The following is a 483,183-nucleotide window of genomic DNA, read 5'->3' as shown; positions in this document are numbered from 1 at the left end:
CGCCGGGAGCTGGACGGGAAACACGGCACGTGCGCAGCGGGCCAGGAGCGGGGCTGGGACACCACTGTCCTGCGGCTGCCCCCACCCCATGTCCCCCAGGGCCGTCACCAGGCGGGTGCAGCGAGGCCGCTCACCAAGCCGAGGCCAAGCAGGGGATGCCGCAGCCCCGCTCACCCTGAGGCCCCGGCTCCCATCTGGCTGGCCAGGAGCACCCGGGCGATCAGCTGGCATTCCCAGAGAGGGACTCGCTCGGGGCAGCGAGCGCGGAAGTGGCCACGGTAAGCCAAGCCGGGCAACCCAGCAGCCAAGCAGGGCACCTGGTCTCCTCGCTGTGCCGCACCAGCCCTGGGATGGACCGGGCACCGGCACGGGCACCGGCGCCAGCACTGGCACAGCACCCTGCCAGGCAGTGGCCCCAGGCCCCGTCCTCCCCGCGCTGGATGGGCAGCACACAGCTGGAGGCTGAAGCCGCCCACGGGCTTTCCTCTGTGCCGGGGCTGAGCTGGCACCGGCAGGGACGGGACGGGTCGGCCAGCAGCTCCGCTCCACCTGCTCTGAGCACGAACGGCCCAAACCTGGCGCGGCTGGGCAAACCAGCGCTGGCCCTGCCCTGCCCAGGGCACTTTTAGGCGACTGCAGCCCCCTGCGCCGACTGGCCGTCCCGCCTGTTCCCAGCTGCCTCCTGGGTGCTGAGACTGCTGGCTCGTGCACCTCTCCGTGGGAGCCGCGGGCTGAAACCCAGCCGAACTCACTGCAGCTGTAAGCACGGCCTGTCCCCAGTGCCACCACCTCCTCCACGCCGTGACAGTGTCCGTGCGGAGCAGGGCGAGAGCGCACAGGGCCACGCGGCAGCCCGCCGAGGTGCTGGGGTGCGGGAGGTGGCTGGGCAGGGACAGGCAGCTGCCCCGCTGCCCCTGGAAGCCCCCGCCCTGCCCCAGCCTGGCCTCCCCAGAGGGGTGCGGGGCAGCCGCCGACGCTTCCCACCACGCCGCCGGCTCGTTACTGGCACGAGAAGGAAGTGTCCGCTGGGATGGTGAACCCGAACCCTGCGGGGTCAGGGGGTGCAGGAGCCCTGCTCTGGTGCGTACCAGCATCTGCAGACCCAAAAACAGGAAACAACTGCAGCCTGCGATTGCCGCAGGCAGACAGTCCCCGGCAGGGCAGGCAGCGCAGCAGCCGGGGGGGCTCGGCCGGGCTCTGCGGCTCTGCTGCGGGTACCCCAGCCGCACGGCGAAGCCCATCCGGGCACAGCCAGAGGCCATCCCTGGGGAGCAGGACAGACCCACGAGGGCACCCCAGCCCCACACCGGGACCAGCAGCCTGTCCCCAGCCACCAGCGGACAGAGAGAGCCGTCCTGTCCCCTCGTGGGAGCAGTTGCCATGCCAGGAGGGGACCTTCCTGCTTGGAGCATTCTTGTCCCACCTGGGCCATGCCGGCTCCCTCCAGGCGGGCTGCGCAGGCAGGGCAGGCTGCGGTGCAGGCACCAGCCCCCTGCCGTCCCGTCCAAGAGAGCGCACGGGACAGGCCAGCCGTGGGGACAGGCATAACCCACAGCCCGCAGCGTCCCCCTGGGCTGGCCAGGCCGTCACCCAAGGGGCCAGTCACCCGCCAGCCTCTCTTGTGCTTGTACCCGGGACTCGGTGGTCACCCCAAGGAAGGTGGCAGTGAGTGGCAGCGCCGACGGCTGCCGGGGTGGCAGAGCCAGGCAGGGAGCTCGCCGCGAACACCCTGACCTCGCGGCACACCCCTCCTGCACTTCCTCCTGCCTCGGCTCCGCAGCGCCAGGACGTTCCCACATCCACTGCCGCGTTTCCCAGTAGGACGCAGGAAAGGGCTGTGCAGCAGCCGGGGACTTACTGTAAATGGCACCACCTGCTCCTTACATGGCAATTCCTCTGCAGGCCAGGGCCACGGGGACGGTTGGGAACAGGGGCTGAGACATCTGCTCCCCGGCACGCTGCCGGGAAGCACGAGCTCAGGCTCTGTGGCACAGCCCGGGGCTGGCACCAGCTGCCCTGGCTGCGGGCTCGGGATGGGTGAAGGGTCCCTGTGCTCGAGGAGAGGGGCTGCACACCCCTCCCGCTCGATGTCCCCGGGGCCCGCGGGAGCCCCCTGGCCCCACAACATCCCCTCGTCTTGCCCCTCTGCCCCAGGCAGGCACACTCGGCACGGCCCTGTGGTGTGGCAAGAGATCCCTGGCCCCAGCAGGGGCTCGGCCGGCGGTAACCCATCCATGGCTGGAGCAGAGGAGGCAGAGCCTTGGCAGCCGGGGGAGCCGCAGGGGCTGCCCCGAGCCCCTTCATCGCGTGCCTGGCTTGGCCCCTGGCTCTTCCCGGCCTGGGCAGGGCTGCGAGCAGGCGGGGAGCGTGGGGCGGCAGTGGGACCCCCGTGCCCAGGCCAGGGTGTATTTCGGGATGCAGCTGAGCCCAGCGCCCTGCGTACGTCCCCATGGAAACCCCTCTCTGTTGCTGCTTCTCCAGCCAGACCCGCAGTCAGTGCGCAGCCAGCTCGGAGGGAGCCGGCAGCTGCGGATTCCTCACTCCTTCCATCAGCAGCTCCACGCGGGGCTGCGCTGCCCCGGCCCTCCCGGCCCTGCAGCCGTGTCCACCCGCACGCTGCTCCCCCTCGCCCGCCAGCTGGGCCGGGGGTCCCACTGCCCTGCCAGCCAGCACCGCCCTGAGCTTTGAGAGACGCAGACCCTTCGCCCGCTCCATGGGACTTTGTGCGGGAGCAGCCTCTCCCACCGCCCCGCAGCCCCTGCCTGCCCCTGCCCGCTCCAGCGCCCGCCCGGGGCTCGGTCCTGCACCTTACGACCACCAGCCGTGGCACGGGGCAGAGCTCCCTCTGCCCACGCAGAGGCGGATGTTCAGAGTGGAAACCCCCCCAGCGCATTTCCACAGCCTGGGAGGAAGTTTTCATCCCGGCAGTGGCAGCTGGAGCCCAAAGAAAGTCTTGACATTTCAGAGGAAGGTTTCAAACAAAGCCGCGTTGCTGTGGCAATGGCAGCCGCAGGCGCCCCCCCCACCCCGTCCCGCGGCTGGGGACATGGCCAAGGCGGAGGGAGCAGCAGCCCAGCACCGGCAGTGCCGGGGCTGCCGGGCAGGCGGACGGTGGTGGGTGCCGCGTCCCGCAGTCCCAGCCCTGCCCCTGCGCCGGGGCCGGAGGGTCCCGCTGCCAAGCGCCGCCTGCGCCATCCCCAGGAGGGCCGTGCCTGGGGCGGGCTGAGGGTGCCAGCACGCGGGCAGACCCCCTTCCGCGCCCTCCCCACGGTCAGCCCTCTCCCGCTCCCCAGCCAGTGACCGCGCCCGGGCCCGCGCTGCTCTTGCACCTGCATTCGCAGGGAGCGGCGAGGTGCCTGCCACCGGCTGCGGTCACTGCTGGGCACGGGCACGCCAACGGCACGTCATGGGAGGTCCCCGTGGGTGCTCCGGGCAGCAGGCTGCCAGCTGCCTTGGGTGTGTTTGCCCAGCGCAGCGCAGAGTCCTCGGATGACCCTGGCAGAGCAGCCATGGGCAGGTGCCAAACCCCAGCCCTGGAGCATCCCTTGGCCTCGCATCAGCCCTGGCCTCGGCCCCGGCGCAGGAGCAGGCAGCGGCGATGCCGCGCACCCGGCTGGGGACGAGGCTCCCGGACACAGGACCCTGCGTCCGCAGGGCGGGTGCTGCTGCTCCCAGTCCGGCCCTGCCCGTCTGCCCCCTCCCCACCGGTGCACGATGCGGGGGCCCCAGACGTCCCCCCGAGCCCGGTGGGCTGTGCCTGCCCCACAGCTCCTGGGGCCCGTCGGCAGAGAGCAGCTCCAGCCTGGCCCGGCTGGGGGCCACGGGCGGAGGCAGCACCACGCTGGGCGAGGACGGGACGTGCGGCTGGCAGAGGGCACAGCTGGAGCAGATGTTCCCTAGAAGGACCCAAGGGCCCCGTCTCAGCATTTAACGAGTGGGAATGGGAGCACTTTACTGTAATTCCAGCAATTACATTGTTCATGCTTGGCAGCCGACACCAGTTGGTGTCCAGCGCCATGGGATCACGATAAGCCACCTGGCACGGAGACTTGGCAGCGCGCCGTGCCGCCGGGCAGCCAGCCAAGGCAGGGCAATAAAGGGCTGCAGAGTGAGGTGCGAGGTACGGTAAGGGCCCGCCCCAGGAGTTCCTGTCACTGGCACAGCCCCGGTGCGCAGGTGGTGGCCAGGAGGGCCCAGGTGCCCAGGAGTGCCTGCCAAGCCCAGCGGGACTGGGGATCCCCAGCCCTGCGGCTCCGGGGAGTCGAGCTGCCGCCCGGCAGGGGCCTGGGCAGCCTCCCCGCACCGCGGCAGCCCCTGCACCCACGCAGATCTGCCGGGGCGCTGAGCTGGAGCTGCCAGCAGCAGGATGCTCCAGCCGATGAGCAGCGGGGGGGGTTGGGGCAGTGAGGTGCCAGCAGGGCGGAGGGCAGCCCCCGCTCGCCAGGTGCAGGAGGGGGCTCGGGGACGGAGCAGAGGTTCTGCTCGAGGGCCCGTCACCCCTGGGGACCCCGGGGACCCGGCGTCCAGCCCAGCCAGCATCTCCCCAGCCCCTGCTTGCCCATTGCTGCTTCCAGGCCGGCGCTGTCCCCGGGCTCTGCTTCCCTGCATCGCCTGCCCGCCCTGGCCCGGCTGCCGCATCCACCGGGTGGTGCCCGCCGGTGCCCGGGGCCGTGCGGGAGCAAGGGACAGTTGGCACCCAAGGGACGGGAGTGTGAGCCCTGCTGAGTCATCACTTCGCTGTTCTCGTTTTTCCATGGTGCTGTTGTGCAGTTTGCTGGAAGCCAGCTAAGAGCCATGACTAATCTGTTCTCAAAACAAGCACAAAGAGAGCAGGGAGGTTTGTGCAAACCCCGCGGGAAGGGGGGTGAATCACGGCGTGGGGCTGGGGGGGCGAGCAGCCAGGAGCAGCTGGGAATGCCAGGCCAGGGAGCAGCCCCGCCGGCAGCACCTGCGCCGGGCGCGGGCACTGGGCACAGCCGGGGCTGGGCAGGGGCGGCGAGGACCCCCGAGCTCCCCTCCCACCCCCTCCCCGCACCGTGCAGCCGGGCCAAGCGGGGCTGGGGTGCAGGCAGCGCACCGGGGCGGGGTGAGGCAGGCAAGGCAGGCAGGCAGGGGCCGTTGGCACTCAGAAACACAGACGCAGTCGCCAGGGTCGGGGCTCCCATCCTGGTCGCTTCTGCCCTGCAGGGAAGCCACCGGCCAGGGAGGCCGGGGAAGGAAGCGCAGGATTTTGCTCTGGCCGGAATCGGGCATCCATTGATTTGCTGTTATTAAAACCAGAGCTGCTGTCGGGAACTCTGCAGCCTGGCTGCCCTCGCACACGCTTCCTGGAAAGGGCCGTCCCGCGTGCCCTCGTCGGCAGGGCATGGTCCCCCCAAAGCACCTGGACGAGGTACTGGCCCGCGCCGGGTTCGGGCAGCAGCCAGGGCAGGGGAAGCCCCCGCGGGGACGGGAGCCCGGGGCGTCAGCTCTGTGCTGGGCACCCACCGCTCCGCTGCTGCCCGGCAGCTCTCAGCCCCCGCTGCCCCCGGCCCTCCTCGGCTCACCCGGCACCCCCGGCGCTGCCCGCGGGGCTCAGGGCGGCCCCGGCACCCCACGGCGGGTGCCGATGGCGGCGAGGGCGCAGCGGCACCCGCTGCCCCTTTCATCCGCTGGGCTGAAGAGGGTTTACTGGAGAGGCAAAGTCATCGCTTCCAGTGGGGGATGAATCACCCCTGTCAGGAATTCTGCCCGGGGGCTTTTCTGTAAGAGCATGGAATTTCGACAGGGCCGAGGGCCGTGGCCACCGTGCCCTCCCGGCCGTGCGGGTCTCTCCTCCTTGCACAACCTCCCGCCGGGGTTCCTGTTCCCGGCCTCGCAGCCGCAGCAGCTGCCAAGAGGCGCAGGCACCGGCTCCCTGGCGGGGAGGGTCCCTGCCCGCGGCGAGGAGCGGGGCCCTGGGAGCCACCAGAGCCGGCGAGGGGCCAGGTCGAGCCCGGGTTCCCAGCGTGGCACGGGCGCCTCCGCCCACAGAGCCGCGCACCCCGGTGCCCTGCACGGCTGCCCCAGCCAGAAGCGGGTCCCCACGGGGCCGTGGGCTCGCCGGTGCCGCCTGTGCTCAGCACCGCGTGGCCGCGGCTGCTGGCAGACGGTCGCCACGGCGGTTGTCTGCGGTTCAGAGCCCCCAGCTGCGCTCGCACCCACAAGCAGGTTCCAACAGAGGGGAAGTGGCGGGTCCCAGCCGCCGCGGGCGCACCGTCTCAGCGGCGGCATCTTCCCTCTGCCTTGACCGGCACATCCCACCCCCACCAGCGCTGGCGGCACCCCAGACTGCCAGGAGCGGAGCGGGGGACGCCAGCGGGGTGGAGGCATGTGGCGTCGGATGGAGGGGCAGCTCCTGGCAGACACCCGCCCGCTGCCCCTGCCCCACCCCGGTGCCGTCCTGCGGCAGGGTCACTGCAGGGGGACGCTGCTGACCCGGGGGGACACCAGTGGCCCGCGGGCTGCCCTGTCACGAGCTGCTCCAGCCCCAGGGCCAGGCTGCGGCTGGAGGGGAGGCAGGGAGGGGGCCGAGGGCTGGGGCTTTCCCGGCAGCCAGCGGTGACCCCACAGGAGCCCGGCTGGTCGGCGGGGCTGTGCCGGGGCTGGGGTTTCTCTCGGTTTCCACACGCTGCAGAAACTCTCTTTCAGAGCGAGAGCAGAGGGGTTTCTTGATAAGGGGGAAAGCACGCTCAGAGCAGGAACTGAAACGTCACCTTTGAGACTGGCGGCTCTTCCCCAGGCCAGCCGCCCGGCACAGCCTCACCGCTCTCCCGGCAGCTTTGCAGTAAAGCTGCAAAGCTTTTGCACCCAGCCCAGCCCACCAGGACCCAGCGTCTCCTCCGGCCTTGCGCACAGCGTGGCCCCGCGCTCTCCAGCATCCCGCTGCGGCCCCCGCCTGCATGGGCTTGTCCCACGTCCCCCTGTGATGGTCTCCCCAGAGCCTCAGCCCCACTGATCCCCGCAGCCAGGGCAGAGCTGAGCCCAGCCCCGCAGCCCCCTCCTCGGCTCAAAGCCCCCGCTGCCCAACCGGCCCACTCCCCCGGGGGGGCTCTGCCTTGGGCTCTGCCGGCACGCTGGGGCCGGCCCTGCGGGCCAGAGCAGGGGGCTCAGTGGCCGGCACGCGGGAGGGGTGAGGGGGCTCAGACAAACCCACTGGGCAGACAGAGCTGGCAGGAGCCCCTGCGAGTGAAAGTGAGCCCCAGCCCAGGCTGCGGCCGCAGCAGCTGCACCGTGGCGAGCGCGGCGTGGGGCTGGTTCCCCAAGCAGACCGTCCCGCAGGTGAGGAGAGCACACAGCCGGCTGCTCTCTGGCAAGGCGAGCACATCGCTGTGGGAAACCAGAGATAACAGGTCCTGCTTCCCGGCGCCTCCTTTCCTGGACGTAAGGCTGCCAGGAGCAAAATGCATGAGAGCTCGTTCCCAGGAGGCCCTTCTCGATGCGACTCTCCTCCGTGCCCCGCTCCGGGCGTCCCAGCAAGGCTCCCGGCCAGGCACGGCCCCGCACGGCCAGCGTCCCCGGCGGGGAAGGGACAGCCCAGCGCTACATGGGGGGGTCACAGGACTCGCAGGTTTGCGGCCTCCCTGCGCCAGCGGCCGTCGGGCACATCTGCTGCAGGCGGCTTTGGTGCAAAGGGCCCACGTGCAGGCCCTGCCACCACGGCACTGCTTCCCGGCAGGGGCCAGCTGCCGTGCGTGCGGTAGCCACCAGCCACAGCTGCAGCGATGCTTCCCAGAGGGCTGGGTAATTTGCCTGCCCTGCTTTGCATGCCTGAGGCTGCCCCGGGGGCAGGGAGACGCAGGGCGTGCGGCATGCCCGGGGCGGGGGGCACAGCCGCGGCCCTCACCCCGAGGCAGGGCAGGCAGGGGGGCAAAGCCGCCCCCGCCCCAGCGCGCTGAGCACCCAGCAGCCTCTCTGGGTCCGGGGGAAGGGAGGTGGGGGATGCGGGGATGGATCAGGACACGGCACGACCTCGGCTGTGGGAAGCTGCTTTATACTTTCTGCCATTCCTGGAAACAAACAGCTGGAGAGGCCGCTCCGACCTGCCTGCCGGGAAGCAGCCGCGGCCCCCTTGGCCCCCTCGGCCCCCGCCCCTCTCCGCCCTGCCAGGATGCTCCGCACCCAGGGGCTGCCTGCGACTCCCCGAGGAGCCGCTCCTCACCCAGAGGGGCTCCCATGGCCCCCATGGGGCTGCGGCTGCCGAGCCCAGCCTGCCCCCAAACCCAGGAGCAGCTCATCCAGCCACCCCGAAACCGGGGGGACGTTCATGCCTCAGTGTCGCAGAGCAACCCCAGCCCCGCAGGCTGGGACGGCTGTGGTCAGCCCCCCTTCTGCTGCGCGCAGTGCTCGTGAGCCCGCAGGCTGCGGTCCCACGCACGGAGGCTGAGCAGCTCCATCCCAGCCCCGAGCCGCCTGCGGGCTGCGGTCCCCGTGCACCAAGGCTGAGCAGCTCCATCCCAGCAAGCCCCACGCATTAGCACCAGGTTGATTTATAGAAATCCAATGGCTGGGGCTGCCAGTGCCTCCTGCCAAACCTCATTAACGGCTGGCCTGGGAGCAAGGCAAACAGCTCGTGCAGCAACAAGGAAATCCTTGTTTAAGCATTTCTGGCCATGCAGGGCCCTTCCCCTCACGCCCAGGGGAGGAGGAGGAGGTGCAGGCCACAAGCCCCAGGCTGGCACCACCTTGGCAGCCACGAGGAAGGAGACGCAAGGGGACATAGCGGGGTCTGCACAGGGAGGGAGCCTCCAGGATGGGCGGTGAGCCGGGAGGGAGCGGGAAGCCACAGGGGCACGGTGGGGGGCAGAGGGGTCCCACGCTGCAGCACCAGAGTCTGCCCCCCTTGCACCACCACAGCGGCCCTAGGAACTGATGGGGAAGAGGGACGCTGGAGTGCCAGCAACGGGTGACCGAGGGCAGGCTCAGAAGGGCAGCACTGCTCAGCTGACAGCTGCAGGCAGCCGAGGGGCTTCGTGGCTCGCTCCTGCCCCTCTGCCCGGGGCCACTGGCCGGCCCCCCCGTGCACTGCCATGCCATGCCGTGGGGCAGAGCCCTGCCAGGGCCGGCCGGGGCTGTCCCAGAGGGATTCGCCAGTCCACCCTGTGCAGAGCAGCCTGGAAGGAGCTTCTGCGCAGGGCTGGGGCGGGATCCTGCCAGCCCTCGGTGCCCCCTGCTCCCACTCACGCCAGGTTCCCCGCACAAAGCGCTGGCCGTGGGCGCAGCGAGCTCCGGGCACACGGGGCTGCCAGGAGGCCATGGGAGCCGGCGTGGGCATGCCTGCCCCACGGCGGGCATGGGGCATCAGCATGGCTGGCCCGCGGACCTGGCACTGGCAAGCTCCACAGCAGCCTCAGCGACCTGCATCCGCCTGCCCCACGTGTGGCTCAGGATCTATTTCATCATCTGGAGAAAAGCATTTACTGCCAATAAACGGGCTAATTAATTCTCCTCAAAGACCTCTCAATTATTCATCTCGGGCCACAGAGAAACAATTACAGCACTTACCTCAGCCCTGGCTCGGCCAGTGCAGCAGCCAGCGCGGGGCCAGGGCTGGCGGCAGGCAGGGCACAGCTGGGGATGGCCCGGCAAAGCTCCCGGCACGGAGCCCTGGCTCCTGGTTCCTGGCCAGCCCCAGCTCTGCCCACCCAGCGGGAGCGGCCCCGCGGGGCTCTGGGGAAGGGCTGCTGACCTGGCACAGCCACCTAGCCCAGAGCCATCACTGGCAGCGGTGCTCTCCCAGGGTGCCCCCGAGGGCTGCTCCCAGCACCAGGGCTCAGGAGTGAGGGGACCCACCCGGCCCCCTGCTCCTCACCGCAGGGCACATCCCATGGGTCTAACCCCCATCTGCCCACACGCAGCCGAAGCCGCTGCATCCCGTCCAGCGAGAACACGGCAGTGGTTTGCTCCCCCCTCACCACCCACCTGCAGCGGGCTGCTCGCCCTGTTCTCGTTGAGCAGCCCAGCCGCCCTCCACACCTCCACCCAGGGACCCACACCTTCAAGCCGTGGCCAGACTCAGCCGCGGGCACCCACAGTGAGCAGGGGCTCAGGCCGGGTGCCCCGCGAGCCGGCTCCCAGCACCGGCCCAGCCCCGTGCAGCACGGACAGGCAGGATCCCACACTGCCAGGGGACCTAACCCCCCGGCTGCCCCTCTGCCCCGCAGTGCCAGGGGCCAGGCCGTGCTCGGGTCCCCCGTGGAGAGGGGCTTTTTTCCCCGACCGTTCTCCATCTCCTCGGCACTTGGGATGCTCCTCCTGCCCCACGGTGGGGTTGAGTCCCTGCTCCCTCCGCCTCAGCTGCACCTCGAGAAGGAAAACCCGCTGCACCGCCGGCACTGCGAGCTCGGGGGTCCCTTCCCGCGGCCTGGCCGGGCCTCACCCGGGCAGGCTGCGGCCGCGGAGGCCTCCCGGGGCCGGGGTCCGCGTCAGCTCCCTCCCGCCCACCTCCCCCGCGCACGGCGGGTCAGGCCGCTCCGGCACGGCCACCCTGCGGGACCCCCCGCGGCCGCCCCGGGGAGCGGGGGCATCGCCGACCCGGGGCGGGTGGCCGGAGGCCCCGGCACGGCTCCGCGGGGCGCCCGGCCCCGGGCTCGGAGCCTCCGGCCGGGGCGGCGCGGGGGCCCCGGCGGCCGCGGGGCCGGGCCGGGAAGGGTTAAGGGCGGCCCGCGCCCCCCCGGCGGCCGAGGGGCGGGCCTGTCGGGAAGCCGGGATTTCTGCGGTGGTTTTACTGGAAAAGTTGTTGCCGGCGGAGGGAGGGGTCACCCGAGCAGCCCCGGCAGGTTGGGGGGGGGGGGGGACCGGCCGGCCCCGCGCCTCCCGCCAGCCCCGCTCCGCTCCGCTCCGCTCCGCTCCCGCGGGCCGGGCTGCCCGCGGACCCGGGCGCCGGCAGCATCCGCGGGCCTCGGCTCCGGCTCCGGCTCCGGCTCCGGGCTGCGGCCGCTCCGCGCGGGGCTCGCCGCCAGCCCTGCCCGGCCGGGGGCTCTGCCCACCGTGTCCGTGCCGGTGCCCCGTGGGGAACAACCAGCCCCGGACCGCGGCGGCGGCGGCAATCGCAGCCAAACCTTGCACCGCCCCGCCGGCCCCGCTCCGGGCAGTCCCACCCCACCGGGTCGGGGCAGCGGTGCCCGCCGGCTGCGTCCCGACGGGGCTGCCGGGGGTTTAGCTCTGGGCTCGGGCTCGTCTGGACGCCACATCTGCGAGCGGCCGCCGGCACGCACCGCACAGAGCCCACGGGGCCCGGACCCCGCCGATGCACCGCGACAGCAGCGGGCTGGGGCTGGCAGAGAGGGCAGCGCCCGTCCCTCAGCGCCGCCGCCGTCCCCAGCGCGGCCTGGCGCTGGCCGCAGCGTGGCACGGCGTGCTGGAGGCCTGGCTTGTGCCCCTGGCAGGCTGAGCCAGGAGCCCAGCACGTCCCAGCGCTTCCAGGCATCGCTCCACGGTTCCCGACAGTAGGAAATCACTTGGCTCCGTGGCTCCTGCCCCTCCAGGGATGATTGATGGTGGCTCCCCCCGCCCGGGTGGGAGCGGGGCCCTCCAGGCCAGCCAGCCCTGGCCAGCGGCACGGGCTATGGCGGCCCGCAGCGCAGGCAGCGCGGCCGCGGGGCCCAGGCAGCCCAGGAGGAAAATACCCCCGAGCTCATGGCAAGCGCTTCGGGGTTGCCACCGGGCCCTGCGGCCAGCCCTGGTCACCCGACACGAGACACCCACGGCAAAGCCTCCGCCACCGGTAGTCCTGCGCCCGCAGCCCCTGCCCAGCCCGGCCCGCGGCCCGCCGGCTCTGCTGGGCGGCCGGCTGCAGAGCGCCGGCCACCGGCCCCGTGCCCGGGGCAGCCACGTGTGCCGGGGCAGGCGGCTCGGGCCCAGCCTGGCGACGGCCGAGGAGGCACAGCCGTGCCGGCCTCCCGCAGCCCCTCCTGAGGCACCCGCAGCGGCGATGCGTGTGGGAGCCCAGCCCCATGGCTGGGGGGCCGGGACACGCAGCCGGGTGAGTGGGCAGGGCCTGGCAGCGGCTGCCTGTGGGGCCGGGGGCAGGGGGAGCCCGGCCGGCTCCGGGAATCGCCCCGGAGGCTGCCAGGCCTGTGGCAGGGAGGGCGGGGGGGGGAAACCCGATCCTCCCCGGCGGGACCTGGGCCCCGCTCCCCGGCCTGAGCTCGGCTGCTAATTTTAGCCCCGGGGAGGCACCGCTGGAGCATGAGCTCAGCCCGCCGCGGCTGCACGGGCCGCGGGGCCCGGAGCCGCCGGCCGGCGCTGGCAGGTGGCGGCCGCGGGAGCCGCGGCGCGGCCCGGCCCCGGGCGAGCCCCCGGGCGAGCCCGCCCCCCGGCTGCGGGGCGAGCCCCCGCCGAGCCGACCGCCAGGCGCCGGCACTGCCCTCCCGCTGCCCGCACGCCTGCGGCCTTGGCTCGGCCAGCCCCACGTGTGGCCACGAGCCCTCCCGCGGGCCCCAGCGCTGGAGCCACCAAGCCCCCCACCGAGGCCCCGTGTGGTCGGAGGGGCTCGCTGGGGGCCGGCGGAGACCCCTGAGGCAGGTCCCAGCCCACAGCCCCGGGGAAAAGGCCCCGGGGGGGCTGGCGGGACGCGGGGGGCCGTGGAGGAGGCCCTGCCACGCTGCAAGGGCCTGCGAAGGATGGGGCCGCCTCCCAGCAAAGGAAGCCCCTCCATGGCTGCGGACCCCAGGCCCTGCCTGGGCTGGGGAGGGGGGCGGAGGGGGGGGCTGCGCAGCGCAGAGCCCCGAGCCAGCCCCCTCAGGTCTCCGAAACTGGCACGTGCAGGCGCTGAGACGAGAGGCACGGCCAGGACGGGTGCTCTCCCCACGCTGGGCACAGCGCTGCAGCCGGCCCCGCGGGGCACCCCAGGGCCCCCCGGCCCCCCCCCCCCCCGCCAGGAGCAGCAGGAGCGGACAGGCGAGCCGCTGAGGAGGCCACGGCCCAGGGATGCTCCAGCCAGCCAGCCCCTCCTGAGGGAGCAGAGAGCAGCCCCGGGGCCTGCCCTGCCGCAGGGCAGCTGCCCCGGCCACGGTGGGGTCCCCTGGCCCAGGGCCCCACGTCTGCACTTCCCCTCCAGCCCTTCACCTGCGGCGTGACCGGCCGGGCTGCCCAGCGCTTACTGGAAGAGGAAGCTGCTGGGAAGGCAGCGCGTGCAGCGGGGCAGCTTTGGGGAGGAGAGGCTCGGCTCAGCAGCCGGCAGAGCTCGGCTGTCCATGCTCCCAGGTCCAGGGCCAGTAACGGGAAGCGTCTGCTCTCAGTGACGGTAAATCAGATCGGGGAGATTAGAGGCCTTTTTGCCTAATCATGAGCAGCTTGAAGTTGGAGGACAAGTTCCTGGAACAGAGAGGAAATGGAGGCAGTAAATAAAGAAAAACTGCTAACATGTGGCCCTGCGTGTGAAAAACGTCTCCATGAAGGACTGTTTATGGCTCACTCATCTGCGGGGCTGACAGCGCGGGCTGCAGCGGGAGGTGGTGATGAGGCCCCGCGTGCAGGGGTGTAGGCAGGGTGGCAGGCGTGCAGGCAGCCAGCCGGGGCAGCTGCGGGGGGCTCTCGGATGGGGGGAGGGCTGGGGGGGGCCAGAGCTGCGTGGCGGCACACGGCGGAGGGAGGAGGAAGGCAGCAGCATAGCAGGGGCCATGGCGCAGGCGGCTGGACTGGCGATGCCAGGGAGGCTGCGTGCACGGGGAGACAGCGGCACGGCACGTGCGAGGGGAGAGGCAGGCGGGGGCCAGGCACGTGGCCCCCAGGGGAAGGGAGCACCCGAATGCCCCACTGCTCCCCCGGCAAGCGCCAGGAGAGGTGCCGCGTGCTGCAGAGCTGTGCCCCCCGCCCCGCCGGCAGCACCAGGGGGGCACAGCCCAGGCTCTCCCAGCGGAGCCCCACGGCCGTGGGCCGGGTCTGCCCCGCGGAGCATCGCCAGCCTCCGGCCGGTCCAGCCCAACGGGGGAAGGCCGGGGGGGTCTCGCCGCTGCACCGGGCACGGGCTCCCCTGCTCCGGGGGCAGCGGGGATCTCTGCCGGGAGCCGGGCGCGGGTGGGCCCGCTCCGCGGCGCGGGCAGAGCGTGCAGGACGTGCCTGCCGCCGTGCCCCAGGACGGGGCGTCCGCTGTTCCCAGGGCAGGCGCAGCCAGAGGCCGGAGCCGATTCCCAGCAGCGAGGTCACCCCGCGCCGGCCGCGCCGGCCCCGCCGGCCCCGGCAGCAGCGCGGCGGGGGGAGCCCGCACTGCTCGGCGCGGGCGCCATGGGCCTGCGGGAAGACTCGCAGATCCCCGCGGCAGCGCCCACCCGTGTCCCCCAGCGCTGCCGCCTGCCCCCGCACCGCGGCCCGGGGGGCAGAGCTGGCGCGGGGCAGCGGCCGGGGACGGCGCGGCGGGGCGGGGCGGGGCGGGGCGGCTCCGCAGGGGCCCGCGCCGCAGGGGCAGCCCCGGGACGCCCTCGGTGCCCGCGCGGGAGCCGTCGCCCCGCGGCCGGCCGGCCCCGCGGGTGGCGAGGCCCGCGGCCTCGGGTGCCGGCCCCAGCCCCGCCCGTGCGGGGGGACGGGGCCGGCCGGGCGATCCCGCCCCCGCCCGCCCCCGCGCCCGGGAGCCCTCGCGGCGGGGCGGTCCCGGCGGGGCGGAGCTGCGGCGGGGCCGGGGCCGGGGCCGGTGCGGCCGCGGGTCCCCGTCCCCCGTCCCCCGTCCCCGTCCCCCCCCGCCTCGCCGGGCGCCCGCCGCGGGCCTGCGGAGCGACACGGTGACGCGGCCCTGCGCGGGAACGCGCCGCGCCATGGCCCGGGCCGCCGTGGGCGACGACGACTACGGGGAGGACCCGGCAGTCAGCGGTGGGCGGCGGGGACGGGCCCCCCGCGGCCCCGGGCCCGGCAGAGACCGGGGGGCCGCCGCCCCCGTGGGGTCCCTGCCTGCGGCCCCCCCCCAGCCCCAGCGCAGCCGGGACGGGGAGCCCAGAGCGGGGCTTCTCCGGGGGCGGGGGTGCTTGGGGGGCTGGGGGCGGCAGCCTGGAGCTGTGGGGCTCCCGACCACCCCGCCGTGCCCGCCCAGGGCCGGCAGACGCCCGCCCCAGGAGCCCTGTGCTCCTCCCCCCTGCAGAGCCGGCCGGAGGGCGGCAGGGGTCCTGGGGATGGAGGAGGCTCTTTTTGTGCCCACGGCCACCATGGCCGAACCTCGTCGCCGGTGAGTGCCCGGGGCAGCGCCCCGGCCCTCCTTCCCCCGTGCCCCGGGGCAGCCAGGTTACGAACCGAGGGGCAGGTTTTTGCCCCTTCCCATGGAGGGTGCAGAGGGCAAGAACAGCCCCGGTCCTTGCCGGGGTCCTGAGGAGAGCCCCACTTCTGCTCCGGAAGCTGCCCGGGTGGCCGCAGGGGAGAGCTGTGGGCAGCAGGTCCTTTCTGACCCAGGTGCATCTCCTCGCCCCTTCCTCAGCCCCCTCTACCTCAAACCTGTAGCAGCATGACCCCGCTCGGGCCCTGGGGCTGCTCCCTGCTTCGTGCTCCTCCTGAGCAAACCCCCCCACTTGGGCCTGCTCGTCCGCGCCCCGCACTCGGCCTCCGCTCTGCTCCGTTAACCTTTACCCGGTTCGCTTTCCTGCCCTCCTGTGAGCGGGGGTCTGCTGTGCGCTGCGTGGGAGCGTGGGCCCCGCTCCCGCCCCGGCCATGTGCCCCATGTGCCCCCCCCAGCCGCTGCGGGAAGCCCTGGTCCGACAGCCCCTGCACCTGGAGGGACGGAGCGGGCACCCCGAGCCCGCAGGAGGCCGTGCTGCAGCCCCAGAAACTGGCAGAGCGCAGGCAGCCCGCAGGCAGAGCCCGCAGGCAGAGTGCAGGCAGAGTGCAGGCAGAACGCAGGCAGAACGCAGACAGAGTGCAGGCAGAACGCAGGCAGCGCGCAGGCAGAGCCCGCAGGCAGAGCGCAGGGAACCCACAGGCAGAGCGCAGGCAGCCTGCAGGCAGAGTGCAGGGAACCCACAGGCAGAGTGCAGGCAGAACGCAGGCAGCGCGCAGGCAGAGCCCGCAGGCAGAGCACAGGCAGCCCGCAGGCAGAGCACAGGCAGCCCGCAGGCAGAGCGCAGGGAACCCGCAGGCAGAGCGCAGGCAGCCCGCAGGCAGAGCGCAGGGAACCCACAGGCAGAGCGCAGGCAGAGCACAGGGAGCCCGGCCGAGCCTGCCCGCCCTCCCGCACGCGCTGCCCTCTGCGCCTGCCCGTGGCGCCTCCCCGACCGCCCCTCCCCCAGCCCGCGGGGGCTCGGCCGCTCCGGGGCCGGGTCGCCCCCCTGCGCCCCCACGAGCCCGGCGGGGCCGCGCAGGGGCTGCTGCGGGCGGCCGGGCTCCGGCGGCACCGGCGGGGGCGGGGGGGGCGGCTCGCTGCTGCCCTCCGGTGGCTGCCGGGGCCGGGCCGGGCGGAGGATCCCTCGCTGGGCCGCGGCAGCGTCCCCCGATCGCCCCGAGCCACGGCCCGGGGTCACGAGTCGGGGCTGAGCCCGCCCGCCGCCGGGCCGGAGGGGCGGAGGGCCGGGACCCCCCCCCCGCACCGCCACCGCTCCCCCCCCCCCATCGGCGCCGCTCCCTGCCCCGCCCCGGGCACAGGGCGCTGGCGTCCGCCCCCAGGCGCTGCCGGACCTGGACCGGCTGGAGCTGACCGTCCGCGGGCCCCGCGGCAGCCGGTACCGCCCGCGCCCTGAGCTCATCTGCCTGGAGAACGCGCACAGCCCTCGCCTACCTCCAGCAGGTAGGAGCCGGCGGCGGGCAGCAGCCCTGCCTGGGCACAGGCAGCCGGACCCGGCAGGACGGCACCGCAGGGACGCCAGGGCCTTTGCCGAGGAGCTTGGAGCACAGCTCGTGTCGGCACCGGCTGCCCCGCCGGGCTCGGTGCCTCCAGGGGTCCCTCCTGGCCCAGCTCTTCCTCTGCCTCCCCCCAGGTCCGCAGGCTCGCTGACCGCTACGGGCTGCGGGTGCACGTGGACGGAGCGCGGCTGACGAACGCGGCGGTGGCCCAGGACGTGGAGCCGGCTCGGACCACCCAGCACTGCGACTCCGTGTCCCTGTTGCTTCTCCAAGGTGTGCTCGTGCGGGGAGGGGGTCCCCGGGGCCAGATGGGACCAGCACAAGCTGGGGCCTCGCCCTTGTTCGGGGGGGACGGGGCTGAGTGCCCAGCTTGTGGGCTGGGGCATCCCTGGGCGCATCCCCGGCAGGGGTACGGGCAGCCCCCCGGGGCGGCTTGGGTCACCCCTCTGGTGGCTCCACAGGGCCTGGGCACCCTGGCCGGCGCGGCGCTGGCTGGACGCAGGGAGTTTGTCGCTGAGGCCCAGCTTGTGCGGAAGCTGCTGGGCGGGGGGATGCGGCAGGCAGGCGTGCTGGCAGCCGCTGCCCGCCTCGGGCTGGAGCACGCGGAGGCGACGCTGCGTAGAGACCACGACAACGCCCAACGCTTTGCTGAAGGTATCTCGGGGCCCCTCGGCACGCCAGGAGGTACGGGCGCCTGCAGCCTGACACCGCTCTCCCTGCCCGGCCGTGCAGGCTTCCACGCGCTGCCGCGCAGCCGGGTCGTGCCCTGCCCGACAGCTCGGTGTGGGCCCAGCCTTGTCCCCTCCCCTGCCGGCTGGGCTCACTGCACCCAGCACCACCCGACGCTGCCGGGGGTGACAGCGGCGCAGGCACCTTCCCCAGGCAGCTGTGCTGGATCTCCAGACAGGCAAGGATGCTGCTGGGGTCCCTGCCTGGCTGGAGTGCTGGGACGATGCCGTGCCTGTCCCCGCGGTGCCCACAGTGACCCTGGTGCTGCACAGCAGGGAGGGCAAAGGCCCCCTCCTTGAGCTGGGACCTGGGGCAGGGCGTGGGGTGGGCAGCGCTGCAGCCTCCTCTCCTGGGAAGCTGGGCACCGGGCTCGCAGCCTACCGCCCCTGCCTCCGCCAGGCATCCAGGAGCTGAACTCGCCCCTCTGCTCCGTCAGCCTTGCGGCAGTGGAGACAAACATCGTGATGGCGAGCATCGGGGGGACCGGCCGTCCCCCGCCAAGCTCTGCGAGCACCTGCGGGCAGTGAGCGAGGAGGAGGTGGCCGAGACCGGCCCGGCTGTCAGCGTCCTGCTGTTCCCCTGGTCGGCACACGCCGTGCGTGCCGTCTGGCACCGCGACATCTCGGCCCGCGACACCGAGCTTGCAAAGAACAAGCTGGAGTTTGTGGCCAGGAAGTGCCAGGAGAAGCTGGCCCTGGGGCTGCGCCCAAGCCCCCCGGGCGGAGGGGGAGCCTGAGCACCCTCCCAGCCCCAGCCCGGGGGCAGCTGCCTCCCCCTGGCCGCTGCAGCCAAGCTGGCCGGGGCGGCTGTCCCAGCCCTGTCCTGGCAGCCAGCGGCAAAGGGGCTGGGAGCAGCCACAGCACGCTCCGGGCGCGTTCCCAGCCGGCTGCAGCGCAACATCCACCCTGGCACACAGCCCTGCAAACCAGCGCGAGCCCAGCCCCGCGGAGACCCCGGCCCCCCCGCCGCGGGAGCACGGCCCCTCCCGGGAGGGAGCGCCTTCGCAGACCTGCCCAGAGGGACAGAGGGGAGCACACGTCTCGCACCGCCACCCAGACCCCTCCGAGGCAGCATCCCCGTCTCACTGGTCACCCAGCAAACATCCTCAGAGCACCCTCTAGCCCTCTACAGAAGCTCTGTAACTCGGGTCCCGCAGACAGCACCCAAAAGCAGAGCCGGACACCCCCCACCCCAAAGGCCGCATGCTGCGCCTGGCCCACGTGCACCACACGTGTGTGCAAGCATGCTGCAGCAGGGAGACAGATTCCGAGGGATGGTCAGGGCACAAAATAAACGTGTTCTGGCAGCACTGTGGCTCCGCAGGATGTTTTCTCCCAAGCGTGCTCCTGCCCTGACCATGCAGCAGGGACAGCGTCGCAGCCCAGAGGTCCCCACTGCGGGACAAGTGCTTCTGAGGACGTGGAAGCATCTCACGCATCGGTATCTGGCCAGCACTGGCCCAGACAGCTCCCCAGCGTGCGCCTCCATCACCCCCCTCCCCAAAGGTTTGCTTTAACCCAGTCCCGCAGCCCCCCCACAGCCGCGGGCAGGCTCTCTGGGCTTCCCTGCCTGCCGAGCCTGTCGCTTTCTGGGTTGGACTTTGCCTGTGCAAAGAGCTGGGCCAGGCTCAGCGTGCACTCCCCACTGCTGGCACGGAAGAGCCCAGCCGCAGGATGGGAGCTCCGCGCTGGGAGAGGAGATTCTCTCTGCAGCAGCCATGTCTAGTGTGTACTTGCCGGCTCAGCACAGCCCCAGCTCCCCAGGAAGCAGTTACACAGGCAGCAGTTATTCCTAGTTCATTTTGTGTTGGCAATAAGCAGTTTAAAGGAAATCGAGGGAACAAACTTCATCACCCGGTCGTCCAGACAGAGCCCTGCAGGCCTGCCAGCCCCATGCGCTCCGGACGGGTGGAAATACCCCTGCAAAGGAACCCCAGCCCAGGCGATAATCGGTGATAACTGATGCTCCCCTGCTCTGAGCCCCCCCACCCGGCTGCAGGCTGGAAGGAGCAGAGGGGGCACAGAGGGTGTCCGGAGGCAGCAGCCGCCCCGTGCTGCAGGAGGAGACCCAGCGGGCTGGAGCGAGGGCAGCGGGGCAGGGTACCCGCAGGCTGCCTGTCGCTGCCATGCAGGGCTGTGGTTCCCATCTCGGTTTGCTCCCGACATGCCGTCAAGCTCTTGAAATCATGTTCAGAATCACCTGGGATGAGGAACCGAGCCCTGTGAGCAGCGCCTGGCCCCGCTCCTCCACCCCTGGAGACGACAGCCAGCCCCGAAGCCGCAGCCCCGCACCTGCCCTAGGTGAGCCCCGCTCGCCTAGGCACAGCCCTCCTGGGCTGCTGATCTTAGCTGTGCTCAGAGAGTGAAGGGAGGACGGGCGCTCTCCCCCCACCTGAGTGAGGACATAGCTCTCCTCTGACAGCTTCTCAATGATGTCAAAGTGATCCACGCCGGAGAGATCCAGCAGGGAGACGGACCAGCCGGCTGCGCGCAGGGCCTGTGGAGAGAGCGGCACTGGCGGGAGGGACCCCAGCCCCCATCAGCCCCAGACAGGGCAGCAGGAATGATGGCTCGGCAAGTACTAGCGTCCTCCCCTGAGCTGCTGTCGTCTTCAACAGCAGCCACGGCCACAGCAGCAGAAATACTGCTCCAATGCGGCACATGAGCTCTTCATCCCAGCTTAGCAGGTCCGAGCGGGCCGGCTGGAGCAGCATCCCCAGAGCCGGGCAGGGCACTGCCCGGGGCTCACCTGGCCGTACTCCTGCGACTGCCTGCGAAACTCCGGGGAGTCGTGCTGGGCCACAGCCACGAGCACCTCGCAGGCCGCGGCCGCAGGCGCTGCTGGGGTGATGCACAGCATGGGGCTGTTCCTCTGGGCGACCTCCCTGGCGGAGACACCGCGGTGGCAGCTGACGTAGCCCCTCGCTCGGAGAGGGCGTCTTTGCCTGCAGAGCACCCGCGTCCTCGGCCGTGTGCACCAGCCAGGTGGAGGGCAGAGGGTCTGTGCCCGGGCCAGGCGCGGAGGCAGCCGGTGCCCCGCCGCGTGGGCGGGCTGCGCGGGCAGGGGCAGAGCGGGCTGCAGAGCCGCCGGCGTTCACCCCCAGGCTGCGCTGGCCAAAGCCACGCGTGTGCGCGGCCTGCCTGTGCCCTCTCCCGTTCGCTGTCCCCGCAGCGTGCGGGCTCACCGGCTCATGTTCAGCGCATCGTTCACGTAGGTGTGCAGGATGGGCTCGAGGTCGTACACGCCGCTCACCAGCACGGCTCCTGGAGGCAGAGGTGCCGGCAGGTGAGGGGCCCTGCAGCTCGGGCCACTCTCACGGCCCGGTGTGTGGGAACTCTCCTTGCGCCCACATCCCCAGGCCCCAGTGCGTGGCTGGTGGGCGCAGGACACGCGCACCCCCGGGGCAGCTTGTCCAGGAGCCGAGTCCTGCACTCCCAGCGCCTGTGGGCTGCCGTCAGCTGGGGCAGCTCATCTCCCTCGGCTCTGCAGCCCCCGCAGCCCCGTACGGGGAGCAGAGACGGCGTCGTCCCAGGTGCAGACACCAATTCTCCTTCAGCCCCCGTGCCTGGACACGGTGGCGCTACCTTTGATATCCAGCGCCACTCCGTATTCCGTCCAGTCCGTGGACAACACCATGGCTGCCAAGTGGGCCCCTGCCGAGTGTCCACACAGGTAAACGCCTCTGGAGAGAGGGGGCCATGAGCCAGTGCAGGGAGCGACGGCGTGGCGTCTGCTGCCTCGGGACACCCTGCTCCGTGCGGAGGAGGCGGCACAGCCACAAGTGCCACAGCCCAAACGCGGCAGCTCGGGCCCGTTTCCCGGTCCATCAACTGACACCCCGCGCAGTGACAAGGGAGCAGGGCCACAGGCGTTGGCCAGCGCTCGGACCGAGGCATCGAAGCCTTTGTCACAGCGCAGGGCTCGTTCGCCCCCTCCTGTCACTGCCACGGCCACCCCCACGCACCAAACCACCCAGGGCGCGGCGCGGGCAGAGTTTGCCTTGAAGGCCCGACAGCGGCCGTAGCGCTGGTGCGGAGGGGACCCCGGGAGCTGCGTGCGGCCCACCTGATCCCGGGGTACCGCTCCACCAGGAAGGCGAGGCTGCGCCGCACCTGCCGCACCATGGCGTCCATGTGGCCTGGGCAGAGAGCGGAGTCGGGAGGGCGCGGGGCCAGCGCGGGCAGCCGCCGCGTCCGCTGGGCAGCACCTACCTTTGGGGGCTGTGTCGTATCCCACCGCCACCACCGCCACGCCCCGCGACACCAGCGGGGGGGCTGCGAATCCCGACTCGTCTTTACTGGGGGGGGAAACAGAAGCTAGGCAGGCTGCGGGGGCCGGGGTCTCCCGGAGGTCCGATCAGACCCAGAGCACCCAGAACAAGTGCGGGCGTCGCGAGAAGGGAGGTGGTAGGAGCGGGCCGGGGGGCTCCCTTCCCAAGGGATCCCCCCACCGCAGCCCACCTCACCTCAGGCACTGCCAGTATCCGCCATGGATGTAGACCAGGACCGGGAAGGCTGCGCAGCACAGCCCGGGGTGAGCGGGGGGCACGGCCCCTGCCCGCCCCCGCCGCCCTCGCCTGCCCGCCACCTACTTCCAGAAGGGTCTGCGGGAAAATAGATGTCCAGCTTCTCGCCCTCCCCGTCGCCGTAGGGGACGTGCAGCGAGGTCTGCGCGCTGGCCCGGGCCCGCCGGGTCCCTGCGGGAGGACGGACACGGCGCCTGGAGCACCGCCCGTGGGGCCGGGGCCGCGGTACCCGAGCCGCAGCCCTGCTCCCCGGCGCCCTGCTGCTCACCGGCCCGGGGCCGGGGCCGGGGCCGGCCGCTCCTCACCTGCCGCCGTCGCCGCGAGGTGGGCCTGGATGATGGTGTCCCGGCCCAGGCGGGGGGACCAGCGGCTGGGGGAGTACTGCTCCTCCAGCGCCTGCGGAGGAGGCGCGGGGGCTGCGGCGGGGGCTGCGGCGCGGGGCAGCTCCGCCCGGGCGGCGGCCCCGAGGCGGCCCAGGGCGGTGGGTGCCGGGCGAGGCCCCCCGCCCCCGCCCCGCGGCCCGGGCGAGAACCGCGCACCACCCGCCCCCGGGCCCTACCTCCGCGGGCATGTCCCGCCAGCCCCCCATGCTGCGGCCGGGCCCGGTCCCGGTCCCGATCCCGATCCCGCGCCCCCTGCCCGTCCGGGGGCGGGGCCGGAGCCCGGGGGCGGGGCCGGCCTGCTCCCATTGGCCGCCCGGGGGGCGGGGACGGGGCACGGGACGGGGGCGGGGCACCGGGCGGGGCCGCCCCGCTCCCATTGGCCGCCCGGGGGGCGGGGCCGGGCCGGGGACACCGGGCGGGCTGACAGGGCGATGACGCAGGGGCGTCCCAGCGCGCAGGCGGGCGCGCGGTGCACGCCGGGAAGGCGGCACGGGCCTGGGAGCGGAGGGAAATAAGAATTTTCGCGCCTGTGCCCCCATTGGCCGGCGCGGCGGCGTGGCGGCACGAGCCCTCCTTCGATTGGCCAGCGCGGCGGCGCGTGGGCGTGAGGCCTCCCCGGATTGGCCGGCGCGGCGCCACAGCGGAGAGGCGCGCGCGGGCGCTCAGTCCGTCCGGCCGGCGCAGCCATGAACTGCCTGACGGTGCCCGGCGTCCACCCCGGCTCGCCCAGCCGCCCGCGCGGGCAGATCCAGGTACGGGGCCGGGCCGACGCCGGCAGCGGGCGGGCGCTCAGCGCCCGTCTGGGGCCGCCCTGAGGGGGCAGCGGGGCTGGGCCGGTACCGGGAGGCGGCAGCGGGGCTGCAGGGGCTGGGCCGGTACCGGGCGGGGCAGCGTGGATGCAGGGGCTGGGCCGGTACCGGGCGGGGCTGCAGGGGCTGGGCCGGTACCGGGAGGCGGCAGCGGGGCTGCAGGGGCTGGGCCGGTACCGGGAGGCGGCGACGGGGCTGCAGGGGCTGGGCCGGTACCGGGAGGCGGCAGCGGGGCTGCAGGGGCTGGGCCCGTACCGGGGGTGACGCTCGGGCTGTGCGGGGTGATGGCGTGGCCGGGCTGGTGCGGGGCTGCGGTGGGCCGAACCAGCACCGGCGGCGGGGGATGTGCCGGGGCTCCCAGAGCCGCAGGGGCCTGGCCGGGGCCCCGCCGCATGCCGGGGCTGGGCAGGGCAACGGCCGGTGTCCCTGCCAAGCCGTGCTCTCGCCCGCTGACCCTCGTGGTTCTGCCCCCAGGTGATCTTCGGCCCCATGTTCTCCGGCAAGAGGTAGGCCCGGGGCAGATGGGGGGGCAGGGAGTGGGCCGGGGCCCGCTGACAGCCGTCTCTTGCAGCACGGAGCTCATGCGCCGGGTGCGGCGGTTCCAGCTCGCTCAGTACCGGTGCCTGCTGGTGAAGTACGCCAAGGACACGCGCTACTGCACCTCTGGCGTCTCCACACATGACAAGTGAGTCCCTGGGGCAGGAGGACCCACCCCTGCGGGCCCAGCAGCTGGGCCGCCTGGCTCACCGTCTCGCCCTTCTCCTCAGGAGCACCATGGAGGCCCTGCCAGCCTGCCTCCTCAAGGACGTGTACCAGGAGGCGCTGGGCTCTGCGGTCATCGGCATTGACGAGGGCCAGTTTGTAAGTGCATGGCCAGGGCGGGTCCTGGGGAGCTCTGCAGGATGCAATCTTCAGAGCACCCTGTGCAGAAGAAGGTCTGAATCCTCTGCAGGAGCGGGTGGGAAGAAATACCCTGGGGCAGGTTGACCCTGCTGGACTATGCTTGTATAGTCAAACCCTTCCCTTCCCGTAGTCCCTGCAGGCTGAGGCAGCGGGCCTGGAGTCCATTTCACAGATAGGCAACGTGGCTCTAATTTTCTTTGTGCCCTGTGCTGCTGTCTGGGCACGTGCTGCTGGATCCGGAGCGAAGTGCTGCCCCTTATTCCTCCTGACGCTGTTCCTGTACCTCCTCTAGTTCCCAGATATCGTGGAGTTCTGTGAGACGATGGCCAACACTGGGAAAACCATCATTGTTGCTGCTCTTGATGGGACTTTCCAGAGAAAGGTAAACCATTCTTTTTTTTAGTACAGCAGCTGCTTTGGTATTCTTGTAGAACCCATCCAACCAAAGCGCCCCTGCTGTCTTGGCACAGGCCTTTGGGAGCATCCTGAACCTGGTGCCGCTGGCAGAGAGCGTGGTGAAGCTGAACGCCGTGTGCATGGAGTGCTACCGAGAAGCCTCCTATACAAAGAGGCTGGGAGCAGAGAGGGAGGTGAGTTCCCTGGGAACAGAAAGCACTTCATTAGCTTCATCCTGCCGGTCCTGCTAGTCCGGAGGGATCTCCTCAGGGGAACTGGGCTCTGCAGAGTCACCCTCCCAATTTTCTTGCCAGGTTGAAGTGATTGGAGGAGCAGACAAGTACCACTCCGTCTGCCGAGCCTGCTACTTCCGCAAGCGGCCTCAGCAGCCTGGGTTGGAAAACAAGGAGAACGTGCCCGTGGGGGTGAAGCAGCTGGACGTGGCTCCCTCCCGGAAGATCTTTGCTTCTTGACTGCTGGGCTCCCGCATGGGGAAACGTGAGAGGAAGGAAGCTAAATGCTGTGGCTTCCAGACGCCAGATCTGGCTTCCCCTGCTTTTAGCAAAACTGTTAAGTGTCTTAGCTCTACCTGCCAAACCAAGCCGCTGTTCCTCTGCACCGAGCGCCAGGAAAGAGGAGGATCAACTGGACCTGATGCTGGGGGGGAGCTGAAGCGGGAGCCTGACTAAAAGTGAGTTCCTTTCTCCGAACATGGAAAAGAGACAGGTGTAGTTACTGATGCTGCCACACAAACAGGTCCTGGAAAACTGTCACAGCGAGCCAGGCTGCAGGGCTTCCATCGCTCGCCATAGTTCTGGCCTGCTCCCCTGGTCTGTGTATGTTCAGGCTGGCACTGGTGGCTGGTTCACTTGCCTGTGAATGCAACCATTTCTTTATCTCTTGTGCCCTGTTGCTAAATTCCAGGTTTCTTAAGACAATGTACAGTAACTCAGTATTTTAAACCCACTTCCTTTTTTAACGTAGTCGGAGGAGATAACCCGTTCCTTGTCACAGAGCTGTGGCACAACTTTTCAACTGACACACGCGGCAGCAGCCTGGCCCTCAGCATTCCCTTCGAACGATTGTGTGCGGCCTGTTTGCTGTTACACTCACTTGCTGTAACTGTCTTGTAAATTTTTGTTGAAACAGAAGAGGGGGGGAAAGAAAGGCTTGACTTGATGGCCTGACGGTAGGATCCTCTTAGTTTTTGAACTTTAAAAGGGCTAGCAGTAGTCTGTGTAGTAAGACAGAGTCCTTTTGGAAGAATGAGACTTCACTTCAGGAAGAGTCTCCTCTCCAAAATCAGGGTGTTTTTTCTCAGGTCCAAGCCTGGTGCTGCCACTTCAGTGCTTAGTTACCTGCGAAGGGTTTGGAGGCTCAGGACTTAACCTGTAAAGGTTTGGGCTGCCGTTTCTGTGAAGATCCAGCTCCTAGGAAAAGGGTCTCTGCTTTGAGTGGATGGTTCTCAACTCTAGTCATGTATCTCGCTCCCTCCTGAGCCTTCCAAAAATTCTCAAGGCTGATTCTTCCTCTGCTGTAAGTTGGCTGAAGGATCCTCTTCCTCCTTTGCTTGACTTGGCTTCTGGAAGGGTTTGGTTTTGTTTTTTTTTTCCCTTACTCCTTCCAAAAGTGCTTTTCCCTGTAAGCCAGCGTCCACAAGCTCCAAGCAGTAGCCCTTGGTTCTGGCCAGGTCAAATCTCCACGTGCAGATGCAGTGCTCTCTGTTTGCCTCCACCCTCCAGCTAGGAGGAGGCATCTCCCTAGAAGGTTACAAGAGCTGTCAGAAAACCCCTGCTCCCTCTGCCTTACTTGAAGCGATGACAGTTGTAGTACTCACAAGCACTTGGTTGCCAGGCCTGGGCTTTCCCCTTAGGGAGGGGGAAGGTGGCACTGCTACTGGTTTAGGTTAATAAATAACTTAATGAAATTGTCTCTGTGTGGTTTATACCAGACTGCTCTGAAAAGGCTTCCCTGCAGTGAACGGTGTGCAAACACTGCAGGCTGATGGCTCACAGCAGCAGCCTGGGCGGGGGGGCTGGTGGCAGGGTGGTGTTGGAGCCGTCTGCTCAAACTTGCTACCAAACAGAATCCGAGGAGCAGGAGGGCTTGCCTAAAAATAGCACTAGCATGAGTGTGCTGTTTGCAGTGCAGCACTTGGCTGGGGCTGCTCTCCCGCTTCCCTGCCTGGAACCCCCCCAGCTCTCAGGGAGAGAGGAGGAACCCTGTTTTGCTTCCCTAGAGAAGAAAGGCACGCGGTGGCTAGGTGAAAAAGTTTATTCCATCTCTACAGTGACAAACAAAGAACTACTTGACCGCCAGCCCCAGCAGCGACAGCTCGCAAGCCGCACACTGCTGCTGGGATCAGCTTCACAACAGGTGCAGCAGAAAACCTGAGACAGCCAGCCTGCACGGGTGCCGCAGCGGCACCCCGGCGCCAGCCGGCAGCGCGGGCTGCGAGCGGGGCGCTGCCGGGGGAGCAGCGGGCAGGATGCGGGAGGCAAGCGAGGGGCACCAAGTACCAAGTCAGCAGGGAAAGCATTCCAGCTCCTTCCTCGGACGTCTGGAGCGGCCATAGCCCCGCTGAGAGCCCAGCACTCGCCGCTCCCACGGATCCCGAACCGCATCATCCGAGCACCGATAGCTCTAGTGCAGGCTGTGAGAAGGCACAGCACGGGAGTTTATAGTCAAAAGAAGACAGGGCTTTGGCATCAAGCTCACCCAGCAGCAGCCGAGGGGGAAGGCACGGGAAGCGGCGGCAGGCGGGAGCTGGACCACACCGCCTGGCTGCGCTATGGCCACAAGAGCCGGCATTTGAGGGGTTGTGGCCGGCAGGGCTGGAAAGGCACCGGTGCCAGGACGGGCCAGGGCAGCGGTCGCAAGGGCACGGCCAGGCCGGAGCGGGGGGCGCAAACCGCGCACCCACCCCGCTGCTTCCTCCCGCGGCTGCTTCCCCAAGGGCACAACAGCGAGGGCAGGCGCTCGGCCTCGCCGGGGCCAGCCCCATGCCCCCAGCCTTCCCAGAGCCACGGGGCTGCGCTCAGCAGTTGCGGATCACCCACTATGTGCCGAATCACCCGCTACGCACCGGGCTATGGATCCCAGCGGCGGGGAGCTCAGCTCCACCACCGGGACCAGGCCCCTCCTGCGCCCTAGCACCCAGGCCCGGTAGCTTCACACAAAGCAGCCGCCACCCTCCTGTCCCACCTTCCCACTTCAAGTTGCAGGTCCCTCCCCTCCCACCCCACAGAAGAGAATTGCACTGGCACAGCCGTCCCTGCCGGGCCACCGGGCAGGGGCTCAGTACACCGGCGGGGGCTGGTAACCCCCCGGGGCTTCTGCCGTGTGGGTGAAAGGCGGCTGCTGGTAGCTGTCGTGGCTGATGTTGGGGTAGGTGGAGTACGGAGTGGGAACCTCTGGGGTGGGGTCGACGTAGCTGTGAGAAAAGTCCTCCACCCCCATTTTGTACCTCTTGTAAGCGAAGGCGATCAGGAGGCCCTAGAGAGACGAGGGGGCCGGCGGCATCAGGGCTGCCCTGGGCTGCGCAGCCCGGGGAGCCCCTCCACGCTCCCTCCCGAGCGGGGCAGGGACGGGCTCCACTGCGGCTTCACTCACCCAGGAGAAGATGGAGAAGAAGCTGAAGGTGATGGCGGCACGGGCCGAGTCAGCCCCGATGTGCACGTCCTCAGCCTGTGTCCAGGCCCACTGGTTGGTCAGGAAACAAAAGCCAATGAACCACAGGAACGTCCAGAGGCCTGCGGGAGGAAGGTGGCGTGAGGGGCTGGGGCTGCGTCCTGCTGCTCCCAGGCAGGTCCCCAGGCCAGACCCCGCTCCCACCGGACTGCTGCTGCCATCGGGGCGGCTGGAGGCCAGCGCAGGCGCCCGGCCCGGTGCAGCCACCCCGCTGCTCCTTGGAGCGCTTGCAGCAGGCAGCGCGTGGCCCGTGGGCAGCATGCCAGGCGGGAGCGACTCCCTTCGCCAGGCACTGGCAGCCACGTCACGGGACAAGGGCAGCCATTGTAGCAGCCGCAGAAGGCGCAGCCCGGCTCCGCAGCCGCCGGTACCTGAAAAGCTGAGGTCTGCTAGGACCAGGTACTTGCGGTCGGTGGTGTTGCTGATCTGGGGGAAGTAGATGTCCACCATGAAGAAGAAGATGCAGGCGAGGAAGGCGAGGACGCCGATGCCAATGCCGTAGCGGCAGGCGTCCTCGTTGTGGTTGAAGATGCAGAAGAGCTGGGAGGAGCTGGGCACGTTGGTGTAGCCCTCCCCAAGCAGGCAGGCGAAGACGATCAGGGCGAAGACCTGCAGAGGCGGGAGGCGGTGTCCGGCGGGCGGCACCGGGGCCGTGGGGCCCCTTCCCAGGGCTGCCAGCACCCGGCCGAGCTGGGGGCACCGGCCCGGGCAGGGCTCAGCTGAGGGCCCGCCACGGCGCTGGGCTGGGGCAGGAGCGGGGGAAGGCCGGGCCGGGAGGGAGAGCGAGGAGGGGAAGGGAAGGCCGGGCCGGGCCGGGCCGAGCAGGAGCAGAAGGCCGGGCCGGGAGGGAGGGAGGGCGAGGGGGGGGAAGGCCGGGCTAGGCCGCGCGGGCTCCGGGGCGCGGCCCGGCGGGGCTCTCCCGGGGGGGCCGTCCCGGCGCCGGCCCCGTCCCGCCCCGACTCACCGCGCTGGCGATGCGCGCCAGGACCTGCGGCTGCTGCACGAAGCGGCCCAGGTCGAAGGTGCCGCCGGCCTTGGCCGCCCCGTACGCGCCGCCGCCCTCCATCGCGCCGCAGCCGCCGCCGCCGCGCTCCCCGCCGCGCTCCCCGCCGCTTCTGCGCGGCACCGCCCCGGGGAGGGCCGGGCCGGGCGGTCCCCGCTGCCGCCGGGGCGGAGCGGGCCGGGGCGGAGCGGGCCGTGCTCAGGCCGGCGGGCCCGGCTCTCCCCGTGCCCCGCGGCCGCTCGGCCCTGCACAGCGGGGGGACCGGCAGCCGCCCCCCGCCCGCGGCGGAGGGTCCCGCGCCCCCCCGCCGCTGCCGCCCTCCCTCCCGGTGCCGCGGCTGCGTGGGACGGGGGAGCGCCGGCCGGCCCCACGCCAGCCCCGCGGCAGCCCCACGCCGTTCGCCGGCGGGTGAAGGCCCGGCGCCTCCCGACGAGCTTTGTGCCGCGGGTCGGGCCCAGCCCCACGCCCCGAGCCCCGAGCCCGGCTCCCGCGGGTCGCAGCCCCACGGCCCGGCCGGCGGCGGGTCCCAGCGAGCGCGGCCGGAGGGAAAGGGGAGGCTCTGCGGGGGTGCTCCCGCCGCCCCCTCGCCCGGCACCGGGAGGTGGCAGGAGGGCCGGGCCAGGCCGGGCGGCCGGTGCTCCCCCGCCCTCCCCGCGGGTGCACGGGGCCGGCTTCGCACCCACGCCGAGCCGCGGCGCTTGCCCGGTGCCTGGCGCGGGCGGAGGCGGCGGGAGCCCGGGGACGCGTCTCGGTCGGTTCCTGGTGCCGGGGCAGGCGCCGGGCCGGGCCAGGAGCGGGGCGCGGCGGGTCCCAGCGCCCGGGGGCGCGGGCGGGGGGGCCGGGAGCCCCGCCGGGGCCGCCGCCTGCCCGGAGCAGCCTTAGTCCGCCCGGGGAGGGCTGCGGGGCCGGAGGGCGGTGGAGGGGGAAGAGGGAGAGGAGGAAGAGGAAGGCGCTGGGGCACCGGCGGGGGGGGGGAGCGGGGCGCGGGCGGCACGGCCCCGGCGGAGCCGCTCTCCGGCCCCGGGACGACGCTGGCGGGGGGGCACGGAGGTCTCTGCCCCGGTGTCGTCGTCGTCCGTGTCGTCCCCCCCCTCCCCCGGGGCGGGCTTGGGCCCCGCGGGCCCGGCGCTGCCGTAGGGGCGGGAAGGGCCGTCCTCGCCCGCCCCGGGGCTGCGGGTCCTGCCGTGCCCTTCCCGAGCCGGGCGCCGGTGTCGCGGCGCGGGGGCCGCTCGGAGGTTCCCACGCGCGGTGCGGGCTGGCTCCGTCCCTTCCCCGGCAGAGCCCGGCCCCGGAGCCTGCCTGCCCCGGAACGGCGGGCGGGCTCCTCCGGCGCAGCCCCGGGCCGGGGACGGTGCCAGCCCCCCGGGGCGGGCAGGATCTGCTCGGCGGAGCCTGCGCCGCCTCCCTCATCCGCCCGCCCTTCCTTCCTGCTCCCGGCCTGCTGGGCCGCCGGGGCGAGTTGGCCCCGCTGTAGGTCCCGGGCTTAGCCCCGCGGCCCCTCGCGCTCCCGCCGGCCCCGGGCCCCCGCACGCGGCGGCTCCGGCTCCGTCCCCGTCCGAGGGCAGGCGGGTCCCCGCGTGGCTCGGGGCGGCCGTGGGGGTCGGCGTGGCCGTGGGTGCCGGCGGCGCGGCGCCGGCTGCTGCCCGTCCCCTCGCTGCGGCAGGGCGGCGGGACGGAGGGAGCGCTCGGTCCCGGCAGGATGTCCCAGCCGCCCGCCTTCACCCTCCGCGTCTCCGAGGACACCGAGAGCGATGGGTGAGTGCGGGCCTGCCCGAGCCGTGCCCCGCACGCTCGGCCCCCGGCGTCCCGCAGCCCCGGCGGCGCGGGGCTGGCGACCCCGCTGCGGGAGCCAGCGGCCCCCGGGCCCCAGCGCCCGGCCCAGCCCCAGTCAGCACGGCTGCGTCCCTGCAGGCAGGAGCCGAGCCCCGACAACGAAGGAGCCCTGCACACCTCCTTCCACCAGCTCATCCAGGAGCAGAGCAGCTTGGTAGAGGCGGATCTGGAGCTGGAGATGCAGGCGAGGGGCAGAGGTAGAGCGCTGCGGCCGCAGCCGGGGTGGGACGGGGACAGCGTGTGTGCCCAGGGCCATCTACCGTCCCAGGCGCTGCCTGGGCCAGCCAGGGCTCGTGCCGAGGCTGTGGCCGAGGCACTTGTAGGAGCCCGCTGATGCTTTCACCAGTGCAGGCAGCGGGGCAGACCTGCCCCTGGGGACACAGAGAGCGTCCCTGCAGAAGGGGGTGCTCCGGGGGGAGCACACACCGAGGCAGGCGCCTGGCCTCCGTGCAGGAGCAGGGCAGCGGGGCCACAGGGGCTGGAGCCGTGGGCTGGGCACTCCAGCTCTCACCGCTCTGAGTCCTGCCCTCCCTCTCCCAGAGCACCCGGACCGCCTGGCCCCCCCGGACGCCTGTGCCGCGGCCTGGCCGGAGCCCAGGCAGGGCGAGCAGCACCCTGGCTACTCCTCTGCCTCCCTGCGGATCCTTGCCAGCATGCCCAGCCGCACCATCGGTAGGTGCCACCCGCCCTCCCACCCTTCCCCAGGCCCAGGAGCCCCTCGGCAGAGCCCTCCCGTCTGCCCTGCTCTCCCATGGACGCCCACCCCCCTGCCCTGCTCTCACCCGCAGGGCGCAGCCGCGGGGCCATCATCTCCCAGTACTACAACCGCACAGCCCGGCTGCGGCGCCAGAGCAGCCGCCCACCCCTGCAGCAGCTCTGCCGCGCGGCACGGCCCAGCCTGCGGCAGTACGACCTGGAGACCGACCCCGCCAGGGCCACACTGGAAGGTGAGGGTCCTCCGGGAGCAGGGGCAGGCGGTGCTGGGCACTGTCCCCATGCTGTTTTCAGGATGGGCACGTTGTGTCCTGGCCGGCCACATCCCGCTGAGCCCCTTGTGCCCCCAGACAAGCGGAGCCTGCTGGTGAAGGAGCTGCTGAGCCTCTCGCCCAGCCAGCGCAGGCGCATGCTGCTCACTGTGCCCCTCAGCCTGGCAGAGAAGCGCACCCTCCGGTAGGTCCTCTCCCGCTGGCCCCAGCCAGGCAGGGTTCCCACAGCCGGAGCCGTCCCAGGGCCCACGCCACCCTCTGACATCCCTCTCTGCTGGGCAGGGAGGAGCTGAGCGGGCAGAGGGGCTCCCCGAGGCAGCACACCCAGCACCAGGCCCCCCCGACTCCCTGCGGATGGTCCAAGGACTACGTTGTCCTCGTAAGTCTGGGGCGCGGGTCTGCACAGCAGCCGTCGGGGGCTCTGGTACAGGCTTCGGCCCCGGTGCTCTCCCCAGGCTCTCTCTCCCCAGGGCTGCCGGGACCTCTGGTACAGGCTCCTCTCCCTGCTCGCCGCCGCGCAGCCCTGGCACTATGCCCTGAAGCAGATCGGCGGCCGCTTCGGCTCCAGTGTCCTCTCCTACTTCCTTTTCCTCAAGACGCTCCTCATGTTCAACATCGTCTCATTCCTCATCCTCCTCGTCTTCGTGGTGGCCCTGCAGGCTGCGTACCCCCCTGCCTCGGCCAGCCCCCCGCCCTTCACCGGCCTCGAGCTCCTCACAGGAGCGGTAAGCACTGCCAGCACATCAGTGCCGGCGCATCCCCAGGCCAGGAGCTGCTCCGAGCCCGGGGCCCAGCCCTACAGCCCTGCATCCCCTGCCGTGACGATGCCCCGGTCCCTGCCCTGCGTCCCCTGCCACGATGATGCCCTGGTCCCTGCCCTCACACAGCCAGGGCCCCTGGGACCACCAGTACTGTGGGTGCAGAAGGGAGTGCCTGGTGCTGCCCTGGCCCAGGGCTCTGTGCCCCCGCGGGCTGGCACAGTTGTGCCAGGCTGGGCAGGGAGCCGCGGGCACCAGCACGATCACCGTGGGCCCCATCGTGCACTTTCCCACAGGGCTACTTCACTCACTCGCTGCTGTACTACGGCTACTACAGCAACATCACCCTCAACGACCCCTGCGCCTCCAGCCCCAACAGCAGCACGTGCCCCCTCGCAGCCCCCCCGCTCCCATACAACATGCCGCTGGCCTACGTGTTCAGCGTGGGGGTCTCCTTCCTCGTCACCTGCGTCCTGCTGGTGTACAGGTGGGTCGGCAGCGCCTCCAGCACTGCCAGCCTTCCCCTCGCTGCCCAGCCCTGATGCCCTGACGCCCTCCTCCTTGCTGCAGCATGTCCCACTCCTTTGGGGAGAGCTACCGCGTGGGCAGCTCTGCAGGGGACCTGGCCATCAAGGTCTTCTGTGCCTGGGACTTCAAGGTGATCCAGAGGCGCTCAGTGAAGCTGCAGCGTGAGAACATCTGCACCCAGCTGAAGGTGAGGAGCTGGGCTGGAGTTGGCCCCTGCGTGCCCTGCGCCCTGCAGCGGGCAGGCAAAGGCGTTCACAGGAGCCAGTCCGGACCCGGGGCTCAGCACCCCTCTCCTACCCGCTGCACAGGGGAGCCCTGCAGCTGCAAATACCCCCTGACCCCAGCGCTGCACCAGCACTTTGTCCATCGGCCCTCTGGGTCCCGCCTCAGTGCAGCAGGACAAACCCTCGCTGCAGGCCCGGACCCGGAGCACGTTCAGCAGCACTGGCACTGCTCTCTTCCAGGAGCTGCTCGCAGAGCAGCGGTCCCGCTCCCGCTCCCTGAGGCTCTGCCAGCGCCTGGGGCACACCGCTGTGCTTCTCCTGGCCTGGGCCCTCGCGCTGAGCACGGTGCTGGGCTGCGTGGTGGCTGTGCACTACTTCTCGGAGCACATGCACGCGGTGAGTGCCGCCCCTCGCCGTGGGATCTCCTGCCTTGGTGTCGGGGGGCCGGGGCTGGGGTACCGGGGAGGGAGGCAGGAGCAGCCCTGGGAGGCAGGGGCGGCCCCGTTGCAGCTCCCCTCCTGCCATCGGCGTTTGCTGCCCTCCCCGCGGGCGCCGGGCTGCCGGCAGCCGCACGCTTACCCTGGGACCCACTCGCCAGGTTCAGCAGGACCACCAAGCCCGGGGCAGCAGCAAGTGGCAGCAGGAAGCCATCCTGCTGGTCCTGCCCCTCGTGGTGTCCCTCTTCAACGCACTGATGCCCCACCTCTACAACTTGCTGGCGATGTGGGAGAAGCAGGACTCCCCCGTGGCAGAGGTCTATGTGGCGATCTGCAGGTAGCTGGCCAGGCCGGGGCGGGGGGAGTGTCCTGCACCCCCACCTGCAGTGTGGGGGGAGGCTTTGGGGCCGAGCACCCCGTCTGCGGGGCTCCCCCTCCGTCCCCAGGGCTCAGAGGCTTCCGGCCCCGCTCCTGCTCCCCAGGAACCTCATTCTGAAGACGGTGGTCCTTGGCCTGCTCTGCTACCAGTGGCTCAGCCGGAGAGTTGTCTGCTCGACAGAGAAGGTCAGTGCTGCTGCCCTGGGGCCGTGCAGGGCTGGGCTCTGCACGGATCCGTGCGAGGAACATGTGGTACCCATGTGAGGCGGCAGGGCCACGCCATCCGGACTGTCCCTTGCTCAGGGCGCATGGAGCAAAGCCAAGGCTGTGGTCCCGGGACCAGCAGGCAGCAGGGACAGGGGTCTGGCAGCACAGGGTCTGCTGGACGGCACCGCAGGCACCATCGGCTCCTTTGCCAGGGAGAGGGGGGTGACGGCCAGACAGAGGCACCCCAGACATGGGTGCAGGGGAGGAAAAGGTCCCACAGCCCCTCACACCCCATGGGGGCCATGGAAAAGCCATGGGGGAGGAGAGGCCTCGTTGCACGCTTGATGCCACCTTTGCTTGTCTCCCCAGTGCTGGGAGACATGCGTGGGGCAGGACCTGTATCGCTTCGTGGTGATGGACTTCATATTCACCCTGCTGGACACGCTCTTCGGGGAGCTGGTCTGGAGGTAACGTGCCCTGGGAGGGGTCCCCCTGCCAGCATGGCGGCCCCGGCATGGCCCCGGCATGGCCCCCCACCAGGGCAGTGCCACCCCGGCTCTCCGCTGCCCGGGTGGCACTGCCCTGGTGCACCCAGGCTCTGCTGCCGTCTGAGGGGGAAGATGGGTTGCCGAGCATCCCCCCCGGCGGCACGGTGGGAGCAGAGCTCTGCTCCTTCCCAGGCTGATCTTGGAAAAGAGGCTGAAGAGGAAGCAGAGGCCCGAGTTCGACATCGCCCGAAATGTGCTGGAGCTGATCTACGGGCAGACCCTGACCTGGTGAGATGCCGTCTTGCCTGGCGCAGCTCTGCTGGCAAACACCTCGCGGTCCCCTGTGAGCCCCGCAGCTGGCAGGGACCAGGCACGGGGAGCTGCACGTTTCGCTGGGAGACCCCCCCAGCCCCCCACGGGTGGGACAAGGGAGACGGGCGGCCTGGCACTCACAGCCCGATGCCAGCACCTTACAGCTACAACCCACACGCTCACCCGGGAGGTCAGGCTTTGGCGAGGGGGTGAGAGCCACGGGGGCATCAGCAGCAGAGCATCCCGGCACCGATCCAGCGTCCCCTGCCCGGCTGGTCCCCTCCGGAGCTCGGGGGAAGGGGCAGGCTCCGGTGCACGCACAGCCCCTCTCGTTTGTCCAGACCGTAATGGCACCTGCTGCGCCAGGGGACCTGCTCCCCTCCAGCCTGTCAACTCGGCTGCTCAGGCCCTTGCTTTGCCACCCCCCGCCTTTCTGCAGCCCCCGGCCTCGTGCCCCCCTGCCCAAGGAGGGGATCCACACGTGTGCTGCTGTGTTCCCACTTGCGACGCTCCTGGGAGCCACAAAGGCTGCAACTGCCCCGGGGGCCGGTGAGATGCCAGCCCCAGCACAGGCTGCGCAGCAAACCTGGCATGGGGCGTCGTGTGCTTGCTCTTTGCTTTACGAAAGCCTGACCGCAGCTGGTGACGGTGCCCTGCCGCTGCCCCCAGCTCTGCCCACCACTGGCTCCCATGGGGCCCAGACGTGGGACAAGCTCATCTTCTCCCCTCTCTCCCAGGCTGGGCGTTCTCTTTGCACCACTCCTGCCGGCCGTGCAGATGCTGAAGCTGCTGCTGCTGTTCTATATCAAAAAGGTGTGAGCTGCCCCCCGCCCCATGCGTCCTCACGATGGGCAGCCCTGCGGCGACGCTGCACCCTGCCACAGTAGCACGCAGCAGAGGTGCTGCGCTGCACAGTGAGCAGCGCTGTCCTCGTGGGAGGGAGGAGGTGTTGCTGGGGACAGGGTGTCCCCGAGCCCCCTCAGCTCCTGGCGGATGGGAAGGACGGGACAGCGGGGTGGGGGCAGCTGTCCTGCTTGCGCTCCTGGGGCCGCTTCCCAGGAGACGGCAGCACGCAGGACTCTGCTCCGTGTCTGCAGACCAGCCTGATGCAGAACTGCCAGTCCCCCAGCAAGCCCTGGCAAGCATCTCGCATGAGCACCGTCTTCATCACCCTGCTGTGCTTCCCGTCCTTCCTGGGCGCAGCCATCTTCCTCTGCTACACCATCTGGTCGTGAGTACCTGCTGGACCATGGCTCGGGGCGCAGAACCGCCGGCTGCCTGGTGAAGGAGAGGGACTTGGGGAGACCATGCCTCCCCAGCCCTGACAGCGCACGGCGCGCGTGGCGCCCAGCACGGGGCTGTGCAGTGCTGCCCCAGGCAGGGAGATGCTGCCCAGCCGCTGGCTGTTGCACGGAGCGTAGCAGCGGTTGGCCTGTGCCCACTTCTGCCAGCTGTTCCCAGCTGTTCCTGATGCAGGACAAGGGGATGAGGACCCCCTCGTCCAGCCACTGGGGATGGCTGGGGCAGGCGAGGCTTGGTCCCTGGAGGGCTGGACATCTGAGGCTGGGCAGTGCCCTGGGCTGCCCGCTGCTCTCACCAGCCCCATCGCTCTTACTGTCCCTATCGCTCTGTCTGCTCAGGGTGCGGCCGTCAGAAACCTGTGGTCCCTTCCAGGGGCTGGAAACCATCTACAAATCAGGGAAGACCTGGGTGCAAGTGCTGGAGAAGTCCAACCCCAACATCACCTGGTTCGCCTGGGTCCACCAGCACCTGGTGGAGAACACCTTCCTCCTGTTCTTCATGTCCGGGATCCTGCTGTGAGTAGGGACCCGAGCCCGAGGCTGAACCCTGGGCCCACAGTTTGAGGGTCCTGCTGTCACAGCCCTGAGCAGGAGGCTGGGGTGTCACTCCAGACCCCTGCGCCCCAGCCCGGTGCCAGGAGCGCAGCGTGCCCCAGCTTCTCGCCCCGGCTGCCACCGTCCCATCCTGCTTGTCATTGCAGAGCCGTGATCTACTTCAACATCCAGGTGGTGAGAGGCCAGCGGAGGATCATCTGCCTGCTGAAGGAGCAGATTGCCAACGTGCGTGAGCTCCGCACGCTGCCCCCGGCCAGTCCCGGCTGCTCCATGCCCTGGCCCAGCCCCGGGACTGCCAGATTTGGGCTCTAGCTCTGACAGCGTCCCACCTCGGACGTGGAAGGGCCCATCCCGCGGCTGCTCACTGCAATGTCTCTGCTGTTGCAGGAAGGGGAAGATAAAATGTTTCTCATTCAGAAGCTTCACTCAGTTTACGAGCAGAGAGAGAGACGTGCCTGAGTCCCAGGTGAGGGCTGCATGAAGGGGAGGGGCGGCTGCCAGGGCGCTCGGAGCTCGGCCGGGCACGCAGACGTTCCCCTGCTCCGTGCCGGGGCACGACAGCACGGCGCTGCCAGGGCCAACCCAGCTGCGGCAGAGCGCTGCTTGCTGGGATGCGGGAAGGTGCAGGAGATGATGGGGCGAGCCAGCCTTTCCCAGAGGCATTTCCCCTCGCTCTGCTGGCACGGGCAGCAGTGTGGCCAGCTCAGCCGGTGGCTGGGGATGCAGGGCTGAGCACGCTGCGGAGACGCCCTGGGTGCTGGCTGCCCCGGTACCCAGCCTGTGCCGGGGGGTGCTGGATCCCTGGTGCTGCTGCGGCCCGGGGACGGCACCAGCTGCCAGCACAGGGACAGGGAAGGGGATGGGGACAGGACTGGGACAGGGAACAGGAGGGGGATGGGGACATTTAGAGAGCCTCCTCTCTGCTTTCAGCGTGGGGCAGCGGTGTCTGCCCCTGGCAGCAGACCCTCGGCGTCTCAGGGACTGAACCTCTCCTCTTAGCGTCACACTCCCCAGGAAGGAGCGGGACAGGACAGGACTCTGCTCTCAGCCAGGGACTGGATCCAGCCCTCTTTCTGAGCCATCGCAGTGTGGTGCTGGAAGCAGCAGAGCCACGGGGTGCTGGGGAAGATCCTCTCCTCTGGGTTGCAGTGGCCAAGGACCCACTGGGGCACATCGTCTGGCAGCTCCGCGGGGATGCTGCAGCACAGGGACGTGGGTGCTCCCACTGCCCGGAGCTGCCGGGGACGCGGCAGGCGCAGCAGGACCAGGGCCAGGACTGCCGTCGTGTCCCAGGGCACAGCTCCACACAGGGCTGGCTCGCCAGTAGAGCCCTTCTCCGTGGCCTTTACTGTGAGCAGAGAACAACGCTCCCTCCTGTAAACACCCCAGCCAGCCCAGAAAACAACTTGGGGCTGTTTTCAGAAACCTTCCGGGACAGTGAAGCTTTCCGGCGGGAGAGAACCTGCAGCCCCTTTGCACTGCCCAGGAGCAGCGAGGCTGCAGCCGGCAGCTGCCGGGCACCGGCTCAGCTCCAGCCCTGTGTCCGGCTCGCCAGGAGGGGAGCAGCTGGCTGACGCCGTCCCCACCAACGAGGCCACCCAGGTCCCCCCCCAGGCCAGGCAGCTCTGCGGGCACGCCGCACCCCAGCAGGACGGGCTCAGGAAAACCAGCACGGTGCTGAGTGCTGGGCTGGGCAGAGGAACCTGAAGGCTCTGGCTCCCCAGCCGCAGGCTGACCCGGCCCATTAAAGCGCAGCTGAGCAGGAAGGCTCCCAGCCTGTGTCTGGACCCGTCGGGCTGGAAGCAGGCAAGTGGGTTTGGCGCGTTGGCGTCAGCCTTCGTTAGGGGTGGTGACTCAGCAGCCGTGGCAGGGTGTGCTCAGGCTCCTGGGCACTGCCTGGCTGCGCCGGGAAGAGCCCAGCTCAGCCTGCACCGTGGGAGCAAGGGCCGCTGCTGCCTCATTGCATATGGCCCTGGGAGCGGTGTGGTGTCCCCAGCCCCGGGAGCCTCTCGCCATCGCAGCGCTGTGCCTGCGGCCCCAGCCCCGAGAGCCACTTTCCACCGCAGCACGCTGTCAGCAGCCCCTGGCCCGGCAAGCCGGTTGCCCCCGTGGCACGGCACCGACAGACCCAGGGAGGGTTGTGCTGTGGTGTGTGCCAGGCCCGGGCGGCCACAAGTACCCCCGTGACTTGGCACTCGTGCTGCCGGCTGACGCAGCTGCCTGCCCCGCTGGGCTGAGCTGTCGGCACAGGCGCGGGATGGGTTATCTGTGTGGGCATGGGACGGGTTCTCCGCACAGACCCAGCCATTCTCTGAGCCTGAGCAAGTGCTGGAGAGCAGCCAGGGGCTGGCACTTGCTGTAGCTCATGAGACGTCCCAGACCGAGGCATCCCTGCGGCTCAGCCTGCCCCGGCTCCCAACACCCACCCAGGTCCCCTGCAGTCTTTCCACATGTCCTCCCAGGTCACCCCACGAGGCCCGCAGGGCCAAAGCTGCTGGCAGGAGCCCCACGTACACTCAGCCTCCGACCGGGAGGCATTACCAGCCCCTGCCCTGCTTAGCCTGGCCCAGGCACTGCTGCACTCCCCAGCCCCGCTGCCTGTGAGCGCCACAGCCACCTCTCCTGCAGCCGCAGGTGACAGCACGGCCCCGTGCCAGCACGGTCTGGCCTCTGAGGCTCCTGCTTCTCCCCTCCCCAAAAGGCCGGGGTTTCCACCCGAGCACAGGACAGCCGCCAGCCTGGACAGTAAGGTGGAGGTTTTACTGTAAAGTCCCACAGGGCTCCTTCCGCCACCAGCCCGTGACGCTGTGCTGGGCCCCGCTCCCAGCCCCACGCAGGGCAGCTGCTCGCTGGCCGCCTCCTTCGGTGACAAGGCTCGCCTGGGCTGCCGCAGGCACCCGGGCAGGGTCGGGGTCAGCGGGGGTCTCCAAGGGCGGCCCGAAGCCACTGCAGGACGTCGGCCAGTCCGGTGCCGTCACGGGCGCTGGTCTCCATCACGGTGATGGGCTGCGTGGCGCAGGAGACGATGTCCTGCATGCGGAACAGCGACTTCACCTCCACCAGCGACATGTAGCAGGGCAGGTCACTGCAGCCGGGGGGGGAGGGGGCTGCGTTAGCCCACCGCGATGGCTCTCCTGCCTGGCCCAGCCCCCGGCTTGGGGTTCTCCACAGGCCTAGCCGGCCCAGAGCGCGGCACAGCGCGGCTGCATCAGGCTCCCTTGGGCGTCACCTGACGGAAGGGACGCAGGAGCCATCGCAGACCCCCGGCGTGCCCCCGCCCCCTGGGCTGACCCCCCTCCTCACATCTTATTGAAGAGGACCAGCACGGGCACGGAGGCGAGCGGCTCTGCGGAGAGGACGGACAGCAGCTGGACGCAGGACGAGGAGACCTGGGTGGGGTTGGCGGCGTCGACCACGAACTGGAGGAGGAGAAGGGAAAGCGGCGGTGCGGGTGTGCCCGAGGGCAGCCCCGGGCCGGGCCGGATCAGGGCCCGGAGGAGGGAAACCTCACAGCCAGGGCAAAGCCGAGGGGCCCGACCCCTCGCAGTGCAGCGGGGGCCGGCGCCGACCCCCAGCCGCGGGGTAGCCCCCTCTCCCTGCGCCCGCGTCCCCCCCCCCCCCGGCCGGGGCCGCCCCTCGGGGCCGTGGCTCGGGACGGGGTCCCCGCTCGGCCGCCGGTGGGGGTCCCGGTGCCGCCGCTCACCAGGAGCGCGCTGCACTCGCCGTAGTAGCTGGGCCAGATGGGGCCCATGCAGCCGCCCAGCTCCCGGACCGTCACCTTCCGCGGCAGCCGCAGGTCGGTCAGGTTGGTGCCCACCTGCGGGACAGGCGGCTCGGATGGGTGCGGCCGCGCCCCGGAGCCCTCGGCCGCACCGGAGCTGCCGGCCGGCTCGCGGCCCCCGCCGGGCCCTGCCTACCGTGGGCAGCGTGGCGGGGGGCTCGCCCAGCTCCGCGTTCCCCTCCTCGGCGCTCAGCTGTGCCGCGGGTTAAGGACACGACGGCGCCTGGGAAGGGGGACACCGCCCGCTGCCCGCCCGGGACCCCCGGCCCCCCCGCCAGGCCCGCCCCAGTGCCCCCCCGGTGCCCCCGCCCCCGTCGGATATGGCGGAGCCGCCTGGCCAGCAGGCTCTTGCCGCCGCCCGCCGCCCCCAGCAGCAGGCACGTGGGCGCGGGCCGCCCCGCTCCCGCCATCCCGCCCCGCCCCGCCCCGCCCCGCCGGAAGCAGCCCCGCCCCGCCGGAAGCAGCCCCGCCCCTGCCGGAAGCCGGAAGCGGAAGCGCCCGCGGAGGGGCAGTGGGGCAGGCCAGGCCGGCGGCGCGGGGACACCATGGGGCGCGGCGGCGGCACCTTCGAGCGGCTCCTCGGTACCGGCCGCGGCCTCTCCTCGGCCCGGCGGGCGGGGCGGGGCAGGAGCCGGGCCGGGCGGGAGCCGGGCCGGGCAGCCGGACGCGCCTCTCGGCCGGGCCGAGGTCCGCAGCGCCCGGCCTCGGGAGCCGGGGCGGGCCCGGGGGTGCGGGCCGCGCCAGGCACAGCGCTGCCTGGGCCGAGGCTCGGTGCCGCCCGGGCGGGCGGTGCCGGGCCCGCAGGAGCTGGCGCGGCGGGCCCGAGGTTACCGAGCGCCCTGGGGCGTCTGAAGGGGAAGAGCTGGCGCGTTCCGGGAAGAGTCGGGGTGTTATCCTGGAGGGCTGGGCCCTGGGGCGGCTTTCCTGCGAACGCGTCAGCGGCCGCGGAGCGGAGCCGAGGTACGCAGACCTGCTTCACGCAGCCTAATGCGTTTGTTCCTTGCAGATAAGGCTACGAGCCAGCTTCTGCTGGAGACGGACTGGGAATCCATCCTGCAGATCTGCGACATGATCCGTCAGGGAGACACCCAGTAAGTGCTCTGGGGCTTTTGGATGCACCATAAGCGCGGCTCTTCTTGTCTTCGTGAGGCGGAGCGTGAGGGTCTCGGCCCCGTCAGCCGGCGGTAGCGCGCGTCGTGTTATCCCCTTTCAGAAGAGCACTGGAAAGGCAGTGCAGCACGCCCTGATGTGCTGAGGTCCTTCCCCGACCTCAGGAGCTGCAGGTTACCCCGGCCTGAAATCCTCAGAGAAACTCAAGCTGGAATGTGCTTATTCCTTCTCTTCCCAGTTGGCCTCGGGGCAATCGCGTAGACCATGAGTTAACTGTACCGTTGTCTTGGGGTGGGGGTTAGCAGCTTAGCAGCAGCAGCTGGCATCTCCCCTCGGATTCTTGGTTACCTGAGGACGCGTACTCTCTTTCCTTACCCAGAGCAAAATACGCCGTCAATGCTATCAAGAAGAAGGTCAATGACAAGAATCCCCACGTGGCACTCTACGCACTGGAGGTAACGTCAGCCCAAACTGCCAGCGCTGCAGGGGCCCGGCTCGCAGGCCAGGGAACTTCTCGTCTTTTATAAGCCTGCCTCCTGGGCTGCGCAGTCTGCACAGCGTTCCCTGCCCAGGGAGTGGCGGAGCCACAGCTTGGAGTTTGTCTTCTCCCGGCTCTAGCACAGAGGTTTTGTGACTGATCGGCAGGCCGTGGTTTTCGTTCTTTAATTCAGTCTCGGAGTTAGAAACAGACAGAGCTGGAACTTGAGACGCTGTCCCTGGGGGTCTGTCCCTAAATAGCAGAGGTTCATAGGCCACCGTGCAGTTGAAGTGTGGCTAACTCTCCTGTGTGGCAGTGTGGCTTTCTCTGGCTTGACTGACACTGCCCTAATGCAACTCATTGCTTAAATAGCGTCCCCGTCTTGGTGTGCTGGCTGCAGTAACCTGTAACATGTGCCGGGACTCATCGCGGGCCACAGAGAAGGAAGAAAGCAGCAGGCTAATGCTGTCCTTTGCCCTTGCAGGTCATGGAGTCGGTGGTTAAAAACTGTGGCCAAACAGTCCACGACGAGGTGGCCAATAAACAGACCATGGAGGAACTGAAGGAAATACTCAAGGTAAGTGTATCTTATTTTACTATTGTTTTTGAATGAGCTTGTAAGAGAAGCAGCAGAAGGAGAAAATGTGCGCATCCTTTCTTTAATTTCCTTTGCGTAAGGAACAGAAGGGAAACTGTTTGGAAATGCGTTTCAGAAAGGAGCAAAGTGTATTGCGTGATGCGAAGGGACGAGTGTAGGGAGCTAAGGAGTGACGGCTAGGCAGAGAAGATGTCATGAGAGAAAAGGTAATGTTTGGCTATTCCGTGAAGTGGGGTAGGCCTATGCTGCCATGGTAAATGCTCCTGGGTGCAACACTTTGCTTGGCTTGAAGCAGCAAAGGAAAACGGAGACGACAGTCTGGCAGTTGCACCAAGGACCTGAGCAGTGGTGAGGTGAATTGCCTCCCGTAGTACAGTATGAGACACGCAGGAAGGCGAGCAGCAAGGTAAAAACTAGCAGAAGCTTCCTCTCTATTGTGGCCGTTTCATTAGCCTGTGGAATCGTTTGAGGAGCTTTGCAGGATCTAGACCTGGCATTTTTCACTGACAAGCTGTCGCTTGCCAGTTTGATATAACGTGGTGCCTGCAGCAGCTCCGTGTGTCCTCGGACTGGAGACTTCCACAAGTAAAGTGGAAATGGGAACTTCTGTCTCCAGCTCCCAGCCCCAGAACAGCAATGCCCAGACAAGAGCTTGTTAGAGTAGTGCTGTTCCTTCCTTACAGCCTCCGTCTTCTGCCAGAAATAGATGACCAGATGACCTAGATATTTGGTGAATGAGCTGTGCGAGTCTCATCATCTCGCGCACCGCAGCGGGGTGTCTCTGTCCTGTCACCTTCCTGTTAGGGCTGACTCAGTCTCCACGCAGGATCTTCTGCTGAGATAGAAACATTGCCGCAATGTGACAGCCAGGTATAGTAGCGCAGCCACTCTGAGCGCTGAGGAGATCAGATCAAGAGATTTTGTGGTTCTCTCCAGTCCTTGTCTGCCTCGGTAGTTTCATAACTGCTGCAGACCTATTCTCCTCCTACACTTGGAACTTTACTGCTTGTGAATGCCCAGTGCTGGTAAAGTGGTCTTAGTTCTGATGAGGTTCAGGGCTGTGACATTTGTGGGATGCAGGATTTTGCCAAATCTTCGAGAAGTTTGGAGCTCCAGGAATTGTCAGTAAGTCATGCTGTGTGGGCCGAGCTCTCAGCTGAAATAGGAGCTTGACAATGCTCCTCTGCTTCCTGGGGGATTTCTGGAGCAGCCGGTCATGTGAATGCACGATGACTTGGTCAGCTGATGACGAGGCTGCTCTCGGAGGCTGGCTGCGATAGGAACAGGCTTGCCAAGTTTCCTCTGCCTCCTTGAACTGTGATACAACCACCCCTGCCTCCAAAGGGCAGGCTTCTCAGCTGTCCTTACTGCGTCACATCCCGAGGTAGCTTTGGGTGTTCCTGGGCAGGAGTCTCGGGGCTGGAGGTGCTGACAGCCTGACACCGACACCCTCCAGCTGTGAGCTCGTGGGGCCCTGTCAGCACTCGGGTGAGGCAGGCCGTGCTGTTCTGCCCAGCTGGGTAGCTGTAGGTCCCGCAATTTTCTGAGTGCGGGATGAGCAACTCTTGTGAGATGTTGGGCAGGCCGGTGCTGGTGCCTGCCCCAGGGAGCAACTGCGCGAGTCTCTATGGGCATTTTCTCAAAGCATCGTAACCGCACCCCTTTTCAAGTTGGTCCGTGCTGCTCTGAAGGACATTTTCTTGTTCATGCTGGAGGGGGGAAGCAGGGAAGCTGAAGGAGTATGTAGTCCTTGCTGCGAATTGTGCTTATTGCAGCTTTCTGACAGCTCTTACCTTGTACAAGTACCCTGAAGTCTCTCTTTCCATGAATGTTCTCTCTTATGGCTTCTCTTCTGGGGGATTCACACCATCCTTTGGGTTTCAGCATCTTTTTCTCAGATTATTTTTTTTTCCTCCTCCCTTTCTGTGCAGAGGCAAGTGGAGACAAGTGTCCGCAGTAAGATCCTGTACCTTATCCAGGCCTGGGCTCACGCCTTCCGCAATGAGCCCAAGTACAAGGTGGTGCAGGACACCTATCAGATAATGAAGGTGGAAGGTGAGGACTCTGTGGGCAGACTCTGTGGGCAAACTCTGTGGGTGGACAATTGGCCAAGCAGCTCTGCTCTGGAGGAGCATTGCAGGAGAAGGAATGGGTGTCAGGACCCTGCCTGGTGTTAGCAAAATCTGGATTTGCAATACTGAGCTTTTTCTTGGTGCCCGATACCCAATTAACCTCTTGGAATGACTGAATCCTGCTGCAGAGGGAGGACAGCCCCGCTGTCCCAGGCTCGGGGGCTGCCTTGCTCTGGGCCTCCAGCCCAGCTAGCAGCTAAGGGTTGGCAGTGAGACCTGAAAAGCAGGAGCTGCGAATGTTCTTCAGGAAACTGGCAGCAAATCAGCGTGTCCTCTGCGAAGGGATTTACAGTGGGGCGGTTCCTTCCTCCCAGGCTTTCATTAGTACCTCCAGGATGGGTCCAGGCTCCTGCTTTCTGACAGAGAGTCAATATGGCACTTTCTCTCTTGTCCTGGGGATGGCAGCGTTCGCGCTGCTCTCTCTGCCTCTTTCTGTGCACCAGAGCCTCCGCAGGCAGTGGCAAAGCCTGGAGGTCCCGATCCCCTGCCGAGCTGGTGTTGCCACACTCTTGCCATTCAAGGGGTGAGACTCAAAGCCCTGTCTGCCCACGCAGTGGGCTTTTCTTTCCCCCTTGCTGAGTTCGAGGTCTTTGAGAAATAAGCCTTATCCAAAGGGCCCTGATGTCCCTTACAGGTGTATAAGGGAAACCAATAGGGGATTGTCCTGTGCATTCGAGAGCCCAGTACTTCGCAGATAGCAGCAAGTGCTGTGCGAGCGTTGCCCTCCGGCCTCCTGCAGGAGGAAGATTGCTGTTAGTTGTGTCGGAGTAAGATAACGGTCAGGGCAGGTGTGCTTAGCTGGATCTGACGCGTGGCTGGGACCTACGGCACGAGGCTGTAGGCACCACGGCCTCCCTGTGCGGAGGAGCCCTTTCACCACGGGACTTTGTCGCTTCTCCCGCAGGTCACGTGTTCCCGGAGTTCAAAGAGAGCGATGCCATGTTCGCTGCAGAAAGGGTGAGCTCTGCTGGTGGGGAGGGGGTTGGCACTGCAGGACAGACCTTGCTCTCCTGTCCCCTTCCTACTAAACCTTCAGTTCTTGCATTCCTCCGCTTCACGCAGATTAGAGACCTTGCTGGGTGCATACTGCTCCCAGCTGTCACGCGGGCAGTTCTGGGGTGGTGTACAGCAATTTAGCCTAAAACTACCGGAGGGAGGGGAGACTTGACCAGGACAGGGAGTTGGTCTCATCTTACCCTACTCGGTGGCCTTTCCAGCAGCATGGCAGTCTGAACGTGGCAGCAGGGCATTGCTAAAGCAATTGCTGTGCAGACACGTTCCTAGAAAATCTCTTGCTGACTGGGAAAGCATCACAGTCTCTAGTAACACGAGAGGAGATAACTTGCAGGGATTAATATTTCCTGTTGAGCTGCAAATGCTTCCCATCTCCGCCATTCATGAGAGCACCTTGGTTAGCCGTGGGAGCTCCTGAAAGGCTCTGTGGAGACACTCTCCTTGAGGGCCTCCTCCCCTCCTTACGCAAGTTTCCTTAACCCTGACAGGCTCCAGACTGGGTCGATGCTGAGGAGTGTCACAGATGTCGAGTGCAGTTCGGCGTTGTGACGCGGAAGGTGGGTGCCGCTCCTGCCCCTCCGGGTTCCCTGGTCCTGCGCAGGACTTGCAGGGCTCCCTGAGCCTGCGTGGAGGTGTGTCAGGGCTGGACCGCGTTCCCTGGCCACTGGCAGGGAAGTGCCAGGAGCGTCTGAGTGATGTTGTCTAATGGTGAAGGAGTGTCTTGCTACCGCACTGATGTCTCCCATCCTTTGCAGCATCATTGCAGGGCCTGCGGGCAGATCTTCTGTGGCAAATGCTCCTCCAAGTATTCCACCATCCCCAAGTTTGGGATTGAGAAGGAAGTGAGAGTCTGTGAGCCCTGTTACGAGCATCTCAACAAGTCAGTACCCTTTGTGGTGTGTTTCTTTGCCTGCAACAGCTGGGACTGTGAGGGGAGAAGCCTGGCGTGGAGCCACCTTTCTGCAGACCAGAGCGAGGGTTTCCCAAGCTGTGCAGGCTGGGCTGGGTTCCCTTCCTTCCTGGGAGCGGGGTTTACAGGTGTAGTGTCGTGCAGAGCTGGGGCTCCAGGACGCAGGAAGGAGCATTCAGTCTGCACTGTCACCTCTTTTCTGACTACAGGAAAGCTGAGGGTAAAGCTGCTGCCACCTCTGAACTGCCCCCTGAGTACCTGACCAGCCCTCTCTCGCAGCAGTCCCAGGTGAGTGGCTGCCCTGTAGGATCCAGTGATCCTGACCTGCTTGTTGATCCCTTTACTGACCACCTCATCTTTCCACTTGCAGCTGCCTCCAAAGCGTGACGAGACAGCTCTGCAAGAGGAGGAAGAGCTCCAGCTAGCTATTGCCTTGTCTCAGTCAGAGGCGGAGGAGAAGGAGAGAATGGTTTGTACCCTGCTCGGCATCTGGGAGTGGTTGTTGCCATACAGCCCAGATGTGCTGGGCACTGGTAACAGATCTCTAGGCATGTCCTAGTGTGAGCGAGTCGCAGGGCCTGTGGAATGTGAGGGTGAAAGCGGAGCCAGGCACACGCTGTGTTGTGGTCCCGAATCTTGGAAGCAGGCTGTGCCCAAGCTGCAAGCCTTGGGGCACGCTGGCCTGGGGGAATTGTACAAAGCATGAGGCTGGGTCTGCCGGCCCTACCTGGCCATCGCTAGGAACCTCGCCCACCTAGTGTGCCCAGTCTGTTGCTGACTGGGTGATTTGGAGGAGTCTGGACAGTCCTTGAGTTGACTATTTTTTTTTCTCTCTTGTAGAGGCAGAAAACAACCTACTCCATGTACCCGAAGGCTGAGCCCACACCCGTCACCTCATCGGCCCCCCCGGTCAGCACGCTCTATTCCCCACCCGTGGTACGTTCATGGCAGCCCCTGAATGTCACATGGCTGGACGCAGGCCACTTCCCTAGCCCAAGCCTGCCCTGCTTGGGTCAGATTTAATCCCTGTTCTGAAAGAAAAGATTTGCCCCGTTCAATCCCTCGCTCTTTCACAGCGCTACTGTGTTTTCAGCAAGAAGCTCTGTACTCAGCTGGCATTTAGGTGCTTCCGCTGCTGCCAGTAGCTGCAGCATGTGTCTGGCTGAATGAGACAGCTGTCCCCGTTCAGCCTCTCGCTGGTGCTCAGCACTGGTAGTTGTGCATGGCCAGGCCGAGCAGGACATCTGTGTGGGAGCTGTGGGTCTCTGGTTTCTCTGAACCGGATTTCCCTGTTTATCTCTTTCCAGAATTCCTCTGCTCCCTTGGCTGAGGACATTGACCCGGAGGTAAGGATCCAGGCCTTGCCTAGTCCGTGGCAGAGGCTCACTCCCGGCGGGGCTGCGATGCTCATCTTCCTTCTCTTTCTGGCAGCTGGCTCGGTACCTGAACCGCAACTACTGGGAGAAGAAACAAGAGGAAGTTCGCAAGAGCCCCACCCCGTCAGCACCTCTGTCCCTCACAGAGCCAGCTGCTCAGCCTGGGGAAGCCCACCCCGCCCCGCTCGGTGTTGTTGAGGTAAGAGGGGGCCTGGACCTGTGTCTGGCAGCTTCTGAGGCGTGAGGAGTGCCCGGCTCCTTTGTTCAGCCCAGTCACGCAGCTCTGCAGGCTTGCTGCTGGCTCTCGGCACGGGGGAGTTGAGGCTGACTGGCTGCCCTGTCCTTCCAGCAGCAGTACCAGAACGGCGAGTCTGAGGAGAACCACGAGCAGTTCCTGAAGGCGCTGCAGAATGCGGTCACCACGTTTGTCAACCGCATGAAGAGCAACCACATGCGGGGCCGCAGCATCACCAACGACTCTGCCGTATTGTCCCTCTTCCAGTCCATCAACAACATGCACCCCCAGCTGCTGGAGCTGCTCAACCAGCTGGACGAGCGCAGGCGTACGTGGGAGCTGCCCAGCCGGGAGCGTGGGAGGGCGTCCTGGGGAGGAGCGGGTGGCTGCCGGGGCTTCCCCCAGCACCGGGGTTCGGCATTCCCATGACACAGCCTCTCTGGAGAGAAGCCAGGGCGGTGTGCAGGGCTGGTCCGAGCGCTCTGCCCCGAGAGGGTCCCTGAGGCTGTCTCTTCCCTCCCCAGTGTACTACGAAGGCCTGCAGGACAAACTGGCCCAGATCCGGGATGCGCGTGGGGCTCTGAACGCGCTGCGGGAGGAGCACCGGGAGAAGCTGCGCCGTGCAGCGGAGGAGGCAGAGCGCCAGCGCCAGATCCAGCTGGCCCAGAAGCTGGAGATCATGCGGCAGAAGAAGCAGGTGAGGCAGGGAAGCTTTTCCAGGGTATCTGGGGCCGCGTCAGCCAGCAGGCCTGCCTGCACCTTGGGCCAGCCCGGTGCTGGCGGGGACAGCTGCCTTGGCAGGAGGGGATGCTGCGGTGTCCTGGCTTCTAGCCGTCACGGCCCTGTTCCCACAGGAGTACCTGGAGATGCAGCGTCAGTTGGCCATCCAGCGACTGCAGGAGCAGGAGAAGGAGAGGCAGATGCGCCTGGAACAGCAGAAGCAGACCATCCAGATGAGAGCCCAGATGCCAGCTTTCTCGCTGCCTTATGCCCAAGTACGGCTGCTGGGCCACAGACCCTCCTGCCAGGTCCCAGGGGACGTGGCCTAAAGCTTGCTTGTCTTCCCTCAACAGCTCCAGGCCATGCCCGCAGCCAGTGGGGTGATCTACCAGCCCTCTGGGCCCACCAGCTTCCCTGGCACCTTCAGCCCGGCCAGCTCCGTGGAGGGCTCTCCCATGCACAGCGTGTACATGAACCAGGCAGCACAAGGGGGCACGGGGCCGTACACCGCAATGCCCGTCACGGGGACAGGTATGTCAGTGAGCTGATCCCACGTGGGTGGAGGCTGAGCGCAAGGCAGTTGCTTCAGTCTCTGCCCTCTCCGCCCCAGATCCCAACATGGTGAACGCCTACATGTACCAGCCGGGGGCAGGCAGCGGGCAGGCGGCTCAGCAGGGGCAGGCGGTGCCCACCACCACCCCGGCGTACTCATCCTACCAGCCAACTCCAACGCAGGGCTACCAGGCAAGTGAGGGCAGCCCCCCCTGGGCTGCAGCAGAGCGGCTCGTGGCCAGCTGGGTGAGGGCTGGTGCAATTCACCCCATCTCGGTGACGGGATCTCTGAGCGGGAGGGAGAAGTGGCTGGTTGGTCCCCGATCTCTGGATCTGCTGCTACTTTCGCTGTGGGAGTGGGTTGGGGTCAGAGCCGGTTCTGGGCTCCCCGTGGTGCAGAGGGAAGAAAACACCCTGGTCCCAGTGGAGCGGGGAGAGCGGTGCTGGTCCTGGGGCGTTGGTTTGCGATCAGCCCTCGCCGCCTGCCCGCCTCTCACCAGCCTCTCCTCCCCAGAGCGCAACCTCGCAGTCGCAGACCATCCCGGCCATCTCTCAGGCCCCCCAGTCGGGCGCCATGGGCTACATGGGCAGCCAGTCCGTCTCCATGGGGTACCAGCCCTACGGCATGCAGGTCAGCACGCCCTGCCACACGGGCCCCTCCTTGGGCACCGGGGGGGGACGAGGTCGGTGGTCTCCAGCCTGCGGAGCCTTCCTGGGCCTGCGCTGCCACTGGCAGGGCAGGGGGAGGCCTGGCAGAGGCTTTGGGCCTTCACCTCCGCCCTGCGGGCGCTGCGTGTCCCCCAGCCCCCCTGACAGCCGCCCCCTCACTCCCGCAGGGCCTCATGTCTGCCCTGCCGGGCCAGGAAGCCACGCTGAGCAGCCTGCCAGCCCAGCAGTCCTACCTGCCCGGGCAGCAGCCCCTCTACCAACAGGTGAGTGCTGCCGGCCCCGCGGGGGCTTAGGGGTGCGGAGGGGTGCGTTTGCTAACAAAGCCACCGCCTCTGTTCCAGATGGCGCCCGCTGGAGGGGCCCCCCAGCAGCAGCAGCCCCAGCCGGCGCCCGCCCCCGTGCAGCAGCCCCAGGGCAGCGGAGAGGCCCAGCTCATCTCCTTTGACTGATCTCTGCCGCAGGGTGCGGGGGGCTCCCGTCTCACACTACTCTTCGTCCGCACTCACTTCCGTACTTCGACTACTCGTTCTGCCCTTCGGCCCCCCCCCCCCCCCGTCTGTCCCTGGCCCGGGGGACGTGGGCCCACGGGCTCCTGCATCGGCTCTGGGGCCCCAGCAGCAGGAGAGCAGCCTTGCACCCCGCTCCCTGGGGCTGCTGCCCTGGCTCACCCCGCTCTGCCCTGGCCCCCTGCGGCCCCGCGGGCCGGGCAGGAGCCGGCCGGGCCCTCGGCCTGCAGCTCCCGGGGCTTGGCCGGGGGCGGGGGGGGGGGGGGGGTCGTGGCCGCAGGCCCCGAGGGAGCAGCGCTCCCAGCCGGGCTCCCGGCGCCTCGGGCACCGGGCTGTCCGGCGTCAGCTTCGCCCTGTCCCGCCCCGGCCGAGCCCCGTTCCCGCCAGCGCCCTCTCCCCTCCCTGCCCCGGGGCCCCTCGCCGGGCCGGGCCTGTTCCCCGTCCCCGCGGCACAGCCGCTCGCTCCTCGCGGGGAGACCGAGCGCCAGTGGTGATAATAAAGTGTTGGGAACGAGCTGCGGCCTGGTTGTGCTGGGGCGCGGGGCCGCGGCCCGGGGCGCGGGGCCTTGCTCGGGCGTCGCGCCCGCCCCGCCGGCGGCCGGGGCCTCCCGCGGCGAGCGAGTCCCGGCGGACCCGGCGGCTAGAGCGGCCGCCCCGCCCCACCATCGAGACGCGGCGCCGGCGCCTAGAGCGGCCGGTGCGGCGCGGGGGCCGCCGGGACCATCGAGCGTGGGGCAGAGCGCCGCCGTGTCCTCTGCGGCCGCCATGCTGCCCGCCGCCCGCGCGCTGCCGCCGCGCCTGCCCCGCCGCCCGCCGCCCGCCTGGCGCTGGGCCGCGGCCGGGCCGCCCGCCGCCGGCCTGCGGGCGCTGGGCACGGGCCGCGCGCGGCGCTCGGAGGCGCTGGCCGGGGCGCCGCTGGACACGGCCGCCAAGGAGTACTCGCCCAAGGTGCGGCAGCTGGTGCGGGACATCGCGGGGCTGACGCTGCTGGAGGTGGCCGACCTTAACGCGCTCCTCAAGGTGGGTGGCGAGGCCCGGCCCGGCCCGGCCCGGTCCCGCCCGGCCCGGCTCCTCTCGGCCCGGCCCGGCCCGGCCCGCGTGCGCCGCCTCACCGGCCGCCGGTGCCGCTGCTCTTCCCGCAGGAGACGCTGAAGATCCCGGACGTGGGGGTGATGCCGGCGGCGGCGGCTGCCTCGCTCCTGCCCTCCCAGGCGGCTCCGCAGGTAGCGACCGGGATCTCCGGGGGGGGGTCGGGAGTTGGGCCCCGGCGGCTCCGCGTCGGCCTCGCAGGTCCCCACGCGTGGCGGGGCGGGGAGGAGGGCCGTCGGCCCGGGTGTCTTCACCGAGCTCTGTCTGCTTCCAGGAGGAGGAGGACATCCCGCTCAAGAAAGAGAAAACGCATTTCACCGTCCGGCTGACGGAGCTGAAGCCTGCGGACAAGGTGAAGCTGATCAAGGAGGTGAAGAACTTCGTGCCGGGAGTGAACCTCGTGCAGGTGAGGAGGGGGCTGCCCGAGGCTCCGGCTGTGTCGCCCCCGAGCCCGGGCGGGTTCTGAAGCACATTGCAAGCGGTGGCCTCAGTTCTGTGTTCAAAAGGGAGCCTGGATTGCAGTGTTTAGGAGAACACTCTGTGTGCACGCCTCGGTGCAAAGATGTGGACGAGGTGTAGAGCAGGAGTCGGCTGCATCTGTTTGTCTGGCGTTTGTTAGACAAGGCTGTTCCCTCCCGGCTCTGCTGTGTGGCGAACAACTGAGCCCCAGCAGAAGCTGTGGGATGAAGAAGGAGGCTCAGAGCAAAGACCTCAAAGTCCTCCATGCCAGCCTCAGCTTCTCCAAATCTAAGAGCTGCTGTGAGCGTTCCTGCAGAACTTGGGAGCAGCCAGGATTCCTCGCTACAGCTGGATTTGGCTTGCCTTCCTCTAAAGCTTTTTTTCTTTTTCAAGGCCAATATGTTTCTGAATTTAGATGAGTTTCTCTAATTCACACGTCTTGCATTCCGTGCTTCCCCTCCTTTTCAGAGCTCTTCTTTCTGTAGGTGATGCCTCCTCCTTTTTCCTCGGGGGAGAGGGGCCTTTCGCAGTCCTACGTAGGTCTGAGCTCGTTCGTGCCCTCGTGCGAGGAATGACGTAGGCTCAGAACAAAGAACGGGTGATGCAGCTGCTACTGCAGAAGCATTTAATGTGCTTCAGTTCTCCACTGGATGATGCTTTCATATCTTGGGGAATAATAGTAGCACTTTCTCTTTATCCAGTTGCAAGGAAGAAATGTTGAGCATTGTAAAATCTGCTCTTACTTGTAGCCTGGGATATCAGCAGATTAGCAGAAAATCTTCTGACCCATCCGTATTGATATATTGCAAAGCAAACAATTCAATAACAGAGAAACGCTGGTGGCAGAGACGTGAGTTTGTTGGCCCCCGGGATAATTAACTGACTGTCAGCCTGGTTAATCTGGCAGTTGTTTATCCATTATCAGTCCCAAGCAAACATAAAATACCAAAACCCTGTAACGGACATGACAGCGGATAATTAAAACCCGTCTGGAGAACTAATGCTAAATCAACTTGGCTTCGCATGTGGAACCTGTCAAACAAGCTGGTTACAGTTCCGATGCAGGTACAAGGTTGGTAGGTGCAGGTTATTGCGGGTAAACTTTGTCAAGTGTGACTTACCCAACCTGCTCTTTTGGTTAAAACACACACACACACACACAAACCAAACTGCTGCTGACGGTTGGCTCTGTCTGCAGAGGTTGTATTCAAAGCATAGCTGATATGTTTTTATTGTAAATTTTATTGCCATCCGATTGGGGTGTTTTTAATGAGGCTTGTAGGGAATCTCTTCTTGGCCTGCAAGGCTGTTAATGATTTGGAAGAAAGCATTGCTAGTAAAGTCTTTGGACGTTGTGTGCTGGTGCGACTCGGACAGGTCAGCCCTACAGAAACGACTGCTTGATGAGACAGGCGCGTTGTCAGCGCAAGCCGGACTCGAGTCCGTTTGCACCTCTGAAAGCTCGTTCAGAGCTGGCCCAACAGACACTTACCTCGCGCCTTCACCAGCCCTGGGCTGGCGTTCTCCTGTGCTCCGCGGAGCTGGGATTGGAAACGCTTTGCCTCTCTGCCCCGCGGCTGTGACTGTGCGGGTCCGGCTTGGCTCGGGCCCTGCTCTTCCTCCTGCTGGGAGCTCTGCACAGCTGCTTCCTTTGACCGAGGCTGCTTTAGAACAGAAGTTGAGCATTAGTGAGCAAGGATCTTAAATGAATAACCTTGATTGCGTTGCCTGTCCTCATCACAGCAAGCCAGAACAGGCTCCTTTCTGGATACTGTCCTGGGCTCTGGTGAGTGACGGCGTGCCTGCCCTGCCGAGCTTTGCCTGCCAGATAGACCTTCTCGTCCCTAGCAAAAAAAACCCCATTTTCTGGCACCATGGATACCTCGTCAGTGCGCCCGATGTGAATTAAAACAACAAAACCTTCTTTCTGTCAGCAATGGTCAATCTGTTGGGTGCTAAATACCTGCAGTGCCACACGGCAGAGCGCCGGCAGCAGCTCTTCACCATAGGAACCTCCCCGGGCTTTGTTTTTAAGGAGCCAAATAGCTTTGTTGCTGCTGCTTGGTGTGAGAGCAAGAGCATCTGACTGCAGCAGGGGCTTATCCTCCTGGGTCCCTTCCCTTTCTGTACAGCAGAACTGCAGGAAGTCCCTTTAAATCAGTTCAACAGCTTTTCAGCTTGCCTTGAATATTGCGGTACTGCGTAGTACCAGTCGTTTTGTATGAAAAGTCCTGAAACTATCAAGACTGTGTTGTCAACCGTAGTCTGTACTGGAGCTCTTTTTCACTCGGTACAGCGGGTTCCTGCACAGCCGTGTACAAACCCCGAGATGGCCTCTCCTCCCTGCTGGCAGAAATATGTGAACCAAAACATTCGCGCTGAAAAAAGTCGACCCAGCGCAGGCCGGTAGCTGCCTCGGCAGGTTACTGCTGGTGGCTCTGTGTGCATCCCAGGCACTCTCTCAGACCGGGGCTGCACCTCTGGGAGCACCGTGCGTGTGGTGGGAGGAATTTACGGGCAATTACTCGCTGAAAAAGGTCTTCCAGGGCTATAGTGGACGGTCAGGTTTAGATGTCTTCCGGCAGGATGTGCTGCAGTTCAAGTAAAAGTCTTGGGTTTCAGACCAGTCGGTGAGTTTCCGTGGTCTGCTTATGCAGAGGTCAGGCTCATGGCTCGAAATCTGTTAATCCGGTTAGTGAAAGCCAGTTTACAAGTCTCGTACTTTGTCCCTCCTGCAGGCAAAGAAGCTGGTGGAGTCCCTTCCGCAGGAGATCAAGGCTAACGCCTCCAAGGAGGAAGCAGAGAAGATCAAAGCGGCACTGGAGGCAGCAGGAGGGACTGTGGTTCTGGAGTAGGCAGCCCCGTCTCACCACAGAGAGACTGGTGCGACGGCAGCCGTCCCCGCTGCCGCCTGCCCGGGCACCGGCCGCTGCCCAAGCCGGGATCCGGACGTTTCCGAGTGCGAGACATCCCCTAGTTGTGCGGTGGGAATGCTCTCTCGAAGCGATCCGTCGCGAGAACGCTGTCCGGTTTGGCAGGGCTGCTATCTAGTTCCGTCATCGCGATGAACTGTACCTTCATAAATATCCCCAAAAAAAACCCCTGTAAAACCCTTCCTCTCGCCAAAAATCAGCCCTGCCCGATTGTCCACGGGGCCCGTACCTCGGTACCCCCGCCGCCTATACCATGCAGCGGCCCCCTCCTCAAGCTGCTTGTCGGTGCCGCCGCTTCCGCAACGGGTTTGTGAGCGGGATGGTTTAACCTCTCTGTTAATTATTCACCGTTAATTATTAACGGTGTGAAGTGCTTTCCTCGGTCTGCGGAGCAGCCAAACCGTGCATCTGGAGCCTGGGGCCGGCGCGGCAGAGCTGCCGCGCCGGCCCCGGGCTCGTCATGGCGGCCCCGGTCCCGCCACCCCCCCCCCCCCGTCCCCCCTCCCCCCCCCCCCCCCCCGTCCCGCCACCCCTTCGCCGGTACCGAAGGAGGGGGCGTGGCTTTGTGTGAGGGGGGGCGTGGTGTTGCCCCGGGGGGGCGTGGCTTAGCGCAGAGCGGCGCCGATGGCGGAGCGGCGCGTGTCGCGCTGGTATTTCGGCGGCCTCGCTTCGTGCGGGGCCGCTTGCTGCACCCACCCGCTCGACCTGCTGAAGGTGGGAGGGAAGGGGGGAGACCGGGAACCGGGAGCGGGACCGGGAGTTGGGGGGGAAGCGGCTGTGAGGGGCCGGTTCTGAAAGCCCGGCTGTGGGGGCCCGGGAAGCGGGTCTGAGGGGCCGGGAGCAGCTGCGGGAGGGGGGAAGAGGCTGTGAGGGACCGGGGAACGGCTGTGGAGAGGCGGCTCTGAGGTACCGGAGCAGCGGGGGACGGGATCTGAGGGGTGGAGGACCGGGGGAAACGCATGCCGGGAGGCCGGTTCTGAGGGGCCGGTTGGCGGCTGTGAGGGGAGCGAGGACGCAGGGACGTGGCCCAGGGGTCGGGGAGAAGAGGGGACACGGCTCTGAGGGGACCGAGGACGCGGGGACGTCGCCCTGGGCTCGGGGAGGAGGCAGGCGGCTGTGGGGCCCGGGGCACGGTGGTGAGGGGACAGGGGCGGGGGGGGACCGCGGGGACAGGGCTGAGGGGACGTGGGCCCGGCCCAGGGGCAGGTGCAGGCGTGCGAGGGGATGGGTGTGGGCCTGAGGGGACACGGCTCGGGGCTGTGGGGCTGAGGGCTCTGGGGAGCTCGGGGTGCCGGCCCTAGGGGCTGTGGGGTGCAGGGGCAGTGGAGGACACCCCGGCCAGCCCTGCCCAGGTGCCCGCATGAGGCACGGCGGTGGCTCCAGGGCTCGCGGCGTTGGACGCAGGCCCACTGGGCTCCGCGTCCTCGGGCCAAGATGTCACCTAGGCTCCGCGGACGGCCTGGCATCCCTGCTCTCACACAAAGAGCGCCGCGCGCAGCCCTGCACTGCCAGCACCCACGGACGGGGCGAATGCCAGCGCTGCCCGGAGCCTTGTGTGCCGGCCAAGCAGCGACGAGCCTGGCAGCCGGGCAGGCTGCGGAGGGGGAGCGGGAGAGCGAGCCCAGGCCAGGCCCTGCCGTGCCCGGGGCCATGCCCGTGGGCGAGGCTCGGGACAGGCAGCCCCTTCCCACCCCACCGCGTGGAGAGAGGGGAAGATGCGCCGGGCGCAGGCCCAGGAAAGGAGCCAGCGCTGGCAGGGGGATGCCCCTTCCCCGGTGCTCGGCCTGTTGCCATGCCCAGCTGGCCCCGTCTGCCCAGCAGAGGTGGCTGGCAGCCCGTGGGAGCTCGTGTAGGATGCCCTGGCAAGGCGCTAAGAAGGGGAATTAGTCTGGCACATGCCTCTAGGTCTGCCTGTCTCTGAGCCGGCGCGATAGGTGTGACTTTTGGGCTGCATCCCCATGCACTATCCCCTGTGGATACATCACCCCTGCGTGCCCCGTGGCCATGAGCAGCCCAGGCCAGCTGGCTGGTTTTGCCAGAGGGTTCACACCTGAATACTGAACGCGGACCTGCCTTTGGCCCAGAGCTCCCCTGCAGCAGGCGTGGGGAAGCACGAGGGCCCTCAGGGTCTGGCCGGGCAGGGGGCCAAGGGCACTTTGCTGCGCCTCTGGACCTTGGCCCCAGCAGAAGGCCGCAGCCAGCCCGGCCGGAGGGTGCTCACGCCCCTGCCGGAACCCCTGACCGGCACTGCGCAGCCACTGGCCGCCCACGGGGCTGCCAGCCCTGCGGCAGTGACCACAGTGCTGGCCAGCTCCTCCCCTGCCTGCCTGCCCTTCCTGCGGCCCTGGGAAGGGCAGGCAGCGGAGCGCTTCCAGGCGTGGCTCTGGCGTACCTGCCTGCTCACCCAGTCCCTCTGCCCCGGGCTGCCCGGCAGCCGCTCGCCCAGCTCCGTGGCACACCACGAGCTGTGATCCCTGACGTCCGAAATCTGCCCGCCAGGGTCGAAGGCGGGTCCCTTCCCTGCACCCCCGCTGCTGCCCCACACGGGAGACAGAGGCTGTTCCCAGCGTCCTGCTGCGTGTCCCACGCCCTGGCTGTGCTGGGGCTTCTGTAACGGGAGCCAGGCCTGGTCCCCCGCTGCGGCCCTTTGCTCTCTTTAATTTTATCTTCTGGGGCCTTTGACCCACACGTGATCTTTGCAGCGTGGGGCTGGGCGGGTGCACTCAGAACGTGCTCCGGCACCGGCCGACACGGCTCCCCCATCCCGGCCAGCCCCTGCGCAGTCCTGCTGCCGCTTCCTCTGGTGATGGTGGGAAGCGTTGGGCTGCTGCGGGTGGGGAGGGGAGCGCCTGGACACCCGGGCTGTGCCTGGCGGTGGCAGGGAGCGATTCGGAGCTGGTGAGCAGGGCTGCGGGGTTGTCTTCCTGGCTCTGCGATTCCTGCGGCTGGGGAGGAGGGGAAGTTGCTTCTGGAGGCCTGCTGCCTCGTGTGGCGAGGGTGTAGGGCAGCAGGAGGTCATGAATTTGCCGGCCTCGTGGTCCCTGCAAGCAAACCTGCGCTGCTTGCTTGCTTGCTCACGTGCTTCTGGATCCTCCCCGCCCCAACGTGGCCCAGGGCCTTTCTTGGAAGAGCAGGCGCTACGCTTCATCTTGGGGCGTGCTGTGAGGCCAGCGAGCTGGGCAGGCGCCTGGGAGGGACTGTGGGCAGGCGCCTCGGCACTCCCCCTTCTCTTGCCAGCCTCCACCGCTCTGATGCCGGGCTGGGCCAGTTTCCAAGTACTGCTTAGGTGTGAGGAGCCCGGAGCTATTGCCGTTTGCATGGAAGCTCCTGTGCAAGTGCTAACGAGTTACCCTGACGAGCACTCGGGGCGGCCATCCCTGCTCCGCTGCCCTGCACTCTCCTGTTTCTGCCCAGCCCCAGCACTGGGCTGGTGCGCTGACGCTGCCGGACTCTGCCCCAGGTCCACCTGCAGACGCAGCAGGAGGTGAAGATGCGGATGATGGGGATGGCGATGCGTGTGATCCGCACCGACGGCTTCCTGGCTCTCTACAACGGGCTCAGCGCCTCGCTGTGCCGGCAGGTGAGTGCCGCTGTGCCCTGACAGCCTCTGGTCCCCCGAGGCCAGCACAGAGCTCCTGCTGCGTGACGCTGCTCTCCCCGTCTGGCAGCGGGGCTGGAGCTGACAGGCTGCCCTGAGCCGTGGGGGCCGAGGAGGCAGGCGCCCGGCGGGGCACAGCGGCTCATTCTCCCTCTCCTCCAGATGACGTATTCCTTGACTCGCTTTGCCATCTACGAGACCGCGAGGGACCGCTTGGGCCAGGGCAGCCAGGGGCCTCCCCCCTTCTACCAGAAAGTGCTGCTGGGTGCAGTGGGAGGTGAGCGAGGGAGAGGGTCCCCCAGCCCTGGGCTCCCTCAGGCTGGAGGAGCCCCCTGACCCCGGCTCTTCTTTGGCCGCAGGTTTCACCGGCGGGTTCGTGGGGACCCCGGCAGACATGGTGAACGTCAGGTCAGTTCTGCCCGCGTCCCGGTGCTGCTGGCGAGGGAGGCTTGTGGCTGGCGTGCGGCAGCCACTGGGATGGCGGGGTGCTCCCCGTGTTCCCGACTTCTCTCCTGACCAGGCTGCCCCGTGGTTAGTGGCCCAGTCCCGGCGGGGAGCTCTGTCCCCAGAAGGCCCAGAGTTGTTCTGCCATTCAGCGGGACAGCCCCAGGCCCCAGCCCCCGGCGTGGCCCTCCAGGGGCGTCTGGGGCCGGAGGCAGCTTTCTCGTCCCTTTGCAAACAGCCGACGCAGTCGGTCTGCGGGGCCTCTGCCCGCTGCCCTGAGCTTGCCCCGGGCCCCCGGTGCTGGGGGCGGCAGGGGGGCCCTGGCCCCCGCCTCACCGTCTGGTGCTCTGCCTTGCAGGATGCAGAACGACGTGAAGCAGCCGCCCGCCCTGCGGCGCAAGTGAGTGGGGGCCGCGGCTCTCGGGGGGCCGGGGCAGCGGGACGGGGGCCGGGGCTCCGGGGCTCCCGGCTCCGGGGGTCCGTGTGGCCGCGGGGGGGCAGCACCGCCCCGGCGGCGCGGCTCCGTGCCCGGGGGCGGGGGCGGCGGGGCCGTGGCCGCGGCCCCGGGAGCTGCGGGCGGCCGCCCACTCGGGGCGGTGGTGCTGCCGGGGTGCTGGGGAGCCGCAGGCCCTGACGCCTTCCCCTCTCGCTCCTTCCAGCTATTCCCATGCCCTGGACGGCATGTACCGCGTCCTCCGGGAAGGTGAGGCCGTGCCAGCCGGGGTAGGGTGAGCCCGCCCGGGGTGTCCTGGCTGACACGGGGAGGCCGTGGCAGGAGCGGCCCGGGGAGCTCCGCCTGGGAGCTGCCGCGGGGGCTCACTCGGCTGGGGCAGGGAGAGGGGACGGAGGGCGGCCATGGGGCCAGGGGAGCCAAGGGTCGGGCAGGGCCCAGCACCTCTGCAACACCTGGCTGGGGCACCGGCCAGGCAGGGCCTGGCAGCCTGCCTGTACTGCTGTGGAAAGGAGAGACCTGCCGGGAGCCACTACGAAAACGTGCAAGAGGGTGGAGCAGGTGGGAAGGGGAATGAACGGCAGCAGGCAGGAGGTAGGGCTGTCCTGAAGGACTCTCCTTCCTGAAGTATGTTTGCTGTTGTGTGTTTTAAGCACTGTTGTATGAGGAGTCTGGGACATAGACCGGGCAGGGAAGGAGGCTCCCGAGGGGAAGGCAGCGTGAGCAATGTCCCAGGGCTGTGCTGATCCCAGTCTGTCTGTCCACAGAGGGCTTGAAGAAACTCTTCTCGGGAGCTACGATGGCATCCAGCCGAGGGGCCCTAGTTACTGTTGGGCAGGTAGGACAGCTCTGCTGGGCAGTAGGTGCCTGGGGTAGGGACAGGGGCAGTCCCTGGCATGGCGAGGAGGGAGGATGTGTCACTAATATGCCATGTCTCTGCAGCTCTCCTGTTATGACCAGGCCAAGCAGCTGGTTCTCGCGACTGGATTGCTGTCAGACAACATCTTCACTCACTTCCTCGCCAGCTTCATCGCTGTGAGCAGGGCTGGGCGTGGGGAGGCAGGACTGGGACTAGGTTTGCCTGCAGCTGGGCTCAGGACCCCAGGCTGAGGCTGCCAGAGCTGCCTCGGGACTCTGATGAAGCAGAGCTGGGCACAGAGCTGGGCAGGCTCCTGTGGTGCTCCCAGCGTGGGGTTGGGTGCAGGCGGGGCCCTGGGCCCCTCCAGTGACCGTGGCAGTCGCTGGCACCTGGGTCTCCTCTGTGAGCTGGAGCTGCTGACCCCCACTGACTCTCCCCAGGGCGGATGCGCCACATTCCTGTGCCAGCCCCTGGACGTGCTCAAGACCCGCCTCATGAACTCCCAGGGCGAGTACCGGGTGAGTAGCCCGTCCTGCCCACCTCGTTGCCGCCGGTCCCGTCCCCTTTGTGCACTGGCTTCTGCCTCCCAGCGCCTCCTCATCTCTCTCCCTCTCGCTCCAGGGTGTTACCCACTGTGCCATGGAAACTGCCAAGCTCGGCCCCCTCGCCTTCTACAAGGTACCTAGCTGGGGAGGCGTGGGATGGGCCGGTAGGGTGGAGTGTGGGGGAGACTGGCTGGGAGCAGAGAGTGAGGTCCAGAACAGTTGGACCTCACTCCTGGGGCAGGAGCCTTCCAGGCTCTGCTGCTGGCAGCCTGACTGCTTCCTGCATCAGGCCCTCGTCTGCCAGTCCCCAGCTTGGCCCTGGAGTATTATTGCGAGCCTTGGCCTCTTCTGGGCTTGCCGCCTGGGTCCGGGCACCGCAGCAGCTGCCCTGTTGCACCCGCTGGGTTCCCAAATGGGAACGCAGGTACGGGCAGCGGTGCTCCAGCACTCGTTGGATGTTACTGACCAGCAGACACTGGTCAGCTCTTGGGCCCTAATGCCTGGGCTTGGTGCAGTCACCCGTACGTTCAGTCTCACTGCTGGGAGGGCCCCTGAAAAGGGGTTTCAAACCCGAGGTTTCTTCCAGATGCTGCCAGTCAGGCATTTTCCCTGTTACAGCCTGTCTGCTCGTCTTCCCCAGGCAGCATCCAACCCCCTTCTGAACCGGGGGCTGTGGGATCTGACCCGGGCTTCTACTGAGATTCTGCCTACGTAGTGGTGATGCCGGCACTGATGTGTTTGGGGGCAGAGGGGCTGATGCATGATGCTGAGCTCTGTGTGCACAGCGATGGCTGCGGTGCCTCCCTCACCGCTGTGGCAGTCTCTGCCTGCCACCAAGGCCCCAGCTCCTCGGAGCTCGTGCTGCATGCCCAGCCAGCCACTCCCCTGCGCTTGCAAGCTCCTGCCGCTCCCTGTGGGTTGGGCTGCTGGGCACCCTTGGCCCTGACGGGGAAGCCCAGGGCCAGCCACACGCTGACTCTCCCCGTTCTCGCTGTCCCCTTCCAGGGCTTCGTTCCCGCTGCCATCCGGCTCATTCCTCACACCGTCCTCACCTTTGTCTTCCTGGAACAGCTGCGCAAATATTTTGGGATCAAAGTGATCACCTGAGTAGGAGGGACAGGACCCTGCCTCGCCCCAGGGGGGTGAGCGTGCAGGTCACTGCTGAGATCCCAGAACCCCTCTCTGCTGTCTGGGGCCAGCGCTGCCCCCCCTACCCCTCGTCCTCGCTCCCGTGCCTTCCCAGTGCCTGTGGCCAGCCAGCCCCAGACTCCCCTTTCCTCTCACACCCCTGTTCTCAGCACCTCCGTTACCTATGGGATATTCTTGGGCCTCTTGTCCCCTCTGCACTGTTGGTTTGGGGTTTTTTTTTTTGCTGTCTTCCCACTGCCCTACTGGCCACGAGTTCTCTGCCCTTACCTCCCTCAGCCCTGTCCCTTACGGGCCTCTGGGAGCAGGACTGCGCTGTCCTGGGGAGGACGGGGCATCCGGCCTTGTGGCTCCGTGCCTGGTCACAGAGCTTACGGGGCTGGGGGCGGGGGGCGCCAGTGACCACACTGCGGCGGGGCCTGTGCTGGGGGCACGGGGCTGGCGTGCTCCCAGCCTCTCCTGCAAGCAGCAAGGGGAGGCGCAGGTTTAGCACAGCAAGGCCCTGTCCTCCCTTAGTGCCTCTGGCCCCACGTGCCCCTCCGCTGACCCCAGGGCAGCCTGGCATCCCCGCTCTGCTTCCCAGCCTCCCCAGACACCCCCTGCTTCTGCTTGGCCAAAACTCACCAGCGCCCAACAGCTGCTGGGCTCTTCAGGGATTGTGCCTCATACCAATGATGACAGAGAACGGTCTCTGTGGGCGAGGGGCGGCCGCTCGGCCGCCCTGCCCTGCTGGCCAGGCAGGGGCTGGAGCCCTTCTCGCCTGGCCTGCCCTCGCCTGGGGCGAGGCCGGCGGCTGCACCGCTGTCGCCGGCTCCGTCTGGGGCCAGGCACCGCGTGCTCGAGGACCCGGCGCTCGCGCGCCTGCAGTGCGCTCATCCTCCGCCAGACCCAGCCTCGGGTGGGGGCGTCCGTCCGGCGCCGCTCTGCAGCCTCACCCCCCCCGCCCCTCGCACCGAGGCCAGGGCAGTCCCCAGCCCCGAGTGCACCGAGGCTGCCTCGCGGCCCTCCCTCACCCTGCACCGCCCTGCGCGCGGGGGCTGCGGGCACCGGCCCCTCTGCCCTGTGCACCCCTGTGTGTGGTGGCCCCGAGGGATCAAAGAACTGGAATATCTGTGACCTTACTATATAATAAACAGTGGAACAAGCGCAGGGCCTGGTGTCCTGCTTATGGGGGGGGGCAGGGGGGGATGCTGTGCCCCCTCCTGCTGCGGGAGGGCTCGGGCTTGGAGCTGAGCTCCCCGGGAGCAGAGGGAGGAGAGCAAGGCTCATCCCCCTTGGCACCGCACCAAGCAGGGGGGTCTTCACCCCGTTCTGTGCCCCCAGCCGGGCCCTGAGGGTGCGTGCACCCAGCGCCTCCGGGCCCCATGCGGTGGGGAGCTGTGGGCCGGGCTCCTCTGGGCCAGCCCTGCTCCGAGCTGTGCCCGGTCTCAGCTGAGCAGGCAGCTCCTGCGCGGAGCCGGGCCGAGGGCTCCTGCCCACCCCTGCCTCTTTGCGAGAGCTGCCCCCTGATGTGACGCTAATTGGGCTCCAGCAGGCGGAACAGAGCCAGCCTGGGACAGCAGCGAAGTGAAGGCTCGTTACCTTAACGAAGCCTATTGATGCTGCCTGGCATCGCAGCTTTGTTCCTGTGCCTGGCCCCCTGTGAGAGCCGTGGGCAGGTGAGCGTGGGGCCAGCTGAGCCCTCTTTCCTCGTGAGGGGCTGGGGGCTGCCTGGCCCCAGCTGGGCTGCGATGGCTCGTGCCCCCGGCCACCCCAGCACCGCTTCCAGGGCTGACGGGTGCTGCTCTGCGCCCACGCGAAAGGCCAACGTGGAGCAGGAGAGCGATGGAGCCGCAGGGCCCTGCCCCGGCCAGCCATCACCCTCCGGTGGCACGGAGCCCTGCCCGGCCCTGCGGTGGCTGACGGCGGGGACGTTCCAGCCGGGCCACGGTCCCACCGGCTGCACCAGCCCCGCACTCCTGGCACGCGCATACCCTCTTCCGATGTCCCTTACGGCAGCTGAGCTGCGCCGCGGCCGCGCCGGCAGGACAGCATGTGCCAGACGCAGCCTGGAGCACGGAGCGTCCGGCAGCTGCACGGTGCGGGAGCGCTTCTTATCTCCGAGCATCGGAAAACGAGAGGCCTCGGGACTGTCAACAGCCTGCTGCCAGCGGTGTTTGCATTCGCCGTAGCTGACTGGCCCCTCCTGGTCTCATCCTGCCCTCTGCCCGGGCCTCCGCCCGCCCCCCGCGCAGCCAGCCGAGCCCCAGGCCCTGCTGCCTGGGGGGGGTCCCACAGGACCCCCCCCTCTGCCCGCACCGGGCAGGGCCGGGGGCTGCCGGACCCCTCCACAGCCTCCTCCCGACCCGGGGGGGGGGGCACAAGGGCTGTCTCCGGCGGGGCAGCCGTGAGTCCAACCCCCCCCCCCCGGCGCTGGCGAGGCACCCGCAAGCCCCAGTGTGCGCCCAGGTGGCCAGGCCGCCCGGTCCGCACCCGCAGGGGCTTCCAGCGAGCGGAGGGGGGGCCGTGCAGAGCGGGACCCCGGCTGGGGGGGGCTCCGGGGAGCCCCGCGCTGCAGCCGGCCCCGGGGGCTGGGCTGGCCGGGCTGCGGGAGGGAGCACGCTCGGCGTCCCCGAGCTGCCTCAGCCTGCGCGGCCGCCACGGCTGCCGGCCCACGGTAAACGTGTTCGTGCCCGACGGCCGGGGCAGGGCGGCGGGTCGGCTGCTGGCATCCCCGCGGCCGGGGGTTCGCCCAGGCCACGCTCCAGCCGCAGCCCCCGGGCTCGGGGGTGCCCGGCCGTTCGCCGCTGCGCCGGGCTGGTCCCCGGTTGGGCTGCAGCGGGGCAGCGCGCGGCGAACACGGACCCGTCCCCGCCAGCGGCGGCCGGAACGGGGCGAGGGGTGGGGGTCGAGGCAGCCGCCGGCAGCCGCCGGCGGCACGGCGGAGCTTTGTCCGGGTCCGCGGGCGGGGCGAGCCCTGCTCCCGCGGCGGGAGCTGCCGGCTCCGCGCACAGGCAGGACCGGGGCGCGGGACTGGGCCGGGGGCGACAGTGCCAGGAAACCCCCGGGGACCGCAGGAGAGCCCCGGATCCAGAGCCGGGGATGGCAGGAGAGCCCCGAGGCCCTGCCGCCTCGCTGGGGCCGGGGGAGCCTCCCCGCGGGGGCTTGCACTGGCCCCCGGGAGCCGCGGGCACCCCCGTCCCGCTGCCTCGGCGCCCGCTGCGCTCCAGCTGCCGCCGCCGCTCCGCCCGCCCCGTCCCCGCCGGCGAGCCCAGCCGGTGCCCGGGAGCGGGGCGGGGCGGAGGAGCCGGCGGCGGGGACCGGCGGCGGGGACAAGCGCCGGCGCCCCCGCAGCTCCCGGGAGCGGCCGCCGGTGATGAGGGGCCGCGCGGGCAGCGTCTCGCCGTGCGCGGCGCCGAGCACCCGGGGCCGGCGGCGCCGGGCGGGGCGGGGGGCACCGGGCTGCGCCCCCCCCGTGCCGGCGGGAGGAGCGGGGCGGCGGGACGCGGCTCCTCGCCCGCGGTCCCTCCCCCCGAGCCGGTCCCTCCCCCCGAGCCGCCACAGCCGCCGCCGCCGCGGCTCCGGCAAAAGTTTTCGCCGGAGCGGCCGAGCGCGTCGGTCGCGGTCCCGGTCCCCGCCAGCACCGAGATGCGCCCGGGAGCCGCCGCGAGCCCAGCCCCAACAGGTACGGGCAGAGGGGGGCAGGAGGGAGGGGAGCGCCCATCCCCGCGGTCTCGGGGCTCCCCGTCCGGCGGGATGCCGCGCGCCCCGTCGCCTGGACGTGGACTCGGGTGGCAGCTGCGCATCCCCCGGGCCGCGGCTTGAGCCCCGGGAGCGCGGAGCCGCAGCCTCCAGAGCCACCCGGGTGCTGGGCGCCGGCCCCGGTGGGGCTGAGCCCCTCGGCAAGGGGTGTCCTGGGCTGGGGGGGACCCTGCTGGGCTGTGCCCGCTCCGTGCCTGAGCCGCTGCCTCTGGCATCCCGGGGAAGGGGGGCTCTGCCGTTGGGCATGCCGGCACCCCTGGGTGCTGCCGTGGCTGTTGTGAGCCCCGGGCGAGTGGTATCAGCCAGGCTCTGACGTGCTGGGAGCAACTCCCTGCGAAGCCCCTCGCCAGGGTGGTGCCCGCTGGATCTCCCTGCCGTGGGCACAGCAGTGCCTGCGGCTTTCTTGCGAGGGGCAGAAGCAGGGGACACTTTTCCACCCTTCCCAGTGCTCCCCAAGCTCTCCGGGTGTTGCAGGGGCCCGTTGTGAGTGCCCTTTGTGACTCTGTCCCGAGCTCTGCTGTGTCAACACGGTGTTGGTAAATGGCTTTGTTTAACCAGGACATGTTGGGTATGTGACCTTGCTGCCCTCGTGGTTGCAAGCGCATCTCCAAAGCAGCTGCCAAGATCACCTCTGCTTGGTGCTGCGCTCCCCAGCCTGGCAGCTCCCTCGGGGCGGCAAGGGAGAGCAGGGCACGCTGGTGTCAGTCCAGCTCCCCTTGAGCCGTGGCGGCTGGACGGGCAGAGGACGGGGAATCTGCTGCTGCCCGGCCAGCACCGCTGAGCGTGCGTCCGCCCAGCGCCTCGCCACGCACCCTGTAACGCAGCTGCCTTGCCCCACACAGCACTTGGCAGCGCGTGTTGTGGGTGCCGTGACCCATGCCAAATTCAGTGGTTGCCCCTGTGATTTCCTCGGCTTTATCTGCGCATTGGCAGGAAAATTTAGGGCCTGCAGGACCCCTCCTCGGCATGTTAGTGCCGCCCCAGCTACCAGCTCCTGTCCTTCCCACCAATCCCCGCTCCTTTCCGCACGCTGCGGTGCAGATTATTTTATGTTCTGTTGCCTGGAGAGGGGAAAAGAAAAAAAGCTGAACAGAGAATAGGCAAAATGTGGATTAAAAATAGTTAATGAAAAAATGTGACCACAAGCCCTGATCAGCAGTGCAGGGCTGAGACCAGCCGCCGAGCGCAGCACTGCTCCGTGCACCTCGCTGTGCCAGGCAGAGGCAGAGGCAAAGGCAGGGTCTGGGCAAGCTGGATGCAAGGGAGATGGGACGGCCACTCCACTCGGTCCCCCTGTGCTCCTCCATTGCATTCTGCCCTGTCCTGTGTCCCCCATGGCCAGAGCCCCTGTCCTTGTCTGTCTGCCCCAGCCCAGGGGGTCTGCGGAACTTGGCTGTGAGCAGCAGGCGCCAGCGGATGGCTGGGCACGAGTGCCACCCCACAGCACCGCCTGCCTCCGGCGTGGCTGGTGGCTGGCCATGCCAAGGTGCTGCGGGTGCCTTGGGACAGGGAGGGCCTCTGCCAGGACCCCTTCCAGGATGGTCTGCTGTGCGCAATGTCACTTGCACAACTGCACCTTGGCAGGGCAGGGTTTGAGCTCGCTCCTCGGTGAGGTACCGGGAGGTTGTCCTGAGCTCTGTGATGACCACAGCATCCATTCGTGACACGAGCTGCTCTGGGGAGGCGAGTGCTGAGTTCCCAGTGCAGGCACGCGTCCGCACACGCCTGTCTGCACTGACCTTTTCCTAGGCTTTTCCCAGTCCTGTGCTTCCCCTGTGACACGCTAACCACACGTGTCACACAGTGTCTCTTGTGCCGTCCTCCTGTATTTCATGGGTTTTCATGCAATGTGGTGAACAAGAAAAACCCATTTCCCCGAGCCAGGACCGAAGTGCTGTGTGGCTCAGCGTTCCCTCGCCAGAGCCTGCCGGGCAGCAAGGTTATTCGACCACTGCTGGGCTGCCCGGCTGTGCTTGCAGACCATGCTCCCTCTCTGGTACTGGGCAGCTGTGGGAGATGCCCTTGACCCCTTTCAGTATCAGGGCAGTCATGGAGGTAATACAAAGAGCGTTGGTCCTGATGGCACAGGGGCGAGTGCCGTTTGTTTGCATCCTGCGTTGCTGTTGGCGAAAACGCTGTCAGGGTTGGTTTAGGTTTTCTTGGTCCAAAGTGACACAGAATCCGACATCGTCGGTGCCTGGTGACGTTGGCTCTCTCCGTGTGCTGTTGCTCAGTGTTTCCACAATCATGTAGTTCTGTGCAAATGAGCCGTAGTCTTGCAGCATGAGGGCTGCTCCAGGCAGTTCAGCTGTTCCTTTGCTGCCCGTGGTCCTTGTACTCGCTTCACAGGGGAGGACTGGAGCAGTTGTGGGTTGCAGGTGGGGAGCGGGAAGCACCCCCAAGCTCGGGACAGGGACACAGGCGGGGACAGCGCAGGGTGCGCGCCAGACCTCCCGGGCCTCCCCGCTCTGGCCGTCTCCCCCCACCGCTTGTCCTGCTTGCCATGGTCCTGGGTGGAAAGTGGAGCAGCATCTGCGGTGCCAGGCTCGCGCTGGCATTGCATCAGCTCTGGCCCTGCACCATCCCCTCCCCTGCCAAGTGCCGAAGCCCCTGCCGCGCTGGCTTGTAGCTCTGAGCTCAAAGCCAAGCCAGCCGTGGAAAGCGCTGCATTAGCGCACTGGGGGCTAATCCCCGCGTCCGGAGGGCGCGCGGCCCCCACCGCCGCCTCCTGAGCCAGCGGTGCTGCGGTGGGCTGCGGTGGGCTGCCGTGGGCTGCGCCAGCCTCCCGGCGCTCGTATGGGGCCGTGGCTGTGCCGGGGCGCTCCTGGGTCACGTTGCAGATGCCCATGAGCGTCCCCGTGGAGGATTCACCAGGCCGCTGATCCGTACAGCCATCGGCCGCAGCAGTCCCAGATGTGGAGCTCGTTCCCTCGCACGTGTGGCGGCAGCCGGTGCCGGGCGCTGGCCAGGGGCGGCAAAATCCGCGGGGGAAGCCGGCCCGGGTGGGAGGAAGAGAGCGTCTGTCCCCCGGGCAGGGCCGGGCGCTCGCCGGCCGCGGGGGTGGCTCTGCGCGGGCTCCGAGCTGCTGCGGGGCAGCGCGGGGCTGCACGCCCACGGGTGGGGCCAAAATCCCGGCACGAGCCTTTTCCCAGCCGCTCCCCACGGCCCGGTGCAGCGATGGCAGCGGCACAGCGCGCCCTGGTACTCGGCTCGCCCCGTCCCCTCCCCGGGCTGCGCGGCCCGGTCCCCACCCGCCAGCAGACACCGGGGCTGGCGGCTGCCCCGGGCCGTGAGCCGCGGGGAGGGGGCAGGGCCGGGGGCTGCAGGGAGGCTGGTCGGGGCGGGGGAGAGGGGTCCTTTCTGCGCCCCCGCCTCGGCAGGGGTTGGCACCGCTGGCTCGGGACGGTGCCCACACTGATGCGGGCGGCAGTGACCGCCCCGCTGCCCCCACCCCAAGGGCAGATGACGGTGCCTGGGTCTGACACCCCTGGACCCCCAGCACTGGGGCTGTCGGTATCGGCCCCTTCCCCGTGTGGGCACAGCCGTCCCGGGGCTGGTTCCTCTTTCCTCCTCTCCCGTCACGGGCGCGAGGTCTCCCTCACCAGCAGAGCAGCACCAGGTGTTTGCAGCCCGGCCTCCACGGGGGTCAGCAGCCGCAGAGCCATGACACGGGAATGCACCGCATTGCCCAACGCCAGCGTGGGGCAAAAGTCCCCTGTGTGCCCGCTGCAGTGCGCCACAGCCGCAGCAGATGCACCCGCCCGTGTGCCGGCCACCCTCCACCCGGTGCCCACGGCTTGGCCCAGCAGAGGGTCTCCCAAAGCCTGGCCCCGGCTGCGGGCGAGGTGCTGGGGCAGGGGAATGCGGCACCGGGAGCCAGTCGGTCACGGCAGGGTGAGGGGAGGTGGTGACGTGGAGCTGGGTCCCTCCCGCAGTGCTGCCTCTGGCAGCAGCGGACACGGCAGAGGGGGGCTCCTGGCACCAGTGGCCATGGCATGTCCAGCCAGCAGCGACGGCTGCTCCAAGCACTGTGGGCACTGATGCTGGGCAGTGCCAGCTCCCGGGGAGGTGCTTGGTGCTGCCGGTGGTCCGAGCTGCCCCAGACCCCACTGTCCCGGCCGCGCAGGGCCACTGCTCCTTCCCTGCCACTGCCTGTCTGTGCTGAACCACAGGCAACTGGTCCACGGCTACTCCTGCACACCCACGTGTCTGCTAGAAATAGCCTGCATCTCCGAAAGCGCACCGTGGGGTGGCCGCGCTGCCGGGGGTCCCTCACACCACGGGGAGCGGGGGGCTGGCACGGCGCTGCGGCTGCACAGCACCGCAGGCAGCTGGGGCAAAGGGCCTGGGCAGGGCCCCGCTGCGAAGCGGGGAGCCCCGTGCCGGAGGCGAGGAGCGTGACCAGCCCCGCGCGCCAGGACCCCTCACCCAGTGCAGTCTGCCCAGCTTGGCTGCGGCAGGGCCCCGGGGCCGGGGGGGCGGCTGCCAGCCCAGGGGGGAGTCTAGGGCAGAGGCGTCCCCGCCGCTAAATCCCATTGCAGGCAGCTAAAAATAGAGACACCTCTGCCCCAAAGCTGCCTCCCTGGGCCGCGGAGAGGGGCTGGCAGAGAGTTCGCTGCTGACCCACGGTGCCCGGGAGGAGCGTTTCCTCACGGGGCAGGGATGCTCGGGGCAGGGGCCAGGCACCGGGAGGTTCCCACGGGGCCGGGCCACGGGCAGCGGCAGGATGGGGCAGGTGGGGATGCTGGCAGGGGGCTGAGGGGTGGACAGGGACAGGGATGCTGGCATGGGGCTGGCGGGAGGACAGGGACAGGGCTGCTGGCGTGGGGCTGGCAGGGGGATGAGGACACGGATGCTGGCGTGGGCAGGTGGCCGGCGGGCATCCACCAAAGGTCTCGGTTCCCAGAGCCCACCCAGTGTGGTCTGTCCCAGGAGACAGTTCCTTCTGTCCTGGGACTGTCTAAATAAGGCACGCGCCAGCAGGTCCAGCTCCCCGAGCCGCATCTGGAGCCCCACGCACTGATTAATGAGCTTCTTAGGCAGCCGCTTGCGACATGGCGAGTGGGTCTGCATGGAGGAAACATGACTTTCCCAGGGATAAAAATAGGCATGGGCAGAGCAGCAAGCCCTGGGAGCGGTGGCTGGTCGGGGAGCGAAGTACTCCACCGGTGCCTGGGGGGGAGGCCGCGGGGGGGCGATGCCGCAGTGTCTGTGGTGGCACGGGCACTGCTGTCTGCTCTGCCCCCCGTCCCCTCCCGCTCGGCTGCCCTCACCCCACACGCGCTGTGCCATGGGGCTGCCATCAGAATGGGCCCTTGTCGGAAGAGCTGAAATCCCGCTCAGGAGCCCTGTAACCGGCTTAGGGGGATGGAGGGAATTACGGTGCCTCGTGAGCCAGGCTTTGCACGGGAGCTCCCGGGCGCCGTGTCAGACCAGGCACCGCGTCGCTCGCCCAGGCCGGGGGCGATGGAGCCGTGGCAGCGCAGCCAGGCCGAGCCGGTGCAGGGACCACGGCAGCCCCGCGAGCTGGGGATCCCTGCGGGTTAATGGTTAACAGCCCCGGGACTGGCAGCCTCCTTGCCGCTTCCCTGCCCACCTCCATCCCCGGGTGTCTGCTGCGGCAGAGCAGACCTGCAGGACCAGGGACGGGGACGGGGCGCCCCGAGGGCCACCCTACGGGGCTGTCCCAGAGGCCCGGCCGCCTCCGCCGCTGGATGCAGATCTGCCCTGAGCGGTGGCGTGGAGGCGGCGGGGAGGGGAGGCAGCCCGGGCGCCAGCCCCTGCCCTGAGAAGATGCTCGGGCATGAGGAGGGGTCCTGGCTGCCGCCGGGGTCCTGGGCTCTCGGGGCTCAGCACTGACGCACCACCGGGCACCGGCACCAGTGTGGGGTGGCCCCGGCCCGGGTCTGTGCACAGGGGGTCCGGAAGCGGCGTTGCCCTGGGAGGCACAGGGGCCCACCCTGCGGAGGGGTGATGTCCTGCATGTGGCTGCGCTCCGGCCACACAGGGGCTGGGGGTTTTGGCTTGGCGGGCAGAGGGGTGGTGTGGCCGCAGTTCCGATGCCATGCTGGGGAGGAAACGGCAGGTACGCAGCAGCTCTTCAGCCTTGCGGGAAAACACACAAACAACCAGACGAACGTTAAAGCCAGGCAGGGTTGGGCAAGGACGGGGACAGGATTGTGGCTCTGTGACAGGGTCCAGCTCTGCACCAGAGCAGCCTCCCCTCCCGTGCCCGCCTGCCCCTGGCCGCACGTCCCCCGGCTCTGCCCCGGGACGGGTCCTGCCGCCCACGTCCCCGTGACCCAGCGTCTCACGCAGGGTCGCCCACGCCCCAGGGCCCTCGCCGCCAGGGCGGAGGAGCTGCCGAGGGCCGGTAGGAAGCCAGGCACCCCGCGCTGCTCCCCATGCGGCTCACGGCCCGGAGGAGGGATGTCCCAGCCGCGTCTCCTCAGCTTCCTGCTGCTGCTGCTCTGCTGCCAGGTAAGGACGGGCCATCCCGCACGATGGTGCTCTGCCCTGCGACCTGGGGCTGCCTGCCCCCGAGCTGCCGCCGATCCACCCCTGCCCGCAGCAGCCCCTCGCCACAGCGTGCTGTGCAGCAGCCGCTGCCCTCTCCTGCCTGCCCTGCCATCCACACGGCATGGCATGGCACTGCGCGGTGCATTAGCCCGCACTCGCCCGTGGCCATCCCCGAGCTGGGGTTGCTGCCCTGCCCGGCACGGCGGCCCCCACGGGCCGGGCATGGGTGACGCTCCCCGGTGCCCCCAGGGCCCCTCCGCCCAGATCACGGATTTCCTCTTCGAGAGCTGGAAGGCGTACAGCGAGGAGTGCCACCACAACATGAGCCGCCTGCCCGCACCGACAGGTGAGAGCCAGCACGGGGTCCCGGTGGGACGGGACCGGGGGAGCGGGGCTGGCGTGGAGCCTGGCACCCGGCTCCCTGCGCGGGCGAGGCCGAGGGTGCCGCCACGTCCTGTCCTTCCGCAGAGTTGGTCTGTAACCGCACCTTCGACAAGTTCTCCTGCTGGCCCGACACGCTGCCCAACAGCACCGCCAGCGTCCCCTGCCCCTGGTTCCTGCCCTGGTACCAGAAAGGTAACGGCCGGGGGGGGTGGAGGGGGGCGCGCACGCGTGCGCGCACGCGTGTGTGTGCGGGTGCTGCTCCAGGCAGTCACGCCTGGGCCGATGCACAGCGCCCGTGGGGGCTCCGGGGCCCGGCGCACCCCATTGCCCTCCTCCCCTTGCAGTGAAGCACGGACACGTCTTCAAGACCTGCGGGCCAGACGGGCAGTGGGTGACAGGCCCGCGAGGACAGTCCCTGCGCGATGCCACGCAGTGTGAGCTCGACGCTGAGGACCTGGAGGCGCAGGTGGGCAGAGCTGGGGGTGGCTGGTGTGGGGCTCCCTGCCCTGCCTGCCCCTGCCCTGCCTGCCCCTGCCCTCACTTGCTCCCTCCCTCTCCAGGAAAAATTTGCCAAGACCTATGGCAGCTTCAAGGTGATGTACACCGTGGGCTACTCAGTGTCACTGTGTGCGCTGCTCCTCGCCCTGGCCCTGCTGCTGGGCTTCAGGTAGGGACGCGGGCACGGCCGCCCGGCTGGGGACAGGCGGGGGCCATGCCGGGGGGCCGGGCGTGGGCACTGACGGCGGCTCCCCGCCTCCGCAGCAAGCTGCACTGCATGAGGAACTACATCCACATGAACCTCTTCGCCTCCTTCATCCTGAAGGGCGTCTCCGTGCTGGTCATCGACGCCCTGCTCAAGACCCACTACAGTGACAAGATCGACGACTACAACGTGCACATCTGGCTGAGCGACGAGGTGAGCCACGGGGCTGGCGGGGCCGGGGGCGGGGGCTGCGTGGCAGCCCTGACCCCTGCCCGCAGGCGGCCGCGGGCTGTCGGGCGGCCACGGTCTTCATGCAGTATGGCATCGTGGCCAACTACTGCTGGCTGCTGGTGGAGGGCATCTACCTGCACAACCTCCTGGTGGTGGCCGTCTTCTCCGAGAGGAGCTACTTCACCCTCTACCTGTGCATCGGCTGGGGTGAGTGTGGGCGGGCTGGCTGCCCTTCCTCCGACCCCAGCCTTGACCCCACTGTGCCTCACCTTCCCCCTGCCCACCTCCCCTCCAGGGGCACCCGTGCTGTTCCTCATCCCCTGGGTCATTGTGAAGTTCCTCTACGAAAACATCCAGTGAGTACCAGCCCCTGCAGCGGGTCGGCGCCTGCGGGTGCGTGGGGCACGGGAGGGTGCACGTGGGACACGTTGCGGGATGCTGGGGACGGTGTGGTGACCCCGGACAGGCCCCATGCCATCGCCCCCTGCAAGGAGCAGGGTGCTGGGCTGTTGCACTCGCTCGGCTGGGGCTGCCCGGCAGTTCCTGTCCCCCTCCCTGCAGGTGCTGGACCACCAACAACAACATGGGCTTCTGGTGGATCCTTCGCTTCCCCGTGTTCCTGGCCATCCTGGTGAGTTCGGGGCTGCGGCTCTGCCCACTGCAGACCCTTGCTCAGTGTCTGTGAGGGCCCCGAGCCTGCTGCGAAAGGGGCTGCCCTGGACAGGGGCCAGAGCTGCCCTGCCTGCCCCTGCCCTGCCCCTCATGGCTCGCTCTGCTCCATCGCAGATCAACTTCTTCATCTTCATCCGCATCATCCAGATCCTCGTCTCCAAGCTCCGCGCGCACCAGATGCGCTACACTGACTACAAGTTCAGGTGGGCAGTGGCACAGCCCCGGCCCCACGTGCCCACGGTGCACGCGCTGGGGTGTGTACGTGTGCGCGCCCACCCCGTGACCCCAGCACTGACGGGCCCCTCTCCGCGCAGGCTGGCCAAGTCCACGCTGACCCTGATCCCACTGCTGGGCATCCACGAGGTGGTCTTCGCCTTCATCACGGACGAGCATGCCCAGGGCACCCTGCGCTACGTCAAGCTCTTCTTCGACCTCTTCTTGAGCTCCTTCCAGGTGAGCCCAGCCCCACACGGGACGGGCCCTCCGCACAGACCCTCCGTCTCGGGAGGGACCAGACCCCGGGTTGGGGTCGGGGTCTGGCCACGTGCCTCTCACGCCTCTCCTCCCTCTGCCCAGGGGATGCTGGTGGCCATTCTCTACTGCTTCGTCAACAAGGAGGTGAGCGGGATGGCGTGGGAGCGGGCAGCCAGGGGAGCCCGGGCAGCTGTCGGGGCCTGACGCTGACGGCGGCTGCTCGCAGGTGCAGGCAGAGCTGCTGAAGAGGTGGCAGCGCTGGAAGCTGGGGAAGGACCTGGCGGAGGAGTACAAGCACACCTACAGCCACGCGCCCAGCGCCCGCAATGGTGCTGGCAGTGCCTGTGAGAAGCACCAGCTGGTGAGCGGCTGCGCCAACGGGCTGGGGCGCAGCCTGGCTGCCGTGCGCCCCGGCACCCACTACCTCGAGAGGACCGGCCGCAGCACCGCCGAGCACCTCACCCTGGGTGACCGGCACCACTGCTACGAGTTCCCCGAGACCACGGCCGAGAGCCACTTCTGAGCCTGCAGCAGGAGTGGGAGGTCTGTGCTGGTCCCGCTGCCGCAGGCTGAGCCAGCTGGGGCGGCCACCGCCTCCCTCCCCAGCCCCGTCCTCCTCCGGGCGCTGCGCAGGCTGCGCGGGACCCTGCCCACCCCGGCGAGGACGCTGCGCCGTGCTGCACGTGCATGGCATGATGGATGTGGCTGGGCCAGCTGCGGGTGAGGCACGGCGAGTGGGACCTGGACCTCTGTGGGGAGGGGATCTGTGGGGCGGGGGGATCTGTGTGTGGGGTGGGGGGTTCATCCTGTGGTGCTGCCCTTGTGCGCCTTCGAGACCCTTTGCGCAGTGCTGTAATTTATCTGTTGTAACTGTAAATAGGTGTGGGCCCATGCTGGGCTGCAGGGCCAGTTCTGCGTGCACCTCTCTGTCCGGAATGGGTGTGTCCAGGGTTTGGGGACTGGGGACGCCGTGGCTCCAGACCGTGCCTGCGAGCACCCACAGGTGATGGCCACTGCCATGGAGGGGGAGCTAGGCCACCTGGCATGGATGGGCTGCACCAGAAGACAGCCCTGCTGCCTGCCCCACAGCCTCGCTGCCTGCCCTGCTGCCTGCCCACAGGTGGGCAAGGCAGATGTGAGGCAGCGGCCACTGCAGCGCTGCCGGACAGGGCTCCAGCTCCCCGCCAGCACGCATTCTCCTCCGGCCGCTAATCGGCTCTGTCCTCTCACTGCCAGGAGCCCTTAATTAAATCATTTGGCTCTGCCCGCTGGCACCCCCTCTCTCCTGGGTGAGCCAGCCAGCAGCGCCGAGCACTGTGAGCAGTGCCATGGGGTGCGGGGCTGTGGGTCCCCCTGTGCCGGCGGGCCGAGCCGGCTGTCCATGGCTGGGCGGGAGCGCGGTGGGCTGGCACCCTAAGAGGCTTGGGCCGTCCACATGAGCGCTAAGCCCGGATGCCACGGCTTTGGGCACCACAATCGCCTGGTGTGCAGGGATTAGCCAGGCGCACCTCCCCGGCCGGGGCACCCTGACTGATGGGTGGTGGCAGGACAGACAGACAGACAGCCCTGCCGCGACCCCCTGCTGCCTCACAGGCCCTGGGCACGGGGCACCGCCTGTCACCTGCCGCGGCCGGCCCCGCCAGGCCCTGAGCAGATGACGGTCCCCGGCTGTCCGGACCCCATGCGCAGCCCGGCGCACGGGACGTGACAAGTGGGGCGAGCGCTTGGAGCCGTGCCCCGGCAGCCACCGGCAGCCCCACACAGTAACCAGCAGCTCTGGGCAGGCGGTTGCCCCCCACCGCCAAATCCCGCCCTGTCCCAGCATCACCCACACCGCCGCAGCCATAGCCCTGCCATGAGGGATGGCGGGAACCGCGCCGGCTGGCCGGGGGCTGGCGGGGTCCCAGACCGCTGCGAGGGCGCGGGCGTCAGCGTGGGGAGGGCATGCCCACGGTGCCGGCCCTGGCTGCGCAGCGCTTGGCTCCCAGCAGCAGCGCCGTGCCGAGAAGGCAGTAATTTTCCTCTGTTTACTTGACAGCTTGCCGTCTGTCCCGGCCGAGCGGGAACCCGGTGTCCAAGGGCCGGTGCAGCGCAGGCAGCGGGGACGTGGGGTGGAGGGGTCTGGGCCGTGGCGCCAGGAGCTGCAAGCCTAGGGCAGCAATGCTGTGGGGCAGCGCGGCGGTGCTGTGGGGACACGTGATGCGTGGGGGAGCAGTGCTGTGGGGTTGAGCGGGCAACGGGAGGGAAGCGCAGGGGTTCGGGTCTGCCTGGGCCCCCGGGTGCAGGGATGGGGATGGGAAGGGGGACAGGGATGGACCCTGCCCAGAGCTGCGGTGTCAGGGCTGGCCAGGGCAGCCCCTGCAGAGCCGCTGGCCCCCACGGCCGCTGCCGTCACTGCGGCCTCCTGACGCGGTAACGAGCCTAATTGAGGCAAATTGCTGGAGCACGAAGCGGTTTCTGGGAAGGTAAATATGGTCATCGAGCGGCGCCGGGCCCTGCGCCTGTTGCTCCAGCGTTGCCATGGCAACACCCCACAGTCGTCCCTCCGTGGCACCGTGACGCCCCACCGGGGCCAGGCTGGCCCCACGGCACCGAGGGCACGGGGACTCCCCCCCCCCCAGATCCTGCCCAGGCAGGATGACGTGCAGTGCCAGGGCCCCACATCTGCCGCAGCACGACGGGGACCCTTCAGGGACCCCGAGCCAGCCCCAGCCCACGAGGCGTCCCTGCGGTAGCGCCCTGCGTCCCCTGGGGCCATGGGGCGGCCCCCGGCACTGCCCCACGTCCCCACAGCCCCCTGTCCCCCACACAGCCCCGTGCCGTGTGCCGCCATCCCGCCCACGGGCCGGCTGGGCCCGGCAGCCCGAGGGCTCTGTGTGGGGGTGGCGGATGCCGAGACGGCCGGGGCACGTGGCAGGGGCTGGCTGGGGGGTCAGAGCTGGCAGCGCCGGGCACAGCCCCCAGGAGGGACCGTGTCTGCTGGCGGCCGGGAGCCTCGTGCATGCGCCCGATGTCCCCGTAGCACCCGCTGCCAGCCTGGCTGCTGCCCCAAAGCCGGGGCGCTGCCGGTGCCGCAGGGCTGAGCCTGCAGCCCCTGCGCCCTGGGCGTCCCCCTGCTCCCACAGGGCCACGTGCTCCAGCCAGCGGCTCCCGCCTGTGGCCCGCGGCTCCCACCTGTGGCCAGCGGCTCCCGCCTGTGGCCAGCGGCTCCCTGGCACACGTGGACCCCCAGGACTGCTGGGCACGGCCCCTCCTTGGGCAGCGGCAGAGCTCCTGGGGGAGAGGCAGCAGGGCATCCCGCAGCCCCGGGAGCAGGGCCAGCCCTGGACCAAGGAGGTAGCGCCCGCGGGACTGCCATCGGCGTCCTTGCACATCGCCGTGGAGAGTCTCTGGAAGGGGACAGCCCACCGCCCCTGTGCTGCCGTGCCCACCGGCTGCCGGGGCTCTGCCTGCGCCCAGGGCTGAGGGCAGAGCCTCCCTCCACTCATCCCTGCGGGACGTGGCACCCACCCTACGCCGGGCTGCGGGACAGGGCGGGCAGGACGTGAGTAGCTTGGCGAAGGCTGCTCCTGCCCGTTGCCACAGGGACCCTGCTGGGGCCACAGCGAAGCCCGGGGCTGGGGGACCCTCCCTGCCGTGGCCCGGCACTGCCCACAGCGACATCCCCGTGTGCACCCTGACGGCTCCCGGCACAGCACCAGCGCCAGGCTGCGGGCAGCACCGCCTGCGCGCCCACGTGCCCGGGGCACGTCTCGGGCAGCACCGCCTGCACCACGCACACGCACACACGTGCACGCACGCTCCCAGACCCATGCCTCGGCCGCCTGGTGGGAGCCGCCCGTTCCCAGCGACCGGCGGAACGGAGGCACAGCCACCAGCCCACTAGCCCGCATGCCCCGGGCAGACAGGCCCGGGGGCAGAGGCCGGACTCGGCTGCAGTGCGAGTCCCTGGCTGTGGGGCTAAGCCCAAGGTGTGGAGTGGGGCCGGAGCGTTAAATCAGCACTCGCCGCCCGACCTGGCCTGCCCGGGCAGCGGCTCCCCTGCGGCCGCAGCCAGGCGCCCGGGGCTGCGGCGCCTCGCAGGAATATTCCCACTTTATCAAGGGAATTGAGCACCGCAAATTGGTCTTCTAAGTAGATTCTGTCCGCTGCCGTCCCCTCTTCCCACCGCTTAATTCAATGATACAACACATACCTCTCTTCCTCCCACCATTTAATCTAATGATAAGCACCATATCCGAGTCACAGGGAAAATAAACCCTTGACGAGTTCGATTTTTATAGGTAAACAGCCTGATTTCTGTGGCCTGCGGCCTCGCTCCCTTGCAGGGGCACCCCCCCCCCCCCACCTGACTTCCACACTTCTCCTGCGCCACCTCACCGCCCTCACCCCCATGGTTTGTTATTAGTCTTTATAAAAATTGCCTGTTTATAGAATGATTTTTGTACGACATTTTATTAGAGTTCGAGCGGCTGCTTTGCCTCCGGCTTTACAGCACCCAAGCCAAGAGAAAAGCAAGGCAGAGGCTGGCGGGGTTGGGCTGCAGAACCCCCGCACGTGCCCTCAGGCTCGGGGACACCGCTGCAGCCCCCGGGACGGCCCCGGACGAGGTCTGTGGCACGTGCCCAGCTGCGGGGACCAGCGCCGGGCCCCACGGCAGCTGGCCGGCAGCCTGCCCGGGCAGGGGAGGAAGAGGGTGGGCACCGCACAGACCCCATCCCACACCGGGCCGTGAGCCCCGCCGGGCACAGGCAGAGCCGGCCTTGCCTGGCCGTCAGAGCAGCGAGCCGGCCGGCTGCAGCTCTCCACGCCGGAGCACGGGGACACGACCCACGGACGAGCTGCTCGGGGGCTGCTGCAGTCCGACCGCACCAGCCGCGTGCGGCCGGCCCCCGGCGTGCTGGGCCAGCTCTCGCCCACGCACACAGCCCCGTCCCGCTGCCCTCGCACCACCACGCACTGCTCCCTCCCTCGGGCGGCCCCCCCCGAGGCGCAGGGGCTCCCCCAACCAGCCGCCTGGCATGGGTCGCCTTCCTCCAGTGCCACCGGCCCCAGCGGAGCCCCCGCCCATTCCCCCGGCACGCACAGACCCAGGACGCGGCTCCAGGTGCGCTCGGGGCTTCCAGCCAGGGCAGCCCCGCTCAGCTCCACGCTCCCCGGACACGAGGCACACCACGGGGCCTGTCCTGCAGGAAAGGGCAAAGGAGAGGGGCCGTGACAGCGATAACCGTCACCTCTTGCCCCTGCTCTCCCGAGGGTACTCACTCCCCGCAGGCTGCGGGGAAGCGGGGCCTGGCTGTGCCAGGGCGAGGGAGCGGGCCCAGGGGCGGCTCCGGCAGAGTCGGCAGCAACAGGGGCCGAGGCACCGTCCCGCTGTGCCAGAAGCGGGCAGCGCGCCCCGGCATGCGAGCGCCCTGGGAACGTTTTGGTGATGGGAGGTAAACAGGGTCGTGCCTAAGTGTAAAGAGATGCACTTGAGGAGAAATTCTAGCAATGCTAAGTATAGTTTAAGTGCCATTAAAGCAGGGGAGGGAAGAAGATACGAGTGTATTAATAGTCTCAACATTTAAATCTTTGGTCCAGCGACAGCTCCTAGGATGCTGGCTCGCAGGAGGGCTGCCAGAGCCCAAGGGCATTGTGCTACCGGCATGCAGCGCCGGGCTGCACATGCCTGCGGTGAAATGAAGAGCCCAGAGCAAGTGCAAGGGCAAGATCCCTTCTGGAAAAAAAATAAAGAAATAAAAATGAGAGGCTTCTGCTCTCTGTGTTACTTCTCCTTAGGACTCGGTCAGGCCTGAAAAGGCAAGGCAAGCCCTGAGTCTTTATGGCCAGTGCTTAAGCCTAAAATGGAAAACACAGGGCTTCAGACACAAAATAGGAACGTTTTGGAAGTCTAGAAAAGGGAAGAACGAGGGCCCTGCTCCAGCAAGGCCGCAGGCGCACACGGGCCAGCACCAACAGTGCAGCGGGCACAGGCAGCCGAGGAACCAAGGGGGGGATCGGGCAGGGAACAGCCCCCCAGGACTCTCCCGGGCCTTCGCAGTGTTGCAGCGGGCATGGCACACCAGCACCGTCAGGAGCGGCCGGGCAGCGTCCTGCCAGGCACAACCGCTGCGGCAAACAGTGCAGAGATCGGTCCTGCGCCCGGCCGAGGCAGCTGCGGAGCAGGGGCTGTGGTGGGCAGCGTCACATGGAGGCAGACCCAAAAGGACACCAGCTTTTATTTACAACACTCCTCAAGTGACAGACAACAGAAAAAAAAAAAAGGGAACAGTATAGCTCAACGACTCAACAAAGGAAAGGTAATGGCAGCCACAACTCTCCCCGCATCCCTCCTGAAGCCCACTGGCACTGGGCAGGGCCCCCAGCAGCCCCCTCCCTGCCGGCTCGGAGCACAGGCAGGCAAGGGGCTGCTCCCACCGCTCCCCACGGTCTTCTGGGGCAGAGACACGGCCAGCACGGCTGCTCTGCTCAGACGGGTGAGGATGGCAGTCGCTCCCCCTCAGAGGCGATGATGCAGAAACCACCCGAGCCTTGCCAGGAGCGAGGGTCCCAAGAAAGCCCCCCCTGGGGCGAGTTACACGGCAGCCCCCACGCAGTGACATTTCTGCCAGCGCTGGAGGCCAGATCTCTTCCAAGGGTGCACGTCTGGAAAATGGTGTTAGTATTGAACAGCACGGCGCTGCTCAGGCAAGGATGCCAACGAGCTTCCTTCCGCACAGTCAGCACCAGCCGCCCCCCACTGCTGCTACCTCCCGCGGAGCTGCCAGAGCACTGAGGCCGGGGGGGCTGAACGCGGCCCAGCACCCCCCTCGGAGCACCTCTCGGGCGCCTGGGGCTGGGGCCGGTGCTGACACCCTGCCTCCATCTGCAGGGAGAGGGGAGCAGCTCCATCTCCAGCACCACAGGGATCCGGCCCAATCTAAGCACGAGGAAAATCCGGCCTGGGATACGGACCCACGAGCTCTGGCAGCACTGGAGTCCCAAGCACTAGCAGCCCAGGTACAAATGAAGCCCTCCCACAAGGGAGCACGGAACAGCCCGTGTGCCCTGCCCAGCAGGCAGCTGCACGAAGGGTGCTGAACTGGGGCTGCCTGTCTGTCCCACGGCACAAGGACAGAACCACCTCTCCTTCCTTCCCCCCCCGGCCCGCCCCAGCAGCTGTGGGTCCTTGGTGCACAGAAGGGAGCGGAGAACTAGCGCTGCCTCTACCGACAACACAGCCGCTCTGCTCTGCCCTGCCACGCACCAGAGCCCAGGGAGCCCATGTACTCAACGCGCCAGGGGCAGACAGGGAAGGAGAACGGGAGACCTGTGAGCCCAGCGTGAAGTGGGGAAGGACAGCTTGAGGCCAGAGAAAGCTACGAGTGGGGGGCTGGAATCCTTTGCAACAGGCTCTGGGCATCCTCAGTGAGCCCCTGAGCATCTTTGATTTCAGGTAGCTTCAGAGCCAGCCCCAAAGCTGACTGGCTCTCCCGCGGGCTTTTGGGAGTACAGACCAGAGGAGGAAATCAACACAAAATCTCAAATTAAATCTGCTTGAGGACCTTAGGAGACCAGCCGATCCACAGGGAGGACCCGCCTTAGGACTTCTTTGCATCCTGTGTGTTCCTCCTCTTCAGATCACCCAGGTCGACAGGTTTAAACGCTGCAGGGATGACAGGAGAGACTTTGGCGGCAGAGGCCGCATCGCAGCCCCCTCCCAGCCCGCGCAGGCTCCCTGGGGCTGGCCATCCCCGCCGGCAGGAGCCGCGGGGGGGGTGCCCCTCGCCCCCCTCACCTTTGAGGCTAGGGTTCGGCATCTTCTCCACGTACTCCTCGACCAGGCTGCGCTCGGAGCCCATCTGGCTGCGCAGGTCGCGCTCCACGCACTGCCAGGCTGCGGGGAGGCAGGGGTGAGGGGGCCGCTCGCCTCAGGTGGTGCCTGGCCACAGGCCCGGCCGCAGCCGGGGCCCCCCGAGCCCCGGGGCCCCGCGGCCTCCGCCCCCGCTCACCCTCGTAGATGAAGCGCACGTTCTCCTCGTGGGCCGGCGTGAAAATCTCGCTGCCGGCGCCGGGGGAGCGCGGGCCGCCGCTCCGCTTGCCGTTGTAGACCACGCGGGACACAGGGGAGCTGAAAGCGAAGCGCGGGGCTGAGCCGGGCCCGGGGCCGCGGCTGGGCCCGGGCCCGGGCGGGGCTCACCTGGCCATGGCGTCGTCGGTGCGGCGGCGGCTCGGCGCGGCGCGGCGCGGCTCGGCTGCGGGGAGAAAGGAGAGGGCGGCCAGGCCGGGGCTAGGCCGCGGGCCGCCCCCCGCCCGTCGCCATGGCAACGCGCGCCCCTCACCTAGGCCCGGCTCCCGCCTCCGCTCGCCCTCGGGCCGCGACGGAAGCACCGCAGCGCGCAGGCGCGGCCCCGCCCCCGCGTCAGCCCCGCCCCGCCCGCTCCCCGGGCCGCGACGTCACCGCCGCCCCGGCCCCGGCCCCGGCCCCGGCCCCGCGCAAGGAGCGAGGGAGGCGGCGTGCGAGATGCTTTATTGGAAAAGTACAAAGTGTTTCCCGAGACGCGGTACCGAGCGAGCCCCCGCCCGGCCGCCGGCCCAGGCCCGGCCCAGGCCCGGCTCCGACCCTCGGGCCCGGTGCAGCCCCGCCGCCCCGGCCCCTCGAGGCCGGCTCCTCGGCGCGCCCCGCCTCAGTCCATCGTGGTGGCTTGGAAGAGCTCCACCAGGTCCTTGTACTCGGGGTCGATGAGGTCCGAGGGCTTCTCCCCGGCGTCGGTGGTGGCCTCCAGGCTGGCCCCGAGGGAGATGAGGTACCTGCAGGGGAGAGGGAGCTGAGCCGGCGGGGCCCGCGGCCTGCCAGGCCGCCCTGCCAGCTCGCGGGGCTCCCCGGGCTCCGCCACCGCGACGCCCGGGCGCAGCGGCGGGGAGCGTTGAGGCCCGGGCAGTCCCGCGTGCACCGGGCGCCCTCCCGGGAGGAGAGGCCTGGAGCCCGGTCCAGCCCCGTGGCCGTCGGCTGTGGTTCTCGGGGCTCTGCGACACAGGGGCGTCCCGTCACAGCCCGGGCAAGGTGCTCCTCACCTGGCTATGTCAGCATAGCCGTCACTGCAGGCCATGTGCAGGGGCGTCCACCCATTCTCATCTTTCTGGTGGATGTCAGCGCCGTATTTAACCAGGAGCTTGACACAGTCCAGGTTTCCAGTAAGCACAGCTTCGTGGAGGGCTGCCATGCCTAGAGGGAAAGGATTAGTTAGCTCTGGACTGGGGGGGGGGAGTCTCCAAATGCTGAGCTTACAAGTGTGAGTTGTCCACAGCCCAGGAAAGAGGGGTGCCAGCAAACCCTCATTATCGGGGAGATGAGTTTGGGGAAAGAAACAAAGACTGAGGAAGCAAGACGAGCTGCCGCAGGTTTCTGTTCCCCTTCTACAGCATAAATACCCTCTCTGAGATGGCATAGCACCCACCTCCCCACTGGGACAGGCAGGACAGATTAAGGGAGGAGGAGCTGCCCCCCTCCTGCAGAGCTCCCAGCCAGCGGCCTGCCCCGAGACCCGGCCAGGACTCACATGGGGACACGAGAAGAGCGTCTCCGGGGTCCTGCTCTGTCCAAGTTTCGGAAGCTCCTTACAGAGCAAGGAATGAAGCAACCAGTAGACAGAGGGGGAAGCCGGGGTCATTTGAGACCCTGTCTCCATGGCCATGTGACAGCAAAAGCTGATGCCAAGCACAAGAAAGGGACAAATCTGGGCTCTGCACCAGCCAGTATGGATCAAAGCATTCCATGAACAGTCGCTAGTGAGGTTGGGTGGAAACATAACACAATGCCTTCCCCACGAACATAAATGCCACAAGTCCACAGATCCACGCATGCGAGAAAGAATAGCGTTTGTAAGAAATGGACAGAGCCAGAAACAAAATGCAGAGCCTTGTTTCTCCCCGCTCTTCCCCCAAGCCGGGGCAGAAGGCAGGAGCCCCCGCTGTCCTGTCCGGAGCTCCACAGACCAGCCTGTGCTCACTGCTCCTTTTCTAGGTCCCACCACGCTGCAGATGCACCATCGTGCCTTGATGGGACCCGGGGGTAAGCCTCCCCCCTTCCTGCAGCACATGCTGACCACGCTGTTGAGGGGAGATGTTGGGGCACAGTGCTCTCTTGGGCCCTGCTTGGCAATGTTGGGGGTGGTACCCCTCACTAGGGAGGAAAACAACTCAATTCCAACCCGTCGCCCTGCCGAAGGCGGCCCACATCCTAGCTTTGGCCACGCAGCTCTCTCCTCTCCCTCGCAGCCCCAGCCGAGCCGTGCTGCTGTGCAGATTCCACCTCTGCCAACCCCGGCAGCACTCACCAGAAGGGTAGATGGTGTCCAGCGTCACCTTCCTGGCACGTATGAATCTGCCCACCTGCTCCAGGTCCCCCTGCCTGATGTGGTCCTGAAAGACGACGTCGTTGGGGAAGCGCACAGTGCGCGAGGCTCTCAGTCTCCGGGCATACCGACTGTACCGGGGCATTGAGACTGGGTAATAGTCCTTCATGCTGATCACGGCCTTCAGGCACTGCAGAGGAAGAGGAGCAGCAGAGGCATGGGGGGCCGTAGGAGCGGCCGCAGTCGCTCAGTGCTCGGCCCTACCACTCGCTGGCCTCCTAGCACTGCTTTCTCCTCTTCTGCCTGTCAGGTCCCTCCTCGCTATGGAGGTGTGATGGCACCCGCACCGCTGCGCTCCCTCCGCGCCCGTGTCTGTGTCCCCGGTGGGTGCGAGTCCCCCTCGCCTGCAGGGAAGCAGCAGCCGCCGGGCTCTCCCTACACTCCCATGCCGCATGCAGGAGGTGGCGCTGGGCTCACGCCGGTCACCCGCAGGCCTTTGGCCCAGAACTGATGGTTCCCCAGGGGCATCGCGTTATATAGGCTCCCGTGGGCTATTTTGAGGACATGCAGCTCATGCTATTTGCCACGATACTTTGTAATCGAGCCGCCCGGGCCCGCAGCCTCCCACTTTTGGGCAGAAGTTGGTGTCTCATCTTACCACCCACCTGTTGATGTGCCCATCCAAGGGGTCAAACCTACTGTTGCTTTTACATGGATGGCTCTTCAGAGGAGCCCAAGGGCCTGAAAACAGAACTTCCCAGCAGCAAGACCTCACACACACACACACACACACACGCAGGCAGGCACACGTGCCAGGGAAAAGACACAAGCATGATCACCAAGCAAGGGGAACCAGCCGCTCATGTACCGACCAGCCAGCGCAATGCAGACGTGTCAGAGCTATGGTGCCAAATACATTCAGAGCTAAGTCACTCTCCTGTAGTTGCATCAGACGACTTGAAAGGAGCAGAATGAGCTGTGCTGCCCAGCACGACTGTGAGACAGCGTATAGCTAAGCATGGAGAACACCACCAGCACGTGGGATGTTATCAGTGCCCTTGCGAGGACAGAGGTGCTGATGGTGCTCCTGGTGCAGGCGCAGAACCAGAAGCCTACCATGCCAGTCCACAGCGTTCAGCGTCCTACTTCACAGAACCAGCGGCAATGCAAGAGCAGGCTTCTACAGAACAGCCTCAGAAGAATAGCTGAAGAATAGCACCACCACCAGACAAGTCCTGCATTTGTTACTCTCCAGCTGAGGCTGTCAAAGGCCCAAAATGGACCATTTACCACAGAGGAATATTTCAGATGCACCAAGGGTTCAAGTGACAACTGCTCCTCCATCCTTTTTCCCATCAAAGTTTGGTCATTTCAGATACACGAGCATGTGGTGCTCTGTTTCGTGCTGATGGGGATTGTCCAGGCAGGACAATTAACTCCCCTGCAGTGCATCAGGAAAAATCCCTGTCCCGTGTTAGGAGTCACAGAGATTTCATTCTGCCCCTTCTGCAGCAGACCCTCATCCTGAACCCCTGCCAGCAGTGAGGCTGACTGCTCCATCAGCCACGCACCTGAGAACCGTCTGCTGCACTTTTTCATCTTCTGGCAAACACATTGATCTTTTTGCTGAGCATCTCTGCTCAGCAGTACATCAGACAGAACACTCTGCAATAGGAGGCTGAACTATCTGCTGTGGAGACAGAACGCTTTTAGCCTGCTTTCTTGGAACAGCAATTAGTTGTGTACACAAGATGACTGATGGAGTCGGGCTCTGCCAAGAGCAGCCTTGGTGTATGAGAAAAGCCCCCCTCCTCAGAGCTGAGCAAGGCAGGTCTCAGACCATAAACAAAGAACCACTGCAGAGCTCAGCCTTGTTTACACTTTAACTGACTCCACAAATGGACCTTTTTGAGCCAAGTCCTAGCCAGCACCTTCCAGTGGAACTTCTTACTAGCAGTGCTCTGTTCCTCCCCACCCTGAAACACAAAGCAGCTTTCTTACTCAGAAGCAGCTACCACTAGCCACCCCTGACACCAGCCACTAGCACTGCCTGCTCTGTTGGGGTACGGCAATGGCAGCTGGGCTGCACTAAGAACAAGTCCCCTGCCTGCCTTCAGACACGCAAGGTCACAGCCCTGGAGGGAGGCATCTTCAAAGATCCTTCTCCTCATAACTGCGGGTAACAGTCACAAACACAACACAACCGACGACTGACAGAACAGGCAGTAGCAAACACTGTTCTCTGATCCCACAGTCAGCGATTGCCTGTCCAGCCCCAGCCCCGGTGCTGCTGCGCCAAAGGTTTGTGCGCACCACGCCAGGACTCAGCAGGGGCTCTGTTCCCACAGCAGGAGGCTGGAGCTGCTGCTGCAGACAAGTGGTGTACAACGCTTCTGTTCTACCACCCCAGCACACCCATGTTCAGTGACAGGCACCAGTGGCCTCCCGAGTTGCCCTCTAGCTTCACCATGCCCTCGCATGTGACATTTATAGCATATTTTCTTACAAAAATATTTTCATCAGTAAGTGACTGGTTTGGAAATAGCAATGTAGCTCACTGGATCATGTGAGCCTGACTAGGAGAGCTACAGGCAGCCCCCAGTTTCCCTGTAGGCAAATTCCTTGGTTAACTGCTCAAGAGCAATGAGGTCCTCTCGACCTCAGGCCAGCTGGCAAGCAGAGCCACCTATTCTCAGAGCCCAAGCCAATGTCCACTCACTGCTAATAGAGCTGTTAGCTGCCTGCACAAGCTGATTTAATCTGGACATGACATGGTCATCTTGAAGTTCTTTTCCTTTATAGATTATGCAATACAAATTTCTTCGGGTTAAGGTACCAGAAGCCACCTGCAAAACCAGAAGCATTCAGAAAGTGTAGTTTCTCTCAAAAAAGTGGTATTTAGTGCAAGTTTGAGAAAACTGACAAGTGCACACCATTTTGACACAGTCCCTTGAGAATCGCCCTAGAACTCTGATCCTCTTTCAGGTCAGGTTCAAATATATTCATTCTATATTCTGATAAAGACAGACAGAGTAGTATTAAAATCTCAACTTTATTTGGCCAACAAATTCAGTTCCAATGTTATTGTAGCGGAATGCTAAGAACCAGCCTGATGCAGCTCAGGCCTTTGAGGCACTCCCCTGTTCAAGTTCCTCCCCAAAACCCAGTAATTGCAAATGTCCTGTTTGATCTGTTTTATCAGGCCCTCCCACACCACCCACCTGGTCAACCCATTCAAAATAATGCATGGAAAGTGATTGCAAAACAGTCTTGCATTTGATCAAAAGGATGGCAACACAGCTAGCTCTTGTCTAAGCTGGTGAGCCAGCGATCACCTCCACCCTCAGAGCCTGCCACAGCCAGTGCACACAGTATTCCACCCTTCCAGGTGTTTGGAATAGTCATCTCCAAGTGTCTTAAAGCAGAGGGGAAAGGAAACATCTGGCCAGCATGAAGAGAAGCAAGAGAAGCACCTTCATATACACCTTTCACACCAGGATGATGCCATCAGCCTACTGCCTCTTCCCCTATGTATACTGAAGGCTGACTCCAGGGAAGAACAGCTGAGACCATTAAGGACCCTGCCAGGTGCAGAAATCAACTATGAGCTTCAGTTTTAAAAGAAAAAAGGAAGAAAGCTTTCTTGGAAGATGTTAGTGGCAAGGCTCCAGAATGTTGGGCCACTGAACTCATGCTACCATTTCACAATCTGCTTCTACCCAGAAGAACAGAATACTTCAAACAAAAGCTGTGTACAAAAAAAGTACATCACAATAAAAAAATGAGCCCAGCTGGCTGGGCTGGCTACCTAGTGACAGATCCCTTCTCAAAAGCAAAAAGAAAGAAAAGATAGTCAAGTGTACAGACAAGTGAGGGTAAAGTGTTACTTTAAAAGCCAATCCCTGGATTTCCAGTCATTCGCCTTCTGCTTTAAATCTTAATGGGTTTCTGACTCCCTGGGCTGCATAACAGCAGCCAATTTAGTGTCTGATTTTTTGGGTGACGTAGATCAGTCTTCTCTTTACAATTCATCCTTTTGGATTTTCTGCTCATCATCATCACCTTCCTCAAGGTCTGTTTCTTCATCTGTCTCCAGGTCCTCCAGATCCTGTATAGGTTAAAGACAGCTGCTGGTTTCTGGCACATTAGGCAGATCCAAAACCAAGCACAGAACAGCATCTCTAACCTGTTCACTATTCTCTGCTGCCGTGTTAACAAAACATCCAGAGACTTCTACCAAGAGCTCTGAATTTGGGACATCAAGGATTAGAAACCCATGGAAGCTGGTACCTGCACCTGTAACACCCTCCACCCTGGCAGGTGAGGAGCTTCCAACTAGATATACTGCATCTGTAATGTTCACCATACTGCTCAAGTCCCAGGTGCTGAGCAGGAGTTCAATAAAGAACAAGCCCTCCAAGTACTCCAGCAGTTTGCACAACAACCAGAGACAGCTTGTGCAAATTTAGAGGTTATAATATCAACAGTTCCCATGCATTTGTGTTTAAGCCTCCCAAGAACATTTATTTCACACCCAACTGAAGTGTTCTCAATAACAGGAGTCCATTACAGGCCAATGGCCAGCCAGGCTGCAACTGAACAGGTCACATTTTTATGATGCAGGCACTTTTGTTCCCCCACAATATCCTTTCCTGCCACACAACAACCCAGGATCTTATTTAGGAGCGAGGATTCAAGCACAGCACCAGATCCGACTCATGCTCCATGTTCTGAAGGCCTAGAGTACTCATTAATATTACTCACATCATCAGCTGCTGCCCCATCCTGACCTCCGCTCTCCAAGAATTTTTTGAAGCCTTCTAGTGTCCTCTCCCCATTATAGTCAATTACCTACACAGGAAAAAATATCAAGATAATGGTTATGGGCACCTACAGAACCACACCCCTGGAGAGGAGAATTCTTTCTGAGCAACAGTTAACATGCCAAGCAAGAGGGAATTTAAAAATTCACCTTCACCCATACGAGACGAAGGAAAACAGCTCAGCCACTAGACTTCAGAGATCACTGCGAGGAAAGAATAGCCTGCAGATGAGCACACTGTCCTCCGCTATGCTCCTTTTCCCCATTCCCACTTCCCACCCCCACCAAACTTTCCTACAGCCCAGCCCCCCACAAAGGGTCTCCAATGTCCTGTAGACTCAGTGTGTTCCATCCCTACCAAATGGAGAGCCCTCCCAAAGGCCTTGTCCAAAACAGAAGTCAAGCAGGCAACTAAGCATTAGTGCTCCCTCATTATGCCATCTGTATAAGGGCCAGCTGCCTTCTTACATTTCTGCCAGAGCCTGCAGGGAAGAACTTGAGTGTGGGGAAGCTGTGGATTTTCACTGCCTCTACTTCATTAGCTGTAGAATCCATCTTGGCAATGACAATGTTCTCATGGTCCCTGTAGGTCTCTCCCAGCTTGTCCCAGATAGGAGCCAGCTGCTTACAATGACCACACCAGGGGGCATCTGTTAATTAGAAAAACACAGCTAGCACCACCAACCTAACAAGTTACCACCACCACTCCCCCTCAGCCCCCATGCCAGAGTTCACACACATCTTTTCAACCAAGGCACTCCCTTTGTGGCTTAGATTCTCTAAGATGCCTTCTCCCTAATCCTGGTCATGCAGTGTTTTGGCACTCCTTTCATACCAGTTACTTAGAATCAGCTGTTGAAAGATACTTACAGAACTCTACAAAGACATTCTTATTCTCATCAAAAGCAATTTCTTCAAAGTTCTTCCCAACTAGAACTTTGACAGGCTGCTTGTCCCAGTCTTCAGGAAGATCTTGACTCATCAGGTGGGGCTGGAATAAGAAGTGAAATTTGAGATATGATTTGCTACACAGCTGCTTGGAATGTACATGCAATCACATCCTGGAAAACCCAAGATTAACCACCCCCCTCAGTGCCTCCATCATAGGCTGTGAGCAATCAGATGAATCAGTCACTTCTTCTGCTTACAGAAAGTCTTCTTCCCACCCTGAGCAAGTGGGAATAACAGGTGCTCTTGTGCAGAGAGAACTGCAACTGAGCTCTGTAGGAAGGAAACATTGCTGACAGCATCATTCCCGCAGGACTGAGTTTAGCTAAACAGTCACTACTGGAGTAAGTTGCATACAGCTACCTCCAGCAGATCAGAGCTGAAAGCTCTTTAAACTGTGCCACACAAGTTCACACCTTCCACAGATGGCTGGCAGAAAGAGCAACTGTAAACAGCACAGTTACCCTAAGCAGCAGAAAGAGCAGGCTCTGATCCTACCCAGGTGCCAGTACAGAGCTTGCTTTCCTACAGTTTTCATGCCCCAGTAGTTTTGCCTTTCATTTCTCAGCACAGCCCGCGAGATATTCTGTACATTAGTTGGAAGGATTTCCTCCAGATGACTCACACAACTCCTCACAGGGAGCATTTTTTTTATGCTTGCTTAGCCAGTAGGTTTACCACCAGTAGCATTTATCTCCATTACCTTGATCTTGCCCTCCAGGAACTTATTACAGAACTCTTTGATCTTGTCTGCTGTGAGGTCATCTGATTCAGGTTTGTATTTGGTCATTTCTTCCTCCAGCGTGATCAGACGTACAGCTGGACATTCTTCTTTCTTTAGGCCAAAAAACTCTAAAATCCTCTGGTTGTCACTGTGGTCACTGTCTATGAAGATGAACAGGATCTTTGGAGGAAAAAGTCAAAGGCAGTATGGTGAAGACAAGTACCTCTTGGCTACTGATGCCTTACACACACTTGCATGGGTAGTAGCTGAACTGGCCCCTCTTCCTTCTCCAAGCCTGTTAGAGGGCACCCTGTCAGACCACAAATGCTGGAGCCGCAACAGTTCAAGCAGCATGTGCACAGACCTGGCACTGATGTTGATTAAGGCAGAGTCAGATTTACATCCGCAAGAAGGAAAGTCAGGAGTTAACTGCTATTCCTTCAACAGTTGTGCAAGTCTGTGTAAGCCAGTAAGTGACTCAGTCACCTATTATCAAGAGACACAGGTAGAGAGAGCTAGCTTTGAGTCCTCCTCCACAGCTGTTAAGTGGGTATAGACAGACAGTGCTACACTTCTCTGCAGGAGGTGGTCACTTAATTCATAATCCAAGAAATCCATCTCACCTTCCCTTTGAAGTTTCCAGCTGCACTCTTGAAGTTGTCCAGTTTCTCTTGATAGTCAGACACACTTTTTGGTAGGAACAGCAGAATATGAGTCTTGATCTCTCCTCCAAAGATTTTAGGAGCAGTCTGAGGAGTAGAAAATAAAATTTATTTCTGGAAGAGAGGTAAGTCAGTGTCAAGACCAGCTTGGCTCTGCTATTCTGACTAAACCACAGGAGCCTCCAATACTACAGGACTGCTCTGAACAGCAAGCTTATCCCTCCTTTCCCATGTGTTCTTCAGACTTCTCCATAACCCCAAGCTAGCATCAGCTCCAAGATAAAACATGACCACACAACCTACAATTTAAGCTTTGTTATATTCATACAGTAACTATGGGAAGAGGCCTTACCAAGTATCTAAAGACCCACCTGTTCAGTGAACTCTATGACCAGAGGCAATGCATTAGACTTGATGAAGTTCAGTAAATTATCTTTTGTGAGATCCCCTTCAAAGTTGTTACGGCCTTCATCAAACTGCAAAACACAGATATTCTTGCATTACAACACGTCCATATCTCATACAAATCTCAAGAAATAAGATGCGTTCACACCAGAGTCACTGCCCCAATGGATCTCAGCTGCACTTGTTCAGAGCAAACTTCTGTCTCTCAACAAGGTCACCACATGTTTGCATAAAGTCTGGATCAAGGTGTTCACCTTCCTGGCAAGCAAAGCCGTAAGTCACCCCCCAGCACCCTAGCAGCAAAAGGTGAGCAACAACAAGACAGTCAGCTTAGATCTTGGCATTGTTCTGCACAATCATGAAACGATTTGTGAAACAGGTCACCAAGAAGGACTTTTAACAGCTTTGTGGAAGGCAGACCAGTCAGAAGCTACCAGAGCACAGGCAGCTTTCTGCTCTGCAGGAATTAGCAACATCAGAGCAGATGCACACACTTTACCAGACAGCACTATGAAAGAAGTCTGACAGCAAAGCCCACTAGGCACTGCAAGTAAGTAGTAATTTACTCAGCTCTGCAGGCTTGTTTCAGTCTCTATTGTTAGAGACGACAGCACATGTTTAACACACACATCACACTAGAGGTGCCAGATCCCTTTTTATATTAGGACATCACCTGTATCCCTGACCAGGATTCTCAGAACCCTCTCTGGCAGCCCGAAAAGGGAACAGCTGTAGGGGACCGTCAAGGTTAAAGAGAGGATGTGCAGGATAACACAGCAGTCCCATGGCAGGGCAATGCTCGAGTTACTGGCAGAAGCAAGAGAGTGGACTCGGATAACCTTCTGTTAGAGGAAGCATACCAGTCTCAGCTGAAAAGCTGAGCAAAACACTTAGCATTGAAAGTTAACCCCTTTGCCAATACTTTAAAGAGTACTGAACATCGCCTTAGTGCCTTCAGAACAGTTGTTCGAGGGTCTTTGCAAGTCTGGACAACTCACACAAAGAATAAGATGAGTGAGTAGCCAACAGGCCCTCTCAGTTTAGACCCAACTAACTGCAGGAAGCTGAGCCAAAGTCCAAAAACATAACTGTTGGTAAAATAAACCATCTGTTTCTTATGCCCTGGTATGTGCTTAGCACTGGTGCTCCTTTTCACCTTGGTTTGGGGTGGACGTATTTGAGAGCTCTCATGGCACTACCATGACACCACACCAAAACAGGAACAAGGAGGCAACGTTCACAGGCTGAAAGCCATCTCACCTTCGTCCTTCCACGTAGAGCAGAGCACTTCTGCAGCATCCCAGCCCTCCAGTGCCTCATGAAGGGCCTTCCAGACCAAGGTTCCTCCCACTCCTAACATACCTGACAGAGGAGCTGCCAGGTGCAGACCTGCTTTTCATTCCAGATGTACCCAAGTTGACTACACTTACAGAAAACAGCCTGAAAATTCCTTTACTGTTAAAGACTGGTCCTGCCATTGCCAGTTCTTCAGAAGCAGAGGAAACCATTAACAGAGCTCACAGGACTTAAGGATAGTACAGAGGATAGTACATCAAATCAACACAAGTTCATTCAAGAGCTCTAAACATGAGAAAACATACAGGTAACTAAATAAAACCCAGGGTAATAACTTGTCAGTGCTGGAAGCCCTAGCTGTAACCTCACCACTTCAAAGCAATCTCATATGTTGCCCTGCTTGGAGCCCAATGCTGGTACTCCCCGCAGCCCCAAAGAGATGGTCAATTTTAGAGGAGCATTTCTATTTGGACTTCCGTGTTTGCCAAAGGACACGAACAAAAGTTGAAAAAACCCCTAAAACAGCTATTTCAGCCTAGCATTAGCCATGAATAGAGCATACAGAAAGATCACATACAGAAAGCCATATCTGTGAGAAGAGCAAGATACAGGTAGTAAGTCAGCCAAGAACAAAATACTGCTCCCTTCACCTACCCCAACTTTTCTAGTTGCAAAACCCTAGCATTTTGAACTCGTTAGCCAGATAATTTACTTGCACCCTCAGCCATGCTGATCTGAGGGACCTCTGACTGAGAAGTCTACAAGCTTTTAGCACCATAAAAATAACTACAATATCAGACATGTAGTAGAATAAAATATGCTATTTTAGCTGAACAAAGAAAAAATGAAATAAGAATTCATTCAACTCTTTAGCCTGTCTTAGGTCAAACTGGTCAGACCGATGACTGATTAGATCATAGATCTAGTAAGTCTGAACCCAAAGCAGCTTTCTGTCCTGCCTCACCACACCCACGTGTGCAGTACCACCAAGTCTAAGGAACCTCTACTTGTCTTCTCAAACCTAGAATTTCATCCCAGTGACTTGGATTTTAATAGTAAAAGGCATCAGTAAGTTTATTTCTGATTCTGTAGATGGCCAGCATCCCTCTCAACATAATCCAACTGCCCCAGCCTAGCCAGCTGGAACTGCAAATCCTCTTAGGAACTTTGCTGGAATCACTACACCACAGAACCCACAGAAGCATAAGAGACAGAACAACTCTTGGACACAGCTGTCAACTGACTGCAGAGGTCAATACTGAATATGTTTAAAAGCAACTTTGCTAAGCCACAGCAAACACAGAGCATCAAGAACTCTGCTACCATTCTGTTTAAGACCTTCGAAGTTTGGGGAGGGGCACGGGGGGCCTCACTAGTTACAGCCATGAATATTTTGAAGATTGTGCTGACCATTACTGCACTGCAGCCAGATGTCTGAGAAACAGGGAAGTGAGTGAAGCAACAGCTCGGACCCAAAGCCCAGCAGATTCAGGAGGGCAGCACTGGGCCGGGAGACTGACGAGGCTGCCCCTCTGCCAACTGCAGGCCCCTCTGCTGCTGGCTGTGCCCTGCAAAGGGACCCAGGGCTCCACCACCCTGCAAAGGGGCTGCGGGCTCTGCTCTTCTGCCCCACAGGCTCTGAGGCATGGAAACAGCCAGATTGACAGCACAGGATCTTTTGTTCTTTTGCCCAGGGCTGCCCTTATTTGAATCTGACTAATTAGAGAAAAGGTAGGAAGAGGCAGAAGACTCAAGTGTGGTGCTCATGCTTCACATCAACCAGTACCTTCTTGAAGAGGACCACACCATCCTTGCTAAGCTGGTACTTGGTGAAGACATCGGCACTGGAGGAAATCCCAAAAGGAATGTCATCCACAGCTTCTGCTGCCACCAAGAACTCCTTTGCAGCCTCTGACGTCAAATCCTGGAGGATAAAGAAAGGTGTCTCACATGGGACACATCAAACTGAAGCATAAACATCCCAGGGCTTACCAGCCAGAGAACTGGAAGATCAAGTAAGGCAGGACAGCAAGTGTTTCACAACTTACGGAGAGCCTTCCCCAGCTGTCAGGTCCCCGTGGGGCAGAAAGCAGGGAAGGCTCTAGGCATACACAAGAGCTTCTCAAACAGAAGCACAAACTCTACCTTAAAGAAACCAATCACAACCACTTCACTGGAATCCACTAACGTCTCTGCTGCAGCAGCATCTGTCAGGGTAGCTGCAGCCGGGCCAGTGCGTTTCTTCAGCCAGCTGACAATATCATCTGCTTCTCTGCCAGCTACAACAGAAAGATAAGAACACTGATTCACTTTTCCCCTCGACTAAGTTTAAGAACACAAAACCCCTAAGCTTTGAGATAGACTGTTCAGTAGCTGGCCAAGAGGTCAGGAATAATCGAGATATTGTTTACGCAACTCTTTTCCTTTCAATCCTAGTGTAATTAAGCTAATCCCTAATTGTTAAGTCAAGGTACAAGGGGCTCCCAGGAACCCATTCTTCTCTTCCTTCTAGCCCAAGCACATTCTTAAACTTTGACCAGCAACACAGTACTTCTCTGAGCTGCTGGTATTTTTCACACAAATTAAAGTATCATGCACTTTTCTTTTCAAAATCAGCAGTCTGGATGTTACCCTCAGCATCCAGCACAATGTGGCTTGGTTTAGCTGAATTCTGCTCGTCTCTGTCTTCCTCGCACCTCTGCCTTACATCTTGCCTTTGCCCCTTTACCCAGCCGCCCAAGCATTTTTTCAATTCTGGGTGCTATGTTGCTCAAATAAAGTCAAGCCAAGCAACAAGTCAAGCCTGGATTGCTTTGCTTTCCTACACAAAACCAACACCATCTGCTTTAGCTCAGATGAGGGATTTCCCCAGCTTTAGGTGAGAAAGCCTGTTAAAGGCAGACTCACTCCTCAACACCCACCCAGAGCCCTCCCGCTCCCCCCCCCCCACACTCCGCTCCCTAGGCTGCTGTCACAGTGGACCTTGTCCAGCTGCACCAGCAGACGCAGGAGCACGGGACCAGGTGCAAGGACCCACCGCCACGTCGCTGCCCTCTGCACCCGGGCAGCAGAGCCAGACAACCCAGCTCACCTGTGTACTCCTTGGGAGCGGCCTTGTCACCGTTCCTGAAGAACTTGATGGTGGGGTAGCCGCGCACACCAAACTGCTGCGCCAGCTCCGACTCCTCCGTGGCGTCCACCTTGGCCAGCCGGATCTCCGAGCCCTCGGCCTTCAGCTTCGCCGCTGCCTTCGCGTACTCGGGCGCCAGCGCTTTGCAGTGCCCGCACCATGGGGCGTCTGCGGGACGGGGCGTCAGCGCCGGCCGGAGCCCCCCGCTCCCGCCCGCGCTCAGGGAGCCCCGTGCGGGGGCACGGGGCAGGGCAGAACCCCCGCCCCGGCAGCCCCGCCCGGCGCCGCGGCGGCCTCCCGGCCGAGCCCCCCCCCCCCCCCGGCCGGGGGAGCCCGGTCCCTCAGCGCCGCCTCTCCCCCTCCCCCAGCCCCTCGGTCCCCCCAGCCCCACCCTCGGCCCCCGGGGCCGCCGCCCGCCCCGCCCCTCCCGGCCCGGCGCGGCCCTGCCCCGGCCCCAGCCCCGCCGCGCTCACAGAACTCGACGAGCAGGTAGCGGTGCGCCGCCAGCGCCTGCTCGAAGGAGGCGGCGCGCAGCACCAGGACGCCGTCCTCCTCCTCCGGGGCCGCGGCGGAGTCGCCGGCGCGGGCGGGCGGCGGCAGCAGCAGGAGGCAGAGCAGCGCCACGATCGCGCGGAGCCCCGCCATGGCGCTGATGGCGGCGGGTCGGGACGGGCCGGGCCGGGCGTGCGGCCGCGGCGCCGCCTCCGCTTATAAACCCGCCTCCCCCGGCCGCCGCCGCGCCCCATTGGCCGCGCCGTGCCGCGCCGCCGCCGCCCGCCATTGGCCCGGGCCGCCGCCCGGGCCGCCGCGCGGCTTCTATTCGCCGGCGGGCTGGGCACGCCCCCCGCCCGCCGCCGCGGGTTGGCCGCTGGCCTCGCTCCCCTCCCGCGGGCCGCCATTGGCCCCTTTCCCCGCTGCTTCGGCCGCGATTGGTCAGCGCCGCCGCCTCGCGCGGCCGCCTGCCCTCGAACGTGGCACTCGGGCGGCCCGTACGGGCGGGCACTGCGCGTGCGCGCGGCGAGGCGCGCGTGGTGGATCCTGACTGGGCCGCGGCCGCCGCCCTTTGACCCGGCCCGGAAGGGAAAGGCGCCTCCTGGCGCCGCCGGCGGAGAGGCCGCGGGGCACGTGACGCTGCGGGCACGCCCCGGCGCGCGAGGCCGCCGGGCGGGGGTCGGGGCCGTCGCGGCGGCGGATGGGCCCGGGAGGGCTGGCCCCGGCCCCGGCCCCGCGGACACCGGCCGGCGTCAGGGCTGCCGCGCTGCCCCGCTGCCCCGTTGTCCGCCCCCTCCCCCCCCCCCGGGCCGGGCCCGGCCCGGCCCTCGTCGGGCGTCCGGCACCGCTGCGGTCGGGGAAGCCCCGCATCGTTCTGCCGCAGCCTCGCCGGCCCCGGCGATAGACCGTGGGGAACAGGGGGAGCGCGGCGCAGCGTTCGGGTCCCGCCGGAGGCTGGCGGTGGCTCTCAGCCTCAGCACACGCTTTCCCTGACAGAGCAGGCGGCTCCGCGATGGCGTGCTCGAGGCAGGGCACGGGGCGCACCTCCCCCCCCCAGGACCGAGCCGGAGCCCGTCACGAGAAGGCTCTAGTTCAGAGCGCGTAGTTCTGCGCAGTGTCTGCTAAGGGACCCGCGAGAAACGAGCCTCGTGACCGCGGCAGGGGAAAGTCCCATGGCGCGACTCTTCCTGCTTTGCTCTGGCATCTCCTGACGCGGCACGAGAACCGGCCCTCGGGTCCTGGTTACTCCCAGAGCTCGGCTGGGGAAGGAGAGCCCCTGCACCGCCGGGCAGAAAGCAGCCGGCCTTCGGCTGCGGTGTTTGCCCTGCCAGCACCAGGATATCGCTGGGGTTGCTATGGGCGCCTCCTGCCCCCGCAGGCTGCCCGGCTGATAAGTGCTGGAGCAGGGACAGGCTCCGTCCAGGCTCCCCGGCCGCACCCTGCTGATTTGCCAGCTCGGTGGCTGCCTGCAAAGTAAAGCGGCTGCTCTTTGCTCTCCTCCTGCTTCCCCTTGCAGGGGCTGGGCCCAGTGCCCCAGGCCAGCGGCGTTCAGAGCAAGGTGCCCCGCCAGTTCTCCGCAGGTAACCTGGTCGCTCTGTGAGTGCTGTGAGGAGCAGTTGTCTGTGCCGGAGCTTTGGCTGGGTGCGGAACCGATGCCTTTCTTGGGCCCAGAAAGAGTCCAGTGAGATTTTAGATAGCGAAGCTGCACTGAGCAAAGCAGCAAGTGCGCAGCGGCCGCTGCCCGGCCACCGCTGCTCAGGGCTGCGCAGGCATGGGCACGTCGGGCTGCCAGGGTGGGGAACCGGCTGCTGCCAGAACAAGATCCTGCATTCATGCTCAGCCACCTTGAAGCCCGTCTGGTTCCACAGGCAAGGCAGCACCTGGGAGCCATTGCCCTGAGCGCACCCGGCTCGTTGCCCTGCCAGAGGGGCTTTGCAGCGACGCTCTCTGCTGAAAGGGCCAGACCCTGCATCGAGGCAGTTCCTGGCAGAAAACCCTCGCCTGACATGCTGGCAGAGGCAGGCTTAGCCAGCGGCCGAGGCGGAGTGGCACGTCCACTGCCAGCAGGTTTCTGGGGCTCGCGGTGGCGAGCTGTCTTACCACGTCGCCACACGTCAGCGGAGGCAGTGGGCCACCAGTACGTGTGCTCAGCGGCTCTGGCATAGCTGGCAATGCTCACTGACGCCTTGCAGGTGCTGGAACTCTCGTTCTCGTTTTTGGTGCTGGCTGGGGATCCCACCACTGCTGAGTGCAGCGTCCCTGCGCCTGCCTTCCGGCACCCCACGAACAGAGCGCAGTTCTCTTGTTTTCTTTAAATCCCTTTAAAGATCCCTGCGCTGCAACGTCTACTAGAGGAAAGCCGCACAGACAGGGCACCGCCTGCCCTCTATGGCAGCATGTCTCCTCTGATGTCGTGCTCCCTGCTGGGGCTGTCAGCTGGGGCAGCGTGTCACTTGACTTCCACACCTACCAGCTGCTGGCACAGCAGGTCCAGGCCCACAAGCAGGGCTCTCACGCACTGCAAGACGTTAATTCACAAGTTCTCCCCTTTCCCTTGGCCTCAGTTCTCCCAGGCTGCCTTTTGACAGACACAGGTGAAAGCTGCCGCGCTTGTGGAGCTGCAGTTCTGCTGCTTCGAGGCAGCTGCTGTTTCAGACGGAGCTGCTGCAGCACAAACAGCCGCCTGACCAGAAAAGCAGCCCAGACCGCTCTTACGCAAGCTCCAACCCAAGGTTTATGAGGTGCATCTTCCGGAAGGGGCTGAGGCTTCTGCTTGGAAGCCACAAGTAGTGAGAATCATCCCCACCCAGCCACCGTGTCCTGCCCGGGCCATGACCAGAGCCGTGCATTCCTTGGGCTGCTCGTGCCTGTGCGGGGCAGGGATCCTGCAGCAGGGACCACGTTCCAGAGAGAACACAGGCAGTGAATCACCACTGTAGCCCCTCAGTCCCCGGAGTTACAGCGGGTCGCAGCCGTCCTGCGTACCCCTCCCCAGGCATCCCACCATCACGCGAACGATCTAACAGAAACACCAACGTCCAGAGTTTGGAAAGACTTGCCAAAGAGCTGGAGATTGCATCAGACAGGATCTCACCCTGACACTAACTGCCCACAGAGCGGCTGTTGGGGGCCAGCACAAGGAGGGCCTTTGTTCACTTTATCGGCACATCTGGGCTCACTCTAACTGACATGATGGAGGGTGACGCCTGCTCCCAGCGCCTGCTCTTGCGCTGCCTTTCACGTCCCTGCGCCGCAGGGAGGGCTGCAGGGCTGCGCGGCTGGGCAGGGCTTGCAGTAGGGAGCAGCACAAGCGAAGCGTGCCTTCTGGAACGGGCGCTGGCCACATGCTGGCTCCTCACCGGGGCGCGCAGGCGGCTCCTGCCCGGCTGAGGGTACTTCATTTCAGCCCTTGCACTTTCTTGCAGTTTCTGAGTCGCGTCATTTCCTTTAGCGGCAGCATCTGGGAAGCACGGCAGCTTTCCTGGGACCCAGAAGAAAGGGGGCTCGTGCTGTTAGCTCAGCAGGGTCCCTCTTGTATTCAGAGTTCTTGGTTACCGTTGTGAGTCTTTCAGACCAGGAGCAGGGCCGAGCCATCTCCCCTACAGCTTCTCTAGCGCTGTAGATTCTGTAAAGAGCTTTTCCTGGCTACACTTTTCTTATCCTTAACACAAACATGCCACATGCTCTGTAAACATCCGCAGGCTTTTATCACACATTGCCTCTCCTGGATTCTGTTCTCCCTCCGATCACCTCCCTCATTCTTCTGACTGCGCAGGAATTTCACTTTGTGCTTGCAGAGCAGGCACAGCGCAGGCAGGCCAAGGCCCAGAACCCACCTGCTCCTCAGCTCCCCCGACTTTCCTACCTTGGAGACCCACCGATTTCACTTCCCTGTGGCTGTCTCATCCCTCACGCTGCAGGCCACACAGAACAGAGTGAACAGCAGGGATAGATCTTGAAGACAAACACTGTGACGGGGGCCTCTTGCCTCTTCTCCTCTGGCAAGGACTGCCCCAGATCCCCCGTTTCATAGCTTGGCAAGCCCAGGGATTCTGGTCTTCTCCCACCCCAGGTGTTTGCAGAAATCCCCTGTGGAACAGAAGTTCTTCCACTTCCTGCCAAAGACCCAGAATCAGGAAGTTCCAGAACAGAACCAAAACGGACAGCAGACAGTCAGTTCAAAGATTTTATTTAACTGTCATAAAAGGAGAAGCAGACGATGATTCCAAACCTGTTAACCCGGGTCTAGGATTTACAGACAATATGCACCAAATCAAATTAACAAAAATCTCTCTAGGGGCAGGGCAAGGGAGAGTTAGAGGCAAAGACGTAGCTATGAGAAAGCCACATGTACTTGGTCCCAGTTCTAATACGACCTCAACGTGGTAGGATCCAAATAAGAGGGCTGTGGAGCTGGAACGTGCCTGCCCAGCCCTCAGGGGTTCGCAGGCCCCAGAGGGCTCCTTCGCCCTGAGCGCCGTGTCAGCGCAGCCCTGGGTGGCAGGCTGGCATGCTGCGGGGTCTGCTGCGGGCACGGGGGGGAGTCGAGTGTCAAGGCAATAAATACTGACAGGCCAGGCACAGATTTTAAAGGCAGAACAGATACATAAGGCATTAACCGCTTCTGAATACTCGTCCGTTGCAAGCTCTTTGTTGATCGCATCAGGAGAGCAGCTGCAGAAACAGACTAGTCCATCCTCAGCCCAAAACAGCCAGGAGGGCAGGTGCTGCCCTGGAATTTCAGTGCTTTGCAGCTACCTTGGCTGCAATGAGAAGTGTGAGGTGATGGCAACACTGGTGACTCCTGCACCCACCTGCCTTGCAACCCCCTCTATGCCTCGGAGGCGCTGAGGCTGCCAGAGAGTTCGGAGCTCTATGCAAACAGGGCCAGGGGTCCTGCCAGGCCAGCTCTCTGGACACCGGGAGGGGCGGCCAGGCATCACCCAGGATGTCACACTACCCTCCCCTCTGGAGATGTCCCGTCTCGGGTGAAGAACGGACCAGCAGCAAAGCGGGAAGTTGTGAATCTTTCCTAATAACCCATGAGGGGCGCGACCAAGATGAGTGCCATGCCAACAAACAGGGGAAGGGTGGGTGGCATTTAAAAAGTGTAACAAGGGGAGGGCCCCCTCCCTAGAGGATACATGTTACACATTAAGGCATCATGGTTACAGGGAACATCCACAAATGAAGCTGCCAGTGTTCCCAGGACACCGACTGGGTGGAAGGGGCAGGCCAGACATGATTTTAGCCAACAAACGGATTCAATAGCTGCCTGGCATCAAAGTTCTTCAGCTACTTGGAGGCAGTAGCTACCCTGAGCTGCGCACAGGAAAGCCAAGCACAGGATCCTACACAGAACATAGGAGTCTCTCCCCTTCAGCACCTACCCTATAAAGGAAGGTGAGAAGCAGCAAAGGGCCTGGCGAAGGAGCAAGCGCTCCCACCTCTGTGCTGGGACAGCACGGCCCTGGGACGGGCAGCTGGAGATCAGATGCAGACAGCACGGTTTGGTCAATGCACTCAGCGATTCTCTGGGGAGGGGGCACATTACAAAACTGAGCTCTCTGGTCAAATTATAACAGGGGGTGAAAGGTAAGAGGGTTCCAATGTCAGCACTTTGGTACAGGGGGGGATTTCTACGGTAGCCACTGTCTGATTCACGCTCTCTGGGGTTTGGCCTTGGGAAGGGCTAGTCCTTCCAATCCTTCTTGATGGTCAGGTTCCACTCCCAGGACAGGTGGTCAGTCTTATCATCATCTGTGAACTTGGATTTGATGTTGTAGCTGCCCCGGGCCAGCATGCCCTTAGGGGCTTCTTCCATGGGGGTCAGAAACTCGTACTCCTCTGCTCGGGGGCCGTAGCTCCCAACCATGTATTCAGTCTTGTCAACTAGAAGGAGAAAAAGAGGTGTGTGGAGGCTGTTTAAGAGCCTCCCCTGCATTTGGGGCAAGGCTAAAGCAAATGAAAGGTCTGTTACTGCTACAACAATCCACCGAGGAGCTCTGAGAACAAGAATGTCACCCACATTAACAGCTCCGTTCACTCCAGGAACGGCTCCTCCTGCAGGGAGCGATCCCCCCACACTAGCACTGCTGTCAGCAGTGACCTGTTCACCGCCGCGCTCCAGCAGAGATTACACATCAAGCCCAGAGGTGCAGGTGCAGCCAGGACCGCAGGCTGCCACCCTGCAGCAGACCCAGAAGCCTTCACACGTCGGCACAGACATGACTGAAGACTGTCTCCTCCCATTATGAGCTGCTGGGGCACCAGCGGGCAAGCCGCCATCCACCGCAGTGGAAGAAGAAAGCCCTCACACAAAGCAGCACTCGAGTCACAGAGAAGCACTTACTTTTCACACCTTTCCGGAACGTGTGCTGGATATACTTCAACCCTGACACAATCTCCCTGTTAACCTGCAGAGAGACAAGCAAGGACTGTAGAGGACATCTCCTAGACACGCTGCCCACCCCACCCGCAGTAGGAGACAACTTCCTCCATCACACCACTTTTCGGGGCTCAGGCACTCCCTGTGCTGGGATTGCAGCAGTCCGGTGTTCCACTTGTTCTTCAGTTTTCAGATCTGAATTCTTACCCTAAAGGAGATTTTTATCCGGTATTCCACACCCTCCTTCAGCACAAATGCTTGCTTCTTGTAGCTCTCCAGGTCACCTACAAAGAAGGGAGAGGGCTGCTCAGAGTCCCTTTGTATTGTGCTCTGGGGCAAATTTAAGTTGCAAAGAGGTGATCAGGACAGTATCTGCAGCAGCAGGGGGTGACCCTTACTGCCTGGACAGCACGCAGTTCATCCTTTAATTTTTGCATGGCAGGACCCTCCTCGCTACGCTGCCCACGCTACCTGAGGCGGGCAAGCGATGTCCTGTGAAAGGACGCTGCAGCACGGCAATGCAGTTAATTCAAGAATGTGCCTTTGTAGACGTTTGCTCCGAGGCCGTCACCATCTCGAAGCTGCCGTTAGTGTCGCTGCACAGGCTGGAGGACAGCTGGCTCCCCCGCCTGGCAGCTCACACCTCTACGAAACGAGGGCTGGCAAGGGAGTGGAAGCAGAAAGGCCTTCTGCTGTGACGGGGGACACAGCCGCCGGGCTCAGAGTACCGAACCCTCCGGTGGCCCAGGCACCTTACTCTGCATCCAGCACAGGGGCGTTTCTGACATAGAAGGGCTTGTCCACCATGCCAGCAGTGCTCCTGCAGGGCCTTCTGCCGGGCTCCACACCAAGCCAGCTTTCACTTGGGAGAAGGGCTGGAACTCCTTCCTAGCTCACCTGTCAGGTCCAACTCCAGAGGGCCAGGAGCAGTAGCGCAGACCAAAGTCAGTTTGGTCACCACCACATTTGGAGCATTGGGATCTAAAGGACAAGCAAAAAGGCTGTTAAACACCCATCCCTAATACCAACCAACACAACTCCTTTTCCTTCCAGGGCACTTCTTGAAAGAGCAAGAACAACATCCCCCTCGGTGAAGGCCTGGGCTCCCCGCTGCGTTAGGCCCAGTCCACGGTCTCCCCAAGACCATCCCCCTCTAAAGGCAGAGTGGACCCCTCACTCCCTGTGCCTTATTCCAAGGGCCAGAGGTCAGCATGGGAGGAGCGCAGATGCATGCCTTTATGCTCCCGGCTGTGCTCATGCCGAAGCGCAAAGAGCTGGGAGGAGAACAGCTCCCGGACAGGAGCAGGGATGAGGCCGGAGGTGAGTGATGGAGCTCCGGCTCGAGCAAGGCATAGCCATGTGCTAGGGCTCACCTGCAGTCACAGTGACAGCACCGAGCAGTGCCTCCTTGTACTTGCGCAGGCTCTCATCATCCTTGTCAAGCTCCTGGATCTCCTGGATGCTCTTCTGGGCAGGTGGCTTATAGTTGACGGAATGTTCGTCCTCCTCATTTTCAGCTGCAATCTGGGCCAGCTGCTCTGCCGTCGGCTCCTGCTCTGCCATCCTCACACACGCGAGTTACACTGAAGTAGGGAGGAGAAGTGTAACTGCACCTACCTACTCCACCAGCGCGGGCTCCTCCCCAGCAGCGCAGCCCGGCAGCACCAACCAGGCTTCCCCAGAACTGCTCCACCGAGACTCCACAGGCTCCCTCTCCCACTTAGGCCCTTCACAGGCTGTCCCCAGGGGGCCTTCAGAGGACACAACCCTGCGAAGTGCCCATACCCCGCAGCCCCTGCGGACTCCTCCAGTAGGCCAGGTCTCGTATTCAGCCCATGGAGGCCCACGCCAGAGGGTAGGAAAAATTCCACCTCGGTGCTTTACTCATGAGCTGGAACAGGTAAGTATCCCAAGCCATAGAGAAAACGCTCTCCTCCACAAGAACAACTGGGTGAGGCTTTCACTCATAACAAACCTGAGCCCAGAATAAACCCAGTTCAGTTTCCCTCTCTACAACGCACGAGTCCAGCTAAGAATAGGCCTCTGCCCCACCACTGGCACAAATGCCAGGAGCCTCTGCTGCAATCTGGACCTCACAGTTTGTAACTCAGTCAGATCAGTCTGCTCTGCGCCGGGTGCTGGGTGCCTCAAAGGACTGGAATGAGACACCTGGTTCAGCTGACCTCATCCTCGGGCCTCTTCAAAGATCTGTGTCACACACGGCCAGTGAAACAGATAATGGATTAAAAACATGTGCAGAGGTTGGCTCGGCCGTCCAAGACTCTAACCAGGAAACACCCAGCTGCACATTGAGGGCTGGTGACAGGCGATGCCAACACCCCGTTAAAAACCTCAGTAAAAGCCAGTGACATCCTCAGTAATTCCTGATGTTCCACAGGGCGCACTGTCCTAAGGGTCATCCTACGGCAAATATCAGCTTGGACTCTCTAAAGACTCGAAAAACTTTCAGTGACAGCTTTTGAAAGGCTTTTTGTACAAGCAAAATCTTTCACAAATGATGTACTGATGGATCCAGGTGTTTCTGTCATTACCTGGCATTCCCGCATCCTGTTCAATATTCCTGCCTGGAGCTCTGTGCTAGCACACATGACTCACAACAGACTGCGGAATTGCATTTGCTGCTCTGGCATCTAGTTTCCAAATAAATCAAGAACTACAACATGTGCTACAAATACAACAAAAACACACAATGTACTTAAATACAGGCTTAATTATGATCTCATGCACCTAAAGCTTCTCCTACAGGTTACACTAAATAAGCTAACCACCATCCATTCTTTTCGTCTTTGAGCTGACATAATAGCGCACAGTTCAATTACTCCATTTCTACCCAATGTGCCACCCAGAGGGGGAAAGACAGACCTCAGCGCTGACAGTAATCACACAGAGTTTACAGAGCACATTTTATAGCGACGCAAGGCAGGTTCTGCAGATGCCGGAGCCAGTCTGACTCCGTGTCCAGTTCAAGCCTGGCAATGGCTGTAATAGCAGAACCGTAGAGGTGCCGCCTGGGCTTCCCTAATATTTTTAGCCAGAAATCTTATGGATGTTTTGTTGGGGAGCAAGGCAAAGGAGACAGATTAAACACAGAAAGTGGAATTTTGCACATCTCCGCCAGAAGAGAAGACTACAGCAGGCCTATCGGCAAATACGCAGAGGAGAGAGAAAAGGAAAAGGGGAGGAAGAACCGGTGACCAGCCCACCCGCCAGGGTCCTTGGGTGAGGCGCCAGCACCGAGGCGGAGCTGCAGCCAGGGCCCTGTGGGGACCCGCTCCTTGCCCACTGTCAAACCTGAGAGCAGACTTGCTGACTTGTCCTGGGCTGGCAGTGCTTCCCCAGAGAGGTTGGCACGGCTCTTGGTGTGTCCTGGAGGTAGGAGACTTGCAACGGATGCAACTGGTGTTTCTGGGTATTAAAGCTTGACTAAGATTTATCACCAGACAAAGGTGGGGGGACGATGTGACACTTGGGGTTATTACAAGGGCTTTGGCCCTGCGTGGCACAAGCGTGTCTGTGTAGGGGAGCTTTTCCCGTTGTACCTTTGGACTTACAACTCCCAACAACTGCTGGTACTGACCCCTACACTTTACAACAAACAGCTGGCCCTTCTGCATGGCATTCTCCAACATTCTGGCACTGAATATCGTGGAAATTTGTGTTCAAAAGGCCATTTAATTTCATGTCATACATGAACAACTGATTAGATTTCACTCTGGTATCTCCGTATCAAACCAGTCACTTCCTTTGTGCTCCTGTCCAAAAAAGCCTCTAGCCTTGAAGACTCCCAGAAGCACTGAGCAAACACTCACTCAAGCATCCATTCTGCTGCTTGATCCCCTTATTGCCGTCCTTCGTCTCGCCTCCAGGCTAGATTTCACCTCCCAAGCACTACAGGTCATTCTCTCTCCATACGCTTGAAGAACTTCTGGACCTTCCTCTTAAGACACCTGCAGCTTTCAGGAAATGGAACTGACGGACTTTCAGTGAGAGCTTTAAAGAACTCAAGTCCCAAGTCACTGACTTCTGTTGACTCCCACCTGCGATTGAGCCCTCTTTGAAAGCATGAATATAATGAACAGACACACACGGCAGACGATCCACCAGTATCCACATGCGTATCCCCGACAGTGCTGGGTCCCTTTCCGCAGCATGAGTGTCCACAGGTGTACACCACCTTCCAATTTTCAGACCAATCAGAGACAAAACTTCTAACAAATGGCCTGATCAGCACCTGCAAGCGACAGGCCACAGGAGCCGTCAGAGAGCCTCTCCTTGAACAACCAAAGCTCGCCAAAGCCAGCATTGTGCACACGGCAAAGGATCAGTACCGCAAGGTGAACAGAGCAGTGCCAACCACGGTGCAGCTCCCAACAGCAGGGTCAGGTCAGGAAGATCGCTGCGCTCCACGCAGGAACAGCCTTAGCGTTAAACAGTACCGATTTCTAGCAGCTGAAATAGCAGCCAGTTTCCAGGATTGGGTATCCTATCCTGATCAGTTAAGAAATACATGAGTTTGGTCTCACCCATTGATAACCAAGCTCCAGATGTAACCAGATGGGGCAACAGTTTCCACCCACACATCACCAGCACCCAGTCTTCATCATCTCCATTAGGGTAACCCCTCTCAGAAACAGGTATTTAGCAACAACCATGCCGTAGAGGGCACAGGAAAAAAAACAACAAAACCCAACAACCGAAAAAACAAATCCCCAGCTCTTGGGTCGCATTCCTGTGCCTCTAGCCTTAATCCTGCAATCCGGAGCTAAAGGTACAATCATGCACACCACCACACGGATTAATCAAGAACCACCCCAGTCCTCACAGGATCTCGAAAACGATGGAAGCCCACCAGAGACAGAAAACGGCTCTTCAGACCAGCACAAGGCACCATTCCAACCAGCAGCTCAGGCCAGGCCAGGGTCCAGCTCTCTGAGGTAGCCCTGGAGAAATATCACTTCACCTCTTCCAACAGGCTTCCCCAGGAGCAGCAGTCAGAACAACATTTCCGACCGGGCTGCGCCAAAGCCGCTGCTGCAGCGCTCTTGAGAGGAGCGGGCTCCTGCGCCCCGGCTGGCCGCAAGGGTCGAGAGGCACCCTGCGACACAGCCAGCAGGGGCAGGGCTGCAGCCGGCCGCCCCGTCCCGCACAGAGCGCCACGTCTTATCACCATGGGTCACTGCGCCTCGGCTACTTCTCCAACACACAGGCAGAGAGGAAGGAGACTCCTAATTGCATCAAAACTTTTATGAGGGCCTCTAACTCGCCCTTCAGGCTTCTCGGACGAAGCATTTATTACAGCTCAGGATTAGTAAACCAGAGCTTTTCCAGCTGTGTGGGAGACCAGCCATCACGCTGCCAGACAAAGCAAAGCCAAGGGACTCAATCGCATGTGAACTGCCAGGAGAGAACTGCACTCACATATCCCATCTGCACCATGCTGAGACCTCCGGCAAGCACGCACCGACACGCAGAAGAGAGGGGACCTGCAACACGGTCCTTCAAAGGGCTCCGCTCCTTACTGAAAGCCTTCCTGCTACACTGCTGATCTGCAGCCGGGCATGGGTGCCTTACAGGGGCTCAACACCTCAAACCTCGGGCATTGCTCTGAGGCATTTGGAAGGAAATTCCTCTTCAGCTCCTTTTGACACTCAAGAGATGCTCAGGTGCCCTGCTCAGCACCTCCACATGGCGGCTCTCTGGCTCTTAAGACTCAGCCGAGTCGCAGAATGCTGGAGCTGGTGCCTCCGTGGCTCCTGGGAGGCCTGCTGCTCTGCGAGACAGCACAGACCTGCTGTGAACTCTGCCACGGCCGGCAGGGAATGGGACTCCCAGCCCACGCTCAGCCTGAAAGCAGATTACAGGAGGTGGGCTCCTCAGCCGTGGAGAGATGTCTAGGGAAACAGCCCTGGGCTCTTCTCAGATCCTTGCATATCACAGAAGCCTGCAGAAGACAGCAGGAGGCTGAATTGCTTCCCACCTGGGAATTCACACTCAGCTGCCTTCACTGCTTCCTCAAGTCAGCAGTTTTGCCTGGATTCTCAGCATTTTTTGCACAGGACCGAGGAGCTAGCAGCAGTGAATGCAAGAGCCCCACCTTCTGCCAGACAGAAAAACTGCTAGGAACATAACCCTGTTTGTTTTCAGGCAGATAGCGGTAAAAATGACTTCTTCATACCCTGGGATCAAGATCCCACGGCACTAGTGAAACCAGAGTTAGTCAGAGTCTCTTCAGATGAGCTAATTGGCTTCAGACGTCCATCAGGCCACAGCGCAGCCGTGGACAGGCAACAGTGCCAATTCGAGCGGTCCCCACCCTTCCTTCTTCCCCCGTGGCGCAAGGGAAAGCTTGTACAGCCACACGGCAAACTCAGTTGGAATTTGACCCAGTTAATAACAATTTCTGCAAGACTATTTTCCAGCCAGATCAGTTCGCAGATCCGGTTCGCTATGCAGCTACAAATGCTGCTATGCTGTAAGGACACAGAGCCAGAACTGCTTAAACCGGCTCAAGCTGCGCTGCTGCTCCACATGTACACGGCAGCTTGGGAGGCTGGATCAGAAATAAACCGGGCTAGGATGGTTCCCAGGGCAGCGGCAGGGGAGGAGGGGACATCAGCGCAAAGGAAGAACTGGTGACTCAGTGACGCTTCCCAAGGCCAAGCGCTGCCTTCTGACACCACCCAGGAATTCGGAGGCAAGGGGACGTCCAGATAATGCTGCTGTGCCAGTTGCTTTGTAAGAGTGTCCCAGAGAACTCTCATCTTGCCTGATCCCCGCCACTGGCTCACAGGTCTAGGGATGAAGGACTCTGGAAACAGTCTGCTGCCTTCCAGGGACTCAGCAGTCTGGAGATGTAGGATTTTTTTATTTTTTTTTTTTGCTTGTGACATAACCCTGGACTGCAGTTCACCTACGAGGCATTAACTGTCTAGAGCAAAACTGAAGGTGTGAGCAGACAGTTCCATGCGCTCACAACTTCAGAAGTTTAAAAAACCCTCACAGTCCTACACCCAGGATGCAAACCAGTTACACAGGTAAATGAGCTGCAGTCTGGCTGCAACCACCGTCCGTGTGGTGACCCCGGTGCTGCAGCCGCAGACACCACCAAGAGCGTGACCCATCCCTGCGAATCGCCACTCGTCCCCGCAGGGCAACGCCACAATGAAACCATCCCTGCTCAGCAGCTACGAGACAAGAACACCCGCACTGGAAGAATGCTTGGACAACCAGAGCAACAAAGCACTCTGGACTAGACCCGAAACCCTCAAGGCAACAGTTTGGCTGCTGAGCGTGACCGGGAGTTCTTGTCTTAAGAAAAGGAAGTTACGACTTTCAGACTTGTTGCAAAGAGCCTACGGAGCCAGGGAAGACATCGCCATCCTTCCGGCAGGGCTGTAAAGGAAGGAGGAGAACCGATACCTCCTGCGGGAGCCAAACCGCAGTTTTCACGCACGTTGCCTCACCTGCTTTAAAATGCACCCTGCCTACAGCATTAAGGGGGATAAAACGGGCTCTTTAATTACTCTAATGCGGAAGGAAATCGACCCTGAGGAAGTTGCTTCCAAGTTCCTCATTTCGTAACTAGAAACCGTTTATGGAAAACCCGAGACAAACGAGAGCGCCTGCACTTCCCAACACCCCGGAAAGTGAAAGGGCCCAGCGTTCCCCTCCACCGCCCCCCGCAGCCCAGGCAGCGGGAGAAACCCGAGGGGAGGGCTCGGAGCAGCCCCGGCTGCTCCGGGGAGCACGAGCCGACCCGAGCCGTCCGTATTTCGCCCTAACTGCGAGCCCCGTGCCCCGAGAGCTCCGCTCCGCTCCGGAACGGCCCCCCGCCGGGGGCGGCGGCTTTCCCCGGCCCTCAGAAGGTCGTGCAAGGGCACTCGGGGCCCCGCTCCCGCACCCCGGCTGCGCCCCGGCCCTTCCCGCGGCTCGCGGCGCGGCCGGCCCGGCCAGGCCCGGCCCCAGCAGGGCGGAGGCGCGGCCCCGCGGCCTGAACCCCCCCCACCCGCGCCTCACCGCCCCCAGGGATCCGCCCGCCGCTGCGGCCCGGTCTCCGCCGCTCCCCCGCCCCGCCCTACCGGCCCTGCTCGCTCTCCGCGCTGCGGTGACAACGCCGCCGGGATCCGCCCAGCCGCCCGCGCACCCCCGCACTTCCGGGACACGCCCGTCACTTCCCGTTATAGAAGGCCGAGCCCCGCGCCTCACTTCCGGCCGCGACCCGGCGCGCTGATTGGCCCAGGGGATGCGCGCGCGATGGCGGGACGGACGATAGAGTCGGGCTGAGGGGCAGAGCGCCGCGGGGCGGGGCGGGGCACGGCGGGGCGGGGCGCGGCGCGGGAAGGCGCGCGCGGGCGGGGCGGGGCGGGGCACGGCGGAGCAGGCGTCCACAGCTCTAGACACGGTTCTATTTTATTACGGCAAAGGTGAAAAAGCCACCTTGGCCCAACAGGCAACCAGTAAAATTTATCCCAAAAATAACTCGGTACAAAACAGGTCTGCTTCAGCATTAAAAAAAACCTTTACAGGAGTTTAAAACCTATCCCAGAACATAACGTAAAACAAATCCCGTCCTCCGGATTAGTAGCCACAGCCGCAGCCCCCGCCGGGAGCGTGGAGCCAGAGCGGAGTCCTTCCCTGCGCCCGCCGCCCGCCGCTTTAGCTGGTGTCCATCTGGAAGAGAGGAGAGGAGCCGTCACCGCGCGCCCCGCCACGCCCTGCCACACCCCGCCACGCCCCCGCGGCACCCCTGCCGTGCCCAGCCCGCCCCTCTGGAGGCGGTCCGGTCCCGGCGAACCACCGCAACTCCCTGGCGCCGCCGGACAGGGACGCGCAGGTCCGAGCCCCGGCCCGTTCAGGCGCCGGCCCGGAAGCGTCCGGCAGCCCGGGCGCCATCGCCCTGCAGCGCACGGAGGCACGACTGCCCCGCCGTGCCCCCCACCCCACCCACGCCTTTGCAAAACAACACTATTTACGCATCACCAACACCAGAGAAGACTGCTCTAACGACACTCCCATGCCACTTTTTTCTGGAATTCTGCTCATCCCACTTCTTCCATACTCTCGCCCTGACTCTACCCCGTCCCTACAACACTGACTCCACTGTCATCACGTACACGCGCGACCTCGGTGCTCTATCGAGGTTTTAATCTGGCTGCGGCACAGACGTCTGAGCTAGTTCTGAAGGCAGCAAACAACGTGCGTGGCTCCATATGTTAGGACTCGTACCCGCCATCAGCATCACCGACCCTTCCTCCGTTAGCATCCCATGTAGTTATTTCACACGGTTTTTTCTCTTTTTGTGTTTCCATTTCTGCAGCCCATTATCTCTATGGGTTTTGTCATGCAGCTACTGCTCACCACAGCTGTTCCAGCTACGGAAGAGCCTGCCCTACACTGGCCCCAGCGAGCTGGGGAGCTGGAAAAGGGGCCGGTTCTTGGCTGTCAGTAACGGTAGCTGACAAAGTGTTCTGGAAAGCAAAGCCAAGTACCGGACCAAGGCACCGCTCGGGTTTCGAGGAGACTGCTTTAGTCCGATGACTTGGAAAACGCTTTCTCTTTCCTGCCGGCTGCAGGCTGACAATGCCCCCCAAACGAGACGCTGCAGGGAACCTGCGGACAGTGCCCAAGCAGCACTTACCCTGGCATTGTAAGCATCCAGCTGTGCATCTAGTTCTTCTGCGGAGAGCTGCTGTTTGGAAGTTCTTCCAGCTCCTCTGCCTCTCCCTCTGTTCCCGCCACGAGTACCTCGCCTGTTGCCTCCTCCACCACCAAATCCTCCCGAGCCACCACGGTTTCTGGTCATGCCACCTCTGTTTACACTGTGATTTTTAAAAAGTGACTGTTTTAGTGCATCACGGTTAACCCAAACAGGCACACATAAGTTTGCCGAACGGGAGATGGATCCACGTTTCCCACACAGAGAAGGGCCAGGCACGTTCCCGCCCCGCGCTGACTGGGCACAGCGACTCCCACGCCCGTACGGCATCTCACCTCTGTGCTGGTCTCCTCTGTGTGTCGATCTGTGACGTGACCAGCTGAATGTTCATGGGGCGCCCTGGAGGAAGAGCAGCCCGTGAGCCTGCGTGCGGGACACGGGCACACGGGCTGCTCCAGCCAGCCAGCGAAATACGCTACGGGGACAGCCCCGCAGACTCACCATCCAAGGGGACTCCGTTGTACTGCTTCATCGCTTTCAGAGCGTCTGCCTTCCTTTCGAAATGCACGTCCGCTGTCCCTAGACTGCGGCCAGATCTGTCATAGTGCACAGCCGCCTTCTTCAAGGTCCCAAACTCTGCGAAGAGTTCCTGAGAAAGAGAGGGAGAAGAGCGCACACATCCATCAGCACTGCAAACACCGCACAGCCAGGAGACAGCGCTGGCAGCTCCCCATACACAACCGCTCTCAGCAGTTGCAGGTGCTTTTCAAAATATCATTGACAGCTCAGAAAAATCCCCGATGAAAGAGGGGAGCGCAAGCCCATCAGAAGGATTTCAGAAAGCTGCCACAGGTGGCAAAAACAAGCAGGACTTCATATTCACCACTTGCAGGGTTCACGTTTACAGCCAGCGAAGCAGACTCAAGGGAAACTACAGGTCTTTTTGTCGAGGCTGAGTCAACGGGGTGACTATTTAAAAATAATCCAGACCCAATCCCATTTCACAGAGGAAGAATGATCTGTATGAACACAGGGATTCACGAGATGATCACGGTTTCATTGTGCTGGACTTCCCTCCCTGCCTTAAATCTTTACTAGACCAGGCGCGACTTAAAAGCACAGCCCGTTAGGAATATACCCCAAAATTGAGATTAGGAAAGTCCTCTACTGAAGTACGTCATTTGCTCTCACGAAGGATGGAAATGAAGAGGCAGCAACAGAGCCAGCAGTGTTGTTTCACAGGGGCTACATTTAGGAAGTCAACAAGGACACCTCGCCTTGGCGAGTTCCTGCTACACCCCCTGCCTCAGAAGCTCAACATCTGCACCAGTGCTGCCAGGCGCCCGAGGGGACGGACCACCTTCCACAGACTCTGCTGCAAGGCCGGACCGCCATGCAGCCATCTCCCTGAGCTACTGCCCGAGCATCCGACAGAGTGCAACGCGTGTTCTCCCACTTCCTAAGCAGGCAGCACTTCAGGCAGGGCTGCAGGCCAGCTCCTCCCCTGTACTTATTCACCGGAGGCAAACGTTACACGGCGCTCGACAGAAGCTTTCTGGCACAGAGCGCAACGCAGGTGAGGCGGTGCTCAGCCTCTTCTCCAGAGCCAGCTTCTCTCTGCGCTGCAGAGAACACGGGTTCCTCCCAAGCAGCAGCGAATGCTCAGGGAGCGACACTGCGCAGCTCCTCCGACAGCAAAGTGCGTTTGAGGTTCCCGCCAGCCGCTCGTCCCTGCCAATACACTGCCCGCGCCATGCTGTACCACGTTAATGATGCAATTAGCATAGAAACAAAGAAAGCAACCACCACATCTGAGGTGGCGCTAAATTATGGGATGGGTAGTAACAAATAGGCGCAAAGCCATTAAATCAGCTTTGCTGCTAAATAAACCATAGGTGGAAGTTTGTCCACACCTCAGCCCAAGCCAGCGGGGAAAAGGCGAATCTCAACCGCCACACACGGCGCAGGAGCCGGTTAAACTGAGGTGACTCCAGGGAGCCACGTTTTACACATCAGGGCCTGGCTACAACAAACAAGAAACTTATTCAACCCAAATCTGAACTTTCATGAGGCAAAGAGGTGGTTTTAAGCAGACAACCCAGTAACTAGGTGACCCGAAAAAGCTCACATCCAATCCCCCAGACACAGCCAGACGGGCATGCGGAGTAACTGGAACGAATTAATAGCTAAAGGAAGCACAGGAGCAGTTGTTTGCTTCTTCCTGGTGAGGACTCAGGACCAGAAGCCGACTCAAACGGCAGCGCTCTGCAGCGTGACCGGGCCAGCAGAGCCCCCAGCGGGGATGCACCTGGTATTTGCAAGCGTTTACTTCTGCACAACTCACTGCCCGCTCGTGACTGTGCCCTCGCAGCCGGGTGGGAGCACCACGCCTCGACCCCTCCCAACCCACGCAGCCGGAGATGGATCGCACCGTACACCCAACCGAAAGACTCCGGCAGGCTCTTACCCAAGGCTCGGCTGAAACAAGGGATACAACCACAACAGGTGACTCGGCTAGGAGAGTTAACACACCAGGCACCACAGATGCTGCGGCGCAGGGGAGCGCGCTCTCCCTCACAAATAACTCTTCCCAGTTACACCGATGGATGCGTCCGCAGGAACGCCTCGACACTCAACAGAACGCGACTTTAACAAAGCTGCGCAAGCAGGTCCCGTAAAAACAGAGCACGCAGATGGACACGCAGCGCAGTTACGGAATTTCTGCAGTTACACAGACCTTAAAAGTTTATGCAGTTTACGCTAAATTCTCCAGTCACAGCTGGATCCAGCCAAACAGCAGTGTTTTCCCACACGTGCACTGTGGCAGAGTCACTTACGATGCGATTAGCTGCCGCTCTGCGGAAGAGGGCGGCTTTTCCAAATCACAGCCCCCTCGAGACCACCAGAACCGCTGCGGGACAGGCACTTGCGCCACAAACCCCATCACCAGTGCAGTGCTAATTCACTCAGGGATCTTCCGTCCCGGCCGGGGAAGGGAGCGGGACCTGCGGAGCTCCTGCGGGCGCCCAACGCGCCCAACCCCGACGCGATGAATTAAACCCCCTGCGAACACCTCCCGCGCACCCGGCGGGACCGCTCCCGAGCCCCCTACCTGGATGTCCGCATCCGAGACGCCGAAGTCCAGGTTCGAGACGAGCAGCTTCCCGCCGGTCTCCACGCCGGCCCCCGCCCCGAAGCCGCTGTCGAACAGGTCGTGCTGCCACTTCTCGGGGAGCTGCTTCGGCTGCAACGAGACCGGGACGTCGCTGACCGGCCCGGGGCACCGCAGGCCACAGGCCGCCGCCGGCCACGCCGCCCGCCCCGCCGGGAGCAGACAAAGGGCCGCCCGGCGGGCCCGCCCTCCGCCCCGCCGCTCCCCGCGCGGCCCCGCCGCCCCATCCCGCCGCCGCCGCCGCCGCCCGCCCCGCCGCGCCGAAGGCCCGGGCCGGGCCCGGGCTCCCGCGGCGCCGCCGAGCCCCGTGGGCGGCCGCGCTCTCCGCCCACCCCCGCCGCCCTCCGTACCCGGCTGTAGGGCGCGGGCCGGTTCCTGCCGCCGCCCCGGGCCATCACCGGCCTGTTCCGCACGGGGCCGCCGCCTCCCGCTCGCCCGGCTCCCACGCCGCCCCGGCCGGGCCCGCCCCCGCGGACGGCGCCGCCCCGGCCCCGGCCGCCCCGGCCGCCGCCTCGGCCGGCCCCCCGCTGGCTCCGGTTGAGCTTAATGATATCGTCCAGGGACATGTCCATCTTGTCGGCCATGATGGCGGCTCCGCTCCGGGGCCTGCACTTCCGGCCGCGCTGCGGCGACGCCGGAAGCGGAAGAGGCGGGGCCGGCGGCGAGGGCGCGGCGGCCGCGCGCGCTTGTGCGCGGGGCCTTGTGGGGCGGGGAGGGACTTCCGGCGGGGCGATGCGGGTGCGGGTGCGCAGCTGGCATGGCGTCGCCTCCTGGCTGTGGGTGGCCAACGACGAGAACTGCGGGATCTGCCGGATGGCCTTCAACGGCTGCTGCCCCGACTGTGAGTGCGGCGCCGGGCGGGCGGGGCGGGGCGGCCTCGGGGCTGCGGCCCCCCGGGCCGGGCTGGGCCTGACGGCCTGTCCGTGCCGCAGGCAAGGTGCCCGGCGACGACTGCCCGCTGGTGTGGGGACAGTGCTCGCACTGCTTCCACATGCACTGCATCCTCAAGTGGCTGAACTCGCAGCAGGTCCAGCAGCACTGCCCCATGTGCCGCCAGGAGTGGAAGTTCAAGGAGTGACGGCCGGCCGCCGCCCCTCCACCGGCGGGCGCCGGGGGCCCCGGGGCCGCTTCCCGCCGCCGGCAGCCCCGCGCCGCCCTCAATAAACGTGCGGCCGCCGCTCGCCTCTCCGGTGTCCGGGGCCCTTCTGCGCTCGGGGTCGGTGCGGGGGCTGGGGAGGGCAGCGCCGCGGGACCCGCCCGCGGGGGCGGAAAGCGGCTCTGCCGGGCGCGGGAGGGTCGGTGTCGGGACCGGGACCGGCCCCGGCGGGCAGGGCCCCTCGGCGACCCGGGGAGGGCTGCGGGGCCGCCGGCGAGCAGCTCCTTCCCCACGGGCTCCGCCGCCCCGGGAGGACGGGCCGCGGGCGGGCGAGGCGGGCCCCCCGCCCGGCTATAAAGGCGGCGGCGAAGCGCTGCGGTCCCGCCGGCACCAAGTGCCCTGCCCGCTGGCTCGGCTGCTCTGCCGCCGCCGCCCCGCCGAGGCCTGGTGCAAGCAGGCGGCCGGGCCCCGCCGCTACTAGGTGGGCAGAGCTCCGGGGCTGCGCTCCGGCCTCCACCGCTCCGACACCGACGGCACCGCCGAGCGCGGCCCCGGGGTGCTGCTGCCCGGCTCGGCCCGCCCGCCCATGCGGCTCCAGGCCGCACTGAGTACCGGGGCTGCCCCGGGGGTTCGGGGCGTGGTGGGCGCTGGGGCTGCTCCCCACGGGACTCCGGGCACGGTTCGTGCTGGGACTGCCCCCCCATCCCCGTCCCCCGTGGTGCTCCGTGCCGCAGCAAGCAGCAGGAGCGGCGTCCTCTGCCTGCCGGGCGCTGGGGCATGGCGGGGGGAGGACGCGTTGCCTGGGGACCCCGGTCCCCGTTGGTCTCCCCTGCAGGCGCTGTGCGTGACGGATGTGGCCCCCGAGCCGCGGAGCTGCTGGGCGCTGCCTGGAGCCCCTGGTGCTCTCCAGTGCAAGACGGACGTGACCGTGTCCTTGGACCCCGGATGCCTGAGTGCAGATGCCTGAGCCGGCACTGGTGGTTCTGTGGCAACAATAAACGTGCTTGGGCTGGCTCCATCGCGTCTGTCCTTGCAGGGGAGGAAGGTGCGGTGGGGTGGGGGGAGCCCACCCGGGTCTGGGGAGCTCAGGGCTGCTCCACCAGGGAAAGCGGTGCAGAGGAAGCATCTCGCGCACGAGGCTGCTGAGCTTCCCTCTCCCTGCGGCTCCCCCAGCTCCCTGAGCCCTGCGGGGCCTTGGCTGGGGCCAGGGGCTGCGCCAGGTCAGGCAGAACAGAGCCGGGGCTGTGCCGTGCCCTGGCAGGGGGCAGGACACGCTCCAGGGCTCCGGAGACGCTCCGGGTGAGAGGGCAACGACAGCGCGGCCGAGAGCGTGTGGGTGGCAGCTGGCAGCAGGACCGGGGGCTGGAGCTGAGCACGGTCCCCAGCCTGCGGCTGCGTGGGAGCTCCTGGGTGCCCAGGGAGATGGGTGGTCCCGTGGATGAGCACCCACCACCTGCCTCCTGCTGCCCGCTTCAACTTGACCTCTGGGCTCTGCCAAGCCACGGGGACCCATGACAGCACTGGCGTGGCTCTGGCCTCACAGCCCCTGGGCCCCTGTGAGCAGCCATTCCCACCCAGCCCCCCCCACCCCCCCGTGGGTGCTGTGGCTGCTCAAGCACCCAGCAGAAAAAAATCACTCTGTGATCGTGACCAGCAAATTGCAGCCCCAAAGGCCAGCCTGACAGCCGCGGTGGCCGCAGGGCACGGCACGGGGAGCCTGCGCGGGCAGCACAGTGCCGGGCTGAGCTGCGGGGAGCAGCAGGAGCTGATGGGGCTTTGCCGGGCGGTGAGTGACCGCGGGCAGGGCGCTCCCGTCACCGCGTCACTGCGGCCGGGAAGGGCCCCGCGGCCCCAGGGAAGGGCCCCGGCGGGCGCAGCCCCCGCCGGCACCGGGGCACCCAGCCGTGCTCCAGCAGCAGGACGTGGGCTCGGTGACAAGGGTGGGGTAGCAGCCCCCTGACACCACCTGCTCCCCGACAAGGGCACACCCCCCACCCCCCAGGCATCCGGGGGGACCACCTCCTCCCCAGGGGCGAGGCCGGGAGCGCAGCACCCAGCCCGGTCGCAGTCCCTGTCCCTGTGAGGGTCGCCAGGTCTCTGCCTCACCTGGTAAAAGCGCTCGCCTCCGGTGGACACCGTGCTTTTTATGAAAGCAGCCCCCCCCACCGAGCGCCCCGGCTGCGGCCCAGCCCCGCCACGGTCCTCCCACGCCACCACGCGCTGCACCACAGCCTTGGCAAGGCCTTCGCCCACCGCAGGGCACAGTATGGCCCAGTGGAGCCCGCTGGTGCCGGGTTCTTCCCAGGAAACCAGGCGGGCACTGGGGCCGCCAACCACAGCGGAGGACACGGCCCAGCGTCCCCGCTGCGGCGGGGGTCAGCATAATTGCCTGCTGGAGCTGCCGCGGGGTGCCAGCGCCCGCCACTAAGCTCAGCCCCATCTCTGAAGTCTCCGGCAGCTCGGGGCAGCAGTGGTGGTGCCGCATGGGTGTCCCAGGCACAGCGGGCGCAGCCCTCCTCCTGCCCGCAGCGGTAACACACCGGCTCGGCACCAGTCGCGGTCCCAGTGCCGAGCTCCTGCCCGGAGCCACCGCACGCGGCAAGCGGCTGCAGAGCCCTGGCCCTCCCTGCACAGCAGGACGAGCGCGCTGGTGCGCCGGACCAACTTGCTGCGTGGTGCTGGGTCCGGGCTTTGGCCAGGGTGGTGGTGGCTGACGGTGACCCGCTGGGCACCGGGGGTCTGCTCGCCCCATGGCCTCTTTCCGTGAATGGCTGACGGGGCTCTGGGGGACAAGCCCCAAGCACAGCCCTGCTCTGGGGGCCCTGCGTGGCGGCAGGGTCTGGGCCGAAGCTGCCGGCTCAGCAGGGTCGTGGCTGCTCTTACAAGATGTAACTAAGGCACCTGCTACAACTGTTTCAGCAAATTAGTTCCCATTAGAGAAATGTTGGGCTCTCACCGCAATCTGCATCGCGAGGTGGGGGGGCGTCCCTGGGATGGGTGCAGGAACCAGTCTTGATCTTCTGTGCTGGGGGGGGGGGAACAACCAAACAAACCACAGAAAACAAAGAAAGTCACAAACTTGAAATTCATGCCTTTCCCCTCCCCCCCATTTTAACTCCATGCTCATTTTTGCCCCCGGGACTCAGAGGTTGTCAGTAAACAGCAGCTTAGAAGAAGAGCCCGGAGGCACTTGGAGAAAGGAACCACATACGCAAAATTTTTCAGAGTAAATGCTGAAATGGCTCTCAGAGGCCCCAAGGAACAGCAGCTCCACCGTGCTCCAGCTGAGCAAGCGAAGCTGATGTTTCCATGCAAGTAAGTTATACCAGCAGGCAAGCACCCGTGCAGGTGTAACAGAAATACCAGAGCAGAAATAAAGTACTTTTGTTATTTATTAATAACAACGGTACCTGTTTGGGTCCCAGAGGCAGCTCATTTACTCAAATGCTCAGCCTGGGGTACATGTGTCACCGTGGCCGAGTTGTTTGTTTTTAATGACAAACTCTCCTGCGGTCTCCGTGGTGGGGGGCCGCACGCCACAAGGGGGTCATTTGTGCACTCAGCAGCTGGCAGACCCCAGGAAAGGGGCTGACGGCTCAGAGTCACGGCTGCTTCGGGGGCGAGGAGCGACTTCGCCAGCGCCAGGCAGCAGAGCTGATGTGCCCCGAAGCAGGAGGGTGCACGGGGCAGCTGGGGGCTGCAGACTAGAGCGGAGCACCAGCTCTGCCCCAGCACGACGGGGTCCCAGCACATGTGTCCCCAGTGCCTGACGGCTGCTCTGCCTGCACCCCACAGCAGGCAAAGTGCTGGCCTGAGCTGCTCTCCTCTGGGCCAGGGCCAGGACTCACCCTGCTCCTCAACCCGCTCCCACATCCTGACTGCGGCCAGGACAAGGCCAGGGCTCAGCCTGATCTCACAGACCCTCAGGGCAGCCGAGACCCCCAGCCAGCCGGCGAGGAGCTCACCCCTGTTTTCCACTGGGGTGTAGCTGAACAGGGAGCCAGGGCACAGCCTGCAGCACGAGCCGGCTGGTGCAGCCCGCAGAACGGCCAGTTCCGTTGGGGCAAATCCCCGACCTGCCCAACAGCAGCTGCCGCCGCCGTTACCTCCGGTCAGGAAGGGAAACGCCCCGGTTCTGGCTGGAGAGCTGCAGCGGAGCAGCCTCTGCACGGGAGCGGGCGAGAAGCAGCAGCAGCAGCAAGGGCTTGGCTGGGCCCGCTGGGAGGGAGGGAGGTCTCCATTCCCCAGACCCTGGGGAGCGTCACCAGCCAAGCAGAGGTCACAGCAACAGGCTTTTCACCACAGCCACCATGCTGCTGCTGCCAGCTGGCAAGGCAAGACAGGCGTTACCTTCTTAGAGAGGAAGCATCTTCCTTCTTGCCAAAAAGGGCAGCAGAAGTTTGGGATCACTCCCGCACCCTCCAGGGCTGCCCTTTCCTCTCCTCCAGCTGCAGAACCGTTCCTTGCAGAGCACGGCCCTGCTGCTGGAGAAGGGCCCTGCCGCAGAGCACCGGCACTCTAGGGAAGGGAGAGCCCAGAGCACAACGCGGTGCAGTGGCCGAGGCTGGGAGCAGCGAGGACCGGCCGGCCCTTCCTTGCCCTCCCGAGCAGGACCGTCTGGGTCTCAGCAGTGGCCTTGGGGCTGCAAGGGGCAGCCGGGGGGAGCCCGGACACACTCACAGCGTCACCCACGCTCAACGCAGCACAGGGATGGGACTGACGTTCCTGCCTCGGGCACCCGAGGGGCTCCAGCTACAGCAGGAGAGGAGAGGAGGCTCTGAGTTCCCCAGTCCCCTCCGGCCCGGTGCTCAGCAGGGAGCGTCCCCACACAGGTGGGTGTCTTGGCTCTTGTCACAGATGACACATGAATATATTATATGAATATTCATTACTGAAATGCCAACTATGCGAACGTAGGCTCTGGGATTAGCAACTACACAGCTGCGAGACCCCGAGCTCCACAGCTGACCTGTCTCCACCCCAGCCCCTCCAAGGCAGCAGGACAGAGTCACCGCAGCTGCTCTCAGACACGGCTTTGGCATTGTGATACACCAAGCCACCAGCAGAATTCAGGTCACCTCCTCCCTCGTACCCAGCATGGTTACCTGCCCACTGAACGGCTGAGACACCTTTCCAGTGCAAACTCTGCTGCAATTTGAGTCAAGAAAGCATAAAACCCCAGAACGCAGCAAAGCAAAGACCCACTCACAAGGTCTAGTTCAATTTTCTAGTGAATTCAGCAAAAACCTCCTCCCACAGTGAGAACAAACAGCTTCCAGTCAGAGTGATCCCCAACCGCTGCACCAGAACCCGACGTGCCCCAGAGCTCAGGCTGGGCTGCCCAAGGGCCATGAGCTCATTCTCAGGCCACAGTGGCCTCTCCCCGGCTCCCATCAGAGCTCCCGGGAAAAGCCACCGTAGGAGAGAGTCTCCAGCCAGGGCCTGGCCCCTTTCTGCCACCCGGGCTCAAGGCCCAAAGAGACCAACACACAAGTCTTCACCATTTTATTAATGATCAGCAACAAAAGTTTACAACAGAGAGGACAACAGAACCGGCGTGGAAGGACCGTCCAGCACAGCGCAGGGAGCGGCCCAGGACACCCACCACAGCACCCTGGAATGTAAGAGGCAGAAAGGGGCTCAGCCCAGCACCCATCCTCCTCAGGCCCCGCACCTCCCCGCAGGGGCACACGTGCTGCAGCTCAGAAAACGGCCGTGAAGTTTCAGCTGACAAGGTCGCTCCCTTAGGTAACCTGTCAGGCAGAAGGTGGGCTCCGGCAGCAGCGGCAAGCAGGGCTCTGAGCGGCACCAGGTCCTGCTGCCTCGCAACAGGAAGAGCCTTTGGCAAAAGCCCCAGGGTTCCCACGCTTCGTGTGGAGAAATCCCTCAAGCTGCCAGGGACACCGCGGAACCGAGGGTCCCCGTGCCACCAGCCACCCGCCCCTCTCAGCAGCTGCCGCACCGCTGCCTGTTACTGGGGCAGCAAATCTCTCACTGGCACCAGTCACAGCAGAGAGAGGCTTTATCCAACTAAAGCCGAAGTAGCTTGGGGTCTGGTATTTGTGCAGAGGCAGCGGTTGAGGAGAGGCAGCACGGCGAACCCCAGAGCACAGGGCCCGTCGGCACCTCCAGCAGCCAGCACACCGATGGCCCAGCGTCCCTAACCAAAAGCTCGCAGGAGGAACTGCGGGTGCCGCATCCCTTCCCCGGGGAGGCCGTTCTTGCCAGCCTGTCCAGCCGCCCCCACCACCGCCCGAAGGGCTGCTCTGGAGCGTGGACTCCGGTCAGGACAGCTGAACCTGGAGGGGCAGAGGGGGCCTGGGCGGCTGCTCCATTTCCCTCCTACTAAAAGCCAGAAATGGCAGAAGGTAAAAGCACATCAACATGTTAAAACATTAGTTATAATTAAAACCGTGTTTTTTGTTTTTTTTCTTTTGTCAAATCTCCTCCTGGGAAAGGGGATGGGGGCTGATTAACGGAGGAAAAACTAGGCAGCAGGATCCCGACTCATTATGTCTGCATAATTAGTGCAGGAGGAGCTAGGACAGAAGAGGGTAGGACAGCACATCCTGCATGCCAGCAGCAGTGTCCCCGTTCAGGGGTCCCCTCTCAAAGAGCTGTCTGCTCCTCAAGAGGGGGAGGCTGCGGTACTCTGCGACCCACGCATCAGCTCTCTGCTGGCCTAGTGCTTCTCCTCTTCCAGTCTCCTCATGGCCTCCAACACAGCCAGCTCTTTTGCTTCCTTCTTCTGGTTCCTAGCTTCAAACTCCAGCCTGCATCAATCACAAAATGCCATGAGATTCTCATCCATCCATGTCCCTAGTAGACTAAAAGCACCTGGAGCAGGGGAGCGCTGCCTTCTCCTATGCTGCTTTGTTCTGAGAGTACTTCAGAAACCTCACCAGTAACCCCCCAACTCCTCTTCGAAAGCCAGCACCCAAAGCTTCCCACGACTGCTACCATCACTCCGAAGTCCTAGGCTCCCACACTGGCCAGACGCGACTTATTTCTCCCCCTGCAGAAGACGCTGCTATTCCATGCTTGGTCTGTCCTGGGACAGACCACTTAGTGCCATAATACCAAAATCAAATTTACCACTGACCTGAGCCAAGGTCACTGAAGGTGAAGGGCTCAGGCCTAAAAGAGCAAAGCTCTGAAAGAAGCAACATGCTAAATCCCCGAGAATACAGCAAGGAAATTTTATCATTAATAGAGGAGGAGGAAAAATAATAAAACATGCTGTGAAGCACATTCTGACATAGTAGAGCTTAGCTGTTCCTTTTCCTGTACAGGCCAGTACATTCACATTTAAGCAGCCTGCCCAAGCTGTGGAAGATGAGGGACCAGTTCACTGATTCTGTGCCTTTAGGTAACCCCTTCTCTTCCTCTTAGATTCCATTAAGGAGTCCTCAGACAAGCTGGACAGAACAGTATGCAACAGAACTGGGAGATGAAGAAAGCCAACCTGTTCTTGATGATTCTTTGCACAATTAAATCTGTGGTGAGATTGCTGCCACTGTCCACCAGCTGGAAAATGTTGCGTCTCTTCGGTTCCTGTGAACAAACACAGCAGACTCAGCTGTAAAAAACACGCAGGACCGCTGGGTTTACAGCTCAGTAGTGAAAGCTGAGCAGAAGTCACGGCAGGTCCTGTGGGCACCCAGCCAGCCACGACACAAAATGATCTCCTAGGAGGCAGAACAAGTAACTGCTAAAAGCAAAGCTTCACGTATGAAGCTCCTGAAGCGAGGCTGCCCAGGACTGGTGTAGAGCAACGATTACAGGATTTCTCATTCTGCCATGAAGGCATCAGAAACAGGCAAAACAAAACAGGGACTAAAAGAACGGAGCTGTTGTGAATGATTTACAGGCTCTGCTCCAAGTAGCTACCCTCAGGGATAGATGAAAACCAGCATCACCTGCCAAGGACTTGCTTGGGTAGCATCCTCTGCAATACGAATTCTCAGCTCAGGAACACGAACAAAGCCATGCTGCATCTATCAGATGCTGACAAAGCAGCACAGACAACAGCAGCTAATAGCTTACCTCGTACGGATCAGAACCATCCTTGTCTGGCACCACCTCAGTCATCCCATGACACACAAGTGTTACCTGGAGAAGGACACAAAGTCGCTGACAAGATCGAAAAGATGACAGGGACTTTCCCTGACACTGCACTCACTGCAGCATAGCCTGGAGATCAGCAAAGCCACTCCTCCTGTACCATGCTTGACAATGCACCTGGAGCTCCCTGTAATCCTGCGGAGCGGGACCATCTCTCTTCTCCACCCCTGTGTTTTCCTGTACCACTTTAGCTCCCTAAGCACATCACACCCCAACATCTTCAGGTACACCTATACACAAAGACTCTCACCCTGAAGTGATCCAGCAGATCAGCAGTGACAGCGTAGGGGGCTCCAATCACCACTTCCGAGACGTACTAGAAAAGAAACCAGGTGGAGAGTCCAGATGTGGGGAGGAGGGGGGAAGAACCAAAACAGAGGCCAGCCTGCTTCCTAAACAGACTTGAGCAGGTCATCTGGTTATAGAGTTAGGAACTCAAATAAGGGAACAGGAAAGTGAGTTTAGCAGCCACTGCTTGTCACACAGCATCTTTTCGTTCCACTAAAGAATACGCTTTCTGGTAGTGTGTATATAGCAAATCCAAGAGTTAATTGCTCAGGGCACACGTTTCTGGGCCTCCCCACATTTCTTTCCCAGGAATTTTCTCCCCTGCTGCAGAGAGCGGATAATTTTCTACAAGAACACAGCTACAGAGCAGCTCTCTGCAAGGCATCCTGCCTCTTCACTGCTGGTGGAACAGAGGCGGACGGGTTCGATAGCTCAGGTTAGCCAGGATGACAGAGGAGCCTAGTGATTCCTCCCGAGAGCACCCCAGCACCTCTGGCAGCCTAAAGTGATCACTCTTGTCTTTGCCTTCTCAGTCACACCAAAGAACCGACGCAAGATTGTTGGCTACGGGTGAACACCACCCAGCTCCAGGCAATTTCTGGAACAGCGCAGAGGCACCTACCCTACAGGCACTTACCCTACAGGCCAAGACACTGAGCGTTCTCTCATGGATGTTCATGATGGGATAGTTCTTCCCTTTGTAGCGATTCACTTCCTAAGGCAAAGCACCAGGCACAATTAGAAGAGAGACAAAGCAACCGCCTTTTCCTCTCACTTCCTCCCAACATGAAAATCCTGTGTTGGCCAATACATCCCCTTCCTGTCTTCCAGACCAGGGCCTGCTGGTTTCAGGAAGAACAGGCGCCAAGCTGCTCTTTGGATAACGTCATATACGGACCTGATCAAAGTGCAGCCCAGCAATGATGTAGGGTTTCTCTGCCAGCTGGTGAACCTTCTCCAGGAAATCTACATGCCCAATATCTGTAGACCTGTTTAAGGAACTGAAGCTAACACGGAAAATAGGGAAAGGAAGACAGACACAGATGCACTGAAAAACCACAGTGGGAGACAGGAATCCCAAGGATTTTATTTTTGCATTACTTGTTGCCTATGTCCTAAGAACAGTTGCATCCTTCCTCCTCAGGCTCCACAGGTTCTAGGCAAAAGCCAGACACCTTTTCAGCTCCACCTTACACAGACTCAACTTTGCCTCTGTCCAGAATTTCTACCTGTTTCGGGTGTTCTGGCACAGTGCCTCAAGGACTGTCCGAGGGATGAATCTGGACCTTCCCCCAGGATGATCTGCTCCAGATGCCCTGTGCAGTCACTTGGTCTATGACAGCCAGTCCTTAAGAGGGACTGGAGTGAGATCACTGGCGTGTGGAGAGTATCCAGCTGTCTTCCCGAAGTCCTCCAACAGCCACAAATCTCTCTAGAGAGGAGCTGTAGCTCCTTTCTCAGTGTCCTGCAACTAAGAAACTGCCAGTAAGAACTCCTGCCTCCTCCCCTCACATGCACACCTACAGAAAAGGGGAAGGGGGAAGAAAAAAAAAAAAAGAAGTAAATATCCTAGTCTGGTTCCTCAAAACATGAAAACATCAAACAAAAAGACCAACACTACTTTCTTGACAAAACAGAGTCAAGGATACGGAACAGGTCGAAGGCTCCGGCCACGTAGATGATAGTGTCTCCTGGCTGTGGTTCCTTCCCTGATGCAAACTGGATGATCTTCTGAGATGTCTGTAGGAACTGTGAGACGCCAGTCCAGGGACTGTGACCTTTTGGCCCCTGGGAAAACACACACCACACACGTTTCCTTTTCAGGCTCCAGGAGGGGGTTTGGACAACGCACAGAATGCAGCTGCAGGCAATTTGCTAGCAAGTATCACAACTCTTAGCAGCTTGGACTTCCTACATTCCTGGCACCAAACATTTGTGCAATCTCACAAAAGCCCTTTTTGCTCTGTCAAACACAGTCTAAATCGTCCCCTCAACAGCCAGCTGAGGAGAAGCCGAGAAGAAAGCTCAGGAAGGAGGAAGGCAACAGGGCAGTCTTGGATCTCCAGGAGAGGCAAGGCTTACTAAGGGAGGCAACACACAACCTACCTATGCTCTTCTCAAGCCTCAAGGCAGCCTATCCATTCACCTGGCCGATGGCATGCCAAGCTGGGAAGGGATCGCCCAGAGCTCCAGCAAGGGCCAGATCCCAGCGCCGGTGAAACCAAAGACGGAGCTTCATCCCCGCCATGTGGCAGTTTTGGAAACAGCCACCGAGTCACCCGCTCGAGCCCTGCTTCGCTCCCCTAAAGCTATCTGCTCTACAAGACTGGAAAGAACAAAGACAACTCAGCCGAGACCAGGGCAAGCCACACAAACGGCAGCATGCAGAAGGGGGGGCTCAGCTGACAGCGGTCATGCAGGGTACCTGGTGCCCAGATATTCTCCCCTGATCCAAGCACCAGGAAACAGCCATGCTGGAGCAACAGGCCCTGCAAAGCCTGCTCAAAAAACCCAACGTGGTGGAGAACAAAGAGGATGATTCAGCCTGGTCAGCAAACCCCCTGTGAGTGAGAAAGACTTACTCAAGCTGTAGGTCCTGGTACTCGTTAATCAGGGACAATCCAACACCCAGGAAAGAAAAAAAGGGGCTGATAGCTCTTTAGAGGTAGCCCAAGACACAAGCTGGACATGACAGCAGAGAACCCAAGGAAGACTGCTCTGCTGCTTGAAGACCGGGCACGTGAATTCTGCAGTACAGCATGCTAGCAACGTGCCTGCTACATCAACGCTTCCCAGACCTAATGCAACACCTTTAAAAACATGTGCGCTAAAAAGAGCATCCGTGGAGGCTGCCCCTAGGCTGGAACTGCAGGCACTTGGGTCCCAAAGGAAGCGGCAATAAAGAATTTACAAGCAAGCCAGAAAAACAGCAAAGGCTCAGTGGGTGCAGCAGCTCTGTGGTGCAGCTGAAGGACAGTTCACTCTCTGGCCCCGTGCGGCCACACCTGCCTGTTTCACTGACTACAGTAGCTACTTTATGGAGACAGCAGACATTTACTGAGGTTGCTACTAAATGTGGGGGAAAATACAAGCCTGCAACACAGGCCAGAAAGCACATTTGGACTCCTTCTCAGACAGGACAACAACCAGACGTCCATGACCAGAACTCACATTACCTTCCCAAAGTTGTCAGTGTGCTTCCGATAGTCTAGGTCCTCATCCTGAAGGGAGATAAAGAGTCAAAATGTTTAAGCACTCGCATAGCTCATCCAACCAAGAATATGCTTGTGTGTGGCAGAAGTGCTGGGAAGTCCAGGCTCAGACCGCACACCATTGACCCCTGGCACTGAATGCTGACAAACCAGTTAATATCTAAACCAGAGTCGTGTCCCAGTATGAGTCAGATGAAACGTGTCCTTATCTGATCCCAGCCTGGCACCACGCAGTGACAGTGGCTCTTGCCCAACCTGCAAGGTGTAGCGTTGCACACCTACGTCCTCCCTCAACTACGCAAGCCCCTAACAGGGCAGCGTCCCTCCTTCTTCCAAAGACACTACACTAGAGACGGGCTTAGATCTCTGCAGACAGCTAGTAACACTGTGCCAGATCTTGGTGTGAACTTACATATTACGGCTAAGCCAATCTAACAGCTCAGCACACTAAAAGATCTCCCTCTACCCCTGAATGCTCTTGTGGGTCCCTTGTCTTGTCCCTGCTGTTATCTAGGTGATTCATTCACTGGATTGCTTGTTCACCAAGTCAATTCAACTCATTAATCAACGTAAAACTACTTCCTTTATTTTCTTTTGGTTAGGTTAGCTATCTACCAGGTAGTGAGCTGAGGAGACTCAAGAAAGGTCGGACAAGACTAGAGACAGCAGAAGGCAGAAGCATACAGCTCAGTGGGAAGGAAGAGGACTTTCCAATTCTGGCAGCACTGGGTTGATAGATCAATGTGGCTGCACTGTGTAGTTTCACCCTTGGAGAAGCCATAGGCCAGCCGGTAGTTCCCATAACGTTCCTGAAGCCCACACCAATCATGAGGGATCAAAGCTTTTATCCCCCTGCGTCTTTCCAAAGCAGCATGGGCTGAGATCGCGCTGTGATCTCAGACAGGCTTAAGCAAACATAAGCAGGGCGTTTTGCTGCCACTGCCCATAATCAGCTTGCCAGTTCTCCGTGCACCTAGGAGCCAGACCCAGGAGCTCCACTGCCATTTGGGACAGCAAGAGGAAAGAGCTGGCATATGCTCTGGACTCCAGACTCCCACCCAAAGCCCTCTGACTCACTATGTTGCTGTGGTGAGCCTTAGTCATGAGCAGCATGCGGCCAACGAGGTCGGTAGTGGACACACCTTGGGTGCGTTTGCATTCCCTGCAGGGAGACAAGCAAAGGATAAAGCGGAAGCCACAGGAGCATTTGCATTCCCACCATTACCACAAGGAACACCTATGGCACCTGATAAATCCAAACCAGGGACCGTCCTGAGAAAGTCTTCCTTCTACCTGCTCTTAATATATAGTGTTCATTTGCTGAGCCTCTGCATCTTCTTCACGCCACAGCAACTGCTCATGTGAGGAAAACCTACCTTGCACAGACTTCCTAACAGAGCCAACTCCCAGCGAGGCTTCAAGACCAGAACTAGCATCTGCCAGGAACAGGAAGGCCCTGCCGGTCAGCTGCTAGTCTGCAACACTTCCCGCAAGGCAAAATGGTGGGAGCAACTGAAGCTCTGATACACGTTACAGCAAAATTAAAGCATGACCTGAAGATAGCTGTGTTTCATCTGACTTCCCTTCAGGGCACGAACTCCCAAAAACTCTGCCCAAAACAGGATAAGAAGATAAGCAGCAACGGGTTACCTGTATCGCCCCGCTGTCTTCACTTCCTCATAGGTATCCTTGCCATCTATCGTTAAGGTGATGTCATCTGCAGAGAGAGAAAAGCCTCAGAACTGCGCCCCAAGCCTTCCTGCACAAAAGCTGTTTTAGAATGACAGTAGTCGCTTAGCAGGTCCAGCACATAAGCCAGACTAGAACTCCTGCAATCCGAATCTCTGTGCATGCACGTGGGATACATCCTGCATCCCATGGGAATGTCAGGGGTTTGCAAGACTACCCTATCTGTGGAGACAAGCATAATCCTGGATGTTAAACACCATTAACCAGCTGGTCCACTGTTTTTTAGACAGTCCAGAAAATCTGAGCCAGTTGCCCTCACAGTGAATCCAGCAGCAGGCACGACTATTGTCATTCAGATGATAATTCAAACAGCCACCATCAGTCTCAGTATTAAAAAGCACCTTAACCTTAACTTCTCTAGGACTGGTTTTAGCCGTTGGTTCACGTTACAACTTTTTCAGTCAATTCAACAATCCTCCAACAGCCAGTTCTTCCCCTCAGTGATGGCACTTGTACAGTGACATCAAGCTACCCTTCTACAGAGTTAATTCCAGTTCATCTTTGGCATGCTTCTCAACTCACTCTACAAAAACACCTCTCACCTACTTTTAGCGATAGCGTAAAATCTTCACAAGCGAAAACCTAAGCTGGCTTTCATTTGGCACAACAGCCAGTTTACAGTGCAGGCGCTGGCAGCTCACGAGTGCTCTCACGCAGTCGGGTGGCACGCTCAGGGAAGCTGAGGAGTTCTCAAACCCCACACCCTCACCTCAGGGCACAGGGACAGGAGATGAGAACGTACGCAAGCACAGCTCTATGTGCCAGGAGAGAGGCAGAAACAGCGGGCTTGCTGTCTGTCACCTTCCCAATTAAGCTCAGCTATTTCAAAACTTATCTTTTGCATAAACACAGCCTGGCAAAACTGCAATGTGCAAGGGTATTATTCAGGTAGAAGTACTGAATGATTTGGCAGGGGGGATAAACGCAGGGAAGCTGGAGAAAAGGCCATGAGCGCTTCTCTGTTGCCATAATCCCTCACCAAGTCCCGTAAGGGGTAACATACCCTGCCACACACACATTCAGGGCAGGCAATTAAGTTAATAAAGAATTTGATAATCACCCTGTCCTTGTGAAAAAGCATATCTATCTCACAGAAGATTAATGATTTATTTACATTTAATGAAATACTTGGCTTATTGATAGCAGGTGGCTGGGATCAGATGAGGAAGAACACCTGAAATGAGTGCAAAGACTACTCCTGATTAAACTGGCAAAATACCTTCAGAGGGGTAGGGAGGAGGGGCTGCAGCTGAACGAACACGAGAAGCAGTCCCAGGAAGGGGCAGAGTACACAAGTTCTGTTTCCTCAGAATGCTGGTTCTCTTCAGTGACTATAAACTGAAAAGTGTTCATAATAAGAACTAGGTCTCTGACCACACGGTCAGCTAAGCCCTTGAACAGCTTATCAGCTGGATAGAGAGAGAGAGGCTTTTCAGATCTGATCTCATCCTGGGATAAGTAGATATAAACATGCTCGTATTTCTGCACACTTACCTTTTTAACAGTGTTTTTCACATTTAAGTTTTGCAAATTACTATTTTCCCCACACACAAATTTCTGCTGGTGCTAAGGGCAACCTCAAGATAATTGTCAGACAATGCATTTCACCTTTGTAAGTGAAAGGGATGCTTAAAACCAAGGGACCTGGCCACTCTTAGGGTGCCTAGCACAGACGTATTTCTCCAGAATACCAGAACAGGAGTAGCCATGCTGCCCAGTGCGGGCGTTGGTACGGCAGACCTCTGTACGCGAGGTATCCTCTGATGGCCAGCGCTAGCCAGAACGTTCCTTGGTTTGCAGCAGGGAAACCAAGAGCACACAAGCCCCAGAGGGCCTGTGTTAATACAACTATCGCCTCAGAATACGACTCACCACCGTGCACACAGAAGTCACAGTTATACTTGTCCAGGGTTTCCAGTGTGGTGACATAGGGAGCTCCTGGAGCAATCTCATCCACCCACTTGATGGCTTGCACCATTTTGTACCTCTCCTCCTGTGTAAAGACAGGGGGGCCCTTGTGCTTGGCAATCTCCTCTGGGCAAGAAACAGAAAAACCCAGTTAGAAGCATGCACTACAGCTATGAAGACTCTCACCGACAGGAGCCTCACACATTTCACAGGCAGGTGGACTTCACTGCAGAGAAGAAAGCCCCAGCTAGATCAGAAGATATTTTAATTCACTTGCACTTCTTAAGCATGTAACAAGGTCCCTGGAATTCACTTGGAAGGTCTCAGCGCCTCCCTGTACCCAGATACTTCCTACTGGGGGGAACTACCTGGGCCTCCTCGCAGCCCCCCAAGGGGAAATTCCCCTTTTAAACAATAGCTTCATGCTACGCTCAGTTCATGCTAGAAAATATGCATCCATAAACCACTTGAAAATCCATCTTCACAGGCAAGAACTAGTTCCTAGTAGTTAACTTTCAGATGGGCTTGAAATGAGTTTTCTCCGCACAGTAATTTGTTTTGGAATATCAGTTCTGCAGCTTACACCGGCAAAACCAGACTGATTTTCAACTGGTTCAATTGTTTTTACAGCACAGAATACAGCTCACCCCTCAAAGGAAGCCTGCAAGCTCTGAACCACCTAACCCTCCTCCAGAAAGCGTGAAAGGGGCGACTGCTCCCTCACCCAGGGAAGGCACACGTCTCTTTTGGAAGCCGCTGCTCCTTGAGCAGATGCAGGAAGAAGCCTGCTTTGTATCAGGATACCTCCGTTCTCTCAGGGCTAACGGTGCTGGGAGATTCTAGAGGCAGGAGGAGGTGAAAAGCTGAGAAAACCTCTTACCATCTGTATGGACTCCAACAATCAGATAATCTCCCATGGCCCGAGCCTGGCGTAGCTGGTTCGAGTGGCCATAGTGCACCATGTCATAGCTAGAAAGACAACGGCCCCGGTTCAGTCTGGGGACACGAGGGTGCGCGTTGCTGGGAGGCTGCAGGAGGTGACCTTCCCCACGGGCTCAAAGTTGAAAGTCTCTCTGCTATCTGTCAGCGGGCACCGATTGACGCGTCCACGGCGAGTTCCAGGGGGAAGGCGGCAGCGCTCCGGCACGCTGCGATAGCCCTGCCCCGGACGGAGAGCGGGATGCCGGCCGGGGCCGGGTCTCCCCCCGGCTCGGGGGCCGGCCCGGCAGGTGCCGGCTGCAGCCCCGGGCTCTCGGGACGGCCCGGCCCGGCCCGGCGGCTTCGCCGAGGCCCGTGCGGCGGCGGAGCCCGAGGGCGCTGCCGGCTCCGGAGGGGAGGGTTGGGGGGGGGGGGCACGTCCCGCGGCCGCACGCACCGGGACTGCGCGGCAGCTCCGCGGGGAGGGAGCCGCTCTCCCGCGGGAAGCGGCCCGGGGCCCGGCCCGCCGCCGAGCCCAGCCGCGCCGCGGTCACAGAGGAGCCGGAGGCACCAGCGCAGCCAACACGGTTTATTTCTCCGGGCGACGCGACAGCCCGCCCGCCCGGCCCCGCCGCCCGCACCACTCACCATCCGTCGCACCAGACGCGCACGGGCCGGTGCGCCGCCGCGCCGCCCGCCGCGGGGCCGCCGCCGCCCGCCGCCCCGTTGCGCAGCATCGCCGCGCTGTCACCGGCGGCGCCGCCCGCCCGCAGCCGAGCGAGCGGGGCCGCCGCCCGCCCCGCCCCGCGCCCGCCCCCGCCGCCATCTTGGGGCGCGTCCCCGCTGGCGCCCGCCCGCCCGCCCTCAGTTGCTCTTCCGCCGCCGGGCGCCCTTGGCGCAGCCGCGGCCCAGCCAGCCGCCGGGGCGGGCGGGCGGCGGCGGCTCCTCCTCCCGCGGCGGCTCGGCCCCCGGCGGCGGCGGCTCGGCCCCCGGCGGCGGGGCCACCGGCTTCCGCGAGTGCGTGCCTTCCTCCCCGGGGCGCAGCGGCTCGGCCAGCGCGAAGATGGGGTCCCGCGCCCTGCGGAGACAGGGCGAGCGTGGGAGGGCTGCCGGGCGGCCCCCGGGCCGGGCGGCCCCCGGGGCGCAGCCGCCGGGCAGGGCCCTGGGCCGCTCACCGGTCGTAGCGCGGGATCTCCAGCCCCAGCTCCGCCATCAGCAGCCGCATGACGTCGTCGCAGCGGCCGTGCAGCTTCAGGGCGGCCAGGTCGTCCTTCGGGGTCCACTGCAGGAGCGACACGAAAGCCGCGGCTGCAGGCGTCTCCCTGCACGGCGGTGGGGCCATCCCCACGGGGCAGGTGGGGTCCCTGCCCAGGATCCGGCCCGCGCTCGGGGCCCGGCGTGCTCCTGGGTGGACAGGCTCACCGCACGCTAGCGTCTGTTTCGCCCAAACCCTTCAAACGCGGTGCAAAAGGCTCTCACCTGCAGGTTCACGATATACAGCTTTGGGCGACGAGTGGGTGGCTTGCTCATGCACCAGAGACGTGGGTATTTTTTCAAAACCTGCCACAAAACAGAGATATCAGTACAGCCAAAGGCACGCGTAACTGTGAACCGTATCAGTGAGAGGAAAAGGAATGTATTACCAGGAGGGGAAAGAGGGAGGAAGAGAGACTATCACAGATGGTGGGCGAATCCTGACACCAGAGTTTACAGTTGTCTGTTTGGGAGGAGACTGCTCAGCACCAAGGTGTATCACCAAGAGGGAATGCTGCTAACAATCTTCACCGAGTCTCTAAAGTTACCTTTAAGCTGGAACCCAGACAAAGAATCACATCTGCTTTGCTTGCAGCTTCTGTTGCTGCTTCCCAGTTCAGGGGCTGTCTCAACGTCCCCTTCTCCCCAAAGTGGACGATTGTATCTCTCAACTGTGCCCCACACTTGTGGCACATCCTGCCAGTGTGATGCCTGTGCAGGGCTGTGCGCTCTGTCACGTCAAATACTCGCACGTACTCTCTGTTGGGTGTACAGGAAGTGCAGACCTGGTGCAGGACAAAAGCAAAAAACCCATTACATCGTTAGCATCTAGCCCGTGAAACACCAGGAGCCAGCCACTTCTCTCAGAAGAAAAGGACTTTTGGGGGACAATAAATTGGAAGCAGTAGAAGGGATCATCAGGGATCAGATGCTAACTTGGAAGAGTTTGGAAAACCTCAACTAGCAAGTGGAATTACAGGGAGCCTGTTGGGTAGGCGATAGGAGGGATTTCAGAGAAGGTCTGAGGAAGAGTAGTCAGAAGCAGAAGGCTCTAGCAAGTACAGAGAAAAAGCTACCAAGCGGTACGGAACACTTTGTTTTGGTGCTTGTTAAGTAGTTCACCCCAAACCTGATGGCCTGAAGATACGAACTAAGCAGAGGCTAGCCCTTGTACTAACTCTTCTTGAGCTAGTGAGAGATAAATAGTTTACCTTATCTTCTTGCGAGGCCACTAGACAGTAACTTCATGCTGTTCTGGCCACTCACCTCTATGTACATGTTTCCGTGAAGCTCAGATATTGCTGCTCGGGGTAACCCACTCCGCAGGTGCAGCCCGTCACAGTTTTGAGACACCACATGCTGCACCTTGAAAAGAATGAAACACTGAGCTAACGTGCATGCAGAGGACTCTGAAAGTCTAACTCAAATGCAGGTGTCTCAACACGCACCAAATAGCCCCATACATCAGAGCAGAACAAGAAAAAGCGTGGAGAACAGACCTTTATGAAAGCTAAGTGAAAAGACTCTACTAGGAACAGAGCTTTACTGGGTCTGGCTGACTTTGTGGCCAGGTCCCCAGACCAGCCTCACCAGGAGGGAAATACAAGGTGTTACAGAAAAGGTGCCAGGGGGAAAACTGCCAGAGCTACAGTCTGGAGCTAGCCTAATGAAGACCCAGCTGTATGTGAGCACAGATACTTTTTCCTACATGGATGTGTAGCCATCTGAGTAAAAGCAGTAGTTAGGCAATCTCATGAAAAATTTTTTTCCCCTGTTGGGTTTTATTCATCATACTTAGACAGAAGAACACAAGTGAGGTGGGGAAAAAACATCTTACCAGGTTGTGCTTGTGTAGGCAGGCAATGCTCATGTGGGTGAGTGTGGGCTCTGCCTCACTCAGATCTGTAGCCCTGACAAGAAGCAAGAAAAAAAAAAAAGGGGGGAAAAAAAAAAAGGTTGGAATTGCCATTAATCTCTCTTTCCGTAGCAGCTTTCTGCCACACAGCTCAGAATTTCTCCTTACCTAATGCTCCTGCCCTTCTGCAGCAACGTCCATATGCCATTAGGGCCTCTGTAGTCTGGGATTGAAGCTGCCTGTGTTATCGGGAGAGAAAAAAAACGAGGCCTGACGAGAAGGTTCCTACCTCTTGTCCACAAACACACCAACCCGGTCTCAGCTGGAACAACCAGATACACTTCATTCATGGGTGCTTTTTCATTCACTACAAGTTTTCTCGCCATCCAGACGGACCTTGACAGGCTTGAGAGGTGGGCCTGTGCGAACCTCGTGAAGTTCAACAAGGCCAAGTGCAAGGTCCTGCACATGGGTCGGGGCAATCCCAAGCACAAATGCAGGCTGGGCGGAGAATGGATTGAGAGCAGCCCTGCGGAGAAGGACTTGGGGGTGTTGGCTGATGAGAAGCTCAACGTGACCGGGCAATGTGCGCTTGCAGCCCAGAAAGCTGACCGCCTCCTGGGCTGCATCAAAAGCAGCATGACCAGCAGTCGAGGGAGGGGATTCTCCCCCCCTACTCCGCCCTGGTGAGACCCCACCTGGAGTACTCTGTCCAGCTCTGGGGCCCCCAACATAGGAAGGACATGGAGCTGTTGGAGCGAGTCCAGAGGAGGGCCACCAAGATGATCAGAGGGCTGGAGCACCTCTCCTATGAAGACAGGCTGAGAGAGCTGGGGTTGTTCAGCCTGGAGAGGAGATGGCTCTGGGGAGACCTTACAGCAGCCTTGCAGTACCTGCAGGAGCCTACAGGAAAGCTGGAGAAGGACTTTTTACAAGGGCACGTAGTGATAGGACAAGGGGTCATGGCTTTAAACTGAAAGAGTGTAGATTTAGATTAGATATAAGGAAGAAATTCTTCACTGTGAGAATGGTGAGGCACTGGCACAGGTTGCCCAGAGAAGCTGCGGATGCCCCCTCCCTGGAAGTGTTCAAGGCCAGGCTGGATGGGGCTTTGAGCAACCTGGTCAGGTGGAAGGTGTCCCTGCCCATGGCAGGGGGGTTGGAACTGGATGATCTTTAAGGTCCCTTCCAACCCAAAACCACTCTATGATTCTAGCAGTGTTCCCTAATCGCAGGAAAACCTTCTTTTCATACATTTTCTCTCTCTATAGCATTTTTTCTCCTACCTTACAGCTCTCATTTTCACCTTCAGTATTTATTTTCTCCAATTTTACCATTATGGAATCCCTCCAGAACTCTTTCTTCCCCCTTGATGCTTCCCATTTCCGTACACAGAACTCCATTCTTGAACGTTTCCTTATTTTCACTAGACTCTTGATTTCTGGTACCTTGCACTCAGCGTTCTTTAGCAAAAATACCTGTGACATTATCACTCATACACCCTGCCCAGAATCATGCTCCGTATCAACAGAGACTGTAGAAAAGGGAAAGAAAAATACGGTTCTCATCCCAGAGTTCAGACAAAGGTGACACGTCGCACTAGAAGAGGCAGAACCAGATTTTTGGTCTCCCAACAGAGGCCACTGAAACCAGCCACTTCTTACACTGTCATCTATAAGTTCTGATGACCACCAGCTATTCCTACTTGACCATTAACACAGGCAACATTAATTAGCTAACTTGCTTTTAGGTTTTACACCAGAATTAGTTGAAAAGACTTGAACAAAGTAAGACTAGTGATCTTCTCGTTTAAGCAGCGCCTTCTTCACACAGTCACAGAGGTGATGCAGCCTCGGAATCTCTTGGGCAGCAGGAACAACCCCAAGATGCAAACTAGCAAATGTCTTGGTCATGGCTTGCCGTGCAGCCGTGTTAATGTGGCATCCCAGACTCATAACACACATCATGTAGTCATTTGGAAACCACAAAAGAAGTCAAAAACAACATTGCAGCACTCCTGAAGGAGCTCCCAAAGCTCCAGCCACTCACCCCCAAAGAATCCTACCGTACTGATCCCAGCTCCTGTATAGATGACAAGGTGCTTGGCATTCCGGACAGCGGCAGCCAGCTCGGTAGCCTTTCTCTTTAACTCCTCTGGTTCGTCACATACCTAGAAAATACGACTGAGCAAGTTCACGTGTTTCTGAGATACGGCGCATCACCGAATCGGAAGGAACAGGGAGCTCCCTGGGAGTTTTAACATGGGCCTAGCCTAGCCAGAAAAAGTGACGCAAGTATTATCAGAAGTGGTTTCTAAATAAAAGAATGTGGGTGTTGTCCATATTATCCATGGAAGATCAAGGGAAAAAGCTTCCTGGATAGCAGCACATGCAGATCCATCCTCCCGAGAGACCGCCCACGCAGCACACACACAGAAAACCGCATGCATTTGGAAAACACACAAGTCTGGGAGCCGCTGAAAGTAAGAGCGGTGCCGAGACAAGCCGAGGGCGGCCGCGGGAGGCCACAGCCTCGGGGCCCTGAGCCGTTCCTGGCGACGCGGCACGGCAGCTTTTCACCGAGGCCCGCCGCAGCCCCAGGGCTCCCCCCGCAGCAGCCAGCCTGGCGGCCTCGCCCCCCCCCCCGCCCCGGAGCGCAGGGCTCCTCTCCTCTCCCCACGGCCTGCTCCCCGCAACAACCGAGCAGCGGCTTCGGGGGGCCGCCGGCCCGCCGTTCCCCCGGCCGCCCACCTCCTCCTGCCGCCGGCGCAGCCGCTCGCGCCGCTTGCGGCGCCGCTCCAGCTCCCTGACGATGTCCTCGCTCTCGCTCAGCACCTGGCACTCCTCGGGGCTCCGCTCCGCCGGCGGCTTCCTCCAGATGCGGGACACCTGCCCGGTACACACCGGTGGTCACGGCGGCCCGCGGCAGCGGGGCGGGCCAGCCGGGCCGCGCCGTACCTGTCTCCGCCGGTCCCGCTGCTCCTCCTGCTGAAGGATCTCGGCGCGCGCCGCCGCCTTCCGCTCCGAGCGGCTCAGGCTGCCGCCGGCCGCCATCGCCCCGGAAGCGCCCCGCTTCCGCTGCCGGGCGCGCCACCGCGGCGCCGCTTCCGCGAGCCGGCGAGAGCGGCGGAGCGCCACTTCCGGCGGCGCCGCCCCGGGTGCAGCAGCGCCCCCCGCGCCGCGGCGGACCGCGCCCCAAGGAAGCGCCAGGCGGCGGCTGTTTGAAAGCGGTTTATTGTCACGTACAAAACAGCGGCGGCCGCGGACGGACACTATGTACAGCAATAAATAACGCCCGCCCGCCCGGCCCGCCGCCCCGGGCAATAACTTAGCAATAAATACCGCCCCCCGGAGCCCCGGGCCGGGACGAGCCCCGGGCCGGGACAGGCCCCGCCGCGCAGGGCGGGCCCTCGCCGGAGCCCCCGGCCGCCTCGGGCCGCCCCGCCGGGAAACCGCCCGGGGGCAGCCGCCAGCAGCCCCCGGCCTCCCCCCGGGGCGGGCGGGCAGGCCTGGCCCGGGCAGGCGGCGGCGCAGGGACGGGGACCGGCCGCGGGCAGGGCGAGGCCCTCCGCCCAGCCGCCCGCTCGGCCCCAGCGGGGAGCGATGGCCACCGGGGCTGCGCCAGGCGCGGGCAGCTTTACACAATTCACAAGATACACACATGGCCGGCCTGGGGCGGGGGTACCCCCCGCGGGTTCGCTCTGCGGGCGGGCTGGGGCGGGGCCCCCGCCCCAACCACCGCAGGAACGGCACCAGGAACAGGAGAAAGAACACACGACACCCTTCACAGCAGGAAACCAAACGGACGAGCACCTCAGGAACAAGAACTGCCACACTCCAGAACGCTATATACGAGAGAGGTCGGCGTGACGGCTCGGGGCCGCGGTCGCCTCGCACGGGGAACGGGAAGCCAGCTGGCAGGGGACCGCGTCCCCCGGGGCAGGACGGGAGGCTCCGTGGAACTGCAGGAATACACCACTCGGGGTCCAACACTTCAAGAACAAAACCAAAACCAGTGCGCTGGCACAGGGAAGCAGTGCTCACGAGGGGACCGCGTCCCCGCTGACGTCCAGCCCAGCGCCCGCAGAGCTTGTTTACCCCACAGGCGCCCTTCAGCCGTGGCTTTGCACCTGCTCCCCCCTACACGACGTGTCCTCACCCAACACACTCGGCCGCTCGGAGCAGGCTGGGGCCACAAGCTAGCAAGCGCGGCACAGGGGAGGAGAAACAGCAGCATTAACGTCTGGTGGAGTCAGTGCTGCCGCCTGCTCTGTCCTCCTGACTCACGGTCTCACTCCAAAGCAGCACAGCCTCTTACCGGCAACAGCACGGCTGCCACCCAGCAGGCAGGGAAGGACCCGCGCACTCCTTGCTGCAGAGTACAACGGAAGCAAGTTCACCGTGGCTGCAGGACTGCCCGTCATCGCCTGCTCTGTTGATCCGGCCCTCCTCACGCCACAGCCTCCAGCCCCTGGAGCTCGGTTCCTAACCAGCCCCATACCCAAAACCTTGGCTGCTCACCCTGCTGAGGTCAGGCCTCCAGCTGGGTTCAGAAGGGCTCTCTAGCCAGGTTCGATCTCAGGCTGGCTCCGGGAGAGACAGGGTTGGGACTGACACCACAGGCCAACTGGAGGTCTCCATGTACTGGAACATCTCACCTCTTCCAGGCACCAGGTCACCAGCTGGAAGACAGAGGTTGGAGCCCAGAGCTCTGCGCTGAGTGCTGCTCAGTGCGTAGCCCATCCAGTGAATGGCTGGGAAGCGGCATGTCGGACACTTCAGCTCAGAGAGGAGAAGAGAAAGCCCAGGGCTGGGAGGGGGAAGCCTGGAGGAGATGTTCTAACCCACTCCTCGTTCCGGTAGTTCACCGGGAAAAGCATCCCACCCAGCTTCTCCCTAAACTCCCCGTCAATCGGAGCAAAGCTGATCTCCCCCTCCAGCAGAAAATCCCCACCAACTATCTCCTCCTCTCCTGCCACACTGCGGCTTTCATCAGGTTTACCTGCTTCTCAGCCCAGAGGACAGCAGTGTCAGTTCAGCTACATAAGAAACATCACCAAAAACCACCCAGTATGGCAAACCATGCCCCCCCGCAAGACTGTGGTTTCCCTTGTGCCATCCTGCTCTGTCCCCTCCGCCCAGGAGACTTTCAGCAGCCAGGAGATCACATGGACTTCACCCCCACATCCTGCTTCTCTAAAACAACTCGGTCATCATCTCAAATCTCTGGGGAGGGGAGAGGGGGATCAAAGTGTTTGTGGAAACAGAACCTGGCCAGAAATAGCTTCTCAGCTGTGTCACACAGCTGTAAGTCTAAGCACTCTTCCAGTACCCACAGACAGAAGCTGCACCAGGAAAGACAGTAACCATGCCACAGCTTAATTTTCAGTAATATGCAGACACTCAGGACTAGTGCTGGTCCTGCACTGCCCAGAAGGCAGGCAGGCTTGCCCCTCTTGTCAGACGAGCCGCAAGAGCAACACAAGTTCTGACCACAGGATCCAACCCCAGAGTTAAATCCCATTGGTCTCCTCTTAAACTCGGACAATTCTCCCTTGTGTTACTTCTCTACCAGCTTTGCCGGAGGACGGAAAGCGCAATGTTTTCCCCATTCAGGTATCTGAGCTACCCAGTGTCAGCTGCTCAGCGAGAGGCCCAAGCCGCCCCTGCTCCTGCAACACGCCTCTGCAGAGAAGCATTTTCTCATCACTGCTTAGTTGCACCAGCCATTTGGTTGTGCCTTCAAGAACAGCAGCACCTTTGCCGGTGTGCCAGAATCCTGGAGAATTCAGAGAGATTCCAACCCAATCTCTCGGTCGAGCTTAGGGAAAACAAAGGCAGCACGAAACAACAGCACATGGCAAAGGCAGCCACTGGCACCACCTCACCACAGCGCCACGCAAGAGCTCAGAGAGCAGAGCGCGCAACACAAGGGGACACAACAGAAGCCAGCAAGGTCGAGAATAAGTCACTTTTGGTACAATTGCAAAAAGATATCAAACAGGACTTGCCTCTTTTTTTGTCTTTTTCTAAGTTTTATAAATAAAGTCTGATAACTCTTTATAAAAACTAACCTCAGAGCCACAAACAGTTTGCGGGAGGTTCATGAGAAACTTTAAAATTATTTATTTATTAACTTTTAACTAGCAAAGTCTCCGAGAATATTTCCCCATTTATATGGTCAAATATTCTCGCCCTCTCAGATAAAAAAGCTGACTATAAATACGCTCTCTCTTCTGTCTGATTTTAATTTTAAACTTAGATAATTTAATAACTCTTAAAATGATGTTTCTCTCTTTAAATAAAGGGCTATTTAACCACATAAACTGGTTGTGTAAACCATCACACTAGAGACACTTGATACCCTCAAAACACGGGAACAACTAGTGATTTTGGTCTTGTTCAGTGCAACACATTAGGCACAAAACCGGCCTGCAGTCAACACGGTACCTTCCCTCCCTCCCCTGGGGTGCTGGGCCCCTGCAAGGGCCCTGTCCCGGCTCCTTCCCCGTCGCGGGGGCAGAGGCAGCAGGGCATGACAGCATCTCTTCCTTTCCACCACTGCTAGTTTACACGGCTAACGCAACAGACATCTGAAGGAAACCCACTGTTAGGGCACAGAGGCACACCTAGAAAGGAATAAAAACCTATTACACAGAACACCCCAACTGCAAATACGGGTACCAAATGAGACAAAAGCAGCAGGTTCAGGTGCCTGGCAGTCAGGCACCGAGATGCACCACCTGGCAGAGTAATGAAGGAAAGCCTTTGGAAGTGACCGAAAATTAGGGTTCCCGGCCCCCAGGAAGAAAGCCTCCCTCCGGACCTTCCCCAAGCCCTTCCATCGCCCTGCCGTCAGCCACACTGCACAGACTTTCTTTGGCTAGGAAACCAAGATCTCGCAGTCTGTCCCAAGGGCGCCCGAGGGCTACAGACCGCTGGGTGGGAAGCTCTGTCTGCAAAGGGCAAGGGACGCATCACCACTGCTCATACCAATCTGGACACAACAAAATAAAACTGGAGTGATCAGCAGGCCAGTCCTGGGCCAAGTAGAAGGAACCCAGACCCATGTGGGGAGGGTTTGTGCTTTGGGGATTCCAGGCTGGTTTTGTGCCTAATTGCCCTGCACAGACAAGCTCAGGCGACACTCGCTTCACTAAGACCGGGCGTCCGTTTTGGATTTCACTATTGTGATGACACTAGTAGTAGCAACCTTGCCAGGGACGAGGGGCCCCATACTGGAGGTGAGAGGCCCCCGCGCAGGGGTCACGGGGCTCCGGGCCACGGTTCTGGCGAAGTTCTGGAGAGCCTCGTATTTGGAGCGGAGAGCATCAAGTTCCATTTTCATGCTGGCGTTCTCGGAGGCCAGCTTCTCCACCTCTTGCTGCAGCTCTGCCTTCTGCTTCTCCAGTTCCTCCTTCTGGGTGACACGCTTGACTCTGCAGCTGGCCGCGTAGCCCCGGTTCTTCAGCGTGCGCCGACGCTGCTTCAGCTGGATGATCTCCTCCTTCGACAGGCCCCGTAGATGCTGGTTCAGCTCCCGCACAGACATGGTCACCAGCTCCTCATCTGTCAAGCTGGTCCCATTCTCACCTGGCTCCCGCTTCACCTGGAAGAGAAGGCAGCACACGCTCATGAAACCTAGAGTGGATGCCTGCACCTGCCACCCGCAGCCCTTTCCTCCACCTGCCTCTTTACCTTCAAGGCCTTGTTTCCTTTGTTGGGGGTCGTCATAACACGACAGCCTTGTCAATCAGGTTCTGGAAGGGAAGGAAGGTCAGGTTAGCCCCCCAGGACACAGCAGAGCCTGCGACATTCCTGCGGCAGGGTCCAGCAGCAACGCCCCGTGCTGCCGCACATCCCACTCCCCTCCCCGGGCAACACTCGACAAGCACCCGACTGAGCTGGACTCACAAGCGGCAAATTCTGTCCCTGAGCAGAAACTGCTGCCCTTCCACACCCCTACTCCCACGGAGACTTTGTGGCAATGCTGGGTTTTTTGCTTGGGGTGGGGGAAATTAAAAAACTAGGAGGAGTCAGAATACACGGAAGCCACATTTTTAAAAATAGCCTGGCAGGCAGCAGGCTGGGTCCAGAGCACGGCTGCTCCGGGCCAGTCATGCTGACTCAGCATGCTGGCACTCTGCTCCTCTTGCTCCCTGCCTCATCCTTGCAACTCCCAAGCAGAGCAAGGCAGCCGGTCGCTCTGACATGCCCTTCCAACAGGTGCCCAAGCACAGCCCAGAAACTCCCCAGGACGAGAATCCTACCAGATTCTAGGTGCCCCCAAGGACCCAAACCAGTACGGTTCAAGAACACGCGACCCTGGGCAAGGAGCACAGGGGAAGCCTTTGCCTCCACAACACGCCTCGTGGGGCATCCTGCAGGGCAGGAGAACACCACGGCTGCACTCACGCCTCTCCGAACTTTTTCTGCTTCCCAGGAAAGCCGGCATATCCAGGTTCAAGTCAAAGTTCTGCACCCAACCTTTCCCAAAGAACAGAAGGATGACCTGATACTGCAGCACAAGGAAGCATTTGGGCACACTGGAATCCCATCACAAATTTGGGCTGATGCCTCAGCAGCCTTCACCTCTCCCGGTCACGCAGAGCTGACCCCAGCCATAGGTCTCTTCTGTGAGAAAGTCCCTATCGGTCCCTGGCTTTCTTCAGAGTCAGGGTATGCTCATAAGAAAACAAAGATTAAGGGCGGCCAAAACCAGAGGAGAGCAGACTCCTCCACTGCCACGGAAGACAGGACGTCAGAACCGGTAAGAGCAATTCCCAGGCCTGTTTTTGCAGTGAATCATACCCAAGCTCCTGTTTCTATCCCTGCGTACCTCCTCCCCTCAGGCTTTAGTTCAGAGTGCTACTACACTGCCCAGTGAATTAATCCTCTCAGATATTGCTCGACAGACATAGCTGCGCCTCAAACAGCCAGGAACTGCACGCCTCCTTAAGCGAGGCAAGCGTTCCTGTGCAAGCACAGTCTACAAACACCTCTGTACCTTTCATCTCTTTGGTGCCAAACAGTCAATAACAATTCTGTTTGCTACTGCTTTGCTAAACGTAAGAGGCACCGATGTACAGTTATAGCCAAGAACCAGATGCACAAGTCAGCAAATACGAATTTATGCTCTTCTAGCAGCTGTGGCGCAGGCTCCCCGCAATGCATCTACCACCTATTAGAGGTGAACGGGGTCAGCATTCCCCAGGACACCGGCAGAGACGTTCCCAAAGCCTCCAGCCTGCCAGGAGGCAGGCTATTTATACCCAGAGGACAATGCTCCTTCCAATGAGATGTCCGCTACAACCTGACAGTGCCGGTGTAGAAAGAGTCACTTTGCCATCCAAGGAAGGTAGCTGCAACGAAGCAGGCTAACACAGGATGGACACCACACAAGCAACTGCTTCATAAAATCAATTCTTCACTCCTTCCCATACTGTTGTATTTCTCTCCTCTGCTCCTCCTTGGCAAACAACATGGCTGCTGGGAAAAGGGGAGAAGGAAGGGAAGAGCTGGGGAGACCAACAACGTCACGCCTGCAGCACCTCTCTGCACCATCCTCTGGCGAGCGTAAGGAGCCAAGGGCAGGTATGGTCAGCGGGACCACAGAAATTTGTTTGCCTCGTGGCGCTAAAGAATTTCCAGCTGCCTGGCAAGCACTCGACCTTCCTTCATTACAGCAGAGCTGAAATAAAACAAACAAGGCAACAAATGTGCTGCATCAGGCAGGGTATTGGGAAGAGAGCTCCTTGGGGCAGAGCGGGGAATCAACAGGGGTGCTCACACGGGCCGGACCCTCCAAAGCCCCCCTTCCCAAAGGGATCAAAATGAGACGCAGCAACACACGTCAGTCAGTAGAATGGGAAGAACAACCCGGAGACTAGTTGTTGGCCATTTTTTGGGTCCCGTTTGAAGGATCAGCGACAGGGCTATTTGGCAGCTCGCAGAGAGGACACCCAGAGAACTGGCACCAAGACAGAGACCAGACTTGGCCTAGCTCTCCAGGCTGCTGATTGCTCAGCTTTTGATAGCTTCCCGAAGAAAGATCACACTGAAAAGTGCCAAACACAATGACTGCAATGAAGAAAATGCAGCCTCAACACATTTCCCCAGAGCTCAAAAGGCCTGAACTCAGCACAAGCGCAGCCAATTCTCTCCTCAGCTCAAAGGCAGCACAAGAGAGCTGACAGCACCACGCATGATTCAACGCAGGCCCCATTCTCCACATTCCTGATTGCAGAACCGTGCCACGAGCCCCGTGTAAACACAGTGACGTCACCCGTTCCAGCGCAGGCTGGCCCAGAGACGGCGCCGGGAGGGAGGGAGGGAGACCCATCTGTAGGGACAGGGAGGCAGAGGAAGGGGCTGTGCTCCACAACGGGCTCCACAGCACCGGGCGGGCGGAGGACTGTGGTTTGCTGGCAGGGGTCGGGCACCCCGCAGGAGAACTCTCTCTCCCGGTGTGGATTTCATACTCTGTTTACTTGCTTTGTTGCAAATTAGCTCACACAGCCCTCCCAGGAATCCAGACAAATTGGATGACTCCCCCAGTTACACATGAAGTCAGGAGAGTGCCTCTCCTGTGCCCCCCCTCCCCTTAGGAGTCCCTGGTGAGCTCACACCCAACCCAGGGCACTCTGACTGCAATTCTTCCCTCAAGGAATCTGCCCACCCAGCCGGCTTTAACTGTGCTTGCACAGATCAAGGAAAGAGCTGGCTCTCGGAGACCCCCTCCAGCCTTCCTGGTAGTGCCTTCCTCTAACCACGCCGCTCAAACGTCGCGTATTCTGGGCAGCCAGAGACGTCCCCGGCTCCGAACAGCAAGACCCCCCCCGTGCACACACACGCAGCCGCTCCGTGTCGGCCAGGCGTTGCAGCCTCCTCCGCAGTCCCACTGGAGAGGCTTGCTTCCCACCGCAGCGGGAATCCGCTCGGCTCCGAGGACGCCGCAGAGCCGAGCAGGCCCACAGCCCCAGCCCGCTCCCTGCACCCCCCAGGGACCGGGGGCTCGGCGGGGCAGCGAGTCCGCGGGCCCCTCCGGAACAGGGGCCAGAACCTCACAGCTGCGTCCCCTCGGCCGCCCGCCCTCTCCCAGCCGGCACCGGCCGCGGGGAAGCGTGGCCGTCCCGCCCGCGGCCGAGCCCCTGCGCGAGGAAACGAGCCACGGTACCGAGCGGGACCCCTTCCCGCTCGTCACCCTCCCCAGAGCCTCCTCTCCTCAGGAGGAAAACCGCCTCGCAAGAAGGAAGCCCGCGGTGCGAGCCGGGCGGGTCGCTGAGGAAACCCCCCCCACCCCCGGAGCCGCCTGCCCGGCGGGGCCCTCGCACCGCCCGCGGCAGCGCCTCCGCCCCTCGCAGGAGCGGCGGCCGGGGACCCGCTGTGGGCCAGGCCGCGGCCGCGCCGGGCTCCGGGGGCGCGGAGGGGCCGGCCCGCCCCGGGACAGCCGGTCCGCAGGGCGGCCGGGGCCGGCGGCAGCCGCGGGCGGGAGGGGCGGGCGGCGCCCGCGGTGTCCCCGGGAGGCGGCAGGCGCGGACGGGGCCGGGGCCCCAGGCCGGCGGCCCCGCGCACCTGTTGCTCGGCCGCGGGGCGGGGACCGGGCGGGGCGGGGAGCAGGGGCGGGCGGCGCGACGGGCGGCACCGGGGCGGCCGCGGCCCCGGAAGCCCCGCCGTGAGTCAGCGGCGGCGGCCCCGCGGGCCACCCTCCCACCCGCGGCGGCGGCCCCGGCCCCGGCCGCCCTCCCGGGCCCGCCGCGCCCGCCCCGCCCCGGCCCGCCCCCGGGGACCGGCCCGCCGCCCCGCCCGGTGCCAGGGCCGCGCCCGCCGCCCGGGCCGCGCCCGCCGCCGCAGCTGGCGCCGGCGCCGCTCACCTCCTCTCGGAGCCGCCGGGGCCGGACCGGGCGGGGAGGCCGCGCTGGGAGGGACCGGGACGCCGCAAGCCGCCGCCGCCGCTCACGGACGCGTCACGTGATGTTTGGGTCACGTGGCTCCATTCATGAAGCGCCCGGCGCAACCGCCCCGGGCCTTAAGGGGGACGCGCGTTTCTGTCGGAGGCGGCGCCTGAAAGGGGAGGCGCGGGGCTCCGCCCGGCCCGGGCTGCGGGGCCCGCCCGGCGGCTGCCTGGCCTGGCCTAGCCCGGCCCGGCCAGTGCCGCCCCGCCCCCCCCCTCCCGCCGGCGCGGGGCGCGCCCTGCCCCTGCCCCCGCCGCAGCCGCTGCCCCGCCCGGGCCCGCCAGAGCGGAGCGGCGCCCGCCCGGGCCCCGGCGGATCGGCAGCGGGTGGCAGCGCGGGGTCTGCCGGTACCTCTGGCAGCAGCCTCCGGCCTCGGCGCGCTGTCAGGCGGCCTCCCGCGGCGGCGGAGCCGGCGGCCGCAGCAGTGTTAGTGGTGCACGGCGACGAACAGCCGCGCAGCACGAGCAGGGGCTGCTGCTGCTCCCCCCGGGGGTGCCCCCCCTGTTCCGCGTCCGGCGTTTTAACTTGGCTCCAGCGCAGGGGAGAGCACGGCCGCCTGCTCCGGCTGCCGGGTCCGCCTGGCCAGCAGCACAGGCGTCCTCTCCTGCAGGAGGCCCCACGCTCCCTTTCAGCTGCTCCTCTTTGCTGCATCCACAGTTTCTTAGAGCTGCTGAAACTGCACGGAGGAGCAGCAAGGTCTCCAACGAAAATGCTGACTTACAGAAGAGAGCTTTGCAGCAGTTCTCCTAGGCACTGGTGACAGGGCTGAAGCAAGCCCCGGCTGAAAAGCGTTCGGACCGGGGCTGGCTCTTCCACTGTGAAACGCTGCTCTCCCAGATCGTGCCTGGCTTGCTCCAGGTGTGTTTCCACCTGTTCCACTATAACTATGGGTCTGTAACACAGGAATACTGGTGCCTGCTGCATTTACTGCTGTGCTATGAGCAAAGCAGGGCTGACAAGATGAGTACAGCAGAGAAGGATGAGGGACAAGTGGAAGCCGCACCGATGAAACTGGGCATACAGGAGTTAAGGCAACACCGTGGAGAAAGCACACTCCTAAGGAGGAAATAGGCTGGGCCCTGGGCATTCAGTAGCAGCACCGCTGTTCTCCACTGTGGATGCAGGGGACGTGAACTTGAGTCCTGTAGAGCTCTTTTGTAGCCCTTCATGGCCTGGGGTTTCCGTCTGCTGTGGCAGCCAGCTCGGTTACAGGTCTACGAGCATCTAGGAAGTTCATCTATAGCTGTGCCTCTCTGGGGGTACACTGGGGCAGTTCATAAGTCTCCCTGCAGAGGGGCTCAAGCTCAGTCATCCTACCTTTTATTCTGCATCATACTTTATCAGCCAAATGGAAACTGCAATGCTCCCTTTCATTTTGCATCAGCCAGTACTTAAGCCACCTGACTTCCAGCTTGGCCTGTCTGTGTGGGGTAGTCACAGCTTCTGAGCAGGGAAGCGGAGGAACACACAGCACCCGCTTGCCTCCCATGGAATCGTGTATGCAGTGGCAGAACCACTAGAAAGCCTAAAGGGTCGGGATACTCAGGCTTTCCTCCTTCCCGTCTCTTTAAGTCTCTGAAAACTGGTAGCACAGGGGCCTAGAATAACTTTTGTGTTGTTGCTCCAGAACCATGGGTGACAAGGAGAAACAGGCAGATACGCTTCCCAGTCCCACACCCAGACAAACCAGCGTCAAAGACAGGTTTGCAGCACACTTTGAGCACACTCACTGCGGGCAGCAAGGACCCCATGGCCACTGCCAGAGGCAAGAGATAGACCCAGTCCCAACAGCTAGGATTAGCCGCAGCTCTCTGTCAAGAGAAGCAGTTTATTATGTAAAGAGAGGAGTAACCATCTGTCATGCCTATAGGGTCACACCCTGCTACCAGCCAAAAGCCCAACACTAAAAATGCTTTATTACTAGCACCTTTGGCAGCCTCTGCATTGATACCGAAATGCTTTTCCTGCATCACCTGCATGTCCAGGATTCCTCAGGAGACAATAAGCCCATCTTAAATGTCCTCCTTTTACCAGCACTCCCCCAGTATACGCCAAGGTAGAATACAGTAATACAGTTATCCACCCAAATCCATTCCCTCCCCTCCAGCCTGTTGCTCCCACTGCAGCCCCGTGAAAGTGGTAGGGGCAGCTTGCATCCTTTGTGCAGTTTTCTGGCTTGGGACAGGACTCGGGCCCTGGGAGAAAAGTAGAGAGGCAAGGAAGCCACGCAGGGACGTTGGCTATAAAGAAATCACAGAAGGCAGTAGACACAATCTCCTCTTTGCTGCTGTTCTGGGGCTGCATCCCAAGACTGTGCCTGAAGGAAAGGTTAACCGTCCTAGATGACGGGCTGTAATCCCCCTTCTGTCTGACCAGAGCGCTGGTCCCTTCTGCCCTTTAAGTCTACAACCCTCATTCATCCCTTTCCCCAGTGGGCCCAGGGAAGAGAGGTGCTGCGCTGCCCTCGACACAGCACAGCGCCTGCTCGCGCCTGGGCTGGTGCTGGGGGCTGTGCCAGCCGGCAGGAAGGGTCGAGCAGGGCCACCCTCTCTGCTTGCTGCTACCACAACCCTGGCCAGACTCCTTCCCTCACAAATACTGGAGTCTGAGGGGCAGAAGGGACCACTGCTCCTAGACCCCATACTTTGCTGCTGTTTCTTGCTCATAAATTTGAGTCAGACTTGGGAAATTCTCCAGACCAGAACAGCAAGGGTCTTCCTCCTCTGCAAAAGCATAGTCACCTGGATGTGTTTCACCAAGCAATGCCCGATGCCTGTCCAACAAGGACTTCTCAAGTCCTCCCTGAACCTCTCTTGTGTCAAGCAAGGGCTGACTTTCCTCCTGGGTCTCACGCAGGACAAGCTAGGTGAGATGGGACAAGATCGGAGCCACAAGCCACACCAGATGACTCAGTGTTTCCCTTTAGTCTTGTATTCTAAAGAACTAGGAATGCAACTGCATGAAGCAGCCCCTAACTTTTTTCTAGGTGTTCTCCCCTTCTAGCATTAGCAGTGCAACACCTTCAAAGGAACAGGAAGAAAAAAGAAAGGGTCTAGAAAATACCAGAGAGACATAACTGTGCCAACACAAGGTGACACTGAGGGCTGCTGTGCCACATTTCACCAGCCCAGGGGCCCTACTGGGAGAAATGCTGTCTGGAAGGGACAACCAGTCCACCACAACACAGCTGGATTGCACAAGCTGAAGCAGAGCAGTCACTGTCAACAGGCTTCAACACTGCAGCCCAAGGAGGAGGTACAGCCTAATGCAACGAAAGGTGCTGAGGAAGAGTCCTACTGCCACACGGTAGCCCGGCACCTCGGTACAAAACCCTGCTTGAGTCCAAGGGAAGGGTACAGAAGGTGGCTTTCTCCAGAGGAGGTTGTCCTTGACTTCAGCTCTGCTCCCAGCTGCCCCAGGAGCAGTGCAAAGAGCAAGGAGAGCATCGGGGAGCACAGTGACACTGAAACATATCCGTGGGCACATGGGAGCAGATTCTGCCCATGGAGAGCATGAAGAGGTGTCAGAGGGAAAAGGGAGCACTCACTACCCCTCCACCTGCCCACCCACCCAAGCCAGGCTAGCAGCAAAGGAGGGACAGTGAGAGCAGTTCACAGTTCCCCAAACCAGACAGAGCAGAGAGAAAGGGCGGCCGGCAAAGAGAGAAACAGAGCGTGGTCCAGAGGTTCACACCATCTGTCTCTCAAAGTCAAGGCAGATGGGAGATGGGGCAGAGGCACTTTGGTCCCTTCTGAGAGGTGCTTTAGGGCCCAGCCTCTAACATGGTGCACAGCACTGCATTTGTGTGGCAGCATCTGCTCTAGCTAATAAAGACAGTGACGAGACAAGCTCTGACAGCAGATGCAAGATGGGGCAGGAGGGATCCAGGCCTGGTTCAAACCTTTGAGACCAAAAGGCATTCCGAAACCTCTTTTAAAAATCCTATTAGAAACCATTTCTGCATGGGACACCACAAACACTGCCTGAGTCCTAGAAGTATCCAAGGCTTCTGGACAAACGATGCCCTTGAAGCTCTGATGATGGTATCACCCCTGCCCAACAGAGAACAGCAATGCCAGGGACAGTTTGCACCAACCCCACTACAGGTTAAAGACCCTGTTCTACAGCATTGCACTGCCCCACAGCTGCTGCAAGCCAAGAGCCAGGTATGGGGGACACCAACATTCAGAGTGAGCGTTTTCCTTAGACAAAAAGAAAGGGCATGGAGGAGACTGATGTTCAGCACAGCCAGACTACCGCAGTCTGGTCAGTTCTTCTTGCTGCTGGGGCTCTTACTGGTGAACAGACTGACTTTGCTGGCAGATGCCACGGACAGGGAAGGAGACTCCAGCTTCACCTTATCCAGCAAAGTCTTCTTTATGGCTGCTGGGGAGATCTTCTCTTGGTCTGCCAGATGCTGCAACTCCCTGCAATGAGGTGGTGAGAGAGAAAGACATAGCAAAAGAAAGAGACAGGGAGTGTGGGGGGCAAGTTTTACAGGCTCTTTAGGACGTCCTAGATGCCCACCTTGTCCGGATGCAGGAAGCCTCCACAGCATTGATTAAGAGTGAGCGAAATCCACCGCTCTCCAGGAAGTGCAGGGCATGGATGGTGGCTCCCCCGGGCGAGCAGACGTTGTCCTTCAGCTGACCAGGATGCTGCTCAGATTCTAACAGCATTTTGGCAGCACCCTGCAGCGAGGAAAAGAAAACAGCTGCCAGAGCTCTGACTGAGGAACCGACTGTCAAATACTCTTGTTCTCCACTGCATAGAGCAGCACCTAACACTCACAGTGGGCAAAACTGGGCTCCTGCCTGACAGCCATTAGCAGGCTGCCAAAACACTTTTCAGAGCTGAAAAACCCTGCAGAGGAGTCACAGTTCCCCAGGCCCCAGCTCCCACACCACCATCAGCGCCAGCAGATTGCTGCAGACACTTCCTACGTCCCCTCACCAGGAACCTGTGTGCAGTCAAACCAAACCCCTTTATTTAAAGTAGATTCAGTAAGAGGACTGAGATCGTTTCAAACCATGATGTGCAGAATACTCTGCGCAGAGCAGGCACAGCCTCAAATGTGTTCTGGAGGAGGAAATACTGACCAGCAAAGCCTGTGCTCCAAGTCGAACAGCCAGCCTGCGGGGAAGTCCCATTTTCACTCCCCCATCTGCCAGAGCATCCAGAGCAGTGAACGCCTGAGACAAGACAGAGGAAGAAGGTAACTGAAATCTCTACTTCAAGACTGACATTCTCAGGGAGGAGAGAATCCGGGGCTCCAGGATCACACCATGACTCCTGTCGCTTACAGACTTGACAAAAGCCTCCCCCTTTACTGCATGGGTGCCATGCTAGGCTTCCCTCCCACTAGTTCCAGCTCAGGAGAGGGGGGAATGGGAGAAATTCAGCTTCTGTGCCACACTAACTATAGGCCCACGTTTTGCAACATGGACACGTGGACATTGCACACTGGCTACGGACTTCAGACTCATCCGACTGGTAACAGGACTTCTGTTGTTGACTCAAACTGGTTATAAACTGGATACCTGGATTACATGTCCCATCGCGAACGCAGCAATGAGAAAAACAAGAAATGACAAACTGAAGTTGCACAGACTTTCACCGCATGCAAAGCCTACTGCTCTCCCCAAGACCGTCACAAGTTGAGGAAGTAGCACGTACATACGCAGGGCCACTGCCGCTGAGCCCCGTTACAGCATCTATCAGGTCCTCTTCCACCTCAGTGCAGAAGCCTACACTGGCCATCAGTTGTTCCAAGAGCTTCCCATCCTCCACGTCCGCATGAGTCCCAGTGGCATAGACTGTAGCACCTTCCCGGACAATCACAGGAGTGTTGGTCATGCACCTGATCACTTTTGGTGTGGGGCAGAAGGTAGAGAGTTTCTTAGGGCAGAAAATTATTGGAGACAGAAAGAAAGAAGGGAGAGAGAAAAATGAGCTTTAGTGCGTATTTGGCATATCAAATAGGCTGTCTAGGAAGGGACTCCCCAGGGGCAAGAACAACACAAGCAGAGGGAAAAGAGACTCCTGTATTCCAAATTCCCTGCTTTGAGCCAAAACGGCCAAAAGTTAAATGTGAAGCCTTTAGTAGTGCCAGCAAACAGGAATCTGGGCAGAGCTGCTGTTGAGAACAATACCCTGAACGCCTCATTCCCACATCAACTCACAAGTCTCCAAAACAGCTCCCGCAGATGCTTAGCACAAAGTCTGCAGAAATTCAGGGGAGATGACCCACCTCTGCCGGGAGAAAAAAGATCCGATAGCACCTCGTGTGATAAGAGAGCTGGCATAAAGACTCTTACAGCTTTTTCTGACGAGGACAGGCAAAGGCGACCCAAAGCAACCAGCTGGCTGCGGCAGGAGTTTAGTCCCGGGCAGCGCAAGCAACGCCTGTCCCTCGCATCGACTCCCGGGGGCTGGAGCGCCGGGGCCGGCTCACGGCCCGCTCCCGCACGGTCTGCCCTGCGGCAGACGCCTCCCAGGCGCCGGGAGCCCGCTACGGCGCGGCTCCGCGCGGCGGCAGGCCCGGCCCGGCCCGGTCCCGGGCGGGCCCCCAGCCCGCGCCGCCCCTCACCTTCTCGATGGAGCGGATGGTGACGCCGGCCGCGCAGGAGACCACGATGTGGCGGGCCTCGATGTCCGGGCCCACCTCCTCCAGGATGAAGGGGATGATGGGGGGCTTCACGGCCAGGAAGAGGACGTCGCTGCTCTTCACCGTGTCCTTGTTGCTCACCGTGAAGTTCACGCCCATTTTCTGCACCGGTTGGGGAGAAACGGGACCGCTGTCGCCCGGGGCGGCCCGCCGGGGGAAGCGCCGCCGCCCGGCCCCCCGCCGCCCGCCCGCACTCACCCGCAGCCCGCTCACGGTGGGCAGGTCGGTGTCCGGGGAGCTCGCCGTGATCTTGTGCGCGGCCAGGACCCCTGCGAACGGCACCGCGCGTCAGCCCGGGCGGCTCCGCACCACCCGCCCGCCCGCCCCCCGCGCCCCGCGCCCACCTGCCGCCGTGAAGCCCCTGGCCAGGGCGAGGGCGAGCTGCCCGGCCCCGATGAAGCCCACGCTCATGGCGCGGCGCAGCAGCGGCGGCGGCGGCGGCGGCCCGAGCCCACCTGCACCCGCGCCGCGGTCCACGTGGCCGCGCGCCGCGCCGGGAGGCGGTGACGCGTGGCAGCGGGGCGGGGCGTCGGCGCGCAGCAAATCGGCGGGCGGAGGGGTGGGGCCGCGCCGGCCCTCCGCCACTCAGGGGCGAGGGGCGGCGCCACCGGCGCGGCCCTCGCCAGCTATTGGGGCAACGGGCGCTGGGTGTTGCATCATCCACCGCCTACAGAGGCCGCTGGGGGCCAGCCGCCGCGCCGCCAGGCGGTGCTCTCCTCCCGCCGCAGCCGCCGCGGCGCGCGCCCTTCTGGAAGCTTCGGGCGCCGCAGCCAGGGCTCCGGGCCGCGAGCGGGAGGGGCCTGCGGCCTGCGGGGGCCGCCGCCGCCGCCGCCGCCTCGCCCGTGGGGGCTGCCCCCCCAGCAGCGTCCCGGCCGCTGCCGCCCCTCCGGCCCGGCGCCAGCGCGGGCCCGGCCCCGGGGCCGCCGCGCCCGCAGGCCTGGGTGGCGGCGGTGGAGGGCGGGCTCGGGCCCTTCCCAGCTGCTGCCCCGGCCGTTCCTGGGCCGCTCCTGCCCGCGCCCGACTCCGCGGAGCCGAGCGCGTCCCCGGCGGAATGCGCGGCCCGGCTCGGAGGGCCGAGCCCCCCGCGGGCCGGGGCGCGGCGGGGGGAGAAGGGGCTCTTGCTCCGCCGGCGCTTTGCGGCGTCCCTCCTCCGCCGTCCTCTCGCCCTCCCTCCCTCCCTCCTCCTCCTCCTCCTCCTCCTCCTCCTCCTCCTCCTCCTCCTCCTCGGCCGGCCGCGGGCGGGAGGTGGGTGCCCGGGAAGCGCCGGGGAGCGGTTCTGCCGCCCCGGAGCGCTTCCCTCTTCCTGCCCGGGCAGGTTCTTGTCTTGCTGGGGAAGGGCTCGGGCAGCCCTTGGTCCTGGGATGGTGGCTTTCTCCTTTTCTTGGAATTACCTGTCGATTTCTGAATGAAGGGGTTTTCCTACGCTTGAACCGGGGTGGAAATTTTGTGACCCCGTAACCAGGCAAGTTATGTCAGCCCAACCAAGAGATGATAACCAGCAACCAGATAAGTTAGGTCAGCACAACCAACCAATGACCGCAACAAGTGTTGTGGCTGCCATGCAGGAAGGCGTGGACGTACGCAGGCCGAAGGCATGTTTGGTCCCACCCGCGGCAGGAGCGCTAACGCGTGCTTCAGAGAGGCGCCCCGCCGTGTGGCTTCGCTCAAAGGTCCACAGTAACGGACTGTGAAGAGACGGAGACACTTTGAAATATGTCGCTATAAAAACCAGGCGCCAGCCAGTGCTTGTTTTCCTAAATGTAATCTTACCACGCTGGTTTTGGTTTTTTTCCTCTCCTTTGGCTTTTTTCTTGCTCCTTTATTGACAGAAATAAATCTCAGTGTATCTATCTCCTGCAGATTAATGTTCCTAAACATTGTCTTTTGGGGAGACTGAATCCCAGTCTTCAGAAAGAGAAGGGGAAAAAAAAAAAAGGACCAAACCAAAACCCAACCCATTAAAGATTCAGATTTTCTTATATATTTTTTTTTTTTTTTTTCAGGTTAGAATCCTCTAGGAGGTGCCTAGATTGGCTGCAAATACAAATCTGTAATTCTAAATGAATGCACGTATATTCTGACATAAGTTTACAAAAAAAGTTGAGTATGATCGGTGTTTCAGGAAGCTCGTTTTGTGGCAGAAGACAAGTTACTTGATCATGATTTATTAAGGGGAAAGACAAGCTCTGGAAATAGAGGGGTTTTTAATTAACTGAATCATGACAGGGTTGGTTGTTAAAATCATATTAGGCAGATATGGGATGTTCTCTGTCTTAGATTGGGTAATCTCATAGTTTCCAATGGTTAGTGAGTGTTTTAACCACTGAAGCATGAGGTTTTGATTTTTTTTTTTCTCCTAAAAGAGTGGATTGTTGTCCACACAATCTTTTTTTGCCATTTTGACCATGCTAACATTTTTTGCTCAGTCTTTGGCTGGCAGATGAGAAAGCTAAATCTGAACACACTGTTCTTGGCAATGACTTGTCTTTCCACTCCTCCAGTCAGTGGTGTCATGATTTCCATGTTAAATTCTACTTCCTCCTTATTATGAAGGCACTAAATTTTACCCCCATTGTTTCCCGGTTACCTGTTTCTCTCAGGCCTTTCTTTATGCCCCTGGCCCTGTATAAGTTGCATCAACTTGTGTCATTAGCAGATTTTATCATATTCCTGCTAGTTGCTCCTCCTTGGTGCGAAATCTTCACAGCAAAAAGCAAGCAAATGCATAGCAGAAAAAACGCGTTAACCAGCCGAGGAGCGTTTCGACAGGCTGCACGTGCAGCGTGTCTGTGGGGACCAGCGGCCCCTGCCCGTCGCTGACGTCCCTCTCCCTGGCCCCTCGGAGCCACTCCGGGGTCTACAGGAAGGTGCTTCATAAAGCAGTATTCCTGGTTTTGCAGGTTTGTGTTTTGTAACGGAAGCCATGATGGTTCACAGTCACCTATGTGATTTTCAGTGCTCTGTAATAACAAAAAGTAATTTTCAGGTGCGACACAGCTTAATTTGTCCAGGTTGACAGGTTTAAAAAGCATGCATCATAAATGCTCAAGGTTCCTTTTGTGTGCAGTGGCTCTCTGTACACTACCTCCTCCAATACAAATGGATTTCTTTTCCCAAGTTAGCATTTCTTATTTGTACAACCCCTTAATTTGTTTGGGTGGCAAGAAATAAAGCACTCTAATATCCTGGTCTATATCTATAGTAGGTAGTCTTGGGTCTAGTCCTAGAACAAGCTGGCCAGCCTCTTGTTGGACCATTATCTTCCAGACTTCCTGCCCTTCATGGGGACTTGGGGAAGAGAAAAACCCCTTGGAAGGCTGTTCAGTGCATTCCCTTTATGCTGGATACTGATTCTTGACCTGTTTCATGGGCTAGTAATTCCCGCTGCTAAAGGCCCGTTCTTACTCGGTAGCAGAATTATCCAACGCAATCTGTCCCAACAATTTTTTTTCCCTTGCTTTTCAAACCCCGTACAAAGCACTGATGAAAAGTAAGTTTCCTTCCTTTTTCCTGAGTGACTCTGCTACAAAGAATGTCGGTCAGAGGTCTCGGCCGTCTTGTGTATATACTTTTTTGGGGCTGCGTTCAGGCTTCATACATCAAAATAAATTGAGCTGTGCTTTCTGGCAGAAAGCAGAAGGGCTATGTCTGGTGAAATAAAAGCTGTGCGGAGAGCAAGATGAAAGTATACAAATCTCTGGAGATGTAGTGTGTAAGTCTGCCATTCAGCTTTATTTTAATTTGGTTAAAAAATAAATCTTGCTTCTGACAGTCAGCTACTTTAGATTTTAATCAAACCTATCTAGTCTGCATGCTTTCTGCACAAGTACTCAGGCTGCTTTGGTTTCTCGCTGGATCAGAAATGAAGAACATTTCTTCCTATTAAGCTTGAAATCTGAGCTATGCAATGTGGGACTTCAAAGTGAGTGTTTTGTCAGGGATGGGTCAGAGAAATGCAGCTTGTTGGTGACGCAAAGAGCTCGGGAATCCTAGCGCCTGATCTGGTCTGAGGCAGCGCTCCCAATTTGTTACCATTGTATGCAAGTTTTGTCATGTCCCATCCCATCCGTGCCCCCCCCCAATTTGGTCTTTTATGCAGTGCTGTGAGATCAATTAATCTCTGCATCCCTTTCCCTCCTCCCCCCAGAACTTATCTTTAAGCTTCCAGAAAAAAAATTCTTGACATCAGTATAAAGAAATGGTGGCATGTGAAACGAGACAAAGCACGTGCCAAGGGACCTTCTGGTCCTGCTCAAGCGAGGATGTCAAGTTACACACTGTTATTTTGCAGTTCGGCTCTGTTCTGCACCCTGTTTCTTGGCAGTAGAGCCCTGATTTCGCAAATTTTCATTTCTGTAATGACTCAGTATTTGCTAAATAGGAATATCCCATGCTCCCCCCCCAAGGTGCATGCTCAAGGGTATTCTTTTTCTGTGCTAAAGTGCAAAGGAGAGGAGAGGAAGGGAAAGGACTGGTAATCTTCAAAATACCATTACAGCTATAACGTTCTCAGAAACATCCTGACTGGAACTTCCCACACTTGCAAGCATTTCATGTCTCACCACACAGCCCAAACTAACCCAAACTTTGAGGGGTTGTTTTTCATCTCCAGAACTGGTGTTCCTTGATGCAGCTTTTAACTTTCCCACTTCCTGGGTAGTCACTTGATTACAGTTAAACGTTGGTAACAGTTTCAAAATCCTTGGTGTCTTTCCTAATATTTGGCTCAGTAATCCAGTAGCCTGCAGACCCCCTGTGGCAGCAAGCCTTTCTGCCACCTGGAGACGAAAGGCCATTTTGCGTACTTTGAGCTGCATCGTTTCTTCGCTCTGGCACCAGGCGGCTGAGGCAGATGTCGAACGATGGGGGAGGTGGGCTTCTCCCAGCATCAGCTGCAGCCCACCCACTACAGGTCCTTACTTTCCCGGTCCAGTCAGTCTTGACCTTGAAGTTTGGTTGATGGTTCTTGTGCGCATGCCTGATCAGTGCATCCCTTCTCTGCATCCCGTCTCCTGCTGCATCCCCGACTGCTGTTGGTTACGCCTCTGGGACGGCTTTGCAGCAGCAGACCCGCATTTCAGAGGTGCGAGACAAAGCGGATGCGCTGGGAGTACGCCAGGTCCACAACATAGAGCAGCAGGTTCACGTAAGTGAAGATGGCAATCACCAGCTGGCTGTCCCAGGGGCACCTGCCCTTGGCGCAGAGGCCGGGGCGCTGCGGGGAGCCGTACTTGCTGTCGAAGCAGAACACCGGCCAGATGACTGCTGCGCTCACGTACAGCAGCACGGCCCCGAAGGTATACACGACCACGGAGCGCTCGAAGGGGAACCACAGCAAGGCGGTCTTACCTGTGACGCTGAAGGCCACCACCACCACCGTCACCACAAAGCAAAAGCTGTAGACGGCCACACACCACTGTGTGGCCACGTATCTGCCATGCTGGCTGTCGTTCACCAGCGCCCCAAAGATGATGCAGGCCACGAAGGCCTGCACGATTTTCAGGAGCCCGGAGACGGTGGCCATGTAGCTGGTGACTTGTCCCGGTTTTGCCCTGGTTAAGAACACCTCGGCGGCATACGCAACGAAGAGGAGGCCTGCAAAGACGCTGGCTGCGATGCGGAAGTCTCTCACCTCACAGCCGATGGGGTAACAGCCAAGCTGGACAAAGTAGAGCGGGTAGATCACCGCGGCCGTGACAGACATGAGTGTGGCGAGCATGGCGAAAGCAGCAGTGAAGTTTCCCCAGGATATGCTCAGGCAGCTGTGCAGATGCGTGAATTCGCAGGTGATGATGAAGACAGTGATGGCGAAACAGAAGGTCCAGACAAACATGCAGAAAGTGCCATATGCTGCGCTGAATCCCCCCCGGTGGGCTACGAGGCTGAACGTGGTGCATCCAAATGTCATCTGCAGCAAACGAGCTATTCCCACAGGGGATGTCACAGCAGCGGTGTTCAGATATGGCCCTCCCGTGCTTTCCATCATCTTTCCAGTCCAGCAGACAATGCACTTAAAGCCCCCCCCAGATGTCCTCTCAGGCTTTTGCTCCTTTGTCCTGAGTCACACCTGGTACTGGATCAATAGAGCGGCAGCTCAAATCCCTGCCTTGTCTCTACCAGTATCGGTAGGTGCGCTGTGTGACGCTGAGTGTGCGTTTCTGGCAGCCTCTCAGCGCAGACTTGCTGGCTGCAGGGAGGTTACTGGCTGGCTCTGCCCACCAGCTGCAATCTCAGGGTGCCGCGATCAGCTCGCTCCGCTTTCTCGGGTCTGAAACCTGCCCCGTGTTCTGTCCTTTCACCATCTCCCTTCCCACATGATGGCTGAAAGGATCGCTTTCTCCCTGGAGGCTGACATTTATTCCATTTTAGCTCTGCAGCTGTAGCTCTCTGTTGAGCCGTTTGCAGGAACCTAGGAGTATAAATAGGGGCTATATTAATAGTTCTGGAATGAGTCCTGCCCCCCTCAACTGCTGTGAGTGGGTGTTATTTAACACTGAAACTGCGAGCTCCATCAGACACTCTTAATTGTCCTTCTGCTATTCCTCTAGAAATGTTTGGGTCACTGGAATGCTGCTGTTCTCCCAGCAGCCGCCCCACACCGTGGGGCTGTCTGTGGAAGCGGGCTGCAGAAACAGGAGCTCAGTCCTGCAGACGCAAGGCCCCCTGAGCAGGGGCATAAGCCCGAAGGCATCACAAGCCCTATAAAAGGATTTAGGCCAGAGGCTATGATAAAAGCTGACTCACTTTGCTCCATTTGATCTGGAGCAGTAATATATTTACCTGCTGTGAAAGGCCCTGCTGTGCTTTGAGCATTAGTGAGAGCACGTGGCTGTGAAGATTTTGAGCACCAGTCCTTACCATCTCCTTAAACTCTTCCCTGTCTCTGTTTTACTTATATGGGAACCAGTTATTCTTGTACCTCTGAACGCCAAAACCAAATACAATTGTAAAAAAAAAAAAAAAAAAAATTGCTTTGATATTCTCAGCTCTGTTTTGGAACACAGATTTCAATATGTAGCGTCAAACCCTCCCTCCTGTTGGACCAAAGCTTTCCCAGGTAGCCATTTTTGGTATACATTTCCCCAGACTTGGTCTCTACCCATAAGTCTCTTAATTCTAACTCTAAAAGCCCCAAAGAAAATCTCTGATGTAGTTTCAAAATGGGAAAAATGAAAAACACAACATAGTAGAAAAATTCCTCACTTACCTCATGGCAGCATTGCTGACTCCTCACCAGCAGACCAGCCCTCACTGTGCTGGTCCCAGTATGGAAGCAGGATCATCCCAGGAGCTCTGCACAGCTGCAGGGAGTCAGCGTGACCGAGGGCCAGCCCAGCCCAGAGCCTTAAAAGCGTTCTGAATGGTTCAAGGTAGTCATCAGCTGTCCTGAGAAAGTCTGTAACTTCCTATCTGGGAATTATAATCAACCCTCGTGCTTGGTAACAATAATAATTGCTTAATATAATTGTTTCGTATTTATATGTTCATGTAATGATGTGACACCCACCAATGAGTTGCCACAGGCAGTGCTAGATACTACAAAGAAGAGCTGACAAAAGAGAGCGTCTGCTCCAATTTATGATCTTAGCATGCAGTTCTGGGGCAGCCTGGGTTTGTCCAGGTGAAGGATGCTGCTCCCCCTTCTCCCATGACCCTTCCTTGTGCTGTGTCTGGGGACTCAGGCGGGCCGGTTTGGGGAGCTCAGACAGCTGAAAGCTCCCAGACTCCATGGAAGAATATCCATTCTCAGCAATTTGCTGCCTGCAAGGTCTGCAGGCACCAACGCTGCTGGCAGGCAGGACCACCACCTGGGATGTGCGACTGCAGCAGCTCATGCTGCTGGGAAGCGCGCCTTTACGCGAGTCTCTGCTTGGATAAAGCCGATGCAGCACATCCAGTTTCTGGCTGCTTGTTCCCACCCCTCCACCCTCCTCCCCTGCTCTTACACATCTTGCCTACGCAACTGCTCTGCGAGCTGGATCAGGATAGTAATCTCTGATTTAAAAAAGAACAGCAGAAAACTTGCATCTGAGAGGGATTACGTTTAACCTGCAGTCATCACTGGTCTGATTTACGCTGCAGATGTGCATGGTTGTATCCACACAGCAGTAGCATTGACAGACAGCAGCCAGGACCAGGGGATTGGACAGGAACTATTTAAGCTAGTATTGCTGCTGCAAGTCACTTGTGATCCAGCTGTGGCTTAAGACAAGACACAAATGGAGACAGACATAGGTTATAGCAGGATTGTTTACAGTGAAAAGCAGTGGCTACAGCACTCCAGGAGCTCACAGCATTATGTAGGCCAGGGATAACTTTACGGAATGATTCGCGTGCCAACAGTACAAATTTTGTGGATGTTAGATAAAATGTGCTTACCTTCAGCTTTGTCACCATCTTGTAACCTCAGTGTCTCTTTCACGAAAATCCCTTCCATTTTCCTTAAAAAGGCCTCTGGTGCTAAATGTAGAAAACCTGCATTTGAGGTGGAAGTTGCACAATTAACATCACAACAACCAGGAAGTGCAGCAAGAGAGCCAAGGAGCTCCAGGTGAACATGCTCTCACCCTGAGGTCTTGCCCTTCCTGACTCTATGTTAATCCTTCACCTCTAGCAGAAGTTTTCCAGACTTTACTGGCAGCATGTTACTGTCTGTATTGTGGCATGTCCTGTGAAACAGAGGGGCTGTGTTACAAGGCAAAGCTATTGCTGCTGTTGGACTCCCACCCATCTTGCCTGGGGACACTGCTTTGCTGTCCCTGTGCAGTCTCAGTACTCCATCAGTGATGCTCTGTTGCACCTAAACACAGCTGAAATCACACTCATCATTTTTCTTCTTAAGCCCTAGCAGGAGCCCCTCTAGATCCTGCCCCCCCAATGCTCCTCACTGTAGCATTTGGCTTCAACTGTACAACACGGGCTACATGGGGTCAGCGAGGAAAAGTTTATATATGACAGTCAAGCGGCTGTACTGAACTCCATAGTGGCAGGAGAAGAGCCATCTTACAGTTTATAGCTGTGCTGGTTTTGTCTGGGATAGAGTTAATTTTCTTTACAGTAGCTAGTATGGGGCTGTGTTTTGAATTTGTGCTGAAAACAGTGTTGATAACACACTGATGTTTTAGTTGTTGCTGAGTAATGTTTGCACTAGTCAAGGACTTTTCAGCTTCCCATGCTCTGCCAGGCGCACGGGACGTTGGGAGGGGGCACAGCCAGGATAGTTGATCCAAACTGGCCAAAGGGCTATTCCATGCCATATGACATCATGCTCAGTATATAAAGCTGGGGAAGAAGAAGGAAGGGGGGGACGTTCGGAGTGATGGCGTTTGTCTTCCCAAGTCACCATTATGCATAATGGAGCCCCGCTTTCCTGGAGATGGCTGCACACCTGCCTGCCGATGGGAACGAGTGAATTAATTCCTTGTTTTGCTTTGCTTGCGTGCATGGCTTTTGCTTTACCTATTCAACTGTCTTTATCTCAACCCACGAGTTTTCTCACTTTTACTCTTCTGATTCTCTTCCCTATCCCACTGGGGGGGAGTGAGCAAGCAGCCCTATGGTGCTTAGTTGCCAGTAGCCCACTGTGTTATTGCTTACACCGTAACTTGCTGCATCACCTCCTACCTGACGAGGGGACCAATGCACTCACAAGCAGAGAGCAAGGGGACGCTCCATGTCAAGGCACACTTGAGGACAACTGCTTGCAAGACCCTGGTGCCACAGGCTGATCATCACAATCCCTCCCCAGCTGCCCTGCATGCTGGCACCCAGCGGTGATGCCGGGGCTCAGAGCAGAGCTGGTCCCGCTGCCGGGCTTCTGCTTCCCATGAGAAATGGTGCCACTCTGGAGAGACCTTGGCACCGGGTGCTGGGGGCAGTGCCGGCAGAGGGCAATGGTCCCCAAAACGAACAGTGGGCAGGAGCAGTGCACCAGATGGACCACTGCCTTCTGCCGGGGTGTTGGGTTTGAATGTGCAGGTCTCCGGCTTCTGTGGATCCCCAGGGCCTCTGGGTGCTGCCAGCAGTCACATTTCCCAGCATCATACAGATGCACTGCCAAAGCACTAAAATTTTCTTTTCACTTTAAAAACATGTAAGCAGGTATCAGATAGAAGGTCATGAATTAGAAACCCACAGCTTGTTGCACTGCTCCTTTGAGACCCTGTTCTGCTGATCAGGGAAGACTCTGCCTGCACAGTTTAAGGTTTGTTCTGAAAGGAGATCCAGAGTCACAGACATTTGCTGGTGAATGGCACGCAGCTTTGCAATTAAATGAATGTTAACAAGTCCACATACCCACACATCAGACCAGTGGCTCCTAAATGGTAAATCACAGCATCTTACAAAGCGAGATGTTGATTGGCACAGAAGAGACCATGGCTACTAAACTATCCAGATTTTTAGCCTGGGTTCCACACAAGAGGTGTGCTGCCAAGGAGGATGGAGTAGCAAGGGCTAGCATGGGAGGCAAAAGCTTGATCAGCTTCTCCATGGCTGCAGGTATCAGATAGAAGGTCATGAATTAGAAACCCACAGCTTGTTGCACTGCTCCTTTGAGACCCTGTTCTGCTGATCTGATTGCTGTGGAACTGAGGAAGCAGCAGCAACAGCAATGCTGTCCCACTGCTCCTACCACCCTCTTGCAGTGTTTTCGCAGTAATGACACTGCCTCCACATTGCTCGTCCAAGGAATGGGGCACCTTTCCCCAGAACAGCCCTTCTGTGCCTTTCCTCTCTCCAGCGTGGCACTTCTTCCTCGCAGCTGCCCTCAGTCCAGCACGGAGCTCCAGCCAGTAAGACTGGCAGAAGGTAATTGTCCATGGTCTTCACTGCATCGCGGCTGGGTTTGGTGCACATTACTTGATCAGATCTGCGGTCCTCCTCCGTGAGGGCTTAAGAGTGGGTTATCTGGGTAAGATTTAGTTTCTCCCAGGCCCTGTGTATTAGCAGTGACTCCTGCAGTGAAGAGAGGCACAGGGTCTACCCTCCAGCTCATGACTGAAACTGCTTACGTGCCTGATGCCCAAGTCTGGACCTGTAGTCATGCAGTGCAAATCCATACATTCTGCTATCAGCTTTTGACTTCTTGGTTGCATTTTAATTCTGGCTCATTCATGTGATGCTTTTGGAGACAATTTTTCCCTCTCAGAGGGAAAGCGTCTCATCTAGTCGTAAGATCTGAGAGTACAAACACATGGTACTGAATTCTTCCAGTCTTGCCCTTTTTGCCACTGGCTTCCACACAGCAGATGTCAGTGGGGATGAACTTAGAAGTGCCAGCTTTACAAAGGCTTCAGAAAATTATATTTATTGCACAAGTACAACAAGGTTAGAGCTGGAAATGACTTCCTGGGTTACAGATTCCAGTTTCCAGCTACGACTTGCAACCACATTGTATAATTTTTCTAATAAATTAGCCAAGTTCCCCTTTAAAAATATTTTTGAGACTTCTCCCCATTACACATTTTAAATGACTGTTGCAGAGGCACACTAAGCTACGAGTGATCCCTGACTCCCAGAGATTTTTTCATGTGCTCGCAAGGAAAATATCCCGTCTAAACACTCTTTGCCTTTTAGAAATTAACCTTTGAATTAACATTTTAGATATACAGGTAACCAGCTCTGCAAAAAGTATTCCAAACTTCAACAGTGGTATTTACACTTTACTGTTTCCTAGTAGAAATACATCGCTGGGCACAGCCTAGGGCACTTGCCCTATCTACAGGTGCATCATCTTGTGTATAGTCATCCTGCAAACAACTGATACGCACACCAGCTTCCTTTGGTGCCCAACTGATGCACTAGTGCACAGCAGAAATTCTGGCTACGGCTCACGTACCAGCACTTTGACTGACTCCATGTGACTCCAGCCCTCAAAGGAATCCCATCTTCCTGTATGCTTTTCCAACTGTTGTCTGTATTGAAGAAGCCTCTCAACTTAGTGGCATGAGAAATGCAGTCAGAACAATTTTACTTTTATACCCAAGTCATTAAAACATAAAGAATATCAGTAATCCCTAGATTGATCATAGGGAAACTCCACTGGTAGTTTTCCTGCATTTCAGTTCTGCTGGGAGCACCAATCATTTTCTCTTTAGCTACTTTTTTAATCTTAAATGTGTACTAACTCCATCTTGCACAGCAGGACGGGTAATCTCCTGTGTGGTACTGCCCAACTGTTTGCTGAAGTCCATGAAAGGTAACTGAATGGCTGTGGTTTTGTTCATTTTGGGGTTTACTCACCTAAGACAATGGATCTTACAAATAGCGCTACCATTTTAATCTGACAAGACCCATCTTGAAAGTGCATGGAATTTTTCTAAAATTAGGCCCTAATTTTCTGTGGCCTACGCATTGTGTAACCATTTACACAAGTGCAAGCAAATGCAAAGTCGGAATCAAGAACTTCTGCAGAATGGATGTAAATTCTGCTCCTTGTGCAGGTTTGTCTAGGCCAGCTGCAGTACGCTACAGTGTAAAGCTTTTCTGCAACTGCCGGTGTGTCCTCCCCCCTAAGGAAGGGTCTCTCGCTCTCCCCAGCTTCACTCACACATTCCTGATCCCTCCCTTGTTCTCCTCCCATCACCATCAAAGGGGATTGTCTATGTTCTGAGGTGGGTGTGTCCGCAAATGACTTAGAATAGAAATATGTTGGTGCTTGTCTTGTGTTCTCTGCCTTTTATGTTCCAAATGCTCCCCATTTTAAGATAGGCCACACGGTCTGATCCAACATTTCTCTCGCTAGAATAGAGGCCTTTGCTGCAAAAACAGATATTCCTGCATCTTAAAATGCAGTGCCCTGGAATACCTGGCAAATCACAGCCAAGCTGAAAATGCTGTGCAAGTATGCAAACATCAGATGCTGGGTGAAAATCTCTGTACTTATACCTCATATTACGACCTCTTCAACAGAGAAACAAGGACAAAGCATACTGCAAGGGGAACACAGAAGTCTAATTAATACAAAATGTCAATACCACCCTCAGCCCTCTCCCAGGCACAAGTGATCATAAGGATAACCCATCCAAATGAGCAGCATATACAACTTTACAAAGACATATGTATGGTTCTCTGGTTAGCCCTTATAAATAGCGTTTTACATATTAAAATAAATATGTCCACGTTGCCAAAGTAGCAAGAGGTTTCTTCGTTATTTAAAAAAAATATGTTACAAAACAATATCATTTCTATTTCTTGCTTAGTTTAAAAAAAGTAATAAAAAAAGTCATTTTATAAAATAATATGAAAGTAAATTGAATACAAGAGTGTCCATCCCTAGCACATGTCCTGGGTTTGTACGTTTTGACTCATCATGAGATGCTGACCTCCAGGAAGTCATGTAATCATTCCTTCACTTCTAGTTGGACAAAAGAAATCCAGTGCTTGCTTTTTTCACCACTTGTATCAAGTCTATGATGTAAAATTCATGGCGAGGGAAGAAGTTCTATATCTGGGGAAGGTTCGCATGGCTGCTATTTATGGCTTTGCTACTCCCTGTACCAGATTGCCTTGTGTAACACAGGAAGAGGAGGTGAATAGCCAAAACTGAGCCCTGGAGTTTGGAGGTAACAAGTTCCAGTCAAATAGTGTAAGCAAGAAATTGCCTTTTTTTTTTTTCCTTGACACATCCTAAGTGTGCAAGAGTGTGGGAGCACGTGGGTGTGTACAGGTTTGAGCATGCATGGGTGTGAGCGTGCATCTGCCTGCATGAGTGCAAGGAAGAAGATTAGAAAGTGTTGGAGAAGGGCTTAGAGTCTCCTGATGTAATCTCTCTGCCCCTCTAAAGACCCCTTCCTAGCTACCACTGCTGAGCATCCCCAGCAGTTTACTGGGCTCCAGGCCCTGCTGCTGTGCCATCTTCTGAACATCAAAACCCATGTGCATGAGAAACTGGATCACATTCATCTCCTGCCCTGTGAACTGGTCCCTGATAGTGGGGCATGAGGGGTTGCAGTGAGGCCATGGACAGCTGTCAATCAGATGAATCGGGCAGCCTTTCAGAGGGGCCTTCCCATTTTTGTTGCTCTCATGTAGGCTCCGATCCCAACAGTGCAGGGCACGGGGTAATGATGTCCCCTTCACCTGGATGTCTGTCCAGTGACTGAAAAGACAAACCGTACAGATTGTATCAGACGGGTCAGGCTGTCGGAACTGGTTAATTCCCCTACCGTTTCCCTGTTGACCTTTCATAGAATCTGCAAAAGCACTCACTTGCGTGTAATGATCTCATGAGACAAACAGGCAGGAGCAAAGCTAGCACTAAAGGAAAAAAGGAAACATGGATTAGGTCTTGGAAGGACAAAGTAACTCCTGCTAAATAGAACCTTCCGGACTAGGTAGAGGGGGAAATTTTTGCTGTCCCTGGCAAGATTTTTAGAAACATGACTATCATGATATAAAACCCAGCTGGACTGGAAAGTATCCAGAAGAAAAGGGGTTCCATCCTGCCTAACACTGCACATTTGCAACAAGAGACTCCTGAATACCTGCTCTAGTATGAAGCAAGTAAGGCACATTAATGGTTCCTCCTCTGTAGTCTCATCAAGTCTCTGGATGTTTTATGATCAGTACTTTTTAAAACATCCCTGTGAGGTTAATGGCTGCGCAATGGCAAGGAGTCTCAGACCTCACCTTGGAGGTAGGAAAGAAAAAAACCACGTTCCTATTCATAACAGAGGGTAGCTGATAATTGTGAAGCTGGAAATTACTTTGCACTTATCCAGAAATGAAAAAGGCCCAATTCTTGATGTAGATAAACTAATAGTTACCAAATTTACAACACTTGTTTCTGCAGAGATCTGAGAAATGCAGCCAGGATACTGGATAAGAATGCCTCTTAGAAATAAATGTGCCAGGTTTTCCTCAATGAAATACTTACGTCACATCCTTCAAGGTGTTTCTCAGCTCCCTACCCAGATTCTGGATGTAGAGCCACTGCCCTTCCTGAACAGGCTGGCCAGTGAGGTGTACATTGTCTACAGTAAGCTGGGCCTCATCAAAGAGCCACTGGACAACAAAGACTGGACCTAGGAAGACAAAAAATTTGGAAAAAGGGATTGCTCTAAGTTAGCTGTGGACACAGAGGAAGCCCTAGAATCCATTTTATGTCTCTCCTCTGATACTTACATCGAAGCGTGGGGTAAATCTTATATCCAAAAAAGCAATTCCATTCCTCTCCCTCTTTAAACTGCAGCTTACAGCGTTCAGGAACAATACCATTCCAATACCTAGAAGACAAAGCAGTAGACAATAGGCAGCAACAGAATGGAAGGCATAGCACAATCTCAACAAGGGCCTTTCCATATCCCAGTCTATTTCTGTTCTGATTATAGCTCCAACTTACTGACACCAGAGTTCTTTCTTGGCTACATTGTCCCGTCAACACATTTTAGAGCATCTACACTTGCACGCATTCTTTTGCATGTCTAGATTTTAAATTATTGACTTTTCCTATAAAAGTGTACTTTAGAGCATCTGATTGTACCTTATTCCTCTTCTGATGGCTTCTGTTGGAGCGCATGTTATGGTATCAATACAGTCAGTTCTGCGATACTGTTTATTATCCAGGAACCATCCAGAGTCTGCCAAGCCTCGAACCTGAATCCCTTGATAACCCATCTCCTCCAGCTGCTCTGCCACTCGATCCACATTCAGGAGCACTCCTGTCCCTCCAGCACTGCAACAGTAATGTTAATACTGCAGTCATGAAGCACACACAGCTATTAAACGGCTGGCTAGCATACATATCCTCTCACAGCAGTGACACTCTATAAACAACTTCATCTATCCGCAGGACAGTCCACTACTAACTTGGCAGTCACCAAGTTATTTCCTTGCTTTGCAAAACACTCAGAAATAAAGCCAGTGCTGAGTATAACAAACTGATTCCTCAGAAACCAAATCCTGTTCTTATTCTTTCTTCTGGGAGATATATATGCTTTATATCATTTGCAAGGGTTGCCTGCTCAAAAACTGAAAGAATCTGAAGTGAGACAAATTCACCCTTTGCAACTTCTGTATCCTGCGTAACATAGGCTGACTGAACCATAGCTTTGTGCAACGTAGCACAATTCAGAGCACCTGCGTCGGGCAAGTCTGATTTTTCAATGCAGACGTCCTGAATCTATTCACAAGAGGCATGTGTCTCATCGTGTGGGCCAACAGGAGCCAGCGTTCTTGATGTAGGGAAGAATGAACACATTCCCTCCCTCTTGCAAAGCTTTACCTTGTTCTTATTTTCTCCATTTTCTCATAAGTGTGCCTGGACCAAAAGCTGAGGAAATAATAGTATATCATCCCGTTGTACCACTTAAAGGAGAAAACTGAGAACAGATACAGGGTTTGCTGTGTTAGTCTTACTGTACTCCTAGAAGAAATTTTTCAGGAGCTGCTGAGACCTCCTCCCTAACAGCTTTCTGCTGTGGAAATCTCCTGTCTTCACCACAGGAAATCTTGTAGATACCTACCTGCTCCCTGCTAGCAGCAACACTTTTGCTGTGCTAAGACCTTTTCCCACCAGCTCCTTTATAACCTCCTGAATGATCAGCGCTCCCATGAAGGCATATTCATCTGGAAGAGATAGCTCAGCGTCAACAAAACTGCTTCCTGTCCGGGCTAAGACTTTTGCTTCCTCTCCACAAATGCTTAAAACCATATGAAGGAATTATGAACCTAAAACCAGGCCCATTTTGTCTACCTGTATTAAGTACATCTAAGAAGAGATACTCCTCCCTCCCACCCCTGTACAAAACTTGCTTCCCTGAAAGAAAGTGAATAGAGAGTGAACAGAATACACAATAAGACAAGCACACCTTCCTGCAGCAGTGCTTAGGAATTGGTAAACTTGGAGAAGGCAAACAAGAAGGAAGGCGCTGGGACCCTTCCTCTATACCTGAGGAATACGCACACCTTCCTACCATCTGGAATCTCAGTTCCAACTTACTGCATCCCTTTTTTCCCAATTCATAAAGCCAATTCAGACAAGCAATGTTTCACAAAATGTTACACCTACACAGACTGCTACTTCCTTGGCACCACCAAAAGGCAGCCATGTTTGTTGAAGTGTAACTGCTTCATAGGAACAATCATAAGAAGCCATGACGAAGTGAAAGGATCCCTTACTGTGACAAAAAGTGTACCTGTGGTATCCACAAGTGGTCAGTTTCTCAGTGAATTAGCTGGCCATCCACTGTATCAGTGGGACAGATCGTAAAGAGAGACATCGAGTGACACAATGTGTGGTTTAAGGTCAGAACTCACAGACCAACTCAAAGAAAAGCATTAACCTTCTGCCTTTTCAGTGCCACAGCATGGAGAATCTTAGGCCAAATTCTTTTGTTCACAGCGGCGTATCCTCAACAGTAATTCCATTCTGGTCAAAGAAAACTCTTCATGAACAAATGAGAGGAGAACTAAGCCCCTGGTGTTTCTATAGACATTACTGCACTCAGACACCAATCCTGCTTAAATTGGGAAACCCAGAGAAGTACACGAGGTAGAACAATTCATTTGCATGAAATCCAGCTTAATCTGGAAGAGGACTCCTTTAAGCAGACTCCCAGACTTCCTTCATCATCAAAATGATAGCCAATGGCAATGCATGTATTAAGATGAACTATTCTTTGTTTCCCAAAGAAACCAGCAGACAGCTTTAGCCTGACACATGACGGCTCCTTTCAAAGGCCAAATATCCTCCTGATAGAAGTCTGAAACTAAATTCACTCCACTTGCCTCTCAGATCAGCAAAGCCAAAGTCGCATGCAACAAACTATGGTTCCTCAGCTACACCATTTAATTTGCTGTGTACTGAAACCTGGAGATTCATCTAAAAGGAATTTCGTTCCTCTAATCCTTGCATACTGCATCAGTGTAACATCTCTGCAAGCAGTGGCTCTGAACTATGTCAAAACAGCCTGAGCTAAAGAGATCAGGATGTTTTATCTGGAAGTAGCTTGATATTCTTTCCTGCCCTTCAGCAAGAAAAAGCCTGTTCTTCATTCACATAATTTCACAGAAGTCTGGCCATATCCTTTAATGTGTGATGTCTGGGGCAGCAACAGCCCATCAGCAACACTCACTTTTCTCAGACTTGGAAGAGGCACCACTCCAAACATCACTTGAGCAATAAGGGATGAATCTGTAAGAGAGAGTTGTGTGAGTACTGATGTTCCTTTGACACGCAAGGAGGGGTGAGGGTAGGGTCAAGTAACTGGAAGAAAATTAAACCCTGGGGCGGGGAAAAGGGAAGAGTTTCTTGTCCAGTTAGACAACTTACCTTCTTGCACACCAAGTGACTATTATAACTGTCTTGAATTTTCTCCTGAACACTGGTAGTTTTACTGAGTTAAATCAATAAATAATGTGTCTTATCAATCTAATTGAAGCACTGCGCTCAGTGGACAGAATGATGGGCCAAGATTTTGCTCTTGGCTGTCCCACTGATACGGTGGATGGCCTGCCACAAGGAAACTCTCTGTGCTTCAGTGTTGCACATGAAAAATGAAAAGACCTTGTCAAAGCAGTGTAAATGCTGACTGCAACCACTGGAGGTTTTTGCAGGAATGAAGTTATCTTCCCATTTTTGTCTCCGGCTTGCAGAATGCAAATTAACATCCCTCTCTTCTGCTTTTCCCTCCTATATAGATGCATATATAAACCGGTGTCTTTCTCATTTCTCTTCTTTGAGCTAGAAGAGCTGCTCCAGATTCCTCTCAAACTGGCAGATGTGTAACATACTATCAGCCCACCACTCACAACAGTATTTGCCACCTCAGGTATTTGAGTAGGCTCTCTAAGCTATCCCCAGTGTTTCTTCATTAGATCACCCCACAACTCCAAGGAGACCGGACTTAAGTTTCTCCAGACCTTGCCAGCGTTACTTGTTAGAGAGCTGAACTAGAACAAATGAGGAAACATACAATTTCCTCTCTCAAGTGTTAGTCTTAATCTCTCTTTGTAGCACTCTTGCTAGCCTAAAACGCAGGAGATGCTGTTTAAGTATAAACCTATTTCCCTTCGTTGTCCCTCCTTACACCATGTTTGCATTCCACCAGTGGGGATTTTCTTCTGGCTGTGATGACAGGATCCCAGTTCCTGCAGATGGGCACAAAGAAACAAGAAATGTACAGATGACAGTCTATGACTTCAGAGGAACCCTATGAGCCTCATGCAGGATCTCTGACCACACAGAAAACAAACATCCATGATGAAAAACATTGGTAAGGGAAGTGGAAGGAACATTTCTAAACTTGCCCTTAGGCAGATGCGACTTTCAGAATTTGATTCACGCTAGAGATGAAGCCTGTCTAGAACCCTCTGGCAGCACAGAAAAGAACCTGTGACACATACTGAAAATTAAGCACTTCCCCAAAAAACAAATCCTAGCAGGTGAATTCCAATATATGCAATTATAAGAGCTGTGTGAATGACACAGGCTTAGGCATTCAGAAAGCTGGAGCATAAGCAGCAAGAATGAAGAGAGAAGCTCAACATTCCTGTGCTGACTCAGGAGCTGGTGGTCCAGAGCGTGGGTATCTGGGGTGCTAATTCCACCTCATGCATGGCACTGGAAGACACTACAAATACTTTACATATGCACCAAATGTATGCTTTCACGCTGAGAATAGTTGGTTAAGCGATGTCATGCAGTTGTGAATGGGGAAAAGGTGGAACCACACAGCTCCAGGTAAAAGCCCGGCAGCTGATCTGCTTTCTCCCTGTGCACGCGGGGCCAGTCCTACCACAGGCGGACGCACGCACTCAGTGCGGCGCGCAAGAAAGCACATCTGTCCTGACAAACAGATAAAGAGGCCCAAGAACCGTTCTTCTGACAGGATTAAGAGGAACACAAAGACTCTTTAAAGACCAACAAAACTAAAACACAACTCTTGAAGACCCCAGCAGGTCTGTCAGCACACGCATGCAATTTAAAATAAAGAGAGCACACTGGCCAGAATTCAAAAGGCCAGCGCTGTCTACCAGCGATGACCGTACGTCCGAACGCATGTGCGCATCTGCGCTTTTCTAACTTTTCCAGAGAGCGGAGAAGCACGCGTGTTTGGGCGTCCTCTCGCAGGAGCGAGCGTCCGTGCCTGTGACGCTGCGCTAGCGCCGGGGCGGGAGCGCTCAGGCGGCAGCGACCACGCGCCTGCAAGGATGCCGAGGCCGCGGGCGGCTGCCCCGGCCTGGCCCCGCTTCCTGGGGGGCTCTCCCCACGGGGCAGAGGGGGACGACTCACCCACTCGGGTCGCGGGCCACTCCCTGGAGCTCATCAGCCTCCGCATGGTGTCGTAGCGGGTGTCGCAGTTCTCCCTGTTGAAGCAGTACCACCCTCCTGGTGAGGGGAAGAGAGGGGTCAGCCGCCCCGCCGCCCTGCCCAGCGCCGGCAGCTGGGCCCGCGGGCCGGGCCGCGGCGGGCAGCCCCCGAGGGGCGCGGGCAGGCCGGGGCCGGGGGGCCGCGGGCGGCCGGGGCGGAGCGGGCGACGGCCGAGGAGAGGCGGCCCGCGGGGGCCGGGGGCAGCCGCGGGCCGCCTCCCCTCTCCCGGCCCCCGCCCGGCGCGGCGCGGGGGGGACGACGAGGCGCCGACGCTCACCTTCCAGGAACAGCAGCCACCGCCGACTGCCCTTGGACTCCTTGAGGTAGTAGCTGAGGACAGACAAACAGGAGGCGGCGCGGCGTTGGCGGGAGCCGGGCCCGACCGCAGCGCTTTGATGCCCGCCGGGCCGGGGCGCCGGGGCTGCGCCGAGTGTTTGGGCACGGCTGCGGAACGGGCGCCGGCGCTCGCGCCCGCCAAGACAGGCGCCTCGGGCCGCCGCCGCCGCCGCCGCGCGGGAGGCGCTCGCTGCACCTGTCGCCACCGCGCCGCGCGCCGCCGCGCGGTGGCGCCACAGCCTGCGGGGCCGGGGCGGGGGGGGCGCGCGGCGGGCCGGGGCCGGGGCTCGGGGAGCGCGCGGCGGGCCGGGGCCGGGGCCGGGGCCGGGGCGGCGGGGGCCGCGACGAGGCGCCGGCGGGCGGCGCGGGGCAGTCCCGGGGCGGCGCGCAGCCGGGGCCGGCGGGGCGCCGTGCGGGCCGGGCCGGCGGGGCGCGGCGGGGCGCGGCGCGGGGACTCACCCGGCCGGGCTGCCGTCGTTGCAGGTGACCGAGGCGTTGTGCAGGAGGTGCAGGCGCAGGTCGTGCGGCAGCGCCTGGGCCGAGCAGGGGTACAGCGACTGCGCCAGGCTCTTGACCTGCGCCATGAAGCTGTCCATGTTGCCCTCTACGGCGGTGAAGTCCAGCGGGAAGCTCTCGGCCGCCGCCGCCGCCGCCGCCGCCTCGCCGCGCTCGCGGGCCGCCGGGCCCCGCCGCCGCCAGCCCTTCCTGCCCTCGCCGCCGGGCCCGGCGTGCAGCAGCCCCAGCAGCAGCAGGAGGTGCACGGCCGCCGTGCCCATCGCCGCCCGCCGCCACCCGCCGCTCGCCGCGGCGGCAGCCAGCCCCCGCCGGCGGGCAGCGCCGCCCGCGATCCGCCGCGCCCCGCCGCGCCGCCCGCGGGGACGGGGGTCGGCGGCGGGCGGCGAGGGCGAGGGCAGCGCCGGCGGCGCGGGCTCGGCGGCGCGGCTGCCGGCGCAGGAGCCCGCCGCCCGCTCCCAGGCGGCGAGCATGACAGAGGGGCACGGAGTGCGCGGGGAGCGCGCCGGGGGCGCCGCCAGCCCGGGCGCCGCGTGGGGCAGCAGCCGGCCAGCCCCCGCCCTGCCCTGCCCTCCGCCCCCTCGGAGCGAGGCGGAGGGAGCGGGGGGTCTGCGCCGCGCCGCGCCGCACCGGCACGGCGGGCCGCTCCGTCGGGGCGCGCCCCGCGCCCGCCGGCGCCGCCATCGCCGCCCCTGCCGGCGCCGGGGCCACGGCCGCGGCCGGCGGCGCCCGCCAGCCTCGCCCGCAGGGCGGCGGGGGCACGGGGCGGCCTCTCGCCGGGGCCGGGGCCGGCGGTGGGGTCGGGCCGCGCGGGCGCGAGGACCCGCACGTGGCAGCCCCCGCGGCGGCGCCCCCGGCCCGCGCCGCCCCCCCGCTCCCCCCTCCCCGGCCCCGACGGCGGCTCCTCCCCGGCACCACGTGGGCGGTGCTGCCCCCCGCCCCCCCTCCCGCCGGTCATGCCGCCGCCGCGCCCCCGAGCAGCGCTCTGCCCTGCGGCCGCTGCCGGTGCGGCCCGGGGATGGCCGCGGAGCCCTCGGGGGGGGGTGCTCCTCCGCGCTGCCGGGCTCCAGCCTGGCCCCGGCCCGCAGGGACCAGCGGAAAGCCGGGAGACGGTCATTTGGCCCAAGACGTCGGCGTCCGCTCCGCGTAGGCGCCCGCGGGTGACCGGGGCGGGCAGCGGGTCGCTCCCGGCCAGGGGGATGCTGCTGCCGTGGGACGAGAGGGGACGCGGTGGCCCCGGCTGCGTTAGAGGGACGCGGGGAGAGGGCTCTCCCGCAGCGGGGGGACGCCTGCGGGCGGCCGGGCGCGGCGGGTCCGCGGCGGGCGGGCCGGCCGTAGCCTTCGCGCCGCGGGGGGACTTTGCCTCGGTGCTCTTCGCGGCTCACGAAGTTTACCCCCCAGCTGCTCTCCCTGGTTGTTCCCTGGGGCTGGGACATTCCCAGCGATGGCAGGAAGAATCCTGGAGGAAAAGCCATGCTAAGTCCCAGTTACCAGAGTGCCGGTCACCTGAGAGCGAGGCATGTCACAGAAAGGCAGTCCTTATCACAGACCTTGGTATTAAAAACCGAGGAAAAACCGAGAAAATGCTACACTTTGAATAATGCCATCTTCGTTTAGATACCAGAATGGACAGCTCACACCCCTCGACAGCCCTCCAGAGAGGAGTGGGGAAACGGTCTGTCTTTGCCGGGAAGTGTAACCTATCTGGGATCAGAAAAGTTGAAAGTAGTATAATCTTAAAATAGTAAGTGGAAGGCTTTTTTGCAGAGCAAGAGTTAAGGCTGTCCAGCTGCTGCAACTACATTTTTTACCTTAGCATGTTTGGACTTTCTAAGTGTATCCTTGACTTTGAACTTCCTACATACATAGCACATGGTTTTGCAATTTGCTTGCCATGTTGGGCTGTTTTTTTTTAATCTTTCAGTTACTCTTACATATTCTTGGTCTTAGCTCTGTCCACAGTCAGATTTTTACCTCCAAATGTTTTCTTTTATGTAAGTGCTGATAGTACCAACAGTATCTTTAAGCCAGGAAAAGCCACTAAATTGAACGTACCCCTCCACACACACACTGCATTCACCCCCTGATATATTTTTGGTCCCAGCACAATTCTGCATCATCATATCTTTTTCTACACTGGCCTTAATGTCCCTTCCTCCCTCGCCATGACAGGTATGAGCAATCGATCACTAGGACTAGTTACAGCAAGTTAGAGAGCTTGGCTGGCTGCCTGAGCAGAGATGCAGCTGGAAACTGGTTAGTTTGCGCAAAGCCTGACCAGATGAATCAGTAAGTCCTCAAGAGTGCTTTAGGATCACTGGAAGAGTTGGCATAAACAGCTCCAAGACCTCATTCATATGCCACTAGCTACAGCAAGAAAACAGGACGGATAAGATTGCTGAACTCCATCCTACTTCTTTAGAGAAAAGGCTGCCGTTCATCTCACTGACAGGCTTGCCTTCCTCCTGGTTTCCATGCTCCTTCTCTTTGGGGAGGTCTGCCGTTACGGGGCTCCGTAACACATTGTACCAGCTGGGGCATTAAGGGGTGACTGAATGTGATATACCAATGAAGACCCTTAGGGCAAAGAAGAGTGCATGTGAAAGTTGGAGATCTTTGGGCCTTTGTCCAAAGAGGTGAAGTAAAGAAATTTAAATTTTGCCTGTCTTGGCTTTACTGAGCCCCGTTCAGCTTTCTTACTTCTCCTGGTTCGGGTAACTCAGGAGGGTTTCTTTCAGAGCACTCTTACGTGTCATCCTTCCAAAGGCCTGTAAAAAGTTCGTGTTACCTCTGTCATGAAGGAGCAAGGGGGCTGTTAAGAAGAGCGTAAGGCCGTGTGAGGTTACAGCATGACAGACTGCTTTTTTACTTCTAGACATTTAAATCTGGTACAGTTTAACTCTTTGACATACTGAACTTCAGAGAACACCAAGGGCACACAGCTTTTAGACAATTTTATAATACTGTCCTTCAGCATGAGAGGTTCACTAAGTTTTAATCTTTTTGGTAAGAGCCACCCTACACTGATCAGATTGGGCTCGCTACAGAAGGAAGCTCAGAGAAAGCTGTGAAAGAATTGGACTCCTGCTCCAGGCACTGAAGATTGGGCATTTCTACTGGTAGGAGCATGGCACGTAGGAGGCCAGCAAGAGATTTTTAATGATTGGGAATAATGTTAAGGGAGATGCTGTTTTCATTTAATACCTTTCAAAATGAAATATCCTGCATAATATGTTCCAGTGTGTCCTAATGTAGTTTTATGTGTTGAAGTACGTTGAACTATGCCATACAACAGCAAATGAGGCAGTTCTGAAACTCCCTCGTACTCTGCCAGGACCAAGGCAGCTCCAGGACTTGCCCTTTTGATGTTTCCCTATCAGAAACCGAGCAGGTTACACCTGGAGCCCTGTGCAAGGACTTGTGCCACAGGTATGTTTCCCCTTCGTAGCCAGCTCTCACGCCTGATTGAAGCAGCTCTGCAGTCCTGGCTCAGTTGAAGTTCCCTGGCTTGTTTCTTGGGTCTTGTGTTGATCAAAAGTGTGCGCATGCGTGTGGTGTAAGAAAACCACCCATAGAAGACCACTCACCAACAGATAAAATCCTGCTTTTGCATCGTCACACCACCGCCATCTCTTCTAACATCAATGGTGGGTGGGGGTAAAGGAATGCTGATAGGGCAACAGAGCTCGTTTATACCCTTCGTACAAACATAATGTGCTGTGTGATGCTCTGGTAGGAACCAGAATGTCTCTTGACTGTCCCCGGGACTCAGCATGATCAGTAGCATGTACCGTTGGTACAGACAGAAGGAAATACTTTTCAGAATCATCGTTACTGTGATAAGTAACTATTGTTCTGTATCATGTTTTGGAACTGGTGACAGCATATTTCTAGATGTTCACAGTTAATTCCCTACCCATGTGAAAGAAAAAAAAAAAGGGGGGGGGGGGGCCCATGCTTTATCAAGAAGCAAATTTATGCATTATTCTCTGTGTGGGCGTGTGATAGAATGCAAACATAATGCCAGGGATATGTGTCTAATGCAAAGCACTAGCTGCCTAAAAGGTGATTTTAGGGAAAGTTCATTCTACAGTTTGTTCACTGTAATCACTAATGAAATGCAATTTCTGCAAAGTTTTTAGCATGGTGGATGTTGTTTTGCTGAGACTCACCTGGTAGATTTGCAGGCATCCTCCTGATCCTGACAGTGGCAGAAATCTGAATTGTCAAGAGTATTTTCAGCTATTCCCTAATGAGTTCCTCTTTCTTTGTAGCACTTTAATGAACTCCAGGTTGTAGTTACCTCCCCCTTCTTTCTCTCCTGATGCTTCTAATTTCAGATAAATATTTGAGATTAGAAGTGGCTCTGGGTATGAAATGCGACCCATAACCTCCATGCAACTTTCTGATTATGACATGCCATTAAAAACTAGATTCATCTCTCTAATCCTGCAACTTGGAAATGTTCAGCTCAAATTACATCGGTGCCTTTTTAACAGGAGCAACATTTCTTTAAGGGATGTGTCACTTCCAAATGCAAAATAGGAAACAGCTGCCTGCTTCAGACATCAAATAGGAGCTACCCCCCATCCAGAAACAAGACCAATTTTTTGGGCTCCATGAAACCCTAAGTGTATCTTTTAAAATTGAATGGCTGCTCCACCTCAGCAGCTGATTAATTGCTGGTGTTAAAATAGCCATTTTAATTGTTTCTTCTTCTTCTTCATACCTCCTGTGAAGGTATTAATTAGTGGAAGGACAGGATTATCTTCATTCTGTGTTAGATACTTCCAGAGCTTTGGATCTCTAGCCTATTTTAAAGGCTAAAAAGAACTTGCACACCACAGACATTTGTTGTACCCTCTGTAGGCAAAAGTGTGAAAACTTTCAGAACAATCTTGCCCTTAAGTCCTCATGCCTCTTCACATATTTTACAGCAAAAGGCAATTAAAAAGGTAGGGAATTATATGAAATATGTCTCTAGACTTGTGAATGTTGCAGAGATGGTAACAGAGAATGATTAGTTATTGTTTCTTAATAAGAGCTGGGGAACACCAAGGAAGAAGTTCTAAAACAAACAAAATGAAGGACTTCTGTCATACAATGCAATTTAACTGTGGCATTCATTGCCCCATGATCCCAAGGATGCCAAAAGCTCAGATGGGCTCAGAAAATGGCTGGGCAAATTCATGTGAGAAAAATCCCTCAGATATGATTAGAGGTAAAGACACAACCTCTGACTCAGGAAGTCTAGAAGATGCAGATGGCTGAAAACTGGAAGTTGATACTGGGGAAAATAAAATCACGGCGTCTCTGCTCTGCTGCTGTTCCCAGTTGCCATCAGAGGTAGTGTTCTGGTTACCTTGGTGTGAGCCAGTGTAGCCATTCTAATTAAGAAGCTCTTCTAAGATGTGGGCCTCTCTTCTAGAAAAGAACATCCTTGAGAGGACGGTGATTTGTAACCTCCTTATCCAATGCTGAATTTCAGAGTATGAACAAAGATCTTCGCTACATAAGCTAGGAACTGACAAGTAAAAGGAGGATGGTGGTAATACCTCCATATATAGCTATCATGATTATATTCAGAAAGTTACACAGCTGCTTAGCTAAAATAGTACCAAAAAAAAGTGCACACAGACAACTTACAGGGTATTGACATATGATTGAAAGTCATTCAGCTGATGTGGACCAACAAGTCACTAATCAGCTGTTCTAGGGTAACCGGCCATATATATACCTCTCGTCCATCCCAGCTCTGAAAGTAAAATACATTGACTTAAACCATTTTAATGTGTTTAGGAATTACACACGCAGACTGGGATGCCAATATCCTGAACACTGTAGCTGTGTAAGTGATATGACAATGATACTTCCCAATGGAATGGAAAGAATAAATGGAAAGACATTTTTAAGCATTATTTTTAAATGACGCATTATACACCAGGACATCCTTTATTACTATTACTACATCTTATTGAGCAGTTATGGTGTTGGGTGGGCTTAGGAATGCACATGCATAAGCAAGGGGATGTCTCTCCATTATTAAAACTCCCATCCTCTCTCCTTCTCCCTTCTCTCACACTGCTGATATGGTAAAAACGAGCAAGTGTTATCTTTTACAGAAGTGTCTTTCCTTAAAAGGATCTTTTTCCTTTATAAGCCAAGCAAAGCAGACATTTTTGTGGGCGCTGGGGGTGGCGGTGTGGACTTAAGCTTAACATATATGATAAATATAGAAGAAGCAGAGAAAGTATTTGGCATGTGGTAACAACTTAGGCTAAATAAATTCCAGTGGTTACCCAAAGTAAAAGTTTTTTTATGATACCAAACAAAACAGACTGTAGTTGGTCTCTGAGAGCGCCTTCGATACTGGAAAGGCAGTGCTGAGACTCAAGGGGAAGCTCATAAATGAAATAAATTCTCCAATAAATTTTGTGTCGTAAAACGTAAGATAATCTTGGTTCCCTAGCTGCAGTCATCTCATCTCATCTCAATGGCTGAGTTTGCAACACTCATCATGAGATGCCCAATCAACATTTTTCCTTTTTTCCTTTTTTTTTTGGCCAGAAGAAATGGCTTTCGAGGGCAGCGGGATGCTGTAATTTGTCTTACCGCCGGTGTCCTGGTTGTGACACTGTCTAGACACTCAGCTGACAATGGGAACGTAGTAAGATGCTCCCCTCCTCTCTCTGAAACGGGGTCGTTGCGATAGCTTTTGTATTCTGCCCAGGCGCACCTTCCTCGTACACGTAGATATTTTCGGAGTTACTAGTCACCGACATCGCTGCTTGGTGAAGAGGCAAGAGCCTAAATCTGCAGAGGAGATTTCTTGCCATAAATTCAGCACGCGAGTGCCCAGCCCCCCCCCAGCCCTTCGGGCTCGGGGCGCGGAGCCACCGGCGCGTAGGCGGCTACGGGGGGTTGCTACGGCCGTCGCCAGACAAGGTCCCCGTACCACGAAGGATCTCGTTTATCTCCTCAGGGGTGAGGCGACTGCGCGTGACACCGGAAACCCGACGGAAAACACAACGCCTTGTCAACAGCGGCCGGCAGTGCCGGCTGTTCTCCCCTCCGGCTCTCCGCAGAGCTGCGGGGCGGCGGCGGCGGCGGCGGCGGCCCCGGGACTGCGCCCAGCTCCTCGCCCAGGCCCCGGGAGCGCCTCCTCTTCCCGCGACCGAGCGGGGAGGGCAGGGAATCCCCCCCCTCCGCCCGCCCGCCCCCCCCCGCTCCCTCAGCCAGGGAAAAAGCTTGTGCCCTGGAAGGCGCGCCCGCTGCACGCTCCCGTGTCTGCCCGGCATCCTGCACTCGGCTGCCCTGCCCTCGCTCCCAGAGCCGGTGCAAACCTCGCACCCGGGGAAACGCAAATGCCGCTCCGCCGGGCTGCCGCGGGCAGCCAACTCCCGCCGCGGCCGCCCAGGCCCCGGCCCCGGCCGCGGCCCCGCACAGCCGCCTGCCCGTCCACGCCTCGGGCCGGCTCCACCGGGCCGGGGCTCGCCCGCGCCGATCCACCGCCGGGGCCGCCCAGCCGCTCCGCTCCGCTCCGTTCCGCGGCGGGGCGGGGCGGGGCGCGGTCTGCAGGCAGGGGCGGCCCAGGGCCCAGCTCCGCCCCGGCCGCGCGGTGGCCGGCGCCGCGGCGGGAGGGAAGATGGCGGCAGCAGGCGGGGGGGGCGCCGTGGTGTCGGTGCTGGCCCCCAGCGGGCGGCGGGTCACGGTGCGGGTGGGGCCCGGCACGGTGCTGCTCCAGGTGGGTCCGGGGCGGGGGCGGCTGGCGGCGCGGCGAGGCGAGGCGAGGCGAGGCGCGGCGCGGCGCGGCGGCAGGGCTGCGGGCCGGCCCGTAACGCCTCTGTTCTCTCCGCAGATCCTCGAGGAGGTCTGCAGGAAGCAGGGCGGCAGCCCCGGCGAGTACGGCCTGAAGTGAGTCTCACCGCGGGGCCGCCTCCGCCCTGCTGGGCCGGCGGGCAGCCCGGCCCGGCCCGGGCCCGTGTGCGGGCCTGGCTGGAGGCTGCGCCGCGCCGCCGGTGGGAGAGGCCCCGCCCGGCCCGCCCGCGGCTGCTCTCCCGGGCCAGGCGGGGCCCGGCGCTGCCCAGCCGCCCGCCGCGTCGGCGGCAGGGCGGACGGCCGGTGCCCGCGGCCTGCCCGCGGTCCCAGCGCGCTGCCGAAGGCCGTCCCGGCGGGCCTGCTCTGCAGCGAGCGCGGCCGAGCCTTGGCAGGAGCGGGCGTGGGGCTGGGGGGCGGGTGTCCGAGAGGGGTCCCGGGGTCCTTGAGCTGTTCACCCGAGGTCAGTCTTCGCTTCAGTCCTTGCCACAGCTCTGTGGGTTCTGTGTGGTAATGCACGAGGAAATTGTTCACGGCCGTCCCGGGGGAGACAGGGATCCACGGGCTACGGTTCAGATTGTTGTCCAACAAAGTTATGTTGTTCAAATTAATCTCTCCCCATTTCCCCCCTGCCAAGTTCCCTTTGCTTTTGGGATAGATACCGAGGTTCTGTGTAACTTCGGTGAAGATGTTCCTCCCCACACACGTGCTTCTGCTAGCTCACAGACTGGTAGGACTCTTCTCTCCTGCCTGGTTGTTTGACCGTATACTTTCACGGTATCATAATCAAGAGGTTATTTGAGTGGCAGTAAAAAAAAGTACCTTTTTATTTAACAGTGAACACGAGGCTTTAACATGTATTTGGGTGCTGTTTATCTCTTAAAGCCTGAGGACGAACATATATTTGAGTATTTTATCTGTGACCTCTACAAACTACAGCTTTTTTGGTATGCAGAATAATTCTTGTTGATGACTGTTTTCTGAATTACCAGTTGTGCATGGTTGAATTGTGCTCTATGGCTTATAGTCAGCCCGTGGGGGAATTCTCTTGCTCAATACCTGGGCTTTGCATTGTTGCCAGTCCCTGAAGTGATCTGGAGGTGGCATAGGATGGTTCCTGGTGTCTTCATGGGCTGTGTTCTTCTTTAGGTTTCAGAGGAGTGTGTTGGATCTCTCTTTACAGTGGAGATTTGCCAGACTGCCCAACAATGCCAAGCTGGAGATGGTGCCGGTTTCTAATAGAGTGGGAATTGGAAACACGGTATGTTAATTTCACAATGTGACCCAATTTGTTCAGTTGTCAGTCGTGCTGGATATGATCTCATCTGATCTAATGAGCAAGAGTATGGGTAGGCTTGGACAATGCTTGAGTGGAAGGCCACCCAAAGACTGGTTGAGGCGTGGTGGAAAATGGTAATTTAGTAGCCGGAAGTCTTTGCTTGCAGTCTCTATGATGGTGGAGTTCCGGCTGTGTGCTGGAGGATAGGGAGATCTTTTGGGGAGCTGAAAAACTAGAGTCATTAATGTATAAGAAGTTAAACATTACTGATGACTTTGCACAGCACTTGAGCTGCTAACTCAGTTCCCTTTCCTAATTTCTATTTCAGTTGTTGTTGTCTGCCTCTGGATTTTGACTAAAATCTCAAATTCTTTCAGAATTCTGTGTTGCTTTTTTCCTAGCATTGCTGTTCACAGCGTGTTTACACAGCTTTAGAATTTTTTTGGGACGTGTGCTGTGTTTAGCAGTTGCCGAATGTTCCTGTTGAGTATAATTTGCAAAGGGCTTATGGATGCTGTGTTCTGTAGGAATTATTGTTACATTTAGGAGATTTAAAAATCTTTTATGCATGTCATTATAACAGCTGGAGGCATAATTTTTAAAAAGATGCATAGATGTTAATGAGCATAAACATTTTATGTGGTAAAAATGACGTATGAACCTATTTAAGTAGCCTGGGAATGAAAATTAGTCTATCGCTAACAGTTATCTCTCTTCTTACTGACTTCCTCATGGAGTTTGTCAATTTTTGTGAAAGTTGCAGGCCTATTAGTGCTAATCTCTTAATGTCTGTCTGCCAAATTGCATTAGTGGTATTTTGTTACAGGCAGTTGCCTTAGCTGCCACAAAGATAAACTGATACATACATTGAAAAGTGAACTTTGTAGTGTGAGAAGGTTTTGGAATCTCTGCTGTAGTTCACTGTGGGTGCATAACATAGTTTTGGGGGTCACTGATGTCCATGTTTTTCTCTGTAAAACCTCCATGTGCTTTGTTTTGGCACTAACGTTTTCTTTCTGACTTTGTGGTAGAAAGAAGTTTGTGCTCCAAATGACGTATTTGGTTAAAAAAAAATACCACAAGCTGGTAGCATCTGCTTAAAATTTTCAGTTAAAACCAGTTGTGATGGCATGGAGTTCGTCTTCCAGAGGAAAGTGTTTCCATTAAAATGGTACAGTGATGACTTTATCTGACATTTGCAGCCAGTTTGGGAAGTATTGTACTGAAGGAAAACAGTGATTTTATTTATTTATTTATTTATTTATTTATTTTCCCAAGAAGATATATGCAGCATATCGGAATGGGTGAGAAGGACTGTAGGAGAGGGATTATAACATGAAATTGCTACTTTAGATCACAAAAGAGAAGAGCTAATGAAAGTTTAAGTTGTTAGTGTTTAGTTGTACTTCAACAGAAGAATCTACAGAAGTGAGGCTCCCCTTGGAGTACTCATTGGTATTTTATGGAGTTGAGAAGATGTAGCAAATATGCTTGTGAAGGGTGCAGTCTAACAGAGTTGCTGTCCCGTAAACTAAGAACAGAGATTTCACTTGGAAGAATTTTACACACAGTGTAAGAAAATACTTTGCACAAAATACAACTGACCAAAAGAATTCCCTGCTACAGGGAACTAGTGTCAAATACTGTAGGAAGTTTAAAACAGCTGGATAACTCTGTGACCAGAACTGACACTTGCGTTATGCCATGATATAGTGGCCGTTGAGATGCGGACTCAGTCATGCAGGCCAGCGGCAGTAATGTTGGGATGAATTTGCTTCTGTGCCTTTTGTTATTGTCTCTTTTATTGAGCTAATGTGCACGGAAGTAGGTGTGCTTTCCTGTGGTGCGTTGGCAGCAGTTACCCCTCGAGACAGAATACAGGTTTTGATAAATTGTGAGTTTGTTCAGCAAATCTGATATTTTAAAAATAGAATGCTTTTGGATTTGCCTTCACTTGTAAGAATCATTGATTCCTGTAAGACAGTTCTTTAGTGAAAAATTGAACAAATTCCCCTTGTGATGGCAGGTGATCTAGGGGTGCCATCAGTACAGTTCTAGTGTTAAAGTTGTTAGCCTTTTGTTTATATGTTTGTAAACTTAGAAGATAATTGGCACTGGTCTCTCTATTATTTTATATAGAGCCTGGGATTTTTAAAAATACTTTTCTAATTGACTGAATATGACTTTCGTGACATGCTTAGCTTTGAACTGTTGCCCAAAAACTGATGCAACTGGTAGTCTGAATTTCTGGGCTGGATTCTTATAGAATAGTGATGTCAGCTGTCATCACTGTGCTGTAGCTGAGAATAATCTAAGGCTTGTCTCCAGCACAGGAGAAACCAGGAGGTTGTGTTAGCGGTGGGATGAAACGACTTAGTTCTGTTGGCTAGTTGTTGATGATGCCACTGTTTCCTGTATGTCAAAAAATTCCTGTCTCCAGCAGATCACAATTTGCAGTCCTGCAAGAACTGGTAGGAGCCGAGGCAGATGACAAACATATTCCTCCAAGGAAATCACAGTAGATTGCTGGAGTGTGTGGTGTCTATTTTTTCCCATCTCTCTCTTCTCCCCCCCCCCCCCCCCAATACTCACTCACACACACACACACACGCACACGTTCTCACAGAGAGAGAGAGGATGCACTGAGGTTGTCGGTAGGGACACATGAAAACACAGAATGAAAGAAAGCTTCTGTTGATGTCCTAGGCTTATGTCCTTCTCAGACTTTTGAATAAGGCTAATATCTGTGGACTTCAGAAAACCATAGCTGACTAGAAGCACTAGGTGCTATCTAATAGGGACTTTTTTTTTTTTTTTACTTTTCTTTAGACGGGTGAGCTGATTGGGAAAACTTAGAGTTACACATTTTGAAAAAGAAGGCTGAATATTCTCTAAAAGGTAAAGATAACGCCTGAAGTGCTCTGCCATTCTCCATCTCTTGGTCAGCTGCTGGATTTTTCCCTTGGGACTATCAGGAGTTTGAAGTTCTTCAGGACTGTCCTCAGTGTGTTCATTTTAGCAATGCCTTGGATTTTTTTGTTGGTGTTTTGTGTGGGGTTTTTTTTTTGTTTTTTTTTTTTTTTTAGCAATTCTCTGAAGAATATGTAGGATCTGCATGAGCACCTGCTAATGAACGTGAGTGTTCACATTCCAGGTTGGAAAAGGCCTGTTAGAAGAGGCAGCTAGCTGTCCTCTGCCTTTTTCTGCAGGCGTTTAAGAACTCAATAACTGAACGTCCAGAATTATTTTCGAGATTTTTGATTAATTCACTCTTAAATTGTATGTCAAAATTTTGCGGTTAGGAAGCATTAGTGAGTTGCAAGTTACACAGGTAGTCTCTTTGGACTGATGATAGTTGGTTAGGTCTTCAATAACTCAGAGATAGATTTGGACTGTGTTAGTTGTTTCTCTGTGTGGATGTGCAAGTGTACTGTTTGTTCTGCCTCAGGGAAGTTGTTCTGCAAATTGATGCTTAAGTCGACAGAGCTCTGGGTTGGTGTTTTAGTTTATGCAGCTGCATCTATCCTGTCTGGGTTATTGGAATTCATTTTGTATAGTTGTAAAGACCCTTGCTGTAAAGTTTCAGCTTGTGTAAAACAGAACATCTCAATTGCTCATGATGACACATTATTTGGGACGCTTGCATTGGCCTTTGTCTGAATATGTTTCAGTTCAGGATATGGAAGGGAAGAGGGGCCCAAGAAAGCTGGTTAATACTCAAGGATCGCCTCCTCCATGCTCAAGAGCGGTCCATTCCAACGAATAGGAAGTCAGGCAAAAATGCCAGGATGCCTGCATGGATGAAGGAGCTCCTGGCCAAACTCAAACACAAAAAGGAAGCCTACAGAGAGTGAAAGCAAGGATGGGTAACCTGGGAGGAATAGAGGGACCTTGTTCAAGCATCCAGGGATAAGGTTAGGAAAGCTTAAGCCCAGCTGGAATTGAATCTGGCCAGGGACGTCAAAGACAACAAGAAGGGCTTCTTTAAGTACATAGGTGACAAAAGGAAGGCTAGGGAAAATGTGGGCCTGTTGCTCAACAAGGCAGGGGACTTGGTTACACAGGACATGGAAAAGGCTGAATGCCACCTTTGCCTCAGTCTTTACTATCAAAACTGGCCTCCGGGCATCCCAAGTCCCACAGACCGGGGGGAAGGCTGGAGCAAGGAAGAAGTACCCTTGGTGGAAGAGGATCAGGTCGGGGAATACTTGAGCAAACTGAACATACGTAAGTCCGTGGGCCCTGATGGGATGCACCCATGAGTGATGAGGGAGCTCGCAGATGTCACTGCAAGGCTGCTCTTGATAGTCTTTGATCGATCATGGCAATTGGGAGAAGTGCCTGAAGACTGGAGGAAAGTGAATGTCACTCCTATCTTCAAGAAGGGCAAGAAGGGAGGACACAGGGAACTGCAGGTGGGTTGGCCTCACCTTGATCCCTGGGAAGGTAATGGAGCAGCTAATCCTGGAAACCGTTTCCAGGCACATGAACGACAGGAGAATCATCAGGAGTAGCCAGCATGGATTCAACAAGGGGAAGTAATGTTTGACCAACTTGATAAGCTTCTATGATAAAATGACTGGCCTGGTAGGTGAGGGGAGAGCAGTGGATATGGTCTACCTGGACTTCAGTAAGGCCTTTGACACTGTCTTTCATAAGATCCTCATATATAATACTCATATTCATAGCAGAATAGGACTATTCTAAATATTAATTTCTAAAACAATCATTTGAATAGTCCTCTGCATTTTTAACTAACATAATCCTTTGCAGCAAGTGTTTAGAAGGAAGTAATGTTTTTTTGGATAGCAGGTTCTAGAGATCCTTGAAATATTGAAAAAAGTTGTTGTGAAGAAAAAAAGTTTTCATTCAGTTTTCAGATTAATTCAGTGTATTTTTCCTATAGGTTCGGATCGCATTACAATTAGATGATGGCTCCCGTTTGCAAGACACCTTTCTCTGTCAACAGACTTTGTGGGAACTTCTCAACCATTTTGCAAAGATCAGGTGAGCAATGCAGTGGGAAAATACTTGTTTGGATGGATCTCTGCATGACAGTAGTTAGTTGTTATGGTGATCCAGCTAAATCCCGCAGATTTATAGAATTTGCATTTATTTGACTGTGGTTTTTCCTTTACAACACAGATGTTTGCCTTTTCCTTGCTCTTTCAGATTTGACACTCCATAGTTTCATTATTTTTTTTTAATCCTGGAGTAGCGCTCCTGGTTCAGGGCATAAACCGGTAACAAACAGCTAAGGCTAGGAAGAAACTATAACTGGATATATTGCTGCACCTTTTACACAAACTTGTTTGAAGTCAAGTTACTGCCAGCGTTGAGATGGTAGCCTAGATTATCTTGATCACCGGTATTTCTGTGCTGCGGTTCCATGTGGTGGAGGGGGTTCTTAAGCGAGTTGCTATTGCTTTTGAGGCTTGCTGTCGTGCAGGTTCTTCAAGGAAATCTGGAGCTCTCAGCAGGCTAATGTGGAATCTTCAAAAGACTGATTAGATCCTGATTAAATGGAAGAATTTCTGGTTGTACATTTATTGAATGCATACATGGGTTAGAGTCCAGTCTACATTCAGTGCTTTCTTTTGTCTTTAGATTTGACTTAAAAATACTGTATTGTTTTGAAATGTCAAGGTAATAAACTTTTCTCCAAAGACAGTTCTTTTATTTTTGTCATGGCTTGGAAGATGAAGCCTTGAAGCTGTGACAGCCATTCTGTTCTGAACAGAATTTCCAAATTTCATTTTTTTTCTGTTGCAGTTGGCTTTACCTTTCTCTTGATAAAATGTTTTTTTCAGATTCTGTGTTTCTAGCTTGTTCTTTCTCTTAAATTCCTCACCTTCTGCTAGTTTCTCTGTTGCATTTGAATCTCTTGCTCATCTGTACAGATGCTGTGCTATGGTATTGTGCAGGTTGGGACTATTTTTGTTAATTTCTCAAATCAATTAAATACTCACCTAAAGAGACAGTAGCTTTCTGCGTCAAAACTTTTGAAGTCTCCAAGGCTGTGCTGCTAGAAAAGCTATGAAATGAGTAGTCAGTAGTAAGGGTGATGGTGCAGTAGCATTCAGATAAGCTCAACCTTTTAGGGTACAGTTATAGGATGCAAAATGATGGATTGCCACCTGTTAGCTGAGCCGTAGTAATTGACTGGCAGGTCAATGTTGGTGGGTATGTGTTAGTGCTAGACTAACATGTACGAGCATAAATTACTTTAACTGAAGTTTGAAGTTGCTTGTTCTACACTGCAATTGAAATAGCCTAAGAAGCATGGTTCTGGGGTTGAATTGGCTGACATTATCTCATTAAGTCAGGGTTGCACAGTTGAATTGTGTGACTGGAGTTGCTCCGGAGCTGTTTCCAGGGTAAGGAACTAATTCTTCCAGCCTCCCAATTATGTGCTGTTAGTTTTCTGCTAGCTTAGCTCCCTGACTGGCCCATAACAAGATCAAAGGAGTGACTAGTGCTGGCCCAAGGAAGGGAGTTTGAATCGGGGGCATCTTCCATGTAGCAATAGGGGACTGAACAGTTACTGCTCACTTCCTGCCATCCTGTCTAACTCCCCTCATACCATTTGTGCAGCTTTATGGGGAATTAGCTTAAGTAGCTGACTCAGGTGAAAAATAGTATTTTCCCTATGTTATCTTTCAGGTAGATAAGTTTCCTAACCCAGTTAAGGGTTGTTTCTCATAGGCAGTTATGACAAGAAGTGTAGCATGTCTGGAAACAAGGATCCAAAAGGAGGAAGCAGCAGATGGGTAGGAATGGTGTATGTCAGTTTTTCTACTCAACATATTGTATCATCAAACCATAGTTTGAGGAAATGCTTGAGGCACTCTAGTGACTCTCAAGTGATCTAAATGAGTCTTACTGACCATTCTGTTTTTGTCTTTCATGGTCAGGGACCAGGTCTACACTATGGCATTTACTTTTACGTCAAAAGGGGCAGTCTTCATGTAGATGCTAGAGAGGAAAGAATTTTTTTTCTTTTGATCAAGGAAAGAGGTAGGCAAGAAAAGCCAGGTATAATTTTCCTGGGTGTTTTAAGGCCCCTCTTGTACCTTACTACATACTTTGTGCCCTCTGGGACGAGAAGAGTGCCTGTTGCAGTTTGGGAACTGGTAGACTAGTGGGGGTGGTAATTATGGACAGTGACAAATGGCTTTTGTGTGGCTTTCTCGCACATTAGTTGGTTATTTCTTTGGTTTAAATTTTGAGCTTTTTATATGATTTTTCTCCTTTGGAGTGGTTTTATTTGTTACAGGTTATTGTAATACTAATAGTTAATGAACATGCTGCTCTTTTTAAGATTCTAACTGCTACACTGTGCTAAGCATTACTAACGTCAGTTCATAAGACACAGCTGTACTCTTCTGCCCTCTGGAAGCTGAGCTCAGATGTTTGGATGGACTTTGCAAACTTCTGATTAAGTTCAACAAGCAGCAAAGATGCTGTGTGTGACTTAATCACAAAACAAGCTGGATCTATAGCCATCCATATAGATTTCATGGGCTGTGCTGCTTTTCAGTGTGTATTGACTCAGTTGACTAACTAGTCAGCTAGTTGTTGACTTTTGCCGAATCCTTCCTTTGACTTTCCAACTGGAGACATTTTCCTGGAATGCTCAGCTGCTCTAAGTGCGTGAGGGGAAGTATTCTAAATCCACTGGAATTTCCCCCGGGTTTCCAGCGTCCATCTTGGCTAATTGGGTCTGAAGAAGGTCTGGAAGCTATTGTAAGGCTGCTCCTCCTCTCAGCGTGCGGCAGTCCTTGCACAAGATGTTTACAGGCCCTGTCAGATCACTACATGAAGGAATCTAATCTGCTTGCCGTTCCCCTTCTGAAGAACAGCACATCAAAGAAATGACAGTGTGTTTGATGTGTGTGCTTGCCTCAGTGAATGCATGTAATGGATTAACAGCAGCTGGAGGAGGAGCCTGCTGGCTTCCAAGAGTTACACAAAAATAAGTCTCTGGGGGATCTTTCCTTGGAGTCTGTTCTGCAGAGACTGATTGAGGGCACAAGCGTTGTATACCCTTTTAGCATTAGGCCTGGGAGAACTGTTGCTTTCCTGTCTCCCACTCTTGCCTGTCTGGCAGCTTCAGCAGCTTTGTAAACTGTTTTACATAGAAGTGATTGCACTCTGGACACGTGAAGACGGTTTGACTCTGCTACTTTTGTGGTATCACTCATTAAGTTCAGATATTTTCCATACATTTTTAGAAGGCTCTTCAATCCAAAGAGTTTCTTGGATTGAAGTGGAAAGCAGTTTTGGAAAGGTGAACGAAGCTGGGTTGTGTAAGTCAAATTGGTTTGCTCTCTTATGGGTCTGTGTGGTGAGGGTCTGTGTTCCACTGTGTCTTGGCTTCTCCCCTCCTAAAGGGTGATCATCTACCTCTTCTGATAGACTGGCAACTTGACATTCAAGCTTTTATCCCTCTGGGCTGTTTTGGGCCTTTTCTGTGATTCTGAGCTGTTTCCTCCATGTCTCAGCAGTCCTTTATCTTTTGTGCACTTTTATCAAGGATTCCTGTAGGGATACAGCTGATCCTGATTGGAGGCAAAATCCATTGAAAATAAGGTAGGGATGACTAGCTCTCCTGGATTGTCTGGAAAGGTCTGAGCGCACATAGCCTGCTATGGTGTGCTAATGGTAGTCTCTTAGGTGCTGTTTTGTTCCAATCTTCCAGTCAAAAGACAAGATTTTTTTTCTGCCTTTCCTCATCAAGCGTTGGCCTTTGGAACTTACTCGGTTACTGTTGCGAAAGGAGTGAGGGAGGTTGGAGCCTGGGTCTTGAATCACAAGATTGTGCTCATTCTCTATTAGGAACTTAGTCTCTTGATTCCTGCAGAGCATTGTATACGGCTTTCTGTCCTTGACAGAGAATAACCAATTGCAGAACTGCAAATGGTGGCACACCTGTTCTAGTGTTGTTCTGGTTGTTCATCTTGACTTAGAAAGTTAACTGTGTTTCATAATCTGAAGCTTGAATGTAGTAGTTTGAATGCTCTGGGTGTGTCTGTTGCTTTCTGCACAATGGGATTTGGTGCGGTGGCTGGGAGAAGTGTTCCGAAAGAATGGTACCTCAGGTCTATACACCCCTTGTGATCTGTTGCGGCTGGTCTGGAAGTAGTTCTCAGCCCCTGACTTCCCTAAACGAGACCCGACCCTCAGGTCTGGTTTTACAGGTTACTCTGGATTTGCTAACTCTAGCAAGTGGAGCTTCTCAGTTTCATTGTGACCCACCTTGTCCCATATCACCATGCTGTTGCATGCTTTATTGAGAAAGGCTTAAGTTTTAACCTTTAGATCAAGATGGGAGGTAGACTGCTACAATTAAACCAAACAGCAGTCTCAGTTCTGGTCTGCGCTTAACAGGTTTGCTCCCTCACATCCTCCAGCTGGAACTTTTTGATGTGCTCTTGCTCTTGCGGATTACTCAAGGATTGAGTATCATAATTTTCCAGGTGGCTCTCTCAATCCTGAGTAACTTCTGGTTCCAGCTATTTCACTTACATTTCATTGAAGCTGAGTTTTGAGTCTAAATGTAAATGCCCTTGATGAATTTTCCCGGAACTTAATGGCTATTTCCCTTCACTTTCTACTCTGTAGGCTGGTTGACTCCTTCCCCATTCAGCTTGTTTTATCACTTTGTGCTGGGCTAAATAGGGTAATGTTAAAATATTATGTAAGACATTTATTGTATATATATTCTTCTAAGCTGCTCATCTGTGATGTGTTTTGGATGTAATAGAAAGACTACATAAGGATAATATTGGGAAAGCTATTGTTGTTAAGTAATTTTGAACATTATGATGATACTTAAGATTACTGGAACCGCTGCATTGAAAGTAGTAAGATGCATCTAGGTATACAGACTCTTGTCTTCAGCAACCTGCTTGCACAGCAGAAGTGCTAAGGGTTATTTTCTTTCCTTCTTTCCTGAACAGAAAGTGTTATCCCTGTCTTAAGGTGGTCTTTCCGTCATGGTTGGGTTTATTGCATGCCTATTCGTGGACTTACCAGCTATGAAGTAGAAGCCTTTCTAACAGCAGTAGTCTGTGTGGCCGCAGCACAGACATACTATGTAATGTACGCAGTCACTTCAGAATTAGACGCTTGGTTGACTGAATGGATTTTGACTATTACTTAAGGGATCCTTTTCCTACATAAACGCTGGCGATAACTTTGTGTTTGGTAATATTGCATCCCAAAATGTATGTATTTAAATTACAAGATGCTGAAGGCAGAATGTTTTAAGTAGTGGAACTCCGTTCATTAAACTCCTTTCCAGGAAAAGTCAGAATGAACCTAGCCTTGATCACTGACATCCTTTTCTTATAGTCATTCCCTGTTCCATCCCCCAAGTGTGATGCTCACAAATTAAAGCACAAGATAGAGAATGAGTTAGTGAAGGTACAACTGATAGGTGTAAGCGATGCACTAGATATAAGCAGTCTGAGTTCCTGCTTAAATTTTGTGACACTTGGACACCAAGTTGATGTATGTTTTGCATTTATATGTAGGAGAATGTGTGGCTATGACTGCTACTGCAGAATTACAAACAATGCAGAGAAATGATTGAAGTAGAAATATCTTTCCAAAACTTCTAATTTCCAGTGAAAAATACTGGACTTCTTTCAGGCTGCCAGGGTCCTGCAGATTTTGGGTTTTTCTGTGAAGTTCACTGCAGAGACTAGAATCTGGTGACTGAAGAGGCAGTTAAGTGCCTCTTCCTGTAAGTCAGTGTCGTGGTTTAGCTTCAGTTGGCAACCAAACACCACACAGCCGCTTGCTCACCCGCCCCCCCGGTGGAATGAGGGAGAGAATCTGAAGAGCAAAAGTAAGAAAACTCATGGGTTGAGATAAGAACAGTTTAACTAGGGAAAAAAATACTATAATAAATTGTAATGAGAAGGAAAACTAACGAGAGAGGGAGAGGAACAAAACCCAGGGGAAAAAACCCCAAGTGATGCAACTGCTCACCACCCGCTGACTGATGCCCAGCCCGTCCCTGAGCAGCGATTGCTGCACCCCCTGGCCAGCTCCCCCCAGTTTATATACTGAGCATGACACCATATGGTATGGAATAGCCCTTTGGCCAGTTTGGCTATGCCCCCTCCCAGCTTCTTGTGTGCCTGGCAGAGCATGGAAAGCTGAAAAGCCCTTGACTAGTGTAAGCATTACTCAGCAACAACTAAAACATCAGTGTGCTATCAACATTATTCTGATACTAAATCCAAAACACATCACTATGTCAGCTACTAGGACGAAAATTAACTCTATCCCAGCTGAAACCACAAGAGTCAGTCGTTTGCAAAGCTCCTCATGAGTTCAGTAGTTAACACCGGTGTAATAGGGCATCACATGACAAGTTGACTTCAGGAACTAGCTTCAGCCTCTTGTCAGAGGCCTCAGGAGATGAGCAAGGATGTGTCGCTTTACTGGACTGTCAGGTGGATTTCATTAGCTGATTTGCAGAGAGGTGATTTCTCTTCAAGTCACCCAAGATGATGGGTGATTGTTTCCTGGTGGGGTGAGGCATAGAGGAAAGCCATTCCCCCTGGAGACTGGACTCTGGAGAGCACTGAGATCAAGGGAGTTTACCATGAGGAAGAATTTCAGCTGTTTTGCTTTTGACGATAAAACAGCTGTTGCTGTGCAGATGGTATATACCAGCTTCTTACCAAGGGGTGTCCTGGTGCCACTGAAATGACAGAGAGCTCAGGACAGAATGTGCTAACAAGAGCTACTGGAGTGTTGTGGAGAAGGATAAATCTAATCAGTTCTCATTGTGTTGATGGGGAATATCCTGGGGCAACTTTCTCACCTTTTGTTTTGTAGTTTCCCCTGCTAAGTTAGGCTGAAACTTTTTGAATCTAAAACTTTTGAAAAAAAAGCTTGTGAGAATTCAGCCAGTTATATTTCCGAAACACCACTGTCTCAGCATGGACAGTGTTTTTCTGGTCACCTTTTGCCATTGGTGTGCTTGGGGGGGAGAAGCAAACTGTTCTCCTTAATTTCATGTTTTACCACATTCTTGGCTGATTTAAGTTTGAGTTTCACTTTGCTGAAGGGGAGACCAACACGAAAGAGAGTTTCTTCTGCTGTTGAATCTAATTCTGTCACTGATTTCAGTGCTTCATTGTAATGTACTGGTTAATTCTTCAAGGCTTTTTAGTTTTCTACAGACATCTGAGGTTTCCTTGCTAAAAGTGTTAGTCCTTCCCCCCCCCCGCCCCATTAAGAACACCTTGTTGTAGGGTTCTCCCCATGTGCTCTCTTTTGAAATTGCATGATCTTGGGTGGAAGAGAACTGAGACTTGCTGTGACAGGCAGTGATTGTCTTTTCCCTGTCTGTCTTTGTGTTTGATCAAGTGAATATGTAATAAAGCTTCTCTTCTACTTGAATGCCTCAGAATTGCTTATCTAGAGGAAAATGGGAAGAGTAGCATCTTACTGTTTTTTCCCCTTCTCTATGCTAAGAGTCCTTCACTCATGTCTTCCTCTGCAGATGGCCTGTCAGCAGTTTGCATCATTGCTAATATGTGTCCTGCCTCACTGAAATGCTTAAATGTGGGTTGATCTTCACTTTGTCTACTGCGGCAGCCTTTCCTTTGGCTTTGTTTTGTCCCTGCTCTCCAGAGTCTGAAAGCTTCGGCTGTTTCTTTTTTCTTTTCTTTTCTTTTTTTTTCTTTTTTAATCTGTCTGATACTAAGACAGGCAAATTCTTTGTCCTCAGATTATTTGCTTTAGAGCAGTATTTCATTCTGTTTGTTGCTATGCATACATGGAAAGAAACTGACCTGTCCCCAAGGAAAGTACAGTCTAAACTGTAATAAACTATTTACTTAGATAAGGGATTAAAAAGAGCAAGTATTATTAAGTCAAGTTCCAGACTGGGTACTGAGGCACATGATGAAGAATGATGTGCTCAAATTTATCTAGTAAGATCGACTAATTTCAGAATTAACTTTAATTATTGCTCCTTTGTTTTTAAACTTCCAGAGCTGTGTTTAAGGAACAGTGAATGCATTGGAGCAAATTCTTTACCTAATGTCTAATACTGACTTTGTGAACTGTGTAATGGTTGTTGCTGGAGGAACATGGAGGAGAGTGTTGCTAGCTAATTTAACTTCTTAGTATTGCTCTACATTTGGTTTTGGAGGGGGTAGACTGTTCTACAGATGCTGCAGTATTTTGCTCTTTATTGCAGGGAGTTTATGGAACAGCATGGTGAATTCTCTCCAGTCTGTATTTACATGCGAGATGAGGTAGGTCAGCAAAGTCTTCTTAACTGTCTCTTGTCCTTCTGTCCCTAAAAAATAAGAAAAACTCAGCTCTGCTTTCCAACCTGGAAAGTGCTTCTTTTGAACTTTCTTGAGAGGGGAAGCAGAAAAATGTTGGTCTTTTCAAAGCATGACGTGTCTGTATGGAAAAAAGCTCTCTTGGAACATAACCCTGGGCCGTTTAGACCTCTGAGCCCATAAAATGAGCTCAATGACCTGTTTGTGTTTTTCTTTCCAACTTCTTTTAAAGCTCGAGTCAAAACAGTGGTTTCATTTTAATAAATATTTGCTTTTCTCTGTGTTTTGATCTTTTGCTGTTAATGTTTTGTTTAATATTTTGTATGTGCGTATTATGGAATTTGCTCTCCCTAGCTGTCCCCTTCACTTCCCACTGACCTCTGTGGACAGATCATCTTTATTCTGGAACAGGTCATTACAAGCAGATGGGAGGTGTACGTAATGAGATTGGCTGTCTTTCAGCTCTGAGATGTTGCCTGTGATTTAACTTCTGACATAAAAATAATGCTTTGCTGAGGTTGGATCCGATTTGGATGTATGTATGGGATGGGAACATATGTAGGTCATCTTCCCTTGAGATCATTTAATAAGCAGTGAATTTGGTAAAGCAGTACAGGTGAATACAGATGGATTCAGGTCTCATTTCCAACGGCAGGAGGAGTGTGTTTTGAGCTGTTTCTGGTGCTGTGTGGTGTTTGTTTTGATACAGGCTTATTTCTAGAAGGAGCACTTTAAATACTCTCCCAGGTAGGCAGTTGCCATAATTACTTTCCTCTCTTTTTGTTGCAGGTATCAGGAAAAGATGCCCTAGAGAAGACAACACTGAAGTCACTGGGCCTGACTGGAGGCAGTGCCATCATCAGGTTGGGAGGAGCAAAGCCTGGATTCTTTATTTTTCCTTTTCACTCTGCTGGTGAATTTGTTTTGTTTCAAATACCAAAAAAAAAGCATGAAAAAAAGTTCAAAAAGACAAACCTCGCGCCACTCAGTAATTATTGTATTTGCCTGTTTATCTGAAACTGCTGCCCAGATGTGCTTCGCACAGCTGCAGATGCTGGCACTGACCAGTCATGTGCAGATTAAAGGGGCTTGTTTGCGTCTTTTTTTCTCCCCCCCCCCGTGAGTGAAACATACAATTCAAAGTTAAAAGTCTCTCTGAGAGGACAGTCATCTACCACTTCATTCTTCCCTGCTTTGGATTTCAGGCATTAAACTCCCAGTCCCTGCAGTGCCTCCTGCTGACTGTTTGGGAGGGTGAGGTGGGGGACAGTGACAGCCTTTCTGTGATCTTCTAGCCAGTTCTTTGCAGTATATACAGAAGGCAGGAGTGATTAGAAGCTGTGCTTTACAACTGACTGCTGTTTTTCCTGGAAGGCAGTTTTCTTCCTGTGGAGTGGGTAGTTCCTGTTCTGTTTTTTTGCACAAACCCCCGACCTCCCACCCTTAACTTCAGAGCAACTGGAGCTTGTTCTTTGTGAGTGTCTGGAAGAAGCAGATCATTAAATTAGGGGTATATTTGAGTCTAGCTGTCGTCTTTGTGTCATGGTCACATTGAGAATGGGGAGGGTAGTACTGCTAGGATAAATGATTTTGTTTTTATTCCTTTTGGTGTTTTCTTTAAGAGTTGTCATGAAGAAATGCAGTTCATCTGGTCAGGAGGAAGCTGCGGGTGCCACGGTGCAGTGTAATGAGCTGAGAGTGGATGTGCCCCTACCTCAAGCAAACACATTCCCAAAGGACTTGGACCACAGGGATGTGGCCATGTCTTTAAACAGCTGCACAGACAAGCAAGACTCGATTAGAGAATCTCATGCCAGCTTGGAGGAGCTATGGCCTTCCTCAGAGCCCGAGTCTACCCCATTTGTCCCTTTTTTTGGAGATGGACAGCGTCTGGGGGACTCTTCTGTAGCTGTACCATCTCTTGGGTTAGATATGCCATCTTCAAAGCTGCCAACAACTTTTTCCAGCCCTGGAGGCCCTTCTAAGCCAAAGAAGTCTAAGAACAGCCAAGAACTGCAAAAGGAGCAAGAACAGGTAAGGAAAAATTTGTTTGCGATGGGGGCTTTTTTTTTTATTCTGCCTTGCCTGAGGCTAAGCTCCTACGAGGAAAAAGATGTTTCCATATTTAAGACTTTTTCCCCATTGTATAGGGTTAAGTGCCTTGGTGACATACAGTTCTTGGGTACTGCCAAGAGTTCGGTAAGGAAGTATTGCGTTTTGGACAGTTTACTGTAGGAAATATGAAGGATGGGAATTTAAGAATTTGCTATCCAGAGCCAAGCAAAGCTTTGAACCTTGAGGTATCCTTGATGAATGGTTTTAATGGAGGCAACACAACTACGTTAAAAGCACAGTCCAGGAGAGCCTGAATCTCTGTGCCTCAAATTAAATGCAAATTTAATTAACAAATGCCCACTTTGTCACCTGAGCCTGGGTACTTGTCCTTGTTTTAAAAATTGCCATCTGCTGTGTAGTCTTGCTAAAGATGAGCAGAGTTTGGTCAGACTTGTGTTTTATAATAACCTGAAGGTGCTTACTGCTTGTTGTGACTCACTTATCTCACAGATTACGCAGAAGGTATAAGCTTGGTAGAGTTTTACATATGGAAAGCGATGACTTTTCTAGCTTGTTGTAGGATTCTCCTAGGAGCAGAAGCAGTCTTAACAGGTTTGCAACTCAATCCCATGAATTCCAAGATCTGAGAAGATGGTCAGTTTCTAACTCCTAGGTGGTAAGGTGTGCTCAGATTTCTCGTCTGAGCCTTTCTGTGGAATGTGGAACTCCATAGTAAAGCTATAATAAAAGCAATATCCCATGCTGGTAGTTGCTAACATCTGCTTCCTCAGAGTTCCTTCTGCCTGTGGTCACTCTGACTTACAGTTTAACTCTTTCGGTGACACGTGTGGTAGAATGTAAGGGGTATAGATCTAGGAAAGGAATTTTTCAGCTACAGTTGCATCTTACTTGCCAAGAGTTCGACATTTGAAAAAAACGGGTCTGGACCTCTTCCTTTCAGTCTAGTCCAATCCCTTCTGTAAGTCTTTATTTTCTTAGTATTGTAGACAAAGCAGAAACCTTCCATCCTTTTCTGTTTCTGCTTGCATATGGAAGTGTCTTCTGTCTTACTCTAAAATATCCTGCTTCTTAAATAGAGTCTACCTCTCTCTAACCCTTTTCCCAGAAAGACAAATTGCACGTCTGTCATCACTGTTGGTGTCTCTGAAGTAAAACTGTATTGGTTAAAATTAAAAATGCTTTAGCCCATGTAGAGATACCAGAACTGATGGCTCAAGAGTGCTGTGATGCCATCACAGAATGGCGTTTGAATGATGTTAAGTATGCTTTCTGTAGGGCAGCTGCATGGAATTGAATGCCTCCGGCAAGGTTGGACATGTCTGGCAAGTAGCGTAAAATGAAGTACAGGAGGCATTAAATTCATAACTTACTCCACATTATTGCGCATTGGGAGTTTCACATCCTGGGTTCTCTGTGAGCGGCTCTTTCCCTTGCCCCTTCACTGCACACATCATCACTAGGGCTGGCTGTAGCATTCAGAGATCCCCTTCATTGTTTCCCACTCTTTACTACCTCCTAGAGTTGGAGTTTTGTGTTTATCTCTGGTTCTGATCCAGCCACAGGATTAAACAATGGAAAGCCCTAAGTAGAGAGAAAGGGAGCTCAATCCAGGAGGAATTTAGCAAGACTATGTGTATGCTCTCACGCTGATGTAGAGATTCCACCTTGGTTGACTTCTTTGGGGTTGCAGTCCATTCTTGATGAGTTTCTGAATTGTTTAGGAGCAGAAGCTAGACCCTGGAAGGACTCTGGAGCAGTTACAAAAGTAGCAGAAAGAGGCCTTGCCAACCCAGTGGTGAACATTTCAGTATATTAGAAACATGTTGGGTCCATCTAATCAATGTTATTTAACCTTTTGGAACAAACCCTGAGCATGGAGAACTAAACAGTAGGCTGGGTGATTTGTCCAGTCTAATGTATTGCTTACTTCAATCACAGTCTCACCTGTGAAGGATTTGGAAAGAAGGCGTTTCAGTTGTGTCTGAGATGGAAAGAAGGAAGGAAGGAAGTGCGACAGTTTGTGGTGGTATTCTTCACCACCCTTGTTGTCCACAATTCTCTGTATGCTGGGTGGAGAGACAGAACTTTATCATTTTATTGGCTACAGCTTAATGTGAAGTTGTGTTGTTGGGCACAGAGCTGAACAGCAGTGGCCTAAGGACTCTCATGATCCGGCATCTTTCTCAGAATTGCAGTCCAGTTCAAACCACTCGGAGGCACTTCTGGAGCCAGCCTCCCTTCCAGTTTGAGAGCAGCTTTGGAAGCAGCTGCAGATTCTGTTGGGGGGGTTCTGCCCTTGTGTTAAACAGCATGTGATTTTGACTGCTGCTTTCAAGCCCTTTGATCTCTGGTGCTTTTGCTGCTGATTGATTACATTTTGTTCCCTCCTCCATTCCTGCCATCCTCCACTCTCCTTGCTCTCAGCTGCAACAGCAGAGCAGGGCTAGCCACATGGCATCTGCTTTTTGTCCCTTTTCAGTCCTGAGGAAAAAACCCAAAACAAAACAAATTATTTTTAAACATCAAAGGTCCATTTTTGTAAAAGAATCTTCCCATTAATGCTTTGCCTGTGTGTGGTTTTTGAAGCTGAAGAGAGGCTGGATAAAATCTGTGCCGGCATCCCTTCGTTTCTTGGGCTAAAGATGGTTTACAGACAGCTGCATGCTGACTTTGATGTCAGAACATTAATTATTAGAAGGTAACTTTACACCAGATTCCCCATGAGATTAGAGCTCCCTGAGGTGGTGGGGAGGAGGTGGGTCTCCAGGAAGAGCTTGCTGCTGTTGAAAGCACAATAGCCACTACTTCACTTAAAATGAAGTAAGTTTTCCTCAGCTTACTTGCTTACTTAGGTCCGGGGTGGTGACCATAGAGTGAACTGCATTCTTCCTGACACCTGGCTTTATCGCATAGACTGCAGTTATGTAGACTGCCTAGTAGACACTGCTGTGAACAGATGGCTTCAGCCTACTGGTGAAGAGTGCCTAACATCTCAACTTTGGTAGTAGAAGTAGAGACTTTGAAGAATGAAGGTGACAAAGCGTAATGCAGCATCTTTGGCTCCTGAAAGGTATTGCTGACAGAAATATGACAGCAAAATGCACAGCTTGCTTTCCTCCAGAGTTACGTAACAGAAGGTAGAAACTGCCATATGGTGGCCATTTATTATTACAGGAGATGGTTACCTTTTGTCACGGTTGCAGAATACACTAGATGTGTGGTGGACTGGGAAGCGAGTTGGTGTACCTGGTAGCCTCCTTTTTGTAAATCACTGCAGGAAGGTAGTTTTTGGATTCTGTCTGTGTGTTAGGATCGTTGGTGACACATTAAAATAAGGCTGTATTGAGAGTACTCAGACTGAGAGATGCCTAATTGGACTACCTAAGTAAGCAAATTGTAATGGATGAAGGAAGAGGATGATGGCTGGACTCTGGGGAAAGAGAGAATTGGTAGAGCAACAGGAATGGATACCTCTTTCTCTCTGAAGAGTGTTTCTTATGTCTGTAAGGAGGCGAGATGTATGGTTGATTCCACGGGGTGTTAAATACATGGCAGGAGAGATACTATGATATTATTATGATGTGGCAGTCTTTGCATCCTCAGTGGCAAAATGATGATGTCTTTTGGCTGCTAAGCAGTGCTTAGTAGACACCTTGTGCTGCCCTTCTCTGATCAGACCCTGTTGTGCAATTCTGGAATTGAGTTGCAGAAACTCTGAATCAAACCACCTGAATTATGTTTCACAAAAACTCACTCATTACAGCTCTCTCCAGAGGTCTCACTCTGTTATTGGGGGTTAGCTGAAAATTTAATATTAGGGAATTCTTACTCTAATTATGTATTTTTGCAGTCTTGTTAGACATGCACAGATCTGCTCCTTCTTTGGTACAGAAAAGTATGTTTCTTCATGTTAAGTAGTAGCTAAGTAACCTGTCTTGGTGGAAGTTAAGATATTCAGCATTCAGTGTTGGCTGGGGAAACAGACAAAATTATAGACTTAGGAGCTAAAAGGTAGCTGTGTGTCTGTGTGGGGCCAGTACAGGTATCCTGCAGAGAATTAAATGGGGACATCTTGGCTGGATGCAAGTTGGATCAAGAATAGGGCATTTATGCCTGGGAAGTAGTGAGTTTTGTATCATAGCACGTAGGTAGTTCTGGTAGGCTGGGGAATGGCTCTAGAGGGGAAGATCGTGACTGCCCATTTGCAGTACCTTGTTGGCAACGGAGACCCATTTGTTTGAACGAAGATGTCTGGAAAGCGACGCTTGAATGACAGTTCTAACGTACACTGGTCTGGAGCAGTGAACACACAGCGAGGAAGAGGGGTGAACACTTAGGACTGGGATATATGTCTGCCTTCTGCTGTCTTGTGACTTCTGATGTCTTGGCTGAAGACCTTAGCTACTACCATGGTTTGGGCAGCGACTGACGCTCTCCCTGTGGAATCCTGCTGCTGTTAGGATTAGCTAAAGTGCTTGCTAGAGCCAATACTAAATGGTGAGTTTAGGGTTTGCTAATGCAGACATTGGAATTCTCTCCATCATATCCCAGCGCCCTTCACAACATGCCATAGGATATGCCTGCTCAATCTTTTGGGTTTTGGGTTTTTTTGGAAGAAGTCTATTTTCAGTATGTGTGTGTTTAGAATGAAATGAAACTAAAGCTTGTTTGAGGAGATTGAAGTATATCTGATTACTGGGGAGGCCTGATTAATTCTCCTCTGACATCGATCTGACCTTACCAGGCCAGCTGCTGGCAGCAGTTAGGACCGTTGTGCAACAGGCCCTTTCCCAGAGGGTGGCTCTGCTCACTCAGGATCACTCCTGCAGCGCTGGGCATTCCTCCCCCTGAGCCCCAGGAAAGCTGCAATCAGGCTCCTTCACCCGCTAGTTAGAGCTGACCCTGCTCAACTTTCTAAAAGTAGCCAAGGGTCCCACCCGCACAACCTCGCTCTTTTAATTTCTCAAATTACCCTTTAGTGCCCACAAGCAGAGTGAACATTGCCTTGTAATTTGTGTTGTCGCTTTTGACGACTGAGGGAGACTCCTTCTGTTCCCAAGGGCCCTGTGCCTGGGGGAAGGGAGAATGGATGGAACAGATGGAGGGAGGACATTTGGGCATTAATTAGGATTGGAAAGAGAATATGAGGGAATCAGGGGAGAAGAAATGGGCGTCGGGTTTGTTCATAGAGCCTAGAGCTGTGTTAGGCTGGCAGCTGAATGTGAAGAAATGCCGTATTAACTATCAAAGTTTTTGTTCTCATGGAGTTCTTCAGTCATGGACTGCTTGCCGCCCAGCATCTCCTGTAGCCTGCAGTACACTATTCTGTTTGCTCTCAAGCTTTGTGCATTTAAATATTTCTATGATTTAAAAAGTTTGAATTGTTCAAGGGCCAGTAGGTGTAACTGCTTCCTGTGCATTTGACTCTGGTGGTGGTTTATATTCACCTACTGACGCAGCTGCTGCTTTTGATCTAAGGGATAGTAGCCAGTGTCTAACCTTTTCTAAATTGGGAGGGATACATAATGTCATTCTCCCTTCAGAGACAGCAAATGCTGTGTGTCTAATGGGGGGGGCGTTGGGGGTCTTGGGGGTTGTGGGTTTTGGTGTTGGTTTTTGTTTGGGTTTTTTTGTTTGTTTGTTTGTTTTTTTAATAACTGCAGCCACAGGTATAGGCCAGGACACAATTGTGCTGAAAGGTTTGCCATTGTGATATCCAGCTCCCAGTTCTGGGCTCTGGAGGCAGGGGGAGCAGAGTGGCCAGGCTGCCTGTGCCCTGCCGTGCAGGTGCGAGGGGTGTCTTGGCTGTTTGAGGTCTGTGCGCTGCTTCAGTGGCCTGCCCTCAGCAGCTGGGGTGTAGGGAAAGTTGCCAATAAATGTATTAAGTACCTTTATTGTAGCTAATGCATACGGTGAACTGCTCCCCTTGCATCTGTCTGCTTTACCTGCAACAAAGGCTGATTTCAGTGCTAAGCACTTTGTAAGTGCAAAACAAAAGGGTTTTTGCTGTCTAAGGGAGCTTTCTGCACACCAGAAGCCAGGTTAAAAATTTGAAACACGTACAATGAAACCCTGCCATGGCTCAATTCAGAGAACTCAACAGGTCAGAAACTATCTTACCCCAAAATAAAGGATTGCTCTCTAGAGTAAGAAGAAATGGAGTGAGCCCTGTTTGGGAACTAATGCCATTGGTTCTATGGCAAGAGAATGTGAAGCGAATAGAAGATACAATGCAAGCCAGGAGTGCATGGCAGATGAAAAACTTAAAAGGGCAGTTTATAGCCTGTAGTACAAACAATAGCACTGTGTAAGTTGTAAGCTGCCTGTAGAATGGTAAGGAATTGATTACATACCGAGAGAGTTTTGCAGCAGAGCAGAGAGAGGTAGGTTACAGTTTTGGGATAGGAGTAATTTCTGAGGAGTTGTAACTAGCTAGAAGTACGGTTCAGCTGCAAAGTATCGTTGTATTGCAAGTGAAAAGATTCCACAGCCGCTCCTTGGAAAGGAGTCATCTCTCCTTACATTAGATGACTTCAGTGACTGCTGAGCTTATTACCCTGGGCTTCCTATACTGACAGTGGAGAGCCGCTAACTGCTAGGGTGTGACTCATCTGACAATATAGATTCCTACTACTTGTTGGGAAGAATTGTGCCCCAAGCTCTGTCAGCTATAAAAATTGACAACACCGACAACCTCTGTATCCTTAGTCTGATCTTAGTGGCATGAATTCCACACTAGTGATTGTATTTCAGTTTGCAAATACTGTCCTTTTACTTTTTCAGTAACCTTATAGCATAAGCAAAGCAATGCATTTAAGACTAATCGAAGCTCATTTTTATTCTGTAGCTTGTAGAACGAGAGACACTTGTATGTCACCTAGACCTACTAGAACCACTTCCTGCTGGCCCAGAAGAGCTTCCTGATGAGTTTTTTGAAGTCACAGTGGATGATGTACGGAAACGTTTGGCACAGCTGCAGAGTGAGAGGCAAGTTCCCTTTCTGTTGGTGACTGAGGTTGCTCCATATCCTTTTGTTGAGCAGAGTGACACTATGCACCTATCGCTGGCTGTGATCTCTGGGTAAAGGGTTGTAGACAAGTTACTGGGTGTGGAATTAATGATCAGCACTGGAAGTCTCTGCCCTTTATGTAATTTGAATTTAAGGGCTATGTCGTGTTCCTGTGAACCTATGTTTTTGTGTGAATCAGTTGAGCATTTGTGCGTGGGATAATGGTTTCATGTGGATGTTGAAAATTTCATCGTGAAGTGTCTGTGATGCCTATGCAGTGATAAGTTTATCTGAGAACCTCAAGCTAATCAGGGATGGGCCCTCACTGAGAGAGGATTAAGAGAAAGATTCCTCCCCATATTCTGCATCTCGGGGAGTTACTCAAAGTCACTTAACGCCCCACCTCTTTTTCTTTCTTTCCTTCTCCCTTCTTCTGAAAGAGAAGCCACTGCCTTTTGTAATTAGATGTGCTCTTATTTGCTAAAGGCCCAAAAGAGTGGTGAGCTCCTGCTGTCTGTTTTGATCTGACTACACATTAACTATTAGGAATTAAATGGATAGAATTTGTAACTTGTGATGGACAAATATATGAACACAATGATCCAGCTTCATAAGAGTAACTCCCGCTGACTTCAGTAGTAGCTAGTAGCATTTTCAGACAGTAAGAAACACCTTCTATTTTAAGTAACAGAATTAACCTTTTATTAGACTTCATCAGAAAAAAACAACTTTAAGACATTACCCAAATGGAAATAAAGCAAAATCAAACTTAGCCACAAATAAAGACATGAGAATATTTGGAACACTCACAAAGAGGAGGAAGTATAGGAAGCTGGACTAGCTATGCATCTCACTGTTCAAGTAGCTTGCTGTCAAATATTCATGATTTTACTGTACTTTTATTCCAGTTCTGAACTAAAAACTCAGATTAAGATGGACTAGCCTCCCTATCACAACAGCATTTTGTTTTCTGTATGTTCCTTAAAGAAATTAATTTCATGAATGTATTTAGTTTCAGGTGGATCATACCATTCCTTTAGACATTGCAAGCATTCTCTGAGACCGTGGGACAGTCTACTTTACACTGTAACCAAGTCTGAGTTGAACTTTTACTTAGAGCTGATTTTTTTCCTCGCAGGCCGCTGAAATCCACATGAGTACACAGATTGGCCTGAAAATTGCTCTTCCGCTTGTGGGTCTTGAGTATTTAGTGGTACAAATGTAGGATCATTTGGTTGGGGGTTACTGGAATACAGCCCCCTCAAAAAAAGACCTAATTTCAAAATTTGCTGATGCTTGTAATCCCTTTTCCCCCCTCACAGCCAGGGATAAAAATAAAGGCAAGTTACACATGAAACTGATACCAGTTGGCTTCTGATCTCAGCTGGTGAATCTTAACAAAAACTAGCTGCATACAATGCAGTATTTTAAACGCAGTTAGAATTTAATTCTGACTTCATGAAGAGTTGAGAATTGGTATGAATCAGCAATTGGCACACAAAGAAGGAATGGAGCAGGTTAGTTTCACGTTTGCTTTTCAGATTGGGAGTTGGCACTTTCAGAGCATCTTGGAATGTGGTGTGCCAGCTGACAGGTCGGAGTACAGTTGGTGAAGTAAGCCTGTAGTTGTTTTGTTCAGCAGCTGTTCCTGAGACACCTTGATGATTCTTAAAAATAAAAAGAGGACCTTCAAACTGTATAGGTGTAAGAGATTAACTTGCAAATAGTTGTGCAGAATTATATGATCAAATGTTTCACCAAAATCTAGCCTAGTAAATTGGTTATTCAGAATTAAGTGCAAACAAGGAAAAGGGACTAAACCTGAACATGGGATCTCTTGGATCTAAGCTTATTTCTTTACTTACAGGAAAATATTTTAATTGTTTTCTTGAATTTATTGTTTCATCTTAAATACAAGTAGATTTTTTTTTTTTGCACCCACTACTCCTTTTAAAACACCAGTCTGCAATGCCAGTTCTTGAATGATCTGAAACTTCTCAGTTTTGTTTTGTTTCCCTGTTGCTAATTAATACCCATTAATTAATTTCTTGTGCCAGCATTATTTTTCAGCTTCGATAGCTCTACTCCCTCCCTGGAGTAATCACGTCCAACTTTAGTCTCCATTTTATTGCATTAACAAGTCCATCTCTCCTTGAGTAGTCTGAGCAAACATTCCCCTGCTCTTCTTAGTATCCTTTCTGGTATCTGCTGTAGTGAACTTATTTTTAAATTTGTACAAGAAAAGTAATTTTATACAGTGTTGTTGCTGATGCTCAGTAATTCCATACATGAGATTTTGGGGTAGGAACCACAGGAGGTGGGGAAAATGCTGTGGGCAATACATGGAACAGTTGAGCAATTCTCATCAGCCCTGCTTGGACCTTTCGCTTTCTTAATAAAATAAAAATACATCTTAAAATTACAAAAGTGACAGCTTTTCTTCTTCCCATGTATGTAGAAAACGCCTGGAAGAAGCTCCACTGATGACAAAATCTTTGAGGGAGGCTCAGCTGAAGGAAAAGTTGGAGCGTTACCCAAAGGTAGCCTTTGCTCTTTTTCCAATCTGACTGGCTAGTCCAGACTTGGGGGTTGAGTAACTTTGGGAATCAATTGTGATCAACAGGATCTTAAGCTGCTTATAGGAAGACTTTCCAAATTCCTGTCCCTGTTAATTGTTTGTGGGACTTGCATAACAGTTGTACCATGTAAAATCAGCTGGCCTGTAATGATATGGTTGAGTGGCGGGCGATATAGCTCCTTTTATTTTGTTCCAGATGTTTCAAAACCCTTATGTTGTGCACATGTCAGTCTGTATGACTGAGCTTTCCTATCTGCCTCTGCTCTATAGACTCTTACCTTTTGATAGTATCTCATTACAAGTTAAATGATAAGATGTTACAGATTGGCGATACCTTACTCTGTAAATACGAGCCTAATGCAGTTTCTGTCTTTTGGTGATTTACTGCAAGAAAATAAGAGATTAAGTTCCCAAGTTAAGTCCTTTCTAACCAATGCTGGAAATAGAATGGTACGAGTTAATTCAGATGTATAGCAGGAGGATTCCTGCTGCTATGGATGCTTCAAGATACTGATACACTGTCTATACCTGTCCATGGGTGACTTTCTGCTTTGTTTGTGCATCACTTAGCACAGGGAGCTCCTGCTCTCTGAATAAGTGCTGCTGCATTGTACGTCATACTGTTTCTATAGATCAGCTCTCTTAGCGCCTTTGAAAGCCAGACAGCCCATGGTCTCTGAGGAGCTGCACAGTAATTGTTAGCCCGTATGCTATTCTACCCCTGTAAATATCTGAAATCTCCCCATTTAAAAAAAACACAACCTTGCTCACAAATTCTAAGCCAAGGACAGGTGTTACAGAACAGCCATAAACAATTGACCTAATGTGCTTTGCTTCTGACTTAGGTGGTGTTGAGAGTCCTTTTTCCAGACCGTCATGTTCTACAGGGGTTCTTCCTTCCTAGTGAAACTGGTAAGAGCAATTTCCACTTCCAGTCTCTGTAGCTGCAGCTAACCTCTCTCATCGTTGATTAGTTGCATGACAAAAGACAGTGGCTCTGGACAGAACTTTCTGCTGTCCAGGGAAGTAATACTGCTCTGAAAAAGCAGCAGTAACTAGTTACGCTGTCCTTACAGGGCCCCTGAACTGGATGAGAAAAGGGTCTGGGGCACTTAACTTAGTTAAGGGGAATTTATTTCCAGGACTACTTGATGGAGACTGTCAGGCTACTTGATGGCAAAATATTTGTGCTCAGGAAACTGTCCCACTTGATATCCCATTGTTTGTGTCCGAATGGTATGCTACTGAGATGAGTTTGGACACTTCCTCTATGTTAAAGCTTTAAAAGTTTTGTTGAAAAAACAGCAATGTCGCCCCCCAAACCCGAAAAGCCAGGAAGAAGAAAAAGAAGCTGTAATAAGAATAACAGGGGACGAAGCTTTCTGCCTCTGTCACTTCACAAAAGGCAGTCAGACCATACACCAAGTAGCTCTTACTGTTGTTAATTGAGATGCTCTTATTCTCAGCTGCCAGTGACGGTTACCCGCACGATTTTTTTTATACTTCTGTATGGAACAAGAACTAATAACTAGTTACCAAAGTCTCATGTGGCTGGTCTCTGTAAATCTTGCAGCTGCTATTGGATTTCCTAGGAAGAACTTTACTGGCATCCTTAGATTTTGCTAAGGAACCAGCATGTCTAAGTGTTTGTTTGGGTGTTTTTTTTTTCCTCCAAGATATTTGTAATAGTAACAGTGTTCTTTTGAGGAAAAGGCAATCTACAGACATTGTGGAGGACAGTTCTGCTGGTAGAGGTTAGCCTTTTTGCCCAGCATCTGAAGAAGCAAATGTAATTCAGCAAACCTTTCTCTCTTTTTTTCACAGTTGGCACTTTGAGAGACTTTGTAAGAAGCTACCTTGCAGATGCAGACTTGTCATTTTACTTGTGTGAGTGTGCTGTTCGTAATATTTGGCCTTACTTTACAAAGCCTATTCCTAGCTGTGGTGCATATGGGATCTTGTGATGCCATGAGGTATGACCTGGGAGGAATTCCTTCCCTAAATACAGCCTCAGAGTGCAAAGAAGGTGTAACCTGCTCCTTTAGCCACATTATACGTCTGTCTAATAAGAAGCCTATGTGGGTAGCGTGAATGTGTCACTCCTTTAAAGAGCAGTAATCCCTCCCATACCTGCTGTATTTATTGTTTTGGTTGCTGGGTGGTCCTGTTTTGTAACTTGTTTTTTAACTTCAGTTGTTGCACCTCCCAGAATCATCTTGAACGATGAAAGTTTGACACTCTTTGAGGTAAGGACTCACTTGTGTGCTCTGTGATTCTCTCTGACTTGCTGCTCCCCTTCACCCTCCCATACGCTTTAGTTACTTGTAAAAGAAGCTGTATAATGTTGTGATCCCTGTAGACTTCTGCTTAGCCAAGACTAATGGAACCAGGTGTTTTGGAGCACAAGCTCTTCACCAGAAGAGGTCCACCTTGTGCAACAATATGCACTGGCATGTTGTGGCAGGGTTGGGGGGGTCGCATTGTTTCATACGCACACTCAGTGCCTTACGGAGTCTGAACTGCTTTTGATCTTGAAACATTATTGCAAGAGCTGAGCTAATGCGAGTTTGCTCTATCTGTAGTTGGACTAGCGTAGTAGGAGATGTGATACTGGATTTGGATAGGTAACTGTTTTCAATTTCTGCAGCAGAAGCTAGAGGCCATAGTAGACAAAAATCTGACCTTTTTGATAATCACTATGTGAGAAATTTTACACCAGCTTGTACATTGAGGAATACGTATTCTCTATGTGTAACTTTTCTCAAAGGCTGAAATTTAGTTTTTCAAATCCAGATTCCTGGAGGTTCTTTGCAATTGTCACATAAGGTGGTCTTGAAGTCTCTGGCCAGAGACTCTTGGCTGTGTAAATCACATGCGTGTTAAGAGACTGATCGAGTGATTTTTGCCACTGACTTTGCCCCAAACTCACCATCTTTAAAATGTGCTGTCATTCAGGGAGAGGGATAGAGAAAGGGACCTTTCAGGCAGCATGGTGAATTAGGTAGGGATTAGCATGCCTCTGAAGTTGTTTGTAATGGAGCTTTCCAAATTCCACAACTTCCTGACCAGGTCATGCGGAAGAGATACACGTGCAGCTGCTTTTAGACTATTGAATGTTCAGGGAAGCAACGTGTGGATCTCTGTGTTCACAGTGGGAAGTCTCTCCCCTTCCTAATACCTTGTTAAGAATTCTTTGCTGAAATTTGAAGTTTTGGGAGTGGTTTCATTGATGTTGGAGTTCCTTGTGTTGTCACCATGCCTGTGACAGGTTTAGCTTCCTAGGGAGGCCTGAGCCTCTTGGGGATGGCAGCCCTGCTTGGTTCTGTGGTTCAGGAATTGCTAAGCAGTAGCTCTTGGCCTCCGCCCAGCTTCACAGCCTGAGGACTGCTCTGTTTCTATCAGCCTTCCTACTCTCTGCTTGACCGCGGCCTCTGTTCGAACGTGCAGTGTGCATGGCTGTGCTTCTCCCACCGACAGGAATGGGACAGTGTATGTGTTGGTAAGACATAATGTCATTGTGGGTGGGGAGAACAATGATTTTTCTTTTCAAAGCCATTTTGTATTTTTTAATTAATAACGAAAATACCAGCGGAAAGCACTTTGTGTCTTTGAGCCAGGAGATTTTGCCATTTGGGCATGAAGGCAGTTCCCCCAGCTTCCTCTGACTTGTGCCATCTCACCCACATCTGCCACCCAAAACCCTGTCTCAAGGCACACGTGGTAACCATGATGGGAAACGCAAAGGCCAAATCTTGTCTTCAGATTTCTGAGAAATCCCATGAAGGGGAAACTGGCTATGGTTGCATTGCTAATGATATATTTGGAAAACATTCAGAGGAACAGCAGATAATAAAAAATGTTCTGCACTTGTTAGCAGTTCTGAGGCAAAGGAAGCAGCTGTAGAGCTGTGACTAGTACAGACTGGTCTGACATGGCACATGCGCACTGCTCTCAGCCTTTGTCTCCTTTTTTTTTTTCCTTTCTTTTTTTCCACCCTTTCTTTTTTTTTGGTCCTAAGCTGTCATGTCTGAGCACATCCCTCACCTAGAGTTCCTTTACACACATTTTCTAACATGGTTTTTGGAAAGCTTTTTTCATCATTCCAAAGCATGGTCTCTCTGCAGCTCTCGCCAATAGAGGTCTCCTGCATAAAAAGGGTGTTTTTCTGTCTTTTTCTAAGATTTGGCTGGGATGTGTTCCCAGATTTCCTGTCTCAGCCTCCAGACTTGTGTCCCTACAAAATACACTGCTTTCTTTTCAGTGTCTCTGTAGGAAGTGATATTCTCTCCCACCCCGTATGCCACATTTTCCTCTAGAACCTCATGGACTTCAAGTTTCGACACTATTTATTTTTTCTTTAGGATGGGCTTTTTCTTGTTAAGTACATCCTAGATGCTGAAGACTCAAAATCTGCCCCTGTAATGAACCTTTTTTCTATTCTCAGTTCATTTTCTATTGGATGTTTTGTTGCTCCTTCAAATTCAAGGTACTTACCTTTCTGATGCTGCTTTCTTCCATTGTTTTCTGTCACTGTTGGAAAATACCCTGTCTGCTCACATGCCTGTCCTTACCACCTTGAAATCTCCTGTGACCATTCTCTTCCTCTTTTTTAGTTAGCTCCTATATCCTTTGCATACCATACTCATTCCACAAAGAAAAGGAGGTTTCTCTGGCTTTTCAGTAAACTCGAATGCAGCACCCTCTTTGGCCTATATTTGCCTCCTATTCATCCAACCTCTGATGCTGTCTCCAGTCTCTGTTGTTAGCTTTGGTCTGTCTTCTAAATAAAGTTCAAAATCCTCTGCTTACCTATATTTACCCCTTGCCCACCTGCCCCCCCGCAATACTGTTCTTTTATTTTGTCTTTTTCAGCATACATCTAATGTTTCAGAAGACATCCAGAGAAACATAACTTGTTCAGTGAAACACCACAGAAATAATTATGTCTCCCTGTCTTTGAATCAGAAACTTTATACCAGGAATTTTGTTTAATTTGCTGTGTTAAAGCCTTTGTTCCGTACCTGGCACCATTACTTGTGCTTCTTACGTGCGTGGCAATTTCCCAGTTTCCTAGTTGTGACATTTACTGTGGAATTCATTCCTCACAGCAGCTCCCTGAAACATATAAAAATGTGTTAAATTAGTGCTCTGTAAAGACTTTGAGGTTCCTTACAGTCCAGTCTTTTAGACTCCTTTAGAAATCACAACTTGATTAAGAGCCTGGTCAATTTTAGTGTCAAACATCTTCAGTTTGTAGTGGCTTTCCTGAGATGGAAGTGCTTGCTGCGTCACATGGCAAAGGTGCAAAGCCTTGACACTAATACAAAACTGGGATTGTTCAAGATATGGTGCTCAAAACCTGAACGTTCTCCTGCAAATTGAGTGTTTTAAGGAATGATTTTTTCATTTCTCACTTCCTCTGTGTCAACACAAAAGAAGAATAACATGCAGTTAAGATAAAGGGTGGCAAATCCAAAGTTGATTTAAGAATTTTTTTATTTTCATGCAACATGTAGTCACAGTGTAGTCTAATTAAACTGTAATTAGAAAGTGGTTGTGTTGAGAATTTGGGCATAATTAAAGAAAAATGGATTTTTAAGCATAATCTAAGTATTCGGAATCATTACAATTATTTGCAAAATGTGGAAAGCAAGTAAAATCTCATGCTTAAAATATTTTTAGGGATTGTAATATGACATTATGAAGAGATTATTATCACATTACTTAACAGTTGCATGACTTGGCATTTTCTTCTTAACCAGCTGGCTCAGTGTAGGTAAATGTAGTGATGCATGTGCGGGGAAAAATAATTTGAACTTCATATGCATCTCGGTGAGCTCTTGGGTTGATTGTTACTGCTCTGGAGCGAAGTCTTAAGGTGATGAAATCATCAGCTCATTACTGAATAGTAGTCAAAACCGAAATGACCTCCTTCCTAAAATCCAAAGTATTGGGAACAAAATAGATAGCAAAATAAAGAACATCACTGTGTCATTGTATGAAACCAGGGTTTGCTCACATCTTGAGTCGTGTACAGATCTGATCTCTCATCTTAAAAGGAACTCGTAAAGGTGCAGAGAAGGGGAGTGAGGATCATCAGAGGTCTGGAATGGCTCCTGCATAAAGAAAGACTAAGTAGGCTAGGACTTGTCAGTCTGCAGAAGATGTGACTGGGAAAGAAATAACGTATCAAGGAGAAGCTGGAAGGAGTTGATTTCTTAGTCTCTCCAGTACAAGAGTGAGTGGCATCAAGTGAGGCAAGCAGGAGCTGGAGTAGATGGAAGAAGGTAGTTGTTCATGCAACAGAAAACTGAAGCGTGGAATCCCTTGTCACAGTGTGCTATATGCTAGAAGTATATACTGGTTCAAGAGAAGTTTGTACAAGTTCAAGGAAGATATCTACTGAGGGTCTCTCTTAATATATAGGAACCATCTCAGGAAGCTGCTGAACTGAAAATTGTTGCTAGCTAATAGTACTAGGGGGAAGTATCACCTATAAGCAAAGAGCAAAGGATACTCTTCTCTGTGCATCTGTGGTTTTGCTCACTGTTAGAGACAGGATACTGGCTGGATTGAATGGACTTTTGGTCTGCATCCATTTGTTCTTATGTCCTTGTGTGTTGCTGGAGGTGGACTGACCAGGCTACCTTGGCAACTTACCTGACCCAACAGCAATTCCTATATTGACTCAACTACCCTATAGATTGAATTATAATGGACTAATACACATGAAACAGTACACAATTTCATGTATAGCAGAGGATTTAAACTGGTATATATGACTCGTTTCTTTGAATATCCTGGAATAATTAAGCCTTTGTAACTTTACTGCCTGTAAGGGGTTTAAGTTTTTTTTTCAGCTGTATAATTTCATTAATAGAACTACTTTGTGTATAATTCTCCCAGTTTTAAGGAAAAAAAGAAAAAAATACAGAGTGTTTGAGCCTTAGACTTCTGGAGAAAACAGATGATAATATCAGTGGAATGTGTTAGATTTTCCTTTCCTATGTGACATCCTGTGTAGCATTTCACATCTGTGAAAAAACGGTGCAAAGTATAAGCAACTTGTTCATGAGATGGTGTGTTGTTCTGTATAGTGCCAGTGATGATGTGACACATATAGGTAATGAAAAATGAGTATGTGAAACAATTAAGGGCACTGCAAACTCCTTCTTAACCCGGTGTCCTGTAGAAACTTTTTTTTTGCAAGCTAGTTTTTATTATTTCAAGAGAGACATTTCTGCTGAAAACCCTAAGGTGGATGTTTGTCATTTTAAAGGAACTTTATCTGAGTAATTTAGAGAGTAGATGCATAGCTGCTGATTACAGCTGAGTTGGCTGAGCGGGACTGCTGTCCCGGTTATTCTCACATCTGTCACCTGGGCTGCTATTTATTTCATTCTACATGAGTTGGGTAAATATAAACAGTTTAAGTAACAGACATCTGCATGCTCAGGTCTCTTGACTGAAGTGGATTAGAGTCTCATAACATGCAAATCCAAGTGATTGTTAATATCTTGCCATGGGTGGTAGTGATGGGCTGAAGAAAGTAACCTTTTCAGGGGTATGGTTTTAGCTAGAAGGAGATGTGTGTCTGCAACATCATGAGAATAAAGGTTTTGCTCACGTATGTCGCTCACACTCTACAAGAGTTTGATGATGTAGTTATGCCAATGGACCCAAGAAAATTTTTTTGCAGGAGACATTGCTAAAGTTCGTGGTGAGTTTATAGAACTCACTTTTCAGTTTTGTGGTTTTTTTTTTTCTCCTTCTGCAGTTGAGTATATAAACTTTGCAAAGTTTATACTTGCATTGTAGCTTGTCCCCATAGTCCATCTGGTGCAGAAACCTCAGATGGTTGGAAATGTGTATGCAGCTATAGGTATTTAACTTTCTAGATTTTTTTCACCATGCACATTCAGTGTGACATTTCAAAATGCTATTATTTTCAAAAGTTCATCCCCAGAATTAGGAAAGCCCATCCAGTTCATCACAGCTGACTTGCAAAAATGAGCTGGTGGTGAAAGGAGCAGGCCAGAGCATTTTTGTAATCAAGTTTTTTTTTTTCTTTAAAAAAAAAAAGAAAAGGTTTTTTTAATCAAATTATATTCAAGGAGGCTTTAGCCTTGACTACAGGGCCCTAGGGCACTGGAAATGAGTGCATGATTTGACCCAAATGCTTGAGGCTAAGTAACACTACTCTAATGAGGGGAGCAGAATAGAGGCTTAGTAATAAGGGAAGATATGTGTCACTGGATTGGCAAGAAACAGCAGGGGAATTTATTTGTTTGAGGAGCAAAGAAATTAATGTATGTTCAGGGTGAGTTGTGAGAAGGGAGAAGGCTGCAAGGGGCTGAGGTGACTTGGAAGGATAAAACAGTGTGAAGAAAGGGAGCAGAAAGAAATCTGTGCCTGGACGGGGTTGGGTTCCACTGCCTATTTAGAGTTTTAGATTTTGGGGCAATGGGTTCTGTGCTGCCAGTAATGTATGCTGGGGGAGGGGCACACGAGCATGTGCATTAAAGCCTTGAAGTTGTTTGATGCAGCTGGGTGTAAAATGGTCATTATGTAAAATGGGTTTGCAGACTGGAAGAGCTGTGTTTAATGCCAGTGGCCATGTACCCTGTGTCCCTTGCCTGGGGCCCTTCAGCCCTTTCAGGTCATGGTCTGTTATGGCAGGAATGATTCTGTGTGTTTATAAATATTTTATTTGGATGAAGCATCAAACAGGAAAAAACAATTCCTGCTGAGAACTTGTCATACCATTCTGGTTACCCGTTTTGCTTGTCAGAGACCACAGTGCTGTAACTTACTAGGATGATGCCTCATGCCAGTTTAGGTCGGCTGATTCCGGGTGAAGCTTTGCTCCCCGTTTCCAGTGTAAATCCTTTTTCATCTTTAACTTTCACCTTCAGTCAGTGAAGGCCCCATGCCATAATGTCTTCTGCTTGGATAGGCTTTCCCTTCTGCTGCAGATCTGAGTGCTTGGCAGGGGCTGAAGGGGGCTTTCTTCTCTGGGAAGAAACGGGTGCGGAAGTTGCTCTGGCTTTCGTGTCCCTGGCAACTGTGTTATTGTTGGATGCCCTTTTTATAGGCGGCTGTTACTAATGGGGCTGCTTTGCCTGAGCCTCAGTGCTCTCAGTAAAAATGGCACTGGCCCAGACCAGGAGCAAGAGAGGTGATATTTCTGGTATTGGGCCAGGTGGGGCAGCGCTGGGGACAGGACTTGCTCACCGCTTCTCACTTGCTCTCTAGTATTGCCTTCCAAACTATGAAATCTTCATTCTGGGAAGAAGTTTGTGCAGGTCAGTATCCGCACTCGCTGCAGGGCTGAGGGCTGCAGAGCAGGCTGCAGTGCACTGATTGGGGTTAGGCTCTGCATGGGTGGGTTAGGTGAAGACTTTGCCCCTTTCAGGCGTCATGTGGTCTGTGGAAGGGAAACCTTTAGTCAGAGCTCCCCTTCCATTCCCATTATCTGGAAGGAAAGAGGTGAAAAGACAGAGTCACCTTTTATGCTAAGGTGACCTTGCATAGCTTGACCATCTCCATAGCGTGAGAGCTTGTTCTGGAATAATGCTGTGTTTTGGTAGAATCATAGACTCGTTTAGGTTGGAAAAGACCTTTAAGATCATCAAGTCCAACTGTTAACCTAGCACTGCCAAGTCCACCACTACACCATGTCCCTAAGCACCACATCTACACGTCTTAAATACCTCCAGGGATGGTGACTCCACCACTTCCCTGGGCAGCCTGTTCCAGTGCTTGACAACCCTTTCAGTGAAGAAATTTTTCCTAATATCCAATCTAAACCTCCCCTGGCGCAACTTGAGGCCATTTTCTCTTGTCCTATGGCTTGTTACCTGGGAGAAGAGACCAACACCCACCTGTCTACAACCTCCTTTCAGGTAGTTGTAGAGAGCGAGAAGGTCTCCCCTCAGCCTCCTTTTCTCCAGACTGAACATCCCAGGTCCCTCAGCTGCTCCTCATCAGACTTGTGCTCTAGACCCTTCACCAGCTTTGTTGCTCTTCTCTGGACACGCTCCAGCCCCTCAATGTCTCTCTTGTAGTGAGGGGCCCAAAACTGAACACAGTATTTGAGGTGTGGCCTCACCAGTGCCGAGGACAGGGGGACGATCACTGCCCTAGTGCTGCTGGCCATGCTATTTCTGATACAAGCCAGGATGCCATTGGCGTTCTTGGCCACCTGGGCACACTGCTGGCTCATATTCAGCTGGCTGTCGACCGATGTCCCCGGGTCCTTTTCTGCTGGGCAGCTTTTCAGCCACTCTTCTCCAAGCCTGTAGCATTGCATGGGGTTGTTGTGACCCAAGTGCAGGACCTGGCACTGAGCCTTGTTGAACCTCATGCAACTGGCCTTAGCCCATGGATCCAGCCTGTCCAGATCCCTCTGCAGAGCCTTCCTACCCTCCAGCAGATCAACACTCCCGCCCAACTGGGTGTCATCTGCAAACTTGCTGAGGGTGCACTCGATCCCTTCATCCAGGTCACTGATAAAGATACTAAACAGAACTGGCCCCAGCACATAGCCCTGAGGAGCACCACTGGTGACTGGCTGCCAATGCGGTACATAGGATGCAAAGGTGAATGAAGTGCTGTGGAGCATGCGGTTCTTCTGGATGCTGTAGGGAAAAGGGAGCACGGGTAAAGTAATGGAACAGCTAATTTCTCAAGCGTTTTTTGTGGTATCTTTTTTTGGAGGATGTGTGAAAGGTTGAGGAGGGAGGTTGTGTTTATCAGCAGTACAGCTCTTTAAGGTTCACAGCTTTTGCTCTGGGTGCTCTGTGTCAGTAGTGTTAGCAATAGCCTGCTGGAATGTTTTGGACCTGATGTGGTTCCCTTGCAAAGATGCCTGCACATCACCTGACACTTGATTTTAATGGGAGATTTCTTAGATGACTAAAGATCTATGTTTCTGTTCAAAACAGGTCTTCCAAAACAGGTACTACCATGTTGTATCTAGCCATTCTGGATTTTGTCAGCATTTAACTTTCATATTATGAGGCTGTTCAGTCTTTCATACACATCTTACCTGAGCAGAAGATAACATACCAAAACAGAGGTAAACTGTAGGTGCTTTGTAGAACGTTTCTGGAGTGTGTATTCATTTCAGGAATAAAGTAACTTTCAGAGGAAGCAAAGGCAATCATAAGGAAGATTGCACTGAAATCTAATTATCTCAGTGATAACTGTGAGCTATAATTGAAACGGTATGAGCCTTAGAATTCCTAACTTTCAAACATGAGATTTTTGTCTAATTGCCCTGTTCCATAAATGCTTTTGCATTTTTTTTTAAATGTGATTTATTCTCCTTTTGCTCTCAGGGACTTGTTAGATTCTTGTTCCCCAAATATGGTGCTTAAACTCTTCAGAAACAGAAAACCAAAGAGTAAAGGAATAGAGGGTTGGCTTACAGCTTCTGCACAGTCCATTCTTGGTTTTCTAGGTTGCCTTGTGTCTTCTCAAAATACATGATGGTGTCATGTCTAAACATAAGTGGACTGTTATTATTACTTTTAAGTAGGACTGTTGCAGAGAAGCATCTAATTATTTATTCCCTTCAGTTTAGTTGTAGGCTACTTGCCTTCTGTTTTCTCCTTTTTTTTTGAGAAATGCCTTGGTACATAGGGAATTCTAGCAGCATCCTCCACGGATATGGGATTTCTCTTGATGAACTTCAGAAGGATTTTACTTATGGTCTTTGCTGAGACTGTCAGAGGCAGAGCCTTGCTTGAGTCCAAGCACAGAGTGTTCTGGACACTGACCACTGCCAGTCCAGATGTTTTAGGAACTTACTGTCATGGAGACTGCATGACTTCTGATGGTATCGCAACCCCACCCTCCGTTAGGGTAGAGTTGCTTCTTCTGTGATGTGACTGGGAGTTGGTTGTTTGGGATTGCTTGTCCAATGTCAGACAAGAATCATGGGAGTTTTACCTAGCTTTCCCAGGTCTTAAGGTAGCAGTAGGTTATCCTCCACTCTACAGACTGCCTTGGTACTGTCTATAAGAAAAAGTGGATGGTGTCTGAGGCAGTAATGTGAGCACATTTGAGCATTCAAATATTTATAAATGACTGGAATTTGTGCTGAAGCCAGTAACAGGAGTCACTGCAGATGGTGGAGTACCATATTACCAACGCTTCTGCTCTCTCTCTACTCTCTCACTCCATTCAAGCTGATAAGATTGGAACCACATTCATTAAATCTGATCGCTTACAATGAAGGGAGAACCTTTACGCTGCAAGCAAAACTGGGAAAAAAGACAAATATTGTCAACTTGTTTGCCAAGATACTTGGGCTGAAAGAACTGTCTGAAGTGAATTCTCCAAAAATATGTGTGTATTTACAGTATAGTGAGCACACAGATTGGCAGCAGTGTGGAGTTTTTGGAACCCATAAAGACTTCAAGGCATTGCTTTGATTTTTTTGTTATTGCTGTTTTTGCTGGCTGCCTTATCCTCATGTCCCTTGAAGTGTTTTATAATGTTCTGCTCTCCAGAACTGATCAACTGCAGGTTTCCCTGTTGTAGCACTTGGCTTCGGGTTCCTTATAGCTCTAGTTGCTTATTTGTGTTTTTCTAGGCTAGCTGAGCTTTTCAGAGTTGCTTCTTCCCTTCTTTCTCCTCCCAGAAACAGGCGCTTGTGTAGTGCATGTCTGGGGTGCATTAGTGGAAAAAATCATTGATTGCTGAGTTAATAGTAGGAAAGAGCAGAAGGTAAGAAAACCAGCCACTGGAAAAGTCAAGGCAGCAAAGAGGGCAGGAGGCCATCATCTGTCTTCAGAGGAGCTGAAGGAATCCACAGGCTTCCACATAAATATTTAGATCTTCTAATCAGATCTTAACAGTGCACCAAGTGTTTCCTCTGGCATGTTCTGTGGGGCAGAAATCCAGACGAGCTGTTTGTTCCTTTCTTTGCCTTTGGTTCTGTTTCCATATCCTATTTGTTAATGCCAGTTTGGGCAACACATCTGGCATGCTTATTCAGTGAAGCTGACTACGAATCGAGCAGTGTGAAGCCTTCTCTGCTTTTGGCAAGAGTCTGAATGCAATTTCAGAAAAAATTACTTCATCAGAGTCAGTCCGTCAGAGGTATTTCCAGTGGCAGGCCTTGCGGTTATTCTACTCGCTAGCAAAGAAAATTGCAATTAATAGTGAAATTCATCCAGCCCAGGGGATGGCATTCACCTTCCTGTATGAAGTCTTAGCCCTTTACTTATCCGTTCAGGATTTTCTCATCTGACTAGCTTTTGGTAGCAATCTTACCTCCTGTTTGTCTTGCAAGGTCTGTTAACCAAGCTCGCAAAGGCTTCTTGCTTCTTATGCTGACTTTGAGTACGGCTAGGTACTTCAGCTCGGATGAGGGCCTGCCTTGTGTGACTGAGTTTAGAGTGGAAATTCTGCCAAAAATGTTCTCTCTTCTACTGTCAGTTTTGGAGGCCAGATCTTTCTGATCTCAGCTCAAGGGCTCAATGAATGCTCTTTATACCTGGATTCCTTCTTAAGTGGCCTTCTCAAAATAGTGCTTTCAAATCTTACCTTTGCCTTATGAATTTTAAAGGTCCCCTGCTCTAGCTGGATCAGACCTTCTCCATATTGGCTGCAGAATATCTATCTTATTTGGCAGTTGCAGTCCACATTGAGCAGCTTTGTTCTCAGGTTATAAACATGAACCACTTAGTCAGTTTGCCCCTTTCACCATGACTGTAGTGTTTATTTCTGTTTCAGCGATGCTTTGCAGTTTTGCTGGAGAAGCTTTTGATCCACCGGCTTTCTGGTTGAATTTTCCAAGAGCTAGTTTATGTGTTTGGGGTGTGTGTACTATGCAGTATTTCATGTTGGTAGCTTGGGTTTCTCCTTCCATGCGCGTGTTCCTTTGAAGTGCTTATTTTCTTATTCATCTTTTAACATCAAACTAACAGCAGACCTGTGGCACTCTAATCTTTTCAGATCATGTAACGGAAAGAATGCTTCTCGTTCTGGCAGCTGCAAGTTTCCCTTAGACAGCAGTCTCTGCCTGCTCTGAAAGCATCCCTCTGTCAGTGAACAGAATAACTGCATGGTACTAATGTATGTATTTTGCAATACTCTGTTCTAGGATTTTTTGAATGTGTGTGTCTGGAGATACCTAGTGAAGGAGGAAGTATTGAGATGTTATTTGGGGAGGGTTCTGCCTGAAATCTTTTCTGTGCTCTAGAGAGCAAGTTACTAAAACATGCAGTAAAACAAAGCAGAAATGTCTCTCTTGTGTATTGCAGTTGGATTCACAGGGGAATGTTGTTCTAGTGTAGATATTTTTATCATGGAATGCAAGATGCAGTAGCCCCAGAATACCACTCTACAGCCAGGATGCCCTGCTGTCATAAACCACGCTCACCGCTATGGTGTCTGAGTAACTGCACTCTGAGTGTCTCAAATAAAACTATGAGTTACTTAGCTACACAGTTTTAAATGTGGCTTTATGAGTAACAGGCTGGTCTTCAGATTTCAGAAATGGAAAGCGTTCATTTAAACTTCTGCAACTGTAACTAAGTAAATTGATGAAGCTGTGTTATTTAGATCTTTTTAAAATCTGAGGAGTTGGTCATTTGGAATGATACTCCATAAATGGGGAGGACAGTAAGCAGGACATTGGCTTTCTCTACTTCTTGCCTCATCAGTGACTTTCTGATCCCTTCAGAAAAAAGCTGTCCTGCAATTAAGGCCTTGGATGGCACTCTGGAGACTTACATACTTAGTTCTCATTTCTGCTACTGCCATCCTGTGTGACCTTGAATAAGTTATTTAATCTCTTTAGGTCTCAGTTTGTCATCTGTACCAAAAAAGAAAAAAAACCCCAACAAACAACAAAAAGCAAAAACCAAACAAAAAAAACCCCCAAAACCCAACCAACAAAAAACCCCAAAACATCATACTTTCTTACATTTTTATTCATATTGCATGTTGCTGCTCATTACATATATGTAATTGCAGAATGGGACACCATTTTCAATTGGTTTTCTAGGTGCTGTTGCAATAAAAATAATAATCTGACTCTATCTTGTAAATATGCCGTGCACAGTGTGATTTGAACATTATAATTCGATAGATTAATAGCATCTATTTTCCCAGTCAGAATGGCATTGTATATTTGGCTGGAAATCAAAGCAGCAAGGAAGAGAAATGCTGGATATTTGAGTATAGTAACTAGCTGTTGACTCATTCATATTGTAGTAATTCTTCGCATATAACTGAATGGAGCACTTTGAATATTTGTTTCAAACAGCCTGTGATTCTTTCGGTCAATCTGACAGGCTCAGTGTGACTCTAAGAGGTTTCTAAATCTGTTTTGATTCACAGATATTCTTATAAGAATCCTATGCAGTGAGGTTAAGAACTGCAGAGTTCTTCTAGAGATATTAATGTATGCATTAGAACAACAGCAAATGAGGAAATACCAGCTGACTTGAGAATATAGTTTTCAGCTAATGGTCTGCCCAGTATCTGATCTTTGCATTCTTAGCAGTGTTAGAGAATACTAAAGGCTCCAACTTCGGGTTTGTATGTTTTCCTGGACTGCAGCTACTAAAGCCTTCTCATCTTTATGCCAAGACATTCCTTGGCCAGTGGGATCATTCCACTGGCCTTTTTTTTTTAAAATGTGAAATTGGTGCTGATTTAAATACTTTTGTGTTACAAAAAAAAATCTCAGACAGCAACATGTCCTGCCAGTGACTGGCTGGAGAATTCCTGGGGTGATCAGTGAGATGTAGCTAGCTGCCTTCTGTACTGAACCATCAGGAAGTGCTGAAATTGGGATGGTACCTGAGAATTCTGCAGAAAGGAAGCTAAACAAAGGGTTGTATGAACGCACCAATAGTCTATCTGAATTGAAGAAACAGAACTTACTGGATGTAAATTTGGCAAGAGGGGACTCTGTGTTGGCTGACCCCTAGGAAGGATAGGGATGCAGGGAAATGAGTCATGGGAAGGAGGTTGCATTCTGTATACTTGTGAGCTGCTGTCTAGTTCCTTTAAGTTTCTTTCAATCCAATGTTTCAGTGCAAAATCTGTTAGACTGACGTTTTGCCAGCAGTGGGAAATGGTTGTGGAGGTGGATCCTGAAACTTAGAACTATGGTTATTTGTCAACCTGTGAGTAAATAGGGTAGAGATTTATATTGGGGCACATTCTGTCTGTGTGTTTGTGTGGTTGTGCCTGTCTAGCTCTTGGTCTGTGTTTCTTGCTCTTTTTCTCTTTGTGCCTCATGCGGGCCCTGCCATGAATTTTCTCTGACCCCTTGGGGCCATTCGCACATGAAGCTTTGATGTGTGTGCCCAGGGCTTGATTGACAAGGAAGTTTCAGTGGCGGCAGCAGGGAAACGAAGAGAAAAGGGCAGGGCTTTGAACTAAAGGGCTTTGAGCTCTGAGATGCTGTGCTTACTTATCTCCTTCAGAATGTTAATTATTTACCAAGATAATTGGTCGGGAGGGGAAAAAGAGAGAGGGGAGGTTATTAAAAAATTCCAACACTAACACGCTACAAAAACCTCATTTTCCAACTTGCAGCTGGCATGAAAAGGATGTTGTGTGTAAAAGGGCTTGAGTGTATGTGTGTTGGGGGGGGTCCTTTTTAAGGCACCCATTTCCTATATAGAGGGATCCCTTCAGACGAATGCAGCGGAAACATCAAAGCTCTTGCGAGAGTTTTCTCTGGGGTTTCTAAACCGTGTCTGGTACTTTTTAATTAAAAAAGTTTATGGAGAGCCGTCTTTGTGACTGGAGCAGGCAACCTTAGGCCCTGTTGATTGAGGAACGAAATGTTAAAAAGACCTAATAAATAATGATTTCTGCTAAAATGTCAGTTCAAGGATGTGAAGATGCCTGGCACTTTAGCAGGAGCTGAGACTTGGAGTAGACTGATAAATGTCTCCTGCTTCAGTTTAACATAATGTAGGCCATACTGTATGTGAAAGTCTCCTACAGCCTTTGGATTAAGGTAAAAAAATTTGTAATACCACATACTCATTTGCAGTTTGTACTCGGGAACATAGGTGAAGCTGTTTCATTTTGCCTCCAGTTAATACAGTTTTATTAGTCTCTGTAGTAGGTAGCAATCCACAGACTCCCCCATGAAGATCAGGGTTCCTTTGAGTTCTGGTAATTGCTGTGCTGGATCAGGTCCAAGGACTGTCATTCCAGTATCCTGACTGTGCTGATGGTGGCAACAGAGGTTCAAGAAAACTCAAGAGTAAGCAGCCTGCTCTGTACAATTCCTAAGTATGCATTAATGATAAGAACAGGGGCAGTTGCTTGCTTTTATCTTTTTATTTATTTATTGGATCAAGGTGAGAAATTTAGTGTTACTGTTTTGCCAGGGTAAATGCAGACCATTAATCAACATTTTCTGAACAGTTTCTGGCTATGACAGTACTTACCGCTTTTACACTATGATGATTTGGTTTATTTACCTGTCTTTTAGTATAAGGCCTTCCAAAAGCTTAAAATAATTGCTTCAGCTAGTTTTTCTTTATGTAGTATTATACTGATGTGCTCATTCTAGTAATAAGTATGATATTTTTCTTCCAGAATCCTTACTGGTATAGCTGGTTACACCATATCTTATTAATCTGCATATCACCTTCAAACCCTTTTAAAAATACAGGCCTGTGCTTGCAGCAGTGTCTGTTTTTAGCGCAAAGCTTAATAATTTTAAATCTCTTACTCTGCAGTCCCTTGAGAACATTTGGATGTACCATCTGGACATGGTGATGTAGTGCTTTTTAATGTATTGTGTAGTTCCAGCACCAGTTTTTCTACTGCTTCAGTTTCTTTGAGGATGTGGTGTCATACTATAATCACTATAAGTGGCGGAGCAAGCTTTATAGGTAGGTACCCTCCTTGCTTACCTGCAGTTGCTTTTGTGGTTCCTCGGTTGAACTAGTGGGACTGTGAGTCCAGTTCTACAGTTTTTCTGGTGTCCAGTGAAGGACTGAAAGATAATTAAGGGACTGATACATTGTGGGGAGAGGCAGAGAGAGTTGGGGTTGTTAAGCCTGGAAAAGAGAAGGCTCTGGGGTGGTCTTGTCCATGTGTATAATAAACGTGATGGGAAACAGCAAGGAAGATGGGCCAGACTTTTCTCAGTGGTGCCCAATAAAAAGACAAGAGGAAATGGAGAGGAATCACAGGAACTTCCATTGAAATAAAAGGAAAAAAAAAAAACCAAAACAACCAAACCCACTGAAAAGGTGGTCTAACACTGGACAGGTTGCCTGAGCAGGTTGTGGAGTCTCCATCCTTGTTGATATTCAGAACCCAACTGGACATCATGGTCCTGAGAAACCTGCTCTAGCTGACACTACTCAGAGCAGGGGGATTTGGACTAGACAATCTTCAGATGCTCTTTCCAGCCTCAACCTTTCAGTGATTCTGTGGTGGCAATGATGTTGCAGGATATTTCTGGCCCTGTAGCGGCTCAGTCTTACCCACCTTGTAGTTTGTTTCAGATGGAGAACAAAGCTACTCTTCTCCAAGACTCCCTGATGATGAAACCGATCCAAAGACATCATTGAAATTCTCTTGTTTAATTGGGTTCCTTAATCTTAATAATTGGTGCCCAAGCAATTATTTTAGGAACTTCCTTTGTAACTTCTTGTTGTAACTTTTTGATGTTTTAATCTTTGAATTGTATTTTAGCTCTCCAGGTTTCCTTCCGTACATCCATTCTGCTGCTTCATTCCTTATTATTCACCTCAGAAGTATTAGCTACCAAAGTTGAAAGATCTTTGTCATTTTTTAATTATGGGTAAATGACAACATTCGCTACTTTGCGTTAATGCTTGCTTCCCTGCTTGCTGTTTTTAGTTAGGGCTGCACAGCATTTCTAAGACTCCATTTTTCCAAGTCATGTTTACTCAATAGCTAAGAATTCAATAGCTAAGGATTTTACACAAACACTGTATTTTAGAAATCAGCATGCTTAATTTTAACTCTCTCTTTCTAAAATACAGTGTTTGCATTAATTGTTCATATGTTTTTTCATTTCTTATGGTGTTGAATTTTATTACATTGTAATCATTGTTTCTTATTGGCTTGAATCTGATCCTATATATTACTTAAGGCTAGTTGAAAATAATTTCTTTTATGTTTACAATTATTCATTCAGTAGCTCATCATTTGAGCTACTGACAAATTACTTCTCAACAATATAATGCCATTTAATGTGTTAGTATGTTGAACATAATTCATATTTTGTATTTAATTTTATTCAGTATTTATTTATGCAGAGGTAGTTGAATAAAGCTATTTAGCCGTGACAGAAGAGACTGAGTGTAAAGCAATGAAAGGAGAAGATGGTGAGAATGGCCATTGTCAACATAAGTTGTCAGAAGCTTCATCATTTTGATTTGTTGCTATTTAAAATTAGAGAAAAACAAGTGAACTGCAACAAGCCGGATACTATCTGGTGCATTGCATTTGAGTAACTTGAGAGACACCAGTAGCCATCTCATTCTTCCTGTGTGATGGGTATACACCTTAAAATGGGGAAAACTGAAGTATAAAGCAGTATCGTAAATTTACGAACAGGCTAAATTAGGAACCAGGCCTGCTGACTAGAACTGTAAACATTTCTACTTTTCTTCCCTGCCCTCCCCCCCCCTCTTTTTTTTCCTTGCAGAGAGTGTCTCTTCTCTGTGGAGTGGCAGTTAATGGTGGAGTGGCAAAAGCTGACTCTGGCTTTATTGCACTTCTAGGTTGCAGAAGGGAGAGTTTGTTCTCTTAGAGTATGAGCTAATGGGAACTCTGTTTAATGTGTCTTTCATGTATGTGTTTGACCAGAAATTGCTTGTTGTTGTGGAGCACTGAAGAGGTAGGCGAAAAGATAAGATTCAAGGTAACGTGGTGCATACCTTTCTGGGGCCATTCCCAGGAAGACAGGCAGCGTCTCCCCTGTTTGCACTGATGTGGTCAGCCAGGGCACTGTGGCACTATCCTTTTATCATAGGTCTTTCTATATGGAGACAGTACTTAGGAGATCACAGACTCAATTTACATACTTTAATTTGCTTTCACTTGATTCAGTGCTTCATGACCTATATGTGGGGATTTTTTTAAGGTGTGCCACACAGTGTAATTAAAGCACACACTAAATGAATTCTGATTTGGCTGACTGACATCTCAAATAATAGTCAGAGAGGAATTGTTGAAAAACATAGATCACTTATGCTGGTGTTGTGCTGGAATTAGTTTTGGCCACACTGTTCATTATTTTCATCTGGTTTGGAGGTAGATATATAAATACAAAATAATAATTATTAACTTTTGCAGATGAAATAAAGATCATCAGACTGATAAATGCAGACATGAAAAAGGCAGTCCTAAAGTTATCTAGGTCACATAATGAGCTAAATGGATGAAAAAAATGTTTGAATATGGCAATTATTCTGACAAGTGGGAACTAGGAATTCAGGCTGGATTTATAAAGGATAGACTGCATCCTGGAAAGCTGTTGAACCTAGGCAAATTCCAACTAGAGACAGAGTATCAATGTAATAGAATAATCTAGAATAGAATTCTGAGGGCATAGCTGGATTTTCCTTCTCTTACTATCAGCCACTCGGGTCTCGGAAGATTCCTAATCATACTGACATTATCTGCTCAGCAGTGGAGAATGTGGGTGAAATATAATGGTCTGAGATATAGGGACAGGGGAAAACAAATGGCAGGTCATCAGCACCATGAGCACTTACTGTACAGGTCTCATCATCTGTGTGTAGTAGAATAGATCATAGAATTTTGCTTCATGTCTTACTCTGAGTGCCCTGTGCTTTACACAAGCTTAGCCTTTTCTGAGTTATAGATGGTTCAGTGGCCTCGGCTTAAACTGTGAATTTGTCCATAGCTGTCTAACCTGTCTCTAATGTTCACAGTGAACTGTGAAAGCGTCTACAATCAGTGATCTCTTCTTTTTCCATTTTGCTGCAGGCTAAACTCTTTCCAACTGCTGTCATTCATTTTGGATCTGAGGAGTGCAGGGGTGAGTGAATTTCCTCTTGTCTTCGGCTGACTGTATAGCTCCTATAGTAGACCCAAAAGAATTACATCCTTACATTAAGAGTTTTTCTGACAAAAGATAATGCGGTCCTCAAGAATGCTGGTAAATGTTCCGATTCCGAATGTCTGAAGCTCTTCGGAGCTAGCTTAGTCAGATAGCTTGAGCACAAATGTAAACATAGTGCCTTTCTTATGAGATTCGTTAGGCTCTGGAGTAGGCATTGTCTACTATGGGGAGAGGAGTGATAGAAGAATGACTCTGTAGAAGGAAATTCCGTTGTTCAAAATGTTGACTAGACAAATGACTATGAAACACTTTTACAGACTTCCTATTGTAGTGGAGTGGCTGGAGATGGGAGAACAGGTTTGAATCTTTGATACCTCTGGTTTATGCTTAGAATCTCTGTTTCTCCCAGAGATCAAAGCCTGCTCTGGCTTCACTGAAAGTTTCTGAAATGCAGTGAGCACTGAAAGAAAAGATCCTGAGGTTTGAATGATGAAACAGGGCACCTTGAGTCGTGAAAGAAACTGTCATAGTTTAAAAGTGTCCCATGTCAGTTGGGGGAAGGTGATACAGATTTACTATAGTATACAGCAGGTATTTGCTGAGCCAAGAGCTACGTGATTCTGTGGTGATTGATGTCTCTGTTACCAAACAAGTGTTTGGGTTTCATTTTTAAACAGATTGTTACCTGAAATCAGACCTGCTGAGCTCTGCAGTTTCCCCTTCTGCAGCTGATTTATTAGTAGCCAGGTATGTTGGGACTGAATAGAGTTGCAAATGGGTGAGTATTTCAGGGATGGGAAGCATGAAACGAGCCTATCTTACTACAAAGAAATGTGCTCTGAAGATACTAGGACTTAATGTTCTCCTGAAACAGTCATACCATCATACTTGACTTCATAGCTTTGTGAGTCCTTCTTTGCAAAGTAGGATTTCAGTGACTAAATCAAGTAAATCTTAGGGCTTTTATCATGAAAAAGAAGAGCCTTTTCAATCTGACTTTAAAAGTTTAAAGGTGGTGGTGGTACAAGGGGCTATTATGAAAAAATGAAGCTTAATTCTACTTGCTTATTTTCTTCCTCAGATGTTTGTCCAAATCATTAGTTCCTTCTGCTTCGTCATCTTTAGAATCAACAGTTCCATCCCTGTCTGAACCAGAAGTGGGAAGTGACAAGAAGACCGATGAGCAGCCAGAACCAGCAAGCATGCATGAAGCTCCACAGGTGTTGAGAAGGGCCCCTGGGAAAATACCCAAATGGCTGAAGCTGCCAGGTATCATGAAACCAGAGGAGAGCTCTTCTCATTCTGAACTCCCCAGAAAGGCAGGCTCCTCTGTGCCAAACGCATTGGATGTTGACAATATTCTTGAAGATGTCAACATAAGGCTTGCAGGACATTTAGGTCATTGCTTGTCAATCACAAATCAGTTTGTGACTTAAACCTCAGCCTTTGCTGGAGAAGTATCTGAATGTAGGCTCTAGGCAGTGTTGAGTCTGATGTCTAATCCATATGCTTGCAGCACTCTTAACTATGTTCTGGGCTTAATGTGTTGAGTTCTTAACTATGCTAGTGTAGTTCAAATACTAATAGGCATGATATTCTACATACCAAGGGCCCACATCATCTGTTAAACCTCTGTTGTTATTTTTCCTTCGCTGGTGTAGTCTGTTTTAGTACTTTCCTTTCTCTTGATTTTTTTTTGAGTTGGTCTTTTGTTTTTAATCTTCACTGCAAAACAGTAGTGGTTTTCCATAGTTAAGATTGCAACCAAGTTTCCGTTTTGAATTTTTTCTTTGTTTATCCTGATCAGAAAACTGCAGCCTTGTTTTTAATCTCAGAACCAATAGCTTATGTGTGGTTTTATATGAGAATTCATACAAAATATGAAGTAACTAGAAGAAGGATTCCTGAATTAAACAGTTGGCAATATTCACTTTTCGATGCAGTGGCAAAGAGAAGAGAGGAGGGTTAAAAAAAAAAAAAAAAAAGATGTTCAATCAACCCCCTTAACAGCAATAAAACTAGGAAGAATTATATAGAATTCCCTGGCTAATAATGCCAAATGTTAACTTCCTGAATGAGAATTTTAGTATTAGATTCTGGAAGATATAGTGAGGCCATCATCTCCAGCAAGCATAGGATAAGGTGTGAAATGATTGCTGGAAGGCTGCAAACAGTGGGTTGGTGTATTTCCCTGACTGGTACTGGGATACCGATGCAGATCATGTGGGAAACAGTAAAAATACTGTTTCCAGTATGCTTGAAGCATTCCACTTTAGAGTAGAACTTTCTTTCCCAAGTAAAGATTATCTGGATCAAGTACGAAATAACATCTCCCCTACCTGTGCAGGTTACCCATTAACAGCTGGTATGAAAGGTTAACATGCATGTTAACACGTAGGATGAAGGTCCCGGCTCAAAAGTTGTGATGTATTCACCATTCCATCTCCCTAAGAAGTGCTCCTACGTGCTACCCAACCGTTGCCTGAGCACAGCAGTGTATAGAACCCTCAGCAACCAGATCATGTTATTGAGAAATGATACAGTGCAAATTTACATGGTTAAGTGTTTTAATGCTCTTGTGTTTATTTTGTAGGTGGGAAGAGATGAAACATTCTGTGCTGCTGGATCAGTGAGCAGTCAGCTGTGCCTCTTTCCTGATGAACTTATTCAGAATGTGTAAGAAATTGTTGGTGGCCCTGGAGAGATCTAATCTGTATGAACATTAGTTATAAATAGAAAATTGCTATTTCAGATGCCAGTTTCACCTTTTGGAGGAGTGGAAGGCCTGTTTGTGGTCTTAGTGACTACAGAAGCAAGGTTAGACGTTAAATTCAAGGTTTCTTGCATGCAAATAATATGAATAGAGAATTAAGGGGGAAATAATTCCTTTGTACTTTCTGTGAAGGACTTTGTTTCTATCCATATTTTTAAGTTCAAATCTTCCCAGCTCTACCTTCAGAGATAACTTGAGTCTAGCTGCCTGAATTCTAGCAGCAAGATACAATCCGATTCAGTTTTACCTATAGTTAAGTGCTGCCTAGAACAAGACTTCTCTCTGCTTCTTGCTGGACAGGGTTAGTGCTGATGATAATTCTGGGCATAGATGGCTGGAAAGTGAGTGAAGAGGAACCACTTAGGTCACTTAAAACAGTTCATATAGGCTTTTCCTGTGAACCTCTTGGTCTGCTGCACTTGTATTGTTTTCAGTTGCCAGAATCTTGTTAACAGAGAACACAGGTGTCTGTTAATGGAATGCGTGTGGAGTTTGTTTCTGCCCCAAGTTCTTTGTTTTATATTCACTACATATAATTAACATCAGTAATTACAGTTACAGTGAAGAAAAAAACATCCAGTAAAAGGGTCTCTTCATGTGACCTTCGATCTATGGACTTCTATGGTCCAAATGTTTCCACAGCAGAGTAGCTGTTCTCTGCAGTGCAGTTAGTGTACTGAGGGAAGCACTAGTCCAGATCTTTGCCTCCTGCAGATGTTGTACTGAGATGAGTATTGTTGGTTAGAAATGTGCTCGTACTGGAGATTAACTCTATAGTGCCACAGTAGCCATGGTGCTGTATTTTATTTAAAGTCTTCTCCATGGATCAGTGATTCATATTGGACAGCTGGGGTTCTGTGTTACGGCAGTAACATGTTTTCCATTTTCCCTGTATAGACAATTGTCCCCTGAACTACGTGTGCATCTGCACAATTGGTAGATGTAATAAAGCAGAGTGGCCATAGGAGGCCTTTTTGTCGGTCCCTTTGATAGTATGTTTCTTGCCCCAGTACTCAGTTTCTCTGTCAGTTCACAGGAACCTGCTCCCTTTTCAATGGGCCTGTCATGCCTCATTCCCTTCCTTCCATTTTTTTCAACAAAGCAAAATGGAGCTTTGTACCATCTGAATGAACTTCAAAGTGGCTAGAAAGGGTACCCAGGGTTCCTGGCACTTGTCATTGTCTCCCAGCCTGGCCAACATTTTCCTTCAGGTCTAATTACTTCCAAATGCTCCCAGATGCTTTGAAGAAACTCAGAGGGAGGGGGAGGCATGAAAGAAAGGTGGAAGAGGAAAAAGGAGACTCAAAGTGGAGAAAGCATAATGCTTTAGCAAAAATGTTGATTGATTTCTTAGACGACACCCAAACACAAACAGGGAATATGTGCGGCTGCTGGCAGTGGGGAATGCAAGAGCACTATATACAGCTGCTGCTCTAAATCCTTACTGTGGAAAGCAAGCCCTTCTTGCACTTGACAGGCTATAAAAGGCATACTACAGCAAAACAAAAATATTAAAATAATGCTTAAAGTTTATTACTTAGTGAATTAAGGGCTGAGCCTACGCTCCATAGGACTATCTGTATCTTGGTTCAGGTGCTATGTCAGGCTTATTAATTTCACAGAAGTCAGAGGCAGACTGTACCTAGAGCTGCTTTGCTGAATTTATGCAGGATGTATCAGGGGCTAGCTAATAGCCATAGCTAATGATAGGTGATTATATACTTGGGCTGGTGTTTTGATTCACGGGGTTAGAATAAACAGCAGCAGTCTGGTTGGCAGGAAGTTGTAGCGTGCTTTCAGATGTGCTAGTCTTGTTTTTTTTGAAGAGCACAGGCAACATCAAATAGTACTGATTTGCTTAGCTATTTTGATTCCACCAGTTTTGACCAAGAGCTAGCACCATAACTATCGCCTGCAAGTACCCAATATGGGAAAACAGAAGGAAAAGTTTAGGGACACAAGCAGCAATATCATTATTACTGTGGCAGTTTCATGGGTTAAGTACAGGGGTGAGGATTAGGAGACTTCATATTGCTAACCATGTGCATTACCTCAGTTAGTTCTGCCCATGCTTGTCCATTCTTTAAGAGGGACAAGATGCCCCAATATTTAAAACTGCAGGCTCTTCGCTAAGTTGCTACAAGGATTCCTACCCTGCCACAGAACAATACATGCAGATACCTGATGAGCTGGATTTGTTTCAGTATCACTTCTGCCATAGTAGCTGAACTCAACCCCAGGGTTTTTGGGCATTCAAAGGTAGTATTACTTGCATTTTTTTGCTATTGCCTTTTTTTACCATATGGTTGTGGGGCTGAAGGCTGAACTAGGTCAGTTCCTTCATTGGTTTCATTGTACAGCTGCACAAACAGTTGTCTTGGCAAAGAGGCTGCTGTGCAGAGGGATGGGGCACTCCTTAAGCTGGTACTGTCCTCAGAAAGAATGTGTATTAAATTGTGGTTTTAGTTGCAGTTTCCAAGTGGCTGGTGTCCTGAGGGATGACCTTGATAGCTCTTGGCTAAAAGAGTACAGTGACCTACTGAGCTTTCGCCTGCTACAGCTGTCAATGGGAAAAAAATTGCTCGCTATTACTAATCATAAAGACTACAGATTGCACCCTCTCTGTTGTTGGCTATCCCTAAGACACGCTGGTGTCAGCTGCTTTTCGTGCAGCCAGCTATGTATTTCCCAACAAAGCCAGTTCAGTTGTGTGGGTCCTGCCTACATGTGTAAGGTTTCTTATTTCACAGCTTCCCCCCCGGCCCCCCTGCTGGCTGAGGGGCCAGGCTGTCCCATGATGTGGGATTCTCACACATGCTGTTTGTTATTCTGTCCTTTTTCCTTTCGTCCTACAAAGATTTAGAGAAGAGGGTGGGTGAGGGGGAGACTTTGCAAGTCTTTGAAGCAACTTGACTTTCGATGATTAATTGCAGCAAAGAGCCTCCACAAGGGAGGGTGTCTCGGTTTTAATTTATTGATGTTTCTTTGTGAGAACAAATTTATAGCAGAGGGGAAGCAGCTTTTGAGGAGAATATCAAATGGTTAAAAGGTTCCAAGCATTCTTTGATGTCACAGCCCTGGAGAAATACTGAAAGGTAGTGAGGGACAGACACTGTTTATTTATAAAATAAAGATCAGTTACCTGCTTTTGGCAAGAGCCTGTGACTGAGCTCCTGTTAACAACCTATTCATTAGACAGGCTTGGAGCTGGACCTAAAGTTTCTGCCACAGCTGCCTGCTGAGGCGATGAGAGCCTGAAGTCTGGACAACATTTCCAGCCATTAAGTCTTTCCATGCGTCTCTGTGAAGCAGGACCTGTTTCTCACATTAGCTGAGAAAGCAACAGCATCTTACCATGCTGTGAAGTACAGGCTACTGCTAAAGGAGTACGGCAGCAAGATGGAAACGAGTTACACACTTAGCTGACCAAAACAAGTGTTTGGCAGCCTCTTTTCAAAAATAGCATCTGACACCATAGTTGCCTAGGGCTTTGTCATGCTTGGTAAAGGAGAGGGGAAACAGAAGCAAAATGGCAGAGAAAGAGGAGGTTGAGACTCTTCTTCCTAGAGCTCAACTCTGAGGATGAGCCAGACGTTCACTGTCAGGTCAGGGTCTTCTCCTGGCAGGCCACATGTGCTTTATGAGGGCTCTAGAAATCTAGAAGCTGTAAGGAGACAGCAGCAAGCCACTCAGCACATCTGCTCAGTGCCTGAACATCTCCCAGAAGGAAGAGGATTAAGCTGCTTCAGCCCACATCCTTATCCTGTTCAAGGGCACTTCAGCTTCTGCAGTTACATACCAGCTGTGGCAGCACTTTCTCCACATGCTCAATATCCACTTTCTCCAGGTCCTCCGCCTGAGCCTGCCGTGCTGCTCGTGCTGCTGCTTCTGCAGTAAAAGTGTAAGGAAAGAGGTGTTAGAGGGGGGCTTAGAGACGCTAGGTGTGTGGTCCCGACGAGGCGTTGGGGGCTGGCTTTCCGGGACGAAAATGCAGTCCCACGGAACCGGGTGGCCCAGCTCCCGGAGGAGGCCGGTCACCGGCCCCACGAGGGAGCGAGGGCGTGGCTGCGGCAGAGGCGCAGAGCGGAGCTGGAGCACGACGGGATGAGTCGATTGTTGGCTGGGTGCTGGGGGAGGAGACGGGCGGGCCCTTCCGCGGTGAGGCAGGGCTGGGGGGTCCCCTCACGCCGGTAACGGGCCTCCGTCAGGGTTCGGGCTGACCCTGGGCCTGGCACCGGGAGCGGGTACTGCGCGCTCACCTCGGACGAAGACATTCAGCATCTCCGCCATCAACAGCTGCGCGTCGCCGTTAACTGCAACGACAAAGCGCTTACGGAAGAGCGGGGGCCCGCCCCGCCCCGCCCCGCCCGCCGCCGCCCCCGCCCCGGTACCTCGGGTCCTCCCGTCCCGGAAGTGGAGGCGGAGCAGTCGGTCCACCGTCTCCTGGGCGGAGAGGAGAGCGGATGAGCGGGGCGGCCCGGGGGCAGCCCGAGCCCGAGCCCTGCCCGCCCCCCCCCCCCGGGCCCTCCGCACCTTCCTGAAGCCGCCGGCGCGGCTCCCCGGCTCCGCCATGGCGCCGCGCTTGCCGGCCCCCGCCCCCCGGAAGCGCGCCCCGCGCGGGGGCGGGGCGGCGGCGCCGCCGTCCCGCTGGCGTCAGGGCCGCGCCCGGTAGCGCGCGCCGCGGCGGCCATGGAGGAGTTCCGGCGGGCCTACGCGCGGCTGTGCGCGGCGGGCGGCGCGGCGCCACAGGAGGCCGTGCTGCGGCGGCTGCGGGAGCTCGGCGGGGCGCCGGGCCGCGGCCGCCTGGACCTGGCGGCGCAGAGCCTCTCGCTGGAGACGTGCGGCGCGCTGGGCCGGCTGCTGCCCGGCGCCGCGCCCTTCGCCGAGGTGGCGCTTGGCGACTGCGGCCTGAGCGAGGAAGGTGGGCGCGGGGCCCGCGGCGGCGGCTTCCCTGGGAGGGAGCCGGCCCGGCCCGCACAGCGAGCGGCCGTCGGCGGGCGGGGTTGCGCCTGCGGGGCCGCCCTCCGCTCCCGCCCCCCCCCCGACGCCGGGCGGGCGGAGGCGAGGCGAGGCGGAACGGCGCAGCGGGGACGTGCCGGCCCCTGCGCTCCCGCTCCGCGGCTCGGGGCGCGCAGGCCCTCCGGTGGCCCGCGGATGTTGGACGGAGGGGGCGCGGCCGCGCTGGCCGCAGAGGGGCTGTGCTGCAGCCTGCGAGCGAGTGGGGCCTGGCAGCGGTAACGGTATCCCGGTGGATCTGGAGCCGTCAGCTGGCGGGCAGGATGGGTGGAGAAGAAGTAATTCGTGTTTCAAGCAGATGAACTCGCCTGGTCTGTGACTGAACGGGGATGTGGCAGCGTAGTTTGAAGCTGGTCACGAGCCCCTTGGTTGCCAGAGGTATCTTCCCTACGTCTTTGAGAGCACGTCTGCTGTTGTTGGCCTTGAGTAGATGGGATTGGTGGCGGCTGCTGATACAGGAGGATTCAGATGATAATCTGCTAGATCTAATCACTAGATTATTAAATCTAGCAAGCGTTGTATGGGGATTCTGTGGGAGGTGGGATGGGTCCCTACTGTGTGAGCAGGGGTTCAGTAAGCCAGCAAGTGTCTTGTCTGTGTGGCCTATTTGGACATGGGCTATTTTCACGGGTGCATTAGGAAGGTACATAGGGTGACACGCACTTCTCTACCCAGGCACCTCTTTCTCTGAGAATATATAAAAAAATCTCCTGCCCTGAAAGTTCAGACTCGCGCTTTCCAGCAGCAGTGGCCGTTTACTAAGTCATATGTTTTATCATAGCCATGTCTTCTGAGCTGGCTGTTTGAAAGGATGCTTTCTTTTCCAGTTCAGGCAGAGTGTTACATGTATGAAATAAACAACTGTCTGTTTGGTTTTTTTTTCTACTCAGGTGTAAAACTTCTGTTGCATGGTCTTTGCTCCAACACCACAGTCAAATCTTTAGATTTGAAGGTGAGTCTGTTCAAATGAAATGGAGACAAAGAGGTGGGGAAGGAAGTAGCAGCACAAGCGTAATCAGAGTTAGAAACAGCCAGTCCTGGTGCAGGAGTGTTCTACAAGATGTGTACTTCTGTAAAGTTCTTCTTCTCAAGTGACTCAGTGCTTGCCTCCCTAACACCACGTCACGACTTTCCAAAGTTACTTTGCAGCTCACCTTTGTCTGGTTTTATTCAGTTACTCTGTTTTGATAGGAAGTTATTGTCATATTTCTTTTGTCAGTTGCTGCTCAGTCAGATGAAGCATATGTAGGCTTTTCTTTGGGTTTCCGTATTAATCAGTGAGTTACTAGTTGTTTGACTTGCGCTTCTGTAGAGTTTATCTAGGTTGCCAGTGTCTTTTAGCTAGCCTGGGACTTGGAACTAAGTGTGCACTTTCAGATGTGATGATCACTCTGCTGTGAGAGTGGCTTTCTGTCTGTGTTCATCTAGCGCATAGCTGTTCCCTTGAATCTACGGTCCTAAACTGCATCACACCTTTCTTTGTCATCTGTGCTGGTACTAGCTGAGCCCTTTTTAATGAGGTGCGTTGACATGGTTCTGCTTATCTAGAATCAAAATTTTCTGTCCCATCATGGGCCATGCTGGTCTTGTGCTAGCCTGTGATTTTTGTGAGCTCTCCGTTATGATGCCTCACAAGACTAACGGTGTATGTATTCACTCTTCCTCCCGGGGTCTTTCGTTTTCTGGAAAGCTGACTGATATGCAAAACAAACATTACTCAGACCATCTTTGACAGACTGAAATCAGCATTACAGCTGGGGTGCACCTGGTGGTGTTTGATGGGACAGCTGGACTGGGACAGGGTGTATCCTCCTGATCACCTGGAACTTTTGTTTCAGGGAAATAACCTGCGAACCGTGGGAGCTGAGGCTTTGGGAAAACTTCTTAGGCAGAACAAATCCATCAGGAGGTAAAAAATTGTATCTACCTCTCTCTCTGTTATTCCTGCCAGATGGAGCACAACATTAGGAAAGGGTTGAGGGTGTTTTTTGTTAGGGTAGGAGGAATGTCAAGTGGTGCAGTTTCTTGTGAGGGATGGGACAGATGAAGGAATGAGAACTGGAGGTGCCCTTTCTGAGGATGCATGGCCCTATCAGCATCCTGCTTTCTGAAAATGAGTCTCTATTAGGGGAGCTGGGTGTTCAAGTGGGTACCGTGATCCAGGTGTCATTCAAGCTCCTGCAACTGTCTGTTTACTCCATGAACTCTAATCCTGTCTGATTTTCCCTAGCCTAATCTTGGAATGGAACAGCCTTGGCGTGTGGGAGGAGGGCTTCTCCTTTTTCTGCCAGGGACTGGGAGCAAACAACTTTCTCCAGCGGCTAGATCTGCGCAATAACCAGATCAACCATCAAGGGGCCGGAGAGCTGGCCATGGCACTGAAACAAAATACCAGCCTTCAGGAGCTGGGTAAGAGCGACCACCTGCGTACATGCATGCACGCACACATATCTTCAAGTTCGTTGCAGCCTGCCCTGATCTCTGCCAACTGATCAGTGTCATTCCCAGTTCCTATCAGTCTGGAGTGCTCTGCAGGCTTTGTGCAGGGAGTAGAGGTCACAGCCCCATGGCCTTTGGATAGTGGGAGCTGTAATTGGAATCCATGGAACCAAACCTGCAGGTGAAGATTGTGTGCTTAGAGCAGAACAGTTCTTAGTGGAGGAGGGAATGGGTTCATTCCCATTTGTGGATGCCGTTGGCATGCCTCATGCCAGACTCTGAGACTTACTTCACGCTTGCTTTGTCCTTAGTAAGGAATTTTGCCAGAATTTCCTTCAGGAAAACGTGGCTCTTGGTGCCGGTTCTTTCTCATCCACAGATTGTGGTTGTGGAAGGAAGGCTCATGAGATGAAAATGTGAGGGGGAGACTTGTGTACCTTTTGAACTGTAATGGCTTCCTGCACTTTACTGCGCTTAAGATTCATCCTTGCCTTTCCTGCTCTGTCTGTCGTTTTCCCTCCCTCTCATTCATCTTGAAAAGGGAGACAGTATTCACCTGTGTTTGTGCTGAGACCATCTGGGATTAGTTAGCCATGCTTGTAGATCTATAAAGAGTGTGGTTTCTCTTGAGCCCTGTGTTTTTTCAGCAGATGTGTGACTACCGGGGTGAAAGTTTGCTTTCTGTATAGATTTGCGCTGGAATAATATTGGGCTTCTGGGTGGCCGAGCTTTGCTGAACTGCCTGCACAGCAACAAGACCCTGAAGAGGCTGGAGCTGGCTGGGAACAACGTTCCTAGTGACATCCTGAAAGCTGTGGGTAAGTATTACTGGTTGCACAGGAAAGGATCAGTAACTCCTTTCCCATTTCAGCGCTTGAGGGATATAGGGCACTTGCTGCTCCAGAAGAGAGCTATCCCTCCTCCCCTCCCTTTCTCAACAGCATTACGCTACATCACTTCCTCTTGTCCTTTAATGAGAGCTGGTCAGGTTGGAGGTGTCACTTTTACCAGAAAGAAGAAAAAAATTATTTGGACTGCATTAGAGATTACTATGCTATATGAATGTGGGGGAACTTGGGGCTCTTGTGGGGGAACTTGTTGTCCTACCCAGAGTGGAGTTGAATGGCTCTCCTGTGGGTGGGGTGTTGATTACCCCATATACACTGCTCTCTTCGATTCCACCCCACCTTATGTCTGTAAGGTGAGAGGGGTCTCTCTGCATGGGCCAGCCTGAGAAGGGCTACTGTTCTGGTGCTTCTGATAGGCAGGTGTCAAGCTGAGCGCTGTCTCTTCCAGCAGTGCTTGCTATTCTGTTGCTTTAGAAACGTGTGCATGCTCTCCCGCTCTCTCTGCATCAGAACAAGCCACGGATCACAACCAAGACCGTCAGACTATCCTGAGAGAGACCCAGAACCGAGCGCACATACTCAGCAAGGAGGTTTTGAGTCTGAAGGATGAGAAGACCAAGCAGGTCAGCAGTCTTACGTGTTGGCAGCTCAAATGGGGCAGCTGGAACCCTATGTTTTCCCTCGGAGTCCCCATGAAACAGTGACAGGATTACTGCGCACCTGAAGTTGCATGTGCATCTTTATGGGCAGGCATACAGCATGGTTTAATAAATGGGCTTCTTCCTCTGAGCTGGGTTGCCCAGGAATCAAATCCATGACGGTATGGGTATGGACACATGCCCTGATGAACATGTTCACTCTGGATTCTGGAGGAGTTTTGGTGATATTTTCACCCATATTTGTGCTTTCGGTTCTTCTTTTGCAACTGGTTTGATACTTTCCAAGTGGTAAAAACCTAGAAATATGAGTCTGTTTTCCTTCAGACACCTAATGGTGCAGGGTCCCTATAGTTATGACCTCAGTCAGACGTGCTAATGAACCCGTCAAACCTCCAGTTTGCTTGCTTTCAGTAGAGTGGCTTGACCTGTCTTCAGCTGTCACTAGGAAGAGAAAGATGAGAAATGTAAATGCTTCAAGCTGATGCAGTTCATTTTCTCACTGATGTTTGCCTTGTTCACAGTTCTTGGATTTGATGGACACTATAGACAAGCAGAGAGAAGAAATAGCCAGGAGTGGCAGGTGAGTTGAATTTCTGAGTGCTTTCTGCTCTTTCATAGCAGAATTAGGCCCTCTCCATTTCCTGGGAGAAATTACCCACCCCTTCTTTTTTTTTTTTCCTTTCTCCCCCCCCAAATGCAGGATGTCTGCAGCACGAGTCAGCCAGCTGCAGGAAGCATTGGATGAGCAGCACTCTATTATGAATTCACTGAAAGCCAAGTATGGATGAGGAAAACCTTAGCCTTCTCACTGTTCTGTGCTGTATAGGCAGTGCTGAGCAGAGCTGTTAAGAAGGGGGATTATCTTGTAGAGTGGCTGGCTTACCATTTTGCTTAGTTCTGCAGTAATATCCAGAAATTACAGTCAGATCAGGCCTTTGGGTTTGCTACGCTAGATACTTAGCCTGCTTTTAAGTAAAATACAGTGCATTGGTGTAAGAACAAGTGAATTACAGAAGGTGAAAAGGAAAAAAAAGGATTGTGGGGATGGGATGGGGGCATGTTCCTTGCATAGTTTACAGCCTGGCAAGAGTCTGTACCTGCTTCCCCTGGCAGCTGGCAGTATCCTCTGAGAACTACTGCACATATGGAGGAACCTGACCAGCGAGATTGTATGCTTAGGAGCAAAGAGGTGGAGCTGTCCAAAAGCAGTGTTAGATGGTGTAGAGCCATATGCACATGACAGTGATTAGACTTCAAACACTGATGAGCCTGGCTCATTCAATTCTGTCAGGTAAAGGTAGTTTCATTATGCCATGCCTCAGTGTGCACATGTTCCTCATGTACAGAGTAAGCAAATTGTTTCTGCTACCTGTGTTTAAAATTCTATCCCTAATTTTAAATGACCTTGCAGTGGTATAAAATAGCCAGCTTAGTTCTCCTGTGAGAGCGGGCAAATCCTGGAGGGGTCCAGGCAGGGAAAACAGCTCATAGAAGACAACCCAGGGAAAACACAGTGGGGCACCGGAACACCAGGGCCTGAGAAGTCCCTGTTTGCAGAGGCTGCTGGGTGCAGAGATAAGCAGTGTCCTTTTCCAGGGGGCAAACAATGCCTCATTTCGCTACCCTGATTTCATCCACTGCCAAATATGTGTTAACGTCTTGTACCACGTGGCCTAGAGAGCTCACTGGAAGTGTCTCCCTTAGAAAGGACTCTGGAAAGCGTTTCTCCTTATAGGCTGCAGATGACTGAAGCTGCCCTGGCTCTGTCTGAGCAGAAGGTGCACAATTTGGGAGAGCTACTGAATGCCACAAAACAGGAGCAAACCAGCATGGCTGAGCGTCACTTTACGGAGCTCCAGCAGCAAAAGCAGGTGAGCTGAATAAGTCCTAGTTAGGTTTGGGAGCAGGGTTCCAGGTCATACCTGGTTTGTGTAGATTTGGGGGATGCTGGATGGGACAGGCAAGCATGATTTTTAGTGGGTTAACCACAGCTGCCATGACAAAAATTCTTGTGCGAATTAGGTGAGTGCTAGGTGTGGAGAGGAGCCATTGTGTTTATGGGGTAGGTTGGATTTAGTTGGGTGTGGTGTTGGTTGGAGTAGGTTGGCAGTGCAAGAACTAAGGTGAGTACAGGTTCTTAATTTTGATTCTGTTTGCAGGAAGGTGCTGATCAGGAAGGCAAGCTTTTGCGTGACTTGTCTGCTGCCAGTGAGAAAAATCTGCTTTTAAGAAACCAGGTAGGAAAGTCCAAGGCTGACAAGTGGGACTTGGGCATTGTTCACTTCTGCTCTGTGTATATGTCCTCTACTTTGATCCTTGTTTGTGTCTCTACCGATTGTTCTGTACAGCCAGCTTTCTCTGCTAATAGGAAAATAAAATTCTTTGTGGTGGTAATTTCCTTGTAGGTGGATGAGTTGGAGAAGAAGTGCAAAGTTCAGCAGGATCAGCTATTCCAGGTAAAACAAGACTTGACCAACACAACAGCAGAGCTGAAGCTGCGGGCTGTGCAGGCTGAGGGTGAGTGGAGGAGCAGAAACAGCTCATGAACCCACAGGTGTGGGTTGTGATTACCGTCCATGAGTCGACAGTGCAAGGGAGCCAAGGAGAAAGGGTGGAAGAGTTTGTGATGGAGTGTAAATATACCTTGCATAGCAGGAATGCTGTAATTGTGATATTTTAATCTGCAGAACGCCTGGAAATGGAGAAGAGAAGATTTAAACAAAGCCTTGAAGATGTGGAATCCCTTCGGTTAAAAGAGGTAAGAATGGGGTTTCTGCAGCATCCTGAAGTTAGTCTCTCTTTGGTCCTGACATACAGGTGCCACTGGAGGTCATTGTTTGCTGTCAGCTGCTCTTAAACAAGTTTAAAAATTAGTGGACTCAGACTTACTGTGGGAATAATAGGCCATTTCTACAAGCTGAAGAGATCACAAGACATTCTACCAGCTAGTAAGATTTTGTAGCTTGCAAGAGTATGGGCCAGAGTTGTACATGATTCTACAAAAGAGGCTTGGAGGCTGGCCCTTGTGTCAGTCTTGCTATGCATAGAAGTAATTATGAATAAGCAGTCTTGTCATGCTCACTGAAGTAAAGGTGCATTAATGGAGGAAATCGAGACGTACGTGCTATATCCAACCAGTCCTTTAATGGGGCTCAGCTTGCTAGTTCCTTCTCTGTTATGTTTCAGGGGGATTCTGTCTGAGTGTGGACAGGACAAGAGGCTGTGATCAACTCTCTTTGGAGTGTTTATTGAGGTGTCAAATCTCTCAAAAATAAAATTATACCAATAGATTTCTCTGAAGATTTTGAAATCTTGTAAGAAAAGACATAGGCCAGGAAGATTTTAGCCACATTACAACTAGGAAATGAGTCTCTGGTGTTTCGTACCACTCGAAGATGGGAGCTCAGACTCTGTATCTTCCATCTTGGCCTTGAAGGGATCTTTGTCCAAAGTTCCCAGTTTCTAGAGGGCAGATTCTATCTATATTACAGTTTCCTAGTGGAGCTCTGAGGGAGGTAAGAGTTTTTCTTTGGTGGTAGGCGGGTCAATGAGAGGATGCTCTTTCTCATGCCAAATGGCCATACTGCTATGCCTGGAGATAAGAGTGGTGTTCTGGCACTTTCTTAAATGGTTTCTACTGCTTTGCAGGTGGATCATATGACACAGCACATTGAGGCCAGTGAACGTTCCATGCAGGACAGGATCCAGAGGCTGGAGGCCATCAGAATGGCTCTGGAGGAGGTGAGAATGGATGCTCCAGGCGTGTTGGAATGCTCAGGTAGCAGTGGCAGGAGAAGGCTGCCAGGGGAGCTTTGTGGAATCTTCCGTTGCTGACCTATGTAAAGATTGTCATGTGCTGTAGGGAGGAACAGAAAACAGCAATTTACCAGCTAAAATTATTTTAACTGCTTTGGACTAAGGAAGGAGAAGGTTCCAGGGAGAAACTTGTAGATTCTGATTGAACAAAAATAAAGTTTCCATTGAACGTGGTTAGATTCTTGCCAGGATTTGACTTCACAGGTTTCCCATGTGGTCCCAAGTAGGGGACCACATGTAGCATATATCTCCTTGTCTGTTCTCCTGGCTAGATCCAGCGCTGCCCTCTCTTATTCCCGTCTTTGGAAAGCTTCACCCATTACTTGCCGTTATATAACTGAAATTCCGATTGAATTTAGATGGCAATCTTGGGGTGAGAAAAGGTATGTAATCTGGGTTTGTTTTCCCTACACTGAGTGAGACAGCTGTGTCACGTTGTAGCCTGCGACTGGAAGCTGCTAATGTTTTCTGGTCAGTGTTGCAGCTTCTCTGTCTGGGATGATCTTTCATGTTTCTGTGGCAGGAGCTGAGCCAAGTCAAAGCAGCTGCACTCACTGAGCGAGGCCAGGCAGAGGAGGAGTTGTTAAAAGCCCGGAATCAGGCACGGTTGGAGGAGGTAAGGCCAAGACCTGTCTGTGGGCCCTGCCTCTGTGGGAAGGAGTGGATTTGGCTGCCTAGCCTATGTTTTTGTCTCAGGGAACTGCCAAGTAACTCCCTGCTCTGGGTTTCAGTGGCCTGCAAATAGTGTGATTTCTGAGGATGGAATCCTGAAAAGTCTGCTTTGAATTGTCTCCAGAATGTGACCACTATCCCCACCTGCTCTGTGCTTTCCAGTAGTAACAGAATTGATGTGGATATTGTTGTAGCAGATTTCAAGTTGCCAACTTTTGAAGCTAACAGCCAGATGTCAATCCTTCTATTTAACAGCAGCTTTCATGGGCTGCTCCTGTTTCTCTGGACTCAGAGGAATTTCTGCAGGTGGCTACTGCTGCTGGATAAGAAAAGTCACTGTAGAATTGAACTTTGTGAAAATGGCAATGAAGTCAACACCCTGTGAAAGAGAACATGGGATTAGGAAAATACACCAAAACTATTAGAATGTTTATTTATATGTAACATCACAAAAGAAAATGCTTTACTGAGTTACAAACATAAAAAAGCTGCCATGTGTGTCTGTGGTGGGACACAGCAGTTGCTTAGCTACGTACAGCAATGTTTCAGAGCCATTTGGGATATGGAGAAAGTGAAGACAGAGCATTAGTTGTAAACACCGGTAGTGGCATTGGTGCTTCTACCAGGGACACACCTCTGTTTCTCAGCGAGTGAACTGGGCTTTGCAGCATCTCCATCAGAATGTTTTTCCTGGCAACAGAAAGCAGCTTAGATTCACTCCTGAATGCAAGGGAGAAGTGCCATGTCTATTATGGCTAAGTCCTGTGCTTGTTCTTCAGTGCCGGTTGACTCAACCAAGGGTTCACTCTGTTGGGAATGAAAAGGGGAGAATCCCTTTGCAGGAATGGAATGGGACTGATGTATTTTCATTTTCCTTTGTGTCTTGCAGCAGCAACGACTAGAACACCTAGAAGAGAAGCTGCGGCTGATGACTGAGTCACGGGATGAAGCTCAGAACTGCTGCCTTAAGCAAAAACAAATGGTTGCTGAGGCCCAGGCCAAAGCCAATCAGTTGAGCCTGCATGCTGAGGGACTCAGAAGGCGGCTAGAGGAACTTCAGCAGGTAATTTGGACTGGAGTAGAGATATGGTCACCACAGGGGCAGAACAAGTTGCTGAAGTTGTTGGTTATTCTTGGATTTGTCTTTGTGTGTCAGGACCTGAACAGTAAAGAGGAGGAGAAAGTGACAGAGGTGAATAAAGTGAAAGTGGAATTACAGGAGCAGATTGGACACCTGCAGGCTGAACGCACAGTACAGGGAGGGCTGAGAGAGAAGATTGCAGCCCTGGAGAGACAGCTGAAAGGTGATGGATCCTTTCATGCTTCTCAAATGGTAATGCTGGGTTACCCTACAGTTGGGCTGAAACTGAGCTACACTTACAGGTAGTGACAATGGTGCTTCCTTCTTGTGTGTACAACCATGAATTGTACCCTCCATCCTGATGTATTTGCAGGGAATCTTGTCCTCATTTTATGGAGACCAAGACTTGGATAACTACCCAAAGCTGCACAGCAAGCAAAATGTTTGGATTTCCTCCACAGTGAAGTGTAACATCTTGTCTGTGCAAAACCTCTCGCATTGTCTCATGCAGCTTCTCTTGTGTGCCTGTTGATCATCCTACTTCCATTGCCTTTGGCTGTGCCTATAACATGTTGTTCCTGTTTATTCTAGCTAGGGACACCCTAATTTTCTTTACTAATGCTGCTCTTCTTTCACAGCCATATCAAGTAATCACCGTGAGGCACTGCTGGACAAAGAAGGTGAAATCTCTATGCTGCTGGAGAAGCTGAGAATGAAAGAGGCTGACATCTCCAGGATGAGGGAAGAAGAGGCCCAGCGAGCAAGTTTCTTGCAGAATGCCATCATGGCATATGTGCAGGGCTCACCCTTGGGAACCCACAGTTCCAGGAAATGAGAGCATGGCTTAAAGAATACAGACACCTGCTGTCAGGAAGAGGGTGAGCAACTCAGGTACAGCCCCTTCTTTCTAAGTGGGACAGTTTTGTCACGGTGGGGTGACATGAAGGCTTGCAAACACAGAAAATTGCTCTTGCTCTTCAGAAATCTTGCTCCCGACCACATAAAGGAGAGGAGGAAACAACCATCCAGGGCTGGGATAGAGGTTCATGGGTCTGAGTTCATGATGTGGAGCCCTTCCCCTGCACCGCTACAGCATTTGAAGTAGTTTCTGTGTCCTTTCATACAGCACCAGTCTGTTGGCACACCCTGCTGTTACTAGGGGGTTGTATGTTCCCTGGGCAGCGGTCATTCTGAAGCATTTGTTTGGATGCTAGGGCTGTTGACAGTGAAACCTGATAAATGACAGGCAGCAGTGTTTACAGTTCCCTGTAGGTGGGAGCCATTTACTTTGCTCATGGGGTCCCAAAGCTGCTGGAAACACCAGATCTTACCCACCTGTGCTTTTATACCCAGTGCTTACAGATGGAAGCAGCGGCTGACAGGGCTCACTTTTTGGCTCTTTTACCTTGCCCCTCCATGGCTCTGGCTGTAGTGATGGGCAGTAGATATGCATTCACTGCATACAGAAACGGCTACGCAGAGGGGGCCTGCCGTGCAGTGGCTATCCATATCCTTGTTGGGCAGCTGGTCTTTGGCCATGGTTCAAACCTCTACAACACCGACTGGCGTGGAAAGGGTGGGGTGGGGCGTTGGATGTCGGCGTCTGTGCTTCCTCACTGCGAGGCTGGAGTTTTTGTGGCCAAAATGCAACAGGATTTCATTCCACTATGACAAATGGCAAAACTCCTGCTGGCTTCTCAGGATCCTGGAGCTGAGTGCTGTTTTCTGGGCCTTACCCTGGCGAGGACTGATGCTTCTGACTCGCCACTGAGGAGTTGCTTCTCAGAGCACAAAGGGGAGAAGTGCTTCCTTTTCCTGGCAACACAAGTCCTCATGGGGCATGGAGAAAGGGAAGGGGTGTGAGGGGTCTGAATTGGAGAAAGTGGAGACCTCTGTCAGGACAGCAGTATGAGGGCCTCTTCTTAGTTTCTCCAGTGAGTCTGTGGTGGGAGAAATGAACTTGTGGTACGTATTTTAAGAGGCAACTAGAAGATGAAACTTTGTGTGGACTGGCTGGTTTGTGTTTGTGTTTTTTCATATTGGGTTTTGCTCTGCCTTTTTAATAAAGAGCTTTTGCATTTTGCCATAACACTGGACAGTGACAAGCTGGATGTTTAGCTGGTGTGGAGGGAGGGGCCTGCTGCTGTGGTGCTCATGAAGATCCTGCTAGTCTGTCCTGGAGCTAAAAGGCTTTTATAGGTAGATAAGCAAAGTATGTCCACAGATTTTGGTTCTGAAATTCTGAACCTTAGGTAAAAGCAAAGAAGCTGGGAACCTATGCCCCATTCACAAGGAGAGGAGAGCACCTGCGTTGGTAGCTAGGCAGTCTGGGGATGCTGGGCAGCTTTGTAGACCAGCAGGTAAGGGAAAAGCAACGCCTGTTGTTTTGAGATAGTACCACTACACGAGTTACCTCCATTCTTGGCAGAGGACTCGGAGAGGTGGAGGAATCCAAAAGTCATCTTTATGCAGGATTTTTGCTGCCACATCTTTGTTCGTCAGCAGCTGCGGGCAGATGACGGTGAAATCTGCAGCTACAATGCAGCCAGGTTTTAAAGCTTCATCCCTGAGCAGGAGGCCGTACGGTGTGGGAACCATGCTCTGTAAGTTTCTGAGCAACACCGAGCGTGCTCTTTCAAGGGGCAGCGCGCAAGTAACTTGCCTCTCCGGGACGGTATGCTCCACCAGCCGGGAGGACGGCGGGAGCTGGCCGATGGCTGCCTGGAGGAAGGGGAGACGGCGCGGGGCGGGATCCTGCGGAGGGCGGGGCCGGACGGCGCTCCCTGTGCGCTCCGCCTTTCTCTTCCAACGCCCTCTGCGGAGGGCTCCGGCGTCCCCGGCTGGGCCTGCGGCGCCCGCCGTGGGGGCTACGGGTGGCCCCCGGAGAGCGCCGGCGGCGGGCCCGGCCTGCAGCCGCGCGGGAGCGGAGCGGGGCCGGCGCGGCGCCCGCCCCACCCCCGCCGCTGGGCTCGGCCGCGCTCGGCTGGGCTCGGCTGGGCTCGGCTCGGCCCCGCCCCGCCCCGCCCGCGCGGGCTGTCACTGCGGCGGAGTCGCGGCGGCGCCGCCATCGCGGGCAGATGCAGGCGATCAAGTGTGTGGTGGTGGGCGACGGGTGAGTGCGCGGCGGCCGCGGGCGGCGGCGGGGCCGGCCCGGCCCGGCCGCGCCTCGACCCTCTGCAGCCCCGCACAAAGCGGGCCCGGGCCCGGCGGCGCCGAGGGAGGGAGGGAAGGAAGGGAGGGCCCGGTGCGTCGCGGCCCCGCCCCGCGGCCCGGGAGAGCCGGCTCCGCCAGCGGGAGGCGCGGCGCCGGGCGGTGAGGCCAGGCCAGGCCCGGCGCGCCGCGGGGCCCGGGCGGGGTGGGGCGGGTGCTCGGCGGGGCTGCGCCCGCCTGGCCGCGGTGGCCCGGCCGGCCGTGGCCCCTCACCTGCGGGGCGGCCGCGGCGCTGGAGAGAGACGCTCCAGGCGGCGGCTGCGGCCGCCGGGTGAGGAGCCGGGGCGCCTGCCCGCCGGCATGGGCTCGGGGCGGCGAGCCGAGGCCGAGCGGGCGCCGCTGCCGCCGCCTCCCGGCGGGAGATCGGGGCCTTGCTGCAGCGGCGGCCGTTGCAGTCCTGCTCGGCGCATCCCGCTCCCTCTTTAGTTCGTAAACTTGGGTCTTCCTCTCTTAACGCTGTTCAGTTTCGCATCTAGCGGTGTACTGCCTGGAAAACCAACACCTTCTTTTCTTGGGTTTTAAAGCTGTCTCCTCATTATTTTACCAGGTGCCTCTATTTCGCTGTTTTTCATCACACAAGCCTGATTCATCACAAAGTCCTCCCTAAAAATTGTGATGTCCACAGGTTTCTCTCACATCTTCATTTGTTGTTTGTGTTCCAAGGTGAAATACGTTGCTGTTAATGATTTCACCATGTGCCTCTTGTCATCCTTTTTGCTCTTTTCTTTCTGCTTTTCCTATATGCCTTTTTCTGAGAACACATCTGCATGCAAGATGCAGGCACGCAGTAGATTTATGGTGCTTTGTAACTTTTCCTAGCTTGTCCTGCATATTTTTCCTCATAATTCCCCTTTGCTTTTCTGATCACCTCAGCAAGTATAGAGCTAAGATATGGAGAACTAAATGGGAACTGCTCTTAGGCAGGGACTGGTCTTTCTACCTTCCCATGCATGCCACCCCCTCAAACATACATTTGGAACGAGGCCTTCCAGGTTCTAGCCTGGGGGGCCTAAAGAGGGGAGCAGGAGAAAGAGCCACCCACCAAAACAGCACAGCCTTATTGTGGGGAGGGAGAGCAATAACTGCAAGCGCAGCACGTTGGAAATAGACTTCAGCTGAAGGTTTGCAGTCCGGTGTTTTGCTTTAAGACCAATTTGTCAGTGCAGAGACTAAACGAGCTCAGATACCAAAACACTTTAATCATACATATGTGTGTTTTTTGTGAATTATGTGACTTCCCTGTTTGGTGGGAGGGAGGTCATGGTTCACGAGGAAAGTCGGGCCAGTCAGTGTAGTCATTCCTTACGCAGCCTCCCTGCTCTCCAAGAGAGGGGACCTGATCCAGGGGAAAAGCTGGGTGGATTACTGTAGTGGTTCTTGCTGTGCTTTGTGTCATCCTGGGGTCTCTCCCTTACTCCTGGTCTTCCCTTATGTCACTCCAGTTATAGAACTGGGTAGAGGATACCCATCTCTGTTGGCTATTCAGCTTCTCTCAGGCACCTAACAGGCAGCTTTCCCTGTCAGTGGCACTCACGATATGTTTCTCTGGAAGGTTCTCTGCAGTTCACAACTTTGACAGTGATAAACAAGTTGTTTACACTCCTAGTACTCCTCTGTTCTTATAACTAAGCTTTTCCCTTATCCTGCAGGGCTAACTAAAGTTCCTATGTTTACACTGTTGCTAACCAGGCCCAGCCCCTGCCAGCTGCCACCACTGGGTTGACCAATCCCACCTGCCTTCAGCAAAGCCCTGAGCTGACTTTTTCAGTGATGTACACCGATGCCAAAATCTCTTTCCAAACTGACAATGGTCAATTTTAAAGTTAATTTTTGTTTATGGATGCTTTTTTCCCCCCCATTTGTATTTATTGACATTGGATTCCACTGAGGAGCTTGAATAATTCTATGTGTTGCACGTTTTTTCACCTCACCGTTTACCCATTTTGCTAGATTATTATGGATGTGTTGAGCCCAGCACAGAACCCTAATTTATTTCCTTTCTTTTGGTTCCTGGAACAAATATATTTTGCCTGGTGTTTTGCTGAGGCTGAATGGGTGGGGAAAAGGAGTGGGAGAGAGCAGGGTCAGGTAAGTGCTCAGGCAAGGTGCACATTGTGAGTTCAGGCCTGGTCCCTGACAACTAGAGAATTCCAGCCTGCTACAGGTTTGTTTTCTCATGTGATAACTTTTTACCTAACTTCTTTTTTGGGTGGGGAAAGGGTGAGTTTTACGGTGCTTTGTGCTTTACCCTTCTTGATGCTTGTCACTCTTTTCCTCTGCAGAGCTGTAGGGAAGACCTGCTTGCTGATCAGTTACACCACGAATGCCTTTCCTGGAGAATACATCCCTACTGTGTGAGTTATGGCCTTGGGCTTCAGTTGCTTTTTGCTCTGTATGCATGTGTCTGTAAAAGTTGGTTTTGTAGGTGAGGAGAAGGCTGTCCTAAATCAGGCTATGAACTTCACACACAAGGAAGATGCCGGTAGTGTGGCTCTGTACGCGAGGAGGACAGACTATCCTCACTGGAACTGTGTTGCAGTCTCCTCTCCTGATCCAGTGCCCCCTTGGATTTCATATAAAGAGATATGTGGGTCACAACAAGATTGTCACTGATGGGGACTCTTCCTTGGCAGGTTTGATAACTATTCTGCCAATGTCATGGTAGATGGAAAGCCAGTGAACCTAGGCCTCTGGGATACAGCAGGGCAAGAGGATTATGACCGACTGCGGCCTCTTTCCTATCCACAGACGGTGAGTGCTGGACTGGCTTGGACTAGCTTGTAACTGCTCCCTCTCGGGTACAGGGAGGCTCCCAAGGACAGCCAGGCTTCTTTCCTGTGAGGAAAGTCTAAGTTTCTGCAGCTGAAACCATAATTCTGGTTGTTTAAGAAGTATCATAGCTGAATTTCTCCTAAGAGATTGTCCTGTTCTAGTCCCTGCTTCATAATGGTGTTTAAACTGTTATGCATGCCATAGGGAGGCTCAAGTGAAAGGAATGGTGTGGGGCTGCTGTGCAGCTGAGCCACGTTCCGTATTCCCATTCTCTCTCGGTGGCACAGCTCACTGTTGGGCTGCACTAGTAGTGCTTCCCTGGCTGTAGCAACTCCTACATGGCCCCCCTACCAGGGTGAAGCCCATAGCACTGTTAAGGTATTTGTGGCTGCAGGCTCTTAACATGCAGGGCCCAGTACTGTAAAAGAAGATGAAGTTATACACTCAAAGTCCATTCCTTCCCTCTCTGAATTAGTTTAGCACCCTTAATGGGGAAGAATTTCTTACAGCCGCAGTCCTTGCTTGTGGGAGGAGGTTGTCCTCTATGAGGCTCCCTCTCCACCCTCCCTCCATTATGTCTAGCTGTTTCTTTCTACACGGCTGACCCTCTTGTTTCTGCACAGGATGTTTTCTTGATCTGCTTCTCCCTTGTGAGCCCAGCCTCCTTTGAGAATGTCAGAGCCAAGGTAAAGTATTCTCCTTCTGGGTGAAACAGTGGAAGGGAGGAACCGAAGTCCCCTGCCCCACCCAGCACCACACCTAACAAGCCCAAAATTTCTAGCAGTCATGTTTTGATAAGGAAAGGTCATAGTCTGCAGGTTTTAAGAGGGGCCTACTTTTTATTCATGACTTCTTTGGCTAAGTTTTTGCCTTTTTGAATCTGCATCTTAAAGAAGATAAGGGATGTCCTAGAAGCTGAAATGCAGTTAAGGGAAGCATGGTGTGCAGAGTTGGCTGGAATCATCTGTCATGATTCCATGTCTCCGTGCCTTCATTACATCTGCACCGATCTCTTTCTGCAGAGCATATTCAGAACTGTAGGCAGAAGTATCCTGTTCAGGTGTTGCCACCATGCCAGATAGTAGTAAAAACCTTGTTCCTAACAGTAAATGCATCCTCACGGTTGCATCTACTGCTACAGCTACTTTTCTTACCATGCCTCTCCGTTTCAGTGGTACCCTGAGGTCCGACATCATTGCCCAAATACACCTATCATCCTGGTGGGCACCAAGCTGGACTTGAGGGATGATAAAGACACCATTGAAAGGTTACGCGATAAGAAACTGGCCCCCATCACCTATCCTCAAGGTTTGGCCATGGCTCGGGAGATTGGTGAGTCTCATGTGCTGGCAGATCTCTGTGGCATTGAGCTTTTTATTTTGGAGTGGGTGAGGGACAGTGTGTTCTGGTAGGACTGGAGTGGTTGAGCTGGAGCTCTCTTTCCCCTAGGGTCGGTAAAGTACCTCGAGTGCTCTGCCCTGACGCAGCGGGGCTTGAAGACGGTGTTTGATGAAGCCATCCGGGCTGTGCTCTGCCCACCGCCTGTGAAGAAGCCCGGCAAAAAGTGTACCGTGTTTTGAGGGCTGTGGCCTAGGTGCTGGCTCAGCATGTTGTCGTCCTCTGACAGATTGCATATTAGCTGGGTGTTTCTGGAGGGGGCTGGGATGTGTAGGGCCCTTCATCATGTACGAAGTCAGTGTTTTTTAAATGTCTCTTTGATTTAACGTCAGTGTTGATGTGAAGGGGCAGTGGGGGCAGGAGACTAGCTGGGGGCTGTACAGTGCCATGGGGAGGTACAATGGGGAAGGCAAGGTAGCTCCTTGAGGCAACAGGCTGTTTTGGCTCTCCTGAACTCCAAGCTGAAAGGGCTGAGACATCTATCCTGTCCTGGAAACACCTGGTTTCAACCTGCAGGTGAAACAGGTGGTGGAGATACTTGTGGGAAGGGAGCTGATAGGAATGGTGCTGCATGACAAGAGCAGCTGGGAGAGCAATAGGGTCTCCTTGCCCAGCCTACTGTGGCTAACAGTTAACAAATTGGTGCTCTAGCAGATGTGTGCCTGAGACTGTTAAAGAAATCATAACCAGCCCCTGAAGGGGTCGAAGTAAATGAGATATGAAGCTGAAGAACTAATCATTAGGTGCTTTATTGGGTACTAGCCAAACTCAGTGAGTGAAACAGCTCTGTGCAATCAATGTATTTGCCTTTTCGTGTGTGCACACCCTAGGACAGCGTGGTGCTGCTCCCTCCCATCAGTCTTTAGCAGGGCCACCCCCCCCCCCCCCCCAAGTCCAGTCTCTGCAGAGCAGGGCTGTGGTTGTTGCCTCTGTTTTGTTTTTTTCTACTAAAGACAACAAAGGAAGCGATGAGGAGTCTGCTAATTTCTTTCCCTTCCCACTGAAAGTGCAGGCAGGCTCTATGGGTTTGGATGGAACAGGGAGAGCTTCTGAAGGGTTGTGGGGGGGGAATGGGGTTGGAAGAAAGACAGGTCCAATTTCTAATCATCATGTAGAGTGACAAGATAAAACCTTATTTGGTGCAATAAACATTCTCCATGACGGCGTATGTGAGCTTTATTATATAGCAGCCTTCTAAAGGTAATTTTCTGCCTCACTTCTCATACAGGTTCCAGCCCTGCTGCCCCTCTTCTCCAGCAAGACTGGGTCTGTGTCATTGTTTTCTATCCAGTTTACATCTGTGCAGTACTAGTATGAAAATTAAGGCCAGGTGTGAAATGCAGGTGTCATCTTAGGAGACAAGAAATCCCCCATCAACCATCAGTGAGCTGCCAGTTGTCATAGCACTCTTATCACTCAGCAGGAAGAGAATGCTGTTCACCACATCATCCACCTCTGGAATCAAACACAGACAACATCCGATGCACCCCTCAAATTGTACTAGAAAAGCAAGCATCCCAAAAGGTATGCCTTTGACCTCTATATGTAATTGGAGCAGGGAAATATCTCCGCCCCCAAATGGTGCTTGATGCAGTATACAGGACAGTGTGGCTGAGAGCTGGACATCAAAAAGTCCTTGTTGTGATCAAATGATACTTGGTACCCTATGCACCCCTCCCAGTCATATTTATGAACAATAGAGTAAGTGCATTTCACTTGTCCTAAGATGAGAAGGCTGTAGAAGAGGGGAGATAAGGTTGATTCTTGCCCTGTCCTTGTCAAATCCTTCAGGAATTCAACCACAGCAGAATTGTGCCCTTGCCTACAAAAGCAGCAAGGTACCTATGGCTGTGATGTCAATTAGAGGGAAGGCCTGGATACAACAAAAGAGTCCAGCCTGGCAACAAATCTACACCACTGACCTGCAAACTTTCCTAGCGGAATCCGATTAATCATGGCAGCAGATTTCTGAGGGTCACTCCAGTTAATTCTCCCCATGTCGGTCATAACCACTGTGGGGTTCACAGTGTTCACCCTAATCTGGGACCAAGAGCAACAAACAGTCTAACCAGACTGCTCCGATCAGGTTCAGCTTTCACGCTTTTCTTTCTCTCAGAAAGAATCCTACCTTGTGGGGTCCCAATTCCATTGCCATTACTTTGCTCAGCATATCCAAAGCACTTTTTGTGGAACCTTCAAGATAAGGGAAAAACAGGAGGCATTTAACTGCACAGCACTTGGTCTGGAACACACAGAAGTATTTCACTGCCCAGAACTGGCAGCCAGCAGCTTGGCTGGGGGTCTCCAGCTAGTCAAAAATGAGAGAGACACTGCTAAAGCTACATGTACTTACAGTAAACAGCATGATCCTGCAGAGCGCGCTGAGATGCCTGGCTGGAGACATTTACAATAGCACCTGGCATCCCCTGTGCAATCATCTGCCGAGCAACAATCTGGGGAGGGGTGGGGGGAGGAAAAAAAGGGATGCCAGAGTTGTTATAAGAAATCACTATTTCATTCAGTAGGAATCTTGCCTGGGCTATTATGGTAGCCAAAAGAGCAAAAACATCTGGAGGAAGTAAGTGGGAGGGCAGTGAGAACTTGTAAGAGAGAGAGTCAAAGCAAGAGAGTGAAGGGGCTGTATGCACCAATTGTCAGGTTAACTTTGGATTACAGTCCCCTCAGCCCCCACAGTGGACACTTATCTCCACTGTGCACAACAACTTAGTCACTTCTGCTCAGGGAGACAACTGCCATGACAGTTCTTCCTTACCTGGGAAACATGAAGCACAGCCCGGAGATTCACGTCAAGAGACCTACAAATAAATCAAAGTTAAAAGTTACAGAGTGGTTGCAGCCCAGGCCAGAGAGGAGTTGTTTTGGGAGGCAGCAGAGGACAAGTGCTGCTGGTATCATGGAAACACTGGTGATACTCCAGAACGTGGACAGAAATGCCAAGCTGACTGGCTAGCAAGAATGATTAGGCACACTTTCAGCAATAAACCGCTCATGGGATGTAAGCTATTTAGTGTGCAGGGGGGAGGTGCACTCGTGTATCGTCACATTTCTGGCAGGACTCAGGTTTTCTTCTGTTTGCCACATAGTCCTTCCTTGGTCAGGTTTTTACGTGCTAGTTCTGCAGAATGATCTTAGTAGAACCCATACATCTTATATTCTAGTCACAAGTGAATCCTTTATTATAGACCTACAACAGTCATTCTTCATGTGGGGACAAAGCATGACCCATCTTCTCAGAAAGAAGCAGACTCACCATATCCTGTATCCCAAAGCTTACCCCCAACTGAAAACAAGGGATCTCTTGAGAAAGAAAGATGTCATGTTATTGCAGTAAGCAAATTTAATTTCCCACTGTGACAGTTTTATACTCCCTTACCTGGCTTTGTCTTCTCTGTATCTATCTGAATTGTCTTATTGACAACTGCCTTTCAATTTGGCAGAGACTGAGTCAGAGCTAGACTGGAAGCTCTGAGCTCAATTAACAGCAAAAGGCACTCTTCTCTCCCGTGTAGGCTGGGTGGCATGTGCACACCATCGAAGAGGTGAAATGGCAGGTTCTGGCTACTCAGTAACAGTGTGGAATAGCGTCAGGGCTTTACTTGGTTTCCTTTTGATGTTTACAAGGTGAAAGGTGCTTATGTAAAGTATTAAACCACAGTAAAGCAAAGCAAGCAGACATAAGCAGTAACAAGCAACAAACCATTGAGAACGGGAACGTTAGCTCCTAGAAGGGTGCGTGTCTGTCTGTCTGGTGCCTATGCACCACCAGCTGCTTCCTTTCGTCAGAGACACCAATTTCTGGAAACCTTTGCCACCATTTTTGACGTTCGCAGTTTCGCTAAGGCTTAGCAGGCAGCGCTCGGCCGCCGCGGGCCCAAAGCGCGGCCGAGGGCAGCCGGCAGGAGCAGCCGCTGGCGGCCGTGCGGGGAGGCCGAGGCGAGGCACTCACCGCTCCAGGGCCGCCCGCGTTACCTCCAGGAAGGGCTGCAGCACGGCCACGGCCGCGTTGTTCACCAGCAGCTCGAAGGGCCCCGCCGCGCCCACCGCCGCCTCCGTGGCGTCCCAGTCGGCCAGGTCCAGGCACAGGGGCTCGATGTCAGGGCACTGCGGCGAGGGCGGCCTCGGTGGGTCGGGGGCCCGCGGGGGAGCCGGGAGGCCCGGCGCAGGGGTCCCGGCTCGGGTTTATCCTGGGCGGGGAGCGGGGGGCTGTCCCGAGGCAGGGGAACGCGTTGCCGGAAGGGGTCCCAAGGCCGGGGGGGGAGGGGGGGGGCGGGGGTCCCGAGGTGGCGAGGGGTCCCGGGGGCCGGCCCGTACCTCTCGCGCCAGGCTCTCCAGGTCCGCCGCGGTGCGGCTCAGCGCGGTCACGCGGGCCCCGGCCTTGCTCAGCGCCACGGCCACGGCGCGCCCGATCCCTGCGGGGAGACGGCGTCAGCCCCGGGCCCCCGGCGCAGGCCCAGGCCCCCGGCCCGCCGCCGGCCCCACCTTTGCCGGCCCCAGTCACTAGGGCCCGGCGGCCGCGGAAGCTGAGATACGGTTCCATGCTGCGGGCGGACTGCGGCCTGGGCGGGCCCGCCAGCCCGGGGCCGGGCGGGGCCCGGGAGCGGGGCCGCCTGATAGGGCCGGGACGGGCAGCGGGGTCGGCTGCCCCGCGCTGGCGCCGCACTGCCCGTCGCTTCCCCGGCCGGGGGTGGAGGCCTGGCGGTGTGGGTCACGGCCGCGGGCGCTGCTCAACGCAGTGCCCTGCGACGGGCCGCCTCTCGAGCAAGGCTCCTGCAAGGAGGGCAGGAGGCAGGCCCACCCTGCTGCAGCCCCGAGGTCCCCCGAGAGGACGTAGCGAGAAGCCATTTCTGGGCTCGCCCAGCAAGAGACAGGCATGCAGAGATGAATTTTCTTGGCTCTGATTCTCGCTAAAGTATCATAGTGAGAGACCACAGAAAAACAGACTTTTTACCAGCAGATGAAAAGACTTGCCTTCTGTGCCCACTTGAAGTTGCTGATGAAGTTTATAGGCAGCCCTAGTCTCATAGTCATTGCCTAGAAAATCAGCTGCAAGTACACAAGCTCTGCTTGCCTGAGGACCTAGGCATACAGGATTTCTCATGCAGCATCTGTGTGACAGCAGCAACGTGCTGGAAGGTACCACAGAAGAACAGGCTAGAGATAGTTAAGGGGTCATAGATACGCTACTGCACCACAGTTTACTTCCACTGCTAGTCCGCATGGCAGTTCCAACTCCTGATTTGCAGAGCTGGCATTATGTGACAGCAGAGCAGCACAGACAATTCTGCACCCTTTTAACAGGTCCGTTTGTAATGCTACACAATTCAGACATTACTTTCTGAGGACTCTTAAATTTAAGGGCTCCTGGGGCATATTTAGTAAGTGCTGAAATAAGTTTATGACAATTAACTTATTCCTTATTTCAATTCTCTTACTTTGTTAATCATCATCTGCAAGGATTCTTCTCATCCATATTTGTTCCTCTGCACATCCAAGTCATCTAACTCACATGCTTTTTGGCCACTTGGCATGACAACAGCCTGGCAGGAGTCTGTAGTTTTCCGGATTACAGGGTTTATGGTCCATTTTTGGTGTAGAGAATGTGTCTAGAAGCATGACAAAATACAGCCTTTGACATATTTAAATATTTATTTTGTAGACTCACTTTATGTACCAGACAGTAGTTTGATTAAAAAGCTGCATCCTGATATATCCACACAGCCTACTGTATTGTCAACACAAGAAAGCTTAAAAGAAGCTTGAACACATTGAACAGTTCTGTATTGCTATGCAGGAGAATGTGGTCCTTTTTCAGTTTATTAAACACCCTACCAGCTTAGAGTATGCTGCCTCTTTGGCACACCTAGTTTAGCGTGACCAGTGACTACAGCATGAAACTTCTGCTACTCAGTTTTGCTGCCATCCATACGAAGTGTTGTCATTTCTGAACTGCAGTTTGCCACATAATCACTACCCAGTCCATGCTGTCTCTGATACTTTACAAGAGGCTGCTACCAGTGGAAGAGGAAGAAAAGCTCCAACAGAAGAGTTCAGAATCAGTGTCTGAAGACAAAATCTCACCAAGAGCTCATGAAGTTTCACAGCTTTCTGCTACACAAGGTTGAAAACAAGAACCTAACAAGCATTTAAAAAACAAAAAAGTATTTATATAGATACCAGGAATCTCCAGAGCTATTAATGACAAATCATTAAACCACAGGATGCCCCAGTTCTAGTGAGCAGAAGACCTAATAAAGACAGAACATACCCACAACCTACTATTCCACAAGTCCTCCTCTGTTTTCTGTAACAGGCTGTCAGTGTTACAGGTGTACCTGTTATGGAATAGCCACTGTGCTAGCTGGACTTTGACCCAATTCCCTGCAGCATTCTTATTCCCATACCTCAAGGTCACCTTAGCAGACACGAAGGAAAGGAGAAATTTAAGAATGAGCTGCAGGACTGTAGCAAGTAGCAGTCAGCTTGTTTGCTGCTCAGAGGAATTAACTAAAATCATGCAGAGAGGACAATGGACCCAGGTAAATGCTGAAAGGTTTGTGTTAAAAATGGAGTGCAGGAAACAGTGTATTTCAGGAGGCTGACACCTCTGCTAAGTTTCACACTTGAATACACTGCAGGTGTTTGCCTAACTTATACCACTTTTCAAATGGCAGGAAGTTAAGCAACTAGCTGAAGTCCACAGCACAGCTCAGCACAGCTGTTTAGAAATCTGAACCTTTGGCTAGGTCCACATTCTAGCCGTTAGTCATAGTTCCAGGTTATACAATGTCATTCTATTATTCTCCCTTTAATTCAGCCTCAGATTCTAGCACTAAACCAGCAAGTATTTTCTGAAGAGTTTGTGAGAGTAAACAGTGGTTTTGCAAAGTAATTTTTATGCTGTTCTTCATGTCAGGTAGGGATTGCACATAGCCAAAGTTTGGGCTAGCAGAAAAGTAAATGTATGGAGCCCCATTTCTTCCACTTTCAAAATTAAGCTTACTTTATTTAAAAAGCAGCAGCAGGTGATACTGCTATAGCATTGAACTTCTGTCTTTGTGCAAGTGTGCAGGTTCCTTTTAGTGGCTGCATGAACTATTTATTGAAACATTAAGAAGTAGAGTAAAAACAAACACTGATCTAGATCTAGACCTTAAGGTAATCAAAATATTATCTGAAGAAGCAGCTGAAGTGGAATAACCACCATCATACAATTAAAGGTCCTCAAATGATACCATCAAAAACTTCCTCAAGGCATTACAGCTATCTAGCATGCCTCCTCCCTCACTAACAGCAAAAGATGCAGCACAACTTCAGAAACAGGGCATGTTTCATCAGCCAATGAGCATGCTCTAGCTCATACAACCAGCTGTGAGCAAAGCAGGAGAAATGATTCCCATCTAGTCTGGCAAATGTTTCTTCAGTATCAAATATCAAGGGAATAGTCTTTGACCTGGCAGACCACCACTGTAATCAACCACCACTGCAATTCAGCTGGTAAGAGAGCCAAGTCTGACAATCACCTCCATGGGAGGTACACATGGACTACAGGGGAGAATGTGCACTGTAAGCAACTCTTATCCAGTCCTGAGTAAGCTTACCCTTAACACAGGGTTTTCCCATGACAAAGGCTTTCAGCCTTGTTTACCTTAGCGATTCCAGGATTTCTGGTGTTTACAAACACACCCTGTTTGGGCCCACAGGTGGAGTTTTAATATGGCAGGCCACAGAAGCTCTTAAATAATTCTGTTCCCAAGAAAGACGAGTGAAAACTTCCCCTCTCTTGTCACCATGGGGACTACAGTCTGCTATAGCACTCCAGCTTCAAGACAGTGGCCTCTAAAAGCCCCTAACAGTAGTAAGAATGCTATCATTCCAAGTACTGCATTTGCTTAGGATGTGTCCAAGCACAGATTCACATGACATCAGACGAAAGTGTAAAGTGACTCGCACACCTATGACCGTAGTCATTATATGAAGAGCCACTGGACAAAAGAACAAGGATTATTCTTGGAATGTCCCAGGCTGCAGCTGAACAAACCACACCTTCTTGCTTTTCTAAGTAGAGTCTGTCTACCTCCTTTGTAGGTACCTCTGGTTGTCTCCTAGAAGAAGAAAAAAAACCCAACAAACCAAAAAAGTCCACCACAACTCCTGTCTTATGCAAACTAGGTAAGACACAGGTGTCAACGACTGGTCAAGAATTAGGACAGCTTCTTAGCAGGGCACCAAATAGTGTCAGGATAGAGCAGACAATGGACAGATTTAAATCTATGAAGAAAAAAAAAAAGAAAATATTAGATTGGAATTCTCCACACAAGGAACATACTAGCATTGAATGCGCAGCAGTCTAACAGAGCAGAGAGGGTGGGTCTATCTGCCTTTGGCACAGCAACAGGAGCTGACATGAGAAAATAACCCCATTAGTGGGTTTGATCATCTTACAGTTGATAAACACGAACAAGGCAGGGAGATCTTGTTTTGGAAGGGGACACTCACCGGGTGGGATCTTGCTGAAGGCCAAACGCTCCTCCCACACTCACAACATTGTGTTTGTTCTCAGGGTCCCCATAACTTAGGGTTACCTGTAAAAGCAAATAAATATTCAGAAATTGTAACACTAATGCAGAAAAACAGTGTGTTATTAATGAGGTATGAAGAAAGACTCCAAGGATCCTGTCTGATCGGAACAGTGGATTACATTTGAAAAACGGGTTAGTTTTGACATCAGCAATATTGGCACTGAATGGTAGCTATCAAATGGACCACTGCTCATCTAAAGGCAATGTGGGAGAATAAACAAAGGAGCTGAAAATTGCATTGCCCTGAAGGACACGATGACTTACAATTGTAAGCTTTGTAAAGGAATTAATGCTGCTAGTGTCTGTACCTTCACTAAACAACAGATGCTCATCCTCACCAGACATTGCCTGAAGTCTGCAATAGTAGTGTCTTAGCACAGAGGGAAAATAGAAAAATTTGGATGTTAAATGGCATGCGAAGGACTGCCATGTGACAAACCTGGCAATAAAATTTAGATCTCTGGAACTCCAATTCAGTGCTATTCTTCCAGACAAGCACCATATTAAGAAATTTCCAGGTGCCAGGTACAAGAAAACTTACATTTTCTTTCTAATTGTAGATTTCCTGGATTTTGGGTTGGCCATTACAGGTCTCGGGGAAACAATGATCACCAACGAAAGGCTATATTCGGCCTACAGTTACGTTCACTAACGTGAAGGAGATTACATCATGCTGGAATTTGGCCCCCAGTGTACATTTCTGCTGCCTAATACAATTGCCAGGAAAATATAACCAAGAAGTTTGTAGGGGCAAAACCACACTGTGTTTTTTCACGGTGCCAAACAGTAAGAGGCAGACAAAGCTTCTGGGTACCCTTATAGCTCCATCTACTGCCCATGAGTAAAAAGGTATCCCAGCAATTAAAAAAATACTTATTTTTCCTAAGAAACACTGATTAAGTTTCTTGAAGTTCAGACAAGTTATTCTTAAAAATGATCAAACATTTAACTATGTCTTAGTTATTGAGGAGGTACTGGCTATAGCTGTAACACTAGTCTTTTTGAACAGCATGAATTAAGACTGAGACTTTGTTAGGCAAAGAAAAATATTTTCTTACATGGCAGGCAAACTTAAATATTGCCTCCTTCTACGTTTGCTGCTTCTGTGGCTCATGGAAAGTCAGGGTTTAGAAGGAGATGGGGAACACCATATTTAGGCTGAGTGTAGCAGAATGTGTCCCTAAAGGAGGGGACAGCTATATGACTTAATTGGCTAGGGTGAAAGTATGCTTTTTCCCCTAAATGAAGGAATTGGACAGGACACAGTTCTGAGTGAGTCTGTAGACATCGTTCTTTGCTGAAGAGTGCTAAGTCTATGGAGAGTACTCTTTCTGATCAGATTGAGGTGTAATTATAAGAAGAGGACATGAGGCTTAGCCTTACCTGCTGCAGCACAGACTCGCCTTGTAGTCTCTGCAGATTTTCCAGATGGGAATGGAACAATGGGCTGTGCAGCAACTTTACCTCCAACAGCCCTTCAATGATGTAGCCAATAGTGCAGTCGTCAGGAAGACGCACTCTTTCTGCAGTACTGATGAAATTACCTAGGCTGTGAGACAGAGCATAGGAGACAAGATGAAATATGCTTTAAAGCCTACCAAACACATATTGATGGAGCTCAGCTAGGAACAGTGTTTACCTGGCCCAGGGACTCATCTTCAGGGCAAGACCTCTGCTGATACAGAACCCTGCTCCACCTGTGGCAAACCAGAATTTCACGGTTGTCTTCTGAAGAGCAACAAGAAAAACAGACACTAGTTACTGATAATCAGCTTTTTCCATTTGGCTGGGCAGGGAAGGGAACTTGAGGTTGTACTGGATATCACACACTGCACTTGAGTCAGAACAAGACTACAGATGAATTCCTATTTCTTTAGGCTGCTGAAAGCCCAGCTAGCTGTTCTGTCAAAGGAAACTCCATCCTGGAACTGACAGCCAGTGAGCCATCAAGATAGCACAACTGAGGTAGCACACATGAAATGGGTAGGAGTGGGACTGTAATTTCCTAATTCCATCTGTCCCCTGGTCATTCTAGCCAAGGGTCACCACCAGCACAGCATTCCTGAGGAAATCAAAGGTGGTCCATTGGTCACTTGGCTCCATGTCCAAGGAGACTATTTTGTTGTGCAGAGTTTTCCCTAACAAACTGCTTTGTAACTGACTTTCTGGCCAGTGGATTGATTTATCTTTAGGCCTGCCAGTATAGGCAACCTGGTGAGGACTTGTCCTTTAGCACATGTATCTTGTGATTGAGAGATATGTTTGCTTCTGCTTCTTGGGAACCTAGTAACCACTCAGTATTGGAAATGCCTTATATACCTAGAGAACCTTTGTCACCCATCTGAGGTTGGTTCGAGATGACAACAATGTGATACTGCTCTCAAAACAAACAAACCAACCCCAACCCAAACCCCAAAACAAGGACACCCTCCCCCCGCCCCAAACCACTAAAGGAAAAGAAAGAGTCAAGGTGGGGAGGCCCTACTCACCTCAGTGTGAGGGAGATCACCAACATATGTGAGTAAAGGAAGAGAAACAGACATCCACCCAGGAGACAAACTCTATTTTACATACGCATATGAGGTCAGACCAAAGGTTCATTTAACCCAGCACCCTGTCGTTGAAAGTGGCCAGCGCCAGGTCCATTGCTTGCAGATTAAATCACTTGTTTTTATGGGGGAATCCTATGAACTCTCAAGGTTTTAAAAGCTTAGAAGGTCAGGATGTCTCTCGGACTAACTGCAAAGTTTGCTTACTGATCCATCACTTTGGACATGGTCAGCTGCTTCAATAGGATGGTCCAGACTCGGTCGCCCCACATAGACATCCTGGCTGTGGGAGAAGGCAGATAAGAGACGCAGGAGAGTCCGAGGGTTCACATAGTTGTCATCGTCCACATGGCAAAACCATCTTCAAACAAAACAAAATAAGACAGTTACTGCAGAGCAGTGACAAAGAAATGAGTTATAGGTTTAGAGCTGGGTCTTAGTCCTTCAGGCTTGGAGTAGTCCTGAATTACAGAATTTGGAAGCTGAAAGCACCCACAGATCCTAATTCTGGAAAGAGGGTGAAATTAATAACCCCCTTTAGATTATCATCCTTTCCACCTTTTAGATGATGCTTGTTTATAAACACCGCTTCGCACTGTGCTCCCTTCCCTATGCTCACCACCACATTTTAGCTAATACTGCATTCCTTACTGGAGCAGGGAAAGTTACTCACGTTTCCTGTGAACACAGAACTAGAAGAAACAAAGTCAATCAGAACAACGTGTTTCACTTACTTTTGCCCAGATTCCAGGAATTTATCGTATTCCACAGACATCTTGCAGCAGAGAGCTTGCCGGGTATGGACAGCAGAACAGTTGGTGTTGATCATATGATCCCCTAGAAGAATAAAGACCAGCCCTTTCAGGTCTGAGAAGCATGTGTAGTCCAAAAAAGACTACAAAAGAAGTGCATGTTCAGCACTAACACTGTACTGTGAAGTGCATATGGTGCACACATGGAGAGTAAACTGCAGGACAGGCAGGGCTCACGGGTTATGCATATGGCATGCAAGCTGTATCATACATAAAAATGTGTGAGTGCAGAGTATATAAATCGTACCATAAGACTGTATGCAAAGGAAATACCTAATATAACTTTGGACCAGATAGACTTAAGCTTACTAACAGGAAGGAAGTGGGTGCAAAGGTGAACCCAGTATTCAGGAAGTTCCAGGCATCTTGTCCAGGTGGTAAGTAGGAACGGCATATTCTCCTGTGAAAGGAGAAGTTTTCTCCATTTTCTCCATCTTAACTTCCCTAATTGCTTGTACAGCATGAAATAAGGAGTTCTAGAGAAAGTATAACAGAAACAAAACTCAGTTACAGACAGCATGCACCTATTCTACCCAGCTTACCTGCTTTCAGGCGTAGCTCCCGATCCTCCCAGTCTGTGAATATAAAAGTCTGTGGGAGACAAAAATGGGTTGGGAGAAAGGTGTATCCACATCTGAGAATTTCAGAAACTAATTTCAACTTTGCTCAGTTGCAGTCAGAATTCTGAATCTTTTGTCTTGTTTATTTCACAGTAGCCATTGGGAGTGGGGTGGGGAGTGGTGGTGGAGAGAACCCCAGCAACTTCAGCCCTTGCCTTAGTTGGTAACTTTTTGCACTGCAAACCAGAAGAGTCTCATTTCAGTAAAGCATCCAAGATTTTACTCTCCTCATCTCAGGGTACAGACAACCAATTTCCAGATAGGAATGACTGTCTTTTTTGGTGGTACCTCCCTCTGCAAGTTCACCTCCTCTCTCTGGCTAGGAGTCATCCACAGCTGTTAAGCAAGCTAAAAGGAAAGAATGAAAGTCAGGGTGGAAGGTGCCAGGTGGTAACACTGTCTTGTCCCAACTGCTGGACAAAATTGCATTAATATGCTTGAATATACTGAAATTCTCAAACAAGGGAATTCTACGTTCTACGGAAAAACCTAAGTCGCTGAACTGCTTAGTCCAAAATACCGGTTTAGATGCATCGGCACTAGGGATCTTTCACTATCAGGTAGTATTTTCCACAGTCATACAAAAGTCAGCAAACTGTTTCTGCTTGGACCACGGATCCCAGATTGCAAGTAACCAGCTTAATCAACAACGAACTCTTTTGGAGGTAGGTTCAGACGAACTATTTAGATAAGACAACCTTCCTCAGTCTTACAAGGAAAAATGTTTTTAACAGACGCCAGGAGAAACTCCGTGAGAAAGCGCAGCAGCTGCCCGGGAAAACAGAGGGACGAGGCTCCCGGCCGCCCGCCCCAGCCCGCTGGCGAGGCCTCACCTGTCCCCTCGCCTGGGAGATCCAGGTTTGGAGGAGCAAATCCAGCCGGCTCCTGTGGTACTTCCTCGTGGTCTTCACCGCAATGAAGATGTCCTTCAGCTCCAGGCTCTCCCTGGCCGAGCCCCCGGCAGGCCCAAGGCGGCCCTTTCGCGCAGGCTGCGGGCTGCCAGCGAGGCCCCCGCCGCGGCCGCCCGCCCCGGCCCCCGGCCCGCCGCCCGGCTCCCCGCGCGAGCCCGCCGCGCCGCGCCCCCCGGGGCCCGCCCGCTGCGGCGGGGGCCCGCTAGGCCCGGCGGCGGGCGGCGGGCGGCGGCGGGGCGCGGCGGGGGGCTGCCCCCGCGGCAGCAGGAGGAGGAGGAGGGCGGCGGCGCTGACGGACAGCAGGAAGCAGGCCTTGCGAAGCCCCAGGCAGGAACCGCTCATGCTGCAGCCCCGCGGGCCCCCGCCGCGCTGCGCGGCCGCCTCATGGCCCCGCGGGCGGGCGGCGGCTCCGGGCGGATCGGCGCCGTGAGCCCGGCCGCCCCCCCCACCCGGCAGCGGCGGGCCCCGGCCAGGCGGCCGCCGCGCTCCGAGAGGCGGCGGCAGCCCCCGCGGGCGGCGGAGGAGGAGCGCCCGGGCGCCCCAGACCGCGCTGACCCGCGGGGGAGGCCGCCCCGGGCGGCGTGGCCCGGCGAGCGCGGCCGGGCCCCGCCGGTGACGAGAGCCCCGCGCAGTCCCGCCCCGCCCACGCCGCCGCCCGCTGCGCCGGAGGGAGAGGCGAGACGGGCCGCGGCCCCTTTAAGGGCTTCACCTGTCGGATGCGGTCCGGCGGTGCCGCGCGACCCGGAAGTGGAAGCCGAGCCGGAGGGAGAGGCGGGGAGGTCAGCCGGAAGTGGCGGCCGCGAGGGGAAGGATGCCGCTGCCCGTCCAGGTCTTTAACTTGCAGGTATGGGGCAGCCGCCTCCCGCCGCCCCTGGCAGCGCTATTCCGCTGGGGGCCGCCGCGGCCGCGCTCGGCGTCCCTCCCGCGCGGTGTCCGACAGCGCGGCCCAGCCCAGCCCTGCCGTGGCCTGGCCTGGCCCGGCCCTGCCCTGCCGCGGCCTCCGGGTGGCGCGGTGCGGCCTTCCCCTTCGGCTCCGCGCCCGCCGCTTCCTCGCGGGGAGGGGAGCCGCTCTCGGCCGGCCTTGGGCCTTCGCTCGCCCTTCCGCCGGGTCCGTCTGTGCCGCTTCCGCCGCCGTTCGCGAGGAGCAGCGCCCAGCCCAGCGTCCTCCAGCACCCGCGGCGTCCCCCGCCGCTGCAGCGGCCCCCGTGCTTGATTTTCGCGTTGTACTTGCCGTAGGTAGGGCTTGGGTAGTAGAGAAGAGTGTAATGAGGTGGCGAATGAAGAGGAACTGAGTCTGCAGTACAGGGGGAAAGCCGCAGGAGCCCAGAGGGGGTCAGTGGACTGAGCCTGGACCTTCAGTAACCGCACAGGTGATCCCTTTGCGAGTTAACTGTCTTTCTTCCCTTTAGCAGGCAGCAAGTTCTCTGTCAGGGCGCGGGGGTGTGGAAAGTCAGGACAGGATGAGGGATAGTTCAGCATCCAGCTCAGCTTCTTCATCAGTGACAGAGCTGTACTGCACCCCCTCCAGCAGTAGGTCACACCTCTTCCTCCTGAGTACAGCAGGAGACTTCAGCTTGAGTGCCAGCTTATCAGCTTGTATGAGGCCTTATGAGGTACCTTCCAACAGGGCGCCCTTCTGGGCTCAGAAAATCTTGGGGAGTGAGCATTATTTTATTTGCTTTGTGAGTCGTTCTTAAGTAAACCTTACATATTCCTTCCAAAATAAAGAGTTAGCTTGAAAATGTCTGAGTTCGCCTGTCCTAGTGGGACTTCCAGCCCACTTGATGTGTTTTTCCTTGTGTGGTAGTTAAAAGAGAAATGCAGAGTACAGCAGATCAGTGTATAGCAGGACACAAATCATTCTGTTCCACCAGTTGGAGTTACTGTTAGTTTCTGTGATGCTGATTTTTGAGGAGTCTATATCAGGTTTTTACTATGGTAGGCAAGCACAGCCCCAAAAAAGCAACCCTGACAGCGTTTATGATGTAAGAAAAGAGAGAAGGTAGATAAAAACGGAAAAAGTAATGGTCTCAATATACGGTGACTTAAATGGTTTTATGCAGAATTTTCCTGACTGGTGATCTGGACAATCAGCCTCTCCTTTGCATCCTCCCTCCCTTTCCTTCACGAAGAGAATAACAAACTAGGAGACAAACTTTTATATGCTTTACTTGCTTTTACTTCAGATTTTGGGAGATTTCACATCAGCATTGAGATATGTGCATATTTGGTACCTACCAGTCTATGAAAGAATAGACAGGCTGTGGGTGAATACAAGATACATCAATTTTTAGAGTTAAGAAATCTGGATCTGCCCTATTCCTCCTCACAAAGAAAAACCCCAAACAAAACACTGATCCAACCCCAAAAAAACTCTTCTCTTTGATTTCTCAACAGACAGCAAAATCAATAAAAACATGGAAATAATTTGGTGTTGGTGGGGGCAAGGTGGCTGGCATTTTTGTCCTTTCTAAGGTCCACTAATGCAATTTACCCCAAATCAGGTGTTGCTTATGGTAATATCTGCACATATTCAGCATTTTATAAGAAGACATTCAGCTTGGTTTTCTTGAGTTTCAATCAGTATGACGAGGGGTATGACTAGGGGCACACTTTTTGACTAGGAGAAGGAAAATAATTTCATGATAGCATACCAATTTTGTTTGTAGGACTGCATAGTAAATTGGTCTTAAATGGGAACACGTGCAGGTATTGCATCGATGCAGTTGTACCGAGGTCGCTGTACCGGTATGATTCCTGATGTGGTTCAAAGCAGTGCAAGATATACTGGGAGAATAAAATTCTGTTGTTCCTGCAAAAGAGAATCTACCTAAACAGTTGGACTCGGATAACTATAGTAGGATAGTTCAACTGATGGCAAGTTTTTGCAGTGCAGATAACATTTTTCCCCAGTATTTGTTAGAAACTGTGGAATTGCCATTCTGCATTCTGTTCTTTAAATATTTTAATACTTTCAAAAGGTGTAACAGTTGTCTCTTTTTTTCCCCCCAAAATATTACTTTTAAGCATTAAAGCAGCTTTGAAAGGTTCTGGTGAGTTTTTTTTGGGTACTTTTTGACTTTTGGAGCTTCTTGAGCTGAGTGTTAATGCCTGCTCTTGCTCAAGGAATATAAATGGAATGTCATTTGGAATTTAGCATGCATGCCTGAGATACTTCGTAGCATCAGATTTATTGACCCCTTCACTTTCTTGCTTGATAATCTACCAAACAAAATAAAACGCTCTGTGCGAATGCTGAGCCTTAGTGCTGCTTGTTTTAGAGAAAGCGTCATGCCGAGTAGTGGTGGTGCTAGAGAAAAATCCTGAACATGTCTAAAGGCTGAGGGGTGTTCTTCCATTTTTTAAATTTCATGTGTATTTAAGCAAGTCCTTAATAGATTGAGTCACATAGTTGTTTGTTGTTTCCTGCTCGAATGTAATAAGCTACTTCTGACCTCATTTTGCTATTCTAGGGTGCAGTAGAGCCCATGCAGATTGACGTAGATCCACAAGAAGATCAGCAAAATGCACCTGATATCAACTATGTGGTGGAGAACCCCACTCTGGTATGTGCTGGTTGAGGGCTAGTGGGTTACATTTCTTGGGCATGGCCTCTTCCCTTAGGGTTTTTTAAAAACTCCCTCATTTTATTCCTTGTCAAATTGGTATTTAGAGATTAGTAGATTCTCTTCAAAGCAAGGTGGGGTAAGAATAGCAGTGACCTCTTCTGTAGCTTGTCATGTATTGACCTCTACTGCACCTTCTGAGATGAAGGAGGAATTGCTGTTCTGTGACTTGCTGCATGCTGCCTGTTTGACACAGTTTCCATTCTGAAATAGTTTAGTACATCTGTGATTACTTACAGAGACATTATTCCTTTATTTTGAGGCTGTTCTCTGAGGAGCAAGGCTCAGGTGCTCTAAGTACATAATTAGGATAGAACTCTCTCATTGTTGATCCTCTGGAGGCTGGCTAAAACCCACAGAGCTGTGGAGTTATAAAAAGCTGTATTTGCTTATATCAGTTTCTTCAATTTTTAGTTAATGGTTTAAGATTTTGGCCAATTTTTATGTATCAGCTCTGTAACAGTGAGAGATGGGTGTTGCAGAAGAGAACAAAAATGTTAATTGGAAAAAGTCAAGGCAACATTAAAATTGCAAAATAAACCATTCAGTTAGGAAGCTTTGGATCTCACATAACCTCTGAAGCTTTAATTTGTTCCTCTTGTCCCCGTGCCTTGTAACAGTTGTCACATGGTTATTCACTGTTTACCGCACAGCCCTCTTTTTTTTGTTGTTGGTTTTTCTGTGTTTTTGTTTTTTTGGTTGGTTTTGGTTTTTTTCAGCATATGACCTGATACCTTGTTTGATTTCATTGCATTTCAATTCTGTTCTGAAGCTAGAGTGATGAAGCAATTATGTTGTGACCTTTATGTCTTTGTTATTGCTATAGCATCTAAGTGTTCCACAAAAATTAGTGATTTTCTTTTTACTGCAACTGATGTGAAGGACCATAATTCCCCTTTGACATTCAAAGAGCTGAGAAGTAAAGTGAAATTACTCAGTCATTTCAGGAGTATTGCGCACCATCAGGCATGAAACTGTGGAAGAAAGAACGCTCCTGGCTTTACATTTCTCAAGTTCTGTAGCAAATAAAGCAGGAATCCTAAATCCAAATTTTCAGTGCACACAGTCCTGTTTCAGTCTCAGAGCAAGATCATTCTTGCATTGAATCAGGCAACAATCATGTTAGAAAATGCTACCGTGACATCTGTAGCGGTATCTTAATTTAGACATACGGGGCGAGGGAGTCAGACATGACACAGGATGCATATTAAATGTGGACAGGCAACCTGAATCTAGTGTATCCTACTGCCTGAATGCTTGACTTTGCCCTGAACATTCTCCTGTGGTTGTTTGCATGTGTACTTTGGTCTTTAGGAAATCTCCCTGCAATGCCGTATCATATCTTTACTAGACGTTTTGTGCTCCTTGTCTCCCCCTACCCCAAGGCTTAAAATCTGTGAAGTGTTCAGAATTTAAACTTCAGGTCCTTCCTCAAGAGTAAGAGACCCTATTTGTTCTCAGAGGAGATGTTTTGAGAAATTAGTGTGAGCAAAAGAATGCAACTTGTCATATGGAAACTATTTTTCAAGGAAAAACTACATCTGGAATGGTTGTTTGGTTTAGGAAACTTCAGCTCAAATGATGGGATCTTGACAAAATTATTAACGTGATAAAACTGATGCTTAAAGTGGGTGAGCTGATTAGCCTTAACGGACAGCATCACAACTGAAATAAAAAAAGGTAAATTGTAATGTACTGCATATTTCTGAGGAAATCACTAACGTTTGAAGAAAGCAGAAATTGAATAACCTTGCCTGATTTTTGATTTGTCTGAGTCATGTTGCCCTCCATGAAGGGGTCAGGACTGCAGGAAAACCTGTGCAGGTCACAGTGGAGTCGCCTGATTTAGTGTTGCCATCTTTGCCTTCTAAGACCAGGTTTTGTTTGCAGGATTTGGAGCAGTATGCGTCCAGCTACAGTGGTCTGATGCGAATTGAGCGGCTGCAATTTATTGCTGATCACTGCCCACAGCTGCGGGTGGAAGCTCTCAAGATGGCGCTGTCATTTGTCCAGAGAACTTTCAATGTTGATGTGTACGAAGAAATCCACAGAAAGTTGTCTGAGGCCACCAGGTACTAAGAGATCATGGGAACCTGGGGAGCTTTTTTTGACTGAGTTAAGACTGATGTGCCACAGTGGGGGACTTTGGATGTAATACTAGCATGTTCCTTATGCAAATTGTCTTTGCCCTTAGAATTTGATAGCAGTGAAATGTGTGTGTTCAGGCCTAAAGTCTCATGCCTTTTAAAAAGATTAAACACAGAAGACATGATCTCATTCTGAAGTCTTAGTGTTTTAAAAGGCTACAGGTAGATATTGAGGAGACTTTAGTCCTTGCAACTGCTTCAAATATTAATGAATACAGTTGTCTTTCCTTAGGTAGATTATGGAGATGAACCCTCTTCTAGATGATCTTGTGTTCATAAATTAAAACCTTATCTAACTGTTTGCCTTGTTTTGGTTTGGGTTTTTTCCTTTTTTTTTTTCTCCCCTAACAACAGGTTTTCTGTTAAGGGTACTCTTTGATACTTCACTTATCCACCCACACTTCCTGTCTTTGCATTATTTTTGTTGCTATGCATATTTGTTGATTTCTTGTCTGTTTTGCTCTGGGAGTCTGTACCATGTATGTGTGACACTATGTTCATTGCTTTCTTATATGTGAAAAGGACTGTTGGTAAAAACTAAAAAACAAACAAAACCCCCAAGAAACTCAGAATGTGTTTTTCTTTTTAAGATATTGGAAAGTGAGTTCAGTACAGGTAGGTGCGTTGATCTGAGCTGGATGGAAAAAGAAGTTGGGTAGTATCTGTACAGCATAGCCTTGCTATCAAGCCATTGCAGTATAGCTGGGGAGAGAACTCGTAGGCACATGCGCACTGTCCCTGATGTAGAGATGTTTGGTTGGATTCAATGACTCTCTAGAGTCATTAAATACTTTCATAGAAAGTAATAATTCATTGCAGCACAGTTACTAACTTGCTTTCGATTGATTTATAGAACAGGTTGTTTCTTTAAAATTAGCAATTACTTGCTTGTTAATAAAATACCTGCAAAAGATCATTAGGATAATTTTGAGAAGAATTTGTAAACATCTGCGATGCTTATGTTACTGTCTTCACTGGAAATCATACCAGTCTTTTTCTTTCTTCCCACCATCCTTGTTTTCTCTTTGGTCTATTTTGTGTATGCAGTACAGTTTGTTAGGGTAATAGTGCCAGGTACTTAGCAGACCTCTGTTTTGAAAAGTTTGCAGCATAATAGCCCCGTTCAAACTCTTTCCTTCCAGAGAACTGCAGAATACACCTGATGCTGTCCCTGATAGTGGAATTGAACCTCCTCCTCTTGACACAGCTTGGGTTGAAGCTACACGCAAAAAAGCTCTTCTTAAACTGGAGAAACTCGACACAGATCTGAAAAATTACAAAGGGAACTCCATCAAGGAGAGTATCAGGTAAGATGCAGAAGGCTCTGCTGGAGCAAGGAAGAGCATTTTGCTCCTCCAGGCACCTAACACAGGATGTCAACTGCATTCAGTGCCTTAGGTCAGTGTGTTGAGTTACTTGTTTGGAACAAACTGACTGTGTCCCTTTCTGAGCACACAGTTCATTGGTATTTTAATTCCTGTGCTCCAGGAGAGGCCATGATGACTTAGGTGACCATTACCTTGACTGTGGGGACCTCAGCAACGCTCTCAAGTGTTACTCGCGAGCCCGTGATTACTGCACCAGTGCTAAACATGTTATCAACATGTGTCTCAATGTCATCAAGGTAGGAAGGTTTGCAGGAAAAGGTACTTGGTGTCTTTCTGATACCTGCTGTAAAGTCTACCTGTACTTTGCACTGGTTACACCTTGTGTGTCTGCGATGATACTGCTTATCTAAGTAACACCATTTATCCATGCCTGTTCTACACTGTTTCTGGCTCTCTACAGGTCAGCGTCTACCTCCAGAACTGGTCTCATGTTCTGAGCTATGTAAGCAAGGCTGAGTCTACACCAGAAATTGCAGAAGTAAGGTCCTGCTTTTTAACTTGCATGAGTTTTCCCTTTGTTTTCTGTCTCCAAAATTTGTAAAACGATTTCTTCCTTTCCCCTTTACGACTTGCTCCCTATAAGACTTCCTTCATTTTACAGCCTATTCTTCCTCTAATCCAGCCTCCTTGGCTGCTATACAATTTCTTTTGAGATTCATTGTTGCTTTTCTCCCATGATGTATGTAGGAAATCTGACTCATGGTAAAAACAGAGAGACTTCCCATCAGTTCTTGCCATATTTCCCAAGACAAATATGATGAAGTTACCTTGCTGTTGAGATTTGCAAGTTAATTATTAGGATGAAATATCCCAAGGACAGTTGTATTAAAAATGGTTTTCATACTGCTTGCTCACTACTGCTTTTTCTTATCCTTTAGCAAAGAGGAGAAAGAGACAGCCAGACACAAGCAATTCTCACCAAACTGAAATGTGCAGCAGGTGAGTGAATCCTTCAGCTTCCTGTATTGTCTGCCCATCTTTCTGCCTGTTAGCTGTCTGTAGGCCTATTTGACAACAGTGTGTCCTTGGTTTATTTTTTCTCTCAGATTTGGTAGACTTTGTATTTTCTCACCCGAAATGCAAAATTTAATAAAGCTGATGAGATGGAACTGCTGACTTGTTTTTGCCGTTTCTTTCTTCTCCCTAAGTTTCTTCAGAGAGGATGCCTGTGTGAGTCAGCGTAGTTCAAAGGATGCTAGATACTGTCCGAGAGTCTCGTTTCACTTCAATAGTGAAGGCACTAGCAATCATGTGGGGGCCTGTCCTACTCCCCAGATACTGCAATTTCTCCTAATTTGTATGCTATCATAAACAAAGGACTAACTTTTTCTGGTTCCTAGGCTTGGCTGAACTAGCTGCTCGGAAGTACAAACAGGCAGCGAAGTGCTTCTTGTTGGCATCATTTGATCATTGTGATTTCCCTGAGGTGAGGACCGAGAGGGAGCTGTGTGCAGGTCTTGGAGGGGATGTAATTCTTCTAAGTATTAGGTTGTAAAATTCAGATATTGTAGTTATTCTCACAGCGCTCCTGTATAGTTTGGTGGTGCTGTGAACTGTGGGTTGTTTTTTTTTTTTTTAACAAAAATAAAGTCTCTGTTCCTGGATTCTCTAAATTATCTACTCTAGATCACATAGGAATAACCTGTGAGATTTGTGTATCTGTGTAGCTCAATCCAAAGACTGGCTGTTGGAATTGGTTTCTACTCTCTTAGCAGTGGACAATCACTCCTCAGGCTCTGGGTGAATGCCTGAGAGGATGCTGAGTGGTTCCACTGTGTTTGACAAAGACTAACCTTGTCACTGCATGAAGGAAAGGCCTGGGGTAGAATATTTAATTCCAGCCTTCTGCCATTTTAGTAGCCAGGGAAAGCTAGCGTGCGCTCTCTCTCTCTCACGCTCTCTCTCTCTAGCTGTTGTCTCCTAGCAATGTGGCTGTGTATGGTGGTCTCTGTGCCCTTGCTACCTTTGACCGTCAGGAACTGCAACGAAATGTTATCTCCAGCAGGTAAGTGATGCCTTGAGAGGAGTTTGTATGTACTGGATATCTTCTGGGACATGGGGCTTTGGTTGAGAGTGGATTCTGGCACGACTAATAGCTTTCTCATAGAGGAGAGAAAGAATCACTGAGCCTTAGTTTGGCTTTAGCATTAAGTGATGTTTCACTGTCTAAACACAGTGGTTAATCACAGCTAAAATTTTTGTAGTATAACGGAAGTTTCCAACCCAGATCAAATCCAACATCTACATAGCCCAATTTTGTATCTCCATGAGCGGTCCATATCAGATATTAAATCAGAGGGATAGAGCCCTACAGAAGGCAGCTGTAAGATAATTTGCCTTCATGTTACCACTTGTTCTGGTGTATGTTAATTGTATTAATACAACTTAATAATTGTTAATACAACTTGCAGTGTAATCTAACTATGACATATACAAGGTTAAGAGAATTACAGTCTTTGGAAGAGAATGGATATTTGTGTGTCATAGATTGAATTACAGCGATACTGAATTCCTGTCAGCTACGTGTATGGAAGCACTAATTTTAAATTGATGTGGAAAAAGGGTGGTTACCCTGACTTTTTTATTGGCTGATTTGTAGGGTGAGATCCCAAGGTTTGGAAAGCTGTGATGGAGAATTGGGAGCGCGCTGAGAAAGAGTGTGCATCCCAAAGATCTCCCACACTTAAGATATGTTATTTTGCTGAGACAGTTGCATGCCTAACCTACCTATGGCATGCTGTACTTAGTGAGGGCTGTGCTTTGAAAGGGAACACAAAGCTGGCCAGCACAAACTACAGCGCATGCACAGATGTGGCCTGTGTTTTCTGGTGGCGTATCCTGATTTTGACCTATTCCCACTCGTTTTTTCATTTTGTGTGGACAAACACTTCTACTGCTTGGTTTGCCAAAAGTCTCTTGCCTTCCTTCACCACAGCTCTGAAGCTGTGCTGCATCTCTCCGTTCCAGGCTCCCAGCCCTGCTGAAAATGGGCTATTTGGTCTGTTAGGGAGTAAATTCTTGGGATCTTCAAATGATAGTGAGAGTTTGTAACCTTGCAACTTGGAGTGATGGGGTTGTGGGGCATTTAAGCGGGGGGTTCCAATGTCTGATCACTGCCATCTTTATCTGTAGCTCCTTCAAATTGTTTTTGGAGCTGGAGCCACAGGTCCGTGACATCATCTTCAAGTTTTATGAATCTAAATATGCTTCATGCCTGAAGATGCTGGATGAGATGAAGGTGAGTTGCAGGGGAGCAGTGCAGAACAGACCCTAAAAGTTCCCTTCACCTAGCCTTTTGTGAGAAGCAGTGACTGTTAAAAGTAGCTACTAAGAGTGTTCAGCTCTTCTGTGTCTTCTGTTTCCTGACATGGTGAATGGAAATTGGGAGTAGTTTAGCAGCAGAGGGTGAGGAGAAATGGTAAATTTTTAAAATATATTGCTAGTTCTTTTATTCATTCTTGTTTTATGGTATTGTCTTGCTGTAGTGTAATATCCTTAAGGTTTAAGTATATACACATATATGTTTCAGAACATAGAAATAATATATTTTTCCAGGCTGCTTCTCAGCTTCTGAAGTGGTTTTTTTGCACAGGACAACCTGCTGCTGGATATGTACCTTGCACCTCATGTCAGGACACTTTATACCCAGATTCGAAATCGTGCCCTTATCCAGGTAATTGTTCCTGTAATCCTGAGAGGTGGATGAATAGTAAGATAGACCATCTCTTTGTAATTGCTTTGCCCATGGTTTTTCAGAGGGCGGGGAGTACACCTGGCAACTGAATATTTTCTTCTTCCTAGTACTTCAGCCCCTATGTGTCGGCAGATATGCGCAAGATGGCCACTGCTTTTAATACCACAGTGGCTGCTCTGGAAGATGAACTTACTCAGCTGATCCTGGAGGGACTGATCAATGCCAGAATAGACTCGCACAGTAAGGTGAGTGAATCTGAGCCACAGACTGAACAGGTGTACTAAGATTAGAAACTCTCCAGTCCTGGGACACTTTGAAGTTGCATTCATCTGTCATGACTGGTATTTTCAGTAGGGCTGATCTGTGTGTCAGCTCAGACTCCATGATACCTTAGCTTTGTTCCCTAGCACAGAAAGGGCTTCCTGCCGTGGAACTGCGTCATAGCTCCTGTGTACAGTTCTCTGTATTGGTTACAGATTCTTTATGCTCGAGATGTAGATCAGCGCAGCACAACTTTTGAGAAGTCTTTACTAATGGGAAAAGAGTTTCAGCGACGTGCCAAAGCTATGATCCTGCGAGCTGCAGTCCTGCGCAACCAGATACATGTCAAGGTATGGGCATGTTAAATGTGAACTTTGAGACAGTGTTAAGATTTTAAATTTTTTTCTAACTGAAACTATAAAAGTTGGTGAATTGAAGATTCTGGAGGGGGAATGGATTTATTGTGCTCATGATTGGACAAATTCTTAAAATAGTAAATACTAAATATATAAGGGGCAAGTGTTTCTAGCCAATACATTGGCCTGCTTGTACAACACAGAATGTCCTTTAAAGTTTATATGCTTGGGTTGATTCTAACTAATTAATTCTGACTAATTCTTGATACACATATCTTTTATCTTATCAAAACAAAGATTGTTTGAAGTAATTTTTTTTTAGTAGAGGAAGTAAAAAATGCATGAATTGCTTGGAGTATTCCTTCCAGGATGCAGTTCCAGAAGAATGCCCTTAGGGAGGATAGGCCATCTGCCACAGAATGTATTAAATTCTATAGTATATTAATCTCTGTGATAACTAAATGCCAGATAGGATTCAGCTTCTGGGGCCAGCAGCACCTTGTACATAGTAAATAAGAGTGGCTTAAAAGTTCTGGTTTGACTTTTTTAGGAACAGTTCTTGTGAACTGTAACTATAGAAGTTGTAAAGGCAAAGCTTTTGCAAAGCCATCATTATTTATGAGTTGGGGGTATGCTCTCCCCCTGCTGTTATCCTGCTGTGCTTCACCTGTGCTTCATTTGGTCTCTCAGGAAGCACTCTGCAGGATATTTACACATTACTAACTAGGATGTGTTTTGGTCTTGTTGCAGTCTCCTCCAAGAGAAGGTAGCCAAGGGGAGCTTACTCCAGCTAACAGCCAGTCCAGGATGAGCACCAACATGTGAAAAACTTCGTGCACTACCAAAAGAAATGGTCCCTCCAGGACTGTACCCAGTGTCTCACCCACTAACTGCTGAGCTTCACAAACTGTCCCTGTCTCCCTCACTTCTTGCTCGGATTGAGAGGGTCAGGGCTGATGGTGGATAATAGGAATATTCCAGTAACTTTAATTCTCCTTGAAAAGAAATTCTTTCTAAAAACAGCATCCCTGCCATGGGTCATCATTTCAGTTTTGGTAGAACATCTTCCTCCATTCTCCTTCTTCCACCACTCCAGGAAGAGCTGTCAGGTTATTCATACAGATGCTGATTTGAGAGTTTTTCAGCTGCTATTAGTTTTCTTGTTTCGAAGCTGCAAAAATAGTGTTAAGTTGAATGGACAGGTGTGATCTAAGATTAATTTCGCGGGCCTGAAAGTATTGCCTTGATTCTGAGCAATGCTGAGCTTTCTGTTTATTCCAGATAAACTTACAAGTGCATTGCTCTCAATTATGGAGCTAGAGTTCTGATGGGAGAGGAGATTTCCTCTGAGAAACTCTTAATGATTTTTCACCTATACCAGAAAACATGGCACTGCTTCCATGCATTCAGTCACAGGCCTTTATTTTAGGGTGTTATGTTTACCTGGATCCAGGTTCTTTCTTTCTGGTCTCTGTTTTCAAAGACCTGTTTCCTGATGTGTTTCCCACTTGTGCATGACCTGGCTTTGGGGTCCAGTGTTATCATAGCAGTAAATCTCTACTTCATGCAAATATTGCTGCTTGTCCAGTCTTACTGCCGTAGTGTGTGATGGTTTCCCAACATGTGCAACAGTTGCTTCTGGTAGCTTGGATAAATGCCATAAAATACCACTCATGTCCTGTGGAAGAGCTGAAAGCAGCCAATCTAGGTGCCTGCTCTCCAGGTGCATTTATTCTGCTTTTCCTTTTATAAAGGGATTTAAGGTGGCTGCCCAGGTGTGTGCATGTTCTGTGTTAATGAAAGGAGATATGCACTGAACTTTCTGAAGTCACTGCAGCCTTGCATTCATCTAATCCATAAGGCAAGCTAAGAATTTTGATCCAGCCCTGACTGGTCTGGCAACTGACTACAGATGTTACTGTTAATGTATTAATGCTTTTTTTTTTTTTTTTTTTAAATAAGTTGTTACATCTAGTGCATTAAACAGCAGGATTAAAAAGCTTCTGAGTATTTGGAGTTTTGTGTTAAAGTTGGGTTTTAGGTATTTTGATCTCAAGCCATTGATTTTTTTTGCTAAGCTTGATGATGTTTTGTAGGACATTGTATTTTTCTTTGTGATCTGGTTGGAGGTGTAGCTTGGCTGAACTCTGAAGAAAGTGCAATTTGAGGGAATGTTCTAACAGCAAAATTCCTGGACTGCATTTGCACAGCTGCTAAATGGCAACAATGCTCTCTCCCTCTGGCTTTCTGTGCTTTTTATGACTTAGGTGCTGAAAATGGAAGCAATAGTTCCTGTGAAGTCTTTGGTTAAATGTCTTGCATTTGGCATGGAAAAATTCTCCCATTTTTGAGGGGAGAAAGGGGAGAACTAGTTAATCAAGAACATTGAGTCGGGCATCACTGATTGCCAGTTTAGTGAGAAAGCCAAGTTGAGTCCTCAGGTAAATTGCTGTACATCCTTGTAGAAATGCTGGGAAAGTAATTTTAATGCCTTCTGCTCATGCTGAAGGAAAGACATTCAGTCCTATAATACTACTTAAACCTTCTTGCTTTCTTCCTAAAATGGGTCACTGATACCGTTTCTAAGAAGAAGATGTTATGCTCTGCTCTTGAAAAGATGATTTTGCAACCCAATTAAGTGCATCATGTCAGCTGGCTATCTTTTCTTAGGCACAGCTTCCACTCTTGATTTTATTAGATTACTTATGTTCCTTCCTGGAGGCTTTCTACTGGAGGAATCCTCAATTGTAAATGGACGTCTTCAGCACGCTGACTTCAGAGTCTCTGCTCTTCCAGACACTAGCGCTGGTCCGCTCTCAGGGAGTGGCTGGAAGCGCATATCCTTTAGCAGTGGAGCTAAAGAGGTGGCAACAGCGTTTTCCAGCTCTTGCTGTGGCCCGAGGCAGTTCCATAGCTGGGGCAGAGGTGATTAGTTTCTTCTCCTCAGAAAAAAATGCTTACAACCTCTTTTGGACAGATAGAGCATTTCTCTTTTATTGCTTAGTTCATTGGCACTGTTCAAGCATAGTGTATGCTTTTATATAGACTTATTGGCATGTAACTCTTTCCTTTAGCTTGTGAAAGAAGCTGCTGTTGCTTTAGGATCTTGTAGATGTGAGTCAGGGCTGTCCAGGCATATTTCTTCTAGACATTGTTCAATGCCTGTGTCAGTCCTAACTACCTGCCAGTCTAAAAATCAGGAAATACAACACAGCATGGATATAGTTCTGTGTAACTTGCATTCATAAGCAGTTTCCCCCAGTGAAAGTTTATTCTTACCTTAAATTTCTAAGTAATTTCCCAAGTAACAAATGGGAAAATAGTGACTCGTGTAGAATGAATTTTGAGTGATTCCCTGGGACCACCAAGGTAATTCAGGGGATGAAGTTTTGTGGGATCTGTAGCATGTTGGCATTCTAGGATATGTTCAGAGGAACTTATTAAAGTAGATTTCATCAACTTGTGCAGCACCTTTTTGTCAATGAGGAAGGAGATGCCAGTGGTAGGCCATAATTGATGGTGTCCTCATGCAGTGTAAATCCTGCTTTCTTTACCTGACCTAGCTAGGGATAAAGGGAAAATAGTTGGAAAGAACCTGGTTCTTTTGGTGAAGGCAGTTTTCATTAGCACAACTAATTTTAGTGGTAATGTAGAAACTGCCATTATGAGATTTGTGTTGGAGTAGTTGGGGATGGTTGGTAATTATGTGGCCAGAACTTGTCCAGCATAGTGATCTGTGTTGCTAAGATTTGTAGAGAGAGGTCTGTAAGAGGGGGAGATTATATTACCGCTTGGACTGTGGCTGGGTACAGCACCATCTGTAAGCTACTGTCATCTGAGAGACTTCAGTGGATGAGGGAGACAGTAAGAGAGTTCTGTCTTTGCCCTATGTCATGCATGTATGATATGTACATTGGTTTCTGGGACTCTGCCATAGCGGTCTCAGCGTTGCTTCCAAACTTAGTTGAAATTTCAGCTTTGTTCCATCCTCTAGACAGCTCCCAAAACTGCTGCTGAATAACATATTATTTCTGATAGATGCAATGTAATATAAAGTTTCAGAAAAACAAGTGAGGAAACCTTAATAGCAGCAACAATGCTTCTGACAAAGACCCATCATGCATAGGTAGAAAGTGCTGGTCAAGTATTGATTTTTAATATTTTTTTTTTAAGAGTAAAGTCTCAGCCATCTTAATTTAGCTATTTGAGGTTCTTATGCCATCTCCTTAATTACTTTTTATATGAAGCAGATGACAATGGGGGAGCAGTGTGATCCACAGGACAGTGCTCTGTATTTTCTTGTGCCACCCCCTTGTGAGAGCTGAGACTAATACAAGTCAGCATTTCATTTTTTCAGTAGTCCATCAACTGTGAATTTGCAGTAGGGTGAAAAAACACCAAACTGGTATGGAACTGACTTCCACTTATCTCTGATGCTGTTAGGGAATAGGAGATGAATTACTCTCTGGTTTGCAAAGGAGCTTTGTACTTCAGCTGGTATTATTTTGGCTTCTGTGTTCCTATGGATCTGTGAATTCCATTCAGCGTTTCATACGGTCTGATAGAACAGCCTAGCTTTAGATTATCTCATAGGATAACTTGTAGGCTACATTAATTAGATAGGGAACAGAAACTTGCCAATAGGGTATGTCAACCTCTAAGAGAAATGTATGAGATTCAGTAGTTAGAAGTCTGGTAAATTCATAAGGCAAGTAAGACAGTTTCTTGACAGCAAAGAAATAATTCAAGTTTCAGCTTCAGTAGACTTATTAAAAGCTACAGACTGAAGGGCAGCTGCATTAGCAAGAGATGGTCTAATTCAAACAAGAATTCAAGTGGCAAGACCTGAAAATCTGTCTTACGGGGTAGATCAGGCTAGGTAACCTTGTTGTCCTTGGTCCCACAGGTATCACTCTTCCAGTTCTCTAATATTTCTGCAGCTATAGCTTTGACTATTGTACTCCATGTGCCTGTAGTTTATGCAACTGTGAAGTCTATGTGTACATAAAGTTTGTACCCTGTAAATACATGCTGAGATCCAGGGTTTTCAACCTTTGTTTTCATGTACTACTTGTTTGGGGGTTTTTTTTTGGGTTTTTTTTGTTTTTTTTTAATTCTCTGATATCTCATAAGCTGTTTGCCAAATAAAGGCAGTTGGCTTTCTTTTTGTCAGGTGAACTACTACTACTTTTCCTTGTGTGTGTCTGAAAATGGACTTAGATACAGGAATCCAATCTCCCTCAAACCCAAAGACCGAGGATCATTTTCACCATCATTCTATATGCAGAGCACTGCCTGTTCCTCCCCCTACTGCCATTAAAATTAAATAGTGGATATATTTTTGAGGGCCTATGAAACAGAAACAAAATAGGATGTTACTTTGCTGAGTTGGCAGGCTGCAATTTTTTTATTAGAGATAGATAAACAGGATAATTAGTATATTGCCTAGCCTGAACGTAATCCCTACTTAGTGTAGGTGCAGGTGTGCCCAGCATGAATGGTAAATGGCTTGGCTTTACTCATGTTGTAATACTGCCTCCTAATTCACAAGCATTGTTTATTAAGAAATTGATACACCGGTCATTTTTACCTTATTAATTGCAAGGTTATAATCTTCTAGAATGTCTGTTGAAAGTTCAAGTGACAAGTTTTTTTTTCCATTAGCATGGTGATTTGTAGTTACATGCACAAAGGGAGTTTTGTGTTGCAGTGCCTAACTGAACAGTATTCCAGTCCTGTGTTAGGAGCACTGCAGTCTTCTGCCACATCATGGGACAGGAGCTAACAAGATAAGCTTGCATCTAACTGCATTGCCTATGAAGAAATGCCTTGGAAGAGGGGGTAGGGACAAATATGCCTTAAATACTAATTCTGTATACAAATGTGTCCGTTTTGGATTCTCAAGTATAAGGCCTTCCTGAATTTAGGAGCCTAAAGCCAGCTTGATCCTTTCTTCACACTGGTAAGTGATTCTGTGATGAGACTGTACTCATGAGAGATGTGTTCTAAAATCCCACTGTGTGGTTATGAATATAACCTGAATCTCTCACACAGCACCAGCCCACTACTGTGTCGTAACAGTGGACGTTTCTCACGCAAACAGCTTTTCTGACTTCATAAATTTTCTCTGGCACAGTGAGCATGAGAACGAATGAGCTTTCTGATGTTTTTGGGAAACTGTGTAAAGGGGAAGAAGGGGTCAGCTAAGCAGCTGGAAATTCCATGGTAATGAACATTTGGCTTTTTATTAGAAGAGGGGCTTTTTGAACAGACCAGGGAACTCAGAATACTTGACAGCTTTAAAGTGTATGTCTGTGCGATGGAAGAAGTGGACTATTTCCACAGGAGGTAGGAGACATGGTTTCAAGTTCCCATCTTTAAATAAGGCAGAGAAGCATTTTTAAACTTGGTTCTCCCACACTATAATCACTGGACTATTTGGCAAATGCCACACCCTTTCCCTCCCCCTGGGTTTCTGTGCTAGTCCCAATTCACAAGGCAAGCTAGAGTAACACCTACCAGCTTAGTGTCTAAACTTACTTTGAATACAGGGGTAGTCAGAAATTATGAAAGCTGCTGAAAGTTTTGGTTAACAAGCTGATTAAGGTTGGAAGATGCTATTCCCAGAACATCATGGAAAATATTTTGTTCAAGTAATGAGCAAATGAAATGGGAAGACTCAGTAGGAGAGTTTGAACTACTTTTATTGTCATAATCTGTAGAAAGCCACAACTAAATGTTAGGCAGCATTTAAGTCCAGCCTCCAAATGGATACGAAGTTCTTACCTCTTGTGGTCCCTTCTAGAGGACTTAGCGTGAATGAATGGGAACCGCTAGATAAAAGCTAGCTGGATGTAGACAAATGTCCAGAGAGATTAAGATACATGTGATCATGTGATAGGGAAGGTGCCTGAAGAAACAGCATGGAAAATTTGAACACAGAATAGAGGAAAGTGAGCACAAGGGTGATTGACATAAGGGTAGGCCAAGGCCTCTGCTTCACATATGGTGCTCTGCTTAGTGACCTCTTAATCTTGCTTGTGGGTTCTCTTGTTATTAATGCTTTGACTGAGAATGTTTCTCCATGGATTGAATAAATCTACAGCTACTACTAGTTTAGGGTGTTTTTTCAGCATACTGCTCCAGTCCACGTATGAACTCATGACTGTAAACTATAACATAGTTTGTAATGCAGGTCTTAACTGCATTAATATAACTGCATTAAATACAAACTGACCTTGCCTGGAGGGCAAGCCCACGAGGGTTTGAGTGGGCGTTTGTACACGTGCGAGCATGAACACACATGCAGACACATGCGCGTGCATGCAAAAGCAGGGAATGGTTGCCGAGAAGTCAAAAAAACCCATATTAAAAATAGTTTATAAAATAACCAGGGCATGCTGTTATCTTCTGATTCCTGAAAGTGCTGTGTTTCTGTCATTTAAAAAAAAAAGTCTTGAGGCCCTCTTTTGATTGGGGCTGGGGCAGGGAAGGGTCTTCCCTATTTTCAGAAATGCATGGTGCTACACTTGCTTCCTGACCTTGGAGGCACTTTCGATTTTTGGTTTATTACTGTTCAGTAATCTTTCTTTACCAAGGCAAGGGCTCTTAGACGCTGAGAAGACACTTTGCCAGTGCTTTATGCAGACCTAGTATTCTGGGTGCTGGGTTTCTTGTTCATTTCCTTTCAGACCCAGCGTAACTTCCAAAAGGGAATATCTGACAGATTCTGACAGGCAGAGGAACAATATCTGCAATCAGGATTGTAGAAAAATAAATGTCAGCCAGATGAAGCATCAAGGAAAGAAACCATAAAGTCTCCCTCCTGGCTCCTGTCCTCCCAGCTGTGTTCAAAACAGCTATACCATGTCCAGTGTTCATGCTAAATGACCTGTTTTATTTTAAATTTGTGCAAGGTACACACCTGAGTCAGCTCCAATCTGTGGAGGTTCTGTTGCACAGGCTGAACATAAGAACACATAGCACCAGCTAAAACAGGATGAGGTGTTTTGTTTGTGAAATGAAGCTGCCCTCTACCCAGCCAAACCCTCAAACCATCAACTGTTCAGAACTATAGACCAGAAAGTGATAATCGAGAGTATCCACTCAGAATACTTTACTATATACTGTAAGATGGTCCTCTTGCTAGACATTGTGTTGGCAGTTTGCTTGCTTTATTTGCTTACAAAACTGGCAGCTTGACCACAACATAATTTCTTGTTACAGGCCAGGACAGTGCCTGCAGTAGGCTGTTAGAGAAATGTTGGGTTACACACCAGCCTAGAATAAATTAAAACAAACAAAAAAAAATTAAGACCAGTTATGAATAAAACCTGCCTCCATGGCAGCAAACTTCCTGGCTTAAAACAGGTGTACTTAGTCTAGCAAGCAAGGCATGCTGGTAAACATATGCCAAATCTCTTGGTCCGGCCATATAAAGCAGAGGTTTGACTTCCTGGAAGCAGCTCCTCCTTGGCTAGCGCAGTGGTTGGGCCTTACACCCATTAGAGCTGGACACACTCTCAGTTGCAGGCAGGCCATTTTAGATGGGCTTGAAGGGTTGCTCAGGACCAAGGCCAGGCACATAACTCTGTGTCGTTCCTGCCCCCCACCCCACACGCCGTTTCCTTCTTTCTCCTACCCATTCCCCCACACCACCCCCACCCTCCTTCCCCCCTCCCCTCTTTTCTCCACTTCCCTTGGAGGAACAGTAGTTTAAGACCTGCTAATTTTATAGTTAAAGCCTGTAGTGCTATACAGGGCTCATTCAATAATGTGCCAGCTTTGCCATTGGCTAGATGCATGTTTTACAGGCTCCACAATGCATCATTGCTTTGTTCCCCGCAGGAGGCTACACGTGACAAGAAAACAAGCATAAACAGGCCTGCTGCTTTCAGTATGCTAAGCAGCTCTGCAGCAAAACGTTCAGTCTGCAGCTGCAGGAAATGGCAGCACGCTCTGGAGCAGGGTCACTAAGCAGGCAGTGAAGTAAACTTCATTCACAAAACAGGCCACAGGGAGATAAATTTTCAAAGCTGAGCTAAGCTTTATTCATTTATTTTAGATTAAGCATGGGATGGCTTGACTTCCACTTCTTCAGTCTATTACCAGCTGCATACTATTGCTGATTTTTTTTTTTTTTTTTGGCTGCTGACATTCTGTACAGCGTACTGACTGCTGGAAGGCTACACTGACTGAGTGCCTAGGAGACACACAAAGTCCATGGGGAAAAAGGGTAAAAGCCACTACCTGGTCTTGCATGTGTAGACCTGCATCTGGTTTTGAGACACTTCTCCCAGTTATCAGGTGGGAAGGAGAAAGAATTATCATATAATTAAGTATGAGACTTCGAGCAGGGAAAGGTTCATGGACTTGGTTCTAACTTAGCACATAATTTCAGACAACCCTCTCTATTAAAATAGAGATTTCATTTTCCCCCAGCCTTGGCTCATGGGAGATCATTAAGCTTTATCATACTGTATAAAACTAATAATTTTTAATACACAATGTGGTTATAGCAACATCTTATAGTTTTACATTCACATTTTCAAAGTACGGCTAGATTCCTTTCTGCATTGAAAACATGGCCTGCTGCACCTCAGACAATGTGACACATTTTCTATTAGTGAAGAAGTCACTGACATTGCTATTTGTAGCGTACCAGAAGGCTGCTCTAATACAAGAAATTTATTCCCCAATATTAAAAACAGGACATGAAGGGTTAGTGAACATACAAGAGGCAGACTGTGATGGCAGCTTATATAGGTTGCCCCCACCCAAAAAAAATGCAGCATTTTCAGTCTTTAAAACACAGCATGAGAAATTTAATTGCATCCTCTTTATTTCAAATGCAGGATAATTCCCTGAGTAAGCAGCTTTTTACTTAAATAAAACTTTTCCAGAACTTAAAATAAACTTGTGGAACAAGTTCACACAGCTGACGGTGAGCTGGAGATGGCATGTTCTTTGGCCCAGGGAAGCACAGGCCTGGCAGGAGCTCTTTAACTATTCATTTCCAAAGCTTCACACTGCACTGTCACCAGCCTCCTTCAGTACAGCAGTCTCCCCCACATCTACATCTCCTCTCCGACTGATCTCTGGGTTTTGAATTACTGTTTGACTACTCTGCCATGAAAGGGATTTTTCATATTTGGTCTTAAAAAGTAATCCATGACCTGAAGAAGCGGGGGGGGGGAGGGGGAAGAAAAAAACAAACCTGAAATGAGATGACTGCACTGGTAAACAGAACAGCTCATTCCTTATAAAGAATGGGTCCTCATAGTCTGGAAACCATGCATCCCAAGGCTTTGGAAGCAGAAGAAATACCATACATAGAAGGAAGAGCAGGCTTTTAAAATTTTAGATAGCTATGTATGTAGATTTTAATACACACACCCACACCCCATAAACCAAAGATTAAAGTAATGAATATTACATGGGAGATGAGACATCTGCTCAATGACTTGTAAGGACAGCTGCGCTTACCTGGACAGTCTGCTGTCTCTTTGAATGCTCTCTTCTTGCAGCATCCTCGGCACATGTTAAACACACATTTATTGCCCTGGGTTGGGATGAGGGTGTAAAGAAGCTTGTATCAGTGAAAATACAATTACTATTGTTTACTATAATAAGCAACAACAATACAGCTCTGCACATTCAGACCTTTGGAAGAAAACCTGAACTTGTGTATTAGGCAGTCACACCTCAGTCTAATGCAGATGACAGAGCTGATGTCCTGGCGGGGGGCGAGCCCCAGCTATCAACTGTTTGTACATAGAGAACAAAAGCCAATTAAAAAAACCAACCAAACAAAAAAATTCCACATTCAACTTCTGCAACATCAGTAATCTGTCGGGCAGCCTGAATTGCACAGCACAAGCAGGCAAGTGCCATAAGCGCTCTGGAACAAGCATTACGATGTTTGTTGCAGGTGAGCTTGCTGTAGTTCTCTGCAAAAGTAGTATGTGAAACACGGTGCCTGACATGCTTGCTGCCATCTGTAGCTATGCCTAAAATAAGTATTACCACAGGAATTACTTCCTTACTTACAGCTTAAAATATACTTGAGTATATATTAAAATATAATGATGTATGACATTATATTAAAATATAATGTATGTATAATGGGGGGACAGCAGCCTTGGCTAGCGGACAACTTGGCTATGCTAGGCTGGGTATCTGTGGGGCTTTGGCACACACATGCTTAGTGATCATTTAGGAAAGTGGGGTTTTGTTGTTTGGTGTGTCTCCCTCCACCCCAATTAAAAATTCCTTCATGTTTAGGGAGCCCTTGGTTGAATTTTTTTTTTTTTTTGTTCTTCCCAACCCCCTGGTTCCATGACATAGCTTAGAAACATATGATCTAGGAAAAAAAGAAAAAAAAAAAAAAAAACAAAAAAACCAAACAGGCCCAGTCACGAGACTTCAAGGGCTGCCTGCCACATTATAATGATGTAAGAGCACAACAAAAATAAGACTAAGCCCAGCTTCAGACAATCATGGTTGACACACCACGCTGTGTCACCTGGATTAGCTATGAAACAGGACGGCTTTCAAAGCAGGCCAGGTGAATGCTCAATGTTCTCCCAATAATGAACACAGCAAGAAAAACATTTTCTTCTGTAGCTGCAGCTCCAAATTAAGCCCCAGCTGGCTGCTATTTCTAAGGTGCTATAACAGTGTTGCAGAAAAGAGCAATGCCACATGCTGTGTCCCTGTCTCCCACCCCATAGCTGTAATGCTACTTTTTCAGCTAGAACAGAAAATTACTCCTTGCATGTTACACCCTGCTTGTATGTCTGCGTGCACAGGTATGTTAGCAGCAGGAAACACACTCAGCTCAGCAACATCTCCCTGTCAAGGAAACAGCTATGTTCCTCAAGGGAAAACAATCAAACAAACAAACAAAAAACCCAATGAACTCTTTTCAAATATCAACTATTTGAAGTTTCATGTATAAAGTTTCAAATATATATGTTATACACAACCTGGAAAAAAGCTGGCTTGTTTAACATTGCTAATGGTGAAAGTTGATGTTAATCTGCTAGCAAAAACAGAGCTGAGAATGACTAGGTACTCATTCTGATTAAGGGTGTAAATCCAAACCCAACAAAAACCAGAGCTGCAGATTGCTGCCTGACACTCAACTACAGACTATACTGCGATGATGTTTAAAGTATTTGTATTAGTACACCAATAACCACACCAGTTATGCAAATTCTCAATCCTTGCAGAAAAACACCACCCACCACTAACCCTAGGTAAGAGGGGTTTTGTTTTTAATTTCACAGTAGAATATACATGTGTAATTACTGGAAGTTTGGAGATTTGTTTCCAAGAGATCTTGGGAAGTTCATCTAACTCATTCAACTGCCTTAGCAATAAATATCCTCAGCAGCACTAAGACTGCACTTTTTTGGAAAGGAAGGCAAATGATCTCAAAGAACCTACATATGTTAGTGATTTTTGTGCAGCACCTTCACCTCAAAGATTGGTCACAGTGAATGGTTAAGAGGCTTTTGCCTAAGTATGGACTGACTTCCCCCCCCATCAGCAGGACTTGGTATGCATGCATTACTGGACACTGGCATGGACCTACCTCAGGATTTCAAATCACAGAATCACAGAAGGGTTTGGGTGGGAAGGGACCTTTAAAGGTCATCTAGTCCAACCCCCCTGCAGTGAGCAGGGACATCTTCACCTAGATCAGGTTGCTCAGAGCCCCATCCAACCTGACCTTGAATGTTTCCAGGGATGGGGCATCTACCACCTCTATGGGCAACCTGGGCCAGTGTGTGTCACCACCCTTGCTGTAAAAAACTTCTTCCTTATACCTAGTCTAAACCTGTCCTCTTTTAGTTTAAAATCATTACCCCTTGTCCTATCGCAACAGGCCCTGCTAAAAAGTCTGTTCCCAGCTTTCTTGTAGGCCCCCTTTAAGTACTGAAAGGCCACAATAAGGTCTCCCCAGAGCCTTCTCTTCTCCAGGCTGAACAACCCCAACTCTCTCAGCCTTTCCTCATAGCAGAGGTGTTCCATCCTTCTGATCACTTTTGTGGCCTCCTCTGGACCTGCTCCAACAGGTCCATGTCTTTCCTGTGCTGAGGGCTCCAGAGCTGGATGCAGTACTGCAGGGGGGGGGTCTCACCAGAGCAGAGTAGAGGGGCAGAATCCCCTCCCTTGACCTGCTGGCCACGCTGCTTTTGATGCAGCCCAGGATACAGTTAGCTTTCTGGGGCTGCGAGTGCACACTGCTGTCTCACGTCCAGCTTTTCATCCAGCAGTACCCCCAAGCCCTTCTCTGCAGGGCTGCCCTCAATCCCTTCATCCCCCAGCCTGTATTGATACCACGGATTGCCCTGACCCAGGTGTAGGAACCTGCACTTGGCCTTGTTGAACCTCATGAGGTTCACACAGGCCCACTTCTCGAGCTTGTCCAGGTCCCTCTGGATGGCATCCCGTCCCTCAGGCATGTCAACCACACCACTCAGCTTGGTGTTGTCTGTAAACTTGCTAAGGGTGCACTCGATCCCACTGTCTATGTCATTGATGAAGATACTAAACAGTACTGGTCCCAGTACAGAGCCCTGAGGGACACCACTTGTCACCGATCTCTATCTGGACATTGAGCTGTTGACCGCTACATGGTCATTTAATTTCCATTTAATGGAAATACTTTAATGGACACTGGCATTGACTTACCTTAGGGTTTCCACACTGATCACATTTTGCATATTTGGCTGGAAGAGAGAGAGAGAGAGAGACCCGATTTCAGCAAATGTATATTTATATGGAAGAAGTAAATAAAAAAAAAAAAATCAGGATCAGACAAAGCTTGGTGCTCTTCTACCCAGAGAGAGACTCTTTTTGAAATAAAAATACAGTACCTCAAAGAGCCGTGCAAAGGTAAAGATACTTTAAGTCCCTCTAAGCTAAATCCAAACATAGAAAATTTTAATCAAGTCAAGTGTAAAAGAGGAGGACATCTGCTTGAAATGTATATGAAATTTCAATTTCAAATACTAGTGACAGCTACAATTTAGTTTGTAAAGCACGTTGATCTTAAAAAGATGCTTATAGTGGATCAGTGACCTACTTCTTTGATCCTTGTTTTCTTTACTAATGAACATACTTTGAATCACATTGCCTGCTACCAAAATTTTCCAATAATCCCCCCTCTTTTTAAAGAAGTTTCTACAACTACATAAACAAGGAAGATAAAGTATTGGCAATTTATGTCAAATGTGATATCAGAAACTTTCCATGCATTTATGCCAATAAATGGAACTTACGTTTTAAAGATGGATCAAAGCTTTTATTTGGATTTCTTAACTTCTTTTTTTGCTTATTCTTTGACAGAAGCTCAGAATTTCCATCTTCCTCCTCTTCCAGAGCACGCTTCCCTCGCACGCCTTTCTCAGTCTCACTGGCTCCATTCTCCTTGCATCTCTCCTTTGGCCTGAAACATTGAATATCATCGTAAGTTGGCTGAAGGGAAGAAGTAGGTGTTCCCTGGCCACCATTCTGGTTTACAGAAATCTGGGCAAACTGTAAACCTTTCTATCATGGATAAATTACAAGGAAGTGTCATTGCCCTTACAAGTGGAATAGAAAAACCTAACTTTTTTGTTAACACTGGCTGTTAATAACAGACACACTGTCAGATATATTGGCTGGAAAGTCAATGAAAGTTGGCCAGTCAAATTAGTTAGGTACCTGTTAACCTGTTATTCCCAGGTTTTACTTAAGTATTTACTTAATTTACTTAACTACTTACTTAAGTATTAATCTTGACATGCTCGTTCTCTTCTTCACCCCAATTTTCACAATAGAAAGGGAATAAGCTATCTGAAAAGCTTGTCCATACAACACAAGCATCCTTTATAGAATACAATTTAGTTCCCATCCTTGCTACCCTGGCAGTTACCAGCAACATTCGTGTTACAAATAACAATAAAGTACTGTCAAGTAGCATATCTGTTGCACATCAGGTTCTCTTTCTGAGCTGCAGTGCAATTCTTAGTTTTTTACTTTCCAGAGAGAGAGAAATCTGAGGAGAATCTAAAGGAAAAGATGCATACAATGAGCACCATCCCCACGAACAAAGCAACAACCAGGAAGAAAAAACCAAGCCAGAATAAAAATAATCCAAAGTCTTCACTTATTTTCAAATGAATGTAACCTCCTACAACAGAACTGGATGGCTCTGTACTGATAGTATAGAGGAAAGGCCTATGGGTACCCGTCCATAGGGAAAGGCCTATGGGTACCTGTCCATGTTAGGATAGATAACTCACCCTGGCCTGATGTATGGCTGACAGATCCAGTGGAAAAAAGGCAACCCTTCTTTTGGCTTTTCTCCTTCTTTCTGCTTAGCTATTTCTTCCTGCAGCATAGAGTTACAGTCAGTTTTCCTGGAGTTCTCAGGAAATACTCTAAATAATATTTCAAACTCCAGGAAACCACAAAGTGGAATTTAAAGTAACAGTTACTGACAGTTAAATATAGGCAAAAAACCTCCTCTACTCAGACAGATGAAACGAAGCAGATTTGTAACTCCTAAATCAACTTTATCCCATGTAAAGCTGTTCAGGCTTAAGGGGCTGCTACTGTAGTAAACCACCAGTATCAAGGTTGGTAAGCCACAAAGTTCCAATGAAGTGGCTAACAGACATCAACTGCACGACATACATGGTAAATTCCTACCAAGTGCGGACAGTGTTGTTCTGGGAGATTAGGGCCCATCTTGGTACCTGGCATCGTAGTTTCAGCTCCCTGTTGACATCTACAATGCCCTCTAGAGTCTTCACTTTTGCTAATTCTTCACGCAGCTGCTGGTAAACTTGAAGCCTGAGGCAAATCCCAAACATCGAGTCATATTTATTCATTACTGCTAGACTGAGGAGATCAACTAAAAATGTCTTTATAAAAGCTTGTAATAGATTTTTCTTGCTGCACTTGCCTTTGGTAGAATCTTATCTCCTTTCTTGTAAGTCCAGAGAAAAGCACACATACCTGCTCCTCTTTTCCAAATAAATACTTGGCACACAACCAAGGTACTTTGAGATAAGCTAACATGAATGTACAGTGCATCAGCTGCTCCTCAGCAACTGCCCATGGCCATGCTCTTACTCCACAACAAATGCAAGACAGCTTGCCTCACAATGAACAAGGAGTTACTTAACTCATGTTTGCCATAAAGTGCACGTGTGCTTATGGGCAATTACGACACGGTAGCTGATGTGCTGTGAGCTCACGCCCGAGCTTATCTTGTGGTAACTTGTTCATTCCCCATACCCTGTTTCCCAGATATGCAGTGAAGGGTAACGGCCTCAGCCCACATTCTCTCCAGCCAGGTCCAGGAAAGAAAACCTTGCAGCATACTAATTCTGGCCAAACAAATCCTTCTCCAGAAAAGACAGATGCTTGCTAAGCAGGATGAGCCCTGAAAACATTAAGAGTTCTCTGGAGATACTCACGTGTGATGCCAGAGCTTGAAGAGATGAGCCCTAACATAAGACAATGGACAAGGGTACTTCTGCACTATCTCCAGATACTCCTCAGCCATCTCCCACACCAATGGGTTTCGGCCTTCAAACAAAGCTGGGTTATGAAGATTACCTTCTAGGGAATGAAAAGAAATACTCAAACTTTCATTTCAGGATTGAAACATAAAACAAAATATAAGCTGTGGAGCTTGATCAGCTCTGTTGTGATTCTACCAGCCAGTCACAGACACATCAGCCATGTACTCCCAAAGAGGAACACAGGGTCCATAAAACTCTAGCCTGACCTCAGGATACTGTATTTCACTATACAATTCTTAACTGAGCCAAATAGCTCATATCTAATTAAAGTACATTTTCCAGAAAGTCATCCAATCTTGACATAAAGACACTAAAAAAAATTAATGAATAGAGAAATCACTGCTTTTGTTGCCCAGTGGTTAAAAACTGGGACAATGGGTGTCTTACCTTATGTCTGTATCCACATTTGTTTGGCCTAAGTTTGCAGATATTGCTTCTCACTATGCTTTTCTCTACTAGCTTCACAAGCCTTTTGTTAACCAGTATTTTCTAAAAATAAGATTCTACAACCTCCCAGAAAATACGTTCCATTGCTTTAACTGTGCAAGTGATTGGAAGCTTTTTCTGATGTCTATCCTAGCTCTTCCTGTAGGAAGTTATGCCAATTCTTTCTTGTCCCAACCCAACGTGAACCATGTGCAGGAATATTAATCAGTGTATGCACTTACTGCATCAAGATCCATTCAAAAACCATTCCATTGATTAACAGATGTCATGAAAATATTCCAGGATAACAGGAGTGCCATATGCGTTTGTCAAGTGATTAGATTTGAGCTGTCCACTCAATGGTACTGCAAGTCCAACATAACAATTCTTACAAATCTTAAGTGGTTCCTGGTCCTGGTAAGAGATGGCCAGTATAAAAGGAGAGAGAATGGCCACTCAGCTTTCAATCAGATCTGTTCATCAGTCTGACGTAAGCTTTTAATAAATGTGTATGGGGCTGCTAAGAGAGTAAGAAACAGTTCGTATTCTCATCTGTTATGAGTAAAAGTTCATTTTCTTTACCTGCACTCATGACACCATGCACTCCTGTCTTACGGATACATTCTTCCACATCACTGAGACACTGGATGTTTCCATTTGCAAATACAGGAATGCTTACAGCTTTTCTATACCAGCAAATAAAACAGATGCATAAAATTGAGAATTAGAATGTTTAGAATCAACACAGAAATTCTACTCCTGTCACACGAATTTGTTTGCTCTTCAATGCCACTGCACACTCCGCTTGAAATCTACCTTCATAGCATGTTAGCAAAAATCCACTAAGACTGGTACTGCTCACTAACCTGACAGCTTGAATGTGCTCCCAAGATGCCACGCCAGCAAGCGGTCCTTTCTGTTCTTTAGTACGGCCATGCACAGTCAGCAGCTAGAACACAAAGTTATATTTACTTTTCATGTGTATGAGCCACTGGAACAAATCCACTGACAAAAATTTCTTTTCACCCCATACACTTCATGGATGTCACTGAATTCCCACTGCTCTTTCAACAGTGCGGGGACTTTGGTATCACATAAAGATATCAGCAGCTCACCTACCATGGCATGGTCTTGGGCTTCTTTCAGCTTGCTATTCCACGGCATGACAAGACCGTATCTTGGGAGAACCTACAGATTTCCTATTGCATTGGCTCCCATTTGTGATTCACTTTGGAATTTGTGATACATTGATCTGGCTCACTCCTCAGCAGAAGGCCTGAATACTGTCAGTACTGGCTCTAACTACAGACTGTCTCTTCCAATTTAACTGGAGTTAAATCCTAGAGGACTGCCCATTTCTTCACTAGTGGTGGCCATCTTTGACACTGTTTTTTCCTATAGCCCTGTGGATTTCATTCATTCACACTACCTCCTGCAGTACTATGTTAGACTGAGATGCTCAACCACAGTGAAGGATGCCCCACTGTGCAGTGATTACAAGAGAGACTCTGAAGTCATGATGTCTTCCGTATCATACTATTGACCTGCTGCCTATGACTGCAAATACATACAATCTCTCTGCATCCCGTTTTCTCTGTCTGTAAAACAATGTAGCCTGGTCATCTCCACAGTATGCCAAGAGCTGGTCATCAGATGCTTTACACAGAGACGCGTGTCCAACGCAACAGTACGGGGAGCAGCTGCCTCCTTACCTGGCAGCCAGCTTTCTCCAGCATCTGTGCATACTTCACTGTCTTGTCAATTTCTGGGAAAACGCGGATTTTGCATGTGATGGGAACAGAGAGCTTCTCATTAGCCAGTAAAACTGGGAAAGATTGAAAAGACAGGTAAGCGGGCTGCACAATGCTATGAAAAGTGCCTACCCTCCTCAAGATCCGATACTGGGTGTGGTACGGAAAAAGCCTGAAAAGGTAATGCTATGTAGTTCTCCCAGCTTAAACAATCACAGTGTCCTCGGCAATCCTTATTGCATAGGTTAATCAAGTAAGAGTAAAACATGAAGCACAAAATCTGCATTCTAACAGGAAGGCATAAAACAGTCAGCATTTAATAGCCCTAATGTTTCCACTGCATCAAACCTTCACTTTCAAGGACCCCCCCCTCAAATCTTAATCATTGATACAGGTTTACTATCGTCACAGGCTATTGTACTCCTCCTACTCTGCCAACAACATTAACACTCGCTTGTCTACCTTTCCTACAAGAGATCCTTTGCTTTTTTCCAAATTATCACCCAAATAATCATGACAAGTAGAGTCTTGTCCATGGCAAGCGGAGGCTTATCAACTGAGGTAGGCTGTGGACCCAGTTAAGTAGTAAATGTAGGTTAGAGAGTCAGGGTGAAATCCAGAACAACATGTTAAACTCCCATAGTCTTTACACAGTACAGGGAATCGGAAAACTACTAGAAAGAGAGCTAATGAAGACAGCCAACAGAAAAACACTGAGCAATGGCACGCCTGGAATTCTCTTCCACAGCCTGGATGTATAAAGTGGGAAGTCACCTGCTTTCTTCTAATCCAAACCCTAGAAGCTCTAATGACAGGTACTTCCTATCACCCTTTCAAAGGAGCAAGCAAGGTGTATACAGGTGCAAGCAGAAAATAGTACTCCATCATTTTAAAGGTGGCTGGGGGAGAAGGAGGAAGAGGAAGCTTTGCCAGCCTTTTATACAATAGCCTAATAAGACAACTCTCTTATTAGACAGCCTGGGTTCTCACCCAACTAGATGACCTGGGTTCTCTTCTCACCTTGAGGCTGTTCTGATTTGCATCTTTCACTCCTAAGAAAAGTGCCTTAACAACCACATTACATGCTGGGCAGGGAAGCACTGTCTATCTTTCCAGGTTCTCAGCAGTGTCTTTGTGCCAAACACCATGCCAAAGACTCCCTGGACCACAGGGAATGCAAACAGAAGTAAGACTCTTTAACTTCACAGTTCAGACACTGGCTTTGAAGTGGAGTGAAGGCACATTCTCAGCTCTACACGATGACCAAAACCTTACTTTTTAAATCAGTTCCAAATGTATTTCTTAAAAAGATATGATACTGTTCACAACTGCTACCGATAGTCTGAGAACATCCTACACAAATCTGGAGAAGAGAGGCATAACTTGCTATGGTGTGGACAGAAAGAGTACACTGAGTTGATCAGAAAAGGGCAACTGTGGCTTCAAGCAGAAACAAAACTCCTGGCACCCAAGAACTTCAAAGTGAAAAAGTAAGGCACTGGGAGTTCTGCTGTTTCTAGAGTTGGAGAGCTACTAAGCCATCATTAGATTGGGACTTAATTGACTTACTTTCACCTAAAGTGTGTTTCAGGTACTGAAGTCTTTTAGCAGATCTAGCATGAGTTTGTAGTGGGATACCACCAAGTATCTTGAGGGTGTCACTGGAATACGGTAAGAAAGAAAGAAAAAAAAAAAAAACAACCAACAAACCCAAACACAACTTTCCCCAAAGAAACATGCTGCACCTCCTTTCCCCAAAAATCCCTAAACCTCCTCTCAATGATGAGTTCATCCCGTTCTCTCTCAAAGTGAAGCCTCTCTAAAGTGAGGCCTCTCTAAAGACTTACTCATTCTCTGAAGAAGATCCCACTCCTCTTGCAGAAATGCTCCGTAGTGACCTATAATAAAATAGCATATGACAGACGTGTACAGAAGAGTAAGATTCTGAAGTATACAGCTTTCATAAATGTTCACATACAAAGATCGAGATGCTCATATGCCTCACTGGCAGAAACAGAGTTGCTCTGTCCTGCCCAAACTGGAAGAGTTGGATCATTCTGTTCCCCATGCCACCCTAAACACCCTACTTTCACTGCTACTCCCTAAGGCTAGTGTGTTGACACTGGCAGCTCAAAGTCCAACTTTCAGGGGTTTATACCATGCGTTTAAAAATTCCCTTCAGGACAAAAGCTGATCACATTGAAAGATCTATTTGCCCTGTACACCACTGATAATTTCCTATTAGTCTTTGAAAGACATTTTAGAAGAGGAATGGGCAGTTACTGAACAAATCTTTCCTCAACATCCTAACTGATCCAAAATTTTCAAACGCTGGTTCTGGTTTTCAAACATAGCTATCTCTGCAATATCCTTAAGGGATTCAGCAGGTGTTATCCTCTTATACGCCAATATGAATAAACTCTGTGCAAGTATCAAGGAAATAGGAGAAGCTAAGCGCCTGCATGATATAATTTTAAATGCGGTTTTGCAAAATTAGGCTGTTTGAGCAACTGAAATCAAAAAGAAAATCGAGCTCTTGCTAAAAACACTTTTTCTGAGGATATTCTAGACACAAGAGATGTCACTCAAGAGAAGCTGGATTTAATTATTAGTATATCTAATTTTTGCTTTAGGTGCTACCAAGCATTATCTGTTAAAGTGGGTGTAACTAAGTCTGACTTCAGCAGTACTACAGCCACCCTTGCCAAGGCTTAATTTGGTCCTCTTGATGTTTTACTGCCAACGTTGACATTTGAAACATGCCATTTCTCTGTTTGTCCAGGGTTCAGATTTGCACGTACCTCTCTTTGCAATCATTTGGGGGCAACCCAAATTTAGGTCTATGGCATCGCAATAATCCTGAGCCAACAGTGCTGCTTGGACAAACACTTCAGGGTCATTGGCACAGAACTGAGAAAGACAAAGAAAAGTGGAATAATCAGGCAATAGCTTTCTTTAAGTACTGACAACATGCTATGACATAGTTATGAAGCAACTACTTGCTACAGAAAACAGGCATAATATGCACAGTTAATAACAGCAAACACCATTTCTCAAAAAAAACAACAAACAAAAACTGTGACACTTACCAGCTAAAGATCCTCAACCTTCAAATGACAAAATGAGAAAGATGAGCATTCAAGAGGCACAGAAATATTTGTAGAATATTTCACAGGTAGTACCCAAGAAAAAGAGGGAACAACTCTTAAAATTCCCTGTAGAACAAACAGCTGTAGCATTTTAATACATAAAGGTGGTGCAGAAGAAGAGTTACCTGTGGTGTCTCTGGCTCTTGAGACAATTCAAACTTTGCAGATACCAATAAGCACCACTGCCTCTAAAATGAATTCACATTAGTATGGAGTGTGAAATAGACACATCGGGCTGTTAGTCAAATGCTCAGTCTTAAATATAAATAATATTCCATTTAAAGCACAGTGCAAAAATCAATTTATTAAGAAAAATGAGGTTAATTAGAAGCTGCTTTGTTGAAGGGGACAGAGACAGACTATTCATCTCATTTATGCTTTTAAACAGGTTTTCTAAAATTCATTATCAACAGAAAACAATGCCATCACATCTTTAAATAATATGGATTTAAACTCCAACACATACGAGCAGAAGGTGTTACGTAAACCCTACGGCACTACGTAAATTACAGCTAACACCAATTAAAACCAGAAGAGGCATTTGCTTTCTCTGAGATGACTGAAACAATGGAAAGCCTCCAACCAAGCTGTATCAGTGAGGATTTTTACCACAGTAAACAAAGCCCACAGAGCAGGCTGGGCTCAGACATACCTCTGCCTAATCTATTTCCAAGAGTCTGTGACCAAAACCCAAGCCTGCTCAGAAATATTGCAGAACTCAGGAAGGATTGCTATACTGGGTCAATCCAAAGATTAATCTAGTTAGTTCTGTGCCGTATGTCCAATAGTGGCCAATGGGAAGAAGGATAATACAGCAACCTTGCCGTAGCTGGCACTCTTCAGCTAGGCTCGCCCAGAACACACAGCTTACTGAGCTGAAGATCTGTGCTCACAAAACTTGTAGCTTTCTAAGACTGTTTAAATTTCTGCCACCTGTATTTTTCTGCGGCAAAAGAAACTACCTCCCACAGAAAAAGAAGAACATACAAAGCTGTACTGAGACAGACCAAAGGTCCACCTCATCCTGCTCTGATAATGGTCAACAGCAGATGTCTAGGGAACAGCAGAAGCTGGAATGCGTCTTCAAGGACTTTGGAAGCACAAGTGGTATTTCCTGCATCTAATGACCCTCAGTAGAAGCTTCCTTCATTTGCTTTCTAAACTTATGTAATCTTTCAGCATCCAATACACGGTAATGAATTTTACAGTTTATAACTACCACTACCCTTACTTAACATTCTTGTTTCTCATTCGTCATCTTCAAGCCAGTCATACTTTCACAGACTTCTCTCATCTCTCCCTCAGTCAGGGGAGACACTTTTCTCTTCCAGGGTGAAGAGTCCTCATCCATTTAACTGCTCCACATGTGGAAATCACACCATTCCTCTGCTCATGCTGACTGTCTTTCCCCGCATTATTCTCCAGCTCCGCAGGCCCCTCTCCCTCTTTGGGATGGAGTGGAGGGAAGTACCTGAACCTCACACGGTACTCAATAAGCAGAAGCAACACAAGCTTAAAAGTGTGTCCTATCTTCCTTGCATCCTTTTTCTATAGCTAAGCACTGAGCTCATGGTTTCAGAGAACTACTTGTTGTGGTTTAACCCCAGCCAGCAACCAAGAAAATTAACTCTACCCCAGCCAAAACCAGCACAACTACTCAAAAAACCGTGATCTTTCCTGAGCGGTATCAGCTCTGGAACAACCCTTGACTCTAGAAGACCAGCTACAATCTATCTCTAAACATGAGGTGTTGAGGACTGAAACCCTGTGAGAAGTTTAGTGCTCCAGGCCCCTGTGGTTAAGACACCAAATCCTCTTTGCTAGACAAGGGATGAACAGAAAAACACACTTATCTTCATGAGCTAAGTACTGTTAGTGGTATTTAAGTGAAGAAAATAAGATTTCTGTCATCCTATATAACCACTTTAAAGTCTGGGTGAGACTGACTAGCTCGAACTCATGCGCATTTGAAAAACGTCCGGAGTTGTTAACACAAGCGGGTGGACGACGAGGGCAAGGCTGCTTTTGGCGATGCTGACTTGCTTTTGTAGCGTTATCCAAGAGCGCAGCGCAAGGCGAACGCCGGGGAAGCTCTTCCCGGCAGTCCCTGCCGCCGCTCCCGCTGCCCTGGCAGGCGCCGCCGCTCCAGGAGCGCGGCGGGGGGGGGCTGGGCCGGGCGCCGGTGGCGTTTCCCGGCGGCCCGCGGGCGGTCGCGACGCTCACCTGCACGATGAGCGGGCGGTCCTCGGGACAGGCCTCGCCGTAGAGGTTCTCGCGGCGGTAGTTGGCGTCCCTGAGGAAGACCTGGGCGTGCAGCATCGGCGTATAGCAGAGCTGGGCGCCGTGGCGGCGGCTCAGCAGCCTCCAGGCCAGCTCGCTCTGGTCCACCATGGGCGCCACCACGTAGTGGGCACTCCGCAGCGTCTCCCTCCAGAAGGCCTCCCCGCGCAGCTTCGGCATCTCCCGCCCGCGCAGCGCTGCAGCAGCTGCCGCCCCGCGCCGCCGTACCGGGGCTCGCAGCCGCCGCCTAAGGCCCGGAGGCGGTCGCGGTCGCTGGGCCCTGGCAGGGCACCGAGGCGGCCGGACGGTGCCACCGCCATCTCGCTCCGGCCGGCTCAGCAGTGCAGCCTCGCGCCGTCCCCTCCGGAAACCGCGGCGCTGCCAACAGGGGCCGCGCGCGGAAGAGCCCGGACAACCGCAGGGGCGGCGTGTGAAGGGAGGAGGCCGCGCTCGTCCGGTTTCCCGTCGCGGTGGCGGGCACGGGGTGGGACGCTATAGGCCCCTTCCGCGGCGCCTGCCGGTGCTCGGACCCCCGCACCGGCCTCGCTTACGAGGCCCTGCGTAGCCGCGCGCCCTAGACCCGCGCGGCGCCCCCGCCTGAGGGGCGGCTGCCATGACGCCGGACACGGGCGGCCTCCCCGCCGGGGAACGCGCACGGTCCCACGGGGCGTGGGGCTCCCCCGCGGGCCGTCAGCCAGCACAGGAAGCCCTGGCCGTCGGCCCTGCCCGTCAGCCGGGACGTGCCTCGGGCAGCACGGCCCGCGCAGCAGCGGCCGGCCTTCCCCTGTCCCGGAGCCCGCCCTGCATCCTGCTGCGGCCGGGAGCGCGCCCACCCTCCCCCGCAGCATGAGGCCCGAGAAGTATTTTTGGTTCCGCACTTTAGCCGCTGTCCCCAACAGACGCCGAGGTGAAGCGCTTATTGAGCATTACAAGAACTTGGACTAAGCGAGGGGGTCTCACCGGTCCTTGGCAGAGAATCAGGGCAGAGAGGTGGAAATGATCCACCTGTCTGAACCAAAAATAACAACATACATGCCAAAACCGTTCATTCAGCAGCATTTTATAAAGCTACTGACCACCACCGGGATGGGCACAGTGGAAGATTTCCTCTTCTTATCTACCAGTACCTTCCAGAATGTCAAAAATGCTGCATCTCTACTCCAGTCAAAACATCAACGTAATTTTAGACATAGGGCTTTAGATGTTTTTTCTTCAAAAGGGAAAAATTCAAACAAAATAATTGTATACAACAAAGCACCAGAGCCCAAGCAGGGTTCCATGTACAGTCCAGTTGTTCAGTAAGTCTGTTAGAGCCTGTCCATTGACAGCTGCCACAGTTCAAGTTCACTGTCAAAGCCTACATTTCTTTCCCCCCTCCCCAACTTTCTAGCGCTCGTGGCTGTGATGAACCCTGCTGCAAGAAATAACTAAGCTTCAAGCTCTTCTGATTCTTTTCTATCATCTTCTACTACCTTCCAGAGGCCTAAACAACCAGTTCTGCTATTTTAAATACCTAGCCTCTCCAACCCTCCTTCAGCACTCCCACTTCCTCTTATGCAGCTGCTCCAGGGTTATTTTTTTGTTTCTTTTGTCCCTGATTTGCTGGCAAGGTTTCTGATCTTCAGTTATGGTAACTTAACTAATTACAAGAGAAACAAACACCTGCTTCCCTTATCACTATTCTACCTTAAATCTTTTGGGTTTTACTTGACCTCCGTCTCAGCACCAGAAAGCTTCTCTACTTCTGCTGTCTAGTATTGCTGTTTACAGTCACCCATTCTGTTAAACTGTGACCCTTCTTGCATTTTTTTTAGCTATTTTTTTTGGCACGAGAAGTGTATTTCTTTCCCCCCAGGAAGGTGGTAGCGTGGAAAAGGAAAATAATAGCTTTAATGCTGATGACTACACAGGCTGTGTGCCATATGTTATTTTTCTTACTATTAAGGCTATATTGCAGATTTAAGGTATACTGCCACCATTTCAGAATAGCAATGTGACTTTGTGAGCTTAAGCAAGTTTATAGGGCCAACAGGGGACTGTGTTTTTCAGTCTCGAGATTAAGATCAGCGTGGTGTAGAGAAGCCCGTGAGAAGCTAGCTGAAAAGGAAAGTATCAGTTGACAAGACTCCCACTTCAATTTCACACAGAAGGGTAGACATGAAGGACTTCGCTTCTGCCCTTGCCTTCTCAAAGCAAGCAACTGCAGTATTTGATTTTGTGCTATGATATTATTGTTCTACCTATGTCTATCTGATGGACTACTGAGAAATAACAAGCAGTATCAGTGCTAATAAGGTTTTTATTTTTGGCACACTGTATTCAGCAGCCAGTTACATAATAGGTTACAGGGCAGCAGCTCATAATTAGACAATTATGAGGCTTCCTCCCCCCCCCCCAAACAACCTCTGCTTTTCAAGTAACAACCACAAGAACATTGAGAGCATATAGGCTATAAGTAATTTTTGAGGAACTTCTATTACTAAACCAGTATCTTCAAGCTTTACTTAGATGAGACCATGCACATTTATGTTTATACAGAAAACTTGTCCAACTCCTGCTTCGACAGCTGGAACAGCATTAGTCCTCGCTCCCTCCACATAGCCCATTCAGACTTGTTAAACACTTTAGCACAGAACTATTGTACCTGTTTGCTTAAAGTTTAATCACTCCTTTCTTTTTTCTTCTAGGTTTTCAATACAACCAAAGTAAGTAGGATTCTTTCAACTCTTTCAGGCTCACTACAACTGCCAGCAGTTAAGTCTAAGACAAACCAACCAACCAGTCCACATCTGTTTTGTTTTATGTAGTATCCTATCCTAGGATGTGCATGGGTAGTATGCAGCAGATATAATGGAAGTCCCATAGTATGCACATATGCCCAGTTCACATAGCCGCTCTTCAGTATTAGATTCTTTGCAGCTGTAAGGCACCTCACGCTTACACATTGCCCGCTTCCCTCCTTCCGTTACCACCTAACACCTAGTCATCATACCTAACAATTTAATAGCATTTATACCCATTGCCTATTTCACACTCCCAATGACCTTGAGGTAGATGCTATTAGTCCCATTTTACAGATGGGGAAACTGAAGCAGTAGCATTAATGGCTTGTCCAAAACTGCAACAGTGGAGCCAGAATTAGAATTTGAGAGTTTCCGCTTCATTGTTATGGGTATGTAGTTTGCTCATATCTAAAGTACCAAAATCATGGCAACGAGAAGCCATGCTCCAGAATAATGTGTTCTTTATTGTTATTATTCTACAGCCTCCAAATCAGATATGCCAGCAGCAGTTTTTGCTTTATACCAAGAAATGAGAGATTCCGGATGAAACACACGATTAAGAAAGGGTGGTAGAGAATACGACAAAAAGCCAACCAGTGATCAATTCTGTTTAATACTAGGAAAGCCAAAGAGGAAAAAAGAGACACTTTTCAGACCAAAAAGTATTAAAACAAAAATTAAAAAAAAGAAAAAAGAACAAGACTTATTTTGGAAATGCTTTAAGCTGACATTATGTTGGTTTTATTTCAGATTTCACAAAAGAAATACATTATAAAACTAAAACCAGTTAACCCAGCCACTATCAACAGAGGGTATTATAAGCAAAAGACACTAGGTCAGAACCTGTAGTGAAGAGCCATCCATTCCTGTCACTGGAATGCTCCTGTACTAACAGGATACTTCACCGGGGGATGAAGATGGAGAGAACTGGGGTTTTACAGCAGTTCTGAGAGGCACAGTAGCTCCTCCTAGTTGGTGCTTTGTTGCTACCCAGGTCTCCTCTGTATCATAAGTGTAGCAAGGATTTACTGATTTCAGAAAGGACAGATCCAGCATAGCAAAGGCAAGAATTTTTTAAATTGAATTTTATGCAAGTTTCCTTTAAAAAGGTACTATATCTTAAAATCATACCATCAAACTGATTACTTAGCTAACTTATGTGGGATCTCCAGTCTCATTACTAAGAGGAAAATGAAAACACAAGGCTTAAGCCAGCCCTGTGCTAAATAAAATATACAGGGGCTTTGGGTAGATGCTTGTATGTTTGTCTGAGCTTTGGTTATGGGAGAGCAAGGGGTAGGAGGATTTGTTCAGTTACTGTTGAAGAATTCTATTCCCTGCCCGCTCCCACCCATTCCAAATGTCTGGTTGGGTGGTGACACAGGACGGGGGAGGGAGTAAGGTAAAGCAGTAGTCTTAATGCTTTACTAGGGTTCTGATACAGCAGAGCACAGAACCTTGCACAAATATAAACAAAGTACCTGCCTAGGGACAGCTTTGCCTGTTTTTATCATGCCCAAGTTAAGGCTGTTCAATACACAGTGGCATCTGTCAAACCATCCACCCTGCCTGCCCCCTCAAAAAGAGTGGACAATGGCCAGAATCCTCCTTCTACCTTTTCCTTTCTGAACAGGGCAGGGCAGTGGGAGAAAGAAAAAAAAACAAAAACAAAAACCACAAAACGACCCAACAAAAGAAACTAGACTGTTCCAAAGATGCACTTTGGTTTAACAAATGGGCAACTTCCCCTTGTAGAATAAACCTTCCCCTCCAAAAAGGGATGTTTCTTTTCTCCTATAACCCACGATAAATTAAAACCAAGTAAGAAGTCTCTGGTTTGACACAATAAATACTTAGAATATATCAAATTAAAAAATATAGTTACAAAAGCTTCAATGGAATCCTCTTTCTGACCTAACTACAGACAGATTCTTCACAGATAAAAAGTATCTCCGAAATCAGCTGCAGCTCCCCTCCCTGCTCACTGGGCTTGGTCAACAAGTGCTATCACATACCCTTTGGAATACTGTTAAGACAAAACAATATAGACCACAAGAAATCTACTCCTAAATTTGTTTTTCATACTGCCAAGGGTGTAGGAAGCAACCATTGGTGGGGAACCCTCATAGTAGTGCACAGTGACAGAGTCACAGCACTAGAGTAACACAGACAGGGATACTAGGGGAAAACAAAGCATAGGAAGGGAAGGAGGAGAGAGAACCCATAAAAGTTGTGAAATGAAAAGATGAGAGAGAGAGAGAGAGAGAGAGAGAGAGAGAGAGCGCGCAATCAAGTTCAGCTGGACTTCCCAGTTCTGGCAGCAGAGCAGATGAGATGCTGAACAACAGGAAGAGTTCCTTGGGGTCTGTCATAACAAGGAATGTTGTTGGCATTTTCTTCACCATTGACAGTAAGTAAGCAGAAGTTAACCCTCTCTGACGCTGACACGTGGCTCTGCCAGTGAGCTGTGGATGATCCCAATAATTGATTCGACACCATCTCCCTCCAATAAGGTGCGGTGATCCCCTTCAATAACATGGACAGATACCTTCCCATCGCATACCTGCGCAGATACAAAAAAGAAAAACTTTACATTCACGATTTACAACCAGCTGGTCATCTAGCTGTTTTGAGTTTGTCAGTCTTCTAAGTTACTCATAGCTTACACCACTGTCTATCAAACTCAGTTGAAAACAGCACCAGTTTTACTCTGACACATTTTCATACATCAGCCGCAGGGCATTGTTTGGAACCAGTGTTTTAAAGCACGATAGTTTGACAGCCTGGCAAGTGATCCGCTCAAGTATAAGCTAGGAAGGAAGCCAACCAACCTGATACTAACAAAATAATTTACCTACAATATCAAAGAATGAGCGATAAAGTAGCTACTTCCAAGCCCTTAAGAAAACCAAATAACCCTCCCCCTCCACCTAATTTTTCTCCCACCACCATGAATCTTCCTTCAAGGTCATTATGTAACTTTAGTACAATACAAGTTAGCTTGGAATCAATAATGAATGTAAGTTAGAAGTCCGAAGGGACCGGAGATGCCAGAAGCAGGAAGGTAATTCTGAAAATCACTTCCTTTTCCCTGGTATCTGCACCATAACGTAATACACTTAACCCTTTTACGTGAACAGGGGCTAAAGAACAGTGACCTTATCTGGACTACAGGCCAAAAACCTAAGTTTTTTTAGGCCCACAAGAAACCCACATACTAACTTCTAAGTGGCCCACAAAAGGTAACTAAGAAAAAGCCGCCTCTACTGTCAGCAGGCTGACACTTGCTCTTCAAAAGTCTGCCCTCATGCAGTGGACAAACTTTAGGAGTCTACAGTGAAGGGAGGAGACTAAAAGTTACTCCTGTCAAGTTACTCTTTTTTAACATCTTTATTATCTAAAGTCTATCTAGAGAGCTGCAAGAATTAGCTATAGAAAACACTTACTTATCTAATATAGAGGCTAGACCTTTTCCTGGCCCTCACTACCCTGAGAAAATGCCTGGAACCAATCAAGTCATTTGCTTTTGGGGACTTTTAATTCTTGTTAGAGCATAGATAGCTGCAGAATGATACTTTCTTTCAGGTTGGTTTTGTCCCTTCTCCCTCAGTAAGGATGATTTTCCATGCTTTTCTTTTGCTCCCCCAAATATCAGGAGAGGCTCAACAGTCACCAGTGGGCTTCAGACTGACCTCTGAGAGTCTGTAGTCTCCACCCAGGCCTTCTTCATATTCATTGTGAGACTTTGCCCGCATCAGTGTCACATTCCCATGATACTTGGACTCTGGTATATACTTGTCAGCAGCCTTCAGTTTATGGTAAAAGGAAGCAGCAGCAAAGCTGAGTGCTTCACGATTAATGTTTGTATGAATCTGAGTTATCAGGTCTGCAGCAGCATTCACACGAGCCTCCAGATCTTTCAGGGGCAGAAGAGCCTCCAGCAGCTGGAAATATTAACATTTTTTTTCCCATTAGTCTCAACATCTGAGAATCCGTCTTTGTTAAACAAAAAACCCACACCCCTCCTGTACAACATAAAGAGATTAAAAAAGAGAAAGAAACATTAAAAAAAAAGAAAGAAACATTACCTTATTGTATTCAATGCCTGTAAATTGCTGAACAAAGGCACACAATGCTTCAGTCTCCAATGCAGCCTCATTTCCTTGGGTCAGCTTGGCTCTGTAGCTCTGGAAAAGAGAAGAATAAAATGTGAACTTGAGAAGGATATGCCTGATCTTGAATGTTAGATAAAAAACAATTACAGAACAAAGGGCTCTGAACTGGGAAAAGGGGGGGGGGGGGGGGGGAGAGAAAAAGACTGAAGCTTGGAGTGAGGTGGGGGAGGAAGATCCCTTGAAAACAGATTAGAAGGCAGTTGCCACCTGTGGATTTGCTAAGAGCCTAGTATCCTCTAGAAAGTACAATGAAAATGAAGGCTTCAGCAAGGTTTTCTAGCAGTCCTACACAAGGATCTTGTCTGGCAGGCTCCAGGATCTTCCATAAGACATGCTGATATCATGATTTACCATAGCAAGGGCAACATGTGTCCCAGCCCTTGGCAGTTAATGAAGACCACCCCCCATAAGCTTCCACCCTTCAGCCATCCCTAAGCATCCACTGTCTGCAGCTGTCTCTCAACTCCCCTGTCAAGAAGAGCCTGTCAGCTTTTCAGATGGCTCATTTTCTAGAATAGTAAGCTCCAAGAACATGAGCCCTGATGACACAGGATGGTCCTCAGACAGAAGATTTTTTTTGTATCTCTTACCTGAGTGTATGCTGCCACAAAGGAATGAGACCCATCAAAGAGGAATAGACTGTTGAGTGCATGGGAAGCATTTTGTTGTGCTTGCAGTTGGGAGCACATTTCAAAGGCTACACAGGCACCGAAAGAATATCCAGCGATGCGGTAAGGTCCTTCAGGCTGTATCTGCTTCATACAGTCAATGTAATAGGCTGCCAGGCTCTGTATGCTGTCCAAGGGAGCAGCTAGAACACGGAAGCGAGTTAGAAACAGACTCCAGTGAAAAGACACTGGCAGAGACAATTACATTTTCATGACCTCAGAAACAACACTGTTGGAAACATCCAGGTTAATTTGAAGGTAAGTTTCTAAATTATGGTTAGCAACTTACATTTTGGACAAGGAATAGTAACGTTCCTGCTTTCCAAAGACGGATAGAACAGCATGCCTTGTTTTTCTCCTGCATGCTTATCTGCTGACAGGGGCTCAATGCAACATCCAATTGTTCCATTTCCCCATACATAAGCTCTCCAATCTAACCTAGTACTTCTCTTGTTACCTGGGGATGTTTGATGCAACCCTATGCAGACTATAGGTACTGATGCTTGATCCTCCGAGTTTAAGAGTCTAGAAACAAAGCTCTCTCTATAAGGCAACTGAGGTTCAGAATGTTACAAATTTACAAATTCAAGATGCTGAAGAACCAAGATACCTTTTGTGCACTGGAGCCCATAGCAGGGCATATGAAGTCTGGAGGCGAGAGTGTAGAAAACTGCAATGGATCCTTCAATGGGGTGAACAAGGAAAAGAGGGCGCTCTGTGCTTTGAACATCATTGAGACGGGTGATCGTTGGCCCTTCTGGGTTCACCAACAAGTTGTTCAAATCTAGTTCTGGAGGTTTGCCTGGGCCCATCTTCATCAGCTGGGATGGCTTCAGATCTTTGAAGGGAAGCACACCAGACAAACAGATTCAGGATCAGTCTCAGTCACGTAGCCATAGTCCTAAAGGAGAATCTCAGGGCTGCTCTGGATTAGCCCATTGGCTCACTAAATCATCAGGGCACAGACATAGGGATCTTCCTGTTATCAGTTGCTCTGCAGCAACTGCATATACTTTTAGCTTACACTAAGCACAACATTACGTTGTTTATTCCTCAGACAGGTAAAAGGTCTCAAATTACATCCTGCACACAGCTGCATGAGAGTACTCATGCAGGCAGATACTAGCCGGGCAAGAGAGCAGCTTTCACGCTCTTTCTTATACCCTGCCCCCAGAACTGATGGGCCTGACCCAATGGTCAATGCACCTCAGGGACATGTCTGTCACTTAAAAGCCTTTCAGCTATAACCTTATTTCATGATCTGATAGAGGCTTATGTCACTAGAGATGAAAGCAACAGATCGGGAGCTTAATCATTTGGACTCGGGTGACTGGTAGCAACCCGGATCCAGACACTATACCCTCTGCTGTCCTGGCCTTGGAAGAAAGTTCACGCAGTTTGTTGATTGTAAGCAGTCGAATTTCTCTCATGGTCATAACGATGTCATAGTCTCTCTCCAGTGTCTGGCGCACCTCCACACCCATCAAGGAATCCAAGCCCAAGTCTGACAAGGAAGTCTCAGCATTCAGAGTACTCATGTCACGGACACCTGAGAAAAAACAGCATACTAACAAAATGCCGATTTCTTTCCAGCTCTAGGTGTCTCCAGCAGTCTTCTCATCTTCCTTCTTTCTCCTAAAACCTGAATAAGCTGCAGCTACAGAGAATTACCTTTCAGGATCATCTAATGCTTTCAGAAGTCACCTCTTCTGCAACCTACATCTGGTCATATTGGATCTAGTCTTTAGAGTACATGTTAAATGTGCACAGCTGTATGACAGGGAATACGTCAGTCCCAGATAAATAGCTGTGAATATTGTCACTTCAGCTCTAGACCAAATTCAGAACAGTCAGCTAGAGGAATTTCACATACTGGAGGCTCCAACTGAAACTGCAGTCCTAGACATAATGCAACTAATCCTCAGCTACAACATGAGATGGAACAGTTATCAGTGTCAACGACAGCTGACTGCAACACTTGATGTCTATCACACTGGAGGAGGCGATTCCTCTAGTCTTCGTCACCTCTTCCCCTTCAATTTTCACACTGTTCAAGCCTCTCACCCTTTCCTTACCTGTAAAAGACTTCTCATAGTAACACTTGCATCTACAGCTCTTCCTCCCCTCCTCCACCTTGTGCTGCCCCATGCTGCCACCCTACCCACCATTAGGCTTCTTACTAGCTTCTCCCTTTGTCATCTTCACACACTCTATCTTTCCAAACTAACCCTACAGCTGGTACAATTTCCTAGACACTTTCCTATGACTTCTAAGAGCCATGTCTGTCCTCTGAGGTCAGATTTGCTGTCAGTTACTGCACACAATTCCTTAAGTAATACTCAGGAGACTGTCTTCAATTTATCAGTCCCTCTTTTGGTAGAAAACAAAGGATCAGTACACACTTCTGTCTGCAAAAGAGACAACTGAAGTGGGACATAGTGGAGCTGACAGGTTATTCACTTTCAATACAAGAACAGGGGACACAATGGTAAAAGGAAGCAGGTTCAAAACAGACAGGAGGACATGGCACTTCTTGTAACACATAGTTAAGCTATGGTTACTAGATGTTCACACGGGATGACAGACAGAGCTGATAAGAGAATACACTACCAGTTAGTGACTAAGTACATAAAAGCTACTTTTTGCAGCATGAGGACGTCCCGAGGTGAATGTTTGAAAGCTGGAATAGTGCTCAGAAAGTTAGTCATGTATTTGCCCTATTATGTGCCGTCCCAGAATTTTGTTCCTACTGATTCTCCGTTAGGAGAAAGGCACCAGCCTACTCTAAACAAAACCCAAGACACTGAAGTATGTGTGCACATGTATGTAAATGCACTAAGGGAGAAAAGCCCATGCTGAAGAAACAAATTGACTGTTGGAGAGAAGGAGCAGTGTAAAGGAAAAAAATAAATAAAAAGTCCCACAACGCCACCACCACCACACCCACACCACAGGAATCAGGAGGAGATGCAGAGCAGAGCACCTACAGCAGCACCACTGCTTTCCAAAAACATTGAGATGGTAGACACTGCCTAGCAGTGCTGTCTGAGAGCTCTTACCCAGGATGTGAGCAACAGCTTCTACAAGATCCCCTTGACTGCCTCCTTCAGTTTTCACAGAGGTCTTCTCTGCTGGGACAAAACTGGACATGACAGGATGAGGTTGATTCAGGAAGATATCAAGCACCTCCAGGCATGAGCTGATTTGCTGGGGAATGGTTCCCCCAACCACAACATCTCTGTTTCCCATTGTCTTCACAAGGACACCAACATCACCAATGGCTCCCCATTGGATTGCCAGGCCTGGAGGAGAAATCAGAAGAAAGAACACACTAGGCAACTAACTAAAGCACATGGCAGCAACAAAAGGGAGTTAAAAACATCTAAGTGAAGGCCTGCATTTCCTTTGTACTGTTAAATGGTCAGTGTTCATTCACACATGAATGACTCAGGGTAACAGCTAGGAGAGGAAACAACCTTCAACGTTCATTATTGTTCCAGACAAGTACACAAGTTTCTGGTGATCTGATTCTGCACAATGAGTAAAGTCATCTTTACCTGGGAGTCCATCATGATGTCGCTGCTCACAGATACGCTCCATGGTAGAATTGGCAAAGCCATAATTACTTTGCCCAGCATTTCCTCTTCCACAGCTTATAGAGGAGAACACAACAAAATAGTCCAGGTCTGGACACTTCTTACGAGTCACCCTTGGAGCAGAGCAGGAGAGAGAAACCCCATCAGAAAAACCTGCTAACTATGTGTTACCGTGGAAGGCTAGTGCAAGACTGAAACAATGAAGTCTGATCCGCTCTGTGACCATAAAAGCGGTTCATATTTGTCCCTTCTACAGACACTTACGAATCCAAATGAAGGGTGCCTGAATACTTGGGCTTGTTGACCTCCCAGAATAATTCTGGGGTCTGATTTTCAATCATGGCATCTCTAAGGACCTATATTGGGGAGGGTGGGGAGAGAAAAAAAAGAAAAAAAAAAGTGCAGTTTTAGTATCTCCAGTTTCTCTGTTTAAATTTGCCACGTGGTTTGAGATATGAGAGGATATCACTACACAATGCAGTTTTGTAACTTTACAGTACAGACATATCCTGAATGTCCTGAAATATGACAAGGACCACATGGCTTTTAGTAAGTCTGCTTTTTTCAGTACTGCCACTGCAGCCTTCAACTGACAAGTTCTGTATGGGATTTTTCTTGTCCCCAAGGGTCTTGGGCAACATTCATCTTATCCCAGAATTGAACTCACTGGCCAAATACTCTTGCTTCTCAGGTCAAGGGGTCAGACCCAGAAGCCTTTAGTCACCAGGTAAGGCCAAAGCAAAGTGTCCTTTGAAAGAGAGAGACAATCTAAAACTGTATGAAGCCTTATTGCCCTCAGTAAAAAAGCCAGCTGAATGGCTGCTGTCTCTTAGAAGTCCTAAGCATTTTTGTCACTTACCACAGCCAAATTAAAGACGCCTCCAACTGGGCCAAGCTGCAAAGCTTCTTCTATCAATAGCTGTGTGCCTTCTAGTGTTCCAATATCACTCGTAGATACCAACACTTGGATTCCCAGTGCTTTCCACTCTCTAACACATTTAGCCTGGTAGCCTACAAAAAATAAAGGTGAACAGTGCCTGGGATGGAGCAATCAAGCCATAAGGCTTTGGTTAACCTGCTCCTTACACTTTTCTGACTAGATAGGGACTGAATAGCTAAATAATTCCTGATTCAGCTACAAGAGGAAAATTGGACAAAACTTGAATAGTAGATAGAAATCACTTGACTTTCAGAAATATTCTAAATAGATCAAAGTGGAGAACAGAGTCGGGAGAATGTAAGGCGGAGGGGGAGAAAAAGTACAACAGTGAAGGGACATTAACTTAACAAGAATTTGGGTACTGAGACAGGAAAGAATGGCTAGATTAGAGCGAGACAACAGATTATAAAAGCACAACCAGAACTTGAGAAGCAGAAATATTTGATTTATGTGTTTGCACAAGTGGTGCAATTGTGAACTTGCCAATAAAAAGAATAAATCTGTAGAGAAAGAGAGAAGTTTTGTTATGGCTGAATTTGTGTGAGGAAACACTGAAGACTACCACTGATAAGAAATCTCAGCGCCGCGACTGTAATCAAACTAATGGCTTAAAACTGAGTAAAAATGCTTACTGATGTTATCAGACAGTAGAGCTCATCTTTACAGATGAGCTATCTGAAGGAGCAAGAGCAAGCATCCACACATATAACTTGAGGGACAAAGTATCTTTAGCAAGGATTTTATAGGCCTTTCCTTGTGGCATGTGATCCACCATGCTGCATCCACTGGACAAGTCAGTGAGGTGGCTGGATACAGACTTTGTAGAGGGAGTAAAGGTAAAAGTAAGGCTGCAGAAAAAATCCTGGGTAAGGCAGAAAATGGGTTGATAGAATTAGGGAGCATAAAAACCAGGAAAGGCGTAGTTGGAAAAGAGGTCAAGTTAAAAGATACTTCCTCCTTTAGAATAAAGGGGACAACAGCTTCTTTGAAGTCAGAGAATATATACATAAGAGCAAAGAAAAGAGATCAAGACATTATTACTTGCTGATAGGACACTTAAAAATAGAGAGAAATTACAAATTGAGGTCTGTTGAAAGGCAGTCATGTTCCCTGTTTATGGTTTTTGCTTACCAGTTCGTATGCCAGAACGAGATGTCAGTATAAGCTTCCGTGCTCCTCTCTCAACTAGCCACTGTGCCAACTCAAGCCCAAATCCTCCTAGGCCCCCTGTGATGATGTAAGACTTGGTAGGTGGACAGGAGGTTCGGGAGATGGCAGAGATTTTAACTGGTTCAGACCTTCTTAAAAGATATTCCTTTTCCTCTTCCTGGACCTTCCCCCCAGCCCCCCCCCAAAAAAAAAAAAAAAGAAAAAGGAAAAAGAAAAAGTAGTTAAGATCGGATACACAATGCATTTCTTATCTTTCCATGCTATGCTCCTCCAGTCAATGGGAATGAGCCTTGTAGAATCAGTGACAGACTTGACACTTACATACGTTACAATGTCAGCAGTAGCAATAATAACCCTGTGCTGTTCTAGTTATACAACTTCAACGTGAACTGGATCAAAATATCCAATAAAGTCACCTACAGAGGATGACAGATGCATCAGAGAACCAAAGTCATTATCTCATTACCTTGATCATAACTTTGCCAATATGTTTTCCTTGTGCCATGAACCTGAAGGCAGCTTCTACTTCTTCTTTGTTGAAGACTGTACTCCTCAGGGGCTTTACCACGCCATCTTTTATGCCTTTCTTCAACAACTCTGATACTACTTCCCACTCTTGGTTTCCCACCTCAAAGATTGCATCTAGTAGGATCCCATGAAATGCCACATTCTTGAGGAAGAGAGCCATTCCTAGAAAAAGCAACTTGGTTACTACCTGATGCTGCTGACATTTCAAAACAGAGTCTATCTTCTGCTTCAGAAACATTTCTGTGTACGTCAGTAGTGTAAGACTGAGGAGTAAAGCAATCGTTAGTTGCTAGAATTCTACACTTTTCAAAGTCATTCTTGCATATACTCTCTAAATGCTCTATTAATTAGGTTGTTCTCTTACAAGCAAACAGACCAGTTTAGCAGAAACTATCGTGGTTTAGCCCCAGTTGGCAACCAAGCACCACACAGCCGCTCGCTCACCCTCTCCCCCCCACAGTGAGATGGATGAGAGAATTGGAAAAGCCAGAGTAAGAAAATTTGTGGGTTGAAATAAGAACAGTTTAATAATTGAAATAGAATAAAATAAAATAATAATAAACTGTAATGAAAAGGAAAACAACAAGAGAGAGGGGAACAAAACCCAAAGGGAAAAAAACCAAACCAAAACAAAAAAACCAACACGAACCATAAGTGATGCAACTGCTCACCACCCTCTGACCGATGCTCAGCCTGTTCCCAAGCAGCAGTCGCTGCCCCCCCCAGCCAGCTCCCCCCAGTTTATATACTGAGCATGACGCCATATGGTATGGAACAGCCCTCTGGCCAGTTTGGCTGTGCCCCCTTCCCAGCTTCTTGTGCGCCCGGCAGAGCATGGGAAGCTGAAAAGCCCTTGACTAGTGTAAGCATTACTCAGCAACAACTAAAACATCAGTGTGCTATCAACATTATTCTCACACTAAATCCAAAACACAGCACTATACCAGCTACCAGAAGGAAAATTTACTCTATCCCAGCCAAAACCAGGACAGTATTCAGCCCTTATTCTATACCATCTATGCCATGCCCAGGTCCCACACTTTCCAATACATTCCAATTAATCACCACCAGTTTTCCTGTCTTTTGTTATATATACACAGATATCATTCCCTTAGTCTATGGGCCATCCCTCTAAAACGTCTGTTGAATTCATTTAGTCCATGACTTTTGATTCCATCTGTCATAACAGTCTTTCAGGGCAGGGAAGATGGTGTGTGGTGCTGGATTGTTGCACGTTGAAGCCAATTCTGGTTCCATCACCACTGCACTTTGCTCAGTTTCATCAAAGCTCATTCTTCATTAATCTGGGCAATTCTGACTGTAATACTGCTGATATGGCATATAGCAACCATAAAAGTGATGACATACAGTATTATACAGCAATTAACATCATACTATTCAATTAATTGGCTCTTTTCACCCAAAATCAAATCACCCTGAGGTACACACCGGACTTCCCCATCCTTTTGCATTACCCACCAAGTGCACCCAGGTCCTTGAGCAAAAGCAATCCCACGAATGGGTTTGCCTTTGCCCGAGGCAGGAGTAACCCAGACTGTCTTCCCCAGCATGCTTTTTATGTGCACTACCGGGACTTTATCTCCTTCTACAGTACGTGAAAGTTTTGATTGGGTAGGGCCAGCTCGACTGACAGATCCCCTAGTGTTGACTAACCAGGTGGCCTTTGCTAAATGTGTATCCCAATGTTTGAATGTCCCACCACCCATTGCTCTCAGTGTAGTCTTTAGCAGTCCATTGTATCGTTCGATTTTCCCGGAGGCTGGTGCATGACAAGGGATGTGATATACCCACTCAATGCCATGCTCTTTGGCCCCGGTGTCCATGAGGTCGTTTAGAAAAATGAGTCCCATTGTCTGACTCAATTTTTTTGGAGGTGCCATGTCGCCATAGGACTTGCTTTTCAAGGCCCAGGATAGTATTCCGGGCGGTGGCACGGGATACGTTTCCAGCCATCCAGTGGTTGCTTCCACCATTGTTAAGCACATGGCACTTGCCTTGGCGGGTTTGTGGGAGTGTGATATAATCGATCTGCCAGGCCTCCCCATATTTATATTCCAGCGCATCGTCCTCCACATCAGAGAGGCTTTAACCCCTTGGCTTGTTTAATTGCAGCGCATGTTTCACATTCATGGATAACCTGTGCAATAGTGTCCATAGTCAAGTCCACCCCTCAATCGCGAGCCCATCTATATGTTGCATCTCTTCCTTGATGGCCTGAGGTGTCATGGGCCCACCGAGCTATAAGTAATTCTCCCTTATGTTGCCAGTCCAGATCCACCTGAGCCACTTCAATCTTAGCAGCCTGATCCACCTGCTGGTTGTTTTGATGTTCCTCAGTGGCCTGACTCTTGGGTACGTGAGCATCTACGTGACATACTTTTACAACCAGGTTCTCCACCCAGGCAGCAATATCTTGCCACAATGCTGCAGCCTAGATGGGTTTGCCTCTGCGCTGCCAGTTGCTCTGCTTCCATTGCTGTAACCACCCCCACAGGGCATCTGCCACCATCCATGAGCCAGCGTAGAGATAGAGCACTGGCCACTTTTCTCGTTCAGCAATGTCTAAAGCCAGCTGGATGGCCTTTACTTCTGCAAATTGGCTCGATTCACTGTCTCCTTCAGCAGGTTCTACAACTTGTCGTATAGGACTCCATACAGCAGCTTTCCACCTCTGATGCTTTCTCACGATACGACAGGACCCATCAGTGAACAGAGTGTATTGCTTCTCATTTTCTGGTAGTTTGTTGTACAGTGGGGCCTCCTCACCACGCGTCACCTCCTCCTCCGGCGATATTCTGAAATCTTTGCCTTCTGGCCAGTCCGTAATTACTTCCAAGATTCCCAGGTGACTGGAGTTTCCTATTTGAGCCCGTTGTATGATCAGTGCAACCCACTTACTCCACATAGCATCAGTTGCATGATGTGTAGAGGGGACCCTCCCTTTGAACACCCAGCCCAGCACCGGCAGTCGGGGTGCCAGGAGGAGCTGTGCTTCAGTACCAACCACTTCCGAAGCAGCTCGAACCCTTCATATGCTGCCAATATATCTTTTTCAGTTGGAGTATAACGGGCCTGGGATCCTCTGTATCCCCGACTCCAAAACCCTAGGGGTCGACCTCGAGTCTTCCCTCGTGCTTTCTGCCAGAGGCTCCAGGTAGGGCCATTCTCCCCGGCTGCGGTGTAGAGCACATTTTTTACATCTTACCCTGCCCGGACTGGCCCAAGGGCTACTGCATGAACTATCTCCCGTTTAATTTGTTCAAAGGCTTGTCCTTGCTCAGGGCCCCATTTAAAATCATTCTCCTTCCGGGTCACTTCATGGAGAGGGCTTATGATCAGACTGTAATTTGGAATATGCATTCTCCAAAACCCCACAACGCCTAAGAAAGCTTGTGTTTCCTTTTTGCTAGTTGGTGGAGACATGGCTGTTATTTTGTTAATCACATCTATTGGGATCTGACAATGTTCATCTTGCCATTTTATTCCTAAAAACTGGATCTCCTGTGCAGGTCCCTTGACCTTACTTTGTTTTATGGCAAAACCGGCCTTCAGAAGGATTTGGACTATTTTCCTCCCTTTCTCAAAAACTTCTTCTGCTGTATTGCCCCACACGATGATGTCATCAATGTATTGCAGATGTTCTGGAGCTTCAGTGCAGCCTGGATCAGGCCATGGCAAATGGTGGGGCTGTGTTTCCACCCCTGGGGCAGTCGATTCCAAGTGTACCGAACTGAGTCCAAGTGAAAGCAAACTGTGGCCTGCACTCTGCTGCCAAAGGGATTGAGAAAAATGCATCAGCGATATCAGTTGTGGCATACCATTTGGCTGCTTTTGACTCCAGTTCCTACTGAAGTTCCAGCATGTCCGGCACGGCAGCACTCAGTGGTGGCGTGACTTCATTCAGGCCACGATAGGCTGTCAGTCTCCACTCTCCATCAGACTTTCGCACTGGCCATACGGGACTGCTGAAGGGTGAGCGAGTCTTACTGATCACTCCTTGGCTCTCCAGTCGACAAATCGGCTCATGGATGGGAATCAGGGAGTCTCGGTTGGTGCAATATTGCCACCGATGCACCATTGTGGTAGCAATTGTCACGTGTTGTTCTTCAACCCTCAGCAACCCCACAACAGAAGGGTCCTCTGAGAGACCAGGCAAGGTACACAGCTGTTTAATTTCCTCTGTCTCCAAGGCAGTTATACCAAAAGACCACCGGTACCCTTTTGGGTCCTTGAAATACCCTCTCCTGAGGTAGTCTATGCCAAGGATGCACGGAGCCTCTGGGCCAGTCACAATGGGGTGCTTTTGCCACTCGTTCGCGTCTAGGCTCGCTTCGGCCTCCAATACAGTTAGCTGTTGGGATCCCCCTGTCACTCCAGAACTGCAGATGGGTTCTGCCCCTATATAGCTTGACGGCATTAGGGTAGACTGTGCACCGGTATCTACTAGAGCCTTATACTCCTGTGGGTCTGATGTGCCAGGCCATTGAATCCACACAGTCCAGTAAACACAGTTGTCCCTTTCCTCCACCTGGCTGGAGGTAGGGCCCCCTCTAGTCCCCCTCCTGGGCATAGTATTCATTATCCACTTCTTGTAAATACAAGCCAGGAGTTCCTTAATTAAAGCCAGGAATAAGATCAGCCCTTCTACTCTGTCTGGGGAAGTGTCCACTGGAAACTGGAGCAGCAATTTTCCTGGAAGAACCCCCTTGTGTGATTGTTTTTCCTTGCAACTCACATACCCACGCCTCTAGGGTTAAGGTAGGTTTTCTATCCCACTTCCTCATATCCGCTCCGTGGTCACGCAGGTAAAACCACAGGGAGGCCCGTTGTGCGTACCCTCTATATCCTCTGCCTTGAGCAGAAGAGTGCCGACTCCTAATAGCTGAGGCACTGGTCCGTACAGGTAGAAAGTAGGACCTATCCTCTTCGAGTTGCTGGACCTGCTGGGACAGTTTCTCCACAGCTGAGACGAGGGAGGAAGAGAGACTCTCTGCATTCCCAGAGTTAGCTAGCCGCGTCATCCACCATTGGTCCCTCTCTGTCTTTCCAGGTCAGTATTGCCAATGAGTTGGCATACGATGCTGGTGTGCTCCGTGCCAACTTCCACCACACGGGTCATGTGCACCAGACTTCATCTGGATCTTTGGATAACTGCTCATTGTTCAGGTCACCTTAAACCACCTCCAGCACGGCTAATTCCCTCAGGTACTGGATACCTCTCCCCATGGTGGTCCATTTCCCAGGGCAATATACAACATCTTCCTGGAAGGGGTATCTTTCCTTCATACCTGACAGGAGTCACCTCCAGAGGCTGAGGGCTTGTGCCCCTTTTCCAATCGCTTTGTCAATGCCCCCTTCCCTAGAAAGGGATCCCAGCTGTTTGGCTTCCTTACCCTCTAATTCCAGGCTACTGGCCCCGTTATCCCAGCATCAGAGCAGCCAGGTGACAACACGCTCGCCTGGATGACAGCTGAAATCTTTTTGCATATCTCGCAGCTCACTCAGGGATAGGGTAGTTTCAGTCTCATTTATGAGTTCTTCCTCTTCCTCCTCTTCTCCTCATGATGGCCCTGCTTTTGCATCATCCCTTTCTAAACGAGCTGACTTTCGCTTCCAAAATTTATTCTTGTGTATAGGGGAAACTGATACTGACACGGGTTGGTTCCCTGATTCAGCCGCAGTGCCTGTCACCAGGGCTGGAGTAGCCACAGTGCCTGTCATTTTGTCGTCAGATCCAGAGACCTTCTCTTCCCCTCAACGGTACTGAATAGCGTTGAACAGGGCTCAGTAGGCACGGGCCAGGCCCCAGCACGTTGCAGTGATTCGTGTCTCCCTAGAATTGCCAGAGTGACAGCACACTTATATTCTACTAGTTTTTCAGGATTCTGTACTTGTTCAGGGGTGAAGTTCCAAAACACTGGAGGTGCCCACGGTCCTAGGCATTTGGCCCATGCTACCCCACACACCCTGCACTCATAACTATCCAGCCTTGGGGCAGATCTCTGGATGATATTCTTAAATTGCTTACTAACCTTAGACAAAACCGAAACAATATTCCCAAGAAATACCAATAGAAGTACCTTAACTACCCGAGGATGTTCAAAATACTGAACAGTTATTGTAATGAAGGAGGAAACATCATAGAAGAAGGTAGCAAAGGTGCCGTTGTGTATTTCCTCCATAAAAAAGCCTCTCAGAGGAAGAAGTATAATTGCTCATTGTCTCCACGAGGGTACCTGAAGTGCAGTAACGGCTTCCGTATAAAACCCAAATACCAGATTAAGCTCAAGGACAGTGTTTTAGTAACAAATCTCCCAGGCAAAACATCACTAATCACTGCAGAGCACAGGAAATGGCAAAAACCAACACCGATCTTTTAACATGTACAGCAAAAAAAATGAGCATGGTGCAGATGAGATAAACTAATACCAAGAACAAATGAATCCATATTGTGACCCGCAACTGTTAACAGATACAAATTCCTTAACACGCGCTGGTTAATCTGTTATTATCTCAAACCCTTCTTGCCCCATGTTGGGCGCCAAAAAGGACTGTCGTGGTTTAGCCCCAGTTGGTAACCAAGCACCGCGCAGCCGCTCACTCACTCTCCCCCGAGTGGGATGGGGGAGAGAATCAGAAGAGCAACAGTAAGAAAACTTGTGCACTGAGATAAGAACAGTTTAACAATTGAAATAGAATAAACTAATCAATTTTTTAATGAAAAGGAAAACAACAAGAGAGAGGGGGGAACAAAACCCAAGGGGGAAAAAAAAAATAAACCAAAACCCAAAAAACCCCAAGTGATGCAACTGCTCACCACCCTCTGACCGATGCTCAGCCAGTCCCCGAGCAGCGATTGCTGCACCCCCCGGCCAGCTCCCCCCAGTTTATATACTGAGCATGACGCCATATGGTATGGAACAGCCCTTTGGCCAGTTTGGCTGTGCACCCTCCCAGCTTCTTGTGCGCCCGGCAGAGCATGGGAAGCTGAAAAGCCCTTGACTAGTGTAAGCATTACTCAGCAACAACTAAAACATCAGTGCGTATCAACATTATTCTCATACTAAATCCAAAACACAGCCCTGTATCAGCTACCAGAAAGAAAATTAACTCTATCCCAGCCAAAGCCAGGACATCCACTCACAAAAATTGTGTGTCAACAGGACAAGCTATAACATGGTCAGTCTGATATTAAAAAGGGCATTTTGTGCCTAGTGACAGCTGAGTTAAAGTCACAGAGGAGCTAGAATCCCATATACACCCTGTCCATCTCTATAGGAAACTCTTCCTCCTCATAGGAAGTTTTCCATGATGCTACGATATTTTGAAGTTTAATTAGAATAAGAAAGGAGACTGTCAACACTTGCTATATACAATCATTCTACAACAGGAGAACATTCTTGCAATTGTGCACCAAGACATCAGGTTATAACATTCAAATTTGTTTTCCCATCCAAGAGAAATCAGGTTAATCTTGCCCCGGTGCCATCAAAAACTGGGAGGTGCTGTTGACTCTCTCGAGGGACGAGAGGCCTTGCAGAGGGGTCTGGATAGACTGGAACACTGGGCAATCATCAATGACATGAAATTTAGCAACAACAAATGCCAGATTCTGCACCTGAGACTGAGTAACGCCGGATACAAGTATAAATTGGGAGAGGAATGGCTGGAGAGCAGCCCTGCAGGAAGGGATCTGGGGGTGCTGGTTGGCAGCAGGCTCAGTAGGAGTCAGCAGTGTGCCCCGGCAGCTGAGAGGGCAAACCGCATCCTAGGGTGCATCAAACACAGTATAACCAGCCAAGTCAAGAGAGGGGATTATCCTGCTGTATTTAGCATTGGTGCAGCCTCACCTCAAGTACTGTGTGCAGTTCTGGGCCCCTCAATTTAAAAAGGACGTGAAGGTACTCAAATGCGTCCAGAGGAGGCCAAAGCTGGTGACAGGGCTGGAAGCCATGTCCTATGAGGAGTGGCTGAGGACTCTGAGTTTGTCTACTTTGGAGATAAGGAGGCTGAGGAGCGACCTCATTGCTCTCTGCAGCTTCCTGAGGAGGGGACGTGGAGAGGGAGGTGCTGATGTCTTCTCCCTGGGATCCAGTGATAGGACTCGTGGAAATGGCTCAAAGCTGCGTCAAGGGAGGTTCAGACTAGATATTAGGAAACATTTCTTTACCGAAAGAGCGGTCAAACAGTGGGACAGGCTTCCTAGAGAGGTGGTCGATGCACCATGCCTGTCAGTGTTTAAGAGGCATTTGGAAAATGCCCTTACATAATACGCTTTAATTTTTGGTCAGCTCTGAAGTGGTCAGGCAGTTGGACTAGATGATCATTGCAGGTCCCTTCCAACTGGAACTATCATATTCTATTCAAAATGGTGCAGATATGTAGTGAAACAACAAATAAAGGTTGTCTCAAGATCAGGTTCTCTGTAGTTGTCTGAAAAATTCCAATTATTTTCACTCTACAAATGATCACATTTACCCAGAACAGAGGGCAAAACTGCAGCTTGTATAGCTATGAACTTCATTTGCTAAGTTTCACAGTACACTCATCTATTACAAATGGATATGTTACATCCCAAAAAGTGTATAAGTCAAGTCCAACAGATCTATGAAATCTAGAAGCTAAAAGACACAGTGGTAAACAGTACCATGTGAAATGAATGTTGCTTCTTACTACCTTCCTATTGAGACACTTTGTGCGCAACATGCCCTATACTGATTTTAAAGAAAGACTTTGAGGAAGATAACTTGATTATTTTGCATGTTTTATGCAGCCTTCCAGAAAAACACTGAGTGCCATGCTTCTGCAAGAAGGTGTTTGTTGAAAAGACTACATAAATTGTCAGTGATAAAAGTGAAACAAGTATTCTAGCTAAAAGCTTTTCTAAATTAGAACATTAGTCTGTATTAAGATAGTATATAGGCTGTGCTGTCATGCTTGCTTAAGCCTAACGAGATGTATTTCCCGATGCCCCGTCTTACCAAGCTGACTGTTGTTAGACAGATCAAATTTGCCTATTTCCAAAAAGCGCCCATGTTGAGCAAGACAACGCAAACTGGCTTGGAGCTTCTCTTCTGCCAAGGAATTTAACACGAGGTCGACACCTGCAATGAAAGGAGAAGCAACTATTTAATAAACTCAACTCTGCTGAGAGCCTAACCCTGTTTTCTAGTGAGTCATTTTGCCTTTAGAAAGTGCAACTGCATAATGTGGCATAGCTGACAAACAAAGGAAAAAGTATTCCTTGAACTTACCTTTTCCATTGGTAACTCGCAGTATGTGTTGCTCAAAGGTAGTATTTCGGGAGCTGGCAAAGCTATTAGCATCCAGCTGTGGGAATCTTGCTTGGAGATACTCACGTTTCTCAGTGGAGCCTGGAAGCAGAAGACAAGTTGAATGACGCCAGCACTCTTACACTAAATTTTTTTATGATGAAACAGCCTATTTTCATCTGCACCTCTTTTCCCAAGGACTGTAAGTCTGAGCAGCCATCAAGCACTTGCTTCAAAGCTTTCAGGCTCTCAAGGTGTCAAACCTTAGGACAAAGGCTGTCTAATTGTTATTGCGCATTTAAGAGATAGAGCAAGGAGCAGACACAGACCAAGCCTTACAATAGATAGACATTCTTTGACCACATTACTGAATTTAAAATGAAGAAACCTTGATCTTCTTCCATACTTTTGATTATATAGTGTACAGAGGTAGACAAATTTGTCTGTGCTGTGTAAGTTTCAAGTGCATAGTTAGTAGCTGTAGTTACCATCTATCCTGTTTTCAGTCTAAAAACTAGATCAACATTACAGGAGATCATACTGGGGGGGAAGTATATACATAAGTATGCATTTTTATATACAAACACATGTGCGCACACACACATTTACTCTATTTATTATATATATATAAAAAAATATTATCCCCCCCCCCCCCATGTTGGGCACTCAGTACTCACCTACAGTAGCAAAGACACGGCAGCCCATGCTCAGGGCAATGGCAATGGCTGCTTGGCCCACACCCCCTGAGCCAGAGTGAATAAGGATACTCTCACCCTTCTTCATACCACCTCGAACCACCAAAGCATAATAAGCAGTGGCATAAACCACAGGCACTGAAGCTGCTTCTTCCAGAGTCCTAAGGAGCAAAGTGAAAGAGAGGAGATCTTTAGCCTTGGAAAACACTACTAGATTCTCCTGATGAAATTTGCTTTTCTGCAATGGAAAGGTTAAAGTGCCGAGATAGACCAAAAAGTATAAACGGCTCTCAGTCATACAGCAGGCTACCTACCACAGCTGCCAAGCACAGCCAAGAGTTTCATCCTTCTGCAAAAATATTTCAGTAACTAACCAATAACATAACCAACACCAAAATCCCAGCGTGTACTGAAACACATGGAGCTAAGAGTCCAAGAAAGAGACGAGAACCTTGTGCAAGCCACTGTACAAAAACCAGCACTCAACTCCTGCAGTGAATCTAAGCCAAATCCCACAGCTGCTCAGGAGACTATAGCTCTGTTATTTCCCAGAAGGGAATCTACCCATTATGCAGTCCTCTAGTCTGATCAGGGCTGTCATCAGCCTCAGGCAGGAAGGCAAATTTTAACCACATACACAAACCAGAAAACAGAAGTTGACCTACCAGTTTTTAGGCACCTCCCACAGAAACCTCTTGTCACAGTCTACCACTGTAGCCAGCCCCTTTGCTGGCAGCAATCCCATCACCCTTCTTCCAGCCAGGTCCCGTCCTGAGAACTCCATGCCCAGCACACACTGCTGCAAAGCCCAGTTACCTGAAAGAATGTAAGCATCTTTTACAAAGGAAATTTCTCTTCTAAAATCCCTCGGTCAAGAATTTACTACAACAGTACAAGTTGGAAAAAACAGTACAAGATGGAACCCCAGAGACAGAAAAAGTGCTGGGATTTGTCTACTATGTACACAGTTAATTCCTCGCTCTTAAGAACAAGAGTAGCAGAAGAGGACTTGGTCTCATTAAATCTTACTCTTTATCCTGGATGATATTGCTTTAGTTTCCAGTTTTCATCTGAGAAATTTCATTGAAACATCCTGTTTCAGAGGCAATTTTGTTCCTCTTTAAAAAAAGAATGATACATAAACTAGAAAGGATGATCACAGCAAAAAATAGCTTCGCTGTGAAACCTTAATTTTTGCAAACACCCATTTTAGGCAGAGACTGATCTCAGTTATGAATGGAAACCCAGCCCTAGTCAAGTCACCCATAAGAATCTCCAAACACACTTTTTACATGTTCTGCCCCCGCTCCTTTCAACAGAGCTTTAAAACCATTCAACAGACATTATGTTAATTCTTAACTCCCTGTGAGACAAAATATTATTCACCTCCATTTTGTAGACAGGAGACCACTTCCCCTTGCATTTTTCTCCCCTAAAAGCAAAGCATGTCCAGTAGCATGGCAGCACGAAACTTCAACATTCTCATCTTGGTACGTACCTTGCCCACCTCTGGAACCTCCACATCAAGTTGTTTCAGCTCACGCTTGATATCTATGCAATGGGGCTAGTAATGTTTCCTCACAGCAAGGTTTATTAATTCTGCCGTATGAAAAATGGGACTGCAACTGGAAGCAGAACTTACAAGCTTTTGGTGTACAGTCCTGTAGCAGGGCTATACTTCCTTTTCAAAAGTATGCTTTCTTGCTAAACAAAACCCGATACACACTTTAGCCAGTGCATAACTAACATTCAGGAGATTATGTGAATAAATTCTAGAACGGTAATACATAAATACATTTTCTTCTAGTGTAATTTTAACTCACCAGGGATAGCATCTGGAGAAAGCTTTCCTGTGGCCAGCATAATGTCCCGGAAGTTGAGAGACGCGTAGTAGACTTTGCAGAGTTGAACATTGGGATTAGTTGCGTGGAAGTGTCGAAGTGGGGAGACAATCCAACGGAGAGACGAGAGGTCTCCACGAGTCAACACATTTACATAGGCATATTCTGTCAACTCCTGAGGTTGTGCTGCAGAAGAAGGAACAATAAGACCTTTACACACATTAACACAGGCATACACTTTCCAGAGTGAGTAAATTCCTTGTGTAATTGCTACCTGCTCCTCCATTTGCTCTCCAGAAAGCCCTTTCTTATTACCCTGCAATTATACCCATACCCCAAATAGCTCATCCCCCCTCCTAGCACCAGAGCATGCTACTGTTCACTCTGAGCTGGAGCAGAAGAATTCCAAGTTATCCATTAAAAAATAACAATCAAATGTAATTGTAGCAACAATAGCTACTCATTTTCTATTCAAAGTCCATTCGGACTGAAGGCCCTGCAAGTGATCCTCAGACCTCAAAGGAGTTACCTTGCTGCAACAGGAGATGTCTGAAGGAGCCCCACTCTCCATCACGATACACGTTCATCACCAGGTCCTTCTGAACAATCTTCTGCATCTCCAAGGAAGAAAGACTTGTGGGTGGGACAGCTGATGAAGGGTTCAAGTTGGAAATGAACACACACCTAGAAGCCAAGAGTTGTCATTTTGTTTGTTTTGCTATAGGCCTGAAAAGAAGCTAACACACAAATATTTCATCTCTAACTGTGACCCAAGGGCATGCTTACGTACCTGATTCTGTGGCCTTCTGCTTCAAGGCGGAGACAGTTCACCATTCCCAAAATTCCTGAGTTCCCACAACCGGTGGCAGTCAGCCACACAGGCTGCTCTGATGGGTCAGCCAAGATCTCCTACAGGACAAACCCCAAACTGTTTTACTAGGAACCACAGAAAGGAAACAGCCCTTGTATCCTTAAGGCAGAGATTAATAAATTCTATTGTAAGAAAAGTAAATGAACACACACACACACACACACGCACTTAAACTTAATTCTTTTAACACCGCTAAACATCTCATTTAGAAAGTGTCATGATTTGGAAATTCAGATATCTAGGACACAGGAATTCTCACCTTTAAGGATTCAACCCACTTATAATGGGTATCATCTATTGGCAGAAAAACAGGTGTTTTGTCAGGAGCTTGCCGGCGACACAGGAAAATAACAGAGCCAAAGAACGATCTCTTCATGGCAACCAGATTCAGTGAAGCTTTGCTGAATAAGCCCTCCCACTGTGCCTGTCAAATCAGGTAAAACAACAGTTAACAGGAAAGTCAAAAGTCAGTTAAAAATACCAGTCACATCTATACTTCATGTTGAGTCTCCTCAAAGACAGCTTCACCAGGAACAACAGGTACTGTCCACCCCTTTCAAGCAAAAGCAAGAAATCTTGGCATCTGTTCTATATTGTCTCAGTACAAATATATATTTGATTAACATAACAGTATTTTATCCACATCTAGACTATTCCTTCTTCCCTAAAAGATCCTCAGAAAGCAGTACTACAAGTATCTCGAAGCCCTGGTTAGGAAACTAGTCTTACCATGCTACCAGATGTGCAAAAAACAGAGCAGTGACCATGCTGTCAAATCCCATAGGATATCTGAACATGTCTAGAATTTAATTCCAGCAGTAAGACACAACTCCAGAGACAAACAGAATGTACGGATTCCAGCACACAAAAATCACAGAAGTGGAAACACTGAGTTTAGATGTTACCAACCTATGTCACATAAGCCCTGTCAGCAATAGAAATAATAAAGCAGGACAGAGGAAACAAAAAACCAAGTCACCCAAATCCTTCAGCTGCAGGGGGGTGGGGAGAAGCAACAAACCACTAGCAGGGAAGAAGCACCTATACACGTAAGTTACATTGAAATAGCATTTCAGAAAAACAAGAGAATGAAAATGCATGTATGGCATGTCCAGAAACACTGAAGCTCTACTATCTGAATGAAATAAAGATGACTGCAGGCTCTAGGAAAACCATCCATTCGGTTTTCATATGCTAGGCACAAAACAGCGGAAGGTTTTTACAGCATGATCCCGTATATGAAGGACTAGGGACAGTGTCCCTATCTAGAAAACTTTAAGAATTATATTAAGTCCTGCCCACTCTCACCTGCGTAGTGTTATTTTCTTTAGAGAAGGTGCATTCAACTCCTATGTACCTTACGCAGGGGATTTGCTAATACCAGGCTACTAACATTTATGACAGATCTAGGTTTTAAGTCATCAGCTTCGGTAGCATCTCAGTCTTCTTTTTATCCCTCTCTTCACTAGGTAAGATGCAAAGAACTCACCCCTTCTTCTCAAAACTCCTTGAAAAATCTTTGCAGAAAACGAAGGGCTAGAATCCATGTCATTGGGAAATTCAAAATCCAACTACCACACTCCGGAATTATAAACAAAAAAGTTAAACTATTAAAAGTGCTACTCTCTTCTTATTCTAAAAGAAGAGCTGAGAGGTTACAGCCACTCAAATCAGGAAGAATGCGTATGTTCTGCAGAGGGGCAGTTTCCCATTACTGCTTAGTCTAACAGCTGCCAAGAGAAAGCGATGTCCCAGTTCCCACCCTTCCCCTAGCTACTGACTCTCCTCCTCTTGTGCCAGCATTGGCATTAGTTCATCTGCATGTTATACTGGTTTGCAGATATAAAGCAGACACCCTGCTGGGGCCCCCTCCCGTACTTCCGAGGGCTTATTTTGCTGTATCTCATTAAGGGATCAGATAAAGTGGGGAGGAAGAGAAGGAAGGAGGAAGAAAAAAAGAAAAGTGCAAGAGAGAAGCCTTCCTTTCTGTGAGCACTTCAATGTTAGAAGACCTTAACTACTTTGTAAAGTCTCCCTCCCAGCAGAGATATCAAAAGGAAGAGAGATATTCTGATACTGAAGCATTTTAGGATCCTACAGTGATAAAGCTGTATGCCACCCAACAATGCAGTACATTATTTTAGCTATGAAGGAATTGTCCTGGCCAGTGTTTTCATACAGATTATATAGATATATAAATGACAATTAATGATTTTCAATGCATTAAGGCTTTCCTGACTGAACTCACAGTTTAGTCTCCCAACCCAGTATGTGGAAATTCACAACTCTTCTGAAGAAGTGTTTCTTACATATTCCTGCAGAGGGCCTCAATGGAGAGTGATGTAAATGATGTCTACTCAACATTCACCACAAGAGCATCTGCAAGCAGCAGACTCCAGACTATCCACTGCGAAAGTAGTTGTCCTTCCAGGAGGCTTACCTTGCTCAGGAAGCTGTGTTTCTGCTGTATGTCTGGACTTGTAAGGAAACTGACAATTTCTCCAAGAGTTTCTCCTTTAAGAAGGGTGTGTAGCAAAACAAACCCTCCTTCTTTCACCGCAGCTGCCAAATTAGAGAGAATTTCAGGGGTGTTCCCTAGAACACTCGTTGAACAGTTGTATACCACCAGGTCAGCATTGGTCAGATTTCCAGAGGGAAGGCTAGATGGATCCCACTGGCTAAAGATAACGCCCGCATCTTGTAGCTCTGTTTCATTAGCTGAAAGAGTTTCCAGGATGCAGTCAGTGGCAATGTAGTCCGCCTGCAACAGGGGCTGAGTATTCAGAATACTTCTGACACGAGACAACAGACATCCACTTCCTGCAAGAGCCTGTGAGAAATGAAGGGGAAGGAAAAGAGGAAACCAAATTGAAACATGAATGATATCCAGAATTATAACTGGAACAATAGAAGTATGCGATCAGATTACTGGAAGGCCTGGAAACACTAGCTATTGCTAGTGCCCATCCCGGGCTTCCAGCTAACCTCTACTATCTTCATCCTGTGACTGGTCATGTTCTCCAATGCCACATCCAGGCAAGTCTTCAACTCTGAAGAATCCAGTAATCCATTGAGAAGAGGGTCATTCTGGAGGTGCATTTTCTCTTGAGTCACAATCTGTTCCAGCTCAGAATGGAGGTTTCCATTCAGTTCCAGATGGCAGATTTCAGCAAGGATATGCTGAAGGCCTTTCTGTATGGATGAAGACTCTGCAGCAGCCACTGCAGTTTCTAGTCCAGGGATGACTAATTTGATCCCATGCACTGCCACCTTAGCCTGTAAGCTCTGGATCAGATCTATGGAATAGAAGGGGAAATGAAAGGAAAAGTCAGATTTTCCAAAGATTTTTCTTCTCCTCTTTGCCCCCATTTGCTATACCAGCTGATCAGCACCACAATTTACAGCATCTTTTATCATTAGCATAGCCACAAAGATATAGTGCATGGTCCTGTACATTCACACGATTACGTATTGTGCAGTAGTTGCAGCCCCCAAACAAGTAGGCTTTGTGGCAAGACAGTTCAAAACACCAACATTACCTGTGGCAAGACTCCGACTGAAAGAGGGCAACTAACAGAAAACCTCTGACTGATTTAGGGAGTTGTGGAGGCAAATCGTAAGTTTCCACAGATACTAAAATACTTTTTTGCTTTATAACCAGATAGAAAATAGCTCATCCTGACTGATATCAGAAACAGCATTATGAAAAATAAAAATCCCACGACAGCATATGTAAAAAACTTTGGGGACACTATTTGGACACTGCAGAAAAAAAGAGAAATCTTTAAAATCTATTGCCAAATCAACAGATGAGTGTGAAGACACTTTACCAATACAGAATGACAAAATCGCTGTCTCAAGATATGGCAAAATTCATCACTAGAGTAAAAACTTCAAAAAAAAAAAAGTAATTTTTTCCCTTTGATGAAAAGGCACTTAAAGTGATGAGCTGAGTGGATGTCTCCCCATCCCAAGAGCACTGCACTAGGCCACCAGTTTCACAATAGACTAAGACGCTCCTATTCTATTCTTGCAGCAAACACAAACTTTTTTTGGCATGCCTCACTAAACCACTTTCCTTCCTTGGATATGCTCTTGTGCCCACAACCAAATGGGAACAGCCACATCAGCTTACCCATCTTGGCAATTCACAGGGAAAAACAAAACAAGAAAGCTGAAGACTTGAGGAAGTAGGATCTCCTGTCAGTGTTTGAAGCACCTAGGCTGGATTTCTCCTTAAAGAAGATGATTTGTTCCTCTCTGCTTGCAGAGGGGGTTATGCCATCTGACACTGCACTGACTGTTACAGAAGTGTAGATACCCCTCCCCACGGTTTTACTCCTACCCACACTTCAGGCAGAAGCAGCTTTTAGCTTCTAGCAAGCGTACAGACATACGACTCCTACTGAAGAGACCAACTCTTTATTTCTTGGACGTTCTGAAGTAGCATGAACAGCTTCTCTCAGATATTTCTGTCAGGCTGCAAGATTCCCCTAGTGTGACAAGAAACCAATCCCACTCTACCTTTGCAGTGCTCCAGATAAGCATGAAGATGGACACTGGAAGACAAACAGTTACTCTCAGTGTAGGGCACAAAGCAGAATTTTTCCAGGGTGGGAGGGATCTGTTCCTGTTGTCGTCGTGGTGCCACAGAAGCATGAAGACCACTGATCTGAACACCTCCTGCTTTAAGGCTACCAAGACAGCGGTCCACAACAACATCAAAAGCTGAAAGACAGAAAAGAAATGTAAGTTTGTATCAAACACTACAAGTATTTTATTCAAGGTGATCAGATGAACAGTCCTATGTCAGACTGTTACAGAAGCTGCAGAACAGCTTGGAGACTAAGAGGGCCCCCCAAAGTCCATCCTCCTTCTTAGGAAGTCATACATTCATCCACAGAGCAGTCAAAGCAACGAGCAAAAGCCCAAGCATGAGAGACATTACCTTCTACATTGTCCTGGTATTGGCACACCTGCTCTTGATGCAGCACTGGGTCAATACACACTGAGCGAATCCTGGTGGGTAAGCGTAGACTGCGCCCAGTCTCAGTTAAGATTATCATGTGTAGCAGAGTGTCAAGGAAGGTCACCCAGTTCCCATTCCACAGAACTTTCCCTGTGCTTGCTGCAGAAGAGGAAGGGGAAGCCTCACTGATTTTGTCATTCAGCGGATGCCAGAAGTCACTGCTTATCAAATGCAAAGTCTGCTGTATGTACCCAGCTTCCCCTGTAAACTCCAATAGTCAGTTCTACATTGGAGATAACAGCTTTCGCAATGCTCTGTCAGAACACTTGGTTGTTCTCCATTACTACACAAATTACAGTTACAGCACAAAGCACAGTCAGGTGGACCGTTAATACAAATGAAATTAGAAGATCAAATATTCGTCATTACAATAACCATGCTCATCATTCTTCTACAGAAAGTAAATTCACCTTCACTGTTGCATTCCAGAACGCCCTGGAAAGTTGGTCCATAATTATATCCACGTAGATGCAGGTCTTGGTAAATGTCTTCTTTCAAGAGGTTGAACTTTGAGCTCGTGTCTACTTGGGTCTGAAAGTCAACTGAGTGGTTATGAAAGTTCTTCAGAGCAGTGTTTTCTAGGAGGGAAATCTTCCCTGATGGGCACAGTGACAAGAATAAGAATCATCAGTGTCCGTAAATAATGGATTTTAGTAGGACAGTGCATACACTTGCGCTTCCTTCACTTACCACTCACAGCCAAATTCCCATTCCCTGACACCTCAAAGCAGTGGGAAGCAGGCATAAGTCTTACTTCCAGCTGTACTGATCCTGCAAGAAACATTGAGGAAAACAGGACTGTGAGGTCATTCATTGCTACCATCCTCGAGCAGATCTTTCTCTTTCACCATCTCCAGACTCACTGCGCACAACACGGAATAAAGATGACCATAACATGTGCTACTTGACTGTATGAATTCACTTCTTTGTTCGGTCATGTTGCACTCCTCTATATTCTTTCTCCTGTGTTCCTTCTCACTTTCCCCTTGCATTTCTTTCCTCCCACTCCCTTCATCTTCATTACACAGTTTTGCAGTTGTACCAGCACTCCTCACTCACCCTTTTTGGGAAGGATAGTTGCCTGATGAATTGTGACTTCTTCAAACATAACAGCCGTTTGCTCCATAGGCATGCCAAGAGACCGTGCCAGAGTTCGCCAAGCCAGTACAAGGTACCCAGTTGCTGGGTACAGGATTCTGCCATCAATGCAGTGACCAACCAAGTAGTGGTCAGGAGAGTCAGGACTCACATCTGTCAAAGAATAAGAGAGCAGAATAAAAATAATACAAACCCTCCAATACAGAGGTCTTTTCCCCTCAATGTCTATAAGAGGTTCTAGTGGTTTCCCCAACTATCCTGCCTGGCAACATGCAGCTCTTAAAACTACTGCGAGTCTGAATCAAGACAGTTTCCTGCTCTGTTCATATTCTTTCATCCCATTTCAGAAGCAGATCCAGTCTTTTTCAATCCAAACCAAACCAAACATTAAGCTTCAGAAGATGGCTTCAAGGATGCTGCTTTGAATATCCTTTTCTAGTTTTACAAAAGAAATGCAGAGGTAAAGTAGGAAAGAGACAAATAAACAAAAAACCCCCAAACAGGCAAACACACCAATATTGTAGACTGAAGCAGATGCAGAGCCTTTGGAACCTGATGGAAAGTCTTCAGCTTTTGGAACATCCCAGTCCTGGCTGTGGTCCCATTTGACGTATGGAGAAATAAGGGGTGTTCCCACTGGGACAGGGTATTCGACACGTGGGAACAAGTTATTTCCAATAACATTTATCCTAGGAAGACAAAAAGGATCAAGACACTGTGTATGGGGGGGGGGGGGGGGGCGGGCGCAGGAAGGGGAAAAAAAAAAAAATAATGGATCATAATACTTAGAGGTCAGACAGTAATTGGTCTTGGGCTCCATGTCTGAGATTTCTCCAGGAGTACCATGAACACTTACTGCAGCCAAATTTGTAATTCTAACAGTCTACAAGATGCAAAGTTTATTTCCAAGAGCTAGTTCCAAGTTCCTAGGCCTCTAGAATGGGACTCCTCCTCTTTAAAAGGCACCTTCTCAGCCCAAGCAGTCTCTAACCCAAGGCAACATTTCATAAGTGAGCATGTTAAATACGTAAAGCACAGATGTAAACCCCATTTTTTTCCAGGTTTGTTGAGGGAGTATTTCAATCCTTGTGAAGATATGCATGCTAGAGAAGATACTTGAATTCTCTCCTAACTGATACCCCAGTCACCCTCCTCCCTTAGTCGCCTTACCCAGTTAAATGAATCTTTCCAGTCTGTGTTAGGAAGAACTCCAAATTATTTTTGTGGTCTTTCTTCATCAAAGGTAGAATGGTGCAAGTTGGTTTCAAAGTTCTCTTCAAGATAGCCTGGTCAAGTAGAGTCCATAAATCATTGGTGGAAGGCATTATTTACTACTTTGTCTCTGAATTTTTCTCTATAGATCTCAAACCACTTCTGTTTCTGTGCCAAGAGTTCTGTGCTAGGTGCTAGACTGTACACCAGTTTAACAGGTAAGAGGAAGAGCAGCACAGCACAATACCCTTCCATGAACCCAAGAAGTTGCACATCTGGTAAAGCACAACCTACGTAATATTCATTAATTCTGCCAAAACACAAATCTCCCTTTCCAAGCAGACTGTCAAGTGGAATCAAAAGCTGCACTTCAAGAACTTGCAAGATCACCCTTGCAAGCCTCCCACTCGTGCACACACACACACCCCACACAGCTTAGGCCCTTAGTCCCAGGAGCAGCCCTTTTTAGTCTGAAGCATCGTAGAGCATTTTCCAAGCGACAGCTATTAAATCAAAAAACGCAGTCTTGAACATCTGCCCCAACTTGTATCTTCTCTTCAATTTGATGGTCCCAATTCCCATGGTCTTTAAATGGGAGAAGGAAGGGAGAGGAAGAGAAAACCAGAACACTCTCAAGCCCAGCTGAAGAAATCTTTAGTCATGTGCATTAGAATCCAGAACTGTACAATGATTTTAACATGAAGTGCAAAATTGTTTTATAGAGAAAAATACCTGCCTAATTTAAAAGCTCTGCTCTGATTCTCTCTTCAAGTCACTTTCAAAGCATAAATAAGACTACATGACGTAATAAATATACACTGGATGGGAACTCAGAAGCACTGTATAGCTATTAAACTTGATTCACAAGTAACTATGATTCTTCTTAATACTTCTCCTCTTGTGTACCACAGACCAAATAAAAAAGATCAGTCCTTGAGACTTAAGGGACAGACACGAGACCACAGCACTGATCTTGTGGAGCAAGTGCATCCTAATGTACCTCATGTTCTGCATTCTCTGCTATGGAGCTAATTCCACAAAGACCTTACGTGGTGGGGAGAAAGGAATAATGATCTGATCATTAGGGGAAAGGAGTTTATGAAGAGAGAAAGCTCCTGCGGTCTCAGACTACTTGGTCTAGGAGAAGAAGGGAAAACACCACTGCCAGCCACCATCTTCTAAGACAAGAACCTCAAACCAAATTCAGTGTACAGATGGTGATAACAGATTTTCCACAGAGAAGGCCTGTTATTCTTGAATTTCTCCTCCCACCCCAATTTTTGCACACAATCTCCATTAGATCCAAACAATGAAATGCTTTCCTTACTCCTTGCACAGTTCAGAGAGCTGATTATGAGCTATCTGAAATACAAGGCAATGAATAAAGGCAACAATGTGAATGTCTGGGCTGGGAAGTGGTTGTGTGTTGGGATTTTTTTTTAAATTAAATATTAACAGACACAACACCCCCCAAAAAACCCAAACCAAACAAAAGAAGAATAATCACATCAAAACCCACACAAAGAACCCATCAAGAAAATGTTAAAACTGGGAGACACTCAGAAATACTGGAGGGAGAAAGTGTTCTTGGAACTGGGGAGTGGGGGGAAGCAGTCCTCAGACCCTCCATCTCCTTCCTGCAGCAGCATATCAATGTGGTACCATACTGACACAAGCAAATATAATACCTGTAAAAGGGCATGTGGAGCAATCTCTACTACAACAGCGTTCTCTGGAATATGCTTCAGACCTTCATGGAACAGCACTGGACTCACTAGGTTGTTCACATGATACTCTGCAGAGGAATTCCTAGCCAGATCACTCTGCCACTGAGATTCAGGGATGGAGGTACTGATCCATCGTGCTGAACGAGGTTTAGGGTGTGGAATGACCTACAGACAGACAAGGAAGAGGGTCAGGAGAAAGAGTTACATGTCACAGATGACAAAGGCAAAAGCAAGCAGCCCCTCCTTTTTGCAGGCCATTTTTCTCAGCTTGATTGCTCAGGACATCCTGCCGCTTGAGGCCATAGGACTTCAAACCCTAGGTCTCACAGAGGTCTACATGCTGTTCAAGAGACTTCCTTCTCCTCCTAAAGAAAGGAACCCCCTTAAGCTCAACATCACCTATACTCAAATCCAGGTGCCCAAGCATAAGCCATGCGAGCCACAGTTTGGCAATATTACCTTTTTCAGGGCACTGAGCAGCACTGGTGCAATAGATGCCATGTAATAGGAATGAAATGCGACTCCAGCACTGCGGACCTCCTTTGCGAACACACCATCCTTTTTCAATTTGGCTACGAACTCATTCACAGAGTCCTAAGAAAAGGAATATAAGTGAACTAAAAATAAAAGCTCACAATGTATGTGGGATATGTATGAATTACTGTACTCCCCCATGCCCTTCATCACTTGCCACTTAAAGGGAGCCGTATCTGGGATGAGGTTATTGCCCTTCTCAGTCTTATAATTTATCACTCATTACGCCCATGGCTATAAGACTATTCAGCATAAGAGATCTTTTATTACTAGCTTACTGAGGCACTAATATCACTTCCTCTCACAGAACATTTGAGTGTTTAAGTTTGTATAAAGCATCATGCCGCCTCCCACCACTTTAATCCAGCTCCCCTTTGCAAGCAGCTGAGCTTTAACTCAGCTTCATGCTTTCTTCAAACCAGAACTTCACGGGTCCCTGCCACAACTCCGGTATGCACAGTATCAATTCATTGCTCACCCGAGGCCCCGAAACAGTGACAGTATCTTCAGAGTTGTGACAGGCTGGTACCACATTTGGAGGACAGAGTCGCTTACATTCCTCCCATGTCAGACCTGCAGAAGGAAGACCTCAGGACAACACAAGTGTTTCTAGCAGTGAGCCTCATAAGAGGAGGCAATCTTAACTGCACAATCACTGTTGCTTAATTCAGCATTTTGCAAAACTGGGAAGGATTCTTAAGCGAAAGAGAGACATGCTCCCTTTCCCCAAAAGTGATTCTGCAAAAGCTAAGGATATTTATCTCACGGCTTCAACATGACATTTATCACTGTGTTATTGAGCACAAGAACAGAGGACTGAATCTCTGTACCATCCCATTAAGGGATGGGGTGGGGAGGAACCCACACACTTTCAAAGAAGCTACAGAATTGGTTGTTTTGTCTCATCTTGCCCCTAGCAATCCGAGCTTGAACAGGAGAGAGAGAACATGTGAGCTTGACTCACAGAAGCAGAGAGCCACAAAATATCCATAGAAATCAACAACTCTAGTGGCTTAAACTAGCTTAACACATGTAGCATCTGCTCATATATTACATTGACACAAATCACAGGAAGAACTTTAACTGCGCATCAGATTATGAAAAACATATTATATGCAGCACTCCAAGATAAGTTCTGTGGTAAGTGTCATGTATTTAATATCAAGGAAAAGAAAGCTAAATTAGGTAGGTAGTCCTTTGTAGCATTACTTAAGGTAAGAAGTCTAGGATTATAACAAGTGATCTAGTCAAACATACTGCATTAGACCTGCGACAGCTTTTAAGTGTTTCAGTTTTTAATTGACCACTACGTCCAATACTAAGAAACAGAAGAAGAACAACAATGCTACTAATTATAATTTTATTTTTAAACATTAAGTCACCATGAAGCCACACCATGAAGGCAAACTGCTGGGTCCAAAGCTCAAAATTTCACCCAACAGTGGACAAAACTATATGACTTACAGAAACACTGAGCAAAGCTCAGGAGAAAGTTTCTTCCCAAGTGCTATTAGGCCCAAGTGCGTTCTAATGGCATTAAGTTCCGCTACCCAGTTGCCCACTATGTAATAGTGGCTTACTGGTTTCACGTCTCATTACTCTTGCAGACAGTCAGAAATCTCTCTCTCTCTATTTTTTTTTTCAATAATTTAAATACATATGTGTATACACACACACACATATATACATATCTCAAGAGACAAAAACCCCAGTGCCTTAGATTTTCACCTCTCTTTTCAAGGAGATTATTTATCACGCCTCTGTCATTGGTCACCTGTCAATAAATCTCTCCATTTCCACTTAGTTTTGGTTGAATCACCAAAATGCTGCTGTATTCCAGGTCAGAGATTACTACCGTTATATCAACTTCAATATTTAATAACCTATTCTACATCAGAAGAAAAAGAAGAGGCAACAGTAGTCAAAATTTTACAGACATGATTGTCTCCACCAACACAATTCAGAGCCCAATTTTATCCCAATGCCATACAACGGAGATCAGAGGTACTTTCCTGTTCCTCTCCTGTTTTGGTAAGGGTATACCTACCTACAGCAGCCATTCCTCCTGGGGGCAATGCGGCCTCTTTAACGCATCGTCCTCGCCAATAAGCGGCAAGAAGGGCTTCTTCATGACTTAAGGAATTATCTGCATAGCCACAAGCTACTTCTCCCACTGAGTGGCCCACAATCCCATCAGGTTGCAGACCTGCAGCCTTCAGCATATCAATCTGGGCAATCTGCAAGGAAAAGTAGGATTTAGTGATTCCATGCCAGAGTAAGAAGGTGTCAGGCCTCAAAGGCACACAGCAGTAGTGAATACCTTACAAAATGGCTTTTTGGTGCAGACATTCTTCTTGGCCTCACTGCTTCACCCCCGCCCCCAACTGCAGCTCCAGTCTCATTTCAAAATAATCCCAAGAATCATTATGCGACTCCAGTATTGTTTAGGCCTCTCCACTACATAGCTTTCCACTAAGAAGCTACTTCCAACAACAGAAGGTTGCCAAGAGCACGTCTGTACAAAGCAAGAGGCAAGACCAGCTCTCCAGATCACTTTAAAAACTCTGCCTCTAGTTTGTTAAGAAACAATGAATCCCACATTGACACCCAGAATTAGAAGAGACTTCATTTAGCATAATTTAGATCACTTGCAGAACAAGTTTTAGAGGGCATTCTATGGAGCCTTGTTCCTTGGCACAAACATTTACATAAAACTTAGGTCATTCCTTAGTCTCTTAAAAGGAGAAACTGCTCCACATACACAGACAGACACACAAATCAGTTCAGATCAATATTTGTCCAAGCATCTTGCAAGTGGCAGAGCCCAAAACTGTCAAGGATGCAACACACTCCCTCCTATCAGAGCCTAACAGCTGCCATTTACTGATTACACAAAACAAGCTTCCATTAATTGGTATAAAGCGTTACTGGCCAAACAGACACACTAGCAGAGCATGCTTATGTGGATTGAGTCCACGACCCCCTCCACCAGTCATTTGAATCTTACCTGAATAGCAGCTAGTCCAACAAATGCATGGACAATGTCATCAAAAGTGTTCTCATCTGCTTGCTGAAGCAGGTCTGAGACCTTTAGGCCCGTGTTCTTCAAAGCCTCGTCCGAGCGCAATATAGACTGGCGAAACAAATCCAACTTCATAAGGCTCAGGCCCATACCTTTCCACTGTGTTCCCATGCCTGCAGGATAGGCAAGGAGAAAGTGAGCTTTAGTAATGCTCCATAAAAGGAGTAGACATTCACACACTTGCTCTGGAAGTGAAAGAGTTCTAAGAGCAAAATGTAAGTTTCTAACATCCTCTAAATTAGGCATTGCTTTTTATTTTCCTGGACTTTGCTATCATCAGAAGACAGCAAAGTTGAAAGCATTAGATAAAACACAGGAAACGTGAGTCTCCTAGACATATCACAGGACTGCAAGACATTTCCTCATGCTAGAGTGGAAAACAACACTAGAGCACAGAATTCAATTGCTCGAGCCCCAGATCTACAGAGGAATGCAGAAGCCTGGACCCATTGCTGCACACCTACCTGAGCAGATGTACCAGAGTGGTCTATCAGATGCTTGAACGTGCTGAACCTCTTTTATGTCACTCTCAGTGCCAACTAGTGTGTAGCCCCTGTAGGGCATGGAGGATACAGGAACTGCAGAGATATCACTGAGCAGGCTTACAAATGGGATGCATCCTCCATGTTTTCTGCTCTCCTGAATTAGTATTTCCACAGCTTCCTGGGTTCTGCCACTTATTTGAACCAGTCTTGGCATGTTACAAGTCTCCAGAGGCTGGCATTTGTTCTCATTTGGCCTCAGAATGACATGAGCGTTAGCACCTCCAAAGCCAAAAGAGTTGATACTGACAAGGCCACCTTTCACTGGCGTTGGTTTACAAACTACCTCCAAAGAGCCATCTTGTAAGGCAGGAATATCTGGATTTGGGGTATTGTAATGAAGATTTGGAGCCCACAGCCCATGTTCCAGAGAGAGCACGACCTGGAAGAAAAAACAGTGTTCTGTGCTCCGCATTTTCTTGTAACAAACATTCTTTTGTTGTTATTGGTTTACTATAAATGACCATGTAGCATACACTAAAGCAGCTCTCTTTATGTTTGGATAAAGGGACACTTCAGAAAATAGCATTATTGATGTTACTGAGGTAGTACCTACTTCACCTGGGCAAATTTTAAGTCCATGCAGGAAGTCAGCAGTGAAGGTGAGGGTGGTAGTTTTAAGTTTAGCTTCCAGGCCCTTTCTAACTGGAAAGCCATGCAGTCTTGCTGGAAAAGCAGCCTGGCTACTAAGAATATCACATCTTCTTTCTCCCCTTTCAGATCCTGTCCCTTCATCACACTCTGCTTCACATCTCCCCAGTCACACACAGCCAACACATGCTCTTCCTTGTCACAATGAATGCTTCCATTTCTGCCTTTGCTGCAAAAGAGCCAAGCTGAAGCACTGGTAAAGGAGTTTGCTTGCTGCTTCGCACCCATTTGTTGTCTTCTTGATCCAAAAAAAGAAGGAACAGCAGACTGGCCAGAACTGGCAGAGCCAAAGGGAAGTACAGAAACAGCATGAGAGTTAGAATAGCTGTCCCAAAAAACAAAAACAACAACAACAAAAAAAAATAAATCGAGAGCTCCCTTCTCTCAGCAGCATCTCTACAAACAGCCCGTGACACCAAGCCCATACTCCTCTGTGGCACAAGTCCAGCAAATCACAGACTACAAGGGCAGTTGCAAACACTCAGCGCTCTGTATGTTTGGCAGTTCCTTCACCACCTCAAAATGGTCAGAGAAACAGATATGGGTTTGGGAACTGTTCTTCCAAGTTGACTATCAGACATGGCAGCCTACCTGGGAGAACAACCAGCATAAATGCATTATTTCAACTCCAGTCAGCATGTTTAAAGTTGCAGTGACCTAAGTATTTTCATGCACACTGCCCTACACCTACAATTCTATGCACTATGAACTTGCTTACATAGCATACATATTTGTACTTTTAAGTCTGCCATGGCTTCTACACAAGTTTGAGACTAGAGTACAGTGAGCGTACACCAGAGCCACCAAGAAGTTTTGTCTTTGCTGTACAGCAAGTAATTAGACAGGCTGAGTAGTTCAAAGGTGCAGGTGAGTTTTCCCTCCCTCACCAGAATTTAAGTGAAGTGGCCTTGGCAAGCTCTAGTTTCTTTCCTACCTATCCTAGTTAAAGGATTCTCTTCAGGTCTGAAATCAGATACTTTCAAGATCTATTTTCCTAACTGACAACTCACATATAAGAGCATTTTATGGAATTCCAAAAGAAAACATTTACAGAAACTGCAGACTTCCTGAGACAGTAACTGTCTAAGAGACAGTGGCCTTGGTGTAGTTTCTGGCTCGGTCTCAAGGATGCCTGATCTGCCATTTTGATTAACTTCAAAATCTTGAAATACCAAGTGCTGCCCAACTTTCACAGAATTGAGAACAGAGACAGAGCTTCCAATATCCTTCCAAAGCTTCGAGTGCTTTCAAGATGCCAGATCTGGAAACGAGACCTAACACAACTTAATAAGAGTATTGCAAAGATATTCTAGCAGGCACGATGGGTGCCATGGGCTCTTTGCCTGCAGCTGTTAAGTTCTGATACGAAGTTAAGTGAGAAAACTGATAAAAAAGAGTGAGAAAACATGGTGACAGAGAAGTCTTCAAAAAGAAATTGTGGCCCTTTTCTTTGCAGTTCTGCATCCTCTAAGAAACACAGACAGGGAAACAGTACCTCAAAGTTATGATCCTGTCCTGACAGATCACAGCAGAACTGCACTAAACAAACTGTTTATAACTTACAACACAGTATGGGATGGAGAGGTTTATTTTATGACTCAGTTATCATTCCTTCTATGAAGAAGGTGTCACTCTGAGGGATAGACGTGCTAAAAAAAGCAAACTTTCCTCTACAGACAGACAGACACTGCTGTCTCCACGATTTATTTGCAGATGAGGCTATTCACAGCAAGCTGGATGCATTCAGGTCACAATAACCACTTTAAAGAACCTAAAATTCTAGCAGTGACAGCGTACGCGACTTCAATTTGCGTGACTCTAAGGCTGTCAGTAATAGGCTTACAACCAAGTGTGAACGTTAGCTAGCTCTCTGCTAAGCAGTTTAGCAACCAGAGCCAATAGATGACTGTCTGCCTTACAGCAGTAGTTAGTAAGCTGGTTGCTACGACAACCAGTTATTCATGCTGGTAGCCTCATCCCAAAGAGCTCACCTGGCCTCCTGCCAACACAAGAGAGAAGTGAAAGAGATGATACATCCCTGACAGACAGCCAGAAGGATCAGCTACTCTTTTGGCACCGAAAGCCCACACTGCCTCTTATCTTTGGTCATTGCCAACTACTCCAAACATGTAAATCCTTCTAGTTGTACACCCCCCAAACCCAAATGACTTACAGCAGAGTTCTGCTGGAAGGTCCAGCGTAAGGATAATCAAAGTGATCCCAAAGCCTTTATTCTGAGCAGAGTTATGCTCCTGTAGAATTCAGTAGGAAGGGGGAACTACAGTGCGTGTGCATACATGCACACACTTGTGTCTGCACACAGTGGAAGGCCACCTGGGCATTTGTCTCCAGCTTGCAGAATAGCCACCTGAGCTATTTGCTCCGAAGTTATTTGCAGGTGAAGCAAGAAGTAGATAATTAATGAGAATCACCCAAGTTCTCCTCATTACCAGTGAACATCTTATCCTGATCAGTGCCAATTTTCCTTAAAACAAACAAACATTAAAACCCCCCACACTGTTGTGTTCCACCCCTCCCTGTTTTCCTTATCAAGCCACCCGTTACCTTGGCTAGTGCAGCAAGCCCAGAGGCAGGCTCTGGATGACCCATGTTTGACTTGGTTGATCCAATCAACAGTGGCTCTGTCTTGCATTTACAGAAGACATTTACAATGCCATTTACTTCCTGGGGATCTCCAGCCTAGTAGGAAGAGAACCAGAATGGCTATTAGCTAGCACTTCCAAAATACACTGCAAAAGAAAAAGCTGAAAGATTAAGATTTTTGGGCAAAATCCAAAAGTGGCGAAGCAGTACATATTCTAATAACTCGTAGAAGGGAGAAATATAGTTCATTTTGGAAAAACAAAGAACAGTTTGATGGAAAAGTGTGGCAAGTGATGCAAGGGAAGAAAATAAGGGACAAGAAAACACTCCAAACCCAAAGAGGCCATGCTGACCTTGGTGCCTGTCCCATGAGCTTCAATGTACTCCGCTTCTCCAGGATCGATACCGCATTCTCTGTACAACGAGCTGACCAACTGCTGCTGCATCTCTCCAGATGGGAATGTCACACCTAGGACCAAAATTGCCATCAATTCCTCTCTCCTATCAGATGCTTCCTGTTCTGATTTTAGCACCCTTTCAACTGCTTGGGACTACCAGGTCCAAAAAAAACCAAGAAGAGAGACTTTTTCAGGATTTACACCAATGTTCTTAGCACCAAACACAATAAGCCGCTCAGGCTCTTTGGAAGAAGAGCAGAAGAACCAGAGATGGACCTAAAGCAATGACTTAAGACTAGTGTGGGAAGATACTAGTTAACAGAACACTAGGAGATGTCTAGATCAAGCAGAATATGTGAAACCTGGTGTCTCCATAACTGGAGAGGGGGAGAAATGGGACATAGTAGGGAAAGAACCTTACAGTCACAACACCACCTACATTTCTACCATCAGTGCAGAAGTTACTGTAGAGATGTCCTGAGGAAGGCTAAACTAGCAACAGGACACTCCTGTTACTTCGTACAGTAGAAACCACCACTTGTCTCCTTCAACTTGTTTACAAAATAGGGTCCTGAACTCTGCATTACCAGAACAGAAAAATTTTAAAAAAAATTAAATAAATAAAAAACCCCTTCACACATCAAAAGAAGAACCCCACAACAGCCCATTTTTGATGACAAAGACTCTAGACTGAACAGTTCTGTAGGTATCTCACTTTTCAGAGGCTCAAGGCCTACCTTGCTCCTTAAAGCCATCAGTGTTAACTCCAGCATTGACTATTGTGGCATAGATCCGCTTAGCCATAGATCTCTTGGTCAAAAGAACAATAACAACAGCTTCAGAGCGACAATATCCATTTCCTGAGAGCAGAGAGAGAAGAACGAGTCACCAATTCTGCTCTGCTTTGAATACAGTTGCAAAACGCCATGCAGTAAGGTCATCTCGTTCCTGAGCTACCACTTACAAACAGACCACTTTGAGACTATGACACATCCATTTATTTAAAAAAAAAATAAAAAAAAATTATGTCCTAGAAAGGCTCGCTGCTTATCACAAATGATGATAGAAAGTTTCTATCAAGAGACAGGTATTTCCTCTCCCCAGTGGCTGAGGAATGAACCATACAGTTTCTTCCCCACAGTTAGTCTTCCAGGTTCAGTGGAGCATGCAACACAGATCAGGTCCAGGATGTGTTCCAAACAGTGCACCTAGGAACAACTACAAGGCCAGCTCTTTTCTGTATTACAAGAGTATCTGGTCACAGACTCCACAATAAGTTCCTCTCACACAACATGACAACCTTTTGTACTAATGCCTTACCTGAAACATCAAAAGCCTTGCAGGCACCATCAGGACTAAGCAAACCCAGTTTCATGAACTGCACAGAAGTGTTGGGTTTCAGCAAAAGGCTGACCCCTCCTACTAGGGCTGCACTGCACTGTCCATGACGAATTGCCTTATAAGCATTTTCCAGAGCGACAAGACTAGAGGAGCAGGCCGTGTCAACAGTCACGCTTGGTCCTTAGGGAACAGAAAGGGAAAACAAAAAAAGCTGGGTTTTACTGTTTATTTCCTGGAGTTGCTCTCCAAAGACTAGAGAATGGGATCACAAGACAAACATATTCAAAAATGTTAACTAAAGAGTTGCTTCAGAACACAACAGGTAATCCTGATACAATGGGAGACAAGAATCACCATCTCTGCCTGCTTACCAGGTAACAAAAGATGAGAAAGGTGGGGAAAAAATAAACAACCCTGCAAACAGTTTGGCTTTAAGGGTATTTTTTTAAAATTCCATCCCTGTCTCTGTCAAAAAGAGATGTTGTAGCTTCACAGGCAGGTCTCATCTATTTCCCCAGTCTCACCAATAAAAATCCCTCCCCCTTTCTAGTGCTACCCTTGCCATTATGCCTGTTCTCTGTTGCTCTTCAGAGCAATTCCTATCCCTCCGCTGTTATCTTCAATGCCACACACAGTTCAAGTCATGTCTATGCCTTCAATTACATCATTGTGGTGGCTCTCCCACTTCTTCCACTTTACTCAAAAAGAGCCAACCGTTCCAGTCAGTTTGCCTCTGTCTTCTACATAGTTTGACTCCAAACAGCAGTGTAAAGGCAGGAAAGGACCTAGGCCTTTTTATGAAGGCCTCCTGACATCATAATCTTTCAGATAAATGCCCACTATGCCCAGCAGCAGCAACTGAGTTACAAAAACTTACAATGAGTCTTATCACACAGTTACAATACATTTTCTGCTTCTCATATGCCTCCTTACAATAGCTGCATGCTACTTTCTCATCCCAAAAGGGGTCTACGTCATCATATGCATCCCACTCCTCTACAGCAGCTGTGGTACAGTTGTGCTCAAATTGCAATTGCTGATCAGCATCAACAGGTTTGGGGGCACTTACCTTTTAAGTCATAAAAGTAGGAAATCCTGTTGGCAAACATAGCACGCTGGCAGCCAGTCATGCTGTATCCCAAAAGCTCTTCTGGATCTTGACTAAAGGCTTCACCAGCTTCTGATGTACTGGCACCAATCCACACACCTGTGTCCGTGCCACAGAGGGCAGCCGGATTAATACCTATGAGGATATTGGAAGGTAGATTACAGCAGACAAACTCAAGTAGAAGTAGAAGCTGATTAACATGAAGAATAAACTTTTTGGCTCCGTGGGTAACTCAAAAGCTCAAGACGCTGGCAGCGATGGAGGAAAGAGGCTCCTATTTCTGAAATCACACTTCCTGAGCGAACCGTCTATAGAAGCAGATCAAATGCCACAAATTTTCCACGAACCTGGCCAACAGACAGGCCATCTGCCATTCTTTTAGACCATGGATGAGAATTCTAATCAAGTCATCTTCCTTTTGCACTACAAATATGCCTTTAACAAAAGGATCTATTATGGAATATCAGGGTAGAGCAGAACATACAAAAGCTCTAGAATTGTTGACTGTTTAAGTGTTGTATCATACAAGGCAGGTAGAGATTTGCTGGCAGGCAGCGTAGATTTCCTAGTTTGACTTCCAGAGAAAACAGCTTTGTCCTAACCCTCCTCTCTACTGTGATGGCTTTCTCTTGTTAGAAATCTCATCACACGGGTGCATGTCTGCACCTGCTGCACAGAGACAATACAGCACAATTGTCCCTCTTCAGTCATTCAGCTGCTTACCTCCATCCAAAATAGCTTCATAAGAAACTTCCAACAGCAAGCGAAGTTGAGGATCCATCGTATGAGCTTGTTTGGGATGAACCCCAAAAAAGGATGCATCAAATTTGCTTATGTCCTTGAGCTTTCCACTTCTCTTGGGCAGTCCATAAATTCCTGAGAAGAAAAATTCAACACCGAGTCACAGAATACATCAGTTTTAAAGCAGCTACCAGCTGAGACAAAGTACAGAATGACCACAGCCGATTCTTGATTACATGTGAAACCTCACCTCCCTGTTGCAATACCCAGGGTGCTGCATTAATATCTACTTACCCACCTCTCTGAATCTCATTTGGAAATGAGAACACTGCATTCACAAAAACAATTGTCATTTTTAAGACTCCCCCGGATATGGCAGCAAAAGACATCTATCTAGTTTAAGCATTTTTGCTTTGGCAACTTGTACCAAGCACATAAACAGAGTCCAAATCAGTAGTTCCAGTCAGTCACCAGGTAGAAGGAAAACAAAAGCTACTTTTCACTTCTGTAAATCACTAGCTTGACTTGGATAGACATGTGCCAAACACTTCAGAAAGACAATCAGACAGAAGAGAACATTGTAAAAAGCCATAGATCACAAGACTGGAGTCCCTGTACTACTTCTGAACCCACAAAAATGACAGAGTTGTCTTACTGCCGCAGCTATCAACAGCAGGTACAGGATTCATGTTGCCTAGCTGCTCTGTCAGAGTGTTCTTTTATTTGGAAGTAAGCTACATATTTATAAGCTACTACTGCATGGGACATGACATTATAAAATGGATTGCATGAGAGCTTCACAGAAGTGTTCTGTTCCTGAATTTCTTGATAATATATCAGAAGTGAATTCAGAAGCTCTGGCAGAGTTTCACATCTGATAAATCCTTTCTTTTCATACGATAATTCCTCTAGAACGCAGGGCTCCAAAAGGAGAGGCAATAAGCACTCACCTGGTTTCCACCTCCGATCATCCTCTGTGACCATATCAACTCCATTAAGCAGGTTCTCCCAAAACTCTTGCAAGTTCTCCGATTCTGGCAGCCTTCCTGCTATGCCTGCAATCACTACGTCCTCCATCTCTGAACTTCTCCCTGTTGCTGAGATCCAGAAAGCAGTAAGACTAGTAAGATTTCACATAGAGAAGGAGAGTATATGTGTTTCTTGTCTTCCTGACACGTTGTGACAAACAAGCATATTTGCAGGAGAAACACCCACACAGGAAGAGCCCATGGAGCCTCTACTACAAAAAGACATCCCAACTAATCAAATGGACCATAAGATCCATGGGGACAATGAGAATGAGAAAACTGATCCTGAAGGAGCATCGGGCTCCGAGAACCACCAGTTTCTACATGACAACTAGAAAATGAACAGGTCTGGCTCTACCAAACGCAGAGCCTCTGTGAAGTCAGCAGAGAAGAAAGATTAACATGCTAGAGCAGAGGTGGGTGGAGAAATTATGAAATACATATAGTAAAATACATAATTACAAGGCAAACCTAACAGGTAGCAAAACAAGTTCTACGATCATTACGAAGTTAAATGCTAACTTAAGAATCAATAATCAGAAAGTTTGTTGGAGGGGGAAAAAAAAACCCAAACCCCACAAAACACACACAAAACCAAACAAATAAAAAAACCCCACACACAAAACAAAAAACCACCCAAAACACACACACACACAGGAGAAAACCTACACAAAAGCACAAAGATTATAATACAACTTAGCATCATTTTAAATACCTGAAACAAGAAGCAAGTTTTACATATAAAGTGTTTCCCAAATGGACTCTGCACTGCCACACATTTAGAGAACTGGGAATGGGGAACTGAGTACATGTGATAGAGAGTGGTGCTTTAAAATAAGAATTGGCAGAATAGATCTGGATTCCAGATGGGATAAAAAACCCTAGCTGTTGTCCCAAGAAATTGGCATTCTAAGACCCCAATCTCAAACAACACAAGACAGCATCGTGGTGCATAACGCAGCATGGCAGGCCATCTATACAGATCACACCACCAAATGATAGCTTATATATACAGTCAGCACACATTTAGTTTATTTTCTATCACACTAAAAATACATTAACAACTAAGCAGAGAGAAGGCAAGTTAACCTGATGTTTCAGTTAAGTTCAAATTATAGTTTGTAGACCCGAAGAAGGCAAGTTAAAGTAGGGGGAAAAACCCGCATATATAAATATGGGTTATTTTTATATATAAAAATAAATCACAGTGTGGTTGCGTGAACAGAAGAGGTTAGTAAGCATTCACAGTACTTCCTTAAATAATCCTTCCGGTAAGTAGAGGCAAAAATGTTCTTTAAGAGTTAATGTGTGGGATTTTAACAAATAAAAACCACAAAGAAAACTAGATACTCAAATAGCTAAAAGTCTGCCTTAACTTTGAAGGAAAGACATTGCCATGGAAGACCTAAAGTTTGATTTCCATCGCAGATTATGCTCCATAGGGCCATGCAGGTACTTTGCTTAAGCGCTGCTGGTGCTTGATCATCTCCTCCACAAAACAGCACTAACGGGTACTCTTAGATGAGCACTTCATAGCTGTTTTTCCAACCCAAGACATTTAATTTAGGTATGGTTTTGCAGCCTCTTTCAGGAGCTCCTGATGCTTTCGAGCAAGAAATAGGCCTCTCTTCCATCCACATTGCTCAGGCGTAACGCCCTCCTGTAGCTGAAAGAGGCTGGGGTGCACAGAGGGAAAGCAAAGCCCTCTGGTTAGCTGAGGTGTGGCCCAGCCAGCGCACAATATCAGAGAGGTTGCCTGATTTCTTTTACCCTTCTTTCCTTCAGCAGTTATCTTGATTCACATCTGTGGAGTAACTGTGGAATTATGCAACATGCAACACTGAAGTAAAAGAGATTATTACCTCATCCAGTCCATCCCTTCTGGGAACAGAAACAGAAGTGCTCCCAAAAGGACATCCTGGATTTCTCAGTCTTCTGCTAAACACACAGACAGATGTTCCATTCCACTCCGGGGCCAAATGCACAAGGCCCTTACTGAGAAACTACTCCCCAAAACTGAAGTTGGTAGTAATAGGCCAAGTCCACCCTCCTCTCAAGAGAAGCCTCTCCGTTTTTCCACTCACATAAATCTAGCAAGTCAGTTTTATTATTGGCGTCACCACTGTACCTGGAAAACCCAATCAAGGGCCACAACTCTGCTATACTTGCAGCAGTTCTGCGCTAGGGGCAGAGAAAGAATGGATCTCGGGCACAAAGCTCACAATCTAAGCATAAGACAAGAGACGTACAAGATGATAATGTGATTATGATTCGATTTTATGCCTCAGGTCTTTGGGCAATGATTTCTAGGGAGAGAAGTATAATTTGTATTTCAGGGGACTGAAACATCACTTCTGAGATTGTTCCTTCCCATCCCACATCTCTCCCTGGAGTACCAGAAAAACTCCATCCAGGTACAGCCAATCTTGACAAAATGTTATTCTGAGACAGTGAAGTAATGGAACTTATCAGCAAAGCAATATTTGCCAACACGTTATGAATGTAGTTGAGCAACACTGTGTCAAAGGCAGACAAAAAGATGCTGCAGTAATCAAAATGTAGACGAACAAGAGCCAAAAAGTTAATTTTAGCTGGGTGAATGGGTAAAGAGAGACACAACTTAAGGATTTTTTATATGCAAAAAAACTGGAAAGATTTAGACTTGACACAGAGTTCCAAATGCCTACATCTAAGGTAACATACAAATTATAGATTTAGCAGCAGACCGTAGAGATGAATTGCTGTAGAAAACAAGAGTGGGAAGAGGAAAAGTCATTAATATTAAGTCATCCCTGATTAAACAGTGATTAAAGTAGATGTTACGGCTACCCAACAATGTCTTTGGTCTTCCTTGACAGATAATAAGCAGGTAGACCATTTTAAAGTTTGACTTTACCCTCAAATGATGTATTGTATTATTTTTACTATATTAGAGACTCCTTTTTTTCTGTAGAGCACTTTTAGACTCTACACAGTACACTGACAGTTCTTGAAGTATAGGACCTAGCACAGATCAAGAAAGAAAACTATTTCTACAGCTGTTTTAAAGGAGATTGGACTACAGCAAATATACGGAAGAGATTGTTCCTACTACATTTGATGAGCAAGGTGAACAAAAGCAACAGGTCAAAAAAGGAGACAAAGAAGATAAAGAGGGACAAACAGGATTCTCTGGTTTCTTAAGACTGTATTTTGTTGGATCCAACCAGACACCTAACATCCTTTTTCCTCTGTTTACCCCACAGTTTTGCTTGAATTGAATTCTGTGAATTCTTCCTAGACAGTTTGCATTCTTAACTGACGGGAGAAGGGGGAGAAGCAACACCCCCTCCCCCCCCCCAAATATCAGTCCAATAGACACCTCAGCTAAGCACAAACTACCACCTCACCGGATTTACACAATATTTTTGGCAATGATACTGTGTTGCTGACTCATTCACTTTGTGACTGGTAATAACCAACAATCCCTTCTGGTATTATTGACTAGTTACAACTTTCATCACTTTATACCTCTGCTCTGGTTATCTACCTCCCACATTAGCCACTTGACAAGGTTGGTTTGTTTATTGATGCCGGTTCTTTTCTCCACTCATGTTATACCTTTTTAACCTTGTTCTCTATGTACTGGATACCTATCGGTATCACATTAGCTTAACACTATTATCAAACTTACTCTTAAGTTGAAATACTGTTCTCCACTGCATTTAAAACAGTTGTTTTTCAGTACCTCACTAATCCAGCACCAATAATGAATTAAGAAGTATTAATCACCATTTTCCAACGTCCCTAGCAGCTGTACATTGTTTCCCCTCCCCCCCCCCAATAATTTTATCTACTGTTTCCCTACAAAAATATCTCTGTGCCCGTTAAGCTTGTAAGCTTTTAGAGGGGGAAAGACAAAGAAAGACACAAAAAAAGAAAAATAAAAGAGTGAAGGTAAAATTTTATTTCTTCTCCCACTCATACCTGAGTTGCCAACCACCAAAAAGAATACGTTTCTTATTCTGCTGTACCTATGTCCAACTAAAGTTCAGTGAGGAACGGAGGGGAAGAGGGAAGGAAGAAGAAACTGTTTGCAAAGAAACAGCAAATAAAGCCAAACCTTATCTTGTCTGATGCACAGTTCTCTTTCCTAGACAGGAGCACATCGGTTATATTTATTTCACTGTTATTTTGATGGCTGTCATCACAGCGGAGCAGAATCCTCAAAGCCAACTCTGCTACTGTTTCTAGGCAGTCCAAACCTTGATCTTTTTTGGAGCTTCCATTATTGTAAAACGAAACATCCATGACTCCTCCATAGCTTCCTTCAGCACAGATATTGACAAAAGGATTGCTTTCCTAGTTTTTCCAGTATGACTACAGCATAATCCAGGTTTCCTAATCTCTGATTATAATTTATAAAATTTGTAATTAAAACTGTCATTACATAGGAACTTCACTTGTAAAGAGCTATAATGCCTGCCCCCCCCCCCCAATCTTTACAAAAATAGAGGCAAACACAGGCTGCTTTTCATTTCTTGAAGGCATTTGGCTACCATCAATCTGTGTGCTATAGCTTCGATTTAACAAAGACCTTTTAACTGTCTCTTTCTGTTTCAAGGCTGGATTTGTCCCATTGACCACAAGACAAATGAGAAATGGTAGTGTGTTGTCATATTTAAAATGCACTACTTAGCAGGAAACACAATCTGGTTCAGAGCTGTTATTTGAAAAAACTAGGTTAGCTTTTGCTTATGGAATCAACACAGCTCTGTTGATTCCCAAATGGTCAGAACTGATTTGTACAACAATTTAAGTCCCCAGTATCACTATATCGTTTGTAAAATATCTGTTCATAACTGCCCTCCACATAGGGGCCTCATCCTCTGAATTCACCTGCTAAATGCAGCCTTTCACAATGTACTATTATTTTCAGTTTGTTTCAAGAAGCAGAGAGGCTGCAGGAAAAGGTGAACCCTTTGCTCACGTGGCTTGAGGCTTCCCCCTCTTTTGTTTTTTAAGGCAAGGCATGCTCCAAACCCCCCAACACTGCTCTCCAAAAGAGCATGCCAGTTAACATACACAGCTTTAACACTGCCTATTTCAATTTAAGCATCCGAATAAAGCTTTTAGCTAGGAAAATACACATTCGATATCTCAAAAGGCCCTATGCCAGGGAAGGAATGTGGCATAAAAACTAAATAGGAGCAAAACCAGCGCAAGAGAGAAGATGATCGCCATGTTCCTGGCAGAATCACATCATCAAATCCAGACTGGTGCACGATCAATGGGTTATTTCATGTGGGCGGTTGGTTTACATGGAAGTGGAAAAAAGAAGTTTAGCAGTATATGCAGCACCTTTTTTGAGATGGTTTCCTAGTACCTATTGACAACTCACCTTTCGCAACAGCGAACGCTGAGTCTCCTCCCTTACAAGCTCCCTCAGCCTACCACGCTAGTGCCTTTACGCCAACCCGTGACACCGCAGGGGAGCGCAGCGCCGTCGCCCCGCTGCCCGGACAGAGCAGCCCATTCAGCCCCGGCGCCCGCCCCACACAGCCCGGGGCTCCGCGCCCGAGCTGCGGCAGCACGGGACCGCCGAGGCCGCCCAGCCCCGCGGCGGGCGCTGCTGGCTCCGCACCGGGCGCGGCCCCTCGCCACCCGCGGAGCCTCGCCGCCACGCTGGGGAACGGCACGCCGACGCTCGGGGGAACGGCAGGAAGGCTCCTGCCGCCGGGCGCGCGCGAGGGCTGCAGGCAGCGGTGTCCCTGGCCGGGTCCCCGGGCGCGCCCCTGCGCCCCCCCAGCCCGCACGGACCGGCGGCGAGGGGTCGCGGCGGCAGGGTCCCCGCCCGCCGCCAAGATGGCCGAGCGCCGGCACCACAATGCAGCCGCTCAGCCTCCCTCCGCGCCGCCTCGCCGGGCGGGCGGAGCGGGGGGCTGCGGCTCGGTAACTAGCCGCCGACCCGACGGGGACCCAGCTCGGCACGGCCGCGCTGGGCCACAGGAGAGCGGCCCGCGGCAACGGGGCGCGGCAACCACGCCGCCGGGGCGCAGAACCTTCTGGTCGCGGGGGCCAGGCCCACGGGGGCCGGCCGAGCCTGCGAACCCCCCGCCACCCGCCCAGCGAGGCGCGGGCGCAGCCTCGCACGGCGGAGAGGGCAAGATGGAGCCTCCCCGGCGCGCCCGCCGGGCGCAGCGGCCCGCGGAGGCGGCAGCGGAGGCCGCCGCTCTCCCGGCCGCGCCGCATCCGCTGTCCCGCCAGTACCTGCACAGGGGCGGAAGGCTTTGTGCCGGGAAGACTCTAGCGTCAGCTTAGCGCCGCGGCGGGCTCTGCGGGTGGACGCGGGCTCTGCGGGTGGACGCGGGCTCTGCGCACAGCCGATGCTCCGCGCTCTCCTCACTGTCTCCCTCTAGCTCCCACCGCTATTTAAGCAGCCGCCACCTCCGGCGGCCACGCCACATGGGCTGACAGTTTACTCCTCGCCGCGGTCCAATGAGAGCCGGGGCAGGGCCACCCGGAGCCGGCCCCGGGGTGATGCCAGCCCCTGCCCGCCGGAGCCGCTCCGCGGGAGGAGGGGGCCCTGGCCAGGCCGGGGCGGGGCGGACCCGGGCGGGCCCCCGTGCCCGCGGCACCGGGCCAAGCTCTCCCGCCCCGCCCTGCACTGGAAGCCGTGGAAGGCCGGGCGCTGCGGGGGGCGCCTGGCTTCGGGCCGGCCTGGCCGGGGGCGAGGCAGCGCCGACGCACCGCGGGCGCGGGCCTCTTCGTGTCCCTTTCCCACCTCCCCGCGGGTGTGCACACTGGGGGGGGGCTACTGCCGCGCCGCGCCGGCACCATGGCTCGGCGAGAGACGCGGAGGCTCGGCGGGCGCCGGGCCAGGCGGGGCCGGACGGCGGAGCTCCCGCGCGCGCCTGCGGCGCACAAAGGGAAGGGACGCGGCGCTGGACGCGCAATCCCGGGCCGGCACCCAATCCGGAGGCGGGAGCGTGTGGGCGGGGGCGCGGCCGTGCCAATCGCGGGGCCCGTGGGGCGTTGCTAAGCGATAAGGCGATGCGGTGACGGCTGAGGGGACGGCCGGGGCCGCCGGCGGAGCGGGCAGCACCCGCCGCTCTTCGGAGGCGGCGGTCGTTCACCCCGGCGGAGCGCGGTCCTGGGGTTACCACAGGGCAGCGCGCACGCCGGCCAGGGATGCGCTGGCCCGTGCCCGGGCCCGTCGCGCCGCCGTGCCTGGCGGCAAGGAGTGGGTCCGGAGGCGGGGGGCGGGCCGCCGCAGGGGGCGGGCCGCCGCGCTTCCGCGGGCGCCAGAGACTCGCTCTCCGCCGTGCCCCTGCTGCGCCCACCCTTCCAACGGGCGGAAACGGGGAAGATCGCTCTGCAGGCAGGCGCCTTTTATCCACTTTCTCTACACTCCTTAAATTACAGCAAAATAGTAAACGAATTCGAATTTAGTTCTGTATTGCCTACGACTGCTACTCCAACACAAAGCCATCCTGCCTTTCGGTCGGCCAACGTGGGCCCGGACGGCGGGACGCATAAAGCCCCTACCCCCTCTCTCGCCTGTGGGGAGAACACGCTTCGCCCAGAGATCCCGTTCCCATCAGTGCTCGCCACTGCTGCCAGAGTTGCGCTACAGTACTGCTGCTGCGCAATACGGCCCGGTTATGACCTCCTCTGGGCAGAACTTTTGCCTTTATCCATATACTCCTCAATACTATAATAGTTTTTTATCCCTTAGTAACAACAACAATCAACAATTTACTCTGTTTTACCTTTTCAGTACTTCGTGATCGGCTGGAATTCTCTTTTTTATCGGCTCTCTTTTCTTTGCACAATTCAATAGCAACCACAGCACTACCTGGTCACCACTCTTTCTCATCCGGTTTTTAAGAATCAATGCCCAATTTGTTTAGTATTTTGGTCATAAGAGAAATATATGAGAATTTTCCCCCTGTATTTAGTACATACTTAGCACAACCTCCCCACACAGGATCCAAGCAATTTGTTCATGTTATTTATCGTTATTATGCATACTTTGTTAATTTTCAGCATACTTATACGCTATATTTCAGCATACTTATACGCTATATTCTTAGAGTTACTCCAAAACAAATGTTCAATGATTGAACTACTTTTTTCCTATCACAAGTAAAACAAACCAAAACAATCAAGAGCTATCATCTTCCCTTACCTACAGTTGCCTTAAGGAAACCTGTTTCTCAGGGAAACTGAATAAATTGAAGTTGCGTTTCTGGCAAGAGTTCTGCATGACCAGGCATGCCAGGTGATGTACTGGGGGTGGGGAACCAAACAACCACAAAAAAAACCCCAAGCCCCTCAAACAAGCAAACAAAAAGCCTAAAAACCCGCAAAGAAACCTACACAAAGGCATTTCTGAAGTCTGTAGCCCGTGAGCTTATATCCATGATGTAAGCAATAGAGAGTAATGTTTTCCAGGCTCAGGTGCAGTGTTACAAAGATTATGGAACAAAACCTGCTCTTTTTCTAAGGGCACACTGCTTTTAGCACCTGTAAATGCACAGAATCTCATAACACTAAAATATTGTGCATCTCCACAGTTCAGTATTAAACATGGAACTGGAAATAAAATATTACTTTTCAGGATAATCTACAGCTATTAAAAACTGTTGAATTTACACACTGTGTTCTAGAAACCACCAGTAAGAGCTGTAACTGGTGTGATCTGGGCCAAAATTCCTGTACTTGTTAGAAACCACTATGCTTTGAGCTACAGAAAGAGCTCATTCAGGGCCTGGTTCAAGGGAATGCATCATGTTGTTCCAGCTCATGAACAATGTTAAATGTTGAATCCAAGGACAGGATTTTCAAGTAATTAAATGATTTAGGAAGAAGCTCACAAGGTCTCTCAGGCCTCATATTGGCTTGGTAACATCTCAATGAAATTTACTGCAGATTTAGCATCTGATTATAATATCATAGCAACTTGGCACTGAAGCGAAACATTTTCAGCAGGGAGTAGAAAAAAAATTATTCAAATTCTCAAAATGATTACTACCACATTGTCAGATGCCAAAGAGAGCAGCTGTTTGCAAAGAGTACCAGGAAAGCATTTCTAAAAAGAAAACCGCTACAGAAAAAAGGCACTCGTGTATAAGTAGCTCTCTTCATTAATCCTGTTTAGATTTTACATGTTTTTAGCAGCAACTGAGAAGTATTATTCACTTCAGTGATACCACTCACAGAATCGCAGAATCGCTTAGGTTGGAAGGGACATCTTGAGATCACCTAGTCCAATCCCTCTACTCAAGGAGGGTCAGCTGGAACAGGTTGCCCAGGACCATGTCTAGCTGCGTTTTGAGTATCTCCACAGATGGAGGGTCCACAACCTCTCTAGGCAATCTGTTCCAGCACTTGACCATCCTCACAGTAAAAAAGGTCTTTCTTGTGTTTTTCATGTGTATTTCCTTTACTTACAGTAAAGTTCATCACTTTAACAGCCCAAGACAGCTCAGTGTTACCGGAAATCTTGCGAAAATACACCGATTACTTGTTTCAATGTCCTGGCGTGTCCACAACTATATAGATATCCCTCATTACATCACAACTCATTCAAATAATAAATTTTATTTTAGTTTCATCTGTTCTAAGACTTACTTCTTACAATGCTTCTGTATGATTCTAACTGTTGCTAATGAACATGTTTTTCACTGCTTTAAACTCTATGCAATCTCTTGCTAAAGAAAAATATAATTACTGGCATGACAATAGAAGTTTGATTTTATACTCTTTCATGCTGTCTGAACAAGTGGAAAGAGCTACAGAAGATGAGAAACAATACAGATTCAGGTGTAATCTTTTCAACCCCCTTTCTTTCAAGTAGAAAGATAGCTGCACAGGATTAATGGTTGCATTGTTAATTATAAGAAAACAGTAGGTTGAGGCATCCCGCTTCTAAGCTTAAATCCCATCTACAGTTTCTCAACAAAATATTTGCTGAAGACCTGCAAGCCCTGCCTAAAGGCACAAGGCTTTACATATGTATTAACTGGGCATTTCTAAATCCATGATGCAAGCAATATTTAACATATATAATTAAAATAAATCAGTATTAACAGTGAAGACTGTAATCTCATAATAAAGGGTACACAGATTAACCCTTTATTTTAGGGTGCACAGTATGAAACAGGGTATTTGTTCTCTCTTTGGGCTGCAAACATCCCAACTCAACATACAAAAATGAAGCCGACATTTAGATCTGATTTATGTATTTCAAAGTGAGTTAATAGCAAGTGTGTACCTGGAACTCACTGCCAACAAAGAAATCAGTCTTTAATATTATAGTTGCGGATTTTTGCCACATTAGAAGAGATTTTTGATTTTATGGGATGAGCACAAGATAAATTCCTGGATTTTAACTTCCGCTGAACTTCCAGCCTGGTTCCTCTGACTGTCAAATCTGCAGCTGGCATTTCAAGTTTATCCTTGGCTTTGATATTTTGCTGAGATTCTTCAGATCGCTCAGCTGAATGTATAACTTCAAACTCCACTGCTCAAAAAAAGAAATAAAAATACTTTGTAGTTATGTTTGTATTCAATTATGAGACTGGATAGTTGAAGAGAAGTGGTTTACTCTTTTTCTCTAAATATATCGCTGCCATAGTGCCACATTGTCGAAGTTTTATACTGAGTGAGTAACAGAACCATTTCTGTACACAGGAGGCACAGAACTGTTCATTAAGGCTTGCTACACTGATGGTATAATACATCGGCACCTCCTGCTCAATCCTTGCTTCATCTGTACCTGTTCCTTCTCCATTAGCATCGGACTGCTTAAAAGAGGAGAAAGGAAGACAGCTGGAAGGTTCGCATAACTGTTCAAGTCAAGCACTACCTATCTGGTCAGCTGTTTTTAAACATCCCATTTTACAAGTTTACCCTTCTCTCCATTGTGAGAGAACATCTGTATCAATCAAGGCAATACCACACACTGGACAATATGATACAAAGTTAGACCTACCTGTTCCCGTATTGTGAAACAGTGATAAAGTAGTTGGCTGCAATAGTTTGATCTGTTGCAAGAAATCACCAGCAGCCATAAAAGCTGCAGCAAAAGGTGTTTGGATACGCATGATCCAAAGGGCTCAAAGGCAATTCTGTGTGCTTGACAAAGCTGCACTACTACCATTATCTTTTGGGGTTTTTTTTCATCTTCTCTCACAGAGGAAGGCATTTACTGTGGAAATCTTCGGTTTTGTTGTCTAAAATATCTGTGGGTACTAGAGAGGACTAACTCAAAAAGTAATATCTTTGGTTGGTGAACAGGGAGACTGGTCTTAATACCAATTAAGGAGTCCATTCTGCAGTCTCTCGCATAATTCTCTGGAAACCACTATCGCCAACTAACCGAACTTTAGTCTTATCACAGGTTTCATTAGTTAAGATAAGTAGAATTGGTCAACCACAGTATTCATTGTAAGCTACAGGTAGTATTTACAGGTGCTTGGCTCCAGCCACTTAATCGTTATTTTTCAAGGCACTGAGATTTTAACTAGATTTTCTATGGAGAGCCAAAGCAGACAGCAGAAGTAGCCATAACATACTTGTGATAACACATGCTACAGCATTCTGTACTAGTTGAATTTTTTGAGCATGACAGGCTTCAGTCCAAGGTAGTATTCAATCACAGAGCGAGAACAAGAGGTACAGGAATTGACAAAGATAAGTTATTAGTAGGATAAGGTAAATTTTCATAGTCATCAGAACATGGTAGAAAGTCCAAACAAAATTATACATGGAAGGAAATAAAAAATATTATCGAATTATGGAATTAGTTAATCTATTGAGGGTTTATAGCTCTGTGCAAAGCATGACACTGCGGCTAGTGTCAAAACATGACACTTTTCAAAATAATTTTTATGTTCAGGCTTAGCTTGAACCACCTCTTCAGTCATGCGCGTGCAATCTCTGCACTGAGTCAGCTTGGTGGCATTTGTTATTACAGGTGGCAAAAGCTCAGTGGACTCTTGCGCTACTGATGTGAAATCATGTTCAGCTTGCTACCTAGTGGTTACCTACAGATGTAGAAGATATGAAGGAGGATGCTTGAGCCCATGGAAGACCTTTGGGGGCATATTTTCCTGCCTAGAAAAAGGACTTTAATCATTATAGTGCATTACCCTAAACCTCTGCCACATCTGGCAGATAATAAAGCAGAATTTCACAACATCAACAGTTTAGAACAGTGCAGGCAGCAGTGTCTGAAAGGTACTGGATACAGCTTCAAATATTATTTTGCTTGAACAGGAGCCGCAGCAGAATGAGAATACCTCTTCTTTGTGGCTTAAATAGCAGCAATGAGCAGATCCATAAATAGCACACAGTCAACACTGCTTACAGACAGTCTGTTTTCTGAAATACTTCCTCACTTTTGAAGGGTCTTTTGTATTCGGCCAAGGGGATGACTTCCAGAAATAATGTGGGAGGCCCTAATCCTGTAGATCCAAAGGCAAAGTAACCAAGCACCAATGCATCACATGCATCCCTTCCTCTGAAGCCTTCTGTATGCTTGTCTCTTGACATTAGTAGAGACACTACAGTTGTAACTAGTAAAGGCTACTTAGTTAGGTATTTGGAACAACAACGCAGAACATAAGCATTCTATATGGCTATTGTAAAGTTTCGGACTGTCAAAAATCTGTGTTAACACAGAAATTTAAAACCATGAAATTGCAAACTTGTAAGGTCAGTTCTACAAAATAGAAAAAGACAAAGAACCAATACCCCGGAATTAGAAATGCTATTTAAAGTGAAATATCCTAAGAGAACACTGAATAGGGACCTTCATATGTTACTGGTTCTGCTTGGGACTGTTCACATGTGTGAAGGACCTGGAATAAAATCAGCATGAATATGCACCGTGCAGTAAAATTTAAATGCAGTAGCTTGGTTTTCACAAACAAACAATGAAAAAGCACACCTAATTTACAAGCCTGTAACTTACTTTCAGAAGTGACCTTGGAAACAAGAACTAGTAAGATCCTAGTTAAGAGCCTAAACTGCTTTTGAAAATGGACCTGCTTAGTGTATTGAAATGCTTAACATATCTTCTGTTTGATGTGAGTTAACTACAGTCAGAAATTAATATTCACAGATTTTTTTTTTTTTTCCAGAACTAAAGAGATACAGGTAGACATGTTGTATGAGCAAACTGAAATTTCCCCAGATGGAAAATTTCACTTAAGAAACTTGTCACTAGATATTTGCTTATGGCTAACAGTGTTTCTGAAGGAACACCAACTCAAGCAAGTTCCTATTCAGGAGAAGAACATTTAAGTGAAGAAAATGTAACTAGGGGATTAGTTAATATTTGTGAAACACTTCAAAGATGAAGTTTTATGTAACGCAGAAAAGAAATCATGAGTCTTTGTCTGATTGGAGCCAGAATGAAGCCAGAGCCAGAGTGCTCTTTTCTGCTTGTTAATATTTTACCAGATTCTTTCTCTGGCCAGCTTTTTACCCACATGGATTGCTCTTAGAACTGTCAGTGATGTCAAAGCTGTTGAAATTCTGTCTAGTGTGGAAACACTTAAGATAACTTTTGATCCATAAAGTGTAGAATTTCAGACCACAGAGCTTTGCAAGTAACAGTAACAATGAGAATTACAGTAAAAGAAACTCCCCTATCCAAGTTCAAGTAGTAAACCAGAAAAGTTACTTTGCTTCAAAGCAGCTCAGTCTCATTCTTTGTTAGGCTACAATGTAAACTCAAATTAATATGCTCAGGACGCAGTTCTGAGTATCTGGGGCCGTGGGGTTTCTCAAAATGTACAGTGGGACCATCCACCAAAACTGCAGTGCTCCTCTAGCATGGAAAATGCAAAGTGTCATCTATCCCAAAAGTGTATAAAAGAAGTGACGAGTGGGGACACTCTTAAGTGCAGACACAGCTTGCCTTATGCTCTTACTCCCTCTGCACTGACCCCAGCCTCTGTTCACCCAAGGAGATAGAGCTGGTCAGGAGCTTTTCACAGGGTACCACAAAGCACCCTTCACAGTATTGGCTTCTCTCTAAATGCAGTCTTACAGTCAAACTTTAATAGGTGATGTTTGCCTTTCTTTTCAGAAAAACTACTAAGTGTCTCCAATAGCAAGTAAAAACTTTATTAAGCTAAATTACTTGAAGAAAAATAAATTCTAGTTTTCTAATTGTTTTACAAAGCTTCCCCTCCTCCTGCCTAACATTTATTCTAAAATCAAAAAAGGCCCTATAGCCCACAGCTGAATCGAGAAACCTTGCAGCATGCACAGAGGCTAATCACACAGTTGTACACGTGTCACGGTTTTCACAGGAAAGCATACAACTCTTCTGACAAGCAACTTTCCTTTGAGGATGGCCTGTCATCAGCCTTCAAGACACGCGTGATATGGATGACCAAGTGAAGTCTCCCACCTGCTCTCAACCTCTGGGATAGGGCATATAAAAAGGAAAGAACTACAGAAGTGTATTTCTTACTAGTACAGCCAATGTATGTAACACTGATGCTTTTAATACCATCATGGCTTGTACCTGTCTACCTCTGTAGCAGGATCTTTTTCTTTCAATAATACAGAACAATAAAAACACCTGAACAAGGAACCTGTGTTCCTTCTAAACCCTTTCTCTCTACTTATCTGCAGAATTAACATACAAATTGTTAAATCCATCTTGTTCCTACAGTACAAACTAAAAATCAGCAGGTAGAGTAAGGAGAAACAAAATTAAAGTATCTCATAGCCTTCTGACTTGCTTGGAAGCTTCCACAAGTTCTGAATTTGATGGTGAAATGAATAAAGTATGTAACAGCCCACTTCAGTAATTCAGTGTTAGCATGTAGTCATAAACACTCCAAAACACATTGAGGTTTTGAATTGTGTCATATGCTGGAAATACAGCAAATTGCAGGGCTAACTTGACTTGCCAACCATTTTAAGTCCCAATAGGCTGTTTTGTACATGAAAAAAATGAATGAAGCTGTTCCACAGGTTCAGAAAAATCATTCCCACACTACAGTTGTTTCTGTTTCACCAGAAATGCCCATAAAACACAGCTACTGGTGTGACAGATTTGTACAGAGTTGAACTTGTAAAATAAATGTTTGAGTAGGCAAACTAACTTGTCTGCTTTGTTGCACGTCATTTTTTGTTACTGAGCTTTCGAGTCTGTATGTGTGTCACTTGTATGTGAAAGCCCAGTACTGAGTCACTCCGTCTTAATGACGGTTCTATCCACTGTAACCATGTGTTTCATGAACGTATTACATTCAAGTGAGTGGTTTTAAACAGGAAAGATTGAATTAATTTTCCATAGCTCAGGCATGAAAAATAATGCAAGCCTCTGCTAAAAATCAGAAGCAGAACTCCTTGAAAATGTTGTATATTCTGCTCTGAGGTGACGTTCTTCCAAAAAAGAAAGATTTTGCTTTCACAATCTTGTTTTCTGAAATGCAGAATTCAGTCTAGTAGAATTAAGGATACCATTTGGATGGTTTCCTGGAGGAGAAAGCTAAGCAACGTAAAAGAGTTTTTAAAAGTCCTATTCTTGCAATGCAGTATTTCAGGGCCTGTATGTTTGAGTAAGAAGCTCCGCTCAAGTGTTCTTAGGGAAAACCTGGACGCAGAGATCAAATTAAACTTGTTCTCAGGAAAATAACACCCCTTATTGATGTTTCACTTGTTTCACATTGGCAGCATCATCCTTCCCTTTTGCTATTCTCTAGATCCCCAAAAATCTACAGTAACTTTTGCAACGGTGGCTGGAAATTTCTAGATGTTAAGAAACCGATGTCCTTGTAAGGCTGCCAGTGGTGTTGCATCATGCATACAGCAGCATGAAACTGCATGGCACTATCAGTAATGTTTCAAAGACATCCTTTTGCTTATCCTGCCAACGTAGGTCTGACCTGAAACACTCTTCCTATTTCAGTCCCAGCCCCACAAAAAAAGCACATGAATCATGACTGTCAGCACTATGTCCATTCCAGTCCTACAGGTCTGTCAATGCCCATTACTTTGTCCCTGCGATGCGCTGCTGTTGTGAATAAATACACTTATAATCCATTCTTCATTTTGAAAGCCCTTTTAAATGTTTTTTTCTCGTGTGCTGCTAAAGACGGTTCATAGCACCTATACACTGGTTTAAAAATAGATGTAAAGTAGGTTGCAAAGGACCTCTGGGTGAAATGTCACAGTGCTTATCACTCCCTGCTCAGAACGTATCTCGACACAACTTGTGTCCATTGCCTCTTTTCTTTTCCCTGTGCACCTCTAAGTGTCTGGCTCTGTCTTTGCCAAAATCCCTCACTGGGTAGTTACAAAGCAGCAATCAGACCACCCATTGACTCTTTCTTTTCCACACTGAACAACGCAGCTCTCTAAACCTCTTCTCGCGTAACGTGTTCCAGCGCCCTAGCCATCTTAGTGACTCTCCACTGGACTCCAGTTTGTCAGTCCTTTGTACCAGAGGGCCCAAAACTGGACCCAGTACTCCAGATGTCGCCTCACAAGTACCAAATAGAGGGGAACAAATCACTTCCCTTAACCTGGTGGTTGCATTCTTGCTCCTGCAGTCTGGTATGGGGTTAACGGCACACGAGTATCTGTGTGATGGTAACAGGTCATTATTAATATAAAGCTCATTTGAGAAGGCTAAATGGCTGACATATTACTCCACAGCTGCCATCAGATCTCAGGAATAATGATGATGATAAAAATAATAATATCAAAACCAAAAAAAGCAAACAACCCACACAATCCCCACAGCCTTGTAAGAAATAATTTATTGAATGCTATGCCTCTCATTAAAAAATAAAAATCACCTTTACTTGGAACATTCTGAAGAAATGCTTGTCAGTCTATTTATAAAGACCTTTAATAAAGAAGAGTCTACAATCCTTCTGGGGAACATACTCCATTATTACCCATCCTTAAAGTTTTTCCAGTATTATAATTTAAGGCCAATACTTTTTGCCCCATTGTCAGCAGATGTTAGAACAGTTTTCCAAAGTTTTGCTGATGAAGGATTACTTCATGAGCAGGCCAAGAGTTTGGGAGACGTACCATTCATCTGCAATACACTACTCAACATAATGGCTACCATTAAAAAGTTCCTTTACAATTTGCCTGTGAAGAGGCTACACTTTACTGCACATATCTTACAAATGGTGCTCCTGCTAAAATTTCCAAGAACATGTGATGCTTTTTGTAGAAGTATAACATTGATTAATGTGCAGTCTACGACCTAGTTTTTACCTTCTCTCATCCTAACCCTGACAGTGTCTGACATGTAAGATCAGGTCAGGATGCAGTCTCACATGTAAGAATTTGTGTCTGCTTTTATTTTTTTATGTTCCAACTTGTTGCACTGGACTACAAAATTCTAGTGAATGACCATACCTAGTTCACTGTGTGCTCATAGCATATATCGCATTATGCCCATGACCTCACTTTTGGCCTTTAGGTCTTAGCACACTAAGCCGTATTGTAGCTATTAACCTGCCACAAAAGTAATGATTAAGCAAGGATTTGCCAAATTACAATTTGATCTAACAGTCCCTTGGCAATACACGAAGTGTGCAATTTTCAGACAGACACTTTCATATCTGTCCCAGATAAGGTTTAGACTATGTCAAAACAGAAGGGTATTTGCATTTTCCAGGATTATTTAATAAAAGAGGAGAGGCATTTGCAACTATAGCATTAAAACCAGAGAGCTATATAGGCATTCCTCTTAATTCTTACTTCTGCTGGCAACAGTGAAATTCCCTTCGAGTAACTCATTAGATCTTCAGATTCTGCTTACAGGGCTGTAACAGCAGTAGCAGTCATGTAAAAAATTTAGCAGAAGGGGGCAGAATGCACTGCCATGCTTCCATTCTTCTAGAAGAGTCAAATACTGTGACTACTTTACAAAGCATGCTTACCTTGGTCAGTGTGCTTTTGAGGACTGAGAATAGAAGGGCTTGATCCCATTTCTAAAGTCTGCCAAATACCTCGGCAGAAATTATGTGCTCTAGCTGAAGAAAGCTGGACCTGCTGGGCTTGACTAGGATTCTGCCTGCATGGCTGACTTTGAACGATCTTTGAGGATGTATCTGCCTTTCGTTGCTCCGGCCCATGATTTTCCATACAGAAATCTAGCTGAGCCTGTTCAAAGTCAAACACAATCTTACAGAAATACATACTTTTCACATCAAAGACATCTGAAAATTGGTTAAATCTCATAGTGGTATCTTGGTCTTGGAAAGATAGGAGGTTTCAGCAAGAGGCAAGACAAAATAAAATTATTATTTTTAATTTCGAAAGGTGGTACAAGAAGATTAATTACAACATCATGAAAGTGATTGAGAAATCCTAGTTTATTAAGTCTTAACAAATACTATTTTGTACAGGAACAATGCGTAACTTAAAAAAATACATATATTTTTAAGTCTTCCAGGAGACGACTGTTGAGAAACTGCAATTGAAAAATCCAACTGAAGGCAAATTACACTGATGATAAAACTGCACTGTACCTCAGTGGATGGTAATTCTGTTTCTTCCCCACAGCTGCTTGGAGCTTCTTCTTCCTTTAAGGTAGGGCAGGCAATTAGAGAAGAGATCCTTGAGGCATGCTGTTGCTTTGCATACCGCAGCTCCTAATATGAAATATTACATTAACACAAATAACTCACGGTCTCTAGAAATAATATGTTTATTGCTCAGTTTGCTGTTACACTGCTAGATTTAAAATAATCAGTTATAAATAATATTACACAAAATTATGTTCCCTTCAGATCAACAGGGCCAAACTACCCTCCTAATAAACCTCTTACTAAATCTGTTCAAAATCTATATTTCTTGCTGCTGTTACTATCACCCTGCTTGGTACTCAAGTTTATATTGTCAGGGTCATTCTTCACTTTTGCCTTTTCCCATGATTAAATTACAGAAGAAAATCTCCCAAAGAAGTCCTAAAAAACTGAATAAATCAGCTATGGAAAAGTAATTTGTCAGCAACTAAAAAAACCCAATTACCCCACAAAGTTTCACCAACTTTCAACACAGAGCAATTAAAGTGAGACTTGATGAAAAGCGAACTGCTTCAGCCCTGTCAAAGGAGATGAAAATAAACATCAAAGTCTTTTGCTATATATTTAAGACTAAAGAAACAAAACATGAGCCCGTCATATAAAGTAACTTGACATTGAAATTCCTGTAGGTATGATAGCAATGAATTCTCTCAGTTTTTGGTAAGGATGATGATCTTGAACACAGGAGCAAATGTAGCCTGGCTAGTAAGAGTGATTACCTAGAAGAAAACCACCCAAACTAGAATAGCAGTGTTTGGAAGCTCAGCCTGGAGCTCAGCTTCGGTGCAGGAGCTGAAGCCTCAGCACGTATGTTCTGGGTAAAGAGCAGCCTGGAATGAGACTAGCGAAGATGAGCAGCTTGGATATAAGAAGGACTATCCTTCTTTCTAGTCTGGACAAATTCCAGCAGTAACAGAGATGATCCCAAAGGTTCCAGAGCTGGAAAGATCCTCAGTGATAGCCACTTCAACCATGACCTCCAAGCAACTCATGAGCTGAAGAGGTTGGACTACTATTCCTGGAGTTTAGCACTCCATCTGGAAACTCACAGTCAAATGCTACCTCTCCAAGAACCGTGGACACATTGTACTTTTAAAAAATCTATTTATTCTTACAAAAGCAAGAACTATCTAATGATTTTAAAAAGAACATGGCAGACACGAGATGTCAGAAAAACAGCAGACACAGTACCTAGCTCATTAAAAATAAGGCAAGGGAAGACTGGGATGGATGGGCAATGAATATTCATTGCTCTCAATTTAAGTGTCAGCTAAGTTCTAGGAGGAGCTGTAAAAGAAAGAAAAACTGAAGAGGTGGAGAAGAAAAGAAAAACGGTAAAAAATGTGGTTTTGAATTGTGGCAATTTTGCCCAGATCTAGAAATTGCCTTTACATACGTTTAATATAAGCATTTAGCTAATCCTTTTCAGACCTCGATCCAAGCAGTGCACAGATGAAACAAGAAGGCTACAAAAGGTCTACTCAAATGCTTTGCTAGACCCTGATCTCCTTTGTAAAAATTATTCCTGGTGTTAGAGTTTAAGAGCTTAAGAAACAGTTCACTGAACTGAAAGTTCAAGTGAACAAAGGATGCCAAGCTTGTGCCTTTAAGTTAATAAGATGTTCGCAAGCATCCTGAACAAATTATATATCCACAAACACACTGAGGCATTCCACAGCAAGTTCACCTGTGGCAGACCACTTTCCAGGCTTCCTGCACACTTTAACAGCTACCTCACCTATTTCCTTCTGAAACCCCACAAGAAGGAGATCAGAATCATATGCTCAGGACTGTCATCTAGGAGCAGAGTTGACCTTTTCACCTTGGCGTTTTACAAGAAGTTTAAGATCTCCTGCTCCAGAAGCAGCCTATACCACTGTCCTATAAGATGTATCATTGATATGCCAGCGAGACTATTTATTTAATGCTCCCCCGATTCTTTTCTCTGAGGATCTTCCCCATGCTACAATGAGACGTTAATACTTCTCGTGACAGCGCTGCTGTGACAGCTCTTGATCAGGTCCTCAGACTGTCAATGAACAGTTGCAAAACAGTGCTGCATTCCCAGACCTGTTCTCGGAGAGCTCGAATAATTTGAGCCTTCCCAGTCTCGGAACCCAGATGGCTTTCACTATGGTGTGTCCTAACTAGTATTTTTGATGCCCTCACTAATACTTTTGATGTCAAAAGAACTTGATCAGATAAATTTGGTAAAATATACCAGATTCTCCAGCTCACATTGCACTTACCTGACTGACCTGTTATAGTTCTCAATTTCTATTGCCTTAGACTATCTGCCATACCTAAGGAAGAATGTCTCCATTAGCTCTGTAAAGGTACACCAGATGGCATTCTCAGTTTATCACTGTCTGATGGATGGTTTACAATGTTTGCTCACACTGCAACCTTTAAAACTTCTTCATTGACTAATGGGCAGTAAAGAACAGGGGCTTATTTTCACTCAAGCAGTCTGTTCAGATTCGGTTCTAATTGACTCTAACAGCACAGCCTTTTGGACTGCAGGCAACCTTTCTCTATCAAACATGAGTGCCCCTCCTGTTGGATATCTTCTGCTAGGAAGAAGCTAAGAGAAATTCAAGCACCTGTGATAGGACATCCAAACAGAGAGTTCTTACCCGCAAGGTTCCCTTAGAACATATTCCAAACTGTTGCCATAGATTCAATCTGACAGATTCACCTTAGCCAAGAAATATGTGTACTCATTTTCTTCCCCAAATATCTGCCTTTCCAGGCTGAAATACTGCTGCATACTTTGGATGCTTGGAGAGCATTTTCCTTTCATATTCAAACGTTTGAGCCCTCCAAACAAGTAGTACCTGTTTTTACTACTATTCTTTATCCAAGAGAACAGCAATCCTGTGCAGAAGCTGGATAACTGTCTGCCTAAAGACCTGATAGCAGAACACGGAACTTGACCCTGTCAACACTTGTTCTCAAATTTAATTGCTGTGTGATCTTTGCACTTCAACTTTTTACACTATTTTCTTAAATCTACTGACCCAGACGTTATTGTAATTAGTCCCGCTAACATCTCTCATGGGTATAATTACATGGCTAATCTGCAGCGCTGTTTTACTTCACAGGAAAAAAGATCTATTTTCAGCAGAACTACATTGCAAATTGAAAGCATGTCATCCCCAGACATACAACTGGTTAAATTAGTACCAGCTAAGTCACTTAACCTTCATTTACCTAATTTGTAGCACTTATTCTAAGCAACTACAGAGGTTAATATATTTTTTTTCTTTAACCCCATTCTTAACTGTAAGAAAAATCAAATATGCATTAGATTTTACTTCCACTGGCTCTTTTAAGAAACTCACCTTTGTCATTCAAACTGTCTGGCCAGATGCTGGGCTTTTCATATACTTTGTAATATACCTAGGCCAACCAGATAACATCTGAAGAAATTAGGGGTAACTTCAGGCTCAAAAAACACAGGATGACATGCGCAAAACGAGTATGTGGTTATTCAGTCTTATCTTTTTAGAATGTGTCTAGATGTAAAAATGTTTAAGATGTTTTTAGAACGGGTTCAGATGGTAAAATTTTCAAGTAAATGACTGACAGTTGTGATTTCTTAGTGCAATCCGGCAACATGATAGGATTATCTCCTGTGTAGTTTCATATTATCATAGAGATCTTAGTATGTAAAAAGAGAAACATTAAACTTAAATCTCCTACATATTCCTGGATGAACCTCAGTAATCCACAAAAAGGCTCTCAATCTGTTCTTGATTTCAGTTAAAAGACATAAGAATGCATAAAGAGAGAATTAAAAATAAACAGGATCCTCCAGAGGAGATCAGCTTTAATTCAGTTGATTTTTTCCCCAAAGGCAGAGGAGATTGCAGTTTCAATCTAAAAGGCTGGAGGCTGACTGCTTGGAAAGCAGCTCAGCAGAAAAGGAACAGGAAACCTGGTGGCTGAACATGAGGCAGCAATGCGTTCTTGAGGCCTTTGGCCAGCAGCATCCTGGGCTGCCTCAGGAAAAGCACTGCCAGCAGGCCAAGGGACGTGATTATTTCCCTCTACCAAGCACAGGTGCAATGACATTTAGAGTACTGTGTCCACTTTTGGGCTCCCCCGTACAAGAAAGACATGGACATACGGGAGCAAGTCCAGCAAACAGCCACAAAGATGATCAACGAATTGGAGCATCAGACATACGAGGAGAGGCTGGGGAAGCTGGCCTTGTTTAGCCTCCAGAAGAGACAGGTCAGGAGTGACCTTTTCAACATGGATAAGCACCTGAATAGGATGGTGGGAGGAGGTAAAGATGACTGAGCTAGACTCTTCTCAGTGGTATACAGTGGAAGAATGAGAGACAATGGGCAGAAAGTGAAGTACAGGACACTCCACGTAAGCATAAAGGGGAAAAAAAAACCCAAACCTCAATCATCTTTGCTGGGAGGGTGATCGAACACTGGAACAAGTTGCCCAGAGAGGTCCGCAGAGGAAGTATTTCCCCAACTGAACTTGGTTAATAATTCTACTGGAGTTTTATACCTCGGAGCAACAACCTCACTCTTTCTGAAATAACATTGTTTACTGCCCTCAAAACTACAACGACAATCAGCTGCTCTGACTCAATCCTCACAGGAACAAATCTGCTGATCAATTAAGTAAAGTACATAGTTAAATCCTGACTATCCAAGTCACTGGGAGGTCTGCCACTAACTACTAGGGGAGCCAGGATTTATCCATTTGTCTCTCTGATGAAAGCTGCAATTTAACTATTAAAAGTTGTATTTTAATTACAAAAGGTAAGAGACAGGTTAATTATATATCCTGCTTTCATATAGGGAAAATGTGCTGTTACAGTAATTTGGACATGGGTGCTTTAAAATCCCAGCATTGTGGATATTTGGAAATATGCTCACTGATTAATCTTTTTCAAGTTTGTCTTAGAGCATACTGCAAATCCTTCAAATGGCCTATCTTACTTATTTAAAACTAAGTTTTATGAAACTTATACTTGTAATTCAGGTTTGCATTTATGCTGCATTAACACAAGTGTTTCTGAAATTCCTTGGATGAAAATCACGTTTAAAAAAGTTAATTTTGAAGTCTCAAATATAACCCTTCAAGTAAATGGGGTAACATCGGCCCGGTGGCCGGCCACTGGTGGTGTTCCCCAGGGCTCAATTTTAGGGCCAGTTCTCTTCAATGTTTTTATCAATGATCTGGACACAGGAGTTGAGTGCACGCTAAGTAAGTTTGCCAATGAAACTAAATTAGGAGGACTCATTGATTCCCTTGAGGGTAGAGAGACCTTACAGAGAGTTCTTGATAGATTGGAGTGCTTGGCAGTCACCAACCGTATGAAATTTAACAAGAGCAAATGCTGGATTCTGCACCTGGGACAGTGTAATCGTGGATGTCCATATAGCCTGGGGGACAAGAGGCTGGAGTGCAGCCCTGCAGAAGGAGATGTGGGGGTTTTGGTTGATGGTAAGCTCACTATGAGTCAACAATGTACCCTGGTGGCTAAAAGGGCCAACTGTATCCTGGGGTGCATTAGACACAGCATAGCTAACCAGCTGAAAGAAGTGATTGTCCCACTATGCTCAGCACTGATGTGGCCTCACCCCGAGTACTGTGTGCAGTTTTGGGCTCCACAGTATGGGAAGGATATAGAAATATTAGAATGTGTCCAAAGGAGGGCAACAAATATGGTGAAAGGACTAGAGGGCAAGACTTATAAGGAGCGGCTGAGGATACTTGGCCTGTTCAGCTTAGAAAAGAGGAGACTGAGGGGTGTCCTCATTGCTGTCTACAGCTTCCTCATGAGGAGGAGTAGAGAGGGAGGTGCCGATCTCTTCTTTCTGGTGTCCGGTGATAGGATGCGAGGGAATGGCTTAAAGCTGCATCAGGGGAAGTTCAGACTGGATATTAGGAAGAAGTTCTTCCCTGAGAGGGTGGTCAAGCACTGGAACAAGCTCCCCAGGGAGTGGTCACAGCCCCAAGCCTGCCGGTGTTCAAGAAGCATTTGGACAATGCTCTGAGATACATGGTTTAACTTCTAGGTTGACCTGTGTGGAGTCAGGACTCGAAGATCCTCATGGGTCCCTTCCAGCTCAGGATGTTCTATAATTCTATGAAATTCTATAATTCTTCCAGAGGAAGATTTGAGCTAAAGTCAGTAAAAGACACTTAAATGCAGAATTTTAAGGAAAGTTATATTCATGGAATTAGAAGTGGCTTAACTGCTCATTATCACTAGATTTCAGAGAGCGTATCATTACCTGTGTTGTAAGCCTGTGCTGTAGATGCTTTAAAGCTGACAGCTGACACTGTGTTCTTTTGACAAGCTCTCTTGGAAAAAGACTACCAGAGGCAATACAAACTGTGCAGCGCTTAGAGCTAACAGGATGCCAAAGTCCTATAAAGGAGAGAAAATACTGAGGAAGGCATTCTCTGTTGTTATTTTGTCATCAACATTACATTCCCAGCAAGTGTTTATAGTGGACATAAGTGAAACACAGAACACAGGCCTTCTCATTGCAGATGGATTCAATGCTATGTGGAAACGGGCCTCGTGTTTTTTTCCTTTGCTTCATTGCCAGAGCAATTGTTGCATGGAGCTTAAATGTCCACAATGAAATCTTCTTACATTATATATACTCTTGACTCAAGTTTACTCTATAGTAAGCTTATTCTGCTTCCTCTTCCACTTTCATAAAGCATTAGTTTTTATTCCAAGAGATAAACTACCTCTTTTCTGCTCTTACAAGAAGTCTTAGTTCAACTTCCAGTTCCCACGCTGACATCTAAGCACCAGGGAGTCCTTCATCTAAGATATTCATCAACAAAAAGTCACTGCCTACAGACTGTCATTGTTCTACGTTAGCACCTCCTGTCACAGGATAATCTTACTTGCAACACTTAGCACCGCAGTCTCACACAAAACTATGCAGATCAAGAATCAGTCAGGTCCAGCACTTTGTTTCCATATTAAAGCCTAGCTCTCTCCAGCTCAAAGGATGAACTGATTCCCAGGTTTTATTCTAAATATATAAACTAGCACTCTTCAGTAGAATAAATTTACCTTCCTTTAATACCATTCCAAGTTCTGCCCTGAGTCTGTTTCCCATTTCAATCAGCCGCTGCTTCTCTTGGCTCAGAATCGAGACTTTTCTTGCTGCTTCCTTCAGTTTATTTTGCATTCCTTGTAGAGTGCAGCTGACGCCATATTGAATACCAACACCAGGACCTATGTCAGGTAACTGTTGTCCAAGACCTACCATCTTTTCTTCAAGAACTTTGGGTTTCGGCCCCTGAAAAAAACAGATAGCGCTTATAATTAATATTTTGAAAGTGTGGTCTGTGGGTTTAGAGATTTGTACAAACACGCATTAGAAGCCACTTGAAGAAAAAGTGTAAAGTTGAAGTCTACAGCCTGTTTTTGAGGATCCATTTTCAAGATTTTGTTAGCAATACAGGGCAAATTAAACTGTGGAGCAAATCAATGTAACAGCCTGGGATGTTCCCACAAATATTGTTAACTGTAAGTATAAAATAATACACATAGGATAAACACTGTATAACTGTGAACTAGAGAGCAGTTAATTTTAAGATAAAATGTGGAAAAAAACACTTTACAGCAGACAGCAAGCTACCAAAACCCCTTCTTTCCGTAATCATCGTGTGCATACACACATACGGGGTAGATATGACTTAAAACATTGTTTTAAAGAGAAAGGCCGCAGAGTGAAAAGTAAAGATTCTACAACCGGTTTTGTCTCTGCAAACCTGAGTCCATTTGTGCATATACGTTATGATAAAGTATTTACCCAAAAGATCACATCCTTGTTTTTCAAGAGCTATATACTGTCCTCTTTCAGCCCCCTTACTACAGAGGAGACTTTTCAATATCCATTTAAATACTCATCATTCACTGAACAAATCATCTCCCTTATAGACTTTTTGAATACTACACATTGCCACAAGTATCGAAATATGTCACATACATTAAAATCGTTTTACAAAACTCTTGCTCATCTATATGTTTACTCTTCTATATATAAACTACTTAGAAGTGTACTACACCGTAATTGTGAAATCCCATTCAGTTTTCAACTAAATTACCCTGAGCACTGCGATTCAAGGAGTACAAATTGAAAGGTGTTATCCATACTGACAAAAAGCCAACCACCATTGCCTTAGTGTGTCACGCAACTCCCATTCTCTTATTTCTTTGGATAGTTTTACCATAACAGATGAGGCCCTTGAGAACATACACAAAAAGCATACAGGCCCACAAACACTACGGGGGAGAAAGGTCGAGAAATTAGTGCAGGACTAGAATCTAAAAATATGAAGAAAGACACCAAAATGAAAGAAAAAAGGAAGGCCACTTTGGCGTACATATAGCAACCTATATCCAAGCGATTAATATAAGCAGCCACAAATTATTACATTCTACCGCTCATTACACAAACAATGACATTAACACACTGAGGCTTAACATAAAGAGAGGTCAAGGCAATGACCAATTATGGTAGCACTAGTTGTCACACTATGTACCACCTTCACCGTACCAAGAGGCAAAAGCACATCACATGGCTGGGGCAGGAATACCATTTGCTTAAGCTTCTATTTTTCCTGAACTTTTCATAAAACCATTTAGCAGCATTACACAGAAGATTTTTTTCAGGTGACAGATCATAAGCTGTAGAGTTAGGAGTGGAACTCAGAAATCTTTTTACCTTTAGATCCATGTCCAGAGTGAAACTCTATAATACGAAAGAGAGAAAATACAGAAAAGATGGGTACTAAAAAAAAGGTGGGAGGAAAACCTCTCCTCAGAGCTGATACAAAGAGAAAAGAAGAAAAATATACATACACGCAAAAGTCTACATGCCTATTCTACCGGTTTCCACAATAAACTTTCCTCTTTTTCTGTAGCTGCATTTTAGCTCTGGAGTCTATAATTTTGAGATTATGGTCCCAGAACCTCTGTTATATTAAATGGGAAAAAAGAAAACTATCACTATGGCTCTCTGTATTGACTTCACATCAGCACCCCCATGTTTAGTTACCATTATTGCCCAACAGATTCTAAACTCCCTGAGGTAGAAATATTTTTGCCTGTAATTCATCATGGCCTTAAGTACATCCTTAGCACGCAATTAATAAATGTAAGAAGCACAAAGACAGCGTAGAAGAATGTTAAAAGATAAGCGCTTCTAAAATCCAGTAAGGAATTCTAATGAAGTTTTGCCCATTGTTTGTAAGATATTCTTGGGACTGTTTCCAACTGCCAGTCTATGCCTAAAAAGGCTTGTTATCCACTAAGGAAGAAGAAATAAAGCAGACAGCAGAAACAGACAGGAAATGATAGTTCAACATCAGCGAAGACAGTATTAACTACAATTCCAGCATTTTGTTCACTTCAAGTTTTGGCCTGCACATCTGCTATTTACTACATGCCTATACATATGAAGCACAAGTAATTTAGCATTTCACACTGAAGATGCACATCGCTGCGTGAAAAACGTTCTTGTTCTCATATCCAGCCCTGAGCATTCAATTATCGTTTAGCATCATGAAGCAAAGGATTAATCTCTGGCACAGAGAATGTTCAGTTCCTATCTTACTGTCTCCAAGGCAAAGCCACTCTCTACTTTTCTTTTAAGGCTCTATCCCCACTTAAAGAAATGCGAAGAAAATGAGAATGCGTCTTGGACAGTGGTTTGTAAAACATTTTATGCAAGAGAAAAGAATAGTTGGTATAAAATTCAGTTTTCACTTAATTCTGGAAGTGGCCAAAGAGAAAAAAATAAATCTGTGTTGTCTATACTGGCACACAATGATTTCCTAAATATAATTTGACAGCAGGAACAAACAAATCTCCTTCTACGTTCAGCAAAGAGATACAGCTAAGATTAGACATGATCTGCACCTGGTGGGTTGTGCATGTTTTCACACAAGGTTCTCAAGGCTCCAAAGTTTTATTTAAACATTGATATTGTTTCAGTTCTTAAAGCTCTTAGCTTTGAATGTAATCAGCACCTCTCATCCTTATTTATTACTTAGCTATTATTTTAATTTTCTTGAACTTAGGCAGGTACTGGTGAGTCTTAACAGTAAGATTAAGGCATGAAACAGATATTGGTAGATTTTACAGATGACTTGAAAATTAGAGAACCCTTATTTTTTAATTGTGTTTTAACGTATCTTACTTCAGACTCTGTCTACTACACCATGAAATCGCTGGGAGACAGGAAGGGGAGAACATATAGTGATTTACTTCTTACGTAGTATTAGATATTTGTCCCAGTTTTCAATTCCTTTATTATTTTTCTGAGAGATGCCTCTGTCACACTTTAATGTTGATGTTGTTCCTAGCCTTTAAAATAACACAATGGGAATGACATTTGTAAACTCTAGAACTGAGTAAAAATGTTCCCAGAGCCAGTGAATTTTTCCTTCGTGGGTGGCGAGAGCTCCGAACTGACGTTGGTGCTCAGTTATTTCTCCTGGCCATACCAAGTCATTCCCCAGTGACCTAGGGGGCACGCATGGGAGCCCACCGTGGCCAGATGTCCTGCCGGTGGGGCCCGGGGGCTGGCGAGCCGGCACCCGTGGCTGCTGGCCCTGCCGGTGCAGCCGCGCCACTCCCTGGCGCGGGCCTGGCAGAAGCGAGCCCCGCAAGCCGGCAGTTACCGGCTTCTCCTAGGAAAAGCCACCCACCCCCCCAACCGAGCATGCAATCCATTGGCGTGTCTACCGCCAACCAAGGCTTCACAGGACCTTCTCGTCAGAGTCCGGTAGTGAGACAGTATCTACAGTTTCATCTCTACCGTATTACAAGGCATATGGAAAGATTTTTGGTATTAAAAAAAAAGGCTAAAATATGGATTTGCAACGAAAAACTCGAAGAGGTGTTACACAGTAGTTTAAGAATTTGCAAGTGGAAAAGAAAAAATATCAAGAAGGCCTTGAAAGATCAGGAGTGACTTGTGCCAGGGAAAGACTAGTCAAAATTTATTCCCTAGAAAGAATGAGCATAAGTTTGGCTGAAAAAAATCATTGCTGACTCTCTTACACTTATTACTAACTTATTACTAACACTAATTACATCTAGCTTACACTTATTACTAACTGACCACATAAGCATATATTGCTTCAGTTTTTACTAGTTATTCAAACAAAAAAACCATGCTATGTATTTAATTACACACACACACACGTGCACACAGATATTTTAGGTAGTTTAAACCTCTTCGTACCTTTTCTGCATCTGGGTTTACTATACAATCCAAGTTAGTTGAGCTGACTTTCATATTGCCCACAGTGGTTCCAGTTGAAATTTTGTTTGTGCACAATGAACCTAAAAGAGAAGAGGAGTATAATATGAATGTATATGTATTTACACAGAGTTTAGGCTTTCATAGCAACAGCTGCTTCAGAACGCGGCCTCATTAATATACATGTATACCACTTCAGGAGATACATTGTAAACAGAAGAAATATAAAAAATAGTACAGTCTCACAACATGCAAACATCGGTCAGCTATAAATACAGAAGCGACTAGAGATGACACATTAGAAAGATCAATTTGTGGGTAAGGAGCACAGAGAAGTTTTCATTTCTTCCAATACTGCATTATTTAATCATTCTTGGGAAACCGGCAATACTGAGTATAACAAGAATAATTAAGACACAGTAGCTTCTTTCAATCACAGTTGAAAAAAATCACCAATAAATGGAAGTTAATCCTGAAAAATTTTTCTTTTAGTTCCAGTAAAAATGTGAGTCTGAACATATTGATGTATATGGACAAGTCAGGGGAAAGAACAGGTGACTTCCTGGAAACCAGAAGCGCCCTTCCAAGTTACTCTCCCATTGTCTTAAGCATTTCGGATTTAACATTATCATCTCTTTTAGTGATTGAATATAATCACCATACTTTTTTAAAAGGGATATAAGAAAGATTATTTCAGTTTAATAAAGCATTTCAGCCATAAAGAAAATGGATAATACATTTCTGAAGACTTACATTTATCAGCTGACAAAGATTATTGCTTCTCTTGGACACTGCTAAACTCTAGCAGCGGTAAATCTTTTACATATTGGACTACAACATCTTTAAAAAACAGCGGACTAACTTTAGCTGCCTGCGACAAAAAACTATGCTTGAATTTGTTTTTTTATTTAAAATTAACAGAGGTTTTGCTTTAATTGGTTATTAATGTCTCATTACTAGCAAAGCTAGAATATTTATATTTATTAAAAATGCCTGCACACTTAAGTAGCTCGTGATTTCATGCTACTGTATGAATGACTGTACAAATGTACAAATGAGTTTAAAACTAATTCTGCAAACTGGTAACACACAGATCCAGTCTCACTGCAAAATTAAAACAGAGAAGCATAACGACAGCAAAACAGTTGGTACAACAAAATACCTCTCATCAAACCCATCTTATTTTTTCTGAAATACAGAAAACAATGCATGGTGGCTCTGGAATAGTTTGAAGCAATTAGAAATTAAACGTTTACCTAGATGAGGCACAGACGTGTATAAAGCAGCTCTCCACCTGCACTTATGTAACTGGTAAAAGGTGTTAAACACAGGGCTACTTACTCCACAGACATAAAAGATGTCCTTGAAAAACTTATAACTTGCCTTTTTTTTTTTTAAAACCCAAAACAAATCAGAGCTGGTTATTCCATTACCAAGTTACAGCTGATTTCCTTTCCTCTTTTCTGTAGACTTCCAAAAGTCATAAGCATGAAGAAAAAATCCAGTTTTGTTTCTAAACAGGCCTGCATGAGAGCCAATAAAAACCAAACTTAACAAATTTTCAGAAATTTACTACAAAATGTATCTTGTTGTAATGGACATACCTTCTGCAGTTTTTGGGTTGTTTTTTTCTAATGTTATCAGCTTTGACTTTCCCATGAAGGATAATGAAAAAAAGTAAAAATGAAAGTGTAAGACATAATATACTGAAATGTTTCTAAGAGATGCTAAAAATCACCCAACTAATGTGTAACAGTATCTGGTAAAGGGATGCATTTGAAAGCATTATATACTTTTAATATTGACATGTTTTCAGATTTTTAGCTTCCTGACAGAGCCTCCACAAAGGCCACCGGGTTAACATACTAACAAAGAAGGGCATCTTCTTGGAGCTCAGTCGTAGTAAGCAGGACAAAGAAAGCTTGATGGGTGCAGGACAAAGAAACCATGATAATGGACTGACCTTCCAGGACAACAGGAGTCGGCAACAACTCTAGCTGGAAGTGATGCCCTGTGCCCACTTACAGATCTGCACCAAAAAGCTACAAAAAGTAACTCACTACCTACCCAAAATGAGCCTCTCTGCAAGACCCTCTCTCCAAGAACTTCCCTGCACGCGATCTCCTGGACAGACTGGACCCTCACTGGGGACGCCTGGCTGACTCCGGCAGTGATGTGGATCATCTTTGATGTGAGACTTTTTTTTCCATCGTCGATTAGCCCCACTTCTGGGGGCAGTTTGGTGAGTGTCATACCAGTACCACCTCACATGATATATTTATAGGCACATGCATAGGTAAAGGTTTGTAACAAAGACACGGACCTGTTAAAGCAGGGGCCCATGAAAACGATCAGAGGGCTAGAATACCTCTCCTATGAAGAAATTTTTTATGATGAGGGTGGTGAGACACTGCAATAGGTTGCCCAGGGAAGTCGCAGATGCCCCATCCCTGGAAGTGTTCCAAGTCAGGTGGGATGGAGCTTTGAGCAACCTGACCTAGTGAAAGATGTCCCTGCCTCTGGTGGGAGGGTTGGACTAGGTGATCTTTAAAAGGTCCCTTCCAACCCAAACCATTCTGTGATTCTATGGTACTTGATACTTGCTTCACTAGCTGGAATTCTGTAATAACTTGTGATATATATCTATTTGCTTTACTCTTGCAATGTACATATACATTTGCTTTCCCAGTGGTAGTTTTGTAGTGACTTATAGTGTCTGTGTGTGTGTATGTTTGTTTTTACTAATAGTTTTGTAGTAATTTGTAATAAAGAAATTTTCAGAATCTCAGACCTCTGTGTGCTTGTGTATTGTGGAATCCTGAGAACACCACGGTCACGATCTTTACACATCTGCGGGTCGGGTAGCCCTCACAGGTCATGACTGTGACCGCTACACTTCCTTAACTGAATTTAGAGTTCTGTGGCAAGAGTTGTCACCTTGCTCTGCAAGCAGTCTGTTTTCTGTCAGAGGAAGAGAGGACAACATCTGCTCATCAAGACTCTCCATTTCTTTCCGCATTTGTGCAATAGCAGCCCGAAGGTTGGCATTCTGCTCCTGCAGCTTTTTAATTTCCAAGGTAGGAATATCTTTGCTCAGAGAACTTTTGTCATCATACTGAAATATCTGTAAAATAAAAGTACCACACAATAACAACCCTTCATTAATGAGCACCACTTATTCTCTCCACAACACCACATACAAAGATCCTAATACTTTCAATCCATTAACAGACTTGGAAGAAAAGAACTATAGGAGGGAAAGAAAGAGATCTGGTTATTCTGGTGATTTGCCAGGGAAAAAAATGCTATGATGAGAACCTGAGATGGGGGAGGAGGCGCAGGTGGGGAGGAGGACGGCCACAGAGGTGGCTCTATCCTAGCACTGTTGAAGTGCGTTATCTCTATCTCTTCCATGCATGGGTAACCCCTCTCCTTAAAGAACTTACTGGCTCAGCAGCAGTCCCCTTTCTGACCTGCCAAATTCTTGAAAGTGTCATTGGAGATCATTTGTTCACAAGGACATAAAGAGGCTGGACATGCTCTGCTAAACTGGAAAAGGAAAGGGAGTCTATGGATTACATCTTGACAACCTGGACAATGGACAACATCTAGAAAACCTCTAGACACTTCAATTCTAAAATAAGTAGCAATGTCTTCCTTTTTTGCATTAGTTACAGATAAGCTAACAGTGAACAATGTAAAAGGAACATTCGTCAGATAATGATTGAAGCTCTGCCTTCACAAAGGCCTTGAAGCCTGACTTTTGGAATTATACTTGGTGGAATTATGAACTGATGAGCAAATGTTGTTCTTACAGACTTCCAGAACTGAAGAGGCTGACAAAACCTAGGTTGCTAAAGCTGCTTTAACCACTGTAAAAGACCTAATTTATATTAGTAAAATATGAGCAGCTTGCTTATAGAGTAATACATCCCAGAATCATTCTGTTTCTTAAATTTTTGAAGGGGAATTGCTCAGTGTTTTCTTCATGGGCTGCACACAGCCTTAAAGATTATCTTAGAGATTCAATTGGAAAACTAGGGACAGGAAAGACATGGACCTGTTGGAGCAGGTCCAGAGGAGGCCACAAAAGTGATCAGAGGGATGGAACACCTCTGCTACGAGGAAAGGCTGAGAGAGTTGAGGTTGTTCAGCCTGGAGAAGAGAAGGCTCTGGGGAGACCTTATTGCGGCCTTTCAGTACTTAAAGGGGGCCTGCAAGAAAGCTGGGGACAGACTTCTTAGCAGGGCCTGTTGCGATAGGACAAGGGGTAATGATTTTAAACTAAAAGAGGACAGATTTAGACTAGATATAAGGAAGAAATCTTTTACGGCGAGGGTGGTGAAACACTGGCCCAGGTTGCCCATAGAGGTGGTAGATGCCCCATCCCTGGAAACATTCAAGGTCAGGTTGGATGGGGCTCTGAGCAACCTGATCTAGGTGAAGATGTTCCTGCTCACTGCAGGGGGGTTGGACTAGACGACTTTTAAAGGTCCCTTCCAACCCAAACTATTCTATGATTCTATGATTGATTATAGTCCTGTGTGAATAAAGTGATGGCCTAATCAGGACAAAAATGTGAAACATTCTAGATCACAAACTTTAAGAACTGCTTTACTCTGTTATGCCAAAGGTTGCTAGCTCTAGAATCCAATTCTTGACAATAGTCAGCAACATATGTCTAGGAAAAATACGGGAAAAAGGACAAATATGGAAATGCTTCCTCTCACGTGCCTCCTCAATTTCCAAATTTGCAACTTTGGGGGAGGGAAGAAAAAGGAAAAAACAGATGTGACAAAAAAACCCAAACACACAGACGTTGATTGGAAAACACATTTCCTGGTCACTTGAAATTCCAGTACAATCTTCAGGAAAAAATTCTAGTAGGACCAATGGGATATAAGGACCAGGATATTAGGGTCCTGACATTATTTACTTCTGCTGTTTCTTCATTCAAAGTGTGACTGCAAGCATTTTAAAAGAAGTTACATTAGACCAATGGCAGGGTATTATAACGGTGGTTTCATCCAAACAGAGAATGCAGAATTTAGATTCCACCCCTGTAAAATCCTCTCTAGCTGATGGAAACATTTGTCATCAGTCATTTAAGAAATGCAGATACTATTTGGTACAGCAGTATCAGAAAGCCTGCAATTGTAGAATATATACTCCTACAGTCACTAAACGAATCCTAATTTGCAGACCGTCCAGACCAAACGTTTTTGAAAACGGAAGGACTGTCTAATGTGTTTGGAATATTTGTATCGAATGCTGCTAATTTATGTTTCTGAGCCCAAAAAATGTTTCTTTGTATCCAGCCCTAATCTTAAGTTGTTGCAAAGCAGCAGTTCTGCCTCTTGAGAGGGAAAGGCAATCCACGAGGCCCTGCACATAGGGCACATGTCAGCAAAATACTTCAATCTCAACATTTATGCCTTGCACAGCCTCAAACACTACTCCTTTTCCATCTTCTCCATCATTCCCCACTTCCTTCAGTCCCCTTATTTCCCCAGTCATAAGTCTGTTCTGTGAGCGTGATCTGAAAGTTTGATCTGGAACGCTAATGGCCTTCAAATTAAGTTTCCCTGTCATAAAGACAATGGCTGCCCTAGAGCCTCTTTCTCCCGTGGCTCCTTCTGCCCTAACAGTACAGGGTATGCAGAAGATGAGGATAATCTCTATTCTGCTTTTACAATCTCTCCAGGGCTGTTAAGGTGAGGAGAGAGGAAGGGGAGATTGAAAAGGCATGAAGGGAAAGGCACCAGTAGGTACCAATACATCATCCAGGCATGTTCTGAATTTTGGGGCCCAGAACTTCATCTCGACCTGCAACATACACATGAACCGTCGCAGGTTGAACCAGAAATACACCTGTTCCGGATTTTTGCTAGTGGAAAAGGGTCTAGACAGAAGACCACATAATCATCCAGAATTACTGTAAGCAATCTTTTCTTATCTGTGCACTTGTATGGTATTATTAGCATGCTCCAGTTAAGCAGACATGACCCAAGTCATACTCAAAATCAGTTACAAGCAAGATTTTCCAGGCTGGTGTGTTTCACATCTCTGTTACTTAATTAAAGGCCAAGAATGACTACTGCAATATTTCTAGCACCCTCATGGTGTCTCAGACCAATTTGAAGAAAGGACCTGTATGCTGAAGATACGGTACTAGGGTGTATTTAAACTTTAATCTTTCCTGCCTCAGTTGTCTGCACCAGAGGCTAACCAACATACTATTCCTTCTTTAAGAAGACTTATTGACACAAATGTTACGAATTTCAAACTCTTCATCACTTCTCCCCATTTGTTTACAATTCATTTTGTAAAGAAAGAGTAAGAGAAAAGGTTCTAGCTCAGAATAATATTTTTTGTTGTTTGTTTTTTTAAACAACAGCCCTTCACATAAATCAGAGACAAAAATGGTTTTGCCGAGATGGGTACTGCTTATCCTATAGGCCAAAAGTGCAAAACAGAGACAGAGTGTATTAACAACAGAAAGAAAAGTGAGACAATGAAAACAAAGTCTTGCCAACAACAGTAACAGTCAGTTACAGTGGAAGACAACAGTGAATGTGAACAGTAAAAGAAGAACCCCTCTCCAACCCTGATTCGCTTGGTATTTCAACGATCAATTTGCAAATCAGTCCAGTTTGAAAGGAAATTGGAAAAACAACTTGCTCCATAGTAAGTTTTTGCTAGCAGTCTACTTTTGTCTAATTTATTATAAAAATTTTTTTCAGGAAGTATCTTTCTGAATACAACACAGTGCATTCAGAAAGCACTAGGCTTGCTTAACGTTGCTTTTTCTTATCTGCGAGCTCTGATAATACACTCTTAAGTGCTCACTGTTGAGCATCTCTAGCTGCCCGGTAGGGTGCACTGCAGCACACTCTTTACTTTCATTCTTTTACAAAAGACAATTTTCTACTCATAATGTATTATCCTCCAGCATGGCTTCAAACAAGCATTACGTTTGCAATTTTGAATGGCTTCTTTTGAATAAATGTATTTTAGTAAGTAGCAATGAAAGGAAAACTAGTTTGTGATACTGAAATAAAATACATTCTTTTAAACAGGTAGCAAATTAGTATTTTGAAGCATTGCCTTAAAATTTTAACTTTACAACTTTAAAATTTACCCTGAATTGCAACTAACACAGAGCCTCAGGAACATTCCAGAAATTAATTCTTCCCATTCTGATGTACCATGACGGTACAGTACGTGTCCGGTTTTGGAGCAACTGTCTACACCCAGCTTGCTCCTTTTGCCAGTGAGTAATGGATCAGAGCCATAATGAACCCTGTGACACCTAATCTATGTGTATTCCAGGCTAGATATGTCTATATTTTGAATTAAACATATGAAACAGATGAACTGCTTACGAGAAGTCCAGTGGAAACAAGCCCCATAAAGTTGTCATCTCAGAATTAACTCATCCAAGTCAAGACATTAAGTGTTGTCTAACCTGTTTCTCCCCTTCCGGTAAAATACCATGATTAAACGATGCTTGTATTGTCTGTTCTCTCTCAAGAGTCAAAGCAGAAAGAACAGTCTTCACTTCATGCAACCTATAGTCTGTTTTCTGTAGATCAGCTTCAACCTAGGAGGGAGGGAAAGGAGGGAAAGCAGAGCACGTCAGTATCTCAAGGACAAAGGGTGTAGAGATTAAAAAAAAAAAAAAAAAAAAAAGAAAAGAAGGAAATCAAAGAAACAGGTATTTTAAATCACAGGACAGGGACTTAAAGCATATCCCTTTTGGCTCTGTCAAAAACTGCCTTCACAGAAAAAATAATTTTGCTTCATTGTCTCATCTTCTGCATGTGAAATGGACACTGCTGATTCATCTCTCAGATGTGTTCCTATGCTACACCTATTGATGCCGATGAATCATTTTGGGAAGACAATGGTAAAATAAAACACCAGAGTAAATGCCTGCATTCTAAACTTCATAAACATGTGTTTCTTTTGTACCCATGAGTTTACCAGGCAACTGGTCACTGAGAATTACTGTTAGCCCATTATGTAATAGTCTCTAAACAATAAACATATATTTCGTTTTTTCAGAAATAGAAGCTTGTACACTTCACAAAATAGGATTTTTTCCATACAATAATACTCTGAGTTTTCCAGGACTAATGCTGTTCCCTTGATAGAATTCAAGCTGTATTGTGATCTGAAACTCTTTTTGGCCTGGGGCTGCTCTAACTAAGAGGGATCTTTCTTCTTCTGCTACAATGCCAAGAGAAAAGCAGTGGCTCAAGCTGACTTGACTTCCTGACGTGGGAGAAAAGGCCACTGTAAGATTGTTCATGAAAATTAATCTGATCTCTGATAAAATATATTTTATGAACTGCTGTGCACAATACAGAATTACTGTTTTACAGATTTCGGAAAGAAGACCGAAGTCATGCCTCCCCTGAGAAACACAATGATGGAAAAACTACATAGATGTCTATGCAACAGATGGTTCCTAAACAGTGTTAATTTGAAATTCTCACCTGCTCTCTTGCTGAAGACAGGCTTTGTGTTAGATCCTCTGATTTCTGATACCGATTACTTTCAACATTTTCACAGAGCTGTTGCCAGCCCAGTTCTGCTTGCATTTTACTCTGTTCCAGAATCCATTCTCGCTCAGCTGCTAGAGACAGTTGTTGTTTATACCTATGATACACAGAGCAAAGCTGTTGATTTCAGCAGGATAAATACGGAGGTTGTTTTGTGTTTGTTTTAAATCTCAGCCTTGTTTGCTGTCCTCATCTTCTTTCCTTGTTCTATTTTCCAAATTATCTATTTTATTCTATTCCACTCTAAGTATTTTACTGGACAAAAGCATTTTAATTGCTTAGAGATCAGCAGTCTCCAGGGGTCCATCTGTATGGGTATTTAGAATCACCTTTGGAGGTCACCTCAGCTCAAGTGGCATAAACCGCTCTTCAACACCGATACTGCTCTTGGCAATACCATCCACAGCATGTTTCCCATTTGGCTAATAACGGAAATGACATACAAAAGAGCTAGGAATTAAAGTTGTTGGATTGTCAGGGTAAAATTCCTAAGCTCAAAGGCTGCTGCGTATACATACATTGAAAACACACTGCGGAAAGAGAAGAGGCAGGAGGTGCACAAAATGAGACAAACCTCGTATTTAGAATTTAAGGCCTTTCAAGACAGGTTCAATTGTCATACGGCTGAGCTTTTAAAACACAAAGCTGTCAAGACTTCAGGGCACTCTTAAGATTGGTTGTAAATGTCACTTTAGACAAAGTCGTAGTCTTCTTTACCATTCTGCATCTTTCTGGAATTTGGCCAACTGTGCCCTCAACTTCTCTTCTTGTCCATGCATTGACTGAATTGGGAATTCTTTAGAGGCAGACTCCTTAGAAATCTCAATCAGATGAGAAGCTTGGCCCGTTTTTAGCGCTACAACTTCTTCTTGAAGTCTACATACGAGAACAACTCCCCTCCTATGTTAATATATATTTGTTTAAGACAATTAACAAAACATGTGATGCAATCTTGGATATTAAACTGTTCAATGACTTTTCTTTTTTTTTTAATTAGGAGCTCAGAAGGACTTACTAATGAGCCAAATCCGTATCATAAACCACGCATTTCCAGTTGTACAAAATGCAGGCCACCTAAGCAGTTCTTTAGTCTCCAGTGGCCTTCTTGGACTGGCAGCTGCCTCCTTCCAGGCTGGCTATGAAAGAAGTTCTTTTCTTCTGGTGTGTTGTTCCTTCTCTAGGTTCCCAGATACCTTATTTTCCACGTGACCTCATTTTCTTGTTAAACCTCGAGGAGATGTTTCTTGATTATGTCAATCATAAAACTAATGTATATATGCATATATTGAAATTTTGCTACAAATTTCGTTGCAATAATATATATCAAACACAGAACAGCCAAGGTTGGAAAGATCATCTGGTCCAACCTTTCATGGGAAAGGGAGCCTAGACGAGATTATCTAGTACCCTGTCCAACTGTGTCTTGAAAACCCCTAGTGATGAGGAGTCTACCATGTCCCTGGGGCAGTTGTTCTAGTGATCAATTGTTCTCACTGTAAAAAAACATTCTTTTTTACATTGAGATGAAACCTCTCCCAGTGCAACTTGTACCCGTGGCCCCTTGTCTTCTCCACATCGCTCCTTGTGAAGAGAGTGCCTCCATCCTCTTTGTAGTCACCCTTTATGTACTAGAAAACTGTAATGAGGTCCCCCTGAGCCTTCTCCAGGGAGAAAAGACCCAACTCCTTCAGTCTTTCTTCATAGGGTGGGTTCTCCAGCCCTTTGATCATCTTTCTGGCCCTCTCCAGTCCATTTGTGTCTTTTTTCAATTGTGGGGACCAGAACTGGACACAGTACTCCAGGTGTGGTATCTGTTTAACCATGAATTACTGTGAGCTTTTCACATAAATAAGTTGGGCACAAAAGTGGTAAGTATGATGTTCTGAATTTCTTTCATCACAGCTTATGAAAGAAGATAAATCAAGTCACTCACTTTCTAATAAGAGCATCTTTCTCTCTTAAACAAGCACTGTGACTCCATTCTCTTCTGCATAGCTCAATTTCCAGACTTTTATGTCTCATCTGCAGTTCTCTAATCTGCTGCTTCAACTTTTTAAATTGTTTGACTTGGGCTTCTTTCATGGAAACTGGCATTGCATCCTTTTCCTTGGCAGCATGAGCTAGTTCTTCATGCCTAGAAGATGTAGAGAGACAGAATAAAGTAAGGTTTCAAGCAACACAAGCACATTATTTTTTAGTACTGTTGATTTACTTTCTTATCAATTTGGTTTGAGCAAATTCAAAGAATCATTGTCAGAAGCAGTGGAAACAGGAATCAGTATCTGCTTGTCAGTGGAACAGGTTGTGGGGAGGTCTTTTGCGGTTGTTTTTTCAAACTAAGAATGCCACTATTTAGTTGGACCTAGGACCAGGGCTGAATCCTTCTTATACCACTGCAGAGTTTTTAACTGCAATTTATCACAGAACTTGTGAAGTTTGTGATTAGCATAAAGAACAACAGTATTTCACCTAATTATGGAATCAGGATGATCCTAAAAATTAAGTTGTGTGGTTTTGTTTTAAGATAACTCATAGAGAAGCTATTTTAACAGCTGAACTACTCCACTCAACATACTCTTTTACCATACTGAAAATATTCGTCACAGTAACTGAACAATTGAAAGACAGCTATGATCAGGTGGCCCAAATAGGAGACCATAGGAATCCATGGAGCAAAAATGCTTCCTTGAATATTCAGTTTTCATTCACAGATTAATTTCCTGAGCATGCACTCACACAAAAAGAGAGATCAGTTTTAAAATAAGACAGAAGTGCGTTGTTAGAAGAAAAGACCACCAAATAGTGGCTATAGAAAACTCAATTATAACAGTAAATAAGAAAGGAGACATGCAAGTAATAGTTGTACAATGATCTTACCCTCTGAAATTGACCTGCATATCAATTTTCAAAATATATCCAAAATTTTGGATATAAAGGATTAAAGCAAAACAGAAGGAACAGAAATTGAACTATGAGTAAGTCTTATTTCTTAAGTTTGAACTAGTGATGAGTAAAACATAAAAGATGAAAACCCCAACAATACTCTGGTTTGAATGAGCTATTTTCTGTCACTATATTCACAATCTGTCTGTAGCTGCTTAAGAAAGTGTAAAGCTGTGACTGAACACAACTGGACTTACTGGATTCAAATCAAGCGTCTGAAATATGAGACACCAGAGCTAGCTGCACACTCTAGAAGTGGGATGAACTAAGTTTTTTCATTATATTAACTGCTTGGAAGAGGTACTCCTTTTTGCAGTAAAGGTAGATGGTACCGTTGAACCATTAAAACTTCTAAGATAAAATTTTATTTTTAAAGTGAGACAGATTACATCCAGAAAGAATGTAGCAGAATTAACCTGAATCCATGCGACTTAGGAAATATTTCATGCAAAGGTTACCTCTTTCTGTTGTAACAATATATATTACTAGATCAGTTAATTCACGTACACCATCCCAAGCTGTGCTAAAATAAGAGTATGTGAAGAAGAGTAAGTTGAAACTGTTGTGGAGTTGTAGAGTCTATGAAAAGCAGTTTATTTTGATCATAATCAAAATTGTACAGTACCGAGTATCTTTCACAGCAACAAAATCGGTGAAATGGTTTTCTTTCTCCTGTCTCAAATCAAACATTTCTGCTGTTTGCAGCAATTCTGGTGTTTGCATTCCAGTCTCTTTGAGGGCCTCCAGTTCTCTGGTCAGCAGCTTCACCTTAGAAAGGAGGAGCATAAGACTTAAGAATTCTAATGAGCGCCTGATATAACCTGATTTTTAAGAGGTCCAGAGCCCTTATACAGTTGAAGCATTAGCATCAGCTCCAGAAACAAACAAAATAGTACAGACAGTTGTGACGAGGTTGTTTTGGGGGTTTTTTTGGGGTGTGTGTGTGTGTGTGTGGTTCTTTTGTTTGTTTGTGTTTAATTTGTAAGTAACATTTTGTATGGTATAAGCAGTAGATCAACAGAGAACTTTAAAACACCTTCCCCATAAGCTATAACCTCTGCTGTATTTAGATTTCTACTCCCATATTACTGCTAAATATCCATTTTGTATCCTGTTCCTACACCTATTACCTACATTAACATTAATCCTGCATACTACCCCTTCCTATCTCTGCCTAAAGTTTCTTTTAGACAGTTTTTTATGCAGTGACTTCTTGGCTTCCCCTGCAGCTAGCCTCACTAATGCATGGGGGGAATGACTGCAGATGAGCTCTCCTGCCCTTGCTTCCACCAACAATTCAGGTGCAAATAATAGAGAGAGATATATAAATATGTATATATAAAATACATAACTCAATATAGACAATATGTTTCGTAAAGAAAGAAAAAGCTATAATAGCATCTAGCACACAAGGCCTACTGAGAGCTATTACATTCAGATGCAGCTGCAAGCAGTATTAGAAACTGAAACAGCATTAGAGCTATCTAATCAAGCACTCAAGTCTGAAAATTGCAAAGATTAAAGTTTTTTTCTGACATACTATCAGAGTTATACTGCATATCACAGAGTAAGCAATATGTGCAAATTTACATTTAATAAGCATACATGCAGTTGTAGTTCCTTTGTTCATACTGAGTCAAAAGCAGGTGGTCATGCAATCTTTACCGTCAAGACCGCAATAAGACAAAGTGGTTTTAGGTCCATTACTACAGCAGCGTCCTTTAAAGAAGGCCCAAGACAAGGCAAGAAAACAAAATCAGAAACTAAACTCCAGTTGTGTCAACATTCAAGATGCAGGAATCCATGGATACCACTAATGGCCAGGCAACCTTTTGCTACCCTAATAAGCCTTTGGCAAGGTAAAGTTTGTAGGCAGAAATAAATTATTTTATTAGACAAAAATCAACACAGCTGGAAAAAGCTGGCAATCTGTTAGGCGTACGAGCCCTCTTTCTGAAAGCTTGTCTGTTTTTCCCAATGCTATCAGTTGGTTTAATGTGAGGGTTTTTCCCCCTCTACCTATACACCTTGGTTTGTTGAATTATTAAGCTATCCGTTAACCCACCACTGAAGCAAATGAACACAGGCACCAGAGAACCATCCAAGTAATGTTGGATGATGATTAGCGAAGACTGCACACGCAGAGAATACAGATTTTGGAAGAGTGAATTCCTCATTACTAGCCTTAGAAGGATGAGACAGGCCTTTCAAAGACCTATATATAGTTTTTGGTTGTGTAGGAAAAAACCCAGACACTATGAATGAAATTAAGATGCATACCACAAATACCCCTGCTTCCTGCTATCCTGGAAACAATCAGTTCAATACATAGGTGGAGGAAAAACAGCAACAACAACAGAGTCATCTTTTCATGCGTTTCACACAGGAATGACTTGAGATTATAATAAACACATTCATTCTGTGAGTAAAGGCTGACAGCTTAAAAATAAGTTACATTAACTTCATGGGACTTAACGAAGTTACTAATTTCAGTTGTCTGCTTTTGAAACTCACATTCTCTCTTTTTTATTTCCTGCATCAAATCCGGCTAGCAGTTCCTACAAGGGGAGAAACAGATAGATAACACCAGTACAATGGTACTGATGGAAACACTGTATTGTCACAGGCTTTTTTAAACACTGTACAAGGGGTTAATCATGGCATAATCTTTCTCTGCTTTAATAAGAATCAGAATGTGCTGAATGAAACCTATCGTCTGGCCTATGGTAGGTCCCCTAACACAGCTTATACAGCAACGGGGAATTTAAAGAAACACATCAGCCAAATGGCATCCTTCGCAAAATAAGATCAGATTCCATAACCACAGGGGAAAAGAAAAAAAAAAAAAGGAAAGAAAAGAAAAGAAAAAAAGCAGCTTATTTGAAGACCCACCCCCACCTCACATACGTTAAAGTTCAAGTCCTTTACAGACCTCTGAGCATTTGTAATACATCAAAAGACTATACATTACAGAAATATCTGAACTGTCTTCTAACTTTTAGAGCAGCAGAAAAGTGCTGTATCTCCCCAGTGCTAAAAGTTGTGGGGGTTTTGTTTTGGTTTTTGTTGTTGTTGTGTGGGTTTTCTTTTTTTTTTTTTTTTAACTGGACACTTTACTTAGCAAATGGGACTGAACAGTCTTGAGCTATACAAAAAGAAACCAAATTAAGTTATTTCAGCCTTTTTTGCCACAACTTAAAGTAAAATTTTAAATATAAAATAAGAAATATTAACAGAAGTTAAATTTATATTATAAGCACATGAATAAAGGGACATTGATTATTATGTACAATCTACCTCAAGCAGTTAGGACATCCATCTCATACACACGCACACATATATGGAATTAATGGTGATAAACATTTAACTGTTTCCCTCTATTTTTGTAGAACGACAATAGAAACAGTATTAAAGCACAAAAAGTGATCACTAACAAACCACACGAAAAAATATTTTAAAGGTACATGACAGAGAGTTGTAATCACAAGTCTAAGCTTTTTGTTTAAGTTAAGCAAAACAACTCACTACTATTACAAGGGAAAGTTTTGGCTGCAGTCAAGAGGCTTTTAAACTGAATACTTGCAGAACTACTAAAAAGCTAAGAAACTACAGCCTTACTGAAAAGTTGTCAGAAAAATACTACCATGTTTTCCACTCTGGAGATAAAGTGACAAGAGGGCTGCTGGGAGATAGGAAGCTATGGGAAAGCCTTTTTTTCCACCACCTGTATAGCTGTTGAATTTTAATTTGAAGGACAATAATCAAAAGAGTCATACTGTTTGTCATACTTGGGAAAACAAAAATATGTTGTTAGAGGACTTTACATTTAAATCCCAAGTAAGAACAGTCCTACAGAATGGTAATTCTGGTGTGAAAATCCTCCAAAGTAACATTGCAAGTTATTCAGAGTCCAGCTCGTGGAAATTAAAGACACCAGTGAAGACACCACTGAAGAAGTGTGAAACTCGTTCTTCACAACACCTATGTTTCATAAGTGTATGAAAAACTGTTCATAAGGGAGACACGGATTTTCTAGAAATTAAACTGTTGCAGTGAGCGGCCAGTCAGGTGCCTAGACTGAAAAAGCATTAAAAAAAGGTGTTTATGAGACACTACTTCCAGGAGTTCAACTGATAAATCACAACTGAAACTTGAGAACAAGAGGATGAGGTCACAAGGGATTTTGGCTAATTCAAGCCAGTTATCAAGTACTGTTAAAGCGAGAAGTGCTCATACTCCTTTGGGTAGGTTCATAAACTGTCTTTGGGAGGCCCATGGGTAAAAGACTCCTGGATGAAGACGGGTTATTTTAGCACGACTACTATACTGAGGGCAGGGAGATTTGGACTGGCAGGTGTTGGGTGCAAGATGTAATTGCCTAACAATCTCTTTTACCACTTCCATTTACATTATATATTTGTTAGGTTGACAGGCCAAAAATTAACCATTCTAGTTCCAATGATTAAACACATTCATATGTAAATAATTAAAAGCCATTTTAATATCAAATACATTTTTATACAAAAACAAAGAAGGAAGGTTTTGTTGTTCTTTAAAATTTGTAATATATATAGAGGTGGTACTATTCCCCCCTAAGGTATCACAGCTGAAGGTCAAATTTCACTGTTAGTAAGATTATCCTTTCATGATGAAAGGATAGCAACATAAGAGGCAGAAGGAGGGAAAAAAAAGCGCCTTGTAATCAGGAGTATGATAAACAACGTCCATTTATGCATCTTGCCTAAGGCTGCCTCTGCTTTCTAGATGCTGACCTTTCCTGCAGTTTCAAGGTTAACAAATTTAGCAGTGTGCTGTCTACATAAAATAATCTTACACAATCTCAGATTACTAAACACATTCTTAATAGTTCCTTACAAGGGGCAGCTGCCAGACAAGCAAAGCAGCAGCTACTACAGAAGTAGTGCATAATTTTCTAAACTGTCATTACAAATCTCATCTATGTGATGTTTCAGATTCACATACTCCTCATGCTGAAGATCAATGTGACTGTTCCTAGAGCTATAAACAAAAATAAAACAAATTTACAGTAAAGGGCATCTCTGGTGACCTAACAAGGCATACATATGTAAAATTTTTTGAACAGTAACACATAACTATAAATACAAGATGCTATTATTTCCTAAAGAAACAGTCACCATAAAATTTTTTCTCATAAAAGTCAGTGGAAACCAATATAACAGTATATTCCATTTCTCAAAACTATACTTCAAAAGTTAGTTGCATAGGAAATATGGAGGATCTGCTGAAAAGTAGTGCAAGACTTCCACTTAACTATAACAGAGTTCCTCCTCCACCCCAAAATTTGTTATGTAAGAAGAAATTGCAAAACAAGGGCTGCCCAGCAGAAATCTAAGCTTTTAGATACATTTAAAAATAGAAGCAGCTCCATATCTTTCCCTCTCCTCCCTCCAGTATTTTTATATGCTATCAACAAAAACATTTCTCTGAGATACACTGGAAGAATACCAGTAAGGCCAGCATTTCAAACAAATTCAAAGAGTTGATACTGCCACCATGACCAGTAAGTTCTCTAATGATACACTGAACCTTTTCAAGCTTTGGATTCATCCCTGCAAGACTCAACAGGCTTGGTGCACACTGTTACACGGCCAAATAGACCTGGATCGATATCGTGGAGTTCTGCAACCTTCCGATTACTTTCAACTCTATATTACAGTTATTTGACGTAGCTGAACGAACCGCTGCATTTGGTTAGGTAAGGTTGATCATATAATAACTACACAGACAGAACTGCAAACTAGAACTGCATAATCACAAACGGCTAAATGCATATTCACTTTCATATTCTGCTAGATTTTGCTTTTAAATTTACACTTCACCTGAATTAATCCGAATCTTATAGCCAACACTTATGCATATGAATAAAGTCTAACAGAAGTGTCATCTGAGCATAGTCTAGACAGGCACTTTTACACCTCCCCTGCTCATCCTGCACTTGGGTCACAACAACCCCATGCAATGCTACAGGCTTGGAGAAGAGTGGCTGAAAAGCTGCCCAGCGGAAAAGGACCTGGGAGTGTTGGTCAACAGCTGCCTGAATATGAGCCGGCAGTGTGCCCAGGTGGCCAAGGAGGCCAATGGCATCCTGGCTTGCATCAGAAATAGCGTGGCCAGCAGCACTAGGGCAGTGATCGTCCCCCTGTCCTCGGCACTGGTGAGGCCCCACCTCAAATACCGTGTTCAGTTTTGGGTGCCTCACTACAAGAGAGACATTGAGGGGCCGGAGCATGTCCAGAGAAGAGCAACAAAGCTGGTGAAGGGTCTAGAGCACAAGTCTGATGAGGAGCGGCTGAGGGAACTGATGAGGGAACTGGGGTTATTTAGCCTGGAGAAAAGGAGGCTGAGGGGAGACCTCATCGCTCTCTACAACTACCTGAAAGGAGGCTGTAGCGAGGTGGGTGTTGGTCTCTTTTTCCAGGTAACAAGTGATAGGACGAGAGGAAATGGCCTCAAGTTGTGCCAGGGGAGGTTTAGATTGGATATTAGGAGAAATTTCTTCACCGAAAGGGTTGTCAAGCACTGGAACAGGCTGCCCAGGGAAGTGGTGGAGTCACCATCCCTGGAGGTATTTCAAAGACGTGTGGATGTGGCACTTAGGGACATGGTTTAGCAGTGGACTTGGCAGTGCTAGGTTAACAGTTGGACTTGGTGATCTTAAAGGTCTTTTCCAACCTAAACGATTCCATGATTCTATCCCACAACTCCCCAGGGCAAGGCAGATGAGAAGAATAATTGCTGTACTGCTTAATGACCGGTATCCAGCTGAGCCTGGCGAAGAGGTAATGATGGGTGTAAAAGACTCAAACTCCTTCTTCCATTCCCAAAGGATATGCTCCATATAAAATTCCTGAACTCACTTTAAATGAATTTGCATATGCTCCAGAACCACAGTAACATCAGTCATTTAGTGACCTTTGAGGAATTCCAGATCCATGTCCAGATCACTTCTAATAACTAAAGAGTTGTTTAAAACTTATCCAGCCATCTCTACATTATAAATGCAGTTTGACCCAGAACGCTTTACAGCAGTTACCATTTTAAAAAGAGAATCCCAAAGATACTGTTTTATCTGAAGACAGTAGTTATATTAAACAAGAATGATGTGCAGACAGATCAAGAAATAAGCATTAATTCTGCTCCCCGCAAGGCTTAGAAGTCTATACAGAATAATAAAAATTAGTGAGAATGGCCAAACTAAACAAGTGCATTCCTTTAGCTATCTTCACCTTTTAATTGGTTGTATTAGTCATAAGTCTCGGTCCTGTCACTGGATATGCCCCAACAGACTTCTTCCCTTCACAGAGGCCTATCAGAGAAGGTGAGACAAAATGTATTTAAGAGTGCACAAACCCAACTCCTATCATAAGATTAGCTTGCAATGGCTTAAAACAGTTGAAAGGTTGAACCGTTTGTGTTGAATTCACAGCACAATATAGCAACTAATGTCTAGTAACCTTAGATAATATTACTGACAATGATTGACAGCATTATCGTTTGTCTCCTCGCATACACAGAAAGCAAGTGCATCTGATATAACACACAGGAGACATATCAATACTTTCAGATTCATCTCATTTCCCAGAGGTGTTTCAGCGCCCAAGGAAAAAGCATTTCCTTCTGACAAATCCTCTTCTGCTCCCCACACTATGTTTCCCTTATAATCATACCATCTCCACCCAGTCATATCATCTCCCCAACATACACCCTTGTAAATTATGAAGGGACACGCTGTATGTTTAAGAGCATCCTCACTTTCACTTAATGCTATCCTTTCTCTAACACGTTGCCAGAAATCAGACAAGTCACTGTGGAAACCAAGATACAGGAGGTGTAAAGATAGCCCAAGTCACTTCTGTTAGCCCTCACTCTGTTCACGTTCTAGGTGTTCCTCTGTCAGAATAGGTAATCGTATCTCCATGCTCAAAGTGCTCCCTACTGTATAAATGATGTTACTGCTTCATCCCAATGCAAATATGTCTTAGAGAAGCTAAATTTCTCTTTTCCTGCATTCTGTTCTAAGGAAGTCACATCTCACCTGCAAAACCGTTCCAGCTTTAATTTATGTTCTTCAATGTGTTGTCGATAGTGATAACGAAGTTTGCACCTTTCTTGTCTTTCCTTGACAAGCATTGCTCCACTTTACCCATTTGTACTCTAAGATCACTAATCTCTGCCTGTTTAGCATTTTCAGATGTTTTCAGATGAGTGACTGTGACATCACAGTGTTCTCTTTATCTCTCTCTTCTAAAATTCTTAGGTTATAGACAAAATCGTCTTTCAATTTGTTCAATTTTTCATGCATGTCTTGGAGTTGCTTTTTGATGTCTTGCAGCATTTTCTTTTGACACGGGAACTGGCAAACATGTAGCTCTTTCCCTTCTTTTTCTTTCCACTGAAGGAGATCATTTAGTTCTTTCTCTATTCGTAACACTACTATAAATCTGAAACAGGAGCTGACGGAAGACAGTTAAGACTGATAACTAATACAAATCAAGTATCTTGTCACTCCCAATCTACTGCATAGCTGATAATTAATCACCAGTGAATTTTAAATTTAAACTGTAAAGTTTCCTGGACCATCAGGCATTGGCCACTTCTAGAAGCAGAATTTACTTTTATTTGTAGTCCTGCATTGTCTAGGGATAAGACTTTCTAAATTAGTTATGAAATGCCACTAGATTTTGGGGTAGGAAAATATAATTTTCTCCTTTCTTTATACAGATTGAAAATAGAGGCATAAAAAGATGCATGCATACTTCTCTTTTCTTGGAGACATTTATGGCAAGACAAGTCACAGTCCAGCCTTCTCTTATATCAACAATATTAACTGCTGTGTCCCATTTGTCTTCTCCTCCCACAATTACTCACAGGACTACAAAGCTACTGTTCTGTCCACAGTTAAATCCACCTTGAAGTTACTTTTCAGAAAGGCCAACAGGTATGAGGAAATAGCTGTATTTCAGTAACGTATTAACTATATCTTTAAAACTAAAAAGAAAATAAACAACATAGAGGTTGTGCTTTTACTGGTAAAACCCTTTACCTGCTTCACTCCCATCTATTGTTTATTCTCCGCATTTGTCTCATATCTAATTATAAACTCTGTAGGAGAAAAAAACAGTATTTCTAAGCACCATGGTTGCTTAAAAAAAAAAAGAGAAAAAAAAAAAAGGAAAAAAAGATGGTAATTTCTCCTCAGATCTCTCCAGAGATTTTCCCAAATCTCTGGAGATAATACAGCTTCTCTCACTGTACAGTATTATTCTGTGTCAGTGGTTACAGATAATCCCATCTGGGTAAGCACAGGGATGCAGAGAACAAATCAGACAAGCATGCCTTTCAAACAGTGGCTCTTTAATCTCTTTAAATGAAAGAGAGACTTCCAGATCAGCAAACGTGATGCAATATCTCTGTGCTAGAGGATGCCACAATTTAAACAACATTTTTCTTCACAAACAAACTAGACCACTCTAATTCTCCAGGATCAAAAAATGAGTCTCTGATTGTTGGACATGACAAGTATAAAAAAATTTAAGCTTGCTCTTCCCAGGTACACTGAGTAACAAACTCTGCTAGAGGACACAATGATCTGGTGGTCTTTCAATTATGCTGGCCTAGATTTCACATACATCCCTAAGGCAAATAAAATAAAATTATGTTCTCTCTTCATATTCCGCTTCGTGTTGTCAATCTTCAAAATTGTGGTACCATGTAGAAAATAGTATAAGTAGTATCTTCTTCATTTGGGTAAGCAGAAATAGATACTTTTGGTAAAAGTCGCTGTCGTGGATATTCATGAACTGTACTGCCTCCCTGCCTATAACATGCAACGCTAAGGAAGATTTGTTCTTTCTATATCTTCCTTTCAGCTAGTGTTGCTCCAAATGCATCTGCTGGCTACCACAGTTAAAAATATTAAATAAATCTGATTTCCTTCCCCCCTCCACCCCAATCATTAAAGATTTAAAAATGCCTAGGAGATGCTTTCTGGACTCAAGGCACTGAAAGAAGCTATGCTCAGTCTATACCCATTAAGGTATAGAAATACTTTTATAAGTGCCTTTTAAAAACCTGATGTATGGTTCATTAGCTAAAATTAGCAATACATTATTAGAAAAGACCTTTGTGTAAGGAATCAAAAACAAGACCACGGCTTCAGCCTATTAATTCCTTGAAATTATCAAGCTGAAGTCACAGTTTTTCTTGGAAAGAGGTGGTGAAGAAAAATGATACTTCTTTTACAATCTCTCTCTACAATTATCTTAAAATTAAAAGGCACCACACAGTTTCCTATAAAAACAACCTTCCTCCCTATCTCCATATATCTTACCTAAATTGATGACACAGGTAAATTGAAAGTGGTATCCTGAGGTGAGTTTGGGTTATGTATAACATAGGAATCATTCATTTCATATAAAAATATGAATGAATGAGCCTTCCTGTAATTTTAAAATATTGCTTTCCATCAAAGAGAGCTGTATTTCTTAGAAATGCAATTTAATAGGGGAGAAGGGAGCATTTCGCCTTTGATAACAGCAGTATTTATAATTGCAAGTTAGTTTCAATAAGGACCATAATGGAAATAACAGTGTAATTTTAAATATAAATTGCACCAATTGCCTGGATGTCTTACAGTCAAAAGAGGAATAGTAAACCTATATATGGTGACATTAAAAGATGACTTAGGAAACAGCATACATATAAGTAAGAGACATCATCTTACCACAAGCACAGCTTACCTGTACGACCTAAACAGCAAAGATACCCATTACAGTCCAACCACTTACTTCAAGCGTATCCAGAAAGAGGTGATTGATAGCTACTCCTGTTCCCCCACATAAGGGCCTAATGGGACTCATATCAGGCTCTTAACCAAAGGAAAATGATGGCTTGGCTGTAAATCACACACAATTGAATGTGGTTGGCATATGTGATTCAGTGGAGATTTCATAGAATCATAGAATCATTTAGAAATGTAAAAGACTTGGGAAAGGTTTTCTAAGACCTTTAAGATCATCAAGTCCAACTGTTAACCTAGCACTGCCAAGTCCACCGCTAAACCATGTCCCTAAGTGCCACATCCACACGTCTTTGAAATACCTCCAGGGATGGTGACTCCACCACTTCCCTGGGCAGCCTGTTCCAGTGCTTGACAACCCTTTCGGTGAAGAACTTTCTCCTAATATCCAATCTAAACCTCCCCTGGCGCAACTTGAGGCCATTTCCTCTCGTCCTATCACTTGTTACCTGGGAAAAGAGACCAACACCCACCTCGCTACAACCTCCTTTCAGGTAGTTGTAGAGAGCGATGAGGTCTCCCCTCAGCCTCCTTTTCTCCAGGCTAAATAACCCCAGTTCCCTCATCAGTTCCCTCAGCCGCTCCTCATCAGACTTGTGCTCTAGACCCTTCACCAGCTTTGTTGCTCTTCTCTGGACACGCTCCAGCCCCTCAATGTCTCTCTTGTAGTGAGGCACCCAAAACTGAACACGGTATTTGAGGTGGGGCCTCACCAGTGCCGAGGACAGGGGGACGATCACTGCCCTAGTGCTGCTGGCCACGCTATTTCTGATGCAAGCCAGGATGCCATTGGCCTTCTTGACCACCTGGGCACACTGCTGGCTCATATTCAGGCAGCTGTTGACCAACACTCCCAGGTCCTTTTCCGCTGGGCAGCTTTTCAGCCACTCTTCTCCAAGCCTGTAGCATTGCATGGGGTTGTTGTGACCCGAGCGCAGGACTCGGCACTGAGCCTTGCTGAACCTCATACAACTGGCCTTGGCCCATGGATCCAGCCTGTCCAGATCCCTCTGCAGAGCCTTCCTACCCTCCAGCAGATCAACACTGTTTTTGCAACTCTTACTACTAAAATGCTGCTTCAACAAGTTAGATGCCATGTTTGAGCTAGTAACTTTTCAACCAAATAAGGAGAACAAGGTGATGCTGAGGAACATTTCAGAGTAATCCTTGAGAACCTTCAGACTTCCATACAACCCCTACCTGTCAAAGAGGTGTAAAGCTTTAAAATTTGGTCAAAGTATAAAGAAGCTGTACTTGCTTCTCTCTTCCTTGCTATCCTTATAAGATATCCCTACTGTACCAAGAAGATGTACCTAACAGACCAGCAGAGCTAGTAAACCGGGATTGCTTCTCTTCCTTTCAAAACTACAGAAAAGAGGATGAGAAAGAAAATGCTACACAGCTAGTATCAGTTAAGTATCTCTAGCCACAACTGTTTTCCTTGATGAAGCAGTAACAGACAGAACCAAGACCACTTGAGTATTAGCACAGCTGTTTCACTATGTGCTGCAACTCATGATGAGACAAGCAACCAACACAGGCCACAGCTATACTGTTAAGTAGTTGTAACACGGCATTGTTGGGGCGGGGGGGAGGGGGAGGAAGGGAAATCACGTCACCACAGTTCCAAGAAAAAAAATTATGACAATCGGTGATACCAGTTAGCATCACTTGTGTGCTGTTTCTTTCCTTACTGCCAGTAGCTGGTTTGCTATTTACAATTAAGGTTAGACATATAAAACGGCAAATATACATCATGCATTATACAATCTGATCAGAATAGATAAAATATAGCAGAAGCTGGGGGATAGGGTAAGAACCAATAACATACAAGAGAAACCTGGGATGTCAGGTACTGAGCAGGGATATACTTCTGGCCAAGTATGGGGTGGGCTATTCTGTGGGGTACATGATAACCTGATGTCAGGCTCTGCCATTATGCAGGACAGACAGAAGAGCAGGAGGCATAAGGGACTGCATAAGTAAAAGACAAGGTATGGCGGGAAGAAACAATTGCCCCTGGAACTGAGAAATGGGTACATATTCTAGAGAGTGTCCAGGAATGTAAATAGAGGGCAACACACCATGAGGAGCACTGACACTGAGTCCATAGAGCAAATAACCTCAAGGATGGCAGGAGGGGACAGCCACATGGATGGAGGAAGGGAATGCTACTGGCAAGCCAGGGACCAAGTACTCTGCAGAACTAGAGGTCTGTACACCTTAAGCGCCGAGAGGGAGAGAAAGACATAATCGAGTGGGAGCAAAAGAAAACACTGCCAGGGGAACAGCCAGCAGGCAGGAAGCAGATCCCAGGAGGAGGGGTGAGAAGTCCCACGGAGGGCCCAGAAAGTCAGATGCTCTGAGGCAGAAGAGTAGATGGCAAGCAGACTGCCCAGGTCAAGTCCCTTAGGGGAAGGTAGTAGAGGGGAGCACACGGTAGCACAAGATAACGCTTGGGACTCAGAGGCAGCACGCAGAGGGCACTTAGTAGCAGGAAGGGTCCCCGGAGAGAGAAAAGGGCGCAAGATGCACGGGGGCCGCGTCGGGAGCTCCGAAGGACAAGCTGCGGCACAACGGGATGCTGCGCGGCCGCTGTGCCTTCTGACGGCGCCCGTGGGCAGTCCAGTCGCAGCTCGGCTCCTCCCGGCACGAACCTGCCCGCCCTCGTCCTTCTGCTCACGGCGGCGGGCCGCCTCTCACGGGCAGCGCGGCGGGCAGCCCTGGCCGAGAGGCGGGCCCGTCGCCATGGGAACCGCGGCCCTTGCCGCCCGGCCCACCGCCAGCCCCAGGCGGGCCCCGTGGCGAGCATCGCCTGCGCCCAATCAACGCTCTGCCGGCCCCGCCCCGCTCCGCCCCCAGGCCTTTGGTCACCCGCCCCGGCCCCGGCCCGCCGAGCACAGGTCCCCGCGGTTCTCGGCTGTAGTTGCCTCCCGCTACAGCCCTAGCTCCGTTTATGGATCGCCAGCTCCCCTCACTGCCTCCCTTCTTGCTCAACAAACCAGCGCTTCTCGGCTCCTCTCGCTGCATTCGCTTCCAGGCACCTGGTACCACATCCTTCTCGTATTTCCCCCTTTCACCCTCTCCGTTAACATACAGCAGCCCCTCCTCCACACTGTGCGAGCATGTGCACACCCCTTTGTAGCTCCGGTCTCTTTTAACACCCCCTTCTCCCAGAACACAGCTACCAGTTGTTTCATACTCCTAAATCTCATGTTCTTGTTTACTTGTCTTCCTATACATTTTGTTTATCAGACCGTTTAGTATTAAACAATTTCTCCGTAGTACAGATCAGGAAGGAGACTCTTGCCCCATTTCAAGCACAGCTGTTCGGAATGGGAGCAAACAGGGAACAAACTTCCCATTCTCTCCTAACTCCCACTGCATTGTGCGAAAACCTTTAAAAAGCTTGTAAAACAAGCTCAGGCCAACTGCAACACGAGGTCATGCAGCACAGATAAGTAAGTTCTGCTATCAAGGTATTTAATTATTAAAAAGTGCATCTATCAACTAACCCAGGCTACACTGTCTACGTGAGACTGAGGAAGCCATAACGCATGAACTGGACGTCAAGCATGAGTTTCCCTTAGTCATTCTAGATGACGTGCTTGTCTGGAAGTCATGAGGCAAACTTCCTGTAATGCTCTCTCACTTTTTCATGTTTCTGGAGTATATAAATGGCTTTGCCAGCCGAGAGACCTTTCAGAAACCTGAATCTTGCATGATTTATATCTGAAGTACTCTAATTTAAAGAAAATAGAATATTATCAGTAGTTCTTATATATCTTTCCTTAGGTCATCAGAAGAGAACCGTATTTCCTAACCCCATGTCATCTAAAGAAAGGAGGGGTTTATTTCCATCAGTAACTATTATTGAAAATTAGAATCCGAACTAATAATTTGACTTTTGAAATAAATCAAGTTTCATTTAGCTACATGAAGTGTATCTACATATAATTTCAGAATACTACAATTACTAAAGGGATTTAGTTCATTCGTTTATATGAATTACCTCTAGTTTAAAATATAGCAGTGAAATCTGGCCTCAAATGATTTTCCAAATCTGAGTACACAAAAATTATAGTGCAAGTCCCAGCGCGATTTATACTCTGCAGTGGGCCTCTCAAAGCACTCATCAGAATCAATATACAGCAGGTGAATGTCTAAATCCATATACCATGCTGACCAGTGGCATACTCCTTTTCCTTACATCTTACCCCAGAGTTGCCTAACCTATCAACCGCATTATCTTTTGCAACCCTTCCTCAACCCCCGCCTTTCAAATTAGCTGTCATCTTCTCCAAGGTACCTTCAGACAGTCCCTAGTCACGTAGTTAAACGTATGTCGGTTCCCCAAATGAGTAACTGATGGCTTCTAGTGATTCAATAGTGCCGAAAATGGGTAAATTTTAATCTTAACGGTGAGTCAAAAAGATTACAGTCCACGCAACATGGATTTTGGGATCAATGTAGAAACCTGTATACACCTGAAATAAATGCAGAAAATGTCCTGGTTTCATAGATGGAAATGAAAGGAAACCTTTTTCCCTTTTAGCAAAAATGAACAGGAATTTAGAAGAGAGGGACAGATTTTCTGTTCTTATCACACACGAGTGAGTTCAGTAAGATTTGGGCTAAAGGTAGATTTCAGCCACCTTTAGAACCACCTTCAGAGTCACAACTTCGGAATACAAGTCTCTGGCCCCATCAGTGTACTGTGAAATAGCAACACTTACAAGTAGCCTCACAAAGAAAGAAAGAAAATGGACCCACCCTCTGAAAATGCTGCATTTTAGAGAGGAAAAGCAGGGTATTATATCCTGGCTACAACTATACTACTAGGCTTGAAAGCGCTTTTACATTTCCAGTCCAAAGGCTACATCCAACTCATCATGGCCCAACTCCACAACAAGACAAGACCCAGGGTTACACAAACTATTTATCCTGCCACCCTCATTCTTGTTTCTATGAAAAGTAGCTCCAAGACACAGGCCACATGAGCACCATGGCACACTCCAAAGGTGCTTACCTGGACAATCAGAGGAACAGATTTATGAGAAACATCATGCAGGGACTCAGTAAATTAATACGGACATAGTCTACCTTGATGAAACATAAAAATTAAAATGTGGCTCTGAAAAGTCTTTCTTTCAAGTGCAGCTTTCCTTCAAAAGAATAAACTTACTTCCACAGAACCCTGAGGAATGTATTTGGTATACAGTATACAAACAATAAATATAAAAAATTCAGAACTAACATTTAAAAATTATTTTCTAAATAGAAGTGGCCTACTTTACAGCTTGCAAAGGACTCCAGAGGAATTTTTGATCCCCTCTGAAATTTGCATGCTGTTACTTAGGAATTAAATGACACATTTAAATTACAGTTTCATCCAGGCTAGAAGAATTTGATTTCCATGGCTCTCTTTTCCATGTCTACCTGTACGACAACTGTGGGTTCATATTTTTGAAGACTATATACATCTTTGTAGGTACAGTTCATGTTCCTCAACTGCATCTTGAGAGTCATATAAAAAGACCTTATTTTCATACTTGCTTTAGAAACAAACTAAAAGTTACCGAAACCTCAACTCTGAATATTACCGGCCTTTCTGCAATAAAGATCTTACAAGGGCTCTTTGTACAACATGATCTGCTACATTTACCTTTTGAATCAAAGGCAGAGGGTGCATAGCGCACAGTTAGCCGTGTATTAAACCATTTGAAATGTTCAATGTTACTGTTAACATTCTTAAAAATACTGCAGTGAAAATCCATAGTTAATACAACAGACTCCATTCAAGTGCAAATAAGAAAACAAAGCCTTAAAACCAAAATATCTATAACAGCTTAACAAGAATAAATGTTTACAGGCACTTTTAAGGTAATATTTGGGACTTACCTACAAACTGCAGGAACAGCAAAGAGTACAGCTGGAATTTGGAACAGGAAGCAGCAACCACCCAAACCTGTTAGGATACACAGAAGCATTTCTACAGTTCAGGAGGTGCTAGGGAAGACATTTGCCATCAGAAGCCCTAAGTTCCAGAGCAACAAAGCTTTGTCCTAATGTCAGCTACCCTCTTCCTATTTATACTCCATAACAACAATACTCCAGTCACTTCTGCCTTTTTGGAAGCCTGATCAGGCAAAAATTTCCAGCATTCTCTGTCTTTACTGATGTGAATGGCAAACAGTTACTGGTTTCACTACACCACTGTTTTTAATGGAAACAATCTAGGAATCTCATGAAGCTCAACGGAGGAAAATGTAAAGTCCTGCACCAGGTGAGGAATAACCCCATGCACCTCTACGGCCTGGGGGCCAGCCAGTTGGAAAGCTGAGGGTCCTGCTGGACAATGAATTGACCGTGAGCCAGCAATGCGCCTTTCTATTCAGGACCCAGAATATCATCAGCCTTCCTTGCCGCAAAGGCGCAAAATAAAAAATAGCAAAGTCAAACGAAATATGTAAATAAAGAACACACCAGGATCCTTATTTATTTGGAAACTAGTAAGGAATTATAGAGTGAAGGACTTTTTAGTGGAGGGTTGGTGGAATCTAGCATCTATTAAGTAGAACCCAACAACATATTACTTTCCTATTAAGAATCCCCTTTAGCAAGAAACTAAACTGAGACTTTCATGGTCTACTCTGGACAAAGAATTTGCCTATTTAATGATTCCTCATCTTCAACACCACTTGGAGAATATCTGTAATAAGTGGCATACTTACAGATTAACAATACTAAGATGCAGATTTTTTTTTATTTAGTTAGAACTGTAAAGAAGAATTTTTCAAAGCTCTTTTTGTAGTGAGATGCCTTAAGTCACTGTGTTTTGAGTTCTCTTTGCTGCACTTTAATATTCCCTCTACTCATAAGTGTACTGCAGCATATTTAATGCTTAAACACATGCAACGTAACTCCACCTAACAGATAGGGGTTTTGTGCCTTCATCTCAGTTCCAAGTGTTTATGAGGTTATCCAGACTCTGTGCAGGCTTCTGCAAGCACAGCAACCCTGTGTTCTGCTCACTTACACTACTGCCTTGTTGAATACTGAATCAAATCCAATGATCTGGGTGCTGATGTTGGGGACTGTCATTTACCCTGCCATGTCATCCTCTATGAACACATTTCTTTTAGAAAATGCATTATTCGAAAAACAATAGGAGCCGTCAGCTGCAAAAGTGAGACCACAGACCACCAGTCAGTTTTCTCAGCAACTGGTCTATGCTTATGGACGTTCACTTCTGAAAAACAGACCAACTGCAGCGACGCTCTTCTGCCTCTAGAAAAAAACCCACTGACCTCTTAAATGGTGTGAATGTTCCACAACTGAACGCTAACCAGAGAGCATGTGTTGCACTCTGCTGACGAGGCTGCAGAGAGATGGAGGCATTTCTATGATGTGGTGATTCAAGGAAAGTAGTGTAACAAAGCAGAAGATTTTGCAGGATGGAACGGTGCTCCTTAAGAAATTACAGTCAGAGGGTGGGGTCATGACAAATTAAACTGTCTCCCTCCTTTCAGGTAGTTGTAGAGAGCGATGAGGTCTCCCCTCAGCCTCCTTTTGTCCAGGCTAAACAACCCCAGTTCCCTCAGCTGCTCCTCATCAGACTTCCGCTCTAGACCCTTCACCAGCTTCGTTGCCCTTCTCTGGACACGCTCCAGCCCCTCAATGTCTTTCTTGTAGTGAGGGGCCCAAAACTGAACGCAGTATTTGAGGTGGGGCCTCACCAGTGCCGAGTGCAGGGGGACGATCACTCCCCTATACACTGGACTGTGTGCTGTAAGCACACAAAGGAGTGGAGCACCTACTGAATTTCCTAAGTGCTGAGTAGCCTAAGGAGTGCTGCTTTTCTGTACTGCAAATTAGAAGGCCATCACAACTTGCGTGGATGCTAAATAATAGCAATATCAACACACAGTCAGTTTTATAATTCATCCTTTGTACGAATAGCAGTAGAGCCACAGCAGATCAGTGCAGAAAGCTCACTTCATCTGGATATAAAAGGAGAGATATCTCAAGCAGGCATATTTGCAGGCAGTGCTCCCTTGGTAAAGGATGACGAGGGATGCCTGTAAGTTATCTGCAGAATGCACGGTATCACAGTCAAAATGACTAAGAAGAAGGGAAAAAAAAGCAAGGAAGCTCGTAAAAGTCTTTCTTATCTGAGGAGACAACGAAGAAACTGTGATCACTCCCTGGAAAAGTGGAAAAAGGGAAGTGTGATCACTCCCTGGAAAATATAAACGGCAGCACAGAACAGACCTCAACTACAGAAGCCAATTCGCACGTTTAAGTCCACTGCTCAGGTCCTGCTCCTCGGCAGCCGGGGCAGCATTCCACGCGGGCAGGATCCAACCCCGCCTGGCGCTCTGTGCAAGCAGCGCACAGCTCGCGTTGGTGCCTTGTGCGCCAGCCCGCTCGGCGCAAGGCGCCCACGGGGCTCCGCTTCGGCGGGGCCGGGCCGCACGCGGCCGGGGTGCCCCTGCGCGGGCAAACCTGTAGCGGCGGGAAGGAGTCACGTGGCGGCGCTAGGACCCGGCGCCCCCGCTCTGGCGTGGGAGGGGCGAGCAGCCACCGACTTGCCGCGCCGAAGCGCTCCGCAGCCGGCGCGAGGTAGACGGGCCGGGGTGGGTCTGCCCGGGCGCACGGGGAGAGCGGGCAGCGGTCCGGCGCGAGCACGGGCGTCCTCACGCTGAGGCGCGGGACGTGACTCAGGTACTGAGGCGGAGCCGTCGTGCGTGATGCTGCGGAGTGCTTGGCTGGCGCACGGGGGCAAACGCCATGGGGAGCGCGGGGGGGGGGTCCGCAGCCGGGTGAGCCGACTCCGGCGCGTCGGGCAGGCCGAGGACGCATCTCTGAGCGAGGCTGCCCGGCCCGGCGGACGCGTTCGAGAGCGGACGAAGCTTTGGGCGCGCGCGGCGCGGGCGTCGCCGCTTCATCCCTCGCCTAGAGGCTGCGCGGGGCGCCGGTGGGGCGGCGGGCACGGCGCGGACTGTCCTCACCCCTGGGCACCTCCTCTCGTGGGGCGGCGGGGCGCCCCCCCGCCGGCTGCCTTTCTCCCCGCGCACGGGGCCAGACGGGCGCATTTCTTCCTGGGGAAACGCGCGCTGCGGTATGGGTCGCCCAGCGTCCCCGCCGCCGTCGGCCTGACAGCGCTGTCCGGGCGCTGAGCGGTGCTGGCGACCGAGCCCCGCTCATGCTGCTGCGGGAGAGAGCTGTCCCGAGCTTCCCCCTTTGGCGGCCGGGTCACGCCTAGGCGCGCGGTGCCGCCGGCCCCAGCGCACGTACCGTGCCACACCGGTGGCTCGTGAGGCACCCGCCAACTCGGGCTTTGTTCCCGCCGTCGCTGGCTTCAGACCGGTACCGGGCGACGAGGGTCTCCGCGTCCAGCCCCGCCTCCACGATCCCTTCGCTGCCGCTCACCTTTCATTTCAGCGTCAAGCCCCGGGGGGTAAATTCCGGAGTTCCCTTTGTCACAGCGGTGACGGTTCAGATTCGCCAAAGCGAGGGACGCGCAGCCTGAGGGACCGTCCCCTCATAAGGACATCGCCGCAGCCCCGGGCGTGAGCTCCGTTACTCGGTTCTGCGAGCGCTCCGAGAACGGTGAGGCGCTCGGGCGCGGAACCGCGCGGCTGCCGCTCCAGGCTGCGAGAGCATCGGCGGCGGCGGCGGCCCGATCGCTCCGCGGGAGCCGGCTGGGCTGGGGCGGCGCGGGCTACGTGCCTGCCCCGGAGCGCCGCGCGGGCGGCCGTGGCCGTTGCCGTTGGCGGCGCCGCGACCGCCACCATTGTTCTCCCGACCCCGCTCCTCCCCGCGGGCGGGCCGCCGCAGCCCCGCCGCATCTGGTGGGAAAGAGCCCTTTCTTGCTACTGCTCGTAATCGGCATGAAAAGGTCTTCGGTTTGCCTTGCTTTAAACGGCTCTGTGGAGAAAAGAAAAGAGCACGAAGGTGAGGCGGAATCGTAGACGTACAACTTCCTCACAGGCGCAAACAGTTAACACCGGTCGTGGAAACGCACTCTTGGTCAGCGGGCTTGCGTGCTTTTTGGGTATAGCAGTTGGAAAACGGTTTAGTTCAGGATGTCACAGAGTGAAGTCATGTATGGTTTTGCAATGTTTATTTGAGAGGGAACGGTAGTTTGTTAAGGCGTGGTAGTTGGCAGTTTAAAAATGTAAACCAGAATCTATTAGTACAGTACACCTGTTGTAGTTCAGTCAGAAGTATAACTCAAGGTAAATTATAAAAATGTTAAGGTGATGTTTTAAATTGTGACTGAAGTGGGAGTTCACGTATCTCGATGTATGACACCATGTTATGCAGCTGCACTGTCCAAAGTGATTGTGTAGAATAACACCTCTTGGCCAGATGATCTTTCCCCACTATATTCAGCTCCGTGTGCTAACCTAGCTTGAGGTACAGTGCACGTGCGTGTGAGTACTTTATGTACCAGGGTAGTTCCGTGGTATTCCGCAAAAATAAGCACCTATGTCCAGCTGGTGACAGGACTGGACCCTTATTTAGTATTTATCTAGCTCTGCCACTTTTTGATTTTATACTAGACAAAATAAGGACACTTCTCTACTATAAACAATTGGCAAGAATTTCTATTTTTCTAAACCTCTGACACATTGCAAAGCCACCATAGCTGCAGGGCTGAAATTAATTTTCATGATACATGAAGAATGAATTGCAAGTATTCAACTGAAGTTGAGATTCTGCAACTTCTACTTTTGAAAGCATACGGAAAGCAGCCAGAAAATTCAAATGCAACTGAGAGCATGCTTGTCACTTTTTCTGTGCACACAGAAAGGGCATATGCCGTCTGGTCTTAAGGTGCCGCTGTGATGCTGACATTAATGCACTTACGGTAATGCATGTGGTGTAAAAAAACCCCATAAACTTTAGAAAAATAAGTCCACTTCTCCAGAAACTAGACATTTGGTATAGATACGATAACTAGGGAGGTTGACAATGCTATTGTTATAGAACTAGTATATTTGTTTCAAAGGTGGTACCTGAGAAGATTGAACTGTTAGTTGCTGTTGTATTTGTAATTAAAGAAAATACTTATGCAAGTATTTATCTCAAGATTAAAAGAGCTGTTTCTTTGTTAAGAAGGAAGCCACATTAATACTTCTTTAAACTTGAAGTTGGTATGCAGATCTGTGGCTTATTCTTTTGCTTATGGCCCAGCGTAAGTTAGGGGTACTTGCTGGTAACATGCTCATTAAGGAAAAAAAAAAAAAAACAACCAAGAAACCAAAATGATAATAGAACCTGATTTTCCCAGGTAATGTAAAGAACAAGGTTCTAACATTTTCATTATCTAAATTAAAAAAATAAATAAATAAGCACAGCTTCCCCTGTAGAACACTTTACCCAGATAATAGAATCGACTGGTTAGTATTATTTGCTACACATAAAATTGCAGTGTGAATTTACTGTGTCATTGCAGTCTGCTAGTAACTTGTGACGTACATTACTTACTGTGTGTCACTTACTGTGCTGTAGCAGTGAACCCTAAAATGGTTTGAGGCTAAGTGGGGACTGGAATAGTAAGTGTTGGTGTGGAACATCACCTACAGCTACAGACAGCACAGAATTACTGTATGGTTTATCCTAGGAGTTTTGAAAGAGAGATGAGAGACTGGTGAAAGCTGCCAAACCCTTAAAAAAGGCAGATGCAGCGGAACCGGAAAACTGTCTCTGATAAAACAGAGGGGGCCAAAGTGGGAGAGTGAAAGTCACTGAGGGGCCCTGTGTGGAGGACAGGAGGTCAGGGCAGGCATCGGTAAATATGGTAATGATTTTGTGGGGAACAGGAGTTTGCAGCAGCCTTTGGAAATGAATGTATAATTCAGTGGGCTGATATTTAAGCAGGTAAGCCACAAGAAATGCACCACGGTGTCGTACCGGTGGCCCATCAAAATGGCTTGTACGCAATACCTAAGAATGAGTTGTAATAAATACAATTCGAATTAAAAATGTATGCATTAGTGCTTTAGAGTGTCAGGAAAGAGTTAAAGTCATGCTGAACAGGCAGATGTCAATGATGTCAATGCAAAGGGTAGTTGTTTTATATGTAGAGGGCGATCACCAGGGTCCGGAGGATATTAAAATAAATTATTTTTGCAGGGGTCATTTCCTGCAAAATTTCAGTAGAGTTGATTAGTCTTAGGATTCTTCACTCAAAACCAAGGATAACGTACATCTTTGTTTAGTCTCCTTAGATTTTAATACCCTTGGGCAAATATAGGAGGTTTATGACTCCTATTAACACAGTATTGAGCAGTCTACGCTTTTCAGTGTATCCATACTCCCAACAGCCTATGGGGAGAGAATAATTCTCTTCTTTCCACAGATAAGAAACTGAAGGAGGATCTCTACATTGCTCAGCTCAGACTGTCTTCCTCATTTTGTAATTGTACAGTTCTCAACCTCGTGGGGTTCCAGACTTAATTCCAGTCTGAACTGGGTTCCCTACATGTAAGTTCATGGTTTATTTTTGATAACCATTATTTATTTCTATCCTAGGAATTCAAGGTTGGGTAGATTTCTGCCATAGTTAAAACAAATGAATTCAGGGGAAGTTCTCAAGCTATATAGGTCAGCCTACATACTCACAAATGTCCTTCCTACCCATACTGCTGGCCATAATGTACAGCTACGTGGCCAATAAGGGTATTGGCTAAACATCAATATTAGATTCTTGCCCTTTCTAGCTGCTCCTTTTTATAATACAAATGCTCTCCTTTTATATACACTGCACCATCACACCAAACACACCACCCACAATTCTACCGGCAATCACCCAGTATTTCCTCCTAACTGAGCCTGTGTTAGTTTCCATGGCAACAGGAAGATAATCTCAGGAGCGTGAAACCCCACAGATTTAACTACATTTGCTCCCTTTGTTTTACACATTGCCAAAGCAAGAGCCCATTTATGTCAGGAGGAATCTGGAATAAATACTGACAATACTATCGTGGCTGTTGTGGAGATACTGAAAGCGAGCTGCGGCCAGTTAAATGTAATCCGTTGCCTCTAAAGAGGGTGAGCCAGCCAAAGCAGGAAGCGAAGCAAACTGTTGCAATAGTTGTGCAGTAGCCCCCTGTCTTAGCAGGCTTTGGCAGCATCCCAGTGCTGAAGCAAAACGATAAGTAAAAATGTTGCCAGTGCAAATCAGCCACGAGCCCCCCTCTTCTAAGGCTGACCCTAGTTTGGATGTGTCAGAGGGGAACCTCCCTGCTACTTCCTTCCTAGTTCTTGAGGGGGTGAACACAGTCTAGCCTAGCAAGGCACACCGCAACGGGACAAAGGGGACAGGGTGAAGTGCATCTTCTGCTGGGCTTACAGAGACAGGGTTCGTGTACTTCTGGTTAACAGTCTTTTAATTTTGATGTGTTAACATGAACCACTGATGGACTAAAACAGATGAAGAAGATTGATGTATGCGTGTGCACATGTAGACCAGTCTCAAAAGGATGGCGTTGGAAGGTCTGGCGTGTGGGTTTATGGTGATTTTTAGCCAAACGTGGTAATAGGCACGACGTAAAGAAGCGTAAATGGATGCTACTGTTTCCCTATAGCCTTATTTTTATGAGATGCTGGAGGTAGGCCTGGTTCCCCCCGCGTCTGCAAGCCTCGCTCTGTCATCACAGCGGGACATAAAACCGTTTTAGAGACCGTTGCTCTCGGGCCAGGCAAAGCTGGTGAGTCCCCTAGGCCAGGTGGAACAAACCGCCTCTCGCCGGCTGCCCTGCTCTGCCGGGCAGGGGCAGCGCAGGGGCGGCGGGGCAGGGGGTTCCCGCCTCTTCTGAGCGGGCGGGCTCCGCGCAGCGCGTGCCGCCGTTGCCAGCACCGCGCGGGAGCGCGGCCTTACCCTCGCGCGCGCCGGGCCGCTGCGCCCAAGGCGGAAAAACCGAGCTGCGCCGTCGGCTGCCTCTGCTGCAATTACGGTAGGCGCCCCGCCCAACCGCCCGGTCACGTCCTGCACGTCTCAGTGCGGCGACCGCCAGCGCGGGCGCCCTGCTGGGGTGGCCTGCGCCGGCGCACGTCACAGTGGGGTCACGCGGGGCGGCGGCGAGCGGGCCCTGCCCGGGGCCACCGCCGAGCGCGGCGGAAGCGGCCCCGTGCGGACCCAGCCCGGAGGCTCGCAGCCCAGCGGCAGGCGCCGTGGGGCAGCTGGGCCTCCCGCCGGGCCGCGTTGCCTCGGGCTCGGTGCGCCGGCTGCCGAGGTAACTTCCTGTGTCCCCGTCCCCGTCCCCCCCCCGGAGCAACTCGGTGAAGCTTGGACGGTTCTTTCTGGAAGGAGCGAGTTTGCTGCCAAGTAGCTTCTAACGGTGATTCGTCTCAAAAGCCACCTGCCGCTGGAGATGGCTTGGATGTAGTTTACTGTCGGGGTCCAGCACTGTAGGTCTGCAGAGATTGTCCTCGGAACATCTTTGCTATAGACTCAGTAAAGGAGACTGTCCCTGCCTGTGCGCAGGAAGAAGCACAGAGGTGAATGCCATGAGCCGTTTCTTCCTAGGGTTGAATATTCCTACCCAGCACTGTGTAAGCACCTGGAGAAACTGCCTATTGCTGTTTTTCAACAAAACGTGCTCACATATTATTACTGACTTTGTGTTGCCGCTAGGTGGTTAATACAAAAGAATAAAAATTACACAAAGCGTCCCCCAACATTTTAAACATTGACTCCAAATGAAATGTTCTGTCTGACCATTTGGAAATGGTGGGAGTGACGATTCCTCCTGCCCCCTGGACTCCTTCAGTTTTACATCTTACTCCTGTTCTTTATGCACTTGAGCCGAGATACTTGAATCAGCATTTTCCCCGTTATCATTAATATTACAGAGCTACCGGTGTCATGAAGGATTACACTTTGTGCACCTACTCGGTGCTGTCTGGTTGTTTCTTTTAAAAAAATAACAATCCTTTTTTGAAGAATGCTTTCTACCTTGTATCATACAGAAGTTACTGGGAAAAACAGTTCTGAAGGGTGGACAGGTCCCAGTGTCAGGAGGGTTGGCAGAGATGCATCTTAAGACTTTCACTGAGCAGCCCAAAGCCTGGTGCAGAAATTGCCCAGTCTAACAAGCTATGCGTTTGTACATACTCTTACAGCAATCAGTGAATCAGCCATCTGTAGTAGCAGCCACCTGGATGTCTAGTTTTATTAAGGTATTCTGTTTCACTTATTTAACCATTTTAGGTTCTAGTTGTATGGGCTTAAGACAAATTGTTTTCTCTTTGATTTCCAGAAAACAAGAGGTGAAACCAGTAGTATGAGGCTTACTGTCCTTCTTGTACAGCCCAGGGTAATAGAACAGCTATAGTCATGGCCAGGTTTATTTCTGCATCATGTATATAAAGTTGTTTCTTCCAAGAAGTGCTGGTCTGAAGTGCTGGGAGTGCTGGTCTGAATGCCATAGTAAGTACGTTCACACAGGCCTATTAACAATTATGCATTCGGTGCTCAGTTGTCTAGGCAAGTCTGCATCAACTAGATCGTTGTGCCATACATAGTCTGGTTCTGAAGTGGAGCTGTAAGAACTACATAATTCCCAATGCACAACAATCACTGCGCAGACCTATACTTCTGAACGCAGAAGCATTCTTTAGTGATGAACATCTTCTCTGATGTGCAGCTGTGCTTGCACTCCTCTTTTAGGGACTATTGTAGACAAACATGGACCCAACAGGAGTAATCAATTGCATTTTAAAGAAATGGTCAATTTTTGTACATGTAAGATTTAATGTATAACTTGTTTGAAGCTCCCTTTAACATTCTCAAGACTCCTATAATACGCAGAGCCTACAAAAACCTAATTGCTGTGATGCAGTACCTCCCTGCAGTCTTCACATACAAGGACGCTTTTATCTGCCTTTTCACTGTCTCCCCCCCCCCCCACCTCTCTCTCTCTTTTAAAACTTTGCAGCCTTACTGTCTAGTACATACTGTTCTCATGAGAAAAGATTTTTATTTTATAGATGCAAAGGTGCTTGTGGCTGCATACAGAAGATGTGAAAGATAAGATTCATCAAATAAAATATTAAAAAATGTTACTGATAATGTAATAACAACAACAATGGAAAGTATTTGCTTCGGGCAGACAGTGATACTGAGCATTGCTGCAGTTACTAACTCGCATCACCCACAAAAACTGCCCATGCAGATTTTCATTGCAGTTTAGCTTAGGTACTTACTCGATGCGTGAAAACTGACAGCTCATCAGGGGAGCTCAAAGGGATCTGTCTATCTTTTTAAGATATCGGTGCATGAGGGCTGTATTGCTGTCCTCAGTAGGGAGCGAAAAGCCTGGGTGATTTGTCCACTGTTTCACAGAATACTTGTGATGCACCAGGATTTTGCATCCAGGTCTCCTAAGTGAATAGTCCAGGAGCTTCATATAACAAGGTCTTGTAAAAAAAATCCTGCAGACTTTAATAGTAGTAGTTACGTATTTGTGAAAGTCAAACTGCGGAACTGCTGTAATGGCTTCAGTTTTTCTATGAAACAGTGATTTGGTTGAAATCGTTTTGACTTTGAGAGAGCTGCGAGGGGACATTCATTTAAAACTCAACTGTGTGCATCTCATTTTATGTATTTTTTGTAACCTTTGTAAGGACTAAACCCGAACAAGGAATAGTTAAAATTGCACTGCATCTTCAAGATTTGTATTTAAAATAGTCCCGTATCTTATTTGTAACTTTAACTGTAGTGCATTTTCTGCCTATTTTGGTTAGATGGTTTTGGTTAGATAATTGTCCCAATGTCTATAGACTGTAATTGCTTTTTGTTTCTTAGGGAACACTCTTGAGCTTCGTCATGGGAGCTGTAGTAGCTGATGATGGTCCATCTGGTGTTAAAGCCCCTGATGGAGGCTGGGGCTGGGCTGTCCTTTTCGGCTGTTTTATCATCACAGGATTCTCCTATGCCTTTCCTAAGGCAGTTAGTGTCTTCTTTAAAGAACTTATCCGTGAATTCGGCATTGGATATAGTGACACTGCATGGATTTCCTCCATTCTGTTGGCCATGCTTTATGGAACGGGTAGGTAGTTCTCTGTTTTTGAAACAGTATTGCGTCATACAGTGATGTTTGTAAATCATACAGCCATTTACAGCATGAATCATGATTACATATCGTTACTTGTGTGCAAGGCATTCCAAAGAAGAATTACTATTAATCACATAAATCCATAAGTTATTTAAGCACATCCAGCTTGCATATAAAATTAAATCTCTAACTGAGTAGCTACTAAAGGCGATGAAAAGGAAAAATTGCATGGCACTCTGAAGACAAAAAACGCTGAGTATTTGACTATAGAGGAAAGAATGCTCTTCTGGATTGGCCTGACAGTATGGACAAAGTACGGAAAGAATCACAGAATCATTTAGGTTGGAAAAGACCTTTAAGATCATCGAGTCCAACCATAAACCTAACGCCGCCAAGTCCACCAAAAAAGAACTGCGAACTGACATAAAATCAATTGCAAAAATTTGGTTTATCTTAGCAACTGTAACTTGCTCTTCTTGCCTAGGTCCACTCTGTAGTGTGTGTGTCAATCGCTTTGGCTGTCGTCCTGTCATGCTGGTGGGTGGCCTTTTTGCCTCAATGGGGATGGTGATAGCCTCCTTCTGCACAAGCATCGTTCAGATCTATCTAACTGCAGGTGTGATTACTGGTAAGTAGTGTGCACGGTTGAAAATGAGTTAGCTAATGTCTTAGCTTTAGGTTGAAGTTTTGTGTAAGTGACAAATACCTAAATCATCAGGATCATCCAAATGGGCTTTTATAAAGATGGCAGATAAACGTGGAATTAAACTGTGATTTATTTTTTTATGAATGTTAATTTTCCTGGTGTGTTTAACAGCCACTGCTGTCATCACTGAAGCGTAACCACAGAGTACAAGAATATTATGGAGGTAGAAAGCTTTTACAAATGTTACCTTAGAATTCTTTTGTCCATTTGAAATAAAACTCTTTTCTCTTAAGTCATGAATCAGAAAAACTGGAATTAGAATTTTTTTTAATAGTGATACTGTAGGCCAGTATTAATTTTTATGTACTCTCTGTTACAGGTTTGGGTCTGGCACTAAACTTTCAGCCTTCGCTCATCATGTTAAACCGTTACTTTGACAAACGCCGGCCCTTAGCCAATGGGCTATCTGCTGCTGGGAGTCCAGTGTTTCTTTGTGCTCTCTCACCATTGGGGCAGATACTACAACACAAGTATGGTTGGAGAGGAGGATTCCTTATACTGGGTGGGATGCTGCTGAACTGCTGTGTATGTGGAGCATTAATGAGACCTTTGGAGCCACCCAAAAAGTCTGAAGCTACCAAAGAACCAGCTGAGAAGAAAGTGAAGAAAAAACTTCTGGATTTCAGTGTGTTTAAAGATGGTGGTTTTGTAATCTACACGCTAGCAGCATCTATCATGGTGCTTGGCCTCTTTGTTCCCCCAGTTTTTGTTGTGAGTTATGCCAAGGATTTGGGGTATCAAGACACCAAAGCAGCTTTTCTTCTGACTATTCTGGGATTCATTGATATCTTTGCTCGGCCTATTTGTGGAATGGTAGCTGGTCTTAAATGGGTTAGACCACGCTGTGTCTACCTCTTCAGTTTTGCTATGATTTTCAATGGCTTTACAGATCTCATGGGTTCTATGTCTGTTGATTATGGTGGCCTGGTTGTCTTTTGCATTTTCTTTGGCATTTCTTATGGAATGGTAGGTGCTCTTCAGTTTGAAGTTCTCATGGCTATTGTTGGTACTCAGAAGTTTTCCAGTGCCATCGGTTTAGTGCTCCTGGCGGAAGCTATGGCTGTTCTAATCGGTCCACCATCAGCGGGTAAGTATTCCATTTAGTTCAGAATTCAAAACCATTTGCGCTGCATCCATGTGCACAAATTGTATGATAAGGGAGCAGAGAAAAAGACAACATGAGTCACTTGAAAAATGCATTTTGTGCTAGTGTTGCACATGCTTCAATGACTTCCTGCAGTTACAACCTGAAATAGTCCAAGACAGGGTGGGATGGATCTTTTCCTTCTTGGATCTGTTTCAGGATTGGTTGAATTGCCATCTGAAGATGCTGCTCTTTCTCCACTGAAAGCCTACACTGGACCTCTTATTAGAAGATGGCTAATATTGTATGAGATGAGTTTTACACACACAGTGAATAACTTTTGTGAAGTTCAGACCTCTTTGGAGTTGGGATTCAGAATATGAACCTGTCAATTTTCTTTGGAAACTACTAGGATGGATTCGCTATACCCATGGTAGATTTGGAGGAGGAAAGAAAATGTCAGAAGGATGAAAAAAAAAATCTTACAAGGAGGACTATAAAACTGGACTGTTTTAAGGAACGTAGACTGCTTCTATTGCACATGTCTCACAACCCAAGAATAAAGGGAGATTACAAAATATTCAAATTCATTAATTTGAATTCGCAATTGCAAATTAATTACTAATCAAAGAACATAAATTTTACAGACCCTGACCTGAAAAAAAACCCCTCCACTCAAAACCCACCAGTTCACTGCCATAAAATGTTTACCATTTATACGAGACACTAAAAACCATCAATATCTCTATAACCCCTCATGAAAAAAAACAGTACTATGCACTACTTCCTCTGATCTTCAGGTTCGGAGAGGCACTTCCTTCACATCCTTCCTCCTGTTCTTTCACCTCCACCCATTCCTGTGAAAATTTAATTTGACTAAAGCATCAGAATCAGTCAGGTACTCCAGACCGACTATTAAATAAGATTTGCATTTTAAGCGGACTGTGCACTGCCCGTGTAGGAAAGGAAATGAGACTGGGAGTGAAAGGAAGCTGATGATACAGATCTTGGCCATGGATGTGGCACACATTTTTATCTGAAATACATGGCACTTGCCTCATCTCTTGCATATGAAGGCTAGGTTGGGTTTATTCTAGTTGAATTGCATGACTCCGTGTGTGCAGCGGGAGTATGTGTTTCAGGATGTGATGTAATGTCAGTGAATGTTAAACCAAATTGAAGCAATTGAGAAATATTTTGTTATAAACTTGTTAAAATGCTATTTCAGAAAACTTGCTTAGATAGTCATGGTACTTCTAGACAGGAGTAATTTAAATGTTTAAAAAAAGCAGACAAAATTTCATTGCAAGATAATAATTTTTGTTAATTACCTGGAATGTTGTCTTTTTCAGGAAAACTCTTAGATGCAACACAGAGGTACATGTTTGTTTTTATTATTGCTGGAATTGAAGTTACCACCTCAGCACTTGTATTGGCCTTGGGAAATTTCTTCTGCATTAAGAAAAAATCAGAAGAACCACATACAAAAGAAGAAGCAGCAGAAAGAGAGGAATTAAACAAATCTGAAGACAAAACTCCTGAAGAAGCCAAGGTGGACTCTATTGAAGTGGAGCAGTTTCTGAAAGATGAGCCTGAAAAAAACGGTGAAGTTGTAACTAACCCAGAAACGTGTGTGTGAGCATGACAGGAAACCAACAAAGTGTTTAGAAAAGAAAGATTTTCAACACTATTTATTTTAGAAATAGAACTAGTTTAGGGCTGGGCCATCTGCTTTATTAACTGGAGGCTGGTCAGTTCATCAGGTCTCTCTGGAAGCTGATTAGCTAGACAACCTTTTATCGGAAAATTAGCTTTATCAGTAAAAGGTGGAGCATAGTGGTTATACTTTTTATGTAAACTAAAAAGCTTTTATAAACACAAGTAGATTATTGCTATGCATCACCAGAAACTGCTCACTTGGAAGAGATAGAGGAATAATATATTTTAAGAAAAGTGGAATTACATGTATGTTTTCAGACAAAATTGGTGAAATCGCTGTGTTGTGCGGCTAAATATAATTTCCCTTTCTGTGTTTTTTGTGAAGGGGAAGGAGTTTGAGATGGAGAAGAATCTCAGGAACTTAAAGGTCTCCATTAGGCTTTTGAATTTATTACTTTTTTACATTAATTGGCTCAGCCCTAATTTAATTTTGATAATATCTGTTACTTTGATTTATGTAAATGTGTTTCTAAGTTTTGTCTAAACCTGTATCTTTGTAATTATCATCTGGAAATACTGTACGTGGAAAGGTGCATTACGGATACTGTCCTCAGCAGATCACACAAGTGGTATTCCGAGGTGGTACTAAAAGAAAATAAAATGAGCAGAATTGATCCTGACAGACCGTAAGCAAAGCTAGCCTACGTTTACATACACCGTTTTCAGTACAGTTGCCCTGCAGCATTGAAAAATATTACAAGTACTATGGTGAAGACAGACAGTAGGTTTAGTAGAATCTTCTGGAAGAGTGTCCATTTTGTATATAAAAGAAACAGTGTAAGTTTCCAGATGAGCTATAAATTAGAGTGGGTAGACTTAGGGAAGGGGCTGGACTATTTTGAAACATGTTAACCATCTTTAAAATGCAATGTTAGCAACATAGGAAGGTCCTAAGGTGGTTTTTTGGGTTTTGTTGTTTTTTTTTTTTTTTCTCTTCATTTACCCCACTTCCCTATCCTTTTGCTTAATCTTTGGAAGTTCAAGGTGCCATTCTTGCTGGTTGAGGAAACGTGGTAGAACTGTTGATCATATTTATGACAGCAGTGCATAAGGACCAATCAAGAATGGGGTCGGCCCTGCTACTCATTGCACAAACAGAACGGGGAGTCTCTGGCCAGTCTTTAAATCTTCTCTGACGTTGGTATTGGAGAAAGAGAAGAAACAGAAACAGATCAGACGAGGCAGTGACAGCACATTTGAAGAAATGTGGAAAGGGAAAAGATTCATTGTGAGGACACTGAATAGAAAAGGAAGGTAAAAGGAAAGCATTCTATGTATTTTTTTTTTTTTCCCCCCACCCAAACACATTCAAGAAATGTAATCTTTTATACAAAATCATGCTGCTGCAACCCACCTTTTGGATACAGTTATAAAAAGCTCTCTAGGTTTTGTGACTGTAGTAACAATCTTCAAAACAGACTAATTGTAACAGATTCAGTTTTCTTGTTGGTAGCCAAGGAATACTGGCTTTCAGGTTCCAAAATTGTTCTGCTTAATAACGGAAAACTAAAAGACCCTAATCCCTTAAAACCCTGTACCCCTTTTAAAAATAACGTCATTAGTTGTTTCATACTCGACCATTTTAACAGAAACATAGAGTAAATCCAAGGAAGTGCCAAAACCATGAACCATTCCCTAATTTGAGATACCAGCTTCCATTCTGGTAGTTTCTTCAAAATGGTTTTGCATTGTTAGGACAACCTTGCACAGAAATTAAAAAGTTAGGATCATGACCTTTTTTTTTGAGTGATTTTAAAAAGAAATGAATGCTGCACTGAATAAACTTTATTTTTATATTGCATATAGTGCGTTACTTTAAAACCTTTTATTAATTTAGTGGCAGGAATTGCACTGGCATGTCCTAGTTATAAGAACTCAGTCACCGAGCTTAGCTCCAGTTTGCTGAAGACTAAATCAGTACTTGGAACACAATGCTGCTAGCTCCAGGAGGCCACCATGTGAAAGGGCAAGAGGAAAATGGAATCCACAGATCAGTTTGTGGTATCCCTGGAGGCTGCTTCAGATGATATGTGAAGGCCTGATACAGCTTTCAGATTGGAGTTCCCTGTTCTGCTTCAGAAAACACAAACTAGAAACCTTCCCAAAGGTGAATTCAGATTCTCAAATAGCCATTTTTGTCTTACTGTGGTTTTTGATCACCAGATTTCTTTGCTAGATAATGCTATACTGTTATCACAGAACTAAATGGTTATTCCTTTGACATCAGGTTGTGGCACAATTTTAAGTTTCCGTACATTCTGCAAATTGTTTAGACTGTAACATCTCTAAAATTTGGGCTTTCTCATACTGCCTTTCCAGACTATGTTTCATTTTCCATACATAATACCTTTATGGTTAAGCTGGAAACAAGAAGTGTTACGTTACAATTTTGTGTGACTGGAGCAGAAGAGGAAGTTATTAAGACAAGGGAAATACATTTCAACAAGACACCATAAATAATTTCTAAAGTAAATCTGGTGTTCACAGAAGGTGCCTCGTTGGCCTATACAAGTTCTTTTCCTCGACTCAAAGATGAACTACTCTGAGTAGGACTGCCAGCGCTCTTGTGCTATTTTCAGCACAGACCTACCAATGGATTGCAGTATTCGTGAGAGCAGGAGATGCTTACTGCATGAGAGAGGTCACATCACAGGACTCTTCTATTGACTGTGAGAAATAAGGGTTGGAATTTAATTTGCTAAGCAGTTTCACACAGGCTATAAAATCTTGTACTGTTTTAATTATTTACAAGAAGCATCAACACACAGATGAGAAACTCCTAATGCAGATCTCTTAGCAACATCAAAACTGGCAGGCTTCAAAGTACTTCCGAGTTCTGGTGCCAGTTACGCTCCCTGCTTCCGTTCTGTCCCATGCAAGGGTGACATCCAGGTGTGTGCTAGCCCTCCAGTCCTCTTTCTGTTCAGCAGCCTTTATTTCCTTGGAAAGAGATTGTCTATACTGATGGGAAGGAAATCTCCATGCATGCCAGATCCCTAGCCTGGACAACTGCAGGCCACTATGCTAGGCTGTGCTGAGGCGTGTACCCAACCGCTCCTACCGACATGGCCACAAAGGCCTTTACGTTGAGCTCCTGTTTTATAGACCTCCCTCCTTCCTACCCCAAGACATTAAGAAAACAAAGCAACTGGCGAGTCCTTCGGTTCCCAGCGCTGTCTTAGAACACCAACTAGGAACTGTTGCATATAGAAGGAGAGGATTGTATTGGAACCCTTTCTCTTGGCAAGACTAGCCTGGCTCCTTATTAATTTAACGCTGCTTATTGTAAATTCTCAAGGAATTGCTTTTAAACCCCTCAGGTATTTTGCTACAGTATTTCTTTAATCTCAACACCATTGAGATCCCCTTAAGAGCAGTTTGTAGCATGTGCTCTTTCATATATTTTGAGGATGCGCATGGTCGGAGTCATAAAGCATTGCTAAAGAGACACTTAACTGCCCGGGGACACAAGCAAAACAGTTCCATGCAACATCTACCTGGATGAACCGTTGTTCAACCTTCACCTGGTTAAAATTTTGTAATTTGAAAAAAGAAAGAGGAAGAAAAGGGGAAAGGGAAGGGAAGGCAGGTAATTCTACAACTGAATTGTCAAGCATCCCAAAGACAACATTGTAATTTGCTCTTCCTTCGTACGCCATGGGAACAAATGTAATTTCTTTAGACACGTAGTTCATGAATCTGTTTAAGAAGTCTGTGAGGAAAACAACTGAAAAACACAAGTGCAAAAAATCCAAGTATAATACTGTAAAACAGTTGAAAGATAAGTTTTCATAGATTATTTCTCTGAAACTAATGAATGGCCTTTTAGTGTACAGGCTAGCGTAATTTTTAAAGCTTTTCAGATCTTTGTACATCCTATAAATTGTGTACTACAGGATTTATGGTTAAAATACTGTATGTTTGATCATGTAATGGATCTTAGTCCCTTAATTTCCTAATGCAAGGAGAAGGTGTGTGTATAAATACCTGTAACACACAGAGAATACATAAAGAGGTGTGTATGTGTGTGCGCATATATATATATATATTTATATATGTATGTATCAATCTATATATATCAAACATGCAAAATACCCAGTAGAGTAGAATAGAGACAGGTTGCCTGTTTACTAGACAATGAGCAATGCAGAGTTAAAACTATTTTCTTCCTTCTCCTATACAAAGATAAGTTTGCTTTTTTAAAATTCCTAAATAAAATATCTTGTAGCTATTTGGAGCCTAGAAGATCTCAGCGGAACTAAAAATCTTAAAGTGATGCAGCTATCTGTTTAAAGTCACAATCTCTAGATTTTGTTTTTCTCCAGTCCGTAAATACATTACAGCAAGTCTTTAGCAGTACATGCTGCTAAAGCGGCTCATTCCCTAAAGTTGAGACTTGAGATGGTATGAAAGTATAGCGTGAAGGACTGGACAGATCTTGTGCTTGTTAATGTTAAATCCCATCCAAACAAAGAAGTGTATTAGACAATGTAAAATCATTCTCTAAAAAGAAATGAAAACATTCCCCTAACCAAGCAATCGAACTTCAGAATGTAAACCCAAAATACACTCACGTATGCACCCTTGTTACACCCCAGATAAAAGCTTCAGTTTGGTAGGCAATCAGACACAACACTTTCAGGAGAATGCAAACTCTTACATGTTACAGCGGTAAGTACCGACTTGTGTATGTGTGTGTCTGTGCCTCTCTGCCACACTTGTTTTTAGGATTATGGGAGTACACTTCAGTGTTGTGCAAGCGAGATGACTTTTTTCTTGTTAATGCACTTTAATGTAATGTGTGCGTTTATACTTAGATTTTTTTTGTTATGCTTTTCTAGTAAACTGTTGCAAATGTAGTGAATAAATATTTATTTGGTTGTCAAAAACTGTGGGTGTGAGAAAATAAGCTTAGAAAAAATAACTTTAACACCCATATTTGGCTTCATTTGCCCCAAGTTTCATTTGGCCCCAAGTCGGGCTTCATTTGCACATGTTCAAGTAGCTATACAGAAGCAGAGTGCTTATAGACAAGAAAATAAGAGGTGACACTGAGCTGACAGGCAGATGGAATTTGTGGACAAGGAAGTGTGGGCAAGGGGACTACTTTTGCCATGACTCATAGTTTGGCCAATTCCAAAATGGAAATGGGCTCCTGCTGTAAATGATCCTGAAGACTATTTTAAAGCATCAACTAATTTAAAATAATAGCTATTAATTTTGTGGTGCTCCGTGTAGAAATTATTCTTGTCCTCTGAAGAGTGCTCCAGGTTTTGTTTGCAGGTAAAGTTTGATGAAGTGCTATGACTTATAAAGCCCTAAATATTTTGAGTACTGACCTGTCTTTAGTGTCAAGTGATGCTCTTTAGAACTTGAAAGCTCCTAAGAAAACATGGTTTAAGAATACATTTATGGTGGGGTTTTTTGGATCCTATGGTACCCCAGCTAAGACTGGCTCCTGAAGGTATAATCTCAAGGCTACACCCAAGTGAATCAGAATTATAGTCTCTTCAATGTAACAAGAGCTACATTTTGCTATCTGGAAGGCTCACACCTATTTGTCCCTAATTCTAAGTATCTCTGCTGAGAAATTTTGGAGAAATCTCTCTCGGCTCAGCTTCAAAAGTTCCTCTGTATATTCACACTGACAAGATCGTAGGTCTTAAAACCCCATGTGTGAATAAACACATGATTACCTTTTTTATGCTAGTTTAGTTAAATTGGTAAGACTTTAGGTGTAATGAAATGCTTTGCTACCCTGCTGGCCAGATCAAGCCAGATGCTGCTACAGGAATGAATGCTACCGTGTGGACCAAAATGACAGAATTTATTAGCATGCAGTCAGCACATCCCTGTGACAGAAAACCAAAGAGTTTATCTTTGCCTCTGGTACTCTGAGTCAGAAAGGACGGACTCAGGCCATTCGCTGTGGAGGAAAACAGGCATGATCCAAGTTGCACAGCTGTTGTTCCCTGCTGCTGGACCTGTTGAAGGAGGGTGACCCACCAATATTTGAAGAGTGAACAACTTTGACAATAGCAAAAGCACTGTCTATGAGAAGCAACGGCTTTGGAATATATTTCAGCAGCCTTCTCAACGCTTCTGGAATAAAGGTCATCTTTGTGTCAGCAGGAAGAAGGTGCGTCTACTGCAAAAGTCAGGGCTCTTAAAAGTATCTTGCTAGTGACAGTCTGCGAGATCAGCAGTCCTGCATTTGTCTGAGAAAGTACAGAAAGTCAGAGGCAGACAGAGTAAAAAGCTACTTACCTTTGATATATATATGCCGTTCGTTCCTTGACCTCAATGCCTGCTTCATCATCTCGGCAACATTCCAGCTAGCAACTTTCCTCACTATCCCTAGATGAATGCTTCGGACGAGTAAGAAATTAGGATAGCTCTTGCTCTTCTGACTCTTCATCTACTACTGTTTTAGCAGTTTAAAGCCTTTCACTGGAAAACTCTTGAATCCAATGAAGAAGTGTATCTAGATTTTAGTATTTAAAATTCTTAAATAGCAGAAGACTTTTCAGTCTTGCTGGAAAATGTGGCGTAAGATCCAGTGGTTGACAATGTCAGACAAGCTTAAAATACAATTTCTTAGCAGTGAGAGCAGAGAAACATTTGCTGTCCGGGGTCTTTTAAGAAAAAAATCTGCACATGGCCTTAAAATACGGTGAATCGATGGTTTATCCTTTCCTTAAGGATTATGGGAAATACCAGAAGCTCTGCATTGCCTTTGCGCCTGTAATGCTTGCAGCTCTGAACCAAGCTGAGGACTGTCATTAAACTAAATGTTTTGTCTGGTTATGAGATCAGGACTAGACATTTTCCTCCTAGGAATAATGTACCAAATGAATTCCTGTTTTGTTCCACATCCCACCCCACCCCAAGTATCCTGGATTGGTCACAGCAAAGACACAGTAGACTAGAGCTTAATGCTTTAGGATGATCTACACGATTTCCCCTTTTTCCATTTGTCCATTACGGACATATGATAAATATAATTTATCAGACCTATTATGCTAATGGACTATTTGTCCATTATGCTTATATTTCTCAGACCTAGATCTTATCTATGCATTTTGAGTCAAGAATTTTCCCAAAATGAGATTAACAAAGAACACTACCTTAAAAAAAGATTTTTTTTTTGGTAGACTGCATATTTTTGTCCATCGTGTATATACAGATCTCATCTAATTTTCTGTTGTCCCTCTACCTGCAGCATGCAATGGTTTCGTCAAACAAACCGAAGCATACTAGTCTTAATAAGATTAAGCAGGAAAAACACACCAATGTCTGAGAAAAAGTCATAAACTCCTGTGCAAGTATTTGCTGATAAAGTTAGTAGGCTTTTGCTGTGAAACAGATTCTTACTGAAGATCAGGCCTCTGAGCACTCTCCTCGTACAAAACGACTGAACAATGAAAATAGGCCATACAATTCAGGTTCATACAATCACTTAAATCTAGACATATACATGTAATGCCAATAATTGTCACCTGAATGAACCAGAGGGAAGTGTACTGTTTTTAATAATGAAGTACTGCATTCTTTAACGGCAAAACCTTTTTATTATCAACCCGTCTCATCCAGTGAATTTTAGAAGCTACTTTGTTGTAGGATTAAGTTCACGGTGGATTACACTTCCTCACAACTGGATTAAATCTAGATTTCTGACCAGATGGCTCAGCACTATTAAAAAACCAGCAGCATTGTTTGTTTTCACTTAGTATTTTGTACGCATGAAGTGCTGCTTTTGTAAAGCAACAGTTAAAGAACAAAACAAATACCTTTTTACTTCATACTTTTACAAAGAGAAAATAAATATTCTCGAAATGAACATGTACACTCTAGCCCACGATCTACTTACAAATCTGTAAATTCATTGTAAAGATTCTCGTTGGGAAGTTCAATTTCTGAAAGTGTTGCCTTTGACAGATTTTATGGAGGAGCTGCCACTCAGAGGTCTGGAATGTGGGGAAATGAAGACAACAAATAGTTGTGCTTATGATATTTTTCCCCACTGGGGAATGAAGGATGAGATGCCTCTGAGTTCTACATGCCTTTGCTCCAAGGGAGATTTTGAGTACTTTCGTGAAGTTAACATGGAATATATGGTCTCCTTAAATACTTTTACTTAATAGCTCTCTTAAAGCGTAGGATTTATTTTAATTTGTTTTCAAGGTACTTGTACCACAAAGAATTCAGGGACTCTGTAACCATCAAGATTATGTAAAACAGCATCACAGGTGGCACTTTGCACATAAAAGCACATAGCCAGTTCTAAATGAAAACTGTGAGGATAAGTTAAATATCCTTCCACTTTTAAAGGCCTGCTAATCAGAAGCACAGGATTCTTGAAGGTGTATTTGCCCTCAGATTATGAACAGACTTCTGAGAATTACATAGCAAAAGCCAGGACTTTTATTATACAGGGCATTGTGGGTACAGCTCAGTATTTTTCTTGCCTTTGTCCTAGTTCCCGTAACTGATCAAGTCTCAACAGCAATTCTCTTCCCAAACTTCCTATCAATATAATGTATTACTTGATAAGAGAAAGCATTTGTAAAAAAGACTTCTGGAAAAGAAGCAGTATCCAAACAAAACCATTTACCTTTAAAGAGACAAAAAGACATGCTTTCTGTGAGCAAAGCAATGAATGCCTTATCTTTCTTCCTGTATACCCTAACTGCTGCATTCTGACCATGACTACCAGAATCCTTCAGTGAAAGTTTTAGTACCACGACAATGTCTTCAAATGTTTGCAACTGACAATGCTCTTTGTAGGTACATAAACCCCTTAAAAAAAAAAAAGGAAAGAAAGAAAGAAAGAAAGAAAGAAAGAAAGAAAGAAAGAAAGAAAGAAAGAAAAAGAAAAGAAGTTACACCAAGTAAAGAGTAAGGATTCATTGTAAGTAAGTTACACCAAAGAAGAATAGAAGTTATTATGAATGTATTTACACAGTTGTTAAAGTACACAAATACAGTGGTAGTACAAATGAAGTGCTCTGAGATACTGGTTTGCAATACACAGGTTTATATAGACAGTCTAACTATTTTCCGCATGATGGAATTTAACTATTATGAAGGACAAAAATTGCCCACAAGTGAATACAATTCTAGAAGTCCGCAGTCAACTTTTAAGTATAGTACAGCAATCTAATGTTCCAGATACAGAGAGAATAAAGAGGCTGCCTTTGTAAGTCCCTCTAACAGTACATTATTAACCACAGATATTTACAAGGAAAGCACGGTGAAGTGTAAAACTGTTCAAATGGTAGTGCACATGCCTAAAATACTGAAGTTTATAGCAACTGAGGAAATAATTCTCTTATGCAAACTTATCCATGGATCAAACTCTTAAGCTTTTCCACTATACTCTCCCCAAACACAGGTTTCCCCAGTCAGACCCAGAGTACACACAAGCAAGTAGCTAATGTCCTGAAAGCATCTAAAGAAGAGTGACTAATACTTAAAATGTGGACTTTCGAGAGGGGCAAAAAAAGAATTTGTAAACACCGAAACAATAAAAATTACTCTTCATAAAAGTCTGAAGACCAAAGGGCCTTTAAAAAAATTTGTTTTCAAGCGGGAACAGTTTCTCAAAATACCTAACTATTCAAACGAAATCTCTCTATATACTTTAGTTTCCAACGTGGAACTTCCCATTACTTCAGTCATACTAGTATAAACAGTACTTCTGATACTGTTCCAAGTACTGTGAGGACAGAATACCTACTTTTATTTTATGAGACCGTTTACAGTAACAAACAATACGAAGAATCTCCCATATTCCAAACCAACAGGTGCTAACAACACCTGCAACAGTTTTTTGGACAATCTAAGCATGCTGTCATTCATTCCTAGCTAATGATTCTGGGCATACTCGGGTTGAATATAGTTAAGAATTAAATATGGTATGCACCTGAACTGTAAAAAAATCTCAGGATTTCACAGCAAGAATAGGTTGGGTTTTTTTAAAAAAAGAATTCCTTTTTTGAGTCTTGGCATGAAACAGAAGGCCTGAATCAATTAATTTATTTATTTTTAAACATGTAGATGCTGAATGAAACGTGCAAATTCACTGAAGACTCAGTAGCAACACGTATTTTCCACTTGCAATACCCTCCAAGCTAACCAGCCTCAGAGTGCAGGAAACAAAATTTTACCAGTAAAAACAATGTTTGAAACTATCCATTTACCCAAACTAAGCAGAGAGATAGGACAAGCTTTCAAATTCTAAATCCCTCAAATGCCAGAGTCTTTCACTTTGTCCTTCATAATCTTTACAAAAAAAGAAATCCATTATCACCATCTCTACTATACTTAGACTCTGCTGCAGGGTATTTAGTTCTCCTCTTTTATAAAAAAGAATGAGTAATAAAAATTCCTTTGTGTTACATGGAAAGTTAAACGATAAGTGTGAATGAAGACAGCAAAACAGCAAAGTAAAATTCTAGCAGTTTTAAAAATTTCATGAGAAAACCGTCTGTCAGAATGGGACCGTACAAATAAGTAAACAGTTTAAATAAAGTCAGATGGTTTTGATTCATTTACATGTTCCCTGCCAGACTAATTTTTTTAAACAAGAAATTTCAAGTCATTGTCTTTAGTTAAGGTTTGTTTATATTCTACATTTTTAAATCAGACAAAAGCAAGAGTTCTTTACAGAGAATTAAGCCAATAATTTTAGCAAAATGATACAAAAAACTTTCTTAAATCAAGTAAAAGATTTATAGTTACAGTAGAATAATAAAAAGGGGGTAAAAGTCTGCCGCCTGTGGAGGGAAAACTGAAATGGCCATCCAATAACAGGCGGTCAACTCTGTAAACCATCTTTCTTTTCCAGCCCTGTTACCACAGGGTTCTCTTAAGGTCATTGGGTTTCTGGCAAAAGCGTCCTGTAATGGCAGCTGCTGGAGTCTGTCCATGTTCCTCCAAGTGCCTTTTAAGTCACATGGAGAACTCCAATTGCAATGTTTCCGCTCTAGTTTAGGGTATTTTTGCTAGTAAAGCCATTGGTAACATAGGAGATCAGCCATGCATTATCTGCCCTCCGTGGCAAAATAATTTTCATCGGTGCACAGCAGACTGGAGAACACTGGTAGTTACCCGAGCAGGAATCTACCAAAGCCAAAAAACAAGACAACATCAGCACATATCCTTCCAGTTAACACACAAGTGACTCTCAATGTACTTTTAAATAATTTGTTGCCAAAAGTAAGTGTGTGAATTTAAAATCCAATGAGCTATACAGTGTTTCGCACCCACCTGTAGCTACATGAAGTTCCCTGTATTTTCCTCCTTTATTAGAAGTTAACATGGAAAATTCACCTTTCCAGCCAGAGGGGATGTTTTGAAGAAAAGTAAACAGAGCATAAACATGCACAGAAGAAAGAACAAACCAGATGAAAACACTACCAATGTGTAGAAATAGACTCAATGAATAATTAAGGGGGGGGGGGGAGGAACCCAGTAAGAGGGTAAAAAAAATTTTAATTATTTTCCATGGCTTTTCATTTTTCATGGGACATTGTATTAAAAGACACTTCATTAATTTCCACAGCTTGACCTATTTCAGTAACAGTGTAACATTATTTCAATAACACTTCCACTGTGAAGGTGAAAAACAACCGCCCATCGCTGCAATTTAAGAAGCGAGAAATGTCTAAGTAGCTGAATCAGTATTCAGTATTCATTTCAGTTGTAAACAGCTACAAACAGTAAAGGCCAATCAATGCAGACACAACCCTGAGCAGACCAGAATCTGCATGTCTCCCGCACGCAAGCTTACCAATGCAAAGCTTTAGGTTTGCCTTTTTTAAAATTTATTTTTGACTGAGGTCTGATAATTGGACTTTAAAGTGTTAAGCTGCCATTTACAGTTGCATCTTTTTAATGTTACAAACTGTTCATGAAGCAGCTTGTGCACAGTCAGCCAAGCACACAAAGCAGGAGGAGAAAACAGAAGAGGAACAGCAGGATTCTTCACCAACTAGAGATACAGGATTAGTGCAAGCTTAGGCTTTATAGAGAAAGTGAGGCAGCAGACGGAGTTATACAACAGAATTTATTAAGGAACAGAAAAATCTCACAGCCTTTTTTTAGTAAGAAGCAAAGCAAAGAAGCTCCTGAAATACTTAAGAAAGCATCCTTCAGCCATCAAGGTTCAGATTCCAACTGAAACTTGTTATTTCCCTGATGAAACCTGTTATTGCCAAAAGCAGAACAGACTAAAAAGCCAAAAGCTGCACACAGAAAGGCAGAAAAGTCTACTGCACTGAACAGTGGAAAGGAGTTCTAAATACCCAAATCCAAGTCTATCTACCTCCGAGATGCTCATGTTCCAACTATTCTCATTAATATGTGAACATTTCTTAAATGTAGATCTGAATAGATCTGAGTATTTTTTAAATGACAGCTCATAAGGAATGGAGAAGAATATAAAACAGTGAAAAATGGATATGGCTGTAGTAGAACATTCCATTCATGACAAGACAGAGCCTCATTTGAGTAATATAGTCAATTGAGTCTTCATACAAGTAGTTTGGTTTCACGATTCTGAAGTAGATCTGTTTTTGAATGGATGACACACTGCTGCATGAACATCCCTGGAAAGACACGTAATTCTCAAACAGCTAAAATTTAGACTTTGTTATTTTATTTTGTTGTCGATGCTTGAACAATTTTAGGGACTTTTTAAGCCACTATTTTTGTCAATTCTGCTTAAGAGTCCAAGCGGAACAGCAGCAATAATTCAACTTTTGAAAGGACATTTACTTTTAAGTTAGAGAAAAACCAATGCTCCATCAAGCACCTGACCGGAAGGCACAGGTACAACTATGAGATAATGTGAGGGGAAGAAGCAAAGTTGGATGTTTCCAAAGATTTTTTTTCCCCACCCCATCCAAAGTTTTGGTGTCTAATGAGAAGCACTCACCCAGTGCTGCCTTCCAACGAAAGGAGACGAGCAGCTACTTGCCATGGTGTTCGAAAGGAATGCTATTCTGAGGTAGGGGAAAAGACAGCAATTTGTAACAGTTCCACTGCCCCGATATATAAAGATGTCTAACAAATATCCAACGTAAACTTGCAGTAGCAAATGTATCTTTTGAGGAGCTCTGATTTCAGACTTCTATAAGACATTGCTATCACATTAAGAGATACGTAAAAGGAACAAATCATTATTCCTCAAAGAAAGCTGACAGGGTCAGAAGAACAACGCAGAGTATGATGCCTATTAAGATGGATATATGGAGAAAGATTTGCTCATGAGGAGATGGAAAATGCAGAGGCATTGGAAGTACGTTGCTTTTTCTCCAGGGAAGCAGCACAACACTGAAGTTGTTCAATGCCAGCGTTGGCTACAGTCTTCTAAAAACTTCTCCTGTCAAAGAGACTTAATCAAATATTTCTTTGTGCAGCCTTCCAATCTTTTCTTCCAACTACAGAGAGAATACCTCTGTTACCAGTAGGAATTATGCACAGCTTTCACTGTTGGGTGCTGAACATGCCACATTCAGGAAAAAACACTTAAACAACTTACTGTATACCATGAGCAGTTGGATCAAACCTTCTGTGAAAGGAAATGAAGGCTACTCACCCACACCTAGACTCTTGAGGTGATCACTGCTTTCGGGATGCAGCCTGTGCAATGTGGACCGACAGAACTGATTCAAAGTAGTGTTTACTAGAATACTCATGACCTCCTTTACTACGTTTCTTAATGTTTAAAGACTGACTACGTGAAAGGAGACTTAGTGAACATTTCACTCATAGAGTTTAAGAGCAGAAGGATCTTTTAACAGCTGGTATGATTTTCTGTCCAGCACAGATCACAACTCTTCACTGCACAGAGACCTGTAACTTAGGCTTGCTTTAGACCTGAATACACCACCTAGAAATGAATCCAGTTTTGATGCAAAGGGGACAGATGATCTACTCCTAAAAGAAGTTGCTTCAGTGGCTAACTGCCTTCACTTAAGACCTCTGTTTCACTTTTCTTTAAATGTGAATGGTTTTAATTTTAAGCAATAGGTTCTTCACATGTTTTCTGCGTAAGTGTCAGTTCCTGTTAAGATCATTGTCTCTAAAATACTACACCAACTAACTCAAGATGATCTCTTACCTTTCAAACAAACCGAAAGACGCTGATTTGAAATTCTTGCATTGTACAATCTGTTTTCCCAAAGTCAATTTTTATGGCTCTTTTTTGTGTTACTTACAGTTTTCCAACACTTTAAGATACTGAGAACTGAACTAAGCATAACATTCCAGCATCTGTCTCATTAATGAGATGAAATAACCTCTCCATTTCTGTTCATTACTGTATCATACATAGATTCAAGGATGAAATTACACCCTTTGATGATGATGACATCGCACGAACCCCTCCAACATTACACCTAAAGCCTCCTCAGTCATTGCTTACCACAGGCACAGTTCCCACATATAAGACAATGGGCTCCACTCCTTCATCCTAATCCAGTTTTGCAGTACTGCAGTAATACACATTGTATTTGAATAGGCTTTACCCGACTGCTCAACTCTCACTAATGTTTATTGCTGTCAAACATCTCAGAACTTGCAGGTTTTTAGCTGCTGCATTCACTTCCATATAATCAAGAAAAGTACTGAATAACACGTGCCATAGAATTTACGTAATTCCACTAGAAACCCTTAAGTGTCACAAACCATTTCATAGACATGCTAGTTGTTACTCCAATACACACTTGTTACTTAGTGTTACAAAGTGCTAGTCTTTCTAATGAGAATTATTTAGGTACTACATGGAGAATACTTTGGAGGTGGGAAATGTACATGACACCTATTTTGCTATCCTCACCAATTACCATTTTTCCGCAAGTGTTAAGTTTCTCTGAAAAGACCTATTTTCCCTGAGAGAATTTTGGTTTGTATTATCTACGTTCCCAGCCTTAGTTTTCAGTTTCAGCCTGAACTGATCAGAACTCATTTTGGAAAAAAGAAAGATAAAAATGTAGAGTCATCTTTAAGAACCCTACTTAGAAGTAAGTAGTTTCCATTATGTCTTTGAGAAACCTCTGTGCATTTCCACTGCCCTGAGTTTAACAGGCAGTAGCCCTTCCTCTAGATGAAGAGAGGTGGAGATTACAGATGCAGCGTTGCCTTACTAAACCAAGGCATCTAAATAAAATAAAATAACAAAACTAATTTATCAAGCTATTTATAACAACTCTAACAAATCTAGGGCTTAACATAAGACATCTGTAGATCTGCACAGCAAACTTTAAAAGCTGCTTTCCACCAGGAGTATGGTCTAAGCACTTCCTGAAAAAGGAACACTGGTAGCATATTTACTTGAGACTTGCAAAGGAAACTAAGACACTTGGAATGGGCATGGACAAACAGTTGCTGTTCTTTACTGTTCTCCTGATAAGAAGTAGTATGAATGATTTTCTATATTCTTGCACCTAGCCAATCAAAATTCTCCTTAATAACCTTGCCATGCGAGCTGGATACTTTAGGTTTTCCTGACTAAGAACAAGGTATAAAGATATTGGGAAACCCATGGCTTTAATTGGTAACCTGGTTAACATCTACGGATAAATTCTGATTATGGAAGAACTACTTTAATATTATAAAGACAGTAAGAGCGTAAGCTACGAAAACTTGCAACTTGAGCCATCTTGCCTGCTATGGAGTAAGCGAGAACTGGGAAAACGAAAAGCAAATTTTCTCTTGATGAGCTGAAGGGGAAGTGTTATAAGGTAAAGTCTAAGTAAATCTCTCTTGCCTTCCAAATCTGAGAAGCCCATGGGAAGCTATTTAAATTATACTACAGTCGCACACTGTTCTTCAGTCACCATGAGTGGAGACCAGCAGTGGTTCACTGCCTTGATAAGAACTAAATGAAGACACACGTGATGAATGATTAATTCTAACAAACTCAGAGAAGATCCCATCTAGGCCACTATTGGGATTGTCAAGATGTCAACCAAGTGATCCCATACTTGGAGCAGCGTGTTAAAAAGGGCGGGTATGGAAATGTGCCATTAAGCCAGACTGTACTGTTGGCCCACACTACAAAATTATCCATCTGGATATTCAAAGATTACTCAAAAAAACCCCACAGTCCTACACAATCTCAGAGTACTCCCATTTTACAAGTTAGGCAGAACCAAAATGTATCTGCAAACCCACCTGGACTACTTGTACCTTACAACGTTTAGAAAAGTGTCACGTGCACACTGAGCTACATGTCAGTTAATACAGCAAAAAAAGGAAAGATATACTCTCTCCTAACATAGTCAAGTAAGATCGCTGCACTTATTTCTGTTACCCCCATTAATTACTTATCTGACTGGTAACAGAGACAAAGCATCTGAGATTTGCTCAGAGTGCCAGAGACAAACCCTGGGCGTGCACACCTTACCAGGAAACCATCTTTACATTTAAGTAAATGTTCAGGGGGAACTCGGCGTCACAGCCTTACACAACAGCCGAGGTCAGATGGGACCCCTGGAGATCATCTAGTCCAATCCCACTACCCAAAGCGCAGTCACCTAGAGCAGGCCGCTCAGGACAATGTTCAACTGGGTTCCGAGTAATTCGGAAGAGGAAGACCCAACCACCTCTTAGGGCAACCTGTTCCAGTCCTTGCCCACCCTCATAGTAAAAAAGTTTTTTCTTATGTCTAAATGGAATTTCTTATATTTCGATTTGTGCCCACTGTTGTCCATTCACTGGATATCGCTGAGAAGAGCCTGGCTGCACCTTCTTTACATCCTTCTACCAGGTATTTATGCATATTTACGAGATCCATAACTATGCACAGTTCTACCCTCTTTGTTTTCATAGTGTTTACGAACTTCAGCCATAAAATATTTCAACATGAGAATTTCTGGTGGCAAGAACTGCAGTTCAGTGAACAATTTAAGCTGGCAAAAATTGCTACCGAAGCCAACACAGAAAACCTCACCTGTCTCCTATTCTCGTCCAGTCGTTTCTGCTCCTGAACTGTTCATCCCTTGTACTAGCACAAACATTTGTGCAGCTACATGGTGAAACAATTCATTCAGCTGAAAACTAACCCCAAAAATCCCTCTTTTTTTACAGTAGAATTGTTTCTCCAATCCAGTTCACCCTCAGACTTCATTAGAGATACCCACCTGGCCTCCATCTAAAAGAGCGTTCCCTCTAGCAGTAAGAGTTTATATATAAAGAACACATACTACCCAAATTGGTTAATTCTGCCAATTAATTCATGAAGCCAAAAGGAATTGAGTTAATTTTTATCAATATGCTCCGCCAACAAGGAATAAAATGAGTCCACGGCAAAAATTATGCAGTTAGAACGCCAGCACAGCATTGAGGCGTGATGGAAAAACCCCTAGACGACTGCACCAGTCCTCGTAACAGACTGCTTTCCCAGTACTGTTGCAGTATGCCTACAGTACAGGTGATTCCCCATTCCGTAGGTAAGACCGAAGGTAAGCTGTACAAAGCTAGGCCACACACTACTTAGGACAAGTCTGTGTGAATACCCTGAAAAAGGAATGTTTCGGCTAAAGCATAAAGAGTTAAAGACGTATTTAAACATTGTTTGCCAGTCTTAAAAAGCAGCATTCCTAAAATCTCTTTGCTAAGTCACCGTGACCAATAAGGATGATTTCAGTGCTGACCGTGGCTATGAATCACTGTATCATTCATCCTCCTGCCATCCTCTTCAAATGAGCCTTCTGCGACCTATCCACCATCGATGAATGTGGCTTCTTACCTGCTCTGAATTGCAGTACCGCACTACAACATTTCTTCACTTTTGCACTTTTCTGTTCTTCCCCAACTATTTCTTGTCTTTTCTGCACCAATATTCTCTGCTCTGTTGATTTGGAAACATGACTCACAACTGCCTCTAACTTACTCTGCTTCCTCATTGATAACAGATATAAGAAATTAAATGACCAAAGGAGCTAAACACCATAATTGTAGGTAAAAATGCTGTACCTCTAGGATTTTGCATCATCTCATACACTAATGACTCTCTATTACTTTGAATATTTTATGCTTATTGCTGCCAAGGTAAAAAAAAAAATAAAAATTTTTCTTTAGAGTAGTCTACAGCCACATCACAAACATTCAGTTAAAGTGTCAGGTATTTATACAAGCCAACATCATCTGCAAAATCAGTACGAAATCACATCAATTCACTGGTATGTTCTTCTGGCAAATTAACTTTATCAAATCACCCTCGTTTTTCCACTACACAGAACGCTTTTTTTACCTGCGAAGTTGACATGCGAGAGGTATCTTGTCGGCCTGTTAAGTCAGAGGACGAGATATTGACTGGGGCACTGCGATGCAATCTCATACTCACTTTCCGTTCTCGTTCCATACCAGATACTGGCCGAGGAGAGGTGTTGGCTGTGAGAAAAACTGCATTAGACTCTCATAATGAGAAATGGGATTAGAACATGGTCACTGGAAAAATTACGCTCTCACTGTTTGCATATAAAACTTCCACAGAGTCAAACAAGAGAAATCAAGGCCTTTGTTTTAGATTCACAGAAATCTAAGTAACAATTGGCAGGTAACGAGTTGGCAGGTAACGAGTGTATACAATTACCTTCAATCTACTGAAAAGCCAGAGGGAGAAAAAAACAAACAAAAAACCCAAACCCTGACCAGAGACAAATACCACTCAGGTATCCTAATTCTAAGGTCGAATTTCCAATGACCAGGAACAAACTGCCCATTACAGTAGTCTACAAGGTTCACCTATCCAGGTATTTGCTTACTTACCAGCATGTGAAGTTGGGGTAAGAGGAGTAGGAGGAGCTACATCTTGTGTTCCTCTCAGCCTGCCAGAAGCAGTGGAGGGTAATCCACGCACAGCTGGATTTCGCGTATGTCTCAATCTTTCCTCTCGTTCTCGCCTTTCACGTTCAGCATCTTCAGCCGCTCTGCTTGCGCCCTACGGGTCAACACTAGTGAACAACTTGGGGGATTATTGAGCTTACAACTATATATTCAGACAAAAATACTGAAAATAAAGAACTGGATAACCCATGAAATGAAGTTTGCTAGGGCATTAATTATTTTGGTAAAATTTCTTGAGAACTGCCATAAAATTTGTTCATACAACCGCTGGGATAGTCTTCAAAATGTTAATGTACACACATACTGTTATGGCAGCTGGACACCTCCTCAACAGTTGCAAATGACCTGTGCTGAAGATCAAGGTGGAAGAAAATAATTCCACAACCTAGCCCGGTGGCTGCCCTGAAGGAAGTATCTCAGAAGCCTTACACATTTAAAACCCTGTAACTTCAACATAGGTGTCATTCAACCCCCATCTCATGGCTCCTGTATCTCCTGCCTTTCCTCATTTCCTGATCTTTTTTTCTAGACAATAGAGCTTCCAGGAGGAAAAAGGTAAGACAATCTTACAGTTAAGATACACAAAACTGACAATGTAGTAAAACAAATACCATTACAAAACAAAAAAAGTTTTAGAAAGCTATGTCAGCTACTCACAAATTTCAGCATGTTCCAGTCAAACACATAGTCATACGAGAACCCTTGTCGGTGGAAAAGGTTTCTAAATAATTGCCTTAGATAGGAATAGTCTGGTTTGTCATCAAAACGCAAAGAACGGCAGAAATTCAGGTATGTGGCAAATTCAGCTGTAATAAAAGAAAGCCTGTTTTTTTTCTTCAGCTTCACATCTGCTTTTTATACTTCCGAATCACAAAAAAACCCCCACCACCCCAAACTTAACAAACAGGGCATCTCCTAAACATATGAAAAAGAATAATGACCCAATACTAGAAATCTACTGAAGGCAACACTATAGCCCATCTATCAAGCCAACCCTGAAAAGGAAATTATTTGTCTATCACAGAGTAGGCAAAGATCTCATTTGTCAACAGCAGAGAGGACCCAATACTCGAGTTCTTTAAGCAACAGTTGGGGGGGGGGGAAGGGGGAGGACAGGTTTAAAGCTACAGTTGAGCAAAGAAAAGAGATTTTTTTTTTTTTTGCCTTTCTTTGCTTTGAATACATTTAAACGCAATTTCTTACAGGACACGGAATAGCATCTCTTTGTTGTTAAGTCACATAAAGATTCATGTCTGCTACCTCACAAAACATGCAAAAACTAGGGGACCCATATAAATTTCCCATGTAAGTCATGCTACAATTTTAGATTTGCAATAGTCTGAATATCCGTTTTTATATGGCACATTAAATATTAGTTACGCAGCAAAAAAATTAATATTCATTGTGAATTCAATGTGCCAGAGATAATAGCAGTATCAAAATACCAGCTTTTGAGATCAAGTTTTTCCAGCTGAAATAATATATTAATAATTTACATGAAGAAAGAAATTCTAACAAACAGCACAAGAAAAATTGATTAGTCTTCCCTGCCTGTTAATCCCAGAGAAAAAACATAGTTAATGAATGTAAAGGGCCACGTATGAAGTGACATTTGAAACAGATTGAAGACAGTAAGTTTTCATACAACCTAACAAAAACTATAGTTCTCGTTATCATACCTAGCGGCCGAAGCCAAGAGCGTGGAAAGAATAGGAGACAGAACTCTTCAGGAAAGATCAGCAATATTCTCTGATGGCAGCTAATGTTAATAAGTTTTAAAACAGATTTAAGTATCATTTTGCAGAGCTCAAAAATGCCTAGTTATTACTGTGATGTAAATACCAAATTGAGAAACAGAGCAGCTGTGAGGCATGATGCTAGGATATAGGAGGGTTTCTTATGCCTCTCACAGATGCTGACCATGAACAGGCCAAACTAGATGAACCTGGAATGACAATTCCCAAGCGAAACAACTGCAATAGGTAAGAGCTGCATCTGACTACACAATCTGATTCATCCAAGAAACAGTACCCACACATATGAAGAAATGGGTAGTTTCTCAAAAAGCTATTTGTCTGTTAGAGTTATCCAGCCAGCATAGACACATGCACGCACAATACAGCGCAAGTCAGACGTACCAAGCTACCCTTCGACTCAAGGGCGCTGCAACGATCATTTACTAGTAGTTAAGACAAGGGATAATTAGAAATGGCCTATGATCACAAAGATCACAGTCTTGAAAGCACAGTATCTTTATCATGGACATGCCCAATCATGGGGGGAGTGGGGAGAAGGGGGAAAAGAAAAAAAAAAAAAAAAGAAAGAAAAAAAAAAAAGAGAGAAGTAAAAAAGACTGGTAGAATTCAGTGTAAAGAAAAAAGAAATATCAGTAAAACGTGAACATGGAGGCCTAGTGCCACAAAAGAGTAACTTACAAGGATATCCTTTACACAAAACCTCAATGGGTGTAGACATTTTCTTTTCACTGATACGTTCGTATTTCTGCCTCTTTGTTGCTGCTTTCAGTCCCTGCCAGGGGAGGGAGCCCAGGTTAAAATACATCAGTACATAGCCCAAGGACTCCAAGTCATCTCTGCGAGATTGCTCTACAACAGCATAAAAAAGTGGACTCATTAGGTTTCATTTTCTACTGGAAAAACAAAAGACTGTGCAACAAGACTGTCATAAAAAGCCTTAGAAAAACAAGAGATAGCTGAGAGTACTATGCCCATGATAAACTCATCCAGTACAGGAAAAAGCCTTGCAGCTATTAAAAACTGTGCTAATTCCCGAGAATTACTAACTGACCGAATCCCACCCAATCAAGAGATACGAGGCCAAGCATGCTGCACTGTTAGTGCCAGAAATAGGGACTGTCTTCTATGCCTCCATAAAGCAACATCTACTTGCACTAAAATTAAGTGCATCGACACTTTTAAGTTTCTATTTATTGCTTTCCCCAGCTCACCAATTCCAAGATGAGTGTTGATGGATGCATAACGGGCAGTTCCTGTTAAGTTTTTATTTTCACGATACGGAATATGTTGGTGAGTTCGAGCATCTCGATACTTCTTTGCTAATCCAAAGTCTATTATGTAGACAAGATTGCCTTTCTTCCCCAGGCCCATTAAGAAGTTATCTGGCTTCACGTCTCGGTGGATGAAGTTCTTAGAGTGAATATATTCAATTCGACTAATCTAAACACAGAGGGGGGCGGGGGGGGGGAAAGAACATCATCATCGAGAGACTGGGCATACACCTTTTTTTCTTATAAAACCACTAGCGACACGGTTCTAATGATAAAAGAGTAAAGAAACTTTTTATTGTAAAATGTAAGGGCATTAAAGAGAACATAATTTAGAGGACAACAGATAAACCTTCTCTCCAGCTCTTCCCCTGTGTCTATTTTACATTTGTTTCCAAACAGTGCAGGTGCAGTTTCTAAAAATCAAATTAAGACTTTGTAATCACTTTCGATGGGACACTTTATATTTACAGAAACAAAACTAATTTTGAGTCTTTTCTCTAATGATACAGCCTATTCACCTCTAAATTACAGAAATAAAATGTAGTTGGTTATGATCTCTCAAGAAACTTTAATATCCCAACATACTGCACTATCAAGATCAACAAAGCAATTTCCTACCATTTGGTCAGCGAGTAATAGGACTGTCTTGAGACTAAATTTCCTTGAACAAAAATTGAAGAGATCTTCAAGACTCGGTCCCAACAGCTCCATCACCATTACATTGTAGTCCCCTTCAGCTCCACACCACTTAATTGTGGGAATACCCACTAGAAAAAAGGAAACAGTTGATTCAGTATAACAGTTCATACACACAAATCTTCAAGGCTCTTAAGATGAAGTCTAAGAGGGTCATTACTGTGAATGTTTGTATTTACAGTGAGGCGTAATATTTTATGCTGCCTTCAGCCATTCTGAAATGAAGTTTGGCAGAACCAATATAAAATTATAGCAACAGAGGTCTAAAAATAGCCTTTTTCCTCTTCCTCAGAAACCTCTCAGTCTTTGTGCTTAGCTTGTAACTTGAAAGCATGTAGTGTTTTTGCTGGATTTGAACCTTAAGCGTTTTACAAGTATTAATATTCATGTAGTCTCCAAGATGGCAACACGGAGCAAATTGGAAGTCTGAAAATAAAGACAATGACAAACCACTAAATATCATTACTGAAGAAGGCCTTAGAAATAACTTCTTAGTTTCAAAGCCTACAAGATCACCGTAAAATACCTCCCTCTTCCATTTCAATTTGCAATGAATTTTCACCCTCGCTTCATACTCTTTGTCTTTCCTCCAGTTCCATTGTATTTGCCGTTTGGTGAATCTCTACCAAAGTAGCAATGTGTATGAGACACGTTATGCATTCAGCTTGAGAGCACTAAAATTAGCCCCGCTTTACAGAGAAACTCAGGAAAGTTATTTCACACAAAACTGTTGAATTGCTCAAATATTTTGAATTAAACCTGTATGTAGGTAGCCTTATTCAGAATTTCAAATGCCTTTGAGTTAATTTTATGCATTTTGGAAGTGAAATGGTATAATTCACCCATTTTAAACTCTTACCTTTACTTGATATGCATTATTTTTTCCTGAATTCCCTTCACAGAGAAACCCTTACTCGGATGGAAACTTAACCTTCTGCCACCTGCCTCCGCACCATCCATCCTCAGATGATCCATCCGAGGCCTCAGTAAGCCCATCACGGCCTTAATAAGCCCATAAAGGAAGCATTTTACTCTATGAAGGCTATTCAGGTTACATGCAGGCGGCAACTGAATGAGGCAGAAATTAAAAAGTAACTAAATGCAAATACACATTATCATCCATTTCTAGATGTACGATTACTGTATTTTGCATTTGAGATACAGCGTGGAATGTAGTCTTTATGCAAAGTATAGCCTCATTTAGGAAGAATTCAAGGGACTGTGAAACAAAAGCAAAACTTAACTACACCAAGTTTATGTCCCAGAACTGCATGGGAATCTTACATTTGCAGAATTCCAAAATATATGCATGAGTTATCCTAGCAGAGTACCATGCAGTAGCTACGAAGTTGCTTCACTCCTGTTCTCTACTACTAATGCCATTTTGTCTTAGAATTCCCACAGCAAGGAAGTATTTTTAACTCAGAAGAAAGAATACTAACATATATAACAAAAATTAACCTGAATTTACTAAGTTTAGAATTGTGCTACTATAATAAGCAAGTCGGGTTAAACGCTCCAGAATAGTGGTTACCATCTTTCACTGACCCGTGAGAAACCAAAGTCAATCAGTGTACTGCCTGATGGGACCAAACTGTGTTCCACACTGCTCAAGGTTTTCACATGTTAATATTCTGGGACCATGAGCAACACTGGAGGATCTTAGCGGTTATCATGAAGTTTGGTAGCCATGGATTTGGAACTGATACTCTACATTGCTTGCAGAGCTCTTCATCTACCCTGTCCTTTCCCACCTTCTCCTTATATGTCAAAAGAGGTCTTAACCATTAAATACTTCCAGGTGGCAGATACAGCAAAGACATAAAACCAGTTAAATCTCTGAAGAAGGAAAATAATTTGCTTGCCTCCACCCTGCATCATTTTGTAGATTTTACTCTCGATGTGGAGCTGAGGATGTTTGGTTTTCACACATTCCAACTTAATTGCAACCTCCTCTCCGGCAGAAATATCAGTTCCTAAAACCAGAAGAATTCAAAACATTGGTCAAAATATTTTTTTAAGACACATTTCCTTTGTCAAGACTGAAACAAAACAAATATTGACAAACTACTTCTCAACGGCAAACATCCAGAGATTATTAAGAACTTTCAGCCACGATTATCTAAAAATTCTTCTGAAGTCTTACAGATTCTCTCCAACAGACTAGTAGTTTAAGAGACAACTATTAGACACTGCAGCACAGGAAGCCAAAACTGCTGCTATCCCATTCAAAACAAACAAACAAACAGAGTGCATCTTCTGAAGGGTGTCTTTCCAGTTCCAGTTTGTGGAAGTGCTCAGAATGAATGTTTACAGGTGTGCCGTGTATACCTGCCAACCTACGAAATGCTAGGAATTCAGATCACCTCCTCTTATGCCTTGGAAAAAGAGACTACAGCTTCCCTAAATCTCGACATACTCCAGATGTACTCTGACACCTTATGATTTTATCCAGTTGGGAGGCAGATTATCTAGAATCAAGAACTTATCCTCTCAGAAAACTTTAAAAAAAATCTCATTAAATTATTGTTTCAGGAATCAAGTGACTGAAAAATTGGCTTACCTGTTCACTTTCAAAGTTTAAACATATGTAGGGAAAAAAACTGACATTCTTAAAAATAAACAGAGTCAAGAAAATACATACTCTCACAGCCAAGCAACTTAGGAACTACAGGGAAACAGGAATTGGCAAAAGGAGATGTGTGATACTTTTTAGACAAATTGCAGAGTCTCTCTACTTTCAGAATTGTGCTTTCTCTTTGCTGCATTACCTCATGGTTTAGGATCATGTGAAGTACATCACCTGCTGTTTGTTCTGATCCCCACTCTTAAAAGCTTAACTTGAGGTCCGCTAGTTTTTGTTTGGAAAGAAACAGTAAACAATCATTTTGTACTCACTTTCTCCATGATGTTCAGGATTTCATAGACTTCTACCCTACCTCACTTTCCCTTAACTCTTTTCAGAGTTCAAAATCTCTTGTCATTCTTTGCATAGAAGTAATTTTTAATTACCCCTGATTATTCCCCATTTCACTTATCTGTACCTTTTCCAGTTCCGTAATGCCCTTTTTGAGAGTTACACAAAGCAATTAAGACAGAGATACACAATTACAATTTTTTTCTGCTTACGTATTTTTTCCACATGCTTTTCTTTGACCATTACAGAGCACTGAGCTAACGTATCCACCTAACTATTATAACTGCAAAAATCTTGTTCCTGAGATTAGGGAGCTACTTTAGTGCTTTATAGCCTTTTGTCTATGAAGCCTTTTGTCTAACATCCCACACCTCAAAATGGGCACAACTCTTCACTTTGCAAGGAACTGATGGTGCATGGAATTACCTATGAGTTCACGCAAGACTATGATTTTTTTTTTTTCGTTAATAAAATGTCTTTTTGTGTGCGTGCACACATGAGTATTAAGGTGGTGATGCTGGTACAGTGCGTTGTTCTGAGTGAACACCAGGGTCGACATTTATGAGGCATTTCACAATGCACCTTAAGAAAACAAACCATCTGAAGCTCACTCTAGGTACAATAAGCACAACTCAAGGCGAACAACTGGAAGACACAAAGAAAAATAAGGCTGTACATGTATCTGTCTCATATGACTCCTTTGTAAGTGGCATAATAGGTGGAAGGATCCCCGATTGCTAGTTTGGTTACAATGCAGTAGCAGCAACTGGAAACTCTTCCATCTGTAATCTAAGGTGTTCACATTTTATGAATATATTATTTTGGTGGATTTTAAATGAGTTCTGGTGCACATCAACCCAGAAATGTGAAAGGACTGATCAACAATACAAGGAGGGAGGCATTATCTTCTGATCTAATACTGACCTACTCACCCCAAACAAATAAAAATCTTTATTTTGTACCACAGAACTCCAGACCTTTCTTGCTTATCCCTGCATTCACTACCTGTTCTCCCCAATCCCACAGCAGCCAAGATCAGGGAAAGTGTGGACCGCAGACAATATTATGTGACGGGTGATCAGCAACGGACGCGTTTGTTTTGGGGTTTTGGTTTGTTTGGTCTTTTTTTTTTAAACTTTTCTGATCCAAAACAGACACAAACTGCTGTCCGAGTATACTGAAAGACACATCTCTTCTGTGTTTGATTAGGGCAAAAACTGCACGGGAGGATCAAGACCTGTATTACTTGTATCAAGTTCTGCTTAACACAGTATTAAACTGCTACTTGACGGACCATGGTCTCGACCTAGTAAGTAATTCCTTAGGATAGTTGCTCTTCCCAAGAAGTCTTTATCACCTAAGATAGCCAAAATCCTGAGTCTGAACTCTGCTGCTGTATACACCTTCTCCTTCAAGACATGAGATTTCATATTAAAATAATGAAATTAAAATATCTGAGTCCAGCAAAACTGATGAGAGGGAGACAAAAATACAAATTATTCTTCCAAGCAATTCAGTGCTTGTCCCCAAGTAGGGACTTTTGTCCTCTCTTAAACCCTGGGACAAAATTTCTAAAATAACTCTGTAGCCACCAAAAGCTCAGCTTCCTTTAAGGAAAACATTAGAATATTTGAGAAGTAGCAAGAAGCAGTATTATGAGAAGAATCAACAATTAAGAAGTAGTAACAAGCAGTATAATGAGAAGTCACCATTTGTAAGTGAAAAAGAAAGTCTAGAGTTGTAAAAGTATTTTCTTTTAAACTGCAAAATTCCAGTTTACTTGAAATTGCAAAATCCTCTACCGTAAGGAAAGCCTTGGAAATTATTTTAATTAGTTTACAACCCAAAACTCATTCTTAAGAAAAATATATACGGAATGCAAGAATCACGAAAACACCGAGACTGCAATGCCTTCGTGACTCGTATCAATTCGACCTCATGGACCGAGCAACAAAACAAATGCTTACGCTGATCCTCACCCACCCCCTGCACCTCTTGTCCATCTTTTATACTATTTAGAATATCTGGGAACCCATTTCTTTCGTATCTTCCTCTGGAGGGTAACTTTAAAAGATGCAGGGACACTAAATTCCTCAATTTTATTTTAAGTTGTCCACACTCCTTTATTTACAATAGTGCCTTACATTTCAAAATCCTGTCCCACAGACCCTGCCATTCTAAGCAAGCAAAGCTAGGGCCATTCTAAATGCCAGAAGACATATTTTGAGGTATGAGGGGCAATTGGAAAGAATATGAAAGAACTATGATAATAACAACAGAGTCGTTGGCTCCAAAGAACTGTTTGAAAGAAAGAAAGAAAGAAAGAAGGTCTCTCCCCTCTACTCCAGAATGTCTTCAACACCATTGTAGCTGCATTAAAAAAAACATACAGGGGGACTGGAAACAGGCAAAAATAATCAAATTTTCCTTTTCAAAGCATAAAACCAAACTGGAAATCTACATTGAGGTAATCTAGAAATTCACTAAGGGCTAGCAGAAGGCATGTGTACTTAAAAGAAAATTCATGACTTCTGAAAGAATTTTAAAACTTATTTTAAGGCACTTATGTCCTACTGTACAGTCTGAACAACCTAGTAGAAACTTGTTTTTTTAAAAAACCCACAACATTTCATTATCACAAAAAGCATAGATTTTGAATGCCTCTGTTTTACCAGGTAATGGCAGACAAGCCAAATGGGCCTCTACAAAAGGCTTCAGTTCTTGAGAGACAGTACTTTCCCCTGGAAAAAAAGAAACCTATGCCATTAGCTGGATCTCCCAGGCATGTAATTCTCTGCTAGTTACTGGCTCAGGCATGACATCTGCAGCAAGGCCTAAAAGTAAATCGACACTGGCTCCTTAGAGATAAAAAGAAGAGGTCAAAAACTGAGGAGGAAGAATTATTTTGTGAAATGCAGCATGGCAGCAGTACTAATACACAGAGAACTATTATTTCCTGTGCAACGTTACTGGTGTGGGCTGTATGCATAAAGATAAAAGTGACTAATAAAAAAAGTGTTTATTTTACTTGCCTTTTAAATTTATCCTATAATATAAAGTGATTTACCTGAGCAGTAGTCAAATGCTAAAGTAGGAGTTTCTCAAATCATCTAAGACTTTTCAGATTTTAACTGCTGTCTTAATCTCCGCCCAAAATCCCAATGCCAGTTAATGAGGATTTCTGCACGAGCATTACCACCATGTTTCTCACAATAGTCTTCAATCTTTTACGCAAGCATTGCAGACAGAAAGAATCATGTTCTCTGCCTGTAGACAACCACGTCTTCAGCTAGAAACGGGGATTTTTCATCAGGCATATGATCTATATTATGGATAACCAGCATTTCATTAACTGTAAACAAGAAGCTTTAGCTAACAAATTATTTTGGGATGCCAGCTGTGTGCTGCAACATGAAGCATTGCTATCTAGGAAGAAAAAACACCTCTCGTACTGCGTACGCTGCCAAACATACCACATACGTTAGCCAGTGACGTTGTTTTTACCCTCCAGACGTATGCAGTTAATGTGCCTTAGCCCCTGCAAGTTGCACCTGCCCCCCCCTTTTGACTTGCTTTTCTAAGTTACCACAGTTTTCAAATGCAGAGTACTCATTTCTATGTGACAGGATATAAAATTTATATTTCTCTGGATTTAACCCTTTTTTATGGTTTGAGAGTTTGCAGAATATATTGACTATTTTAAAAATACTTGCTTTCAAAACTTGTACCCACCACTGCTTGTCATAGTCATAAGCAGTGAGCCATTATGATAGCGAGCCACATAAACGGACAGGCAAAGACAATGCCAATCCTGCAAACTTTACAACTGCATAGAAATCATGGCACCAGAATAAGATACACACAAAAAGGCATGAGGGCAATATTCAAGCAACAGGATAGACAAACTATGATGATTCTTTGAAGGATTCGAGGGTTTTTTTAACTGCAACCTAGTCATCCATAGTTGTGTAATTTTTTTTTTTCAGGCCTCGCAGGCGAAACAAACATCCCTATGACAGCAATTTTTCCTAGTCCACTGCAGTGATATTTAACCCCGATGCACGTTTCTTTCTTTCCCAAAACATTTTTCTAAACGTTTTTTTTTTTTCTTGTTTTCAAACGAGGGGATTTATACCCCTACCCCCATTTTACAGATGAGAAGATTAACAGTGGCCAAGGTCACAAGACAACAATGGGAAGAGTCAGCTTTCCAGAATTCCCGATTTCCGCACTGTCCAAATTAGGACATGATGTCAACGAAATATTAAATTGCTATTGCTGTGCCCCTAGCAAGGTACTTCATATCAAAGGGCACTTCTTGGACAGCAGCGCGGCCTGAGCGCCAGCCGGGGTGAAATGAGGTCCCGGGGGTTGCCCCCAGCCCAACCTCGCCGGGGGCTGGGAGCGGACACGGCAGCGAACAGCGTCCACCCCGGCCCAGCCCCCGCCGTTCTCCACAGAGCCACAGACCCGCCAGGTACGTCCCCAGCGAACCCCCCTCCTTACCCAGGTAGATGTCCCCGAACGAGCCGCTCCCGATCTTCCGGCCCAGCCGGTACCGGTTCCCGACCCTCAGCTCCATGGCGGCAGCTCGGCTCTTCCGCGACCCGGTTCTGTTCCTCTGCCCGCCCTGCCGGCTCGCGCTCTGCTGCCTCACAGCCTTGCGGCTCCTGATGCCATCGTGACTTTGGTCCCGCCGCTCGATACTAGCGAGACAGACAGCACCGTCGCCACAGCTCCCAGGAAGGATGGACGCGGATTCCCCGTAACACCGGCCCCTTAGCCGCTTGGGCTCCGAGACGCCATACTGCGTGACCTCACTTCCCTAGCAACGGGGGCGGGGCGCGCTGGCTGTGGGGACGGGCGCGCTGCCTCACGTGGCTAGCTGTGGCGCGCGGGTGCTGTCCCGCCTCACGTGTCCCCCGGCCCTTCCCGTGTGCTGTTCAGGCGTCGCTGCCGGCGGCGCGGCCCCCGTGGGGAGGAGCCGATCGCGGCGGCATCGGCTGCTGCCCCATCGTATCGTATCGCGTCGCCTCGCACCGCGCCGCCCCACCGGGGCCATGGACCGGGCCCGCCCGGGCCGTCCTAGCCGTCTGCGCCGCGCCGCGCCGCGCCGTGGGGGCGTCTGCCAGGCGGGGAATGCGGCCCGCAGTCTTCCAGGTGCGTGTGTCGTCGTCATCCCCTCGCCGTGGTTCAGCGCAGTGGAGAGGTACTCCGGCTGCGCTGCGTTCCGAGGAGTGCTCGTTTGACCGTGGGGCGTCAGGGACAAAGTCTGAGTCATGACCCCGCAAATTTCAGGGGAAAAACGTGGCATTCCTGCTGGGGAGGGGTGTTGGGATCTCCTCTGCGGCCTGCTGTGGGGTGGAGGAACCGCCTACCACTGCTATAGTGGGAGTGGTGAGAAAATACGTTTCTGTTTGCATGTTTTCTCCTTTTCTTGCAGCAACACCCCTTGAAAGCACGACCTCGACAGGCTAGTGGTCTTCTTATATTGGACGATTTGAAGTTGCCTTCTTTTATGGCAAGCAGGGGACTGCACTTGCAAGTGGGGAGATGGATTATGAAGCCAGCTTCTGGCATGAGCAGGGTTGGGCTGCAGGTGGCAGTGGACTGTGATGTAAAAGGGCTGGGATTATTGAGAGGTGTGTGTGTGGCAGAGGTGTAGGGTGGCAGAGGGAAGGAAAGTAAAGTCACAATAGGTTTCTGGGCAAAGTGTCTCCGAGTACCCTTCCTGTTGTTTCATGTGCCGTCCTGCAAGGGGGAATTTTTCTGTGTCCCGAAAGTGAACGAACTGTATAAGCCTGCATCTTGGTGTTAAAGGAGAAGCCACTGCCCGAGCATTCACACACCATTCAGGGAGTCGCGCACACACCACCCGAGACTTTACCTGCTAGGACCTGAGTCCCTTTGCAGCAGGCAGCTCCACTGAGCTGACGGGTGCCCCTTTTCCACTCCTTGCTCACACACACACTCACTCTTGGGTGCTTCCTCTCCCCTCTGGCTCGACCCTAGGTTTCCTGAAGCAGAGTCTCCGATATGATGTACGCCAGACGAATTTATTGGTACAGCGGTGAAAACAGCTCGAACTGGGTGCTGCTGGAGAGGGACCCAGAACAAAGAAATCCCTGGGTAGTTATACCCTTACAATCTAAATTCCCCTCCCCTCAGGAGACAGTTTGGACCAATAGTAGTATCAGGGTCTGGGGTCTTCCCGTTCTTCATTGGGCCCTTTCATTGTCTCTAGGCAGGCTGATTCTTCTCTTATCTCTAAGATCGCAGCTTCTGCTCAGGTTGAAGCCTCGTTATCTTTCTGGTTTGCACCAGTTTCGGGGGCCTTCCTTCATGTAGCCAAGTAAAAGTTCAGTGCATGGTCGGTGGATCTAGGTGAAAGTTCTTGTGGCCTAAGACTTCAGCAAGCCTTGATACTAGTGCTAAAGTGACTACTACAACAAAACTATCAGCGAGACCCTCCCATTGAGTCAGGAGATTCAGAAAGGACCCCCTTGCTTTCTAAACTCCTTCTCAGAGAGGAGTCTAGGTGCAGCTGCATCCAATCCTAGTCCCAGACTTGGTCAACCATTTATGTCTAAAGGATTACATATGCACAATCAATCGTTTATATCACTTAGCTATGATTTCAAAGTTTAGCATGGTATTAGTCACTTACCGAGGATCTGTTGCGCAAGGAATCTCTTAGTCTCAAGGAGTAACCTTGAGAGACGTCCCTGCTCAAGGGGAGATCCTGGCGTGCAGCCCGCTGTCGTGCAGGAGAGCTCCCAGGGCTCTTGGGCTGCTCACTATTTATGGGGGTAAGATGATTGACTCATAGTCATATTTGCCTACCGACCACAGATTTTAGTTTCTTCACTGTGGTTAGGTGGGCGCATCGCACGGTAGCCCTTGGCTATTGTGGTGTTATCTGTCTCCCGAACCCACTTTGAGCCGGATGCAGCCATCATGACCAGACGCAACCATTACGACCATCACTGGTGGTTATCACCTGAGCAGGGTTACAGGAGATAAAGGTCAGGTTGGGGGGGGAGCGAGCACACTGTCACAGTAGGTCATATTGAGTTACTTAAGGCAATGAAGGTTTAGGGCACAGTGGCAGAGGCAGTGGGTTCTACTTGTGTTCATAAGAGGGCAAGCTTTGTTGATTTCTGCTTAGGTACATAACCTAAGCAGAAACCCATGTGGAGGAGGCTGCCGTGCTGGTACGGAAATGGGAACATTTTTTTTCTACAGTCTTGGCCTTTGCAGTAGGAGGCAGGCTGAACATAAGACCAGAACTGTTGATCGCAGCTGAGTAAGAGAGTTTCCATGCCCTTGATTTTCTCTGAAAGATGTAGGTGTGGGTATACAGGCGGAACAGTGTGGTGTCTTGGAATGTCGTCTACCAAAGGCTGGCGGGTAGGAAACGGGTCAGTGTTCCCCCTTTCCATTGGTAGTTTGCAAATCATGGGTTACTACTCATGGGTCCAGCAAGGATGTTGCAAAGCTACCTGTCACTCAAGCTTTGTCATCAGGACCAATCAGAGTCCTTTGTCTTCTCCTCTCTGGTCTTGCCTCGTGATGAGTGCTAAAGGTCTGAGCATAGTAGCTTGTAGTTCTTTATGGCAGTGCATGGCCATTACATGGTTTGCTAAATGTCCATAACTAACACAATTAATAAACCTAAGTATAATTGCTGAAATTATTACTATAGAGCATAGAACCAAGTGAGAAATTTCTGCAATTGCTGAAAATGTCTCAGACTCTGACAGAATGAGAGACGTATGCACAGTACCTATACTGAAGGCTAGCAATCGCTGCTGAGCAATGTTCTTCTGGCAGGCCGTGTATCTCAGCTCCTCAGTCTTGCCTCAGAGTCTCCGTCGTGGCATTATAACTTTGTCAGCCATTGCATATCGATGCAGTTGTCGTAAAATCTGTCATTCTTCAAAACCATACAGTAAAATTCAATGTCCTACAGAAAAACATAAAACAACTAAGTTACTATATAAGCACACGAGGATATCTGCACACATGGATATGCTGCCATAAGAAATTAAAATCTCTGACCTCTGTTTTAAGTTGAGATTGATTAGTAGGAGTCTTTATTTCATATGAGACTTTAATCTTTCTTCTAGGTATCTGGCTTCCTGTTTCCTCAGTTACAACACCCAGGTAATTAAAAGGGGGTTGCAGTACTTGTGCCTTAATCAAGTTGATCTCTTACTTTTAAAACTTCTCTCACACATCTTCTGTAGCTCCCAGTCACTGGAATATCATCTACATGAGGTAATAACTTGGTTTCTTGTAGCTTTTAATGTCTTGTAGCTCTTGTGGCTCTTAGTATCACACACACAGAGACATATATATATTAAAAAATGTGTATGTACACACATATATTCCATATGCAGATGTTACAATATATGTCAGTGGTCTATTAAACATGATCACTGTTAAAATAGTATTAATAATACATCAAGCCTCATCGACAGAAATAGGGTTTCTCTTGTTTGAAGATGAAGGTGCTTTTAAACTGGGTCCATTTTATTTTATTTCCTCCATTTGGATATATTTTCCTCTTGCCTTTAACTTCAGTCTTGGCAACTAATGTAAAAAAGCCTGCCCCGACACCCATACTACCCATACCCCTCCTGCAGGCCCCAGATGACTCTAGATGTCTCCAGCCTCCTTTGCCATCTGCTGTTTCTGGCTTTCTGACAGTCTCGGGGACATCTGTGCACCCTCAGTCGCGTGCCACAGGGGAATGGGATGTATGACCCAATGCTGCTCTGCCAGAGGCATGGAGCCCTCAAGGGGGTCCAAACTAGAAGAAACAGTTTCTGCTCAAGTAATAGATGAATGTAGCTTTGCGTAATGGGAAGAGAAGTGGTTCCATCAATCACAGTTAAAGCTTTGGAAAAGTACTCTGAAAATGGGATAAATTAATGGCCTCAACAGTCTTCTTGGTTTGTTTTGCTGGGTAGTACTTTGAGGGCCAACAACTTGAAGAGATGCAGCTTGACCTGATTTGTTGACTTTAGTGATATTTTAAAGAAGCATGTAAATATAGAAGGAGCGTAGGAGTGTTAGGAAGGAAGGAAAGAGCAAGGAAGGTTTGAAACAGAGGAAAAGCTAAGTACCGTGGCTACTGAAGTTGGTAAAGTTGGAGAGAATTTGGGGTTATGCTGAGCCTTGGCCTCATCGGTGAAGAAAGAACCTGTGTGATAGGCACGTGGGGAGTGAGTGTAGCTGGAGTGTGGCAAGGGGTGGGCCAGGCTGTCCGGTCTGGGGCACACAGGGAGGGAGAGGAAAGGCAGGAGGATCTGAAGGAATATAGGGTGCAGGCTTTTCCTCTCCAATGGCTTCTCAGGCACGCAGGGTCACTCAGGAGGTCCCCCGTGGCTCCTCCCGGAACTCTGACAGACACACAAAGCACCCGAGGCACTGGCATTTGCATGAGAAGAGCACCGCTCTGGGACGGGACTGCCACCCTGACATGCTGCCAGCAAAAGCCCTCTGCCCAAAGGCTCTGCAGACAATCCTCAAACCAGCCCCCAACTCCCCCGCAGCTGCTAAACCCTGTCCCAAACCCAACATCGACCCTCAAAGTCCCAGGACTTCAAAACACCCCCAGGCCTGGACCAAAAGCCCTCAAACCCAAACCCTGCCCCAAGACCACCAATGATTCCAACACTGCCCTGAACTACCATCCCAGAACGCCAGCGCTTCCAAACCCACCTCCCAAACAATGCCTTGATGCCATTCCCGAATTATACCACATCATCCTTGCTTGCAGGCTCCCCCTCAGTCCGGGGTGTCTCTTACTTCTCTCTGCTGGCCAGCCCTGACCTCCTGGGGCCCAGCAGAGAATTGTGTGCCCCTACTCCCACACCGCAGGGAAACAGGATAGGTGGCCCGATGCTGCTGGGATGCAGACACAGACCGTCAAAGACCCGGCAGGGGACGGATGCTCCTGAGGTACCACCCCCTGCACTCCCTGTTCCTGTCCCAGGAAGAGAAGCACAAGCTAGCCCTTGGCTGCACTTTATTCTCAATTAATGTAGAGGTCTTTAGGTTCATTAGGGGACACAGTAAGGACCCAGCCAGGCAGCTTCCCCAAGCCTGGGGTCCCTGAGGCGCTCTGGTCATCTCAGTGGAGCTGTTCTGGAGGCCTGCAGTGAGCTTGCAGGATGCTGTGGTCTTTCTGGAACTTTATTATTTGGCCATATATATTTGGCCAGTCCTGTTTAATATCTTTATCAATGATCTGGACGAAGGGATCGAGTGCACCCTCAGTAAGTTTGCACGTGACACCAAGTTGTGCGGGAGTGTTGATCTGATTGAGGGGAGGAGGGCTCTACAGAGGGACCTGGACAGGCTGGATCGATGAGCTGGGGCCAATTGTATGAGGTTCAACAAGGCTAAGGGCAAGGTCCTCCACTTGGGCCACCACAACCCCATGCAACACTATAGGCTGGGGGAAGAGTGGCTGGAAAGCTGCCCGGCAGAGAAGGACCTGGGGGTGTTGGTTGGCAGCTGCCTGAATATGAGCCGGCAGTGTGCCCAGGTGGCCAAGAAAGCCAATGGCATCCTGGCTTGTATCAGAAATAGCATGGCCAGCAGCACTAGGGAAGTGATCGTGCCCCTGTACTCAGCACTGGTGAGGCCGCACCTTGAATGCTGTGTTCAGTTTTGGGCCCCTCACTACTAGAGAGACATTGAGGGGCTGGAGCGTGTCCAGAGAAGAGCAACGAAGCTGCCGTGTGGTCGGGGCTGGAGATGCGGCCGGTCGGTGTGTGAGGCCCGCAGGGCGGCACTGCGTCCTCGTTGGAAGGTAAATGCACAGTTTATCTTTTTGCTATGGAGATGCAACCTGTGATAGAAAGTGCAGACAGATAGCAGAAGACTGGTGAACAGATTTTTATGAATAATACCTAACAAATTGGATGAAACGGAAGCAAAAATGCAGTTCGGCAGACCCTTGATATCACTGGAAACTCCTAGAGAAGGAGATGTTCCTGCCTGGATAGCTAACTATCGATAAAAAGTGTGTTATTTCTGTTTCTCAGGGGCAGCTCTAAGGACTAGATAATCCATTCCCACCGTGCGGATATTGTTAATTGTGTCTGGATTAGCTTTGCTTTAGTAGTTTCTTGTTTGTTTTGTTACCAGGTATGCATATGTGAAAAGGGAAAGATGTAACACCTACTTTTTAGATTAATTGCTGTGGCTGAAGTCAATTACAGCCTGCCTTATGGCCCTTTGGTGTGCACCAAGGCTCTGCGTGTGCTCCAGAGCCCCCTGAGACCCTCAGCTCACATTCTGAATTGCCCCCAAGCCTTCCGTGTGCCTTCCTGTGTGCCCCTGGGCCCTATGTTTGTCTTGCAGCATGCCACAGTTTTCTGTTTAGCTTTCTTCCCTGTCCCAGAATTTTCTGGATACTTTCTGCTGTGCTTCAGGATCATGTTTTCCTTTCTTTATGCACCAAGGCTCTCCCTTTGCTCTTCTGTGCTCCCAGAATCTTTTGTTTGCCCCATCACCCCCTGGTGTTTTTCTTCCCCGCCCCCTTTCGTTGCACCCCAGAGCTCTCCATTTGTCCCCCTAATACTCATCCTTATTCCTTTTTGTGCAGCCCAGGTCTCTTCCTTCAGCTTTCAGCAAGCAGCCCTCTGGAGCTGGGCACCTCTGCCGCTCTGGCAGCCACAGCTATTCCTTACGGGGTTGGTGATGATGGCCCCGTGTCCCCTATGGGCTGCAACTGTGGGCTATGGGGCAGGGATGGGGGAACAACAAGCCCCAGGTGTGACAGCAATGCCCCCCTCTGCATCCAACGGGTCACAGCCACAGGTAGGTAGGTGACAATAATTGCGCTGCCCGGGGTGGCCGCGCTCGTGCAAGTCTGGGAAAACGGGGCCACCGCCACCCATCGCCAGCATGGGGGGGGTGCAGCAGAGCCCAGTACGGGGAGTGAAGGGAGCAGCACTGAAGCGGAGTAGGACTGCTCGAGCAGTGGAGCTGGGGGCCCTTAGCGTGGAATCGCAGTGGTGCTGGGAAGGGCACTAGGTGCGGTGTCTGAGGGAGGGATGCGGGGTGAAGGGGGCCAGGGGCGGTGCGTGGTCATGCTGGAGGCGCAGGGCGATGCCGGAGGGGAGGGGGGGATGGGTTGGGGCCGCGTGGGACCGCGTGGAGTGGGGGCCAGTCGCGGGGGAGCACCGGGCCGGTATCGTGGGTCCCGGGGCTGCGGCTCCAGGCTACGCGGACGCTTTCGGGTCTCGCGGGCGCGGCGGGGATAAGAATAACGCAATGCTCTGCAGGGTTAAAAACTCAGAAAACACAGGACCCGCGGAGCGAACCGGCAGGCATAGTCTTCTGACACTGGACTTGCGGGCGGGCGAGTTGCTTTGCGACGCAAGCCGGAAGGTGTGGTCTGCCGGCACTGGGCCGCGGAGCGGCCACGTTGTTACTGGAAGCACGCAGCTCGCTGCTGCCGCCTGGCCACCGAAAGTCGGTGCTGCAGGTGGTGCTCTGCGCATGCGCTGCTGCCGCTCAGTGACTAAAAGGCGGTGCTGCGGCACGGCTCCTGGCTCGCTGCTGCCGCCAGTTGACCGTAAGTCGGTACTGCAGCTCGGCAGCCGCGCATGCGCGGTGGCACGTTTTGGCATGTTCGCTGCTGCCGCCGGGCAACTAGGCATCAGTACCGCGGCTCGGGCGTCGCGCATGCGCAGTGGCGCCCCCGTGCTCCACGCTACCGTTCGCCGGTAACGGCAGTGCGATACTGCGGTGCCTGTGGGGTGGTGCTGCGGTGCTCGTTGCTGCCTCCCGGTAAGGAAACGCCGCTACCGCCCCACGTGCGCGCTGTCGGCGGGCGCTCGGCGCGCGAAGCGCAGAACTGCGGCGCCGGTGCCGCCCCTGGGCAAGCGCCGCCCGCCGGGTGCTCGCTGATGCTGCTGCCGCCTCGTGGCCGAAGCGCGGTACTGCAGCGCAGGTACCGCACAGGTGCGCAGCGGCGCCGCTGCCGCCTCCGCTGCTTCCGCAGCACGACCGAAGCGCGGTACTGCCGCTCAGCGTTCGCGCGCCGCCTCTGGACGCGCCGGCGGCGGCCGGGGCATGCGCGGTGCCCGGGAGCAGCATGGTGGCGGCGGCGTTGGGTGAGGGCCGAGGCCACCGGTGAGGCGAGCGAGCCCCTTCGGCGGGTGCTGAGGTGTCTCCTGCCTGCTGGCCGCCCGAGGGTGGCGGGACGGGAAGCTTCAAACCGCCTGCTGCGGCAGGCTCCCGGTCTGTTGGAGTCCTGTAGCCCCAGGTCACCCCCAAGTCCCATCATGACGGCAGCAAGCTGGCCCTCGATGCGTCTCCAGAAGCCCCTGTGGAAGGAGAGGCTTCAGCCAGGGGCAATCTGCAGTAATAACGGTGGCTGCTGCTTCTTTCCCTCTCCCAGAGGCCGCGCTGAGGATGCGGTTGTCCCTTCTTCCCCTGGGGATGCCGGTGATGGCACCCGCTTCAGGCTTGTGTGGGTTGTCTCTGCCTGGCCTCGCTCTCCTCGTGGCGTGGGGGCGAAAAGGGACGGGCAGAGCGCTTACCGGCTGTGGACAGGAGCTGCCACGGCTAAAGCTGGAGAGGCCAGAGAAAGGTAAAGAAGAAGAAATCGAAGGCCGGCTGGCCGGAAGCTGCCTCCCGCTGGAGGCAAGAGAGAGCCTGCCTCTCCGGGTGAGGAAGGATCCCTCCTCGTAGTCCGCAGCAGGCCAGACCGCCAGCGTGCACCGCAGGGTCTGTATGCGTAACCCAAAGTGCAGTCTTGCTCCCTGTCCCTGTCTTTCTCTGACAATCTGTCCTGCTCCTCGTCCTTCTTTTCCCCCCTGTCATCCCCCATCCTTCTTCCTGTCTGCCTTTTTTCTCTTTCTATTCTTCTGCCCCAATGCTTCTTTCTCTACCTCTGTCCTGCTCCCCGGCCCTTTTTTTCTTCCTCTGCCTCTGTCCTCTAGCCCATTGCTGGTTTTTTTTACTTTTCCTTCTTGGTTTCTTTGTACAGATCTGACCCTTTCTTTATTTCTCAATCCCTTTGTCCTGTTCCCTGTCCTTTTTCTCCCTCTGTCTGTATGTCCTGCGCCCTGTCACCATCATTGTTCCTCCTTCCTTCTTCCTCTTCTTTTTTCCCCCCATCTCTCTATCCCAGCTCACTGACCCTGCATTGTCTTGCTCCATCTCTCTGCAGGGCTCCTTGTTCCTGTTGTTCTTGATTTCTGTACCTCTCTGACCTTTTCTTTTGGCCTTCCTTTCTCTCTCGGCACCTCAGTCTTCTCCCTCGTCTTATTTTTCTCTTTCCAGTTCTCTGTCCTGCTCCCTGTCGCTGTATTAAATAGGGGCGTGGCGGGTGAGGGGCCGGGCGCGTTCTGGGGCTGTGGGCTCGGCGGGCCGTGGATGTGGGACTCCCCAGGCGGAGCCTCCGTGGGCGGGTGCAGGCTCTGTTCTCTTGGGGCTGGCGGGGGCAAAAGCGGCCCCGGGCCGAGCGCTGTCCTGGGGTTCGTTTGGGGGTTTTGGGGCCGAGCCCGTGTGCGAGCGGGGGGAGTAGGGGCAGCCCCACCCGGCTCTCAGCTGCTCCTTGTTGGGGCCGGGCAGCCTCTGCCGCTGCTGGCGGGGATCGGGCAGCGGCAGCCCGGGGGGCTCCTGCGGCGCCGGGCGGGTCCCGGTGGCCGGGCGGGCGGGGAAGGGCCACGGCTGCGGCTGCCGGGGGTTCCTGGAGGCGGCTGGGCCTGGCTCCCCGCGGGGGTGCTTCGGGCTGGGGGGTTTGGAGTGCGGGCCCAGCAGTGCTGGTGGTGCCGGAGATACGAAGCCGGAAACAGGCATAATAAAGTGATGCCCTGCCTGTGCTGGTGCTGCCCCGCAGAGGTGTGGGGCCGGGCTCTCCGCAGTGCCCAAGCACCCCCCAAAACTGCATGTGGGGCCCTGGGGGTGCAGGGCTGTGGGGTGGCTCCGCTCCCCCCACCCCACAGCGTCATGCACGGGGACTGCAAAGGGGTCAGAAAGCAGAGAGGGTAAACTGGTTTGGGGCCTGAAAATGGAGACCAGGTCTTCTGTTCCTGGGGCTTGAAAAGAGGCTCATATGGCTGATTTTGGGGCTCAGAAACAGCTTGAGTCGTGCGCTTTCAGGACCTGACAGAGGGGACCAAGTGGTGTGGCTTTGGGCTCAGGAGCGGAGGTCAAGTGCTGCACTTTTGGGACTTGAGAACAGGCTCAGCAGGTGGGTTTGTGGGCTCAGAAATGGGAGCTGGTTTGGGGGCCAAAAGCAGAAGCCAGTTTGGCTGTTTGTGCAGGGGGGTGGGAGGGCACTAGGGGCTGTGGCGAAAAGCAAGGGGAGGGCAGGGTGCACGGACCCTCCCTGGAGGTGGGGGACTGGTCGCATCGGACCCCGAAGTTCAGGAGGCCGGCATACCCCGATCCAAACTCAATGTCTGAGGTGGTATCTGGGCGGGAAGGGTGCTTTTCAGACCCCGCACACCCTCTTCGAGTTCAGCTCTTCTTTGTACGCTGCTTAGAATAGTTATTAAGTAATTAATCATACAAACTAATTAATATTTATACAGTGTACAGCTATAATGTTCAATCATAATACATATGTTATTAAAGAGATTGGGGAGGTGTATGGTTTAAAAAATAGTGCAATGATGAGTGATGGCAGCCTGCAGAGCTCTCTTGCTGCCTGACCTCTCCTTTTCTTCTCTTTCACTCCTCTTTCATGGCTGTAATTGTCATTTGGACAATTTTAGAAGAGCAGTTAAGTTACTTGCCTGTGTAGATGTGCTGGTAATACCAGGAAGGTAAATGCTTGAACCAGGAGTGAATAACTTGGCTGCGAGCAGAATTTCTGAAGGAAGAACAACAACAACAACGGGAAGCAAATAGCAAGTTACCAAAAAATTTGTGTGGGTCAAACACATCGAAGTTTTATTGCTAAATGTTGTTGGGCATTATGTCCCAAGTGGCTATTTTTGGTAAATATAAATTTTCAGGAAGTTCACGGTTGTGTGTGGTAAAACGTGTCCCTCTGAGGAGGAATTAGGCATAGCAGGAGTGAAAGGGTTAACAAGATTGAAGTACTGAGAGTTTGGGTTATGCCTGAGGGAAGGAGGCTGTGTGTCAGGAGTAGGAGTGGATAGCATTGGAGAGAGATAAGGCGAGCTCGTGATTTTTTGTTGTGAAGAAAGGAACTGCAAAGTTGCAAAAAGATAGCAAATTGTATTAGCTGAAGGAACGCGTGAAGGACGCGTGAACAAGACATGTAAACCAATAAGAGTTCTCTCAGTAGCGCATGTACAAACAATTAGAAAGTATATAAGCCATGTAATAGTTCAATAAAGGGTCTTCGATTTATCCCTCGATCAGAGTCTGTGCATCAATCTGCTACATCCCTCTCGTTATGTATCCTGCTATGTAAATGTCCAGCGGCAGGGCTGTTGTTCCCTGCTCTCAATACTGCCACAGTAGTGCTACGATATTTAGACCTAACAGATGGCTTTAGGAATGGAAGGAGAATGTCTGTTTCCTGTGAGGGCTATGAATGCTGACCCTTTTCTCTGTCTGCTGCTTTCCTGTGCACACGATGAAGCGCTTTTCTTTTTCTTCCTCGTTCCTGGTCTAAATAGTTCTGAAGCTGTTGCTGCTGTGCGTTTGCAATTTGTGTTTCTGCGTTTTTGTGGAGTTCTAGTTACGGATCACTTCTACTGTGGCAAAGTGTCAAGATACGGTTTTCAGTTTAAAGCGTCGGAAACTACATCCACTGAAATCAGTGTAGGTGAAAATGATCTTGTGCGTGCAGCTGTGCTCGCAGGGATGCTCGGTGCCTCCTCATCAAAACAGCAAGGGGTACGTGGACATCTGGAGGGTTGTGCTCTGGGTCTGAGGGCATGCCGTATTTTTGCTGTTGGAAGACAGACTGGAGCACGTGGCTGTTAAATGTAAGCACAGTCAAAAGCTGGGAGGGACCCTAAGCAGGTTTGGTGGCACAACTGCAGTTTGAGAAGGACTTGACCATTTGGAGAAACGGCCTGCTAAAAAGCATTCCTTTTTTGTAAGGAGGCAGTTCACAAGGACAGATGGGTTGCTGTACTCTTTAACAAAAATACTCAACTTGGGACGTATGGGGTGAGGAAGTCTTGACTATTTGTAGGCTTCGGAAAATGTACGTAGGTATCTGTGTCTGTCACCTGCGTGTATCTATGAAAGTGTTTCTAGTGAAACGAAAGCTGCCCATGAGTCAAAAAACGGCACGGTTGTCTAAAAACTGCAAAAGCTCTAGCGGCCTGTATCATCAACTGTACCAAAGATGATGCAAAATACTTTTTCCTCCACTCAGTTGTAGTCTTCACCAACCTTCACAAAAAAAGGAAGCTTTAGATTCCTACCCAGCTTTATGTTAAAGGTTTTTTTCCCTCTCTCAGTAGAATGTCAGCTGCCACCATTTCGCCATGGTTGCCCTTTCTTCTGCCACGAAAGTACAAGACAGATGGAAAGGATCCGTAGTGGTCTGCAAGTACACGGTATGTCTACGATGTGTGTCTGCATTTTTCCTAAGGTACTTGTAGTGTGGACTGTAAAGTTAACATGAAGAATGTGCCAACTCTCCTTCTATAGTTTTTCTATGAAGTATTTCAACACAAATGCTAAAAATAGAATAAGGTGTGTTCTGAAGTCATGCAAAGCTGACTTCCCTCTGTTTCTTTTCTCTTCCTAAAAGCGTAATCTTCTGTTTCTGTGTGCTTACTATTAAATGATACTGTGAAAATAATTTTGTATTAAAAGAGGAAAGAAACTGTTGGTAAGAGTTCAGAAGAAACAGCCTTTGTTTTCATGGTAAAAACTTTATGCTTTTTCAGTCAGTAAGTTTTTAAAATATCTTATAGCAGTAGTTGAAAAACCTTACTGCAATACTAGCATCTGTACTAAAAGCCATCAAGGTCAAAGAAGAGACGTGGACAAAACAGGACAAATGGGCGTCGCTTCTGTGTGTTTTCCAGGCTTTCCCAAGAAGCATTAGCAGCCTTGTAAGTACCGACAGTGAGTCCTGATGTGGTTTTGGAGAGTTACTGCTTCAATAATGTCCTTTTTCCTTAAGCTACGGTGTGTAATTTTTTTCTTCAGTTGGAAAGAGATTTTCCTGAATGGAAATCCTTCTCATTCAAAGAAGTTGCATTTGATAAACTTCCCATCAGAGCGGATGTACTTGCCAGTAGAAGTCATCAACAAGACTTTTCACTCTTTTTAAAAAAAAAAAAAAAAAAAAAAGTTAATTGCCTTCCCAGGACCCAAGCCCAGCACGTCTTGCAAAAGTTGATGGCATCGCTGGTCTTTGGTTCTCAGTTGTAACAGCCGAGATGTCATAAAAAGGCGTTCCTCTGCATGCTTCAGTACAGCCAAAAGCATTAGCAAATCTGCCAGTCCCTTTTGGTAGCCTGATGTATTGCAGCACTGGGGATTTGATTTCTGTGTTGCCCCCCTCCCCAAAGTGAAACCATCTGGGGGATCTCTTATCTCACTGACTCTTCTATCATAACTGAAACTTTAAACAGAAGTTAAAATTGTGTAAATTACAGTGACTGGCGTTGTTTAAACTGTAACTGCCCAATAGCTGTGGCATGCAATTTGTCAGGTGTATTTAAGCAGTTAGGTATTTGTTCTCAATGTTTAAAGACAGAGGCAACTGAATGTTACGGGTTTTTCCCCAATATTTGGATGGAGTGCTCTGCAGTACTTTATTTCTGTCTTGCTTTCCGTGTCACGTTTCCCTGGCACTTCAGTAGCGTCTCTCTTGGGCAGCGCAGCTGGCCAGATGTCCCTCCTAGCTATGTAATGCACAACCCCCCCCCCCAAGTCACATTATAACTGTGTATTTTGGAGATAGATGATTTAATGGTATCCCAGCTGTGCAAGTTAAAGGAATGCAAAAGGAAACTCAAATGCTTTTATAGTGTAAGTATTGTTATTGGATGTATATAAGCATACACACACTTTTTTAGCGTAGAGTGAATTACTGAGATTTGTTCTGTATTTTCCATGTTACTCTCTAAAGTTTTACACTTCACTTTCAGCTTTATTCACCGAGCAAGCAAGATGTGCAGCAGCAGCGCGAGGGCTGTAGCTGTTGCAGTGGATGCGTAAGCGTAGATTCAGATGACGGTACCACCTTGTCCTGTGGCCTCACAGGGTTATCTCCCTGCAAGCAGTGCTGGAAGGAAGGGAATGAGACGTTTTCCAACACCAGCAAGAGTGTTTACTTTTAGGCGAAGAATGTGTTCAAAATCGTATCCCTTAGTCTTAATACTGATTTTAAGTGTTCCAGTCACTCTAGCTGTTAAAGCATGCACTGTATCTTGAGCGGACCTGTTTACCTAGAATCCTCCTGTAGCTCAACTACTCTCCTATCCCTTATTCTGACTGAATTCCTCTACTTTCTGCTGTGCTGGTTTTTTCGTATGCTGAAATAGAATTTGGGATTTTTGTTTTTCAGATGTTTTGCTGTAAGCGTCTGGTGGTGCTCCATAGATACCCCCAGCCCATGTTTGCCTGCCCGGTCATTAAGCATCCTGAGGGTAAGGGGCCAGCTCTGTGCCTGGAGGCTCCTGGCTCTGTCTCCAGTGGGTGCCCGGCAGGTGCGGCAGCGAGGGCTGTCTGGTGGGGAGAGCCTGGTGGCTCTGGTGGGGAACCCATGCCAGTGCGGGAACGGAGGGGGAACATGGCAGAGCAGAGCCTGAGCCAGAGATGTTGCACCGTCCTCGAGCACACTCCCCTATGCCATGGGGCGGCTGCCAGGCTGCGGAACGGGCTGGGGGGGCTGCAAGTGTTTGGGGGGCTTTCCCCGCTTTATTTTTCTTGCAGAGCTCCCCTTTTTTGGCGGGGCATGTACATATGTAAATGGCATTATTAAAGTAACAAGCTGTCAGTTGGGGCAGTTTCCCTTGTTTTGTGCCTCTTTTGGGTGTGAATAATAAAGGGGGAGGCTGGGGGGTGATGATGTCATTTGGGGCACCCCAATGTCACTGGGGGGGATGATGATGTGGCAGAGGAGCAGGTTGAGTGGGGGGATGGGGGGGTCATGGGACAGTCGTCCCGTCCCGTTCCCCCCCCCCAAAGGGGGGTCACAGCCCAAAAATCCGTGAAAATTTGGGGGGGGGGGGAATAAGAAATAATGAAAAACTGTAAATATGGGTGTGAGGCATTGAAGTAGAGAAAAATATATCATTATTATATATTTTGAACAATTTTATGTATATATATGTAAAAAGATTTAAAATAAACCCCTCTACTATATTATATAAAGGATTTTAGAATAAAAAAATGTAGACAGATATATAGGGGCTTAAAATACAAAAATAACTCGTATATATAAATTAAAAAACAAGTTTAAAATGTATAAAAAGATGATGTATATGAAGAAATTTGAAATGGAAACAAGACAGAGCTATCTATAGGTGCAGTACCGACTTTTGGTCGCAGCGAACACCCCCCCCCCCACCGCGCGCCACTGCGCATGCGCAGTTCCCCAGCTGCAGTACCGACGTTCGGTCGTCGGGCGGGTCGAAAGCCGGAACTGCAGCTCGGGACCGTGCATGTGTGCGCGCGCACAAGCGTTTCTGTAATCCTGGAGTGAAGTGTCCGCACCCAGCTCTGCTCTCAGACGCTGTCAGTCGTCAGCAAGTAAAAATTATGGGCTTGGGTTTGGCATTGTCCTGTAAGGGAAAGCTCTGGGTCTGGATGTCACTTGCTTATTTGCTGTGGAATATTCGTTTTTTTCAGAAATCATTCCAAATAGAACTGTTTGGGTGGGGCAGGGCAGAGTAAGGGTCTTTGCAGGGACCTGGGGAGTAAAGTCTTTAACATAGAAAAGCTTAAAGCATTTGCTGTACAGAAGGTTTCTCTGTACCCACTACATCAGTTTCTTACTAGCAGTGACTGATGTTTATAAGAGTACCATGTGGAAGTGTGAACATTCATTAGTGAACTAACACTGCTTTGGTTCTGTGTGGAAAGGAGAGGAAATACAAAACAACATTCCCCCCCCCCCTTTTTTTTTTTTTGGTTAAACATACCATGTTTGCAGGGCCTTAGCTTTCTATTGCCAGACTGGTGAAGCTTCCCAAGCTCTGTTCCCCCCACAGTCACCAAAAGTCTCCAGTAGTTGCCAGGATGGTGAGTTAGTTTTGGGCTTCTAGCCCTCCATTCTGCCATTATTTTAGTCAGATCCTGAATTCCTCTCAGTTAAAGACTCCCGAGAATTGCTTAACATTTGCATTTGGAAGTCATGCTTCAAACAATGAATTTTCAGCAAATTTTTTTTTTACACTAGTCAATGAACTACTGTAATATTGGACCAAAATGACATTTTTAGTGGTTGATGAATCACAGAGTGATAAAATAGCCATCCCTGTTTGAGACCTTACCACAACCATTGCAATGTTTGCTTACACACTGCTTGGTTCTTTTGTAAAGGTGTGTAGCTGTCAGAGGTGCATTATTCCAAAGGTGCTACTGTGCTGATGCTCTGGATGTTGGCAGTAATGGGCAAAGCGGAAGGCTCAGTGGCTAGGGGAGAATGGCATGGACATGTTACTGCTCTCTCTGTTGCACCAGAGTTTCGAAGTCTGGGTTGGGCTGCTAAATTGATGGAACTACTGGAAGAAATTTCAGAAAAGTGAGTACTCCACTTATCTGTATCTTTTAAAGTAGTCTTTCTACAGACACCTGTCCATGGCTTAGATACTTGATTTGCGTGAAACAAACCCAGAATTTTGCTTTAAGTAGTGTTCTGATTTGCTGAAATTCCCTGTAGGTAGAGAACAAGAATTACAAATGTTGCTTGGTGGTTTAAGTTCTCAGGGTTTCTGTGAAAGCTAACTTGCCAGAATGAGTAGGAAGCAGCCTGAATTCCAATAGAGATACTGTATAAAAGGTCCTTTTCTTGACAGGAAAAGAGCTTCATGAAACGTCAGCACTGTTTGCCATAGGGCCTCCGACATACTTGTTCAGTCATCGTGGGCTTTGTGCGATTCCCGCAGGCACAATCTTGAACAAATTTTGTACGGCAGCCAGTATCTTAGCTTACTTTCTATCTCGCGCTTGGTTGCTTGTACCTGCTAAAAACTTGATTTAGTGTCAAATGAACCCACAGGAAAATGTCCTCAACTCGTGCTGGTAGGGAAGCCCACTGTAGCTAGTAAAATCGGACAATTAGCACGATGTTTTGAAAAATTTGCCTTGCGAGGACAAGGGCTGTCTCCTGGTAGGCAACTGAATTCTGTGACTGATTCCACCGCTCCGCCCTGGCATTTGAAGGAGGCAGTCCCTAAGCCAATGCAATCTAAAATCTGGGGGTTTTGGGCTTTTTTAATCATTTCTTAGGGATATGAGGCTTGTGTGGGTGTTTTCCTTGTCCTGTTCTTTCTGTTCCTAATTCTGAACCCACTGACTGGTGTGTTGTAGTCTAACAGTGTAGTCTAACAGGAGCTGGTGGAATGCCAGGGCTTACGTAAAGCTGATAAGGAGGATTCAGGCTGGAAAGGGGAACGTCTAAACAAGAATTACCGTCCTTGGGAGAGAAGCACATCCTGGAGAAATATGTAAGCTAATTGAAATGTTTTGGGAACCATCTGAAACTACTCGTAGAAGTGTGATAAGAAGCACCCTCACGCAAACTATCCTCAGTATAATACCAAAAGTCACACCGCTCGAGCCAGACACCACGGCCCAAGCAGAGACCCCTCACCTCTGAGCGTGTGCAGCATATTAAAGTAGCACTGTAGCTTTAAGTTGAAATAAGACAAATGTAGACCAATAGAAAACTGCTTTGCGTAATTACTTATGCCTATGCATAACTAGACTGTATAAATACTGTACCTGCGTGAGCTAACTTTGTGCTAGCTTTGCGGAGCTACCACCCAGCACCCATCTCTGCGCAGACATGAAATAAAATACCTCTGCTCTGTGTGTATATTGGCGTCCCGCACACCAGGTAAACCACCTCACACTTGTGGGATAACAGTTTTGGCACCCCAGATGGGACCGAGCCAACAGCCTCGCCCGGTTCGTCTTGCCGCATCCGACAGGGAGAAGAGGCCTGAGCGGACTCCAGCACGCACCGACCTGTCGATCGGGGACTCCTTCAGCTCCTCTCCTGCAGTCGGGTGGTAAGCGACACAACAGTGCAATGCTACTGGCAAGAGGTATTTTTTTGGGATACGAGAAAAGGGGGGTAGGGGCAAGATCTCTCGGGAAGCAGGCACCACGTGTTCTGTTCTGGGCTCTGCATAAGATGCACCAGGAAAGATACGTGGCAGTAGCATAGTTCTGTTTGTTTCTACACACTGTCCTGTTCAACAAAGGGAGACGTCCCTCGTTCTGGTTTGTGTAGAAACGCTGGGTTTTTCATTACCGATTATGGGCGCTGCTGTTTCCCAGGAGGCACCCCTTTGCTCTCCTCTAGGATGCATTCTGACACATTGCAATAAATTTGGGGGAGATCCCGTGACCAAAAATCAGCTAAAACAATATTGTAATCAACGGTGGCCACAATATCAATTGGAAGATGGTGAAAAATGGCCTGAGAATGGATCCTTGAAATATAACACCATATTGGAATTAATGTTATTTTGTCGGAGAACTGAAAAATGGGATGAAATGCCTTATGTGGATATGTTTTTTTCGTTAAGACATGATTGGGATATTAGGAAGAAATATGTGGTTTAGTGGATTGTAAACATCAGATTGGAATATATGTGTTAACAGAGAAAAAGAGAAAAGCTCGTTGTATTGAATCAGAAAATTCAGAAGAGGATATTCAGCTGTTGGTAGCTCCCCCAAAACAGCCAGAATCTGATAGCTCAAGCGATAATGGAGTTGCGACTGCTATCTCTAAAAGAACAAGGGGACAGAAACCGATAGCTCAAGCTCCCCTCAGACAGGCTGTAGGGCCTGAAGGAAGAGCGGTATCCGTACACGTACCTTTTACTGCTTCTGATTTATTAAACTGGAAACAGGCAGTTGGATCCTATCGAAACAATCCAGAAGGAATGTATAGTACTGTTAATCATGACTCAATCCTAACTGGGGAGATGTACAGGCTCTCCTAGAATATTTGTTTACCACTGAGGAGAGGAGAACAATTTTAGAGAAGGCTAGAGAGGGACTGATCCAACAATGTGTGTGTGGGGGGGTGCCTAATACCAATACGTACCTCCCAAAAGAGGATCCGGAGTGGGATCCAAACACAAGTGTGAGGGATTACAGAGGGTAAAGGAATATCAAAAGTTAGTTTTGTATGGGATTCAACGTGGAGTGCAAAAGCCCAAGAATTTATCTAAACTATCTGAAGTAAGGCAGGGGGATAAGGAAACCCTGTCAGCCTTCTCTGAGAGATTGTGTGAAGTAGCTCGAAAATGGACAGATCTCAATCTGGAAGATGATAGCAATTTACAGTTATTTAACACACTGTTTATCGGTCAAGCAGCAGCAGATATAAGAAAGAAATTACAAAAGGTAGAGGGCGAGGATGGCACGACAATCTCACAGTTCCTCTCAATCGCATATAAGGTATGTAATAATTGGGAGGAAATAGAAGAGAAGGAGAAGCGGGGATGAGTAAAGCTGCAGGCTTCTTTGTTGGCTGCCTTGACAGAAGACCAAGAAAAAGGGAGAGAAAATACACGAGGTGAATTTTGTGACCGAGGAAGGGGCCGTAGAAATAATAGTAGAAGTCGTTATGACATTCCCCTGGGAATGAATCGGCGTGCAAATCGTAAGCAAGAGGGCCATTGGAAAAAAGATTGTCCACGCCGTCTGAGTAATCTCGGGAAAGAGAGACAGAAGCAGCCGTTGGAGTCATGACAGAGACTGGGTTGGACTGAAGGGGGCCGGAGGAATCTATTAAAGCTTCCCCAGACAATCCTCTGGTTCCAGTCAAGCTGGGGAATGAAATAATAGATTCTTTTTTTAATTGATAGTGGAGCCACTCATGCTGTAGTAAGTAGTTGTAGGGGACCCTTAAGTAGAACTAAAATAAGCGTTGTTGGTGCAACAGGGAAAAAGACTTTAAGGCTGTTTTTACAACCTATGGAATGTTCCATTGGAAATACTAAATTAACTCATGAATTCCTTTATATGCCAGAATGCCCCCTACCATTGCTTGGGTGGGATTTACTTGTAAGCTGAATGCACAACTAACTTCTTCTGAAGACTCTGTTTAGTTGCATATTCCCCCAGAGACTGCCTGGAAAGCCCAGATATGTTTGTTAATCGAGAAAGATCTTAATGAAGAAATGAATATTTCAGAGGAAGTACTGAATGCAGTCACACCGCTGGTGTGAGCAAAGAATGCAACCCCGGTAAAGACTGAACTGAAACCAGGAGCTTAACCGGTAAGAAAGAAACAATACTCCATTAAGCTGGAGGCCTGAAAAGGATTAGAACCTGTAATAAGCTCCTTTTTAGAACATGGATTGTTACGGGACTGTCAGTCGGAATTTAATACTCCCATACTACATGTAAAGAATCCCCATTCTTCTGAATGTAGACTGGTACAGGACTTAATGAGAAATTAACGCAAGGACAGTAGATGTCCACCCTGTGGTTCCAGACCCATATACCCTCCTTACTACAATCCCTCACAGTAATACTTATTTCGCAGTGTTAGATTTAAAGGACGCCACCTTGTGTATACCTGTGGATGCGCAGAGCCAGACCATCTTCGCCTTTGAATGGGAGAATGCAACTCCAGGACGAAAGACACAGCCCTGCTGGACTGTCCTTCCCCAAGGATTCAAGAACAGCCCTACCTTGTTTGGTAAGGTACTAGCCAAAGAATTGGAACTATGGCAAAACGATCACGATGCTGTAACATTGTTGCAATATGTTGATGATTTGCTAATTGGTTCTGACAGTTATGAGGTATGTCTGGAAGCCACCACCAGTTTGCTTAACTTTCTTGGCTTGGCAGGGTATCGGGTTTCTAAGAAAAAGGCTCAGATTGGGGGGAAAAAAAAGGTCCAATATATGGGGTTTGAAATCACCAAAGGACAGAGAGAATTAAGTACTGAGAGAAAAGAGGCAATTTGTAGAATTGCTGTACCTACATCAGAGAAGCAATTAAGAGGATTTCTGGGAGTGGCTGGATGGTGTCGCTTATGGATTCCCAGTTTTGGACTAATTGCCAAACCATTGTATGCTACTGTGAAAGGACCTGAGCGGGTTCTCGAATGGACACCTGAATGTAGGAAGAGTTTTGATGAAATTAAAAGGAAACTCACGGAGGCTCCTGCTTTGGGACTCCCGCATTTGAGGAAACCCTTCCAATTACATGTACATGAACGCCGGCAAGCGGCATTAGGAGTTTTGACACAAAAGCTGGGGAGCTGGAAAAGACCGGCGGGATACTTTTCAAAGCAATTAGGTGAAGTCAGTAAAGGTTGGCCTGCTTATTTGAGGGCAGTAGCAGCTACTGCAGCCTTAATTGAAGAATCTCAGAAATTGACAGTAGGCCAACTGATTACTGTATTTGTACCTCATGCCGTGTCTTCTTTCCTTGAAAATAAAGGGCATTAGCGGCTCTCCCCACGCAGGTTAGCTAAATATCAAGCTGCGCTGCTGGAACAAGATGATGTTGTAATCTCCCCGACCTCTGCTCTAAATCCTACAACTCTGCTCCCGATTTCCAAATCCGGTGAATTGCATCGTGACTGCCTAACAACCATCAAACAAGCGTATTCTAGTAGGCCTGATCTGCGAGACAAACCCCTACCAAATGCAGAACCGGAGTTATTTACCGATGGAAGCGGTTTTACGTTGGAAGGAAGACAGAAAGCTGGATATGCAGCGGTAACACATTCTCAGGCCTTAGAAGCTAAATCTTTGCCTAGTAATACATCTGCTCAAAAGGCAGAAGTGGTTGCACTAACACAAGCTTTAGAGCTTAGTCAGGGAAAACAAGTCAATATTTACACAGATTCTAAGTATGCATTCGGAGTAGTGCACGCACGTGGGACAATTTGGAAAGAAAGAGGACTATTAAGTTCACACGGGACTCCGATCAAATATGGAACAGAAATCATGAAGCTGTTACAGGCAGTCCTTCAACCAAAGGAGGTTGCTGTAATGCATCGTAAAGCACATCAGATGGGAAACAATGAAATCACGAAGGGAAATCGAAAAGCAGACCCGTTAGCCAAAGAAGCAGCATTACAGAAATCAAAATTTGAAGGGGCTTTAATTCCAGTACCCCTTTGGAATTATCTGCCCCCACAACACATCGAGAAGGCAAATCAATTGGCAGAGCAATTAGATTGTTCCAAAAATGATCAGGGTTGGTGGGTGACACCAGTGAAGCAATTATTAATTTCTCAAAACATGATGGAAATTCTACTTGAGAAACTGCACCGAGAAACACACTCAGGAGCAGATGCATTAGTACTAATTGCCAAAAGACACATCAGTGGGCCAAGAATGCAAAGCCTAGCGGATATAATAGTTAAAAAGCGCGCTATCTGTTGCGCCAATAACCCAAAAATTGCAAAGAAAATCAGGGGAAGAATCGCAAAACAAGGAATAACTCCCGGGGAGCACCAGCAAATAGATTTTACAGAATTGCCCAGGTGTAATCTGTATAAATATTTATTGGTAACGGTAGACACCTTTTCTGGTTGGCCCGAAGCTTTCTCCTGTCATACTAACAAATCTAAGGAAGCAATTAAAATTTAGTCGAAATACATTATCCCCAGATTCAGCATTTCAGAAGGTATATTCTCCTATAACAGACCCCACTTTATTGCAGAAATAGCGCAGGGAGTTTCTAGATTTCTAAACATTAAATGGGATTTGCATACCCCTTGGAGGCCACAGTCCAGTGGCAAAGTAGAAAGAATGAATCAAACTCTCAAAAGACAGATTTCTAAAGTGTGTCAGGAAACTCAAATGAAATGGGTAGATATTCTAGCCATAGCATTAACGAGAGTAGGAATTACACCCAGAGTTAGGGAAGCTGTTAGTCCATTTGGGATCCTGTATGGGAACCATATCCAATCAATCATTTAACCACAAAGGGAGACCAAATGCTTATCAAGGGACAGGCTGTAATTAAAGAGTATTTGATTTCTCTGTCGCAGAATTTATCTTCCCTGCATAGGTACCTAAACCAGGAGACTCCCATTCCCTTGGACACTCCAGTACACCCATTCCAACCAGGAGACACGGTCTACGTGCGAACTGGGAAAGATGAGCCCTTGAAAGAAAAGCAGAAGGAACCTTATACGGTGCTATTAAAAACATATACAGCGCTAAAGGTGAATGGGATCGACTCCTGGATTCGTTATACCAGAGTAAAGAAGGCACCAGACCAGGACAAGTGGATCTCTATGCCAACTGGAGAACTGAAACTCCGACTAACCAGGGACTGTCGATGAATTGTATCAGGGTTTTTCTTTTAGAAAACTACTATTGAAATTACTCCTAGGACACTCTCAGAAAGTGTTATTAATTGAGCACGGTTACAATAAAAATTGTATCTCTGACATTGATTGACCTAGCATTTACTTTTTGTAACAGAAATGTAGTCTCAAAACTTGTCCAATTCTTTGAAAGAATCCATAACATCAGCAGTATAATGGCCTGTTTACCATTACCGAAATCTGCAGCCGATCCCCTCGAGTGGGGAATTTTAACTTCAGATTTAAACCGTAGCTATCTTAGTCTCCCAGTTACCTCCTTTCAGAATAGAATGCGGTAGCGAATGCAGCTAGAGTAGGATTACAAGATTTAAAATACTCAATTACAGGAAACTTCAAAAATGACGCTGCAGAATAGGCTAACCTTAGATTTATTGTTACTACAGGAACACAGGGTATGTCGGTACCTAAAACTGAAAAACCAAGATTGTTGTGTCCATATCCCCAATATAACTGAACATTTAGCTCAACAAATAGAGGAAATAAAATAAGTGGCAAAATCAAGTAGAGATATTCGGGCCTCTAAACAAAATATTACCAAGTTTTGGATTCTCCCTAACCGGATGGTTGGCAAGTTTACTTCAAACGATGATTATAATTGTAATCATCATGCTATTCATCTGTATTGTTGTTAGTTGTGCCTTAAAATGTGTTAGATGACTAATTGTACAAGTTACTACTGGAAATAATATACTATTAATGAGAACTAGTAATGACACATATGGGGACTATGAAGAAAAGTCTCATAGTCTCAAAGGGGGGAATTGTAGTCTAACAGGAGCTGGCGGAAGGCCAGGGCTTACGTAAAGCCGATAAGGGGGATTCAGGCTGGAAAGCGGACCGTCTGAACAAGCATTACTGTCCTTGGGAGTAAAGCACATCCTGGAGAAATACATAAGCTAGTTAAGATGTTTTGGGAACCATCTGAAACTACTCACAGAAGTGCGATAGGAAGCACCCTCACGCAAACTATCCTCATTATAATACTAAAAGTCACACCCCTCAAGCTGGAGACCCCGACCCAAGCAGAGACCCCTCACCTCTGAGCATGTGCAGAATATTAACAGTAGCACTGTAGCTTTAAGTTGAAATAAGGGAAATGTAGACCAATAGAAAACCCTTTGTGTAATTACTTATGCCTATGCATAACTAGACTGTATAAATACTGTACCTGCGTGACCTAACTTTGTGCTAGCTTTGCAGAGCTACCACCTAGCACCCATCTCTGCGCAGGCATGAAATAAAAGACCTCTGCCCTGTGTGTATATTGGCGTCCCGCACACCGGGTAAACGACCTCACGCTTGTGGGATAACACAGGCATATCGCCATTGCTGTTATCCACATGTTCCCAGGCACAGCAGAGTCAGATGATCAGCAGTACAGCAAGCTGTGAAAGCAAAAAGCAGCCACTAACAAGCACTAGACTGTCATATACAGTAAGGCAAGCAAGCCCCACGGTAAGCACAGAAGCCTGCCCATTAATAGCTAAACAGCAATAACAGCTATAAATTCGATCTAGCACGTGGCAATCAAACCTGTTGTTACTTCAAACCCTTCGAGACCCATGTTGGGCGCCGAAAAGGACCGTCACGGTTTAAGCCCAGCCAGCCACTAAGCACCACTCAGCCACACGCTCGCTCACGCCTGGTGGGAGGGGGAGAGAATCGGAAGAGTAAAAGTGAGAAAACTCGTGGCTTGAGATAAAGACAGTTGAATAGGTAAAGCAAGAACCACGCACGCAAGCAAAGCAAAACAAGGAATTCATTCACTCGTTCCTATCGGCAGGCAGGTGTTCAGCCATCTCCAGGAAAGCAGGGCTCCATTATGCGTAACGGTTACTCGGGAAGACAAAATGCCGTAACTCGGAACACGTTCCCCCTTCCTTCTTCTTCTCCCAGCTGTATATGCTGAGCGTGACATCTTATGGTATGGAATAGCCCTTTGGTCAGTTGGGGTCAGCTGTCCCAGCTGTGTCATATCCCGTCCCCCCCCAAGTTCTCATGCACCTGGCAGAGCATGGGAAGCT

The 483,183-nt window shown here is 50.3% G+C and overlaps 34 protein-coding genes and 2 long non-coding RNA genes across 115 annotated transcripts; 16 read left to right on the top strand and 20 right to left on the bottom strand.

The window, feature by feature from the left end:
* Positions 1 to 14,768: 14,768 nt before the first annotated feature.
* On the top strand, positions 14,769 to 18,800 carry LOC140660526 (uncharacterized). The gene is given in 8 exon segments (XM_072881496.1): positions 14,769 to 14,823; positions 16,469 to 16,697; positions 16,699 to 16,717; positions 16,908 to 17,033; positions 17,035 to 17,046; positions 17,235 to 17,427; positions 17,902 to 17,988; positions 17,991 to 18,800. Coding segments are annotated over 8 exon segments (969 nt in total). The 3' UTR covers positions 18,239 to 18,800.
* Positions 18,801 to 19,267: 467 nt separating this feature from the next.
* AFMID (arylformamidase) lies at positions 19,268 to 22,692 on the bottom strand. Its single transcript, XM_072880974.1, has 11 exons — positions 22,587 to 22,692; positions 22,333 to 22,423; positions 22,094 to 22,198; positions 21,968 to 22,016; positions 21,714 to 21,799; positions 21,568 to 21,640; positions 21,087 to 21,184; positions 20,687 to 20,765; positions 20,251 to 20,386; positions 19,894 to 19,998; positions 19,268 to 19,701 (listed from the first exon to the last, which is right to left on the bottom strand). The coding sequence occupies exons 1-11, from the start codon at positions 22,614 to 22,616 to the stop codon at positions 19,672 to 19,674; spliced, it is 882 nt and encodes a 293-aa protein (XP_072737075.1). The 5' UTR covers positions 22,617 to 22,692; the 3' UTR covers positions 19,268 to 19,671.
* A 349-nt stretch (positions 22,693 to 23,041) lies between these two features.
* TK1 (thymidine kinase 1) lies at positions 23,042 to 26,445 on the top strand. Of its 2 annotated transcripts, XM_072881377.1 has the most exons (7): positions 23,042 to 23,162; positions 23,694 to 23,725; positions 23,791 to 23,904; positions 23,987 to 24,080; positions 24,415 to 24,504; positions 24,593 to 24,712; positions 24,833 to 26,445. In XM_072881377.1, exons 1-7 carry the CDS (start codon positions 23,097 to 23,099, stop codon positions 24,989 to 24,991), a joined length of 675 nt encoding a protein of 224 aa, XP_072737478.1. In that variant the 5' UTR covers positions 23,042 to 23,096; the 3' UTR covers positions 24,992 to 26,445. The 2 variants fall into 2 exon arrangements, with proteins under 2 accessions (XP_072737478.1, XP_072737479.1); XM_072881378.1 differs by lacking the exon at positions 24,415 to 24,504 and having other exon boundaries at positions 24,554 to 24,712.
* A 333-nt stretch (positions 26,446 to 26,778) lies between these two features.
* Positions 26,779 to 29,340, bottom strand: SYNGR2 (synaptogyrin 2). The gene is made up of 4 exons (XM_072881511.1): positions 29,173 to 29,340; positions 28,580 to 28,817; positions 28,131 to 28,270; positions 26,779 to 28,013 (listed from the first exon to the last, which is right to left on the bottom strand). The coding sequence occupies exons 1-4, from the start codon at positions 29,272 to 29,274 to the stop codon at positions 27,816 to 27,818; spliced, it is 678 nt and encodes a 225-aa protein (XP_072737612.1). The 5' UTR covers positions 29,275 to 29,340; the 3' UTR covers positions 26,779 to 27,815.
* Positions 29,341 to 30,425: 1,085 nt separating this feature from the next.
* TMC6 (transmembrane channel like 6) lies at positions 30,426 to 38,357 on the top strand. 2 transcript variants are annotated; one of them, XM_072881509.1, is made up of 20 exons: positions 30,426 to 30,966; positions 31,123 to 31,241; positions 31,585 to 31,716; positions 31,833 to 31,991; positions 32,109 to 32,214; positions 32,313 to 32,409; positions 32,501 to 32,755; positions 33,085 to 33,275; positions 33,359 to 33,503; positions 33,781 to 33,936; positions 34,139 to 34,314; positions 34,460 to 34,541; positions 34,932 to 35,029; positions 35,243 to 35,338; positions 36,100 to 36,175; positions 36,460 to 36,593; positions 37,003 to 37,179; positions 37,365 to 37,443; positions 37,606 to 37,684; positions 38,218 to 38,357. In XM_072881509.1, exons 1-19 carry the CDS (start codon positions 30,911 to 30,913, stop codon positions 37,675 to 37,677), a joined length of 2,406 nt encoding a protein of 801 aa, XP_072737610.1. In that variant the 5' UTR covers positions 30,426 to 30,910; the 3' UTR covers positions 37,678 to 37,684; positions 38,218 to 38,357. The 2 variants fall into 2 exon arrangements, with proteins under 2 accessions (XP_072737610.1, XP_072737609.1); XM_072881508.1 differs by having other exon boundaries at positions 38,149 to 38,287.
* Positions 38,358 to 38,908: 551 nt separating this feature from the next.
* HGS (hepatocyte growth factor-regulated tyrosine kinase substrate) lies at positions 38,909 to 51,813 on the top strand. 3 transcript variants are annotated; one of them, XM_072881507.1, is made up of 21 exons: positions 38,909 to 39,024; positions 42,006 to 42,090; positions 42,489 to 42,564; positions 43,072 to 43,164; positions 45,117 to 45,240; positions 46,222 to 46,274; positions 46,820 to 46,888; positions 47,087 to 47,211; positions 47,451 to 47,529; positions 47,612 to 47,710; positions 48,082 to 48,177; positions 48,549 to 48,587; positions 48,673 to 48,816; positions 48,967 to 49,180; positions 49,377 to 49,549; positions 49,707 to 49,847; positions 49,926 to 50,103; positions 50,183 to 50,316; positions 50,639 to 50,755; positions 50,961 to 51,056; positions 51,135 to 51,813. In XM_072881507.1, exons 2-21 carry the CDS (start codon positions 42,068 to 42,070, stop codon positions 51,240 to 51,242), a joined length of 2,181 nt encoding a protein of 726 aa, XP_072737608.1. In that variant the 5' UTR covers positions 38,909 to 39,024; positions 42,006 to 42,067; the 3' UTR covers positions 51,243 to 51,813. The 3 variants fall into 3 exon arrangements, with proteins under 3 accessions (XP_072737608.1, XP_072737606.1, XP_072737605.1); XM_072881505.1 differs by lacking the exon at positions 38,909 to 39,024 and adding an exon at positions 41,431 to 41,581 and having other exon boundaries at positions 48,970 to 49,180; XM_072881504.1 differs by lacking the exon at positions 38,909 to 39,024 and adding an exon at positions 41,431 to 41,581.
* ARL16 (ARF like GTPase 16) lies at positions 39,960 to 41,429 on the bottom strand. Its single transcript, XM_072881512.1, has 5 exons — positions 41,323 to 41,429; positions 41,136 to 41,195; positions 40,922 to 41,035; positions 40,522 to 40,637; positions 39,960 to 40,303 (listed from the first exon to the last, which is right to left on the bottom strand). Exons 1-5 carry the CDS (start codon positions 41,407 to 41,409, stop codon positions 40,132 to 40,134), a joined length of 549 nt encoding a protein of 182 aa, XP_072737613.1. The 5' UTR covers positions 41,410 to 41,429; the 3' UTR covers positions 39,960 to 40,131.
* A 236-nt stretch (positions 51,814 to 52,049) lies between the features above and the next one.
* On the top strand, positions 52,050 to 56,141 carry MRPL12 (mitochondrial ribosomal protein L12). Its single transcript, XM_072881510.1, has 4 exons — positions 52,050 to 52,319; positions 52,442 to 52,522; positions 52,663 to 52,794; positions 55,586 to 56,141. The coding sequence occupies exons 1-4, from the start codon at positions 52,065 to 52,067 to the stop codon at positions 55,700 to 55,702; spliced, it is 585 nt and encodes a 194-aa protein (XP_072737611.1). The 5' UTR covers positions 52,050 to 52,064; the 3' UTR covers positions 55,703 to 56,141.
* Positions 56,142 to 56,393: 252 nt separating this feature from the next.
* Positions 56,394 to 62,925, top strand: SLC25A10 (solute carrier family 25 member 10). 2 transcript variants are annotated; one of them, XM_072881379.1, is made up of 11 exons: positions 56,394 to 56,494; positions 59,241 to 59,360; positions 59,541 to 59,655; positions 59,738 to 59,786; positions 60,181 to 60,222; positions 60,482 to 60,525; positions 61,041 to 61,111; positions 61,216 to 61,308; positions 61,573 to 61,650; positions 61,754 to 61,810; positions 62,683 to 62,925. In XM_072881379.1, exons 1-11 carry the CDS (start codon positions 56,405 to 56,407, stop codon positions 62,782 to 62,784), a joined length of 861 nt encoding a protein of 286 aa, XP_072737480.1. In that variant the 5' UTR covers positions 56,394 to 56,404; the 3' UTR covers positions 62,785 to 62,925. The 2 variants fall into 2 exon arrangements, with proteins under 2 accessions (XP_072737480.1, XP_072737481.1); XM_072881380.1 differs by lacking the exon at positions 62,683 to 62,925 and adding an exon at positions 62,296 to 62,669.
* Positions 62,926 to 66,287: 3,362 nt separating this feature from the next.
* GCGR (glucagon receptor) lies at positions 66,288 to 76,287 on the top strand. 4 transcript variants are annotated; one of them, XM_072881203.1, is made up of 14 exons: positions 66,288 to 66,487; positions 72,883 to 73,044; positions 73,333 to 73,429; positions 73,552 to 73,659; positions 73,812 to 73,933; positions 74,028 to 74,134; positions 74,230 to 74,383; positions 74,449 to 74,608; positions 74,697 to 74,757; positions 74,963 to 75,032; positions 75,188 to 75,276; positions 75,388 to 75,526; positions 75,650 to 75,691; positions 75,774 to 76,287. In XM_072881203.1, exons 2-14 carry the CDS (start codon positions 72,994 to 72,996, stop codon positions 76,068 to 76,070), a joined length of 1,497 nt encoding a protein of 498 aa, XP_072737304.1. In that variant the 5' UTR covers positions 66,288 to 66,487; positions 72,883 to 72,993; the 3' UTR covers positions 76,071 to 76,287. The 4 variants fall into 4 exon arrangements, with proteins under 4 accessions (XP_072737304.1, XP_072737302.1, XP_072737301.1 ...); XM_072881201.1 differs by having other exon boundaries at positions 73,758 to 73,933; positions 74,488 to 74,608; XM_072881200.1 differs by having other exon boundaries at positions 73,758 to 73,933.
* Positions 76,288 to 81,750: 5,463 nt separating this feature from the next.
* On the bottom strand, positions 81,751 to 83,945 carry MCRIP1 (MAPK regulated corepressor interacting protein 1). Of its 2 annotated transcripts, none has more exons than XM_072881204.1 (5): positions 83,872 to 83,945; positions 83,730 to 83,784; positions 83,542 to 83,660; positions 83,328 to 83,426; positions 81,751 to 83,216 (listed from the first exon to the last, which is right to left on the bottom strand). In XM_072881204.1, exons 2-5 carry the CDS (start codon positions 83,735 to 83,737, stop codon positions 83,131 to 83,133), a joined length of 312 nt encoding a protein of 103 aa, XP_072737305.1. In that variant the 5' UTR covers positions 83,738 to 83,784; positions 83,872 to 83,945; the 3' UTR covers positions 81,751 to 83,130. The 2 variants fall into 2 exon arrangements, with proteins under 2 accessions (XP_072737305.1, XP_072737306.1); XM_072881205.1 differs by having other exon boundaries at positions 81,751 to 83,195.
* A 150-nt stretch (positions 83,946 to 84,095) lies between these two features.
* PPP1R27 (protein phosphatase 1 regulatory subunit 27) lies at positions 84,096 to 86,080 on the bottom strand. The gene is made up of 3 exons (XM_072881364.1): positions 85,867 to 86,080; positions 84,605 to 84,755; positions 84,096 to 84,340 (listed from the first exon to the last, which is right to left on the bottom strand). The coding sequence occupies exons 1-3, from the start codon at positions 86,051 to 86,053 to the stop codon at positions 84,217 to 84,219; spliced, it is 462 nt and encodes a 153-aa protein (XP_072737465.1). The 5' UTR covers positions 86,054 to 86,080; the 3' UTR covers positions 84,096 to 84,216.
* A 2,837-nt stretch (positions 86,081 to 88,917) lies between these two features.
* Positions 88,918 to 98,573, bottom strand: P4HB (prolyl 4-hydroxylase subunit beta). The gene is made up of 11 exons (XM_072881076.1): positions 98,345 to 98,573; positions 97,833 to 98,039; positions 96,887 to 97,020; positions 96,528 to 96,665; positions 93,412 to 93,516; positions 93,002 to 93,127; positions 92,358 to 92,558; positions 91,577 to 91,697; positions 91,175 to 91,356; positions 90,649 to 90,735; positions 88,918 to 89,992 (listed from the first exon to the last, which is right to left on the bottom strand). The coding sequence occupies exons 1-11, from the start codon at positions 98,514 to 98,516 to the stop codon at positions 89,906 to 89,908; spliced, it is 1,560 nt and encodes a 519-aa protein (XP_072737177.1). The 5' UTR covers positions 98,517 to 98,573; the 3' UTR covers positions 88,918 to 89,905.
* Positions 98,574 to 102,535: 3,962 nt separating this feature from the next.
* Positions 102,536 to 113,001, bottom strand: ARHGDIA (Rho GDP dissociation inhibitor alpha). The gene is made up of 6 exons (XM_072881683.1): positions 112,851 to 113,001; positions 106,125 to 106,334; positions 105,649 to 105,732; positions 104,959 to 105,035; positions 104,716 to 104,779; positions 102,536 to 104,255 (listed from the first exon to the last, which is right to left on the bottom strand). The coding sequence occupies exons 2-6, from the start codon at positions 106,312 to 106,314 to the stop codon at positions 104,056 to 104,058; spliced, it is 615 nt and encodes a 204-aa protein (XP_072737784.1). The 5' UTR covers positions 106,315 to 106,334; positions 112,851 to 113,001; the 3' UTR covers positions 102,536 to 104,055.
* Positions 113,002 to 113,163: 162 nt separating this feature from the next.
* On the bottom strand, positions 113,164 to 118,234 carry ALYREF (Aly/REF export factor). The gene is made up of 6 exons (XM_072881682.1): positions 117,950 to 118,234; positions 117,540 to 117,671; positions 114,929 to 115,076; positions 114,763 to 114,826; positions 114,410 to 114,590; positions 113,164 to 113,442 (listed from the first exon to the last, which is right to left on the bottom strand). The coding sequence occupies exons 1-6, from the start codon at positions 118,181 to 118,183 to the stop codon at positions 113,428 to 113,430; spliced, it is 774 nt and encodes a 257-aa protein (XP_072737783.1). The 5' UTR covers positions 118,184 to 118,234; the 3' UTR covers positions 113,164 to 113,427.
* A 97-nt stretch (positions 118,235 to 118,331) lies between these two features.
* On the top strand, positions 118,332 to 118,783 carry ANAPC11 (anaphase promoting complex subunit 11). The gene is made up of 2 exons (XM_072881684.1): positions 118,332 to 118,440; positions 118,532 to 118,783. The coding sequence occupies exons 1-2, from the start codon at positions 118,332 to 118,334 to the stop codon at positions 118,675 to 118,677; spliced, it is 255 nt and encodes an 84-aa protein (XP_072737785.1). The 3' UTR covers positions 118,678 to 118,783.
* On the top strand, positions 118,730 to 119,709 carry LOC140660525 (uncharacterized; the record flags this gene model as incomplete). Its single annotated transcript, XM_072881495.1, is given in 1 exon segment — positions 118,730 to 119,709. A coding segment is annotated over 1 exon segment (933 nt), but the record flags the coding sequence as incomplete, so codon positions are not given.
* A 4,476-nt stretch (positions 119,710 to 124,185) lies between these two features.
* On the bottom strand, positions 124,186 to 150,084 carry LOC140660239 (ethanolamine-phosphate cytidylyltransferase-like). Of its 8 annotated transcripts, none has more exons than XM_072880897.1 (23): positions 149,876 to 150,084; positions 145,701 to 145,762; positions 145,216 to 145,611; positions 140,754 to 140,891; positions 140,069 to 140,173; positions 138,172 to 138,242; positions 137,986 to 138,058; positions 137,415 to 137,513; positions 136,697 to 136,933; positions 136,374 to 136,454; positions 136,070 to 136,176; positions 134,857 to 134,945; positions 133,941 to 134,102; positions 131,970 to 132,036; positions 131,397 to 131,481; positions 130,284 to 130,328; positions 128,757 to 128,895; positions 128,006 to 128,088; positions 127,745 to 127,822; positions 127,070 to 127,135; positions 126,742 to 126,807; positions 126,161 to 126,249; positions 124,186 to 125,468 (listed from the first exon to the last, which is right to left on the bottom strand). In XM_072880897.1, the coding sequence occupies exons 2-23, from the start codon at positions 145,734 to 145,736 to the stop codon at positions 125,378 to 125,380; spliced, it is 2,403 nt and encodes an 800-aa protein (XP_072736998.1). In that variant the 5' UTR covers positions 145,737 to 145,762; positions 149,876 to 150,084; the 3' UTR covers positions 124,186 to 125,377. The 8 variants fall into 8 exon arrangements, with proteins under 8 accessions (XP_072736998.1, XP_072737000.1, XP_072737002.1 ...); XM_072880899.1 differs by lacking the exon at positions 149,876 to 150,084 and adding an exon at positions 146,515 to 147,489; XM_072880901.1 differs by lacking the exon at positions 149,876 to 150,084 and adding an exon at positions 146,418 to 146,480.
* Positions 150,085 to 151,748: 1,664 nt separating this feature from the next.
* On the bottom strand, positions 151,749 to 157,181 carry PYCR1 (pyrroline-5-carboxylate reductase 1). Its single transcript, XM_072880905.1, has 7 exons — positions 156,968 to 157,181; positions 156,822 to 156,892; positions 156,546 to 156,725; positions 155,633 to 155,854; positions 155,056 to 155,148; positions 154,484 to 154,647; positions 151,749 to 154,383 (listed from the first exon to the last, which is right to left on the bottom strand). Exons 1-7 carry the CDS (start codon positions 157,032 to 157,034, stop codon positions 154,224 to 154,226), a joined length of 957 nt encoding a protein of 318 aa, XP_072737006.1. The 5' UTR covers positions 157,035 to 157,181; the 3' UTR covers positions 151,749 to 154,223.
* A 1,906-nt stretch (positions 157,182 to 159,087) lies between these two features.
* On the bottom strand, positions 159,088 to 164,439 carry MYADML2 (myeloid associated differentiation marker like 2). Its single transcript, XM_072881420.1, has 2 exons — positions 163,831 to 164,439; positions 159,088 to 163,032 (listed from the first exon to the last, which is right to left on the bottom strand). The coding sequence occupies exon 2, from the start codon at positions 162,607 to 162,609 to the stop codon at positions 161,701 to 161,703; it is 909 nt and encodes a 302-aa protein (XP_072737521.1). The 5' UTR covers positions 162,610 to 163,032; positions 163,831 to 164,439; the 3' UTR covers positions 159,088 to 161,700.
* Positions 164,440 to 167,898: 3,459 nt separating this feature from the next.
* On the bottom strand, positions 167,899 to 178,128 carry NOTUM (notum, palmitoleoyl-protein carboxylesterase). The gene is made up of 11 exons (XM_072881058.1): positions 177,733 to 178,128; positions 177,215 to 177,267; positions 176,860 to 176,955; positions 175,655 to 175,715; positions 174,701 to 174,759; positions 173,090 to 173,192; positions 172,108 to 172,299; positions 171,750 to 171,850; positions 171,502 to 171,649; positions 170,835 to 170,882; positions 167,899 to 170,724 (listed from the first exon to the last, which is right to left on the bottom strand). The coding sequence occupies exons 1-11, from the start codon at positions 178,047 to 178,049 to the stop codon at positions 170,418 to 170,420; spliced, it is 1,485 nt and encodes a 494-aa protein (XP_072737159.1). The 5' UTR covers positions 178,050 to 178,128; the 3' UTR covers positions 167,899 to 170,417.
* Positions 178,129 to 185,206: 7,078 nt separating this feature from the next.
* ASPSCR1 (ASPSCR1 tether for SLC2A4, UBX domain containing) lies at positions 185,207 to 236,663 on the top strand. 3 transcript variants are annotated; one of them, XM_072881216.1, is made up of 16 exons: positions 185,380 to 185,530; positions 185,645 to 185,700; positions 186,751 to 186,862; positions 191,787 to 191,887; positions 200,109 to 200,166; positions 200,989 to 201,062; positions 201,822 to 202,233; positions 209,123 to 209,262; positions 211,743 to 211,824; positions 212,708 to 212,774; positions 213,687 to 213,749; positions 214,056 to 214,108; positions 232,848 to 232,899; positions 233,601 to 233,670; positions 234,005 to 234,192; positions 235,517 to 236,663. In XM_072881216.1, exons 1-16 carry the CDS (start codon positions 185,432 to 185,434, stop codon positions 235,528 to 235,530), a joined length of 1,641 nt encoding a protein of 546 aa, XP_072737317.1. In that variant the 5' UTR covers positions 185,380 to 185,431; the 3' UTR covers positions 235,531 to 236,663. The 3 variants fall into 3 exon arrangements, with proteins under 3 accessions (XP_072737319.1, XP_072737317.1, XP_072737318.1); XM_072881218.1 differs by lacking the exon at positions 185,645 to 185,700 and having other exon boundaries at positions 185,207 to 185,530; XM_072881217.1 differs by lacking the exons at positions 185,645 to 185,700; positions 186,751 to 186,862 and having other exon boundaries at positions 185,390 to 185,530.
* Positions 235,581 to 256,111, top strand: LRRC45 (leucine rich repeat containing 45). Of its 9 annotated transcripts, XR_012045389.1 has the most exons (19): positions 240,386 to 240,617; positions 241,603 to 241,664; positions 242,551 to 242,621; positions 242,943 to 243,121; positions 243,841 to 243,969; positions 244,510 to 244,622; positions 245,180 to 245,238; positions 245,359 to 245,436; positions 246,394 to 246,529; positions 246,818 to 246,895; positions 247,064 to 247,175; positions 247,346 to 247,416; positions 248,307 to 248,399; positions 248,998 to 249,090; positions 250,036 to 250,209; positions 250,303 to 250,450; positions 250,866 to 251,105; positions 255,720 to 255,791; positions 256,071 to 256,111. XR_012045389.1 is itself a non-coding variant. In XM_072881214.1 (17 exons), exons 1-17 carry the CDS (start codon positions 235,581 to 235,583, stop codon positions 251,060 to 251,062), a joined length of 1,812 nt encoding a protein of 603 aa, XP_072737315.1. In that variant the 3' UTR covers positions 251,063 to 252,967. The 9 variants fall into 9 exon arrangements, 6 of the variants coding, with proteins under 6 accessions (XP_072737315.1, XP_072737316.1, XP_072737313.1 ...); XR_012045387.1 differs by lacking the exon at positions 256,071 to 256,111 and having other exon boundaries at positions 250,866 to 251,118; positions 255,720 to 255,796; XR_012045388.1 differs by lacking the exons at positions 255,720 to 255,791; positions 256,071 to 256,111 and adding an exon at positions 251,209 to 252,968 and having other exon boundaries at positions 250,866 to 251,118.
* CENPX (centromere protein X) lies at positions 238,651 to 240,387 on the bottom strand. The gene is given in 6 exon segments (XM_072881229.1): positions 238,651 to 239,360; positions 239,496 to 239,584; positions 239,956 to 240,009; positions 240,088 to 240,139; positions 240,230 to 240,313; positions 240,316 to 240,387. Coding segments are annotated over 6 exon segments (366 nt in total). The 3' UTR covers positions 238,651 to 239,345.
* Positions 253,033 to 258,773, top strand: RAC3 (Rac family small GTPase 3). The gene is made up of 6 exons (XM_072881228.1): positions 253,033 to 253,339; positions 255,720 to 255,791; positions 256,071 to 256,188; positions 256,833 to 256,895; positions 257,382 to 257,541; positions 257,659 to 258,773. The coding sequence occupies exons 1-6, from the start codon at positions 253,305 to 253,307 to the stop codon at positions 257,787 to 257,789; spliced, it is 579 nt and encodes a 192-aa protein (XP_072737329.1). The 5' UTR covers positions 253,033 to 253,304; the 3' UTR covers positions 257,790 to 258,773.
* A 151-nt stretch (positions 258,774 to 258,924) lies between these two features.
* DCXR (dicarbonyl and L-xylulose reductase) lies at positions 258,925 to 262,268 on the bottom strand. The gene is made up of 8 exons (XM_072881230.1): positions 262,108 to 262,268; positions 261,940 to 262,037; positions 261,575 to 261,729; positions 260,381 to 260,423; positions 259,961 to 260,060; positions 259,736 to 259,800; positions 259,530 to 259,647; positions 258,925 to 259,062 (listed from the first exon to the last, which is right to left on the bottom strand). The coding sequence occupies exons 1-8, from the start codon at positions 262,163 to 262,165 to the stop codon at positions 258,959 to 258,961; spliced, it is 741 nt and encodes a 246-aa protein (XP_072737331.1). The 5' UTR covers positions 262,166 to 262,268; the 3' UTR covers positions 258,925 to 258,958.
* Positions 258,984 to 289,203, top strand: GPS1 (G protein pathway suppressor 1). Of its 3 annotated transcripts, XM_072881220.1 has the most exons (15): positions 271,873 to 271,943; positions 272,336 to 272,469; positions 274,573 to 274,665; positions 276,616 to 276,797; positions 278,015 to 278,179; positions 278,361 to 278,496; positions 278,661 to 278,738; positions 279,139 to 279,199; positions 279,601 to 279,686; positions 280,171 to 280,265; positions 281,393 to 281,498; positions 281,853 to 281,933; positions 282,062 to 282,199; positions 282,431 to 282,565; positions 283,322 to 289,203. In XM_072881220.1, exons 3-15 carry the CDS (start codon positions 274,588 to 274,590, stop codon positions 283,394 to 283,396), a joined length of 1,416 nt encoding a protein of 471 aa, XP_072737321.1. In that variant the 5' UTR covers positions 271,873 to 271,943; positions 272,336 to 272,469; positions 274,573 to 274,587; the 3' UTR covers positions 283,397 to 289,203. The 3 variants fall into 3 exon arrangements, with proteins under 3 accessions (XP_072737322.1, XP_072737320.1, XP_072737321.1); XM_072881221.1 differs by lacking the exons at positions 271,873 to 271,943; positions 272,336 to 272,469 and adding an exon at positions 258,984 to 259,131; XM_072881219.1 differs by lacking the exon at positions 272,336 to 272,469 and having other exon boundaries at positions 271,759 to 271,943.
* On the bottom strand, positions 263,261 to 271,709 carry RFNG (RFNG O-fucosylpeptide 3-beta-N-acetylglucosaminyltransferase). The gene is made up of 8 exons (XM_072881227.1): positions 271,022 to 271,709; positions 270,111 to 270,159; positions 269,491 to 269,593; positions 268,964 to 269,117; positions 267,847 to 267,935; positions 267,591 to 267,756; positions 266,125 to 266,210; positions 263,261 to 265,896 (listed from the first exon to the last, which is right to left on the bottom strand). Exons 1-8 carry the CDS (start codon positions 271,439 to 271,441, stop codon positions 265,830 to 265,832), a joined length of 1,134 nt encoding a protein of 377 aa, XP_072737328.1. The 5' UTR covers positions 271,442 to 271,709; the 3' UTR covers positions 263,261 to 265,829.
* Positions 289,204 to 289,913: 710 nt separating the features above from the next.
* On the bottom strand, positions 289,914 to 307,469 carry DUS1L (dihydrouridine synthase 1 like). Of its 5 annotated transcripts, XR_012045390.1 has the most exons (14): positions 306,707 to 307,455; positions 304,136 to 304,244; positions 303,182 to 303,232; positions 301,296 to 301,408; positions 300,450 to 300,532; positions 300,166 to 300,269; positions 299,050 to 299,194; positions 298,324 to 298,420; positions 297,868 to 297,956; positions 296,863 to 297,029; positions 296,273 to 296,310; positions 293,057 to 293,132; positions 292,788 to 292,876; positions 289,914 to 290,851 (listed from the first exon to the last, which is right to left on the bottom strand). XR_012045390.1 is itself a non-coding variant. In XM_072881223.1 (13 exons), exons 1-13 carry the CDS (start codon positions 306,941 to 306,943, stop codon positions 290,754 to 290,756), a joined length of 1,407 nt encoding a protein of 468 aa, XP_072737324.1. In that variant the 5' UTR covers positions 306,944 to 307,461; the 3' UTR covers positions 289,914 to 290,753. The 5 variants fall into 5 exon arrangements, 4 of the variants coding, with proteins under 4 accessions (XP_072737324.1, XP_072737323.1, XP_072737327.1 ...); XM_072881223.1 differs by lacking the exon at positions 292,788 to 292,876 and having other exon boundaries at positions 306,707 to 307,461; XM_072881222.1 differs by lacking the exons at positions 289,914 to 290,851; positions 292,788 to 292,876 and adding an exon at positions 292,390 to 292,746 and having other exon boundaries at positions 306,707 to 307,447.
* A 1,688-nt stretch (positions 307,470 to 309,157) lies between these two features.
* FASN (fatty acid synthase) lies at positions 309,158 to 360,870 on the bottom strand. Of its 2 annotated transcripts, XM_072880729.1 has the most exons (43): positions 360,668 to 360,870; positions 354,341 to 354,487; positions 353,373 to 353,525; positions 352,611 to 352,784; positions 351,521 to 351,721; positions 350,938 to 351,060; positions 350,156 to 350,271; positions 349,764 to 349,898; positions 346,470 to 346,929; positions 345,931 to 346,118; positions 344,971 to 345,160; positions 343,402 to 343,496; positions 342,849 to 342,983; positions 342,351 to 342,554; positions 340,621 to 340,736; positions 339,964 to 340,139; positions 339,412 to 339,603; positions 339,043 to 339,123; positions 338,763 to 338,948; positions 338,272 to 338,451; positions 337,848 to 338,051; positions 336,309 to 336,619; positions 335,764 to 336,153; positions 333,583 to 333,747; positions 333,243 to 333,361; positions 332,982 to 333,136; positions 332,435 to 332,638; positions 331,277 to 331,427; positions 330,594 to 330,772; positions 329,899 to 330,018; positions 329,626 to 329,748; positions 320,562 to 320,785; positions 320,057 to 320,258; positions 318,845 to 318,996; positions 318,250 to 318,341; positions 317,947 to 318,098; positions 317,449 to 317,691; positions 315,750 to 315,938; positions 315,000 to 315,227; positions 314,312 to 314,532; positions 313,635 to 313,733; positions 313,239 to 313,490; positions 309,158 to 312,109 (listed from the first exon to the last, which is right to left on the bottom strand). In XM_072880729.1, exons 2-43 carry the CDS (start codon positions 354,465 to 354,467, stop codon positions 311,972 to 311,974), a joined length of 7,545 nt encoding a protein of 2,514 aa, XP_072736830.1. In that variant the 5' UTR covers positions 354,468 to 354,487; positions 360,668 to 360,870; the 3' UTR covers positions 309,158 to 311,971. The 2 variants fall into 2 exon arrangements, with proteins under 2 accessions (XP_072736830.1, XP_072736831.1); XM_072880730.1 differs by lacking the exons at positions 349,764 to 349,898; positions 350,156 to 350,271; positions 350,938 to 351,060; ... (3 more) ...; positions 354,341 to 354,487; positions 360,668 to 360,870 and adding an exon at positions 347,104 to 347,431 and having other exon boundaries at positions 309,160 to 312,109.
* Positions 360,871 to 364,098: 3,228 nt separating this feature from the next.
* CCDC57 (coiled-coil domain containing 57) lies at positions 364,099 to 416,581 on the bottom strand. 8 transcript variants are annotated; one of them, XM_072881686.1, is made up of 13 exons: positions 416,046 to 416,581; positions 412,512 to 412,578; positions 396,396 to 396,538; positions 394,761 to 394,961; positions 392,762 to 392,924; positions 391,729 to 391,863; positions 387,198 to 387,384; positions 384,243 to 384,343; positions 380,057 to 380,285; positions 379,254 to 379,390; positions 372,928 to 373,050; positions 372,337 to 372,559; positions 364,099 to 364,925 (listed from the first exon to the last, which is right to left on the bottom strand). In XM_072881686.1, exons 3-13 carry the CDS (start codon positions 396,491 to 396,493, stop codon positions 364,702 to 364,704), a joined length of 1,821 nt encoding a protein of 606 aa, XP_072737787.1. In that variant the 5' UTR covers positions 396,494 to 396,538; positions 412,512 to 412,578; positions 416,046 to 416,581; the 3' UTR covers positions 364,099 to 364,701. The 8 variants fall into 8 exon arrangements, with proteins under 8 accessions (XP_072737787.1, XP_072737788.1, XP_072737791.1 ...); XM_072881687.1 differs by lacking the exon at positions 416,046 to 416,581 and adding an exon at positions 413,921 to 414,965; XM_072881690.1 differs by lacking the exon at positions 396,396 to 396,538.
* LOC140660640 (uncharacterized) lies at positions 409,535 to 410,503 on the top strand. The gene is made up of 3 exons (XR_012045438.1): positions 409,535 to 409,657; positions 409,901 to 410,071; positions 410,406 to 410,503. It is a non-coding gene; the product is annotated as an uncharacterized lncRNA (long non-coding RNA).
* Positions 415,145 to 427,813, top strand: SLC16A3 (solute carrier family 16 member 3). 2 transcript variants are annotated; one of them, XM_072881695.1, is made up of 4 exons: positions 415,145 to 415,337; positions 424,167 to 424,310; positions 424,708 to 425,475; positions 426,825 to 427,813. In XM_072881695.1, exons 2-4 carry the CDS (start codon positions 424,214 to 424,216, stop codon positions 427,109 to 427,111), a joined length of 1,152 nt encoding a protein of 383 aa, XP_072737796.1. In that variant the 5' UTR covers positions 415,145 to 415,337; positions 424,167 to 424,213; the 3' UTR covers positions 427,112 to 427,813. The 2 variants fall into 2 exon arrangements, with proteins under 2 accessions (XP_072737796.1, XP_072737795.1); XM_072881694.1 differs by lacking the exon at positions 415,145 to 415,337 and adding an exon at positions 423,454 to 423,676.
* CSNK1D (casein kinase 1 delta) lies at positions 426,925 to 457,330 on the bottom strand. Of its 5 annotated transcripts, none has more exons than XM_072881698.1 (10): positions 457,197 to 457,330; positions 451,639 to 451,749; positions 449,696 to 449,844; positions 449,018 to 449,246; positions 448,485 to 448,655; positions 446,707 to 446,855; positions 445,972 to 446,143; positions 445,454 to 445,593; positions 440,132 to 440,198; positions 436,128 to 438,315 (listed from the first exon to the last, which is right to left on the bottom strand). In XM_072881698.1, the coding sequence occupies exons 1-9, from the start codon at positions 457,270 to 457,272 to the stop codon at positions 440,166 to 440,168; spliced, it is 1,230 nt and encodes a 409-aa protein (XP_072737799.1). In that variant the 5' UTR covers positions 457,273 to 457,330; the 3' UTR covers positions 436,128 to 438,315; positions 440,132 to 440,165. The 5 variants fall into 5 exon arrangements, with proteins under 5 accessions (XP_072737802.1, XP_072737797.1, XP_072737798.1 ...); XM_072881699.1 differs by lacking the exon at positions 436,128 to 438,315 and adding an exon at positions 438,637 to 439,802; XM_072881701.1 differs by lacking the exons at positions 436,128 to 438,315; positions 440,132 to 440,198 and adding an exon at positions 426,925 to 427,064.
* Positions 457,051 to 481,202, top strand: LOC140660638 (uncharacterized). Of its 35 annotated transcripts, XM_072881730.1 has the most exons (8): positions 457,521 to 457,850; positions 460,820 to 460,856; positions 470,114 to 470,212; positions 470,549 to 472,261; positions 474,159 to 474,360; positions 475,170 to 475,285; positions 475,772 to 478,503; positions 479,262 to 481,202. In XM_072881730.1, the coding sequence occupies exons 7-8, from the start codon at positions 478,387 to 478,389 to the stop codon at positions 480,411 to 480,413; spliced, it is 1,269 nt and encodes a 422-aa protein (XP_072737831.1). In that variant the 5' UTR covers positions 457,521 to 457,850; positions 460,820 to 460,856; positions 470,114 to 470,212; positions 470,549 to 472,261; positions 474,159 to 474,360; positions 475,170 to 475,285; positions 475,772 to 478,386; the 3' UTR covers positions 480,414 to 481,202. The 35 variants fall into 35 exon arrangements, with proteins under 35 accessions (XP_072737812.1, XP_072737831.1, XP_072737841.1 ...); XM_072881740.1 differs by having other exon boundaries at positions 470,117 to 470,212; positions 470,607 to 470,716; positions 471,761 to 472,261; positions 474,159 to 478,503; XM_072881721.1 differs by having other exon boundaries at positions 470,690 to 470,716; positions 471,761 to 472,261; positions 474,159 to 478,503.
* LOC140660641 (uncharacterized) lies at positions 458,838 to 460,834 on the bottom strand. The gene is made up of 3 exons (XR_012045439.1): positions 460,752 to 460,834; positions 460,477 to 460,656; positions 458,838 to 459,690 (listed from the first exon to the last, which is right to left on the bottom strand). It is a non-coding gene; the product is annotated as an uncharacterized lncRNA (long non-coding RNA).
* Positions 481,203 to 483,183: the final 1,981 nt, after the last annotated feature.

Source organism: Ciconia boyciana, chromosome 16 (assembly GCF_034638445.1).
Source record: "Ciconia boyciana chromosome 16, ASM3463844v1, whole genome shotgun sequence".
NCBI lineage: Eukaryota > Metazoa > Chordata > Aves > Ciconiiformes > Ciconiidae > Ciconia > Ciconia boyciana.
The sequence above is the reverse complement of the archived record's forward strand: the minus strand, read 5'-3'. Positions and strand labels throughout refer to the sequence as shown.

Coding starts and splice junctions, on each gene's coding strand:
- CCDC57 (XM_072881686.1), bottom strand. CDS start 396,493: ATGCAAACACCAGAATTGCTGCAAACAGCAGAAATGTTTGATTTGAGA. Junction 391,864..392,761: donor TGTCTTCAGCAAGAGAGCAG/GTGAGAATTTCA, acceptor CCTCCCTCCTAG/GTTGAAGCTGATCTACAGAA. Junction 384,344..387,197: donor CAGACTGCTTGCAGAGCAAG/GTGACAACTCTT, acceptor CTTCTCTTTTAG/GTTCATTGTGCACAAACAAA.
- ARL16 (XM_072881512.1), bottom strand. CDS start 41,409: ATGGCGGGAGCGGGGCGGCCCGCGCCCACGTGCCTGCTGCTGGGGGCG. Junction 41,196..41,322: donor TGCTGGCCAGGCGGCTCCGC/CATATCCGACGG, acceptor TAACCCGCGGCA/CAGCTGAGCGCCGAGGAGGG. Junction 40,304..40,521: donor CTGGTCCTCTTCAATAAGAT/GTGAGGAGGGGG, acceptor CCCCGGCTGCAG/TGACCTGCCCTGCTACATGT.
- TMC6 (XM_072881509.1), top strand. CDS start 30,911: ATGTCCCAGCCGCCCGCCTTCACCCTCCGCGTCTCCGAGGACACCGAG. Junction 36,176..36,459: donor TGCTGTTCTATATCAAAAAG/GTGTGAGCTGCC, acceptor CCGTGTCTGCAG/ACCAGCCTGATGCAGAACTG. Junction 37,444..37,605: donor TGAAGGAGCAGATTGCCAAC/GTGCGTGAGCTC, acceptor CTGCTGTTGCAG/GAAGGGGAAGATAAAATGTT.
- ASPSCR1 (XM_072881216.1), top strand. CDS start 185,432: ATGGCGGCAGCAGGCGGGGGGGGCGCCGTGGTGTCGGTGCTGGCCCCC. Junction 202,234..209,122: donor TGCAAAAGGAGCAAGAACAG/GTAAGGAAAAAT, acceptor TTTATTCTGTAG/CTTGTAGAACGAGAGACACT. Junction 213,750..214,055: donor AGACTTGTCATTTTACTTGT/GTGAGTGTGCTG, acceptor TTTTAACTTCAG/TTGTTGCACCTCCCAGAATC.
- SYNGR2 (XM_072881511.1), bottom strand. CDS start 29,274: ATGGAGGGCGGCGGCGCGTACGGGGCGGCCAAGGCCGGCGGCACCTTC. Junction 28,271..28,579: donor AGCAGACCTCAGCTTTTCAG/GTACCGGCGGCT, acceptor TTCCTCCCGCAG/GCCTCTGGACGTTCCTGTGG. Junction 28,014..28,130: donor TCTTCTCCATCTTCTCCTGG/GTGAGTGAAGCC, acceptor TCGTCTCTCTAG/GGCCTCCTGATCGCCTTCGC.
- LOC140660239 (XM_072880896.1), bottom strand. CDS start 141,665: ATGTGTGTATCTTGTGAATTGTGTAAAGCTGCCCGCGCCTGGCGCAGC. Junction 134,946..136,069: donor GAGATCCCGCGCTACGACCG/GTGAGCGGCCCA, acceptor TTGTCTTTCTAG/CTATGACATGGTGCACTATG. Junction 125,469..126,160: donor CAAAGAATCATCAAGAACAG/GTTGGCTTTCTT, acceptor TGATTGATGCAG/GCTGGAGTTTGAAGCTAGGA.
- RAC3 (XM_072881228.1), top strand. CDS start 253,305: ATGCAGGCGATCAAGTGTGTGGTGGTGGGCGACGG. Junction 256,189..256,832: donor CTCTTTCCTATCCACAGACG/GTGAGTGCTGGA, acceptor GTTTCTGCACAG/GATGTTTTCTTGATCTGCTT. Junction 256,896..257,381: donor TTGAGAATGTCAGAGCCAAG/GTAAAGTATTCT, acceptor TCTCCGTTTCAG/TGGTACCCTGAGGTCCGACA.
- SLC16A3 (XM_072881694.1), top strand. CDS start 423,454: ATGGGAGCTGTAGTAGCTGATGATGGTCCATCTGGTGTTAAAGCCCCT. Junction 424,311..424,707: donor AACTGCAGGTGTGATTACTG/GTAAGTAGTGTG, acceptor TCTCTGTTACAG/GTTTGGGTCTGGCACTAAAC. Junction 425,476..426,824: donor AATCGGTCCACCATCAGCGG/GTAAGTATTCCA, acceptor TGTCTTTTTCAG/GAAAACTCTTAGATGCAACA.
- P4HB (XM_072881076.1), bottom strand. CDS start 98,516: ATGGCGGGGCTCCGCGCGATCGTGGCGCTGCTCTGCCTCCTGCTGCTG. Junction 98,040..98,344: donor CTACCTGCTCGTCGAGTTCT/GTGAGCGCGGCG, acceptor CCCGTCCCGCAG/ACGCCCCATGGTGCGGGCAC. Junction 97,021..97,832: donor CGCTCCCAAGGAGTACACAG/GTGAGCTGGGTT, acceptor TTTCTGTTGTAG/CTGGCAGAGAAGCAGATGAT.
- GPS1 (XM_072881219.1), top strand. CDS start 271,911: ATGCCGCTGCCCGTCCAGGTCTTTAACTTGCAG. Junction 281,499..281,852: donor AGATGCTGGATGAGATGAAG/GTGAGTTGCAGG, acceptor TTTTTTGCACAG/GACAACCTGCTGCTGGATAT. Junction 282,566..283,321: donor GCAACCAGATACATGTCAAG/GTATGGGCATGT, acceptor GTCTTGTTGCAG/TCTCCTCCAAGAGAAGGTAG.
- LOC140660638 (XM_072881711.1), top strand. CDS start 478,387: ATGCGCAGAGCCAGACCATCTTCGCCTTTGAATGGGAGAATGCAACTC. Junction 478,504..479,261: donor GAACAGCCCTACCTTGTTTG/GTAAGGTACTAG, acceptor AAAGGGCATTAG/CGGCTCTCCCCACGCAGGTT.
- GCGR (XM_072881199.1), top strand. CDS start 72,994: ATGTCCCAGCCGCGTCTCCTCAGCTTCCTGCTGCTGCTGCTCTGCTGC. Junction 73,660..73,811: donor CCTGCCCTGGTACCAGAAAG/GTAACGGCCGGG, acceptor CTCCCCTTGCAG/TGAAGCACGGACACGTCTTC. Junction 74,609..74,696: donor CTACCTGTGCATCGGCTGGG/GTGAGTGTGGGC, acceptor CCTCCCCTCCAG/GGGCACCCGTGCTGTTCCTC.
- ALYREF (XM_072881682.1), bottom strand. CDS start 118,183: ATGGCCGACAAGATGGACATGTCCCTGGACGATATCATTAAGCTCAAC. Junction 117,672..117,949: donor GGCCCGCGCCCTACAGCCGG/GTACGGAGGGCG, acceptor GTCTCGTTGCAG/CCGAAGCAGCTCCCCGAGAA. Junction 115,077..117,539: donor TCTCGGATGCGGACATCCAG/GTAGGGGGCTCG, acceptor TCTCTTTCTCAG/GAACTCTTCGCAGAGTTTGG.
- NOTUM (XM_072881058.1), bottom strand. CDS start 178,049: ATGGGCACGGCGGCCGTGCACCTCCTGCTGCTGCTGGGGCTGCTGCAC. Junction 172,300..173,089: donor TTGCTGCTAGCAGGGAGCAG/GTAGGTATCTAC, acceptor TTACTGTTGCAG/TGCTGGAGGGACAGGAGTGC. Junction 170,883..171,501: donor AACACCTTGAAGGATGTGAC/GTAAGTATTTCA, acceptor TTTTTCCTTTAG/TGCTAGCTTTGCTCCTGCCT.
- AFMID (XM_072880974.1), bottom strand. CDS start 22,616: ATGGGGGGCTGGCGGGACATGCCCGCGGAG. Junction 21,641..21,713: donor ATACGACACAGCCCCCAAAG/GTAGGTGCTGCC, acceptor CTCTCTGCCCAG/GCCACATGGACGCCATGGTG. Junction 21,185..21,567: donor GAGCGGTACCCCGGGATCAG/GTGGGCCGCACG, acceptor CCCTCTCTCCAG/AGGCGTTTACCTGTGTGGAC.
- RFNG (XM_072881227.1), bottom strand. CDS start 271,441: ATGAGCGGTTCCTGCCTGGGGCTTCGCAAGGCCTGCTTCCTGCTGTCC. Junction 267,757..267,846: donor AAGATGAGTCCCTGGGCCAG/GTAAACACTGTT, acceptor TCTGTCTCACAG/CCTAGGTAATTTCATCAGTA. Junction 266,211..267,590: donor GCGAGTCTGTGCTGCAGCAG/GTAAGGCTAAGC, acceptor TTGCTTTTACAG/GTAACCCTAAGTTATGGGGA.
- MCRIP1 (XM_072881204.1), bottom strand. Junction 83,427..83,541: donor CGTGCGCTTCATCTACGAGG/GTGAGCGGGGGC, acceptor GCCTCCCCGCAG/CCTGGCAGTGCGTGGAGCGC. Junction 83,217..83,327: donor GCCGAACCCTAGCCTCAAAG/GTGAGGGGGGCG, acceptor CTGCCGCCAAAG/TCTCTCCTGTCATCCCTGCA.
- PYCR1 (XM_072880905.1), bottom strand. CDS start 157,034: ATGAGCGTGGGCTTCATCGGGGCCGGGCAGCTCGCCCTCGCCCTGGCC. Junction 155,855..156,545: donor CCATCCGCTCCATCGAGAAG/GTGAGGGGCGGC, acceptor TTCTGCCCTAAG/AAACTCTCTACCTTCTGCCC. Junction 154,384..154,483: donor GCTTCCTGCATCCGGACAAG/GTGGGCATCTAG, acceptor ACCTCATTGCAG/GGAGTTGCAGCATCTGGCAG.
- CSNK1D (XM_072881696.1), bottom strand. CDS start 457,272: ATGGAGCTGAGGGTCGGGAACCGGTACCGGCTGGGCCGGAAGATCGGG. Junction 449,247..449,695: donor TATTACTCGCTGACCAAATG/GTAGGAAATTGC, acceptor CTCTGTGTTTAG/ATTAGTCGAATTGAATATAT. Junction 430,132..445,453: donor CTCGCATGTCAACTTCGCAG/GTAAAAAAAGCG, acceptor TCTCTTTCCAAG/GAAATAAAGGCTGCTGAACA.
- DUS1L (XM_072881222.1), bottom strand. CDS start 306,943: ATGCCGAAGCTGCGCGGGGAGGCCTTCTGGAGGGAGACGCTGCGGAGT. Junction 297,957..298,323: donor AGCTGAAACTACGATGCCAG/GTACCAAGATGG, acceptor TCTATGCTGCAG/GAAGAAATAGCTAAGCAGAA. Junction 296,311..296,862: donor CTTTGATCCATCTTTAAAAC/GTAAGTTCCATT, acceptor TCTCTCTTCCAG/CCAAATATGCAAAATGTGAT.
- TK1 (XM_072881377.1), top strand. CDS start 23,097: ATGAACTGCCTGACGGTGCCCGGCGTCCACCCCGGCTCGCCCAGCCGC. Junction 24,081..24,414: donor GCATTGACGAGGGCCAGTTT/GTAAGTGCATGG, acceptor TACCTCCTCTAG/TTCCCAGATATCGTGGAGTT. Junction 24,505..24,592: donor ATGGGACTTTCCAGAGAAAG/GTAAACCATTCT, acceptor GTCTTGGCACAG/GCCTTTGGGAGCATCCTGAA.
- SLC25A10 (XM_072881379.1), top strand. CDS start 56,405: ATGGCGGAGCGGCGCGTGTCGCGCTGGTATTTCGGCGGCCTCGCTTCG. Junction 59,656..59,737: donor GCTGCTGGGTGCAGTGGGAG/GTGAGCGAGGGA, acceptor CTTTGGCCGCAG/GTTTCACCGGCGGGTTCGTG. Junction 61,811..62,682: donor GCCCCCTCGCCTTCTACAAG/GTACCTAGCTGG, acceptor GTCCCCTTCCAG/GGCTTCGTTCCCGCTGCCAT.
- FASN (XM_072880729.1), bottom strand. CDS start 354,467: ATGGAGGACGTAGTGATTGCAGGCATAGCAGGAAGGCTGCCAGAATCG. Junction 318,997..320,056: donor TCGTTCTGGCATACGAACTG/GTAAGCAAAAAC, acceptor TATTTTTTGTAG/GCTACCAGGCTAAATGTGTT. Junction 315,939..317,448: donor AGCTGTTGCTCACATCCTGG/GTAAGAGCTCTC, acceptor GTTTTTTCTCAG/GTGTCCGTGACATGAGTACT.
- ARHGDIA (XM_072881683.1), bottom strand. CDS start 106,314: ATGGCAGAGCAGGAGCCGACGGCAGAGCAGCTGGCCCAGATTGCAGCT. Junction 104,780..104,958: donor GGATAAAAATCTCCTTTAGG/GTAAGAATTCAG, acceptor GTCTCTCTGCAG/GTTAACAGGGAGATTGTGTC. Junction 104,256..104,715: donor GTTCCGGAAAGGTGTGAAAA/GTAAGTGCTTCT, acceptor TTCTCCTTCTAG/TTGACAAGACTGAATACATG.
- PPP1R27 (XM_072881364.1), bottom strand. CDS start 86,053: ATGAAGGACTATTACCCAGTCTCAATGCCCCGGTACAGTCGGTATGCC. Junction 84,756..85,866: donor GGACACCATCTACCCTTCTG/GTGAGTGCTGCC, acceptor CTTTCCCTCTAG/GCATGGCAGCCCTCCACGAA. Junction 84,341..84,604: donor GGCTATGCTGACATAGCCAG/GTGAGGAGCACC, acceptor TCTCCCCTGCAG/GTACCTCATCTCCCTCGGGG.
- DCXR (XM_072881230.1), bottom strand. CDS start 262,165: ATGGAACCGTATCTCAGCTTCCGCGGCCGCCGGGCCCTAGTGACTGGG. Junction 262,038..262,107: donor AGTGACTGGGGCCGGCAAAG/GTGGGGCCGGCG, acceptor GTCTCCCCGCAG/GGATCGGGCGCGCCGTGGCC. Junction 259,648..259,735: donor TGGAATTGGGACCCCACAAG/GTAGGATTCTTT, acceptor TCTTGGTCCCAG/ATTAGGGTGAACACTGTGAA.
- MRPL12 (XM_072881510.1), top strand. CDS start 52,065: ATGCTGCCCGCCGCCCGCGCGCTGCCGCCGCGCCTGCCCCGCCGCCCG. Junction 52,523..52,662: donor CCTCCCAGGCGGCTCCGCAG/GTAGCGACCGGG, acceptor GTCTGCTTCCAG/GAGGAGGAGGACATCCCGCT. Junction 52,795..55,585: donor CGGGAGTGAACCTCGTGCAG/GTGAGGAGGGGG, acceptor TCCCTCCTGCAG/GCAAAGAAGCTGGTGGAGTC.
- ANAPC11 (XM_072881684.1), top strand. CDS start 118,332: ATGCGGGTGCGGGTGCGCAGCTGGCATGGCGTCGCCTCCTGGCTGTGG. Junction 118,441..118,531: donor CAACGGCTGCTGCCCCGACT/GTGAGTGCGGCG, acceptor TCCGTGCCGCAG/GCAAGGTGCCCGGCGACGAC.
- MYADML2 (XM_072881420.1), bottom strand. CDS start 162,609: ATGATGGAAAGCACGGGAGGGCCATATCTGAACACCGCTGCTGTGACA.
- LRRC45 (XM_072881208.1), top strand. CDS start 240,386: ATGGAGGAGTTCCGGCGGGCCTACGCGCGGCTGTGCGCGGCGGGCGGC. Junction 246,896..247,063: donor ATCTGCTTTTAAGAAACCAG/GTAGGAAAGTCC, acceptor ATTTCCTTGTAG/GTGGATGAGTTGGAGAAGAA. Junction 247,176..247,345: donor GCGGGCTGTGCAGGCTGAGG/GTGAGTGGAGGA, acceptor TTTAATCTGCAG/AACGCCTGGAAATGGAGAAG.
- HGS (XM_072881504.1), top strand. CDS start 41,545: ATGGGGCGCGGCGGCGGCACCTTCGAGCGGCTCCTCG. Junction 45,241..46,221: donor TCAGATAATGAAGGTGGAAG/GTGAGGACTCTG, acceptor CTTCTCCCGCAG/GTCACGTGTTCCCGGAGTTC. Junction 49,181..49,376: donor CCAGCTGGACGAGCGCAGGC/GTACGTGGGAGC, acceptor TTCCCTCCCCAG/TGTACTACGAAGGCCTGCAG.